Source organism: Nomascus leucogenys, chromosome 8, assembly GCF_006542625.1.
Source record: "Nomascus leucogenys isolate Asia chromosome 8, Asia_NLE_v1, whole genome shotgun sequence".
NCBI classification, from domain to species: Eukaryota; Metazoa; Chordata; class Mammalia; order Primates; family Hylobatidae; genus Nomascus; species Nomascus leucogenys.
In genome coordinates, this window is record NC_044388.1 from 100551070 (window position 1) to 100979820 (window position 428751).

General features: G+C 45.8%; 4 protein-coding genes and 2 pseudogenes across 7 annotated transcripts; 3 read left to right on the forward strand and 3 right to left on the reverse strand.

Annotated features, from left to right (window-relative positions):
* The first annotated feature begins 32198 nt into the window (after positions 1 to 32198).
* On the forward strand, positions 32199 to 53341 carry ADGRD2 (adhesion G protein-coupled receptor D2). The gene is made up of 20 exons (XM_030816474.1): positions 32199 to 32254; positions 33144 to 33211; positions 33563 to 33775; positions 34087 to 34728; positions 35065 to 35163; positions 35546 to 35631; positions 35902 to 36186; positions 37680 to 37791; positions 39171 to 39294; positions 39670 to 39775; positions 42732 to 42887; positions 44083 to 44186; positions 44451 to 44553; positions 44884 to 45037; positions 45546 to 45679; positions 45756 to 45859; positions 46775 to 46895; positions 51683 to 51724; positions 51809 to 51877; positions 53240 to 53341. Exons 1-20 carry the CDS (start codon positions 32199 to 32201, stop codon positions 53339 to 53341), a joined length of 2880 nt encoding a protein of 959 aa, XP_030672334.1.
* A 4136-nt stretch (positions 53342 to 57477) lies between these two features.
* NR5A1 (nuclear receptor subfamily 5 group A member 1) lies at positions 57478 to 83577 on the reverse strand. Of its 2 annotated transcripts, none has more exons than XM_003264119.4 (7): positions 83299 to 83577; positions 79370 to 79486; positions 79155 to 79296; positions 76198 to 76823; positions 69267 to 69386; positions 67318 to 67465; positions 57478 to 59254 (listed from the first exon to the last, which is right to left on the reverse strand). In XM_003264119.4, exons 2-7 carry the CDS (start codon positions 79469 to 79471, stop codon positions 59007 to 59009), a joined length of 1386 nt encoding a protein of 461 aa, XP_003264167.1. In that variant the 5' UTR covers positions 79472 to 79486; positions 83299 to 83577; the 3' UTR covers positions 57478 to 59006. The 2 variants fall into 2 exon arrangements, with proteins under 2 accessions (XP_003264167.1, XP_030672335.1); XM_030816475.1 differs by lacking the exon at positions 83299 to 83577 and adding an exon at positions 80732 to 80817.
* A 14963-nt stretch (positions 83578 to 98540) lies between these two features.
* Positions 98541 to 352279, reverse strand: NR6A1 (nuclear receptor subfamily 6 group A member 1). The gene is made up of 10 exons (XM_030817800.1): positions 352014 to 352279; positions 314587 to 314628; positions 130751 to 130993; positions 120262 to 120317; positions 116489 to 116643; positions 114561 to 114788; positions 112361 to 112615; positions 102932 to 103053; positions 100785 to 100937; positions 98541 to 98855 (listed from the first exon to the last, which is right to left on the reverse strand). Exons 1-10 carry the CDS (start codon positions 352111 to 352113, stop codon positions 98767 to 98769), a joined length of 1443 nt encoding a protein of 480 aa, XP_030673660.1. The 5' UTR covers positions 352114 to 352279; the 3' UTR covers positions 98541 to 98766.
* Positions 140985 to 142032, forward strand: LOC100595836 (annotated as a pseudogene). The gene has a single exon (XR_004031423.1). The product of XR_004031423.1 is annotated as a 60S ribosomal protein L5 pseudogene (transcript).
* LOC100596517 lies at positions 176679 to 177602 on the reverse strand (annotated as a pseudogene).
* Positions 352280 to 358168: 5889 nt separating the features above from the next.
* On the forward strand, positions 358169 to 395553 carry OLFML2A (olfactomedin like 2A). Of its 2 annotated transcripts, XM_003264122.3 has the most exons (8): positions 358169 to 358374; positions 367957 to 368220; positions 376042 to 376149; positions 380495 to 380701; positions 382639 to 382888; positions 384962 to 385207; positions 388506 to 388691; positions 390532 to 395553. In XM_003264122.3, exons 1-8 carry the CDS (start codon positions 358285 to 358287, stop codon positions 391134 to 391136), a joined length of 1956 nt encoding a protein of 651 aa, XP_003264170.2. In that variant the 5' UTR covers positions 358169 to 358284; the 3' UTR covers positions 391137 to 395553. The 2 variants fall into 2 exon arrangements, with proteins under 2 accessions (XP_003264170.2, XP_012364236.2); XM_012508782.2 differs by lacking the exons at positions 358169 to 358374; positions 367957 to 368220; positions 376042 to 376149; positions 380495 to 380701 and adding an exon at positions 382100 to 382299.
* The last annotated feature ends 33198 nt before the right edge of the window (positions 395554 to 428751 follow it).

A 428751-nucleotide genomic window follows, 5' to 3' on the forward strand; every position in this document is an offset into this window, starting at 1 on the left:
TCTACTAAAAATACAAAAACTTAGCCAGGCGTGGTGGTGGGCACCTGTAGTCCCAGCTAGTCGAGAGGCTGAGACAGGAGAATCGCTTGAACCAGGGAGGCAGAGGTTGCAGTGAGCCGAGATAACGCCACTGCACTCCAGCCTGGGCAACAGAGCAGAGACTTCGTCTCAAAAAAAAGGGGGGGGGAAGGGGGGGGAAGGGGGGGTCTCATTATTCACAATAGCCAAATAATGGAAACAACCCAAATGTCCATCCACTGATGAATGGATAAACAAAATATGGTAAATTCATATAATGGAATATTATTAGGCCATAAAGAAGTTCTGAAGCACAGATACATGTTACAACAGGGATGGACCTTGGAAATATACTGAGGGAAAGAAGCCAGGCACAAAAGGCCACATAGTGTATCATTCCATGTATGTGAAGTGTTCTTAATAGGCAAATCCACAGACAGAAAGTAGATGTGTGGTTGCTATGGGTTAGGGGAGGAGGAGAGAATGGGTAGGGACTGTTTAGTGGGCACAGAGTTTTTGGAAAATGATGAAAATGTTCTGGAATTACATAGCGGTATGGGTTGCACGATATTATGAATACACTAAAAACCACTGAGTTGCACACTTTAAAATGGTTAAAATGGTGTCTTCTATATTAGGTGAATTTTATTTTATTTATTTATTTATTTTTTGAGACTCGGTCTCTATCACCCAGGCTGGAGTGCAGTGGCATGATCTCAGCTCACTGCAACCTCCACCTCCTGGGTTCAAGTGATTCTCATGCCTCGGCCTCCCAAGTAGCTGAGATTACAGACATATGCCACCACACCTGACTAATTTTTGTATTTTTAGTAGAGATGGGGTTTCACCATGTTGGCCAGGCTGGTCTCGAACTCCAGACCTCAAGTGATCCACCCGCCTCGGCCTCCCAAAGTGCTGGGATTACAGGCGTGAGCCACAATGCCTGGCCAGTGAATTTCATTTTAATAAGGCTATTGTGAGTATTAAACATTGTACACGAAGACCATCTATCTTAGCATGTAGAAGCTTATTATAAATAGTTACTATTAATAATACATTCATTTCATCCTGTCAACAAACCTAAGAGATAACTATGTAATTCAACTCATTTTACTGAGGGAATTGAAGGCTCCTTTTACAGCCTGAATGACTGTGGAATGAATTAATTTATTCACTCAAAACATATTTATTGAGCTCCTGTTATACATCAGACAAGGTTCTAGGTGCAAATGAATGAATGAAGCACCTAGAACCAGTATCTATCACAACTGTGTGTTTAATAAACAGTTGTCAAAGGTTGAATTCCCTTTCGTTACCTCTCTGAGTTTTCTGTTGAAATGAGGAAAATAAATTCATATTCTGCAGTTCTAGCCCCTAGTAACTCAGTAGCTGACCTTACTTGGAGGTATTCCAAATGGATTGAATTTGATTTGATATTACAGAGGTAATCAAGTTAAAAATGAGGTCACTAGGCCCTAATCCAACAGGACTGGCATCTTTATAAAAATTGGAAATTTGGGTCGGGCATGGTGGCTTACATCTGTAATCTCAACAATTTGGGAGGCAGAGGCAGGTGGATCAGTTGAGATCAGGAGTTCAAGACCAGCCTGGCCAACATGGTGAAACACCATCTCTACTAAAAATACAAAAATTAGCTGGGCATTGTGGTGGGCGCCTGTAATCCCAGCTACTCAAGAGGCTGAGGCAGGAGAATCACTCGAACCTGGGAGGCGGAGGTTGCAGTGAGCCAAAATCATGCCACTGCACTCCAGCCTGGGCAACAGAGAGAGACTCCGTCTAAAAAAAAAAAAAAAAAAAAAAAAAAAAAAAAATTGGCAATTTGGAGACAGACATGCACACGGGGAGAACCCCATATGAAGATGAAGGTAGAGACTGGAGTGATGATTCTATGGGCCAAGGAACGCCAAAAGTTGCCATCAAACCACCAGAAGCTAGGCGCCAGGTCTGGAACAGTCTCTTTCATGGCTCTCAGAAGAAGCAACTTTGCAGACACCTTGCTTTGGACTTCCACCCTCCAGAATGGTGAGACAATAAATTTCTGGTGTTTCAGCCACCCAGATTGTGGTACTTTGTTATAACAGAGCTAGGAAACTCAGACACCTCCTGAGCTCACAGCCCAGGGGAGGACAGGAAGTCTCAGAAAAGAAAGACTCCCAGCGCTACGTGCCAACTGCCAGGCGGGGGAAGTATGGGAATGCGAGTGGGGGGCACGCACTCTAGGGAAGCCTAACGGCTCAGACGGTGTGGAGCCCATCAGGACGACAAGGCAAGAGGGTCAGGCACGTGGGCAAAGGCTTGAGATGTGCCAAAAACAAAACAAAACCAAAAACCCTGGACGTGGTTTTTAGGAAACAGTGGTGAGGCTTCTGCGGTGGCACCCGCAGCCTCCGGGGGGTGGTGGCGGGTGCCTGAGTCCCGCTGTAGGGTCTCAGTGGGAGCTAGAGAAGCCAGGGCCCAGCCAGGCACGGTGGCTCACGCCTGTAATCCCAGCACTTTGGGAGGCCCAGGCGGGCAGATCACTTGAGGTCAGGTGTTCAAGACTAGCCCGGCCAGCATGGTGAAACCCCATCTCTACTAAAAATACAAAAATTAGCTGGGCGTGGTGGCACCCGCTTGTAATCTCAGCTACTTGGGAGGCTGAGGTGGGAGGATTGCTTGAACCTGGGAGGCGGAGGTTGCAGTGAGCTGAGATCGCACCACTGCACTCCAGCCTGGGCAACAAAGCCAGAGTCTGTTTCAAAAAAAAAAAAAAGAAAGAAAGAGAAGCCAGGGCCCCTGACACAGCACAGAGAGCTAGGGAAGCCATTGTAGAAATGATCTGTGACCTCGGTTTGCTTGAGGGGTCTTTCTCTTCCTACCTGGGTTTCTTTGGTATCTTTTTTTTTTTCATACCCAGACTGAGCTGAGGAGGGGACATTGTCTCCTCTTATAGCCTCGGGAGGTGGCCCCGCAGAGGCACTCAGAGCCCAGCAGAGGGCGACCAAGAGCCTCCAGGCGGCCTGGACGTAAAGCACAGGAGTTAGCCAGGCGGCCGAGCGGGGATGGGAGCAGCCTCCGCACCTCCAGGCATGTGGAGGGCAGCCCTAGATCCCCAGCACTCAGAGACCCCCGCTCAGCCTCCCTGCCCAGCATGCCTGCTGCCCCCTGGGACTGCAGCCCCCCCTGGGCCTGGACAGTCCCACTTTATCCTTGGCAGTGCTACCAACTCCAACTCACCAGTGAAGCCACCACTTCTGCTCTGGATTTGTCTGGGTGACCTCAGGAGAGCCATCAGGCTCTCTGTGCCTCAGTTCCCAAATAACACAGTGACAACCTACAGTCCCTGAGAGCACTCAACATCCTGGGCTCGGACCCAGCCATTCTGTGTGCAGGATCTCATGATCACCCTGGGCACCTAGAATGTGCCAGGCAGTAGGAAAGCACAATCAAGAGACAGACACAGAGCTTGTCCTCAGGGAGCTGGCAGTCCCCAGGGACCAGGCATCATGGCCCCACTTTATAGATGAGGCAACCAAGGCCTGGAGAGGTGAAGTCACTAGCTCAAGGTCACACCGCTGATAAGCGGCAGAGTTGAGAGTCAAACCACACCCCTCCCAGCCCCAGACCACACACAGCACCACCTCCCCCACCCCTGACAATGAGGGCCCAACTGGAACCCAAGTTCCAACCAGAACCCAAGTTCCCTCGTATTTTGCCAGCACACAGGTGGGGTTTCCTTCTCCAGGACTCAGGCCAGCTCAGCTACTTGCCAGCTGCGGGAACTTAGGCTGCTGTCTTCACCTCTCTGAAGCTCAGTTTCCTCATCTGTGAAATGAGAGACTATTGCAGTGCTTATCCTGCCTCACATGCATCAAGTAAGAACACGCATCATAAACTATACAACACTTCATGTATTCATTATTTATTAAACCCTTCCTTGGTGCCAAGCTTGGTGCCAACTCTGTGCTAGATGACAGCCTTGGGGGCATTGGTCTGGCGTCTAGGCCTCCAGTTCACTGTGCTAAGTGCCCTAAAGGACACGAGCCAGAGCACAGCCAGGGAAAGTGCTTCCAAGTCTGCCTGAGGCTGCAGGTGGGCACCCAGAGTACAAGAGTTAGCATCAAGACCAGGAGACGAGGGTGCATCTCATGCTGCCAAGAGCTCAGCTGTGCGTGGCCCTGGCATCACCCTGGATTTTCCAAGAGCCCAATAAGCAGCACCCTCCACCCCACTCACCCTGCAGGCTGTCCAGGAACCCAGCATGGGACAGGCCCTCAAAGGCCCACCTGCATCCTCTGTCAGGATAAACACATGCAAGGGTGCGCCCTTCAAGGAGACTTGGCCATCTTCCTCTTGCAGGGAAAGCAGCCCATGATGCTCCTGGTTGCTATGGCAACTGGGCCCTTGTTTTTCCTTCTTCATAAATAAGCTATAAATAGACAGGGCAGACCTGGGCGCCTTCCTTTGCATAAATTACAGCAGCTGCTCCAGGCTCCAGGGCCCCTGGCACAGCACCCAGGTGCCGAGCCTCGCTGCATGGGCCACAGAAACACAGCTCCCGTGGGAGGGGCACGGCACGGCACAGAGCAGCATCTCAAAGTGTGGATTCCCACCACCCACTCCAGACTCTACTGGGGCGCTGAGCAGATTTTGGGACCCACCGGAGACCTCCAGAATCCCCACCACTGTAAGCAAGGCCTGGGATGGGTGGGCCCTGAGTTTGCCAACCCCAGCCACTGGTGAGCAGGAGGGGGCATCCCTCCCTTCTTCCTATCCAGGGCCTGTCCAAGTCACAATGAAATCATGAGAATACTCCCCACTTCCTCAGTGGGTTCGAACGTCCAAACACTCTCCCCACCTGGTTTAATCATCATGTTTAACATCTATTTACCGAATCCTTTCTCTATGCCAGGTGCTATGGTAAGCACCTTCCATGCCACAATGCAATTCATTCACCAAAACACAGGTTTCCAGCTTACAGCTGGGGGACTCTCCACTCGGAGACAGGAGGTGTAACACAAGGTCACCCAGTTGGTTAGCAAGAGAACTGGAATTTGAACCCAAGCCTGTCCTGGTTAAAGCTCTCCTTTCAGCATACCTGATTCTCTTAATAATTTCCGAGGGAGGGAACAGCAAGTGGGATCCTTTAAGGGGGAAGGAACAGAAAAAGGAGCTGAGACTCAGAAGGACCAGGGACTGACCCACGGCCTCACAGGGAGGACAGTCAAGGCTGAGACTTAGGTCTGTGGAAGGCAGACTGCAGAGAGGGAATTACTTTCCCCATAGAGGGGAAGATCTGGGGAGACAAAATTACCTGGTGAGCCTGGGCAGACTTCTTGGAGGAGGTGAAGCTAAAACAGAGTCTTGGAGAATGGCAGTGGAGAGAAGGAAAAAAGCATTCAAGACAGAGAGAGCAGCTTGGATAAAGGCTCAGAGGTATGGTAGCGCCGCCGGCAGGATATCAGGCAGGATATCCTGGCAGGATAGCAGGCAGATCAGTCCGGTTATGGGCCAGGGGCAATGTGGCCAGCTGGCCAGGCATGGTGGCTCATGCCTGTAATCTCAGCACTTTGGGAAGCTGAGGCAGGCAGATCACCTGAGGTCAGGAGTTCAAGACCAGCCTGGCTAACATGGTGAAACCCTGCTTCTATGAAAAATACCAAAAAAATTAGCCGGGCCTGGTGGTGCACATCTGTAATCTCAGCTACTTGGGAGGCTCAGGCATGAGAATCACTTGAACCCAGGAAGTGGAGGTTGCAGTGAGCCAAGATTTCACCACTGCACTCCAGTCTGGGCGACAGAGTGAGACTGTCTCAAAAAAAAAGAAGAAAATCCTAGTAGGCTGGCTCAGAAGCCTGGGCCAATCTCAAAGGCATTGGGAAGCCATCAATTTTTTTTTTTTTTTTTTTTGAGATGGAGTCTTGCTCTGTCACCCAGGCTGAAGTGCAGTAGTGGGATCTCTGCTCACTGCAGCCTCCGCCTCCTGGGTTCAAGCAACTCTCCTGCTTCAGCCTCCCAAGTAGCTAGGATTATAGGTGTGCACCACCACACCCAGCTGATTTTTGTATTTTTATAGAGATGAGGTTTCACCATGTTGGCCAGGCTGGCCTTGAACTCCTGACCTCAAGCGATCCACCCACCTTGGCCTCCCAAAGTGCGGGGATTAGAGGCGTGAGCCACCACCCCAGCCTCCATGGAATGCTTTTGAGCAGAGAATCAACATGACCTCTAGAGAAAATGGGCTTCCTGCTTGACATGGGGGTTTGAACAGGGCTCATCACCCAGGGACAAGGTATTCTGAAGGCTGCTGAACCACGGGTGCTTTCTCCATCAAATCTTGCAGGATCCATTTCTGAACGTGTCTCTCGGACCCAGACACATCCAGCCCCATTATCTTCTCCGTGCTTCAGCTCTGCCTCGCCCTGGGTAAATGCTGCCCCATTCATTCACTCATTCGTTCACTCCTTCAGACGTTCCTTACATAAACTCCAATCCTGTGTCTGGTACCAGGTGACGCACAAGAAAACAAAGACTCTGCCCTCAAGAGAAATGGATACAGAAATAAATAAGCAAGTAAAAGGATCAGAAGGTTCTGATAGAGACTGTGTGGGTTACAGAGACTCCAAGGAGAGAAAAAGTCAACTCCCCCAGGGGAGGAACAGCAGCAGCAAAGGCTCTGAGGAAAACAGGAGCCGTAAACAGGACGCAGAAGAGGAGCAGGGGTTGGCTAGCTGGGGTTGCAGCGAGGAGAGAGTGGGCAATTCCAGAAGGACGGGATGGTGTGAGCAGACCTGTGGAGGCGGGAAACAGCTGGGCTTGTTGGAGAACAGAAGATGAGAGGAGTAAGAGGGCGTGGGCAGCTGGAAACCGGGCATCCCAGAGTAGGAGGCAGCGGACAGAGGCTGACACATCGCAGTGTGTGAAAACCACTCCGGCAGCCGGTGGGAGGACGGATGGACAGGGAGAGAATGAAAGTGGGAGAGCAGAGGCGGTGGGAGTGCTCCGGTCACAGACCAGGGAGGAGAGGAAGGTAGCCTGAAGTAGGGTAGTGACAGTGACAACACCGAGAGGGAACAGCCACTGGAGATATGACAGAGGCCGGATAGACAGCACGTGGTTGAAGTTTGGATGTTAAGGAGAGGTAAAAGGAGGAGCTGACGTTGCTCTCCGGGTTATCTGACTTTGGTGGCAGGAAGGTCCACGTGGGTGCCTTGGGGACACGTTGCATTGGAGGTCCCCGTGGGTCCCTGAAGCTCGAGAGAAGGGTCTGGGCTGGGGAGAGAGTTGCAGGAGTTCTCCAACAGCAGTGAGAAGGCAGTGGAAGTCCCAAATGTGAAGACATCACGGGAGAGTGGGCAAGGGAGAGAAGAGAGCTAGGGATGGTCCTATGTGTCAGGCAAGTAAAGACCAGGTGGGTGAAGAGTGGAGTGAAGGGGAACTAGAGGAGAGTAACATCACAGCCGCCAAGATCAGAGCATCCGGAGATGCAGGGAAGTGCCTGAGTCCAGCACCACAGACTCCAGCAAGCAAGAGGAGGACAGAACTATGTCCATGGGGCCATCAGGTCTGACAAAGACCTTTTCTGTAACGATAATACTCAGTGTTAGGGATGATCTGGCGAGATGAGCACCTTCAAGGGTTGCTAGTGGGAAGGCAAAATGGTACAATAGGAGCTTCTGGAAAGCTCTTTGCCAGATAAGCTCACGATCCTCGAAAAAGTTCAGAACATTTAACCCCAACATTCCCCTTCTAGGGATCTATCTTCAGTCAAAGATTGGTGTATAAAGACGTTCATCGTAGAGGACAGGTGTGGTGGCTCACGCCTGTAATCCCAGCACTTTGGGAAGCCGAGGCGGGAGGATCACTTGAGGCCTGGAGTTTGAGATCAGCCTGGGCAACATGGTGAGAACTCATCTCTACAAAAAATAGAAAAATTGGCCAGGCAAAGTGGCACAAACCTGCAGTCCCAGCTGCAAAGAGGTTGAGGTGGGAGGATCACTTGAGTCCAGGAGCTCGAGGCTGCAGTGATCTGTGATTGTGTCACTGCACTCCAACCTAGGTGACATAGTGCAACTCCATCTCTAAAAAAAAAAAAAGGTTCATTGTAGCATTATTTATAGTGGATTATATATTGAATAATGAAGTATATATTGGATACTGAAATGCATTAAATGTTATAATATATAGCAATATTATAATGAAAATCTAGAAACCACTTTAATGTCAAACAATGGGAGAATAGTTAACTAGTTTATATGAAATCTATGAGGCCAATAAAAATTGTCTTCAATGCATGTTTAAGGACAGAAGAAAGAATAAGAAAATGGATACAATGTGTATAGTTTTATGTGTGTGGGGTGTACATTCTTTATGTTAAAAAAATCCTATTATTAATAGTGGTAATTCCTTGCTGGTGGGATTTCAGCAAGGATTTTTTTTTTTCAAATTTTCAAGTTCTCTACATATTTATTACTTTTTTCCTCCAAATTATCATTGTGAAGTTTTTCAGAGCTTCAGAAAGCTACAAGGATGGTTCAATAAACACACAGAGACCCTTTAACCCAGATTTACCATTTTCTCTTCTCTCTCTCGCTCTGAACCATTTGAAAGTTACACAACACAGCCGGGCATGGTGGCTCACGCCTGTAATCCCAGCACTTTGGGAGGCCGAGGCAGGTGAATCACCTGAGGTCAGGAGTTCGAGACCAGCCTGGCCAACATGGTGAAACACCATCTCTACTAAAAATACAGAAAATTACCCAGGCATGGTGGCGGACTCCTGTAATCCCAGCTACTCAGGAGGCTGAGACAGGAGAATCACTCGAACCCAGGAGGCAGAGGTTGCAGTAAACTGAGATCACACCACTGCACTCCAGCCTGGGCAACAAGAGCGAAACTCTGTCTCAAAAAAATAAATTTTATATATATATATATATGTGTGTGTGTGTATACACACACATATATATATGTATGTATTTTTTTTTTTTAAAAAGAAAGTTACCCAACACTCCACCCCTAAATACTTAACCGTGAATCTCCAAAAACAAGTTCATTCTCCTATACAACCACAATGCCATTCTAGGAATTCACTATTATTTAATTTGCAATCCACATTCAAATTTCCCCTATTGTCCCAGGAATAACTTTTATAACTTTTGTGATCCAGCATTCAACCAGGGACCTCACAGTGAATTCAGTCACCATCACTCTTCAGCCTCCTTCAACCTGGAACAATCCTCCAGGCTTTTTTTTTTTTTTTTTTGTCTTTCATGAAGAGGTCATGCCAGTTGTTCTGAAGAATGCTCCTCAGTGAGGACTTTCCTGGCGACTCTGGTGAGCGTTTTTGCAGGAGCACCTTGTGATGACACCTGTCCTTCTCAGGGCATCACGGGAAGGGTGTGTGATATGGACTTCCCCCGATATTTGTGGTGTTAAGTCTCATCGTTTAGTTAAGGTAGTGCCTGTCAGATTTCTGCATTTATACAGGTAACCTTTTCCCTTTGTAATTAAACAGTAACATGTGGGTGATTCTTGGAGGCTGTATGGATATCTCATTCCCAATGGTCTTCTGCCCAGTGGTGTTAAACAGCCACTAACAATTCTTGCCTGAATCCATTATGATCATGTGGTTGTGGGAGGCCATTCTCTGTGTCTATCCCTGCCCTCAGCCAGAACCCTTCTGTCCCCTCTGGGTTGTTTGTTTGTTTGGAGACAGGATTGTGGTCTGTCACCCAACCTGGAGTGCAGTGGTACCATCGTGGTTCATTGCAGCCTCTGCCTCCTGGGCTCAAGCGATTACCCCACCTCAGCCTCCCAAGTAGTTGGGACTACAGACATGCGCCACCATGCCTGGCTAATTTTTTAATGTTTTGTAGAGTCAGGGATCTCACTATGTTGCCCAAGGTGGTCTCAAATTCCTGGCCTCAAGTGATCCTCCTGGATCACTTGAGGATTTGGGAGGTGCTTTGGGGATCACAGGCGTGAGCCACCATGCTCGGCCTCCCTGTTTTTTTGAATTCTAGGTTTCTTTTTTCTATGTGTTATAATCTAGTCTTATTTTATCATTTAAAAATCATTTATTATCTCCAGTTCTCCCATTTATTATCTCTGATTCTTATTTTAAACCATTTTTATCTCCAATTCTCCCAAATGTGGCCAGTGGGAGTGCCTTCAGAGCGGCTCCCTGCCAGCTGGAGTTCTTTGTTATCTGGCCCAGTGAGATGGCCTAGGTGGTGGAATCACATGAGCCACAGAAATGATGCCTCAACTCCAGACCCACTGGGAGGCTGGAAGGAAGTCTGCAGGCACCAAGGGAAGCAGCAGGGCTGTGTGGACATTGGGAGTGCCTTCTCTCAGAAGCTCCGCAGCCAAGGCTTTAATGCATGGCCCTACTCCAGGGCCAGGGCCAGAGCCAGCTTAGACACAGGCCACCAGCCTGCCTGGGCATCTTGGTTTTACATCTCATCTACTTACTTCTTGCACATGGAAAGAGATTAATTATGGTACAAAGATGAAGAAAAACTCTGTATTCTTTTGCAACTACCATGAGGAAGGAAAAAAAGTAGGGAATCATGCCAAGATTTTAGGAGGCCAAAGTATAGTGTGCCTACGAGTGTGTGTGTGTGTGTGTGTGTGTGTGTGTGTGTGTGTGTGTGTGTCTCCCAGGTTCTCCAGGCCTTCGGATCCCCTTTCTTCTTCTCTATCTTAACTTTTAAGAAATTGGCATATAGCGTGCATGCAGTAAAATGCACAGATTTTAAGGATACAGTTAGATGAGTGTCGACAAATGTGTGGTCAGCGCCCTGACCAAGATTTAGAACGTTTCACCACCATCAGAAAGTTTCCTCATGCTCCTTCCAGTCAATCCCCCAACCCTCCATAAAGGGAACCACTTTCCCATATCAAAAAATTATAGTCCAGACATGAATCCCAGCACACCTGTAATCCCAGCACTCTGGGAGGCTGAGGTGGGTAGATCCCTTGAGCCCAGGGGTTCAAGACCAGCCTGGGCAATGTGGCAAAATCCCATCTCTACAAAAAGAATACAAAAATTAGCCAGGCGTCGTAGCGCTTACCTGTGGTCCCAACTACTTGAGACGCTGAGGTGGGAGGATCCCTTGAGCCCAGGAGACAGAGGTCACAGTGAGCCATGATCACGCCACTGCACTCCAGCCTGGATGACAGAGCTAGAAACCTGCCTCAAAAAAAAAAAAAAAAAAAAAATCTAGAACTTCACACAAAAGGAATCTTACGATGGGCACACCTCCTTTATTTTAACTGCCAAATAAAATGGTGGTGGGAAGGCTAGCAGTGTCACCGCTGCTCCAAAATATTTCTGAGGCCTTCTTGGGGAGAGGCAAAGAGGTACTGATGTCCCACTGTAGCTTCTGGCTCCAAATCTCTGCTCCCAGGCTGGTGGCTGACAAGGAGACACAGACGAGGCTCCTTCCCCTACTCAGGAAAAATCATTTTCCATGGCCTAGAAACTATGGCCTCAAAACTCCACTGGACTTGGCAGCAGCCTATCTACCCAGAAGTGAGGCTCGGCCACTCTGACAGCCCTTCTGCACCCTTGACTGTGGGGACCCCCGGGGGACTGTGATCCTGTCCGTCTGCCAGCAGGAGCAGCGAGCAGCACCAGCGGCCACCCGACGTCCTGTATCTCCGCTGTCAATCTGCCCGCTGCCCTGGGTTGTTTACTGGAAGCTGGCCTCCCTGCACAGGTTCAAAGCCCTGGCCCTGGGCACGTCTGCGGCAGGAAGCAGGCCGGGCAGTAATTGGCGGTGCGACCGTGCTAAGTGGCCAGCACCGACCCGGTATCCTCCCCCAGCAGTCGCCTTTGAGTGGCTCCATGCTGACCTTCCAGGCCTGCGGGGACTTCCTGCCGAACGCCGAGCCGGCTCCAGGAACAAATTACTTGTTCCCCAAGAAATCTATTAAAAGGTGACAGCAGTCAGGAGACAGGTGGCCAGGAGGCCTCCAGCACCGGACGCTGAATGTCTTCCGTTCCCAAGGGTCACCGGCCAACTCCCCCTGAACTTGCTGGCTCAGAGGGAACTGAGCTAGAACTCTAACTTTTGGGGCCAAGGAAAAATGACTCAGAGCTGGAGAGAGGCTGCCATACCTGCCGCCCAATGTGGCTTCTCGACAGGGGAAGTGGCAGGAGGCAGAGTCACCCAGACTCGGTTCTATCTGCCATTCCTACTCTGTGTGACCTTGGGCGAGCCACCTGGCCTCTCTGAGCCCTCCATGCCTATCAAGGCCATAAGAAGCCCCACCCGTTGGGTTGGCACAAAGCAGATGTACGCAAAGTGCCAGGCACATAATGGATGCTCTGTGGGTGTTGCTGGACCAGAGCCGACTGGGTTTCATTTTCCTGCGGAGAGAGAAGTGAGCCCAGAGTGACCTGCGTGTGCCCACGGGCAGAGGGAGGTAGAGATCAAGCCTCGGGATTACATGGAGCGGGGCTGGCGCTGGAGGAGCTGGGGGAGGGCACAAGGCACAGCAGCATCTGGTCTCCGCCTGGCAAGGAGCTGTTACCATCTCCAGCCAGGCCCTGGCTGATCAATGAGCCACTAGGTGAATACATGAACAAATTAATAAATAAACTGGCCAGGCATGGTGGTTCACGCCTGTAACCCCAGCACTTTGGGAGGCCGAGGTGGGTGGATCATTTGAGTTCAGCAGTTTGAGACCAGCCTGACTGACATGGTGAAACCCTGTCTCTAGTAGAAAATACAAAAACTAGCTGGGCATGGTGGCGTGCACCTGTAATCTCAGCTACTCGGGAGGCTGAGGCAGGAGAATTGCTTTAATCTGGAAGGTGGAGGTTGCAGTGAACTGAGATAGCACCACTGCACTCCAGCCTGGGTGACAGAATGAGACTCCATCTCAAAAATAATAATAATAATAATTTTTTATTATTGAATAAATGAATGAATGAATGCCCAGCTCGTTGGTAGATGTGGCAGGCTGTGTAATGGCCCCCCAAAGATGATCCCCAGAACCTATGAACATGTTACCTTACACGATAAAAGGGATTTTCCAAGTATGATTAAGTTAAGGATCTATAAATGGGGCGGTTATGCTGGAGTATCCGGGTAAGCCTAATATCCTCACAAGGGTCTTACAAGAGGGAGGCAGGAGGCTCAGAGTTGAGGCCTTAGATGTGAACTGAGGGAGAGGCACCTGCAATAGACAGAGGTGACATCAAGGCCCGGGCTTCACAATTGTGTAACTGATGTCCTCTGGACCTGGTTGGCTCTAAACTCCAAAGTACTCTTTTTATCATATGATGGAGTGCTGCTGGGTCCACCTGACCTTATAACTTGGGGAATCAGAAAATACCAGCTCATGATGGACAGCTGAAATCTCATGGTCATTTGATGTCTCCTAGTTAGGTGCTTGCTTGGTCTCTACTAGAGTCCAGAAGCATGCCAGGAGCTGATTTTCTAAGGGTGAGCATTTCTCTACATCAGAAGTCATGAACTTGCCTCTAACCCTAGGGGTCTGTGCTGCGAATCTTCTGTTAGGGTGTGGCAGACACACAACCTTGTCTACATGGATACTTCTTCTGCACCGTTGGGTTTGTGATTGGGTAAGGCCCAAGCAGCAAGGTACTTACACCACAGACTGGATCTCTCATGCTCTGATCCCCACTTGAAACTGATCATCTTGACTGGGTACAGTGGCTTATGCCTGCAATCCTAGAGGTTTGGGAGGCCAAGGCAGGAGGATCACTTGAGGCCAGGAGTTTGAGACCAGCCTGGGCAATAAAGTGAGACTCCATCTCTACAAAAATATTTTTTTTTTAATTAGCCAAGCTGGGTGCGGTGGTGCACACCTGTAATCCCAGCACTTTGAGAGGCCAAGGTGGGCGGATTGCTTGAGGTCAGGAGTTCAAGACCAGCCTGGCCAACATGGTGAAACCTCATCTCTACTAAAAATACAAAAATTAGCTAGGCATGGTGGTGGGCACCTGTAGTTCCAGATACTCAGGAGGCTGAGGCAGGATAATCGCTTGAACCCAGGAGGCAGAGGTTGCAGTGAGCCAAGATCAGGCCACTGCATTGCAGCCTGGGTGGCAGAGCAAGACTCTGTCTCAAAAAAAAAAAAAAAAGTTCTATCAATATGCAGGTTCCTGAATCTCTGTAGGGTTTTCCTCTCACCCTCTAACACAGATATGTCTGACTAGGGCACCCAGAGAACTGTCCACTCTCTGCCCACGGGGTCAAATGAACAGTGTCATCAATGGAGTGGATGAGTGGGATGTTTGGCAGAATGCCAAGCCCGTATGAACTTTGTGACACAGAACAAGAGAACTGACATAGCCCTGGAGTGAGACAATAAATGTGCTTTACTGCCCTTCTCTCATAAATGCAAACTACTTTTTTTTTTTTTTTTTTTTAGATGGAGTCTCACTCTGTCGCCCAGGCTGGAGTGCAGTGGTACAATCTTGGCTCACTGCAACCTCTGCCTCCTGGGTTCAAGCGATTCTTCTGCCCCAGCCTCCTAAGTAGCTAGGACTACAGGCACACACCACCGCGCCCAGCTAATTTTTTTGTATTTTTAGTAGAGATGGGGTTTCACCATGTTGGCCAGGCTGGTCTCGAACTCCTGACCTCAGGTGATCCACCCGCCTCGGCATCATCCCAAAGTACTGGGATTACAGATGTCAGCCACCACACCCGGTCTGCAAACTACTTTTGATCCTTTTGGCTGATAGGAACTCAAAAGAATGCATTTGCCAAACCAAGAGCCCCATGCCAAGTGACTGAGGCTGTGTTGATCTATTCTATATTGGGACTACACTTTCGCTAAGTTTATGGCCATTCACCATCATCCACCATGATCCATGTGGCTTTTGCATAGACAGGGGTAAATCAAAGAGTGCGGTGGTGGGGTCTCAGGTAGTGAATCCACTCTAACAAGCCCGACCCCCTGGGCCATCTGACCTATTCATCAATACTCTGCTAAAGCAGCACCAGCATCTCCAGCTCAACTCTTGTAGGTCATTGTCATGTCCAAGCTTCCAGGAGCCACTCCAACAACATATCAGGGCTTCCTCAAGGTGTCTGGGGCCAGTACAGTAAGTCCTGAGTCATAAGTAAGGACACCCAGGCCAATGAACTCATCCCTCTCCTACCTTGTGTTACAGCCCCCAGTACAATGACCTCAAGATCCACCTCTGTAGGTGTCCTTAAAACTCCTGTTGATCTGTATTAGCCAGATCCTGCAATTCCCTCCAAAGTAAACTACCCTTTCTGGAAAGTATATCTTCACTTAGGCTGTGCTATGATTTACTTTTAGTTATTAGTCTGGAGGCAATAAAGGGAGGTGTGCTGGATGGAATAATGGCCCCCAAAGATACCCAGGTCTTAATCCCTGGAACTGGTGAATGTTACCTTCTACAGCAAAAAGAACTTGGCAAGTGTGATTAGGTTAAAGATGTTGAGATGCAGAGATTGTTCTGGCTTATCTGAGTCACTCCTAAATATCATCACACGTGTCCTTATAAGAGGGAGGCAGAGGGAAACTTGACTGCAGAGGAGGAGAAGGAGATGCAATGACAGACATGGCTTTGAAGATGGAAGAAGGAGGCCGGGCGCGGTGGCTCACGCCTGTAATCCCAGCACTTTGGGAGGCGGAGGCGGGTGGATCACTTGAGGCCAGGAGTTCAGGACCAGCCTGGCCATCATGGCAAAACCCTATCTCTACTAATAATACAAAAATTAGACAGGCAAGGTGGCCCACACCTGTAGTCCCAGCTACTCGGGAGGCTGAGGGAGGAGAATCCCTTGATCCCAGGAGGCAGAAGATGCAGTGAGCCAAGATCGCACCACTGCACTCCAGCCTGGGGGACAGAGTGAGACCCTGTCTCAAAAAAAAAAGAGATGGAGGAAGGGCACAAACCAAGGCATCCCAGCAACCACCAGAAGCTGAGAGAGGCAAGGGAACAGATCCTCTGCCCCAAGCCTCAAGGAGAAGCCAGCTGCACCAGCACCTCGGCTTAGCCCAGGGAGATGGGTTATGGACTGTGGACCTACTGAACAGGAAGAGAGAAATTTGCGTTGTTTTAAGGCACTGAGTTCATGGTGATTTGTTACAGCAGCCGTAAGAAACTTGTCCAGGAGGAAAGTGTGGCTGTGGCTCTTGAGAAGGACGAGCATGTTGCAAAGTCTCTTCCTCAGAAAGGTCTTTGCAAGCTCTCCGGGGAGAAAATTATAAAAGCCTGATGTGCTTTGCAAGAGGGAAAGAACCACTTTTGCTGACCCAGAGGGTTCAAGGGAAAACGTTGGGATTACGTTTTCAGGTGCATCCATCCAAACGGCTGCATCCTCCGCCCCGAGATGCCACTCCTCCCCTATCAGGACCCTGACTTTAGCACAGGACACGAGCCTAACCACTCAATCTCCACTGAAGCTGTGCTGTCCTTCCAATCAAATCCGGGGCCTGATTTTTAGTGCCTAAAGAAATTAAGTTCCTTGGGCGGGCGCAGTGGCTCAGGCCTGTAATCCCTGCACTTTGGCAGGCTGAGGCAGGCAGATCACAAGGTCAGGAGTTCAAGACCAGCGTGGCCAACATAGTGAAACCCCATCTCTACTAAAACTATAAAAAATTAGCTGGGTGTGGTGGTGGGCACCTGTAATCCCAGCTACTCAGGAGGCAGAGGCAGGAGAATCGTTTGAACCCAGGAGGCGGAGGTTGCAGCGAGTCGAGATCGCGCCATTGTACTCCAGCCCAGGTGAGAGTGCAAGACTCCATCTCAAAAGAAAGAAAGAAAGAAAGACAGAAAGAGAGACAGAGAGAGAGAGAGAGAGAGAGAGAAAGAGAAAGAGAGAGAAAGAGAGAGAAAGAGAAAGAGAGAGAAAGAAAGAGAAAGAAAGAAGAAAGAAAGAAAGAAAGAAAAGAAAAGAAAAGAAAAGAAAAGAAAAGAAAAGAAAAAAAGAAAAGAAAAGAAAAGAAAAGAAAAGAAAGAAAGAAATTAGGTTCCCTTTAAACACTGGTCTTTCACAGAATGCCCTGAGCTATCTGATCTAGGCCAGTCATTCTGTTTCTTCAAGGTGTCCAAGGCAATGGACAAGAGCCAGCCAACCCCATATGTGTATAATTGTCAATGCTGCCATATTGCTGAAGTGCTAGAGCTAGTGCATAACCCAGTGCGTTCCTGTCCACCTGTTCCTCATCCCACTCCACCATGTGTCCGATTGTGATGCTTTAGCATGCCGGACATGATCGCTGCCCCTCTTACCTGTTGCCATGGGCTTTTGTTGCCATTTGATGGGTGATGAGTGATCCGATTTCAGAATCTCATTCTCAGGGTTTGTTTTCTAGTGAACCATTTCCTGTACAAACTGTCATAGTTCTTTGTAGAAAAATTATATTGAAAAGAATAAACTTGTAAAAAGCAAGGGAACAGAAGTAAGACTATCTGGAAGAGAACAATCACTCTAATTAATTAAATTCTTGCTATATTTCTGTTTTCTAGAATAATAAACCAACATTGAATTGATACATGAAAAGCTGGTGAAAGATTCAAAACAATAAAGGTTTAGTGAAAAAATAAAGGGATGGAACAAGTTGAAAAAATATGAAAATAAACAACATGCCTATATACATATATATGTATATATATGTATTTTTTTTCTTTGAGACAGTGTCTTGCTCTTTTGCCCAGGCTGGAGTGCAGTGGTGCGATCATGGCTCACTGCAGCCTCACCTCAGAGGCTCAAGTAATCCTCCTATCTCAGCCACCCAAGTAGCCAGACTACAGGCTCACACCACCACACCCAGCTAATTTTTCTATTTTTTGTAGAGATGAGGTTTTGCATGTTGCCCAGGCTGGTCTCAAACTCCTGAGCTCAAGCAGTCCTCCTGCCTCAGCCTACCGAAGTGCTGGGATCACAGGCATGAGCCACCACACCCGGCCGCCAAAATAATTCTTATTGAAGTAGCCATTAGTCTGTTCACCAAATATTTCTAGACCTATCTTCAGAGCACATGGTAGGTTAAACTTCCTGGATCCCTTTAGACTGGGTGGTACTCAAGAATAGGGAACAAGCTGGGCACAGTGGCTCACACCTGCAATGCCAGCACTTTGAGAGGTCAAGGCAGGAGGATGGTTTGAGCCCAGGAGTTTGAAACCAGCCTGGGCAACACAGTGAGACTCCATCTCTACAAATAAGAAAAAAAGGTTTAAAAAATTAGCCAGGTGGGCCAGGCGCGGCGGCTCACGCCTGGAATCCCAGCACTTTGGGAGACCGAGGCTGGCTGATCACGAGGTCAGGAGGTTGAGACCATCCTGGCTAACATGGTGAAGCCCCATCTCTACTAAAAATACAAAACATTAGTCTGGCGTGGGGGCGGGCGCCTGTGGTCCCAGCTACTCAGGAGGCTGAGGCAGGAGAATGGTATGAACCCGGGAGGCGGAGCTTGCAGTGAGCTGAGATCATGCCCCTGCACTCTAGCCTGGACGACAGAGCAAGACTCTGTCTCAAAAAAAAAAAAAAAAAAAAAAATTAGCCACGTGGGCCAGGCACGGAGACATACCTGTAATCTCAGCACTTTGGGAGGCCAAGGTGGGCGGTTCACCTGAGGTCAGGAGTTCAAGACCAGCCTGGCCAACATGGTGAAACCCCGTCCCTACTAAAACACAAAAATTAGCCAAGCATGGTGGCGCATGCCTGTAATCCCAGCTACTCATGAGGCTGAGGCAAGAGAATTGCTTGAACCTGGGAGGTGGAGGTTGCAGTGAGCTGAGATTGTGCCACTGCACTCCAGCCTGGGTGACAGAGCGAGACTCTGTCTCCAAAAAAAAAAAAATTAGCCAGGTGTGGTAGCACTTACCTGTAGTCCCAGCTACTCAGGAGACGGGACAGTAGGAAGGTCACTTAAGCCCAGGAGTTTGAGGCTGCAGTGAGCCATGATTGCACCACTGCATTCCAGCCTGGGTGACAGACCAGTCTCACACACACAAAAAAAATATGTGTCACTTCAGGGCTGGTGCATTTAAATACCAGGGTGGGTTCCTCTGGAGCTTTTTTTTTTTTCCCAGCCACAGTGACTCCTGACACTCTGGATGATTTCTGCTGTATCAGCCCAAGTCCCTTGATTAGGGCCCTTTTGCCACAAGAATAGAACCTCCCCATGATGGATGTAGTATTGTGTCCGGAATTGGTGGGTTCTTGGTCTCACTGACTTCAAGAATGAAGCCGCAGACCCTCACGGTGAGTGTTAACAGTTCTAAAGGCGGCGTGTCCGGAGTTTGTTCCTTCTGATATTCGATGTGTTCGGAGTTTCTTCCTTCTGGTGGGTTCATGGTCTCGCTGGCTCAGGAGTGAAGGTGCAGACCTTCGCAGTGAGTGTTACAGCTCTTAAGGCGCACGTCTGGAGTTGTTTGTTCCTCCCGGTGGGCTCGTGGTTTCGCTGGCTTCAGGAGTGAAGCTGCAGACCTTGGCGGTGAGTGTTACAGCTCATAAAAGCAGTGTGGACCCAAAGAGTGAGCAGTAGCAAGATTTATTGCAAAGAGTGAAAGAACAAAGCTTCTACAGTGTGGAAGGGGACCTGAGCGGGTTGCCACTGCTGGCTCGGGCGCCTGCTTTTATTCTCTTATCTGGCCCCACCCACATCCTGCTGATTGGTAGAGCCGAGTGGTCTGTTTTAACAGGGTGCTGATTGGTGCGTTTACAAGTTTACAATCCCTGAGCTAGACATAAAGGTTCTCCACGTCCCCATCAGATCAGTTAGATACAGAATATCCACACAAAGGTTCTCCACGGCCCCACCAGAGCAGCTAGATACAGAGTGTCGATTGGTGCACTCACAAACCCTGAGCTAGATACAGGGTGCTGATTGGTGTGTTTACAAACCCTGAGCTAGATACAGAGTGCCGATTGGTGTATTTACAATCCTTGAGCTAGACATAAAGGTTCTCCAAGGCCCCACCAGAGTAGCTAGATGCAGAGTGTCGATTGGTGCATTCACAGACCCTGAGCTAGACACAGGGTGCTGATTGGTGTATTTACAATCCCTGAGCTAGACATAAAGGTTCTCCACATCTCCACCAGACTCAGGAGCCCAGCTGGCTTCACCCAGTGGATCCCGCACCAGGGCTGCAGGCAGAGCTGCCTGCCAGTCCCGCCATGCCGCACTCCCAGCCTTGGGGCGATGGACTGGCGCAGTGGAGCAGGGGGTGCCGTCGGGAGGCTCGGCCACACGGAGCCATGGGGGGGGGGGGGCAGGCGGGCTGCAGGTCTGAGCCTGCTGGAAGGCAGCTGGCCGGGAGAATCGAGCAGGGGGGGCTGGCACTGCTGGGGGACCCAGTACACCCTCCACAGCCGCTGGCCCGGGTGCCAAGCCCCTCATTGCCTGGGGCTGGCAGGGCTGCTCTGAGTTCAGGGCCCGCCAAGCCCACACCCACCCGGAACTCCATCTGGCCCACAAGCGCCACGCGCAGCCCTGGTTCCCACTGGTACCTCTCCCTCCACACCTCCCCCTCCACACCTCCCCGCAAGCCGAGGGAGCCGGCTCCCGCCTTGGCCAGCCCAGAAAGGGGCTCCCACAGTGCAGCAGTGGGCTGAAGGGCCCCTCAAGTGCCACCAAAGTGGGAGCCCAGGCAGAGGAGGCGCCGAGAGCAAGCGAGGGCTGTGAGGACTGCCAGCCCACTGTCACCTCTCAGTATAAGAAAAACAAAGCCACAAAACTACTATTTTAAGGCACTGAGATTTTAGAGTTGCTACTGCAGCACAACCTACCATGTCCTGACTGATACAGGAGCCACGTGAAGATTCATGAGGAAATATGCTTTCTGAATATAAAATATTTTTGTAAGAAAATTAAATCATGCTAGACCCTTACCTTACAACAAATCAAACATTCCTTAAGATGCTACTACAGAGACAAAATCAAAATCAGTCGACTAAAATCTTCAACAGCCATCCTATTCACTTCAAATTTCTTCCTTTTTTTTTTGCTTTTCAGACAGGGTCTCACTCTGGTACCCAGGCTACAGTGCAGTGGTGCCATCTTGGCTTACTGCAGCCTCGACCTCCTTGGCTCAAACAATCCTCCCACCCCAGCCTCCCGAGTAGCTGGGATCACAGGTGCATCCCACCACACTGGCTAATTTTTGTAATTTTTTTTTGTAGAGACAGGGTTCCACCACGTTGTCCAGGCTGGGCTCAAGTGATCTGACCGCCTCAGTCTCCCAAAGAGTGAGTCAATCTGTTTGACCCGGGCATTCGGTTCCCTTATTGGAGGAGCCTGGGTTATATCCCCACTTGTGGCAGTCAGAATTCTGAAGATGCCCCTTCCAATCCCGCAGGATTGCCATTGTTGGTTATTCAACCAAACACTAACCTAGGTACTGCCATGAAAACAAATACAAAACGAATATGCCACTCCAGGAGGACAGAGCGGGGCCAGCCCCTCCCAGCACCACAGGAACTGATCATGGAAGAGGAGGCTCCACAAAGAAAACCAGTTGCTGGCCATGGGTAGTGGCTCATGCCTGCAATCCCAGCACTTTGGGACCAAGGCCAGGAGTTCAATACCAAGTCTAGGCAACATAGCAAGACCCCATATATATCCGTATATATGAGTATATATATATATTAGCCAGGCATGGAGGTGCATGCCTGTAGTCCTAGCAACTCAAGAGGCTGAGGTGGGGCCCGGCGTGGTGGCTCATGCTTGTAATCCCAGCACTTTCGGAGGCCGAGGCGGGTGGATCACGAGGCCAGGCATTCTAGATCATCCTGGCCAACATAGTGAAACCCCATCTCTACCAAAAATACAAAAATTAGTTGGGCGTGGTGACGGGTGCCTGTAATCCCAGCTACTCGGGTGGCTAAGGCAGGAGAATCACTTGAACCAGGGAGTTGGAGGTTGCAGTGAGCCGAGATGGTGCCACTGCACTCCAGCCTGGATGACAGAGCAAACTCCATGAAAAAAAAAGGGGGGGGCTGAGGTGGGAGGATGGCTTGAGACCAAGAGTTCAAGGACTGCACCCTATTCTCCAGCCTGGGCAATGAAGACCATGTCTCTTTAAAAAAAAAAAAAAAAAAGAAAAAAGAAAAAGAGAAAGAAAACTAGGTGCTGTTTCCAAAAGGAGCAGGAAAGCACTGGGCAGGGTTGAAAATGCATTCCCCACGGCCCAGCACCCTGACACAGCCAGGCTGTCACCCAAGCATCAGACCCATTCAAGGAGGGGCCTTGGCCCCCTTTGTTTGATCCCAGGGCCATGCCCCTACAAGGCGCCAGTCGTTTCCTGTGCTCCAGGAATCCCTCCAGCTCTCCCCCAATTCTTCTCTCCATTCTTTGGCTTTTTCAGTTTTCACCCCACTACTCAGGTGTCCAGAAAATTCCCTACACCTGGCCAGCTCCCGGGGCCTGACAGGGTGCAGGTTCCGTGTAGACTTTCAGCAATCATGGAGCAGAATCCCTGGAACTGGCGGCAGGAGGAGGAGCAGGTCAGCCAAGCTGTTCCGGGCAGGGCTCCCTGATGTCACACATCCCATCCTTGTCACAGTTCCGTCGGCAGCCAATAGGAACTCCATTTCTCAGAAGAAAAAAATCAAGCCATGAGGGAGATAAATCCTTCCCCAAGGTCAGCACATTCATTCTTCCCCTTCCAAGTGACAGGAACCCAATTCAACCTGGCGTAAGAAAAAGCGGAGGCCAGGCGCGGTGGCTCACGCCTGTAATCCCAGCACTTTGGGAGGCCGAGGCAGGTGGATCACCTGAGGTCAGGGGTTTGAGACCAGCGTGGCCAACATGGTGAAACCCCGTCTCCACTAAAAATAAAAAAAATTAGCTGGGCGTGGTGGCACGCACCTGTAATCCCACCTACTCGGGAGGCTGAAGCAGGAGAATTGCTTGAACCTGGAAGGCGGATGTTGCAGTGAGCTGAGATCGTGCCATTGCACCCCAGCCTGGACGACAAGGACAAACTCTGTCGGAAAGGAAAGGAAAGGAAAGGGGAGAGGGGAAAGGGCGGAGAGGGGAGTGTGGATTCAGGCCACCTGGAGGTCAGCGGCTGGCTTCAGGCCCCCTTCAGTTCAGGCACTGGGGAAGTCTTCGTTCCCCTTCTGCCTCCCTCCTTGCCTCTGTGTTTTCCTCCCTGTCTCTGTCTCCCACCTTCTCCTCCTCTCAGGCTTTATTCCCTCTCATTGCAGATGGATACGACAGGAAATGCAGCCTGCGGCAAAGACAGAAACCTGTCGGGGCAGGAAAATGCCCAGATGATAAATGACATTTTTCAAATTCCTTTGCAACCAGTGATACATAAGCACAAGTATTCTGTAGTACATCTGGGAAGGTTGCCTGAAGGGAGCTGACACCGCTGGAAGAAGAAACTCTTGGGCCCTTACCTACCTTTCCTCCTTCCTGTTGCCTAAAACATAAGTGCAATGGCTGGAGCTTTGGCAGCTATTTTGGGCCATGAGGTGAGATGGAATGTCTCAGCGAGTCACATGAGCCCTGGACTGCCCACCACCAGGCTTCTTTTACATTAAAAATAATAACACATCTTTACTTGTTTAAGCCACTTTTATTTGGAGCTTTCTATTGTGTGCAGTTAAACTTAACCCCATCACATGGGGCCACCAGCAGCTCCCGCTTCACCTTCCCAACTCAGAAACCCCAGGGTCAGGACCACTGCTCTTCTCACTTCACACCAAGGTGTCAGCCAAGGCGAAGCTCTGAACTGCATGGTTTGGCCATGACTGGAGGAACGGCCGAACCGTGGCTCAGGCCCATTCCCGGGGCATTTTATCTTACTTGTTGGTTTGCTTTTGAGGAGAGGCAGCTGGAGTGGAAACCCATGAATGGTGGGAGAAGAGAATTCCCCAAGAGAAGCAGGGGACACAATTCCCCAAGATGGACACAGGAAATGATGGGTGCCCATGGCAGCCAGCACGTGGAGAACCCATTTGTGGGGCTCACAGGCCAGGAGCTCTGCCCTGCTCAGCAGTGTCTCGGTCTTACTGGAGGGCTTCCCTGGCCATCCTGTCAGGTGTCCCCCCGGGTGCATCTCACCTCTCCCAGGGAGGTCCATCGGGAGGCCACCATGTAGGGGGTCAAGAAGACAAAGGTGTGGAGGGCTCCAAGGTCAACCCTAGGGAGCACATCTCAAACCAGCACTGTCAACTGCTTGCAGGAGGCCAAACAGACCTGGGGTCAAAGCCCACCTTAGCCCCTTCAGCTGTGTGGCCTTGAGTGAGCTGCTTTACCTCTCTGAGCCAGCATGCCAGTTTCCTCATTTCTGCCTCTGGGTCTGTCTGTACTCTCTCCCAGCTCCCTGCACACCTGGAATTCCCTCTTCTTCCTCTCCTGTCATCTACCCTCCCCAAGAGGCCCACCTCCACAGCTCCAGCCACACCCAGCCTGGGACCTAGCCTAGTGACCCACTGAGACCTAGGATGTGTCAACACTCCCCTTGATTCCAGGGCACTTCACATGGTCCAGGAAACAATTACGCTTTCAGATTTTCCAAATGAGGCCTGGTGCGGTGGCTCACACCTGTACTCCCAGCACTTTGGAAGACTGAGGTGGGCAGATCACTTGAGATCAGGAGTTCAAGACCAGCCTGGCCAACATGGTGAAACCCTGTCTCTACAAAAAAAAAAAAAAAAAAAAGAAAAGAAATTAGGCGTGGTGGCAGGCACCTGTAATCGCAGCTACTCAGGAGGCTGGGGCAAGAGAATCACTTGAACCTGACAGGCGGAAGTTGCAGTGAGCCAAGATCATGCCACTGCACTCCAGCCTGAGCACAGAGCGAGACTCTGTCTAAAAAGAAAGAAAAAAGAAAGTAGAGGTCAGTGTGCTTGTTGGAAGAGAGAGAAAGAAGGGTAGAGAAGGAAGAGAGGGAGCCCCCCACTTCCTTGCTAAAACAGACAGACGGACAAAATCCTGCTGGAACCCAGAGGGAACCACTGCCACTGCCAGGAGGGCTGGGGAAGCCACCGGAGAGACCAAGCTGAGGCTTGAGGTACAACTAGGAACTCTCTAGAATTTCTGGACCTCCACTGGACGGAGAAACAGGGGAAAGACAGTTCAGGCGGAAGGTGTGAAGCATGGGCGGGAGAAAACACGGCATGCCTAGGCTTTCGTGGAGGACTGGTGCAGCCCGAGAGGAGGCTGTTTGGAGAACAGAGGGGACAGGGAAGGGGGTGAGGACTTGGAAAGGACTTCACGAGCCGGGCCGAGACCTCGGGACTTTCTCCCATTGATTTCAGGGAACACCCAGTAGGTGCTCACTAAGCCTCCGTTGAAGGAATGACTTGGTCGATTGTTGAACCCCACTCGGAGGAGGGGACCCCGAGTCCCACCACTGGAGGGGTAGGAGCTCCGGGACCCCATCCCCAGCCCAGGCCCCCAAGCAGCTGCTCCTCCCCCTCCCACAGACTCCAGCCTGGATGTTTTTCTCTGCGCTTGATGAAGTTAAAATAAGCCCTCTCTGGGGTGAATCGCAAGCGTTCAAATTGGATTGGCACACGGACGTCGAGCAGTTGGTGGCAGGAGCCAGGGGACCGGAGAGCAGGTTTTCGCTGGAGGGGACATGAGCTTTATTTCCCTCTTGGTTGCTGACGAGGAAGCAGCTGTCCTTGCCTGATTATTTTTACCTCGAGTCACAGCCGCTGCCACCGAGCCCCACCTGCGCCTGCCTGTCTGCTTGCCAGGGCCAGGTGAGGAGCCCACCACCGCCCTGGCCCGGCTCTGCTGCAAGCTGCGAGCTCCACCTACCGCCACTTCCACTCAGGACCCAGAAGCAGCCCCGGCCTCAGGCCCAGACCCTTCCACACCACAAAGTGCTCACTGTCCAGAAGAGAGAGACCCAGAGCAGCCTTAAGGATATTTGAGACAAAAAAAAAGGAAAGAAATAAAATGACCAATTCCGCTCTTCTAACACAATAGCTAATTCCTTCTTTTGTTTTAGTTCAGACTTTCAGTTTGAAAAATTAAATGCGAATATCCCTTTACCGTTAACCAAGAACTTCCAACTCTGTCTTGTTGTTCTACTCTTGAAAAGCCCAAGAGATGAGTGTAGCTTCATTTTAAAGTTGAGGAACTGATGGGAGGCCGAGGTAGGTGGATCACTTGAGGTCAGGAGTTCAAGACCAGCCTGGCCAACATGACAAAACCCTGGCTCTACTAAAAATACAAAAACTAGCCAGGCACAGTAGTGTGTGCCTGTAATCCCTAGCTAGCTACTTGGGAGGCTGAGGCAGGAGAATCACTTGAGCCTGAGAGGCAGAGGTTGCAGTGAACCAAGATCGCAACAATGCACTCCAGCCTGGGTGACAGAGAGAGACTCTGTCTCCAAAAATAAAATAAAAATAGCTGAGGGAACAGAGACTCACAGGGGAAGTGACTTGGCTTAAATCACACAATAAGAGAGTGGGAAAAATGGGATCTGAACCCCAGTTGTCTGACTTTGTCCATGTGTCAGTTAGGGATGCTGTCAGCTTCAAGTAACAACAACAGTGCATTAAATAAATGGGGGCTTCTTTTCCTCACACACCAAAAAAAAATGTTGGTAGGTGGTCTCCAGATTGGGGAGCAGCTCAGTGATGTCACAGACTCAGGGTCTTTCAATCATGCTGCTCCACTATCCTTTTTGACAAACTAACTGCCTCATGGACACAGAAAGGCTACTGCAGCTCCAGCCATCTCACATGCATTCAAGGCAGAAGGAAGAGGGAAAGGGGATAGTGAAAGCTATGACAATCTCGCTCTCTCTCTCTGTTTTTTTTTTTGTTTTTTTTTTTTTTTAAGACAGAGTCTTGTTCAGTCATCCAGGCTGGAGTGCAGTAGCGCCATCACGGCTTACTGCAGCCTCCACCTCCTAGGCTCAAGGAATCCTCCCACCTCAACCTCCCAAGTAACTGGAACTACAGGCATGTGCCACCATACCTTGCAAATTTTTTTTATTTTTTGTAAAGATGGGGTCTTGCTATGTTGCTCAGGCTGGCCTCAAACTCCTGGGCTCAAGCAACCCTCTTGCCTTGGCCTCCCAAAGTGCTGAGATTACAGGGTTACAGGCATGACCCGCTGTGCCCAGCCAACAACCCCTTTTCACAGGAAAGCAAAATAGTTCCCTAAATTCCCCCAGGAGACTTTGGTTTACATCTCAGTGGTAACATGACTACCCACAACTGCAAGGGAGGCTGAAAAAGCAAGCGTTTCTGGACAAAGAAGGGCGGTGAGAACAAATGCTGGGCAGTCACCAACAGTATCTGCCAGTCTGCATAAAGTTGTACTTAGTTGCAATTATACAACACATAATTTTTGTTTTCTCCTTTTTTCTTTTACTATTAGATCATTTGCAGTTTCCTTATCACTATGTCGTTTCTATAATTCTCATTAATGGCTTAGTACTTCTTCAAGTGGATGGGTTCTGATGTATTTGTTGGACATTTATGTCGCTTCCAATTTTTAAAATATTATACATAATGTTAAGATGAATATCTTCATGCAGCAAGTATTTTCCATTGAGTACAATTATTTGCGTCGAGAATTTTTTTTTTTTTTTGAGATGGAGTTTCACTCTTCTTGCCCAGGCTGGAGTGCAATGGCGCAATCTTGGCTCACCGCAACCTCCGACTCCCTGGTTCAAGTGATTCTCCTGCCTTAGCCGCCCGAGCAGCTGGGATTACAGGCACCCGCCACCACGCCCAACTAATTTTTGTATTTTTGGTAGAGATGGGGTTCCGCCATGTTGGCCAGGATGGTCTCAAACACGTGACCTCAGGTGATCCATCCGCCTCGGCCTCCCAAAGTGCTGGAGTTACAGACGTGAGTCATGGCGCCCAGCCAAATAGGTATTTACTGAGCACCTGCTGTGTGCCAGGCTCCAGGCCAGGCGTGTCACAGATCATCTGAAACCAAGAGCAGAGACATGACTTACTCAGGTTCCTATGCTGGTTGTTGGCAGAGAGGGGCCTGGAATGGGGGATGGGGGCAGGCAGAGGTTCTGACTGCCAGCTCAAGGCCACTGCACCAGCTGCTTCCACGTTTTACTTCCGGAGCTGCCCCAGTGACAGGTGGGGACAGGTGGGGACAGGTGGGGACAGGTGGGGGTGGGCGGGAGGGGCATCTCTTTTCTCCCAGGCTGAGGAGGGGCCTGCCTCAGGTTGGCACGAAATAGTTGTTTCGCCCTCCGGTGGCCACAAGCAGCAGTGCAGGTGTCAGGCCTGTCCGGGTATGACTAGGTCTGTTGGAGCATTCCAAAGCGCTCACTTCGTCAGGTGTAAGCTGGGTGCTGGGGGCAGGCGGGTGGACAAGTTCCTGACATTTGTGGAGATCAGGGGACTTCTGAGCCAGTTTAAGTGGAGGTCAGGGAAAGCATCCTAGAAACCTGAAGGATAAGTGGAAATGAACCAGAAAAGACCTGGGGCAGGTCTGCCTATTCCTAAGCAGAGGGAATGGTGCAGGCAGAGGCCTGGGGATTTCACTCTGGCTAGAAGGTAAGGGGAAGAGGCACAGTGAAGGAGGAGCCATGGCTGGGGTAGATTGGGTGAGCCGTGAGAGGAAGGGTGGACTTCCTCCTGGAGGCACTAGGGATCCACAGAGGGATTTTGAGCAGAGGAGAGACAAAATCAGATAGAAATATTATTATTATTAATTATTATTGTTATTTTAATGTAAGCTGAATAGACGGAAATTTTAGGAAGATCAGCCTGACTGCTGTGTGGGAAATGCGTTGGGGCAGGCCAGAGAGGAGGCTGTGCCAGTGCTGGTTCTGGGCCCATCCCGGATACTCGAGGCCCAAAGTTTGCAGGGGCATGAGAGAGAGGAAGGGATCCCACTTTGTCTACAGAGCGGGAGACAGGTCCCCTCAGAGAGTAATTACAGTGACCCCAACACTCACAAATCTCTTCTCACAACCATGCTTTATGTCCCCGAGAGAAAGAGGTGATTCTCAACATTCTGCAGAAGAAGACACAGAGTGGAGAGACCTGCCTGGGTCACACAAAAGCTGGCTGATGGCCAAGCCTCAATTCTGGGGTGATCAGGGTGACCCCAAAGTGAAAACATCCCAGTGGCTGGTTCTTCCTTCCAAGATCCCTGGCCCTGGGCTATGGGGGGGTTGGCTGAGGGGCCAGGAGTGAGGACCCAATGTCCTCAGGCCACCCTCGAGGCTCCCTTGGGTCCTGGCAGACCTCAGGCTCCCCACCCCCTGTACCCAGGCAATGAGCCCGAGGTCCGCAGTGGCTATCGCCTACCCACAGCCTGCAGGCTTTGTCCTTGGAAACAAGCAGCCTGTCAAAGCTGCCCGCTGTAAAGCGGATGGATGGCCCTTGGCTGCCAGCTAGACAATGCCCAGGCTCTGCGGAGGGGAGATTAGGCCAGCTGTGGCCCAAACCAGTCCCAACCGCTCAGGGGCCTCAAATCAGGGTCCATGGATGCCCTGCCCCTTCATGGTACTTGACCATCTTCAGGAGTGACTCCTGGAAAATGTGATCCCCTGGAAGAAGGGAGTTGGGCTGTGGGCACCAGGGCAGGGGCATCGCCAAAGACAGGAAGGTTGTTGCTTACGATACAGAGAGAGATTTGGGGTAGGACAGGAAAGGCACGGTGAGGAGGGCCAGAAGGTACACAAGGAGACTGGTAGCGTTGGCATTCAGAGGCTGACCTGCAGCCCACCCCTTCCTTGCTTCGTGACCTTGGGCCAGTCCTTTATCCTCTCTGGGCTCAGTTTGCACATGTGTAAAATGGGCTCCTAAGAATCCCTGCCTTGAGTGAGATGGTGCAAGTGTGGGAAGGCCCAGCCAGGGCCAAGCAGAGCAAGGCTTCATCTTGGGCCTCTCCTTCCCGCACTTCTCACTGGCTCTGGAAACTGGGATTGAGTGGGAAGTGGGCGGGTTGCAAACAGCAGAGAACCAAGTCCTGCCCACGTTTTGCTGGACCAGGAACCTGGGAAATGCTCCGAGCTCTGACCCAGGCAGAGGCCACTTGTCTCCCAATTTTTAATTTGAAAATTATCAAACCCAGAGAAAAGCTGAAAGAATAGCACATGGAACACCAATATATCTTCCTTTGATATATATTGATTCCCCTCCTTCTTCTTAAAATAAACCATCACAAGAGAAAGACCCTGTCTCTCTCTACATATATATACAATAAAAATAAAATAAAAATTGTTGCCAGCAGGCTTTTTTTAGGGGGGAGAACAGAGTGTCACTCTGTCACCCAGGCTGGAATGCAGTGCGACAGTCACGGCTCACTGCATTCTCAACCTTCCAGGCTCAAGCAATCCTCACACTGCAGCCTCCCAAGTAGCTGGGACTCCAGGTGTGCACCACCACACCCAGCTAATTCTTACATTTTTATAGAGACAGAGCAGGGTCTCTCAGTGTTGCCCAGGTTGGTCTCAAACTCCTGGCCTCAAACTATCCTCCCATCTCAGCCTCCCAAAGTGCTATGACTACAGGCATGAGCCATTGCACCCGGCCTCGCAGGCTACCTTTTAAGTGAGTTTTGACAAGAATGCTAAGTGGACTGCGTGCCGGGCACCATGTATTAGCTACGGGCTTGGTACATGTTAAGTCAAAGTCACTTAAATCTCACAGCAACTCTATGAGTTATGCACTATTTATCATCCACACATTACAGATGAGGAAACTGGCTTGGAGAAATTAGGTGTCATGCCTTAGGTCAGAGTCAACATGAACTTGGATGAACTTGGATGGATCTATCTGCCCCCAAAGCCTGGGCCCTAGGGTCATTCAGTCTAACCTCCCTCCTAACCAGGCATCCCTGCTACTGAGGCCAGGAAGGTATGCCCACAGTCCCTACTCCACACTTCCATGGGAGATCTTTGCCTCTGCATCCCCCCAACCCCTCAGCCTCCCTCTGCAGCCCTGGCCCTGGCTCTGCCCCTATTCCCTTCCCCCAGACAGGCCCTCTCTGCCATCCCTGCAGTACCTTTAGAATGGCCTGGATGAAGATCCAGAAAGCCAGGTTCAAGGCCCGGCTCTGCCTCTGGCCACTGGCCTAACCCGGGGTGAGAGCTTTCAGTTCTCCTCTGGCAAATGGGTACGCCTGCCCCCAGCCCTTCCTCGCAGCAGGTGGAAGGTACGGGACAAGCGTCCTCTAGGGAGCCAGCTCAGGGCAAGCAGTAGGCCAGGCACTGAGCGCTTCCTCCTCCCCGACCATCCCGGCCTCCGAGGGGCCTGGGAAGCCCAAAGACCCTTCAGCTTCCACTAGTTTGCTTTGGATCCAAGTCTCACAGGTGGCCCCCTCTAATCGGGTGACTTTAACCAGTGTGTTTGGGGGAGGTAGTGACAACAGGCCCGGGGTGAGGGACTGAAGGTCTCCTCCCACCCACCTGGAGGCAGGTATCTGTCTGGCTGGACAGGGTGGGGGGCCCAAGAGGGCGGGGTGGGGAGCGGAAAGGGGCGTGACCGAGGGGCGGGGTCTCCTGGGCCGAGGGGCGGGATCTCCTGGTATGTGCCAGAGCCCGCCGCTGCCTCCCCGACTTCAGTCCCCGCAGATGCCTCGCAGACGGTGAACAGCCACAGGCGCCAGGCCTGGCATAGCGGGTGAGGAACTGGAGCTGGGAACAGGGGAGGGACCAGCGGGTGAAGGGGAGGCCCCTGACTCAGGCCCATTGGCGCCTCGCGAAGGAGGGACGCGCAGTGGCGGGCAAACTTCGCATCTCCCTCTCGGGCCTCAACGAGTGTTTGGAGAGCAAGAAAAGTGGGCGCCAGGGGGCTTGAGGGCGCGAATCCAGGCAGACGTGAACGAGGGAGTGCTTTTCAGACTCCAAAACGCGGGAGCCTCCGAGTCCTCCGGTGAGGGGGGGCGTGTTGGATTTTCGTGCTGTCTGGAAGAGGGAAAAGGGGTGAATGATCACTGGTGATGGCTCAGATGCCGTCACCAGGTGGCAGGAGGCCGGGTGTCAGGACACCGTGTTTTCTCAGTTACATTTGTGTAAAGCCAGGGCTGGAGCAGAGACCCAGGAGGCTCTTCCCTGCCTGCAGAGCCCCCCAGGTTGACAGGAGTGACCCCAGATCACCCAGGGTTAGGGTATCCCCGCTGAGCACAGCGTCTGGCTGTGGCACACCCACCAGCGGGAACCGCAAGCTGAACCTGGAGGAGGTACTACTGAGAGACTGGGAGGCAGTCCAGGCAGGAGGGATGGCATGGTCACAGGTCTGGAGAAGGGAAACTCAGCAATGGACGCACCTTGGGGAGCAGGGGAAAGGTGGCTGCACCGAGCAGCGGTGGACAGGTGAGGCCAGGGAACTCGGCAGAGGCCCGACGAAGCAGAACTTTGGCGGAGAATCCCAAGGAACACAAAGCCCACCTGGCCCTGAGCTTCCCCACCCCCTGCAGGGACCCTGAGCTCTGTTTCACCCCTCTCTGGCCAGCGACTGCTGCTGCCTCCCCCTCTCCCAGCTCTCCAGGGCGACAGTGTTTCCCTGCTTCGGTCCTGAAGGGGCTCCTGGAGACCATCTTTTGTGCAAGTAAATGTCGTCCCTAGTAGGTGGGCCACGCCATCCTGGGCGTCCAGCCCACTGGTTGGTTCCCAGCTGAGTGGGGTCTGGGAGCCAAACAAAGGGCAAAGGGACCCTGCAGAAGTCCAAGGGGGAAGCAAGGCTGGATGCCCAGCTGCTTTCCTGTGACTTTTTTTTCCTCAGTCCACGTTGGCCTGCCTGTGACCCCTCCTGTCTGTCTCCTGCTCTGTTGGATCCAGGATGGCACCATGGTTCTACTGTTTCCTCTGCCTCCTGGTACCTTCACCTCTGGGAGGGCGGTGGCTGGGAGGAGGTCAAGGGGACTCACAGCTTCAAGGGTTCCAAGTGGCCATCCTTACCTCATAAGATTACTGCAAAGGTTATCCAAGATAAGCCCTGGCACAGATGGAATAAAAGCAGTCACTAAGGGCGACCCCTCTTACTCATCAGCCTGTTTACTCCTTACACAGGGAAAAGGCTCAGGGCAGCGAAGGGCCCTCCCGAGATCACACTCTGAATGGTGGGATTTGAATCCAGGTCTGACTGCAGAGTCTGCAGCTTCCACTGAATGCCCCCTCCTACCCACCCCCAGAGTAGGCATTCAATAACTGCAAGTGTGCGGGGAGGGTTGCCCCAGCCCCCACTTGTCTTCTTCTCTCCCAGATCAGGAGTCTCTCTGGGACCCCCTCCAACTCCCCAGGTGAATCAAGGAACCCTTGGGCCCCAGGTTGGTATGAGGGATCCCCCCAGGGAGGGTCCCCGTCCCCCAGCTAAGCAAGTCTGTGATCCAAGGGGTGCACCGGCCTAGAATGCAAAGGAGGGGAAGAGTAACATTTAGTTCCACCCCCACCATACCAGGCCCTGCGAGGAACGCTTCACTGGTTTCCATCTCATTCCTGCCATTGTGCAGATGACGAAAAGAGCTCTGCAAGAGGACAGGACTCAGCGGGCGATAGACATGGCCGGGTTCAGCCCCACCCAGCCCGAATGACTCCAAGCCCAGCGTCCTTAGCTCCGCCCAGCCCTGGAAGAGTCAGATGCCCACAAAATGCACCCCCCACCGTCTCTCTTATCGTTTTTAGCCCCCGTGGCCCCCGGCGAGGTGGTGGAGACTGCAGGTGGGGTGTGCAAGTTCTCTGGACAGCGACTGAGCTGGTGGCAGGCCCAAGAGTCCTGCGAGCAGCAGTTTGGCCACTTGGCACTGCAGCCCCCTAGTGGGATTCTTGCTTCACGGCTGCGCGATCCGGTCTGGGTGGGCCAAAGAGAGGCCCCTCTGCGGAGACCCCCGCAGAGGCGTGAGTGTGGGCCCCTGGGAAATGGGAGCAAGGGGCAGAGGCTCTGGTGACCTTCAGAGATAGGAGCCCACAGTGACAATGTTTGCAGAATGAGCTGGGAGTAAGATCCCATTGCATCTCCAGGTTCCCTCGCCCTGGACTGGACACCGGGGCTTGACTCTTGGGCAGGGGAACGCTAGCCGCCATTTCTTCCTTCCCGAGGTGGGGGGCACCCCAAAGCCTGGAAGAACCCCGCCGCTGAGCCAAAGGGCAGGGGCAGGACCATGTGCACAGGTGAGGAAACTGAGGTCGTGGCCCACGTGTCCCTGCAGGTGCGCGCACCACCGCCGTGCTGGTGTTCGGCGAGAGGACGGCTGACCGGGCGGCGCGGCTGCGGAGCCCTCTGCCTGAGCTGGCAGCGCTGACCGCGTGTACTCACGTGCAGTGGGACTGTGCCTCGCCCGACCCCGCAGCGCTCTTCTCCGTTGCCGCGCCCGCGCTGCCCAACGCGCTGCAGCTGCGCGCCTTTGCCGAGCCGGGGGGCGACGTGCGGGCTGCGCTGGTGGTGCGTGGGCACCACGCGCCCTTCCTCGCAGCCTTCCGCGCCGACGGCCGCTGGCACCATGTGTGCGCCACGTGGGAGCAGCGGGGCGGGCGCTGGGCGCTGTTCTCCGACGGGAGGAGGCGCGCTGGGGCGCGGGGGCTGGGCGCCGGCCACCCGGTGCCGTCCGGCGGCATCCTGGTGCTGGGCCAGGATCAGGACTCTCTGGGCGGTGGCTTCTCGGCGCGTGACGCCTTCAGCGGCAACCTCACCGACTTCCACCTGTGGGCGCGGGCGCTGAGCCCTGCTCAGCTGCACCGGGCACGGGCCTGCGCGCCGCCCCCAGAGGGCCTGCTCTTCCGCTGGGACCCGGGCGCCCTGGACGTCGCACCCTCGCTGCTGCCCACGGTGTGGGTGCGCCTTCTCTGCCCCGGTACGACCCGCCCCGCCCCGCCCCGGCCCCACCCCATGGCCCCGAATCCTTCCCTTCCGACCCTGGAACTCGACCCACCCCTTGCCAAGCAAGCCACGCCTAGCTCTGGGCCACGCCCTCTCCAGGCCGCAGTGCCTGCAAGCTCCAGCATAAACCTGGTCTCAGCAGCCTGGGGGTCTGCGCTCGTCCCCCGGCTCCCTTACCCCCACCCCGAGCTGGCCACAGTGTCCCTCTCTCAGGTTTCACATTGCCACCTAACCCCGGGGCCGTGCGTCCTGGCTCTCCAGGGTGCGCAGGACACCTAGGGAGCCCTGACAGCTCCCCCGCCCCTGCCAGTGCCCTCAGAGGAGTGCCCTACGTGGAACCCGGGACCTCGCAGTGAGGACTCTGAGCTCTGCCTGGAGCCGCAGCCCTTCCTCTGCTGCTACCGGACAGGTGCGCCCTGGCTGTGCCCCTGGGCTCTGCTGAAGGGAAAGCCAGTGTGGACCGGAGTAGACTGAGAGGGGGTGAACTGTTGGCAAAGCCTGGGAATTCAGAATAATCTCAGAGCTTCAAGGTCTCCATGGAGTCTAGGCCACAGAGCAGTGGGTCCACGCGGACCTGAGGGTGAATCCAAATTGTGTGACCTTGGGCAAGCTCTTTTGCCATGCTGTGCCTCTGTTTCCCCATCTAGAACACTGTAAGACTCTGGACACACAGCCATCAAGGTGCTCTTCCTTCCCTGGGCAGCACATGGTGGGTGGAGGTCACTGAACAGGCTGGTACCTCTGGGCAGGGGTATTGCCCGGGGCCCAGCCTGGCATCCACTCCTTTGCAGAGACCTATCGGCGGCTGCAGGATGCCCAGTCATGGCCTGGCCAGGATGTTATCAGCCGAGGCAATGCCTTGGCCAAGGACATTGTGGTGAGCTCTCTCTCGGGCTGGAGAGCCTGGGGGCTCCATGGGTCACCTCACTGCACCTCAGTTTCCTCCCGGGTAAAGGGACACCCACCTGGTATGTCTGCAGGAATTAAGGCCATTCAGGCTCCCTATTCTGTAGCCCCTGAGAGTTGGGGGCTTGTGACAAGTTTAATGGGTGCCCACCAAGAAGACCCTGGCAAAGCCCAAGTGTGGCCCTTGGGGGGATCCCCTCATAACAACCAGACCCGGAGTCAGTGGCTCCTCTGCCCACAGCTCCTCCCGGACCCCCTCTCCGAAGCCCATGCAGCCCTGTCCCCAGCGGAGGCCTCCAGCTTCCTGGGCCTTCTGGAGCATGTCCTGGCGATGGAAATGGCTCCGCTGGGGCCGGCCGCACTGCTGGCTGTTGTGCGCTTCCTGAAGAGGGTGGTGGCCCTCGGGGCTGGGGACCCAGAGCTGTTGTTGACAGGCCCCTGGGAGCAGCTGAGCCAAAGTGTTGTATCTGTGGCCAGCCTGGTCCTGGAGGAGCAGGTGGCTGACACATGGCTGTCCATCCATGAGGTGAGGCTGGCAGGGCTGGGTGGGGCAGAGGCCTGGGCTGTGGTTCCAGCCTAGCCACCAGCTGGTTGTGTAGCTGTTGGGGAGTCAGCATCTAGCTCTGGGCTCCATCTCTGTGTCTATCCAGAGAAGCTTATCTTTTGTCTGTTTGATAAGTTGAACTTCCACAAACAATTGCACTTGAGGCTGGACACGGTGGCTCACGCCTGTAATCCCAGCACTTTGGGAGGTCGAGGCGGGTGGATCACTTGAAGTCAGGAGTTCGAGACAAGCTTGGCCAACATGGTGAAACCCTATCTCTACTGAAAATACAAAATTAGCCAGGCCTGGTAGCGGGCGTCTGTAATCCCAGCTACTTGAGAGGCTGAGGCAGGAGAATCGCTTAAACCCAGGGGACAGAAATTGCAGTGAGCCGAGATCACACCACTGCACTCCAGCCTGGGTGACAGAGTGAGACTCTGTCTCAAAAAAAAAAAAATTGCACTTTAACAATAGCTTCTGTAGTTAAATGAAGTGATTAAGAGCCACCAGTCAGTAAGAGCCTCCCCCATCTCCAAGAACCTGCTGACCACCTTAAGTGGGGGATCTATGCAAAGTGGACAGTCCACCTTGTCTGACTAAACAGCCCAGACACTCTGGACAACATGAGAGGTGCTATCCAGATGGAGAGGCTGTTGGAAACCTTGTCCTGGCGGAAGTGGCTGTCGGCCTGGGAGTGATGAGCCTAGAGCAGGGAGGGAACAAGAATCATGAACAGCGCCTGCAAATTATCTGGGGTTGAAGGAGCAAACTTGGTCCCCCTGTGGGCCTCAGAGGACAGAACTGGGACTAGGACATCGGGGTAGGGGAAGACGGCATAACACAGGAGGCTGGTTCTATGGAATGATTCACCATGGGTAGTGAGCTCCCCATCCTGGGAAGTGTGCAAGCCCATAGTTGATTAGGGATCCGAGGCACTGCGGTAGACCGGGGAAAGCCACACTGAAGCTCGGTTTTCTTCCCTGGGGAATGGGGATGATCACACCAGCCTTGCTAAGGCAATGGAGAGGCGTTAGGGATGAACAGTGTGACTTGCTCAGCACAGAGTAGGTGCCCCGTGAATGCAGGTTCCGCTCCTCCCTCCCCTGCTCTCACCACCCCTCACCCATGGCTTTCCTTCTGGAATCTCAGTGTTGAGCACCCATTACGGGTCTAGCACTGAGCCACAGCAAAGGGGTAGGCATGGCCCAGCCTTCGGAGTGTGCCCTGGTTGGCAAACAGGAGGATGGGGTGGCTTGGGAGATAGAATTGGATAGGTCGAAGGAGGCTGGGGCAGGCAGGGCTTCAAATGTCAACCCGAGGACCCAGGACTTGATCCTGGAGTCCTTAAAGAGCCACGGAGGGTCTGGAGAGGGCAGGACCACCTCCCAGATCATGGAGCATTCATCCCAGCGCTCAGGACAGGCGGCAGTGGGGTGCAGAGTGAGACAGGGAGCTGAGACGCAGCGTCCTCCCAGGTGGTCGGTGGGCCTATGGCCCTGGTGGCGAGTGTGCAGCGCCTGGCACCCCTGCTGAGCACCACAATGACCTCAGAGCGGCCCCGAATGCACATCCAGCACCGCCATGCTGGTGAGCCTGCACCCACCTGCCCGCACGGCTGGACTCAGACCTCCCTCCTCAGCCCTGGTGACTGGGAGCTGTCTGCACTTCCACAGACACTCTAGTCTGTTTCCTGCATTTGCCCATGCTGTGCCCTGCATCCAGAATGCCCTCTCTCCCTTAATCTCCTAGCAAACACCTATACATCCTTCAGAACCCTGTGTGGGCATCACTCCTTCTAGGAAGCCTTCCTGTGTTAGCGCTCTCCTCCTCTGAGAGACAGTTCCTCCTGCCTGTTAGCCCAGAACCTTGAACATGTCTTTCATTGCATTTCTGGTAATTACATAATGGAATTATCTCCCTCCACGGGACACTCCTTGAGTGGTAAGGCTGTTTCTGAGCCGTCTCTGCATCCCAGGGCCAAGCCCAAGTACACACTCCGTGAATGTTTGTAGCCCGAATGGGGGTGCACCTGTGGTGAAGCTTCAGGTACAAACACGTGCCCTTCGGGTACCCACCAGTTTCTGGTGACTCATCAATATTCAGGTCCTGCCTCGCGGTGACCGCCACCCCCTTCTCAGTGACCCCCTTTCCCTGGAATTGGAAAAGTCAGATTTGCCTTGGGCAAGTTGCTGAACCTCTCTGAGCAGGAATGGTGGCCTCCTAGGCCTATGGCAGGAAGAGAGGGATCCAGACCCTGCTAGCTGGGCCTGCTCAGCAGAAAGACCTCACTCCAAGGTCCAGCAACCCAGCCCCGTTTACCCCCAGGCCTGGAAGTGCAGAGCTTACGCTTGAGGGAGGCCAGCACCAGGGGCTGCTTATTCCCAATGCCTGGTGGGCGTCCAGAGGGGCCCGGCCATATCCACATTCCTGCGAGTGAAGTGAGGCGACTCCTCGGGAAAGGTGGGTGAGGATGAGGGGGTGTCCAGAGCCCTGTTGTGTTCTGGGTCAAACCTCAGCTCTAACCGTTGCTAGCTGTGCTACTCATCTTTCAGATCCTCAGTTTGCTCGTCTGTAAAATGGGCACATTACTACTTGCCTTGTGGCTTATGAGGTTAAAAGCACCCACCACATAGTGGTGTTCACTTACTCTCCTCCACAGAACGACACACATCTTCCCTCGGGAGTGAGTGGTGGAGGAAGACCCCCTACGCTTGATGCCATGCAGGGGTGGGGGATTAGGGCAAGGGGCAAAGGGCCTTGGAGTTGTGAGGTTAAGCACATGGACTGTGGCTGCTTGGAATTTTGGCTCTTCCACTTCTTAGCTGTGTGATCTTAGGGAAGTCATTTAACCTCTCTGAGCCTCAGTTTCCCTATCTGTAGAGTGAGGAGGGCATCATCCTCGGGGCCAACTGGTGGTGCTTGTCCAGCCACCGGGTGGCGCCTTGGTGCCCCTTCCTCTCAGCCAGGCCTCTCTAGAGTCACCGTGGTCCACAGCTGGTTCACCTCCAGAGTCTTCCAGCACACCCTAGAGGGACCGGACCTAGAGCCCCAGGCCCCTGCTAGCTCAGAGAAGGCAAACAGGGTGCAGAGGTGAGTAGGCGCCACCTGGAGGGCTGCGAGGGCCTGTGTCCCCTCCCCAGGGAAGGCCAGAGCCCACCTTCTGGTGGGCGCCTGTGTCCTTAGCAGCCCAGGGCCCACCCTTTCCCACCCCTGCCCAACACACACTTCTGCACCTGCCGGAGGTGAACATGGCTCAACTCCTGTCCGGGGTTCTGGCTTCTGTGCTGGGATTTACCCAAGTTACCAGCAAGTCCCTAAGGCAAGACTGAACCAGGTGCCACAATTCCTGATATCTCTTTGGACACAGAGGCTGCCACCTCCACCATAGGGGCCTGGGTGACGTGCCCCAGCCAGGCACCATCCCTCCTCCACAGCCACCCTTGAAAGCTCCCATCCTTCCCACAGGTTCCTAAGCACCCACATGGGGTCAGCCATCATCTCCTCTGAAGTGTGGGCCGTCACTGGAGAGGTCAACATGGCTGTGACCTTTCATCTGCAGCACCAGGCCCAGGTACTGGGTGGCACTTCTGGGAAGCAGCCGTCCTGGTGCACGTGTCCTGGTTCAGTTCCCCCAACCCCCAGTATTTATTCATTGGACAACCAAGGCCTAATAATGCACACAAAATGCACCTGCAAGCCACCTCCATTGTCCTCAAGGGAATGGGAAGGGAAGCGATTGACTGCAGGGCCACCTTATGGCAGGTGCCACAGGTACGCAGCATTCATTTAATCCTCCAACTGCGCATTTCATCCAAAGCTTGGGAGGGCTGATGTGATTGGCCCCAGCTTGTAAGTGGCAGAGCTGGGATTTCATTCTATGTCTGCATAACTTGAAAACGTGTTAGTTCCCATGGAGTCATTCACTGCAGCATGTGCAGTGAATTCATTCATTCACTCACTGCAGTGTGTGTACAGAGGCCTTCCCATATGAATGTGCTTCATACAAATAAAAATAACCTAGATGTCCATCAGTAGGGGACTACTTTAAAAGTTTTTTAGGTCTGGGCGCAGTGGCTCATGCCTGTAATCCTAGCACTTTGGGAGGCTGAGGCGGGCGGATCACTTGAGGTCAGGAGTTTGAAACCAGCCTGGCCAACATGGTGAAACCCCATCTCTACTAAAAATACATAAAAGTTAGCCAGGCATGGTGGTGCACACCTGTAGTCCCAGCTACTGGGGAGGCTGAGGCAGGAGAACCGCTCGAACCCAGGAGGTGGAGGTTGTCCAGGCTGGTCTCACTTTGTTGTCCAGGCTGGCCTCAAACTCCTGGGCCCAAGTGATCCTCCTGCCTCAGCCTCCCAAAGTGAGCCACCACGCCCAGCCTTGTTTAATATTCTAAAGGATGAATTTTTGAGATTATATTTATATATTAATAATTTAAAATACGTTAAAATAAAAATAAATAAAAGTGATGTGTTACTCATTGTGACACATTCAGAAAATATAGAAAAGGATAAAGACAAAATTGTATTACTCAGAGATAACCGGTATGAACATTTTGGTGCATTTTACTTAAGCTGTTTTCTGGGCACATAACACTATATATATATTTCTTTCCTTTTGCAAAATGAAAGCCCTTGCTCTTTCAGTGGAGCCATGCAAAGCATGGCGCTGCGTAATCTTGAGCAGGTTAACCCTCCTCTCTGAGCCTCAGTTTCCTCATCTGAAATTGCATGAATTTATAGCTGTCTCTTAGGTTGCTATGAAGATCAGCTACAATAAAGGACATGAAAGTGCTTGGCAAGACACAAAGGGAGGTGTCATCACCATCACCCTCCCCAGTCAGGACAGATGGCCCAAGTCCCATGCTCAGGCTACCTTCCCTACCTAGACTGGGCTCGTACCGCTGGCCACCTGATGTGTCTTCACTGCTTAATGACATGTTATAAAATCTATATTTTTGTCATTGTTTAATTACAAAAGAACTAACACATTCATCATAACACATTCAAACCCAGACCTAACCACTGTTAGGTTCACTGCGTGTTTGCTCCCACACGTGCTGTGTGTGTACGTGCGTGTGTGTTTTCACAAGTATGCAGACCTTAATTTTTCACATAAATTGGGCTTATATCATGCCCAATATTGTGAATTCTTCCTTTACTGAACAAAGTATCACGGAGATCTTACCACATCAGTAGCCAGAGGCCTGTGTGTTCATCTTACCAGAGACAGTGTCCCAAGCAGAGGAGAGGTGCAGTTGCTTAACTGCTCCCCGGTGATGGAGGCTTAGCTCATTCCCAGTTTTTCCACCTTCCACACCATGCTGGAATGAGAGCCTGCACTATCCTCCCTCTGCCTCCCCTCTGCCCCTTCACCCACGACACATGGCGGGCAACCCCCGGTCCCTAAAATGCAGAGTCCTCGGCGTCCCTCCATCCTCCTGGTCTCTCTCCTTTCCCATCCACACTCACACCTGCCCCGTGCCCCTCAATCCACGCTCACGCACCTGCCCTGTCCCTGTCTCCTGCCTCCAGACGTTCCGTCATAAGCTGGGGGAGCCTGTCTGTGCTTTCTGGAACTACAGTATCAGGTGAGTTTCTATTTCCAGGTTTTTTTTTTTTTGGTTTTTTTTTTGAGATGGAGTTTTGCTCTGTCGCCTAGGCTGGAGTGCAGTAGCGCAATCTCGGCTCAATACAACCTCCATCTCCCAGGTTCAAGCGATTCTCCTGCCTCAGCCTCCCAAGTAGCTGGGATTACAGGTGCCCGCCATCATGCCCAACTAATTTTTGTATTTTTAGTAGAGACAGGGTTTTGCCATGATGGCCAAGCTGGTCTCGAACTCCTGACCTCAGGTGATCCACCCACCTCAGCCTCCCAAAGTGCTAGGATTACAGGTGTGAGCCACCGAACCCAGCCTTTAAGATGATTTTTTTTTTTTAAATATGTCCACTCTGCTTGGGGATGAGGCAAGATTTACACATGGTTTTGACCTCTGTTCACCATCTGCCTTTCGGGGTGACTCCAGGCTCCTCCCAGCTCTAGGACAAGCTACGGGGGGAGGATGTGTTACCCAGGGGGTAGTGAGCTCCCTGTCATAGGAGTATGTGAAGGAGGAAGCACTCACTCTGTGAGGTGCCTAGGAAGAGACTCATCCGTCAAACGGGCGTTGAACTTGATCTATCTGAGGTCAGGGCCTTTGGACTCTTGAAGGAGCAGAGCAGGCTCCAGGGATTATCCTGGCTCCCTGCCCTGGATCTTTAGCTGAGGTAGGGAACCTTGGTCCCAGTGGCTCAGTAATTCATTAAGTTGATAAATGGCAATCACTGGGATCAGCCCTGCCCTCCTACTATCCTAAGAAGGTCAAGCACATTTTATAGGTGAAAAACTGAGACCCAGGAATGGGCGGTGACTCGCCAAGGTCATGTAGCTGGTTAGAGGCAGGGCAGTGACGGGCCCCAGGCTTGGGGAGAGCCTTTCCCCTGCTTGCTCCTAGCCCCTCACCCCCTTGTCCACCTTATCTCAAGAGCCCCCTGTTCCCTCCCCATCCCCCAAGCCCATATACAGGGGGTGCCTGGGCCACCACGGGCTGCTCCGTGGCTGCCCTGTACCCGGACTCCACCGCCTGCTTCTGCAACCACAGCACCAGCTTTGCCATCCTGCTGCAAATCTATGAAGTACAGGTGAGTGCACGGTGGGAGGGGGGTGTCAGGAGGGGGGTTCTTACCTGGAGGTGAAGAGAAGAGCCAATAGGTAGCAACAAGAAGCCTCTGAGGGATGCCAGCTTTCATAGATTGTTGGGGACGGGGCTGGGCTCAGTAGTTCATGCCTGTTGTCCCATCACTTTGGGCAGCCGATCGCTTGAACCCAGCAGTTCAAGACCAGCCTGAGCAACATGGCGAAACCCCGTCTCTACAAAAAATGCAAAAATTAGCCAGGTGTGGTGGCTCGCGCGTATAGTCCCAACTACTCAGGAGGCTGAGGCAGGAGGATTGCTTGAGCCCAGGAAGTTGAGGCTGTGGTGAGCCAAGATCACACCACTGCACTCCAGCCTGGGTGATAGAGCAAAACCCTGTCTAAAAATAAATGAGTAAATAATAAATTGTAAAAAAAATTGTTGGGGGAAAACGCTAAGAGTTTTGACCCCAGGGGTCACCTGGCGTGTTGAGGGGCACACTGCAAAAACATGTTACCAAATGCATTTTTCCTGTAAAGTCAGGCCAGGCACAGTGGCTCCCACCTGTAATCCAACCACTTTGGGAGGCCAAGGCAGGCAGATCATTTGAGGTCAGGAGCTGGAGACTAGCCTGGCCAACATAGTGAAACCCCATCTCTACTAAAAATACAAAAATTAGCCGGGCATGGTGGCCCGTGCCTGTGGTTCCAGCTACTCGGGAGGCTGAGGCACACGAATCACTTGAACCCAGGAGGCGCAGGTTGTAGTGAGCTGTGAGCTGAGATGTCGCCACTTGCACTCCAACCTGGGTGACAGAGTGAGACTGTCTCAAAGCAAAAAAAAAGTCAGAGCGTGGACACTTTTCCACATCATGAACAATCCATCCGCAGCCCCATTCTGATGATACTCCATGGTCCCCGGGATCCCTCCCCGTGGGCATGTCGGTCAGCGCTCTTAGTAGCTGTCCAGTCGGTGGAATCTGGGCCAGTTGGGGTCAGTCTAGGGAGAGCCAGCAGGAGAGTAGGACATGCTCACGCCAGCTTATTAAATGCTTACTGTGTGCAGGCCTGGGTCCTGCTGGCTGCTGCTGCACTGCAGAGGCGAATGCGGCGTGGGCGGCCTTAGAGTCACCAGGCGGGGCGAGGTCTGGTCTGGGTCGGGTCTGGGTGGTGCCAGGGGGGTTTCTCTGTCCCTCCACACAGAGAGGCCCTGAGGAGGAGTCGCTGCTGAGGACTCTCTCATTTGTGGGCTGTGGCGTGTCCTTCTGCGCCCTCACCACCACCTTCTTGCTCTTCCTGGCAGCCGGGTGAGGAGAGTTCACCACTGCAGCCTGGCGGCCTGGGACCTCCCCACCTCGCTCAGGCCTCCATGTCCCCATCGGTCGGGTGTCCATCCTTGGTCCCAGCAGAACCTCTGTCTGAGCCTCTCCTTAGGATGTGCTGGGTCCCCTGTGGAGCTGCTCTCTTTCCCTCCATCTGCCCAGGCACCGGGGATCGGGCAGGACAGAGCGCTGTGGGGTGTGGGGACCGGCAGTGGTGTTCTTGTTAACTGACTCCTCTATCCTCTCCAGCGTCCCCAAGTCAGAGCGAACCACAGTCCACAAGAACCTCACCTTCTCCCTGGCCTCTGCCGAGGGCTTCCTCATGACCAGCGAGTCGGCCAAGGCCAATGAGGTGGGCAGCCAGTGGGTGCGCTGGAAGCCCGGGGAAGCCTGGGAAAGTGCCTGTGGGCTTTTCTAGGGTGACCCCCTGCCCCCCACCATTTTCACGTGGCCCCACTTCCCTGGGGAGGAGCAGGGCCCGGGGAGGAGAAGGGCCCGGGGAGGAGAAGGGCCCCGGGAGGAAAGGCCCCGAATGGTGGAGCAGGGCCCAGGCTGCTGCCCAGAGGCCTCACCCACTGACACTTCTTTGGGTTGGCAAGGCTGGGCTGGGCATGGGGCCGCGGGGCCGGCCTACACCTGCGTCTGACCTCGGACCTGGTTGAGGATCCCCACCCTCCCACAGGTGGCATGTGTGGCTGTCACAGTCGCAATGCACTTCCTCTTTCTGGTGGCGTTCTCCTGGATGCTGGTGGAGGGGCTGCTGCTGTGGAGGAAGGTGGTAGCTGTGAGCATGCACCCAGGCCCAGGCATGCGGCTCTACCACGCCACAGGCTGGGGTGAGGCCTGCTCTGCGCCCGCACTCTCTTCTCCTCAGCTGTACCTTGCACGGCCGACCCTGCCATCTAACATGGCCCCACGCCCAGCACTCCGCACCCAGCACCACCCAGCCAGCCCCATCTCTGACATGACCTCAATTTCCTCAGTTCTATTAACCTCCAATTTACCCATCCCCATTCCTCATAATCCTTCTCCACTTCACAGCCTCCCCTCTCCATCCGCAGTGCTATCTCCCCAAATCTGTAGCCAGCCAGTTGCCCAGCCTCCATCTCGGGAAACACCCAGCTGTAGCCTCCAAAGCAGCCTCAGCTCTCCCCACTCCCAAACTACTGTGGCTCTAATGCCACCCTAACAGTATCAGGGCCCCCAGCCCTGCTCCTTGGACCTCTCCAGTGCCCCCAGTACAACCTCCAGTAGGGGACAGCTGCGTCTTGGGGGGCGGGTCCTGGGTCCTGGAGAGCAAAAAGCAGGTGACCTGGCCTTAAGGCCCCCTTCTCCCTCCCCTAGGCATGCCTGTGGGCATCGTGGCGGTCACCCTGGCCATGCTCCCCCATGACTACATGGCCCCCAGACATTGCTGGCTCAATGTGCACACGTATGCCATCTGGTCCTTCGTGGGGCCTGTGCTCTTCGTGCTGACTGTGGGCTGGGGTCCTGCGGGGGAGGGGCGTGTTGGGAACGGGGAAGTCCTCTCGCCCACTGACCCCAGGTCTCCAGGCCAACACCTGCATCCTGGCCCGTGTGGTGATGATCACCGTGTCCAGTGCCCGCCTGTTGAGCCCACAGCCCTGCCTGCAGCAGCAGATCTGGACCCAGATATGGTGAGGCCCCAGAACGGGGCCCAGGAGGAAGCAGGGAGTGCAGAGTCAGGCGGCGCCAGGCGTGAGGCTCACTGGGCGAGAGCACGTGCGAGTCTGTGTCCAGAGCGTGGCCGTGTGGCCGTGCCCAAGTCTCTATTGAGTATGTGGGTACACACGTGCCCCTGCATCTGTGTCACACATGCTCGGGCATGTCAACATGCACCCATGCGTGTCACATGTGGGGATGGTCACTGATCTGTGTGAGGGAGCTGTGGACACCGGCCACTCTTCGAGGGGTGCACTATCTGTGGAAGGTACTGATAGCCTGCAGGAGACAAAGTAGGGGAGACCCTCAAATCAGGGTTAGCCCCAGAAGTTCAGGTTCAGGGTAAGGACCGGGGTCCCTGTTCCTGCTAAAGACCCCCATCACCCTCTGGGGTCACACTCTGCGAGAGAGGGGGACCCCGCCGGCCTTCCTTCCCAGCCCTGCCTCCTTGCTGGCTTTCCCCTTCCCCACCCATCCTCCACCAAGCACAGGGCAGCACAAGCTCGGGGGGGTCCCCGAAAAGCCAGGGAACCCCAGGGCCCTTGGAGAGGGAGAAGGGAGTCCTTCTGACCCCATCCCTGCTGGTCCCACTGCTCGGGCCTCAGCTCCCGCTCTGGACAGCTACCACCCCATTCCTTCCAGCCAGGTTGGGGGTCGGGACCCCATCTCCCAAGTGCCCCTACCCTGCTTCATGCCACCTCTGTCTCTGAGGGTGGGGGGCAACAAAGTCCAGTCAAAGGTTCTGGCTCCCTCTAAGTCCTGCTGAGCCATGGTCCCGGCCCTCAGCTCCCACCCCGCTCCAGGCACTTGCAGGTGCTGCTCTCCCTGGAACCCTGCGGGGAGCTCCCCAGGCCTCCCAACCCCCGTCAGCCCTGCCTGCCCTCCTACAGGGCCACGGTGAAGCCCGTGCTGGTCCTGCTGCCCGTCCTGGGCCTGACCTGGCTGGTGGGCATCCTGGTGCACCTGCGCCCCGCCTGGGCCTACGCTGCCGTGGGCCTCAACTCCTTCCAGGTACCTCCAGCCCCAACCTTCTGGGACTAGGCCCTGACATGCGTGAAAGCTCAGAGGGGACAACTGGGGTGTCAGGGCCTGGGGGTTGAGCTCTCCATCATGGGAGACATTCAACAGCAACTGGGACATCCTGTCTAAGAAGGGGTTTTGAGGGTGGGAGTGGGAACAGGCAACCTCCAATCAACCAGCGGTTCGTGCAGGAGGCTCATGGGGGCCCCTCTGCCAGCTGGGGAGGCTGAGGCCCAGAAAGAGGGTGTTAAGGCTCACCGTGCTTGGACACTCAGGGTCCGGCAGAAATTCCAGCCCCTTGGCTGGTGCCAGAGCCACTTAGTTCTTGCCAGGAAGCTGGGGAGGGAACGCAGGGCATCAGTCACCTCCCGCTTGGGGTCTGCGGCCTGCTGGGATAGCAGTTTAGAGGAGGGTTTGGTGAGGAGGCCAGTTCATGAGGCCACAGGAAAGGGCCCGGGCTTCCCGGCTCTCTCGGGCCCTGTGTCCTGGAACCACAGGGAGGAGGCCAACTAGGTCCCTCTCAGGGGATTGGCAGGTCTGTGGGGGACCAGAACATTAACAGAAGCGGCAGCCAGGGGGCTGGGTGCTGGGAGATGGGGAGGCCCACCGAGGCCCTTCCTGGCCCCTCCCTTTCCCTCAACCTCCCTGGACCATCCCCCCAGGCACATCTCCCTGTCACCTGCACCTCCTGCTCCCTGCCTGCCCAGCCCGGGTCCCTCTCAGGGCCAAAACGTGGGCGAGCGAGGGCCCAGGCTGGACTGCGCCAGGCTCAGGAAGTCAGGTGCAAACTCCACCCAGGGTCCATGAGCTCTCCAGGCTGGGGACCCTCCATCTTTTCCTTGAAGAAGGAGAGCCAAAGTGGTAACAGCCACTCACAGTGCCTGGGTGCTCCCTCTGCGCCCCAGGCCAGGCTCCTATTTTTATCTCCCAACAAGCCTTGTCAGTGGGGAAACTGAGACCTCATCAGGTCACTTGCCCAAGGCGCCCCAGGAGGCAGCAGCAGCGGGAGGGCACCACTCCAGAGTCTGCGTTCTCAGCCACAGGGCATCCAGCTATGATCGCAGATGAGCCCTGGCCGGTCCCTGGGAGCATGCTTGGACCCGGTTACTCATTCATCCATGTGATTTTCATGGCTCGCCCAGTGTGTGCCAGGCACTGTGCCAGGTGCCAGGCCGCAGCAGCAAACGAGGCAGCAAAAAGCCCCTGTATTTGTGGAGCTGCTCTTGGAGAGCAGGCAGACCATGGCCACGATGAGGAAATGAAGTGTTCATCGAGGGGACGAGGCAGGGAGCCCTCTTCCAAGCCCCACGCCCCCAGGGCTTCATGGCTGGGTTCAGTCTGGCTGGGCCCCTGGTGAGGCTTCTCCACCTGTCACACAGTGGGGCAGGCGGTGGCATCTTGTTGCCATGGCGATTCCTCCAGCTCTTTGCCAGGTGCCCCTCTCCACATCATGGGGGGTTGGATCCCTGATGCTCTCCATCCTCACCCGTGCCCCTCAGGTGGGCAGAGACACAGCCATGGGGCAATGCCACCGTCAGCCATGGGGCAATGCCACCATCGCACCATCTCAGATCCCTCCTTTGAGTTCTCATTCTTTCCTCTCTCTCTGTCCCAATCTTGGTCTCTGAATCTTCTCTGGTTCTGTCTCTCAGGCTCCCCCTCTGTCACTGTCCCCCTCTCTCTGTGCCCTTCTCATCCTCTGGCCGTGGATGTTTTTTCTGGCACTGACCCCACCTGGCTCTTCCTGGGCCTGTCTTCATGTTTCTCCACTTCTCTCCTCAGTCTCTCTGACACCGATTTGTTTATTTGTTTTGTTTTGTTTTGTTTTGTTTTGTTTTGTTTTGTTTTGTTTTGTTTTTTGGAGATGAAGTCTCGTTCCATCGCCCAGGCTGGAGTGCAGTGGCACGATCTCGGCTCACTGCAACCTCTGATTCCCGGGTTCAAGCGATTCTCCTACCTCAACCTCCTGAGTAGCTGGGATTACACGCACCCACCACCACGCCCGGATGATTTTCGTATTTTTAGTGGAGACGGAGTTCTCACCATGTTGCCCAGGCTGGTCTTGAACTCCTAACCTCAAGTGATCCTCCCGCCTCCGCCTCCCAAAGTGCTGGGATTACAGGCATGAGCCACCGCGCCCAGCCCTCTGACACCAGTCTTTTTATCTCTGCCTCTCCATCTCCCTGTGCATGACGCTCTCTTGTCTCTGCCTAAGGCAGCCTCAGGTTACCCTTGGGATGGTCGCCCGGTGAAGGCTGCCTTAGGCAGGAGCTCAAAAGGCAGGATTGGGATCTGGGCCCCACCGCTGACAGTCACATGACCCTCTTAGGCTCAGAGCCCTGTTCTCTCAGTCAGTCCCTCTCCCCAGGCCCGGCCTTTCCCTTCACCGCTCCTTTGGTCTCTCCCTGTCTCTCTGTGTCCACCATGGTCTCTCCGTGTCTTCCCCTCACACTCCACCTCCATCCCTGTCCCTCTCTCACTCTCCATCAGTCTTGGGCATAAGCTAGGTACATCCCACTCTTAGGAGGGTGACCAAGTGACCAGGGAGGAGGCCTGGGACTCAGGGATGAGACTCTGCCCAACCTCATGCACTCTCTGGGACTAAGGTGTGTCCTTCTGGCCCCTGTGCCGGGTTGTGTTGAGGGAGAGCAAAGCCTCCCTTCTATAACCAGCCGTCGCTCCCACTTGCCCTGGCAGACAGAGCCTTGTTGTGAGGCCTGGAGAAGTGGCACCAGGCCTCTGTTTCTACATCTAACTGAAGGGGATCAGATTCCCACCCTCCTCATGGGAACATCGTGGAGTTCGACTGACGTAACATTTGCCAAAGCTACGCACAATCCCTGGCACGTGCTAGGAGCCCCACGAGTGTGAGCTCATTTGTTTTGTTCAGTTGTTCAACACGCACTCCCCTAGCACCTCCCCGTGCCAGGGCTGGCCTGCACGCTAGGGGACATGGAGATGCCCAGGGCCAAAGAATTCTGTGACATTCTCAGCCTGAGGGAGAGACAGACATCAAAGCCACACAACCACAGTGTGTCATGACTGAGGCCGAGAGACAAGGGACCTTGGTCAAGGCAGTGTGGGGACAGAGGAACAACTCATCGGAGGCAGAATGGGCCACCTGGAGAGGGTCGCTCTCGGCCAAGACCTGATGGCTGTATGGAGAGGGGGAAAAGAATGTTTTAAGCCGGGGGAGGGGGGCATGGTGGGGTCAAATGGTGGGGAGACATGAGGGGTAAGGCTGGCGAGAAATGGGGCAGGAGGGAGTGTCGGGGGCAGACAGAGCGGGGTCCTCAAAGCTGTTGTAAGGAGCTCAGACTTGGCTGGGTGCGGTGGCTCACGCCTGTAATCCCAGCATTTTGGGAGGTTGAGGCGGGTGGATTACCTGAGGTCAGGAGTTCGAGACCAGCCTGACCAACATGGTGAAACCCTGTCTCTACTAAATACAAAAAATTAACTGGGTGTGGTGGCACGTGCCTGTAGTCCCAGCTACTTGGGAGGCTGAGGCAGGAGAATTGCTTGAACCCAGGAGGTGGAGGTTGCAGTGAGCCGAAATTGTGCCATTGTACTCCAGCCTGGGCAAGAAGAGTGAAAACTCTGTCTCAAAAGAAAAAAGAAAAAGAAAAAAAAGAGGTCAGATTTTGTCCCAGGGGTAGTTGGGAGCCATGCAGGGCGTCAGGCAGGTGCTGGTGTTCTTGGGTTGGCATTTGGAAAGATGCCTTTGGGTGGTGAGGAGTGGGTAGAAGGAAATGGGATGGAGACGGCAGTTCAGAGGCTACAGAGAAAGATCAGGCTGGGCCTGGGGACCTGGGAGGCTTTGGTGTCTGTCTTGGAGAATGGGGGTGGTGGTATCATCTCAGTTGGTGCCTGGGCACCAGGGGGACCAGTCAGGCTCTTGGGCTCCAGTTTTCAGCCCTGGGAGGCTGGAAGGCCCCAAGGAATTCCAGGCCCCCACCTGTGTCCTCCCGCCTGGGCCGCAGCACAGAAAGAGGCTGCCTGTGACACTGCCTAGGAGGGATCCCAGGACAGCTTCAGTGCTGGGCCACACTGGAGCTTAGGACCCATTCCTCTGCCCCCCACGCCCAGCTCCTGGTCCCTCTCCATCAAATGGGGAGAATGAATCCACCCCCGCCACAGACCTGCTGTGAGGGTCAAGTGAGAGCCCAAATGTGATGGTGCAGGGAGGGTGGTGAGGCCCTCTTGGTCCCACGGTGTGGGGAGAGGGAGCCAGCTCTGCCCCAGCCACTGTGAGTCCCTCACAGGCAGCACCTCCCATCCCCTCAGAAGCCAAGTCCCGGCTTCATCTCCCCTTTCCAGATGAAGAGAAAGAGGCTCAGGGAGGTGAAGGCCACTCAGCTAGAGGCACAGTGAGAAGGCACTCACAGGGCTGTTGTCCCAGGACCTGACTTGGCCTCGGAGCCTCAAGAAGGTGTGCCCCTCCCAACCCCACTGCACAGCATGGTGAGGCGGTGAGGATGGGACAGGCCCAGGGTGGGGCACAGAGGACTGGAGTCAGAGAGGCTGCCTGGTGAGCAGAGGCTGAAGGCTGGGGTTGCACTGGGCAAAGCCCCTTCTGGTCCTCTGGCCTGCTAAATGCCACAGCTACCCCTCCGCAGGTGGGCACGAGGGCAGGGCCGACTTCGTGCCCATCAGCCTGTCTCTGGGTATCTCTGCGAGTGTCTCTGCCACTGGGGGGCGCCGGGACCCCAGGCAAGGCCAGGCTGTGGGAGATGGGGTAGGGGGCTCCGGGCTGAGGCACTCGCTGGGTCTGTCCTCAGGGGCTGTACATCTTCCTGGTTTATGCTGCCTGCAATGAGGAGGTGAGTCTGGGGGTGCCGGCTGCAGGGAGGGGGGCCCAAGGGGGTAGGGAGGGTCCCTGGCCTGACCTCCAAGCATTCCCCCAGGTGCAGAGCGCCCTGCAGAGGATGGCTGAGAAGAAGGTCGCCGAGGTGCTCAGGGCACTAGGAGTGTGGGTGGGGGCGGGAGGCCCCCAGAGCCAGGTCCCAGCCCCCACATCCTCTCCTTTCAGTCCCGTGCCAGCCCTGCCAGCTGGGGGACCAGCCTGAGGCCCCCAGGTCCCTGGGAGGCAGCCCGAGGGAGCCCCATAGCCTTGGCTCCACCCCGGAGACACGTGGCTCTCAGAGGTACTCGCAACACCCAGGTGGGAGTGCCGCCCACTGCCTCAGTTTCCCCAGCACTCAGGCAGAGCCGGGAGGACAAGAGCAGGTCCTTTTAGCCCATCTGAAAAAAGGAAACCAGGGCCCAGGAAACTGCAGCCCTGCGGCTTGAGCAATGTCCTGTCATTCATTCCCCACTGCCAGGAAACCCGGGCTCCTGGGGCCTGGCCCATGCATGGGGCTTGTCCAGGGTGACCTTCTCTGGGGCTCCATGCAGAAGGGTTTGGGGGACTCCCGGAGATGGTGAGTAAATGGGGTTGGGGCTCTGAGGCAGGGCGTGGGCTGAATGACTTCGAGGCCACGCCAGGGGTTCCAATCCTAGCTCCCAGCTACCTCCTGTGTGCCCCTGGGCAAGTTCCCTTCCCTCTCTGGGCCTCATTACTAATCTGTGTGGTAAACCTTGGAGTGGATTCTCAGCGTATTTGATCCTGTGGGCCCCACTCCCAGGATGGGGGAGCAGAGAGAGGGCTTCCTGCCTTCCTCTCTCAAAAATTTGCATTTTCCTCACTAGGGACCTATGGCCCTAGAACCCCCTCAGCCTTCTCCTCCATTGCAAACCCGGAGAGGCAGGTGAGGCTGGGACAGGGTGGGCTGCACAGGGCTCTGCCAGGGGGCTGGCAAAGCCAGCAGGCAAGGTCGGGAAGCCACAGGGCCTGGGCAGGGCTGGGGTGGGGGCTTCCCGGGGATCTGTTTCTCTGTTCCTGGGCTGAAGGGCCCAGGGAGGGGGAGCTGCTGGCCAAAAGCTGGCAGAGGCCCCTATTATAGCCAAGGGCCTCCAGGGCAAGGGGCAGCAGCAGGATTGGGGGCCACCCCCGTGACAGCCCCTCTGTCCTCAGGCTGTGGAACTGACAGCGTTCAAAGCTTCAGGTACAGTCCCCACCTCATGGGGTCCCCTTTTTCCTTTTTGGGCCTGGACACCTGCTAAGCCCCCCTGTACCAGGAAGGAAGTGATTTGAAATTAATACACCCAACCTCCCGCAATTGCAGAGGCCCTCCCCTCACTCCACAGGTCCCCTGGGAGCATTGGGGGCCTGGCAGGGATCAGGCAGTACCCCTTGGGAGGGTTTCGTTAGAGAGTAGGTCGTGGAACCCTATTCTGAGTGGGCGCTGCCAAGGAGCACAGCCTGCCTCCCTCTGTCCTCCCCTCTCTCTGCCCAGGGGGGCGCTGCCAAGGAGCACAGCCTGCCTTCCTCTGTCCTCCCCCTCTTTCTGCCCCCTAAGCCCAGCACCTCCCCTCACCCTCTGAAGGCCCCGGCCTGATGCCCTAGGATCCAGAGCCTTCCAAACCCACTGAGGGAGAAGTGCTTTCCTCCAAGGCTGCAGGTCACCAGCCGGACAGCTGATGGGGACACGACGGGGGCTGAGCAGTGGCAGGGGCGGTACTGTGGGAGGCTCGTGAGGACACCCCAGGCCCAGCTCAGGGAGAGGACTGAAGCTTGCGGAGCTCAGCCGGGCCCAGGGGAGCCATGGAGACCCTGCCCGCTGGCCGCCTCCCTGAGGGGGCACTCCTTCCATCTGAAACCCACACGCCCCAGCCTCTGCCAGGTGACTGTTTCCAGCGAAGGCAAGAGCCCTGCTCACCAGGCCCCTCCCAGGGACAGGCTCAGTGCTCAGCCCAGGCACCCACTGATTCTGATTCAGAGAGGGGGAGGTGGAGGTGCCTTTCTCCACCCATTGCGCAGATGAGGAAGTTGAGGCACAGAAAGGTGCAGCCGCTAGCCAGAGCCCGCATAGAGCCAGAGCCAGGCCCCCACTGGCGCGGATAGGGGACTCCCGGCACAGCAGTAGCCACGCGGGTGTAAACGTAGGGCCACGTGAACCCGGGTCGCGGGATCCCAGGCCCCGACCAGCCCCCGTCCCCGGCTGGTATCTCGGTCCCGGGGAGTCTCAGCTTCCCTTTCTGCAGAATGGGGTGGAAGCGCCCCCCACAGGCCCGCACAGGCGCCCCCCGGGGGCAGCGCCCCTCCCCCACCTGCCCCGCCCCCACCCGCGGGCGCCGCGGCTGCAGGAACAAGAGAGCGGCGGCGCCTCTGCGCTCAAGTGACGGCGCCTTTGTCTCCGCTGAATGGGTGCGTTGCTAGGGCCGCTCGTAGCAACAGAGCAGCTTCCACCTGGGCCCCACCCTCCGGACCCCCCACCCGGCCCGGCTCTCTGGACGCCCCCGCTTCCAGCCCCGACCCCACCCCGCGGGCCACTCAGCGGCCGGAGCTGGAATCGCGGGGCAGCGGGGGCTGCCGGGTTATGTCCTTCGCGGGGCCGCCACCGCCCCTCCTGAAAGGCCGCGGAGCCCTCGGGGCACGCGGATGTTCCGAGGATGGAGAAACTGAGACCCACAGCGAGGACTGGCCAGGGTCTCCCTAAGCCTCAGTTCCCAGAGCCCATCCATCCCCGGGTTCTCCACCAGGATACTCTGCCAGCCCAGCCCCAAGGGCGCACTTTCCCACCAGGTTTCTAGAGAGTGGCTGGGAAACTCATCGCCAAACCCTGCCCAGCTCAGCTCTGCTGGGACCCCAGACCCCAGAACGGCGCAGCGGGAGTCCCTGAGCGCCAACAGCGGCCCCAGCTCCCGTGGCCTCAGCCTCTGGCTTTCCCTAAAGGAGTGTGGGCCTCAGCCCCCTGTTCCCCTAGCCCACCGGGTCCCAGGCTCTTTCCCCCAGTCTTTGCCTATCTGTGATCTGCTCCTTCCCCCATGCTCCGAAGTTCCAACGGGCTCTGCGGTGTCTGGTAATAAATAGGACTGTTGGGCTCTCCTGTCCTCTGGGAGTCGTCCTGGCCTGGGCAGAGGGAGGGGACGCCAGGCCCTCTGGGAGGAGGGAGGAAGCCAGAGAAGCTGCCACTTGGCTTTGGGACTCCAGGGCCTCAGCCATCATCAGGGTAGGCGCAGCCAGCATTTATGAGCGCTTGCTGTATCCCTGGACGGTGCTGAGCCCTTTACAACCTTAGAGTCGTGGGTCCTCACTGCATTCCTGAGCTGCCATCACTCCTGCTGTGCAGAGGAGGACACAGGCTCATACCACTCAGGCCTGGGGTCTCCCAGGCCCTGTAGCACAGGGGGCAGGGGTGACAGTTTGTGTGAGTGGGGGCCACCCAGGCAGACAGCTCACAGGTAAGTTGTGGGTCTGGACACCTCCAAGTCACACCATGGGACCAGGACCTGCTGCCACAGTTGTGTGGCTGTGGGCAAGGTCATTCTAAATCTTGGTTTCTTCTCGGTAGAATGGGTTTCGGGGCAGGGAGGAGAGCAAGGATGTGAGGGCTCTGCACGAGGCCTGGTGCCAGGGTGGACCCCAAGGCTGGCGGCAGGGAAATGAGGGCCCAGGCGCTGGGAGTGGGGGCACCCAGGCAGCCAACACTGTCCTGCGGATGCCAGCCTGGCTCACATCCTGCTGGGGCCAGGTGACAGGTGACACCTCATAGCCAGGACCTCCAAGCAGCTCCCAAGAGGTGGGGCAGGGCTGGGTGAGAAGCAGCCAAGACCCAGTGAGGCACGCACAGCTCCCAGGGGCCTCCAGCTTCCACACTGGACCCTGCCTGGGTTGAGTCTGGGACAAAATCTGTTCAGGGTGTTGGCCCCACCCACACAGGTACAGGGCCCAGGTGCTTCTTGCCGAGGATGGCTGTGTAGCCTCTCGATGCCCCATCCGCCTTCTGTCGAATGGGGGACATCATACTCACCCAGTGGGTCATGCGATGGGTCCGCGCAGTCCTGCACTTGGTTCCTGGCGCAGCCCTCAGCAAACACTCAGAAAGTGTCAGCTGTGGCCTGAGACAGATGTTCGGGGCCGTGGGGGCCAGAGCCTGTGGCCCAGAGGAGGTTCAAGGCCTTGAAGGCGCCAGGCTGGGGAGGCAGTCCAGAGAGAAGACAGCACGGCTCCGTGGAGCCAGCAGAGCCCCTGCCCTGTGCTGGGAACGCTGGGCCAAGTGCGGCACTCTATCCTGCAGGGACAGGAGGGGTGGAACCCTGAAGGGGCAGTAAGGAGGCAGGCAGGGCACTTGGTGGCCCCCCGACCACCTACATCTCAGCATCCTCACCTTCAACGGCTCCTGTCTCCTCAAAAACCCATCATATGGGCTGTGGGGGAGGGGACAAAGGTGGGACCAAGGAGTCCTTTCCCATCCCCCACCTCCCTCCATTCCATATCCCTCTTGTCCCCTATACACACCCTCTCTTTACTCTCCAGCCAGAGTAACTTCTCCTGGGTCCCCAAACACAGCCGCTGATACCCCTCCATCCTTCTGCTCACACTGTTCCCTCTGCCTGAACTGTCCCCAGCTCCTATCTAGCTGGTGAACTCCTGGGCATCCTTCAAAACCCAATTGGGATGACACCTCTGCTACAAAGTCTTCCTGTTCCCCAGACCCCCCATCTCTCCCAGGAGCAGGGTCAATCACTTCCTCATCTTGTCTGTCTCAGTCATATGAAGTATCACATCAGACTACAGTCTGGTTTAAGATAGTCTCCGCCTACAAGACTGGACATTGCCCAGGGCAGGAACTAGGGCATCTGCAGGTGCCAAGAAGAGGGACACCTTTTTCTTTGCATAAAAGCCACCGCCAAGCTGTGTGCCTAGGGCTACATCACCCTAGAGGGGACACATTTTTCTAATTTGCATGAAGCACTGGGAGGCCTGGGGTGACCCTGGAGATGAATTAGTCAAGTTGGTCAAAGTGGATCAGGACGATGGAGCTTTGTATCGTGGCTGTGCCGCTTTTAGCTGTGTGACCTTGGGCAAACTGCTTGGGCCCTCTGTGCCTCAGTTTCCTGGTCTGTAACCTACGGAAGTAGCTTCAAAGAGCAGTCAGTGTGACCAGATGAGGGGCGAAGCACTAGGCAGGGGGCTTGGAGTGGAGGAAGCCTCAGATGGTGGCGGTGCTCACTGCCGCCACCACGTGGGGTCAGGGAGGAATCTGTGAGGGACATGGTGGGGCAGACAGGAAAGGGCAGGGCTCTGAGGGGTCTGGTCTCCCAGGTCTGTGGCTCATAAGCCCTTGGCAAGTGCCTTCCCCTCCTAGAGTATAACCCTTGCCGCACAGGGCTGCTGCGGGGACAGTGAGAGGACGGTGGCACACAGTAGGTGCCCCTTAAATGGCTGCTCCTTCTGCCCCAAGATGGGGGCTGAGCTGGCATGGCCAGGGTACAACAGGCAGAGAGGCCACAGCATCCCTCGGGCCTCCCAGTGCCTCAGGGTCCCAGGGATGAGGTGGGGCCCAAACCCCAACAGTGCCTGGTGTACCCCCACCCGGCCCCGCCACCTACCTACCTCCTCAGAGATTTGAACCGAAGAGGGTCTGGGTGCCACCTCCATCCGAGTCGGAGCGCTGCCCCACCCTAGACCACCCAGAATCCCCCCGGGCCGTTCTGCTTTCGCCCCAGAATGTAAACAGGCAAAGGTAGCTGGAAACTAATTGCAAAATTTATTCCAGGGCTGCGGGGGCTGGGGTGATCCTTAAGGGCACTTCTCGTTTCAGGGCTGTGGGTCTCCGGCCTTGGCAGGGGCACATGTTTCAGGGGGCAGAGCCGGGGGACTGAGACAGGGTGGCGGGAGGCAGGAGGCAGGAGGCAGGACGCAGGGGTGCCCAGTCTCCTCCAAACAGGCAGGCTCAGCACAAGCTGCAACAGTAACATGAAAGCAGGACGGACAGCAGCCACCCAGCCGGGGACAGGAGGCAGCTGAGGCCTCTCCCTGGTGCTCCGCAGAGTGTCTTTCATGACCTAGGACAGGGGGTCAGGGAGCTGAGGGCCAGCTTCATGGGTTTGCAGCAAGGGACCCAACGGGTTGGAGCCACAGAGGGGATCAACAGCGCTATCCCTGATCTACAGGCCCGTGCCCCCTCCCAAGTTCACTTGCATTCCCACCCACAGAGACTTGAAGCCCCCGACAGGCGTTCTGCTGTTCACCTAGTGGGTGTGCCCTAGTGGGCGGGCAACAGCGCTTCTCTGGATTGGGGCTGGGGCTCAGAAGTAATGACCCAGTACCACCCCAAGGGTACTTGGGAGGCGAGGGTCCGGGGAGAAACCATCGGCTGTACTTAGTGGTGATCCCCAAGCCCCAGCTTCAGTCCTCAAATCTGTCCCCTTCCCTCCATCACGCACACCTTCCAAGGAGCGTCTAGAAGCTTAAAAACAAAGAGGGGGGAGAAAAACCTCTCGACTACAACCTTGCAGATAAATACCAGCCTGGGAGGGCCACCTCCGGGTGGGGCTAGGATGTCGATTGTACCAAACATTCTCCTTGGGTGGGAGAGGGAATCAGTGATGCCTGGAGCAAAGTTTTTTCCCGGATGATGTATCAATGCCCCCTCTTGCAGAGGTCAGGTGGGGTAGATGGGCTAGGGAGAAGGTCTTTTTGTCCTAACCAGTCTCCTAGTGTCCTCTAGGGCCCAATAGCCCCTCTCAATTTAGCGAACTCGGTTATCCTTAGTTTACAAAACAGAGGATCTCCCTCCTGGTCTCTATGGGGGGAACACTGGAGACCCTCTCTCCTCCCCGAGTTGATACCTGCTCAACTTCTCCCTGTCTCTGTTTCCAGGAGAGGAGGAAGGGATGACCTCTGATCCAAGGGACGTCGAGGCCCACCAGGGAATCCCAAACCTCCTCCCCGGACCTGCAGGCTTCAGACTCCAGGAGAGAGAGCTGGGAGCAGGGCGGAGGCGGGGCGGGTGGTTAACAGCCACCTCCTTGGGGCACTCCAAGTTGCAGGCAAGTGCCAGTGGCCACCCCACCTCCGCCAGGCCCTGCCCAGCCTCACCCACCTTCCCAAACACACAGTGTCAGAACTCAGGGGCAGCGGCCTCTGGGACGGGGCTGGAGCTCCTTGGTGGGCATCAGAAAATGAATCATGCAGAGCCAGCGGTGTGGCTGCGGCCCCACCCCGGCCCCGCCCCCAGTCCCACCCCCAGTCCCGGCCCCGCCCCCGGCCCAGGCTCAAGTCTGCTTGGCTTGCAGCATTTCAATGAGCAGGTTGTTGCGGGGCATCTCGTTGCCCAGGTGCTTGTGGTACAGGTACTCCTTGGCCTGCATGCTCAGGGCCCGCACCTCCACCAGGCACAGCAGCAGCTGTTGGAACTTGTCCCCGCAGTGCGGGTAGTGGCACAGGGTGTAGTCGAGCAGGGCGGCGTTGGCCTTCTCCTGAGCGTCTTTCACCAGGATGTGGTTATTCAGGAATTTCAAATCTGCAAAGGGAGGCTCTTGGTCACCATCGCGTCACCATCCATGCCCATCAGGGCTGGGCCAACACCGTCACCAGCATCATCAATACCACCTTCCCTATGACCACCAAAGACATGGGCATTGCTGCCATCAACCATGCAACATGGTCTCCCCGTTGGCACCGTGTCGCCATCACCATTGTTGTCACCCTGGTTGACAAACACCACCATTGTCACCAATACCCACATGCCTGTGTTTTTCATAAACGTGGCCACCGCCACCATCAACCACCCAACCACAGTCACCTGTCACCATCATCACTGCCATCATCATCACCACAGTGGTCACAATGAGCAAGAATCGTGAAGCCCGTCACCAGCCTCCCTCGGGGAGGATCCCTGGGCAGTTATTGAACCTCTCGTTTCCCCATCTGTAAAATGGGCGTGATGACAGTGCCAACTTCACAACACTGTCCTGAGAATTTAGGGAGCTGCTGTGTGGAAAGTGCTCTGAAGAACAGTGTCTGGCACGTGAGAAGCTCGGTGAGTTGGGTTAGCTGGCACCACAATAATGCCATCACAATGGGAGCTGCTCTCACCGTCGTCATGGCCAACCATTGCTGCCATAACCAACACCATCCCCCTGGCACGATCAAAGCCATCTTGTCTCTATCATCACTGATGCCTCATCTCCATGACCATTGCCATCCACATCCCCACTCTGCCACCATCACCACTGTCACCCCATCAGCACCATGCCCACAGAGGCGCACTGTGGGTGGGAGTATCCCATCTCATGCTGCAATGCAGGAGGACTAGTGGCCCCGTTCTAGAGGACAGCTGGCATGTTCTTTTAGTGTCCCATATGACCAACAGAGAGGCTCCAGTACCCCCAGAAAGGACTCTCATGGGGCCATGGGGGAACATACACATTCACTGCAGGAGGGCAGATGCGCTGACATCCTGACTAACCTATCGCAAGCTGAAAATATCATAAATCAGAAGGCATTTACTACGCCTGACCTGCTGCACATCACAGCCTGGCCTACCTTAAATGTGCTCAGACCACATTACCCTACAGTTGGCAAAATCACCTGATGCAAGCCTATTTTACAATAAAGCGTTGACCATCTCATGAGGTTTACTGAACACCATGCTGAAAACGCAAAACAGAAGGGTTACATGGGTACTCCACGCGCGCTTTCTGCCGAATGCATGTTTTTCAACTTCTGCACCACCGTAAAGTCAAAAAATCCTAAGCCAAAGCTCATGAGTCAGGGGCCATCTCTGCTCATGGTGGCAAGGAGGTGGCCTGGATGGCCAAGTGGTGGCCGCACCCCAAGGAGTTGTGTGCAGTAGGCAGAAGTCAGGGAGCCACACAACGCAGGGCAAAACCTGGGGCTGAATGGAAAACAAAAATCACAGAAGGGAGGTCAGGATGAGATCGATAAGGCTCAGCCATGTACATAAACTAGAAATGCTTGTTGGCCGGGCACAGTGGCTCACACCTGTCATCCTAGTAGTTTGGGAGGCCAAGGTAGGTGGATCACTTGAGGTCGGGAGTTCGAGACCAGCCTGGCCAACATGGTGAAACCTCATCTCTACTAAAAATACAAAAAAAATTACCGAGGCATGGTGGTGCGCGCCTGTAATCCCAGCTACTTGGGAGGCTGAGGCTGGTGAATCAGGTGAACCCGGGAGGTGGTGGTTGCTGTGAGCCAAGATGGCACCACTGCACTCCAGCCTGGGCAACAGAGCAAGACTCTGTCTCTAAATAAATAAATAAAGCTTGTACACAAAGCAGACGTGCTTTGTGGGAAGACAGGGGCAAACAGGACGACCCGCATTAAACATCAAGGAAGGGCTCCCTTTGGGGAGGGGTGGAGGGGGTTTGGCTCTGCGTGCACCAGTGATTGAACAGAGGAGTGCAACTGATGTGTCCCCCACGCCTGAGGTGCAGTGAAGAGACAGAAAGTAAAATGTCTTTGGAGTGAGACAGATTGTGGGTTCGAATCCCAGCTGCTGCTGAGGTGCAATGCTCCCTGCCCCCGCCCTGACTTGACCAGCCTTCCTCCTCCCTGGAGGGGGAGAGCCGGGGTCAGTTTCTTGCCGCCCAAGTTCCTGTCACAGCTTGCAGGCCTCTTTCAGCTCCTGGGCGCATTTCTAGCAGGTGCTTAGCCTGGGGGCGCAGGGTCAGCAGGAACCCACAGAATCTATCCCCAGGCCTCAAATCCTAGCCCGGCCTTGCCTGGGATAGGGTGACCAGTGGCTCAGAAAATGGTCACCCACCCACTTCTCCTCCACCCCATCATCCCCGGCCCTGCAGCTGCGGGGGTGTCCAGAGGCAGCATGTGCAGCCCTGGCCCCCTAATCCCCCTTAACACCCGCTGCGCCAGGAGAGCGCCACGCTCCTGGCAACCCTGATCCCTGGCCGCCCCCAGCGCGCCTGCTGAGGCCTGTGTTGTCCAAAGTGGGATTTAGGGAAACCCGAGCTGGGCCTGGGGGTGGACGGCAGGACCTGGCCTCCATCCTCCCACCCCAGCCCGGGCTCCTCACCCTCCCTTCCAAAGCAAGCCAGGAGCACCTTCTTCCTCACTTCCCCAGGGTCACCATTAACCCTGAAGGCACCTTTATGCCAATTACATGGAAGTTCCCCCTTGTCCAGAGAGATACTCCTATATCCACCCCAACGCCTCCTGGCCCAGGAGCTCTTGTGCAGTGAATGACCTGCCCAACTGTATGGAGCAGCCCTACTCCCTAGCCTGGCCTGCCCCAAATATATTCAAAGGTCATGGTAAGTCATGTCACCTAGCTGAGCTCCTGCTGGCCCCATCCCTGTCCCATCTGCCTTCACTCCCCACTGTCCCGGGCTGAGCAAGTCTCCTGACATTCTCTTCTGACAGTTCATAATGGGGGTCCAGAGGGGGACAGGGACCAGCTCAAGGCCACACATCAGTAAAGGGTCCTGGAGGAAGCAGCTGGTTTGGGGAGGACTGGCCAGGACGCCGCAGTAGGGGCAGGGGCGGGAGCGGGCTGGGGAAGACCAGGGCCTTGGCTTTACCAGGATTTACTGTTCTCAGCAGCACTGTGCCAGGGACACTGAAGCAGGGGTGCGGGGGTGGGTGCAGAAGGAGGACAGGTTTCAGGGACGCCCCCACCCCCAGCAGTTCTATGGCTTCCCAGCTCTCAGCGGGCTGGAAACCCCTGACTGCCCCCGAGAGGTCAGCCACAGGGCCAGGGGAGGGAAGCACAGTCGCTAACGGAGCCTCAGCAGCTACAGTCCAGAAGCCCAGACCCAGTTTCCTGGGCACCCCCCAGGCACTTTGCACCCAGCTCGGTTCATCTCGGCAGACATCCAGACAGGCAGGGCAGTGCATCCCCAGGGCTCAGGGAACCAGGGCCCCCTGAAGACACACAAGGTGCCAGAGCCTGGATTCAAACCCAAGTCTATCTGACACCAAAGCCCAAGTCTGCCATGGTAGGCAAGCAGGACTGGGGCCCTCTGCCCAGGAGCTGGGTCAAGCTGGGATGCATGTTCCTGGGGGTTGGACATAACTTTATGTCCCATGCCATCCATGAGTCCTGTCCTAGAGCCCCCACTCCTGGGGTCCTAGGTTTCCCCCAGAGAGGCTACTCTGGACTCTAGACTTGACTTCCTCCTCACCTGGAGACCTTGTACAAGTCACTCCCTTTCCCCAAGCCTCCCTGGGCCCCAGTCTCTAAAGAGATCATTGTGAAGATTCCAGCGGATAACAGATGTGACGGTGCCAGCAACCCACAGAACACCACACCGTTCTTCCAGCAGACAGGAGAGCGGGGTCAAACAAACCTGGAGACGCCCCCTTCACGTGTCAGGGGTTCAGATCCCAGCTTTACAACCAGCTGGGTGACCTTGGGCAAGTCACTTCCCCTCTCTGAGCTGCAGTTTCCTGTCATCTGCACAACAGGGGCAAATTCATCTCTGCCTCAGAGGGTGGCCAGGAGCTGGCTCTCATCTGCATGCCCAGCTCTGGGCCCTGGGCGCCCGAAGGTTGGAGATGGGCATGTTGGAGAGGTGCCTGCGCCCCCCAAGCCCACTCAGCTCCCAGCACTCGCGGAGGTGGAGGTGGGAGGGAGCTGGGAGATGGCGCCCCCACCTCAGAGAGCAGCCCGCTAGCTCTGCAGAGCTGGGGGCCCCCAGGTTCTCAGAAAAGCCCCCTTTTCATGGTTTAATTGAATATTTGAATAATCCTTTCATTCCAGCGAGGCATAAAGAATGTTGTCCCAATAGCGGTAACTCAGGCAGGCGCCCCCGCGCACAATGGCCCCTCGAGTGGGGCTGCTATTCAGGCCGCCTTTTGTTGGCGCGGAGCAGTGGGTAAATTGCAAACGCTTAAGGGAATGCTGCTGCCGACGCCTCAATGGAAGTCAGGAAATCGAATGTTAGGTCAATCCATTAAGCTTCGATTAAGTCCTCGGCAGAACAATGCCAGCCGGGCCCATCTTCATAAATACCGTGATTGCCAGGAGAGAGGCACTAATTTTAATTAAACCTCCTTACCTGCCTCCGCGCCCTCCCGAGACGGCTATTTAGACACCAAATGGCACCCTTATGCGGAGGCAGGCGCGAAGGAGGCGCTGAGTGAGCCGCAGGGAGGTGGGGCAGGTGGGGGGGCACAAGCACTAACGCGGCCAGGCAGTCCGGCCCAGGGCGAAGCCGCCCCCCGAGGGGTCGCCCTGCGCGCCAGCTGGAGGTCTGCTGGCAAGTGGCGGTCCCTCTCCGGGTCCCAGTTTCCCTGGAGCCCCAGCTCTGGTGGTCTGGGTGGGATCAGGAGAGGAGACCTCCGCTCCAGACCCTGGAGTCTGCTGCAGCCCAGCCCCAGCTCTAGCCTCTGCCAGGCTGCCTGCCTGCCATCCTTTTCCCATGCTGCACTTAGAAGGGTCTTGATAAAATGCAAATTTCATCATGTTACTGCCTGCTTAAAATCCTTCCCAAGGGAAAGTTCAAGGTACCAGGCCCCGGCATTCAAGGCTTTGCACAGCTCAGCTCCTGTCCCCTCGCCAGCCTCCTCCCCACCCCTACAGCCACACAGAACTTTCAGGATTCCCCAGAACTTTGCACAAGCTATTCCTTGAGTCTGGAAAGCTATTAATGCTGCTTGTTTTTTTTTACCCAGAATGCTCCTACTCATACTGCTAGGCCCAGCTTAGAGCCCACACCCCCCGGAAGCCTTCCCTGATAGCCAGGTGGTGCTGGTTTCTCCTCTCTGACCCAACCCTGATCACACTGAACTGATGGGGTTCCTCTCCCAACCTGGAACTGGCCAGCCAAAGGCCTCTGCAGCCCCCCACATCCCTCTCTCACTGCTTGCCATCAGCTGGGGTCCTGGAATCTCCTCCTGTTCCTCCTCTGGTACCCCCAACCTCACGAGGTTCCTGGCCTGCTGGGCTCAGGGCTCACCCACCCACATCAGCCAGACCCATGTTCCTGTGCCCAAGGATGAGGCACTGTGCCAGACACAATGATGAAGATGGAGACTGTGAGCTGCTTCATTCATTCACTTCATTCTTATGCATATGCACATTAACTTAATAATGGTGATTATGATTAAAACGATTCCGACACACACTTCCCAGGGGTCAGCCAAGCGCTGGGCACTTTGGGGAATTCTCTTATTTAATCCTTGTAACAAGTTAGGGATTACTAGGAGGGTCACTCTACAGATGGGGGAAATAGAAGCTCAGAGAGGGGAGTGACTTGCCCAAGGGCACACAGCCAGAAAGAGACCAGAGACCAGATTCAGAATCCACTCCTCATCCCTATCTAGTTCCCTTTCCTAAGCACTGCGCCACCTTGCTTCTCTCACACACGCAGCAGGAGTGCGCACGCACGCACCCTTCTCCCCTCAACTCAGCCTGTTCCAGCCCAGCACTGGAGCCTCTCCCACCTCTCAGGCCTCAGCTGCTGCATCTGGAAAAAAAGGCTGATGACCAGCATGACATGTGGGCGGGGCACTTCCAGTTTTGAGCACGCCTACACTTGGACCCAAGAGAAGAGGGCTCAGCTCTGCGGTCTTCCTTAAGCCCCAGAGAAGGAGGAGTCCTGGATTCACCCCCAGCAGCCGCCAGAGCTATGCGCAGGGCTTTGGTGGGAAGAGGGGCTGGGGGCCAAGACAATGTCCCTGCCCTTCAGGGGACACCCAAGGACAGACAGAGCCCTGGCAAAGAAGCCTGCTGGCTGGTAGCCCACCCACCACCCACCCCTCCTTAGGGCCCTCCCAGTGGCCTTGTGATGGCAACCAGGTCAAGAACTCTCATCTTAACAAACCACCCGGACTCCCGTGGACACACACTCCAATTCTAGGTGCCTCCAAGCACCACCCTTCCCCACAAATTCCTCATGTTCCCAGATCTCCCGCTCCATCCCCAGTCACACACAAACTCTTCACACAGGCTAACAATTAAGAAACCACAAGCATATGAAAGTTCGTCGTTTGCACATGCCAGCACACACGCATGCACGGAAACAGAGACAGATGTTCATGTAATTCCTGCAGGCTCCATGCCCCAACCACACAGACCCCCACCACGCACGTCTGTGACTCTATCCTGTGCCAGTCTGCTGAGCCTGGCAGGCTGCAGGGAAGGGGCTGCTGTGGGCAGAGGTAGGAGGGAGCTTCCCCAGCTGCAGCCAACCGGGCCTGGGTCCCTGAGGCTCCTGTAAGGATTTCAGGCCACAGCTCCTAACTGGCTGCCCAAGATCCTACTCGCCCCCCACCCTAATGGCTGTCCCCTGCTGACCCCTGCAGAGCCCTGGCTGGTGTCCTGAGAGGTGACTTAAGGTGGCCTTGCAGATAAGCCCTCCAGTTACCAGCCTGTTCTGCCAGAGTCGGGAGACCCAGCCCACTGCACCCAGCCGCATGGCATGGAGGATGTCACCAATCCCGCCCAAGCACTGGGCTTCCCGCTTTTCGTTAATCCCCTCTGCCTCCGCGACACTCCCCACTCCCCACTCCCCACTCCTCCCTCTCTCTGGCAGGCATGCCCTTCCCAGACTGTGACTGTAATGCCAGCCACCAAGACAATATGTTAATCCTGCCCCCTCTCCAGGTGACGAAGCACTCACTCATCTCTATTCCATCCTATCTGCATCACTGCAAAATAATTCATCCCCCCAGAAAACTCCTACTCATCCTCCAAAACCCTGCTCAGATGCCCCTCTTCCAGGAAGCCTTCCAGAAAGAGCTCTCCTCCCCACCCCAGGTTCCCTGAGCCACACCCATCTGTCTGTCTCAGCCCTAACCACCCAGGCTGCAGGTCTCTTCACGATTGGCAAGGGACAGCTATGTCCTCAGCATCGCTGGGCATGGGGAGGGCATTTGTGATGGCTTTCCAGGGAGTGAAGGTGCAGACTGGAGTGGCCCAGGGAGGGTTAGGGTCATGAGGGCAACGGGAGGGAGACCCCCCAGGTGCTTGGGGAGTGAGGTGGGTGGCCGGGCTGGGCTGGGCCAGGCCTGCTCTCTGCCTCTCCTCTGCTTTCTTTTCCTCCTTAGCACTGGTCACAACCTTTCTGGCTATGCCTGCCTAATCGTGTTAGGAACCTACGTCTTACTAATTGTATTATGCTCATGATCTGTCTCCCCTAGAGAAGGTCAGTACCACAAGGGCTGGGCTTGGGGGGTTTTGCTCACAGTGGTATTCCCAGTGCCTTCTCCAGTGCAATTTCTTGGTGCCTGTTTGTAGAGTGAATGAATGGATGCACGTGTGCCTGAGCAAAGGGGTCCGGGCCCCCAGGAGCTACAGTCAGAATTGGGGCCCCCTAGATCCAGGGATTAGAGAAAACAGGGACCCCAGGATGGGAGCCTGGAATAAAAATCCTAAAGTCACATGGGCCACCAGAGGGGGAGCAGCCCCCAGTTAAGAGCCAGGCCCTGGCCGGGGGCCCTCAGACCTTTGTTCACTGAATGAGTAAGGGAGGGGTCCTTTCTCCCCTGAGGCTCCTTCGTGGCCACTCTGGCCACAGCAGGGCTACCTCTCCAGCCTCACCCACCCTCCCACTCGCCCGCCTCTGGCTGTCTCTGCCTGTCTGTCACTGGAGCTGCACTCACCCAGGCTGAAGAGGATGATGAACTTGAGGCAGACAAACTCCTGCCGGTCCAGCTGCAGCGCAAGCAGCTGCAGCACCAGCTCCTGCGCCCGCAACACCAGGCTGTGCAGCAGCGAGCCGGCCTGGGCGGCCACCGTGGTCAGCTCCACCTGGGGGCAGAGGGCACGGGGTGGGGGACAGTCAGAGGACGTTGGTCCAAGCAGGGGGCTCTCTGATGGGGGATGCAGGGCTGAGGGCATGGATTGGAGGTGCAGGTCAGATGGGCTGGGGTCAGGAGGGCCCAGCCTTGGTGCCGAGCCAGGCACGGGTGACGTCTGCACAGCCCCGGGGACCCTGCGGGGCCAACCCTTCCGAGCTCTCCTCAACCCGCTAAGCTGAGGCACCCATGTTCTGCCCGCGTCCACCCCTCCTTCACACACAAACCAGGCCCAGCAGCACCAGCAGCTCAGGGGGCCCCTCTACATGCTGGGAGGGGAGGGGTCAGGGGAGGGCAGGCCTGTGCGGGGACACGCAGACGCATCCACATGGCTTCCCAGAGCCCCCATGTTCACACCTACACGCTGGATCACAGCTCAGCTCAGAGTCACCACACACACACACACACACACACACACACAGGAGCACAGTCATGGGGTCGCCCACTCCATGAAGTGAAGGCACACACATGTGCACACGGCCACACCCGCCCTTGCACGCTCACACTCACAGCAACACATACACCCATGTATGTGATCACATTTACGGGTTGATGGGAAGACAGTGACACCCACACACTGATGTGTGTGGAGATTTTGCACAATAAAATACAGGCAGGCGCACACACACACACACACACAAACAGGCATTCCCACAGCCACAGAGCCTCAGCCGGCCTGCCGACACTCACACTTCATGCAGACTGCAGGCACCTGCACTCACGGGGAGCCCCAAAGACACCCCCTTGGGACCAGTGCTGCCCGTCCCGTCCTCCTGCCCCCGATGGCCTGTGACACCGAGGCCAGAGCTGGAGATGAGGAGCAGGGGCCTGGGGGGGCTGGAGCTGGGAGCAGAGTCTGTCTCCCCCACCCCACAGCACTCACCGACCCCACGGCCCCTCCTGTGTCCCCACCTGAGAGTTACGCTCCTGCCAGCAGGCTGGACCCTGGCCATCAACCCCCTTCTCTGCCTCCCTCCCTCCCTCTCTTTCCCTACAGCCCATCTCTCCAAGTGAGTCCTCCTCCCTGGCTGTGTCCCCGTGTCCCCACCCTGGCCCCCCACCTCCCATGCTGGCCCCTCCGCCTGCCTCCTCTGATACCACCTGGCCGTGTCCCTCCTCCTCCTAAAGCTCTCTGGGGACCCTGCTGCACCTGGACTTTCTACCCCCAGATCCTCATTCCCTGCTCTAACGGGGCCCAGATTCTGACTCTGAGCTCTCTGGAGCCCTTTGCCCATTCATTCATTCATTCATTCAAGATTTAGGGCCTGCAAGGTTTTGCCCGCTAACCCAGCCCTAGCAACCCTCCAGCCTCCCTCATCTGTCACCTCATGCCACCCCCACACTGTCACCAGCAGGGCCCAGGGGCTCCACACTCCCACCCTCTCTGAGCCTGCGGTGGAGGTGGGGACTGCCCCCCTCATCCCTCATTCCCCAGCCAACGCCAGTGTATTATTTCCAGACCCAGGGCCACCATCACCTCCTCCTCCATGAGCCTCCCCTGACCATGCCCCCACCCCCGAGCTGCTCCCCAAGAGCAGGTCTCCCAGGGGCCGGCGCCTCTCAAGCCTGGGTCAGGGCTGCTCACAGAGGGGTTGGGCCAGTGGGTGTCCCATGAACGTGGGGAAAGGGCTGATAATTAGGGTGCCCAGAGCCAGCCCCGAGAGGCCTGGGTCCTCCTCTCTGGGGCCCTGAATCCTGGAAGTGCACAGCGAGGCCAGGGCGGGGCCCAGGGGCGCGGCCGAGGGGCTGGTCACCTCCTGCCCGGTGACCAGCAGGATGCTGCCCTCCTTGCCGTGCTGGACCTGGCGGTAGATGTGGTCGAACACCAGCAGCTCGCTCCAGCAGTTCTGCAGCAGCGTCATCTGGTCGGCCACCTGGAAGGAAGAGGCACGCAGGGGGCCGGGCTCCAGCCAGGGTCCAGGGAGCTTCCTCCAGCCCTTCTCCTCCCACTGAGACCCAGCCAGGTGTGCGGCCTGGGCAAGCTAACCTCGCTGTGCCCATCTACCCGGATGTCTACGCTATCAAAGTGCAACAGCGGTCTGGCCAGTTAACAAAGGGGTGTTTGGGGGTTGAACGGGCCAGGCTTCAGGCCCCAGCTCTGTCTTTTGTATGACTTTACGTAAGTCCTGGTAACCTTTCTGTGCCTCAGTTTTCTCATCTGTAAAGTGGGCAAAGTACTGAGCGGACAGTCCCGTACATGTTAGGTACGCCGTACATGTTCGTGACTAATGTCCATGGAGGTGCTCTGCAAAGGACTCCTACCAAGGCATGGCAAGATTATTATTAATTTTAACATTGTCCCCATTTAAAAGCCTGTGGTCGGTCACACCTCTGGCAGCCCCAACTGCTCAAACAGGAGCCATGAGGAAGAAGCCAATGCTTCCCCCTGGGCCTACGCAGAGCTCTTAGGCTCAGGAGGGGGACGGAGGTCCCACCTGGCCTGCGGTCAGGCCCAGGGCATGAGCAGGCGGGCGGCAGTGGCCTGGCCCATGAAGCAGAAACGAACAGCAACAAGGGGCTGATTCTGAATGCCCAGGCTGCGGCCAGAGACACTCGGTGCAGGGGCAGGGCCAGCCCGTTTGTAGTGTCCTTTGACTCTGCAGGACTCAGAAGCAGAGCCAGGGATCCCCTGGCCCCAATCCCTATTTTTCAGCTGAGGAATCTGCCACCCAGAAAGGGCAAGAGACTCTCCTGGGATCACACAGAGGCAGGGCCAGGCCAGGGCCACGGCTGGCATTCCCGGTCCACAATCTCCACTGTGACAAAACGAGCCCTTCTGGGTATTCGGAAGCACACTGGGCACTGCAGATGGGCCTGGGCAGACACAGCCCCATCCCTCTCAGCCCGTGCCACTCATCAGCTGGCCACCATCGACCCAACAGACACTTCCGGCGCACCTTCCTGGGCCGTGCCCTGTGGCGAATGCAAACCATGACAGCCGACAGTCATTCCACTGCAGCCCTACAGCCCTGCGAGGTTCGTACAGTCGCCACCAGCATGACAGAGAGAAGAAATTGAACAGAGGCCACACAGCTCTGTCTAGTTCCAGATCTGCGCTCTTAACCACTAGGTGTGGAAGAGGACCTGTCACTCACCCTCCTTGCCATCCAGGAGTTCCTGGTCTCTCACAGGCTCCTTGCCTCCTCTACAGATCCCCTACCTGATCCCTCTCCTTCCTCGAGGCCCTCCCCACCCTCTGGATGCAGAATCTGCAACATCTCATGGCATCAGTTAAATGCCTCTGTCTTCGCCAATACCTGTGAGGTCTGGGGAGGCAGAACTGGTGTTCAGCTCTTCTCTGGGCCCCAGAGCAGGGGTCAGAGTGGCTGATGACCGGCAAGGTGCTCCCCAAGACAAGCACAGAGAGCAGAGGGGCCACTCCCCACCTGGGGCCAGAGACTCAGAGACACCACTCCCCACCGGGGGCCAGGGGCTCAGAGGGGCCACTCCCCACCTAGGGGCGGCCCCCAGTCAGAGGGGAACTGGGCCAAGCCTAATGAACAGCTCTGTCTCATAGGAGATAGAAGCACCCCCATCTCTGTTCCCCTTCTCCCCTGGGGCGTCCCTGGGGCCTGTGTCCTCAGGCAGACAGAAGGGGAGAAAAGGAGAGGGAAAAGTCAGGAACTGCACACAGACAGGCCTCCGGGCCCACATGGTGGAAAAGAGGGAGGTCTGTGTCCATTCCTTCCATCCACACCTCACCTCTGGGTCCAGAGCTCCCTCCAGCTCCCAGCAAAGCTTTCTTCCCAGAGCCCCTACCATCAGCTGTGGGCCCCCAGGCTCAGCCCTGACTGGGAGGGTCCAGGAGAGACTGAGGCCTGGGCAGGGGCTGACTCGGCCATCTCTCGGTATCTCTCCTCGGAAGTGCCAGCCCCCACGGAGCCGCGGTTTCCAGGAGGGAGCCAAAGCTCAGAGAGCACCTATTACCAGGCACGGCGCCCAGTGCGGCACAGGACATCTCACCCCTGCCCTGCCGACATTCTGCCCACATTACAGATAGGAAACAGAGGCTTGCTGGAGGTAATGCTCAGGCTTCAGGCAGCTGGGCTCTGCCCAGAGGTTCCTACCGGCCAGACTTCTGGGGACCTGGGAACCTCCTGAGACCTGGGTAGGAGGGGCCTGCCCAGGGGTCACACTGGCAGCAAGAAAAACTCAGGCCCACCGTAGGCACCCAGGTGGTGGTGCAGGGCCAGGCTTGTCCCCCCGCCCCTCGCAGGCCCACAGGAGCAGACACCCTCGCACCCAGAACGAAGGCACAAGGGGGTGGGGAGGTGGCGGAGGAGCGATAAGGGGTAGAATGAGGAGATAAGGCTTCAGGCCAAAAGCAGATGGGTCACGGTGACCCGGCTGGCCCAGCCCTGGGAGCAGGCTCTGTACCCAGACCTTAGACCCTGGATGGGGCAGCCCTGCCCGGTGAGGCTGATAGGGGTGCCAGGGGCAGAGAGCCGCAATATGGTCGCTGAGGCTTTGGTGCCCCGTGCCCTGCATTCGAGTCCCCATCCAGCCATGCATTCTCCACCCTAATTTCCTGTTCCGTGAAGCAGGAAATATAATTTCTCTCTTTTTTGGTTAAAACGTAAGAACACACATTGGGATGTGTGGGAATCGGTGGACCTGCTGTTGGTTCTTCTGTGGATGCTGCCCGGCCGGGATCCCACCTGCTCCTTGGCCAAGCAGGTCTTGTACTCACTGCTTTCCTTGGGTGGACAGATGGATGCATAAAAACACCAAACTCCAAAACACTCCCCACACAGATGACAACGCACGTGTGTGCGCGCGCGTGCACACACACACACACACACACAACCTCTTTTTATTTAAAAGAAAACCACAGGGCCATAGCTGCCAGCCCCTCTGCATGAGAAAGCAGGTGGCTAAGACGTTCCTTTAACCAGAAAGGGTTGGTTTTCACTTTCCGAAGTTTTCTCCCTAAGCTAAAGGCTCCTCTACCCTCAGGCCTCCTTGCCGCCCTGGGAACAATGACATTTGCAGCCCCAGCCCTGGGGTCTCCTACCAGCCTGGCCTGTCTGCTGGGCCCATCAGCCATCCACCCCTCCCGCCGGACCGCCACAAATCCTCCTGGAGCTTTGACGCTCTGCAGGCTGCCTCGGAGACCCGGTATTTATGGGTGCCAAGCTGACCTCCCTCCCAGCAGGGCCCCTCTGGAGCCCCCTGGGGTCTGATCGGTCTGGCTGTGAAGGCCGGTGGGCTGTGTAATTCTCTGGTGGCTGACACACCACGGGCTGGCTGCCGCACTCTGCTGGCCGAGTGGTCAGTGAGGTGTCATTTGTCAGCCCAGGACTGACAGTTACTGCCGCTTAAATGAAACCGTCTATCTGGGCAGTTAAATCTGCTGTCAGGGCCTCGGAGCTGGATGTTGAGGGTGAACGGATGTCAAGATGGGTCACTGGGCACTCGTGGCCCCCGCCGTCCCCCTGGGTCCTCCCTTGCATCTTCCCAGCCTGTCCTTCGCAGTAAGTGACCAGAGAGGCTGACTGCCTGGGCCCTGGGCACTGCTGCCCACCAAGCAGCAGGTACAGGTGAGTTTCTGCCACCTTGCAGGGAAAAAGTTGCTTTATAAGCGCAGGACAAAGTGGCCCTCAGACGGTCCCAGAACAATCGTGTGCTCAGAGGAGCTTGGGTCCAATGCGTCTCTCCCTGCTGCCTCCCCGCCAAGGCCTGCATAAGCCTGCAGGCGTCGATTAAACAGTGTGGCTAAGGGGAAGAGAGGAAGGGCGCTGCGACCCCACTTCCTAAACTGCCCGTGCTCAGTTCCCCTGTCCTGGCTCACTGACCCTTTACAACAACCCAATGGGGTGGACATTATTTCAACTCCTCCCATTTTCAAGACGAGGAAACTGAGGCCCGAGGAGTGAAGTCACTTGCCCAAAATCATGCAGCATGTAAGCGACAGAGCTGGAACTTGACAACAGACCTCTCTGATTCTAGTCTTTGATATTCACTTCTGTGCTACTATCGAATCTAACATGCTGGGATTGGTGTGAGATGGAAAAATGGAGACGGAGGGACCCCCATCCCAGCTGGGAAAGCAGATGGGGGAGGAAGACCCCAAGAGGGCATTTGGAGCCCAGCATCGGACACAGCTGGTCCCCTGGCACCCCTGAGAGCTCAGCTGAGACTCCAGGACTCCTCCCGAGCAGCAAGATGTCATCAGCATCAGAGGGCTGAGTGGGCCTCTGCTCAGAGCCCAAGCTCTGTCAGGGGAGCCCCTCCCCGACCCAGAACCTGGAGCCCCAGCCAGCCCTGGCAGGCCATCCATCACCCACTGCCCAAGGACCCACTCCCAGTCCAGGCTCTGCTCTGGCCCTGCCAACCTCTCCAGCCCTGCGTCACAGGCCCATCGGAACTCCCGGAACATGATGCCTCTTCACATTTTGGGACCTTCTCCTCTGCTGTGCCCACTGCCTGGAATTCCCTGAACCTTCTCTACTTTCTAGAAAGGCACAGAATTGTTCTCTGACTTCCTTAGTTAGAGCTGTTTGCTCTCCCCCCGAGGTCCCCTCTGCCCCTTCGATGGCTCTCAGAGCCCTGGGCACCTCGCACTAGCATTATCTAAGTGCATGTCTGACTTCTCCTCCAGGCTGGCAGCTTCCTGGGTCCAGATGATTTTAATGTCCCCAGTGTCCAGCCCAAGGGCTGCTCCACTCTCAGAGCCAGAGAGCCCCCTCTTCTGTCTGCTAAGATGTGTCCTGTCTGGAGGTGGGGAAATGAATGATCAGCCAGAAGAGACGCCAGAGTCACACACACCCCTCCCACTTTTCTGTCTCCTCACCTCTGGACTTTGCAAAGAGACACCAGCCCAGGGTCCACTGGGCCAGTGGAAAAGAACTTCCACATGGCTGACGAGAGGCGCTCTAAGGCTGGGCTGGTACTTATCTGCAAGGCCCCTTTACAGAAGCTGGTGACCACTGCTCATAATCCCGGGCTCAATTCAAAGACTTTGGGAAGGGGAAGCAGGAAGGTTTGGACCACGGAGAAGCCAGAAGCAGGAAAAAACACTCAGCAAAGCTGGGACAAAAGCCCTTCCCATCCTGCGTGAAAATCCCCGGGAGACTAGGAAGGCGGCCAGAGGAAGTGCCCTGCCCCTCAATCCAGGGGTCTGGAAGGCCGGGAATGCCCTGCTCCTCCTCCCCTCTGCACAGGGGGTGCATGGGAAGTCTGGAGGGAAGCTAGCAACCAACCCAAGGTACTTGGGGTCCTCATCCCCACCAGGGCCTCCAGCCATGAGCAGAAGGCAGGTAGGAGTGTTCAAGACCCTGCCTTTTGCCTCATCCATTAGGTCGGACCAGAGAGGCGGGCAGTGGTGAGAAGGGGCTGGGGTGAGAAACCCACCCCATGACAGAGACATGGTACATCCCCAGGCCTCAGCCATGACAGGCCGTCCACAGTGGAAGCAGTAGCCACCACCATCAATCCTTGACTCCCAGATGGCCCAGGCCCCAGTCCCACGATGCCCCTAGGGCTTGGAGCACCCACCCCCACCTACCAGCCAGGGCAGGCAGTGCCCCCAGCCCATCCGGCCTCATGCCCCTGGAGGAAGCCCAGGCCTGAGTGGCGTCAGCACTGACAATGCTGCTCAAGGCTGCAGTGGCCCCAGCAGGGGGGGCAATGGGCCCTGCTGTTTACACCCAGCCCCAGAACAGCCAGGGGGGCAGCCTGGGAAAGCTAAACACCAATAGCCCTGGGTGAAAGAGTGCCTGAACCCAGGCCAGGGAGGGGCAGGCCTTGGTCAGCTGGAGGGGCCTCTGGGGAGGTCTCAGAGAGCCAGGGCACTGGAGGGGCAGTTCTGGGGCCTCAGGCTCTTCAAGCCACTAGGCAGGAAGACTGGGAAGTTCTTTCCTATGTCTCAGTTTCTCCTGCTGCTTTCCTGATTACTGTAGCTTCAGGTACCTCAACCCAGGGGGAAAGAAGGCCATGCCATAGAGGAAGGCTGCCTCGCCCGGGAAGATCAGTGACAGACCCTGGAATCCCCCACCTGCCTACCTGTCTAGCTTCCTGAACACCCACACACACACACACACACACGACCATCCAGCTTACACAAGGTTTGCAGAGGCGGGAGGATCTTTCACCTCAGCTGGGAAGGAGAGCGGCCCACAAATGCCCCAAACTCTAAAACACTAAGAGCCCCCATCTGTGTGTGACACTGGAGGCTGGCAAGGATTGGCAGCCTCCCTGAATGGGAGGACAGGATGGGCCGGACCCCCTTCCCAACACTGGGCTGAAGCCTGGGGAGGCAAGACAGTCTCCCAAGGACTCAGCTAGTCCTTTGAGGGAGCCCAGGGTCTCAGAGAACGAGGGAAATGCGTACTGAGAGAGCCCCAGAACAGGGAGCCCCAGAGACTGAAGGGGTTGCAGAGACACCAAGAAGCAGAGAGACAACATGCAAGGGAGAGAGACAGTAGGAAGAGACAGGGGCAGAGATCAAAGCAGCAGTGGTTGCGAGAGGCTCAAGGAGGAGAGAAGGAGAGGGAGGAAGCGGGGACCCAGGAGGCTGTGATGGAGTGGAAATGCTCCTTAATGTCCCCAGGGTGGCCTCCAGGTCCCCAGGTACTGCCTGAAGCCAGTAGGCAGGATGGCCCTATCCAAAGGACAGTCGGGCTAAGGCTTGGGCAGCTGGGAGGACCATGATGCAGGGCCGGCCAAGCGGGAAGAGAGACTCACCTCTAGCTCCTTGAAGACCATGCACCTGCGTGCCCAATCCACGATGGAGATGAAGGTCTGGTCGGCCATTCTGCACAGGAGGCCGAAGGCTGCCGGCTGGTCGGGGCGGCTTTTGGTGGGCTCCTGCAGGCAGCCCAAGATGCGGGCCCGTACCTGGTCCTCATCCGGCTCCAGCTGCAGCAGCTGCAGGATAAGCTCAGGCACGTTGGGCCCTCCAGAGAAGGGCTCTGGGTAGCCGTACGGCAGCCCAGGCTGTGGGGGGCTGGCGTAAGGCTCCGGGTACTCAGACTTGATGGCACGGCCAGGAAAGGCAGGGTAGAGGTAGCCAGCCAGTGGCCCGTGGGCACCGGGCACGGCCATGGGCAGTGCTGGGGCCCCAAAGTCGCCCAGTGGCCCAGCAGGTGGACCGGCGGCCAGGCCCTTGGGCTCAGGCGCATGCAGGCTGGGAGGCAGCACATAGTCCGGTGCGGGAGGGGGCGGTGGGGGCACCCCCATGGGGGGCCCTGTCTCCAGCTTGAAGCCATTGGCCCGAATCTGTGCCTTCTTCTGCTGTTTCAGGGCCCGGTCCCGCTTGTACATCGGCCCAAACTTGTTCCGGCCACCCCTCATACGGTCAGCGCGCACGGCTGTGGGCAGGGGCAGAGGGTCAGACTCACCCTTTCTAAGCCCCCTTCCATGCTGCCCCGCCACAGATCCTTTCCAAACAAATCTGACCGCTCTCTCCCCTGCTCAACAGCCTTTCATGGCTCCCACTGACCACAGGGGAAGTCAGTCTCCTTTGCCTGGCATTCAAGGCCCTGCTCAGTTTTTCAGGCAATCCCTGCTAAGACCCCTCTCCTTCCACTCCACCTAACTCACCTCCACTCCTCTGTTTGACACATCTCCTTCCTCCTCCACCCTGCCTTTCATTTTCCTTCTGACTCAAACTTTTTTTTTTCTCTTTTGCTTGCTGAACACCCAGCCTCAATGTCACTACTTCCAGGAAGCACTCCTGGATATATCCAAACGGACTCTACTCTCCTTGCCCCAGGTGCCCTGTCCTTGCCCACCCTTAGCATGCTGAGTGGATTATGCCATGTGCTCCTGCAGGCTAAGCTCTGGGCTCAGGTGCCCAGCGCAAGGCCTGGCAGGAAGATGGTGACCAGAAGGGGACCCTAGTCAGCCTTGTTCACCGCTGGCCCCAGGGTCCAGCTGTTTTTGACTGACTGCCTGACTGTTGAGCTCCTGCTTCAAAATGACTCAAGTATCCTTCACTGGCTGTGAATGTGAAGCCAAGTTTAGAGCTGGTCAAGGCTCTATGCTGCGGGAGGGGACCTCTCTTGCTGACTAGAAGCTCCTCCACCTGGCCAGACCCAATAGGTGCATCTCTGCAGCTGGAGTGTGCCCCCCGCCCCTGCTCAGACAGGGCCCCACCCTGGGATCTGGGCGAGGGGAAAGAGCAGGAGAGAGGGGGTGGTGCTCAGCAGGGATGATGGCTGGGGGGCCGCCTGGCCAATCTTCCTGCCCCCTGGGGTGAGCAGCGCTGTGCCATTCGCAGGCTGCACGGGAGCTTCTGCTGCCCACAACAGCCAGCTATCTGGCCCCTTGGGACCTGGTGCTAGGGGCATGGGCTCTGGGGACAGGACAGGATGTCCCCCTCCCATCCAGGAGTCCTTTCTCCAGGTGGCAGGGCATGTGGTCCGTCACTCTCAGAGCCACCTGGGGCTCTGTACACTGTTCCAAGACCTTAATCAACCACTGCCTGTTCAGCACACAGTCCAGTGACGGGCCACCTCCAGAAGCTCAAATCTTTCCTGCCAAAACTTACCCCCTCCTCTCTGGGCTGAGAGCTGGGGTTGAGGGTAGGGAGGCAAAGAGGGGCCTGGGTTCCTTAGGGGCAATTCAATTGTCCCCCACTGCCCGGCCCCCTCAGGGCCTGGCTAAGAACATGACGGGAAGGAATCTCACTGGCTGAACGAATAAACCAGAGTCCTTCAGATGGACGGACAGACAAGCAGATGGGCAGCTGAATGTGCGGGGGCTGGGCAGTGGTGGTGGGCAGATCCTAATGGAAAGCGTGATCGGCCTGACAGCTAACCTGCAGCAATGAATGCCCAGGCACCTTCAGCTTTCCTACACCGATCCCCACACTCACTCACTGGAGGAAGGCACTGCTGTTAAGCCCATTTTTCTTTTCTTTCTTTCTCTTTGTGCCTTTCCTTTTCTTTCTTTTTTATTTTTATGTACTTATATTTTGAGACAGGGTTTCCTTCTCGCCCAGGCTGGAGTGCAGTGGTGTGATCATAGCTCACTGCAGCCTCGACTTTCCAGGCTCAAGTGATCCCCCCGCCTCAGCCTCCTGAGAGCTAGGACTGCAGGCACATGCCACCACGCCCAGCTACTTTTTTATATTTTATAGGTTTCTCCATGTTGCCCAGGCTGGTCTTAAACTTCTGGGCTCAAGTGATCCTCTTGCCTCAGCCTCCCAAATGCTGGAATTACAGGCATGAGCCGCTCCATCCCGCCAAGCCCATGTTTCAGATGGGGAATCTGCAGTTTAGAGAGGTTAAGGATTTTGCCCAACGTCACCCAGCCTGACTGACAGTGCCGGCACTGGGACTTGGCCTCTGCCGGCTGGGGTTGGGTATTTTGAGGGGGATGGGGACCTCCTCACAGAGGGAGGAGCTCTGCCGACCCTGTGCTGGGGCCCTGGCAGGGGCTGGGGCAAGAGTCATCACCATAGGGTTCACTTTTGGATACTTCTCAGCCCAACCCAGGCTGGCCTTGCCAGTGTCCCTTCCCCGCCCGAGGCCCACCCAGCACCAGCGCCCTGTTCCCTTGCAGCGACTGGGCCCTAATGTCGCACGAGGGGCCTTCGCGAAGGCCAATGGTGCTATCCCCTCAGCCCCTCTCCCACCCCCACCCCCTACCCCCTCAGGCTGTCGGGGGTCAGGGGTCGAGGCCCGCGCGGCGCGCACCTTCCAGGCGCATCCCCACCGTCAGGCACTTCTGGAAGCGGCAGAAGGGACAGCGCTTGCGCTGCGTCTTGTCGATCTTGCAGCTCTGGCTCTCGGTGCACGTGTAGTGCTTGTTGTTCTGCACCGTGCGCTTGAAGAAGCCCTGCGGGAGCTGAGAGTCAGCGGGGCCCCGCCGCGCCCGTCTGCCTCACCCCTGCCGCGCGCTCGCCGCTCACCTTGCAGCTCTCACACGTGAGCAGTCCGTAGTGGTAGCCGGACACCTTGTCCCCGCACACGGGACACAGCTCGTCCAGGTCCTCGTCGTAGGAATAGTCCATGCCCGCGGCGTCCGCCTGCGGAGCGACAGCAGGTCAGGGCGGGCCGGCGGAGACCGGCAGCCTGGGGTCCCCGCGGCCGCTGCCCCAGCCGCTGTCGCCGGCCCGTCGCGTAATCCCCTCGCTGTGCCCAGGCGCCGCCGCCGGCACCCACCGAGCGCCCCGCGCAGCGTGCCAGGGTGGGCCCGGTGCAGTCCCCGCGCCCGGCCTTCCCCCGCCAGGCCCCGCGCTCCCGCCCCGCCCGGGGGACTCCTCCAGCGCGGACCCCGTCGCGCTCGATCTGGGTCCCTCGGATTCGATGCGCTTCGATTGGGATTCGTTTGTCTGAGAACAAAACCCCGATTCTGAGAAAAGGAGATGGGCTCAGCCGCGGGGAAGACGCCAGGGGACCCAGGAGCGCTGGGGCGCCCGGCCCGGGTGTTCTGGGAACCCGACAGAGACGAAGGAGGCACAGACAGAGTCCGGGGGAGACAGAGATGGGAAGAAACCCTGGAGAGAGACAACGACCGACGCCGCGGGGCGCAGACACGAGGTCAGTCCGAGAGTGCCAGAGACACAGACACAGAGACGCCCAGCTAGAGAGAACCCGGCGGGGGCGAGACACAGGGAGGGATGTAGAGAGACAGGGAGACAGAGAGAGAGAGAGAGAGAGAGAGAGAAACGAGGGGTGGGGGATTGGATCAGAAACTCGGAGAGACAGCGGAGGTCCGAAGAGAAAACCCAAGAGAGACTGACGCAGAGCCAGAGACACAACGATAGACGAGAGACAGAGACGCCGAGACGAGAGGCCAGGAGAGACGAGGCCGGGGAGCTACAGAAACACGGAGAGAAAACCTGGAGGCGGAGGCGCCCAGCCCGAGGGTCGGGGACAGGGGACGCGCGGAAACCCGCGGGGCAGGAGCCCAAGCGCCAAGGCGAGGCCCCGCGGGGTCGGACGCGGACGGGGGCCCGGGCCGCAGGAGGCGGAAAACGACGGCGCCGGGACCGGGAGCCCGAAAACGCAGAGCCGCCGGGGCCCCCTCGCCGGGGGAGACAAAGCCGCGGCAGCGACGGCAACGGGAGGCGCAGCCCGAGCCGCCGCTGCCACCGGTACGTCGGGCGGGGAGACCTCGGGCGGGGGTCGGCGGGCTCCGGGAAGCCGAGCCAGAGGCGAGGGAGCGACCTCGGGCGGAGAGGCGAAGTCCCAAGGAGGGAAGCGCGAGGAGCCAGGGCCCGGGACGCGAGAGGGGGCGCGACGGCGGCTGCGGCGGGTCCGGCGCCCACCTGGTCGCTCCTGCGAGCAGCACCCCGCGTCCCGCCCGCGCGGAGCCCCCACCTCTCGGCCGCGCCGCCGCCGCCGGCGAGGAGCCGCACCCGGTCGCAGCGCCGCCCGCCCGCGATGACGGCCGCTCGGGCCGGGGGCGGGGAGGCGGGGGCTCGGGGCTGGCGGCGCGGGGGCCTCGGCTCCCCCCTCCCGCCTCCCCGCCCCCCCGCCTGCCTCCCCGTTTCCCCCCCACCGCCGCCGGGGCCGCTCCGAGGCGCACCTGGGACCCGGGCCCCTCCACTGCCACCGCGCCCTGCGCCAACCCGCCGCGCCAGGGCCAGGGGCCGGCCCCTCTATATCGGCGCGTGCGGTATCCGGGGGCGGAGGCCCGGTCGTGTCCTCCCCGCCAGCCCGGCCCGCGCCGGCACCCTCTCCGCAGTCCGGCTCGAGTATTCGCCCTCATCCTCCCGGCCCCCCAGCCGCAGCCCGGCTCCCCGGACCCCAAGCGCGGCCAGAGAGCTGCGGAGCCCGAGTGCCCCGCGATCTGGGCAGGTATAGGGCTCTGGGGGCCTTGGGTCACCCGCCTGCAGTGGGAGGAGGCAGCTCCTGTCTGTGAACCCAGCTGGGTCGTGGCGAATGCCACGCGGGTGGCTGGTCGCACTGCAGCGTGGAAGTGGGTAAGGGCAAGTGGCGACCGTGGCCGAGGCTCGGATTCATGGGTGGAAGCCAGATTCTCCCATGGGCCCCACCATGTCTCCTCACTTGAGCCTGCAGCAGCTTTCTCCCCGTCTCGGGTCTTCAGTTGCTGCATCTGTGAAGTGGGTAGATGACCGCTCTTCCTCGATAAGGGTGGGTCGTGAGGATGAACCCAAGCAGTAGGGGCAAAGCACGCGCGTGGCCTGGCGGAAGCGCTCAGTGGCGCCCCGCTGGGGAGATCTGGGGCGAACTCCTTCTGCTCGCCAGCCTCAGTTCGCTGAGCTGGAAATTGGAATCGTGGAAATCCCATTTTACGAATGTCCGAGGCCTAGGGAGGACCCGAAGACTCTACGGGTGCAGGAGCTGGGAGAGGAGCCCGGAGGCAGGGCCCCGCTGCTCCCCTCAGAGCTCTCACGGGGGGTGGGGCGAGGAAGAAAGCGCTGGGCGGCCCTGGGGACAAAGGGGTTCCCGGGCCTACGGGCCGAGCAGTTGCTCTGGGCTAGGGACCATCCGCGGGGCCACTGTTTTTCAGTTGGAGAAACTGACCCGAAAGGAAGGGGCCTGCTCGCATCCCGCCTCCGCCCCCGCTGGCACCTGGGGTCGGAGAGAGTTTGGGGACCACGAGGCCAAAAAACTGCGATCTTCAAGCAGGAAAATAACGCAATTTTGCATTGACAGCGGCGCAACCCACCAAAAGGCTCCATCTGGGCTCCCGCCCGCCTGGAGGCCTCGGGCTTCGGTCGGAGCTGGGCCTGGGGCCTGCAAGCTGTGGCCGGAGACCCCCGCGCAGACCGCACTCAGCTGGCTCACCCCACAGAAGGAGCAGAACCCGCAGACTAGCTGTGCAAGCTCGGGCAAGTCACTTCGCCTCTCTGAAATGAGAGCCTCAGTTTCTCCTAGCATAAAGTGGAAAATGTTGTTGGCTTTACAGATGGGGTACTGCGGTTTCCATGCAAGAATCTTGGATGAGGAGGGAGGAAAGAGCCAGAGACCCTGTTAATCGTACCCCTGCACCCCCAAACCCCTGAGAAACAAGAGCATCTGCCAGAGCTGGAGGTGGGGGTCACTGCTGCCTCTGAACAGCTCCCCACCACAGTGGAGCCCTCAGACAGTGACTGCAGGAGCGAAGGGGGTTGGTGGATGATGGGCTGGGGTGCCCCAGTCGGCTGTTCTAAGGTAGAGCCCACCCGAGGTCTCCTGGAAGCCTAGAGCTGGACACACAGGCCCCAGCCGCCCAGGTTGGGTGGGGGCTGGGCTCAGGCCCTTCTCCCTCTATCTCCAACCCCCTCTCCCCCAGGGTTTCTACTCTCACCGGCTGGAAGCCCATGGCTCCTCCGCACTCCAGGCTCTGAGGCACCCACCCCCACAGGTTCCAGGTTCCAGCCCACCGCCTGGGGAGTTCCAGCCCCTCATCCACCCACCCAGGGAGGCAAACCTAGACCTGGCCCGGCCGCAGAACCCAGGCTGACAGATGGACGCCGGAGACAGACACATGGATACACAGCAAGACTCAGAGAAAGCCACAGAAGACAACACAGAAACTCAGGCGGGGGACAGAGCCCCAAGACAGGCCCAGAGCCCTCCGGACACACTCACAGACCTCTAGGCTCAGACCCGCACAGCCTGGTGGATGCCTGGCCAGCGACAGCGGGACACCAGCGGACCTCCATGGGGCTTGTGGTCACAGGCCTGGCTCCTCCCATCGGCAGCCCAGGGAAGAAGAGGGGGTAGCATGGTGGGAGGGTGAGTCTGGGAGACCCCTGGCACCTTCCGTGCCCAGAGCAGGGGACACCAGTCACTAAACGGAGCAGGCAGTGGCCGGCCCAGGCTGCAGGGAGGCACTGCAGAGGGAGGCTGGCCATTAGAGGCCTGGGCCAAGGCCCTCACTTACGGAGCGGAAGCAGCGCTCTCACGCCGAATGAGGGTGGCAGTGGGCACCAGGGGTCCAGGGGGAGGCTCCGGCAGCCCAGGTGGGACGGTGGCGACTGTGGGTGCGCAGAAACCCCCTCACACCACGGCGGGCGGCAGCCGGACGGCAGGCTGGCCCTGTCCGTCCGTCCTCCTCCTCCTCCCCGCCCTGGTGGGGGGGGCCACCGGAGGCCCAATTGGTCTCTGCCCCCACGTGACTCTGCAGGCCTCTCGCCTTCTTTGTTGGTGTTTCTCTTCATTTACGTCTATTTTTTTCTTCTTCTCCTAAAAGAAAAAAAATACCCCTATCTATCTGGGGGCCGAGGGTGGGGGCGGAGGCCAAGGCACTGCGGAGGCCTTGGCCAGCTGGCTGTTCCAGGCCTGCTGTGGGAGCCCAGAGGCAGGGACCCCACAGAGGCGGGTAGGCAGCCCCGCTTGTTAGAGACTGGGTGGGAGTGGGGCTTGATTTATGGGCTGCTCCCCCACCCGCCCTGCCGCCTGCTCCTCTCTCCTTGTGAATGGCTACTTCCCTGGGGCCTGGCTTGGCATGGTCTGGCCCGGCCCGGACATTGGAGTAGAGTCAGGACAGGCCGGTGCAGAGGCAAGGCCATGGCGACTTGACCAGGCGGCCTGCTGCTTCCACCTGTCTTTTTACTCTTCCATCAGGTGGAAGAAGAGGGGAGCTGGAAGGCGAGCAGGTGAGCAGCCTGGACACCTGGTGCGTGCATGCCACGGTGGCCTCTGAATGTCCCCAACTGCTGTGGGCTGCTGAAGTTCCCAGTCGATGGCTGGAAAAACAGGCTGGGCTGAGACTGCCTCTGAGGCCAAGTGGTGGCTACAGTGGCCCCAGGTTGAACCAAGTATGAAGCTAGGCCAGGATGGGACAGGGTAGCAGAAAGGGGCCTTTATCTAGAAGGCTAGGCTCCCCAGACAACCTGGGACATCCCCATCCAATCTCTGGGCCCAGATGGGCTCTGACATATCCCGGTCCTGTAGAGCCGGGTTGCAGGGCCTTGTGCCACTCCCACGGTGACTGGATCTTTTGTGCCTTCCTCTGTTCATGTCACATTTACTGAGCGCAAACTTAGGGGTCAGGCACTGTTCCAGGCACCAGGGATCCCATAGGAAAGAGAAGAAAATCTCTGTCCTCAGAGGATTTACCTCCGTGCCTTTCATCTTGGGAGGGTAGGGAGGGGCACAGGGCGACTATGGGGCAGTCACTGTTGAGAACCACCCCTCCTCCCACATATCCCTTCATTGGAGGAAATAAACAAATCACACCCAACACCTCACTTATCTGGAGCCAGAGGGACTTTTCTGGATAAGTGAAGCCAACTCTCTCTATATATATTTTTTTCATGGAAGGCCACTGAAAAAGTAGAAACGCCAACTATATTTAAAACCTAGTGTGTGTTTTCCAGCCAGTCGCTGTGTCTCATGCCTGTAATCCCAGCACTTTGGGAGGCCAAGGTGGGCGGATCACCTGAGGTCAGAAGTTCAAGACAAGCCTGGCAAACATGGCAAAACACCATCTCTACTAAAAATACAAAAATTCGCTTGGTGTGGTGGCTTGTGCCTTTAGTCCCAGCTACTTGGGACGCTGAGGCAGGAGGATCACTTGAACCTGGGAGGCAGAGGTTGCAGTGAGCCAAGATTGCACTACTGCGGTCCAGCCTGGGTGACACAGTGAGACTCCGTCTCAAATAAAATAAAATAAAACAAAATAAAATAAAATAAAATAAAATAAAACCTAGTGTGTGTTTGCCTCATTATGCCCCTTAAAATTGTGTGTGAACATACAACAATAATACTGATAGCCTGTAGTCCCGGCTACTCGGGAGGCTGAGGCAGGAGGATGGTTTGAACCCAGGATTTTGAGCTGCAGTGAGCTATGATTGTGCCACTGCACTCTAGCCTGGGCAATAGAGTTTTAATAATTAATAATCATTTATTCAATAATAATAATTTTGATAATATAATTTCACCGACAGTCATAGCTAACTGATCGAATTTATTCCACCTACAACATGACAGACCACTTATTCCTCAATGTGCATGACCTTGTAATTATGTCTTTTTCACCTAGAGAAGTTCTGACAAGATATACTTCATGGCTGAACCTAACTAGTCTCCCTATTTTAATATTCTTTTTTTTAGTGTCCCTGTTTTGTTTTATGTCTTTTGAGACAGGGTCTTGCTCTGTTACTCAGGCTGGAGTGCAGTGGTACCATCATAGCTCACTGTAGCCTCGACCTCCTGGGCTCAAGCAATCCTCCTGCCTCAGTCTCCTGAATAGCTGAGACTACAGGCACATGCCACCACACTTGGCTAAGTTTTGTATTTTCTTTTGTAGAGATGGGGTTTCGCCATGCTGCCCAGGCTAGTCTTGAACTCCTGGGCTCAAGCAATCGGCCGCCTCGGCCTCCCAAAGTGCTGGGATTACAGGTGTAAGCCACAGCACCTGGCCTTAGTGTCCCTATTTTTTTTTTTTTTTTTTTTTGAGATGGTGTCTCACTCTGTTGCCCAGGCTGGAGTGTAGTGGCACGATTTCAGCTCACTGCAACCTCCGCCTCCTGGGTTCAAGCAATTCTCCTGTCTCAGCCTCCCAAGTAGCCAGGATTACAGGCACCCGCCACCACACCCGGCTAATTTTTGTATTTTTAGTAGAGATGGGGTTTCACCATTTTGGCCATGCTGGTCTCAAACTCCTGACCTCGGGTGATCTACCCGCCTCGGCCTCCCCAAGTACTGGGATTACAGGTGTGAGCCACCACACCTAGCCTACTGTCCCTATTTTAATGCAATGATTTTGTTTCTGGACTAATATCACTCACCCTCTGAATTTAATAAGAAATATCCCAGCAAGGCCAGGCGCAGTGGCTCACGCCTGTAATTCCAGCACTTTGGGAGGCCAAGGCGGGCGGATCAGGAGGTCAGGAGATGGAGGCCATCCTGGCTAACACGGTGAGATCCCGTCTCTACTAAAAATACAAAAATCAGCCGGGCCTGGTGGTGGGCGCCTATAGTCCCAGCTACTCCAGAGGCTGAGGCAGGAGAATGGTGTGAACCCAGGAGGCGGAGCTTGCAGTGAGCCGAGATTGTGCCACTGCACTCCAGGCTGGGCAACAGAGCAAGACTCCATCTCAAAAAAAAAAAAAAAAAAAAAAAATATATATATATATATATATATATATATATATATAAAATATATATAAACGCACACACACACACACATCCCAGCAAATACCCATCACTAACATGTCACATACATGTAACAATAACAAAATCATGAATCTTTGTACCTCATTTGATAGGTGACCTTATGAAGTGGGGTCTGCTTTGTCCGCCTTCTTAAACAAGACAAACAGGTCTCTCTCCACACCATGACACCATAGAAGGAACCAGCCTGGCTTTGTCATAGTCTCCTGGTGAGTCCTTGAGCCCTGAGAAGAATTGCTGGCAGAGTCTCTGGATTAAATCCCAGTTCTACCACTTTCTAGCTGTGTGACCTGGGACCAGTCACTTCCCCTCTCTGGGCCTTACATCCTCTCTGTAAAATGGGGATGAAAGGAGACAATACATGTAATGTATTCAGTGGCTGGCTGGTATGTCATGTGTGCTCAGTAAGTGTCAGCAAAACACAAACAAACAACCAGCTGAAGGACTGGCTGCTCTGTCCTCAGAGGCCCTTTCCCTGTTAAGTCTGAGATTGCAACATCATCATGGACACTGTTTGCCCCTCTGTGATGAGCGTCTCACCCCAGCCTGGGGAAGCCTCCAGAAAAGGCCTGATTTATCTCTGGGTCCACAGCAGCCCGCGCGGAGCAAGCGTTGGAACTTGCTGAATGACCACTTTCCTCTGCACTTGTAGGTAGAGCTCTGCTGCCTGCTCCATGGGTCCTGTCTCCTCTGACGGCATCAGTTGTCACTCAAGGCTGGGTACTCCTCATCCCCTAACCAACCCTGGCCACAGTCACTGGTACCCCCTTCCTCTGTGCTGCCCCCTCCCACCCTCAGCCAAACTGGGTGCTCTATGGGGACAGGGGCAGCCAGGGGTTACCAGCGTGCTGGGAATGGTAAGGCCTCAACTCAGAAGTGCCCCGCTACGTGCCAGGTCCCCAGCTAACCACTCCACATCTGCAGTCAGTCTTGAACCTCTCCGGCATTCTGGGTGGTAGGCAGTAACTCCCTCTCAACCCCCGATAGCAGCAGTTAAGAGAGGAGGAAAGTCAGGCTTAGAGAGACCAGGCATCTTCCCAAAGTCACCAGGCGAGGGTGTGATGGGACCAGCGTTCAAATCCCAGCAGTGGAGTCCAGAGCCCAGGCCTGCAGGCTGACTCCTCTCCACCCTGCCAGATCCCCTGGGTGGCCTGTCCTTTCCTTCAAGCCCCAGCCCTGGTGGTCCCAGGCCACTAGACCCACCCAGAGGGGAAAGCAAAGGAGGGGTGTAGTCTTGACCCAGGTGCCCCCAACCTCCCTCCCCAGGCAAACAAAGCCCAGGGGCTCTCTCCTAAGTGGGGACTTTCCCAAAGTGCCAGGCCCATTTCCTGGAGGTGGGATAAGGAACAAACAAACCAGAGACCCAGAAACTGAAAGAGAGAGAGGAGAGGGACAGAATCCTCAGGCTGCAGAGTGGAAGGGTGGCCAGAAAAAGAGAGAGAAGCTGCAGAGGCTCGGGCAGAAAATATGAAGAGAGAGAGAAAGGGGAGACCCAGTCGGGGAGGGAGGGAGGATGACAGAGAAATTCAGAGTGGTGAGGTTTGGGGAGAGAAGAAATGAGAGCGAGAAGAAATGAGGAAGAGAGAGAGTAGAGATGAGAGAGATTCAGACGGAGAGAGAGAGACTGAGGCAGAGAACAAGAAGCGGGAAGGGCCGGAGCCTGGAGAGCTGGAGGTGGAGGGAGGGTGGATGTGGAGACCCCGTGCAGGGCAGCGGAGGGGGCGGGACTGCTGGCGGCAGCAGAGGCTGTTTCCGCTGCACCCCTTATCAGCCTGCTGCCAGATGTTCAGATCCGATGCCAATGTCAGAGAAGTCCATAGTGCTGGGTCAAGGCCGTGGCCGGCGGGAGCCTCAGCTGCAGTGTGGGGAGGGGGGCTAGGGGCCTGCAATAGACCTGCTCGCTCTTCCCCCTCTGCCTGGTGGCTCTCTGGGCTGGACCACTTCGTGGGGATGGGAAAGACCAGGTGCCTCTGGGGCCACTTCTCTAGACTGAGAACAAGGACTTGTGGAGGCAGATTGGGGCTCCTGGCAACACGTGGACACATACATCTTTGCACATTCGAGAAAGCACGTGGACACACACTCAGGCACATGAGTGCACAGTGCCACACGGGGACAGCTCACAGAGTGCAGTGAAGAGCTGCGCCCCCACAGCACTCCTCAGCACCCCACAGCCTGCTAGGGCCCCTGCTCTGCGTCTTCAGCTTAGGGCCCCTACCCCCCGACCTCTCACCTGACCCAGGACTGCAGCCCGCGCTGGAGAAGCGAGGTAGGAGCCTCTTTGTGGCTGGTACTATTCCCAGGGCCCATACTGCTCTTCTATGAACTGGATGCACCCAGAATCTGCTGCCCCCAGGGCTGGGCAGAGGACCTGGGACCCTCAGAACATGAGGCCTGGGGGAGCCCCCGTAGGAGGTGCAGAAGGTGGCATCTGGCAGAGCTGGGCTCCAGCCTTGGGTCTGGCCTCTCCACCAGGCTCCTGGAGCGTGCAGTACAGCTGGGGCCCCCAGCCTGGGGTAGCTTATCTCTCGGTGCACACGCTTGGCCCTCAAGGGGTGACCCAGCCTTGCTCCCCACATTCCACTTCAGCCACACAGCCAGTGGGCCCCCCCACAGCTCCGAGACAGGGCCTGTGCTTGGAGGGTGGTCAGGAGCCATCACGCTGCACCACCCCCTGCTCTCGGCTCCAGCCCTGCACAGCCATCTCTGGTGTCTCTTCGCTTGTCTCTGCTTTCATCTCTGTCATGATGAATCTGTCACTGTCGGTATCTTAATCATGTTCTAATTTGTTTCTCTCTGCTATTTTCAGCCTCTTAGTCTGTTTTTCTTTTCTCTCTCTGGGGTCCTTGAATGGGGCCACATCTAAGGATACTGACACTCTTTTTTCTAGCTCACAGTGGCCAGCTGAGTGGGAATGTCTATGAGAACTCAGGCTTGGGTGAGGGACAAAGGGCCTCGGCAAGCAGAGACCTTGGAACTGTAGTGGGTGAGCTGGGGCAGCCCAGGGAGCCCAAATTCAGGCCCCCTTCCAGCCACTGCTAGGAGTCAGCCTGGATGATGGACACTGACAGGGCCTGGCGCTGGAGGGCTCCCCCATGTAGTGGAGAAGCCTGGGGGTGGCGGCAAGGGGGAGGAAGCTGGGGCTGGAGGTCTCCCAGCCTGAGAGCCTCCTTCCTGTTTGTAGGGAAGTCACTGCCTCAGAAACCTGCTAGCGGGAGAGAAGGGAGGCCATGGGGACTTCCGGGAAGCTGGCCAAGGGCCCCGGGCTACCCTCCCTGTGCCCACAAGGGGCCCTCCGGCCCTGGCTTAAAATAGTACAGTTCCTCCTGTAATGGTGCTGGGCCCAGCCCAGACCTCAGAGGGCTGCTGACTGGCTGCTCGTGCTGCTGGCAGAGGCCCGGGTACCCAACCCTCCTCAGATTGTGGCTGGAGGCTTTGTGTCTTGGTAATATGGGTGGGAATAAGGATTTGCAGAAAAAGCATGGGTTCCTGAGTCAGAAGCCCTGGATTCAGGTCTCAGCCCCAACACCAACTAGCTGTGAGACTTTGAGCTGGTCCATGTTGCCTCCCTGAGCCTCAGTTTCCACTTATGGAAAACAGGGTGAGCGCCTGGCTTTTAACCTGAACGAGACCACGTATGTAGCCGATGCCTATGGACCTTGCCACACATAAAGTGGACACTCAAAAAATGGGAGTTTGCCTCCAACTCCTCACCTGAGGAAGTGCCTCCTGGAAGCACTCCTCAGTACCTACACTGCTCCTAGGACTGGGTGTTGAACAAGGAAGGTTTGTGGAGAGGCAGCATGCAGGGAGGGCAAGGATGGGGCTGTGGTCTCCATGGTGAGACTTGTTGCCAAGGGAACAAGACTCCAAGAGCCCCGGGTCTGGCAGTTGGGCACTCTTGCCATAGGATCTGAGAGACTGATTACCACTGTGGACCTAAAACCCTGATGGGCAGCCAGGCCAAGGCTCCTGGCTCTGCTAAGTTTCTGCTGTTGGGGTGTAGGGGCAACAGCTCCCCGTACCTAGCCTCCTTTCATGTATTGACTTCCCTGAGACCCAACTTTAAGCCAGCCACACTCGATCTTCCTTAACCCTGCCCCATTCCCCAGGACACAGGTACCATCACCTCCATTTGTCTGACAGGGAAAGTGAGGATCAGAGAAGCATCTATCTGGGTCAAGGTCACATATAACCAGGAAGGGCAAGAGCTGGAATGAGAACTCAGGTGGTGAGATCTCTGGTTGATGTGCCTGCTGTCTCATAGACTGCTTGAAGGAAACGACCCCTGGAAAGAGCTCTGTGTAGTCAGACCGAACCTCATCCCAGCACTCTCCCCTGCCATCATTTCCAGGGGCTTCTGTCTTCAGACTCTGACTTAATTTGGAGTAGCCAGCCTTCCGTTTCTTCAGGTATGCAGATGGTCTTACGTACCTCTGAGGGTTTGCACAGGGATAAGAATTGCAGCACAGATCCTCCCCAATAGTAGGTGCTCAGTCGATGCCGGTTTTTATTCATTCCTGACATTTGGTTTATATTCATTCCTGACATCTTGCCAGTTATGTAACCTCAAGCAAATGACTTACCCTTTCTGGGCCTCAGTTTTCTTCTCTGTAATATGGGATCATTATAGCATTAACCTCACTGCGTTGCTCTGGGGAATCAGTAGTACTCTAACGCACACAAAATACTTAGCACAGAGCTTTGCTTTGTTTTCTAGATGTTACTTTATTATTCTTCCATATTATTGGCTGGCACCCAGGAAACTGAAAGCTCAGTGTCACATAAGCAGCAATTTATGTATTTAGAGCAGTGTCCTTTTATTCCATGGAATATTATCCCAACAGAATTTTAACAGGAGGCAAAAATGTCCAATGCTCAAATGCTTTCGGTAGAACCTGGGTTAAACAACATTAGTTTTCTTCAGGTGGGGCTTCTTGAGCCTTTAATATGCCAATAAGGGCTGAAAATCAATGAGGACGACAGAGAGAGTGCAGCACTTCCCATATTTTTGGCAACAGAATTCTGGCTTTTTCCATGGAACCATCTCAGGGTGGCCGGGGGGGCGGGTCTGTGTTCTGAGAAGCCGTACTGATGTAGCGCCTGCAGTATTCCACACATCTGGGCAGCACCGCTTTTCAGCTCACTTTGGTTGAGTCTGTTCATCCACCTCTTACAGAATTAATCCTTTATTAATGTTTTTTATTTTTATTTTGTCTTTATGGCAAAAGGTTCACCCAAAGGCCATTAGTGAGCTTTGCTACAAACTGGACATCCACATTCAGCACTACTGAATTGCTAAGGCTGAGCAGGGAGGAAGCCAGTTGTAACTTTAGTATCAGATAGACCTGGATTCAAAAGCCAATTCTGCCACTGACTAATGTATCATCTGAAGCAACTTCCTTGAGCCTCAATTTGCTTATTAGAAAAATGGGGCTGAGACCTACCCCTTGCAAGGCTGTCATGAAGATTACTGAGACGACACACGTGAAGCACCAATCACAGCGCCTGGACTCACGAGGCGGTGGGCCAATGCGTCCCTTCTCCTCCCGGCACCTCTGTGTATCTGTTCCCTCTTGTGGGGCAAGGAAGACAGTCTATTAATTCGTTCTGCAGCATTTCCTTTGTTCTAAACCAATCTCTTTCAAAACTCAAGGGCTCTCTGGTTTCTTGTGCTGGAGGCTGAGGAATGGGAAGGCAGCTGGGCTTCCCTCATTTCACAGAAGAGGATTAACAGACTTTGATCAAACCCTCCTCAGCCTTTATCTTCCCAGCCTGAGAAGGCTTCATCTCTCCCATCTGTCTTCATACACCCCTCAACCCAAACTCTGCCACTTCTCTGATCATATGAGCAGGCCTACAGGACAGTTGGGCAGATCTGGGTTCAAGTACGAACTTAACACTCCTGTGTGATTTGGGCCACATCCCTTGATCTCTTAGGGCCTCCATTTTTTCACCTCTAGAAAAGCTATTAATAGACCTCACCTATTTTCTGGAAAGAGAGTATTACTTTGCTAGAGCACAGTGCATCCTAGGCCATCCATCGGCCTCTCCTGCACCATGATGCTGCTCTCTTGCCCAAGACGCAGCAGACAGCTTTCTTTCCCCACACTCTTGAATGTGGCATCCAAGGCTCCCAACTGCTTCTCCAGCCTCAACTCTTGCTAATCCCTCCCACCTGCCACCATTCCTGCCATGACAACCCCTTGTTATACCTGAACACTCCCATCTTTCTGATACACAGCCAGGCCTTTGGACATGGATCCCTCTAACTGACCTGTGGATCCCTTTGCCTCGTGACTTTCTTCAAGGGCCACCTTCAACAACACTCATCTGTGAAGCTCTTCCTGACTATCCTCCATAGAACAAGCCACTCCTTCTCCAGGCCCTTACAACCCCACATACATCCCTAATGACAACCTCATCCCCCCTGCACTGCGAAGGTCTGTATCTGCCTCTCCACTAAGCTCACTTCTCTGGTTGTGCCACTCACCTTGGGAGAGTCTTTTCACCTCACTCAACTGTAGTTTCTTCACTTATAAAATAGAAGTAATAATCCTTGAAGTTCAATATGGTGCCTGGCACACAAGGTGGGCACTTCAGTCAGTGCTGGTTCATTGATTCAGCTAGTTCCGAGACACCACCCCCTGCCAGAGCCTCAGCAACAGAAGTGAGGTGGGCGTCAGCTATGAGCAAGAGCCACAGGTCTGAAGGCACAAGCCAGAGCCTCAGGACACGCCATCATCCCTCCCCAGAACCCCAGACAAGCTTCATAGACAGATGCCATGTGCAGAAGGATTCACATTTATTGGTTCAAATACAGTACCTAACACTTGCTAAACATGCATTTCACACTAATTGGTCACATTTCCACAGGTAGTCAATTCACAGAACAGGGCCCATCCCTTGCCAGCTGGCAGGGTGGGAGGTAGCAGAGGGCCTGGGTAGCCTGCAGAGCCTGCCAGCTATCATTTGGTCATGCAGGGTTGATGGAGTCAGGCTGGCAGGCAGCCCTTGGCCGGCCCTTTGGGGACAAGGGCACAGGGACATCCCGTTTCCTCGATTCCTACACACAGGACTGTGGGTGGAGGTGGACCTAGGGCAGGTAACCTGGGGGTATGCTCGTGGATGTGTGTGCCACTAGAGCCCTTAAAGGTAGTGTCTGTGGGAGTGGTGCTCCCTATGCCCTGGAGCACAGGAAGGAAATGGAGGCCTCTTCAGGGGGGTGACTAGTCCCTGGCTGGGTAGGTGGGAAGGAATCCCCAGACACAGCCCAGACCTTACAATGCAGCCACCAGCCCCTATGGCAGACCTGGGATGGCAACACAGACAAAAACACCAACACCCCAGGGCAGGCGGGGCTTCTTTCCCGACAGAAACACGTAAACAGAGCAGGAGCTACAGTATTCTTTTCCCACAGGATTCCTCAGAGAGGAATCGACCAGGATGTCACTTAAGAGGTAGTTTTTTTTTTCTTTTTCATGGAAATCTGAATCAACAACATTATCATCTATTACAAGACATCTTAGAGAAAGAAAACAATGGTCATCACAGGGCAAAGACAGCAGGGCTAGAGCTGGGGGACTAGCCTCCACCAGTAACACAACTTTTGTTCTTGGGCTTGGAGCAGGCGCTGACCTTACTCACCACCTCCCTTTGAGCCTACACTTTGATTCCTGTGCAGGCTGTGGCCCATTTAGGGCTTCAGGCCCAGAAGACGGACGCTAGATGGGGACTGGGCTAGACAGAGGGACCAGGCTTCTATGAGCGTGGAGGGGCAGGGCCACCGTGGCTTGTGTCATAGGACAGCTAGAAGCCTTCAAGTCTCATGGTGGCCCAGGTCTGGCCAAAGCGGAAGCCCCCGCTTGCTCCAGACTTGGCAGGCTCTCTAGAGCTCCCGCCTTGGAGGAAACAGTTCAGGTATGGCTCCCAAGCCCAGAAAAAATGTTGCTGTGGCAGCCTAGAGAGGAGTTTCTGGGGATCCTGTAATTAAATACACATCCCTGAGCTGTGGCCCCAGAAACCCTCGTCTCCAGGCTAACCAGTTTCCAACACTTGGTGGAATGACTGCCGTTTCTCATCCTGACACACAGATAAAACATCATTTCACAGACACTGGACATAGATGCTTCAAGCCAAGGAGAAAGGGAGGATGATCAATTGCAAAGGCAGAGGGGAGTGCAAGGGAACTCTCACGGGCTGGGGTAGGGGGAGGCAGGGGAATAAGAGTAGCGGATTTTTTTGTTAAATTTTGTTTTTTGGGGTTTTTTTTGTTTTTTACTTTAAAAAAATCAATTAAAAAATTCAAAGCTTAATAAAAGGGCTGGCCTGAAAGACTGGATTCTTAAAACAATTGCAAAAATTTCAAAAGCAACAAGGAGAAAAGATATACACCAGAGGCCCAGAGAGGAGGGCCTGGAACCACAGCTCAGCTTTCTGTCCTGCTGAGAAGCCAGGGTTCCCTTAATTCAACCAACCTTGGACATGCTTAGATGCTGCCCACAGTGAGTTTGTCTGTCTCCATCAGTCCCATTCCCCCAGGAAATCAAGAACAAACAAACAAATGTAGGAAATGGGTAACAGAGCAACGCAGCTAGCTCAGAGCCCAGGATTTTAAGGATCTGGTAACAGTGACCACGGCAAGTACTCACCTCCCTGAAAAAGGGTGGCAGGTGAGAGGCAGGTTGATGTGGAGTGGGTGACATTCAGTGATGCCATAGAAACCCTTAGGATTCCCCATTCTTTGCTCTGGTTCTGGGGAACAGGACAGGGAGGATCCTGCCTACTTCCTCCTATCCCTGGGGGCTTGCCCACCTCTCTTGTAAGTGGGGCATAGAGGCTGGGTGTCCTCTGAGCCAGGTTGAGTACTTTGAGACAGACTCTGGGGAATTTCTCCAGATTAAGGACAAGACCACCAAACCTTGCAAAGGACTCCAAAAGTCTACAAAGGCAGCCAGAGAGCATGAATAAGTTCCAAGATGCCAAACTTTTGTCTTGGGACAAGAAAACATCAAAAAGGAGAGGGAGGGAAAGGCTTGCATGTTTCAATGTAGTGCAAGGAGGTGGGATTCTCCTTTTCCATGTAGCTTTCAGAGTCGTATTTTTATGGCATAAAAATTCTCACTCGGCTGGGCACAGTGGCTCACGCCTATAATCCCAGCACTTTGGGAGGCCGAGGCAGGCGGATCACGAGGTCAGGAGATCGAGACCATCCTGGCTAACATGGTGAAACACTGTCTCTACTAAAAATACAAAAAAAATTAGCCAGGCATGGTGGCGGGTGCCTGTAGTCCCAGCTACTCGGGAGGCTGAGGCAGGAGAATGGCGTGAACCCGGGAGGCGGAGCTTGCAGTGAGCCAAGATCACGCCACTGCACTCCAGCCTGGGCGACAGAGCGAGACTCCGTCTCAAAAAAAAAAAAAAAAAAAAAAAATCTCACTCAAAGTGAGTGCTTTTGGTGGTTGGGGATCAGAGAGAGGGCAGAAAGAGAAATTAGAGAAAACATGCACAACTTTTCTCTCCTTCCACTAGCAAAAAGGCTACCTGTTAACCAAACATTATGGGGAAGAAAGCAAAAAACAAACATACCAAACCTCCCCCTCCAACCTTTCTCTGTGTCCTTCAAACCAAATTCACAAATACATCTAGTGGCTGACCTAATGTCTCCACGCTGCTAGCTACACTCCTACCTTCTCCTCGTAATACCTGAGTTTGCAATGCAACACATTCACTTTACCCTGTTTAAAAAAAGCCCACGTCATAAAAGGACTGGTGCAGAAGACATTAAAGACGGTCCACAGGTCAGGCTCCGGCTCGGAACACACGGCCACTTGGCTCAGAGATTCTGCAGGGCTCTCGGCAATGAATGGGCTCTTTGTTCTGTGGAATCTGCTGCAAACATTTGTAAAACTGGATTTGTACAATGGCAACTTGCAGAACCTTTCCCCTACTCCACAAATTAACAACTTGCTCTGTTCAATACTACGTTGTTGGAGAGACATGTTCTTGCCTCAACAGAGAGCAATTTCTTTTGACACCCAACACAACGGGTAAAATGTTTAATTTGAAAAGCAATTTCAAAAATAATAATTGGACAGATGGAGGCCTCAGCAAAGAACAATGCTGTACACAGGAGCTGTCTTAGAGAAGGGATCTGTGATATGTGTCTCCTTCTCGATCTGGAGGAAAGCAGCTCAGTCTGACCTGTGGCCAAAGAATGTGATCTAGTTGGTTAAATAAAAAAAATTCAGGGGAACAAGTATCGTGAACTTAGAAATAAACAGATACACACGAACACACAAGAATCTTCCCATTGACGTGAAAAACATGTTAGCCGGAGCTTTTCCTGAGGAACATGTCTCTTCTTTCTCAGAGCAACTGGGGAAACGGCATTGAGGAGTAATGCTCTGAGTTTTAGATCCATCAAGGGCCAAAATCATCACTCTGCTGGTACCCGTAACATTTCACCAGAAAGAAACAATTACAATCAGACATGGACTACCCAGTATGCACACGACGTGGTGGTCTTCTGGGTAGCTTTACTAGATTGAGTTGGGGAGAGAGCAAACAGCCTTTGACTAAATAGGCAGAAGAAGGTGCCGTGGACCCTTCCAACCTACCCAGGCATGCAGCCAACTAAGTGGTCTGCTTGCCATACTGGCTGTGAAAGATACCTGGGTGTAGGCAGGACAACTGCTACATTAAGGCGAAAAGGGAAAAAGCACCTGAAAGAGTTCAAAGACAGACCTGGTGTGGCGCTGGCCAAAGTCAAGAGGGTAAGGAACACGTCCTGGGATGAGGTGGGGCACGTAGTGAGAGATCAAGGAGTCCAGGCCATGTCTGCAGAGGTAGCAGCCGGGCCATTAGGAACCTGAGGTAGTTTAAAGCCCCCCTTCCCTTCCAGGTGCTTCTGGCTCCAGCCCTCCAGGCCTTGGTTGGCCAGTCCACTGCTGAAGTAAGGGGCAGCTGGGCCACTCTGGGCCTTGGGCTTTGTGTTCTGGGTCCCTGAGGAAAACTGGTCTCACTCTGGAGAGAAAAGGAGAACTTGGAGAAGAACTTAGGGGCAACACTTCTGGTCAGCAGACAGGTGAATGGTCCTTCTGTTTAAAAAAGCCTGAAGTTTTTGGATTTAGACCTGAGGGTGCAGTAGGAAGGGGAGGGGAGAGGAACAGATTTCAAAACGGGAGTGTCTATTCTTTTTGCAGTCTGGCCTTGCCCTACTACCGTTTGAAGAAAACAAGGTGAAAGAAGAATATATCAGTAGTGGGCACCAGGCTTCAGAACATGGCATTCTGCTCAGCTGGTTTTTCAAAGGGCCAATAGGAAGTCAAATGTGTAAGGGAGCGGGATGGAGGAAGGTGGGCCTCAGGAGATCCAGGTAAGGAAACTAGGTAGCTGGGGGCCCCGAGGGAGCTGGGAGGCGAGTCCTGTGGATCAAGTGATTGCCAGGACTTTGCCTAGATGGAAAGTTCGCAGTGGTAGACAATGATGGTGGTGCAGGGGTAAGGGGGGCAGCAATGTGTGAGAACAGAAATTCTTCTGCCCTTAGGACTTGTTGGGTGGAAGGACACCTGCCTTAAATATGGTCACTGTGCCCTACTCTCTTAATTTTCACGCTTTCCAAGCAAAGGACATGGCTCAATCCCCATCTCCTGTCCTGCTGCTGTCTCACCAACTTTGCTTAGTGAATCTCCTAACAACACTTTGCCCCTTTACAGTGTGCCGTTTTATCTGGCAATTCTGTGGCTAAAAAAGGCAATTTGCTCTCTGACAGACAAATGTATGAGTCTGCTGAGAAAATGTGGAAAAAGTAGGGATGGCCACACCCCCCATTTCCATTGAGGTAGTCATCTTTGTCAACATTATGGAAATAGTCATCTTAGCCCCATCCCACCCTCTCCCTCAAAATACAAAAGAACTATTTCTAAACAATGACAACACTGTAACATTAAACATCTTCACATTCTGTAAACTGTAAGAAAATGCATTGGCTGCATTCACACAAAAGCATGTGCATCATGTTGAAGGCCATACATTCAACTCTGTCGTGAAATAAATATATAGAAAAATGAGGTTAAAAAAACAGACAAACAAACAAAAACTCTTCTTGCTATGGAGGCAACGGGAAATGCTGCTCCACAGCCTCCATCTTGGTCTCTCTGGCTTTTCCCTCTAGAGCCTGTCCTGCCCACCCAAGGCGCTGTGGTTGGCCTGAGGAGGGCGCTGGAACAGGTCATTCCTTGCCCACACTGGTCTTGCAGGAATGCAGCACCACCTTAAAGAGGAGGGGCAGCTGCTCCAGGGGCACATTCACCATCTTTCCTGGGAACAAGGGGGGAGAAGAAGAGTTAGCAGTGGTCACTGTAGTGGACAGGCCAGTCAGCCTCCTTGGGCTGGTGGAGGGAGAGTATCACCTTGCTGAGTGACTGGGGCAAGAGAAGTGCCAGGAGTATCACAAAGGTTGGACACACTGGGCTAACATCCTAACATCCAGACCCCTTTGGGTGCCCAGGGAGCCTAGTAATGGTGCCAACTCATCATCATTCTACTACTCAGGGAATACTTACTCTGTTCTAGGTGGTTAAATGCATTACCTCGTTGAATTCTCACACTATTTCTGTGTACTACTTTTTACCCTCATTTTATAGATAAGGAATCTGAAACTGAGAGGTAGTCCAAAAAACTTCTGTCCTGTTTTCTTCACCCCCCTCAATCCCCAGTAGATTTTCTAAGTAATATTCTATAAAATATTGCACTTCAGAATGGTTTAATAGGTTAATAAAAGTACTAGGGGAAAAAGGAGCGGGGGTAAAGAGGCAAATACATTTGAGAAACTCAGGGTTAAAAGAGCTTTACAGATTTCTTGATTGAAGGACTTCTCAGAGCATTCAGTGTGCTAATATAATTTGTAAATACCTAAGGCTGTGTTTCTTCTGCTAACAGTACCTCTAAGTGACCTGGGGAGCCGTTTGAAAACACTGATTGATCTCCAGGCTCCACTCCATTCCAATTAAACCAGAATTCTCCAGGTGCAACTCAAACATTTATTTTTTAAGTTTTCCAGGTGATTGGAAGTGCCGCCAAGGCTGAGGACCCAGTTCTATGGAGGAGAGTGGTGTGTAATTGTTGACTTCCTTTTATTTCAGAGTACCTGCTTAATATCTCATGTGGTAAACTCTAGCTTAGAAAATACTGAGACAAACTGTCAAAATATCCCTAAAATTCCAATAGTTTAGGCCCAGCTCACATTTGCTAGACTGCTCTGTGGCCTAAGAAATATAAAAAAAAATTCCCTTGTCAGATTGAAATAATTTTCCTTTAAAATCGTATTGCTTTCTCCAGAATTTTTATGTTGAATTAAAAAACCGTATTGCTGAATTTTACAGGAAGAATCCTGGTCTATAGGTCACATTTCTGAGCTGCCCCTCAGTATGTGCTGGACAGCCAGAACAAGAATCTTTACCACATGAAGCAAAGCAACAACAAAAAGCCAGGATTTTATATTGAAATAGACCTATTTAAATGTCAGGAAGCTCAGAAGGGATCAAGACCACATAGAAACATACATACATACACACACATACATACATACACACACACCCCAATACATAACATTCCTCTGCAAATATCGGATTTTAAACTTTATTTTTCCTACTCTTATTTTAATTTTTTTAGAGATGAGGTCTCACTATGTTGCCCAGGCTGGCCTTAACTCCTAGCCTCAACTGATCCTCTCGCCCCAGCCTCCTGAGTAGCTGGGATTACAGGCATGAGCCACTGTGCCCAGCTAAAGATATCACTTTAAATAAATGATCCCTCAAAGCTCATGGGCAATTCTGTGAGACGAAGATAATTTTAAAAATTGAGATACAATTCATGTATCATAAAATTCACTCTTTTAAAGTATACAATTCAAGAAATTAAGTTAATTTGAGATACTTTGAGTCTCTGTTTCCTCATCCAAAAAATGGCTAATATCGCCAACCACCAATGGAGACTGGTGTGAGATTAAATGATATAAGGCCACAAAGTACCCTGCATATCATAAGAGCTCAGGAAATTAACTTCTCTTCTCTACAGAGAATGCAAGCTTCTCGTTAGAACAGATCTTTTTTGAGGGCGAGGGTGAGAACTCTTTCATGAAGTTGGTGATGGGCTAGAATGAGCACCCTGAAAACACTGCTTGCCTCATTCCCTTCACATGCTAAGAGAAGCAAGGAAGGGTTGGGAGCCCAAGACCCAGAATGTTACCTGCAATGTATCGAATCTCAGGTAAGCACATCATGAGATCAGGAAAGCGGTTCGGCTGATGTGTGTATTTATATTCAGTAAAATCCTGGCAAATGTACCAGTATCGTTTGTTCAACTGTTCCAGCTGTGAGGCACTGGTCAGACCCCTGATATCTGTGGAAAAAAAAAATAAAAACACACACACACACACAGGGAATGGGATGGGCATTCTAATGTGAAAGAAACACCAGCTCCTTAAATATGTGCATCTTTCAACTAAGTTACTAAACATTGTCACAACAGGAGATCTTCTCTGATAGGGAGGAACTAAGTTCTACCTAAGGGAAGAGAAATAAGAGAGAGAGGAAAAAAGTACAGAGGACAGTAAGCAGACAGAGCTCCTCGAGGGCTAGGGCTTCTCTCAACTTCATATAAATTCCCTAAAGAACCAGAGAATACCAGAAAACACTAAACAAATGACTGAATAACCTACCTTTACAAATTAATCCTTCACAATATCTTTAAATTTGCCCTTCGCTGGAACCAATCAGAAACCTTGCCAATACCTACACATTCACGCTTGTAACACACACACACACACACACACACACACACACACACACACACACACAGCACCCTCCTATGCACTTCTGTTCTTAATCTTCTTTCTGGGCTGTCCCTCCATTTTTTTTAGATAGGGTCTCACTCTGTCACCTAGGCTGGAGTGCAGTGGTGTGATCAACAGCTCACTGCAGCTGGCTCAATAGATTCTCCCACCTCAGCCTCCTGAGAAGCTAGGACTATAGGTGTGTGCCACCATGCTCAACTAATTTTTAAAATTTTCTGTACAGATGGGGTCTCACTATGTTGCTTGGGTTGGTCTCAAACTCCTGGGCTTAAGTGATCCTCCTGCCTTGGCCTCTCCAAGTGTTGGGATCACAGGCATGAGCCACTGTGCCTGGCCCCTCCATTTTTTCTAAATAGATCTCTTTCTCTCTCTCTCCACACACACACACACACACACACACACACACACACACACACACACACACCTTTTTATATATAGAATATGAACATAAATATTCTATATATAAATCTTACCCGCCCTTTGAGGCTCAGCTCAGATTTCTCCTCCTTCAAGAAGTTGCTACTGTTCACCCCCCGTCTGAGGCACAAGTAATATGTCAAGTGCCATCAGAATGTATACTTCTTGAGGCCAGAGACCTGGAGTCTAAGTGTTCTCAAAGTCTTTAATGCTCAGCACAGGGCTTGGCCTAAGGGAGGCATGCAGAACACCAGATAAATGCATGAATGGTGTAGAAGCAGGAAGAGGTTTGGCCAATGTAGGGGGAGAGTAGGCCAAGAGGAGAGGAGCTCTGGACTGAAAATCGGACACAGGACGAGGGCACTTGCAATGCCACAGGCAGCAGAACAGCCCAGTGCCACTATAGGAGCAGAGTACACATTAGCTACTTTGGAAAAAAGAGAATACAACCCTCCTCCCTCTACTGGTTTTATCAGCAGCTGCCAACTGCTCCTTTGCAGGTAATATTCCACATGAATCACATTTGGCATTCTTTTAATTAAAAGCCATGCTTGGGGTGTGTGTGTGTGTGTATTTGTGCACCCCTGCTCTGCCCTGTGTATTTGTGCACCCCTGCTCTGCCCTGTGTGTGTGTGTGTGTGTGTGTGTGTGTGTGTGTGTATTTATGCACCCCTGCTCTGCCCTGAAGGGGCTGCCTGAACCACTGCCAGCCTGTCATAGAGGCCTTATCTCCAATAGTTTCATCAGTCACTCTGCTCTTCTTCAGTCACTGGTAAACTTGGTACATATTTAAAATGACGCATGTACTGTCCTTGGTGTCTGTGTGCAAATGCATTAAAACTGACTAAACAAAGCGAATCCTCTTCCTTCCTCTGTGAGTTATAGAGATTGTGGCATTTCAGTTTGAAGAAAAAAAAAATCCAAAGCATTCCCGCATTCCCTGTACTATAAAGGGTCAGGGTGATGACAAGGGGGTGCACAAGTCTTCCTGGATTGAAACCCAGATGGTGTGATGGATTGTGTGTGGCAGTCCTGAGGGCGAGGAGGGGTCAAACAGGAGGGCAAATGCTCACTGCCTGCCTCCCGCACTGCAAAGGTCCCTTTTCCCACCCCAGCCACTCACCTTGATTTAGGAAGTTAATTGCTTTCATGCAAGCATACTCCTCGTTGCTGACCTTTAGCTGATGGAACTTGTGATAGAGGTAGATGAGCCGCTCGATCACCTCCATCCCTTCATCACTAAATCTGGGGAACAGACACGGGTGTTAACAGTTGGCTGTGACACCAGTAGGGGCCAGGAAAGGGCAGCCAGAGAGCTCCTACAGCTCCTTAAACAGGCTGAGCTTGGGGGAAATGGGATCCAAAGCCACTTGGGAAGTACAGGCAGATCCATGCTTTGTCTACAGGCCAATGTAGCTCATGCAAGCTGCTTTTCCCAAGGTCAGGTAGAGTCAATCTAGGTTCAAATCCAGCTCCATCACACACAAGTTATGAGATCTTGGCAAGGTCATCTGACTCCTCTATGCTTTGAGGTCCTCCTCTGCAAAATGATAATGCTTGCATTCTTGGGCTAACAAGGGCCCAAGAAGGTCTGGAATATAAATGTGGAGAAGTACAACATTATTAAGATACAGCTATTGTTGAGATTCAGCCTCTGCTATCAATGGCAGCTGCCATGGTGACTCTATGTGAGCCTCTGCCACACTGCAAAAAAAGCTGCTGATTGATTTGCTTGTGTTAACTGCTTCCAGCAGAGCTGAGGTTATGCATAGTGAAAATTTTTATTGGCATCCCTGACTTTGGCAGGAGGGAGGAAAATGTCAATTGAGTTTCCATACCACGCCATCCTCTGTGCTGGGCACTTTGTGAGCATTATCACATTTAATTCTCTCAACCCTATGGGCTAGGTGAGATAATCATCAGCACTGTACAGATGAGCAACTGAAGTTCAAAGAAGGGAGGGGTCTGGTCCACAAATACAGTTAATTGGTGGACAGAGTAGGAATTTGGAACCTGAACCCAAGGCCTTGGTTTTTCCAATATCTAAGGTGGTGTACCCTAGCAGAAGGGGCTCAAAGCCCCCATGCTCCTTTCTTTGGGTCTAGGAGTGAGCTCTCTGAGGAAAGACCAAGTTTTAGGCAAAGGAGCCCCAGGCTAGGCCACCTCAGGGGATTAATGTTTTGGGTATACTTCATACCAGAGATGGAGATACCATAAAATCAAGGAGGCAAACACTTAACCAGGAAGCAGGAGTTTATAAAAGAAGAGGTCAAGCCTGGCCTGAGTCATTCTAGGAGTGGCCTGGCTAGTGGGCAGTGGGTCCCAGATAGGCCTTAAATATAGCTCAGTCACAAAGAGAAGCAGCTTAGCTGCAGGCCTGCTTCCTGGTGAGATCTTCAGATCTGCACACTACAGACCTGTGCCAGGCCAAGAAGGCCCTATCTGGATAGGGTCCAGAACACCTGGGGATGAACTATTGCTTTCTGGAATCTACTGCTTTCTGTGTTAACTTTGAAGGCTTTGCAGGCTTAGGCTTTCTGGACAAGCAGGACACTTTCTCTTGCTTGGGGAAAGCCTGGCTCTGGTTGGGGCCAGAGGCTCCTGCCCTTTTTAAGCACCAAGGGGAGCCTCAGCAGCAGGTAGAACTAGTTCTCCGTATCCATGGGTTCTATATCTCTGGGTTCCACCAACTGCATCAAAAACATTTTTTTTACAAAACAATACAACAATAAAAAAAGACAAATTTTTAAAACACAGTATAATGGCTGGGTGTGGTGGCTCACACCTGTAGTCCCAGCACCTTGGGAGGCTGAGGCAGGCAGACTGCTTGAGCCCAGAAGTTTGCGACCAGCCTGGACAACATGGCAAAACTCCATCTTTACAAAAAATACAAAAATTAGCTGGGCATGGTAGTGCGTGCCTGTGGACCCAGCTACTCGGGAGGCTGAGGTGGGAGGATCACCTGAGCGTGGGAGGTTGAGGCTGCAGTGAGCTGTGACTGTTATCACTGCACTGGCCTGGGCAATAGAGTGAGACCCTGTCTCAGAAAAAAAAAATAAAACAAAAAACAAAAAACCAAACCAACCAACCAACCAAAAAACCTAAAAAAGAAAAAAAAAACACCCCCCCCAAACAAAAAACCAGTGTAATAACTATTTACATGGCATTTACATCATTTATATTGCATCCAGTATTATAAGGATTCTAGAGATGATTTAAAATATACAGGAAAATATGCATAGGTTATACACAAATACTGCACCATTTTATATGAAGGACTTGAACATTTGTAGATTTTGGTATCCATGGGGGTCCTGGGAGCAATCCTCCATGGATACTGAGAGATGACTGCACATGCAATTTGGAACGCTGACCTTCAGCCTTGGCATGGCTCCCAGTATGAGCTGGGGATTCTTTTAGCTGATTTGAGCTACTATGGCTGACTCAGTTTCTCTGCACCTGGCCCAATGGCTTTTACAACTTTACTGATACATTCCCAGCCTGGCCGATAGATTCATATTGAATAACCACAATAACCACCTATCTATAATACCGTTTCTACCACTCTACCATTTGTTGAGTGTCTGCCACCTGCGAGGCACATTAAGTATTCTACATTTAATCTTACTGATATTCCCAATAAATTCACAGAATGGATACAAATCATAACCCCCTTTGTTTACATGTGGGAATGAAGGCTCAGGGAGTTATTTACTGAGTCTCTATTATGTATTAGGCCTTTTCATATGCATGCTTACACTTTACCTTCCTGATAACCTGGAAGGATACATAGTAAGTATCACTTCCATGTTAGGGATGAGGAAGCAGAAAAAGAGGTGGCTACCCCAAGGTTGCACGGGATGTAAATGGTAGTGGTGGTGAGGCCAATGTTCAAACCTAGGTTTTCTAATTCCAAGCATATGGACTTTTCTCAGCACTACACTGCCTACCCTTGATCCTGTCTTGTTCTTAGCTGCTACCTGGAAAAGGCTAACCACATACTACCACAGGGGACCTTAGGAGTTGTGTCCCCACAGCAACTCAGAGCAGGGCCCAGCCCTGGGAGGATGTCAGGTCTGCTACAGTGCACAGAACTGCCCCTGCAAGTGCCTCCAGGATGCTAAGACTTGCAGGAGGCAGTGTGCCTGGGAGTGAAGACCACTCCTCATCATAGCACTGTGTTGGATATTTATGTTCTTGAGAGTGGGGAAAAAAGTTCTTTACTGCCAATTTCTTTCAGTATCTGCCTGGAGGGGTGGGGATGAAATGGGGTAGGGCACAAAAAAGGAGGACACAAGGGGAGAGGCAGTGTCAGCATCTGTCTGGTGGCCGAGTATGTAGCAAGCAAAGATAATGCTCTGTCCTTTAATCAGCAACCCCTTGCCCCAAGTGTTCACTCTGGCACTCCAGACCCTGCAGGTGTGTGGCTATCAGCCAGACCCCTAGCCAGGAGTGCCAAACCTGTTCCTGGCTGACTCTTGACCTGAGGGACACAAAGGAGTTCCCAAGTGGCTGGCCTGTCCATATGCCCTAGATCTGCCCTTTCTCTTGGGGACAGCACATCCCTCTTTTCCAAAATTCCTCCAACAGGCAGCCACCATGGACCCCCAGCAGTGATGGGGGCTGGCAGCCAGCCTAGCAGCCCCCACTCAGTCTCCACAGCCTGACTGCAAAGCTTTCCTCCACACCCCGCATCCCACCCCTTGATAAACAAAGTTGTTCTCTGTTTCATGGGCCTGCCTTTGCCTGCAGCCGTGCCTCCTCCACATCTGCCCACTCCAGTTTTAATGCCCCTGTATTCACTGTCTACAAATTATCAGCATTCAAAGCCAGAAAGTTGGACAAACACACCCATTCTTCTTCTAGGTTCCCATTACACAAGCATGCTGGGACAAGGAAAACATTCCTGCCAGGATCCCCCAAACCACTGGACCATTCAGTCAGCAACTGAAACTGACACTATGTAAGTTATGTCCCATTAAGGAGGCTGAGAGACTCAGTTGTCTCTTTTTCATTCATCTAAATGCACCTACCCCCAGGAGTGGCCATCAGCCACAACCTTAGAGAAATTGCCATCTCAGCACCCATGTACAGACTCCAAGATGAAAACTAAGACTAGTTTCAGGACAAATTCCAGAAAGTCAAACCTTTTGAAAATGCTCTGGGAAAATAAGAATTTAGTATAAGGCAATGTTAAGGAGGCTGGACATTGAAGCACAACAGATACAGGTGATAAACTTAGCTCCATCTCTATCTTGTAGCCTTTAATTTTCACCTCTCTCAACCTCATGCTCCTCATCTCTAGAACAGGGATAATATCAGTGCCAGTCACACAAGGTAGCAGTAAGAATTCAACAAATAATGTATGTAAGGCACTTAAGATAGAACTTGGCATAATTGTTAGCTGTTATCATTACAAATAGCATCATCATCATCTCTCCCATTATTGTAGCAAAAATAAAAGCCTGTTTCCTGAGCCTTATAGTTAGGCAGGGAAGCTGGGAGGCAACTTTCCAGAGATCTAGCAGAAATGGAGCTGGTGCTCATGAGATAGAAGTGCCCATTAAAGCCCATCTAGCTCAAGGCATCTTCTCCTGAGAGGAGTCTTGATTAGGGCCAGGAGCAGTCACTGGCTGGTGCTACAATCTGCTTTAAATCAAATTCACCCGGTTCACTGTCTGATAACAGTGTGATTAAGGAATATGGGCACCATAAATTTGATTCAATATTTGAGAAGAGAAAAGGAGGTGATCATGTATCATCTGGGAAAAGCCTTTCCATGACAGCAGGAACTCACTTGCACTCAAGAGTTGTGAAGAAGTAAAGGCCATCTGGGGGAGTGGCAGCAAGGCAGTAGCAGGCAAGGTAGGAGAGTGTTATGGCCAATTACAGACTCCACAGCCTGGGTGTCTAGCAGAGCGGTTACTGCTTTCCAGTGGTTCACCTGACTCTAGAGGTTCTTCCACTTCCTATGACCTCCTAGGCAGTCCTACATGCATCTCAGACTCCACAGACACCTAAACCAAACTCAGAGTTACTCATCTCCCATCCTGTTCTTCCCTGCTCCTTCATCCTGGCTAAGAAAACTGGTGCCCAGCTGCCTGGCTAGTCCAAAAAATCAGCAGTCATCACCAACATTTTCCACTCACTGAAGTCCCACTGACTTTATCTCCTTGACATCTCTTGGCTTTGTACTCCCCTCTCTGTCTCCACAGTCACTGCTGCTTTGTCCAGGCCTTGTTCTCCTTTACCTGGGCTATAGAACAGCCTCCTTCCTACCCAGCCACCATACTCCAGTCTTGTCCACGCCAATCCATCCTGAACTTTACTGCCATAGAGATCTTTCTAAAATGCAACCTGACTGTGTAATTCCTCCACTTAAAAACTTCCCAAGATTTAATACTATTTACACAACAAACCCCAAATTATTTAGATTGACATTTGAGCACCTTCATGACCTGTCCTGCCTGTATCTTTCTCTCTAGTCAATTCTCCCCTCATTTCTCTGTCTTAGATACATTCTCTTTATACCCTAAATCCACAGAATTGCTTTTGATTCCCTGCACATAGCAACCATCCAGGATCTCTAACTTCTGGGACTTTGTGTTATCTCCTGCCTTCCTTCCTTCCTGTTCTCTACAATGTACCTAGAAATTCCCACTTCAAGGTGCAGCTCAAATGTCTGTTCCTCTGGTAAGTCTTCCCTGACCCTGTGAACAGACGTACCCACTCCTCGGTCTATGCTTGTACAGTTCTCTTCAGATGCTCCGCCATCTCCACCAACACAACCCTGCACTGTAAGCTGTATCTGCTTCTTTTTGCCTCCCAGTCCCCTAAATCAAAGATAGGGACTCTGAGTCAGAAACCATGTCTGCATCACCTGTGATCCCAGCTTCCTCCCCACAAAACACATGATACTCAGTAAATGGCCATGGAATCAGAACTAACATGTTGAAGTTTAACTGTTATTTTTCCATCAATGGATTCCACAGTAGAGTCCTAACAACAAATCCATTCCTATTCTCAGAACCCACTTGACAGCTCAGCAGCAACACATGTTCTAAAGACAGCAACGTTCAATAAAACTTTATGTGGTGATAAAAATGATCTTTATTTGTACTAGTAGCCACTCGCCATGTGGCTACTGAGCACTTGAAATGTGGCTGGTGCAAATGAGAACTAAATTTCTAATTTTAATAAATTTACATTTTAAAAGCCACATGAGGCTAGTGGCTACTGTAGTGGACGGTACAGCTTTAGATCCTCCTTGATCAGAAAAATTCCTACCAAGGAAGGAAAAGTTTCCTCACTACTCCTGCTGTTATTGACTTTTGCCTTGGTCTTGGGGCTTAAGGGACTGGCTACAGTGAGATACGATGCCTTATGAAGCTCAAAGCCAAAGAGAACCCTGTACTGCCAGTGACCCCTGCCTGCCTGCAGAGGGCCTGGGCAAACCCATTACCCAGAAGTGGAATCCAAAGGCTGATCTTGTAGTCCCAGGCCAAACTGGTAGATTCCAGGCACCCAGAGAGGCTGGGCTCCTTGGGCCAGCTCTGCAAACCCTGACAGCATCAGAGCAGGCTGACTGCTATCCAAACACCCCTATGGAGCAGAGTTATGGAGCAGGAGACAGGAATTTGATGGAAACAATGAATTAGAGTCTCTGGACAAGGGGTTAGGTCAACTGCAAAATCAGATAGCTCTATTTACCAGACAGAGTGTCAGCTGGGTTCAAAACTCTGTCATTTACAGATCACCCTGAAGCCAGTAAGCATCATTAATAAGGAAATACTAGAAAACAAGTACAGAGAGTCAGCAAGCTGACTCCTTCCTCCCCTAGCTGTGCAAAGGGCCCTTGCACGTCTTGGAGTACTGTTCTCTGCTTGAGTCTTGGCTTGTCTTTATGCCACAACTGGGTGGGAGGGGGAGATGGACCCCAGTTCTGTGAAGAAAAGTGTAAGGGCTGCTACTTTCCCCTCTCCAATTTTCATGGATAGGGCGTCTTTTTTTTTTTTTTTTTGAGACAGAGTCTCACTCTGTCGCCCAGGCTGGAGTGCAGTGGCGCAAACTCGGCTCACTGCAAGCTCTGCCTCCCCGGGTTCACGCCATTCTCCTGTCTCAGCCTCCCAAGTAGCTGGGACTACAGGCGTCCGCCACCATGCCTGGTTAATTTTTGTATTTTTAGTAGAGACGGGGTTTCACCATGTTAGCCAGGATGGTCTCGATCTCCTGACCTCGTGATCTGCCCGCCTCGGCCTCCCAAAGTGCTGGGATTACAGGGGTGAGCCACCGTGCCCGGCCAGGGGCACCTTTTCTTTTCTCCTTCTTGGTGCCCTGGAATCCCATGACTTCCAGTATTGTGAATTGGCCAATAAAGGTCATTTACTGAAATGTCTATTTAAATACAAATTAAGCATTATAAGACTTTTTGTTTTTTTTTTTTTGAGACGGAGTTTCGCTCTTGTTGCCTAGGCGGGAGTGCAATGGCACAATCTCAGCTCACTGCAACTTTCACCTACCAGGTTCAAGCGATTCTCCTGCCTCAGCCTCCCGAGTAGCTGGGATTACAGGCATGTGCCACCACACCTGGCTAATTTTTGTATTTTTAGTAGAGACAGGGGTTCTCCATGTCAGTCAGGTGGTCTCGAACTCCCAACCTCAGGTGATCGGCCTGCCTTGGCCTCTCAAAGTGCTGGGATTACAAGCATGAGCCACGCGCCTGGCTATAAGACTTTTCATATGGATTAACAAGGCAGAAAGTCATCTCAGCAGATCATCTGTCTTGATTTTAGGGGTCAGAAAATATGGCCACCCTGTGCTCCAGGTCTGCAGAGTAAATGAGTAAAAAGTGTGCTTGGACAGGCCCCAGAACAGCAGGGAGACGACCCACTCTGGACAGGGAGATTTTAAGGATACTTGCCAGCTGGGATAAAATTTTATGCCAGAAAATGACAAAGAGAGTATCTCAGTCTTTTAGTCCTATCCTTTCAACATCTCACCACCTGTCAGATGGAGTCAAAGAACCTAAGCTTTTCAGGCAGGCAGGCATATGCTCAAATCTAAGGCTCTGGATTCAAATCCCAAACTCTTACGGGGAAGTCTCTCTGAATTTCAGTTTTCTCATCTATAAAATAGGCACAACACCACCTATAAGGCTGGAGGCTGTGAGAAAAAAAGAAGACAATTAAAAATATCTAGCCTAGGCTGGGCGCAGTGGCTCACGCCTGTAATCCCAGCACTTCGGGAGGCAGGTGGATCACGAGGTTGGGAAATGGAGACTATCCTGGCTAACACGGTGAAACCCCGTCTCTACTACTACTTTTGTAAATATACAGAAAATTAGCCGGGCGTGGTGGCGGGCCCCCATAGTCCCAGCTACTCGGGTGGCTGAGGCAGGAGAATGGCGTGAACCTGGGAGGTGGAGCTTGCAGTGAGCCAAGATTGCACCACTGCACTCCAGCCTGGGTGACAGAGCCAGACTCCGTCTCAAAAAAAAAAATCTAGCCTAGTGCCTGGCACACCATAGGTACCAAAATGACTCCTAGGTCTCTTTCTTGGATTGTAAACTCCAGTTCAGAGCCTCTCTTGCCTTGTAGGCAGAATTTATATTTTTATTTTTCCTGGATGCATTATCTCAGTAATCCAAGTATAATAAAGATCAGCTGGGTGCGGTGGCGCACACCTGTAATCCCAGCACTTTGAGAGGCTGAGATGGGTAGATCACTTGAGGTCAGCAGTTTGAGGCCAGTCTGGCCAACATGGTGAAACCCCATCTCTACTAAAAATACAAAAATTAGCCAGGCGTGGTGGCAGGCACCTGAAATCCCAACTACTTGGGAGGCTAAGGCAGGAGAATCACTTGAACCCTGGAGGCAGAGGTTGCAGTGAGCCAAGATCGCGCCACTACACTCCAGCCTGGGCGACAGAATGAGACTCTGTCTCAAAAAATAATTAATTTTTACAAAAATTACAGCTTAGCATTCTGCTAAGCTTGAATGCATAAAATGTATTCGTAACAACCATCTTACTGGGGAAATTCTGTTATCACCCCATTTTACCAGTTCAGAACCTGAGGATCAGAGACTTGGCCAAGGTCACAAATCTAGTCAGTGGCAGAGTGAGGATTCAAATCCAGGCCTATGCCGGGCGCGGTGGCTCACGCTTGTAATCCCAGCACTTTGGGAGGCCGAGGCGGGTGGATCACGAGGTCAGGAGATCGAGACCAAGGTGAAACCCCATCCCTACTAAAAATACAAAAAATCAGCCGGGCGTGGTGGCGGGCGCCTGTAGTCCCAGCTACTCGGAGAGGCTGAGGCAGGAGAATGGCGTGAACCCGGGAGGCGGAGCTTGCAGTGAGCCGAGATTGCGCCACTGCGCTCCAGCCTGGGCGACAGAGCGAGACTCCGTCTCAAAAAAAAAAAAAAAAAAAAAAAAAAAAAATCCAGGCCTATGAGGTGTAGTGCCTATCCTCTGAAGGGCCAGGCAACTCTGCCTTACAGGGATGACAACTGTTTGGTTGTTTGGTATTTCTTCCCCAGCCAGGAGCCCTCACCTGTGTAGCTCTTCATCGGAGGGCGAGTACTTGGCAGTAACATCAGCCAGTTCCCCGAAGATCTGCTTGCTGTAAACGGTGAGGGAAGACAGCAGGATTAGCTCCTGCCACGTAGAGCTCAGGAGGCACGTGTAATCCTTGATTGAGAGCTCGCAGAAGAAAGGCAGTTTCTTGATCCAGGCAATCTGCCTAAAGAGCAGCTCGTCGGCCAGGCGGCAAAGCAGGGCAAACAGTTCTGCCTGTGTCACAGCATATCTGAGGGGCAGGGACAGGGGAAAGTCACTTTCATTGGTCAGAGGGTGAGGATAAGGGTACAGAGAGAAGGTAGTCCCAAGGGCACAAAGAGACCCTGGCAGTGGGCTCCTTGCTCCATGCCCACGGGTCTCCAGTTCCATTCAGTGTGATTTTCTGATAAAGGGGGAGGGCTGAGGCCAGCAGCAAGTTCAGGGCTGGAGAGGTGGGTCTGGTGAGGAAAGGCTGCCGAGGGGAAAAGAGACTTAGAAATGTGTGCAATTGGCTGGGTGCAATGGCTCGTGCCTGTAATCCCAGCACTTTGGGAGGCCAAGGCAGGTGGATCACTTGAGGTCAGGAGTTCGAGACCAGCCTGGCCAACATGGTGAAACCCCATCTCTACTAAAAATACAAAAATTAGCCGGGCGTGGTAGCATATGCCTGTAATCCCAGCTACTCGGGAGGCTGAGGCAGCAGAATCACTTGAACCGGAGAGGCGGAGATTGCGCTAATGTACTTCAGCCTGGGCGACAGAGCAAGACTCTGTCTAAAAAAAAAAAAAAAAAAGAAAGAAATGCGTCCAATTGTCAGGGAATATGACTTTCATTGTTGGTGTTCTCTAATGTTCCACGTCTTAGAGAAAATCCAAGTCACTCCTGTTCAAATTCTGGCAATGGAACTCTAATGGGGTGGATCTGATGCCCACCCAACAAAGGAACTGGCACAAAAATAAGCCTCGCGTCCAGACCACTGAAGAGAACAGAACAAGTTCAGAAGCTTTTTCTGCTCTCACTCCACCCCCTGGTGGTGAGTTCAGGAACCAGCACTGCTCAGCCTTTCCTTTAAGATAAAGCTGGAATAAAAGGGGCCTTTGAGACCACAGACTCACAGACCCAAGAGTTTCAGCTTACTTCCTCTCAAGGCCCCTTTGCCAAGACTTTTCCTCACACTCCTATATCTAAATTTTTTTGTTTGTTTGTTTTTGAGACGGAGTCTTGCTCTGTCACCCAGAGCTGGAATGCAGTGGCACAATCTCGGCTCACTGCAACCTCCACCTCCTGGGTTCAAGCAATTCTCCTGCCTCAGCTTACTGAGTAGCTGGGATTACAGGCGCGTGCCACCACATCCAGCTAATTTTTGTATTTTTAGTACACACGGGGTTTCACCATGTTGGCCAGGCTCGTCTGCAACTCGTGACCTGGTGATTCGCCCACCTAGGCCTCCCAAAGTGCTGGGATTACAGGCATGAGCCACCACACCCGGCTTCCTACATCTAGATTTACAAAGGGTTTGTGTGACCTCCTTGTGGGTAGATATTTTAATCTCCTCTTCTGAAACTGGAAACTAGCTTAAGAAATCTCAGGATACCTTCCTGGGAGGTCTAAGCTTGATAACACTCAAATCGCTTATGCTCTAGGCCAAAGGAGTAATGGATGCAGCAACGGGTAGGCCCGAAGGCTGAACTATTATCTCCTCAGGTAGAGTTGACTAAAGACTGAAAGAATACTCCTTCCACCCATCAAGCCTGCACTTAAAGTGGTCACATGCCACCAGGCTAGCCATGGGGATGCTGGTGAGGGGTGCAGACAGGCTACAACCAGCTAGGGCTTTGTGAAGGAGCCTATATCTGATATATAACTATTCCCAAAATTACTGCTCATCTCTAGCATGGAAGTGCTCCGACCCATCCCAGGACCTGGCTTACCTAGGCCCAAGCAGAAACAAATGCCCTTCTTATCTCAATTCCATAGGAACTGGAAAGTAACCTCAACTCCATGAGAAAGGATGCTTAAGGAAAAAATAAGAGATCACTGGTTTCAAAGATAACCACAGATTTGGCCTCTGACACTTGAGTCATTATCCCCCCAACTCATTCTGAAGCCACGGGTATAGGAGCCAGGGAGCCAGTGGGTGTGGGGTAGGGACACTTTGAGACTGCAAGGGGCCAAGAAGGGTGGAGCTCACTCACCCATCTTCGATCAACATGGGCGTGCCCAATGGTTCCAGGTCCTCGGCTGATAACAGCTGGTGAATCAGACTGTATGACTGGGGATCCAGGCTGCGAGCTTGTGGGGGCAGAAGTGGTGAGTGGCCAGAATAGCTAAAAAGGTGCGGTATATATTGGTAATGTGGAGGCACAGACATTCCCATGTACTGTTCCCTGAATGCCATGAATCCATTTAGTTCCACAGACCTACTGGAGAGAAAAGTCTTGCGTCAAACAGAGGCATGGCAAGTCTAGTAATTACTCAAAGGAAGTGAGCCAGAAGGTGACTTTAGGTATTCTTTGAACATGAGGTATGTGTCTTCATCAAGCCAGGGGGCATAATTAATAGTTAAGTTCATGTCTCTCCTACTAGATTTCCATCTGTAAGACAAAGACTCTATGGGTATATGAATGTTGGGGTCACCATTGGACACTCAGTGCATGGCAGAGTAGCTAATGAATAAATATTGGTTCAATGAATTCTTTGTATAGGTGCCATGTCTGGACAGTTTTTTAACAGATACGTGTAGACTATGATGACAAAGTGGCTATTTGTATTATAATACTGCTAGGAAAACTAAGGCACAGACAGGCTAAGTGCCTGGCTAGGCTACAAAACAAATCCAGCATCTAGCAAGGAACCCGGCATGTGGCAACAACCCCCTAAATAGTCCAAGGAAAGAACAAACGAAGGAGCACCTGAATGGGATAAAAGCTTTAATTAAATATGAAGACAAAGGTAGATTTTTGCCTTCCTTTCCTTTCTTGGAGAAAGCTAACCACTCTGTTAACTAATTAAAAAAAAAACAAAACCTAAGCCAGCCACAGTGGTGTGCACCTACAGTTTCAGCTACTTGGGAGGCTGAGGTGGGAGGATCACTTAAGGCTAGGAATTTGAGACAAGCCTGGGCAACATAGCAAGACTCCATCTCTTTTTTTAAAAAAAAGTACTTAATTAAAAAAAAAAAACAAAAGACAGAGTCTTGCCATGTTGCCTAGGCTGGTCTTGAACTCCTGGACTTAAGCCATCTACCCACCTTGACCTCCCAAAGTGCTGGGAATACAGATGTGAGCCACCATGCCTGGCATCTCTTAAGAAAAAAAAAATCCTCCAGCTTTTGCCTAAATGTATCTCCTATAACTGGGGTTGGCAAACTTTGGCTTGCAAGCTAAATCCAGGCCACTGCCTATTTTGGAACACAGCCATGCTCACTGGTTCACATAATGTCCATGGCCATGGCTGTTTTCACACTACAAAGGCAGAACACAGAAGCTGAGATCCAAACCATTAGGCCCGGAAAGCTGAAAATATTTATTATCTGGCCTTTGCAGAAAAAGTTTGTCAATCCATATCCTATAAGAAAGGTTTCTGGGGAAAGGAAAGATTCCCTAATAGCTGAAGGCTCTATTTCACACTCGACAACTAACTAAAGATATGCTTGAACCAAGAGTTTCTAAGTTTGTATTCTCTGATAGCAGCAAATTTGACTGGCTTAAAAAGCCTTCAATGTTTCTTAAAATTTATAAAGTGAAAAACATTGACTCTTGTGAGACAGAGAAATTATAGTTTAATTCAAAACTGTCAAAAAGGTTTATTTCAGTGATAAATGAGGGAAAATGGCAACATTTAAAATGTTATTCTGTTAGGTGAAGAATGCATGGGCATGGATAGAAGCTATAGCACTTTATCAGTCTGCAGAAGAGACCACTGACATTTTCAAGGTCTTTAGCATAAAAGGGGCTGGGAAACACTGTTTTCAATCATCCTGACCCCTACTCCAAGAGTCTGAGGGAGCAACAGTACAATGGCTGAGACAGTCTGGCAGGGATACTCAGCCAGAGGTTTTCTGGAGGTCTCCCCTTGGTGGGGGATCCCTAGATGATGACCATGGGTTTGCCTTAAAGCTCACCTGGAGGACAGTGTGGAGCCTGGGGAGGGCTGGTTGCTCTCCGAAGCCCTGTTCCCAGGGGAACTGTGGTCACTATCACCATGGCTGCTCCAGTGATTGGCCTCTTCCTCAAACTCCTGCCCAGACATGATCCTTTCGATTTCTTCTTCTGATATCTTTGACAAGGAATTGAGACATGTTAGATGGGTGCTCAAGACACTCTCTGTTCTTTCTTCAGGACTGAGAGCTTATTTAAATCTCATAGGATTTCCCAGAAACCTAGGTTCCCTCTCCTCCATCCCCATACTCCCAGCCTCTCACTAATCTTAGGACGGCGTGGCTTCCTTCCTACTGGCACCATGGCCCTTCGTGGCCTTCCTCCTGCTCATTTACGCTACTCTCAAGCCGTGAAGCCTCAAGGTTCTTTCAACTCCTTTTTGTCCTTGAGGCTATTCTTTTCTAACCCTGAAACACCACTCCTCAATGACAATCTCCTACTTGCCCTTTAAGATTCAATTCAAATGTCACCTCTCACCAGGCATGGTGGCTCATGCCTGTAATCCCAAAACTTTGGGAGTTTCAGGAGTTCAAGACCAGCCTGGGCAACACAGTGAAACCCGTCTCTACAAAAAATAGAAAAATTAGTTGCGCCTGGTGATGCATGCCTGTAGTCCTACCTACTCTGGAGACTGAGGCAGGAGATTCTGGCCTAAGCTCAGAAGATTGAGGCTGTAGGGAGCCATGATCACACTAACCCACCCCAGTCTGGGTGACAGAGCAAGACCCTGTCTTAAAAGAAGACAAAACAAAGCCAAACAAAAAACTCCAAATGTCATATCCTTTGTGAGGCTTTGTATCACCACATTTTGGATACTCTCTTCAACAAATAGTGCTGGTAAAACTACATCCACATGCCCTGCCCCCACCCCCCAAAAGACGTCGAACCCTTATACCATTCACAGAAGTCAACCACAAAATAGATTAAATATTTAAATGTAAGATCTAAAACTATAAAACTCCTTGGAGAAAACACAGGGCAAAATCTTCATAAAACTGGTCTTGGCAGTGATTTCTTGGATGCAACACCCAAAGTACAGACAACAGAACAAAAACAGCCAAGTGTGACTACATTAAACTAAAAAGCTTCTGTGCAACAAAGGAAACAATCAACAGGGTAAAAAGATACCCTATGAAATGGGAGAATATATTACCATACATTTGATAAGGGATCAACATCCACAACATACAAGGAACTCCCATAACTCAGGAACAGAAAACAAAACAAAACAAAACCCATTGAAAAATGAACAAGAAACTTGAGCAGACATTTCTCCAAAGAAGACAAATGACCAATAGGTATATAAAAAGATGCTCAATATCACTTATCATTAGGAAAATACAAATCAAAACTTGAAGATTACCTCACACCTGTTAGGATGTCTGTTATATGTAAAAGAACACAACAACAACAAAAAAACCCAAAAACAAACAAACAAACAAATAACAACCAGTCCAGAAAATAACAAGTGCTGGTAAGGATGTGAAGAAATGGAAACCCTTGTGCACTGTTAGTGGGAATGTAAAACGGTGCAACCACTATGGAAAACAGCATGGAGGTTCCTCAAAAAGTTAAAAATAGAACCACCATATGATCCAGCAATCCCATCTATGGGTATTTATCCAAAAGAACTGAAATCAGGATTGTGAAGAGATTATCTGCACTTCCACGTTCACTGCAGCATTATTAAAAATAGTCAAGAAGTGAAAACAATTTAAGTGTCCGATGACAGAGAAATGCATAAAGAAAATGTGATATATACATAAAACACCTTAAAAAAGAGGGAAGTCCTGTTATATGCTATACCAACGGTGAACCATGATGACATTACACCAAGTGAAATAAACTAGTCACAGAAGCACAAATACTGCATGATTCCACTTTATGAGGTATTTAAGGTAGTCAAACTCTTATAAGCAGAAAGTGGAATGGTGGCTGCCATGGGCAAAGGGAGACGAAAATGAGGAACTGCTGTCTAATGGGTATAGCATTTCAGTCATGTAAGAGATGAAAAAGTTCTAAAGATTTGCTGTATCAGAGTGTGCATATAGTTAACAACTCTGTACTGTATAATTAAAATTTTGTTCAAAAGGTAGATTTCATGTTATATGGTTTTAACTTCTGCCATAATAAAAAAGAGCAGCTATTAGTCCAGACCAAAACACAAAAAGAATTTATAAGACATATATATGACTTGAATAATGAGAATAAAAATGTTTTAGAAAAAAAGAATAAATACAGCAGAGTTGGGAGTCACACAGCCTGATTGAATGTATGCTGTGCTCATATGATAGGAAATCCCCCAAACATCATCAGTGTATGTCTTAAGACAACTCCAAACACCTTTCTTTCATTCCCTCACATTTATCTGGCTAAATCCTATAAATTTACCCAGTAAATATCTCTTGAGTCTATTCTCTCCCCTCAATCTGCACTGCCATTGCTCTGCTTCAAACTATTATCTGTATCTCTTGCCTGTACTTCTGTGAAAACCTTCTAACTGCTTTCTCTCTCCCTCAGTTTCACTCACCCTCACCTCACTCCTCACAAACCATTTCTACCTGCTAGAATGATCTTTCTAAAATGCAAATCTAAATAAAACCTTTTAGTGGTTGCCTCTTGGCTCATACCAGTAACAATAATAGTTTTTCAAAATTTTATTTGTGGTAGAGACAGGGTCTGTCTTGCTATGTCGCCCAGGCTGGTCTTGAACTCCTGGCCTCAAGCGATCTTCCTGCCTCAGCCACCCAAAGTGCTGGGATTACAGGCGTGTGCCACTGCTCCTGGCCACTAGTAATTCCTAAGGCATGCTCTCTGCCTACTAGTGTGCCAAGGGATTCACCTGATTGGCAGAGATATATCCAATTTTCTACTCTCATGAAGCTCTTCTGCTGGCAAGTAAGAACAACAGGTTAAGAACAAGCGGTGTAGGCTGGCCCCACAAAGACTACTCCTAAGGAGCTGTAGTCAAAGACAGTTGAAGGCCACTCCCTAATGAACTGATTCCAAATTCAAGGAATCTGCCTTATCTTCTGCCACTCTACTACATGTGCCCAATGTTCCAGCCTAATTGAACAAACTCCTTGTCATAGAGATTCATCGTTGGGTCTTTTCACAGTCTATTTTCTTGAGTGTCTCTAGTCCCCAACCACGGCTCTAGCCCAAACAGAATAGATGCCCCTCCCTCTGTACTCCCTGGGCATCCTCTGTTACCTCTCACCTTACTATGATGTCTGTTTACCTATCTGTTTCTCCCATTAGACTGAGTTCACAGTATAGGGCCTGGAAGAGCAGGAACTCAGTAAATGTCTGTGGGATTGAATGGGGGTATTATCATTCCTACTCTACAATAAGACAATAATATTCTGCTGATATATTTTTTAGATGAAACGAACAAAGCAAAGTAGTCTTGCTCATTTCTGCCAGGCTTAGTTATCTATAACCTTAAGGATTGATCAAAAAGTCCTCTGGATGGTTCAGAACCATAACTGGGTTCACTGTCTGTGAAATCCTTAGGAAAGGCTGAGGGATCACAGGAAGAGCTTTAATCATTAACTTACATATTTAAGATTTTCAAAGCACTTTCACATCCAGGATGTAAAACCACTTTTACAGAAATGAAAGCAAAGATGACTCTCCTCAGCAGCAGATGAAAGAATCAAGGTGAGCAGTTTCAGCAACAGCTGGAGCCCTGGGCTTCCGGGATGGACCACAGAGACTGAGGTCTAGAACTCACCTGGACTGGCCCAATGCTCTTATTCCGGCCTCCAGGCATGCCATCTTCTCTGATAGCTGGAAGGAAACATAAGTCAAGAAAGGCAGTCAGAAGCACACTGATATAAGTCTTAGCACAAAAAGAGAATTTACTTGGCCAAAAGCATAAGACAGTAATTGGTGAATCCAAGATTAAAACACAGGTCCTTCTGGACCCAAAGCACACAATTATTTCTATTATTCCAGGCTCCTTCATAGGCAGCAATATTTTGGGGCCCCCAAGGCATTGCATACATACTACACACACTGTATACATTCAATATATTCAAAAAAGGTGATAACACTGTTCACTAGTCCTTCAGTTACAAACATCCTGCCAGGATGATGCATCTTAAGGTTTTGACAAATTCTAGAGGGGGGGCGGACAGAGTATTTCCATTTTAAAATAAAATAGTTTGTATTCCCAGCCTAAGTTTAGGTTTGATTTGTAGAATCAGAACAGGTTTTTTGTTTTTTTCATTAATCAGAATTTTTACCTCAATGGTTTCACCCTGCAAAGGCAGTCAGTAGAGCACCTGTGTAGTTGAAGGAGCTTACCTAGCATTTTGTAAGTATAAAAAGCATCCTTTAAGTAGTATCTCCTGACTAAGAATAACAACTACTACTAATATTATCATCACTCTTTATGGAACACTTAATACGGGGGCATAGAGAAGAACCCCTGATTTGCAATTATAGTAGGACCACAGTATTAGGCAATCCTTTCTGGAAAAGAAAACTTCTGAACTGAGTCTTAAAGGTTAAGTAGGATTTAGGCAGCCAGGAAAAGAGTGCTCCAGGCTGAGCGAACAGTGTACAAAAAAGCAAGCTGAAGGTAAGAATAAGCTCTTCTTTCTGGGAACTTCCAAGTGGCTTAATCTGGCTAAAGCATAGGGGAAGGGTGGCCTATGTGGGGGAAGAGTAGCATGAGATAAGGGTGGAAAGGCCTATTGGGCCTCGATCATAAAGAGCCTTGAATGCCAGACTAGGGTATAACTTTAGCTAAGGAGCTTGAGGACAAGAAGGAATGTAGGGGGGCACTGCGGTCATATTGGGATTTTTCAAAAATCTTTGTGACAGCCACTGTGGAGGGTAGCTTGGAAGGGGTTAATGTTAACAGTAACAGAAGATAAGCTAATGACATTATGTAATAGCAAGCCTTCCTAGGATATACCTGCCACTTTAAAAAATTAACATAAGGAATCTAGAAAGTTCCTGAGGCAGGGACTGATTGCCTCAAAAGGTGGGAGCTCCAAGTATCACCCTGTTTCTGAGGTAACTAAAAGGCTGACAGGAAATTCAGAATTAAGTAAGTTAGGGTCCAAATCCTGTTTCTTCCTGGTCTGTTTAATTATGAACAAGTTTCTTTGCCTCTCTGGACTTTGGCTTTACTGAAATGAAAAGAGAGAATACTGGTACTTGTTTTACATTACATTACATAAAATGGTATGGCTAAAACACCAACCCTAGGGCCTTGCATGTAAAGTAAGCACTTAGTAACTAATCCTTCCCTCTCCCTAGCCTCTTTGAGTTAAAAATCCAAGGTTCTATTCTCAACTTTGCTAGAATCTTAATATTTTCATCTGCTAAGTGGAGGCAACATGGTCAGTCTGCTTTATAAAAAGCTGTTGTGAATTTGGAGTAAGAAACATACATAGCCTATGTTAGAGCTAGATATATGCTGCTTGTTGGCTGGGAGGTCTCTTTCAATCTAATTTCAAGTTCTAAAATCTTTACAATCGCTTCTCTGCTGTTCCATGGTCAATGACAGTCTTTGGGTATTTCTATTTCCAATAATAACATCTCACATGTCTTTATTTCAGCTCATAGGAAGAGAACAAAGATCTGTCACTGGCATACAACATCAAATATATTAATAGTTCAGCTGTTACCTCATTTTCACTGTCCTGGAGGTGTGAAAAGAACGCAACATACTTTACTTTTCATTTAAAGAGCCACATGTCTCAAAGATTTACATCTTGCCAATCTCTTGTTCTGAAATTCAAAAGCTCATCGGCCAGGTGCAGTGGCTCACACTTGTAATCCCAGCACTTTGGGAGGCTGAGGAGGGCAGATCATCTGAGATTGGGAGTTCAAGACCAGCCTGACCAACATGGAGAAACCACGTCTCTACTAAAAATTCAAAATTAGCCGGCTGTTGTGGCACATGCCTATAATCCCAGCTACTCGGGAGGCTGAGGCAGGAGAATTGCTTGAACCCGGGAGGTGGAGGTTGCGATGAGCTGAGATGGTGCCATTGCACTCCAGCCTGGACAACAAGAGCAAAACTCCATCTCAAAAAAATGTTCATCTTCTTCCTCGACCCCACCCAGAATAAGAAAATGCGTATATGATAGAAATCTACTATGTGTTACATACTGTTCTCTGAGGTAAAATCACTCATGAGTAAAGTATTAGTATCACTCCCATTGAACAGATGGATCTAAGGCTCACAGAAATGAAGTATTTTGCTGGAAAAGACAGAAACTAAAGAGCAGAATCAGGGTTGGAACCCACGCTATCAGACTCTAAGATCAGACTTCTTTCTACTACTACTATGTATGCATCCTAGTGGAGAAACATAAGATACTTTTAGGTGGTGCATAAACTCTTAATTATACATTCTTAATTATTAATTATTCTTAAATTATACATTTATTCTGATGTGCAACTCACATGGCAAAATGTTAACAATTGGTGAATTTGGGTAAAGGGCAGATGGGAATTCTTACTACTGTTGCAAATTTTCTGTAAGCTTGAAATTATTTCAAAATAAAACAGAACAAAATTTTAATGAGGTGGTAAAGAATTGGCTTTAAAAATTAACTTTGATTTTTAAAAGTTATTGAAAGACTAATATAAACAGCAGTACCCATTTAGAGATGATAAAATCGGTCAAGATACCATGAAACCACCTGAAGTGTGGAAATCAATACAATGTGCCACAGTGCCTCTGTTAAAAATAAAACCTTGGACCATATTTTCAAACTTATAATGTTCTTGCACATATGTATGTTATCTCATGTGATCCTCACAACCACCTTGGAAGGTGTATTATTCTCCCACGCATTTTTGAGATGAGGAAACAGAGCTCAGAGAGGTAAAGAGATTTGCTCAGGGAAGAAATGACAGAGCTGGTTTCCATTTAGATCTTCTGATTCTAAAGCTGTGCTTATTCCTTGATGCCACACTGAACTAACAAGTTTTTCAGCAGGGCTAAAATCTATCTGGCAGTGATTTGATTAAAAAGAACAAATGGCTCCTGTATGCAGTATTAGGAATGGTTCTGCTGTAACTCTTATCTAAGTCTAAGAAAGAGAATGGCCCTAGCCATGGCTCTTCTATCTTCTCAGAAGGCACCACAAATACTTTTTCTGCTCTGGAACTCATATGCCTACCATTCTTCATTTGCTTGGGCCTAGGCAGTCAACAAAACCCAGAAACCATAAATAACAAAGCTAACTACATCAAAGCTCCCCTCAAAACCTGTCGGTGGCGCCTTTGGTCCATGGGCCAAATCTAAGCTCCTTAGCATGGCATTCAAGACCATCTAGCATCTGGTTCTGGTGGGACCTCTCATCCTCATCTCTTGCCATAAATGCTATACCCTACATATAGATAACTATTTGTTAGTCTTTAGTCATGCTATTCTGTTTTACATAGTTCTGTCTCTGCATATGTTGCCTGTACTCAGAAAGAAACTTAAAAAGTGGAAAAAATCTGGCAACACCACCTTCCCTAAGTGACATCATCATAACCAAGTGATTCAAGTTAATATCACCAATAATGGGTATACACTTACATCATGTGCTCTTGATATTATGGTCTAAGAAGGACACAACATCATTTCTATGGCATTCTTGTGAAAAATGCATAACCTGCATGTAATCGTGAGGCAACTGACAAGCCCAAATTAAGGGATATTCTACAAAATACATGACCTATTTGCTTCAAAATCGACAATGTTAATAAAGACAAAGAAAGACTGAGGAACTATTTCAGATTAAAAGAGACTGAAAATACATAAAAACTAAATGTAATGTGATTTCCTGAAGTGGCTTCTAGATCAGAAAAAATAAAATTGCTATAAAGGACAGTGGGATGAGTGGCAAAAATTGAATAAGATCTGCTAATAATATAGTATTGTGTCATGTTAAATTTCCTGGTTTTGATAACAGTACTGTGATTGCTAGAAATAAGAGGAACACTGCCTATGCTTCACTCTCAAACGGCTAAGAAGGTGCGCACATGCAGGTGCACACACACTTACTTACCTGTGGGAACTGGGGAAGGTGAAAGAGAGAGACAGAAAGAAGAGCAAGGGGGAGGGGGGAGGGAAAATAATAAAACAAATAGCATGATAAAGCAAATGTGGCAAAATGTTAACAATTGGTGAATTTGGGTAAAGGGCATATGGGAATTCTTACTACTGCTGCAACTTTTCTGTAAGCTTGAAATTATTTCAAAATAAAACAGAACAAAATTTTAAAGTATTAATTTAAAAACAAACAAACAACCTTTTGGCAGTGCATACGCTCATGCCTGTAATCCCAGCACTTTGGGAGACTGAGGTGGGAGAATTGCTTGAGCTCAGTTCAGCTCAGCTGAACTTGATCCTCAGTTCAAGAGCTGCCTGGGCAATATGCTGAAAACTTGTCTCTACAATTTTTTTTGGCATAATAAAATGTAAAAAAAAAGTTCGTAAGGAAAATGTAAGAAATGTAAAAAAAATGTTTGTAAGGAACACGAACTTTGATTTCTTTAAGATTCTGCTCAAATGTTATCCCTCCTTGAGATTTCTCAGTGCTTCACGCAGACCTCTGTGTTGTGTCCTGGGACACTTTGTACCCTGGTAAAGTGATATGGCGATGCCATAGGATCACTGCCTCACAATGCCATTCTGCAAACATCACCTCCTCCAAGAAGCTTTCCTTGACCTTTATACTTTTGAACGAGTTAGCAAGTTATGAGACCACAGAATTAAGGAAATTTTTTATTTTTTCACGTAGTTACTTAACTAATATGAAACCCACCCCCACCACCCGCCATGAAGCTGACTGTATCCTCATTTCTCCTCTGACAATATTTTCCCCATCCCACTTCCTGCCATGGCCCTCCATCACAGTCAATCTATCTAACCAGGGAGCATCCTATCACTACTGAGTTATTTGCTGACGGACCAACAGAAAAGTAGGACTTGATCATGGCCCTTGAGGGGCTCATTGTCTAATAATGAGGGAAACAGACGAGTGAACAGAGAAAGATAACACAAGGTGATCAGGGTTATGGCAGAAGGCATGCAAAAAAGCTGTGGAAGCACAGGAGGGTTATCTGGTAGGGGGTGGTGTCAGAGAAGGCTTCTTAGAGGATGTTACAAATAAATGCTGAACCTTGAAGTCAGGAGTAGAAGAAGGGGGGGATGAACCCCCCTCTTCTTTCAGGCAGATGAAACCACATGTGCAAAATAGGAAACATCACTGGGTTTTTGAAGAACTAGGATGGAATGCAGACTGTGAGTGGGGAACACCAAATGGAGAAGGAAAGGGATCAGGTGGCTGATGCCAGTGTCAAGAGGGGCCTTGAAAATCACCTTAAGGAGCCTGACTTTATCCCGAAGACTGCAAGATGGGTAAGGAACATACATGGGGGATACTAGTGCAGTAGTGGGGATGGACAGATAGGGCCCAGTCTCCATTCACCACCCTTCTTTAGATCTTCCTCATTGCTTTGCTACTGAGTTTTCTGATGAGCCAACTTTCAAGTCTGAAAAGATACTAAGTTCCATATCCAAAGATGGAGGACAAGAGAGAGCTGTCTTGCACATAGGTGAAAAAGCCCCAGCCACAAATGGCAGCTGCATTTTTTTAATAGTTAATTTTTTAAATTTTGAGGTAAGTTTAGACTTTATACAAGAGTTGCAAAAATAGTATGGAGAGTTCCCATATACCCTCCTCCTTTTAACATTTGACATAATCATGTCTAGTCATCAAAACTAGGAAATTAACTTTGGTACAATACTGTTAACCGAAGTACATACTTTATTTTGATTTCTCCAGTTGCTTCACCGATATCTTTTGTTCCAGAACACAATCCAGGGGCCCACATTGCATTTAGCTGTCATGCCTTCATAGTCGTCTCCAGTCTGTGACAGCTCAGTCTTTCCTTGTTTTTTGTGACTTTGACATTTTTCAAATGGGTATTTTGTCAAATGTCAGTTATTCTGAAGAATGTCCCTCAATATGAGCTTGTCTGTTTTCTCAGGATTAGACTGAGTGAACTTACCCCTGTGTGTGTGTATATGTGTGACCTTCTCAGTGTTTCATATCGGGGGTATATACAATGTTGGTGTGTTTTATTGGTACTGTTAATCTTGATCACTTGGCTAAAGTTATGTCTGTCAGAATTCTCTAAATAAACTTACTATTTTTCCCTTTGTAATTACTATATATTTGCAGACTATGCAAATATTCTGTTTCTGTTGACACTGATGCCACTTATTTAGCATCCATTAGTAGGTTTTGCTTGTTGCAATTATTACTGTGGTGTTCTAATGGTGATTTTTTTTTTTTTGGTCTGTTGCCCAGGGTGGAGTACAATGGCATGATCTTGGCTTACTGCAACCTCCGTCTCCCAGGTTTACCTGACCTCCAGAGTAGCCGGGACTACAGGCACATGCCACCATGCCAGTTAATTTTTGTATTTTTTTTTTTTATAGACGGGGTTTCAGCATGTTGCCAAGGCTGGTCTTGAACTCCAGAGCTTAAGCAATCCACCTGCTCCAGCCTCCCAAAGTACTGGGATTACAGGCATGAACCACTGTGCCCAGCCCTAATGGTGATTTTTCTATTTCCCTCATTCCTTCTACACTTATATTTGTATTTTTATTTTTAGAGATGGAGTCTCACTATGTTGCCCAGGCTGGTCTTGAACTCCAGGGCTCAAGTGATCCTCTTGCCTTGGCCTCCCAAAGTGCTGGGATTACAGGTGTAAGCCACTAAGCCTGGCCTCCTTCTACATTTGTTAATCAGAATTCACTAAAAGGAAGAATGATCACTTCTCTTTATTTATTCACTTATTTCTTTTGGTATAAACTCATGGATTATACACTAATCCTACAGTTATTGTTCCTCAAGTTGTTCCAGCGCTGGCCATCAGAAGCTCTTTCAGGTTGGCTTCTGTGCCCTTTGATATGCTTCCTTTCTTTTTTTAGAAAGCACTTCCTAACTTGCTGGCCCCTTAAGATGCTCCAGGATCATTTTATATTTCCCCTACCCCAGACTTGGAATCAACCAGTTCTCCAATGGGTCCTCATTCCTTTCATTGATATTTGGAAGCCAAGATCTGGGTGCTGGGTGTACTCATTGCTCCTGGGGTATCTGCTTCTAGCCCCTCTCCGTGGCTAGAGCTTGGAAATATACATATGTACACTAACTCACCTACCCATACAAGGTATCTATGTATTTTTAAATCTATCTGAAACATGAATACCTATTGATATACTGATTCCAATCTAGCACAAAGGGATTCATTCTAGCCTTCTCCTTTGCTGATTTATAACTTCTTTCTTCCTCTGATGTGAGAAACCTGACTCTCATTGTCCACAATATATTTACTTGCTGATTCTACTCTATTATACAAATGAAGTAGCGACAAAATTCCTAACACATAACCTTGAGATAAACAAATTTTACAAACTAGAGTGCTTTGTTTGTATGTAATTCTTTTTGTTTTTAGCCTTACAGTACACAGTCAAAACACTTTTCAAAGGTTACCTCCTTTTTTCTCCAACCCCTTAAGTGTGGTTATGTGACTCATTTGTAACACCAGCTAGATGCATTTGTCAGTGTGCATTCTTTCTCTCTGCCCTGTAACCCCCAAAACATCCTAGCTAATTAAACAAATTTTCACATTTACTTTTTTGTGGTGTAAAATTCTACGGGTTTTGACAAATGCACAGAATTATGTGTCAACCACCACAGGTCCATACAGAACATTCCTTACTCCCAAAATACTCCCATGGCAACTGCAATTTTAATCCTGCTTTTGCAGCACCAACCAGGAGGTGGCAGGGTTTCTCTCCGTGACACAGACTTCACCAGGCAATTGGGTCTGCCTGCTCTGCGTGCAAATAGTCCTAAGGAGACAGCTAGCTCCCTGTCCCTCATACTCCATGTGTCTTCTGACTATGGTCAGAGGGGTTATAAGGTTAAGTTTCTTCTTCCCTAAAACAGCTGAGTTTTGCTGGAAGCTTCAGAATCTCACACTCCGGCTGAATAAGCAGGATGATTCATCAGAGGCAGTAGTCAAGAAGGCAAACCATAATAACTAAGCTTTCATAAGATACTCACAGTGAGGGCAACAAAGGAAGATGAGAGAAGTGGAGGCCAAAACCAAAACAGGGTGAGGGCAGGAAGTTGACAGACTCTTCAAGACAGTACATGTTTGGTATTGGTGGCTGGAAAAGATTTCAATAAGAGGAAACTGACAGTGGGGAAGGGAAAAGATCTCCAAATGGAGGAAAAAACCTGAGTACAGGCACAGCAGTGTAAGGCATCCCTGAGGCACAGTGTTCAGAAATGAGTTAGAAAGACAGGCAGGGGACTAACTTGGTAACACTTCAAATGTCCTACTATGGCATTCATCATCCAGTAAATGCAGGGCATTTCAACATGTAAACAGCTATGCCACATGGTAGACATGTGAAGCGGTACATTGTCCGTGTGGTCAGGTACAAGCTCTGCTTAATAATAAATTATAATTTAGTAACTATTAACTGTCAACATAACCACCCCTAAACTAACTACTGCTAAGTCATTTTACCTCCCTAAGCTGTATCTGTAAACTGGAGATAATAGTTAGTAACAGGGTTGTTGTATGTATTCAGTAGTAGAATATATATATGGAGGGTACATAAATAAGTGCTCAATAAATATTAGTATTTATAATACATTATAAACCACCTAAATTTATCTAAATGCCCTTCCACATCTCTCTTACCTTTCTTCATGATGGGCAAGTTTTTAAAAGGTCCTTCTTATCTCATACACAATAAAACCAGTCTGAGTATATGTGGATGTCTGCATTCATAATGCTATAAAACCAGTTTGAATAGTTCACTATACCTGACTAACCACCCCCATCCCTGAACACTGCTGCTATGAACCCCTAATACCTTGCTGGGTATTTTATGTTATCATACTTAATCCTGTAGAGAACTCTGAAGGGTAAGTAACATACCATCTTAAAGGTAAGATAATTGAATATTGGAGATATAAAGCAAACTTCCTAAGGTCACAGACCTAAGAGCTAGTCTGTTTGCCTCTAGAGCCTCTCTTCTTTCTGCTGAATGACACTGCTCTATTCTACTCTCCACTATCCATGGGAATACCACTCTAGGCTTCTGACACTGGCCCTTCTCTCTTCTGTATCTAAGCTCTCTCTGTGGGTGATTTCACCTATGGACTAGACTTTTACTACCACCTCTGTGCCAACAGCTCCATGAAGCCTGTTTGCAGGCAGGACTTTTCATCTCAGTTCCAATCCTATATAACCAGCTTCCTTGGTGGACATCTTTATGTCTCCTTCTCAGGTATCTCAAACTCAGTATTGCCACGGCCAACATTTTGCCCCATCCTTTTTCTTTTCTTTTCTTTTCTTTTCTTTTCAGAGGGTCCTATAGAGAAATCACCCTGCTTTTTAGCTTGACTTTTTTTTTTTTCGTTTTTTTCTTCCTGGTAAGGTCATTACTCTTAATCCACATCCTCAATTTCAACTTCTGGTGCTGCTCAATATTCAGTATGTCACCAACTCCTATCAGATGAGTTTCTTCAACATCTCTCTGTGGCATTATTTCCCTCGTTCCTTCAGATCCTTCAGATTTCCTTCTAGACTCTACTAAAAACTTTCTAGGTGGCTTTTCTGTTTCCCCTGACCCAATTCATCCTCCAAAACAGCCCTTCATATTCATCCTACTAGAACATCAGTTTGTTCATATTATCTCAGGCTAATGGCTCTTGGAAAGCTTCCCAATAAATTCCAAACTCCTCACCAACCTAGACACAGACTTCTGAGCATGCCTAGCCTCTGAGTACACCATGGTTCTAGTAAACAAAATGATACCACATTCAGCAATCTCCTACCTCATGCCTTTTCATCCAAAAATTTCTACTTCTGTCATCATTCCTGAAATAACTAGTGAAGTATATTAATCCCAGTTAAGACCTGATTGTTAAGTGGGTTCTTGGTCACACAGGGCTTGTACACTCATTCCCACCTTAACATCTCACTAGTTTTTCTCCCCCCACCTAGTTTAGGAAGGTCTTATAGGCAAGAATCGTTCATTTTTGGTTATGGGTACAAACTATAAGGCCTGACATGTAGTGCAAGCTTGAGGAATATGTAACTAAACAGCTGACACTAAAGGTAAAGTTTTGAATGAAGGATGGGCCATCAGAGCCATGAGCACCACTCACCCTTCCGGTTCATCCCCATCTGGAGGCATTTGAGCAGGCGGCAGTACTGGCACCTGTTCCTCTGCTTCCGAGACATGACACAGTTCTTGTCACGACTGCATCGATATACCCGTTTGTTGCAAATGCTCCGCTTGAAAAACCCTTTGCAGCCCTCACAGGAGATGATCCCATAGTGCAAGCCTGTAGCGCGGTCCCCACAAATGAGACAGGTTCGTTGTTCAGCCCGATCATCTGAAACAGAAACTGATCATGTTCAAGTTAGAACACAGTGGAAATAATGGCTTTAAGCCTACAGTTCCTAAAGTGAACAACTCTGCTCTGGGTAGATTAAGACCACCACTATCTCCAGGCTAAAGGGCAAACAGAGGGCCTATCTTCAGATCCTTGTCCCAAGAGTAGTCCCTGTATCTATGGTTGCAGATACCACAACACAGTCTACCTAAACTCTTCCTCCTGGGTTTCATCAACACTTGGATCAGTATCTAAGACTGAAACCTAGAAAATATCTTTGACTCCTCTATCACCTTTACCCTGCTCTTCTACAACCCATCAATTCTACCCTGTAGGAGCACGGTAAGGATTACTTACCATACATGTAAGGGCCTAACACATGATATACAGCCAATAAATGACAGCTGTAATTGAGTTCTAACCACGCCGAGCTAAGCCAGTCAGCCAGACATCCAGCCAATAAATATTTACTGTGCAAATCTTCTATCCCGGGAACTGCTGTAAGGCACGAATACAGCATTGAACAGAAGTCCCTGCTGAAGCTTACACTCTAGCAGAATATCTATTCTGTGTCCAGGCCCTGTGCTAGGACATAAATAAATCATCATGGTCCCCAGAGTCATGGAACTCACTGACTAGCAACAAACAAGTTACTCGAGGAGGAAATTCAGGATAGAATATAGCTCTTCGCTTTCTCTTCCTTTAAACTGCATTTACTCAGGACCAAGCAACTGCTAAAGAGCAGGCACATGACAAAAAAGCACCCTGTGAACTGTGATGTGAAGCTATGCCAGCAGGTACAGGAAATCACCAGGGAAGGTTCCGATCAGAGGCCAAAACAAGAAATCAGATATTTCAACCTCACTCCTGAGTAAGAGGCAAGGTATAATAATCGAGAACATCATTATAGAGCCAGCGTGATGGCACACAGCTGTAGTCTCAGCTACTGAGGAGGCTGAAGCAGGAGGACTGCTTGAGCCCAGGAGTTTGAGGCTGCAGTGAGCTATGATTGCACCACTGCATTCCAGCCTGAGCGACGGCAAGACCATATCTCTTAAAAAACAAATAAACAAAAACAAAGGCACATCACTATACCATAAATTAGAGAACGCTTATAATTAGAGAGATTCTGATTTGAACCCTAGCTCTGAAACTAGCTGGGTGAACTACGGAAAAACTGACCTTCTTTACTTTTCTAATTTCTCTCATCTGTTAAATGGTGATTATAATAATACCTATATCCCATGGACAAAGTTCTCATTGCAGTATGTGGGCTATAATAGACATCTGATAACTGTCAGCTATTATTTTCATTATTATTACCCCAGCAGGTACACATTTAATGTGATAATGACATTCTTGAAAGGAAAGGCTTTCAAAGGCAATGTTAATGGAGGGTCATGGTAGTATATATAGGAGGGATGCAGAGAAAGGAGGAGGCTGGAGCCCTTAATATATGCCAACTTTGAGATGAGTCTTTATGATTGCCATCTGTAGTAAGCAGAATAACTGCGACCCATATACATCAGGTCCTAATTCTTGGAACCTGTAAAATGCTACCTTATAAAGGAAAAAGGGTATTTGTAGATGTGATTAAATTAAGAATCTTGTGTTAGGGGATTATTCTGAATTATATGGGTGGGCCCGAAATACAATCACAAGTGTCTTCGTAAGACAGAGGCAGAGGAGATCTGATAAAGATAGTAGAGAAGAAGAAACACATAACATGCAAAAGAGAAGGTGATACAAAGACCGAGGCAGAAACTGGCCACCAACCAAGGAATGACAGCAGTCACCAAAGTTGGAGGAGGCAAGGAACCGATTCTCCCCTAGAGCTTCTGAAAGGAGTGTGGCTCTGCAAACACCTTCATTTCAGCCCAGAGATACTGATTATTATTTTGTTTTTTTGAGAGGGAGCCTTGCTCTGTCGCCCAGGCTGGAGTGCAGTGGCTCAATCTCGGTTCACTGCAACCTCCACCTCCTAGGTTCAAGCAATTCTCCTGCCTCAGCCTTCCAAGTAGCTGGGATTAAAGGTGCCTGCCACCATGCCCTGCTAATTTTTGTATTTTTAGTAGAGACGGGGTTTTACCATCTCGGCCAGGCTGGTCTTGAATTCTTGACCTCAAGTGATCTGCACACCTTGGCATCCCAAAGTGCTGGGATTAGAGGTGTGGGCCACCACGCCTGGCCTGATTTTGGATTTATGGCTTCTCTTCCAGTAAGAGAGTAAATTTTTGTTGTTTTAAGGCACTGAGTTTGTGGTAATTTGTTACAGCAGCACAGGAAACTAATATGCCTTTTTTTTTTTTCGCAAACAGGGAAACAGGCAATATTAAGACTTGTCCAAAGTCAGCTAGCAAACAGCAGGTATTCAGAGACAAGTACATATATGAGATTATACAACCATGGAAATGCAGAACGACAGATACGGAAAGACTGCCTAGGTTCTTGAGGACTCTACAGTTCTTGGTTACAGACTTTTCTAAGGCTTGGATACACTTCCTTTGAGAAAACAGCACAGTGACAAATTGACATAACCACGTTATTGCAATACAATCCTCCTTTTTTCTTTTTTTGAGACGGAGTCTCACTCTACTGTAGCCCAGGCTGGAGTGCAGTAGCGCGATCTTGGCTCACTGCAACCTCTGCATCCCAGGTCCCGGTTCAAGTAATGATCCTGCCTCAGCCTCCCGAGTAGCTGGGATTACAGGAACGCGCCAACATGCCTGGCTAATTTTTGTATTTTTAGTAGAGATGGGGTTTCACCATGTTGGCCAGGCTGGTCTTGAACTCCTGACCTCGTGATCCACCCACCTCAGCCTCCCAAAGTTCTGGGATTACAGGAGTGGGCTACCACGCGGGCCAATCCTCCTTTTCTTTCTTAAGCTAACTTAAGTGAGTTTCTGTTGTTTGCAAAACAAACAAAATACAAAAAGCCCTATTAAGAATAAAAAAGATACCCTATAAAAATGGCCCTGGTGTAATCAGTATTCCTTTTATTTTCCTTTTGAAAACATAAAGAAAGCTCAAGGTAAACACTATAGCAAATTTTAAAAATTAAAAAGGTAAGGCCAAACAGGCAAAATGAATAGCATAAAAATAGCACCCACTATGTTTGAGAGATGGCATTTCCTAGAGTGCTGAAAAGGCCTGGAAATGGAACATGAAGCATTGTTGGGAAACCATGATTGACTATAGAAGAATCTAAATTTTCTAATTTTAAAACCTTCAGTGTTCTTTTAGATATGACTATAATGTAAACCAGAGCCTTATTAGAATAGACTTAAAAATAGTTATAATGAATATATCCACAAGGACACACCTTCCTTTCTTCACTGATATGATTTCACTGAACACCCACCACAACTAGGTAGGCTTTAATTCACTGACTCATGTAATCCTCAAAACCCCATACATAGGTGAGTACAACTGTTATCACCCTTTTGTAAATGATTAAGTGGAAGCTCCAAAATGGTTAAACAATTTGTCCACCTAGAAAGTGGCTGACCCTGAACCACCAATATCAGAACTGGAGTTCAATAACCTCTTCATAAAGCATTCCTATGGCATTCTGTGCAGCATCTGGAGCCAGAGCAAAGAACCCACAGAATGACAATCAAATACAGACCTGTTAAGAACCTGCTCATGTCTCGTAACACTGCTTGCTTTTCTCATGATAGTTTTTAAAAGCCACAACTGAGATCAAAGACTAAAGGGCCATATTTCTTTAAGGAGCCTGGAGTCCTAGGACTGCTTCTCTGTCTGGTTACAGCTATTCTTACTGCCTGCCATGTTCTGTTTCTTCAAAAAATGGTCTATGCCATGGATGAGGAACTAATTCAAAAGGGAGTTTCTCAATGGTACAAAAGAAAGGCTCTCTCCAGATCAATCTAGTAGCCCTTCAAAGAAGCATTTGGAAAACTTCTCTCTCAGTATGTGAAAAATAACAACAATAGAATCAGCTATTGTTAACTGACCACTTAGGTGCTATGCTCTGACCAAGCACTTAACATACATGACTGTGCTGAATAATCACAATTATTCCTAAATGAGGTGCCCTCAACATTTTACAGATGAGGAAATGGAGGCCCATGAGGTGCTATCACTCCCTAATAGTCATCCAGCTAGTAAGGAAAGGCTGGAAGCTCAAAAGTCTATGTTTCTAACCATTACATTCTTTGGCCACAGCAAGGCAAATCTATACATTCTACATGCAGGTAAGTCAGTCCCTTCCCCACTGAAAACCACCCAACCAACCACCCAACCAACCAACCAACCAACGAAAAAAGCCAAACTCCCCCTTTGTAAATGAACAAACTGAAGCAAATGCCCCTAATCGTGCCTGGCCAGATGTCAGATACAGATTTCTGCATCTCCTATTGCAAAGGATTTGAAGGGTATTTATAGCATGTTTACATTCATTATCTTGCTGGTACCAGGCCAAGGCAAGGGTTATTCTTATCTTATAAAGCAAAAAACATTCAATGAGCACCAACTGTGTACCATGCAATGTGCAAGAAGTTTTTACATACACTATTCACTACAGTAACTTCGAGAGGTATTATTCCTATATTACTGAATCTGGAATCTTAAGAGTTAGAAAAGACCTTAGAAATTGCCCTGAACAGATCTTTACCTGAGGCATGAATTCCCTCCACAATGTTCCAAGACAAAGAGTTGCCCCATACTCTTACTTGCACATCTCTAGTGACTCAATAAGGCACTTCATTCCATTCATTCTACTTTTAGACAGTTATAATGGTTCAAAGGCTTTTCTTTACATGGAGCCAAACCTGAAGCTTCCACCACTGCCCTGAATAATGTGTTCATGGGTAAAAAACAAATGTACAATCTAACCTAGCTCATATATAAACCATTCAGAGATTTAAAGATAATAATAGAGTTTTCAGGCTGGGTGTAGTGGCTCACGCCTGTAATCCCAGCACTTTGGGAGGCCAAGGAGGGTAGATCACCTGAGGTCAGGAGTTTGAGACCCGCCTGACCAACATGGTGAAACCCCATCTCTACTAAAAATACAAAAAATTAGCCGGGCATGGTGGCACATGCCTGTAATCCCAGCTACTCGGGAGGCTGCGGCAGGAGAATCACTTGAACCCGGAACACAGACCTTGCAGTGAGCCAAGATCGCGCCACTGAACTCCAGCCTGGGCGACAGAACGAGACTCCGTCAAAAAAGAAAATAATAATAATAATAATGGAGTGTCCAACTGTGATTTTTTTCCTTCTCATTTCTTAGTCTTAATGAATTATATAGTATCAAAATCTCTCTTAAAACAAAGTATCCAGAACTGAATGATTTTTCTTAATATCATTTAAGACTGAATTGATTTTGCTTCTATGTTTCTGCAGCTAGCAACACCAGTAAGTACATACATTTTACAATGACTGAATCTCTGTGGCATGCCACACATTTTATAATGGGAAAAACTGATGCTGAAAGAGTAAATACTCTTGGTTACACAACCAATCAGGAGTGGAGCTTGAATTGCAATTCAAGATCTTCCAATTCTAAGACTGCTATATTTTCAATCCTCCCTGCCACCTCCTACTCAACCACACACATATTTAATTCACATCTGTTTCACAGGCACCTAAAACCTGAAGTATTTGCCACACATACCATTAACCAATATCTTTCTTATTCCATTCTTGGGAAGTAGAATGTTGAACCCGAGGGTAGGACTTTACATTTGCCCTTGATCCATTTTATCTTTATATAATAAATTCTGCATGTCATTCTGGGCTATTGAAATCTTTGGGGATCTGGGTCCTGCCACCTAGTATATTATTTCTTCCATCTCCTTCTTGTCTACATGTGTGGTCAGTGTTACATTATTTTCATTTCTATCCTTAAAACAGTATTAAACAGAATGTGGCCTTCTGGCAAAACACTGAAATCCTTTCTCTAATCTGACTTAACCATTAGCATCCTGGAAATAGTTATTCAATTGGTTTTGTCTTTTATTTTTTCTTTTTTGAGATGGAGTTTCGCTCTTATCGCCCAGGCTGGAGTGCAATGGCCCAATCTCAGCTCACTGCAACCTCTGCCTCCCAGGTTCAAGTGATTCTCCTGCCTCAGCCTTCCAAGTAGCTGGGATTACAGGCGTGTGCCACCATGCCCGGCTAATTTTTGTATTTTTAGTAGAGACAGGGTTTCACCATGTTGGCCACGATGGTCTCAAACTCCTGACCTCAGGTGATCCACCCACCTCAGCCTCCCAAAGTGCTGGGATTACAGGCAGGAGTCACTGTGCTTGCCCCCAAGACAATTTTTAACAAACTTTAAACTTTAATTGATGAGACTGGGATTAGGTGAACAGACATACACTGCAATCAAGGGGACAGGCTTGGGTGGCAATGTAGAGTTGATCTCAGGGCCCATGGCAAGGTAAGCCTCAACTTGTGGATAGAAAAGAAAATGACAGGCTGAGCACTGTAGTCCCAGCACTTTGGGAGACTGAGCACTTAGATGTACCTCAGTTTCTCTTCTATAGAATGTGGATAATACTATCTTTTTTAAAAGAACTGCTGTGAGACTGGGCACAGTGGCTCATGCCTGTAGTCCCAGCACTTTGGGAGGCCGACGTGGGTGGATTGCTTGAGGCCAGGAGTTCGAGACCATCCTGGGTAACATGGTGAAACCCTGTCTCCCTGCAAAATACAAAAATTAGCCAGGCATGGTGGTGGTGTATGTCTGCAGTCCCAGTTTCTTGCAGGGTGAGGTGGGAGGATCACTTGAGCCCAGGAAGTGAAGGCTGCAGTGAGCCGTGTTCACGCCATTGCACTCCAGCCTGGGCAACAGAGAAAGACCTTGTCTCAAAAAAAAGACAGAAGTTGGTGGAACACATTTCTGCAACACAGGCAACAGAACATAAAAATTAAAAACTTGGGCTCTAGAATCAGAATCTAGGCTCTGTCACTTGCTAGTAGTGTGTCTTTAAGTTCCTTAACCTATTTAGATGTACCTCAGTTTCTAGATAATAGAATGTGGATATTATCTTTTTTAAAAGAACTGCTGTGAGGCCAGCTACAGTGGCTCATGCCTGTGATCCCAGCACTTTGGGAGGCCAAAGTGGGTGGATCACTTGAGCCCAGGAGTTCAAGACCAGCCTGGGCAACATGGCAAAACCCTGTCACTACAAAAAATACAAAAAATTAGCCAGACATGGTGGTGCGCCTATAGTCCCAGCTAACCAGGAGAAGGCTGAGGTAGGAGTATCACCTGAGCCCAGGTGGTCGAAGATGCAGTGAGCTGTGATCATGCCACTGCACTCCAGCCTAGGGGGCGGCGGGATGAGATCCCATTTCTAAAAACAAAACAAACACAACTGTTTGAGAATCAATAAGGCAATAGATTACCCATAAATGACACAGAGCTCTAGCTTCCTCATAGTCTGTAATAGAATAAGGTAGCTTTGCAAAGTATAAGCATTAGATAAAATTGCTGCTTAATAATAAGTTTTTCCTTTTTTTAATCTAAAAGACAAAAAAATTGGTGGGACACAGTGGCTCACACCTGTAATCCCAACACTTTGGGAGGCCGAGGTGGGCAGATTACTTGAGGTCAGGATTTCCAGACCAGCTTGGCCATTATGGTGAAACCCTGTCTCCACTAAAAATACAAAAATCAGCCAGGCATGGTGGTATGAGCCTGTAATCCCAGCTACTTGGGAGGCTGAGGCAGAAAAATTGCTTGAACCCAGGAGATGGAGGTTGCAGTGAGCCAAGATTGCACCACTGCACTCCAGCCTGGGTGACAGAGTGAGACTCCGTCTCAAAAAATAAATAAATAAATAAAAACAAAAAACTTAAAAAAATTTTATTAGCACCAGTCAGCCTGGTGGCAGGGGAAAGTAATGACAGATTTCCTAGAGGAAGTGAATTCTGAAGTACAACTACCAGTTAGACAACTGAAGGTGGAAGAGTGGGTATAAGCAAAGAAACAACTGGCATATAAAGTCATGTCTTAAATTTGGTGCTGGAAAACTCCTCTCCAACTTGGGTTTCCTCTGAGAAGAATCTCATTCCTCTCTAAAAGAGTTGAGATAGTTCACTAAGTTTCAGCAAGACTATCAAGAAGAGCTGCACAGAAGTAGCCACAGATATTAGGCTATGTTTTACCCCTTTGTATGTAAAAGTCATGATCTGCACACAATTTTATTCCTGCAAAATATTCTATATATTGCTGGTTACCATAACTAAACACAAGCATTATTAGAAAAAAGGTAACATGCTTGGTCTTTGCTATAGACTTTCAAACCTTAGGTTGAATGTAAAGTTTGTTTGTTTTTTTTTTTTTTTTTGATACAGGGTTCATTATGTCGCCCAGGCTGGAGTGCAGTGGCTATTCACAGTTGCAATCACAGCACTCTGCAGCCTTGAACGCCTGACCTCAAATGACCCTCACGCCTTGCCTCCTGAGTAGCTGGGACTACAGGCATGCACAACTGCACTTGACAAGAGTTTTTTGTTTTTAAGTCAGAGATTATTCTAGCATAGGTAGAAGAACTATCATATTAAATTGCATTTCTTAAACTCCTGCTGATAAATAAGAGCAGATCCAGAGCTCAGTTAGGGTCTCTATGGACACATATTTTCAGAGGCAAAAATGTCAAATTCAAAGGAAATAAAATAATAAATAAAGCTGCTGATATGGTTGGCCTAGAAGATTAGTAACAATCTGAACCAGCTACAGAGCCCTAACAACATCTCTTCAGAGCACCACTGACATGTGTCTGCTCAAATAAATGGATATGCCCATCTCCACATCATTTAGCAAGAACAAAAAATAAATGAGGATAAAGAGATTTATAAAGGCATCTAGTCATCGATCTGACCAGAATTGTACAATTTGGGGTATTGTTTTACAAAAGCTGCAGGACTTCTCAGTTACGCCTAACCAAGGTTCTGCTGCAGGTAGATTTTGATTAAAGATGTTAACAGTAAAATCTGGCACAATGAATGCTATAGAGAAGATACACAGTTTGTTGAATGAATGAATGAATGAATGAGCAATAAATGAACAAATGGTATGGCTTGGTGCAATGTTTTCCAAATTACAAGTCATAACCCACAGCATCATGTTTGGAAAAAAATTAAATGAAAAATATCAAAGTACATCATATGCAGCAAGAAAGGGTAAAATTCCGTGAAACTTCAGTTTCAATTAAAGTGTGTGCATTTGTGTGTCTATGATGTGCAAGTGTGCAGTGGGGTACTGGATCACAATGTATGTAGAAGTGTAAAAAGTTTTAAACACATTGGCCTAGCATTTCAGACACACTAATATAAACTCCAGCTCTGCCACTTGCTAGTTTTATAATTGTGGGTAAATATTTCAGTTCTCTTAGTCTAACTATTAACTGTAAAATAGAAATAATATTAGTACTTACCTCATACAGAGTTGCTAGGGATGAAATGATACAGTACAAGATGGTAAGGACATGTACATGGTGCTTACTATGTACCAAGTTCTGTCCTAAATTTGTTACACTGAATCACTCACTCATTCCTTACAACTCCAAACAGACGGTCCCCTGCTTATAGAAAGTTCAACTTAAGGACTTTTCTACTTTATGATGGTATGAAAGTGGTATGTATCCAGTAGAAACAGTACTTCCAATTTTGAATTTTCATCTTTTTCCCAAGCTAGCGATGTATGATATGATACTCTCTTGCAATGCTGGGCAGCAGCAAGCTCTAGCTCCCAGTCAGGCTGAGGTGGGAGAATCATTTGAGGCCAGGAGTTCTAGACCAGCCTGGGTAACATAGCAAGACCCCATCCCTATAAAAAATAAACAAATTAGCCAGGCATGGTGGCACACACCTATACGGTCCTAGCTACCCGGGATACTGAGGTGGGAGGATCCCTTGAGCCCAGGAGTTTGAAGCTGCAATGAGCTCTTTGACTGTGTCACTGTACTCCAGCCTGGATGACAAAGCAAGACCTGTCTCTAAAAAAACCAACGACAACAACAAAAAGAAAAATTCATCTTGCCCTTTCCCCCCGCTAGCGCCGCCGGGCCTGCAGGTCTCTGTCGAGCCGCGGACGCGGGTCTCTGTTCCGCAGGATGGGGTTTGTTAAAGTTGTTAAGAATAAGGCCTACTTTAAGAGATACCAAGTGAAATTTAGAAGACGACGAGAGGGCAAAACTGATTATTATGCTCGGAAACGCTTGGTGATACAAGATAAAAATAAATACAACACACCCAAATACAGGATGATAGTTCGTGTAACAAACAGACATATCATTTGTCAGATTGCTTATGCCCGTATAGAGGGGGATATGATAGTCTGCACAGCATATGCATACGAACTGCCAAAATATGGTGTGAAGGTTGGCCTGACAAATTATGCTGCAGCATATTGTACTGGCCTGCTGCTGGCCCGCAGGCTTCTCAATAGGTTTGGCATGGACAAGATCTATGAAGGCCAAGTGGAGGTGACTGGTGATGAATACAATGTGGAAAGCATTGATGGTCAGCCAGGTGCCTTCACCTGCTATTTGGATGCAGGCCTTGCCAGAACTACCACTGGCAATAAAGTTTTTGGTGCCCTGAAGGGAGCTGTGGATGGAGGCTTGTCTATCCCTCACAGTACCAAACGATTCCCTGGTTATGATTCTGAAAGCAAGGAATTTAATGCAGAAGTACACCGGAAGCACATCATGGGCCAGAATGTTGCAGATTACATGCGCTACTTAATGGAAGAAGATGAAGATGCTTACAAGAAACAGTTCTCTCAATACATAAAGAACAGCGTAACTCCAGACATGATGGAGGAGATGTATAAGAAAGCTCATGCTGCTATACGAGAGAATCCGGTCTATGAAAAGAAGCCCAAGAAAGAAGTTAAAAAGAAGAGATGGAACCGTCCCAAAATGTCCCTTGCTCAGAAGAAGGATCGGGTAGCTCAAAAGAAGGCAAGCTTCCTCAGAGCTCAGGAGCCAGCTGCTGAGAGCTAAACCAAACAATTTTCTATGATTTTTCAGATATAGACAATAAACTTATGAACAGCAACTAAAAAAAAACAAAAAACAAAAAAAAATTCATCTTAAATAAAGCTATGAATAGTGCTTTAATTAAAAAGTCTTTGATATAATTCACATTATAAAACTTTTAGCAAACTAGAAACAGAAAAAAATTTAATATGATAAAGGCTATCTGAAGAAACCTATACCACTATCACACTGAATCATAAAATGTTTAAACAAAAAAGTGCTTTTCTTTTGAGTCTGGATACTTAAGACAAGGATGGCCTATGATCAGTACTCTACCTTTATTCAACACTGTAGGTAAGGTCCCAGCCAGCGCAGACAAAATAAGAATCATATAAAAATTAACCATATTTCTATACCATGCACAGAAACGAAAAATTTTAAAAGATGCCATTTACAATAGCATCAAGAAATATGAAATACCCAAGGTGTAATCTAATAAAGAGATACAAGATCTCTATGGAGAAACTGTATTACACTTATTTAATATAAAGTACTTCTAAGATAAGCTGAAGAAGGTTTTTAAGTAAATGGAGGGATATATGACACTCATGGATTGGAAGAGTCATTACAGTAAAGGTCTATAGATTCAGTAAGGTCCCATTAAAAATCCACACTGTGTGTGTGTGTGTGTGTGTGTGTGTGTGTGTGTGTGTGTGTGTGTGTAACTTGACAAGCTAATTCTGAAATGTATACGGAAATGCAAAAGAACAAAACTAGTACAGACACTTGAGAAAAGACAAGACAATCTACCATATATCAACGTTTATTTTAAAGCTATAGTAATTAAAATGTTTTACTGGCTCAAAGATAGATAAATAGACCAAAGGCATGGAATGGAGAACCCTACAACATAGCTATACATATATGAGTATTTAATTTATAAAGATGGCATTGCAGAGCACTGAGAAAAAGACAAGGCTTTTCAATGAATTGTGATGGGGCAATTTGATATCTATATGGGAAAAAATGAAACCCAATTCTACTGTACTCTAATTTAAGACCCAAATATCAAAGGCAAAATAATACATCTCTCAGAAGATAATAAAGGAGAATATCTTCATGACCTTGAGTTATAAAGAGATTTTTAAAAAGAAGTCAGAAGGCCAGGTGCGGTGGCTCACGCCTGTAATCCCAGCACTTTGGGAGGCTCTGGCGGGCAGATCATGAGGTCAGGAGATCAAGTCCATCCTGGCTAACACGGTGAAACCCCATCTCTACTAACAATACAAAAATTAGCTGGGCATGGTGGCACATGCTTGTAGTCCCAGATACCCGGGAGGCTGAGGCGTGACAATCACTTGAACCCAGAAGGCAGGGGTTGCAGTGAGCCAAGATCGTGCCATTGCACTCCAGATTGGGTGACAGAACAAAACTCCGTCTCAAAAACAAACAAACAAAAACAATAAAAAAAGTCAGAAGAAGCACTAACCATAGAAGAAAACATTGATAAAATTGCATTAAAGTAACAAAATTTAATAGAGCGAAAAGGCAAGCCACAGCATGGGAGAAGATACATGCAATACACTACCTACAAAGAGCTCATATTCCAAAATACATAAAACTCCTATATAAGAATAAGAAAAAGGCAACCCAGTAGAAAAATGTGTGAGACTTGAATAGGCATGCCACAAAGGAGGTTAAGCCACATAATCAATAAACTTATGAAAAGATGTTCAAACTTACTAGTGATCAAGGACATGCAAATTAAAACCACAATGAGATATTACATAGCCATCAAAATGGCTGAAATTTAAAAAGACTTCAAGTTATGATGGCAATGTAGAAAAACTAAATTTCATATATTGTTGGTAGGACTGTTTGTTTATACAATCGCTATGGAAAACGGCATGTCATTATTAAAGTGGAAGAGACATCTATCTTATGATTAATTCCCAGGTATATACCCAATAAAAATGCATACACATGCCTATCAGGAGGCAAGTTCAAGGATGTTCACATCGGCATGCTTTATAAAAGCTCTGCATTTAAAATAACCCAAATGTTCACTGACATTACTACAGATGGTATGCGTTCAACAATGAAATACTATACAGCAGTAAACATATCTGAACTACTGCAACAACACAGATGACTTGTACAAACAATGGGCAAAAGAAGTGTGAAAGCAAAGAATAAATACTACAGGATTCCATTTGTATTAAGCTTAAAATAAAACAGGCAAAGAAGGGAAAGAGACATACAGTGTTAAGAGTACGGTGGTGGGGAGAAGCTTCTGGATCCTGGCAGTGTTCTGTATCTTGACTTGGGCGGTTGCTTTACAGTAAGTTATTAAGCCGTACATTTGTATTTTATCCATTTATCTTTAAGTATTAATATTTCATAATAAAAAAGCTGAAAACAAAACACAGCAGAGCATTCCAAGAAAGGGAAATGGTATCAGCAACAGCAAAAGGAAGGAAAACAAATGCAAGGTGTGTTTGAGAGAATTACATAGGATATTGATGTTGCATAGAGAGATCTTATGGAGGAATGGTGGGAGATACATCTTGAAAACTGGTTTGGAATAGACTGCAATCGATATTATCCTGCTGAGAGAAGGCTACTGAAATGTTTGAACAGGAGCCTAGAAAGGGCTTGTTGACCGACTGGACCACAGAGGAGAGATGAAGAGAGGAAGGGATAGGAAAGTGGCAGAGAGGAACTCAAGGTTCTAAACCAGGTGGCTGTGAGAAATGCGGCATCACAAACAGAAAATTGGAAAACAAAAGCTGAATGTGGGGCGAAATTAATGGCTTTAGTTTAAAGAGAGGACAATGGGCGAGTCAAGTGGGAATATTCTAAAGGCAACTACTTAGGGGACAATGGTCAGGGCTAAAATGAAGAAATCTGGGAGTCCTCAACACACAGAAGAGTTGAAGCTATGGCAGCAGATCAGAACTCCAAGGGGTGGGGGTTAGGGGGTCAGAGAATGTGGAGAAGCAGCAGCAGGATAAAACAGAGAGGGGAAGCTGAGACCTTAGGGAAGTAAAGTGAAATGACATGGTCAAAGAAGAAAAGGGTAGAATATAAATCCACGATTATTAGAAAGATAAGGGACAAAAGGATTCCACAACGAAGACTGCATTGTCAAATGCAACATCAAAACATATGAGGGCCAGGTGCGGTAGCTCACATCTGTAATCCCAGTACTTAAGGGAGGCAGGAGCAGGAGGATAGCTTGAGCCCGGGAGTTGGAGACCAGCCTGGGCAAGACAATGAGACCCTGTTCTCCACAAAAAGGAAAAACAAACAAAAAAAGTGTGCAGAATAAAAAAGGCTCAAAAGTCACTATTGAGAACCACTTTGGTGAACTAGTTAGGACAAAAATCATACTGAGTTAAAAGTGAGTGGTAAAGAAATAAAATAATTAGCTATACATCATGATCCATTCGGAGTGACAGAGAAAATACATTTTGTAGGAGGCAGCAAAGATTCAAGCAGATGCTTTTTAAAAATTTGCTGTCTCTCTTTTTTTTTAAAACTAGTAGAGAGTCATACACATTTAAAAAAGAGAAACAGGCCAGGCACGGTGGCTCATGCCTGTAATCCCAGAACTTTGGGAGGCCGGGGCAGGTGGATCACGAGGTCAAGAGATTGAGACCATCCTGGCTAACACGGTGAAACTCCATCTCTACTAAAAATACAAAAATTAGCCAGGCATGGTGGCATGTGCCTGTAATCCCAGCTCCTCTGGAGGCTGAGGCAGGAGAATCCCTTGAACCTAGGAGGCGGAGGTTGCAGTGAGCTGAGATGGCGCCACTGCACTATAGCCTGGCAGAGCAAGACTCCATCTCAAAAAAAAAAAAAAGAAAAGAAAAGAAAAGAAACATAGAGGCTGGGCGTGGTGGCTCATGCCTGTAACCCCAGCACTTTGGGAGGCCAAGGCGGGCAGATCACCTGTGGTCAGAAGTTCGAGACCAGCCTGGCCAATATGGTGAAACCCCGTCTCTACTAAAAATACAAAAAATGAGCCAGGTGTGGTGACAGGCACCTGTAATCCCAGGTAGTTGGGAGGCTGAGGCAGGAGAATTGCTTGAACCCAGGAGGCGGAGGTTGTAGTGAACCGAGATTGTGCCACTGCACGCCAGCCTGGGTGACACAGCAACACTTTGTCTCAAGGCTGGGCGCGGTGGCTCACGCTTGTAATCCCAGCACTTTGGGAGGCCGAGGCGGGCGGATCACGAGGTCAGGAGATCGAGACCATGGTGAAACCCCATCTCTACTAAAAATACAAAAAAAAATTAGCCGGGCGTGGTGGCGGGCGCCTGTAGTCCCAGCTACTCGGAGAGGCTGAGGCAGGAGAATGGCGTGAACCCGGGAGGTGGAGCTTGCAGTGAGCCAAGATTGCGCCACCGCACTCCGGCCTGGGTGACAGACCGAGACTCTGTCTCAAAAAAAAAAAAAAAAAAAAAAAAGAAACATAGAAACAGTCTTTTAAGAGGACAATGAAATGTAATCATGTAATCAACCCATGCTTTCCAAATAAAAACTTGCATGAAAAGTAAGACAAGTTGAACATTTGTATTATCTTTTTCTGTATTTTATTTTTATTAAGAAAAAAATTAAGTGATTTGCCCAGGGTTAGAAAAGCAAAGTGATTTACCCAAGGACACAGCAAATCAGTGATGGAACTCAGTTTTAACCTTATTACTCTTCCAAAGATAGACTTCCCATTACATAAACTACCTCCTATGAAGGTGGGGGAAGAGAAGGATAGTTGGTATGGCAGGTATCAAGACTGAGCCTCAGGCCGGGCATAGTGGCTCACGCCTGTAATTCCAGCACTTTGGGAGGCCGAGGTGGGTAGATCGTGAGGTCAGGAGATTGAGACCATCCTGGCTAACACGGTGAAACACCGTCTCTACTAAAAATACAAAAAATCAGCCAGGCATGGTGGTGGGCGCCTGTAGTCCCAGCTACTCAGGAGGCTGAGGCAGGAGAATGGTGTGAACCCGGGAGGCGGAGCTTGCAGTGAGCCAAGATCACGCCACTGCACTCCAGCCTGGGTAACAGAGCAAGACTCCGTCTCAAAAAAAAAAAAAAAATGAGCCTCAGTGCTGCTGCTGCGTCACCCATCCCCCCTTTAAGGAAACAAAGAAATGACAGGAGTCACAACAAAATCTGTGAAACAGAGTACTACGTGCAATCTATCTTGTAAGCGAGCACGACATACCCTCCCCTTCTAGCAATCAGTTCTACCTTAATTTGGTTAAACACAGGACAAAACCTGTTACAAAAAGGCTTCATACTCTCATACCTTCACTCAGCCTTGCTGTTACAAAAATACTTCCTCCACCCCAAGAAGGGCATTTTACCCATTCCAAGGGCTCAGGTTACGCAAATTACATTTGGAAACCGATTTTTATCAAAACCTGCTTTTCAGACTGTGATGAAGGCCAGATTTAGGAAATGGAGAATACAGCTGCTCGCTTGACCAAAATTATACTGACAACTAAGGCAATCTGGAACTTGCCTGGCTAAAGGGTATTTAAAACAAAAGGGATCTGTTTCAACTGGATTACTAGTTCCAACTCTGATCAGTTGTACATTCTAAGGACTGACTTCAATCATTTTCATGAGGTTGCCACTATCTGAAATGAAGGCCTCAGGCTGTACAGAATTGAAATTGGGAACAGGTACCCTCAAAATTTCATTTGCAAACACAGAATTTAAACACAAATAATAAAAAAATCATCGCACTGTTCCTCTATTTACATACCATGTCCATTCCACTGCACATACTACTATAAAATTCCATTTCCAAAGGTCACACATGGAGTTCCTCAGAGGACATTTCTAAAAACTGACATCAGCTGAATGAAAACAAGTGAGCAATTTACAAGACTGATGGACTGTTTGGGAGTTATTCTTACTGATCACTAGTGTGAAAGGAAAATAAAAGTCTGGGACCCCAATTTACTATGCCAAAGGAAAAAAAAATTAAGCTGAAACTTGAGTCATGCAAGAAGCTGCCTTTCCTTTTGTTCCTAAGCAGATAGCTACAGATAAAATGTTACCTATCTCCATGGGCAGCAACTCTATGTTCTCCTTATCTTAAGTAAAGTGCTGATTTACTGAGATGAATACATAATTGACTATTCCCCTAGCTGCTCCTTTTCTCTTGCAACATGTGGATTCAGTAATGTGACCATACCTTTCCTCTTTCCCCTCCAGCCTGCTTTTCTCGTTTCAATTCTAAAACCCTCTTTGGAGAAAGGCACAGACCTGTCTCCTAGGCGTGTCCTTAAACCTTGGCAAAATAAACTTCTAACTTGATTGAGACCTGTCTTTGATACTTTTTGGTTTACACTAGAAGAAAAAAATGGGAAAAAGACAAAAGAAAATGTTACTGATGCCATTAACTGTGTAGGCCTAGAAACAAACTACAATTAACTGAAATGAATCCAGGAAAAAGGCTACTCCATCGTCTGACTTCTCAACTGTAGGTGAGGGCAAGAAAATAAAAATTCAGAAGACAGTCCTTAATTCCTTCCTATCTCCTCTATGTGGGGATCTCTGAATTAGAAACTAAGCTGCTATTTGTAATACAAGGTTTTCATCTTCATAGCAAACTTAGGTATTCTAGTTGGAGAAATCTATTATTTGTCTGATGTCACTGGAAACTTTTAAGGATTCCTTGTTTACTTGGTGGGGGGTTGGGGGCAGGGAGACAGTTGCTTGAATCTAAGGCAAAAATATAAATTGTTCTCAGTGGAAAAAATATAAAGGCATTTCATTCATAGATAGCTTGGATCCATGCACTGTATCTAAACAAATAAGTATTTTTGAAGTTGGAAGTATAAAGCAGACATTGATTATTTAAGATTCTTACTTCTTGTCTCAAATCATTGCAACATTTACTCACTGAATAAATATTTGAGAGCCCCTCTATGCCCTTTATGTATCTCATGGCAGTGGAGGAGATGGACATCAATCCCACAATTTAAATACAGAGCAGTCAATACTAAACTAGCAAGAGACGATGTAGTGGACACTGAAGAGTGAGTGAGTCATTCTGGAGATAGATGGGGAGGCAGAAGGAAAGATTATCTAGGAGAGGTATCATCTGAACTGAGCCTTAGAGTAGAAGTATGTCAAAAAGAATTTCAGCCAGAGGGAAGAGTACAGACAAAAGGGCTTGCTGGCTGTGGGTATTTAACTGTGTCTTAGCAGTGGGTTAGTTGAGGTAGTGGGAGATGAGAGCCACAATGAACACAAACATGCAATTCTGGAGTTAGATTGATCTGAGGAGTCCTTCTGTAGGGAGGCTGTAGGCATGGATGCGATTGCAGAGGACAGGATATGAAGAGAGACTGGAATCTGCAGTAGATATCTTTCTGGCTGTCTGATCAGCCCACACCAATCTTTTCTTTGAGAGCAGCCACTGCCCTGCCTCTGGGGTACTATGTTTACACTGCTAGACAAGTTGACTGGACCAGGGACAGATAATGGCCACTGCTGACTGGACTGGAAAAAGGCACTGGTTTAATGCAATTCTCTCTATTGCCAAGATTTTGTAATGAAGACACAGGGCTTGCTAACTTCTGATGAGAGTGAGCTGTGAGGTGACTAGTGAGATGGCTTTGTTCCTGAAAAGCAGAGGATATTTGTCTAGGTGGTAGTGGTGACCATGAGGGTTAGGGGATTAAGTAAAGCAGAGGTACTATGCTTCATGGTTTCAGAGGGGCTGAGAGTAGTTCCTGTGGCTCCTGATGACTCCTGCTGTCCCTCCTGAATCCCAACTCTTCCATGTTTCTCTATGTCCCATGCTCTAACCCAGTTTCTTTCCAATAACTTCCACTCAGGGCTTGAGCTAGTTAAGTTTGATGAGTTTCTCCTACTTACCATCAAAAAAAAAAATTGACTATGACAGACCTTAATGAAAGCCTATCTATATTTAGAGATCAGGAAGAACAAGAAGAGACAGAAAAAAGGTACCCTGGGAGCAAAGGAAAACATGGACAGTACAATGCCAGGGAAGCCAAGGAAACAAAGAGCTGTACAAAATAGAGAGCAGTCAACAGTATGGAGAAACTGAGGCTATGAACTGAGAACAGGCCGAGGGACGAGGCAAAAGGCAGAGCTGGGACTACTGCCTCTGTGCAAAATTTAAGCAGGTGCCAAAACACTCAATCAATATAAATATTTTAATACAATCTTTTAAAATCAAAATACAAAATTAATGCAAGAAAAAGTTTTAAACAGATGACTATCACTAGAATTTTCCTTTTGCCTCAAGGCTCCAATAATGGCCTGGTATGGCAATCATACTAATCTTGTCACTAATCATCAGGAATCATCTAAAGACAACTTCAAGAACATGGAGGGAAGGAGGTAGATTTCAAAATGTCAAGAAAAAGGTAGGAACAACTGCTAGAGACTATTCTTTCCAATATGTTTGATGAGAGAACCTCCATTTTGCAAGTGAGGAAACTGAATCACAGGGAAATGATTACCCAAGGTCATACGAATTGAGAACACATGAAGAAAGTAAGAATCAAACCTGGTTTCGTGCCCTTTTCTACTCCACAGTGGGCTTAGCTCAGTGGAGGAGATCTGTGGTATGTTCACACACGTCAGTGGAAGGAATTCTAGCAAATTAATTGGGTGTCAGCAGTACTTCTATAATGAAGCATTTCCACAGGCAAAACAGGCAAGGTGAATTTTCTAGAAATTCCTAAGGGCAAGCTATAGACAAACTGGAGATCTAAGAAGCTATAGGAAGAGCACTGTGGACATGACAGAGATGATGGTCTTTTCCAAGGTCTGAGGAAAAGGTCACCAGAAATCCTGGGTATTGGAAACTATGAAATAATTGTTTTTCCAACCAAAAAATGAGCATCAAAAAGCATTAAAGTGAGGCCTGAAGGATACTGAGTATGGTTTTGGCATTAGGAAGATTAACTGTGCAACACGAGACTTCATGGTCTTTGCAATTTACTTGTACTGAACAGTTCATGGTTCAAGGTTGTATTAAGCTGAAACTTTTATAACTAAAAATAGCTGCCAACTTGTAATATCTTCACAGCGACAATGGGGTGGGAAAAAAGAAGGCTCACAGGATCTAGTCTTTGGAGGAAAAATCATCTCTGAATCCCCCCTGGGTAATTCATCTGAAAATGGTAAATGGGCAAAGTAGGAAGCCCTCAGCTCTTTTGTCTGAAGAGTGCTGTGAACGCTGTAATTTCTCCTACATGGGTAAAATTTCAGTGCTTCAGTGTTTAAAGGGGTATCAAGAGATCATCTACTCCAACCTAAGGAATGAACACTAGCATACTTCCATAAGTAAGGCATTCACTACCTCACAACTACACAACAGCTTGGACTATTATTAAGTTCTTCCTTATTCTAACTTGAAATCTTTCACCCTGTAACTTTCTGCCTACTAGACCTAACTCCGTTCTCTGAGGCCCCATGGGACAACCTTTCACAGAAGACAACAACCACGGTCCCCTAAGCTTTCTCTTTCACGCAATAACTATTTACTGAGGAAGCCAACATTCGTGTTCCCTTTTAAAGTATTTCGTAGGGCATGTCTTTCTGACACCTATCTTCATTATCTTCCTCTACATTTTTATGTCCGAGTTCTTTTTAAATACAGCCGCTACATTGTCTGTAATAGTGAAAAGTTGGGCAACCTAAATACTAATCTATAGGAGAGGAGAATGGTTAAGTAAACTAACATACATATACAACGGAATAAGCAATCACTTAAAAAGGATAAAACACATCTCAAAAACCACTGTTTTTTAAAACCATAACATATATACATATGAACATACACATGCATGCTTTGGCATATACATGGATAAAACTTTGGAAGCAAATTTACCAAACTATTATCAGTGATTATTAGGGTAGAGAGGGAGAATGAAGGGCACAGAGGACAGACAAGAGGACATTTTTACTCTATTATCTCTTTAGCACAAGTATGTACTACTTTTGTGTTAAAAACATCAATATGTAAATATGTACTGACACTGGAATATTTCTTTATTGCTGAATGATAAAAGCAGATATTAACCTTTCCTCTCCACCAGGAATATAAATTTCAAACACAGGGACTATGTCCTGCATACTCTTATATCCTAAGACTTAGCGAAGTAGGTGCTCAGAAATACTGTTGAATGGGTGGATGTATGAATGAATGAATGGCACCTATATGTTTGTCATATTAGAAATTACGACACTGGTTTCAGAGTTTCAAGATACTTCCCAGATGTCAAACTTGCTAGATACCACTCTGATCAGAGGCAGGAGGTAGTATAAAGAATACTAGATAAGGAGTAAGAATTTAGTCTTAACTATAATGTTACTGAAGGAGCCTTAGCAGAGTCATTTAACTCCTTTATCTAATTTCATAACTGCATTTTTACAGTAACTTTCCTACATGAGCTTGAACATCTCCAGTGATAAAGAGCTTACTTCCTTATTTGATGCTAAAATATAATTCCCTGCAATGAAAACATCCTGGTCTTAATATAATCTGTGAACACTGCGCAACCTGCCCAAGCCTGCTCCCTCCCCTTTTCCACCAAGAGTTTGACAACCTTTAGAGTTTAATACCCCTAGTCCCACAACTGATTTATATATCATTTCCTCATCACACTGGCTGGCCATCTGCCTTTCCTCTGGACATATCCTTGCTTGGAAAGGCCATATGAAAATATCATGCTCAGAATCTACTGTGGCTTGATGAGTACAGAAAAGAGAGGGAAATCATTCTTCCCACTCCCTTTTGGATACTACGTTTTAAATGAATGCAATACAATTTATTACCTTTCGGGTATAAAGCATACACTCTACAACTGCATAAAAGACAATGGGTTAATATTATTGATCAGTCCTGAGTGTATAGTAACTCAAACCTCTCAGTCCTTTTTATTTTCTACTGCTAAGCTGGCCGATTCACATCCTGTAATGGTAAGCTAGGTGTTTGCATGAAACACAGACTTTGTTTACTGCCTTGAGTCACTGTGATGTTCCTGCCTATTGAAATACGGGCTTTCCCTCTTAGCTTTGGGACATCAAAAGAAGCCCACCGCCTGTATTACACACCTGTACTCCCCACCTTCATACAAAATTGGTGAGGATTAAGCTAGGCCTGTGATCTCAGGCTGGTCACTAATTTCTCTATCAAAACCTAGTATAGTATATGGTGATTAAGAGCGTGGGCTGTGAAGTCAAATTGCCTGGATTAAAATCTGAGCTTTGGCCGGGCGCAGTGGCTCATGCCTGTAATCCTAGCACTCTGGGAGGCTGAGGTGGGCAGACTGTCTGAGCTCAGGAATTCAAGACCAACCTGGGCAACATGGTGAAACCCTGCCTCTACTAAAATACAAACAATTAGCTGGACATGGTGGCACGCGCCTGTAGTCCCAGCTACTCAGGAGGCTGAGACAGGAGAATTGCTTGAATCCAGGAGGCAGAGGTTTCAATGAGCCGAGATCACACCACTGCCTTCCAGCCTGGGTGACAGAGTGAGACTCTGTCTCAAAAAAATAAAAAATAAGAAATAAAAAATTAAATCTCAGCTTTAACATTTACTGAATGTGTCATATTGCTTAATCTACATGGCTTAGTCTATATTGCTTAGTCTCTCCATGCCTCAGTTCTTCAGCTATAAACTGGGGATAACAATAGTACTTTTATCACATCGTAACTGAGGACTGAGTTATTACATGTAATGTGAACAGAGTTAAGACATGCAAAGTTCTTGGAATATAGTAAATGCTCAAAAATGTGAGCTATTATTATTACTGATACCATATTGTCACCACTGTGTCTCAGGATACCCATCAGTAAAATGAGGACAGTGACTTTACCTAAAAAGCTCCTATCAGAACTAAATAGGAATGTATGAAGGAGCGCCCAGGAATTGTAAAGCGCAGGGTGCCTCCGAGGGATTCATCTGAGTGAGCTTCTAATTCTTGCACGCCTGGGGCCTACCGGGTTTGCCCAACTAGCAGGTACAGTCAGGTAGTGAAAAGCATCTTATCACAGCAGTGTCACCTATCTGGTTCTCCTCAGTAGCCTCACTGCTCCCCATTACATCTACCTGCAGTTCAGGATGACCGCCTGGATTAGAGAACCAACATCTACTTATTGAGCTTTTACAGTAAGTTGTCCTTAAAGTTTTCTTTCCCCTTGTTTTATTTTTACTGTAACTATGAAGCCAAAAGTAAAAGCAACACAAGCTTTGTTTTGTTTTGTTGTTTCTGAGATGGAGTCTCACTCTGTCACCAGGCTGGAGCACAGTGGCGCGATCTCGGCTCACTGCAACCTCCGCCTCCCGGGTTAAAGCGATTCTCCTGCCTCAGCCTCCCGAGTAGCTGAGACTACAGGCGTGTGCCACCACGCCCCACTAATTTTTTGTATTTTTAGTAGAGACGGGGTTTCACCATGTTAGCCAGGATGGTCTCAATCTCCTGACCTCATGATCCGCCTGCCTCGGCCTCCCAAAGTGCTGGGATTATAGGCGTGAACCACCGCGCCCAGCCAAGCAACACAAGCTTTGTATCCCAGTTAGTCATTATTTTAGCTGTGTGACTTAATATCTCCAAGCTTTGGTTTCCTAATCTATAAACCTATCTACTTTACTGGATTTTTGTGAGAGTTAAGAGATTAAAATAGGTAAAAGACTTGTAGAGTGCTGGTAAATGGAGATGTGAATCAATAACTTTAGTCTGGGCTCAATGGCTCATGCCTGTAATCCTAGTTGAGATTAGGGAGGCCAAGCCAGGAAGATCATCCGAGCTCAGGAGTTTGAGACCAGCTTGGGCAACATAGGGAGACGCCATCTCTACAAAATATTAAAAATTAGCTAGCCATGGTGGTGTATGCCTGTAGTCCCAGGTACTCGAGAGGCTGAAGTGGGAGGGTCACTTAAGCCTGGGAGGTTGAGGCTGTGGTGAGCCATGATTGCATCACCACATTCCAGCCTGGGCAACAGGGCAAGACCTCATCTCTATTAAAAAACCAAAACACCAAAAAAAGGTAATTGTATTTTATTATGACTATGTTTATTTCTCCAGCCAGGGGCCATAGTTCTTTCTAGAAATATCTTCCATAAATTTGAGTTTTAATTTATAGGCCTCTATTAGAGAGGTGAAAATACACTCAGTGCAATTATACCAAACAGCTAAACCAGATAGCCGTAACATCCTTTAGGAAAGTGTATGCACACTTTTTCCCACACAAAAAAATTCTTTGAGTCTCTTCCAAAGAAAATCCCAGAACTTTCACTGGCGTGATTTCCAACTGTCAAAATTCTGAGATTCCATCACCAGATACTGAATTAGTGGTTGATTTGGCTACTGAGGTTTTTCACTGATAAGAGTATTACTGACTCTGAGGGTTGGTGTTTGTTATATATCTCAGTCCCTTGTGACTTCTCTAATTACTTCATTCTGGATTATGGAGCCATTAAATTTCAGAGCCAGAGGGGACTTTACAAATAAACTAGTTTGTCCTCCTCACTTTACAGATGCAGAAACTGAGTCCAGAGAAGGAAAGTAATTTGTACATGTTTGTATAAGTAACCTCTATACTACAGTTGCCTCTGCATTTCATTTGGCCTTTAAATGACCTATGTATCTATAACACTCAGTGGTTGCTATTCTGGACCACATGAATTTGACTACCAAACTTTCTATTCTAGTAAATTGATGACTCATTGCAGAAATTGGGAAAACTGGTGATCATCATGAGTGTTTAAGGGCAGCTTCCTGAAATTTAAGGATAAATTAAAGCTGAAGATAGATGGGCTCTCAGAATCCCTATATAGCTTCACACTGAAATCCTTAAAACAGATATGTAAATTCTACGTGAACAGGTATCTTCTCTGTCCTGATGACTGCTGGATCTATCCATGGAGACTTATAAAGTGAAAACACTAAGAACATTTGCTAAATGAATGAAAGAAACTGGACAAACATCTGAATTCTCCCCTTTTTGAAGCACTTTTCTACCTTGATTTCCAAGACAACAGTCTTCTGCTTTTCCTCCTCTTTCTCAGATCAACAGTTTTTCAGTCTCTTTTACTGAGTACTCTTTGGGACTTCCAAACATTGGAATGTCCCCTGGGGTTAGTCCATGGACCTATTTTCTACCAATATTCTCTCCTTAGGTGACTTCAGACTGCCATATAGTGATAATTCCTAAAAGTGGATGCTTAAACCAAAACCCCCCCTTGAGCTCCAGAGGCCTGTATCTACACTGCCCATTTAACATCTCCATTTAGCTTTCTAATAGGTATCTCAAACTTAACAGCCAAACGGAACTCTAGATTCTATTCCTACCTCCCATATCAACATGTTTCTTGGGAAAAGTTGTATCTTAGTAAATAAAACCAAAATCCATTAGTTATTAAATACTAAAATCTAGGAGTCATTCCTAATTCCTTTATTTTCTTTTACATTTCATCAACCAAACCATAAGGAAACCCTATCAATTCTCCCTCCAAAACAGATCTAAAACCTATTCTCAATCTCCACTACTACGAGCCCTAGCTTATGCCACCATCATCTCTCATTCCATGACCATTTATTCTACTAAGTAGTCTTCATCCTTCTCTTAGACTCCCTACAATTCATTTTCCAATCTATTCTATAATGTAGTCAAAGGGATCCTTAAAAATTCTTCTGTTCAAAACACTCTACTTCCTCTAGAAGATGAAATAAAATCTACGGCCTACATATAGCCCTATATGATGAGACTCTAGCCTAAATCTCTGGCCCAGTTTAATTCTACCCTTCCCCCACTCACTATGCCACATACTGGAAATAATCCTTTCTCATTGCTAAAAGGGCAATTTATATCTAGGGAGAGGATTATAGGGGACTAGATCATAATATATCAATTCAATTGCTTACCATTCCTAAATCCCAAAAGGCACTATAGAATTGTGAGAAACTGCCAGGTGCCAGTGGCTCACACCTATAATCCCAGCACTTTGGGAGTCTGAGACAGGTGGATCGCTTGAGCCCAGGAGTTCAAGATCAGCCTGGGCAACACAGGGAGACTCCATCTCTACTGATAATTCAAAAAGTTAGCCAGGCATGGTGGCATGCACCTGTGGTCCCAGCTACCTGGGAAGCTGAGGTAGAGGACTGCCTGAGCTCAAGAGTTTGAGACTAGCCCTGGCTACATAGCAAGACCGTGTCCCTACAAAAAATTTAAAACTTAGCCAAGTGTGGTGGCATGTGCCTGTAGTCCCAGCTACTCGGGAGGCTGAAGTGGGAGGGTCACTTGAGCCTGGGAGGTTGAAGCTACAGTGAGTCACGGTAATGCCACTGCACTCCAGCCCTGGTGAGACCCCATTTCAAAAAATAAAAAATAATAAAACTACGTTAGAATGGCTAAAATAAAAAAAATGACAATATCAAGTGATGGTGAAAATGTGGAGCAACTAGCACTTTCATACATGTAGCAGGTGAGAATGCCAAATAATATAATCACTATGGAAAACAATCTGATAGGTTCTTATAAAATTAAACATAGCCGGGCACAGTGGCTCATACCTGTAATCCTAGCACTTTGGGAGGCTGAGGCGGGTGGATCACTTGAGGTCAGGAGTTCGAGACCAGCCTGACCAACATGGTGAAATGCCGCCTCTACTGAAAATACAAAATTAGCTGGGCATGGTGGTGCATGCCTGTAATCCCAGCTACTTGGGAGGCTGAGGCAGAAGAATCACTTGAACCAGGGAGGCAGAGGTTGTAGTGAGCTAAGATTGCACCATTGCACTCCAGCCTGGACAACAAGAACTAAACTCTGTCTCATAAATAAATAAACAAACAAACAAACAAAGATTTACCATATGACCTAGCAATTCTACTCCTAGGTATTTAACACAGAAAATGAAAAATTAGGTTCAAACACAAACTAGTACATGAATATTTATAGCACTTCTATTTATAATCATCCCAAACTGTATATAACCAAATATCCTTCAAGAGGTGAATGGATCAACAAACATTTAACAGAATACTACCCAGCAATTAAAAAAAGAATAAACTATTAATACATATAACAATTTGGATTCCAGTTTCAAAAGATTACATACTCTATTATTTCATTCATATGACAGTCTCCAGAAGATAAAATTACAGTAATAGGGAACAGGGAACAGATCAGTGGCTGCTGTGGGTTAGCAGTCAGCTGAGGGTATGACCACAAAATGACAGCATGAAAGAAGGTTTTTTTTTTGAGGTAAAGAAATGGTTCTGGCTAGAAAATACTATTTTAAAATTCATATGGAACCAAAAACCCAATAGCCAAGGCAATCCTAAGCAAAAGGAACAAAGCTGGGCCAGGCGTGGTGGTTCAGACCTGTAATCCCAGTACTCTGGGAGGCCTAGGTGGGTGGATCACTTGAGGTCAGGAGTTTAAGACCAGCTTGGTCAACATGGTGAAATCCCATCTCTACTAAAAATATAAGAAGTAGCCAGCCATGGTGGCTCACGCCTGTAATCCCAGTTACTCAGAGGGCTAAGGCAGGAGAATTGCTTGACCCCAGGAGGCAGAGGTTGTTGTGAGCCAAGATCACGCCACTGTACTCTAGCCTGGGCAACAGAGTGAGACTCCAACTCAAATAATAATAATAATAATAATAATAAAAAGAATAAAGCTGGATGCATCATGCTACCTGACTTCAGACTATACTACAGGGATACAGTAACCAAAACAGTATGGTACTGGTATGAGAACAGACACATAGACCAATTGAACAGGATAGAGAACCCAGAAATAAGACTGCACGCCTACAGCCATCTGATCTTTGACAAACCTGACAAAAACAAGAAATGGTGCTGGAAGAACTGGCTAGCCATACGCAGAAAATTGAAATTGGATCCCTTCCTTACACCATATACAAAAATCAACTCAAGATGGATTAAAGACTTAAATGTAAAACCCAAAACTATAAAAACCCTAGAAGAAAACCTAGGCAATACCATCAGTACATGAGAACAGGCAAAGATTTCATGATGAAGATGCCAAAAACAATTATAACAAAAGCAAAAATTGACAAATGGGATTTAATTAAACTAAAGAGCTTCTGCACAGCAAAAGAAACTATCATCAGAGGCCGGGCGCAGTGGCTCACGTTTGTAATCCCAGCACTTTGGTACGCCGAGGCAAGTGGGTCACAAGGTCAAGAGATCGAAACCATCTGGCCAACGTGGTGAAACCCCGTCTCTACTAAAAATACAAAAATTAGCTGGGCATGGTGGTGCATGCCTGTAGTCCCAGCTACTTGGGAGGCTGACGCAGGAGCATCACTTGAACCCAGGAGGCAGAGGTTTCAGTGAGCCGAGATTGCGCCATTGCACTCCAGCCTGGCGACAGAGCAAGACTCTGTCTCAAAAAACAAACAAACAAAAAAAAAGAAACTATCATCAGAGTAAACAGACAACCTACAGAATGGGAGAACATTTTTGCAATCTATCCATCTGACAAAGGTCTGATATCCAGAATCTGCAAGGAATTTAATCAAATTTACAAGAAAAAAACCAACCCCATTGAAAAAGTGGGCCGAGGATCTGAACAGACACTTCTCAAAAGAAGACATTTATGCGGCCAGCAAACATGAAAAAAAGCTCAGCATCAATGATCATTAGAGCAATGCAAATCAAAACCACAATGAGATACCATCTCACATCAGTCAGAATGGCAATTATTAAAGAGTGAAGAAACAACAGATGCTGGCGAGGCCGTGGAGAAATAGGAACACTTTTTTATTTTTATTTTTTGAGAGGGAGTCTCACTCTGTCACTCAGGCTGGAGTGCGGTGGCGCGATCTCGGCTCACTGCAAGCTCCACATCCCAGGTTCACGCCATTCTCCCACCTCGGCCTCCCAAGTAGCTGGGACTACAGGCGCCTGCCACCACACCCAGCTAATTTTGTTTTTGTATTTTTAGTAGAGACGGGGTTTCACCATGTTAGCCAGGATGGTCTCGATCTCCTGACCTCGTGATCCACCCGCCTCAGCCTCCCAAAGTGCTGGGATTACAGGCGTGAGCCACCGCGCCCGGCCGGAACACTTTTATACTTTTGGTGAGAGTAAATATTAGTTCAACCATTGTAGAAGACGTTGTGGTGATTTCTCAAAGACCAAGAACCAGAAATACTATTCGACCCAGCAATCCCATTACTGGGTATATACCCAAAGGAATATAAATCATTCTATTATAAAGACATATGTACACATACATTCATTGCAGTACTATTCACAATAGCAAAGATACAGAATCAAACTAAATGTCCATCAGTGATAGACTGGATAAAGAAAATGTGATACATATACACCATGGAATACTAGTCAGCCATAAAAAAGAACAAGATCATGTCCCTTGCAGGGACACAGATGAAGCTGGGGGCCATTATCCTTAGCAAACTAACATGGGAACAGAAAACCAAATACCACATGTTCCCACTTGTAAGTAGGAGCTAAATGATGAGAACACACGGACACATAGAGGGGAACAACACACACCGGGGCTTACCAGAAGGCAGAGGGTGGGAGGAGGGAGAGGATCAGGAAAAATAACTAATGGATGCTAGGCTCAATACCTGGGTGATGAAATGATCTGTACAACAAACCTCCATGACACATGTTTACCTATGTAACAAACCAGCACATCCTGCACAGGTACCCCTGAACTTAAAAGTTTAAAAAAAAAAAAAAAAAAAAGAAATGGTTCTGGGCCAGGTGGAGTGGCTCATGCCTGTAATCCTAGCACTTTGGGAGGCCAAGGTGGAAGGATTGCTCGAGGCCAGGAATTTGAGACCAGCCTGGCCAATATAGTAAGACCTCAACTCTATAAAAAAGAAAACAAATTAGCTGGGCATGGTGGTGTGTGCCTGTAGTCCCAGCTACTCAGGAGGCTGAGGCAAAAAAGGATTGTTTGAGCATAGGAGTTCAAGGTTGCAGTGAGCTGAGATTGCACACTGCAACAGAACAAGACCTCGTCTCTCTAAAGAAAAAAAAAGAAAGAAAATGGTTTTGTATCATGACTGTGGAGGTGGTTACAGAGATTACACAAATCTATATTCATAGACGAGTACGCCCTTCCCCTCCAAAGCACTCAATTTTTCTGTATGCTAATTGTACAATGAAGTTAAAAACAAAAGCACCCCAAATTATCTATCCAAAAACATTATAATGCTTTGGCCATTAGGTAATCAACATTTCACAAGATGTAAGTAAAAATACAATGATTGCTCAGCAAATCACACACCCACTCACCCACACCCACACCCACCCCTTGCTCTAGAAAACCAAAAGAAACTTTTAAATTAGTGGAAAAAGTTTGGATAAGATATTCAGACTCTATTTTTCCACTCATGAAGAAAATATAACAGACTCCCTTTCTGTTGGGAACATTCCCCTAGAGGACAGATGGCCCCTTCACAGAGTATAACTTCTTACAACCACTTAACCGAGGCCTCTTCCTCTGTAGTACCTGGCAATTTGTAACAAGGTTAAGTAAGGCTATATATAGCATGCTCTCCCTAAATCCCAGGAACAGTTTCTTGAAGTGTTAAACCTCCAGCATCTAGGCCTCTAGTTCTGAGGCAGAACTGTGCTTGTGCTCCTTTCTAGCAAGGTACATTAATCTCTTCAACATATTCACAAGAAGACTGACAGGAATGTGAGGGGGGCTCTCTTCTGTTTAGGGGCAGGGGCATCTACTCACAGATCAAAGTTCTCTCTAGGGTTTCCCTTGTATCTAGAACCAAACAATACTTCTGTCCTATATGAGTCTTAGAACTCACGGCATACTCGGTCAGGTTGTTTCACATTGTCAGGCATGTGCTCATGCTGCTCCTCTGCTTAGGAGACCCTTTGCCACTTCACCAGCCTGGCAAACATCTATCAGTCTCTCAGGATGACTTCCTGAGTGAGGCCTAACCTGACAGCCCTCTGCACAACTTTTGTACTCACAAATGAGCACTCCGCCCTCTGCACAGCTTCTGTACTCCACAGTATTGCTATCAGTGTGCCCCGAACACTTCATTACACTTATTTATGTGAGGATCTATTTCCCTCTGCTAGACTTGGGTATATCACAGGGAGAGAGTCTTATTTTTTCTGTACCCCTAATGCATAGCTCAGTACCAAGCACAGAACAATCACTAGCGAACATCAGTTGAATGAAAGAACAGTGCATGAGCATACATCATTTTATTGCACTTGGCTTTATTGCTTTTTTTTTTTTTTTTTTTTTTGAGACAGAGTCTCGCTCTGTCACCCAGGCTGGAGTGCAGTGGGTGGCACAATCTCAGCATCTCCACCTCCCGCGTTCAAGCGATTCTCCTGCCTCAGCCTCCCAAGTAGCTGGGATTACAGGCACGTGCCACCACACCCAGCTAATTTTTGTATTTTTAGTAGAGACGAGGTTTCACCTTGTTGGCCAGGATGGTCTCGATCTCCTGACGTCATGATCTGCCCGCCTCGGCCTCCCAAAGTGCTGGAATTACAGTGTGAGCCACCGCGCCCAGCCACTTTATTGCACTTTTTACAAATTGAAGGTTTGTGGCAACTCTGCATCAAGGAAGTCTCATCAGTACCATTTTTCCAAAAGCATGTGCTCACTTTGTGTCTCTGTGTCACATTTGGTAAGTCTTGTAATATTTCAAACTTGTTCATATTATTATATCTGTTATGGTCATCTGTCATCAGTGATCGCTGATGTTAGTAATTGTTTGTGGGTGCCATGAACTGCACCGAAATAAGATGGTGAACTTAATCGAAAAATGTATGTGTTCTGACTGCTCCACTGACCAGCCATTCCCCCATCTCTCCTTCTCTCCCCTTGGGCCTCTCCATTCTCTGCAACCCAACAACATTGAAATTAGGCCAATTAATAACCCTACAATGGTCTCTATGTGTTCAAGTGAAAGGAAGAGCCACACGTCTCTTACTTTACATCAAAAGCTAGAAATCGTTAAGCTTAATGAGGAAGGCACGTCAAAAGCAAAGATAAGCCCAAAGCTAGGCCTCTTACTCCAAAGAGCCAAGCTGTGAATGCAAAGGAAAAGTTCTTGAAGGAAATAAAAGAGCTACTCCAGTGAACACACAAATGATAAGAAAGAAAAACAGCCTTATTGCTATATGACAAAATTTTAGTAGTCTGGATAGAAAGGCAGACCAATCACAACATACTCTTAAGCCAAAGCCTAATACAGAGCAAAGCCCTAACTCTCTTCAATTCTATGAAGGCTGAGAGAGGTGAGGAAGCTGCAGAAGAAAGGTTTGAAGCTAGCAGAGGTTGGCTCATGAGGTTGAAGGAAATAAGCTGTCTCCATTACTTAAAAGTGCAAGGTGGGCCAGGCACAGTGGCTCATGCCTGTAATCCCAGCACTCTGGGAGGCCGAGGCGGGCAGATCATGAGGTCGGGAGATCAAGATCATCCTGGCTAACACGGTGAAACCCCGTTTCTACTAAAAATACAAAAACAAAATTACCCAGGTGTGGTGGTGGGCACCTGTAGTCCCAGCTACTCAGGAGGCTAAGGCAGGAGAATGGTGTAAACCCAGGAGGCGAAGCTTGCAGTGAGCCAAGACTGCGCCACTGCACTCCAGCCTGGGTGACACAGCGAGACTCCATCTCAAAAAACAAAAAAAAAGATGCAAGGTGAAGCAGCAAGTGCTGATGTAGAAGCCACAGCAAGTTATCCAGAAGATCAATGATGAAGGTGGCTACACTAAACAACTGATATTCAGTGTAGATGAAGGGGCCTTATACTGGAAGAAGGCACCACCTAAGGGCTTTCATAGCTAGAGAGAAGTCAATGCCTGGCTTCAAAAAATAGGCTGACTCTCTTGCTAGGAGCTAATGCGGCTGGTGACTTTGAGTTGATGCCAATGCTCACTGACCATTCAGAAAATCCTAGGACCCTTAAGAATTATGTTAAATCTACTCTACCTGTGTTCTATAAATGGAACAACAAAGCCTGGATAACAGCATGTATGTTTATAGAATGGTTTACTAAGTATTTTGAGCCCACTGTTGAGACCTACTGCTCAGAAACAAAGATAACTTCAAAAATACTGCTCATTGACAATGCATCTGGTCACCCAAGAGCTCTGATGGAGATGTACAAGCAGATGAATGTTGTTTTCATGTCTGCTAACACAACATCCATTCTGTAGCCCAAGAATCATGGAGTAATTTTTGACTTTCAAGTCTTATTATTTAAGAAATACATATCATAAGGCTATAGCTGCCATAGATAGTGATTCCTTTGATGGATCTAGGAAAAGTAAATTGAAAACCTTCTGGAAAGGATTCACTATTCTAGATGCCATTAAGGACACTTGTGATTCATAGGAGGTCAAAATATCAGTATTAACAGGAGTTTGGAAGAAGTTGATTCTAACCCTCATGGATGACTTTGAGGGGCTTCAGTGGAGGAAGTAAATGTAGAAGTGGGGAAAACAGCTAGAAACTAGAATTGGAAGTGCAGCCTAAAGATGTGGCTGAACTGCTGCAATTGCATGACAATTTTTTTTTTTTTTCAAGACAGGGTCTCACTCTGTCACCCAGGCTGGACTGCAGTGGTGTGCAATCATAGCTCACTGTAGCCTCCATCTCCTGGGCTCAAGCAATCCTCCTGCCTCAGTCTGCCAAGTAGCTGGGACTACAGGTGTGCATCACCATGCCCAGCTAATTTTTTAAAAATTTCAGTAGAGATGAGGTCTCACTATGTTGCCCAGGCTGGTCCCCAAGTCCTGAGCTCAAGCAATCCTCCTTCCTTGGCCTCCCAAAGTGCTGGGATTACAGGTGCAAGCCACCACACCCAGCCCATGATAAAACTTTAATGGATGAGGAGTTGCTTCTTATGGAGGAGCAAAGAAAGAGATTTCTTTGTAGATGGAATCTACTCCTGGTGAATACTGTTAAATGACAACAAAAGATTTAGAATATTACATTAACTTTGTTGATAAAGCAGGAGCAGGGTTTGAGAAGACTGACATCAATTTTAAAGAAGTTCTACTGTGAATAAAATGCTATTAAACAGCATCACACGCTACAGAGAAATTTTTCATGAAAGGAGGAGTCAATCAATAAAATCGGTTTCATTGCCTTATTTTAAGAAACTGCCATAGCCATCCCCCAACCTTCAGCAACCACCACCCTGATCAGTTAGCAGCCATCAACACTGCAGCAAGATCTCATAGCAGCAAAATGATTCACTGAAGCCTCAGATGGTCGTTTGCATTTTTTAGCAATAAAATATTTTTAAGTTAAGGTATGTAGGGTTTTTTTCTGACATAATGCTACTGCACACATAACAGACTATAGTATAAACACAACTTTTATATGCACTGAGAAACCAAAAAATTCGAGTGACTTGCTTTATTGTACTGGTCTGGAACCAAACTCGCAATATCTCTGAGATATGCCTATCGCTTCTCTACTTGCAAATCAAAGCAGTTTATAAGAACTCCAGACGACAAACTGGTGAGCCAGCCCAGAGACTTTGTGCCAATGCTCAAAGCTCAGTAATCAGCTCCCTAGGTCCCTTCACAGTTCTGAGGCCCTGGTGAAAGAAGGACCAACTAGCATGCTTTAAGTGAAACCGTATGTTCTAAAAGGATAAAAAATGTAGTTGCCCACTACCTTGCCAAAGGCCACTTTTTCCAAATTCTCACCAGATTCAGAATAATGGGCCCCAAACACAGACACGCGCATTATTGGCCATTCCCATTCTTATTTGCCCAGAAAGTGCTTTTGTAACTTCTTCGACGTGTAACAATGTTCAGAGAAAGTGCTGGAGTCTGCATTCATCACTAAGACTGCAAATTATGAAGCTTCAACAATGCGAATGAGCACTCTTTTACACATTACATTCACATGACTTTACTAATGCAGCCATCAGAATCAAAGGTTCTGCTTCCCTAAGGTGCTGGATCAATAATTCCCCCCTCTCTACCAACAGTCTCACTTGCTCTGTAGCCTAGGTTGGAGTGCAACGGCAAGATCATAATTCACTGCAGCCTTGAACTCCTGGGCTCAAGTGATCCTCCTGCCTCAGCCTTTCAAGTCAACACTTTTACAAAACTAGAACTCCTCTCTCCTCAGCTCCTCCCAAGACATTTATCATTCTCCAAAGTGCTCACTTTGGTAAGACTAATGGTTAGTGAAAATAACTAACGAATAAATCAAGTCCAAGTTCTTGTCAGCATATGATATATGATGGACTTTCCATACTAAAACTATTCTATGGTAGATGGTTTTTCTCTCGCATCAGATTGGTAACCTACGGCAAATGTTTTAGTATATGATTCCAAATGGCATGTAGAGACAAGAGCAGGAGTGCTGAGAGAAAATTAATTTCTACATATCCTAAAGGAACCTAGATCTTTTTTTTTTTTCTTTTTTTTGTGACAGAGTCTCACTCTGTTGCCCAGACTGGAGTGCAGTGGCACGATCTCTGCTCACTGCAAGCTCTGCCTCCCGGGTTCACACCATTCTCCTGCCTCAGCCTCCTGAGTAGCTGGGACTACAGGCGCCTGCCACCATGCCTGGCTAATTTTTTGTATTTTTTTAGTAGAGACGGGGTTTCACCGTGTTAGCCAGGATGGTGTCGATCTCCTGGCCTCATGATCCACCCGCTTCAGCCTCCCAAAGTGCTGGGATTACAGGCGTGAGCCACTGCGCCCAGGAACACGTCGTACTGTTAAAATTCTAGGTTCCTGGCCGGGCGCAGTGGCTCATGCCTGTAATCCCAGCACTTTGGGAGGCCGAAGCAGGTGGATCACAAGGTCAGGAGATGGACACCATCCTGGCTAACACGGTGAAACCCCGTCTCTACTAAAAAATACAAAAAGTTAGTGGGGCGTGGTGGCGGGCACCTGTAGTCTCAGCTGCTTGGGAGGCTGAGGCAGGAGAATGGTGTGAACCCGGGAAGCAGAGCTTGCGGTGAGCCGAGATCGTGCCACTGAACTCCAGACTGGGCAACAGAACGAGACTCCGTCTCAAAAAAAAAAAGAAAAAAAAGAAAAAAACCCAGTATAATGTGATGGTCAGTTTCTTAAAGTAACTGGTTCATGGTTCAAACAATGGTATGGCCGGACTATATCCAGTGACAGGAAAAGACACTCACTATGGCACATCATCACCTCTCCCTCTTCCTGCTCCCAGTCAAATAAAAGAGTCGAGGATAGCAGATTTTCTTGTCAGCAGCAATTAACAACTACCTCTTGGCAAAGTTAAAAACAAAAACAGGCCGGGCGCAGTGGCTCACGCCTGTAATCCCAGCACTTTGGGAGGCCGAGGCAGGCAGATCACGAGGTCAGGAGATCGAGACCATCCTAACACGGTGAAACCCCGTCTCTACTAAAAATACAAAAAATTAGCCGGGCGTGGTGGCGTGCGCCTGTAGTCCCAGCTACTCGGGAGGCTGAGGCAGGAGAATGGCGTGAACCTAGGAGGCAGAGCCTGCAGTGAGCCCAGATAGCACCACTGTACTCCGGCCTGGGCGAAAGAGCGAGACTCCGTCTCAAAAAACAAACAAACAAAAAAACACATAAATGCATATGATAGTGTACATGTACACATACTCTTATAATAATGACCAAGGCCAAGACTTGATGGCTACCACCTACGGGTTGCCAAGCCTTTCATTTCCACTGCTCTTCTTTCCACACTGACTTGTGCACATTTTGAGATTAAATGCTCACAGGAATGGTGTCTGCTTTTTTCTTTTTTCAAATGTCTAAAACATACATTTTCTGTGCAATGGTTATTTAATATACCATAAATAAATATATCTGATACTTAATAAGTTATCCATAACTTATTAGCTCCTTTAAAAAGCAAAGCTGGCCGGGCACCTTGGCTCATGCCTGTAATCCCACCACTTTGGGAGGCCGAGGCAGGCAGATCACGAGGTCAAGAGATCGAGACCATCCTGGGCAACATGGTGAACTCTCATCACTACTAAAAATACAAAAATCAGCTGGGCGTGGTGGCGCATGCTTGTAGTCCCAGCCACTCAGGAGATTGAGGCAGGAGAATTGCTTGAACCCAGGAGATGGAGGTTGCAGCCGAGATCGCACCACTGTTCTCCAGCCTGGTGACAGAGCAAGACTCTGTCAAAAAAAAAAAAAAAAAAAAAAAAAAAAAGCAAAGCTAGTCTACTGTAGCCATCACACTGAGGCCACATGCTGAAACCTCATAGAAAGGAAAACATTTTGCTAATGGTAAATAGGGTGCTAACAGAGAAACAGAAATATGAGGTTTAGACTCTCTCTACATTTTTGCCAATTGTAATCCAGGCCTCTAATTTTACCATGTTAAGAAAAACATTAAAATATTCTATTTTGCAGCCATATATTTGGAAGAGCAAATAAGTCACAAGAAATACCTAGCAAAAGTAGTTAAAAAAAAAAAAACAAACCCAAAAAGCAAAACTCTCAAAGAAATATAGGGCCCCAAAGTGAAAGCAAATCCCACTGCTAGCTCATCTTCTCCCCCAGTCACTCTCAAAAGCTCCAATTTTTAAGTGGTGAATATTCAACATCTGTTAAGCAACATTAAAATTATTTTTCCTTCTTTGTAGATCGAAAAGGAGATCTGCAGTTTAGGTGAGGAATTCTAACTCACCTCTGTTCCCAGTGCTTAGAAAACAGTAAATGCTTGATGAATGTTAGCTGCATAATAATTTTATATATAGAGATTAGAATAACGAGCCATTGATATAACCCCTGAACCCAGAAGGGAGAGGCTGACAACTCCAAAGTTAGTAAGGCAATGATTAGCACGCCAACAACATTCCCAACTTCACTACTTCATGGTAAAGCTCCTGAGAAAGGGCTATCAAACATGGTCATGGCAACTGTCTTGGCATTTATTTATCTATCAAAACACAGGAAATTAAGACTAACTTTATTACCCTTCTTTTCCTGAATATGATTTAACATCTCTGTTACCTTAAAGCCCATCCCCCTTCTCCATTTTCTTCCAATCAACACAACTGTAAAAGACTTTCTGTAGAGAAAAGGCCAGAAATTTTGCAGGGACCCATTCATGACTAATTATCACTACCACAGGAATAGCATATTAACACTGCAATTGGTTCTAGAAGGCTCAGGAGCTGGCCCCACTGGTTGTACAGCATTTTCAAGGCTAAATTTCCAAAGAGCCCCTCCCTTATTGTTGCCTACCGAATGGAGGCACTCCCTGGAGACCTTAGAGTATAAACATCACCAGCCATAGGCTCACCCAAGAATTCTCTCTTTCTTAATTTCCCTAAATTTGCTCCTCTTTGAAACTCATTTCAATTCAAGCCACATTAAGCATGTTCTGGGCACTCTTGACAGTTTTCTTATTTAATTCCCATAGCAGTCCTGTGAGATAGGTATTACTATCCTTTGTTGCATATATGAGGAAATTGAGGTTCATAGAGGTCAAGTGACTTGGCCAAGGGACAGAGTCGAGCTGATGAGGTTCTTTCCCCAACACCAGGAAGCCTGTAGCAAAGCCATATATGTAGCCAAGTTTTTATGAGCCATCTGGGCAACAGGGGACGAGTCCTTGCCATACAGACCAAGGGATCCACCCAGAGGCAACAGAAGCAGCAGCAGTTTTTGTTTTCTTGTTTTAATGCTTTAAAAATCCTACAGGAATTCTGATTGGTCCCACTAACAATCCATCGAGGCTCACCAGCCGGTTGACTCCTGACCCTCCATGCTTCCCATCCTAATTAATGCAAGGTCCTTGGATCACAGTGTGAGCATCAAGACCCTGTTAGAGTTAGCAATGACCTTTACATCAGGCTTTTCAAAATATGTAAAACAGCTGTGCAGTGGGAACACCCCCCCGCCACCCCCCGCCACACACACACCCTGACCAACTCCTAACCTTGAAATATGGGTAGATGCATTTTTCCTAATTATAGTGTTTTCCCCAAGTTTTTAGGAAATGACTTTTCACATAGCTAAAAACCATTTGAGATGTAGCTTTTCAATTGCCCAAGCAAACTATTGAAGCATGCAAAAAGAAGATTCTTGCAAATAGATTAATTTCCTTGGCTTAAAAAGAAACCCCAGTAGCAGGGGAACAGGAAAAAAAGAATGATGTGAAAAAATTGGTGGTGGAGGGGTGGGAGATTGTTTGGCTGCCATACTTGTGCCTCTGATATCCTTTTGTTCTCCCACCTCATTGTATTAAGGATGCTAAATCAAACATGATTGCAGTGATGTTTGTGTGTGAAAATGACAAAAGCAATGGGCCAAAATCCCAACCTCATCTTGAACCCTGAGGACTTTTATGGCTTTTCCTTCACTAGGCCCTCCCCCTAAAACACATTAAAGACCACATTGTTCAAAAGGGTCATGGTAGGTTTCATACCCCATTTTAATACAACGGAAATGGTAACTGAACTTCCAAGTTTTGTTAGTAATATTTGTATGACCCTGGAAAATGTCCATTAAAATAATCGATTCTTTGGTTTAAATATTAATGGAGAATATATCAGGGGGCAGAATCAATTGTGTCAAGGAGGTACTGTTTGTGGTGATTAAATCAGACTTTCTTCCTGTACATCATTTTCCCCAGCAAAAGGGTACCGATTAGAGATGGGTTAAAAATATCCAGATGATGTGAGGCATCCAGGTATTTTTCCTAGCCTCAAAATTGTCCAGATTATGTCAGTTTTCAACTCAAGAAGCCTAGAATAAACTAAACTTGCTAATTTCAAGCGCAGGTCTCCCTGCCTCCCCTTATTCCATTTGTCTGTCTGCAAGCCACATTTTGGACCCCCAGTTCATTTATGCATTTATTCCTGGAAGATTTCAAGTTGGGAGAAGACTATTTAAGTCTGTTTAGGATTCCATTTTTCTCAGCTGTTACCAGTCAGTTGTCACCAGTACTTTGGAGGTTTAGTGGAAGAAAGGTGGCAATGACTCCATTACTCTTTCCAAATGCCATGAAGAATTTGCATCAAAAAAGTACCTAATGAATTAATACCTTAGTCCTCTGGAAAAGGATACAGTAAAACAGGAATGTTACAGGGTTTGGGAAAGGGGAATCTGAAAAATGAAAATCTGGGCTGGAGTAAAAGAATAACAAACTTGGTAGTGTTTTAAATATCACAATTTCATTGGCGGAATTGCTCACTTTCCCAAGCTCAGGTGTTTTTGCTCAACACCCATATAACATGCATTAAGATGTGGCACAATATCACAACTTTAGTGCATTTAAAAATCAAATCTACAATTTTTGTAGAGTTCTTGACGATAAGTCTGGTTTAAATTATCTCAAAATAACACACTAGGAACATCTGTTTAGCTCAGTTGAAGTTTCGAGAGCCAATATCAGCTGTTGGGGGAGGGATTTCACACATGTGTTACTCAAATCCTAACCAAATCTTAGTTTTTTCATTCCCTTAATGATGCTTCCAAAACCAATAGGGTAAAGCAAACATTAGAATAAAAAAGAAGAGAAAAAGGGAGGGAGGAAGAGAGGAGAGAGAGAAGAAAAAAAGATTACTTACTCAATGCTTTGATGCGTGTGACCAAGACCAAAATGATCACCCTCTCCAATTCAATACAGTATTAGCATGAGGACAAAAGGCATTTAAAAATCAATTTGGAGTTATTTCTAGTGGAGGTTACCTAATCTTTGCAAGTTGAGGAATGAGAATATTCCCCAACGTTGAAAGGGCACTCAAGTATTTTTCTCCTTTAAGCGGCAATCTAATTTTCACAGAGAATTCATTCGGTGTCATTGTTTTGGTTTTAGGTGTCTGTCCTGCCAGGCAGGGGCCGTGCACAAGGGCTGCATCTATCTTGAAGTGTGCACAATGGCCTCTCTTACGGCTCTCTCTCTCTCTGTTATTGATCCTTACAGATGCTCCAAAGCCCTTCCCCCACCTTTCTCCAAATCCCAACCCCCATTCTGAAAGATAGCTTAAGAAATAAGACTTCCTGCCTAGCGACTGGCAGGGCTGAAAGACCAGATTGTATGACTCCACAGATCAGGCCTGCCACAGTGAAAGCTTGAATAGAGTTAACCCTCTGTGAACTAAAACAAAACATTTGTATGCCCAGCTGTGACAAAGGTTAATTTAAATGGACAAGGGCCCAATATCTAAAACCAGGCAATGCTTTTTTTACAGTAGCATTTTCACTGACCTCTTTTGTAAGCAGTTGATTTTGCCTCTTAAGCTTCCAAAACCTCCTTCAACTGGGATAATTCATTTTGCTTTACTAGAATTTTCAATGAAAGATCCAGGTGAACGATTTTAAATTCACTTCCTTATTTTATGAAAGTTCTTGTTTTGGTACCGTAAGTTATTTTCTGCAGTTGAATGGCTAAGAGAAACTGAAGTTTCAAAACTTAAATATGAACCAGGGGAGAACTTTCTGTGCAAACCTTTTTTCTCTTTCAGAGCTAGCGGACTACATATCACTAAGAGACTCAAGCTGGTCGAAAAAAAATCTAAATCCTCCAGAGTCATCCTTTCTAAACTCATGTAATTACTGCTGTGGGACTCTGCCAGCTCCTAAACTCCTGTCCAACAGATCCAAAGCAAATCTTACTTCTTAAACTACTCCTTTCTGGAAAAGCTAGTATATCCAGGTTAGTTTAACAAAGAATTTCTATGCATATTGGGGGAGGAGGCTGTTCAAGATAAATAACAGGCCTTATATATAACTGGTATTTTCTACGAACTTTCTCTTGTTTCTGCTAACTTGCACTAAAAACCAATAATTGTGGCATGTAAGGTGCTGGGGGACAACATATAAGGGAGAAAAGAAGCCAGGGTTACTAAGAAGAAGAATGCTATTATCAGAGGGGGTCCCACTTCCCTGGTTTGTGTATCCCCAGAGTGAGAATGAAACTGCAAAGCTGCCTATGGCAGATGTTAGCCATGCTGCAAGAGGCTGGGAAGCTTTCCCAGGACCAGCTATTTCGTAGGGTTAATGCCAGTCCTAGAAATTTATCAACTGCTTCAAAGAGTCGGGAACTCTTCTCAGCAGTGCTTGCCTTTAAGAAAACCAAACTCTTCGCAAACTCTTAGCTTGTACTTTATAAACATGGCAAAAGATTCATCCATTTTATCTGTTCCTTCAGCTGTATGTGTCTTTCCTGGCCTAAATAATAAAGTTGTGGAAAAGTGGGGTTTCTCACATAACTAGGAGACTATCCCAAATAAACAAGTTATAACACTAGTGACTATTCATTACATACACACACATGCAGAAAATGTACCCATTTAAAAAGCAACCCACTTAAAAAGAAATTAGCAATGGCTTAGTCTTATATCCCAAACTGTAAAGTATAGAAGCTCCCCACCAGAGGATGAGGTTGCCTTATCAATGGCCTCATGACCCCAATTCTATCTATAATTAACAGTAGTAAATAAGGCTTTGGCAGATAGCGAACTGGATTAAGGAATTTAAAATATAAACAACCTCTGTCAAGAAATAAACAACAATTTTTTAATGTAAATTTTATCTATGTACTGAAACATTAATTTTTTTTTCAAATCACTATAAAATTTAAATTAATCCCCCCTTTCTTCTGCTCTTCATCAACCACAACAATGAATTCACTGCAGTTCTCTCTCTCAATTCTTTTCTCCGTTCCAAAACATTTACAGCCACTTGCTACATACATGAAAACTTTCTAGCTAAATTCTGCGAAGACACAAAAAAACAGTTGCCTGTGGACTGCCTCCCTTCTCCCTCAAGGCTATTTGCTCTAAACCTTCAAAGAAAATTTCTAACCCTTAGATTTGGGCCCCAGACTGTTCCTTACCTTCCCATGTCTCCATTTCATGCTTCTTGTAGCCTGCTGAAAAGTTCTATTGCAGCCATGAAGAAACAGAGATTACAGGACAAGTCCAGCTTGATGACTACCCTTCCGACACTTGGTCAATTTCTCTAAGCCGGGACTACGACAGTCATCCTCACAGGTCAGTTTACAAGCTGGTCATGTGATTACAAAGTTCAGGCTCTAAGGTCACAACGTGTATGGAGCTCGTTTATTACCAAAGGTTATCTAAGTGGAACTGATAGACTTATTTTCTTTAGTTAACAATACTGCCTAGCACGTCTTTCTGAAAACTATTATGGGAACCATTTCATGGGAAATTCTCCTCCAGTCTTCTTTAAGCTAAGATCCTAAAATTAAAAGGCAGCATTTTAAAAGAATTTATTTAAAAGAGTTCTGGTATGTGGGGTTTTTCTTCTTTTTTTTCAAGAATTATTCTATGCTTAGTTTTCCGTACTGGATTAGAAAATTTAAAGCCAAAACCTTTGGTCTAAGGAAAAGACAAAACGGAAACTCAATGTTAGGTATGCAGGGTTTTTCTGGGGGATATGGGGGGCATGCAGAAGCGGGATTCCCTGTTTTCTGTCATTATAATAAACAATGACAAGGCAAATTCCTCTAAGAAAATTAATACATGGAGCTAAGAGTTGTTTGCAGGGCTTACTTTAAATCTAGCCCTTCATTTCCATGCTCTGGTTATCTATACTAGTTTGAAAGAATGCTCTGGTTATACATATTAGTTTGGAGAAAGGAAACTAGGTCTGCAAAATCCTTTTACAAAGCAAAAGTTACTAATTTCACCACCCCCTATCCTTACCCTTAGCCAAAAGTTTACACCTTCAAACTAAGCTTCTTGCTTCATCCCCTAAAACTCATAAGATCTTAAACAATCATCATGCTATACCTTCCCTGATTCGTGAACCACACCAGCAGCATGCAGCAGAGTGTATAACACCGAGTGTGCACATACACACTCATACCTTACCACAGTACCCCAAAGGCTGGCAAATTGAAGCCACGTGCTAATAATGGCACATGATGTCAAACATTCAGCTAAACATTCAAATATCAGGACACAATAAAATAGCAAGCTCCACTAAGAAGGTGGAATGGCCCAAAGAGAAACCGATTCCTGAGGATAAATGCTTTTTAACTGTGTAAAATGTTTCATTCTATGAAATCTCCCCTCCCAATTTAGCTTTAGGAATAACTTAAAGGCTATGCACACTTTACAGCAGTATTCCAGAAAAAGGAGACCCTTCTTGGAGTAGGACTGGAATCTGTCACTTAGCAGCCATATAACTGAATGGCAAATATTGCTACTACCATACTAGAGGGCTTTTCTAACCAACAGAGAGCATTAGGGTCATCTTACAAAGTAGGGCCTAAAGAGAAAGTGACCAATGATTTAGAGGAGGAAAAAGGCTGTAATTTGTCTAAAAATAAATATTCTGCCACTGCCATGACACACTTTACCCCATCATAAATACACTGATCAGCTTTCCCACCCCGACCCCAACCCCATAGATTAATATTTCCTTCTCAGTCCCTGTGGATTTAACGTAGTTCTTAAATGATTTTAGTGAAGTGACTACAAATAGAATGAGGGTGGAAAAAATGGAAGGGGAAGGTCCACTAGCAAAAAGCTACTCAACTGGAAACAAAGGGCAGCTCTCTGTCTCCCTGAAGGATATGGACTTATTCGAACTAAATATCTGCACACAACAGAGGTGTAGTAAGCCTCTGTGCTTTACTGCACCAACTTTTGGAGGAAAAGATGAATAAGGTGCTATGAGTCTAACTTCTGCTACCAAGACTGAAGCAGACGCCTTGATTTTCAAGGTGAGTCCAACTAACAATCCTTGATGCACCCATAAGCCTGAGAACAAATCTCTTTAACATAGCTTAAGGAGACAATTAAGTTTTATCTTTGGATATAGAGTCACATTTCTTCAGCATTCTCAGTCCCACAAGTTTTTTGAGAGCACTTTATAGACTCTACTGGGAGGAAGAGGCGAGAGAAGATGAACACACACCACACTGCCCATGTGAATGCAAAAGATGAAGTTATTTATTTATTTATTTAAGACAGGGCCTCGCTCTGTCACACAGGCTGGAGGGCAGTGGCGCAATCGTGGCTCACTGCAGCCTCTGCCTGGGCTCAAGCGATCCTCCCGCATGAGCCACCCACGTAGCTGGGACTACAGGGGACTACAGGCATGCACCACCACGCCTGGCTAATTTGTAAAAATTTTGGGTAGAGATGGGAGTCTATGTTGCCCAGGCTGGTCTTGAACTCCTGGGCTCAAGTGATCCACCTGCCTTAACCTCCCAAAGTGCTGGGATTACAGGCATGAGCAACCACACCTGGCCTAAACACTAATTTTTAACTACAGCTCCAAGTAAGATTGTTTAGCTGGGGATGGGTGTGCACACCAGTAGTCCCAGCTGTTCAGGAGGCTGAGGCAGGAGGATGGCTTGAAGCCAGGAGGCGAAGGCTGCAGTGCGCTATGATTGTGGCCTGTGAATAGTCACTGCACTCCAGCTTGGGAAACAGAGTGACCTCGTCCCTACTTAAAAAAAAAAAAAAAAAAAAAAAGAGAGAGAGAAGAAAAATCATTTAAGATTAACAGAACTACTGGAATTTATAAGTGGGAAGGAGAGAGAAAACAGGAAATCAACATTTTCTACTTGGTAATACTAGCTTTGAAATGTGGGAAAAAAGTAGATGAACAAAATTCTAAATCCAAACATACGCAGCATTTGCATACTGCAAATCTAATGGAGTCCAAATTATTATTTTTTAAATTTTGTTCTTTATATAACGTCCTTTGTAAAAACGAAACCAAATAAAAACAAACCAAAAAAGAGGGGCAGGGTAAAGTTAAAAAAAATAATAATAAAAGGAAGGGAAAGAGAGGAAAAAAATAAAATAAGACGATTTATTGTTTCTCCTCAGCATCCTCCTTGGTCTTCTCCTTCACCGAAAGAGCTTCTAGCTTTTCCGCCACTTTTTCGGCATGATCGCTTGTTGGCCGGATCTTTTCTTTTCTCTCTCTCCAATCTCTTTCCTGCATTCTTCAAACTTTGTTTTGAATTTCTGTGCATTCTCAGCATTCAGGAAGCGGATGGCCAGCAGCTCTGGCTTGGGGCACTCGTCGTTCCAGACTCAGGCATGGTCATTACCCACGTTGGGTTTCAGCTCCACCACTGGCGTGATGCAGTGGTTGGCACAGATCTTCAGGGTCTTGTCCCTCCTCATGAGGAGGCGGGTGGTCCCCTTCTCCTTGTGCTTCAGGAGCTTGACGTCACCAGTGCCTCGCTCGTTCCATTCTGGGAAATGGTTCTCTGAGGCAAATCAGTTTCGCCCCCATTTTAAAAAGTTCGTCTTTGGCCGGGGGCGGTGGCTCACTCCTGTAATCCCAGCACTCTGGGAGGCCGAGGCGGGTGGATCACCTGAGGTCAGGAGTTTGAGACCAGTCTCGTCAACATGGTGAAACCCCATCTCTACTAAAAATACAAAAAATAGCTGGGCGTGGCGGCGGGCGCCTGAGGCAGGAGAATCGCTTGAACCCGAGAGGCGGAGGTTGCAGTGAGCCGAGATGGCGCCACTGCACTCCAGCCTGGGCGACAAAAGCGATACACCGTCTCCAAAAAAAAAAAGTTCCTCTTCATCTTCCTCCAGCGTTTTAAAATTTCTTGCTCAGGAAGAGAAACTATTGGCTCAAATTGAGGGTCATGGTTGGACTCATCTGCATTCTCAATGGAAGTATCGTGGTCTTCCTGAGTGTCCGTGGCGGCCGCCATGAGGGCGCGGCGGCGGCGACCGCTCGGCTGAGTCGGTCGTCGCTGGCTCCGCGGCCTCTCGGCGACTACTCGTAGCTCCTTCCCTCTGCGTCTAGCTATGGAGTCCAAATTATGAATGGCAGAACCTTAGTTAACCACCAAGAGATTGTTTCCACTTTCATTTTAAAGATGGACAAACTTAATGAAGCTCAAAGAAAGGAAGAGGCAGGAGTCATCAGACCAATAGAGAAGAAAATAAAATATCCCAGTCCTCCATTTCTTCCACTAAACCACGTATCTTGAGGACAGGAAAAGGCAAAGCCTCTTTTGAGATGTTCTTAACACCATTTCCCATATGTTTATTCAAATAGACGCTCGCAAAGATGACTGCAGATTTTGAGGCTGAAGGGGTAAGTTTAGTCCTTCAGTGTAAAACAAAAGAGAGTAAATCTAGTGGCCACATGATCACTAGAATCATTTCTGCCTTATTTGTTTTTAAGAACCTTTCAATGAATGTCTGATGCAAAGTGAAAGCCGGGTGACCGTTCTCAAGGAGAGGGACTTGTATCCATTTTAGAAAATCAGGAACATGCAGAAAATGTTTAAAATTCCTTTTTAAACTTAACAGAGGTGAAAACAAAAGCAAGAGCCCAGGATCTCTGGTCCTCATCTGTCAGATCCTTGATACAGACATTCCCTATGGCAAGGGAAAGAGCTTAATTCAACTAAATAGGAATAATGAAATCACAGTCAAATGAAGTCCATATTATCTGGGACTAAGAAGCAAAGTTCCTGAGAGTGGAGAAAGAATGACAGCAACAAAGAACATCCTTGGATACAATTTCCAGTTATGCCTTCAACTCCTGGAGGTGGAAAGAATTCATAAATCAGGAAAAAACTCAGGAGTTGGAAACTAAAATAAAATATTCCAGAAACGAGGCTTTAAAAATCCAATTCTAGAAACACTCATGGAGTGTCTCCTATGAGCTAGGCACTATGCTGGCTATGTTGACATAAAATAATATGTGATCCTTGCCCTAGAAGTACTCATCATCTGCTGACCTCTCCAACCTTATTTCTCACCATTCCACAGTAACTCACGAGCAGTGCACATACACTAAACAGATAAATGACGGTATGATGTTATGAGTACAGTAACTAAAGTGGGTAAGAAAAGTGTTAGAGAAACTAAGATGAAGAAGCAATTCATTAGAACAGACTGAGGTGCCAGAGAGGGCATTACATTTGGGCTGAACCTTGAAATTCCACAGGCAGACAAGTAGGAAAGGTATTTCAAGACCTGAAGGAAGAAGGAGAAGGAATAAAGACGATCTCAAAAGATTTTGTAATGCCAATGCTATGTAAAAGAGTAATATGACTGATGACTGGCCGTGGGGGGGGGGGAAAAAAAAGACCACAGAGTGTGCTTTAAGAAGGAAAAAAAAACAAAAAACAAAAAACAAACCGCGGTGGCTCACGCCTGTAATCCCAGCACTTTGGAAGGCCGAGGCGGGTGGATTACCTGAGGTCAGGAGTTCGAGACCAGCCTGGCCAACATGGTGAAACCCCATCTCTACTAAAAATACAAAAATTAGCCAGGCGTGGTGGCACACGCCTGTAATTCCAGCTACTCGGGAGGCTGAGGCAGGAGAACTGCTTGAGCCCCAGAGACCGAGGTTGCAGTGAGCACAGATAACTCCACTGCACTCTAGCCTGGCCAACAGAGCAAGACTCTGTCTCAAAACAAATAAAAAAAACAAAAAAGACTGGCCAGGTGTGGTGGCTCACATCTGTAATCCCAACACTTTGGGAGGCCAAGGCGGGCAGATCACAAGGTCAGGAGATCGAGACCATCCTGGCTAACACGGTGAAACCCCGTCTCTACTAAAAATACAAAAAATCAGCCGGGCGTCGTGGCGGGCGCCTGTAGTCCCAGCCACTCGGGAGGCTGAGACAGGAGAATGGCGTGAACCCGGGGAGGCAGAGCTTGCAGTGAGCCGAGACGGTGCCACTGCACTCCAGCTTGGGCGACAGAGGGAGACTCTGTCTCAAAAAAAAAAAAAAAAAAAAAAAAAAAAAAAAAAAAAAAAAAGACTATATATAGACTATATATATAAAGCATATATAGATTATGCTTACATAGGCTCAGCAAGGTGGCTCACACCTGTAATCTCAGTACTTTGGGAGGCAGAGGTGTGTGGATCGTTTGAGCCCAGGAGTTCAAGGCCAGCTTTGGAAACATAGGGAGACCCCTGTCTCTATAAAAAAAAATATTAGCCAGTATGGTGGCACACACCTGAAGCCCCAGCTATCCTAGCTGAGGGGGGAGGGTTGCTTGAGCCTGGCAGGTTGCAGTGAACTGTGATCACGCCACTGCACTCCAGCCTGGGCGACAGAGCAAGACCCTGTCTCAAAAAAAAGAACGGCCTTATGTTAACAACCAAATGCAATATATGTACTTTTAGATCCTGATTTGAACCAAACAATTGTAAAAAGACATTTTTGGGACAATCCAGGAAATTTAAATATGTGTAAGACAATTTAATTAGGTAAGTTTCCTACCTGCGAACTGAGGAACCTGGAAAAGGTGAGCTTTTCCTCCATTTAAAATTTCTCACAATTCCCCAGTCAAGATTTTATCCACGAATTTTTAAAGTATCCCAATCAAGAACAGATTATAATATGAATAAATAAGTCCTTTTCGAATGAAAACAAAGGAATCAGATACAGAGCATATAAATATAAACGCAGTCAACTATTGTGTCTCCTGAGAGGTTTAAACAAGTTGGGACTTATTCATCACATATGGCACCCGTGACTGTTTACCTTCTTCTCAATTAAGACCCAGATTGGCCCTGAGATTAATGCAAATAAATACTCTAGCCCTGAACACAGCAACAGCTCAAACTGCTGTTAAGCAACATGTGAAGCTGAAGTAAAAAAAGATCAAAGTTGTACAAAGCAAGACTCAAACTTGGGGGCAGAGTAAACTGACAGGCTTTCTCCTTCGGTGCTCCTATAAAGGTAGACCACTTGAAGGTTAGTTGTTTCCAAGCCAACTCTGGCTTCAGCCCTGACTTCTCTGGTTATTTCATTTGTTCATACATCCATCTGCCTGACCTAGAGACAACATCAGATGACATAGGAAAAGACTTCTATCCAAAAAGAACTCAGTTCTATGTGAGAACTCTGGGAAAAGGCAAGATAAAATGCCCCCAGTGAGTGTGGTATGATCTCATTGAGTCCCATCAGTGGTTCCCAGGAACCTATGGCATAAAGGCCCACACTCCTAAGGCCCTCCCTTTATAACCCAGCTCTTCCTAACTTCTCCAGCTTCATTTCCTACCACTCCTCATAAGTACCCATTACTCCAGCCATGCTGACCCACTTACTTATAGTGCAAATATTATACTAAGCTATTCCATTTGCCTGGAATAACTCTTTTCACTATTTCCTTATAGTTTCCACTCCCACTTACTAATCTTACTGGACTCAATTTAAAAACCACCTCCTCTGTAAAATATTTTAAGACTCCATTCTCCCAGACTTAAACACAAAGTCAAATCACACCCGTCTTCCACGCTGCCTGGATCCCTAAAATATACTACGACATTACTCATCACGTAGTATTTTTATTTTACAATTCTATCCTTTCTTATTAATCTCATGTACTCCAAATAGTCAAGCCCAGGGCTGTCTTCAGTTTAGTATTTAAAAGGCTTTCATAATACGTTAAAGCAATTAGATGACTCCTCGAGAGGTGTGTGTGTTGTGTGGGTGGGGTACAGTTCTTCTGTGGAATTTCTTAATAGTGCATTCATATTCTTCTTCATTTTCACATTTTCTAACTCTTTCATCTTACATCACGAAAGGTTTTTTCCCCTAGACAAACTCTACTTTATAGTCTCCCATGTGTCAGGCCCTGTGTTAAATATACATTTTCTGATTTAGAAGCCTACCTGAGACTAAATCTTCCAACAATGAAGGGCTGGTACTGGTAGTCAAAGGTTCCTGATCAATATGTCATTTGCTGGGTTCCTGCATCAGTGTAGAACCACCTGTTGCTGACGATCTTTTGATTAACATATATAACATATGTATCTGTCACTGGATTCCAAAATATGAGAGCAAGGACTGTGCCCCCTATTTTTGCCGACCACTGTATCCCCAGTGCTTGAATATTTGTTGACTGAAGAAAGGAAGGAAAGGAGTTGCTTCAGAGAGCAGCAACATAGGAAAGGGGGAAAAAAAACCTTCAGGAATACAAACAGACCACCTTAGGCCAGCCATTCCTGCAAAGCCAAAACCAGTTTTCCCAGTCCCAATTCCAATTCCAGTAAATCTTTTTTTGTTGGTTTTTTTTGTTTTTTTGAGACCGAGTCTCGCTCTGTCGCCCAGGCTGGAGTGCAGTGGCGCATCTCGGCTCACTGCAAGCTCCGCCTCCCGGGTTCACGCCATTCTCCTGCCTCAGCCTCTCCAAGTAGCTGGGACTACAGGCGCCCGCCACCACGCCCGGCTATTTTTTTTTGTATTTTTAGTAGAGACGGGGTTTCATCGTGGTCTCGATCTCCTGACCTCGTGATCCGCCCGCCTCGGCCTCCCAAAGTGCTGGGATTACAAGCGTGAGCCACCGCGCCTGGCCCCAACTCCAGTAAATCTTACCCATACACAGAGCTCTCCTCTAATTGAGAGATTGGCTGTAATAAATCTGACAAGATCAGTTGCAAATCAGCAAGTGGCAATCCTACCTGCACCAATTCTATCCCTTTCTACTCTACTAAAAATTGAACTCTCTAAGGATAGGCATAGGTAAAAGAAAGGACAACGGGGGCTTATGCAGTCTTTCTTTAGGGTAGAACTTGGCTCCTGATGGCAAAGGAATCCATTTTTATCAAACAAGAAATAACACACATAATCCCAATCTGAGTCAACTACACTCAGCAACTGAGACTTATCCTAGGTCTTGGAGTCAGGAACTGCCCCCCTGAATCTCACATCCTGATATCCAACTGCCTCCTGGGCATCTCCACCTAGATGTATCCATCATAGGCACCTCAGACAAGTCCAAACTTGTCTTCCTTTAAAAATCTGTTCCTCTCTCTGGCCCCCGTGTTCAGTGAAAGGCATCAACCACCCAAGCCAAAAACCTGGCACTCTTTCCATGGCTCCTTCCTTCTCTTTGACTATACCCACATACAACCTGTCATAAATCCTGTCTTTTCTACCCCCTCAAAAGTAGCTGAATCAGCTACCTGAAGAGGTATTTACTAAACAAAGATGGGATAATTTGAGCATCACTTAAAAATTATTAAATAGGGCACAGTGGCTCACACCTGTAATCCCAGCACTTTGGGACGCTGAGGCGGGTGGATCGTTTGAGTCCAGGAGTTCAAGACCAGCCTGGGCAATATGGCAAAACCCCGTCTCTACCAAAAATACAAAAAATTAGCTGGGTGTGGTGGTGCACGCCTGTGGTCCCAGCAATTAAGGAGGCTGAGATGGGAGGATTGCTTCTTGAGCCCTGGGAGGCAGAGGTTGCAGTGAGCAGAGATCGTGTCACTGCATTCCAGCCTGAGTGACAGAGCAAGACCCTGTCTCAAAAAACATAATTTTTAAAATGAAAAAAATATTAAGGGGAAAAATCAGTATTTATCTTGCCTTTCCTAGATGAATTATACCACAGGGTGATAAACAGCTATGGACAAATTTCTTTATGGAAGCATTCCACATGATAAACAAATAAGAAATACTGGAATTAGAGTAACACTGTGAAATAATAGATCCCAGATACCAATCATCAAACGCTGCTAACCATTACAAAAAGAGAGAACAAGACCGTACAGATCTTCTGATGGATGAACTCAACACTCCCATGAAGTAGTCTTGCCAAAAATGTTGGATCTGAAGGCTTGAAGTTGACTAAGTCTCTATATCCATCTTCTAAAATAAAAGAACTACAAAGTTCAGAACAACACATTCATCTACATTACAAGGATGTAATCGGCAATATCTGGGTGTGGTACATTCAGCAAGACAAACCACCAACGTCTCAACTTCGAGGGGAAAAAAAGATGGAGGAGAAAATCTACAGATTAGGAAAACTAACCTGGGAACAAAGTGAGATCCATCTTTACAAAAAATTTGCCAGGTGTAGTGATGCATGTGCCTCTGGTCCTAGCTACTTGAGAGGTGTGAGTATCACTTGAGCCAGGAGTTCTAGGCTACACTGAGCTGTGATCATGCCACTGCACTCCACCCACTCCAGCCTGGGTGACAGAGTGAGAGTGAGACCCTGTCTCTTAAAAACAAAAAACCCTCGCACCACTGCACTCCAGCCAGGGCAACAGAGCACGACTCTGCCTCAAAAAACAAAAACAAAAGAACACCAAATAAACAAACAAACCCCACACTTTTAAAGGATAAGGATACATACTGGAATATTAACAAATGAAATAATGATACTTAAGATTTGCTTCAAAATAAAATGGAAAATGAAGGGGTGGAAGTATGAGTGGGACAGGGTTAGCCCTTCGATGATGGTTGTTGAGACTGGGTACATGGCTTCATTATACTACTTTGTATTTCTATTTTTGTTTTATAAAAATTAAAGCACACAAACTAATCTTGAATCCACCTATTTGTTTCTGTCGTCACTCTCACAGTCTTGGCCACCACTATCTCCCATCTGGCTTATTTCAGTAGCTTCCTTTATGGGTATGTCTTGCTTGTTCCTTGCTTTTTCCTTTCTCTTTTTCTGCGTCACCTTCCTGCAATCCATTCTCCATCCTGGCTGCTAAGACTCAAGTAAAACCATGCCAGTTCTACTTAAAACCTTTCACGGCCTTCAGAATAAAGCACCTTCCCAACCTCATAAGAGCCTTCCTCTCCCTTCTCCCTTCTCACATTCCCAATGCTCTCAGCAAATAGTGCTATTTGCAGTTTCCCAAATGCGCCTTTGCATGTAGTGTTACTTCTGCCTGGCTAGTTTCCATGAATTATTTAATTATCAGCAAATTCAGGCATGACATCTTCTACGAAATCTTCTCCTACTCTTCCCTGCCCTAAAGGTTCCAATTCTATTAATGTCCACCGTTTCATCCCTTTGTGTGCCTGCCTCCATGTGTCCATGGGTCTGTGACTATTCCAAGAATAAGGGACCAGGGTTTGACTCATTTCTGTATTCCTGGAATCTATCACAGAACATAGCAAAAATGGGCACTTGATATATGTCTGACGGATTAAAAAAAAAAAAAGCCTAGACTTCCAAGAAATCCATAATTCTACAGAAAGAGCCAAATAAAATAAGGGGTAGCCTGGAATTATATACTTTGGAGTCAGACAAACTTGGTATCAAATAGCAACTATACAACATGCATTAATTTTGTAAACTTGGGCAAGGCATTTCAATTCTCCTAAGTCTGTTAAATGGGAACAGTGATTCTTCAGGGTTATTGATTAAATAAGTATACAGTTCAAAGTAACTAAAATTATCTTTAACAACACAACTCTATGTTCACGTGACAGTGAGATAATTTAACAAACTCCAAGAACACAGGGTATGTGCCATCACCTGCTGACAGCTTGTCTGACCTCAAAGGCCATGGACACCTCCCTGTCAATAGGAACCTATCACTGCTCGATAAACTGAGGAAAGGGGATACTGCTTCCCTGATACTTTCTAAGTTCCTGCTCCCTTTCTGTGTATATTCACTCATCTTTCTCTTTGGTGAATTCTGAAATATTATTCAATCCTGGGCTTTGGAACTCAGGTTTTTGTTAGTTTAAACTTTAAATATGTTGAGTAAAGGGAACGGGTATCAGAGATTGGAATACACACTCCAGCACGAGGGACAGTAAAACTTCATGCTGCTCCTGGACCTCCTGGAACTGCAACTCAGGCCCCATTCTCTCAAGCTCAGGAGTTTTTTTCTTTTATAGAAAGACAGAATAAGCTGGGCATGGTGGCATATCCCTACGGTCCCAGCCACTCACGAGGCTGAGGCAGAAAGGTCACTTGAGCCTAGGAGTTCTGGGCTATAGTACACTATGCCAATCCGGTGTTCCACACTAAGTTCAGCTTCAATATGGTGATCTCCCAGGAGCAGGGGACCAACAGGTTGCCTAAGGCGGGATGAACTGGCCTAGGTCAGAAATGGAGCAGGTCAAAACTCCCATACTGATCAAAAGTGGGATTGTGCCTGTCAGTAGCCACTGGATTCCAGCCTGGGCAACACAGTGAGACCCCATCTCTTTAAAATTAATAGGAAGATAGAATAAAAGAGAGGTTCAGCAAACAAATTCTAGGGTTAAATCGAGATTCAAATTTTGAGGCCGGGCGCGGTGGCTCATGCCTGTAATCCCAGCACTTTGGGAGGCAGAGGCAGGCGGATCACGAGGTCAGGAGATCGAGACCATGGTGAAACCCTGTCTCTACTAAAAATACAAAAAATTAGCTGGGCGCAGTGGCGGGCGCCTGTAGTCCCAGATACTCGGGAGGCTGAGGCAGGAGAATGGCGTGAACCCGGAAGGCAGAGCTTGCAGTGAGCCGAGATCCTGCCACTGCACTCCAGCCCAGGCAACAGAGCGAGACTCTGTCTCAAAAAAAAAAAAAAAAAAAAAAAAAAAAAAGAGATTCAAATTTTGGATCCTGTAAATTTACTAGCTATGTGACTTTAGGTAAATTTCATAACTTGCCTCAATTTCCTCATCTATAAAATAGGTTGTTAGTATTACCTACCCTATGGAGTCTCTGTGAGAACTGAAAGAGATAATCTTATGAAAAATGTTTAACATAATGCCTGGCAAATGGTAAATTTTCAATAAACTTAGTTAATATTACTTAGAATAATGTTTTTCATAAAATAATACCTGGGTGGGCACAGTGGCTAACACCTACAATCCCAGCACTTTGGCAGTCTAAGTTAGGATGATGGCTTGAGGCCAGGAGTTCAAGACCAGCCTGGGCAACATAGCGTAACCCTGTCTCTACAAAAATAAACAAATAAATAAATAAGCAAGCAAGCAAGCAAGCCAGCCAGGCATGGTGGCAGACAACTGTAGTCCCAGTTACTTGGGAGGCTGAAGCATGAGGATCACTTGAGCCCAGGAGGTTGAGGCTACAGTGAGCTGTGATTACGCCATCGTACTCCAGCCTAGGAGACAGAGCAAGACACAGTCTCAAAAAAATAAACAAATAAAATAATTTCATGCTTAGGAGGAAAAATGACAACCAGAAAACAAAATTTAAAAAAGAAAAAAAGCACTTTTTAAATTTTATTTTTATTTTACATTTCAGGGTACATGTGCAGGTTTGTTACACAGGTAAATGTGTGCCATGGTGATTTGCTGCATGTATCAACCCATCACCCAGGTATTAAGCCCAGCATACCTTAGCTATTTTTCCTGATGCTCTCCCTCTCCCACCCCCAACAGGCCCCAGTGTGTGTTGTTCCCCTCCCTGTGTCTGTGTGTTCACGTTGTTTAGCTCCTACTTATAAATGAGAACATGCAGTGTTTGGTTTTCTGTTCCTACGTTAGTTTGCTGAGGATAATGGTTTCCAGCTCCATCCAAAGGAGCTGCAAAGGATATAATCCTCTTCTTTTTTATGGCTGCATAGTATTCCATGGTGTATATATACCACATTCTTTATCCAGTCTATCATTCATGGGCATTTGGGTTGATTCTATGTCTGTTATTGTGAATAGTGCTGCAATGAACATATGTGCACATGTAACTTTATAATAGAATCATTTATATTCCTTTGGGTATATACCCAGTAATGGAATTGCTGGATCAAATGGTATTTCTGGTTCTAGGTCTTTGAGGAATCACACACTGTCTTCCACAAAGGTTGAACTAATTGACATTCCCACCAACAGTATACAAGCATTCCTATTTCTCTGCAGCCTCACCAGCATTATGTTGTTTCCTGACTTTTTAATAATCACCATTCTGACTGGTGTGAGATGGTATCTCATTATGGATTTGATTTGCATTTCTCTAATGATCAGTGATGTTGAGCTTTTTCTCCTATGTTTGTTGGCTACATAAATGTCTTATTTTGAGAGTTAATGTCCTTTGCCCACTTTTTAAATGTGTTTTTTTCCTTGTAAATTTGATTAAGTTCCTTGTAGATTCTGGATATTACATCTTTGTCAGATGGATTGCGAAAATTTTCTCCCATTCTATAGGTTGTCTGTTCACTCTGATCATAGTTTCTTTTGCTGTGCAGAAGCTGTTTAGTTTAATTAGATCCCATTTGTCAATTTTTGCTTTTGTTGCAATTGCCTTTGGTGTCTTCATCATGGAATCTCTGTCTGTGCCTATGTCCTGAATGGTCCTGCCTAGGTTTTCTTCTAGGGTTTTTATGGTTTTGGATTTTACATTTAAGTCTTTAGTCCATCTTGAGTTGATTTTTGTATATGATGTAAAGAAGGGGTCCAGTTTCAATTTTCTGCATGTGACTGGTCAGTTCTCCCAACACCATTTATTAAATAGGGAATCCTTTCCCCACTGCTTGATTTTGTCAGGTTTATTGAAGATCAGATGGTTGTAGATGTGCAGTCTTATTTCTGAGTTCTCTATCCTGTTCCATTGGTCTATGTGTCTATTTTTGTACCAGTACCATGCTGTTTTGCTTAGTGTGGCCTTGTAGTCTCGTTTGAAGTCAGGTAGCCTGATGACTCCAACTTTGTTCTTTTTGCTTAGGATTGTCTTGGGTATATGGACTCTTTCTTGGTTCCATATGAATTTTAAAATAGTTTTTCCTAATTCTTTGAAGAATGTCAATGGTAGTTTAACAGGAATAGCATTGAATCTATAAATAACTTTAGGCAGTATGGCCATTTTGACAATATTGATTCTTCCTATCCATGAGCAAGGAATGTTTTTCCATTTGTTTGTGTCCTCTCTGATTTCCTTGAGCAGTGGTTTGTAGTTCTCCTTGAAGAGGTCCTTCACTTCCCTTGTTAGCTGTATTCCTAGGTATTTTATTCTCTTCATAGTAATTGTGAGTGGGAACTCATTCATGACTTGGCTCTCTGGTTATCTGTTGTTGGTGTATAGGAATGCTTGTGATTTTTGCACATTGATTTTGCATCCTGAGACTGCTGAAGTTGCTTATCAGCTTAAGAAGCTTTTGGGCAGAAATGATGGGGTTTTTATAGGATCATGTAATCTGCAAACAGACAATTTGACTTCCTCTCTTCCTATTTGAATACCTTTATTTCTTTCTCTTGACTGATTTCCCAGCCAGACCTTCCAATACCATGTTGAAAAGGAGAGGTGAGAGAAGGCATCCCTGTCTTTTGTCAGTTTTTAAGGGAAATGTTTCCAGCTTTTGCCCATTCAGTATATGATATTGGCTGTGGGTTTGTCATATATGGCTCTTAACATTTTGAGATATATTCCTTCAATACCTAGTTTATTGAGAGTTTTTAACACGAAGCGATGTTGAATTTTATAGAAGGCCTTTTCTGCATCTTTTGAGATAATCTGTGGTTTTTGTCTTTAGTTTTGTTTATGTGATGAATTACATTTATTGATTTGTGTAGGTTGAGCCAGGCTTGCATCCTGGGGATGAAGCCAAAGTGCTTGTGATGGGTAAGCTTTTTGATGTACTTCTAGATTCAGTTTGCCAGTATTTTATTGAGGATTTTTGCATTGATGTTCATCAGGGATATTGGCCTGAAGTTTTCTTTTTTTGTTGTATCTCTGCCAGGTTTTGGTATCAGGATGATGCTGGCCTCATAAAATGAGTTAGGGAGGAGTTCCTCCTTTTCAATTGTTTGGAATAGTTTCAGAAGAAATGGTACCAGCTCCTCTTTGTACCTATGGTAGAATTCAGCTGTAAATCCGTCTGGTCCTGGGCTTTTTTTGGTTGGAAGGCTATTTATTATTGCCTGAATTTCAGAACTCATTATTGGTCTATTCAGGGATTCAACTTCTTCCTGGCTTATTCTTGGGAGGGTGTATGTGTCCAGGAATTTATCCATTTCTAGATTTTCTAGTTTACTTGCATAGAGGTGTTTATAATCGTATATTTCAAGAGTTCAATACACCAAGCTGAGGGGACAGGTGCTTTTGACCCCAAATAACTTTCCTTTCTGAATCTCAGGTTGGAGTGCTATTTGAGGATATTACCTGGAAGTATCTTTTTCCTGACCCATTCAGTAGTTTAGCCTTCTTCAAAACTTACTGTGGGGAAGGAGGAGGCAGGTATAGTGGGCTTTGGAGTTAAACACGTTCAGTGTCCCACAGTAAGATACAGTAAGTTTCTTTTCTCTCTGTGAGCCTCCACTTCCCTTACAAAAAAAAAAAATTGGGATCAGGCCATTTTGGCTGAGAATGTATGTAAAATACTTATCATTATTACTAAAGTACTTATCATAGGCCCAGCAAACCTAGCAGTAGTTATTATTTTCCTTTCTTCCAGAACCGTGAGTCAGGTTCTCCACAAGAATCTCTGTTTTCAAGCCCATTAGTGAGACAGACTGCTTGCTCAGACATCCGTAGGGAAGAGATCCCCCAGAGTAGCCAACAAAGACTACTCTCCATTCTTCGCTCCAAAATTAGAGACAATTTAAGGCTGGGCACAGTGGTTCACACCTCTGATCCTAACACTTTGGGAGGCTAAGGCAAGAGGACTGCTTGACGCCAGAAGTTTGAGACCAGCCTGGGCAATATAGTGAGACACTCATTTCTACAAAATTAAAAATTAAAAGAAAAAAAATCAGCTGGGCATGGTGGCACATGCCTGTAGTCCTAGCTATTTGGGGGGCTGAGGTGGGGAGGATCACTTGAGCCTAGGAGATCGAGGCTCCAGTGAGCCGTGATTACACCACTGTGCTCCAGCCTGCACAACAGAGTGAGACCCTGTCTTAAAAAGAGGGAGGGAGGGAGGGAGGGAGGGAGAGAGAGAGAGAGAGAGAGAGAATTCAGCATTCAGAGCAGGTCAACACTGAGTAATTCCCATTCTGTGCTAAGCTGGGGATGGGTAGGTCAAGATGAATGAGTCAAGATCTTATCCTTGACAAGCTCAAGCCAGTGTAGGGGATAACGATATCTATCTTAGAAGAGGGGCAAAATATAAGGTGTGCTCAGAGAAGAGGTGCTTGTCTTAGCTGGGGTGCCAGTAGCTCACCACTATTTTCTTGGAACCTAATATGTATCTGATGAATATCTGGAAGGGTTTCCCAGAGGAAGTGATAGCTGAGCTGTGCAGCTATACTGTTTAGCTCCTTGTGTCCCAGAACCTTGTGCTTTTTGGTAAGGTTTCCAGATAAAACTAAACAAGGAATTTAAAGCAGATGTCAAGTAACAAAGGATAGCTTTCCACTGCTGACTTGAACCACTCTTCTCTTCTGCCCCTCACTCATAGTCCACCGAGATTCCCAGGAGCAACCTTCATTTGGAACAAAAGACAAGACTTATGCAAACCCTCCACAGAACTGACCCTGGGCTCAGATGTGTAAGGACAAATCAGTGTGGAAAGCAGAGAAAAAAAAAAAACAGTTCCAGGACCGAGAGGAGACCAATGACTTCTAGAAAATGCTTTCCTGGGACTTCTTCAAGCATCCCTTCTTGATAAGCCTGCTTGGACAGATACCCCAGCATCTCTTCAGGACTTAAATGGCACTGCAGCTAAAGGGAAGAGTACCAGGAACATAAGCAGGGGGAGCTCACATCTGAGCACTATGCAAAGGAACCTCATAGATACTCCCCTCTTCTCAGTTACTTAACTGGATTAGCAGATGGGCCAGTTGCAAATCACACCAATCTAAGAATTTGCCTGCCAAGGAATTATACCCTTAAAAATGATCCAATTTCAGTTACAACTCTTGTACTGTGGGTAAGGTAAACCCCCATATATCCTATCAATGTCAATGCAAAGTAGTAGTTTGGGGTTTTCTCGCCTTTCTTTCTTTTCTTTCTTTCTTTCCTTTCTTTTTCTTTCTTTCTTTCTTTAGCATCTTCCAGCACACAACCATTATACAAATTGTTATAACATTTTGAGAGGTTATTTTTGGCATTATTTATTAAAGCCAAGCCCATGCTTTAAAATGCCCATGCCATTTAATATAGCAGTTCTAATTCTAGCAATGTACCTTACAGAAGTACTTGTGCAGGAGTGAGAAGATATTCATGGCAGTACTGTATACAGTAGCTAAATAAATTTTAAAATTCAAAACCAGGAGTGGTGGCTTATACCTGTAATCCCAGCCTTTGGGAGGCTGAAGAGGAAGGATCGCTTGAGGCCAGGAGTTTGAGACCAGCCTGGCCAACATGGTGAGACCCTATCTCTACAAAAAATTTAAAATTTAGCTGGATGTGGTGGCATATACCTGTAGTCCCATCTATTTGGGAGCTGACACAGAAGGACCAATTGAGCCCAGAAGTTTGATGCTGCAGTGAGCTAAGAAGGTGCTACTGCACTCCAGCCTGGGCAAGAGAGCAAGACCCTGTCTCTAAAATAAAATTAAAATTAAAATTAAGGCCTGGTGTGGTGGCTCACACCTATAATACCACCACTTTTGAAGGCCAAGGTGGGCAGATTGCTTGAGCCCAGGAGTTTGAGACAAGCCTGGACAACATGACAAGACCGCCTCTAAAAAAATAAATAAAAATAAAAAACACAAAAATTAGCCAGGCATGGTGCCACACACCTGTAGTCCAAGCTACTAGGGAGGCTGAGGTGGGAGGATCGCTTGAGCCTGGGAGGTTGAGGCTGCACTGAGCCGTGAGCAAGCCACTTGCACTCCAGCCTGGGTGACAGGGCAAGACTATCTCAAACAAAACAAAAAATAAATAAGTAAATAAAAATTAAAAGAAAAGCTCAAACTTTGCAATCAATAGGGGGATGACTAATAAATCTGTATAATACAAACAATATTACTGGCATAAAGAAGTTATAATATCTTGTTAATGAAAAGAATCAGTTTGATCTCATTTACAAAAACATATATTTAAAAGTACATAAAAGTTGACAGATAGACTTCTGCCACTCTAGCCAAGATGGAGTAATGGGGACCAGATTTGGCCACCTGGCTGGGGCAACTACAGAGCTGGATAAACCATATAAAACAATGATTTTCAGGTACTGGACCTCAGGCGGCCAAAGACAGTGACTCCAGAGAGAGAGGAAACAAACAAGGGAAGTCCTACAAACACCCACCGAAGCCCTGAGTTTCCAGCCTAGAGCACAGGAAGAGAGAACCCAGGTAGAGCTCAACAGTCCCAAGAGTTGAGGATTAGAAGCTGGGAGTCCAGGAGGCCAGGGCAGCTGGAATTCACAAAGAAGAGGGCTAGTAGGGAGAGGGCTATGCAGAGAGAGCACAGCTGAGATCTGCAGAGGGGTCCTCCAAGTCTTCAGCTGAGGACTGATCAGTACACATACACGAGAAAAATTACCCAAAGCCAGGGAAAAAATCATCCCAAAGGAGCAGAGGGAACAATTCTGGGGCTCCATAGGGCCAAGAATAGTTTTTGTCTCCCCCAGCCAGAATGAAAAACTTTCAAAGTTAGAGAATTTATTTCCTGAAAGTCCTAATTAGCATTTATATATCCCCCAACAACTGGCCCTTGGGTATTCTAAATGCACTGATTCACTTATCAGATTAGCTGTTTGTCCTATTCAATCTATAAATGATAGAATCTAAGACAGGTGGTGATGGCAGGTTTGTGGGATGAGAGATGGATAAGTCAGCAGGAGCCAGAGAGGCAAGTCCAACGGGTTGAGAGAATAGATCCTAAAAATATACTCTGCCTTAGGCTCATCTTGATATAGACAAAAGTCCACCACTATATGCAAAAATTCCCTTTGTAAATCAGCTTGGCACAAAAATGACTGTAAAGATAATATCATCATAACCCCTCGTCAATGAACTGGCTACCACACTGAAATTTTCTCTTTTTTTCTTGGTGCTTTTCAAGTCTCTGCGACTCTGCCCAAACAGACCTTCCCATTTACCATGTCCTTCTTCTTTGCAAGAGACACTCAAATGCATTAAAGACAATCCTTGCAAGCCTATTCCTGGAAAAATGGCTCTTCACAATCTTATTTGCCCTTGTGGTCCCAGTAATATAACTGGATTCAAAGCCTGGTATTGCTCTTTTAATGGTGTTTACTCAGTCCTGGTGAGGTTCACTTTTCACACAAATAAGATACTTGGATTCCACTGAATGTTTCTATTCAGATCAAGTTAATACAAAGTTGGAGAGCTTAGATCCTTTATCATGTAACTTTGAGAATTCTCAGATGAATGCAGCATAAAAAGAAATTGCTGAACTTCCAGGCTAACACATTAAAAACTGCATAGAATGTAATTCCATCATTATAATGCCTTAATTAAAAAGATAAATTAAGCAAAATGGGTAGGATGCTTTTTTTTTTTTTTTTTTTTTTTTTTTTGAGACGGAGTCTTGCTCTGTCCCGCAGGCTGGAGTGCAGTGGCGCGATCTCGGCTCACTGCAAGCTCCGCCTCCCGGGGTTCACGCCATTCTCCTGCCTCAGCCTCCCGAGTAGCTGGGACTACAGGCGCCCGCCAACACGCCCGGCTAATTTTTTGTATTTTTAGTAGAGACGGGGTTTCACCCTGTTAGCCAGGATGGTCTCGATCTCCTGACCTCGTGATCCGCCCGCCTCGGCCTCCCAAAGTGCTGGGATTACAGGCTTGAGCCACCGCGCCCGGCCGGGATGCTTTTTACAGTAAGTGCTTCACAACTAGTCATAATGATTTGAAAATCAACACTCAGCAAAATGATAATAGGCCTCTGAGAGGAAACTGGAGTAGGCACATAGAGTTGGGGTTCCAGCGTGGGCACGAGGTATAAAACTGAGAAGTAAAATCCTGGTCTCTTAAAGGCCCATATAGCACCTTTAAAATCCTGCATGTGTATATGGTGAATTCTACAGAGGTCAAACACTGGAAACTAGCAAAGGTTATTAAAATCAGTAGCAACACAGTATTTATTTCAACTATTTTGTAATTCTAATTATCCCAACCTTCCAACTTTCTCCATTCCCCCACAAAGCACCTAACAAATCCTTGTGAAATATAAGGGTTTTGCTTTTTTTTTTTCAGAATGATACAAAACTTGGTAAGCAGACACCGTCACAAGGCTTTTGTCAAAGAGCTGAACAACGGAAGACTGATTATAGGTTAAAATTTACATGTTCCTGGAATTCAGACAATTAAAATGAGCAGTAGCTAGAATGTTTGGAGCCAGAAAAACTTTGCCACTTAGTACTTGTACAATCTTAGGTTTTATTTATTTATTTATTTATTTATTTATTTATTTTGAGACAGAGTCTCGCGTTGTAGCCCAGGCTGGAGTGCAGTGGCACAATCTTGGATCACGGCAACCTCCACCTCCTGGGTTCAAGCGATTCTCATGCCTCAGCCTCCCAAGTAGCTGAGACTAAAGGCGCACACCACCATGCCCAGCTAATTTTTTGTATTTTTAGTAGAGATGGGGTTTCACCATGTTGGTCAGGCTGGTCTTGAACTCCTGACCTCAGGTGATCTGCCTGCCTCGGCCTCACAAAGTGCTGGGATTACAGGTGTGAGTCACCACGCCCAGCTCATTTCTGTTTTAAAACCAAGTTTTATTTGGCCATAAAACTTGTTGGCAGCTCATGAAACAGAAATTTCCTGAGATATAAAAGAACTAATTGGACAGGCGCAGTGGCTCACACCTCTAGTCCCAGCACTTTGGGAGGCCGAGGTGAGCAGATCACTTGAGGCCAGGAGTTCAAGACCAGCCTGGCCAACCAACATGGTGAAACCCCATATCTACTGAAAATACAAAAATTAGCCAGGCATGGTGGCACATGCCTGTAATCCCAAGCTACTCGGTTGGCTGAAGCAGGAGAATCGCTTGAACCTGGGAGGTGGAGATTGCAGTGAGCCAAGATTGCGCCAATGCACTCCAGCCTGGGCGACAAAGCAGGACTCCATCTAAAAAAAAAAACGAAAAAGAACTAGAACTAATCACAATCCCAAAACCACATAAACAAAAACATATATATTATATTATACTGAGGGGGTGTCTTTCTAAGCATAACATGAAATCCAGATATCATTAAAGAAATGATGATCAGATCTGCAACTATATAAAGGTCTAACTTCTAAAAGGCAAAGATCCCAAAATATATATATATACTTATACACACACATATATTAGTATTTACAAAACATAAAGAGTTCCTAAAAGTCAGTAGGAAAAAGACAAGAAAACCACCCAATGGACAAAGAATATGACCAGGCAAAGATGCCCTAATATGATTAGAATGAGTAACAGTGAAAAGGTCACTAATAAAAACCCAAAGTAAAGCAACCATTATAAACCATGTCTCATCAGATTGGCAAAAAATTAAAAATAGCGATATATTTCAGTGGTGAAGTTTTGAAGAAATGAGTATGCTCATACAATGCTGGTGGTTGATGTACAACTTGAAAACAGCTTACAGGATCTACCAACATTTAAACTACACGCACCCTGTGACCCAAGAATACCACTTCTCTCCATCTTAGAGAAATACACATGTTCACAAAAATATATGTATAAGGCACATTTATTACAATTTTAAAAAGTCAGAAGAAACCTAAATACTGATCAGTAGAGGAAGAGCCAAGATGGAGAGATGGGTAAGGAGATTAGAAACCAGACTTTTAGACTTTACCCAGTCAATCTGCAAGTCACTCATTCTAGATTTCAGCCAGGCTGCCAATCATTCAGCTAGTTCCTCCCTCCCATTGTTTATTAGCACCACTAACATCAAAGGAAATCACTCCAGCTTTGAGAACTAATTTTGAAGATTCCAGGGTGGCCCTTATCCTACATAAGGTATCTCTTCAGTGGCTGCAATTGGTATATTCTGCCTGGTTTTTGTTTTTTGTAAATATTTTCATTCTATTTTTGTCTTTTATATAGTCAATTTCAGCAGCTGTAAGCCAGTCAACTGAATGGAAACACAATTAGCTAGCGCAGGGCACCCAGGTGTTATTATTTTGCCACTACAAATAATGCTACAGGAAAGTTTCTGTACTTGTATCTTTTCTAATGTCTGATGAGCTATTTTCAAAGGAAAAAGTCTTAGGGCTGGGTTATGAAGTTGGAAACTATAGAAAGCTTTATGACTGGCTCCCTACAGCTTTGTCAGTTCCCCTAGTGATTGGACCCATCCAAACCACTGTGGGTGTCCTGCAGTCCACCAGCAGAGGGCAGCATCCCCCAGACCAACAGGGCCTCAGGATGCAGACACTAAGCCTGGAGAGTGAAGAAAAGTGATCAGAAGACAAAGGCAAAATCCACAGAACATGCTAACCAGGGCTTCCAAAATTTGGGAGGTATGGCAGACCCTCGTACCTGCAAGATAACTGGGATTATCCACAACTAGCAACACCTAACACTCAGCGTCCTTGATTCCTTAACTGGCACCAAGATAAAAAAAGTCATCTCCTCTTAAACAGGTATATATACTGTTATACTGGCCATGCCAAACCTTTATCAACTAGAATCTTGCCAAGCAACAAAGATTACTGAAGCCCTACCCCTGGGGAGACTAAACAGGGGATGCAATATGCTGCTGGCCTCATTTTGGCAGTTTCTGTTGAAAGAATGGAAAGGGCAAACCTACATATCCATCACAAATGTCTGGTTTCTCATTCCCTTTTCTTGGCTTCATTTTAAACCGAGCTGGGGGCAAGGGAAGGATACTGTAAGTAGCAATGAGTTGAAAGGTAACCATGGCCGGGTACGGTGGCTCACACCTGTTATCCCAGCACTTTGGGAGGCTGAGGCAGGCGGATCACTTGAGGACAAAAGTTCGAGACCACCCTGGACAACATAATGAAACCCCATCTCTACTAAAAATGCAAAAAATTAGATGGGCGTGGTGGCATGTGCCTGTAATGTCAGCTACTCAGGAGGCTGTGGCAGGAGAATCGCTTGAACCTGGGAGGCAGAGGTTGCATTGAGCCGAGATTGCACCACTGCACTCCAGCCCGGGCAACAGAGTGAGACTCTATCTCAAAAAATAAAAAAATAGAAAAAAGGAAAAAGAAAGGTAACCACAAGCCCAGAGCAGTTAGGTTACAGGTCAAAGAAAACAAATCACTATGGTTGAAATGTCTCCAACAGTGTTCACTTTAGATCATTAACCAAGTGAGTCATCCTTGGTTTGGGCCACTCAATATTTCAGCTCTTGAAGGTCTAGGGAAATACCACATCCTTACCTATCAAGAGGCCAGACACAAGAACTATTATTTGCCATTTGTTCACTGCCACTGATATGCTAACTTCTCCCTGGAACATTTATATGATCTGTATCACAGCCACACTACAGTAATAATAAATAATACAGCACTGGTGAGAGTAGGAAAGCAGGCTCTCTTATACCCTGATTGCAGAGTTGAGGTGGTAGGAGAGTAGGGGTGGGGGCAGTATTTACCACCATTTGGGGGAGGACGAATTTAGCAGCACCAAGATTCAAATGGATAAACTCTTTCACCTAGAAATTCCACTTCTAGGGTTTTATGCTACAAAAGTAATGCCATAAGTAAGCAAAGTATTATACAAGGATATTCACTGCAGCCCTATTCATAATAGAGAACAAATAAAAACAATCCAATTCCCACTAACAAAAGATGAATGAAACAAATCTTGGTGTATCTATTAATGCAACCATTCATTAAAACAATGAGACAGATCCATGAATCACATCATGGAACAATCTCTAACACAAATTAAGTGAAATAAAACAAGCTACACAATTGAGTATGTAATTTTAATTTTTTTTTTTGAGACAGGGTTTCCCTCTGTCGCCCAGGCTGGAGTGCAGTGGCGCAATCTTGGCTCAATGCAACCTCCACCTCCTGGGCTGAAGTGATCCTCCTGCTTTGGCCTACCAAGTAGTTGGGACTACAGGCGCCTGTCACCACACCTGACTAATTTTTGTATTTCTGTAGAGACAATGTTTCACCACATTGCCCAGGCTGGTCTCAAACTCCTGAGCTCAAGCAATCTGCCTGCCTTGGCCTCCCAAAGTGCTGGGGTTACAGGCATGAGCCACCATACCTGGACTATAATTTTTACTTTTTTAAAAAAACTGCATGTTTGGAAAGTCTAGAACCAGAGTATACATCAGACTGCCCAGGTTTCAATTTTGGCCCTGCTGCTTACTAGAAGTGTGACTTTACACTTCATCCTCAAACTTCAGTTTCCTTACCTGTAAAATGGGGAGGGGGGCACATATTGCCTTCAAAGGATTATGATGAAAATTCAATTCATTTGTTTTATTGGCTGGCTGAGGTGGCTCACGCCTGTAATTCCAGCACTTTGGGAGGCCAAGGCAGGTGGATCACCTGAGGCCAGGAGTTCGAGACCAGCCTGACCAATATGGTGAAACCCCCGTCTCTACTAAAAATACAAAATTAGCCAAGCATGGTGGTGCATGCCTGTAATCCCAGCTACTTGGGAGGCTGAGGCAGAAGAATCACTTGAACTTGGGAGGCAGAGGTTGCAGTGAGCCGAGATTGCCCCATTGCGCTCCAGCCTGGGCAACAAGAGCGAAACTTCATCTCCAAAAAAAAAGAAAATTCAATTAATTTGTTTTATTGTTTTATATACATATATAAAAATAACTGAATATATATAAATAAGGTAGTACAATATAAATGAATATATATAAATAAGGTACCTGCCATATAGCAAATGCTCAGAAGACGATAATGATTATTAACATCACTACCTCTGAGAAGTTGAATTAAGGAGGTAACTTTGATTTACCAAGTTTTATACTTCCGTAAATAAATAATTTTTCAGAATAGGCATGAAGTACTTTTATAATTAAAAGATATACCCTTATACCCAAGAGAAATGAAAACATATGTCCAAAGACTTGCATGTGAATGTTCATAGTAGTATTATTCACAAATGCTCATCAACTGGTGAATGGACAGATAAAATGTATGGCATATCCATACACTGGAATATATTCGGCACAAAAAGGAACTGACTACTCAAGTGCTACGGCACAGACAAACTTCAAAACCACCAGGCTACGTGAAAGCAGCAAGACACAGATAATACATATGGTATAATTCAATTTATACGACATGTCCAGAAAAGACAAATCTATAGAGACAGTAGGATTAAGGATTGCTGGGTTTAACAGTAAAAGGGCAGAAAGGTTCTTATTAAGATGATGAAAATGTTCTAAAACTGATTTGTGGTAATGGTTGCAAAACTTGGTAAACATACCAAACGTCACTGAACTGTACAGAGTAAATTATGATATGTGAAACATGTCTCATTGTTTTTTTTTTGTTTTTTTTTTAAAAAAAAAGGTTTAAAGAGATACATCCTTACAAAACCACGCCTATTTTACATTTATATAATGCTCTGCCCTTGGGAGGGGCTTTAACTTGCATTTCCCTATTTGATCCTCATAACTATCATGTGAAGCAGACAGAGTAGGGACCATGCTCTTTGGAGAAAAAAGAAAAATGATGTTCAGATTAGGCCACAGCTACTGCTAGCAAATAAAAGCACCCAGAGCCCAGATTGAAACAAAACTAACTCAATAGATACAGTGGTAAAAATGTACCAAGACTTCAAGATTCCAGGAGTAATAACCAAACAGTGATCACAAGTATACTGATGACCAGGGGCTTTGCCTGCAAAGTATACTCCTTTTTAAAATTCTTTAACTTTTTGAATAAATGTACACTTAAGAAATCTGACATAAAACATGCTTTTTGTTCCTTACACAGTCTGGCTAAAAGTCACATCATTATGCATATGCATAAATTCCCTGATACAAGAAGAAACTTCCTTTTCAGTAGCTCAAAAAATGCTTAGCATACATTGAGGATTCAAGAAATGCTTATTAGGCTGGGAGTGGTGGCTCACACCTATAATCCCAGCACTTTGGGAGGCCGAGATGGATCGCTTAAGTCCTCGAGTTTGAGACTAGCCTAAGAAACACAGTGAGACCCAATATCTTTAAAAAAAAAAAAAAAAAAAAAAAAAAAAAAGAATGAGTGGGGTGTGGTAGTGGTGCAAGCCTGCAGTCCCAGTAACTTACGAGGATAAGGTGGGAGTATCACTTCAGCCAAGGAGGTTGAAGTTGCAGTGAGCTGTGACCATAGCACTGCACTGGAGCCTGGGCGACAGAGTAACACCTTGTCTCAAAAAAAAAAAAAAAAAAAAAAGGAAATGCTTCTTACTAATATGAAAAATAGCAAAGTTTTGAAAAGTTTAATTTGAACATACTGTAAATGAGTCTAGCATTTTATTTTGTACAGAAAAACTGGAGAGAAATGACAAGAGATAAAACCTAAACCATAAGCCACATAGAAATGTTTTTGAGGGGGCGGGGGAGGAAGGTGGTTAATTTTTGGCAATCATTTTGCTAAAAAGCCACAGGCATTCCCAGCACCAGGCAAGCAACCAAGAAAATAACAGCCGAGCGTGGTGGCTCATGCCTGTAATCTCAGCACTTTGGGAGGACGAGGCGGGCTGATCTCTTGGGCCCAGGAGTTCGAAACCAGCCTGGGAAACATGGTGAAACCCCGTCTCTACTAAAAATACAAAAAAATTAGCCGGGCATGGTGGCGTGTACCTGTGGTCCCAGCTACTTCGCAGGCTGAGGTGGGAGGATCGCTTGAGCCTGGGAGGCAGAGGTTGCATTAAGCTGAGATCACACCACCACACTCCAGCTTGGGTGACAGAGTGAGAAGAAAACAAAAGTCTGGCATGATCAACCAGTATTTTCCCACGCTCTTCTCCAGTTTACACTGACTAGGGTTTACAGAACTGCAACAAGAATTGGTTGTGTGTGTAATATCCCATGTCCTTCACACTAAACTGGGTTGACAATGTCGGTGATCTCCCTAAGTCCCATTTTCCAGATGGAAAAATAGGTTCAGACAGGCAAAACAGCAAAGTTTCTTTGGCATTTTCTGTTGCTCACTGCTAAAAAGATTATGGCTTTTGAGCTGTTAATTGAAACACTTTGTGTCAAATCCTGATGCCTAGTTGAGACAACTTTACCTAATCACATTCTCTGAGGAGAAATGTCTTAGAAATAGCTGTTAAATAAAATAAAAGTTAAGCAAACTACAAATACTGAACCACTATAACGTATTTGGGATTTTTGATACTTGATATTATATTTTTTCAGGATTTGGGCACCTACAGAGGATAAAGACTATCAGGAAAAGTCACAAGCCATAAAGAAACAGGTTTTGGGATTCGGGGTAGAGCAACAAAAACACTGGAAACCCTTAAAAAAAAAAAGAGTAGGAAACTGAGCTCAATTCTGGCTTCAATGGGGGTGGAGGAATGAACTTCTCATAGAGGTGTAGATCCTGCACAAGCAGGGCACAATGTCTGAATGGGTTCAATTTGAAAAAGGGATTTTGCAGAGAGAAATGGACCTTGGAAAATGGTCTATAAACCCATGGTTGTTGGGGTCCCTCAGAAGACTCACAATGTAATAAAACTACAGAATTGTAACAAGGAGGCTATGAACCCAGGGCCAGGCAAAACTACTAAAAATCCAGAAGTATATTTCCCTCCACAGTGTGCCAAATAAGAGGTCTATCTCTGTAGGGGTTGGCAGGATTGTCTCTGCCTCTCTTATCAGCCAGCCCTCTGCAGAGGTCATGGCAGGACAAGAAAGGGAAACTGTTAAAATGAAGTGACTTGAAGGAAGGTAGGGATATGATGGCAAGGTGTCAAGACTTGATCTTTGGACAGTTCTGAGTTTTCAAAGGGTTTGGAGGAAAGGAGGCCATTCAGGCAAGCAAAGAGCTAGAAAGGAAAGGAGATTCCTTTCAGAGGACTGAGAGGATAGCATATGTCTCATGAGTCCTATTATTATTATTATTTATTTATTTGAGACAAGGTCTCGTTTTGTCACCTAGGCTGAAGTGTAGTGACATGATCACAGTTCACTGCAGCCTTGACCTCCCGGGCTCAAGATCCTCCCACCTCAGATTCCCGAATAGCTGGGACTACAGGCACGAGACACCATGCCTGGCGAATTTTTTTTTTTTTTTTTTTTTTTTTTTAAGAGATGGGGTCTCACTCTGTTTCCCAGGCTGGTCTTCTGGGCTCCTGTGATGCTCCTGCCTAGGCCCCCCAAAGTGCTGGGATTACAGGCATGGGCCACCACACCCAGCCTGTGTCCAATTACTTAGAATCATAATATCCTGTCTTAATTTCTCCTTCCTATCCCCTGAATATTTAGTGAGGGAAACCTGTTTTAGCCGTTCTAGCCCTACCTCAGCTGTACTATACGGGGTCTTGAGGGAAAAACTACTTATCTCTGCTTAGACCAGAAAGTTAAAGAAGAATGGATGTCTAACCACCCACCAACATCTGTTTGACAGACAACATAAGCCTCCTCCCCTTTCTCCACACTTTTTCTTCTACCTTTATTAAGCCCTTACTTTGTGCCTGGCACCAGTGTTAACTGTTTTACATGTATCAGCTCACCACAGTCTCCTAAGTCTGAATGTAAGTTTATTATTCCCATTTCAGAGATAAACTAAGGCTCAGAGGTTAAGCTGCCCAAAGTCAAACAGCTAGTAAAGAGCAGAGCTAGATTATGAACCCAGGAATGTCGGAGTACTAAGGCACAAGCTCTTAACTACCATGCCGTACTGGTGGCAACAATTAGTAATTACTGAGACTTCAAAGGTATGGTGACTCACAGGGGCAAGAGTTAATGTACTCTTCTCTTTGCAAAGATTTCCTTCCAGGCAAATGATGGTAAGTTCTATCGTTCTTGAGGGCTGTGGCAGCTTCCCAGTACGTGGTGGCAGCAGTGGGATCACAGCCATGGGTAAGCTAGGCTAGCAAACCAAAGCATCCTGTCCTCAGACAGATGAGAATGTTACCTTCTGACCTTCTTCAGGTCAATTTTCTAATACTAAGCTGAATACTGAAAAGACACCTTTTCTATTTTATTCTCCCTCTGAATGGGTAATATCCAGCCACTCCAATTAGTTTCATATTAGATATCTTTTCTTAAAATCCCTGCTGGCATCATGTCCCTGCTCAGCCTGAGAATGTGCAGAGACAGAATGCTGGGACAGGAGTTATCCTAGGACACATTGACTACTTTCATAGGACCATGAGGCTATTTCCCAAAAGCTGAAATCAAGAAAATAGGTCCCCTAAAACAATTAGTATTTCTAAAAAACATGAAACAGCTCTTTGAGATATCAAATATTATTCAGTCAAACTTTGTGATTTGAGCTTGCCATTGGTGGAGGCTCTGCAGCTTGCGCAGTACTCTGGGTTTTGCTCCAGATCTGTCACATTGCATTAGTGCCCTTCCTCCTCACCGCCAACAAAAATAACAGCCTTGAACATGGCAGCACAATCCATTTGTCCTGCTCTAATTACTTTTTGACATTACTTTTTCTGTTGCTAACTTGTTTTTTTTTTTCTTTCTACCAACCTCAGGGCATCATTAGAGTCATCTGAAAACAAAATCTTTAGGTTCTGCCAATACATATTTGGATAACTTTCTAGCACAAAATGGTTCCAAGGAGCAGTATGATAGTAGTTATAAGAAGAAAAGCCACAAGGCACTCATAACTATTTCCAGAATTCCCTAGATGTCACAGAGAGCATAGCCAAGGACAAAATGCCAGGGCTTGAAGTTATAGGACCTGGGCAAGTTGTAGCTCTACCACTCACTAGCTGTGAGGCCTTTGAGCAAGTCTCCGAATCTGTCTAGTTTTAGTTTCCTCTTTTGACAAATGGAGTCATCTCTCTACTCTGGTAACCTCACAAGAGCTGCTGTGAAGATTGGTTGAGATAATGCATGTGAAAATACTTTAGAAAGAGCAATAGCGTTATTATTGAGACAGTGTCTCGCTTTGCCACCCAGGCTGAAGTGCAGTAGCATGATCATAGCTGATGGCAGCCTCAACCTCCCAGGCTCAAGCGAGCCTCCTGCTCATCCTCCCAAGTAGCTGGGACCAAAGGTATGCGCCACCATGTCTGGTTAATTCTTTTTTGTAGAGGTGGGGTCTCCTTATGTTGCCCAGGCTCATTTTATTAAGAGGCATAAAATGATGACCAGTATTGCAAGACTCTCTAGGTTTTGTGTTCTTCATTAATTCTAGTGTGTTCTTCATTAATTCTAGAGTGTGATAGTTATTTTTATGCCAACTTGGCTGGGCCACAGGGTGCCCAGATTGTTTAGTCAAACAATATTCTGGGTGTGCCGGGGGGGGCTATTTTTGGATGAGATTAACATTTACATCTGCAGACTCTGAGTAAAGCAGATTGTCCTCCATAATGTGAGTGTGCCTCATCAAATTAGGTGAAGGCCTGAACAGAACAAAAAGACCAGCCTCCCTCCTGTGAGAGAGAACTCTCCAGCAGCCTGCCTTTGGACTTGAACTGGAACATTGGCTACCCTAGGTGTCTGGCGTGCAGACCTTCAGACTGTAAATGCAGCATGGCTTTCTTGGGTCTCCAACTGACTGAGCCATCCTGCAGATTCTGTGTTTTTATTCATTTATTTATTTTTTGAGACACAATCTCACTGTCACACAGGCTGGAGTGCAGTGGTGTGATCTCAGCTTACTGCAACCTCTGCCTATGGGCTCAAGTGATTCTCCTGCCTCAGCCTTCCGAAAAGCTGGAACTACAGGCACACACCACCATGCCCAGCTAATTTTTGTATTTTCACTTGATCTTAGCCAAAAGGCCGAGAAGCGATAATAATTTTTGTATTTTCAGTAGAGCCAGGGTTTCACCATATTGGCCAGGCTGGTCTTGAACTCCTGACCTCAAGTGATCTGCCCTCCTTGGCCTCCCAAAGTGCTAGGATTATAGGCTTGAGCCACCACACCCAGCCATACCCTACAGATTTTGTATTTGCCAGTCTTCATAATCATGTGAGCCAATTCCTTAAAATGAATCTTCATCCATCCGTCCAGCCAACCAACCTCAAAGCATATTGGTTCTGTTTCTCTGGAGAATACTGACTCATACATCTAGGATCTAGTTTTGTTTAGAATTCAAATGATCATACTATGCACTAAAAATTAGCAGCAGAAATATCAGGGATAAATTAAATCCAGAGGTGTATCTTCCAGAGCCTCCAGCATGACAGATACTGACTTACAAATTATATGTTTCCAAAAGTCACTTTTTGGCTTGCTGCCTGGAACTTAAAAGGCTTTCCCTAATAATAATGGAGCTTCAGGCCGGGCGTGGTGGCTCACGCCTGTAATCCCAGCACTTTGGGAGGCCAAGGCCGGTGGATCACGAGGTCAGGAGTTTGAGACCAGCCTGGCCAAGATGGTGAAACCTCATCTCCACTAAAAATACAAAAATTAGCTGGGCGTGGTGGCATGCGCCTGTAATCTCAGCTACTCAGGAGGCTGAGGCAGGAGAATCGCTTGAACCCGGGAGGTGGAGTCTGCAGTGAGCCAAGAGGGCACCACTGCACTCCAGCATGGCGACAGAGTGAGACTCCATCCCAAAATAATAATAATAATAAAAATAATGGAGCTTCAGGACAAAAGACTACTGAGAAGCTATCATTACAGGAGTTGACTGATACATATTTATTGGATAAGTACACAAATGAATGTTGTTCTATTTAGAAAATGTTTTTGGAAGTAAAGAATACAAAATTTCTTGAGCACTTCCTGAGTACTAAGCACTGCACTAGATGTTTCATATATATTGTTTCATTCAACACTAAACATCTGTAAGACAATGTTTCCCATTTCTTAAAATGACAAAACTGAGCTCTGAGAGATGTTTTGGCCTAGGTCATGTATCTAGAATGTAGTGGAACTGAGATCAGAACCCAGATGATTCCAGTGCCTTGCCTCTAACTACAGGATAGCCATATTAAATAATCTAGCCCCACCTTAAAAAAAAAACAAACAGGGCCGGACGCGGTGGCTCAAGCCTGTAATCCCAGCACTTCGGGAGGCCTAGGCGGGCGGATCACGAGGTCAGGAGATTGAGACCATCCTGGCTAACACGGTGAAACCCCGTCTCTACTAAAAATACAAAAAATTAGCCGGGCGTGTTGGCGGGTGCCTGTAGTCCCAGCTACTCGGGAGGCTGAGGCAAGAGAATGGTGTGAACCCGGGAGGCGGAGCTTGCAGTGAGCCGAGATCCCGCCACTGCACTCCAGCCTGGGGGACAGAGCAAGACTCTGTCTCAAAAACAAACAAACAAACAAACAAACAAACAGAAAAGTGGCAGTGATTAACTAAGATGTACCTTTATTTCCATACCATTTTTTCCCTTCCTCCACTCACTCCTAAATGAAGGATGGCAAAAAGCTCTAAGAAAACAAAAAGCACTGGACCACAGGAGATGATGGAAACCCACAGGCTGAGCGGTTTTCAGAAGGATGACAAAGTAAGCAACTTGATTCTAGCAAAAGTTTGGATGTAAAGAACATCTTAGCAAATGAGAGTGATAATTTCTTTTTTAAAAATTTTTTAGAGTTGGTGTCCCTTTGTCATCCAGGATGGAGTATAGTGATGCAATCATAGCTCACTGCAGTCTTGAATTCCTGGACTCTGGCGATCCTCCTGCCTCAGCCTCCTGAGTAGCTCAGACTATAGGCATGTGCCACCACAACCTGCTAATTTTCAAAATTTTTTTATACAAGCGGGGTCTTGTCATCTTACCCAAGCTGGTCTCGAACTCCTGGACTCAAGCCATCCGCCTGCCTTGGCCTCCCAAAGTGCTAGGATTACAGGCATAAGCCACCACGCCTGGTCTGAGTTTTTTTTTTTTTTTTTTTTTCAAAGCAAAGCAACAGAAAGTACAGCGGTCCCAAGGAACTATAAATGTAGATGGAAGAAAATATGGTGTGTGTAGAGGGTGAAGGGGACTTTGTTTGGCCTTTGCTTTTGTTGTTGTTGTTGTTGTTGTTTTGACACGGAGTCTCACTCTGTCGCCAGGCTGGAGTGTAGCAGCGCAATCTCAGCTCAATGCAACCTCCGCCTCCTGGGTTTAAGTGATTCTCCTGCCTCAGCCTCCCAAGTAGCTGGGACTACAGGCGCACGCCACCACGCCCAGGTAATTTTTGTATTATTAGTAGAGACAGGGTTTCACCACGTTGGTCAGAATGGTCTCAAACTCCTGACTTCAGGTGATCCGCCCGCCTCGGCCTCCCAAAGTGCTGGGATTATAGGCGTGAGCCACCGCACCTGGCCTGCCTTTGATTTTATAATTATTATTATTATTTTTTGAGATGGCGTCTCGCTCCATCACCAGGCTGGAGTGCAGTGGCAGGATCTCAGCTCACTGCAATCTGGGCCTCCCAGGTTCAAACAATTCCCCTGCTTCAGCCTCCCAAGTAGCTGGAACTATAGGCACACATCAGCACATCCAGCTAATTTTCTGTATTTTAATAGAGATGGTGTTTCACCATGTTGACCAGGATGGTCTCAATCTCCTGACCTTGTGATCCGTCTGCCTCGGCTCCCAAAGTGCTGGGATTACAGGCATGAGCCACCGCGCCCAGCCTATTTTTTTTTTTTTTAAAGAGACAGAGTCTCGCTCTGTTGCCCAGGTTGGAGTGCAGTGGCATGATCTTGGCTCACTGCAACCTCTGCCTCCCGGGTTCAAGCAATTCTCCTGCCTCAGCCTCCTGAGTAGCTGGGACTACAGGCACACGCCACCATACCTGGCTAATTTATTTGTTTTGTTTTTTTTTTGGATTTTAGTAGAGATGGGGTTTCACCATGTTGCCCAGGCTGGTCTCGAACTCCTGAGCTCAGGCAATCTGCCCACCTTGGCCTCCCAAAGTGCTAGGATTACAGGCACGAGCCACCGCGCCCGGCCCTGGCCTTTGCTTTTAATGTCAACACATCTTCACCATGATGACCACCTAAGCTGCAAGTGACAAGTCAAGCCAAAGACAGGCCAAAGAGGCCTCTGCCTCCTGCAATGTCTCCCTTTTACCATCTCAGATGGCTTTTTAGGGTCCATCCTTAATTCACATTCTTCCTGCCACAAGTGAATAGAGTTAAAAAGGGAAACTTATCCTGCATTTTCTACTGGTGTGCAGAGCCTACCAATCAAGGGCAGGAACCTACAGAATAAGTAATGAAACAAGAATTGTTGTTATCAGGCCAATTAAATTCGATTTTAACTCATTAAAACAGGCCAAGTAGAAGCCAGCTGTAAAGTGAGACTATTTTCCTGCAACAAAGTGTGATAGCAGGTTATTTAAATATGACACTTGTAAAATGCTGCAATTGAATTAGTTTCAAAACACATTTCTTTTTCATCCTGATCACTTAATAGTAAATCCACTTATAATCATGATTTTAGAATAACTCTGTGAGAAAGTATCATCACCCCCATTTTACCAGTGAAGAAACTGAGGCTCCAGAAGATGGGAGTCAAATATCCAAGTGGGCAGAGCTAGAACCTGACTCCAAGTTTTGAGTGTTTTTTCCTTTCTCAAGGCCATTTCCCAGAGCATGCAAGGTCTTCCCGGTTAGGCCTCTCACTTTCTTGAGGTGTCCTGATTGTTTTACCTTCCTTTGCCTTCCTAGAAGAATATTCTTTCGTCCTGTCATCTTAGCACATCGTTCTATGTACAGTGTTGGATAGGCACTACTGTAGCTATAGCTTCTTAGTCATTTCAGTTTGAAGAACAACTATGCTTGCCAAATTCTAAGTCACTCGTGGTTTTTTTTAAAATAGTCACCAGCACAAGGGAGGAACTGACTCCAGTGATACTGATTTTTTTCCTCCAAATTTTAGGGCAACTTTATTTCATTAATTTTTCGTTAAAGTGTAAACGGTCTGTGGACAAAAGGCAAGAATCTTTTTGAAATGAACATTTTGAGATACTAAATAACGTTGCCCAAATTTTTTCATACATGTTATCGAGAAAGTAATAAAACCTCAAAATGACAGTTCTAGATCAAAGCAAATACAAATACAGAGCTATATGTGAATTATATTTTATCATACAATATCTAGAATTAAACTCCTAGGAAATTATATTTAGAATGGCTACACCTTTCTGAACTCCAGTTCCTCCAAATCAGTTTTTTTTTTTTTTTTTTTTTTTGAGACGGAGTTTTGCTCTCGTTGCCCAGGCTGGAGTGCAATGACATGATCTTGGCTCACTGCAACCTCCGCCTCCCAGGTTCAAGTGATTCTCCTGTCTCAGCCTCCTGAGTAGCTAGTAGCAGGCGCATGCCACCACACCTGGCTAATTTTTGTATTTTTAGTAGAGACAGGGTTTCATTATATTGGTCAGGCTGGTCTCGAACTCCTGACCTCAGGTGATCCGCCCGCTTTGGCCTCCCAAAGTGCTGGGATTACAGGTGTGAGCCACTGCACCCAGCCCCAACTCGGCTTAAAACCAGTGGAGGCTGGCTATCGTAGGGGAAAGAGCATGGATTCTGAAATCCGACACACCTGGGTTCCTATTCTTGTTCTACTATTTTATACTTTTGACCCCGGGCAAGTTACTACATTTCTTTTTTCTTTTCTTTCTTTCTTTTTTTTTTTTTTTTTTTTGGAGACAGGGTTTCGCTCTTGTTGCCCAGGCTAGAGTGCAATGGCACGATCTCAGCTCACCACAATCTCTGCCTCCCGGGTTCAAGCGATTCTCCTGCCTCAGCCTCCCGAGTAGCTGGGATTACAGGTATGTGCCACCACACCCAACTAATTTTGTATTTTTAGTAGAGATGGAGTTTTTCCACGTTGGTCAGGCTCGAACTCCCGACCTCAGGTGATCCACCTGCCTTGGCTTCCCAAAGTGCTGGGATTACAGGTGTGAGCCACTGTGCCTGGCCCTACATTTCTTGAAGTCTCCGTTTTCTCACATAAAATAAGAATACCATCCCTTATCTTTTGCAGTTATTGTGAGGTATAAAGTAAATGAATGAATATTTCAGGCAAGCTCAGTTTTTGGGATATAGATGATGTTCAATAAATACCAATAAGTACTCAATAGATGTTTGTTATGAACCGTTTTAAAAGCCCTATAAGGAATATGTGTGCTGTACCTCCCACGACCAGCGAGAGGGAAATGAAGATCAGTGATATGACATAAAGTAGTGAAGATTTATTTATACTTCTAGCATTTGTTTCTCCCTGAATTACATAGAATATGGCCACAACTGGAAGATTACTTTAAGGTGAAATATTAAGATACAGGGATCTATCATTGGTAATTAAATAAAATGATTTTCTTTTTAATCTATATACAAAATGGTACCCAAATTGCTATAAAGAAAAAACATTTTCTACGCAGCTTGCATTTCTGCAGCATAGCTTTAAAAGAAATGAAACCACTCTGTAATCTCACAGATTATGTCTAAAAATAGAATGATAAGCCAGCTGTCAGACATATACATTGTAGGGAGAATGGGGCCAAGAATCTTTCCCCAAACACCACTGGAACTCTTCTGGCATTTGCTCCCACAAAGACAAAAAACTAAAATCTATTCAATTCCAGCAGCTACCTGCTTTTTTTTTTTTTTTTTTTTAAGTTCAGGGGTACCTGTGCAGGATGTGCTGGTTTGTTACATAGATAAACATGTGTCATGGAGGTTTGTTGTACAGACCATTTCATCACCCAGGTATTAAGCCTAGTATCCATTAGTTATTTTTCCTGATCCTCTCCCTCCTCCCACCCTCTGCCCTCTGGTAAGCCCCAGTATGTGTTGTTCCCCTCTGTGTGTCCGTGTGTTCTCATCATTTAGCTCCTACTTGTAAGTGAGAACATGTGGTATTTGGCTTTCTGTTCCTGCACTAATTTACTAAGGATAATGGCCTCCAGCTCCACGTATGTCCCTGCAAAGGACTTGATCTTGTTTTTTTTTTCTTATGGCTGCATAGTATTCCATGATGTATATGCACATTTTCTTTACCCAGTCTATCATTGGTGGGCATTTAGATTGATTCCGTGTCTTTGCTATTGTGAATAGTGCTGCAATGAACGTACATGTGCACGTGTCTTTATAAATAGAATGATTTATATTCCTTTGGAAATATGCCCAGTAATGGGATTTCTGGGTCGAACGGTGTTACTGTATTTAGATCTTTGAGGAATTGCCACACTCTTCCACAATAGTTGAACTAACATACACTCCCACCAACAGTGTAAAAGCTTTCCTTTTTCTCGACAATCTTGCTAGCGTCTGTTATTTTTTGACTTTTTAATAACAGCCATTCTGACTGGTGTGAGATTGTATCTCATTGTGGTTTTGACTAACATTTCTCTAAGGATCAGTAATGTTGAGCTGTTTTTCATATGCTTCTTGGCCACATGTATGTCTTTTGAGAAGGATCTGTTCCTGTCCTTTGTCCACTTTTTAACGGGGTTGTTTTTTTTCTTGTAAATTTGTTTATGTTCTTACAGATGCTGGATATTAGACCTTTGTCAGATTACTGCTTTCTTTTAGATTTAGGAGAAAGGATTGGAATGCCGAGATTTGTAAGGTTCTTGTGAAATCTCCCCAAATCTGCAATGTGCTGTTCCTAAAAGGCTTATAACAAAAGTATCATGCATGATCTGAAATTACTGCTTCAATACAACCCCATTTATAAAAGTGTTTTGCTTTTTTGTGAACTCTCCCTTCCAAGTTATTTAACCTTTCAAAATAAACAAAAAGATGTAATGTGATGGGGACTGCGTTCTAGTCCAGACTCTGCCATTAATATGCTACATAAACTTAGGTAAACTATAACCCCTCTATGGACCTCAGTTTTCCCATTTGGATAATGAGAAAGTTGTGGGAGACAGCCATGTAAGGATGCCTTTCAGCTACGATGCTCTAGATTATCTGAGCCTCAAAATTTCCACACAAGCTGAAAAGAAAAGAAACACCCTTTTGCTTCTAAGCTATGTTTTGAGGTGCTTCAGTGCCAATTTCTTAGGTAATCTTTCCACCGAATCAAGGATTCAGTGCCCCTAAAAAGATGAATAGAAGACACTTCAGGCCGGGCGCGGTGGCTCACGCTTGTAATCCCAGCTCTTTGGGAGGCTGAGGCGAGTGGATCACCAGGTCAGAAGATCGAGACCATCCTGGCTAACATGGTGAAACCCCATCTCTACTAAAAAAAATACAAAAAATTAGCCGGGCGTGGTGGCAGGCGCCCGTAGTACCAGCTACTCAGGAGGCTGAAGCAGGAGAATGGCGTGAACCCGGGAGGCGGAGCTTGCAGTGAGCCAAGATGGCGCCACTGCACTCCAGCCTGGGTGACAGAGTGAGACTCCATCACAAAAAACAAACAAAAAAAAAGAAGACACTTCAATCCCTTTTCTGCTGACTTAGATGCATGAGGCCAGTTGCTAAGGGTGAGGAAGTGTCCTGTTGAGAAGAGAGTAGAAGGTAGTAACTGTCTGAAAAAAGTGGACACAGGTCAAGGAAATACAACCTGTGTGCTATGAAGGCCACAAATGTATTCATTCAAATACTGAGTACCTACAATGGGCACTTTTCTAGGTAACAGGGATAGAGGAGTGAGCTAGAACAGGCTATGCTTCTGGTCAATAGTCTCACCACCATATCACCAAGGCAGGCACAGATCCTGCCCAGATCAATTCCAAATCCTGACCCTCAATGGTCAAATGGAGAAAATGTAAAAAGTTTCAGTCTTGCATCTAATACACTCAATGCATGCTGGCTGGACCTGGAGAAGAACCAAGCTTACCCTAATGCTTTTTGCAAAGTTGGCAGTTTCAAAGAAAAGCAATCACATATTGAGTTTGAATGAGGGGCTGCTGGGTGAGATACCAGGGACTGAAATAACATGGCAGCTACTTTTAGCTCCTGCTTGTTTTTTTTGTCCAATCCCTCCCTCCCCCTAGGAAATACCAGGAAATAGTGGCATTATTAGGCAAAAAGTGACAGAGTGGAAAATGTAAAAGAGAAAAAGCCTAGTGTCACAGTTGTCCACTCAGTATCCTAAAGGATACAGGCTGGCCACCTAACAATGTTATTGCAAAGATAATCAATTGCGTGTGAGATGTTTCTCCCACAAGATTATAGGCTTATTCTTTCCTAAACCTCAGGTCTACTATACATTTTTGAGACAAACTCAAAGACTCTATGAGGGTGAGGATTAAATTAATTCAACAAATATTTATGGGGTGTCAAATCCCCATGCTGGAGTTTCGGCAACCAACAAGACTGACATGGTCTCTGCCCTTACAGACGTCCAATTGAGTAAAAGAAACAAAAAATGAGCAATTTTGTTAAGAAATATTTAATTATAAGTGTAATAACTATGATAATTTCAGGAGGTATATGTAACAATGAGGAGACCTAACCTGGTACAGGAGGGGTAAAAAAAACTTCCAGGCAAATGATTATGAGAGTGGGCATAGGCTAAACTTTCCACAGAAAAGAGTCAAGTACATGATTCTTTCTTTAAAAATGGCCTAGCCTTTTCTGTTCCTTAGACACACGTGCCTCCTTCGTGCTCAAAGAACCCAGTACTTCTCCTCCTTGGCATCACTGAGCTGATTTCACCGGAATGTGACAACCAGTTTATGAATGTCTCCCCTATTAGATTGTAAACTCTTCCAGAATAGAGACCTTATTCTTTTTTATTTTTCCCTTTTGTAGAGATGCGGTCTTGCTATGTTCCCTGGGCTGGCCTCAAGTGATCCTCTGATCCTCCTGCCTTGGCCCTCCAAAGTGCTGGGATTACAGGCATGAGCCACTGCATCAGGCCTGAATTTTATTCTAATTCAATCTATTTCTGTGCCTCTGGTGCCTAGTATTAGACCACATACTTAGTAGGCCTCAGAAAGTGGTGGTTATCATTATTATGATTACTGCTCTTCAGACTGGTCATTTTACAAATTATGCAAGTCTGTTTCTGTTAATTGAGATATTGAGATCTCTCTCCTACTTGGTGGGGAAATACCAAGTGGGAGATCATCTACCACTGATCTCAACACATGCCACTGCTCTCAGTTCCTTTGTTGTGGTGAATTTTGCTTGTTTACATGGCTGATACAGACCTATCTTTTCAACTTTGTTGTGTTACTTCCATTGCACGATGATCAGCCAAGAATAGCAATGCCTTAAAAGGCAGTGATATGAAGATCACAAGGTAGGGAAGGGGTAGGGTGAAGAGAACTAGGACACAGCTGTAGTGTTCTGCAGGCTAAAACATAGACTCAATGTGTCACAGAAAATTAAATCAAAAGTTGAATGTAATTCCTGGTCTCCTGAATAAAGATAAGCAGGGCCCCTGGTACTGTCACCAGCCACAGTGGAGCCATTCTAGGTCCTCGATGACATCCAATTCTAAGCCCCAGGATCATCCTAAATTGTGGAGGCAAGGTCACTGCTCTAACAGGCCAAATTCTACAAAGCTCCAATTGCCCCAGACAGAAAAAAGAAGATGCCAACTGCTAAATCCATTTTGATAGCTAGAGGAGGATTAAAGAAACTGCACACATGGTGACGTCCAAATCTGAGCAATGAGATTAACCTCCATGTGGACTGCCTATACCTCAGAGAGAGTTGGTTGTTTTTTAAACACTTCCAGAATTTATTTTCATTGCAGCCATATACAATTTAAGAATATTTGTTTTCACAATGTACTGTTAAAGGAACAGACAATATAGTACTTTACAGATTCAGAATGCTTTTGGAATATGATGATAGCCTCTTGACTTAATATATGTATCCCACCCTTGAGTTTTTGGAATGAATTAAGGTGATTATTCAGAGGATGATAATCTGAATTGTATTTGTATAGTCAGCCTGTCATGATAAATAATTATATAGTCATTGTAAATGCTACATATTTTTATAAGGTAACAAAGGGAAAGAAAAAACAGATATAGATTTTTAATAAGGAAAAGCTGGCCTATAGAAAATACCCAAGGCAGGTTACAGTAGCAAAGTTTAAGCAGCCAACTTTGTTAAATGTCAGGTACATAACAAAAAAGTTTAATATTAGTCTTCTTTGGATAGTGAAACTGTATGCGATTTAAGAAATGTTTTCTTTTAAAATTTTATTTTTCCACAATTAACATGTGTGATCTTGCAGTTTAAAAAGTCAATGCCCCTCTTAAAAACATAATTCCATTTTCCTCAGCCTTCCATTTTCTGTCTCTTGTTTCTTCTCTGCCTACTTTTCCATCAAAGTTTTCCTTCATTAACTTCCTTGGTTTTCTTGCTTTTATTTTTTTTAAGAGACTTTATTTCTGCCAGGCACGGTAGCTCACGCCTGTAATCCCAGCACTTTGGGAGGCCGAGGTAGGCGGATCACGAGGTCAGGAGATCGAGACCATTCTGGCTAACATGGTGAAACCTCGTCTCTACTAAAAATACAAAAAAATTAGCCAGGCGTGGTGGTGGGCACCTGTAGTCCCAGCTACTCGGGAGGCTGAGGCAGGAGAATGGCATGAACCCAGGAGGCGGAGCTTGCAATGAGCCAAGATCGCACCACTGCACTCCAGCCTGGGCGACAGAGAGAGACTCCATCTCAAAAAAAAAAAAAAAAGAGAGAGAGACTTTATTTCTCAGAGCAGTTTTACGTTCACGCCAAAATTAAAAGTTTAGAGATTTCCCATATTCCCCACCCCCACATATGCATGATCTCCCCTGCTATCAAAATCTCACACCAGAGAGGTATATTTGATACAAATGATGAAACTACATTGACACATCATTATCACCTAAGTCTGTAACTTACAATAGGGTTCACTCTTGGATGTTGTATATTAATGGGTTTTAACAAATATATAATGACATGTATCCACTATTATAGTGGAATAGTATTACAAAGAGTAGCTTTACTGTCCTAAAAATCCTCTGTGCTCTGACTATCCTATTCACCCCTCCCTCCCCATTAACCCTTGGAAACCACTGACTTTTTACTATCTCTATAGTTTAGCCGTCTCCAGAATGTCATATAGTTGGAATCATACAGCAATATGGTTTAGCTCTGTGCCCCCACCAAAATCTCACCTTGAATTGTAATAATCCCCACGTGTCAAGGGCGGGACCAGGTAGAGACAATTGCATCATGGTGTTAGTTTTCCCCATGCTGTTCTCCTGAGGGTGAATTAGTTTCTCATGAGATCTGATGATTCTACAAGGGGCTTCCCCTTTCGCTCTGCATTCATTCTGTCTCCTGCCCCCCTGTGAAGAGATGCCTTCCACCATGATTGTAAGTTTCCTGTGGCCTCCCCACCCATGCAGAACTGTGAGTCAATTAAATCTCTTTTCTTTATAAATTACCCAGTCTCAGGTATTTCTTCACAGCAGGGTGAGAATGGACTCCTATAGTATGTAGCCTTTTAAGACTGGCTTCTTTCACTTAGTAATATGCATCTAAGTCTCCTCCATGTCTCTTCATGACATGACAGCATATTTCCTTTTAGAACTGAATAATTTTCCATTGTCAGGATATACCACTGTTATCTACTCTCCTACTGAAGGATATCTTGGTTACTCCCATGTTTTGGCAATTATGAATAAAGCTGCTATAATCATCCATATGCAGGTTTTTGTGTAGACATTGGTTTTCAATTAATTTGGGTTAATCAAGGAGAAAACTGCTAGATCATATGGTAAGAGTATGTTTAATTTTGTAAGACAAACTGTCTTTCAAAGTAGCTGTATCATTTTGCATTCCCACCAGCAATGAATAAAAGTTCCTGCCCTTCCACATCCTCACTAACATTTGTTGTCGTCAGTATTCTGAATTTTGGCCATTCTAATAGTTGTGTGGTGGTTTCTGATTGTTGTTTTAATTTGCACTTCCCTGATGACATATGACATGGAGCATCTTTTCATATGCTTTTTCACCACTTACAATATCGTCTTTGGTGAGGTATCTGTTAAGGCCTTTGGCCAATCTTTTAATCAAATTATGTCTTTATTATTGAGTTTTAAAGGTTCTTTAGACATTATAAGTAACAGTCCTTCATCAGGTATGTTTTTTTTTCAAATGTTTCGCCCCCCCCACCCCCCAGTCTGTGGCTTGTTTTTTCATTCCATTGATACTGTTTTTAACAGAAGAGAAAGTTTTAATTTTGATGAAGTCCAGCTTATTAATTCATTGTTTCATAGATTTTGCCTTTGGTGTTGTATCTAAAAAGTCATGCCATCATACCCAAGGTCATCTATGTTATCCTCCTTTGTTATCTTTTAGGAGTTTTATAGTTTTTCATTTCACATTTAGGTCTGTGATCCATTTCAAGTTAATCTTTGTGAAGGATATAAGGTCCCTGTCTTGATTCATTTTTTTTGCATATTGATGTCTAGTTGTTCTAGCACCACCTGTTGAAAGAAAAGACTGTTTCCTGCATTATACTGCCTTTTCTCCTATGTCAAAGATCAGTTGACTGCATTTACGAGGATCTAATTCTAGGCTCTCTATTTGGTCCTACTGATCTATTTGTCTGTTCTTTGGCCAATACCACACTGTCTTGATTATGGTACCCTCACAGAGATTTGTTTAACATGATGAGATCTGCCATTACATTTTTGCACATGTACAACTCAAATTGAAAAGGATGCCCCAAATGAGATATAGTAATGTACTCTGCTGACAGAATTACAAAAAAAAACACTAAGAAAGGGTCACTTTCCTCTAGAATGTGGAGGGAGACAGATCAGGAAATAAACTAATGTAGTTACTACATTAGAGGAAAGCATGAACAAGGTGCTAATGGGAACCCAGAGGCAGGAGTGATACATCTCTCTAGGGGTATGATGAAAACTTCACAATCAAAAGTAGCATTTGAGCTCCGTTTTGAAGTGGTAGGCTACCGACAGGCAGAGAAAAGGGAGGAGTAGAAAGTGCATTCTAGACAGACACAGTAGCATGTACAAAGACATGGTAGCATAAAAGCATGGGTTTTCTAAAAACATTAGTAATTGTGTGTGGCTAGAGTTTAAGTACATGACAGTGAACGTCAGGAGAAGAGACAGGAATGTTGAAGGCGGCCAGATTGAAAAAGGTCTTATATACCAGGCTAAAAAGCTGGAATTCTTCCTATAGGTGGGATTAACACATACTTACTGTAGCTACCATTTGTTAAATATCTGTTACGTACTAGGCAAGGTGTTTTACATACTTTACTGCACTTAATGCTCAAAACTCTGCCATATAGGTATTTTCTCTTCATTGTACATGCAAGAAAAAAAGACTCAAGAGAGGTTAGTTAACTTTCTCAAATCAAGTCTGACTCCAAATTCTACACCATCTCCCACAAAAAGAACTCCAACTGACCAGGTGCAGTGGCTTATGCCTGTAATCCCAGCACTTTGGGAGGCCAAAGCGGGCAGATACTTGAGCACAGGAGTTCGAGACCAGCCTAGCCAACATGGTGAAACCCCATCTCTATTAAAAGTACGAAAAATTAGCCGGGTATGTTGGCACATGCCTGTAGTCCCAGCTACTCAGGAGGCTGAGGCACGATAATTGCTTGAACCTGGGAGGCAGAAGTTGCAGTGAGCTGAGACTGTGCCACTGCACTCCAGCCTGGGTGACAGAGAGAGACTCCCTCTCAAAAAAAAAAAAAAAAAAAAAAGAAAAAGAAAAAGAAAAAAAGAGAACTCCAAACTAATTGGGTGGTATAAAAATGTTAAATGGGGCTGGGCATGATAGCTCATGCTTGTAATCCCAGCACTGTGGGAGGCTCAGGCAGGAGGAGGATAGCCTGAGTCCAGGAGTTCTGGATCAGCCTGGATAATACAGTGAGATCCCATCTCTACAAAAAATTAAAATTTAAAAATTAGCTGGGTGTGGTGGCTTGTGTACCTGTAGTCCTAGCTACTCAGGAGGCTAAAGCAGAAGGATTACTTGAGCCTAGGAGTTTGACGTTACAGTGAGCTATGATCACACCACTGCACTCCAATCTGGGTAGAGTGAGACATCTGTCTCTTTGGTGTTTAAAAAAAAAAAAAAAAGAGTTCAAGGACCCTTTGAAATCGCTGGCATAGGCATCAGACTGGATAGGCTCATCTACTTACTTTTTCTTAGCAGTCTCTAAAACACAGAAATACTAAGAAATCTAAGACCAATTTTTCCTGTGGTCTTTTACTGACAGCTTTCTCTCTCCCGACATTACTACGGCATTTGACATCAATAGCTATTTCAGGAGACAAGGTAGCCAGATTTCCCAAAGCAAAGACAGGAACAGAACAAGATTGTGGCTTGTGTATCATCAAATCTGACACCTGGCCAAAATTCACTAGTGCAATGCTTTGTAAAAATATGCATTCAGGCTCTGAAGATCATGGGCTGCTTGAATTTGGTAATATTACTTAAGCTTTCTGAGCCTCAGGTTTCTTACATTTAAAATGAAATGCTAAGTACCACCTTTCACAATAGTTATGAAAGTTAAAATGGAATAAATAATGAGAAGGAAGACCCAATGCCTACAGCATGACAGGCACGCAACCTACCTTTTCTACTTATGCAGACAATTACTAGCACTGTGTTTACCTCATAGGATTTTTGTGAGGCTCAAATAAGGTGATGCTTGTGAAAGCCCTTAAGTGAAATATAATTATCCAACTAAGTTTTGCCACACTATTCGAGATACAAGAATGAATATAGTATAATCCTTGTCTTTAAGGGGAGCTGATTTTCTAAAAAGGGAGCTACAAGTACATAGGTAAGTATAACACAGGTAAGTAGAAAGTGCTAGAAGAGTAGCCATAATAGCTAACACAATTGAGCGCTTATGGGCCAGACCTAGTCTAGGTGTTTTACCTATATTCTTATTTAATCCTTAAACAAACTCTATGGAACAAGTACTATTATATTTCTAGATAACCGAAACTGAAGTAAGTACATGCTGGATAGGTAATCTGCTTAAGTTAATACAACTAGTTAGTGGTGGAGCTAAGGATTTAAATCTAAGAATTCTAACTCCATAGCTCATACAATTAGAAATGCAGGGGTGTATACTTTTAAAATGGAGAAATAATACGCCAACAATAACGAGGTCACTAACATTTACTGAGCACTCACAGTGTACCAGGTCCTATGCTAAGCACTTTACATGTAACCTCTTACTGAAGCCCAGCAATCCTCTGTGAGCTAGACATAGACAGCATCCCGATTTTACAAATGAGGCCAAAGACTAAATGAGGCTGGTTTACTTTGCTCAAGGTCTCATGGCTAGTTACCAAAAGAACCAAATCTCAAACTCAGCCCTATCAAGTATGTCAAGTAAATGCTCTTAACCTCTCTACTGTCTGGTTCAGTGTAGACAGGGACAGTAGGAGAGCTAACCTCAGAAGGAATTAGCAAAGGAGTAGCCAGTGAGGTAAGAAGAAGACCAACAGAGATCAACATCCTGAAAGGCAAGGGAAGAGTCTTTCAAGGAGGAGGGCAAATGGATCAACTATCAAATGCTGCTGAGAGGCTGAGTAAGATGAGCACTGAGAATTTAAACGCATTTTAGCAATGCAGAGGTCTGTGGTTACCTTGACCAAGTTGTTTCAATGGTATGGTGAGTTCAGAAGCCTCACTGGAGTGTGTTAGAGAAAGGAAGCAGCATCAGAAACAATGAGCATATACAACATTAGGACATTTTTCACTTAGATAGCAGGGCTGTACAAAACACCCTGTCATACAGGGTAATGTGTTGATGCAACCATGTTTTAAAATTTGATATGTAACACCTCTGGGTGTTCATTTTATTTCCATTTTTAAAATGCATAAAAAGAAATTAAGTGGAAATTTGAGTAAAAACATATGGAAGCTCTGAAGAACATTCATGGCGTCCTAGAGTCCTGCAGAACACACTTTGAAAACAATTATCTTAATCCAGAGGAATGAAATTCTGAGATGGACTTCGGCCAGTTGCAAACTAGGTTTAAGAAAGATATTTTTAGGATTTAGAGGGAATCTCCTAATGCTCTTCAGATTCTGCTACTATTACTCAGGAAAGATAACCTTAGAACATTCCTTTCTTTCATCAAATGCTTTACCTTAAGATCTTTTGAATAAAAGGGATGTTTCTATATGGTATTTTCCACAAATGTTTGGTACTGAAGGATGCTAACTTTTACTCTGTGTTATTTTGGTTTTGTTTTTAGAGGAAGGTTCTCATTATGTCACCCAGGCTAGAATGCAGTGGAGTGATTGTAGCTCACTGTAACCTTAAACTCCTGGGCTCAAGCAATGTTCCTACCTCAGCCTCCCAAGTGGCTAGGGCTACAGGAGTATGCCACTATGCCTGACTACTTCTAAAATTTTTTGTAGCCATGGGGTCTCGCTATGTTGCCCAGGCTAGTCTTGAATTACTGGCCTCAAGCAATCCTGCTTTGGCCTCCCAAAGCACTAGGATTACAAAGCATGAGCTAGAGTTTACGCCCCCAGTCCAATCTTTTTTACACACATATACATCTCTCTCTCCTTGCCAGCACCCAAGCGGGATTACAGGCGTGCACCACCACACCCAGCTAATTTTTGTATTTTTAGTAGCAATACGTATACACAGAGTATTTTAAATAAAAATGTAAGATCACTTTACTTTGTGATCCCTAATTCTATAAATGGGCTTGATTACCCTTTTGCCTTCATTCAAAATAACCTTTTAAATTACAACAGCAGTATATATATTACAGAATACTGAAAACTATAGACAAGCTAAAATAAGAAGTTAAGAAATTGAATTATGTTAAGCATTTCATATGTTATTTTGTTCTGACAGCAACCATTTACATGGGTCTTACCACTCCCATTTTATAGATAATAAATAAAACACAAAGTCACCGGGTGCGGTGCCTCATGCCTGTAATCCCAGAACTTTGGGAGGCCAAGACAGGCAGATCACCTGAGGTCAGGAGTTCGAGACTAGCCTGGCCAACATGGCAAAACCTTGTCTCTACTAAAAAATAAAAATAAAAAAATTAGCTGAGCATGGTTGGGCATGCCTGTAATCCCAGCTACTTGGGAGGCTGAGGCAGGAGAATTGCTTGAACCCAGGAGGCAGAGGTTGCCATGAGCCGAGATCACCCCATTGCACTCCAGCCTGGGCAACAAGAGTGAAAATCTGTCTCAAAAAAAAAAAAAAGAAAGAAAAGAAGGAAAAGAAAGTATGTGTTAGGAACTTTGAAAAGAAGAGGCCAGGCATGGTGGCTCATACCTTTAATCCTAGCACTTAGGAGGCCAAGGCAGGAAGACTGCTTGAGGTCAGGAGTTTGAGACCAGCCTGGGAAACATAGTGAGACTCCATCTCTACAAAAAATAAAAACTAGCCAAGCATGGTGTTGCATGCCTGTAGTCCCACCTTGGGAGGCTGAGGCAGGAGGATTGCTTCAGCCCTGGAGTTCAAGGCTGCAGTGAGCTATGACTGCTCCAGCCTGTGCAACACAGTGAGACCCTGTTTCAAAAAAAGAGAGAGGAGAGAGCTGTGGAAAATTAGTTGGGAAGGTAGGTCAGGAACTGACTGCAGTGTCCTTGGCTTAAATAAATGCCAGGCTGGGAAACTAAAGCTAAACTCTATATGCAGTAAAAGATTGTTAACATATTATGCAGCATAATTAGAGCCTTATTCTGTGCTTAAGACAGGGTTAAATGGAGAGACAAGAGGCAATGGGATCAGGTAGGAGCTCACTGTAATAGTACAGGTAAAACATACAGGACTGAGTTACGAGTAGGCTGCCCATCACGGCCCAATGTAAGCTCAGGCTCTGAGTTAGACCTAAGTTTGAACTTGGCTCTATCACTATCACTTAACAGCTGAGTTTGTGTGCTTCTTTTTTTTTTTTTTCTTTTGAGACAGTCGAGTCTTGCTCTGTCACCTAGGCTGGAGTGCAGTGGCGCGATCTCGGCTCACTGCAACCTCCACCTCCTGGGTTCAAGCCAATTCTCCTGCCTCAGCCTCCCAAGTAGCTGGGATTACAAGTGCGCACCACCACGCCCAGCTAATTTTTGTATTTTTAGTGGAGATGGGGTTTTGCCATGTTGGCCAGGCTGGTCTCAAATTCCTGACCTCAGGTGATCCGCCCACCTTGGCCTCCCAAAGTGCTGGGATTACAGGCGTGAGGCACTGCACCTGGAAACTTTGTGTTTTATTTACTATCTATAAAATGGGGATGGTAAGACCCATGTAAATGGTTGCTGTCAGAACAAAATAACATATGAAATGCTTAACATAATTTAATTTCTCAACTTCTACACTATTCACCTTTCAGGTGAAATAATTTTTTTTAATGGGTAACTGTTCTATGCATTATAAAATATTTAGCAGAATCCCTTGCCTCTACTTACTGGAGGCCGATACCAATTCTTTTCTATCCCCTGTCGTGACAACCAAAAAATGTCTCCATATTGCCAAATCAACCCCAGTTGAGAGCCATGTAACACTGTTTCTGGCATATAAAGTGACCAATGTAGGCAAGTTTTAAAAAATAACTGGGGCAAGGTGGTGGAGGGAGAAGGTAGTCATTTGGTGATGAAGACAGAAATATAAAAGACAACATGTAGAGTGACATGACAAAATTGGCTGGTTAGATGTGGAAGCCATGAGAGAGGGAGGTAGCAGGGGAGACCACAGCTTTAATTCTGTGTGTCTAGTCCTACTAAAGAAATAAGAAAGATAAGAAAGTGGGCAGGCTTGAAAAACCAGAGGGTCAGGTGGATGGAAATATTTGAAAGATATTAAGAATTGTGGCCTGGATCTAGAAAGAATGATTGGTGTAGGTCTCAAAGGCCAAAATCATTCTTCATGTCTCTTGAGCTTTTAATGATTTTAGCTTTCTCTAGTACCTCTCAAGTGAGTACCAGTTACATGCCTTAACTATAAAGCCCTCAGGGGAAAAAAAAAAAAAAAACAAGCTAAAAGACATGACTGACAATGAATATATATTACCTTTAAAAATCAAAGAAAACGGGGCTGGGCACAGTGGCTCACACCTGTAATACCATCACTTTCAGAGGCTGAGGCAGGAAGATACTTGAGGCCAGGAGCCAAGACCAGCCTGGGCAACATAGTGAGACCCTGTCTCTGCAAAAAAATTTTAAAATTTTGCCAGGCCAGGAACGGTGTCTCACACCTGTAATCCCAGCACTCTGAGAGGCTGAGGCGGGTGGATCAGTTGAGCCCAGGAGTTCAAGACCAGCCTGGGCAACATGATGAAACCCCATTTCTACAAAAATACAAAAATTAGCCAGGCTGATGGCATGCACCTGTAGTCCCAGGTACTCGGGAGGTTGAGGTGGGAGGACTGCTTGAGCCCAAGAGACGAAGGGTGCAGTGAGCCAAGATCCCGCACCACTGCACGCTAGCCTGGCAACACAGCGAGACCCGATCACAAAAAAAAAAAAAAAAAAAAAAAAAAAATTAGCCAGGTGTGGTGGTACATACCTGTTAACTTCTAGCTACTTAGGAGGCTGACAAGGAAGGATTGCTTGAGCCCAGGAGACTGAGGCACCACGGCAACCTGGCCTGGGCAAAGAGTGAGACCCCATCTCAAAAAAAAAAAAGAGAGAGAGAGAGAGAGAAAAGGGTACTCTTTTCATTGTTTTAAAATCAGAAAAAATTAAATATATCTTAAAAATCACTATAAATTTGTACATAGTAAAATATGCTTTTAATTTTCCATCCTTTCTGGGTTTTTTTGTTTTTTGAGACAGAGTCTCACTCTGTCACCAGGCTGGGGTGCAGTGGCGCAATATTGGCTCACTGCAACCTCCACCTCCTGGGTTCAAGCGATTCTCCAGCCTCAGCCTCCCGAGTAGCTGGGATTACAGGCACGTGCCACCATGCCCAGCTAATTTTTGTATTCTTAGTAGAGACAGGGTTTCACTATACTGGCCAGGATGGCCTTGATTTCTTGACCTCGTCGTGATCCACCCGCCTCGGCCTCCCAAAGTGCTGGGATTACAGGCGTGAGCCACTGCGCCAGGCCTAATTTTCCATCCTTTCACCAGACAACTGAAGAAGAGGCATACACTGATCCTCTTGAAGATTAAGTCTTTTTTTTTTTTTTTTTTTTTTTTTTTTGAGACATGGTCTCGCTCTGTTGCCAGGCTGGAGTGCAGTCAACCTTCGTCTCCTGGGTTCAAGCAGTTTTCCTACCTCAGCCTCCCAATTAGCTGGGATTACAGGCATGCGCCACTACCCCTGGCTAACTTTTTGTATTTTTAGTAGAGACAGGGTTTCACCATGTCGGCCAGGCTGGTCTCGAACTCCTGACCTCAGGTGATCTGCCCGCCTCAGCTTCCCAAAGTGCTGGGATTACAGGTGTGAGCCACTGTGCCTGGCCAATTAAGTCACTTTCTAAGCTTTTAATATGTGCCACATATTTTAGAGACATTGGTAAAAGGGAAAAAGTTGTATCCAAACTGATAGTGTCTAAATTCCAGCTGCACGATGGAGAAGCCAGATCTACCTGATTCTACATTCTCCAGCCCCTATTAGTCTCTATGACAGCTTTTACAGCCTTTGTCAAGCTACCTGAACAAATGAGACTGCATCCCTGCCCTTTACCTACAAAACAGTGTGTACCCCAAGGACCCTCCAAGCACTAGCCAAAGCAAATTAGCATTGGAACTGACCTGAGGCATCCATAGACAGTGACTGTACTTCAGATTTTCCAGGAATATTCTGTTTTGTGGTATTCATGAAACCAATGTTCTCCAAATTCCAATATTCAGGAATACAAACTAAATCTCCACATAAAAACCCCAAGTCATGTCATTATACGTTTGCCAAAACACATTGAATGTACAACATCAAGCGCAAACCCTAATGGAAACAAAATGAATGACAGCAAAATAGACTCGGATTGATTGTAAATATATACTGCAATCTCTAGTGAAACAACTAAAAAAAACTTTTAAAAGTACAATTGTTATACTAAGAAATAAGAGAAAATGGAAGCACATAAAATGCTCAATTAAAACCACAAAAGAAACAAAAAAACACAAAACACAGGAAATGTGTAGAAGAGAAAAAGAGAACAAGGACAACAAAAAACAATAAATATACAGCAGGTATTAATCAACTACATCAATAATCACTTTGAACATCAATGGTTTAAATGCACCAATTAAAAGGCAGATTGTTAGAGTGAATCAAGAAACAAGACCCAACTATATGTTGTCTACTTTAAGTAGAAAGACACATAAAGAATAAAAATAAAGGGATGGAGAAATACATATCATCCTAACACCAACTGAAAGAAAGTGGAAGCAGCTATGCTAATTTCAGACAGAGCAGACTTTAGAGTGAGGAAAGTTATCAGGATAAACAGGGGCATTACTAATGATAAAGGAGTCAATACTCTAAGAAGACATAACAATCCTAATGTGTATGCACCTAATAACAAAATGTCAAAATACTTGAAGCAAAACCTGATAGAACTACAAAAAAAAAATAGATAAATCCACCCTCTATCAGAAATGGACAGATCCAGAAGGCAGAAATTCATTAAAAACATGTTGAACTCAACAGCACTACCAATCTTTTGGATATAACTGACATCCATAGAATACTTCATCCAATTCAATAGCAGCAGATTTCACATTCTTCTCAAGTTGACATGAAACATTTACCAAAACAGACCACATTCTGGGCCATAAACTACATCTTAACAGATTTAGAATAATAGAAATCATACAATGTTTGCTCTCAGACCACAATGGAATTAAACTAGAATAACAGAAAGGTATCTGGAACATCTCAAATACATAAAGATTAAACAATACAATTCTAAATAAAAACATGGGTCAAAGAAGTCATCTCAAGAGAAAAATATTTTAAACTGAATAAAAATAAAAATATAATTCATCAAAATTTGTGGGATGCAATGAAAGTAGTGCTTGGAGGAAAGTTACAGCACTGAATGCATATGTTAGAAAAGACGACCTAAAACCAAGTTTCCACCATAGGAAACTAGAAAAAGACAAAATTAAACCCAAAGTAAGCAGAAGAAAAGAAATAAAAATTGGAGCAGAAATCGATGAAATTAAGAACAGGGAGGCAATAAAGAAAATTAACAAAACAAAAAATCAACAAAAGCTGGTTCTTTGAAAAGATCAATAAAATCCATAAGCCTCTAGCAAGGCTAACTAACGAAAAAAGAAAGAGGACACAAATTACCAGTATCAGAAATAAAACAGTGTCTGTCAATCACACCTCAATAAAGCTCAAAAAAATGAAATAGGGGACCTCATTATGGATCCTATAGACATTAAAAGGAAAATGAAGGAATATAATGAATGAATAAGTCTACGTCCACAAATTTGATAACCTGGATGGGGGTGTCCAATCTTTAAGCTTCCCTGGGCCACACTGGAAGAATAATTGTCTTAGGCCACACATAAAATACCTAACACTAACACTAACAATAGCTAATGAGCTTTAAAACAAAATGCAAAAAATTTCATGTTTTAAGAAAGTTTACGAATTTGTGTTGGGCCACATTCAAAGCCATCCTGGGCTGTGGGTTGGACAGGCTTGACGTAGATGAAATAAACCAATTCTTCGAAAGGCACAATCTGCCAAAACACATACAAAAAAATAGAGACAATCTAAATAGGCCTACATGTATTAAAGAAATTGAATTAACAATTAGTAACTTTCCAAAACAAAAAGTTGTGGGTGTGGAGTTTTTAAATTTTTTAACAGATAGAATCTCACTCTGTTGCCCAGGCTGAAGTGCAGTGCTGTGATCATAGCTCACCGTAACCTCAAACGCCTGGGCTCAAATGATTCTCCTGCCTCTGTCTTCCCAGTAACTAGGACTACAGGCTCACACCACCAGAACTGGCTAATTATTTTAATTTTGTAGAGACAAGGTCTCACGATGTTGCCCAGACTGGTCCCAAACTCCTGGTCTCAAGTGATCCTCCTACCTTGGCCTCCCAAAGCATTGGGATTACACGAATGAGCCACAGTGCCTGGCCCTGGTTTTTTAAATAGATAAACAAAATTGACCAATTGTTAGCTAGACTAAGAAAAAAAAGAGAGAAGATCCAAATAAAGACCCAAATCAGAGATGAAAAAGGAGACATTTCAGAAATACAAAGCATCATTAGAGACTATTATGAACAACTACGTGCCAATAACTTGGAAAATCTAAAAGAAATGGACATACACAACCTACCAAGATTAAAACATAAAGAAATGGGGGCCGGCCGCAGCGGTTCACGCCTGTAATCCCAATACATTGGGAGGCTGAGGCGGGCGGATCACGTGAGGTCAGGAGTTCGAGACCAGCCTGGCCAACGTGGTGAAACCCCATCTGTACTAAAAATACAAAAATTAGGTGGGCATGGTGGCACGTGCCTGTAATCCCAGCTACTCAGAAGCTGAGGCAGGAGAATCGCTTGAACCTGCGAGGCAGAGGTTGCAGTGAGCTGAGATCATGCCACTACACTCCAGCCTGGGCAACGAGTGAGACTGTCTCAAAAAAAAAAAAGAAAAGAAAAAAAGAAATAGAAAACCTTAACAGAACAATAATGAGTAACAAGAAAGAGGCAGTAATAAAAAGTTTCCCATCAAAGCCCAGGACATGATGGTTTTGCTGTTGAATTATATGAAACATTTAAAGAACTAATACCAATGGTATGCAAAACTATTCCAAAAAATTGAAGAGGAACACTTCCAAACTCATTCTAAAAGGCCATCCTTACCCTGATACCAAAGCCAAAGACACAACAACAACAAAAGCTACAGGCTAGTATCTCTGATGAACACAGATGCAAAAATCCTCAACAGAATACTAGGAAAACTGAATTCAGCAACACATTAAAAAAAAGTCATTCACCATGATCAAGTGGGATTCATCCCAGGGATGCAAGGATAATTCAACATATACAAATCCATAAACATGAGACATTACATTAACAGAATCAAGAACAAAAACCAGTTCAGACATGGTGGCTGTAATCCACCACACGCCTGTAATCCAGCACTTTGGGTGGCCAACACAGGAGGACTGCTCAAGTCCAGGAGCTCGAGACCAGCCTGGGCAACATAGCGAGACCCCATGTCTACCAAAATAAATAAATAAATAAATAAATAAATAAATAAAATACATGTGATCATTTTAAAAGATGCTAAAAAAGTATTTAATAAAATTCAATACCACTTCATAATAAAAACTCAAAAACTGTGTATAGAAGGAACATACCTTAAAATATAATAAAGACCACATATCTATGACAAACTCACAGCTAGCATCATACTAGATGGGGGTAAACTGAAAGCCTGGAACAAGAATGCTGACTTTCATCTCTTTTATTCAAATAGTACTGAATGTATAAGCCAGAGCAATTAAAATTAGACAAGACAAAGAAATAAAGGGCAGCCAAACTGTAAAAGAAGTCAAACTGTCCTTGTTTGCAGACATGATCTTATATTTGGAAAACCTAAAGATACTGCTAAAAAAAAAAAAAAAAAAAAAGGCATTAGAACTCAGAAACAAAATAAGTGATGTTGCAGGATACAAAATCAACATACAAAAATCGGTAGCATTTCTATATGCCAACAGCAAACAATAAGAAAACAAAATCAGGAAAGCAATCCCATTTACAAAAGCTCTGAAAAATAAAAAATAAAATACCTAGAAATAAAATTAACCAAAAAAGTGAAAGATCTCGACAATGAAAACTATAAAACACTGATGAAATTGTGGGATTACACACAAAAAAGGAAAGACATCCCATGTTCATAAAGTGAAAGAATATTGTTAAAATATCCACACTATCCAAAGAAATCTACAGATAAAATGCAATTCCTATCAAAATACCAATGACATTCTTCGCAGAAATAGAAAAATCCTAAAATTCATATGAAACCTCAAAAGACCCCAAATAGCCAAAGCAATCCTGAACTAAAAGAACACAGGTGGAGGTATCACACTACCTGACTTCAAAATATACTACAAAGCTATAGTAAGAAAGTGTGGTACTGACATAAAAAAAAAAAAGAAAGACACATAGACCAATGGAACAGAACAGAGAACCCAGAATAAATGCACACATTTACAGTCAAATCATTTTCAACAAAGGCACCAAGAACATTCATTTGCAAAAGGACAGTCACTCCAATAAATGGCACTGGGAAAGCGAGATGTCCATATGCAGAAGAAAGAAACCAGATCCTGTTCTCTGACTACATAAAAAAATCAAATCAAAATGGGTTGAAGACTTACATGTAAGACCTGAGACTACACTACTACTACAAGAAAACACTGGGGAAATGCTTCAGGACACGGGTCTGGCAAAGATTCTTTGAGTTAGACCTCAAAAGCATAGGCGACAAAAGCAGAAAATGACAAATGGGGTTATATCAAGCTAAAAAGCTTCTGCATAGCAAAGAAAACAACCGACAAAATAAAGAGACAACCTAAAGAATGGGAGAAAATATTTGCAAATTATCCCACTGACAAGAGATTAGTAACTAAATATACAAGGAACTCAACAGCAAAAAGCTCCAAATAATCCAATTTTAAAATGGGAAAAAAAGATCAAGAGACATTTCTCAAAAGCAGACACACAAATGACTAACAGATATATTTTTTTAAATACTCAACATCATTAATCATTGAAGGAATGAAAATCAAAACTACAAGATATTATCTCACCCCATTAAAATGGCTATTATAAAAAAGACTGGTGCTGGTGAGGATGCAGAGAAAGGGGAACACTTCTACACTGTTGATGGGAATGTAAATTAGTTCACCCATTATGGAAAACAGTATGGAAGTTCTTCAAATAACTAAAAACAGAACTACCATATGATCCAGCAATCCTACTGCTGGCTATATTTCCAAAAGAAAGGAAATCCGTATATCAAAGAGGTATCTGCACTCTCATGTTTATTGCACCACTATTCACAACAGCCAAGATATGAGACATGAAATCAACCTAAGGGTCCATCATCAAATGAGCAGATAAATAAAATGTGCGTAAGTACACAACAGAGTATTATTCAGCCACAAAAAAGAATAAAATCCCATCATTTGCAGCAACATGGATGGAACTGTTAAGTGAATAAGCTGGGAACCGAAAGACAAATATCACATGTTCCCACTCATACGTGGGAGCTTAAAAAAAAAAAACAACTGATCTCATGGAAGTAATGAATAGAATGGTGATCACCAGAGGCTGGGAAGGGTAGAAGGACAGTGGGGGATGAAGAGAGGTTGGTTAATAGGTACAAAAATACAGTTAGAGAGAAGGAGTAAGTTCTAGCATTTGATAGCACAGTAGGGCAACTGATGTTCACAACAATTTACCGCATATTTCAAAATGGATAGAAGAGAGTATTTGGAATGTTCCAAGACAAATAGCTGATAAATGTTGTAGGTGACTTCCCTATTACCCCAATTTGATCATTACACATTGTATGCATGTATCAAAGTATCACATGTACCCTATAAATATATACAATTATATATCAATTAAAGTAACAACAACAACAAATAACTTTCCAAAACAGAAAGCAGTAGGCCCAGATGGGCTCACTGGTGAATTCTAGTAAACACTTAAGGAAGAAATTATACCAATTCTCTACCATCTCTTTCTAAACTTGAAATATTCAGGAATAGTCTGTCACTTTAGAAAAAAGTCTGTCCTAAGGGGTATAATCACCACCACCACTCTCCAAACCCTGGCAATGCCCCCAAAAGGCACTGGCAATGCTTTAGTAAAGACTATAAATAGGTAATAAAAAGAAAGGACTTTGGAGACCAAAAAACAAGCAAACAACAATCTGAATTGGGTTACTAGCTCTTTTTGTTTTTCTTTTTGAAACAGAGTCTCACTCTGCTGCCCACACTGGAGTGCAGCAGTTCCATCTCAGCTCACTGCAACCTCCAGCTTCCCAGGCACAAGCGATCCTCCTGCCTCAGCCTCCCAAGTAGCTGGGACTACAAGTGTGTGCCACTATGCCTGGTTAATTTTTGTATTTTTTTGTAGAGATGGGGTTTTGCCATGTTGCCCAGGCTGGTCTCAAACTGCTGGGCTCAAGTGATCCGTCCACCTTGGCCTCCCAAAGTGCTGGAATTGCTGGAATTACAGGAATAAGCCACTGCGCCCAGCCACTGGCTCTGTCTTACTAATCTTTTATCTCAGCCAAAAATTGAGTTTGATTACTGGCTTTGTCTTATGAATCTTGGAGAAGTTAGTTAACCATGTCACATCTCAATTTCCAAATACTTATGGAAGAGGAAATGACAATACCAACTTAACAAGGATGCCGTAAGAATTCAAAGCAACAATTTTACAAAGTACCTACCATAGGGGTTGGCCCCACAGTGGTTCCCTTCTCCCTTTCTTCTTGCCCAATCTACTTTGCCATCTTTGCCCAGATGATAAAACTGGGGACAAAAATACAAAGTAAAAATACGAAGTTCTACTATGTATATGGTTTACACTAAAATAGGCCTCATTACATATCTAAAGAAATTATCCAAAATCCATGGCTTTAATTATACAATCAAAGCATTAACACTGGACTAGTCTCTTTTGCAAAGAAAATATGCATTTTCCTGGCAGCCATAGAGTAATAGTTTAAGATCTGTGCCTCCACCCCAATCCTACCCACACAATTTGATCCTTTTCCTAAGTAGACATTGGCACCTGACCATTTCTGCCTCTCCCAAGAAACAAAGAGGCCCAGAAGCTTGACAGCCAATCTAATTTAAGTCCAAAGGAGAAGAAAACGATGTCCAAATAATGGCAGAATAAAGGAAAAAAACAAACAAATCTGAGCTAGTTAAAAAAGGAAACCAGCAGAAGACTAAACTCCTGTTTTATATTGAAAAGCAACTGCATGAAGACTAAAAAACTAGCCTCAATCCCTAATTCTGGATTGATTTAAAGTGGTGGAGGTAGGTATTCCAGGCAAATCCCTCAATGCACAAGAGTAAAGAAGCAGCTCTATTTCCACACTGTTGGATTTTCATGGGCTTCCTCTGATATAACCTATTATTTCCAAGGCCTAGGAATGTCCCCTCCACAACTGTCTTATCAGCTTGGGGCTACAACCCAGCTCTAAGGAGAAGGGTATGACTTTTAAAAATTAAGGTATAATGAAGTTTCTCTCCTAATCTCATTACTACCTGGCTGTGTGACTGCTCATCAATCACTTCCTCTCTCTGAGCCTCCATATTACTTCTCTGCAAAATGAGGGTAATACTGTTCCCCTGACAACACTGTTATGAGAATTAATTTAAAAACCAATGTCAAATGTGCCTAGTACATTGCATGGCTCATAGTAGACAACAACAGGAATTAATTTCCTTCCTTTCCCTTTGATACAGCCTTATCCTCCAAGAAGAAAAAGGGACATCATTCCTTCTTTCCAAAAAAATTAACTCAGTACCATCAGCAGGTCAGAAATGCCAGGGCTGGACCCAGACTCTAGATACAGCCCTTCCCATATCTGAGCATGAACTCCAAGTCCCATTGCAACAGCACACTTTTGAGAGGCCACACACTCACGCAGAAGCTAGGTCTCACACCCAGCTATTACTTCAAAAAGCCAAGATTAGCTCAAGGCTAGGTGAGTAATGAGATGTAAGTGCTCTGGGAATCTGTCCATTCCCAGCATAACTAATGAGTAGCATCAGTTGTATTCTGCCCCAGAGAGGGACCAACAACTCCAAATGGCCAACAACTCTGAAAAATGCTGAGACAATGATCAGAGGAAGAATATTTCTGCCCCTTCCTACAGCCTCTGCTTTGGGAAATTTATATTTTATATAAACATTATTAAAGGTTATTTGTGCTTTTTTTTCCTTCAGTTTCATTAATAGAGAATCTATATAACATAGTATGAGCAAGAACTTTCGAATCAAGCTCTGGTTCAAGTCTCAGCTCTGCCTCTTCCTTGCTATGTGACACTGGACAAGTCATTTAACCACCAGAGCCTCAGTTTTTTCACCTTTTGTGCTTTCCAAAGTTCAGGCTGCCCCTTCAGTAGGCTGTGAAATCAACTGAGTAGCTTGCAAGTAACTTTTTTTTTTTTTAAGTAAAAAGAAGAAAGTATCAGATGACACTACATGATATTTTACTATGAAAATACTAGATGTCACTTGCCTATAAAATGGGACTATCAGGTGTATGCTGTTATTTTCTGTATTTGTCAGAGGTTTGTTTTGTTGTTGTTTTTTAAGAGATAGAGCCTCTGTCACCATGCTGGAGTATGGTGGCATCATCATAGCTCACTGCAGCCTTGAACTCCTGCACTCAAGTGACCCTCTCTCCTCACCCTCTCAAGTAACTAGAACTACAGGCATGTATCATCAAGCCAGGCAAATTTATTTTTTGTAGAGATGGGGGTCTTACTATGTTGCTAAGGCTGGTCTCAAACTCCTGGCCTCAAGCAATCCTTCCACCATGGCCTCCCAAAGCACAGGGATTACAGGCATGAGCCACGGCCCCTGGCCTGTACTTTTCAGAGTTTTTGAGAAATTGAAAAAATAAAATAATGTAGACCAAATGTTAGCAATTAACCCTACTAGAGTCAGAATAGCTGAATACAAACTTATTTATGAATAGTAAGAAAGTTCCTCTTCACTTGTCAATTTCAGATTTCCAGAAGTATGTCTTTAAGAAGATATTATTAACCAAACAGTCAGCCAACATTATGTGCCAAGGACATATCCTTCTAAATTATTGACGAAGAAAGATCAGGTCTAATTAATAACTGAATTTTATCCTAAATTAATACAGAGAATCAGGCTGCAAAACCCTACCCAGGCAACAGTGATGTATGAAAATGCTGGAAGAAGCTCTCGTTGAACAAACCCTCTCTGTTGTGGAAAGGGCAATGAAACAAATGTTAGCCCCAAAATGGTTATAAAAGAAATACGATTCTTCCAGGACACTCAAAGGTGGCCACTGACATGTGAAAACCTTGGCAAGATTCTCAGCTTGGGAGGAACCCCAGTTAAAGATAGTGTCAAGGGGGCCTCAGAGGACTAAACATAGACAAGAACTGCACAGAAGGACTTCTTCGGCCTGCAGAACAAATTACCATTCTGCTTAAAACTTTCCAATGTCCTACTATTTGGGGGGAAAAAAAACAAATTTGGGAAAAAATACACTTGGAAAAAATCCAAATTTCTTACTATAGCTTACAAGGTCCTATGTGATAGGGCCCCATCCCACCTCTCCAACATCAACCCTACTTGCATTCACTCCATTTTAGCCATACTACCCTTTCGGCTCCTCAAGCACACTAAGCTCAATCCCACATGAGAGCTCTTGCATTTCTTGTTGCCACTACCCAGATCATTCTTCTCGCTCTTTGTAGGCCAAGGTTCTTCATGTCATGACTTGGCTCTCAGCTTGCATACTTCAGTTCCTCAGAGAGGCATAGCCCGATACTTCCTCATTCAAGATGTCTCCCAATCCACCACATCCCACCAGTCAGTCATTCTCCATCACCACACTACCTTATTTTCTTCACAGTGTAGCTTCATGTTTCACTTCATAGTACTTTGAGAATTCATTTTTCTGTCTCCCCATTAGAATGTAAGCTCCGTAAAAACCTTTGTTTTGTTCCTGATACCTAGATACTGGTTGCTTTTATACATACATTTTTTTTGTACACACACACACACACATTTGCCAAACAGAATAACTGATGCATCCATTCCAGGGCTACATCATAAGTGTTAGAATTTAACTGCACTTTCAAAATAACATGTGAAAGAGGATTTACCCACAGAAGAGCCTTTTTCAACTGAGTTCAGCAATTAGTTGTTCAGCTAAAGTCCCTATAAAAGGTCCAAGTAACTAGTGAGCCAAGCTTTCCTCTGAGCATCCATTCATGAGCCATATCAGAAGGGTATAGTTCCTAATGCCTAATGAAAGAGTAATTAATTTGGAGCCGATGCCTGAGCTAAATTTCATGTTTCCAAACCCACTGACCATCAACTCACTATGAAGTCTGCCTCTAACATAATGGCTCTTGAGTCAAGAGAGAACAAGGGATTTGAACAAGGGTTCAAATCCCAATTATACATTTTACATCTCTGAGGCCTTTGACAAGTTCCCTCATCTATTAAATGAAGATAACAATATGTATCTGAAAGGACTGTTTTGAAGATTAAATTAGCTAAAGGTATTCAAAACATCTGGCACATAAAAACCCAATACAAATTATTATTTACTAATTCACATTTTTTCCAACTAATATTTATTGATATCTACTTCATAATAGGCCCTGTGCCTATACAGAGGCACAAGGCACAACTCAAGAGAAATTGGCCATGGTCCCAGCCCAGGAAGGGCTCACAGTGTAACAGGAAAGATGAACCCATAAATGATAAGTATAACAGAATTACTAAGAATATAGTATGTATTAGGTGTCATCCAGGAAGGTTGGAAAGAATCTTCCCCTCTCTAGCAAACCTGATATTAGGGACTAGTTAGTCTCTAGAGTTAAAAGGCCCATCAAAACCCTTACAACTTATAAAGTGAAAAGAGCTTCTGAGATGGGTCAGAACAGCTCTGTAAAGAAGCCCTCACATGATTTTAAGAATAGTCAAGAAAAACTGTCTTGATAGCAAAAAAGTGGAAGCTACTTAAGTGTCCATTGACAGATGAATGGATAAACAAAATGTGGTTGCTACAGTTTGGATGTAATTTGTTTGCTCCCCCCTCATCCAGTCTCATGCTGAAATCTAATCCCTTATGTTGGAGATGGGGCCTGGTGGGAGGTGTCTGGGTCATGAAGGCAGATCCCTCATGAATGTCTTGGTGCCGTTCTTGCAGTAGTCAGTGAGTGCTGGCTCTATTAGTCCCTGCAAAAGCTGATTGTTTTAGAGTAGTCTGGCACCTCCTTCTTCTCTCTCTTGCCTCCTCCTCTCCTACCATGTGATCTCTGCACACACCAGCTCCCTTTCACCTTGTGCCATGAGTGGAGGCAGCTTGAGGCCCTCACCAGAGGCTGGTGCCATGCTTCTTGTACAGCTTGCAGAACCGTGAGCCAAATAAACCTCGTTTCTTTATAAATTACCCAGCCTCAGGTATTCCTTTACAGCAACACTAAAGGGACTAAGTAGAATGGTATATTATTCAGCCTTAAAACGTAAGGAAATTCTGACATGGGACAACATGCGTGAACCTTGAGGACACCATGCTAAGTGAAATAAGCCTGTCAAAAGGGAACACATCTTGTATTATTCCACTTATATGAGGTATCTAGAGTAGTCAAAAATCAAACAGACAGAGGCTAGGCACAGTGGGCTCATGCCTGTAATTCTAGGATTTTGGGAGGCCAAGGTGGGTGGATCACTTGAGGTCAAGAGTTCGAGACCAGCCTGGCCAATACGGTGAAACCTCGTCTCTACTAAAAATACAAAAATTAGCCAGGCATGGTGGTGGGCACCTGTAGTCCCAGCTACTCAGGAGGCTGAGGAAGGAGAATTGCTTGAACCCAGGAGGCAGAGGTTGCAGTGAGCCAAGATGGTGCCATTGCATCCCAGCTTGGGCAACAAGAGTAAAACTCCGTCTCAAAAAAAAAAAAAAAAATCAAAGAGAAAGTAGAATGATGCTTGTACCCAGGGCCTGGGGGAGGGAAGAATGGCAAGTTAGTGTTTAACAGGTAGGTACAGAATTTCAGTTTTGCAAGAGGAGAAGAGTTCTGTGGTGGATGGATGGTGGTAAAGACTGCAAAACAACGTGAATGCACTTGACACCACAGAACTATACACTTAAAAATTATTACAACAGTCAATTTTATGTTACATATACTTTACCACAACTTAAAAGAAAAAAAAAAGATTGTCTTGTGGCTTACAAAAAGCAAGAGAGTGCTCATCTCCTCTTCTTTCGAACATTCTTATATCTAATAGTGCATCAAATCAGCTTTTCTCGGGTTAAGACAAGAGAATAATTCTGGGGTAGTCCTCATATGGAAGGTGCTGCATAATGTAGTCAACATCTAAAAAATTCCAAGTACACAAACATCCAAATCCAAAATTTACAGCAAAAGAGACAGATGGAATTATTTCAACAAGTGTGAGAAAGGCAGGAAATAAACAGAACTATTGGTATGTTTAAGTATCAATTTAGGACTCTATAAGCTAATTTCTAAAGAGACAAGAAAGTCCATGGAAAAAATGATTGGTCCACGTAGAGTAGATTTCATATATCAGAGCCAAGGTCTCACAAAACAACTTTACTGTTTTGAAACTGTAAAGAAGTGTCAACTTGCATTAAATAAACAAAGCAACTGCATGTACTAAACAAAAATGTCACAAATGACAGTCCTGTATAATGACCTGGTTTCCCAGTGGCTCAGAAAGATGGAAAATAAACTCCAAGGACCCTAGTTCAGACAGACTGAAGAGAGCAGACCGTGGCTGTCTTGCATGATTAAAGGCTATGTCACAGTTCAGTAGGGTCCATGCTTTCATAGCTTCCCCCCAGCAACCCCTAATGTGACTAGGACTGGGACAAGAGTGACAGCCTCACAAGGGCGATAAAAAGAGATAAAGCTTCTTCCTCATATGTCCAAACACTCCAGAATCTGAAACCTCACTTCTCTGCTGTCCATCTATCCAATTTTCATTAAGAGCAATTTATATCATATAGAGGCTTCAAAGTCAAATATGCCACTTTTATTTTTACCTTATCAAACCTATAAAAGGGGTGGTCTGGATATGAAGCTTGGTTAGGATCACAATAAATTTTCAAATCAAATAATTGGTTTCAGTTAGAGCCAAGTTTATCAACAATAGGGTGATTTAGGATTCAGGCAAAGTCGGCTGCCTATTTGTATTTCAGAAAGACTGGTATTTCTCCTGACACAAGCAGAGAGGTGTAAGCAACCTCTGGGTGGGTAATGCCACCAAACAAAAGCAACACCTTCAAAGTCTCTCTCAGTGACTAGAGGCAGCCAGACACTCAAACTGCCAGTCCTGAATTACGGCCTCTGAATGGTGAGGGCTTCACATTTCACCGATCAGGGCACAGCCCAATCAGAAGACAAACCCCTGCACTGCCAGGGACCAGCAAATCCGCTTTCTTCCAGTGTGCACATGACTAAATGTGCTTCTGTCCATCATCTGGGTCATATATAGTTCAATGCGAGCTGAGCAGACAGGGCTGCAAGGAAATCTGGCGCGGTTCAATACCTCGTCTAGCCTGGGTTCCAGTATCTAATTTTTTTTTTTTGTTTTAACTGACAAACTCATTTCTCTACTGGGACAGGATGTTGTGCTGGCTGGAAGTTCCATTTCTACAGCAAGAATCCTATCTGGAAACACAGAAGTTGTCCTCTAGCCACAGCAGCTCGAACTTTTTTGATTGTCGTTGCTCTTTCTCCCATCACCCCCATCCCCTTTTGACAAAGATCCAACTGTAAAAAGTCTTACGTAACAGTTCAGGACTACTTCGGTTCTTTTACTGGGTAAGCACTTTCAATTTTTTTTTTTTAAACTAAAAACCATTTTAAAATTGAATCTGTTGAGGGGCTTGACTAAAATCTTTTAAGTAATTTGTGTAGTGGAATACTGTCAGTGGATTTTTTCGTCTCATTTCTGCACGTGCTCCTTTGTTCTCAGAACAGAAGCTTTTTATACACATCCCATAACGCAGCTGGAGAGAGTTATGAAGTCAGTTATTATAAGGAACACAAAGGTTGCTTTCCATTCTTTGCCTTTAGATAATTAATTTTTTTGTTTTCTTAAAATGGAGTATTTAAAGAAGGAAGAAATTCACAAGAAATAAACTGTTGGAGAATCTAGAAAAGTTTGAAGTTTTTACCACCTTTTCTATCTCTAGTTTTGTGTGGCCAAACACTTGTGCCGCCTGGGGCGGTGGGGGTAGAGGCAAGCATAGACAGAGAGGAACTAAGCCAGACATGGACAAAGGCACGAGCCAAAACCAGACAGTCCTGGCCGTTCGATAGGCCAGCAGTGGGTGAGACAGGTCAGCCAGCTGCAGGGGCGGGAGCGGAGGGGGCGGGTAGGGACATGGATGTGTGAGGTGCTCATGCGTGCGATCGTGACTAGATTCTGAAACTGCCAGCCATTTTCCCAGCTCCGCTTTGTGCAATCTAAAGGAATGCATCCCCTCTGAAGCAGTCTTGCCAGAGCCTAGTGAGGGAGAGAAGTATGGTAAATACCACAACATATGGAATCACAAAATACCGGGAACTGGAGTGGGCAAGGGGGAATGCAGAGGGTGTGGAAATTTTTTAGTGATCTGGAATGTGTTGAGTGACAGGAAGTGCCCCAAGCTTCTCCCCCATCAACTCTTCTCAGTCGCGCCTGCTTTTGTCTAACTCTTGTAATCTACACACTACTGCTTACAAAGCTGTCTGAGTTTAAGACAAAAAGAAACCTAAAAGTCTCCTTACTTCATAGTACCTGTGATATGGAAGGAATGTAAAAGCATGACCCTTTAAGCCTGTGGACATTTTTTCAGGTATACAGGAGAAAGATAAAATAATTTTCCACAGAAAAATGAGAATTATGAATTATATAGTTCAGGTTCCAAATCTAATTTTTAAAAGAATCCTGATTCTGCTACACTTTACAAATGCTTAGGGTGGTTCCTAATTTGAAGGAGACTTGTTTTATTTGGTTAATGCATTGCATTTGAACTTGTTTCTATTTTCTTTGCATAATCTGGACTTTGGGAGAAAAATGCAAAGTAATAAGTAGAATGTACTTGGGGGAAAAAAGGAGGATTTTTCCCTTCATGGGTTGGAAAGTATTTTAAAGGGTTGTTTTCTTGAAAAAACAAGCTCTCTCTTACTTTCTGCATCTATGCTATAAAGATAACTATGCTATAATAAATGTAAGGTAGAAAACTTTAAAGAGAAAATAACAGTGTTCTAAGTGAAAAACTACTTAGCATTTTCCCAAACTTACACATTATCAACAGAAACACTAAAAATTAAGAGAAAAGCAGCCAAATAATTAAATAGCTGCCCTACTTTGGGGGTATGAAATAGAAAATTAAGTGTGAATAAAATGATACTTGGGAATGTTTCTCCCTCGTACCACAAAGGATGTTAGTGGTCAGCCTATGAGTTAATCCTTCCTAGCGTGGCTCTGAGCCTTCATGCCGAGCAGACGTTATTCACATGACGATTCGAAAAGTCCATTCATATATCTCGCTACCTGGATTTGAATAGAAACCAGACAGCAATTCTTTAGTTCCAGCCACCATTCGCCCCACTGGACAATAGCGATTTGTTAGCACAGAGTCACAGGCTGTGGGACACAAAGCTTGGAGCTGCAGAAAGATGGGGGATTCAGAGAACAGGAAATTACAGGCTCGATGCACTCCTGGCAGTTCTGAGAATACAAAAAAAAAAAAAAAGGCAACACAGAGATGCCATGTTTAAGAGCTACTTCCAGCTTTTTTAACCACCTCCAATGTCATAAAAGCTCTATTGTTGGAGTACATAAAGTCACGAGTCCCATGTGCTCGCTTTTCTCACTACAGGGAACTTCATTCAATGCCCTTGGCACAGTTAAGAAATATCAAAAGCATCCAGAGTTGATTAGCTGTACACTCTGGTGGAAAGGAGAGCATTTTATAAATAAAATGTCAGGAAAAAAATATGCTTAGTAACACAAGTAACACGTAATAAAATTAGTATCTTTTTAAAATTCCAAAAGACAAGAAAAAAATTAAATACATCAAAACTCCAGGGACATTAATTTCTCTCCAAAATATCACATAAAATCTATTATTTAATTCCATCAAAAGTTTCTTTAGAATATATATACCAATTTAGAGGCTAGCATTATACAGAAAACTTCTGAGTTCTGGGTTGTATTTTCCAAAACAAAGAATTAAAATCAAAGCCCCAGGGATTTATTCTGGAATATCAGGAAAAAAAACTATACTTTATTATCAAATTAGTGTAGCTCCCTGGCTAAATCAGAAATTGCCTCTACTTCCTTAAGACCTAAAAAATAAAATTAATGGATATTCTAAGTGAATGAGGGAGAGATACTTCTCCAATCTCAACAAACGAGCAGGGGGAAACAGTACATGGATTCTTGTCCAGGCCCTCATGCTGCAACCTGAGCACCAACAGGCCAGACTGGTGTCCATTTCAACAGGAGGAGGAGACCCTGCACAAGGAAGCTATAAATGGTTTTGCTCTTCTGCCCTTCTTCTGTGATCCATTAGTAAACACAAGTCCAAAATGATACCATATCTGAAAGATTTATCAAATGAGACCATGAATGGTCAAAAAAGGCTTTGGAAACATCCATTATTCTAATCTATTTGGTCCCATGATAATACAGTGTGAAGGTGAACACGTGCTAGATTTAATGGTGCTGGTAAACATAATAGCAACATTTAAGCTACCAACAATTGGGTTTCCTCAAATACTATTACTACTCACCAAACACAAACATCAGTTACTATCCCAAAGTGCGTTGTCCAATACAGTAGCCACTAGCTCTATGTGGCTATTTTGATTTAAATTAATCAAAATTAAATAAAATAGAAAACTCAGTTCTTTAGTTATACACACCACATTTCAAGCACTCAATAGCCTCATGTGACTATCATATGGGATAGCCCAGATATAAGACATTTCTATCACTGCAGAAAGTTCTACTGGACAGTGCTGATCTAGGCTGCGCTTACATCCAGCATACCCATCTTCAACTACACATCCAGCTAGACATGAAAAAATGTAAGTAGAAAATACAATGACAAGTATGACAAGATAGCTAGTGCCATAATACTTGAGAAATACCTTTAAAAAAAAAAAAAGCATTTGAAACCAGGGATGAGAAAAGAGGTCCAGGTCCATTTTTTTTCCCCTTGGTTGCAATGAAGAAGTTACAAAGAATATTAGATAGTACTGGAAGACAGGTAGTCATGGCCAGAGTACGTGAAATGCTCCAGAATGGTACTAATTTAGTGTCAAAAACTTCTTCCTAAACATATGAGACAATTAATTCAATAGTTTCGTGGTATCACAGCAATGGACAATATGTATAACAAAGAACCAGGACCTAGAAGTCACTTGGTCTTGAGTAGGTTTATGAGTATCAACTTTACTAGCTAGATGATATTAGGCAAATTAATTTACCCCTCTGAAACTTAGTATCCTTACATGCAAATGGAGGAATAGACACCCTGCAGGATTTATAGAAAGGCTCACAATGAAGTATGTAAAGTATCTAGTAAGGTGCCAGGCACATGGTAGAGATTCCAAAAAAGAGTAGCTATTATTATTACATTTTTCCCCTTAAATATTCACAATGTAACTCCTTGTAGACTATCAGATAGATACTATTCAAAACACAAGGCTCATAAACAAGTATCCTAAAACATTAATGCTGGCCATGTCAGCAATTCAATTGGAATAAAATGAAACATTTGGACAGGAGATTGCTTTTCCCAGCCGATGTGTGACCATGCTGTACCATGCAGCCTGCTTTGTCAAAAAAATCTCATGTCATATTTGGCTTACATATTCAGCATGTTCTCGTGTGTTCAGACTTATACTTAGGGATGTTGGGTTAGAGTTTAGATAAGACAACAAAGGTCTATAAACAAGAAGCAAATTTTTATCTGAGTACAAAGCAATGATCTCCAAATACTGGGAAGCCGATGTCTGTTCAGGAGAACTTAAAAAGCTATATTAGAAATACAATGATAAGAAGCCTTATTCTCCCTTGCTGAGATGACAGAAGCATACAGAAAAACTCTAAATGGAAATCCTTAAAGAAATGATGAATTAGGTCTTTTTTCCAAGAAACATTTTAAACAATCTAGATTGTATAATAGTAACAATAGTAATGAATTGGCAAAACACCCAGTGCATTATAGCCTTCGATTACTGTGAACTTGGTTTATGGTCAAGACCGAGTGCAACAAATGGTACTACCTACAAGCTTCTGTGGTTTTAAAAAAAATTTAGAAAGCCAAAGGACTTCTATGATGACCACGTCTTAACCCCCAAATCTACCATCAAATAAATTGGACATGATAAACATGCATGTGAGGTTCTTAAATTCGGATGCCATTCTCAGCCTATCTTATGCCTGCTTGGTGCAAGAAACATGAGTCTTAGGGTCAAGTGAACAGGGGCTGGAATCCTGGCTCTGCGCTTTATTTACTACAGAATCTTGTACAAGTCACTTCCCCTCTTTGTCTCAGACTCTTCATTCATAAAATACAAATATCAATACCTTCCTGCCAGGCTGTTTTCAGAGTCAAGGATATGTATATAAACACTGACCAGTGTTTCTGGTACATGAAAAACACTCTGGAAATGCCAATTCTGTGAAAACTCAGTAAGGGCTTGAGGTTCTGTTCATCATCTGAGACCACAAAGAATGGAAATAGAAGGGTTCCAGGCTGGTTCACAGCACAGGCCATCCTCTGTTTAAACTTTAAATTGAAACAAACATATGAATGTAAAAACTGTCAACACTGCACAAATAACTTGAAATCTTAGAAACATAAATATTGAATGAACTGAATGAATATAGAAAAAGTATTATTTGAAAAGTGAGGTGGAACGTCAGACTTCAATAATGTAAGGTATAATTTAATGCTGATACAAAGTTAGTACCGTTGAATAAAAAAAACAAATAACCCTTTTCTTAAAATAAGAATTAATATTTCCTAGAGACTCTTCTGAGTAAGATTTCTACGACTTCCTCTGGGTGATTAAAACAAAAACATCAACGTCCTAAAATACTGTCCAAGAGTGAGAAATTAAAATAATTTGAAAACACAGAAAATTCAGGTCTTAAAATCAAAGATTTAAGAAGGAATTCCTGGGCAAGGTATTTTCCTACTACATCTGTGGATTCATTTTAAAGTTGATAATAATCCAGCAGGAATGAGAAATCAGTGTTTCTTAATGATGCCAAATAAGTGAAAAATGCTGGACATGCCACGTAACCTTTTGGAGGACATAAGGCTGTAGATTCTCTAAAGCAAACAGCAAAAGTGTAAGGGAGATTGTGCGATGTAGTTTAGGAGGGTTTTCTCCCAGAAACTGGCTGAACTAGATATGATGTCATATCTTAGCTCTGCCACTGTTCAGCTAGATAACTTTTAACAAGTTGCTTCTCTCTGAGTCTCTATTACCACTGGTGGTCCAAAGAACACATTCATACTAAAAGCTAAAGAACAGACAGCACTTAAAGGTAAGAATCTGGATATGCCAGAGGGTTCTCACATCCAGTCTCTCCAATACCTCACCACCACAAAATGTTTTACAGGACTGCTGAAGCAGACAGACAGATTAGACAGATAAATAGATAATGAATGAATGAATGAATGAACGAATGATTCTGATAAATCACAAAAGCTCTCCAGAGGAAAGGTTCCTCAAGATCCTCAGCAGATGGTACTGGTTCTTACTGAATGCTAATCAAGCAAAACCTTTTTTCTAGTCATTCATCTAATCAATATTAAGCTTCTAATATGTATCATGTACAGTATTAGACACAGGTTGACCAAATATATTACCTGCTTTCATGGAGCTAACAAGCTATAAACTGGGATAACCATGGGCCAGAAGCCCTATCATTCAAGAAATGGCAGGGGCCAGCCACGGTAGCTCACACCCATAATCCCAGCACTTTGGGAGGCGAAGCGGGGAGGATCACTAGAGCCCAGGAGTTCAAGACCAGGCTAGGCAATATAATAAGATCCTTGTATCTACAAAAAAAAAAAAAAAAGTAAAAATTAGCCAGACTTGGTGGTGTGTGCCTCTGGTCCCAGCTACACAGGAGGCTAAGGCAGGAGGATCACTTGAGGTTGAGGCTGCAGTGAGCCATGTTCACCCCACTGCGCTACAGCCAGGGTGACAGCGAGACCCTTTCTCAAAAAAAAACAAAAACAAAAAAAAACGAATAAAATAAATAAACAAAATAAATAAACGGCAGTGAGCTGAGTTCAGAAATTTTGGGAATGGTCCAATGATTTGGGAAACTGCCTTGCCATTTGTTGAAGTCAAACTAACATAATTCATAAAATAATGGAAAAATACGCTCAGCTCCATTTCATTCAACCAAAGAATTATGCCAGACTATATAACAGACTTTCAATGGAGTCATCAAGCTATTAAGAAAATAAAATACCTTCAAATACACAGGCTGGTTCCATAATGACCATTAGTCAGATCTATGGTAAATCACTCTCTCATATAAAAACTGAGTCGCCTTTTAATAGATGTTTAAGAACAAGATAATTTCTGGAGAGGATGAAATAAAGGGAGTCTGGGTATGAAATGATGTTGCAGGAGCAGATCATGATACACAGTAGCATTAAATGTAAAGCATATTTCCTTCATCTCCTTCCTGAAGACTATGTTCTCAGCAGTTACCATTTCCTTTAATGACACATGCTATAATGATCATGATTACACAGCTAGGTAGTACTCAACCCATGACTAATCTGGGCTCTTAACAACCAAGAATATTTGAGACATGGATGATAACTATGAACAGAATGAGAGACCAGAGTGACTATTGGGTTTCTGTGGCAATTAATCTTACGAACGAGAAAGACACCTACAGAGTGTCTAAATATTAATCCCTCTTCCAGTCGGAATTTACTCTTTGTTGTCCTAGGACTAACACAATGAAGTTGTTACCAATGGGGTAAAGTACATGCATTTCCCACAATGAAGCAATATTATCTCTACAGGGCAGGAAGCTCCCAAGATCCAAAAGTTCCAATTAAGAAATTTATATTCCAGTTACCTGATATTAAAGATGTTGGATTTCCACCTAGATTTTTCTCACTAGTAGACTCAATATCATGTGGCTTTTTCTTTTTCTTTGTTCACTGAATATCAAAGTCAAGTGGAAAAGAGGTATGGCAAATGTATTCAGAGCAAATTAGTTACACCAAAAAAAAAAGAAGACCTCAATTAGGTTATCTGTTATTGTGACCTAGATTTTGGTGGAATTACCTCTACGTGGTTCTTTTTTTTTTTTTTTTTTTTTTTGAGACAGGGTCTCACTTTGTTGCCCGGGCTCGAGTGTAGTGGTGCAATCTTGGCTCACTGTAACGTCCACTTCCCAGACACAAGCAATCCTCCTGCCTCAACCTCCCAAGTAGCTGGGACCACAGGCATGCACCACCATGCCCACCTAATTTGTATTTTCTGTAGAAACAGGGTTTTGCCATGTTGCCCAGGCTGGTCTTTAGTGCGTGGGCTCAAGCAATCCACCCGCCTTGGCCTTCCAAAGTGCTGGGATTACAAGCATGAGCAACCATGCCCGGCCTCCATTTGGCTTTCTAATACCATTACATTTTGTCAGGCTCATTTCTCTGTATAATCCTCTATTACTAGAACAGAAAAATTCCTTTTGCCTGGCCATTTAAGAGCTTCTAGGTATAGTTTATTCATTCAAAGGATATCTGTTGACAGCTTAGTATATCCCAAACCCTGTTCTAGGCACCAGGCACACAGCAATAAACAAGACAAAGGTCTTGTACTCGGGCACTATAGTCACAGAGACTTGACTCTGTATCAGCTTGAGCACTTATTGACATTGTGCAATGCGCCTCTCTGAATCTCATGTACCTTCCCTGGCGGGGGCAGGGGAAATAATACCACTTTATAGGGCCGTTGTAAGAATTATATGTTTGTTGGCCGGGCGCGGTGGCTCACGCTTGTAATCCCAGCACTTTGCGAGGCTGAGGCAGGCGGATCACGAGGTCAGGAGATCGAGACCACGGTGAAACCCCGTCTCTACTAAAAATACAAAAAATTAGCCGGGCGTGGTGGTGGGCGCCTGTAGTCCTAGCTACTGGGAGAGGCTGAGGCAGGAGAATGGCGTGAACCCGGGAGGCGGAGCTTGCAGTGAGCCGAGATTGCGCCACTGCACTCCAGCCTGGGCGACAGAGCGAGACTCCGTCTCAAAAAAAAAAAGACTTTGTCTCAAAAAAAAAAAAAAAAAAAAAAAAAAAAAGAATTACATGTTTGCCTGTGTCTAGCATAGCACCTAGAACAACACAGATGCTTCGTATGTAGTAGCTATGGTTTTATAAATTGCAAATATTACTATTATCCACCCTACTTTTTCTTTTTTTTTTTTTTTTTCTTTTTGAGACAGAATCTCACTCTGTCACCCAGGCTGGAGTGCAATGGCGCAATGTCAGCTCACTGCAACCTCCGCCTCCTGGGTTCAAGCAATTCTCTGCCTCAGCCTCCTGAGTAGCTGGGATTACATGCACCCGCCACCATGCTTGGCTAAATTTTTGTATTTTTAATAGAGACGAGGTTTCACCATCTTGGCCAGGCTGGTCTTGAACTCCTGACCTCATGATCCATGTATATAAGAATATACATGAATGTAGTTTAAAAAAATAACAGGTTTCAAAGGCGTAAGTGTATCTAAAATACGTGCTACAGGTGTTAAGAGCCAAGCAGAACCATTAATGAACGAAATGGTATTGTATATCCCAAACACAAAACTACTTTAAAGTTGGGATATTAGTGGTGAAATACATCATTGTCCTCACACAGATTTCAAAGGGTAGGGCAATTTATCTCTAGTAGTATTACTATTTCAACAAATTTAATCAGAAATTGTACAGAAGAAAAATATCTAAAAGATTTGGAGTCTCATGTCCTATCACAGCCATCAAGAAGGGCAAAGAAAGCATGCCTTTCCTCTGAAGACTATTATAAAAGCCTCATAAAAATGTTCTCTGAAGGAATATTCTTAGGCTGACTGCAGTGACATACCTTGTAAAATAACTTACTTTTTCATCTTATCGTGGCAGTATGCTTACTACAGATGGACTGAGAACAAAAATATAAAGACAAAAATTTAATCATAACTTTTTAAGTTATTTATAATCTCACAAGCTAAAGATACCTGCTGTCAACATTTGAGAAATTTCCTTCTAGTCTCATTCATTTTAATTATTAGTGACTTTTAAAATACACTTGATCCTTAAACATCACAAGGGGTTAGGGGGACCAACCTCCCATGCAGTCAAAAATCCATGTATAATTTTTGACTCCCCCAAAACTTTACTAATAGCCTACTGTTGACCAGAAGCCTTACTGATAAGCTGGTTAACACATATTTTATATGTTATATGCGTTATATATTGTATTATTATAATAAACTAGAGAAAAGAAAATGTTATTAAGAAAATCATAAGGAAGAAAAAATATATTTACTATTCATTAAGGGGAAGTATATTGTCACAAAGACCTTCATCCTCACTGCCTTCACACTAAGTAGGCCAAAGAGGAGGAGGAAGAGAAGGGGTTGGTCTTGCTGTCACAAGGGTGGCAGAAGAGGTGGAAGGGGAGGCAGAAGAGGCAGGCATACTTAGTGTAACTTTTATTGAAAAATATCCACATATAAGTGGACCTGCGTGATTCAAATTCATGTTGTTCAAGGGTCAACTGTACTAGGAGTTTTTCTGCCATTATACAAATGACACTGATATATTAATACATAGAAAACTTAGATAATATAGAAAAACATAAAAAGTAAAATTTGTCACCTATAATCTCACTCACAGAAAAAATCCTTACTAATATCTTAGTGTAGTTCATACACAATGGAATACATTCTCAACATTGATTTTTCACAATCATTTGCTCCCTTACAAGCATATTTTCAAGTCATTAAAAATGGTTTCTGTAGATATCTGGATGGTTTCCAATTATTCTCTACTATAAATACTAATTCAATGAACACACTTATACAGAAATCACTGTCCATATTTCTGACAATTTTTTTGGTCTGACCAATGTACATCCCTGCCAGCAGGGACTGACAGTATCTGTCTCATCCTAAGCTCGCAAACACTGAGAATGTGCTATACATAATTAGCTGCTACCCAAATATAATACAGTTTCTGTTTACTCAATAAAGAGAAAAAAAGGGGAGTTTTAAAGGAAAACTCAAAATGAAATAAATGTGAAGTAAGGATCTCCCTAAGAAGACAAATCATACATCTCTAACAAATAACAGGCAGTTGATAGCAATATTGAAAACCCTCTAACAGGACACAGTATAATATTAGGTTCTAGAAATCTCAGAAGTAAAAACAAATCAAAACATTCTTCTCATAGATGTATTTCATTACTTGGAACTGATGAAATGAATCAAGAATCACTCTCACCATTGGAGAAAAAAACTGACATGGAAAACACTGTTCATAAATTAAGATGCACAAAAATCAATGTTTTTATGTCTGAATTATTTCAAATTTTTGTCAGCAAACAGTATTAAATATGGATATATACTTTGGTTTCCCAAATATAACAGAAAATTCTATAAATTCTTATCAAGGTAAACAAATAACCAAAAATGGCATTTATTCAACAAATACTTACTGAACAACTTTGTTTCGGGTACTTTTATATATAAGAGACTCAAAGTTGTCAGAAAGAGTTCTTTCTTCAAAAATCCTGCCTTCAGTACCTTCACAATGTGGCCCTCTTATATCATAGAACATTTGCTCTGCCTACCTGTCGAAATATCACATGTCTCAGACTGTTGCTAGAAAAAGGAAAACATTTCAAGACAATGAATAATCAACTTAAATATCAAAATTTCTTGGGAGGAGGAAAAAAGACAATACAATCCAACGGGATAGATTCCATTAGCATGGCCTCTTACCAGCACACAGGAATGTTTACCCAAGTACCTATAGTCAAGAGGAATTCGAGTAGCTAAGATTACAGGTGCACACCACCATGCCCAGCTAATTTTTGTATTTTTAGTAGAGATGGGGTTTCACCATGTTGACCAGGCTAGTCTTGAACTCCTGACCTCAGGTGATCCACCCACCTCGGCCTCCCAAAGTGCTGGAATTACAGGGGTGAGCCACCGTGCCCGGCCTTATTTTCTTGACTCATAGGAATAAATATGTATAGTGGGCCCTCGATAAATACTTATTGATTAAGATTACAGCAAGTTAGAGAAACTTAATATCTTATTTGTTAAAGGGACAAGCAGAATAAAGACTTTAAAATAAGAAACTTACATACGGTTATTCCCCCTACCCTTCCCCTCACATAAATTTGGTCAACATACTTCTTAGCCTGGCAGAGCGGTTCATGCCTGTAATCCCAGCACTTTGGGAAACTGAGGCAGGAGGACTGCTTGAAGCCAGGAGTTTGAGACCAGCCCAGCCAACATAGCAAGACCTCATCTCTACAAAAAAAAAAAAAAAAAAATCAAAAAATTAGCCAGCTGTGATGGCACACGCCTACTGTCCCAGCTACTTGAGAGGCTGAGGCAGGAGGATGGCTCAAGCCCAGGAGTTGGGGGCTGCAGTGGGCTATCAGGCCATTGTACTCCAACCTAAAAGACCAAGTGAGACACTTTCAAAGAACAAAACAAAACACATATTTCTCGAATTTCTTTTATTTGTCTATTTTCAGATCAGATTATTTTTAGTTGTTGAGAAAAGGTCTAAAAAGCTAGGAAATGAGAAGTCTGTCTTTGTATTAAATTATTATATTCTGACATTATGTCTCCAGGTTAGCTCCATGCAGAGGCAGCTGACAAACACAGCTTCAGCAAAAGTCATGATCCATTTATGATTCACTGTCAACAAATAGTGATTGGGGACATGAAACTGCATCATCAGGGAAGAAATTCAGAGTGGATGAAACAAAGGGTGTGTTTAGGAGCAGTGAGGAAAAGATGTGGCCTAGCAGTACGATATTGGGGGCCCAAAAATAAAAGCCCAGGTCAGGTTAAAGCTTTTAGATTTTTATCTAAAGATTGTCAGGGTATCAGGTTGTCAAGCAAAGTTAAATTTGCATTTAGCAAATGGATAGAAGATAGATAAGAATTGGGAAGACTGGAAGCCAGGAGACCACTTGGGCCGTTGCAGTTATTCAGGTGAAAAAAAAGTGGTTTTGATCACAATGGTGGCAGTAGAGAGATGCAAAGGGCTGTCACATACTACAGTGTAAGTGAATTTTGAGGACATTATGCTAAATGAAATCACAAAACGACAAATACTGTATGATTCTACTTATATAAGACATCTAAAGTAGTCAAATACATAGAAACAAAGTAGAATGGTGATTACCAGGAACTGGAACAGGGGAAATGGGAGTTGTTTTAATGGGTAGAGAATTTCAGTTTTGCAAGGTGAAAAAGTTCTGGAGATCTGTTGCACAACAAAGTGAATATATACTACTGAACTATATATTTTAAAAGGGTTAAGACAGTACATTTCTTACATTCTTAATCCACAATTTTTTAAAAAAGATGCAAACTGGAGTGCTTGTGTGTGTGTTTTACATTTTGTTCTATTCAACCTCTGAAAAATATCTCCTGCTATTTTCCTGAGCTGTAAAATGAGTTATCACCAAATGGTATCTGATTCGCAAGGCACCATAAGGTTTCACATGGCCCCAAATATCTTACTGTATTACTTTGTCATGGTACTTAATATTTCTTCCAAAGATCTTTATTTTTTTAAAAAGCAACACGCTTAAAATATTAATTGAAAAATAACTCAAATATAAGAAGTATTATGGAATAAAAAGTGGAACCTCATCAACTTTCTCACAACCCTGCTCCTGGCCTAAAAGTATTATTAATTAGATCAACTAAGTTTACCTAATGTAAATACACAGGAAAACATAAATATAAAGGAAAAAGTCATTCTTTAAGGCCACTCTTAAGTGACTAACACAAAGTCATTAACTAGAGATGGTATTTTAACACAAGTACTTGAGTCCTATGTTTTACCTCAAACTTTTAAACCCAGTTGCTGTCTAGCTTTTTCTTAAAAGAAAATTTTTTATTCAAGTGTAAAAATACAGTAAAGTGCACACATCTCAAACAGTTCAACGAACTTTTACAAAGTGAACATACCTAGGAAACCAACATCTAAATCAAGATGTAAAACATTACTAACACCTCAGAACCTTGTGCCCTCCAGCTATTTTATCCTCTCAATAAAGGTAATCACTATTCTAATCTCTATCATCTGGTTTTGTCTATTTTTGAACTTTATATAAAGAGAATTCCATACTATGGAATATTTTGTGCCTGACTTCGTTTCCTCAACATCCTGTCTGGGAGACGCACCCATGCTACGGCATGTTGTGATGGTGTGTCCTTATTACTACCGTGCAGTATTCCGTTATATGTATTCTCCCACACTTATTTGTCCATTCTACTATTGATGGATATTTCGTTGTTTCTAGTTTGGGACTATTACAGATAATGCTATGATATATATTCTTGTACATATCTTTCATTGCACACGTTATGCATTTTTGTTGGGCGTATGCCTAGAAATGGAATTGCTTGGCTGGACACAGGGGCTGACACCTGTAATCCCAGCACTTTGGGAGGCCGAGGCGGGCGGATCATGAGGTCAGGAGTTCTAGACCAGCCTGGCCGACATAGTGAAATCCCGTCTCTACTAAAAACACAAAAATTAGCCGAGTGTGGTGGCACGAGCCTGTAGTCCCAGCTACTCGGGAGGCTGAGGCAGGAGAATCGCTTGACCCTGGGAGGCAGAGGTTGCAGTGAGCTGAGATCATGCCACTGCACTCCAGCCTGGGTGACAGAGCGAGACTCCGTTTCAAAAAAAAAAAAAAAAAAAGAATTGCTTAAGTTCAAGTTTCCCAGATGCTACTAGAAGTTTCAAAGGGTTTGTATCAATTTATACACCACTTCTGCCAACAGAATTTGAGTGTTTCACTTGTTTTCACCAACAATTTGTATGTCAGTGTGGTGGGTATGCAGTGGTATATCCTTTTTTAAAGTTTCATTTCTCTGATATCTAGTGATGCTGAGTACCTTGGGCTAGATTCTGATAGATATTTGAGGGGCAGACTGAACGAATCTTAGTGAACAATTGGTTGGAGAGAAAAAAGAGGAAAAATCTAGAATGACAGAAAAATAAAAAGACATTTGGGGAAAGGGAGGGAACAGAAAACATATTCATTTCTGAAATGATTAGGTTGTGTTTGCCCAAGAGTGAGTGACATGTAAGATTCAAGAGTTAACTACAACTGAGCCAGGCGCAGTAGCTCATGCCTGCAATCTTAGCACTTTGAGAGGCCAAGGCTAGCGGATTGCTTGAGCCCAGGAGTTTGAGATCAGCCTCAGTAACATGGCAAAACTCCATCTCCAGAAAAAATACAAAAAGTAGCCAGGCATGGTGGCATGTGCCTGTAGTCCCATCTACTTCAGAGGCTGATGTGGGAGGATCACTTGAGCCCAGGAGGTTGAGGTTGTGGTTACAGTGAGCTTTGATTGTACCACTGCACTCCAACTGAGTGACAAGAAAAAGTTACCCACAACTACTGAGACTCAGTGAGACATATGAAGGTTCTCCCATAAAACTCCCATAATTTAAAAGACAAAAAAACTTCAACACAATACCGCCATATCTCAGGTGGTAAAGAAAATAAATTTACAATCCTAAGGAGGAAAAATAAACTAAAGTACAATACCTCAAAACCAGAATCTCAACCTGGGTACGGTGGCATGTGCCTGCAGTCCTAGCTTCTTGGGAGGCTGAGGCAGAAATAAATATCATAGATGCTTAAAAATGCCCCACTATGACTTTTAAGAATCCCTGCGAAGATATAAAAAAGAAATCTATAGAGTGATGAATCCTAGGCAAATATAATTAAAGAAAAAATTAAAGCTTTCATAAAAGAGAAGTTCACTAACTGCATGGTTTCATGAAGACATCAGTTAGACAAAAATCTCCTATTTTCAGACAAGAAGGTCATCTCTGACACCTATCGAATTTCTCTATTGTGGGCGCCTAAAGAAGATAAGCAAGGGCAATAATTTATCAACAAATGTATGAGGATTAAGGATGAGGAACAAGATTTGCAACTAGGCTCTGTCCTCTGAGATTCACCTCATTGTTGGAATTTCTAGCTAATTACTATTTTCCATCACATATTAGGTGGTAATTAAGACCTTGGCATCTGTCTTCAAATCTTAGCTCTGTCCCTTCTTAGCTATGTGACCCTCAGCAAATGACTTTTCTCTAGCTTCAGTTTTCTCATTTCCAAAATGAGAATAATCATCCACATAACTACTGTCAACATTAAATGAGGTAATATAAGTAAACCACTCAGTACAATGCCTGACCCATAGTAAGTGCTCCATAAATGGTAGCTGGTATTATCATATTATCATCTGTAAAATGGAGACCAATTCACACACCCGTAAGATTGAAAAGAAGTAAAATGACACATACAATGCCTAGGTACACAGAAGGCACTCAAATGGTAGATGTTACCCCTTACACTTTTCGGGAACTCCATATCATTCAGTGTCAAACTGAGTATGAAATGGTACAGTGCAGCAATTAAGAACACTATGAAGCTGGATTTCCTGAGTTCAAATCCTGACTCTGCCACTTAATATCTGTGTGATCTTGGGCAACTTATTTCCCTTACTGTGTCTATTTTCATCTGTAAAATGGGAAAAATAATAAGTATCTATCTTACTGGGTTGTTGTGAGGATAAGACAAGCCCTCTTTTAAGTGCTTTAAAGTCCTAAAAATAAAACCTGGAACATAAGTGCTATATAAATATTAACTATTATTATCTTAATAACAGAGGTACACATGCTTTGAGGCTGCTTCACGTCAAAGAAATGAATTTGGACATAAGCAACTTAATATTTTTCTTGTATTTAAGAAAGGCCCAATGGAAATATTCATATACCCATCTTCAAAAATGGGAGGAAAAAAGGCTGAAGGAATAGCAAATTACAACACAGGAACTATATAACTACTAAGTAAATGTGACCTCATCCATCCAGAAACAGGTATGAAGGAGATGTATTTTCTAGCTCTGCCTTAACCATGTAATCACTCAGATAAAGGAGTACTACATTCCAGAGAGATAGAGGAAAATGATTTTTCTTGCTCTTACCTTACAACAAACTGATAACTAACACAGCTAACCTTTGTGCATTCTCACATAATTTTTAGGTGAAGAAAACATCTCTTAGGACAAAATAATCAATTCTGGAAGCTTTCTTAGAAATGCCTTTCTGCCTTATACTAGTCTTTTCTTCCCATATTCCACAAACTTCATCCCTGGGCAAGTCAGAAGAGGTATCTAAAGACACAAAAATGCAAGCAAGTAAGCATTCTTTAGAACTGAAAGGAAATCCTATGCTTGTTCTTACTTAGAATGTTATGGAGTTAATCCTGTGGACTGGCTTATGTTGCTGACTTACAAAGCAAACAAAATACTAAACTGTATAAGCAACAAATAAAATCAGTGAATTGTAATTTATCTGTCTAAGGGTCTGTGCCTCCTATCAGACTGTAACTTCTTGAAAAAATACTTTATTCATCACCAGCATCTAGCACATTGCCTGGCACACACAGAAGGTGTTCAATAACTGTTGACTGAATACAGTGAGAGAGCACCTCCTCCTTGTACAACGTACTGTTAGGTGCCAGACAGCCAATAATGGTCCACATAGGTTGATGTCAAAGATTTCTATTTGAAATTTAAATAAAGCCAGGTCTGGCTAAAGAGCTGCAGCTGTAGTTGCACCTGCTCTCAAACCAGATTTATTCCCAATAGCAAGGCTACCCTCTTCTGCATGCCTGCTGATATTTCTCTCAAATGATGAGAAGCCACTTCCCACGTGGCCCTAGTGTGTAATTCTTTCTACTCAGCAAAGGAGGTAGTCTAGAATCTTTGGTCGTAAAAATATGATGGTTAGCAACAGGAAGCAAGTGCTGGGCAAGCCTGGTACACTTCCAAATGAAATCTTTCCATCTAGAATCCTCAATTGAAGGTGCCAAACTCAATCCAGAACATCTGGATTTGCTTCTCCGGCTTCAAGCTTTCTCCAAGAGAGGCTAGGAAAAAGTACACTCTTGCCGGTATGTGTAGGTGTAATTGTATATTCAAATATTGTACTTTGGATAAGAGTCCAAGACTTGGCAAATGGATGGAATGCAGCACATGGAACTGCCTGAATAGATACCCATGCTAAGAGAAGGGTTTTCTTGCAAAATATAAACAGGCAAGGTGTGAACTGCCCCTCTGTGTCACAAGTTAGAAGAATTCACCCAGGAGAATAAGTTCTTAGGAATCAGTGGGGGAATAATGCTCAGAAGCATGTGAGAGGCAAAACAGCACCATTCCCTAGGAAAACGGCAAATTTATCAAACAGTAACTCTTTACTTCTCCTACCCCAATAAGATAAATATATCTGATTATAATTTGATCCATACAGAAAAAAATATCGAGCTGCAAACTCTGGCAAACAGACAGTGCTGAAATTAAACATTATGAGCTTTGGCAGCTGCACTATGTACTCTCAGATTCTTACATCATTACTCTGGTAAGGGCCCCGTACCAAGTTGGCATAGTTCTGATGTGGTTTGGAGGGAGACTTTCTTGCCTTTTATTAAAAAAAAAAAAAAAATGACCTACATATAGCCTCTTTTCATGCCACAGGGAAATAAATATTTCCCTTCCCTCCAGATTTTGTTTTCAATGACAAAGCCATACTGCCAAGTTATTAAGAAAGTGTTAGAAATTATTATGAGATTTTTAAAGGCCACTTAGTACAAGCTCTAAAAAGACTTCTAAAACAGTAGACTTCAAAAACAGGATCTCTCCTAAAGTAGTGATAATCCATTTGTGGCAATAAAGAGTCAGTTTATAGAGTGATGATTACCTTCTTATTTATATTCTGACATTGGAAGTTTAAGTATCCAGATCCTCAGTAACCTCAAATGCAAAATGAAATAGTAATGTCACCGTTTGGGACAGTTCTTCTCATAATATCAGATACATGGCAAGTCCTCAATAAGTACTAGACAAACTTATGAACGATAGAACCTTTAAAATTCGTGACTAGAGCAATTATATACTTAACAGAGCTAAGTGGTCACCTTTACTTCACTCACATTCAAGACTGAAAAGAATTTACACATAAGCTGGTTTCAAGATCAAAACTGCGTTTGTCCCCTTTCAACAACTGATACCACAAAAACAAGACTTCATTCTCTATTTCCCTCCAGTAGCATCCAAGAAAAACATAAAAATTCCAAATCTCAAAAATAACAGGTTAAAGAAGAAAAAAAAAAGGCCTTAGTGCTCATAAACAAGATATATAATTTGACATGTTTAGAGTGACAGGATTATTTTTCCTATCATGAAATATTTCAAATTTTCATAAAAATGGTCAAAATAGTATAGTAACTACCAAGCTTTACTTCCAAACAATTATTACTGTTTCCTTTCTTCTGGAGACAGAGTCTCACTTTGTCACGCAGGTGGGAGTACAGTGGCTTGATCTCAGCTCACTGCAGCCTCAACCTCTCATGTTCAAGTGATCCTCCTGCCTCAGCCCCACAAGTAGCTGGGACTACAGGCGGGCACCACCATACTGGCTAATTTTTGTATTTTTTTGTAGAGACAGGGTTTCATCATGTTGCCCAGGCTAGTCTCAAACTCCTGAGCTCAAGCCATCTATCTGCTTGCTTCAGCCTCCCAAAGTGCTAGGATTACAAGCATGAGCCACTATGCCCAGCTTTATTTTACCTTTTGAGATATAATTTACATATGGTAAGGTAAACAAATCTTAAGTCTGACAAAGTTTTCTCCTATGTATTACATATGTTAACTACTATCCAGATCAAGCTATGGACACACATTTATTGCAGCCCACAGGATTCCCTTGTGACCTTTCTCTCCAAAACATACTTATCATTCTAATCTCAGATAGTATTCCTTTCACCACTAATAATCAAATCCAGCCTTTACTTTCCTGTTTTCTTTATAGTTTGCCAATGTCTATTTCAATCATAAGTATTTTGGCTACAGTGACCCCATGAAACAGAGAAAGTCTATGTAACACGCAAAAGACCTTACAATTTAGAATGCATACAAGCTTCCCAACATTTTTAAAGGGACAGAAGACTGAGAATGCTACTGTAAAAGAGACTAAAGGGAAACATGGAATTCATTTTGACTTAAACAAATCCTAAAGAAAATGCACTAGACTGTCTCTTGAAAAAAGCCTGTAATTAGTATAGATTTCTAAATCAGTTTTGAGAGAATATTTGGCTGAATATTTAAACCTAAATGTTTTTATTGGCTGTCAGTATGTATCTGAGTAAATCCCATTCCAATTGCATTTTCCTTAAAGTTCACAACCATTTTAAGGCCATGCTCCCATGCCTAGAAGCTGACAACCTTCCTAAAAGAGCTAGATTCCTACACGATCTTAGCCCCAGTATATACATACAAATTAAAAGAGAGCCCTAATCACCACTTTCTCTTGGAGTAATGTCCTAAGTCTGAATAATGTACATATCATCACCCTTCATTAACTGTAGAACTTAGTATTTCAATCAAATGACACAACCTAGCTGAACTGACATATTTAGCAATGTGCACCACTGTTGATATGCTCATGCAAACCAAGCACTTCTGGGGACAAATGGAGTGAGACAGAAGATGTAAGTGTAATAACAAATGCAATAACCACCACCTTATCAGAAAGGTTGTTGGAAGCATTTACTAAGATAATACAAAGAAAGGCTGTTACTGTTCTTACCTCCTCACCTCCTCAGACTTACCTGGACTAAGTTATGATTTGAGAGAAATGCTCCCCCTTCCCCTCACTTGCAAATCCTGGAGCAGCACAAATAAGGATCTGCTTCTAACAGCCAAACTCTCTCTAGTGCATTTATATAACTGAATATCCCTGGGCGAGTTACAAAGGGGATATTTGGATAAATTCTTTTAATCACTTTGCTTTCATATAGCCTAGTTAAGACCTCACTCAGGAAATAAAATTTTAAGAAAGTAGTAAGAAAGCCCCAAAATGGAGGGACCCAGTCCTAATAAACTTTCTAGAAGCAAAAAAGTTATGCTGAGGGCATTCTAGGAAGAAAAGCAGCTGGCCCTGGTCGTTCGTGCCTATAATCCCAGCTACTCAGGAGGCTGAGGCAGGAGGATTGCTTAGAAACTAGCCTAAGCAACACAGCAAGACTCCTGTCTCTAAAAATAAAAGAAAGAAAAGTCCCCCATTTTGCATGTGGCTTATAAAGAACTTAACAATTCTCTGTCCTCTATCCTCACTTCAAGTTCCCACTCAAGATACTAGCTAGGTATTTATAGTTAGTTCCTTATATATACATGTTACTCTTGAAATTAATCTCACAGACTGTACAAAAATAGAGCAATTTTCATAACTGGTTGCTTCTGATCAGTGTTCATTTTGGAGACATCGATAATCACCTGCCAGTTACTGGCTATATTGTGACCGACATCTTATGGATGCTTTGTTCTCCAAACTGATTTGTTAAGCTGTAAACTGACTACTTCCTATGTTAAAACGACTAGCAAGCTAGACCTGTACAACTTTCTTCTATCTGCCTTAATCTAAAAACTAAATGTAGTATCAACTCAACTCAGCAGGTCTGCACCTGCCCCCTGATTATCTTGTCATAAAACCATCCGTAGGGAGCCAAAGAGGGTACTATTTAACAATGACACAGCTGCTTGCAGTATAACATTAGCAGTATAAACAAAAGCATTTTTCATTGCTTTTCAAATCTTAAGAGTTTGAAAAAAGGCTGGGCACAGTGGCTGATACCTATAATTCCAGCACTTTGAGAGGCCAAGGCAGTGGATCACTTGAGGTCAGGAGTTCGAGACCAGCCTGGCCAACATGGTAAAACCCCATCTCTACTAAAAATACAAAAAAAAGAATTAGCCGGTTATGGTGGCAGATGCCTTTAATCTCAGCTTCATGGGAGGCTAAGGTAGGAGGATAGCTTGAACCAGGGAGGTGGTGGTTGCAGTGAGCCAAGATCATACCACTGCACTCCAGCCTGGACAACAGAGAGAGATTCCATCTCAAAGAGAAAAAAAAAAAAAAGTAAGAGTTTAAAAAAAGACCTAACACCCACCAAAATTATGGATGCCTATTGCAACTTCCAAAACAGACAAGATTATAGGGTGATTATTTATATCTCAAAAGGAAATTATGAGTTATACATTATATGTAATTATACACACAGTCAAATGTGTTTATGTGTCTGTATGTATATATGTGTGTGTGTGTTTGTGTGTTTATGTATGTATATGAAATCGTGATGTGTGACACTGAAAGAATGTTCCAAAAAAGGAGCTATTTCTTACAAATAGCTACTAAATGCTGAACCCTGCACCAGGCACTATTAACCTCTGCATCTGGACACTGTTTGGCATGCTGTATAACTGCTCATTTTCCCAAAACCATAAAAAAGCAAATGCCATGTGATTTACTTCTTGTTCCCCCACAATCAGAATAAAACCCACATAGTAACAATATTGTCCAATCAATATCTATTAAATTAAACTGAACTGACTTAATTATAAAAAGATGACCTTGAGCAGAGGGATCAGTGAGACTCAGAAAATACATAGTGCTTACAATGTGAACACACACACACAAAACGGAGTGTACAAAGTACATAGAAAAATGAAGTCGCTAAATATTTAGGCAATAAGCATTGATAGATCAACCTTTATTGAGCTCCACTGTGCAAACGAGTCCTTAAATACTATGGTAAAGCTCCAGGGGGATGCCAAAACAATACAGGGTTTGTCTCCTCTCCTATAGCCCACTGCAGCCATGAATGTTAGCTCTGAAGGGACTACAAGAGTTTCCCACCATTTGCCCAGAGTTTCCTAACATATGAACTCCAAAGCAGTGGTTCTCAAAGTATGGCCCACATATGTCTCCCAGACTCCTTCTGGGAGTCTGAAAAGTCAAAACTATTTCCATACTAACTCTAAGACATTATTTGCCTTTTCACTATGTTAACATTTGTAATGATGGTATAAAGTCAATGCTGGGTTAAACTGCTGCCCTTGGCAGTAATTAAGTAGTGGCACCAAAATGTACCAGTAGTCACTGTATTTGTCACTGTTGCACACTACAGAAAAAAGGAGGGAAAGCCATTTTAACTTAATAATGTCCTTGATGAAGCAGTAAGATTGAGTGATTTTATTCAATCTTGACCCTGAGCAAACATCTTTTAAAATATTCTGTGTGACAAAACAGTAGGTACACATAAAGCACTTCTGCACACTGGCTGCTTCAAGAAGCAGCACTGGAGTTATTGTTACGTTGTAAGCTGAACTAGCCCATTTTTTTCATTGACTATCATTTTACTTACACTAAACAAATTGTGGTTATTCACACTTGGGTATCTGACAGATATTTTCTTGAAAATGAACAAAGTGAGCATGTCACTCCAAGGAAAACAAGTGACAGAGTGACAGTATTTGCTGCCAATGATAACATTTGAGCCTTTTTTTTTTTTTTGAGATGGAGTCTCACTCTGTCACCTGGGCTGGAGTGCAATGGTGTGGTCTCGGCTCACTGCAACCTCCACCTTCCGGGTTCAAGCGATTCTCCTACCTCAGCCTCCCAAGTAGCTGGGACTACAGGTGCATGCCACCATACCTAGCTAATTTTTGTATTTTTAGTAGAGACGGGTTTTCATTATGTTGGTCAGGCTGGTCTTGAACTACTGACCTCGTGATCTGCCCACCTCGGCCTCCCAAAGTGCTGGGATTACAGGCGTGAGCCACCACACTCAGCCCAACATTTGAGCTTTTAAGCCAAAATTAGAATTTGGGGATATTTTTATCTGTCACTGTGAGCTTCACAGGTTCCAAATATTTAAAGATGTATCTGATGAGTTCAATGATACTTACAAACTTAATTTTTTGATATTATGAAATGTGTCAATATTTAGAAAATCTGCATAACTCAGTGAACAAGTATTTTTCAAATGACCAACGTATGATGTCACAAAATCATGCTTGGGTAAAAGACCCATGAAAAATGCAAGATAGACAAATGAATTTTAATAAAATCGAGTATGAAAAGTTCATTGATACAGTTTCTGATTCCATACTGCAACTAACCTTTGTTTTTTTGTTGTTTTGATTTTTTTTTTTTTTTTTTTTTTTGAGAGGGAGTTTTGCTCTTGTCGCCCAGGCTGGAGTGCAATGACATGATCTTGGCTCACTGCAACCTCCATCTCCTGGGTTCAAGCGATTCTCCTGCCTCAGCCTCCCGAGTAGCTGGGACTACAGGCGCCCACCACCACGCCCAGCTAATTTTTTCTTTTTGTATTTTTAGTAGAGACAGGGTTTCACCATGTTGGCCAGGCTGGTCTTGAACTCCTGACCTCAGATGATCCACCCACTTCGGCCTCCCAAAGTGCTGGGAATACAGGTGTCAGCCATCGCGCCTGGCCGCAACTAACCTTTAAACTACCAAGTATTAAGATCTAGTACAGTATCAAAAGAAGAATATGCAAAATTGTCTGAAGTAACTATAAAAAAATCTTTTTTCTATATATCTACGTAAAACCAGAATTTCTTCATATACTTGAACCCAACAGTATATTGTAACAGATATATGCAGATATGAGAATTCAGCTGTCCTTTATGAAGCCAGACATTAAAGAGATCTGCAAAAATGTAAAACAATGTCATTCTTCTCACCAATTTAAAAAAATATAGCTATTTTTACAGCTTTATTTTAAAATGTTACTTATGTTAATATATAATGGTTTGTCATTTTTATTTAATCTTTAAATGAATTAAAATATTTTTAAGTTTCTCTAATTTCTAGAAAGTAGCTATAGCCCATATAAATAAAAGCTCTCGGGAATCTCAATGATTTTTATGAACGTTAAGGGGGTCCTTGGGACCAGAAAGTTTGAAAAACATTGCTCTATGGACAATGATTCTTTGTTTGGCAAGAGATCTTAGGGGTCCTGATTCTGTTTGGTTTGGGCTGGTACAATTTTTTATGAAAAAGTATGCAAATTGAAGTAACATATAACACAGTCAAGACTTGAATCCAAGGCCTGGCACGGTGGCTCACGCCTGTAATCCCAGCATTCTGGGAAGCTGAGGTGGGAGGATCACTTGAGTCCAGCAGCTCAAGACCAGCCTAGGCAACACAATGAGACCCTATCTCTGCAAAAAATTTAAAAATTAGACATGGTGGTGCATACTTGCGATCCCAGTAACTTGGGAAGCTGAGGTGGGAGGATCACTTGAGCTCAGGAGGTTGAGGCTGCAGTGAGCTGGGATCACGCCACTGCACTCCAGCCTGGGCCAGAAAGTGAGACCCTCCAAGAAAGAAAAGAAAGGAAGGGAAAGGGAAAGGGAAAAAGAAAAGGAAAAGACAAGACAAAACAAGGCTTGAATTTGGATCTCCTGACTTCAATTTTATGTTCTTTCTACACCACGATTCCTCTGCTTACTAAGATGATAATTTAGAAACCCCTCGTTCCATTCTTTACAGTAAGCTGGAAGTTTGGTCAAGGAATTACAATAATAGTAACAAATTTGAATATTATATGCCAGGTGTTTTTCATTCCTGCTCTCACTTAATTCTCACCACTCTGATATAAATACAATTGCTGCCAGGTGTGGTGGCTCACGCCTGTAATCCTGGCACTTTGGGAGGCCAAGGCAGGTGGATCACCTGAGGTCAGGAGTTCGAGACCAGCCTGGTCAACATGGTGAAATCCCATCTCTACTAAAGATACAAAAATTAGCTGGGCATGGTGGCAGGCACCTGTAATCCCAACTACTCAGGAGGCTAAGGCAGGAGAATCACTTGAACCCAGGAGATGGAGGTTGCAGTGAGCCAAGATCGCACCATTACACTCCAGCTTGGGCAACAAGAGTGAAACTCCATCTCAAAAATAAAAAAATAAAAATAAATACAATTACTTACTAACCTTCATTTTACAGATTAAAAACTGAGGTTAAACCACTTGCCAAAAGTCACACGGCTACTAAATGGCAGAACCACAATTTGAAAACCATACTTCTAATAGATGTATTAGCAAAAAAGTCCCACAACTGCCAATCAAAACATTTGTGTAGATACTAGCAAAGTGGCATTTTTGGAAATAAGAGCACCTGTGACTCTTGCCCAGTGTGCCTTCAAGTATAGACAGAACAAAACACTAGCCTCGAGTATCGCCATACAAATTTAGTTCTACACAGGCAATAGCAAGAAAACAAGCAAATAGGGAGATATGCTAGATATGACCAAGCTGCCTCTCTTCCTTACCCATCCAGCATCTCTACCATCACCCATTAAAAAGGAGTGACAGAAGTCAAGGATGAAGGATGCATCACCAACAGCTAGGACAGTGAAAACTCTTGGCAGGTGTTCTCTAAGCTCTAACTCCCTGCCTATGCAAACTAACCCCCAAGCCAAGTCCTCTTGGCTTTATCACACTGAGTGTTGACAAGAGCCATCATTAGTGTCCAAGCTCCACTTTTTCCAGGCTGATGACATGTGTCAGCCCTTGATTCCTGGTGCCACTCTTGCCTGTCAGCTCAGGAAAGGCTTCTGTAATGCCTTTGGCTTTTCTGAAATACCTTCAAGACACAAGGCAGCAGCTGACACCAACTCTCTCCTGAGGATGGACACTTGGCCAGGAGCCCAAGCTGAAGTGGATTAGGAGGTTCTTGATCTTTATTAAAATCATTCCTACCTTCTCAGTGGCAATTAAAATAAATTCCTCCCCAGAGAGCAGCCAGGGGTTCCTCGAGCCTCTTCCATCCAGTGGTAGTCATCTTTGATTAAAGAAAAGCGGTAAAGTGTAGCAGCAGCAGCTGATAAATGTCAGACCCTGGAGGACCGTCACAGAGTTTAGATCACTTTACAGCTATTTCTCATTTCATACCATGGATAGATTTTAAGCCAACGCCACCCAGCACTGCTTACTTAGTTAAATGCTTCAGGAAAGCCTCCCAAATCCAAGTCAATGGTCCATTTACAATAGTTTTGGGTGCATCCCTGAGGCTAAGATGTTTGACTCATCAGGCAGATTTTGACTTGAAGGCTATCATCTATCTTGCAGATGGCCAATAGGAAACTTCTGCAAAAAAAAAAAAAAAAATTCTTTTTCATGATGGAGAGTGGTGTAATTATGATAAACACACATACATGTAGTCAAAGATTTCAATTCTGTCCCTGCTGTGTGACTTAGAATCTTCATTTCCCTTCTGTTTCTTCATCTGTTAAGATCTTTAGCCTAAATAAGAGATTCCCAAATGTCCATAAAATTACTGCACCAGAATAATATGAACGCTTTTGAAAAATATAGAATTTACTCCTAGAAAAGCTGATTTACTAAGTCTGGGGTGATGCCTAGGAATCTGCACTTTTAGCAGGCTACATTTCCCATCACTACCACTTTTTCTGGGAGGAGTTGGGGGAGACAGGGTCTCACTCCGTCGCCCAGGCTGGAGTGCAGTTGCACAAGCATGGCTCCCTGCAGCCTTGACCAAGTCTTGGGCTCAAGCCAACATTGCCACCTCAGCCTCCTATGTAGCTAGAACTACAGGCACACATCACAATGCCGGGCTAATTTTTAAAATTTTTAGTAGAGATGGGGTCTCCCTATGTTGCCCTGGCTGGTCTCAAACTCCTGGGCCCAAGTGATCCTCTTGCCGTGGACTCCCAAAGTGCTGAGATTACAGGTGTGAGCCACTGTGCCCAGCCTACACTTTTAATTCTGATGAAACGTCAGGTTTGGAAATCATGAGACTAAATGACCTTTAACACTCCTGATAGTCCGAAGGTTATAAAATTGTAGGTTGAAACTTTTCTATTTATTTAACCCAGAATTTTTTCCCCATTCATGATTAGCATTCCCACTCAAACATCGGCATTGTCAATTTCAGGTTAGCAATGGAGAGGTAAGTCTAAAAACAATACACCAAGTATCAATAATTTGCCCAACCTAGTACAGTATTATTTCATTTATGAAAGTATGAGGTAGATCTAAGCATAGCTTTTCTACAGAACACACATTTTTAAATACAAGTTTTAAGACAGTGTATTTTGGAAAAATTCAACTATCTGCTGGAAATAACCAAGGCAACATTAAAAAGCATTTTCCCTGTTATGAATAACTCAAAATAGTTATGAAATGAATATGTCTACTTACCAATAACTTACAAAGCCTTAACACAAATCTATACTCTACCTGAGGCAATAATAAACTCTGTAAGAACAGAGCTCAAGTTTTTAAAGTATAAATTACTATATGATCAAAATTAACCCAATAAACAAAAATAAGTCAGAGGAAGAAATAGTCTTATATCACTGATACATCATCCACGTTTCATAATTGTAAAAAAGGAAAGATTGAGTTCTTTGGTAACTGTTCTTGTTTATTTCATTAACTGGTTGTTGCAAAACACATGCCTACTGGCTTTAAAGAACTTTTAAAATCTCGGCCAACACTTTTCACACACTACAATATAAACCAAGATTCTCTCCAGTTCATTCTTTAATTTCCATGAATATCACCTACTGCATGATATTGGTTCCTATTGCTTTTACAGCTTTATATTCCCAACTTACTATTTCAGCTTAACTTGAACAATAATCCCTGGTAGAGTAACTCAGAAGAGTTTTTCACTGATTACAAATATCCTGTGATTTACCATGGAAAAAAAAAAGAGTCCTGCCTCCTGTGGGTTTGCAAAATAATCTAAAATAGTAATACCTCAAACACGTGAAGTCACTGTAACGAGGGGATGGAGAAATCACGTGCTTCTTTAAAAGTCTTTTTTTTTTTTTTTTTTTTTTTTTTTTTTAGACAGGGTCACTCTATGTTCCCCAGGCTGGAGTGCAGTGGCACAAACATGGCTGACTGCAGCCTCAACCTCCTGGGTTCAACTGATCCTCCTGCCTCAGCCTCCTGAGTAGCTGGAGCCACAGGCACACACCGCCATGCTCAGCTGATTTTTTATTTTTTGTAGAGATGGAGGTCTTGCCATGTTGCTCAGGCTGGTCTTGAAATCCTGGGCTCAAGCAATACCTCCCTCCTCGGCCACCTAAATTGCTGGGATTAACAGGCATGAGCCACTGTCCCAGGCCAAGATATTTTGAAAGGCTTTGAAGTATGTGTCCCATTTGAAGAGAAATACTGCCCTAGCACTAGGCCAATTTGCTATCTCAGTTACTTGGCCTGTCCACATCCTCTTTTTTTTTTTTTCTTTCCTTTTAAGAGATCAGGTCAGGTCACACTCTGTCACTCAGGCTAGAGTGAAGTGGCGGCATAATTAGAGCTCACTGTAGCCTCAAACTCCTGAACTCAAGCAATCCTCCACCTCAGCCTCCTAAGTAGCTGGGACTACCGGCACACGCCAGCACAGCCAGCTAATTATTTTATTTATTTATTTATTTACTTATTTTATTTATTTATTTATTTATTGGTAGAGACAAGGTCTTGCTATGTTGCCCGGGCTGGTCTCAAACTCCTGGCCTCAAGTGATACCCCTATCTCAGCTCCCAAAGTGCTGGGATTATACATCAGCCACCATGCCCCCAACATCCCAAACAGCTAAAGTAACCTGATACAAAGTTGCCATGTAAAATTTTTAAATGTTCCAAGCTACTAAGTTTAAATTTCGAATTCTACCTCTCAACTCCTTGGTAAAACCTTAAGCAGACTAAATATATGAATGACCATTATCCCATATACAACTTAACCTTTGAGATTCTTTTTTTTTCTCCTTCCTAACACTCAAGTAAACACTCTAGATTCAGCAGGCTCCTTTATGACCAGTACCTTAAAATAACAATTTTGGCCTAACTTAAAACCAGAATTAGTAGTCCAAGTGCTGGGATCAGATGCAAACCAAATGGGTGCTGGGAAAGTGGGGGGAGATGGGAAACTTGCAAAATAAGATAGCTAAATGCATTCAAATATTTGTTTAACTTCTCATTCGACAATTTCTTTTAGAAGAGGATCTGTTCCAAGACTCCCAGCAGACGCCTGAAACTTCGAATAGTACACAACTCCATATATATTATGTTTCTCCCTATACATACATACCTATGGTAAAGTTTAATTTATAAATTAGGCACAGTAAGACAGTAACAATAACTGATAATAAAATGGAACAATTAAAACAATATGCTATAAGTTGGATGGACACAGCGGCTCATGCCTGGAATCTCACCACTTTGGGAGGCCTAGGTGGGAGGACTGTTTGAGGCCAGGAGTTTAAGACCAGCCTGGGGAACATAGTGAGACCCTGTCTCTACAAAAAAAAATTTCTAAATCAGCCAGGCATGGTGGCATGCACCTGTAGTTCTAGCTACTCAGGAGGCTGAGATGGGAGGATTACTTGAGCCCAGGAGTTTCAGGATACAGTGAGCTGTGACTGCACCACTGCACTTCAGCCTGGGCAACAAAGCAAGAGACCCTGTCTTAAAAAAAAAAAAAAAAAAAAAAGTTATGTGAATGTGGTCTCTCTCTCTCGGAATATCTTATTGTACCGTACTCACTTATTTTTGAGAGTAACTGAAACCACAGAGAGCGAAAACGCATATAAGGAGGTACTACTATAATTGTGTAAGCACAGAGTTACCAATTAATGGTTGGTATCTGCAATTAGTACAGAACTTGGTGAAGTCTAAACAATTACTTTTCCTGGAACCATCGCTACTGGGCTATACGTTATGATTCAGGGAAAGGTGATGGCAAGAGTATTCACTGCTACTGGCAAGTAGCCACTCGTAACAAGATGGGGATCAAAGCTTCCAAAAAAAGCAACATCGTATCAGTGATAAGACTAGATTGAGAAATCCTGCTCTATAGCTATGGTCAGAATTTCTTAACCTGAAGTTCACAAACAAACTCACCAAGGAGGTGATAAATGAGTTCTTGGATTCCATAATTGAAACTGTTTTCAAAATGTGTTTATGTACATGTATTTAGGGAGAGAATCCATAGCTTTCCAGAGAGTTTTAAATAATATTATCTAATTTAATCCTCACAATCAATGAAGAAGGTACTAATATTCTCATTTTATAGACTCAGGAAACTAAAATGTTATGGGAAATGAAAACCTTACCAAAAAAGTGGTAGAGCATTAATTTCAAATATGTCCTTAAAACGCATATATGTACACATACAACAGCTAGTCAGAGATTGTTTTAACTATAAAAGAACAGGTTTTTTATTAGCATACATGCCCTAGAAGCCAAATACTGGGGAAAACATGCAATTTTATTAATTAACAGAGAAATAATAGTTGTAAATGATTTTAACAACTTAAATACCTTTAAAAGAACATATAAATCTCCATTTTATACATAAGGAAGCAAAGAAATGGAGAGGTTAAGTAATTTGTAAAAGATCACATAGCTAGTAAAATTCAGTCGCGATTCTGGCTCCAAAATCTGCTCTTTACTATGCTGTAAATACTGCTTCTCCAAACATTTAATACATGAAATTTTTTAAACTATGGTCATTTTAAAGGGAAAAAAGCAAGAAAGACAAAGAATCATCCAATTTGGAAAAGTTTATTATAATAAGGTACTTCATTTATTCTATTCTAGCACATATGAAACAAAAGCAATGGGAGACAAGAGAAGCAATTACATTTGCATGCTCTTTCAGATACATAACCTCATTTGATTTTCATGGCTGTGTGTGCAGGAAGGGCAAGTGCTATTTGTCTCACATTTTAAAGATGAGTTAACTGACACTCTGAGACGTTAATCTCACTACTCACCATTACCTAAACACTTCTGCCTCTAAGATTTCCTGTGCATGGTTTTCCACTGGAATTAGCCCCCTTTCTCTGTCTAGTAAAAATTCATCTAACCTTTTAAAGCGCAGACCAGGTTAACCTACTTAGATATACCTTTCCTGGCACTTGTAGGCAGAATTAACCACTCTTTTCTCTGTTCTCCCTTAATATAGTTCACACCATTCCACCAGGCATCCTCTTTGTCATCAGTTATATTTACGTGTAGCTCCCTAGTCAGATACTGGGCTCCATGATGGCAAGGGTTATGTATAGGAAAAACAATCCCTAGGATTCTACTGCTGAATCAGTAAAAGGATGAATCAGAAAACTAGCACAGTTTGGCAAAAAGAAACATGAATTCACACTGACATGCTGTTGTTAACTTCATAACTTAAGAATTTATCCTCAAGGCTAGCAGCATTACCCCCAAACACTTATAGTGATGCTCCCTGCATGGTGCTTGGGAAACGCCCAGGCAGACAGCACCTGAGACAATGACTCCTCTTCTATTAGCTACTAATCATTCAATTTTAGCATATGTGCTGCTGAAGCAAACATGCTACTAATCATCCAGATACATTGTTTTATTGAGTTTATGCTTCTTATTTCTTCCAAGTATATCAAGAAGTCCCATGAAGACTATGAAAACATTTACATCCCCATGTTGGAGACATGTGGGTTTCAATACTTCATGGTATCTCTGGGAAAGAAAGGAGGTAAGTGAAATGATGAAGGAATGGCATGGTGAGTTCTAACAAACTCAAAACCAATCTAAATCAAGAGTTAAATAGTTGGGTTGGCTTGTTAAATGTCGGCCTATAATTTTTTTTTTTTAGAGACAGATTCTCACTCTGTCACCCAGGCTGGAGCACAGTGGTGGATCACAGCTCACTGTAACCTCAAACTCCTGGGCTTAAGGAATCCTCCCTCCTCGGCCTCTGAAAGTGCTGGGATTACATGGGCCACCCTGCCTGGTCACTCTTAGCTAATTTAACCCTTAACTTTTTTTAACCCTTAGACTTTATCCTTGCACTGAGTATACAAACCCCTTAGCCAACCTCACTTAAAAAACCCAAATGTGTGCTCAAACTTGCTTGATGATAAAAACTAAAGAACTTAAAGGAATGAGGATGATGAAGGCCATTATGCCATGACAGACAATTATTTCAAATACAGTGGGCAACACCCCTATGTCATTCCAGAAACCTACCTTTCTGTAGTTTTTCAAGTCTATGAAAAGCATTCTTTTTAGAATGCTATGAATTTAAGGAATAACATTTTGTAAGCATCTAAAGGTTTGGTGAAGTCGAAATCAGTATTTTTTTTAAAGTCTAAGTATTTATCCAAATAGTATAAGGCTTGCCATCTCTTTATATTATTGGACCAAGAGGAAGACTTTTTAAAATAAACCCATTAAAAAGTTTTAAACATATTACACAGTTACAGTTGCCTGATTTTTTGTATGTGTATACAATTTACTGTCATAACACTGAAAACTCAACAAAGCTGGCTAATGCAGAGTTTTGATAGAGGGTGAATTAAACTGATGTAGAAGGTAAACAGTTTACATCCAAACCTAAATCTCAGTGGTTGATATTTTTTCTTTTAATGTGTACCATTTGGCTGCTTTAAAAATGAATTTGAGACCAGTCAGCCTTTAGTATTTAAACCCAAAGCAAATAGTAATAACTATCCCCAATTAGAGATTAACTTCAATTCAGCAGGCAATTCTGTAAGCCCTTTTCCTATTAAGTATTCCTAGATCCATCCCACTGTAAATCACATATTCTCAAGATTCATATGATTAATTCATTTTTCAAATTTTTCATCACAGAAATCCAACAGAATCAAAAATTACCACTATGTCCTATAATGTACTGGTATCCTTTCAGCCAGAACAAATGACATCTGACATTTTAGTTACACTCTGTGTTCTCAACTAAGAAGAAATGCAAGCTTTACATTAGGTGGTGGGTTTTTGGTTTATTTTTTGCTTTTTCAATATGGAAAATAGCTTGTGGACGATCACTAACACCTCTGTGGTAACTTAGTAATGCAGGATCTCAGCAAAGGAGATCATCAATCATGGAGGTCGAGTTTTTTCATCTTCCCCTGTGACCTCACCTATAGACCTACCTGCTATTATTACAGGCAAACAAGTAGAAGAAATTTACATGTTTGACTTTGGCTCTGCAGTGATGGTTCTACTCCTAGATATCAATAGTGAGTTCTGTATCAGACAAGAGAAGCAGTATGATCAGTGAGCACTGGAAACATGAAGTCCTGTATTCAAATTCTGGCTTATAACCTTGGCTCCTGGCAATGTAACTTTAGGCAAATCACTTCAAGTTTTTTCATCAGGAAAATGTGGGTTGTTGAGAATTTAATGAGATAAAATATACAAATCCTAGCATATAGCAGATCCCCAATATATGTTAATTTCTTACCCCTGTTCTTTAACAATTAAAATACTACTGCAAAATCAGGTATTTTACATTTTTAGAATCACAAAATAATACCATTCAGAGACATTTTCTCAGACATTCATTTGAGTCTGCTTGTATAAATTACTGCACAGTCTATCCCACAGTTCATTAGTTCTCCGCTGTACAGAAATTGATTTTATAATTTAAATACTCTCGACTTGAAACCCAGAGAGGAATGTGAGAGCATCCATCAGCAGTGGTCTCACTGCTCACTGGTTCTTGGGATGTGGATGGGAGAATGAAGAAGGGCTATCAGGCCAGCCTTCAGAGGACTCCAAGGAACATTCAACGCTGTCGGTGAGTTTGGGATTTGAAAAAACCACTGACCGTTGACTGTACCTTGGGGTCCTTACAGACGACACTACATTTCCTGAAGCAAAAGAGCAAGCTGTACCTTCACATGTCACATGAGTTCACCAGAAATGGTCCTGCAATCCCCCAAATGTGGTCCAGTGAATTTTATTCCTACTGCTCACTGTTCCTTGCTTTCTGTTGTGTGTTTTTTTATTATTATTATTTGTTTGCTTTTACAAAAAAAGTGTTTCATTTCAACAAGGTAAGGAGCGGTCCATGATGATATCTAATGTACTTACGTGTCTCCTAGATATGCATCATTCTGGTGAGAAACAGGACATAGCAAGTAAAAATTTATTAAAAATATGTATTTTGTTTTGGAATAAAATCCAGTTAAATAATTACTCCCATTTCTCCCACATCCTCTCAAAATTTTTAATTAGGGGCAAGAGGAGGATTTAATAAGCAAAAATAGCACGAAATTATCCAATTGTGACAGTTCTTATCACATTTCACTTTGAATTACAGTTAATATGGTTAATTTTTGATATCCCAGTTAGAGCATGAGCTATTGCCTTACTAGTGCCCACATATCCCCACATATGCTTATTTAAATGTTTGCTAAATTCAAGCAAAAAGTTAGCCCTGGAGTCAGTCAGATCTGGGATGAATCTTGGCTCAAGCCCTTAACTAGTTGTTTGACCCCCTAAGCAAGTGTCTCAGTTTTCTCACATATAAAACAGAGGCTAAGAGTACCTATCATGGAGTTTTGAGACTCAGTGAGATAATATATAAGGTGCTTTGTACCATTACTAGCCCACAGCAAATGCTCAATATATGTAAGCTGTTATTATTAAACTCCAACATAATCTGCTAATTTACCTCAAAAAGCACTCATACTTCTCGGTTCAAAACAAAGAGGAAAAGCAGGGCCCTCAGCTGTGGTTTATAGGTACTAATATGCAAGCGCTGCCTGTGTGGCGCAGTGCTACCTGTGATGTTCTCCAAGCACTCCTTCCTTCTCTGAACCACAGTTTCCTCATTTGCAATAACCTCCCAGCTCCAATGTCAATGTTATGGACACTTATGTGGGCCCTCAATCATGCAGATGGCTGGTTACTAAGGGAGAAGCCAAACACACAGGCTTCAAAGAACTGAGATGGAAAAGAAGAGCCAGGAGTCAGGGAGGGCAAAGGCAACCCCACCAACTCAAAACACTGATGGCTGCACTCAACATTCATTGCTGTCGGTGGGTTTGAGTCTGAATCAACTCACTGATCGATGAATGCAAACTGCGGACCAAACAACCCAAAGGAAGCAAAAGCATGTGCAGAGAGTCGCCTGAGTGCAGCAGCTACTGCTGTGAGTGGGAGCTGCTACTGTTTCCAAAACACTAGCTAAAGCTTTTCTTGTTCTCCTTGGTTCTAACATGGAGTAAGTTCTCTAAATTCCTAGTACTTTTCTCCTTTTTCAATAGTCTAGATTTAAGGAAATGATATTTTATAGGAAGAATTAAATACGTATCTGGATATCACATTTAAAAAATCAGTACATTCAGAATTTCTAAACAGAATCATATGCTTATTATTTAGAAATTCAAATACAAAAATATACAAAGTAAAAATTGAAAATCCCTTCAATCATCATCTGCAATCCATTTCCTCAGAGGAAAACATGTATAATTATAATAAACTTATTGATATTAAGATAATAAATATCATAACTAGAATTTATTTTATATCCTTGAAGACCTTTATCTATACATATACAGATAGCTATAATTTTGCATGTTTTTGGGGGGAGTGGCTTAGACAAAAATAAGCTCATTTTTACCTATTGTTCTATAATCTATTTTGTTATTCAGCTATATATCATAGACTTTCACAACAGTCTTTTATGTACTCGTCATTCTTTTAAATGGCTATATAGTATGCCTTAATATGAATGTTCTGGTTATTATTCAGATGTACATCAATATTCTCTTTTGACAAAAACTATGAGGCTCATTCATTCTAACCTCTGCAAACCATGTCCCTCAAACAGGAAAAATACCTAAGTGAGATAGAAGATGTACATTTTTCTTAACAAAAAATTTAAATGTAGTATCAACTCTCTAAATCCTGTAACAAGAGATAAGCCACTAAATCCCATGCTAATGAAAGAAAAACAAGGCCCTTGGTTATGAATAATTTATCATACACTTAAGTCTAAGAAGAAGCAGATTCTCATAGCAAAAGTCAAGTAAGACAGTAAGAGAAGAGTCTTGTCAAATTAGCCTCGATAATTAAGCAAGCCTTAACTTGACAAGGCTTTCTTGTCAAATTAGGAAGGAGAAGTGATGGTGTAATGAGACAAAAACCAGAAAGAGAAATCAAAGCCGAAAGAAAAATCTAAAGAAAACTACGAAAGTTCAGAGAAAATATCAGGTTCAAGCCAGTGTTTCCCAAACGTCTTGTACACCAGAATCATCTAGAGTTGCTTTTAAAACGGCAAATTCCTGAGCCCTACTCTAGACGAGGTGATTTGGGGTCACTGGAAGCTAGAAGCAAAGTAAATAAAGTTCACTAGCTTAACATCAGCTTCCTGCCCCCATCCCACCACCACATTTCATGTCATCCACTTTTCAACTATTGCCCAACCTTTTGTGTCACCACATGAAATTGCCACTACTCTGCTGAGTGCAGACAGGTACAGTCACACTTGTGCTGCTTTTAAGTATCTCCAGACTACATAACATTTTGCAACATGTTTGGTGGCCAAATATACATCAAATTGTGTCTGATGTTTTACGGAAATGAATGGATTTGGATTTATGCTCTCTAAAAAACTAAAACCTACCCAAAGAAATTACTAAAAGTTTTTTTTGTGTGTTTTTCTTTCGTTTGTTTGTTTTTTTGAGACAGTCTTGCTCTGTTTCCCAGGCTGGAGTACAGCGATGCGATCTCGGCTCACTGCAACCTCTGCTTCCTGGGTTCAAGTGATTCTCCTGCCTCAGCCTCCCAAGTAGCTGGCCCGCCACCACACTCAGTCAATTTTTGTGTTTTTAGAAGAGATGTGTTTTTAGGAGAGCCATGTTGGCCAGGCTGGTCTCAGATCACCTCAGCCGCCCAAATTGCTGGGATTATAGGCGTGAGTCACCGCACCCGGCCCCAGGGGGTCTTTATAAAAGAGTTTTCTGTGAGACTGGTAGACACACAGAAGGTACTCCATGCAGTCTTGTTTTTCAAGATGCTGTGCATTCTAGGCATTTACTTTTAACCAATTATTTCCAAAATTTCTGAAAACATTAGAAAAGAATGTCTGACACGTACTTTGAAAAATGTACACTTGAACAAGCATGCTATTTATTTACAGACTATTACATAGTCTTTAAATATGCCAATGAAACAATTACATATTTCATTAACCCAAATCCAAGTTTTCTCTTGGATAAAACTAAGTACTACAGGGAGACAATTATGTAAGTTAAAGGGTGTTTTCTGCAGATGGGCCTCTAAATAAATACCTGTAACAGAAAAATTACATGGCATGTATAGAGGACAGGAACAGAATAGTCCAGAGACTGTATTAGGGAGTCATAAGGAATGGCACTGAAAAGGTAAAAGGACATATTACAGAAGGACTTGTGAGCAAGGCGCAAAGTCAATTAGTCCAACAGAGAGCCATTTTAAATGCTAAACTCAGCAAGGAGACAATGAAAGCAAGACTGGGAAGAGTCACTCAGCAGATGAAGTGAGGAGAAGAAAAGAGAAAAAAAAAGAACTTTCTTGCACAAGTTAGCAGGGGTAGAACTGAGTCAACAGGAATGGAATGAAAGGAAAGGTTATCTCAAAAAGGCATACTTTGGCTTTTGTTTTTCAAAATAAAAGCTTACTGGCTGACCCCCTTCCATCATTCTGTTCGGTGTATAGCCTCACAGATATTTCAAGATACTTAAAATGCATTTATTTACACTTAGAGAAAATAACACCACAAATTATACATAATGTTCTCTAGCTTTTTTTTTTTTTTTTGAGATGGAGTCTCACTCTGTCACCCAGGCTGGAGTGCAGTGGTGTGATCTCGGCTCACTGCAACCTCTGCCTCCTGGGTTCAACTGATCCTCTCACCTCAGCCTCCAAAGTAGCTGGAGCAACAGGCACTCACCACCATGCCTGGCTAATTTTTGTATTTCTAGTAGAGACATAGTTTCGACATGTTGACCAAGCTGTCTCGAATTCCTGACCTCAAGTGATCCGCCCACCTTAGCCTCCCAAATAGCTGGGACCACAGGCATGTACCACCATGCCTGGATAATTTTTTGTATTTTTAGTAGAGACAAGATTTCGCCATGTGGCCCAGATTGGTCTCAAACTCCTGACCTCAAGTGATCCACCCGCCTCAGCCTCCCAAAAGTGTTGGGATTATAGGCGTGAGCCACTGCACCTGGCCTGAAATCTTTCTTCACTTAAAATATTGTGGCCATCTTTCCATATCGATATATCAGAACCACCTTGCAAAGAACTGGCTCAAACAAAAAAGAAAGCAAAGAGTCAAGAATGATGCCAAACTTTCCTGACTAGATTAGGAGCCTGGAGTGTACTAAGAAAGAAATGGGCAATTTCACAATGGAAGAAAGAGGATTCCACTTTTGGAACAGATATCAGAACAAGGAATGCACATTTATGATTCATAAGCATGGATCTGAGAAAGAATGATCTAAGTGCAGAATGAAAAAGGTAACAAATAGTTATTGGACACCTAGTGTATACCTGGACTGCAACAGGAGCCAGGAGACATGGAAGAAACGAAAGTATATAACGTAAAAGGCAGAACTAATTCTAATGAACGAATAGCTAATTGCAAGTGTGAACAGCTCTGCAGAAGATAAAACTGAGGTACTATGAGAGCAAATAATAGGAGGGACCAATCCAGTCTTGGTGGTAAGAAGGGTCACGGAACTTCCTTGAGGAAGTGATGTATAAGTAAAGACTTTAAGGGTATGTGTAACTACCTTGGTGAAATAGAGTAAGCACTCCAAGCATAGGGAACGGATGGTATGTTGTGTAGGCCAAAGAAGCAGTGGTTTTACAAAACAGAAATTGTGACTAAAGCACATAAAAAGATGGTGAAAAAGTCATGAGACAAGGCCAGAAAAGAAGGTAGGATTTAAAAAAAAAAAAAAGATTACTAATAGTTTTGGAAAGGACAACTTTGGCGTTCTAGTCATTGTGGAAATAGATTTCTGGAAAGGTAGTGATGAAGAGCTTGGGCTAAATGGGGGTAAAAAATCTCAGCTGTTACTTAGCAACTATATGAACTTGCGCAAACTACTTAACCTTTAAATCTGTGTCATCTGTAAATAGGAGATACAACAATAGTATTTGCTTCACAGGGCTGCTTGAAGATTAAGAATACATGTAAAGAATTTCACACAAGATCTGACACACAAAATATTAAGATCTTAGTGTATGTGCATGTGTTGTGTGTGTGTTTTGCGAGCGCTGCCAAGCATGACTGGCTGATAGGAGATAAAAAGCAGACAGGAAGTTCAAACAGACTAGAAACAAAGACGTTAACAACCGTAATCTCAAAGTTGTAGAATTATAGGTAATTTTTATGTTTATTATTTATACTCTTATAGATCTTCCAAGTATTTACCAATAAGCATAAACTATTTCAACAATTAAGAAAAAGTTAATTTTAAATCATGTCTTTCTACTCTGGTTTCTCTTCAGATCATATAAATCTTTCACCTTTTAAATCATGTATTTAAAAAAAAAGAAAAAAGAAAAACAAAGATTTCTTTTAGATGCAGAATCTACCTATATTTGGCTGAAAATCAGATGGAAGAATCCACAGAGGAAAGGAAGGAAAGGCAAACTGTCCTGTGGAAGGCACAGCTGCAGGGATAGTAGAAAGTAACGGGCTCTTGATCCGTGGTGGAGGTGGTCACTTTGGAGGACAGATAAGTCATCCTCAGGGAACGAACACAATGAAGGAAAATTCCAGCCTACTCATGTTCTCCTCTCAGGCTGTACCTCAACAAGATCCAACTGGACTTTGTGATCTCATAACCTGTCAAGGGGCCTGGCATGGAGTAGATAATAAATTTTTTTTTAGTCAAATGAATTTTTAACTTTTTTTATAAAATGAATTTTCTTGTAATTTCTAGCACAATTACATTTATAATTTAGGAAGTAATCTGCTCCTTGAACCAAGCACAGGATACCTTCAGCCATCTTATCTGTCCCACACATTACAGTTTCAGCCTATATATAATTTTAATAGCTACCAAATATCAGGACAAAATTATCCTGGCTATACTTGCCACAGAATCCATGAACTTACACTGCAGCCCAACTTCCCTTCCTGTTCTTCAGACTAAATCTACTGAAAAACACACAACCAATCAAAATCATATGCCCTTTTCTCTCCTCTTCCCAGTAAGTAGTTGGGGCAAAAAACGGTAGGTATAGACGAAATCGCTTGAAATACAAGAGTCAGAAAATCTGAATTTAAGTTCAGCTAAGTTCAGCTCTGCCCTGATTATGCATTCATGGTCAAGCCAGTCACCCTGTAAGTCTTACTTCTCTGTAAAAGGACGACCAAATATACCCTCTCCATCTCAGATGTGAAAAGTGCTCTGCAAACAGCACAAGGTATAGCCCAAAGTATCCTAGCCTCTGATGGTGCTGCTCCACAGGTACAGACAAGTAGTACAGACAAAATCGTCTCACTACCCAAACTCTTGCCTACTTGCCAACCAGCAGTATATGTGTGCAAGATGTCTGGATAAAGTTAACCCATAACCCGGGGTTAAAAGAAGGCCCTTTCTGCATATAGGTGTCATCAGACTGGATGGGAAATATCATTCACTCTAGGTCCATCAGTATCAACTCCAAACATTTGAGTCACCTCCCAAACAAGAAGTTGCTTTCTAGTATACTCTGTAGTGGGGTAGGACACAGGGTAAGGTTTTGGGATTTTGAGCTTCCAAGGTGAAGAATAATGACATAGGAAATAATCAGCGGGGCCCCATCTGATCAATGAACTTAAATCATTTTATCAAGACGTCCCTTCCTTTTCCTGCTTCCAGCCAATCTTAAATATTTCTTTAAACAGCTTTGTTTAGGTATAATTCACATGCAATTAAATTCACCTGTTGTAAGTGTATAATTTAATGACTTTTATTCATTCATTTATAGACTTGTGCAAACATCACCAAAATCTAATTTTGAACCTTTGCATCACCCATAAAACTCCCTTTGTTCCTGTTTCCACTCCAACTTAGCCTCCAGACAACCACTGATCTGTCTCTATACATTTGACTTCTCTGGACATTTTGTTTTGGTTTTTGTTTTGAGACAGTCTTGCTCTTCTTCCAGTCTTCGCCCAGACTGGAGTGCAGTGGTATGATCTCAGCCCACTGCAACCTCTACGTCCCGGGTTCAAGCGTTTCTCATGCCTCAGTCACCTGAGTAGCTTTGATCACAGGCACACGCCACCACACCTGCCTTTTTTTTTTTTTTTTTTTTTTTTTTAAGTAGAGATGGAGTTTCACCATGTTGGCCTGGCTGGTCTCAAACTCCTGGCCTCAAGTAATCTGCCCACCTCAGCTTCCCAAAGTGCTAGGATTACAGGCGTAAGTCACCACGCCCAGCCTCTGGACATTTCATATAGAAGACATCATATAACATGTACTCGCTTGAGTTTGGCTTTTTTTGGTTTTGTTTTTTGTTTTTTGAGATGGGGTCTTGCTCTGTCACCCAGGCTGGAGTGCAGTGGCGTGATCTTGGCTCACTGCAACCTCCGTCTCCCAGGTTCAAGTGATTCTCCCACCTCAGCCTCTAGAGTAGCTGGGACTACAGGCATGCACCACCATGCCCGGCTAATTTTTGCATTTTTTTTTTTTTTTAAGTAAAGATGGGGTTTTATCATGTTGGCAAGGCTGGTCTCGAACTGCTGACCTCACGTGATCCACCTGCCTCAGCCTCCCAAAGTGCTGGGATTACAGACGTGAGCCACCACGCCCAGTGGAGTTTGGCTTTTTTCATTTATTATGAGTTTTAGGTTTATCCATGTTGTAGCATGTATTGGTAATTCATTCCTTTTTATTGTTGAATAAATAAATATTGTTGATAGTATTGCATTATACAGGTATTCCACATTGTTTATCCATTCATCAGTTGGTAGATATTTGAATTGTTTCCAGGTTTGGGCTATTAATGAACATTTATAATAATGTTATCAATAAACATTTACATAGCCTTTTTTTTTGGAGACAAGGTCTCGCCCTGTGGCTCAGGCTGGAGTGCAATGGTGCAATCTCAGCTCTCCGCAACCTCCAACTCCCAGGCTCAAGTGATTCTCCTGTGTCAGCCTCCCAAGTAGCTAGGATTACAGGCACATGCCAACGCACCCAGCTAATTTTTGTATTTTTAGTAGAGAAGGGGTTTCTCCATGTTGGCCAGGCGGGTCTCAAACTCCTGACCTCAGGTGACCCACCCACCTTGGCCTCCCAAAGTGCTGAGATTACAGGCGTGAGCCACCGCACCTGGCCTACATACAGTCTTTGTATAGACGTAAGTTTTTAATTCTCTTGGATATCCAGGAGTGGAATTGCTGGATCATATGGTAAGTTTAACTTTTTAATGAACTGCCAAACTGATTTCCAGTTGATTTACATTACCATTGTAACACGCAAGATTTCTAGCTTCTACACATCCTAACACTTCCTAGAACACTTTGACAGTCTTTTTGATTATAGCTATTCCTGAGGGTGTACAGTGGACATTCCAATTTTAATTTGAATCTCCCTAATGACTAATTTAGAGCACCTTTGCATGTGATGAAATGTTCTTTTACCCATGTTTTCAAATTTTTAAATTTATTTTTATTGTAGTAAAATATACATAAAACTTACCATTTTAATCACTTAAGTGTATAACTCAATGGCATTAAATTCACAATGCTGTGCAACCATCATCACTATCCATTTCCGGAACATTTTCATAATCCTAAACAAGAACTCTGTACCCATTAAACAATAACTACTTATCCTCCATTTCCCCTAGCAACTTGTTTTACTTTTTGCCTCAATGAATTTTGCCTATTCTAGGAATCTCACATAAGTGGAATCATGATATTTTTTGTTAATTTCTAAAAATTGAGTTGTCTTATTGAGTTGTAAGAGTTCTTTACATATTTTAGATACAACTCCTTTATCAGATTTTTTTTTTCTTTTGAGTCGTAGTTTTGCTCTTGTTGCCCAGGCTGCAATGCAGTGGCACGATCTCAGCTTACTGCAACCTCCGCCTCCCAGGTTCACGCGATTCTCCTGCTTCAGCCCCCCGACTAGCTGGGATTACAGGCGCCTGCCACCACGCCCAGCTAATTTTTTGTATTTTTAGTAGAGATGGGGTTTCACTATGTTGGCCAGGCTAGTTTTGAACTCCTGGCCTCAAGCAATCCACCCATCTCAGCCTCCCAAAATGCTAGGATTACAGGTGTGAGCCACTGCACCCGGCCTTTACCAGATATTTAATTTGCAAATATTTTCCCACAATCTGAAGTTTTCCCATTTTCTTAATAATGTATTTTGAAATGCAAAAGTTTTACATTTTAATGAAGCCAATTCATCAATGAATTTCTTTTATGGCTTGTGCCACTGGTGTCACATCTAAGAGGTCTCTGCCTAACCCAAGGTCACAATGATATGCTTGATACATTTGGTAGTTTTAGCTCTTACATTTAGGTGTATGGTGCACTATGAGTTACTTTTTGTGTCTAGTGTAAAATAGGGTCTGAGATAAATTTTTGGCATGTAGATATCCATTTTTCCCAGCATCATTTCTGGAAAAAAACTGTGATTTCCTCCACCGAATTGCCTTGGTATCTTGGTCAAAAATCAAAGGGCCACATACATAAGGATTTATGACTGAATTCTCAATTCAGTTCCAGTGCCTATCCTTACAGCAATTATCACTGATACAGTTTGGATGTCTGTTCCCTCCAAATCTCATGTTGAAATGTGACCCTCAATGTTGGAGGTGGGGCCTAATGGGAGGTAGTTGGGTCATGAGGGTAGATCCCTTATGAATGGCTTGGTGCCCTCCCCTCAGTAATGAGTTCTTGTTTTATTAGTTCACACACAGCTGGTTGTTTATAGAGCCTGGCACCTCCTCCTCTCTTGCTCCTTCTCTTGCCATGTGATGTGCCTTTGCCCCCATCGCCTTCTGCCATGAGTAAAAGCTTCCTGCGGCCACATCAGAAGTCAACCAGATGTTGGTGCCATACCTTGTCTCCAGAACCGTAAGTCAAATAAACCTCTTCATAAATTACCCAGTCTCAGGCATTCCTTTAAAGCAATGCGAAACAGAATTTTGCCTATTTTAGGAATACGCAAAAAAAAATTTTTTTTTTCTCCTGAGACAGAGTCTCACTCTGTCACCCAGGCTGGAGTGCAGTGGTACAATCTCAGTTCACTGCACTCTACCTCCTGGGCTCAAGCGATTCTCCTGCCTCAGCCTCCCAAGTAGCTGAAATTACAAGCAAACACAAACATGCCCAACTAATTTTTTTTTTTAGTAGAAACAGGGTTTCACCATGTTGGTCAAGCTGGTCTCAAACTCCTGACCTCAACTGATCCACCCACCTCAGCCTCCCAAAGTGCTGAGATTACAGGCGTGAGCCACCACACATGGTCACTTTTTTCTTTTTTGAGACAGGATCTTGCTGTCACCCAGGCTGGAGGGTAGTGGCACAATCATAGCGTACTGCATTCTCAAATGCCTGGGCTCAAGTGATCATCCCACCTCGACCTCCTAAGTAGCTGGGACTACAGGCACATGCCACCATGTCCAGGGATTTTTTTTTTTTTTTCTTTTCTTGTAACAGGCTCTATGTTACCCAGGCTGGTCTCGAACTCCTGGCCTCATGCAATCCTCCCACCTCAGCCTCCCAAAGTGCTGGTATTACCAGCGTGAGCCACTGTGCCCAGCCTGTCATACTTTTAATGGAATGTTTGTCAACACTTGGTATATTGTATTAATTTTTATGTGTTAATACAAGCCTGTATTCCTGAATTAAATCCCATTTGGCCATGGTATATAATACATTATTCTATGTTGCTGAATTTGGTTTGCTAATATTTTGTTAAAAGATTTTTACACCTGTGTTCGTAAAGGGCTACTGGTCTGCAGGTTTCCTGTGGTATCCTTGTTGGGTTACCAGGATAATACCATGCTCATAGAATGAGTTGTCAAGTGTTCCTTCCTCTTCTGTTTTCTAAAAGAGTTTGTTAAGGATTAGTATTATTGCTTCCTTGATTTTTTTTTTAAGATGGCAGTCTTGCTATGTTGCTCAGGCTAGCCTTGAACTCCTGGCCTCATGCCACCTGAGCCTCCCAAGTAGCTGGGACTAAAGGTGTACATCAGCAAGTAAGCCACTGCACCCAGCTTGCTTAAGTGTTTGATAGAATTCACCAATGGAGACACCTGAGCCTAGGCTTCTCTTTGTAGGAAGATTTTTAATTACTAATTCATTTTAACTGTTATAAGGTCTCATTTTCTATTTCCTCTAGAGTCAATTTTGATCATCTGTATCTTTCTAGGAATTTGTTCATTTCATCTAAGTTGTCTAATTTGGTGAGATAAAGTTGATCATGGCAAATCCCTTATAATCCTTTCAATTTCTGTGGGTAATAATGTCCTTTCATTCCTGACTTTGGTAATTTGTGTTTTTATTTTCTTAGTCTTGGTAGGAGTTTATCAAATTTGTTGATCTTTTCAGAGGACCAACTTTAGTTCCACTGATTTTTCTCAACTGGTTTTCTGCTTTCCATTGCGCTGTTTTCCATTCTAATCTTTGTTTCCTTCCTTATACTTGCTTCAGATGTTTGTTGCTGTTGTTTTTTCAGAGACAGGGTCTCACTCTGTTGCCCAGGCTGGAATACAGTGGTGCAATCATAGCTCACTGCAGCCTCAAACTACTGGGCTCAAGCAATCCTCCCACCTCAGCCTCCCAAGAAACAAACACCTCTACATCCAGCTACTTCGGATTAGTTTGCGTTTTATCTAGTTTCTTACAATGGACGCTTACGTTAGTGCTTTAAGCCTCTCCTTTTCAAATATCCAGGCATTATAAAAGCTGTAAATCTTCCTCTAAGCACAGCTTCAGCTACATTTCATAAATTTTGATATGTTACATTTTCATTTAGTTAAAAAAAAATTTTGTGTGTGTGTGGGAAGACAGGGTCTCACTCTATCACCCAGGCTGAGTGCAGTGGCGCAATTAAGGTTCACTACAGCCTCGACCTCCCAGGCTCGGGAGATCCACCCACCCCAACCTCCCGAGTAGCTGGGACCAGAAGAGCATGCCACCACAACTGGTGAATTTCTGGTATGTTTTTGGAGATAGGGTTTCACCATGTTGCCCAGGCTGGTCTAGAACTCCCGGGTTCAAGTGATCCGCCCACCTTGGCCTCCCAAAGTGCTGGGATTATAGGCATGAGCCACTGTGCCTGGCCAGGTTAAAAGTATTTTAAAATTTGCCTTGGAATTTCTTCTTTGCTCTATTATTTATATGTATGTTGTTTCATTTCAAATATTTGGAGATAAGATTTGTTATGAATCTCTAATTTAACTCCCTTGTGTATTTTGAATAAAGTGTTCAATAAATGAGTTCTGTCAAGTTCATTGATAGTGCTGATGAAGTCTTTTATATTCTTGCTAATTTCCTATTATTGCTAATTATTCTATTAATTATTGAAAGTTGGGAATTAAAATCTACAATTACTACTAATAGTCTATTTCTCCTTTAATTTCTGTCAGTTTTTGCTTCGTGTATTTTGGTGGTCTCCTGTTATATTTTTATAATTATCTTTTTCTCATGTATTGCCCCTTTTGTCATTACAGTATGTCCCTGTCTCTAGTAATATTTCTTGCTTAAACTGTCTGACATTAATACAGTTACTCCAGCTCTCCTATTTGCATGATCTCGCTTTTACTTTCAACCTATTTGTGTCTTTATATCTAAGGTATGTCCATTATTGAACTGACAGCATAGAGCTGTGTTTTGCCTTTTTATTCAGGCTAACCATCTCTACCTTTTGAATAGATGGTACATTCACATTTAATATAACTATTGATATGGCTTGACTTACGTATGCCATTTTGCTATTTTTGTCTTTTTTTAACCTCTGCTTCTATTGTACCATCTTTTGTGTGAAGTACGTTTTAGGGTACACCATTTCAATCCCCATTTTTTTTTTTTTTTTGAGAGAGAGTCTCACTCTGTTGCCCAGGCTGGAGTGCAGTGGTGTAATCTTGGCTCACTGCAACCTCTGCCTCCCAAGTTCAAGCGATTCTCCTGCCTCAGCCTCCCAGGTAGCTGCGATTACAGGCGCTCACGACCACGCCCATCTAATTTTTGTATTTTTAGTAGAGACAAGGTTTCATCATGTGGGCCACGTTGGTCTTGAACTCCCGACCTCAGGTGATCCACCTGCCTCGGCCGCCCAAAGTGCTGGAATTACAGGCGTAAGCCACCACACCCGGCCTGATTTTATTTTTTTAAACTATACATATTTTGTTGTTTACTTAGTGGTTGCTCTAGGCCTCACAACATGCATCTTTACTTATGACAGTCTAATTTAGTTCCAGGAAATATAGAAACTTTATCCAACATATCTCCTATCCATCCCCTCCTTTCTATTATTGCCATATATGTTATAACTTAGTAATAAAATGGTATAATCCTTGCTCTATATAATCTTGTCTTTTTAAAAAATTGAGAAGAAAAAACATATAGACATAATTACTATTTCCACTGTTTATCATTTCTTATGGATTTGAGTTACCATCTGGTATCACTCCCTTTCAGCTTGAAGAATTTCCTTTAGTATTTTAAAGCAGGTCCACTCACAATAAATTGTCTTTTTAATGTGGAAGTCTTTGTCTTCATTTTTGAAGAACAGTTTTGCTGGATATAGAATACCTAACTTTTTTTTTTTTTTTTTTTGAGACAGAGTCTCACCCTGTCGCCAGGCTGGAGTGCAGTGGCGCGATCTTGGCTCATTGCAATCTCCAACTCCCTGATTCAAGCGATTCTCCTGCCTCAGCCTCTCCTGACATGAGTAGCTGGGATTACTGACATGCGCCACCACGCCAGCTAATTTTTGTATTTTTAGTAGAGAGGGGGTTTCACCATGTTGTCCAGGATGGCCTCCATCTCCTGACCTCGTGATCCACCCACCTCAGCCTCCCAAAGTGCTGATATTACAGGCGTGAGCCACCACACCTGGCCAACAATTTTGTTCTCTTTCCACACTTAGAATGTCATCCCATTGCCTTCAGGCATCCATTGCTTTTGATGAGAAGTCAGACACAAAGCCTATTGTTTTTCCTTATCTATAATGAATCATTTTTTTTCTCATGATGCTTTCAAGATTTTCTCCTTGTCCTTATCTTTCAACATTTTGACTCTGACGTGTGTTTATCATACTTGGCGTTTATTAGGCATCTTAAATCTGTAGATTGTTTATCATCAGATTCAAGAAGTTTTTGTCATTATTTCTTCTAATATTTTCCTGCCCCTTTCTCTCATTCCTCTCCTCTCATGAGTCTCATTACATACACACTTGATGTCCCACAGATCTCAGAGGTTCTGTTCCTTTTTCTTCAATCTTTTTTCTCTGTTCTTCCTATTAAATATTTTTAATTGATCTATCTACAAGTTCACCAATTCTTTCATCACCTCAAACTGGCTGTTGAGTCCCTACTTTTCATTTTAGTTATACTTTTCAACTCCAGTCCAGTGCTTCCATTTTTATTTTCTTATAATTTCTCTATTGAAATTCTCTATGTACTAGATCACTGTCATCATACTTCCTCTTTTAATTCTTTAAAAGTTGTTCCCTTTATTTCTCTGGAATATCTAGAATAGTTGCATTGAAGTCTTATGTATGCTAGATCCAACATTTAGGATCACTCAGAGACAGTTTCCACTGTTTTTTTTTTTTTTTTTTTTTTTTTCTTTCCTTAGTATAGGTCACAAACTTTGTTTCTCTACATGTCTTTTAATTTTTGTTGTGATACTGAACATTTAAAACAATGTGCTTTTGGCAACTCTGGATTCTGACTTTTCCCCCACTAAGGTTGGTGGTGATGAGTTGTTTTTTTGTTTGTTTGTTTGTTTACTAACTTTCCTGCACTAAACCATGACGTCTGTCTCCTCTGCAATGTGTAGTTCCTGACGGCTCAGGTTTTTCCCCCCACCTTTTTATTTTTAAGCCTGACTTGCAGGAGATACCCCTCTAACTGTATAGCTTCCTACTCCATTGAAGATTAGTCAGAGATGGTAATCAACCGCCTTGAGCTCTTTCACTACCTGCTGATGCAACTATGGTCAGGATAAGGGGAGCACACTCACACTTCAGGCCTTCACGTCTGTTCCAGTTACTTTTTGCTGGGCTTTCCCACACATCTTTGCATTGGTCAGGGATATGTGGTGGTCTGGGCTCACACAGGTGTCTGATGTGCAGAAACACTCCAACCCAGGATATGTGGAGAGCTTATCAAGCCCCTTGAAACTGTCTCACCTACCAGACCTCCTTGTTAAAGCCCTGGCTAGTCTGCTGGCCCACTGTTTATCCTAATCAGAACTGTAACCTCGGAGTAGCAGATTTGCTGGCCCTGTTTCACTTGCCACCAAGATCATCAAATTTAACTGACAACATTCCAAATCAAGAAAGCTCCCTCCTGCAGCAGTTGTAAAGCTACTGGTTTTCACGGCCAGCCCCACCCTGGTTGAACTACTGCACTGTCAGGGCTGGGAGAAATAGGAACAGGCCCAGGCAACACGACAAAACTCCTGCTGTTCTTATCCCAAGTTTGGTGGTTTTCATGAATAAATGATTCTCAATTTGTTTTAAGCCTTTGTTGTTTTTGAAAATTTGGGGAGAGAGAATTTGTTGACCTTTTCATTCACTCATGCCAGATATAAATGTCTTCGGCACCCAAACTGCTTAAATCCAACTTAATCTCAAAATTTCACTTAGGAGGGAAAACTTCCAGAGGAAGGCAGAGGTATAAACTCATACTGGGATTATGGAATCATTTTCAGTTCCAGAAAGCAACAGCCCAAAACTGTAAACAATAAAGAGTTATTTTCAGTTCTCTCTTCCCAAAAGCCATAACTACTGCAGTGTTTAGTGCCTTCCATGTGCATATATAAGATGGACAAGCCCCAGGGCCAATCACGACTAGGGCAAAAGTACACAATCTCAGACTTGGTCACCAGTTAGGTACTCAAATAGGTCCCAGGCAAAGTAGTACACTGAGTGTTACAGCTGGCCTTGGTCACTATGATTAAGCCCATCAGCATGCCTTGATGTCTATCATGGGTCCCTTTCCCACTGGCCCAGGTCTTACCTCTCAGCCCATCTGGTCATTAGCATTCCAAGACCAAGAGCTCTGGGTCTTAAAGCTTATACCCACAGCCAGTAACTGCGTGACCTGAATATATCTCTCTTCTACTTGCCAAATGTCAAGCATCAATTAATACCTGGATTCTCACTGCATTTATCAGATTCCCATCCTCTCGCATCTCAGGCCCAGCAAATAATTCCTAATTAATCCATTAATCTATGCCCCTGAGTTTTCCCTGCCTGCTCATTGTCCTGGCTCAAATACCATATTCCATAGTCAGTTTCCAGAATCTCCATCCTGCCTGTTTCCTGACTGAAGTAATCATGTCAGATAATTTCTCTATATTCTCCTTAGAATACTTCTACAGCTTCTACTGAATAGTCAATTTACCATAGCCCCTGAAAGGACAAATGGACACCTAATCCAATCTGGGCTTATACTCTTTCCTAAGTTTACAATTTGAACACAAATACTTTAGTTAGTCTGTGTCAAGCATTGGTGCTAGAAGGCTATGTGACATGCCAGGGGAGGGGATGGGCAGCCATTTTCCATCATGGACATAGAAGCGAGGAATATCAGTCTAAAGAAGTTATCAACCAGAGGCACTAGAAAAAGCAGAAATGAGACTCCACATAGCCACAGAGAGATGGAAAAGAAATCCTGGCCTTGGTTCTTCATGAAATTCAACTGCATGCTCTGCCATTGAGCCCCAAGAGAAAACTAGTACTTTTGCACTGGGTGGGTGGGCTCACACCTGTAATCCCAGCACTTTGGGAGGCCAAGGTGGGCAGATCACTTGAGGTCAGGAGTTCGAGACCAGCCTGACCAACACAGTGAAACCCCGTCTCTACTAAAAATACAAAAAATTAGCTGGGAAAGGTGGCAGGCACCTACAACCCCAGCTACTCGGGAGGCTGAGGCAGGAGAAGCGCTTGAACCTTGCCTGAACCCAGGAGGCAGAGGTTGCAGTGAGCCAAGATCATGCCACTGCACTCCAGCCTGAGCAACAAAGTGAGATTCCATCTCAAAAAAAAAAAAAAAAAAAAGAAACCCAGTACTTTCTAACAATGTCCCTATTTTAAACTAGCTTGAAAGTGTTTCTGTTCCTTGCCATTAAACTACTCCAGAGAAAAGAGAATCACTCAATCCCATAATTAACATTATTTTGATGAAAATGGAAAATGATGTTTAGGGCTTGGTTTTTTACTACATCTTAGTTATGCTGGACAACTGAGGGACCAAATGATCAGACACGAAACAAGTCAACAAAAGTCTCCGCACAAAATCATTACATGAAGGACTTTATTTCCTTCTCGATTACATAGAACTTCTCCATTCAGCGTAACAGAAAAACAATTCCTAAAAAAAAATTTGGTTATTAAGTCACAAATAATAATTCTGTCAACAGGACTGACCACATGTAGTACTCCTACCAACTGTATCAGAACTATTATACACACCTGTGAATACACAATGAAACACACACACACACACACACACAATGTTGAGGTTTTGCTTTAAGTCACAGAAAAAACACCCCCTTTCTATTTCACACTTAGCAACAAAGGTTCATTGCAATAAGCCTCAGCCTGAGGCTGTTTTTCTACCTTATCCTCCTCCTTCCCAACCTCTTAGTCCCATGCTTCTCAAGATATAAAGGATCTTCCTGGTGAATTAATCCAACATTCATCCATCTTATGAGTGACTGGTGTTCAGTTTATTTCTGCCTATGATTAAAAGCTACATGCAAGTAACTTGTTAAGTGACTATTAATACAATTCAATGTTTATAAACTAATGAGACTCTAGTATTCTACTAAGCCTAGTTGCCAAAAATGGGTGGAAAAGTTGCAAAGATCCTTCCGCAATTGCACACATAAGATCAGCTGGAAATCTTACAGTTCTTAGAAGAACTCCATTATCACTGTTGAGGAAATTAGTGGTAGTTTTCAACTGCTGCTATTTTAGCTTTACTCTTCAATTACAGTTCATTCAGCATCATCATTTTCAAGTTAGTTTGATACATGTGGTGTATGATGATAGGTATTACATTAACAGTATCCTTATTTTGAAATTTTCCAGTAATTAAATCTTGACATGCATATGTCATGTTTCAAATATGAACCATACCCAATTGTTAAAGCGCATCTATCATCCTTGTTCCAAACCTATTTGTACATAATAGTCCATTGCCAATGAATGATTATGAACCGGAAAGCACGAACATGCAAGTTAAGTAGATTTTTACATGCCTAAGTCAGCTAAGGTTAAAAAAAAAAAAAAAAAAGCTGGCATCTTTGCCATAAGCAAGCGATCTATTCTAGCCTGCCAGGTCACACTGTTTACATGCTAGTGGTCTTCCCCAAACATTATCTTAATTTTCACAGCCCTATAAATTCTATCCACCACTTCATGGAATCTCGCACCCCTTTAACTGATCTTCTTTCTTTACCACTGCCTTAAACAATTCCTTGCCAAAGAAAATCTGTTCTCCCATTTCCATTTTTATTAAAAAAAAAAAAAGCCCACATCTTAGACAACATTCATAAACACTCCTTTATCCATGCCCAATGAATGGAGTGTCAGACCCAAAAACAGTGAGGAGCCATTAATGCCTCTCCCTGAAATCTCTCTGCAAGTAGATTTCTTCTTTTTATCATTAACGAAGTAGGTTTCAGGCACATCCTTCTCACCCCTATCCCCAAACTCAGATCCCCTTGCATTAAGGGTCTACTCTATTACTTTAACCTTCTGTCCCTATTACCTCCTACCGCCAATATTCAAAGAAAAGTGACCACTGGATACCCACTGAGTAAGTCAAGATTTTGAAGCTTGAGAGGCAAGAGAAGCAAGACAGGAAAATGAATTCCCATGTGAGTTTATTGTTAAGATACAGAGTCTCACTACGCTGCCCAGGCTGGTCTTGAACTCTGCAGCTCAAAAAATCCTCTTGCCTCAGCCTCCTGAGGAGCTGGGACTATAGGCCCCGCATATTTTTAGAGTTTTTGTACATGCTCTTAGAATGACCTAAGGGTACAACTCCCTTCTCCAAGATTTTGAAGCCTAGCTGTACCGGAAAATCTTGTTCTGAGTTTTGCAAGCACAGGTTTTCTGTTTTTCAGTCTGAGTGCTCTTCCCTCTTTGGTTAGGGCCTGTTGCCACCTAATGGACAAAACTGGCATACCCACCAATACATTAACACAGGTTCTCACCTCTGTGCTTCCAGAATAGACCACTAGATGGAGACTTAAAAACTGAAGGAGGAGGAGAGAGCTCTTACACCTATCTAGAAAGCCTATTAGTTGGTTTATGACTACACAAAAAATTAAACTAATGCAGATTCAACAAATAAAAGGGAATATGCCCAAAATGACAAATTAAGGAAAAATAAAAGCCTTCTGGAGGCTGGGTGTAATGGCTCACACCTGTAATCCCAGCACTTTGGGAGGACGAGGCAAGGTGACCACTTGAGGCCAAGAGTTGGAGACCAGCCTGGTCAACACGGTGAAACCCCTTCTCTACTAAAAATACAAAAATTAGCTGGGTAGGTGACACACGCCTGTAGTCCCAGCTACTCAGGAGGCTAAGGCACAAGAATCGCCTGAACCTGGGAAGCGAAGGATGCAGCGAGCCAAGATCAGGCCACTGCATTCCAGCCTGGGCAACAGAACAGAACAAGACCCTGTCTCAAAAAAAAAAAAAAAAAAAAAAAAAAAAGTCTTTTGAAGGCAGTATGGCACTAAGATTAAAACATAGGTTTTGGCTCTTCTACACATAATCACAAAAATCCATTAACAAAATATTACCAAGTTGAATTCAGCAACACTGGAAAATTATAATACATCACTGACCACATGAGGTCTATTTCAGGATTAAAAGGCTAGCTTGAGTTTCAAAATTCAATCAGTGTAATTCACCATATTAAGTCTAAACAATCTACATGGAGAATTGGTATGAAAACGTAACTGATTTACAGATTAATAATTATTAATCTGAAAATAATACCACTCACGATAAAAAAAACTCTTAGCAAACTAGGAACAGCATTTTCTCAGGTTGATAAAGGGCATCTACAAAAACCCTATAGCTTCCTGATTTCAAAATTTACTACAAAGCTACAGTAATCAAAACAGTCTGGTATTAACATAATGACAGACATAGACCAATGGAATAAAACAGGGAGCCCAGTACTAAACCCTCATATATATGGTCAAACAATTTTTGTCAAGGTTACCAAGACTACTCAATGGAGAAAGAATAGTCACATGGTACTGATAAAATAATATCCACATGAGAAAAAAATGAAGCTGGCCTTTACCTTTATACTATACACAAAAATTAACTCAAAATGGATCAAAGACTTAAACATAAGCCCTAAAACTATAAAACTTTTAGAAAAAACAAAACAGGAGATAGCTTCATGACACTGGGTTTGGCAACGGTTTATTGGATATGATACAAAAAGCATAGGCAACAAAAGAAAAAATTACTCGATAACATGAAAATGTAAAACTTCGTGCCTCAATGGACACAACGGAATGAAAAAGCAACCTGCAGAATGGATGAAAATATTTGCAAATCATGTATCTGTTAAGGGATTAATATACAGAACACAGAAAGAACTTGTACAACTGAAACAAAAACCCATAAAGAATCCTATTAAATAGGCAAAAGACCTCAACAAACATTTCTCCAAAGAAGACACACAAATGGTCAATAAGCACATGAAAAGATGCTCAATATCACTAATCATTAGGGAAATGCAAATCAAAGCCACAATGAGATATTGTCTCACAACCATTAGGAGAGCTACTATCAAAAACACAGTAAATAAGTGTTGGTGAGGATGTGGAGAAATTGGAACCCTAGAGCACTGCTGATGAGAACGTAAAGTGGTGCAGCAGCTACGGAAAACAGTATGGTGATTCCTGAAAAATTAAAAACAGAATTACCATAGGGTCCAGCAATTCCACTTCCGGGTATATACCCCAAAGAATTAAAAGCAGGGACTTGAAGAGAGACACCCATGTATATTCATGTTTATAGCAGCATTATTCACAATAACCAAAAGGTGAAAGCAACCCAAGTGTCCATCAATAGGTGAACGGATCAACAAAATGTGGTATATACATACAGTGGAATCTTATTCAGCCTCAAAAATGAAGGAAATTCTAACACTATACAACATAGGTAAACTTTAGGCACATTATGCTAAGGGAAATCAGCCAGTTACAAAAGGACAAAACTGTATGATTCCACTTAAATGAGGTACCTAGAGTAGACAAATTCATAGAGACAAAAAGTAGAATGTTGGTCACCAGGAGCAGGGGAGAATGGTTATTGTTAATGGGTACAGAGCTTCAGTTTTGCAATATGAGAAGAGTTATGTGGATGGATGCTGGTGATAGCTGCACAACCAGTGTGAATGTACTTAACGCCACTGATCAGCACATTTAAATATGGTTAAGATGGTAAATGTTATGTCACGTATATTTTACCACAACTCTACAAAATAAAAGAAAGCCCAATAGAGGTGTCATCATACTTGATACTGAAATTGAACTCCTTCCCCCTAAGATTAAGAACAAGGTGAGAACGTCATTCTCACCATTTCTATCTATCATTGTACTGGAAATCTTAGCCAGTGCAATAAGAAAAATAAATAAGTCATAAACATCAAAAAGGACGAAGTAAACTCTCTTTATTCACAGATGTACACATAAAAAGTCCCAAGAAATTTATTTTTTAAAGTTACTAGAACTAACAAAGTTTAACAATGTCACAAGATACAAACTCAACACATAAAAATCAACTGCATTTATATATACCAGCAACAATTAGAAAATAAAATTTAAAAATAATATCATTTACTATAACATTAAAAAACAAAATACTTAAGGATAAAGAGATATAAGATCTCAACACCAAACTTTTTAAAACACTAACAAGAAAAAAGAAAGATGAGCTAAATAAGGAGAAAGATACACTGACTTCATGGATCAGAAGACTCAACATTGGCTGGGCACGGTGACACATGCCTGTAATCCCAGCACTTTGGGAGGCCAAGGCGGGAGGATCACAAGGTCAAGAGATCGACACCATCCTGACCAACATGGTAAAACCCCATCTCTACTAAAAATACAAAAATTATCTTGGCGTGGAGGCACACACCTGTAGTCCCAGCTACTCGGGAGGCTGAGGCAGGAGAATCGCTTGAACTCAGGAGGCACAGGCTGCAGTGAGCTGAGACCATGCCACTGCACTCCAGCCTGGTGACAGAGTGAGACTCCGTCACAGAAAAAAAAAAAGACTCAAGACTCAATATTATTGACTGGGTATGGTGGCTCACACCTGTAAACTCAGTGCTTTGGGAGGCTGAGGTGAAAGGGTAGCTTGTGGCCCTAAGTTTAAGACCAGCCTGGACAACATAGTGAGACCCCGTCTCTACAAAAATATATATATATTTTTAGAAAATTGGCCGGGTGTAGCGGTGAGTACCTGTAATCCCAGCTACTCTGGTGGCTAGGCCAAGAGAATCCCTTGAGACCAGGAGTTTGAGGCTGCAGTGAGCTACGGATTGCACCACTGTTACCCAGCCTCAGTAACAGAGTGAAACCTAGTCTCTAAAAAACAAAATAAAATTTTAAAAAATTTAAAAGAGACTCAATATTATTAAGTTGACCACTCTTCCCAAATGGATAGAGTCAATACAATTCAATCAAAATCTCAGCACGTTTTGTTAAAAAAAGAAAAAAGAAAGTTGATAAGCTAATTCTGAAATTTATATGGAAGTAGAGGGAAAAAACACTACAATAGCCAAATAATCAAAACAACTTTGAAAAAGAAGGATGGAGTTGGAGGACTACTTCTATCTGATTTCAAGATCTATTATAAAGTTATAGTAATCAAGACACTATGGTATTGGTAAAAAGATTAATAGAAGAGAATACAGGGTCTATAAATAGACCCACAATTATTTTTCAGCAAGAGCATCAAAATGTTCAACAGCTAGGTGCAGTGGCTCATGCCTAAAATCCCAGCACTTTGGGAGGCCGAGGCAGGAGGATTACTGGAGGCCAGGAGTTCGAGACCAGCCTGACTAACACAGTGAAACCCTGTCTCTACCAAAAATTTAAAAATTAGCCTGGCATGGTGGTTGCGCACCTGTGGTCCCAGCTACTTGGGAGGCTGAGGCAGGAGGATTGCTTGGGCCCCAGGAAGAGGAGGCTGCAGTGGGCCATGGTCATGCCTACTGTACTCCAGCCTGGGCAGCAGAGTGAGGCCCTGTCTCAAAAAAATAAAATGTAATGAAGAAAGCCTTTTCAACAAATGGTGCCAAACAAATGAATATTCATATTAAAAAGACTTTGATTCCTACCTCATAATACAGAAAAAACAAATCTGAGATCGATTATAGACATAGATGTAAAAGTTAAAATAATACTGTTTCTAGTAGAAAACATAGCATATCTCTGCAATCTCAGGTTAGGCCAAGATTTGTAGAGAGGGCACAGAAAATGTTAATCATAAATTAATAAATTGGACTTCATAAAAATTTTAAAGTTCTGTTCCTCACAAAACATGTTAAAAAGTAAAAAGGAGCCATAGACTAGGAGAAAATATTTACAACACATATCTGACGGACTTACATGTTATATGTAGAATAACAAACACCCACCACTCAACAGTTGAACAAAACACATGAATTTCTTTTTTTTGAGACCAAGTCCCATTCTGTCATCCAGGCTACAGTGCAGTGGTGCAATCTTGGCTCACTGCAACCTCCACCTTTCAGGTTCAAGCAATTCTCGTGCCACAGCCTCCCGAGTAGCTGGGATTACAGGCAGGCACCAACACACCCAGCTAATTTTTGTATTTTTAGTAGAGACGGGGTTTCACCATGTTGCCTTGCCCACACTGCTCTCAAACTCCTGGGCTCAAGCAATCCACCTGCCTTGGCCTCTCAAAGTGCTGGTATTACAGGCGTGAGCCACTGCACTCAGCCACATGAATTTACCAAAAGATTTGAACACTTTTGAGAGATGACACATGAATGACCAATAAGTACATGAAAACGTGACCAATATTATTAGTCATCAAGAAATGCAAGTTTAAACCACATCAATCCTATTACAATGCTGACTAGATTGACTAAAATTTTAAAAACTAGCAATAACAAATGCTTGCAAAGATGTGGCACTGAAACTCATATAACTACTGGAACTAAGATGTATAAACATTTGGGAAATCTGTTTGGAAATTTCATAAAAAGTTTATCACATACCATATGACCCAGTAATTCCTAGATGTATGACTAAGAGAAATAAAAACACAGGTCCATAAAAACCTTATACAAGAAATTTTATAGCTGCTTTATTCATAATAACCAAAAATTAGAAGCAGCCCAGGTATCAACAGGTAAATTAACTATGGTACAGTCAAAGGAATACTCCTCAACAACAAAAAGAAATGAACTACTAACACCAGCAACACATAGATGAGTCTCAAACATCATGCCGAAACAAGCACGAAAGAGCACATATTGTATGACTGTATATATGTGACATTTTAGAAAACAGGCAAAACTAATCTATCATGCTGGAAACCAGAAGTTATTGCTTTTTGGGGTAGAGTAGTGGGATGGACTGGGAAAAGTAAAAGGGAATTTTCTGAAGGGATGGAAATGTTCTGTATCTTGATAGAATGTGGATTACTAGGGTGCACACATTTATAAAAATGCTTAAACTTAACACTTTAGATCTGTGCACTTCATTGTATGTAAGTCACGCCTCAATTTTAAAAAGATAAAAAGGACATGGGCTTTGGGATCACACAGGGTTCATCTCTGCCACTTACCAGCTGTGTGACCTTGGCCAAGTGTTAAACTGTCAGTTTCCTCATCTGTAAAACGGGGAGAACAAGAGTTGAGAATAACCTTGTAGAGCTGCCAGGAAGAGTAAATGAGATAAATGTTTTAAAGTCATTAACGTACAGTAAATGCTCATCAAATATTAACAAAAAGAAATAAGAAACCTTTTGTCTTGTATTTCCACAAAAGAGAAACATGCAGGACTAGAGCAGCTAACTGCTGGGCAATTCACGTATATTATCTCATTTATTTTTTAAAACAACATTTAACAAGAATTACTACTGTTTCAAAGATGAACAAACTGAGCTTCACAGGTTGCCTATGCTACTCAGCAAGAAAGCAGGAAGGCCAGGATGCAAACTTTCACTCATGTTTTTTCCATTGTACCATGCACCCATGCATTTCATTAGGGTCGCTTTCAGCAGGTATCCCTGCAACTGTCAGGATAGCCCAATTTATATGAGAAGCTCCCTCCGTTATCAATAGTGCTGGCTCAAGCCTCAAGCCTGACACTGAAAAAGAGGCAAATTCTGATGGCTTTACTAGTGAATGGAAGCAGGGTTGCAAGGAGAAGCCTGAAAATGCTGTAGAAGTCTTTTACTTTATTCTCAGACTTCAAAGATGGTTCCTGCTACTTGAGGACTCTCATTCCTCCTTCCTTAGAACAATTTCGAGATAAGAGAATTCTGAATGTAAAATCTGTGCTTTAAGTGGAAGCTAGAACCTATGTGACTCGATTTGGCAGAATAGCCATGGAAATTTGGCAGCTAAAATGAGAGAGAATTTTTTAAATGCATGTCTTTTTTCTTAATAATGTAATGTTTTAAAACCAGAAAACTCAAGAGATAATGAAAGATACCCCGTAATCTCATTTTCCCAAAAACATCACTATTAACATTGTATCACCTTCGAGACTAAAAATTTGCCTTCTCCTTAAGTCTACAGCATCCTACTGCATGAATAACCACAATCCATTTATCGAGTCCCCTATTAAACTTAAATTGTTACCTTTTTTTTTTTTTTTTTTTTTTTTTTTTTTTAAAAAGACAGGGTCTCGTTCTGCTGCCCAGGCTGGAGTACAGTGGCGCAATCTCGGCTCACTGCAGCCTCCACCTCCTGGGCTCAAGTGATCCTCCCACCTCAGCATCCCCAGTAGCTGGGATGACAGGCATGCAGCAGCACGTCTGGTTATCCAATTTTTTTTTACTATTATAAATGCTAAAAGAAGCATCTGTAAACATACATTTTTCATAACTCAAGTATTTAGGATAAATTCCTAGACGTATGAATTGTTCAATCTAAATTTTCTTTTGTAGGGGGGAGGGCGGAGACACGGTCTCACTCTGTTGCCCAGGCTGGAGTGCAGTGGCGTGATCACAACTCACTGTAGCCTTGACCTCCCAGGGCCAAGTGATCCTCCCAAGTAGCTGGGACTATAGACATGTGCCACCACACCCAGCTAATTTCTGTGTATTTTGTAGAGATGAGGTTTTGCCACGTTGCCCAGGCTGGTCTCAAACATCTGAGCTCAATGGATCCATAAAGTGCTGGGATGACAGGAGTGAGCTACCTCGCCTGGCCTGTAATTTTAAATTTTATATTTTTAAATTTTAAACTGCCAAGTCTGCAAAATTAACCTGCACATTATCAGTTTTGATAGATATTAGATTACATTTTTAAGAGTTCCCATTTTCCTACACTCTCATCATCCCTAAAAATTATTTAATGTAGGAGCTGAAAACTCAAATACCTACAGAAGACTAGCAGGAAACATAAATGGTTAAAGGAGGCCACCAAGGTTCTGTGAAAACCTGAGAGTATATGCTAATTTAAAGAAGGCAGCGGGCTGAGCACAGTGGCTCACACCTGTAATCTCAGCACTCTGGGAAGCCAAGATGCGCGTACTGCTTGAGTCCAGGAGTTGGAGACCAGCCTGAGCAACCTGGTGAAACCCCAACTCTACAAAAAAAACACAAAAATTAGCCCACCGCGGTAATGCGCACCTATAGTCCCAGCTACTCGGGAGACTGAGATGGGAAGAACTGCCTGAGCCCAGGAGGTCGAGGCTGCAGTGAGCCACGATCGCACCATTGCACTCCAGCCTGGGTGGCAAAGCAAGACCATGTGTCCAATCCCTATGAAGACGGCAGCCACTACTCTGTTCCAGCCAACAGATGCCATATGAAAATCTGAGCTCAATGTTAGATATTACAATTTATCAAGAAAGCCAGAAATCCAAAGTTTGAAACTCTTGAACGTTTTTGGGTTTTTTTGAAATGGAGTTTTGCTCGTCACCCAGGCTAGAGTGCAATGACGCAATCTCGGCTCACTGTGGCCTCCACCTCCAGGGTTCAAGCAATTCTCCTGCCTCCATCAGCCTCCCAAGTAGCCGGGATTACAAGCATGTGCCACCACACCCAGGTAATTTTGTATTTTTAGTAGAGACGGGATTTCACCATGTTGGCCAGGCTGGTCTCGAACTCCTGACCTCAGGTGATCCACCCGCCTCAGCCTCCCAAAGTGCTGGGATTACAGGCATGAGCCACCACGCCCGGCCATCTTGAACATTTTAAATGTTGACAACTAACATGATTTTATTTAAACATCCTGGAAGTCAAACAAAATACATCTATAAGCCAGACTACACTTAGGACGTGGAATTTTGTACTAACAGATGAAAAAGATCTTTAACACTATATTTTCACTTTGAATCTTATTCTGCAGTTTTGATTTTCTTATGCTTACCAACAAGACACATTCAATTTTGGTTCACAATGACTGTCAGCTCCCTTCAAAGAGGGAGGCTTATCTTTTCTTTCAGATCATATCTATGACAAATACTGGACCAAAATAAAACAAAAACAAAGTAGCTTCAGGTAAAGAGGCAAAGAGTGGTCCTGGTTGACCAAAGAGTACCCAGAAAGGGCCTCAGTTAGAACTGAGTTATTATAGTCTCAGCATGCTTAGAATATGTGAGATATTTAGAAAAAAATGTTAATTTGTAAAACAATGTACAACTTTGAAGACAGTGGCTTTAATCTAGGGTATCCCCCCACTACTGATATGTTTGCCTAACACAGAAGGTTTTCTCTTTGGCAAGAGATCAAAAAAGGAAGAGAAGAATTCCCATGTATTCCCTTGTTATCAAGTACTGAATTTAAGCAACCCCTTTCAGCTTTTTAATCAAATAAAACAAATGTTTATTAAAAGTCTTTGTCTCATCTGAAAATGTTACTGCAATATTGTTCCCATGGAAAGAACAACTGCAGAACCTAACTAGACTCAGAACTTCTCATTCCTTCTTAGTCGTTCATCAAAATCTCCAGACTTAGATATTCAAGCAATCCCTTCACCCACCGAGATAGTGGCAGACATCCATGACTATTCAAGGACCCAACAACCGCCTTTGAATGCAACTATCTTTTCATCAACTGTAAACAAGTGCTAAACTCTCGTCTCCAAAGGGAGTCCCTACCAAGTCAGTATAAACTCAAATAGGGGCAGAGGTCAAGGGGATGAGAGTTCACCCTAAGCTTTGGATCTCATACCACCCCTACCCTGATCAAAAGAATCTTTATCAGAAGGAAACTCCTCAGCAAAAGACCACATTCAGAAGGCTTGATCTAGCAGCAGTGCCACAGAATCAACTGAAGCTTTGGAAGCAGGCACTCGGAACTGTTACGAATGTGACATAGCAAAATCACTAACAGTGTTGTGGAGAAAAAGGGACATAAAGGGAGGAAACAAGGGAGATTTGTGAACTATCTTAAGTTGCTTCAGGAAAGAACTTACTTGAAAAATAGTGGAATAATCCTGAATCTGAGCCACAGAAGACATCTCGGGAACCTATTCCACAATGAATCATTCTACTTTGTGTCCAAAACCACCCTAATACATGCAGAAGAGGCCCAGATGACACTTCAAAAATAGTCTTCATTCTTTTACACAAAAAGCCTGATTATATATAAATCATTACACTGCCTTAAAGTCTTCCACCATTAGCATTTCAAATTTGTCACAATCAAGAGAGCTAGAGACAGGATAGAAATTAATATTTAATAAAGCAGGGGCTCTGAAGTCTCCGATACTTCACTAGGTACTTTGGGGTGAGTCATTTAATCTCTTCAGGCCTCATAGTTCTCATCTGTAAGATGGGGATTGTATCTTTTTAAACAAGTCTTATGAATGCTTAATAAAAAATGCATGTGAAACATTCTGTGCATAGTAAATATTAGCTATCCTTACTATTATGTGGTAAAAGCCACATCATATTTTGTCTGCCTTCCTGATTAAACCAGAGTCCTTTCTGGGCAAGAACTATGTCTCAGCTTGGCACCCAAAGTAGAGAGGGAGAAAAGAACAATAACTGCATTAAATGAACTAGGTATTACCAAGTCAAACTTAAAATCAGATCATTTTATATGCTATAATCCTTCTCACACTTACTGAATATGTGCAAAGTGCCTGGCACACAAGGAATACCCAGTAAATGGTAATTTCCTTTTCTTCCTTCATCTGTAACATTCAGTCTTAAGTTCACTCTCTGCAGACATTTGGGCTTATGTGAACTACTTTCTGAGACCAAAAATTGTGACACATAGTTTGACAACTAGGAATGAATCCATTAGGACATGTGACAGAATACTGGAATTTTAGGGTACTCTAGCTGAGATGTACATTTCTCTTTTGTAGCTGGAAGAATCAACAAAAAAATCTCTTTGGGATCCCAAGACACATGATAGTTGAATGCAAAGCCAGAGCAAATTCGTGGTGTCAGGCTTTCTTTTTATCTTGCCTATTTTTTATCTTGTTTTTTTTTCATCTTGCCTGTTCATCCCACCAACACATGTAGAACTCTCCTTGGTGGGCATCTACCAATATGGCAAGATACACCAAAATTTAACTTACTTTTTTTCTGAGACAGGGTCTCACTCCTGACACCCAGGCTAGAATACAGTGGTGCAATCTCTTGGTTCACTGCAGCCTCAACTTCCAGGGCCTCAGGTGATCCTCCCACCTCAGCCTCCCAAGTAACTGGGCCTACAGGTACACGCCTAGAGTCGGGGTTTCATCACGTTGTCCAGGCTGGTCTCGAACTCCTAGGCTCAAAATAATCTGTCCACCTCGGCCTCCCAAAGTGCTAGGATTACAGGTGTGACCCACCGCACCCAGCACTTAACTTTCAAGTCTCTTTTAAAATACTCATATAAATATATATACATACACACTATATTACATATAGTGACATATACTATATATTAATACATACTATTTATTATACACATTATGTATATGCTATATCATTTATATAGGTCCTTGATCATTAGAATATACTTTATTTTTTAAAGTCTGAGTAAACAGGAATCCATGGTAATAGTCAGATTTTAAATTCTACAAATTTTTTCTTCAGTATGCTTTCTGTAAGACCTTGCTATTGACCAAAAAGAAAGTGTGTAATTCGAGTATCTGTTTTAAATAAGCAGAAGGTTAACTTGTTCAGTCTCCTAAGAGGTTTAATGTGTTGGCAGATGGTCATTTGGGAGGTTACCTGCTACTGGCTGGGGGAAGAGGACCAAAACACCCTAACAGTCACCGAGATGGTAAAGAAGTCCCGACCAAAATAGTCAGCAGCATATGAGCTCTTCTATTCCTGTGACTGAACTATTTAATTGAGTCTATGGTCATACACTCTGAACACGCCCAATCTCATCTGAACTATTTACTTGAAGCAGTAACTTACACCTGCTACCACCTTTGTGTCATTAAGAAACACAGGCTAGCTTAATTGAATAAAACAGTTTCAACAGCCCATTAGTGCAGAAAGACTGAGAATTTCAACATTATACTACATAGCCTAGAACAGTATACACTTAATAGTATTTACCATTTGTCAAGCACTATTCCGAACTTTAAATATATTACACTTCACTTAATCCTCACAGCAACCCAATAAAATGGAAATACATTTTACTTTCCTCATTTCATAGATGAGAAAAGGAAGGCAGAGAGTTTAAGTAATTTAACCAAGATTACACTGAAGCCAAGTTGAATCCAAGCAATCTTGAGCCAGAGTCTATGTTCTTAATTATGAGAGCAGTTTTGGCTTGCATAAAAAAACTAAAGCACTCATTCAAAATGCAGACAAAACATTTATACACAAACGTGTTCACTGTGGCACTATTTATGATGCAGAAAAAAACTGAAAATCTAAATGCTCAACAATAGGAGGATGGTTAAATAAATCACGATAAAGCTATTTACTTATGAAATATCTTTCCATTAAAAACATGTATGAAAATCGTTTCATGACTTGGGACAATGTTCCCAATGTAATACAGAGTGGGGGAAAACAAACAGGATACAAAAATTGCATATATAGTATAGATTCCTAATTATGTAAAAGATGAGCTCGGACACAACCTGGAAGGACATACTTTCAAACGTGAAGCAATGGTTATTTCTAGGTGGTGGGATTAGAGATGCTTCTATTTTCTTTTAGTGTTTTCCATAATGAACCATACATTATTCTACTACCAGTTTAAACAAAAACAATGTTTTTTTCTTTTAATCAAGCTACACCAAGATCCTCAACCAGCTGGTTAAAAAAAAAAAGAAAAAAAAAAAACCACAGCTAAAAAGCTTCTAATATGTCTAACTTCGAGCAGTTACTTTCCTTGGGATTACATCCTTTGAACATCAGACAACATAGCACATCCAAAAAAAAAAAAAAAAATTCAATCTTCAACTTTGGAAACTGAATTAAAATAGGTACTTTCAATTTTGGTCAGTGTTTACTCTCAATGTGATTACTTGTTGGATTATGTTACAAGAGGAGAATTGGACTTCATTATATGTGAGCCAGAAATTCAGGAACAGTGTTTCTGAAATAGATAATAAGAGACAAAAAGTTTGGCCAGGAAGAACAGCTGTTGCTAATCCAACTATTTACCCTTTGACCCTCTATCTGGCCAGTAACTGAACACTATCAACTGTTTCCCTTTATTATGTGCTGTTTACAATCCCTGAGAGGCATGAAAGGAATTAATAATTTAGACTAGAAAGCTGACAGCCTTTATTGGGAAGCCCCTTGTCTATGGGGCAGAAATCAGAGCAAGTAGCTGTCCTGAAGTCACAGGTCACTTTACTGTTCCTGTTTTATAGCCTAATTGGCCCCCAAACATAAATCAATTATTTCTCCTGTTTTAAGCAACAATGACTTCTATTCTCTAACTTCCCTTGTATCAAGTTGGTCCTTGTTCTCTTGAGTTTTACAACTACACGGTAAACACGATAGCCGAGGAAAAAACTCGGGGAGCAGGGCAGACTGGGGTTATTTGGAAACAGAAGCACAGAAAGGTTATGCTGTTTTGAATTTCTCTTGACCTTTGACTGCCCTTGTCCCTAGCTTATGCTAATGGACATGGTACAGGGACATTTCTTGTAGAAATGAACTTAGCCTGAACCTGTGCCATAACATTGGACTCCAGGAAGCCCAGGAATCGTAGGAAGGCAGCCAGAGTGTGAACAGCTGCCCATATTCTGAGCATGGCTGCCCATCTGCTTTATCACACTAAAGGTATTAAAAAAAAAAAAAAAAAAAAAGCCAAGCCATTTAATTGGACAAAGTCAGTCTTTCCTTAACTAGTTCCCACATGACACCTGCTGTCCCAAACCTGCTGCCTACAACCACTGCCATGCACAACTGGAAATTTGCAATGAAGTATTTCCAGTTTCAAAATAAGGGAGTGTGAGCAGGCTTTCCTATCAGGAATCTGGGGAATGGGGGGCAACATTTGGGCCTCCAAATTCCAAAGATACAACACAAGGAAATCTCTAATATCCTCAAAAGTCATGCGGGGCTCGGCCTGGTAATCTCAGCACTTTGGGAGACCAAGGCAGGAGGATCACTTGAGCCCAGAAGTTCGAGACCAGCCTGGGCAGCATGGCAAAACTTCGTCTCTAGTCAGCTTAAGAGAAAAATACCAAATTTTAAAAACTTTTTAAAATACTGACAAATTTAGATCAAATTTGAGGGAATAAAAAATATTAGAGCAAAGGAGTTTGCTGGTTGTGTCATTATTTAATGATCCAAGTATAGTGTGTATGCCTTATAACAGACTTGTTGACTATAGGCTTAATGTAAACAAGAATCTTGCCAGATGTAGCTACTTAAGGGAAAAAAAAGGTTTTTAACAGAAATGAACTTTTGATTAGTTCTTACATTTTTATGGTACCAATCACAGGGCAATTTCCTGAATATTGGGTGATCAAAGGCATATCATACTTGAGGAAATCAGGCCAAGTATAGCTCAGCAATTACATTCATAAACACTCAAGGTTTTTTAGTTGGGGTCATGTCAAACCCTCACATGGTTGTTAAGTAGTGACTTAACTGTGTATGTCCTTAGTGGTAGGTGAGCACCAGTCTCCATGACCAAAAATGTCCCTTAATTTCCTTTGAAAAAGCCACTAGTTCTGTGAATTGTCCTTTTCCCTCCTGCCCCTAACTGTCCTGCACCTCTAGCCTACATTAGCATATTTCTCATGTAATGTATTTTGCTGGTAAGTTCATCGGTTAGCTGCATCCTTCAGCTATTCCTTTAGATTGGGGAGCAAAACCTTTAGACTGGAGGAAGTGGAGATGAAGATGGATTGATTCAGCTCACCTCCCGTGATTGCTTCTGAGTGAAAAGCTACATCGGCCACATTTCAGATTTTCATTTTTGCAATGTGGGGAGGGTGGAGAGAGGTAGACTTTTTGCTTGTTTTATAAAGTGCTCTCAGTAAGGAGTGTTTGAGTTGAAGAGGCATCTGATTCGAGGCCACTCATGTTCTTCGTAACTTAAGCTTTGACCAAGAAATTCTTCACTTCTTCCCACTTCTTCACTTCTTCCCAATATACAGTAAATACATGAGCCAGTCATCCATACACTAAAGCCTAGTTGAGAAAAACCTTTGATTCAGGATGGCTGGGTTACTAACCTTGGAATGTAAGAGATCTGGTTTTGAATGTAAAATTCATAACACACAAACAAGTGTTAAAAACTTTTTGCTCTGGTCAGTTACAGGTGGATCCCAATAATCCGTTTTTGGTTTTCTGATGGAAATAACAGAACTAGGGGAAATCAAATCTGGCAGGTGTCTACAGTATTAGAAGAGGGTATAAGGGCACAGTTTAACAGTAAGCTCTTTTGATATGTAAGTTCTTATACTTCCAGAAACTGTGCATTCCAGATCTACATACTAAATGCTGAATCATTTTTAAATGGGCTCTTGATTAATAGACCTGTATTTTTTAGTGCCTCCTATGTTGTCCATTTGTCTAAAATGAAAGCTCTCTTTTGCATTGTAAAACTACAATATATGTCATCTTATTTTCCCTGAGTAATTCAAGTATACTGCAATGGAAAATGTTTAGTAGATTGGGGGAAAAAACCCAAAAAGTTTTACACAATTGTTTGTAGTTACATTTAGGATGGACTTACTCCTTTGGAGAAGAGTGAAATTTGTTTTTTTGCCATGTGATGAAGACCACTGTGATTTTTTTTATAAAGTAGATAATACTTAAAATGGCATAATAATTCTGTACTTGAATTTGTACTGTTAACAGCACATTTGGAAGATTTTTAAACTTTTTATTATTGTCTTATAACTAGCATTCAGTTATTATTTTGGATATTTAAGGGTTCCATTACGTTAACATTGTATTTGGACAAAGTATAACCAAATTAGCCAGTCTGTTTTCTTCCATGTTTAATCAGAAGTGAGAGATAGAAGTATTTCAAATTCAGCAGGCCAGCAAGCAATTGGCTTGAAATTCGCTTTCTTAAATATTGTGACTCTTATGCTCTCAGCTTTTTAATGACTTTATTTTTTTTCAGACAGAGTCTCACTCTGTCACCCAGGCTGGAGTGCAGTGGCACACGATCTTGGCTCACTGCAACCTCTGCCTCCCAGATTCAAGCGATTCTCCTGCCTCCCAAGTAGCTGAGATTACAGACACGTGCCACCATGGCCGGCTTATTTTTTGCATTTTAGTAGAGACAGGGTTTCACTGTGTTAGCCAGGATGGTCTTGATCTCCTGACCTCATGATCTGCCCACCTCAGCCTCCCACAGTACTGGGATTACAGGTGTGAGCCACCATGCTCGGCCTAATGATTTCATTTTTATTTTTTATGTATTTATTTTTTTCTTGAGACAGAGTCTCACCCTGTCACCCAGGCTGGAGTGCAGTGGCGTGATCTCAGCTCACTGCAAGCTCTGCCTCCTGGGTTCATGCCATTCTCCTGCCTCAGCCTACCGAGTAGCTGGGACTACAGGTGCCCACCACCACACCTGGCTAATTTCTTTTTGTATTTTTAGTAGAGACGGGGTTTCACTGTGTTAGCTGGGATGGTCTTGATCTCCCAACCTCGTGATCCACCCGCCTTGGCCTCCCAAAGTGCTGGGATTACAGGCGTGAGCCACCGCACCCAGCCATGACTTCATTTTTAAAGTACTTGCAGCCAGGCACGGTGGCTCACGCCTGTAATCCAAGCACTTTGGGAGGCTGAGGCAGGTGGATCATGAGGTCAGGAGTTCAAGACCAGCCTGGCCAAGATGGTGAAACCCCATCTCTACTAAAAAACACAAAAATTAGCTCGGCACAGTGGCAGGCGCCTGTAATCCCAGCTACTCGGAAGGCTGAGGCAGGAGAATCGCTTGAACCCGGGAGGCGGAGTTTGCAGTGAGCCAAGATGGCGCCATTGCGCTCTAGCCTGGGCGACAGAGCGAGAGTCCGCCTCAAAAAAATAAATAAATAAATAAATAAATAAATAAATAAATAAATAAAGTACTTGCTCAGTCACTTGAGATAAAATGCTTGGGGTAGCTTTTCCTTCCTCAAACTTATTGTTTTTACTAGTTCACACTGTTTGGAACAGTATGTGCCAATCACTAAGACTGCTTCAGAGTTTGCAATTTTGTATGTTTCATTGCCAAAGAAGGCTTAGTGGTTGTTGACTGTAGCATAAGTCAGCTTTCTGTAGCATAAGATTTGATTTTCTCATACTTACTCCACTTGTTATATATCACTGATTATTTGGGATAAACTGGACTCGTTTCAAGCAGTTTGCCTTTGTTGTTCAAATACGTGATGAGAAACTTAATACTGTAATTTGATTTGAGCCATAAACACATTTTAATATTAGCTTGTATTATATTAAGCTTGTTTTGTGGGAAAAAAAAACTTACTAAAACCTAGATAAGTCTAGATTAAGCCAGTTTAGGTGTATTTTCTATTTTAGTGATGGATCGTATCGTAAAAATAGAGATAAGGTGGGAAGATATATTGATTATGCTGTTCTATTGAAGGAAAGGTCACGTATTTGGAAATTTAAATTTTTGGTTATTGTGTTCACATGGTATACAAGCATCATTTATAGTTTGGCTATGAGAACTTTTCTGGTATGTTTATGGAAAATGTATGAAAGAAACAGGTTTTGATTTTTATACTTGTAAAGTAAAAGTTTGGTTAAAATGATCACTGCTCTTTTTTTATCATTTCAATAAAAAATATTTGAAAGAGAAAAAAAATACAAAAGTTAGCCAGGCATGGTGGTGTGTACATGTAGTCACAGTTACTCAGGAAACTGAGGTGGGAGGATCACCTGAGCCCATGAGGTCAAGGCTGCAGTAAGCCATGACTGTGCCACTGCACTACAGCTTGGACAAAAAAGACCCCGTCTCAAAAAAATTAAATTAAATAAACAAAAGTCACATGGAATTAACATAGGAGATGTTATTTCTTCCCAGTCAGAATCCCCAGAATATGCAGTATAAAAAACCACAGCCAATTTAACACAACACACACAGCCCATCTCAGTCTTGATGCTTCCTATCACTTGGTAGGGCTGAACATGCTCATTTGAACCCCAAAACTGGTACAAACTGAGATAAAATTTTATTTTGTCTAATTATTATTATTATTATTTTTAACAGAGTCTCGCTCTTGTTGCCCAGGCTGGAGTGCAATGGCACAATCTCGGCTTACCGCAACCTCCACCTCCCGGGTTCAAGCAATTCTCCTGCCTCAGCCTCCCAAGTAGCTGGGATTACAGGCATGCACCACCACAACCCAGCTAATTTTGTATTTTTAGTAGAGATGGGGTTTCTCCATATTGGTCAGGCTGGTCTTGAACTCCTGACCTCAGGTGATCCACCTGCCTCAGCCTCCCGAAGTGCTGGGATTACAGGCGTGAGCCACCGTGCCTGGCCTAATTATTTTTAGAATAATCAGATCCTTATGTATTTCTTCAAAGAGAAAGATTAAAATGCTACTAACTTCCCAATATAGGAATTACTGAGAATATTACCCACATACACTAAGTACAATTTTTTTGGTTTGTTTTTGAGACAGGGTCTTGCTCTGTGTCACCTAGGCTAGAATGCAGTGGTGTGATCATGGCTCAACTGCAGCCTCCTCCTCCTTAAGCAATCCTCCCACCTCACCTTCTCAAGTAGCTGGGACCACAAGCACATGCCACCACACCTGGATAATTTTTTAATTTTCTTTGCAGAGACAGGGCTCCCTATGTTGCCCAGGCTGGTCTCAAACTCCTGATCCTGGGCTCAAATGATCCTCCCGCTTTAGCCTCCCAAAAGTGCTGGAATTACAGGCATGAGCCATCATGCCCTGCCAGTAAGTACAATTTTTCAGTCTTTTTTTTTTTTTTTTTTTTTTTTTTGGTGACTCCTATTCTATACTGATGTATAAAATTATGTCTCAATGTCTGTTCATTCTCATGGAATACAGAGGTCTATAAATTGCCATATCTAGCTACAAATTTTATGCAGAAATGTTTAATGAGCTGGTATTACTTAACCCAGAAAGAAGAATTCAACAATTTTTCTGAGAATATCAAGGACCTTTCTCAGAAAATGGGCATTAGCCATTTTCAATTGCTACTAGGTGCAAAAAAAGAGAATACATTTGGGTACTAAGTGCTAAACTAGAGGTTTATAAAATGTTCTTTCAAATATTTTCTAACACACTGGTAATATACAAGAACAAGAGCTATACTTATTTATCTGTGTTTCCCCAGAGCCTAGAGAACTGGGTGTGGAGCAGAGAGAACACTCAGTGCTTAACAAACTGAGTTACCAATTATCTAGCATGTTTTATGTGTAGTTGTCTGAAAGGTTACAGGGCATCTCAATGTCCTTCCTAGTGTTCAAAAATACTTCTAAGAAAGGACCATGGCCAGGTGCGGTGGTTCGCGCCTGTAATCCTAGCACTTTGGGAGGCCAAGGCAGGCAGATCACAAGGGTCAGGAATGCAAGACCAGCCTGACCAATATGGTGAAACCTCGTCTCTACTAAAACTACAAAAATCAGCCAGGCATGGTGGTGCACGCCTGTAGTCCCAGCTACTCGGGAGGCTGATGCAGGAGAATCACTTGAACCCGGGAGTCAGAGGTTGCAGTGAGCCGACATCGCGCCGCTGCACTCCAGCCTGGGCGACAGAACGAGACTCCATCTCAAAAAAAGAAAGGACCATGACTCCAGAAAAATAACTGAATTTATCTTTTCCTCCCCTAAGCAAAGGCTACTCATAAGAGAATAACAGAAAACACAGATGGACCTTGATTAACACATGTTTCAACTACACAGGTCCACTTATACGCAGACTTTTTTCAATAAAAGTTACACCGAGTGTGCCTGCCTCTCCTTTCACCTCTGCCACCCAAGAGCAAGACCAACCCCTCTTCCTCCTCCTTCAGCATGAAGGCGGTGAGGATGAAGACCTTTATGATGATTCACTTCTATTAATGAAGAGTAAATATATTTTGTCTTCCTTATGACTTTCTTAACAACATGTTCTCTTCTCTAGTGTACTTTATTGTAACAATACAGAATATAATACATACAACATACAAAATTATGTTATCTACTGATTATGCTATCGGCCAGGCTTCTAGTCAACAGTAAGTTATTAACAAAGTTTTTGAGGAGTCAAAAGTTATAAGTGGACTTTCAATTGTGCAGGGGGTTGTCATCCCTAACCCCCACATTGTTTAATGGTCAACCATAGTATATTCACCTATAGCTGCTGGTATACTGGGGCTATACTATCTAATACAAAACTGATTCTGAAATTTACAACTTTTAAAAAGACAAATATATTTCCCTAGTGTTTGATAAGCATCATAAGAACTATTTTGCCTAACAACTAATAAGTATTAGTTGAAACATGGACATTCATACTAATAAGGAGGGCAGAGACGAATATGTGAGAAGGTCCACCACCTCAAGAGCTTGTATCAGCTTCACGATGATGGAAAAGTAAGCTTTATCACTGATCTCAACAGCAGACTGGTGGCAAAGAGCCAGCCATAACAAAGTACTAGAATCAGAAAAATAACTCTAGACCATCTCATGGAATCTCAATATAAATTATCATTTGACCTTTCGGCATTATAGCAAAATAAGGTCTGTATACACTGGATACTCCCATGTCCCATTTCTAACCATTATGACTATGTGTCCCAGAATGGTGAATGCCACCACATTTAGGGAGAACTGGAAATGCAAAATGATTATCTATGATGAAGACTCACATAGTCCTGAAAAGCATCATTTAATTAGACCTTGAAATGGTAACTCTTATATCTTAACCATAAGACTGTAAATGAAAATTAAACTGTACTACAAAGGTTATCAATTATAATTTCTAAACTAAGCAAAATGCTTCTTTGAAAGAAATTATTTCAAAACTATCAATACTTTAGAAGTGTTTGTGAGTATACAGTTGTCCATGTGCGTAAGTGCACGTACAAAATTTTTTTTTTTTTGAGATGGAGTTTTGCTCTTGTCACCCAGGCTGGAGTGCAATGGCATGATCTTGGCTCACTGCAACCTCTACTTCCCGGGTTCAAGCGATTCTCCAGCCTCAGCCTCCCGAGTAGCTGGGACTATAGGCACCCACCACCATGCCCGGCTGATTTTTGTATTTTTGGTAGAGACAGGGTTTCATTATGTTGGCCAAGCTGGACTCGAACTCCTGACTTCAGGTGATCCACCCGCCTCAGCCTCCCAAATTGCTGGGATTACAGGCGTCAGCCACCGCGCCTGGCTTCAAAGTACAGTTTTTATTTTTGTTGGTTTCATGGAAGGATGGAGAACAAAGCAAGGAGATTGGTATTAAACAGAAATTTTCAGCAAACCAACTTTCTGTTAAACAGATAGATCCTGGCCACTGAATAATATAGAAGGCATAACTAGAAAAGACAGAATGCCCTTCCTATAATTACAAATTAAAGTGAAATAAAATCTGAGAGTCAATAAAGTAAGGCTTATCAATGACACCTTAAGTTATTCACTTAAAAGTGTACACACACATCCTTTTCTTACCAAAGAATATTGGGTAACATGGAGAACTTACTAGTGCCTGGGTCAAGCTCTGCCAATTCATCCTGACAGAAACCTAAAGAGAAAACAATAGGAAAAAAAAATTACAATTTGTGAATTACTTCAAGCTGACTCCAAATATGAAGTATCATACAGTGGGGCGGGGGGGGGGGGAATCTATACTCAGAAGTCAATTTGGGTTTCAATCCTAGCTCTAACATTTAGCTACTACATATCCCTTTGAGCCTCCATTTCATCCCTTCAATATAAAAACAGATAATAGCACTTACCACAGAATTGTAATGAGGATTAAACAAGTTACCAAAATAAAATGCTTACCACAGGCCTTGCCACACAGTAGGAGCCCAATATACAACAGCACAAGTAATTACGATTTATCATGGCAATGTCCGTTGGAATAAAAATTCACAGGAAAATTATAATTCATTTAATACCTGTCATATTCTATTTAACACTGCTAATTCTTTTCCAAAAGAAAGCAAAATATGTAAAATATTAACTTATAACAAATATCAGACAGTGTAATATGTAAATTTTTCACAAATGCTGAAGAATTTTACCTATACAAACAAATGGAAGCAATTTTTCCATTAGTAAGTATGCTATTGAGGTTGGAATAAATACCTCTCAGAGCACACTTCACATTTCATATGCTCAGACCCAAAAAGTATGAGCTATATTTGTCTGGCTGGTGTATAACTATCACACTGGAGAGATAAATCAAGCACAAGGAATGGCAAACATAGTACATCCTCTATACATCGTTGATGAAAGGTTTTGTTTTTCCTGGAATGGCTGCATACTTTCTTCTGTTTGCTTTCTACTCTTCCTCAGTTTAAATATTTCCTCAGAGAAGTTTTCTCTTGCCTCTTTCAACCCTTGTCTCTCACACAAGGTCAAATCCCTGGTTATAATTATCTCTAACACCTGTGCTTGCTTCTAGCGCTCAACAAGGAACTACTTGTTCAGTGTCGGACCACAATGAGACTGTTCCACCAGGGCGGGGATCCGACCTGCCTTGTTTTACAGCTTTAACCCCATTACCTCTCACAAGCCTAGCAAGTAGTAACTGTTCAGTAAACAACTGTACTACTTCACTAGTAAATTCAGAAATAACGGATCTTGATGCCGGGTGCAGTGGCTCATGCCTGTAATCCCAGCACTTTGGGAGGCCAAAACGAGCAGATCACTTGAGGCCAGGAATTCAAGACCAGCCTGGCCAACAGGGTGAAACCCTGTCTCTATTAAAAATACAAAAATTAGCCAGGCATGATGGTGCTTGGCTGCAATCCCAGCTAATCGGGAGGCTGAGGCAGGAGAATCTTTTGAGTTTGGGAGGTACGGTGAGCCGATATTGCACCATTGCACTCCAGCCTGGGCAACAGAGCGAGATGCTGTCTCAAAAAAATAAAACAAAAAAAAGGAGCAAAATTAGGACTAGAGGGGTATGAAAGTAACTTCTGTCAAAACTGGGTAACCAAAAGCCAGACCAACAACTAGCCATCATATGGGAGAAACGAGATTCATGTAGCAGGCCAACTGCTTAAACACTACGACTTTGTTTTTGTTTGAAATGGAGTCTTGCTCTATCACCCAGGCTAGAGTGCAGTGATGCGATCTCAGCTCACCGCAACCTCCGCGCCTCCTGGTTTCAAGCGATTCTCCTGCCTCAGTCTCCTGAGCAGCTGGGATTACAGGCACCTGCCACCATGCCCAGCTAATTTTTGTATTTTTAGTAGAGACAGGTTTCATCCTGTTGGCCAGGCTGGTCTCAAACTCCTGACTTCACGTGATCTGACCACCTTCGCCTCCCAAAGTGCTGGGATTACAGAAAGCCCAGCTTAAACATCACAACTTTTAAAGTCCTTTGCAATTCTGGGCTGTTCTGACCACACCAAACATGCCACATTCTTTCTTGCCTTTTGTGATTCCTCCTCTTCCTCCATTTGGTAAAAACGGCTCATCCTTTAAGATTCAGTTCCAATATCACAACAATGAAATACGGAAAACAAAAGAGGCCTCACCAGCATTTATCAAACAATAAAGGAATAATTTAAATACCTGCCTCTTCCACTAGATAGTGAGATCTTCAAGGCTAGGGGACTGACTGTGCCTTATCCGCCTGCAGAGCTGCTTCTGGCCAGAACAGTTGTGGACACATTATGGAAGGTGCTGATATGCAGGATCAACTAAACAGAACACACAACCCTGCCTCTAGATCACAGTCTAGGGAAGAAAGTCATAGAATCAGAAAATCTTAAGTCTAGTCTAAATAGTGTGTGTAAAGTCTAAATGAGGAGACTGGATCTGAAACACCAGAATTTAGAAGCTGCTTAAAGTGGCTGATCGTAGACCAGCTTTAAACTCCTCTACATAAAGGCAATGGGAATCAGAAAAGCCATGGAGAGATGCCAAGTGTCTTAGTCCATTCAGACTGCTATAACAAAATATCATAAAGTAAGTCTCACAGTTCTGGAGCCGTGAAGTCCAAGATCAAGGTGGTGGTAGATTTGCTGTCTAGTAAGAGCCCATTTTATGGTTCATAGATGGTATCTTATCACTGTTCTCACATGGTAGAATGAGCTCTTTAGGGTCTCTCTTATAATGGAACAATCACCTCCCAAAAGGCCCCCATGCTAATACCATCACCTTGGAGGTTAGGATTTCAATATGTGAATTCAGGGGGATCACAAACATTCAGACCATAGCACAAGACAATGAGAAAATAACTCATCACTACACATGGATTGAATGTTGAACATCATGCCAGAAGTGAAACCGAGAATAAGCATTCACTTCATGTAAATTGACTCAGAAACAGGACAAAAGTACAGGAAAGCAGGCTGGTACAATGGGAAAGTTAGACCTCTCCTAGGTTCTAACTCAAGCCACCTTTAGTTATATGACTCCCTATTCTGGGCCTCAGACTACTTTGGACATTAAATGAACGGACTGTACTAGAAGTCTCAAAAAAGGACAAAGCCTAATGTACCTTCTGAAAGTACCCATTGTTGTGAACTCAAGTAACTGATCAAACAAAAATAGAGGGTGACTCAAAAACAAAGAAAATACTAAGTAAAATATTTAAGATGGACATCTATTGCTTTTATCTGCCTAGCAACCACTCCCCACTTCTTCTGTTAATGGTATCCTGATTTTTCTTTGCAGACTTCTATTCAAATGTCACATGATCCAAGGAGAATTGACCCTAACTTTGTTGTAAACTGGGATCAACAACAGCACCTACCTTACAGGGATGTCAAAAGAATTAAATGAGACCAGGTACAGTGGTGCATGCCTGTAATCCCAGCACTTTGGGAAGCCGAAGCAGGAGGATTGCTTGAGCCCAGGAGTTGGAGACCAGCCTGGGCAACATGGTGAAACTCCATCTCTACCAAAAAAAATACAAAAGTTAGCCAGGTCTGGTGGTACGTGCCTGTAATCCCACCTACTTAGGAGGCTGAGGTAGAGATCACCTAGGCTTAGGAGGTCGCGGCTGCAGTGAGCCATGATCGTGCCACTACACTCCAGCCTGGGCAACAGAGTGAGACCAGGTCTCAAAAAATAAAGAATTAAATGAGACAGTGAATATAAAGGCTTTGCACAGTACTTGACAAAGTAAGAGCTCTATATATGTAAGCTGCTACTAACTAATCTCTAGGGTCCATCCAATTCAGTGCTGTGTCTATGGAAGCAAAGTGTAGGTTATAGGAGAGTTACTATTAAACCATTCATGGCATCATCCTCAAAGACCTGGGATGGAACCCTAATATCACTAATGTCACTTTGGTTACTTGCTGTGGTTCTTGAACTTTTACACTTTCAGCCTGTAAACTGCTTGATGTGGTGATTCCAGATGTTTGCTACTTCCTGAGGAAAGAAAGACTCTATATCTGCCCTAAAAAAATTCCTCCAAGGGTCACAAAGATCCTGATTATCGAATTCAGTAATTACGTCTACATTCCCTCCACCTAGTCCTGAGACCACTGCTAATATGTTGTCTCTGGATTTACAGATCATCACTAATGCAGGAGCCTTGAGGATATATGGAAAACAATGCTAATCTTACCTACAAACCACATACCTACTGACCACAAGGCAATGAAATGGCCACAGCTGGCTACTATCGTCAAGCAGAGTTTTGCCCAGATTCTCAGCAACCACATCTAGCTGGCAAAATGATTCTTAGCTAGAAGAACCCAAACCACTGCTAGATATAACCCCAAATGTACGTTAAATTGATTGATTCAATTAGATTCAACTCAAAGGCAATCAGAGTTGTTCACTAGAAAGGAGACTCTTGGCCAGGCACAGTGGCTCACACCTGTAATCCCAACACTTTGCGAGGCCAAGGTGGGTGGATTACTTGAGGTCAGGAGTTCAGGACCAGCATGGCAAAAATGGTGAAACCCCATCTCTACTAAAAAAAACAAAAATTAGCCTGGCGTGGCAGTGCGCACCTGTAATCCCAGCTACTTGGGAGGCTGAGGCAGAAGAATCGCTTGAACACGGAGGCAGAGGTTGTAGTGAGCCAAGATTATGCCACTGCACTCCAGCCTGGGGGACAAAGCAAGACTCCTTCTCAAAAACAAAAAAAAAGAGGCTGGGCGCAGTGGATCCCCTGAGGTCAGGGGTCCAAGAGCAGCCTGACCAACATGGTAAAATGCCATCTCTACTAAAAATACAAAAATTAGGCGGGGCGCGGTAGCTCACGCCTGTAATTCCAGCACTTTAGGAGACTGAGGTGGGCAGATCACGAGGCCAGGAGTTCAAGACCAGCCTGGCCAACATAGTAAAACCCCGTTTCTACTAAAAATACAAAAATTAGTCAGGCGTGGTGGTGCACACCTGTAGTCACAGCTACTCAGGAGGCTGAGGCAAGAGAATAGCTTTAACCCGGGAGGCAGAGGTTGCAGTGAGCGGAGATCGTGCCACTGTACTCCAGCCTGGGCAACAGAGCGAGACTCTGTCTCAAAACAAAACAAAAAGAAAAGCAGGCTCTTAAGCTTCATAAATAAACAAACGTACCCCCAAACCCACCTATCTCACAGCAAACAACATATTAAACAGATCAGGAAATTTTCTGAGAAATCCAGGGTCTTTGGTTGGTGACTTAAACTGCTTTCAAAAGGAAAATACAGACAAGAAACAGATTGGTTCCTAAGATGATATCACCAAGTCAGTGTGCACACAAGCAATCTGAAATGTTACTGCAAAGGTTATATTCACTTGCCTCAGTTTAACTAGGAAGATAAATGCATATTGAAAAAAGGACACAGGGGCCGGGCACAATGGCTCACGCCTGTAATCCCAGCATTTGGGGAGGCCGAGGCGGGTGGATCACCTGAGGTCAGGAGTTCAAGACCACCCTGATCAACACGATAAAACCCCATCCCTACTAAAAATACAAAAATTAGGCTGGGTGCAGTGGCTCGCACCTGTAATCCCAGCACATTGGGAGGCCAAGGCAGGAGGATCACGAGGTCAGGAGTTTGAGACCAGCTTGGCCAACATACTGAAACCCCATCTCTACTAAAAATACAAAAATTAGCCAGGTGTGGTGGCACATGCCTGTAGTCCTAGCTACTCGGGGGGCTGAGGCAAGAGAATCATTTGAACCTGTGAGGCGGAGGTTGCAGTGAGCCAGGATCACCCCACTGCACTCCAGCCCGGACAACAAAGCAAGGCTCCATCTTAAAAAAAAAAAAACAAAAACAAAAATACAAAAATTAGCTGGGCTAATTTTGGTGGTGGCGGGTGCCTATAATCCCAGCTACTCAGGAGGCTGAGGCAGGAGAACTGCCTGAACCTGGGAGGCAGAGGTTGCAGTGAGCCCAGATCACATCATTGCACTCCAGGCTAGAAGACAGAGCAAGACTGCATCTCAAAAAAAAAAAAAAAAAAATTGGGGGCGGCGAGGGTATGGGTATGAATTAGAATTAGATTCAAATCCCAGATTTGCTATTATCAAATTAACTACTCCAAACCTATGTCTTGGAATGAGGATAAAAAAAACCATCACATTGAATTGTCACGAGATTTGGTGAATATATGTAAATCATCTACTTTATGGCAAGTAATCAGCAAATGGCTCTAAGTCTAGGAATCTTATTTCATACAAGAGAAAGTTCTAGTTGACAAGCTCTTCTCCAAATAGGCATTTTGCTTTTTAAACAAGGTCTTGCTTCTGTAGTCCAGGCTGGGGTGCAGTGGCACGATCATGGTTCACTGCAGCCTTGACCTCTAGGACCCAAGCAACCCTCCTACTTCAGCCGTCCAAGTAGCTGAGACTACAGGTGTGCACCACCACACATTTGACAAAAAGGCATTTGACAAAAAGAAAATGACCACAGATTCCTCAAATTGTGACTGGCTATCATGAGAGATTAAAAGGTCACTGATCTTTTTCCTTTTTGATATTTTGACTATAAAATTGTACATTTACCACTACAGCAACTTAAACTTCTGAGTATCACCAGTCAGCAAACTGAGGCGTGAAACACTAGCTAATTATACTCTATAACGTGTTAGAGTTACTCAAGCAATGTTTTAGTTTGACTGTAGGAAGACAATATAGTGCAACAGACACATGGACTCTTGGTTAACACTCTGCTAGTTACTCAGCCTCTTTTGAAGCCTCAATAACCCATACGTAAGATTAAGGCCCTTAAAAGGTAAAATTCTACAATTCTAATCAAATATCTCTTTCTACAAAACAGAAGTTGTATGTATCTCTCACGATTTGCCGATCACTTTATCTCTTGCTTTTCATAGCATCCTACCCAACAGTGTATACTCCATCCACACTGAAGCACATTGTGGCTCCCAGAATTCAACATGCTCTTTGGCCTCAATTCATTTACACATGCTATTTTCTCCACCTGAGCCCACCTTTACTCACCACTGACATAAGGACTCAAGTCAGGTCTCCTCTAATTTCCCCCTCCCCTTCCTGCAAACACTCAAGTCTGAGTTAGGCACTACAAACAACATGGCTGAAACTATAGCTTTTCAGGGACCTATCAGGAAGAAAAAGACTGGTTTCAAAATCCAAAAAACAAACACATCTGCAAATTTGAAATTCAAATGTTTTAATTAAATATGAAATAATGTTATTTCACTTAGTCAATTGCAATTCAAGTCTTACAGTTTTAAACGTGAGATACAGTGACACAGGGCTTGTAGGACTAAGAAAGCCAAAGGTCAAAATAAGTCTTGAAATTGCTCTGACGAGTTCTGTGTGCCTCTTCTATGCTCCCACAGGCTCCTGTGCTTTACACACAACCACATCATGATCAGGATCACTAGAACCTGAATTCAGAGAACCCAAGGTTCCAGAGAAGTCTGTTTTTCCAGGATCCCCAAGAAAAAGTTAAAAATCTTTACCCAGGTTTTCTATTGATATACAACAGTCATTCACTGGTCTTTCCTAGACCAATCCCCTCTAGTCAGCTGTATCAGTTTCCCGATCATGATTTGGCACCCAATAAAACTCTGACTAGATCAGTCAGATCTAGTCTCAACCCCAAAGATAACCCCAGCCCTGGGCCTGAGACATGTCCCAGGAAAGGCGGCTCAATAAATGTTTGAAGAACTGTTTCTTTCACCAAAAGACAATAATGGTAAGCACAATGCCACTACAATGAATTTCTTGCCAAAATAACAAATTTCAAAAGAACAATTTCACTATTCTCAACTTTTAAAGCCTAGATAGGCACTGTCCAATAGAAATTTCTACAATGACGAAAATGTCATATATCTACACTGTCCAATACAGTTGCCACTAGCTACATGTGGCCAATGAGTACTTGGAATGTGACTGGCATGAATGAGAAACTGAATTTTTAACTTTACTCTTAATTTAAATGGCCATATGAAGCTGGTGGCTATGAAACAGTGAAAACATAGAAGTTGTCCCTCTTTCTAAATTTGTCACACCACATGTTTTGGACTGTGATACAGCTTAAAAAAATAAAATATGGAAATGTTTAGGCCAGTATTATTTACTAGCCAATTTATAGCTGTGTCAGCTATTATAAGAATAGGTCCATCAGCCTGCAAATGCAGTCACTTACTCCTTCAAATATTAAGTATGTACCCACACTGTAACAGGCCAGAGGCCTGGAAGGTAGAGATGTGAATAAGACTGACTACAGAGAATTAATAGTCTCTAGGAGTACAGAGCAGAAAAAAACAACTGCAGAGCCTGACAATGCAAATGCACTTAATGCCACTAAGTTGTACACTTCAAATGGTTAAAATGGTAAATTTTATGCTATGTGTATTTTACCACAATTTTTAAAAAGTTTAAAGCCTACTGAAGAAAAAAGTTGAAACAATATTTTTGAAAAAAATAACACTATGGGACAGATGGACAGGATACACTGGGAAGCAGTGCAGAGTAGAAAGAGCATAAATTTTTATTTCAGAATAGGTTTGAGCCTGGCACCATTACTTACTAATTGTGTTAGCTTAGGAAATGACTTCACCTCTCTGGGCCAATTTCCTCATCTGTAGATTGTTATGAGTACTCAATGATATGATGCACTGAGGTCAGTGAAAGTGCTCGGTAGCCACGATCGATATCAGGGAGAAGAGAAGCAGCAATCATGGAGCCAGGAGCACAGAGAAGAGATAGGCATTCACCAGGCAAACAGGGCTATTTGAGAAACATATTTAGAGGAAGCAGCATGTGAAAGCACTAAATAGAAAAAACAGAATGTTACTTGGTAATTTGACTTGACTGGAATCTCAGCAGGGCCGTATCATAAAGACCTTCAACTGTCATACATGAGGAGTTTTTGGTTTTTATCCTATAGGCAACAGTGACTGAAAATATATGTATACATCTAGGAAGTTTGTCAATAACAGCCCAACTCTCATTATTTCAATACAGGGGCTCTAAAATTTCAACCAGAAAACTAAAAGCACAAGGAGTTTTAAAAAAATAAAAGAGGCCGGGCACGGTGGCTCACGCCTGTAATCCCAGCACTTTGGAAGGCCGAGGCGGGCAGATCATCTGAGGTTAGGAGTTTGAGACCAGCCTCACCAAGATGGAGAAACTCCGTCTCTACTAAAAATACAAAATGAGCCGGGCATGGTGGTGCATGCCTGTAATCCCAGCTACTCGAGAGGCTGAGGCAGGAGAATTGCTTCAACCGGGAGGCAGAGGTTGCGGTGAGCCAAGATCGCGCCACTGCACTCTAGCCTGGGCAAGAAGAGCGAAACTCCGTCTCAAAAAATAAAAATAAAAAATAAAAGAGCAGCCGAGCACTGAGGCTCATGCCTGTAATCCCAGCACTTTGGGAAGCTGAGGTGGGTGGATCACCAGGTCAGGAGATAAGAGACCATCCTGGCTAACACGGTGAAACTCCATCTGTGGTAAAAACACAAAAAATTAGCCGGGCATGGTGGTACATGTCTGTAGTCCCAACTACTCAGGAGGCTGAGGCACGAGAATCACTTGAACCCGGGAAGTAGAGGTTGCAGTGAGCCGAGACGGTGCCACTGCACTCCAGCCTGGGCGACAGAGCGAGACTCTGTCTCAAAAATAAAAAAAAATAAAATAAAAAGAGAAGAGCTTTGTTGAGGCAGCCAAAACACACATGGCAAGTCATCCATAGCCCTCCTTTAGATTCTAGAAACTTCCCTTTGGGGGGGGGGGGCCCTTCCTCAATTCTATCTTCTAGTCTCTTTTTGGTACAATGAATGGCTCTGGCATGGGGCTGAGAAGGAATGAAGCTTTATTTTGGTGGTGGGAAGTAACAAACATGAACTACACAGCCTGCCTTACAGCCATATCAGCAGCCTGCAAGCAGCTCCAGACCTAGGCAGATACAGGAACACTTTTCTTGGATTGGCTGATTAAATTCACACCTGCCTCTTGCTTTTCTATCCAGTGAGTGGGATGCCACTTGGGCCATTAGCTTTTGTTTCTTACAGGCAACCTGACAAACCATACTTCGAGAATAACAGAAAATGCTTTTGAATGCAGGAACATAGCACCAGAAGTCCATATAGCAAAAGCTATTTGGCAGAGCTTCAAGTAGTAGCTTCTTTTCTCCACCTACAAATGTCATGGTCACATTTTTAAAAGTGCAACAAAAACAATACTCTTTTCCTAATGTAATTTTCTTAAACATCAAATCTTAGGGGGATACTATGCCCACGTATTTTCTCAGCTTAAATGCAGTACATGAGTGTCTATATTTCTATGGAAACATTAATAACTTCCATCTGATCAACCTACATCACCTTTCATATAGTTTTTCCGGCTTCTAGCTTTGCAATTACAGCCTTGAAAGCAGACTGAAGGCAGAAAAGCCAGCCCAAGATTATGACATTTCAATTTTAAAACATTTTTTAAAAATAAAGACAGTACACAGCTTTCAAGGCTGTAGCTGTAGAATCAAAAGGTGAAAACAGTTTAGGAAGGCAATTCAGTCTGATGAGTCAGAGGTCTTTAGTGTTTCTATGGAATTACAGCATGGGCATTTCTCAGAAAACTGCACGTACTGATGATTCTCTGGCATTTTTCATTTACAATTTCTGGTTCTCTGGAGGAACAAAAGGGACTGTTGATAATCCTTCATTTGGCTTGGAGGTTAAGAAATTTCAAGGCCAGGCACAGTGGCTCACGCCTGTAATCTCAGAACTCTGGGAGGCCAAAGCAGGAGGATCCCTTGAGCTCAGGAATTGAAAACCAGCCTGGGCAACATAGTGAGACCTCTACAACAACAAAAATATGTCTGTCTTTTTCAATTAGCTGGGCGTGGTGGCATGCACCTATAGTCCCAGCTACTTGGGAGGCTGAGGTGGGAGGACCACTTGAGCCTGGGAGGTTGAGACCGCAGTGAGCCAGGATCACTGCACTCCAGCCTGGGTGACAGAGCAAGACCTTGTCTCAAACAAAAAAAAAAAGAAATTTCAAAATGCAAAATACTTAATACAGAAAAATATAAGAAAATGTATACAATAATCTGTCAGTTGCCATTTATTGAATCTATTACTACACACGAGGCATCAGCTTGACACTTTATATGAATTCTTACTGAAAAATAGCTACTATTGTCTCCATTTTATAGATATAAACAGATCATTGTACTCCACTACATGGAAAAAGCCACAAAAGTCAAAACAAGAGAACTTCTATTGAAAGCATCTTGACTAATAAAACCCTACCTTTGCACACTGCATGTTCTGCAACAGCCGGATGGATGGGAATTTAGCATAATTTCAAAGAGCAACCCTGATGCTCCCACAACAGCAGGACCTCAAAGTCCAAGAAGAATACCACACCTTACTTGAGCCCATTTACAAGTCACCTCCTGAAAAATCCAAGATGCCTATGTCAGAAGCAGCTACTGAGGGAAGTGAAGATGTTTTTATTTGTTCATTGTCATTTTGAAGAATGACTAAAGTCTTACTGACCAAGGAGTTTGTTTGAACATGGTCAGAGAGCTTTCAAAGTCATTTCGGAAAGTGCCCCACACCATCCTCAACAGATGGTTTGACGGAAGAGAAGTAGCCAGCTGTGCTCAGGAAATCCATTAGTAAGGTGCAGATACCACCAAAGAGATGTCCCACATGTGGCAGAATGTACCTTTTTCCTTATTTTCTTTAAAATCTACATATAAAAATGAAAGATGGATGCATGAGGGCCTAGAAAATGTTTATCCCTCTGGATCAATCCTAGCAATCTATCCTAAGAATCAGAAATGAAGAAAATAGTACAAAACTCGAGGCCATCTAAAAATTCAAACACAGGAAAATGATTAAATTATGTACACTTATTCAATGGAATAGTCTGCGAACACTATAAATGTTTTCCAAGAGTTTACAAAGGGCAAATACCATATTAAAAATATAATGTAAAACTGTATTCTTGGAATGAGCTCAGGCATATTTCAATACATATATACACACACACAAAAACCACTTTGGTCTGTTTTCTCTTAGTGATTATCTCTTAGTATAACTAATTTTTCTTCCTCCATTCTACTTTTCTGATTAAAATGTATTTTTTATAAACAGAAACATACATTAAAAAAATCCTGGCAGGGCACAGTGGCTCACGCCTGTAATCTCAGCACTTTGGGAGGCTGAGGCGGGCAGATCACCTGAGGTCGGGAGTTCGAGACCAGCCTGACCAACATGGACAAACCCTGTCTCTACTAAAAATACAAAATTAGCCAGGCATGGTGGCGCATGCCTGTAATCCCAGCTACTTGGGAGGCTGAGGCAGGAGAATCCCTTGAACCCAGGAGGCAGAGGTTGCAGTGAGCCAAGATCGTGCCATGGCACTCCAGCCTGGGCAACAAGAGTGAAACTCTGTCTTTAAAAAAAAAAAAAAAAAAATTCCTAAGAACAGGCCAGGTCCAGTGGCTCACGTCTGTAATCCTAGCTTTGGGAAGCTAAAGCGGGCGGATCACCTGAAGTCAGGAGTTCAAGATCAGCCTGGCCAACATGGGAAACTCCGTCTCTACTAAAAAATACAAAAATTAGCCAGGCGTGGTGGTGCGTGCCTGTGCAATTCTCCCTGCCTACTCAAGAGGCTGAGGCAGGAAGAACTGCTTGAACCCGGGAGGCGGAGGTTGCAGTAAGCCAAGATCGCGCCACTGCACTCCAGCCTGGGTGAGAGTCAGACTCTGTCTCAAAAAAAAAAAAAAAAAAAATCCTAAGAACAAAATGATTTGGCTAAACTGTCTACAATCAACAGCTTCAACTGAAGGGGAAAAAAAACTACCAGACATTCTCTAAATGACTTTTAAATTACTATCTTATTATAAACACAATTCTGGGCACTAATCTTTCTTACATACTAGTCATGAATGCTTAAAGCTCAGTACTATCTCCCATGTCCCAGCTTCAGAAATCCATTGTGTGGCAACAGAGAGATACAACATCTTTAACCTTTCATCGAAACCAGGATCTTTCAAATCTGAAGCAAAGCTAGTTAATCATACCTATGAAATAATTCTGTGCCAGCCATAGTGGCTCACATCTGTAATCCCAGCACTTTGGGAGGCCCAGGTAGGTGGATCACCTGAGGTCAGGAGTTCGAGACCAGCCTGGTCACCATGGTGAAACCCCATCTCTACTAAAAATACAAAACTTAGCTGGGCATGGTGGTGGGCACCTATAATCCCAGCTACTCGGTAGGCTGAGACAGGAATCACTTGCACCCGGGAGGCAGAGGTTGCAGTGAGCCAAGATTGCACTACTGCACTCCAGCCTGGGCAACAGAGCAAGACTCCATCTAAAAAAAGGAAAAAGAAAAAAAAAACAATAATTCCAAAAGAAATTTTTAAAATCTATTCCAACCTGGTGAGTTAAGACAGAAGAGCAACAACCAAGATATTTACAGCACAACATAAATACAAAAGATACTCTACAAAATAGGACTAAGGGAGAAAAAACTCTTGCTTTTTCTTAGATGCTAAACTTTCCTATATTCTAAAATCAAATTCAACAAATATTTACCTAGTGTTTTCCATGTATAGGCTGCTATCCCAGACTGCATTGGAGAAATAGATGAGTAAAGCTGGCTGCCCCTAGATTCTTAAAATCTAACATAGAAAATAGAAAACTGACCGGATACAAGGACTTTTGAAGTAAATGCCCTAATGGAGACATTAACAGCAGTGGTCAAACACTATTTATTTCTTCTTAGGGAAAACTAGAAAAAAGTTAATGACAAAATGGCACTTGAATCAGACTAGTAAGGGAGGAAAGAAAGAATGTAAATACAGACACATTATCAATAATACTCAGCCATACATATCTTTTGGATGTCCTTCCACTGCTGGCAACTATTTCCCCTAGAAGCAGTCACATCCTTACAGATGATTATACAGACCTTGTCTGACTTTTTTTTTTTTTTTTTTTTGAGACAGAGTTTCACTTAGTCACCTAGGCTGCCGTGCAATGGCATAATTATGGCTCACTGCAGCCTCGACCTCCCAGGCTCAAGGGATCAACCCAACCCACCTCAGCCTCTCGAGTAGCTGGGACTACAATCATGTGCCACCACGTCCAGCCTGACATGTTCTTTACTAAATCTCCTCAGGGGCAAGAAAGGCCTATCCTAGCACACACACAAATCTTCTCATCCTAGGGTGGAAGGTCTCATCCACATACACTTTCACTTACACTTCCCAACTGATGATTCCCCTCTCCCCCAAACTTTCAATTCTGGATGAGACTCTTCTCCTGAACCACAGACCCATCTATCCAAATGTCTATTGTCAATGTCTACCAGGATAAATAACCCATAGGCTCCATCAATTTCAACATGTCAAACTGAACCTATTATTTTCTCTTTGAATCCTCTTTCTCCTGTGTTCTTCACTCAGGTTCCAGGTACCACCAACTCTCATCCCCCAAGCCAGAGATCCCCAAACACTCCTCCTGGGCTCCCACTTTACCACCCTTCCCAACACTCCCCCTGAATGAATATAGTCAATCACCAGGACATTTTCATTCTCTCTCAAATATCCCTAGATCAAGCTCAAGTCATCTAATCACCCTATAATCCTAGACTATTATGACTGCTCCTCTCTCTTCCTGGAATTTAATTTCCTAATCCACTCAAAAATCCTGTTTGATCCCCCTTTCCAACTTTTTAGCATACATTAATAGCACTAAATTACAGAAATAAACAAATCCAACATTTGAAAAGCTGCTTTTTGCCACCTTATTTCCTCGAAACACCCCAAAGCTTGAAAAGGATAACACCTAAATTCCTATTTGCAAACTCTCTTTATACAGAGATGCAAATATACCAACTTTGATGTTAAAGCAAGCTTCTAATATTAAGATATCAATAAAGTGATATACTAGGCAAGATGCCTTGCTCCAGTATTAATAAGCCATTTGTATAAGGCTAAGTGACCTACTCCCTCTGTACTTAGATTTTCTCCTCAGTGAAAGATCAATTTTCTTAGGATCATTTTTCAGCTCTAAAGTCCATGAGTTTATCAAAAGTTGCAGTCGTGTATAATAGGGGGTACAAATCATACAATGCTAACACTTGAGGAACCCTTAAGGGGTTATCGAGATTCTTAGATTTTTTTAAAAAAACTAGAAGGATAAACTATAAATCATTCCTAACCTCTTCCATCCCACTGTAGCCCCCATTTTACAGAAGGGAGAAATTGTGTAAAGGGAATAACATTTGTAGGATTCCTGTGATGTAAACACTAATTGTGATCCCATAGGCATTTCCCCGATCTAAAAATGGGAACAAAAGAACTTACTTAACAGGGCTGTTGTAAGCATTAAATGAAATAAATATAAGCACTCAAAACAGTACCTAGCATATAGCAAATGTTCAATAAGAGTTACCTATTATTGGCCAGGTGCGGTGGCTCACGCCTGTAATCCCAGCACTTTGGGAGGCCGAGGCGGGCAGATCACCTGAGGTAGGGAGTTTGAGACCAGCCTGACCAACATGGAGAAACTCCATCTCTACTAAAAATACAAAATTAGCCAGGCGTAGTGGCACATGCCTGTAATCCCAGCTACTCAGGAGGCCGAGGCAGGAGAATCACTTGAACCCGGGAGGCGGGGGTTGCAGTGAGCCAAGATCGCACCATTGCACTCCAACCTGGGCAACAAGAGTGAAACTCCATTTCAAAAAAAAAAAAAAAAAAAAGAGTTACCCATTATTATAATTGGAAACCCTCCAAAACACAAACATAAATAGACTCAGAAAAGACTTCTTAATTTAAAAAATCTAAACCACTTTGCAGCAGCTCTAGGGAAAGTGTTCCATTCTGCACACACTTAGGGAATAGGACCTTTTATTAAGTCATCACCCAGTGCTATTACTGAGAGGTCTGCTTCTTCATGAGGTTGCAGTATTCATGTAAAAACTGACCTTTGGGTCAACCATTCAGATCTCAGATCACCCAATCAATAAAATAAATAGGGTATTTTTTTTTTAAGAGACAGGTCTCGCTATGTTGCCCAGGCTGTAGTGCAGTGGCCATTCACAGACACAATCATAATGCACTCCAGCCTCAAACTTCTGACTCAAGCAATCCTCCTGCCTCAGCCTCCCCAGTAGCTGGAACTATAGATGCACACCATCACACCAGCTTGTTAAAGCACTACAGATACTAGTATACCCTGCACCACTAAAATCATACTCTTACTTACGTAATGCATGTTTCTTTACAGTTTTTGATACCTATTATAAGTTCAACAGGCTTAGAAGTTCCTCTTCTAGCATTAACATATATTAGCACAAACATAAGGTTAGAATTGCACCCCTACTTCCCTACAGCTCAACTGGACTTCCAGAGTAAGAGATGATTATTTGGTATACAGCTGTTCTGAGTTTAACAATCTTCTCTCTGAATATGCCTCACATTCCTGAATAAGTAGCAGTGACCATACTATTCAAAAAGTAAATACTAAGGATATCAAATGAGAAGAACGTATTTGTAAGGTCAGCAAGGCAAACTTTAATACAAGCTGACCTGGAAATTGAGACTGTATAGACACACTGGTTACTTTTAGTCCCTACCATGTTAAGGCTCTCATGTTTCTAGTTTATATTATTCACTCTTCATCTTGTATCAAATAGTATTTAAGAGCCTAATGCTATTTTGCTTTGTTTCCTAAAAGGCATTAAGGATCAAAGTCTCTCCCATTCCACATGGAGTTCTGTTTCCATGTCACATGCCCAGGGCCAGCATTTTTAAGCAAGGGTCTCTTTGCTTCTTTGCCTCCCCATTGGCAAGCATTTGTCCTAAACCTCACAACAGCATCTTTCTCCAACATCACAAATTGGCTTTGGACTTTGCCCTTCTCCTTAGAAATACATAAAGGCATCTTTAAAAAATAAATAAATAGGCCGGGCGTGGTGGCTCACGCCTGTAATCCCAGCAGCACTTTGGGAGGCCGAGGCGGGCGGATCACGAGGTCAGGAGATCGAGACCAGCCTGGCCAATATGGTGAAACCCCATCTCTACTAAAAATACAAAAAATTAGCCAGGCGTGGTGGCGGGCACCTGTAGTCCCAGCTACTCGGGAGGCTGAGGCAGGAGAATGGCGTGAACCCAAGAGGCGGAGGTTGCAGTGAGCCAAGATCGCGCCACTGCACTTCAGCCTGGGTGACAGAGTGAGACTCCATCTCAAAATAAATAAATAAATAAATAAATATCATGACCGGTTAAGAAAAAAAAAGTCAAGATTTTTAAACAAGCAATTTTCAAGGACCATACTTGTCTCCACGGCTAAAAATGAAGTCTGGTTTTAATTCTTGCATCTACCATTAAAACACGGTCTCCTAGATACTAGACTCCTTAAGGTACAAATGGCCCTTTGTATCCTCTACCAGAAGCTAGTGCTGAGATTCTGAGAGTGTAAGCCCCAGCTGGATCAGACACATTTGGGTCTGAGTCCCATCTCTCCCACTTAGGGGGCCAAGTCACTTAACTTGTTCTCCTATCTGCAAAATGAAAATAATGTTACTCTCCTTATAAGGTTGCTGCATGTAATTATCACACAGTGGACACACAATAAATTTCAGCTTAAGAAAAAAGGAAAGGCAAACCATTAACTACAAAATTTTCAGAGAAAGACACTAGTCACACCCAAGTACTAATTAGGCTAATACTGCACATCAATATAATTGTTAAATCACAACTCAGCAAAGAAATCAGCTGAGACCAAAACTTTCTAACAAGAACATAAACAATTCAACATATGCTCTAAGAAGGACAGAAAAATTAAGTTTTTGTATGTGTGATTTACAATTTAAGTGGTAAAAATTCTTCTAGATAGAGCACTTATGAGATTGACAATAACATTCAAAACTCCTGGTAGAAGTCTTCCTTACTTCATTACTTCATACCAAGGCATGCTGACAAATCTCCTTACCCTGAGCTAAGCTCTGGATTGAGACCCTGGAATCAAAGTGTCACCAAGCAAGAATTATATATTCTACCTTGTACCAAGTATCAGAAAAATTTTACTAAAATATCAATTAAACCAAGTGGGGTGTGCCATACACTACATGAGTCTGGTGCCTAGGATTAAAAATCTATTAGAAATAGGTTTCACAAGATGATTTATCAAGAATCCACAGTAAATGTTCAGAGAGATGGCTAGCATAGACAAAGTACAATAAATTAGAAATAGGAAAATTACCATAACTGGAATTTCTTTAAAAAAAGCCTCAATTTCTTTCAAAGTACAAAGTGTTTCCATGAACAATTTTAAGGATGCTATTTAAAATAATTCAGAACTGAATTTTTTTCTTTTAGTAACTAGTGGAACAAACTTTTTAAACAACAGGATTACAAAATTCCTCCTTTTCTGTTTGAAGAAGCTACTGTCACAGTACAAAATTAAATAAAACAGAAGGGCGGGGTGGCTCACGCCTGTAATCCTAACACTTTGGGAGGCCGAGGTGGGCGGATCACTTGGTCAGGAGCTCAAGACCAGGCTGACCAAAATGGTGAAATCCCGTCTCTACTAAAAATACAAAAATTAGCTGTACATGGTGGCATGCACCTGTAATCCTGGCTACTCGGGCTCCTGAGGCATGAGAATGTTATAAACGCAGGAGGCAGAGGTTACAATGAGCCAAGATCACGCCACTGCACTCCAGCCTGGGCAACAGAGCAAGACTCTGTCTCAAACAAACAAACAAAAAACAAAACAAAAAAATTAAATAAGAAAAAATGACAATAGGTTTTTTTCTTATTCAGAAAGTTTTAAAGATAAAATCAAATTAAAATTAAACAATTTTTTTAAAACGATAAAATTTTTTAAATTCAAATTATAATCTAGGCTTCAATTATGGTAAAGTTCCATCAGCTACCTATTGTTTCCAATAGAACACAATAAAATGGTAATTAAACATAATTATTAATATAAATTACAAAACTATAACAGGCAATAAAAGTCAAAGAAATTACCCTTGAATGCACTTGAGATAACATCTGTTTCAAAAACTGCTGGCAATATCTTTTCTCAAGCTCACTTTTCCAACATTATCTAATGAGGAGGCAAGGGAATGTTTACGATGTCTTTAGTTATTTCAATAAATCATTTATGTAGGGGTACAAGTACCTACAAAATTACTATATATTTTACACCCAACTTCTGGAATTCAGTAAGCACTAAGAAACGCAATGTTTTAAGAAAGACTTAAGTTTTTAAAGATGAAATCCTATCTCACAGCAGTTAAATTAAAAAAAAAAAAGACATCAGAAAAACACATCTAAAAATCTCTACACTACTCTGGAGTTAGCTGAATTCTCTTAGAGGATGAGGAAGAAAAGAGGAGAGGCCGGGAGAGGGAGGCAAGAGGAAGGATGAAAGGAGAGAAAGAAAAGTAAGGAGGGGGTACCTAGGCAGTAAGGCCTGTGGGACTGGTTCAACTTCGAACAAATTTCCTCTTCCCTAAGACTCAGTTTACTCATTTGTAAAATGTACACACCATCACCTATGTCAGTGTTTCCCAAAGCAAGGAGACCACTGGATGATTTTAAATGGTACAAACAGAAGGCATCATAAAACATTCCAAAGCTGTTACTACCTTTTCCACTGTCTTTCAATCCTTCTGATTACCTCAGAAGAAAAATGTGGTTTTGGTTTTTCTAGTGCCTCTCTAATGCTTACTAATCTCTCTAACAAAGGCCTGGTCAGAGACTTTGGCAGACAATAGCATTTAGAATTTAACACAATTCTATTTTCATTAAATTTTTTTCATTGTTACTTTCTACTTGTGGCAAATAATTTTTCATTTAAGCTAATGAAAAAAATTCATTTTAAAATAAATGTTGGGTTGCAGAATGTTAACTATTCAGTATTTAAAATATTAAATAAGCAATATATTAGAAAATGACAAAAATCGTGTGGTGAAACAGGAAAAACTGAAGATTTAAAAATACGGGTTTAGCGGAGTAGTGGTTAGTAGAAGGTTATTTTCAACTCTAAGCCTCAGTTTACTCATCTATAATAGGGGAATATCACCACCTATCCAAAGAAAAGTTATGGAAAGGATTACATGAGTTGGTTTAGGTCTGTGCCTAGTGCTGAGTGTTCAACAACTACATGTTCCCTTCCCTTTTAAGGATATTACCAGAAAGCCTTTTCAGGGACCTCCAGAGAGAGACTTTGGGTAGGGGATGGGGATGCTGGGCTTCCTGTATATCAGAGACAGGAGCATTTGCTCTGGTTCTAATACTTCCCACTAAGAACCTCCAGGGACCTAGCCTTGCTTTTACCCTGATAAAGCTGCAGTCTACTCTCCTAAGGCTCATAATTCTACTTACAAGCAAGTGACTGGGAATAAAGTGCTACAGAAAAGGGGCACGTATCTTAAATCACTGAGAAGTCAAACCCTAAAGGGCATCAAGGAAGAAAGGGCCATTTTATAACAGAAGTCCAAGCCAAAACAAAGTATTTCATCTGGGCAAATTCAACAACTCTGTAATGGAAAAGAAAGTCACTAGGTGGTTCATAACCAGCCTTTATCACCTGATATTGTCAAACTAGAGCCCACAGGGGAGAAAAACCTTGGGAGGAGGAGTTCCAACTCAGAGTAGGAATGCTTCAAGAAAAGGAACACCAACTGAGTACTTACTATAGTCCTACCATTGTGTAGTAATAGGCACTTTATTTTACGTATATTGCCAAATTTTTCCAAACCTATGTAAGATAATTCCAACTCAACTGACCAAATTGCCAAATCTCCAGATAGCCAATTCTCTAAATTTGTCAAAAATTTGTTTTACGTATTTGGACAGTTTATAAAAATTCATATTGATGAGACAGTTAATTACCTTTTAAGGATTTCTGCCAAGTCAGAACTGACCGTTGGAATACCAGCATTTTCAAGATGTTCAATTTGTCTCTACACTGCAGCTGGAGAGAGCTGAGGCAGAGAGGACCTCTGCTGGTAGAAATATACATCCTTGTCTGGGCTGCAGGGGATGGAGGAGAAATGATGTATAGGAAATGGGAAAAAGAAAAAGGAAAAAAATGGCGGGGAGCATTTAAGAAAAAGGAGATTAACAACGGGTTCTGTAAGGTCTACCGATTAGATTCAGCAAACTGTCTTTTATTGAATGGAATACTGGATAAACTGAACATTTGGGAAACTGGTTTTCAATGACTTGGATTGTGGTAAACTGGTCTGCCGTACCTATGAGATCGATGATATTAACATTACTTACAGATAAGGAAATTAACTCAGAAACTTTTGTAAAGTAATACAGCTACATTCCAGGTTTTCCATAAACTACCTCATTTCATTCTCCAATAATCGATGTGGTGATTCCACATCCTTTTACCACCCCTCAACCCAGTATCTCCACCCCCCTTCCACCCAACTGTCAAAAAATACATAAAAAATCACAAGAATAGACAGGATTTAAACCCAAGTCTAACGTTAAAGCTCAGGCTCTAATGCACCTAGTTATCACTACATCCTACCAATTTGCTGAAATAATTTTTAACCCCTGTCCTCCCACTGCTCAAGTTTGTCTACCATTACCACAGTAACTCCTTTCTGCAAAGATCTGCTTTTCACAGGTTGAGCCACATTACTGTAAGACTAAACGGAAATATTTCAGGCAAAAGAGTATTTCAGAGATCTCATTTTATTTACCCTGAACAACCTTATTGCTCACACGATTTCAGATCAAATCAGAACTGAAATTGAGAACTTCCATTAGAGACTCTCAGACTGGCAATCCCTGCTGTGTATTAACAACTTTTTCCTTTCATTATGTTGGCTTCATTCACAAGCACACTGGCATATAATTTCATTATTGTGATCTAAGAGTGACTAGGTTAGTCTCATTAAATAAATGTAAAAACTAAAATAATCCTAAAATCTGCAAGATCTATGTAACACCTTACTGCTTGCTCAAATTATCTGCTTTACTGCTGGACTCTTCAGCGATTTATCACATTCATGATGCTGGAAGACATGTCTTATCCGACCTACTGACACATAAAACCTAACTTTTCTTATAGCAACAATGTCAAGGTCCTTTCTATCAATAAGATAGTACTTCAAGGCTCTCTAAACAGCTGCGAATATATGCTATCCTTTTGGTAAGCAGAAAAGTCCTTTATTCATAGAACTTAAGATGTGGCTCATATATAAAGCATTTTTAAAACATTAATATTTTTACTTTTACACTGCCTGAGTATAATCAGAAACTTTCACTAACAAAACTCCCACTGTGTAAAATATTTTAAGAATCAATTAAACTGTTACTTTTAAAAAAGTGTTAAATATTTGTTCTGATTCCCCACTGGGTTCAAAAACCTCTTTGATGTTAAGATGGGGAAAAGACAGATCTTTTCAGCAAATCTGAATAGCACAAAATGACACTTTGAAAAATGCCACCCTCTCTTAAATCTTTTCAAGTACATATTTTAAATGATCAACAAATAGATGACAAACTTAATTATTTTTGTAGCCCATATTAGGCTTCTCTTTGCACTTTAGTAGTACCTCTTATTATTTCTGATCTTCAATGTACACCCAAGGCTACGCTTAATGTTTTAGCAAATAGAATACAATTCTTTTGAAATTGACAAAAGCTATAAATTTAACTCAAGACAGCTTTTGTAGTTCAGTTAGATTCAAGGTCATCTCAAAGCTTTTAATTACTAACCAGGAATTGAGGAGGTTTGTACTCGCTATAGTTGAGGGAAAGAGCAGCTGGCTTATTCATTTTCTTATTAAAGAGCATTACAAAACCTGTCTTGGCCAATTACAAGTTTCTGACCACCAGTGGTGAGCACAAAGCAGCAAAGCAAATGATCTTCAAACGTTCATGTTTACTTTCAATCAACATAAACTTTAACAATGTCTAAAGACTACTTAATTTTAATTTCAGCAAATATGACTTATGCTTTAATAATAAAAAGTATAGATAGCTGGATTCCCAAAATGTTCCTATTTCCATTCTGAAACCAGACCTGTTAAAAACTGTGAATGCCCTTCACATTAGCATAAGATTTATTTAGATTCTTTCACCATCAAACACTGAACAGGATCAGGATAGAAACTAGCCACTGAGGAACCCACGCAGATTCTAAAGGAATGCAAGTTTAAATTCTCTCTATGTGTACTTAATTTCTATTCACACTCAGGTATAGGTAGGTCTCAAGACACAGTAAAGACTTTGTGGGAGATGATATAATTGTATTAGAAGACACACGCACATCAACTCATCATCCCAAGATTTTTAGAGGCAACCAGAGAAGGCTCTAGAGTGTCTCTGCCACCCATTCACCCATATCTATAAGAAAGAAAGTAGCCTCAGAAGGGTCCTTAAGCACAGCTCTGACCAGGCTGGAGATGCTAGGATGAGGATGCAGGGCAACATTCTAGTGCCAGAATCAAAAAGAAAAAAAAAAGGGCCGGGGGGGGGGGGGGGGGGGCGGGAATGACTCTCTCTCCCCCCAAAATGATAAAAAGCAAAGAGCCTACCCACAGTATCTCAAATTCTACCTCAAGCACCAGGCATTTATTAAAATAAATAAGTACTGGTGGTAGCCCTGGATGTTGGTATGCAAGGTATCTCAGTGAAAATTAAAGTAGTTGTTGGTGAGGGTACACTGAGATAAGACACACACTTCTCAAAATTATCCCCCAAAATAAGCCAAGATAAAAGCAAGCACAAGATGGTGTGAGAAGCATTGTTATAACATTGAAAAAATAAAACCTATCTAAATGGCCAGCAATGAAAAACAATGGGCTGTCATACAGCTATCGAAAGTTTCAAATAACTTGATGTTCAATGAGTGAAGTTTGTAACAGGAGAAAAAACATTTAAAATTAAACAAAAAGCAGAAAACATAATAGTATATACTGTATGCCTAAAAAAATGCAAAAAAAACCCTTGGATTTGAGGTCTAGAAAGAAATGTTAATGAAAGTTGCTTAGTGGTAGGATTATAGGTTATTTTCCCTTCATTTTCCATATTCTCTTCAGTGACCATGCATTAATTTTAAAAACACTGGATTCTTAAGCAGCTCACATCTAAGAACCAAAGGACCTAAGGGCCACAGGCAATTCAAGCACAGACAGACCCCCAGAAATCACAAGTATTTAAAACCTAAATATACGATGCAGCTGTATCTCTCCTGCTTTTATTTATATGCAAGCACTTCCAACTGTGTTTCCCAGGATATGGTCCTTAGACAATGCTTTAACCCTGCTTTCCAAACAAGGCATTTGAAACATCGGGTATTCTCCAGCCAGGAGTCCTTATCTATGCTCTGAAACTAGCTTTGGAGAATAAATTTACAGTGTTTCACAAACTTTGGATTGCTCAGTATTTATTTTTTGATGGGCACACTGTACGAAAAGCAAACTTATTTTGAAATATTTTGAAAAGGCTCACGGCAGATAGGAAATTTTATCTCCAAATGTTAAATGCACTTCTTCACAGCAGTACTTTCAGCAACTGCTTGCAGTCAGTTCTGAATTCCAGGGAACCAAAGTATCTTTCAGATTCGATCTGTCACCAAGAAAGGCAATATTTTTTTGTGGGAAAGCAATTGTATTTTCCCACATTAGGTGATTGATTAAGTTCTCTCCCTAAAAGGCTGATTGGTTTCCTGGTGCCAGTAAAATGATTGATGAATATTTCAACTGCAGCTACCCTGCTACACTCTTCACTTCACCCCTCCCCCATGCACCTCTCCCCTTTCCTGCTGGGTTCCCTTTTTACAGACCAGCAGCGTTTAAGGAAGTTTCCCTTCTGTTTTGCAATTTCCCTTAATGAATCAACGTTCTCAAATGAAGCATATTTAATCTTAGGAAGACAGCACTCTTCTCAATGCTGAATGAGTTTTGCAGATAAATATCCCATTACAAGGAACGAGGAAAAACTCTAAAATTAACTATGGGTTTGACTCAGCGAATGAAACTGTACTCAAAAAAGAGAAAGTGTGGCATGGAGGGGTTATAAATGAAAAAAGTGATCTTGTTTAAAAAAACAAAAATACTCCATAATTTATTTCAAATTTACATTACAAATTATCATAACATCAGAACTGTAACTGTAAACATTTCTATAAGGCAGACTCAAAGAATGAAATTTACAGATAAATTATGTGATCCCACAGGCTTTAAAGCAGCCAAGTATTCTAAAGCAGAACAGGGAAACAGTTTAGTAAATGTAAATATTCTTAGAGGGATGATTGAAAAGTATCTGAAATCAAAATCATCCCAGAGAATGTGGGCAGGGAGTACCACAGCTACTTGCTTTAGGCACAACTTTTCTAAATTGCAACTTCCTGTTTTGCCCAATTCATTCCATCATAAACCTGGAAAATGCTTTCAGGGATTATCTAATTTAGCTCCTCCATTTTTATAGGTGGACCCACAGAGACATGCATCTGAGACAGAACTAGTATCAGATCCTAGGCATAAAATATCTCCTGGGACCCATAACTCCTCAATGTTTGGGATCCTCTCTGAAGTCTTTTCCTATTCAAACTACTTTGCTAACATAATCTGTTAACCCACACTGCCTATCCTCTTTTACATCTTTCTCACTATCTCTCTTTTCATTAGGAAATCACCTTCTGTATTTTATAAATTTTGGACACCTAGCTCTTATATTTCTTTTGTGTGACAGAATTTTAAAAAGGCACATGGGACAAAGGCCACCTTTTCCTAAGCTGCATTCCCGAATACAGTCAAGCAAACAGCCACTGGTTTACTGGCCATCTCGTCTTAATCTGAGGTATCTAGTCACTTTAAATTACAGGAGAGCCGTATTTCCAAACAGAAACTACATTCTAGTTCCAGGAGGGCCCATCAAACCTTGGATTTAGCTTAAACACACAGCCTGACTTAGATATTGGCCCCAATTTCCTCAAGTAGCTGAAAAGCATATTCCTTTCCCTTATATTTTGTAGACTTACTCTGACTACCAGCAAGGGACTCTGAGATAAGCAAAAGGCTCATATTCCTAACTTGCCTCTTTCATTCATTCAATATTCATGGAACACCAATTCTCAGTGCTTAGGATACAGATAAAATACACTGTACTCCTGCCTTGAGTAACTCAAAACACCTTCATTCCTTAGCATCCCTTGGATTCACTGAAGATTGTCCCTGATTTGGCAAAATTGTTTTCTGGCAAAAGGCTTATTAAAACCAACATGAGGCCAGGGGCCGTGGCTCACGGTTGTAATCCCAGCACTTTGGGAGGCCAAGGCGGGTGGATCATGAGGTCAGGAGTTCAAGACCAGCCTGGCCAACACAGTGACACCCTGTCTCTACTAAAAATACAAAAATTAGCTGGGCATGGTGGTGGGCACCTATAATCCCAGCTACTCGGGAGGCTGAGGCAGGAAAATCGCTTGAACCCAGGAGGTAGAGGTTGCACTGAGCCAAGATGGCACCACTGCACTCCAGCCTGGGTGACAGAGCTAGACTCCATCTCAAAAAAAAAAAAAAAAAACGCCAACATGAGGTGGGATGCCAAGGCAGGCAGATCACCTGATATCACAAATTCAAGGCCAGCCTGGCTAACATGGTGAAATCCCGTCTCTACTACAAATACAAAAATTAGCCAGGCATGGTGGCGGGCACCTGTAATCCCAGCTGCTTCGGAGGCTGCAGCAGGAGAATCACTTAAACCAGGGAGGTGCAGGCTGCAGTGAGCCAAGATCTTGCCATTGCACTCCAGCCTGGGAGACAGAGACTCCATCTCAAAAAAAATAAAAAATAAAAATAAAATAAAATAAAATAAAGCCAACATGAGAGAAAAGAAAAAAGTCACTTGCAATTCTAAGAGTGGGTCTTTTTGGCTCTCTAATCAATAAAAGTTGAATTCTGGGCCTCTCCAACATAGATAAATGCCCCAGATTCTCAGGTTTTTGCTTTTGGGCAGATACTATGCTTGGCAATTTACAGACCTTGTCTCTAATCCTTATAACCCTACAGTCAATTTCAGAAATGTCAGAGTATATTGGAGAAGAGGGGATGTTAAATCTACGAAAGAAACTTAATGCTGTTACTAGCTGCAAAATCTGGAGGTTCAAACCCTGTGGGTCTCAGTTTTCACCTGCAAGATGGGGATAACAGAACACCTACCTCAGAGTTAAGATGATAAATATACATAAGGTGTTTAGATTATAAACACTATGTAAATGTTAGCTATTAATGTTAAATGAGAACACTAAAGTTCAGAGAAGTCAAGTGACAAAGTCGCATAGCTGTGATCTTTGTTAGGCCACACTCCAGAGTCCCTGCTCTTTGCCTCACACCATCTAACCAAAATCCTTCCTCCCTGGATGGGACTACTATTGCCATTTTCAAAAAACAAAGCCCTCTAAATGCATGTCAATGGGGGGCTTCCCCCAGGTGGTTTATTATCCTGCTAAAAAGGCATCTTGGGGGAAGGATTCCAAGACTAGAGAGAGGAAGTCTCCTGACAGGTTAGATTTCAAGAGTACAGTAAGAATATGGAAGAAAAAAGCCAAATCTGTCTCAGTTATTAGGTTTCGTAATTAAAGCAATTTAACTCAACTGAAGAATGCAATTGAAGATTTCATGTGAATCTTCAAATCCAAATATTAAGATATAAAAGGCTTGTATTTTCTTATAACTAAGCTGCAATCCCCACAGAACACAAAAATGTTTTCAAAGGTACATTACATGAAACTCCAAGAATATCAAGATAATTACAGAGCTCTTAGGAAGGAAGCCCAAATAATTATCTCACTGATCTTTCATCACCTACCCAAGCTTCACCTTGAGTTCTGATGCGGTAACTCCTTATTTGTTATTCACATTGTTACGTGACATTTCTTCAGCCAGCAAGCCCACTACAGGATGAGTTCTACCTAGCAACTACCCTAAGGAGTAAATCTCTTAACTCTTTAACAACACAGTAATTGACTTAGACTAAAATGTTACTCACACTAGGAAAGGATATTCTTCGACCAGAGAAAGAGATGCCTCTCCTATACACACTTTATTACCATTTCAGTGAAAACCAGGTTAAAAGCAAACCAATTTACAAAATGGCATTACCGAAATCACAACTCTAAGACTCAGTGAAGCCAAACACGTCTAAGGAAAGCAAATAAGCAAGCTATTCTTGATGGAAGTTTTAAAAAGCACGATAGGCTCTTTATCTCTTATAAATTGTTCATTATTCTATAGCAATGACTCTTAAGAAATTCTGTTGTCAGATTTATTTCCACAATTGTTAAGTCTACCCTTGGTGAGGCAACTGGTTCTCTTGAAAAACTGCTGCCACAAGACAATTATCAGTTAAGCAACAGGTTTCATGTAGCAGGTAACAAAAGCTTTATCAGAGAACTCGGTGAGAGCGCACTACCACACATTTCATGTATTCCCAAGCAAAGAAAACTTAAAATGATATGAACTCATTTTCAATAAAAGTAGCTCAATTATCGAGGGAAGTAAGAAAACTCCAAAGTAAAGTACTACTAATGGTATCTGGTGAAGTCACCATCTTCTTTACACATTTCATTAGTTCATTTAGACCTGGAGTTCTCATATATTTACGCTTGAGTTTTCTTCAGGATCCCTTTTACACTCTTAAAAATTATGAAGAACCCTTTAGGGTTGATATTTATGTGGCTTTGTCTATTGATATTTATCATACTGGAAAATAAACCTATGAAAAATTTAAAATATTTAATAATCCATTTAAATTTAATAAATCCACGTTAGTATAACATTTTTATGAAAAATAAAATTGTCCAATAAAACATAAAAATTAGAAGAGTGGCATTGTTTTACATTTTGCTAATCTCCTTAATATCTGGCTTAATCCTAGCAGCTAGATCTCCTGTTTATCCATTCAGTATATTGTGATTTTTTGTTGTTGTTGAAGCACAGGCAGAAAATCTGGCCCCACAGATTTATAATCGGAAAAGAAAGAAGTATTTGCTTTTTAAAGTAATTGTGGATAGTCTTCTTTGATACTCCAACAAAACTCAATAAGTGGTACTTTCTTAAAGGTTAGTTCAGTGTGAGTTTAAAACCATTATCAATGAACTATGTGTAATCCGTTACATTAAAATCCACTGATCAATCTGGCATTTTGAACAGATCTCTTACCTGTGTAGGTTCCTGTAATATCACACATAGATCTTTTGGAAAATACTGAATTGCTGAGATATTCAGATTTCCAAAATGTTGACACATTTCATAACATCGAAAATCATATTTGTGAATTTCATCATCCATCTCATCAGAAAAGACGTTAACCATTGGGAAGCTGTCAAGCTCTTAGTGGCAAGTACAAGTTTTCCAAAACTAATTGTTGCTTGAAAGCTCAAATTTTATTTACTGGCAACCAATACTGTCAGTTTTCCTTGATATGACAGACTCACTGTTCGTTTAAGAAAAAAATAGTCTGCCAAATGCCCAAGGCTGAATGAAGTATAGTTTAATTATTTCAAGTATTCCATGAACAAAAGTAGCTGGCTCAGATCACAACGTAATCACACAAATACTTTGTCTTAAAACAACCATTTTAGTTTGCACCAGAAGTGCTTGGCATGTACTTTTCCATTTTGTCACACAGAATATCAAAAGTACATGTACTCAAGGGTCAAGATTTAATCATCATTTTTACTGCTTCATCAAGGATGACATTAAGTGGAAAAGTCTTTTTAAAAAATACAAGTGCATGGAAGTGAAGAATATGATGACTACTAATACAGTTTGTGCCTTGATTTCTGGTAAGGGACCAACAGTTTTTACTCAATATTGTTTCTGCAAAATCAGTGTAAATGTCAATACAGTAAAAAAGGCAAATGATGTCTTAGCATTACGATTAAAATATATTTAAGAATATCCTGAAAGGGTCTCAAGGACCCCCAGAGGATTTCAGACCACACTTTGAAAATCACTGGTTTGGATGCAACCATAAATAAATTTAAGGACTCAATAAATGGGAAGAGATTAAGTTTGAAACAAACAATAGTAATGAATGGTCAACGAATGACAGAAAATACAATTGAGTACTACTTCATTATTTGTTTATAAATTTTAAAAGGCAAGGGATGAGGAAGCGGGATAAAGTACATAAGGCTACACAGAAGTGTTCTGTCTTCTAGCTTTTCTTTCGTGACAGAAAGACTAAATTAAATAAATTGCAGTTAGCCATAATAAAAAGAACATTGCATCTGATCCAGTGGAGCACAAGGAATTTTTAAAAGACTTAATTTTTAATTCTTCCAAGGTGATACAGCTTCATACAGCTTCATGATTGAAATGGGGACTTGACTTAATAAAATTAGTTTTAAAAATGAAAACTGCCGGGCACGGTGGCTCACGTCTGTAACCCCAGTACTTTGGGAGGCTGAGGCACGTGGATCACTTGAGGTCAGGAGTTCGAGACCAGCCTGGCCAACATGGTGAAACCCTGTCTCTACTGAAAACATAAAAATTAGCTGGGCATGGTGGTGGACGCCTGTAATCCCAGCTACTCGGGAGGCTGAGGCAGGAGAATCGCTTGAACCCAGGAAGCTGAGGTTGCAGTGAGCCGAGATCGCACCACTGCACTCCAGCCTGGGCAACAGAGTGAGACTCCATCACCAAAAAAAGAAAGAGAACTATATGTTTAAGCTATTCCCTTCACTGAATCAGTCTATGCTTCATTTTGCGGTAGATTTGTTACTAAAATGTTTCCTGAGCTCTAAACTATCGGATTACAACTGAAGGAAACATCACAGATAAAATATCACAGGAAATCTAATCAACCATCTCTTTTTTTCCATCAGTGTTTTAGAAGAAAACAGAGAATACAGAAATTTGGGCACTACAATGATGTGTTGGAAGAGCAAGCAGAACCCACTCTTAGACCTCCAAAATGTTCTCATACACAGATCTAAAAATCCATGATTCTATGAAATGTAAGGAGGAATGTAAGGAGGAACTGGAAATAACAAGCTGGGAAGATCATCCATCTTTTTCACATAAAGAATTTAGTTGTGCATTTCTCTCTCAAAATACGAATCTTGAGTATATTTTTAATGAGTTATAAATTGTTTACAATGCAAATAGTTGTTCAAGCAAATATGTTAGATACATTCTCTACTAATAATACCACTACAATTCCAATGTGCTATAGCTATTATTCTAACAACTCGCTTAATCACTATTACCAAATTTTTAAAATAATTTCTCACTTGGGCAGTGAGTGCAAAGTCACTATTCTGGGTCAAACCACCCACAGAGTGTATCTTCAAATCAAATGCCTGGATTTGTTTCCCTGAATACATTACATGTTGCTGCCCAGGGAATTGGTTTTAGAAACATTACACCTGCCAGCTGACTTATCGACAGGGCCCATAGAACTGACACCAACTTAAAGGCAAGATTCAGTCCAGAAACAGAAAAATATACTGCTACTGCCATCTGTGGTTTATGCTTGAATAGCTTCTCTGGTGTAAACAAATTGAAGGGTGTAGAGTTTACAATTAGAATCCAAAGGCCTCATCATTTAAAGACACTTTTTTAAAGTTAATTCTTAATGTAACAAATTGTATGGTTTATTTAGTATAAGACATAAGAATCCGTGATTCTGTATTTGAGCTTATATAATGCTGATGGAGAAACCACAAACTACCCTGAATGAAAACTACTCCATTACATAACTTTATTTGTCCCAAACACACACTCCTTCAAGAAACTCAGAACACTTGAAGCCATCCTGTGAATTTATAATTAGAATCATTTCTCTTTTGAAATCGTGACTGTCAATATTAAAACAGCCCCTGAAGTTTTTAAAGCAAAAAAATTTTAAGAAATCCAGGAATTTTCTATTTAGACATAAGAATTTGGCCAGTTTGCTTCTGTCAAGATAAAAATTTGGGAGTTCAATTATTCCTATAATTTTTTTAAGAACAAAAATTCCAAAATGCAAATGAAGTTTCAAAGTAGGCTATTTTCACAACATATTTTCTCTCAGTTTGCTTTCTCAAATGACAACCACTGTAGCTTGGGGATCAAAAGATTTGGTGCAGCTGGGGGTGGGGAAAAAAGCAATTCAGCTCCCCAGCGGCCGGCTGAGGAAATCCTGGTCTGCTCCCAAACTAAATCACTGTTAATTAGAATTACCGGGTTACACTAGTAAAGTCTTATTTAAATAACTGTAACCACTGAAAAAATCTGGGTTTTTCTGAGAAGCTTTTCTACAAAGGCTGCTGTTTAATAGCAGATAACAAAGAATGAAGAACGAAATACCGTAGGAAATGTTTTATTCTTTCAAATGATGCTCTCCTTTTTCCTGTGGCTATTTCTCCACCATACTGAAAAACAAGTTAGACATCTCACAGTGGTTTTCTTCTGATTTTCTATTACTTACTAACGGTGTTACAGTCTAACACCCTTGTCTTTTTCTTAAAGACAAGCCATGTTGGAAAACAAGCAATAAACAAAAGACTGGGCTGGATTCTAGAAATACTGTATATCAAAGCTACATCTAGAGACGTTTTTTAAATTTAAGCTCCGCTGAATCTGAAACTTTAGCTCTAAAAAGCTCAATACCCAAGAAAAAACTACCTGCTCAGTACCAAACCACTTTCTTGCTCATTTTTAATAATTCTGGTATTTCTGAACCCCAGTTATCAAAGGCATCCATAAACCCTTAAGAAATTACCTGAGGCAGGAAAAACTTTAATTAAAAAGTTAAGGTTGATCTTAATGCAGAAGTGTGAAAGAAAACATTTTCCTTCACAACTTAATTGGTTTTGGAAATGCTCTCAAAGTATTACAAAGAGTTGGGTATATCAGATCACTACTTATGTGGGCAGATTAGATAGCTACCTTCTGTTAAAAACTGTTTCAAGCACATTTATTCTTTATTGAAATACAAGCATGTTTATCTGTTGATTCAGAACTTTGATTTTTCTAATTCGGACCTTTTTCTCACATGACTAGAATCTGTTTTTACACATGAAATAAGGCACTTTCATTGTCCTACTTAAAAAAAACACACTGACCCAACAATGTAAAATTTACTCTAAAACACATCTTCTCAAGTGTCACTTTCAACTTAATTATTATGCATGGAAAAAATACTGAACAGAAAAGTGTCATTAATTTGGCTATAAATCAAAAATAAACTTAAGAAGCAAAAATTAGGACCAGCCCCAAAGATCTCGATGAATTTGCTGACAATGAAGTCTCCTAATGTGGGAGAATCTATCCTGGCTTTATGCAATTCTTAAGCCAGAAGTTGCCATCTGAACACAATTCATTAACAGATCAATTTTTCAACATAACCAATAAATAATATCTACCCAATTATAAAAATGAAGTGGTAAATCTTCCTACTAACACAAATGAAACTAACACAGCTCCAAGCTCCAAAACATGCAAGCATCATTAGCAATCTAAAGCCAATTTGCACAGCAAACACTAGGGGTGGTATAAGAAACTTCCTTTCCCAATGTTACAGCAACAGTTGGCATTTCTACCTACCATCCTCCATTATTCTAAAATGTGGTATTTTAATCTAAACTCCATTTTCCACCTTTGCCCCAAAACCCTAGGAAAAAAGTAGGGAATGAGAAACTAGGAAATTCTAAATAAAATATGGAAATGCATGATTTGGACATATTTTTGGAAATTTACCAGCAGTTATTTTTTTCATTAGCTCCCCATCCAACTCCCTTTCATGTGCTAACACATGTGCCTTGCATACACCTTTCTGCTACAGAAGTCAGAATGAATTATAGATTAGGAATCATGTCATATTTTGGTTACATGAATCAGAACTGCTGAATGATTTGGTGGCTTGTACACTGGAGACTGTAAATGTGGTCATCTCCCATCTCAGCTATGCAAAATCACCAGTGAATTTGCTCATTGTCGCCTTTCTTCTACCCTAGCCGTCTTTGGAGGTCGCAGAAGCTACAAAAAAAAAGAAAAAAAAAAAAAAAAGCAAAACCTGCGTGCTCTATGTACTAAGAAACAACAGTACTACAGCATGTTTTTGGTTTTGTTTTTTTCTAACAGGAGTAGGAAAAAATTCTGGGGCAACTCAGAATTAATTTTTTAAATCACAGAACTGAAAAGTTAAATCACCATGGGAAATATTTGCCAATTTATTTTCCAGCATAAACATTTGGACGGTATAGTTACAGCAGGAGAAAAAGGCATCGTGCTATTTAGTGAACTTCTCCCCATTTCCTCTAAAGTGTAATTACATAAAATATGCTTTTAATTACTTACAATGGCTTACAACCTTCTTTGCCTTCCTTTGCTTTAAATATTTAAAAGTATCTTCCCTCATTCTCTTAAAATGAACAAATGCAATATTCAGCATACACTTCCTCAAATCATTCATCTTCCTTTGAAATCCCAAAAGGGAGCAGTCCTCTATTACAACGAAATGAGTTCATGTTTGTTATGAAAACCTATAAGCAACAACTGAAAATAGCGCAGTCAGCACAGGGAATTCCTGGAAGGATGATGGTGCATCAAAAGGCTAGAAAGAAACTGTTCTGACAGAATAAAAACCATTCAAAGGACTGTAAATTCAGCATCAATGGTGTTTCCGGTAGAAAAACATTTCTAAAATGCCACCTCCAGTTTATTTCTTCATGACAGAGACCAAAAGACCCCCTATCTATATAGTTGTCTCTTGAAAATACTTCATATAAAATAGAAATCAGTCACTAGGATTAAAAATGAGAGATAATTCATTTCTTTTCTACTCAGAACAAGCAGTTACATATATTTTTGGAGAAAAATATTAATTAGGAAGCAATAAAGAAAAAATGTGCCCATTGTTCACAGGCAAACTTAAAAAAAAATTTTGGCAATTCTGTGAGAATGTTAACTTCATAAGTGCTAATGAACATAAATTGTAAAACATTGCACAATGCTAGCTTTTACACTGAAAAATATCTCACAACGGTCTAGCGTCTCGTGTATTTTAAGCCCATCAAGCTGCCTAAAGTTCCCACTGTATTTTCAGCAAAAAGAAAACATCTGTACCACTAACTTAAACTAATGTAAAGTATTAAAGCCACCTTAGTCTAAATGGATTGCTCGATAACATTCTTTCAAATGGTTCTGACCAATTGAGGAAATGAGACTATGAATGGGAAATCTGATTAAGAGTTAAAATTACCATTGAGTTCTTTAAAATGTACTAATGAATAATTAATAACAAATGCAGTTCTTAGGTTTCTCTTACAACACTATTATTCTCAAGTAGAATTGAAAGCAATATTGCAGTAAATATCGAATTGCAGTAAAATCCGTCATCTACATTATATGCACAGGTGGGTACAGGAAGTATTCACACACAGGAAGGCATCACAGAAATACACACGCTAATATGGGATATAAGATAGGTTGGGGCTTGGATTCAAAAAAATCAGCATGGGAAATTTTAGATCAGGATTTACAACACTCACAAATTAATACCAAACCAAATCTCCACACAAACTAGCTTAAAAAGTCAAAGGCATTAAAGAAATCCTTTGTTCCTATGATACTGTCTCCTTCTACCCTAACTGGATTCCAGCTTCCCCCTTTGTGACACGGAATTTTATTGATCTCAAACATGTTCACATTCAGAAATTAGTTGCCAACGACAGCCCACGGAACGGCCAGCCACCCAGCCATCATACATCATACACAAATTTAAAAAAAAAAAAAGCTCTGAAAACACCATTTTTAACATGTTAACTATTTTAACATCACTATTTTTAAGATCAGCAACATCAAGTGAAGTTAACCAAGCTCTCTTCTACACGGACTTTTCCCTTTTGTAAAAACACCAGATCTCCTGAACTAACAAAATGTTTGACTAGTTAATAAACGTATGAAGGCACGGATCCAACCCAAGATTTCCACCCTCTGTAGCTACTCACTCATTCAACAATTGAGCGCCTAACTGACCTATTTTCAGGTTACTTTCCTCACACCTGCCAGGTCACTGTCCTGATTGAGAAACCTCTTGGTGAAGCAGTTAATTTTTAGTGCCTCCTAACTGTCCCGGGTGTTTGCATTCAATTTGAAATCTGTTACTTGTTAGACACTGTTCGGTCCTAGATCTTTCAGAGAATTGCGAGTTTATGGCGCAGCGAGGGGAGGAGGCACGGATCTCTTAAAGCCTCCCTTTATTCGGAAATGAGGAGATGTGAAAGGTGGAAAACAGGGCAAATAAATAAATAAATCGGGTTTGCCGCCGGAGCGTTTGCCGGCCGGTGCGAGCACCCTTTGTAATGCAGGCCTCCCGGGGCGATCGCCTGCGCTAATTGCTCCAGGGCGCTTTCCAAGTTCAAAAGTTCACCTTTTACGACCTCACAAAAGCTCCTAACACGTTACCAATAAAAACATTCCGCGGCAAACACCGAGGAGGAAAATATCAAACAGATACAAATAAAACACCCCGCAGGGGGAGGGAGCGAAGGGGAGGAGGGCGAGGAAGCCCCGAGGAGCCCGAGGACCCGGCCCGGGCGAGGGGGCGAGAGACCAGCGGTAGGAAGGGCCGGGCCAGGTGAGGGATTCTCAGCTCCCAGGCTCCCGGATCTGGACAAGAAAGAGAACTGAGACTAAGTGGTGGGGATCGGGACCTGCCGGGCAAAAGCCGGGAGGAGGCAGGTGTCCGGGGCCCCGGGGCGGGCTGGAGCCCTCGGCCAGGGAAAGCCGTTGCCTGGCGGAGAGGGGGGCTGAGCAGGGGCGGAGACCGGCCAGAGCGCGCGAGGCGTTGGGGAAGGTGAGGCTCAGGGGAAGCAGGAGGCGCGAAGGAGTCCGAAAAAGGAAACGACTGGGGGATGTCTAGCGAACGGGGGTTCGGCAGAGGTGGGGGGCTCGTAGTATTCAAGGGAGAACGCTCGAGGCTGCAGAGGAGGAAAACGCTCTAGAAAGCTGAGCGGTACAAGGGTGCTGTGGAGTCGGGTCAACAGGGCAAGAAGGGAGCGTCCTCGGTGGGAGGAGGAACCCCTGTACGGGAAAAGAGAGGCTCTGCGTGAAGGGAACCCGAGTGAGGGGATGCCCCCACTGACGGACCGCGGGGGGGGGGACTTCCAAGCTGAGGGGCCCGGGGGGAGGGGAAGGTTCGGTGCTGGGAAGACAGGGGGAGGGGACCCGGGGGGAGGAGGGAGGATTGGTGCTGAGGGGACGGGGGAGGGGAGGCCTGTGTAGAGGGAACGGGGGGAGGGGGAAATGAAGCTCGGTGCCCAGGGACCCGGGCAGGGGGAGGGTCCGCGCGGAAGGGAACGGGGACGAAGAAGGAGGATCCACCCTGAACGAAACGGGGGAGGAGAGGGAGGGTCCGCGCCGAGGGGGAACGGGGTGAAGGTCCACCCTAAGGGGCCGCGGGGCCGCTGCGGCTTCCCGGGGCGAGGGTCCGCAGAGAGGAGGGGGATCCCTGGCGAAGGCTCAGGAAGCCGGTTCCTGCCTGGCCCGGGCGTCGCAGGCCCCTCACCCACCGTTGCGCGGCGGCGGAGGGAGCGCGGCGGGCGGCTCCAGGAACCCTGCCGAGCCCCCGCCGCCTCCCCCTCCGCTAGGCGGCGGTTCGTCCCGCTCCATGCGGTGGTGCCTAGGGTCCGCGCCAGGTTTGCTGCTCCGCCATGACCGGCGCCCTAGTAGCTGTGGTCGTCGTCCGCCGAGGGGAGCAGGCTGTCAGGAGCCCGCGGGCTCCCGGCCGCGGCTCTCTCTGGGCCCCGAGCCGCCCGGCGCCGCACCGCTCCGCGCCCCTCCGCGCCGCGCCCCCTCAGCACTGGCCAGCTCCCTCCCTTGACGTCACACGCCGCTGCCGCGCAAGGCCCTGCGGGGCACGCTGGGAGTTGGAGTCCGCTCAGCGAGGCCGGCCACGCCGACCGCACCAACTGAAGGGGTGGAAGGAGGGATAAGAAGTCTTGAGAACGGAAAGCTAAAGTCTGTCAATATCAAGAACCATGACAAAGCGTTTGATGTCTATGTAGTAAGCGGATACTTCCGGGCCTTTTCTTGATTGTGATTTATACCTGATCAAAGTTCCCTAAGAGTCCTCGTAACCCCCCACCCCAACAATGAGTCTTTCCGAGGAGGCGGATCGCGAGGCAGCCGGGTGAGCACGTGCAACGAAGCCCAGCCCTGTGGGCGGGGCCCTGGAGGCGGGACTTGAAAGTACTCACGTGGGCCTCTCCCTGCTGCTGCGGGACAAATTGGACCGGAGATTAAAGGACCGGAGTTTAACTCGAGGTGACTGCGTTCGTATGCAAATAGAATCTATAAAACTCTTCTTTCCCGGGTAGTCTTTAAAGCCTTTTTACCTCCGGGTGGGCGGGAAAGACTAAAGTTTCCCCTCCTCCCCTTTCATTTTCCTCCTGCCCATAGAACAGATGGGCAAACTAAGCTCCGGGCCATTGGGGCTATTAAAGTCCTGGGTTCTTGACCCCAGGTGTCTTGAAACCTTCCGTTTAAGAGGGATCCCTTGCCCGGCCTTGTTTGCCTTCCCCTTTCCTCAGTTTCCCTATCTGTAAAAGTGGGTTGGAATAAGGACAGGGTCCAGTTGGAAGATCGCAAACCCCTGCCCCTCCCACCTCAGTTTCCCGAAGCTTTCCGGAAGCAAAATCCCGAATTTTGCAGCGGCTCCCGGCCGAATCCACCCGCTGCGGCCACCAGGTGGCGCGCGGCCACCGGTCACTAGGCCCGCCGGGGTGTCCGTCTTCGGCGACCCCCTCGGGAAAGGATTTCGCTGTTGCCGCCAAGGGTCTAAGGCCTACCTGGCCCACTTGAAGAGAAAGAACGAGAACGTTGGTGCTTTGCCCGCTTCTTTGCCAGATTATACTGCAGCTTCCTCGGTGGCTGCTCGTTCGCCCTCTCCTGCCCCACCCGCCCCACCAATCCCTTAGCCCTTTTATGTCATTTCTGTCTAATATTAAGTCCTCGCCCTGGCATTCGCATCCCTGCTTGGCCTGACCCTTGCCCACATTTCGCACCACACCCCGTCCCTCACCTGCTACGAAAGTTGCAACGCTTCTCTGCACTTGCGGGCAACTGGACCTTACCAACCCTGGTAAAACTGTATTTCATACGTAATCTGGGAGACTTACATTAACGCTCTGCCGTCTAAACCTCATACCTGCTCTATGAGATAGCAACAATATTGTCCCTATCCAGCACTGATGAAGTCCACTAGAAGTGATGGGGATTCCAGCCCCATTCTGTCACACACCAGAACCTTAATCCTTGGCTCCTTCAAGCTGGAACGCGGCTGACTTCACCTGACCCACTCCCAAACTCCTATTCATCTTTCAAGATCCTGTTCAAATGTTTCTTCAGTGGCATCTTCCTTAATACCTTCCACCGAGGGATAACTAGATCCCCTCTGCTAGGTAGCAGTGTTTCAGAAGCTAAACCCTGTGACTAAGAGAGGACAGCCTGCCATTCCCTCAGCTGTGGGTTCTAAAATATGTTGGGACCTTGCTGAGCGCGGTGGCTCATGCCTGTAATCCCCACACTTTGGGAGACTGAGGCGGGCAGATCACCTGAAGTCAGGAGTTCGAGACCAGCCTGACCAACATGGAGAAAACCCGTCTCTACTAAAAATACAAAATTAGCCAGGCGTGGTGGCGCATGCCAGTAATCCCAGCTACTCAGGAGGCTGGGGCAGGAGAATCGTTTGAACCCAGGAGGCGGAGATTGCAGTAAGCCAAGATGGCGCAATTGCACTCCAGCCTGGGCAACAAGAGCACAACTCCGTCTCAAAAAAGAAAGAAAAGAAAAAAAAAGTCAGGACCATCTGGCCTTTCTCAGGAATCTACGTTTTTGTCACAGGTTCTGGTGGTAGTGAGTTCTCTGTCCCTGGAGATGCCATCAGAGCCTAAGTGGCATTGCAGAAACGTGCAGCCCTGGAGTTTTGGTAGTTGATGAAGATTCTAAGTCAACCCTCTTTAGATGGGCAGAAGAGTTCAGCCAAATGCTCAGCCCCTGGAAACAATTCCTATAGTCCTCAGACTACAGCTCTGTTGTCCCTTCCTTCCTTAAACCTTCCCACACCTCCCTGACTAGTCACATCCCTTTATTCTCGCTCATAACCCCAACTGCTGAGTACAGATCTGGCACATAGTAGGCTCTCAATAATTACTGACTGGGTGAAAGAATGGATAAAAATAGCTAACCTTAAGCTAGTGACTTCTGAGCCTCTATTTCCTGTCTTCTAAGAGGGGATGGGTAATAATGATAGTTGCTACCTTGCAGGAATGCTATGAGAATTAAACGATGCTTGCAAAGCAATTAAAGGTCTGGCCTAATAAATGGAACCTCTTACTAATGTTATTTAAAGAGTGGTTCTAAATCTCATATGCATGTCTTCTGAAAGTGCTTCTGGGAGGAGTCAAATACCACAAAACTGAGAAAAGCAAGGGAAATGACTGTGCTAGAGACCTCAGCCACTGTCCTAACCATAGAGAGCCCTATGAACTAAGCACTCATTATGAGTCCAGCACCTACTATGGGGCCTTTTATCTAATCTCTCTACATTTCTTCCAACAATCTTAAGAAATCAATACTTTCTCCCCCAGTTTAGAAATGTGGGGACAGGTTCAGAAAGATGAAAAAGACTCTGCTACCACCTGCAGGACTCAAGACAAAAGATCTGGAAAGGAATGTGTCTAAGGGTAAGGAGGGATCTTAGGGGGGCGTGGTTCTGAGGCCAGAGGCAGCAGACAGACGACAGACGGGACCAGACTGGGATACAGCTAAGAACGAGGCAGGCATGGCCAGACATGGTGGCTCACACCTGTAATCCTAGCACTTTGGGAGGCCGAGGCGGGTCAGATTGACTGAACTCAATCGGGAGGATGACTAGAAGTGAGACTAGGTGGAGAGGAAGGCTTTCAGGTGGAAGGAACAGCATGTGCCAAGCTCCCAAGGCCAGATCAGGGCTTGGACCATTTGAGGAGCTGGGAGAATCCGTGGTGACCAGAGCCCACTGAGAGAGAGAAGGGTAAAGAGGAGGCAGCCAGAGATGATCAGGTCATGTGGGGGAACAGCCAGCAGGGGGCAGAGTTCCTCTAGTGACGGCAGCCTTGCTCTTCCTTGTCCTACCTAGAGTCAGAGCCACGCTGCGTTCATCGAGAAAGGGCTGGGGTAGTGAATCCCCCCTGCCTGCTTCGATTTCTTTTAAGTACACTCTGTCCCGTTTTTGAATACATAGGGCACACATATTACAAAATCCACAGGATGCAAACAAGTATTCAATGAAAGTTCTTACTCCCTGGATCTCCTTAGAACCACCATGCTGACTTTTTGCATTTTTTTCAGATAGTTTATGTCCATAAGAACATACTTACATACTTACTTTTTACACTAATCTAGCCCCGGTTTTGATGCCTCCCAGGGGATCTCTAGTTACAGAAGACGCTTATTTGTGGACGGGTGTGGTGGCTCACGCCTGTAATCCCAGCACTTTGGGAGGCCGAGGCGGGTGGGTCACGAGGTCAGGAGTTTGAGACCAGCTTGGCCAACATAGTGAAACCTTGTCTCTACTAAAAATACAAAACATTAGCTGGGCATGGTGGCAGGCGCCTGTAGTCCCAGCTACTTGGGAAGCTGAGGCAGGAGAATCGCTTGAAGCCGGGAGGCAGACGTTGCAGTGAGCCGAGATTGCGCCACTGCACTCCAGCCCAGGCGACAGTGCGAGACTCCGTCTCAAGAAAAAAAAAAAAAAAAGAAGAAGAAGAAGCAGCTTATTTGTACTCAGTGTGTGCTTCGCACAGGATTCTTTAATTCAGCTGAGAGTTGTGGAGCACCGTACCTTGTGCCAGGTCAGTGGTTCTCAAACCCTAAACCCCCTGGAGCCCTGGAGGATGTGTTAAAACACAGATTGCTGGGCTCCACGCCCAGAGTTTCTGATTTTGTGAGTCTGTAGTGGGGCCTGAGAATTTGCATTTCTTTTTCTTTTTTCTTTTTCTTTGAGAAGGTCTCGCTCTGTCACCCAGGCTGGAGTATAGTGTCACGATCTTGGCTCACTGCAGCCTCTGCCTCCTGGGTTCAAGTGATTTTTGTGCCTCAGCCTCCTGAGTAGCTGGGACTACAGGCACGTGCCACCACGCCGTTTTTTGGTTTTGTTTGTTTGTTTGTTTTTGAGACAGAGTCTCACTCTGTTGCCCAGGCTGGAATGCAGTGGTGCAATCTCGGCTCGCTGCAACCTCTGCCTCCCGGGTTCACAAGCGATTCTCCTGCCCCAGCCTCCTGAGTAGCTGGGATTACAGGCATGCACCACCACGCCAGCCTAATTTTTGTATTTTTAGTAGAGGCGAGTTTTCACCATGTTGCCCAGGCTGGGAGAGTTTGCATTTTTAACAAGTTATCCAATGATGCGGAGGCTGAGACCAAGGACCACACTTTGAGAACCACTGAGTTCGATGTTCATGGGGAGAAACTAAGAATGTGCCCTAGGAAGTCATGCTCCAACACAAGGAGACATACACACCAACAAGAAAGACAGTCCCATTGAGCAATAAATTCTATGAAGAAAATGAGACCAAGCATGGTGGCTCACACTTGTAATCCCAACACTTTGAGAGACTGGGGTGGCTGGATTGCTTGAGCCCGGGAGTTTGAGACCAGCCTGGGCAACACAGGAGACCCCATCCCTAAAATAAATACAGAAATTAGCCAGCATGGTGGCACACGCCTGTAGTCCAAGTTACTCAGAAGGCTGAGGGAGGAGGATAGCTTGAGCTGGAGAGCTGAGGCTACAGTGAGCTGTATTCGCAACACAGCACTCCAGCCTGGGTGACAGAGGAAGACCCAGTCAAAAAAAAAAAAAAAAGGAAATGCTGGCTGCAGTGACTCATGCCTGTAATCTCAACACTTTCGGAGGCCAAGGTGGGAGGATTGTTTGAGCCCAGGAGTTCGAGACAAGTCTAGGCAACAGAGTGAGACCCCGTCTCTGCCAAAATAAAAAAACTTTAAATTAGCCAGGTGTGGTGGTGCACACCTGTAGTTGGGAGGATCACTTGAGCTGGGAAGGTCGAGGCTGTAGTGAGCTGCGATCGCGCCACTGCACTATGGCCTGGGCAACAGAGTGAGACCCTACCTAAAAAAAAAAATAAAAATTTAAAAAATTTAAAAGCGGGAAGCTACTGGAGTTTGTGAGCCGACAGGAGGGATTCCAGAGGGAAGGAGAAATGAAAGACGGAAGACAAGTTGGGGTTGCTGAGCCTTGGGAAGGCTTACAGCAGTCAGGTCCCTGTCCAGAAGTAGGTGGCATCGGAGAGCCCAAGGGCTCACGTGCCCTGGGAACATCTGTCTCTCATGCGAACTTTACAAACACTCCAAAAGGAAAGCACGAGTCCTCCATCTTACAGATGAGGAAACTGAGGCACACAGAGGTGAAGGGACACGCCCAAGGTCCCACAGCTCACAGGACAGGACCTGAGTCCGTGCGAGGAGCCCACGCGCCTCGCCCTGGCCCCATTGCTCCTGCCGGCTGCGATCGAGACCCACCCTGGCACGCGGGCAGGGATGCCCTTGGGAGAACCGCCCGACGACGGGGAGGCCCCGCGAACGGCGGGCGGAGCTGGGGCGGGGTGCCCCCTCCGCCCTAGCTCCGCCCCTGGCGGCTCTGGAAGAGGCGCGGGGCGGGCAGCAGGGTGCAGGCGCGGGACGCGGGGCAGGCAGAGCGGGCGAAGGCGCGGAGATCGCAGTGCAGCCCGCGCTTCCCAGCGTCCGTGCCCGGCTGCCTGTGCCTACCGTGCCGGTGGCGCCATGGCCGCTGCCGCCCTCCCGCCTCGGCCGCTGCTCCTTCTGCCGCTAGTGCTGCTGCTGAGCGGCCGCCCCGCGCGCGCCGACAGTAAGGTACGCGCGCCCCTCGGACCTGCGCGACTCAGCGGGTAGCGGGGCGCGAGGGGGCGCTGTGGCGGGGGGGCGGCCCGGGAGGGAGCCCGGGGCCAGGGCGGAGGAGCCGGGAGCCGAGAGACCGAACCTGGGACTTCTCAGCACTGAAGCCGCAGGGGCAGGGACCCCGAGAGAGGAGCGCGTAGAGGAAGAAGCGCTGGAGATGTAGGGATGCTAGGGACCCGGGGCCTAAGGAAGGGGCGCTGGGACCGGGTCCGATTCCCGGAGGGGCCGGGGGATTCCCCGGAGTGCTGGCCAGACTCGGGGTTCGTAGGGGAAGCTCCTGGCAACTGTTACCCAGCGACTCCCAGGCTTGCAGCAAGCCCTGGGCCATGGTTTTCACGGACCGCTAGGGACTGGGGGTCCTCTCTACCCCATGAACGCAGCCGCGCTGGCCACTTGCCTGGCCTCTGATGTTCTTGCCAGGGACCGGGTGCACCCCCTGGAGGACTGGGTAGCTCCAGAAGTGGTCTGAGCTGTTCTCTGCTGTGGCTAAGAGGATCTGCTCTTGTGTCAAGCCGACCTGGGTTCAGTCGCACATCCGCTTCTCAGCCGGTGCCATCGCCCATCTGAGCCTCCGTCTATTCACCTGTAGATACAGGAAGAATCATGGGACCCACTTCCTGCAGTTGATGGTCTCTAGATGCGGTGTGGTCATGCCTGTAAAGTACTTAGCACTAGACCGGGCGCGGTGGCTCACGCCTGTAATCCCAGCACTTTGGGAGGCCGAAGCAGGTGGATCACAAGGTCAGGAGATGGACACCATCCTGGCTAACACGGTGAAACCCCGTCTCTACTAAAAAATACAAAAAGTTAGTGGGGCGTGGTGGCGGGCACCTGTAGTCTCAGCTGCTTGGGAGGCTGAGGCAGGAGAATGGCGTGAACCCGGGAGGCAGAGCTTGCAGTGAGCCGAGATCGTGCCACTGCACTCCAGCCTGGGCAACAGAGCGAGACTCCACCTCAAAAAAAAAAAAAATACTTAGCACCAGAGCACTTGGGGTGTTCTGGAAATGACTCCGTGATGGCCAGGTTCAGTGGCTCACACCTGTAATCCTAGCACTTTGGGAGGCCAAGGCAGGTGGATCGCTTGAGGCTAAGAGTTCTGGACCAGCCTAGCCAATATGGTGAAACCCCATCTCTACTAAAAATACAAAAATTAGCTGGGCGCAGTGGCACAAGACCAGTCTAGGCAAACAGAGTGAGACCCCGTCTCTACAAAAAAAAAAAAAAAAAAAAATAGCCAGATGTGGTGGTGCACACCTGTAATCCCAGCTACTCGGGAGGCTGAAGCAGGAGAATCGCTTGAACCCAGCAGGCGGAGGTTGCAGTCAGTGGAGATTGCACCATTGCACTCCAACCTGGGGAACAGAGCAAGATTCTGTCTTAAAAAAAACAAAAAAACAGAAAAAAAAAAACGGACAGACCTTGGGGAGAGTGAGGAGCAGGACCAGAGCCCTGGTCACAGAGCGTGAGGGCAAAAGAGTGACTTCCAGTACCTCTCCAGCCTCTTTCCTGGCAGAATGTGAGTGTCCTGCCTGCTCACGGACAGATAAAAGACAGAAGCCACTAGCCACACGGTGAGTATATGAGCAGTGGGCACTGGCCAACCCTCAGCCTGATTCAGCTCAGGGCATGAAAGCACCCACGTACAATGCTGCTCATGTACTCCAGAGACAAGGAGGGAATGAGTATTTTTTCTAATTTACAGGTGGGGAAATGAGGGTGTTTACAGAGGCAGCTGGCTTGTACATTTAAAACCCTAGGTTCTGGCCTTCCTCTGCTATTCTTCTGCTGTGTGACCTTGGGCAAATCACTGCCTGTCTCTGGGCTTCAGTTTCTTCATCTGAGAAACATCTCCCCAACCTTCCTTCCATATGGGGCCCTCTGGGATTCCCTGATCTGGCTCAGGTATGAGGACAAGTGAGTAGAAAATCCTAGATAACCTGATCAGTGCCTTGTCACCACTGGGATCTCTGTCTGGGAGGGATATTTGGTGTTGGGCATCCTCTGTGCAGAGAGCTGTAGAGCTTGTGGGGGAGAGCTCACATTCTAAACAAAGCAGAGACAAAGAAAACCCAACACCCTGTTTGTGTAGTGAGTCAGCCAAACACTTGCTAGGTTGTGTGTGTGTGTGGTGGGGGGGTGTTTAGCTGTCCCAGAACAAGCTGGGGCTGGTGGGGTGGAGAGGCACAACCTACAGCTTGCAGGATGAACAGCTGGGGGACTCAGCACCGCCCTACCCCAGACACCTCCCACCCCCAAACCACTTCAGCCAGCTGGGAAAAATAAAAATCAAGTGATGGGTGAATTTACTCTGCATTCCTTAGCTCAGCCAGACTCCTGCTGGCTCTGCAGAGAGAGCTGTTTTCATTATCACCCGATCCCTCCCCCCGCCCCCACCCCGTCACAAACCCCCCCTTCCTCTCTAAGCCCATTCCGTTTTCCCTGGAGTGGAGGATGAGCCCTTCGGAGGGCCAGTCTGGGACTTGAAGTCAATGTAGGGCCCTAAAGGGTTAAGTTGGCCCCTCCTTAGGCCTCCTGTTCCTGGGAGCTCTAGTCTCCCCTCTGGCCCAGCACATTCAGGGGTCCAGGGCAGCTCACCCCCAGGACTCTGTTGGTCTCCTTGGCCAGCTCCTTGCTCAACGTGTTTTCATTTCATGTTTATAACTAGGTCTGTCCTAAACTGGATTTTGAGTTTCCATCTAAGGAAGTGCTTTGTCGGGGCTGGGAGGAGGAGGGGGGCCCCACAGCTTCCCTGGTATTTCTGAAGGGCTGCCCAGCACAGAGGTTGGAATGGACAGGTAACCACATGACACCCAAGCATGGCACCACAGACCTCTGGGGAGCTGCTCCTTGCTGTGCGTTCTTGGAATGTGGCTGAGAATTTTCCATCTCTACCTCAGTTTCCCCATCTGTGAAAGGGCTGCCGGTGCCTCACTCCCTCCAGCATCAAGGGGTGGGAAGGGGGTCTTTGGTCAGCCTGCTGATCAGGGGCCCAAGGACAGAGGGATGCCCAAAGGCCTGTGGGAGCACAGCCAGGGGAGCAGGAGGGGCTAGAGCAGGCAGGCGGTGGTGTCCGGGGCTGGATCAGATGTTCCAGGCCAGGCCAGTCCCGGGGGTTTAGGTGTTGCTTCGCCTCCGCTCCGGGAGTTTCCGCCTGTGGGTGTAATTGGAAACAGGCTCTCCGGCAGGCGAGGGCCACATAGTGATGGAGTCCTCCTTCGACACCTCAAGACTGAGGCCAGTCCAAGCCCTGCTGGGTGTCTCTGCAAGGAGGGTCTTATCCCAACACTCCCTTTGGCTGGGGCATTTGGGGCAGAGCCTTGAGGAGCATCGTATGTGCCAAGCCATGTCCCCAGCACTTACATGCAGAATCTTACACATCCCTTGTGCCAACACTCTGAGGCTTCAGCGGCCCTTCCCCATTTTATGGTCTTGAACACTGAGGCTCAAAAGAGTCTGATTGAGGTTGTTCAAAACTCCTAAACAGAGGGAGCCTGAGTAGTTGGAGCCCTGGAGCCTCTAGGAAGCATCCAGATAGGCTGGGGAGCCAGAAAGCGTCTGAACCATCGGGTTGGAGTAGGACCCAGCCATCTGCAGCTCCTAGGTACACCCCCAGGCAATTCTGAGGCATGGCCCCCAGTTGAGAACTCGTGGAGGGAGTAGGAATCCATGGAGGTTTGTGGAGCAAGAGTAAAGTAGATTACCAAGGAGGAGCTTTTGGGAGATTCATCAAACACAGGAAGCTGCTGTGTTGTCCAGGCAGCAGTTAATGTGGCCTGAACTAGGGCTATGGCTGTGGCGTGGAGAGCAGGGGACAGAGGTCGGAGATATTTAGGATGAAGGGTCAGAACAACATGATGACTGACAGATTATCCAGGATAAGAGGGAGGCTCAGAGATCCAGGCTGTGCAGGAGGGTAAGTGGACATGGGTCTGGGAGAAGAGGCTGGGTCCAGCTTGAATGGATTGAGTTTGGGGTACCTCTGGGCATCCAGGGGGAGGTGCCCAACTGGCACTGTGCTCTCGGGGAGGTCTTTGCCTCATGGTGAGGCGGGGCTGGCCATGAGGGAAAAGGGCAGACCCAACTTTAAGATGACACAAGTTGGCCGGGCGTGGTGGCTCACACCTGTAATCCTGGCACTTTGGGAGGCCGAGGTGGGCAGATCACCTGAGGTCAGGAGTTTGAGACCAGCCTGGCAAACATGGTGAAACGCCGTCTCTACTAAAAATACAAAAATTAGCTGAGCATGGTGGCACACACCTGTAATCCTGGCTACTCAGGAGGCTGAAGCAAGAGAATCACTTGGACCTGGGAGGCAGAGGTTGCAGTGAGCCAAGATCGCACCATTGCACTCCAGCCTGGGCAACAGAGCAAGAATCCGGCAAAAAAAAAAAAAAAAAAAAAAAGACACAAGTTGAGTCTATTCAGTTGCTGGAACATTTCACAGCTTGAATGCCCTCTCCTCCACTCTAGCTAGACTCATCCATCTCTCTGCAGAAAAATCTCGAATACACCTTCATCTCACTGTGGAATTTCCTTGCAAATAGCTGAGTACCTTTTTAAGTACAAACCACTCCTAGTTCTGGGGGCTTTGGCATCAGTGTGTGCTAAGCAAGGCTGCAGGGAGAGTTGCAGGGCCAAGGCAGGGACTTTCCTGCTTGGCACAACTCCAGACTTCGTGCCAAGGGCAGGATAGGCTGGGCCTAGTAGGAGCCCCAGGTTCTATGCCCCCCAGGGCCCAGCCCAGGGCCCCCTCTCTACAGACCCATCTGTCCCAGCCCAGTTGCTCAGGAAGAAGCCCCTGCCTGGTGACTGTGGGTGGCCATGAGAGGGGCAACATGTAAACCAAGTTTTGGAGTCAGGCCATGCTGTGTGATCCTGGGCAAGCCCCTAGTCTTCTCTGATGCTCAGCTTTCTCCTCTCTGAGGTGGGGTTATGGTGAGAGCACAGAGAGGTAGAAAATAATGAGCAAATGGCAGGGAGAGTTATCAGCAGTGATTTTGATAGCAGGTACCCCTTAGAGAGCAGCTCTTCTGTGCCAGGTTCCATGCCGAGGCCCTGCATGCATTGATTGTTCAGACTCACCATGAGCTTATGACAAAGGGACTGTGATTCTCCCCATTTTACAGAGGAGGAAGCTGAGGCTCAGAGGGGTCAAGGCCAAGCAGGGAGGAGGTATGGGAACTGGGACTTAAGCCCAGGTCTGGCTCTTCCCCCTGGCGCTCTGCTACCCTCCAGCCAAGCACAGGATGTAGCAGTCACCGGAAGGGGGACCCTGCCTGGGTGCCTGGCAGCTGGCACTGGGAGCAGAGGCCTTATTCCAATTCCTGGCCCATGTCAGGGCCTTGGCCGCCCCCATCAGGAGGTAGCACCTCATCTGAGGAGGGAAGGAATGTCACGGTCCGATGTGGAGGCAGCTGCTGGTGCGGGTGGGTGCTGGGAGTATGGGTGAGTCCCCAGGAGGAGGCTTCCCTGGCCTGGCCACACAGAACACACCCACATCTACCTGCTAGGCTCTTGACCCCATCTGCGGGAGTGAGTGGAGTGGCAAGGGATTCCAGCAGAGCTGGGAAGGGGACCCAGGAGTCTTGAAGGACAGGCAGAGTTAGGGCGCCAACTCTGAGGAATGTACAGGACCCTGAGCCTGACTGTTGGTGTTCACAGGCAGAGAAGAATTGGCCCAGAGTACACTTCACCCACCGAGAGCCCAGGACACACCCATAGCCACCCTCCTCCCCACGCTCCCCACCTCTCACTTTCCCCTGCCCCTCCACAGGCTGCAGAAAAAGCAGTGGGGGCAGGCACGGTAGCTCACGCCTATAATCCCTGCTTTTTGGGAGGCCAAGGTGGGAGGATCACTTGAGCCCAGGAGTTTGAGACCAGCCTGGCCAACATGGTGAAACCCCATCTCTACAAAAAGTACAAAAATTAGCCAGACATGGTGGCACATGCCTGTAGTCCCAGTTACTTGGGAGGCTGAAGTGGGAGGATCGCCTGATCCCAGGAGGTCAAGGTGTGATGAGGCCACTCCACTCCAGCCTGGGTAACAGAGCAAGACCCAGTCTCAAAATAATATCAATGATAATAATAATAAGAAGAAGAATAGTTCACACTTAAGATGCACTCAATATGTGCTAGGCCTTGTTCTTTACTTGTATTAACTCACTTAATCCTCACAACAACCTCATGACGTGAAAGCCCATGTTACAGATGAAACAGAGGCACAGAAATATTAAGTTGCCTACAATCTTATTGAGGCTCCAGATGCCATGCTCTTAACCTTGTGCTCTAGCATGTCTGCAAAATGCAGGCTCATTTACCCAACAGATAATTACAGAGCTCCTACTGCAGGCCAGGCAAGCACTGTTATGAAGACATAGGAGGAAACTAGACAAAGGCCCTGCCTCTAATGGTACCTATGGTGTGGGGGAGACAGAATACACACAAAATCAGATCTCATATTTTAGGTAGTAATAGGTGCAGTAAAGAAAACCAAGCCACTAGATGAAGGGATAGAGAGTAACAGGAGGTGAGCAGTCAGGGAAGGCTTCTCAGAGGAGGTAACATGTGAGCAGAGAATTAAGTGATACAAGGAAGTAAGCCACGGAAATACTGGGGGATAGGAGTTTCTGGGGAGGGTATGGCAGATCAAAAGCCGTGAGGCTGGAGTGGAGAGAGCCTTTGAAAGGGAAGGGCAATAAGGAGCGGTTCAAGGGAGAGTATCAACTCACATGGGCCTTGAAGGCCATGGTAAGGGCTTTGAAGGTCACAACACCTCCCCAACACACAGAGGTAGTTTTTTTTTTTTCTTTTTTTTTTTCTTTTTTTTTGTCTGAGACAGACAGAGTCTTGCTCTGTTGCCCAGGCTGGAGTGAAGTGGCATGATCTTGGCTCACTGCAATCTCTGCCTCCCGGGTTCAAGCGATTCTCCTGCCTCAGCCTCCCGAGTAGCTGAGATTACAGGTGCCCTCCACCACACCTGGCTAATTTTTGTATTTTTAGTAGAGACAGGGTTTCACCATGTTGGCCAGGCTGGCCTCAAACTCTTGACCTTGGGTGATCCACCCGCCTCGGCCTCCCAAAGTGCTGGGATTACAGGCGTGAGCCACCGTGCCCGGCCAGAGGTATTATTTAAAAGTGTAATGTATGTGAAACCTGGTATATAAGTGATCAATAAAAGGTCTCCATAATTTTTATTATCATAGTAAAACAAAATAACAAAAATTATCATTTTTAAGTATACACTTCAGTGGCATTTGGTACATTCACAATATCATGCAACCATCACCACTATCTATTAATAGTTCCAGAACATCTTCGTCATCCCAAAAGGAAACCCCATACCAATTAAGCAGCCACTCCCCATTTCCGTCTCTCTCTAACTCCTGGAAGCCACTAATCTGTTTGCTGTCTCTATGGACTTGCCTCTCCTGGATACAGCATTTCATATTAATGGAACCATATCATACGTGGCCTTTTGTGTCTGGCTTCTCTCAACATAATATTTCAAGATTTATCCATGTTGTAGCATGAATCAGTACTGCATTTTACTTTTTTTTTTTTTTTTTGTGATGGAGTCTCACTCTGTTGCCCAGGCTGGAGCGCAGTGGCCTGATCATGGCTCACTGCAGGCTTGACCTCCCGGGCTCAAGTGATCCTCCCACCTCAGCCTCCCTAGTAGCTGGGACTACAGACATGCGCCACCATGCCCACCTAATTTTTGTATTTTTAATAGAGACAGGTTTTCACCATGTTGGCTAGGCTGGTCTCAAACTCCCGACCTCAGGTGATCCGCCCGCCTCAGCCTCCCAAAGTGCTGGGATTACAGGCGTGAGCCACTGTGCCCAGCCCTACATTCCTTTTCATGGCTGAATATTTCTCTATTCAGTTGATGGACATTTGGGTTGTTTCTACCCTGTGGCTACTGTGAATAATGCTGCCATGGACATTCACTTCCAAGTCTTTGTTTGGATACCCATTTTCTTTTGTTTTTTTTTTGAGATGGAGTCTCACTCTGTCGCCCAGGCTGGAGTGCAGTGGCGCGATCTTGGCTCACTGCAAGCTCTGCCTCCCGGGTTCACGCCATTCTCCCACCTCAGCCTCCTGAGTAGCTGGGACCATAGGCACCCGCCATCACGCCCGGCTAATTTTTTGTATTTTGTTTAGTAGAGACGGGGTTTCACTGTGTTAGCCAGGATGGTCTCGATCTCCTGACCTCGTGATCTGCCCGCCTCGGTCTCCCAAAGTGCTGGGATTACGGGCGTGAGCCACCACGCCCGGCCTTTGGATACCCATTTTCAATTCTCTTGGGTATATACCCAGGAGTAGAATTACTGGATCTTACGGGAATTTTATGTTTAACTTATTGAGGAATCACCGAACTTTTTCACAGAGCCATTAATATTGAAATTGTCAAGCCAGGTGAGGTGGCGCATACTGTAATCCCAGAACTTTGAGAGGCTGAGGCAGAAGGATCACTTGTGGCCAGGAGTTCAAGACCAGCCTGGGCAACATAGTGAGATCCCATCTCTACAGATAATTTAAAAATTAGCCGAGCGTGGTGTCATGCACCTATAATCTCAGCTACTTGGGAAGCTGATACAGGAGGATTGCTTGAGCCCAGGAGTTTGAGGTTACAGTGAACTGTGATCCCACCACTGCATTCCAATCTGGGCCAAAGAGCAAGACCCTTTCTCTACAAAAAAAACAAAACAAAACAAAAAGTCTGGGCACGGTGGCTCATGCCTGTAATCCTAGCACTTTGGGAGATGGAAGAGGGAGAGTCACTTGAGCCCAGGAATTCGAGACTAGCCTGGGCAACATGGCAAAACCCCATCTTTACAAAATATACAAAAATTAGCTGGGCATGGTGGCGCATGCCTGTAGTCCCAGCTACTAGGGAGGTTGAGGTGGGAGGATCGCTCGAGCCTGGGAGGTCAAGCCTGCAGTGAGCCATGATCAGGCCACTGCACTCCAGCCTGGGCAACAGAGAGAGAGCCTGTCTTTAAAAATACATGCACAGGCCGGGTGTGGTGGCTCACGCCTGTAATCCCAGCACTTTGGGAGGCCGAGGTGGGCGGATCACAAGGTTAGGAGATCGAGACCATCCTGGCTAACACGGTGAAACCCCATCTCTATTAACAAATACAAAAAATTAGCTGGGCGTGGTGGCGGGCGCCTGTAGTCCCAGCTACTCAGGAGGCTGAGGCAGGAGAATGGCGTGAACCCAGGAGGGGCAGCTTGCAGTGAGCCGAGATGGCACTACTGCACTCCATCCTGGGCGACAGAGCGAGATTCCATCTCAAAAAAAAAAAAAAAAATACACACACAGAGACGTAGACACACACACACACACACACACACACAGAGTTATTATTATTAAAAGGCCTTCACCACCTCTAATTGCACCCCCTCCTACCTGCCAAACACTCTCATCCCAAGGCTGGCTGGCCAGCTGGCTTCTGCCATCTCTCCCTTCCTCCCTGCCGTAGCACTGCCTAGCAGCAACTCACTGGAGCCCCTCTTGCCCCCCCACAACAGGTGTTTGGGGACCTGGACCAGGTGAGGATGACCTCGGAGGGCTCCGACTGCCGTTGCAAGTGCATCATGCGGCCGCTGAGCAAGGACGCGTGCGGCCGAGTGCGCAGTGGGCGGGCGCGCGTGGAGGACTTCTACACGGTGGAGACCGTGAGCTCGGGCACTGACTGCCGCTGCTCCTGCACCGCGCCTCCCTCCTCTCTCAACCCCTGTGAGAACGAGTGGAAGATGGAGAAACTCAAAAAGCAGGCGCCTGAGCTCCTCAAGGTAGACTTGGTGGGGTGATGGAGGGATTAAGGGCCTATCATGAGCTGGAGACTGCTGTCCTGCCAGTGGAAATTCCACACACTCTGTGAGGCAAGTGCTGTTACTGCCCCATTTCACAGATGAGAAAACTGAGGCTCCCTGAGGGGAAGTCACTTCTTGCCAGGAAGTGACAAAGGCAGGATTCTTCTGCTAGTTTATCACCTATTCCAGTGTCTTGTATTTTACCCAAACCAATCCAACTGTTGACACCTAGCTATACTTTACATTTTGTGGCAGTGGATTGTTTTTATTTTATTTTATTTTATTTATTTATTTCTTGAAACAGAGTCTCGCTCTGTCACCCAGGCTGGAGTGCAGTGACATGCTCTCGGCTTGCTGCAACCTCCGTCCCTGGGTTCAAGCGATTCTCCTGCCTCAGCCTCCTGAGTGGCTGGGATTACAGATGTGCACCACCACACCCAGCTAACTTTTGTATTTTTAGTAGAGACAGGGTTTCACCATGTTTCCCAGTCTTGAACTCCTGACCTCAAGTGAACTGCCTGCCTCGGCCTTCCCAAAGTGCTGGGATCAGAAGCATGAGCCAGCGTGCCCAGCATTCTCTGAGTTCTTAAACCATACTGTGAAATATAGGATCATTTCCTCATTTTAGAGGTGAGAAAACCAAGGTTGAGAGAACTTAAGTAACTTGCCCAACCTCACATAATGATGGGCAGCCTCCAATCTATGCCATACTTTTGTGCGAATTAGAAACCTTCGGCCAGGCACGGTGGCTCATGCCTGTAATCCCAGCACTTCGGGAGGCTGAGGCTGGAGGATCACCTGAGGTGAGGAGTTTGAGACCAGCCTGGCCAACATGATGAAACCCTGTTTCTGCTAAAAATACAAAAAATTAGCCAGGCATGGTGGCAGGTGCCTGTAATCCCAGCTACTCGGGAGGCTGAGGCAGGAGAATCGCTTGAACCCAGGAGGCAGAAGCTGCAGTGAGCTGAGATCACACCACTGCACTCCAGCCTGAACGACAGAGTGAGACTCGGTCTCAAAAAAAAAAAAATAAAGAAACCCAGGCCGGGTGCGGAGGCTCATGCCTGTAATCCCAGCACTTTGGGAGACTGAGGCGGGCGGATCACGAGGTCAGGAGCTCGAGAGCACCCTGGCCAATGTGGTGAAACCCTGTCTCTACTAAAAATACAAAAAGTAACCCCGCATGGTGGTTCACATCTGTAATCCCAGCTACTCGGGAGGCTGAGACAGGAGAATTGCTTGAACCCAGGAGGCAGAGGTTGCAGTGAGCCGAGATCGTGCCATTGCACTCCAGCTTGGGCAACAAGAGCAAGACTCCATCTCAAAAAAAAAAAGGGAAGGGAAGGGGAGGGGAGGGGAGGGGAGGGGATCCTAAAGAAAAGGAAAGGAAAGGAAAGGAAAGGAAAGGAAAGAAAAGAAAAGAAAAGAAAAGAAAAGAAAAGAAAAAAAAGAAGAAAAGAAAAGAAAAGAAATCGTTGAGCCCCCCCATAGGAAGATGAGAAGAGGCACCACCTCTGGGCAACACAGCCCCAGACCAGGGCCCCCAACCAGGACCCATGGTTTGGTTAGACACGTCTGGGATAGATCTCAGTCCCCACAGCCAGTGAGCACCTTCATGCCATTTGTACCATGCTCAGCTAGGTGCTCAGTGGGTCTGGTGGAGCTAAGATTTGAACCCAGGTCCTCCTGTGTCCAGAGCATGAGTTCTAAACCACCTTGCTTTCCTGTCTTCCTTTTTGTAAAGGACCAGATTGTTTGGTGTCTTTTTGTTTTTGCCTTTTTTTTTTTTTTTTTTTTTGAGGCAGGGTCTTGCTCTGTTGCCCAGGCTGGAGTGCAGTGGTGCAAACACAGTTCACTGCAGCCTCAACCTCCTAGGCTCGAGCAATCCTCCCACCTCAGCCTCCCAAGCTGGGACCACAGGTGCACACCCCCAGGCTCAGCTAATTTTAAAAATGTTTGTAGAGATGGAGTCTTGCTGTGTTGCTCAGGCTAATCTCAAACTCCTGGGCTCAGACAATCCTCTCACCTTAGCCTCCCAAAATGCTGGGATTACAGGCGTGAGTCACTGTGCCTTTCCAGTTTGGTGCCTTTTGAAAGTATGTTTTTCTTTTATAACTTCTCCCTCTATTTTACCTGTTTGGTGTCAGAAACTGTGGAAGGTCTGAGATGTTACCCTACTTGTAAGCTAACAAGTTAGCCTGCCAGTTTCATGGAAGCTGGCAGAAGATGCAGCCTCCTGGTTCAAAGACAAAGGACTTTATTACAGCAATTGCCAGGTTTCCCAGGCTCCAATTGCCATGGGCTAATGCAGTGAGGGTCAGATAACACCTGCATGTATAATAAGGTGTGTTACAGAAAGGAGCCCTGAGCTTAGAGAATCTGAGTCTTTTATAATGGGCACCAAGGATGCCTGCCCTTTCCTCTGGAAGGAAACAGTGTCTCTGTCTTCCACGGCTGTTCACTATACAGCTAGATGGCTCAGCACAGAGACAGTCAGTGCCTCTGCACGCAAGTCATGCAGAAAAGCAAGAGATCCGTGAAGAACTGTCTCCCAACATTTGGCTAAAAATGTTTTCTTCAAATTCAACTTTAGTTTCGTTTTTGTAACGCCTGAATGAATGCCAAGCTCTCAAAATTGGGTAGGGAGTCGGGGGAATGAATTTTAAGCAAAGTGGCATCTTGACAGCTTGGCAGTCCCTGGATCACACTGTCTCCATGGATCTCACTTAGGACCCTGCAGACTCGAGGCACCCAGGCCATAGGTCAGTCTTCAGTTGCAGGAACAAACCCAATTTCTGCTCAAGTCAACTTCTCGATAACTGAATTGTACATGTTTGACATGAGGACACAAAGCCCTTTCATAAACGCTGGCTAATTTAATTCTTGGCTAATTTAATCCTTGCTACAACCCTTTGGAGAGGAGACTTATGGTACCAGCTTTACTAGTGGGAGAATCTGATGCCCAAAGAGGGGCTGTGGCCTAAGATCATACAGCAAGAAAGTGGCAGTATTAAGATTTTTTTTTTTTTTTTTTTTTGAGACAGAATCTTACTTTATCGCCCAGGCTGGAGTGCAATGGCGCGATCTCATCTCACTGGCTCACTGCAACCTCCACCCCGCTCCTGCTTTCAAGTGATTCTCGTCTCAGCCTCCTGAGTGGCTGGGATTACAGGCGTGCGCCACCATGCCCGGCTCATTTTTTTTTTTTTTTATTTTTAGTAGAGATGGGGTTTTGCCATGTTGGCCAGGCTGGTTTCAAACTCCTAACCTCAAGTGATCCATGTCCCTCGGCCTCCCAATATGCTGAGATTACAGGCGTGAACCAAGTATTAAGATTTGAACCCAGGAATTCTCTACTTTGTCCCCTGCCCACTGAAGGGTCATGAGACCGCTTTCTCAGCCAGGAGCCCACAATCCCTTAGGCCTTCTCAGTGCACAGCTGCCACAGGGCTCTGGGTCAGCAGAACTGGCTTAGGGTAATGGGGGATTGACCCGGCAGGTGGGGCTGGAGGAGGAGGAGAGGATACGCTGCCTCACTGGTACCCCAAGGGTGGGAGTGGGTACACTTTCAGGGACCCCCAAGAGGAGAAGGCAGCAGAGGCAGTAGGAGACAGGGTTGGGGCTTCCTCCTGTTCAGTTTGGCTCCCCCTCTCTCAGCAGGACGTTCTCTATAAGCATCCCCCAAGGAAGGAGGTTAAGGAGAGCCCACAGGATGGGGCTGGGGCACCTACTCTATATCCCACCCCATCTCTACCCCAGCCCTTCCCCTCAAGCTAATAGTTCCAGCTGTGGTTTGTCCTCCGCAGCATGGCTGTGGTAGGAGAGATACTTTGAGTAACATAACTACTGTCCCCATCTTGACTGGGGGTTGGAGGATGCCTGTCACCTCCCCACTCCTTTTTCTTCCTGATGGGACCAGACATGGCTCCTGCCTCGAGGAGTCCCCAGGCTTGTGAGGACACAGTTGCTGACCCCCGTAATGGCAGTGTGATCAGGGACTGTGGCCAAGGGACATCCCAGGGACTGTGGGAGCCCCAAGAAGGGGATAGAAGGATAGAGCTGGGCCTTGAAGGATGTGTAAGAATCCCTCAGGCAGAGAGGAAAGGAGGGCCTTTCTGGGTAATGGCAAGTAGGGTGGGTGTGGCATGAGCCTTATTTCTTCTCTGGCCACACCAGCACCTGTGACTTCCTCTAGCACAGCGCTTCTCAAGCTATCTGTGGTGAAGGGCCAGTTTTTTAAAGATTAAAGGTCTCTCAAGAACCAATAGTTTTGTAAAATGCTATACAAATGAATTATTAGAGAAACGAAATGAGGCAGGCCAGGCGCAGTGCATCATGAGTGTAATCCCAGCTCTTTGGGATGCCGAGACAGGTGGATCACCTGAGGTCAGGAGTTTGAGAGCAGCCCGGCCAACGTGACAAAACCTTGTCTCTACTAAAAATACAAAAAATTAGCTAGGTATGGTGGCGGGCACCTATAATCCCAGTTACTTGGGAGACTGAGGCAGGAGAAATGCTTGAACGCGGGAGGCAGAGGTTGCAGTGAGTGGAGATCTTGCCATTGCACTCCAGCCTAGGCAACAGAGCGAGACTCCGTCCCAAAAAAAAAAAAAAAAAACAGAAATGAAACAAAGCCAGACATACACAGGATAAACCTAGTGTTTTATTGTGAGATTCAACAGGTATAAAATTGCTCTGTCAAGCGGCCACAAAAGTTCCTAAAAAACCTACTCCCATTTTCTGTAATGATTGTATCACAGGCTGGTATTAAGCAGTTTGAACCTGTGCGGCTCAGCAGATCGCACATTGAGTGGCATGGCTGGAAACACCATCTTTCTCCTCTCCTCCAGTTCATAGCACAGGCTGCTCCCTTTACTTGGCATGTCCTTTCCTGGGCATCTTTGCCTAATTAGTGCTCCTCCTATAAAGCTCGACCCAAAAAAAACTTCCTCCTGGCAGCCTTTCCTGATCCACACCTGCACCCAGAAGAGATCAGCACCCATCATTAATGATCTGGTCACCTGTGTGTCACTACCTGTGCCCCTGATTCTGGCACCTGTGTGTCACTGCCTCTGTCCCCTGATCTAGGCTCCTGTGTGTCACTACCTGTGCCCCTGATCTAGGCTCCTGTGTGTCACTGTGACCCTGATTTAGGCACCTGTGTGTCACTACCTGTGTCCCCTGATCTGGATACCTATGTGTCACTACCTTTGTCCCCAGATCTGGGCACCTGTGTGTTGCTGTGTCTTTGGCAGCCTGTGAGAGACCAGGGTGCCCCTTGGTCTTGCTTATCACTCTCCTCAGTGCCTGGCTGAGTAAGCATGTGCTGGCCTAGAGGAGGGTGGCAGGGGCAGATCGTGGAGGGGTCAGATGCCAGACTCCGGAGATGAGAAGCCACATGTGGGCAGTGGGGCGCCACAGAGGGTCATCTCGCAAGGGAGGGACCCACGCCAAAGCCAGTGTTGGTGGCCACGAAGGCAGCAGAGTGAAGCTGGAAGCTTCCCATGTAGCCCCTGGGAGGAGCCATCAGTGCTGCTGGGCTTCGTAAAGCCCTCTCTGTGTCCACGCAGTGCTGAGCTCTGTCCATACACTACTCCTCCTTATCACGGCGCTATTGTCCCATTTCTTAACGCAGAAAACTGAGGCACAGAAGCGTCTATGGGCATGATTCTCAAACTGTGTTCCATAGAGCCCCAGGGGTCCCATGCAGACCCTCGGGGCCAAAGCCAGGTTGTGGGAGAGCAGAGAAGCCACTGAGCCTATCTTTGCTTCCAGCAGAGCCTCCCGCCCCTGTCTCTGTTTTAGAGATCAGCTTCTGCTCAAAGAAAAGCTCCCTGGCTTAAAACAGTTTGAGATTCCCTGGGAAGGTGGGAGTAAAACTGTTTTGGAAACAGCCAGCCGGGACCAGACAGGAGCACTGGCCTGTGCAGGCCCCGGGAAATGCCGGAGGGCTCAGGGTGGGGCTGCGCGTGAGGGTGGGCCCGAGGAATTGCCCTTCCCAAGAAGCCAGGGAAGGCTGGTTTCCCACCCAGCCCCTTGTGCCAACGTCTCCCTGACACTCTGGCATTCTGGCCATCTGGAGGGAGTGTTATATCCTGATGAGGCGTGAGAGAGGAGAGGGGGAGGGGAAGCTGTAGGGCAGAGCCCTGGGCTGGGCAAGGGAGACCCAGCGGCTGCTCCAGGTCCTGCTGCTGACCTGTTGTGCAAGGCCTTCCCTCTCTCGGCTGCCATTTCCCCGTCTGACCATGAGACAGGAGCCATAAAGCATGATAGGAAAGAGACGGTGATTAATGATATCTCTCCTGCCGAATATTGGGAAAGAGATGTGGATTTATATGAATTTGGGTTCTGCTCCTGGCTCCACCATTGAACAGCTGCGTGGCCTTGGGCAAGTCACTTCCCCCCTCTAAACTGCAGCTTTTCCATGTGTAAAATGAGGGTGAAAGTTGTCCATACCTGGTGTTAGTTCGGGCCGCCAGAAGCAGGTTCTGAAGCCAGAGATTCAGGTGCAAGTGATTTATTTTGAAAATACTCCTGGGCTGGGCGTGGTGGCTCATCCCTCTAATCCCAGTGCTTTGGGAGGCTGAGGCAGAAGGATCACTTGAGGCCAAGGTGGGAAGATCATTGTTTGAGACCAGCTGGAATAACATAGTAAGATCCCATCTCTACAAAACATAAAACACTTAGCTAGGCAGGATGGTGCACACCTGTAGTCCTAGCTACTCCAGAGGCTGAGGTGGGAGGATTGCTTGAGCTCAGTAGTTCGAGGCTGCAGTGAGCTATGATTGTGCCACTGCACTCTTTCCTAGGTGACAGAGTCTCTGAAAAACAAATAAACAAAAAAAGAAAATACTCCCCAGAGAAACTGGAAATGAAGTGGGAGACGCAGGGTGGGGAGAAGAGTGTATCCAAGTGAGGGTGTGGTCTTGGGAAAAGTGCCAGCCTCAGTCACATCCCCAGAGGATCTCTGGAGTGGGGACAACAGCTCAATTCATCCCCACTGGGGCTAGTAAGTTGGGATTATAGATGTCCATGTCACTAGATCATTGCCTCAAGGCAGCTACAAGAGGACGTATACTCCCTGGCACTTTGGGGGCAAAGCAACTCTAAAGAGAGTGACAGATGCAGGCACATGGAAGCCAGGGACGGGCACAAAGAGGGATCTCAGAAGATCCAAACTCCTCCAGTGCCCACTACACACCTCATGAGGTTGTTACAATGATTAATTGGTATAACTCCTTAAAGCCCCTAGCACAGTGCCTGGCACGTGGTAAGGGCTCAGAAGATGGAACCTGTGGTTTTTCTTGTGATTATTAGCAGGCTGGGGCTGGTGAGTGCTCAGGGCCCATGCCAGCCAGTCTGAGGCTCTGGGGTTCTGGAGTTCTTTTTTATTTTTATTATTATTATTATTATTATTATTATTTTTGGAAGACAGCCTCACTCTGTCACCCAGGCTGGAGTGCAGTGGCGTGATCTCGGCTCACTGCAACCCCCACCTCCTGGGTTCAAGCGATTCTCCTGCCTCAGCCTCCCAAGTAGCTGGGACTGCAGGCGCACACCACCATGCCTGGCTAATTTTTGTATTTTTAGTAGAGATGGTGTTTCACCATGTTGGCCAGACTGGTCTTGAACTTCTGACCTCAGGTGATCCACCTGCCAACGTGCTGGGATTACAGGCGTGAGCCACAGCGCCTGGCCCAGGTTCTGGAGTTCTCAATTGCAGCAGGGTTCCTTTTACCCTCTGTGTCTGGCTGGCCACATGCTGCACTCTTTGCCTAACCATCCCCCTTCCCCGGGCAGCTGCAGTCCATGGTGGATCTCCTGGAGGGCACCCTGTACAGCATGGACTTGATGAAGGTGCACGCCTACGTCCACAAGGTGGCCTCCCAGATGAACACACTGGAGGAGGTAAGGGCGGGGCTGCCGCCAGAGGCCAGGCTGGTGTGGTGCTGGGGGCCGAGGGCACTGTCCGAAGGGGCCTGGGCAATCCAGGCTTCACCCTGGTGACCATGGGAAGCTAGACTCCAGCCAGGAGCTGGGGAAGGGAAATGCGGGCGACAGGGTCCAGCCTCTGGGAAGAGGTCTAACTGGCTCAAGGGCCTGCGGGAAGCTGAAGTCTGAGGGGAGAAACCGAGGCACCTGCTGGTTGTATGAAAGGGGTTCAGAGGGAGCTGGAACTTGCAGTTGCCCCCAGTGCACCAAGATCAGGACCCAAAATTCTGGGGGTACCATTCACACAAGATTCCTTGGTGGCTGGGCATGGTGGCTCAGTGGCCTGGCACAGTGCCTCACACCTATAATCCCAGCACTTTGGGAGGCCGAGGCAGGCGGATCACTTGAGGCCAGAAGTTTGAGACCAGCTTGGCCAATATGATGAAACTCCATCTCTACTAAAAATACAAAAATTAGGCGTGGTGATGCACGCCTGTAATCCCAGCTACTCAGTAGGCTGAGGCAGGAGAATCACTAGAACCTGGGAGGCGGAGGTTGCAGTGAACCAAGATCGTGCCACAGCCTGGGCGACAGAGCAAGACTGTCTCAAAGTAAAAAATAAGATACCTTGTCGGAGTGCCCCCTGGGTTGGTAAAACATGGCAGGACTGACCGAGCCCACTGGGCTAGTGCCCAGCTGCTGTGGAGGCAGAGGTGCTACGTGTCCTGCCCTGGTCAGGGTGAATGTGCTATATATAGGACTGGGCAGGGGATCAGGACTGCCCCTGGGGACAAGGACAGAGTTGGGTGAGCATGGGGGTCCAAGCTGCAGGTTCGAGGTTTGTATCTCTGCTGGCACAGCCTCACCTCCGCCTGTTTCCTGCATCCGGCCTCTGTTGGGCCACTGGGAGTCTGGGGACATACAGCTGCCAGGAGCGGGCGTGGGGGCTTCCTTTCCCAGCTTCCTTTACAGAGGGAGGGGGCACCTGGGCATCCTGTGCCCCAGGGTGGGAGATTAACCCCTTCCTCACCCCAAAGTTGGGATCACAGTGGCTTTAAGTATTCAAAAAGTGTTTGGTATGTACCTACTATTGGCCAAGCCCCTGGCAGCAAGGGAGAAAGCTGACACTTGGTGAATTTCTTCTGTGTCCCAGTATTTCCTGTGCAGCTAGTACATTCCAGGCCCTCCCGTTACTGGCTCTGAAGTTATTCTCCTTTGATCTTTCCTCTTGTAACCTCAGGAAATGTTAACCCACTTCATGTAACTCTGAGCCAGATGATCTGGAGGGTATATCTGCTAGGCCTGGAACAAACCAGAGATGGTTTCCACAGCCACAGAAAAATGACTTTGTAATTATCTTCTGTTTTGCATTATCTTGCTTTGCTTCTGTTAACCATGGTTTACTAAGTGATAACCTTATGGAAAAAGTAAAAGCAAAAAGCTTTTGTTCACCCTGGGAGGAGCTGGGGAGAGAACAGCCCCACTCGGGAGAGGCTGGCTCCCTCTGCCAAAGGGAAGAACCTCCCAGGGGGTCAGCAGCAACTTGGGGTCTCAGCTTCCCTCTGCTCTCTTCCCTGACACCAATAGTTCTCAACCAGAGGTGATTTTGCCCCCAGGGGAAAGCTGGCAATAGCTGGAGACATTTTTGGTTGTCACAACTTAAGTGGGGGACAGGATGGGTGCTACTGGGATTCTACTGGTTAGAGGCCAGAGATTCGGCTAAATACCCTACAATACACAGGACAGTCCCCAAAAGCAAACAGCTATCTGGCAAATGTCAATAGTGATGAGGCTGAGAAAGTCTGTCATACACTTTGACTTCTGTCATCCCTGGGATCTAGTTTTTTGTTTATTTGTTTGTTTGTTTGAGACAGGGTCTCACGCTGTAGGCCAGGGTAGAGTGCAGCCTCAATCCCCCAGGATCCACTGATCCTCCCACCACAGCCTCCCAAGTAGCTGGGACTGCAGGTACACACCACCACACCCAGCTAGTTTTTTGTGTTTTTTGTAGACATGGGGCTTTACCATGTTGCTCATGCTGGTCTTAAGTTTCTGGGCTCAAGCCATCCTCCGGCCTTGGCCTCCCAAGGTGCTGGGATTACAGGCATGAGCCGCTGCACCCAGCCCCTGGAATCTAGTTTAAAATGCACTTTCATATTCCATAGCCTTTCTGGTCCTCACAGTGACCCTGCCATTTAGTTGTTATTATGATGACATAATAGCCCACTTTACAGGCAGGGAAACTGAGGCTTGGAGAAGCAGTTACTGGCCCAAGTTACCCAGCCAGGAAGTAGAGAGCAAGGATTTGAACCCAAGGGTATCTGACTCCTGGCTGCTGCCTCTTGGTCCCTGAACCTGAGTCACCCAGGGCTGACTGGACATCAGTCACTTTTAGGTTATCTTTTCCTCTGTAACGATTTCTACAAATGAAATTCTGGACCCATAATTCTGTTGCTCCACGGCTTCTCAGCAAACTGGTGCTTTCTGCCTCTGACTTCTGTCTCTCCTGCTTTAGCTGAAAAGTAGACTCAGACGAAAGAATCCCAGATCTACTAGAGCTTTGGGGAACTGGGACTGATACCTGCCAGGCCCCCCAGGTTTCCAAGTCCTCTCCAGGGAACAAGGCCAGCTTGGGCGACAGCCCAGCAAAGGAGATCCCTAGATAGCGGGAGGTCACAGAGTGAGGGGCATTGCAGTTCTAAGCAGTCTGTCTGCTCCTGGCAGGATTCAGAACCAGGAGTAGATCCAGGAGCTGGTGTGGGAGCTGCTAAAAGTAGGCAGGGAGCCAGAGCCCCAGCAAGGGGAGATGAGGCAGGGAAGGAGAACAGGCCTGGGAGTAAAGGCAGGGCTCAGTGCTGGGAGAGGTGCCGGCTCAGCCCAGGAGAGAAGTTGGAGACTTGGAGGGAGCAGAGATTCACCCTCAGCAAAACCCCAAAGGGTTTCACTGCATCTACATTGTTTGAAGATTTTACAAGCAGAAGGTATTTATGTGTTATGTATACAATTTTAAGGTAATTTTAATGTAGCAAAAGATTGGAAGCAACTTAAGTAACCATCCATAATGGGCAGGGGTGGTGGCTCACACCTGTAATCCCAGCACTTTGCAAGGCTGTGGTGGGTGGATCCCTTGAGATCAGGAGCTCAAGACCAGCCTGCCCAACATGCGAAACCCCGTCTCTACTAAAAATACGAAAATTAGCCAGGCATGGAGGCACGTGCCTGTAGTCCCAGCTACTCAGGAGGCTAGGCAGGAGAATCACTTGAGCCTGAGAGGAAGAGGTTGTTGCAGTGAATTGCTTGCAGTGAGCCGAGATCGCACCACTGCCCTCCAACCTGAGCGACAGAGTGAGACTCCATCTCAAAAAAAAAAAAAAAGTAACCATCAATAAGGGACTGGGTGGCTGGGTGCAGTGGCTCATGCCTGTAATCCCAGCACTTTGGGAGGCCAAGGCAGGTGGATCACTTGAGGCCAGGAGTTCCAGACCAGCCTGGCCAACATGATGAAACCCTGTCTCTATTAAAAACACAAAAAATTAGCCGGGCATGTGGTGGGTGCCTGTAGTCCCAGCTACGAAAAAAAGAAAAAAAGAAAGAAAGGAAGGAAGGAAGGAAGGAAGGAAGGAAGGAAGGAAGGAAGGAAGGGAAGGAAGGAAGGAAGGAAGGAAGGAAGGAAGGAAGGAAGGGAAGGAAGGAAGGAAGGAAGGAAGGAAGAAAGAAAAAAGAAAGAAAGAAAGAAAGAAAGAAAGAAAGAAAGAAAGAAAGAAAGAAAGAAAGAAAGAAAGAAAGAAAGAAAGAAAGAAAATAAGGGACTGGGTAAATAAATTATGGCCTCTCAAGCAATGGCATACTGTGTGGCCATGAGAAGGAATGGAGCACTATATATGCAGATATGCATCAGTTCCCAAAATAGGCTGTTCAGCAAAAAAGCAAAGTGGTAAAAATGTGTGTGTATGTATACATGTGTTCCTCTAAATATACAGACTTTCTTTAGAAGGATACACAAGGAATCTATAATAACTGTTGGCACTGAGAAATAAAGGTGGGAGGGTGACATTTTTATAGCCATTTATATCTTTTAAATTTAGTACCATGCACATGTATTATCTATTTTTTTAATTCCTTCACTTTTTAAATTTAAAAAGTTCATAAATACAGGGTCTCTTGGAACCTATTTTTCCTGCCCACGCTCTCTGCGGCCACCCCCAGCCCATTTAGGGGACTGGGCAGCAAAGCCTAATGACCAAAGCTGGGGTGTCCATCCAGGCTAGGGGTTCAGAGGAAGCTGGCCCAGGAAAGACCTCCAATCCTGCCCCCTCCACAGAGCATCAAGGCCAACCTGAGCCGGGAGAACGAGGTGGTGAAGGAGAGCGTGCGCCACCTCAGTGAGCAGTTGAGGCACTATGAGAATCACTCCGCCATCATGCTGGGCATCAAGAAGGAGCTGTCCCGCCTGGGCCTCCAGCTGCTGCAGAAGGATGCCGCCGCCACCCCTGCCACCCCTGCCACGGGCACTGGTAGCAAGGCCCAGGTGAGGCCCCAGCTCTGATCATGGGGCCAGAGCTGACTGAGCTTGGGAGCTCAGTGTGCCAGGACGTTGGCCCTGTGGGCCAGCTCGATGGGGGTTTGGGGCTGTAAGATGGGGTTGAGGACTGGCACAGCCAGAGAGTCCCTGGCAGGGTGAGGTGCAGGGGGTACCTGCTGTACAGCAAGCACAGTCAACACAGGGAATGGGGATAGGCCTGGGGATCCTGCCAAGGGGGCTGGTCCCTAAGCCAGGTGTTTGGCATCCTTCTCATTCCCAAGTTTGAAACTAGTAGGGACAAGCTTGTGGAGGTGGTGTCCCCTGCCTGGCCCTCAGAGACCAGGTTGGCTGCAGCAAAACAACTTCTAGCCTCCCCTGCTGTGGCTGGGCCCTTGGCTGGGTTGAGCCTGCTCAGAGGGAGGTGGGCAAAGCCTCAGGGACACCTGCAGACTCATACCCATTCATCCAACCCACCCTGGGGTACAGAACTCCTGCAGCCAATACCCAGGCACTCCACCTCCAAGCTCAGAGCACAGAGTGAGCAGAGGCACTGGTTCTGTCACTAGGCAGAGCCACCCATGACAGATAACACACCTGCATGCAAATGTGATAAACGTCCTCTCTGTAGGCAGATGAACTGTGAAGCTGGTTCTCCCTCTGAGCAGATCAGTTAGAAGGAACAACCACTTTTGGGTGAGCCAGTTGCACAGAGGCTCCTGCCTTTGCTGGGTATGTGGCTTGGCAAATGGAGTGCAGACTGGATTCAACCTCGTTCAGGCTCCTCTGGCCAGTCACCCTTGGGCAAGACACAAGCCACACCATTGTTCACACTGGCCTTGTGTTTTGGTGATAAGTGGCTGAAGAAGGGAGCTGACATTTGTGGAATTCCTACTTTAAAGTTGACTTTCTCACAGACATTGTCAGTGAACTCCACAGTCACGGGGGAGGAGGGGTGACCCCTGCCCATTTGGCAGATGAGGCACGGAGAGAGGTCACATGGAGAGGCGGTGGCGGAGCTGGGACTGGCAGCCAGGTCTGCGTGACTGCCAAGCCCACCCTCTTCCTCTCTTCCTCTCCGCGTCTCAGTCTCCTTTGCTGACGTTGTGATAATGGGGCCATTTGTGTCTGCAACTGGGACCGCCTAGATGCCAATAAAGCAGCTAGGAAGCCTGTGCCTTGGCCCCCAGCTGGCTTCCTGCTCATTCCCGTGCCAATTCCGCAGGCGAGAATGAAGCGTGTTTTGGCAATGGTGCAGAAGGCACCCAGCTACTGTACTTGCCATATCTGCTGGAGCTTCTGCCTAACAATGAGTGATGTCACAGGCCCTGTGTTCTTGTGCCAAGCCAGCATCAGAGGCATTTAAATAGGAAGTGAAAATAACAAAACACAAAACGTTAGAAACGGCATATCCTAGAGGTTGGGTGACCAACCCTGTCCCAGTTTGCCTGGGACTGAGGGTTTTTCCAGGATGCAGCACTTTCAGTGCTAAAACTAGGAATGTTCCAGGCACTCTGGGATGAGTTGGTCACCTTGCTTAGGTGCCTAAGAACCTCTCCCCTGCCCACGTACTAAGACCAATGAGTAAGAGAGACAAGGCCGGGAAGGTGAGCAGGTAGAGGAGGCTGCCTCCCAGGGAGCTGGTCCTTCTAGCCTGCACCCCAGGGGGAGTGGACAGGAGTTGAGAAATGGGACAGGAATCTAACCTATCAGGATGGACTTCAAGCCTGCAAGGGAGCTAAAGAGCTGGGTGAGGAAACTGAGGCAAACCAGTCATGGATGTAGCCACCATGGTGGGGTAAAGGAAAGCTGTGACTTTGTGAGTGCTTGGGACATAGGGTCTGGGGCAACATGGCCACCTCCAGTCCCCACGTGCTGAGCCCCCAGGACTCCCCACAATATTTCTTCTACTGTCCTTCAAGTCTGAGACTTCTCTTCCCTCCCAGGACACAGCTGGAGGAAAAGGCAAGGACATCAGCAAGTATGGCAGCGTGCAGAAGAGCTTTGCAGACAGAGGCCTCCCAAAACCTCCCAAGGAGAAGCTGCTTCAGGTGGAGAAGCTGAGGAAGGAGAGCGGCAAGGGCAGGTTCCTCCAGCCCACAGCCAAGCCCCGTGCCCTGGCCCAGCAGCAGGCTGTGATCCGGGGCTTCACCTACTACAAAGCAGGCAAGCAGGAGATGACTGAGGCGGTGGCAGGTGAGTAGGAGGGGAATGGGGACCCTGGGGAGTCGGGGATGGATGCCTCCTAGGAATCCCCTCATCTTCTCTGCAGTCGGACCACCCCAGATTCAGTTCCACCCATTGATTACCTGCTGGGTGCCCTCTGCTCATCCACATATGAGGATAACACCCCACTCAGGAGGTCATTGGGATGAAATGGCAGAACCAACCTGCAGGGCCACTCGGTGGCTTTCCAGTATTTACAGCTGTCTTCACCTTCACTGGACTTTTCTTTGTGCATTTGAAAATGTGCTGAAGGTCCACTCTGACCAGGTGACAGGGAATGGTAGAGACACAGTCCCTGTCCCCACAGATCTCACAGGCTAGTGAGAAAAAAGACCTATGACCAGGCAGCTGCCACAGTAGGGGGCAGGAGAATACCGGGCTCCTGAGAAGTGACAAGGGCTTTTGGGGCATCTCTCATTTCCTCTCCAGCTCCTCCCTCTTCTTATATCCCCAAGGAAGAGCCCACAGATTCTTGCATCTTTCCTGCAGCTCTCTGCTGGATCGCAGAGAAGGGTGAAAAAGTAATTGGCAACCAAGAGACACACGTTTCAAGATACCCCAAATTTCTGAGCCATCTCTATGGGTTGTGGTTCTTGATTCCCCCACTAAGACCTGCCCCAGATGGCTGCTCTCTGCTGATGTCCCAGAGGGGGTGTCCCAAACCTGCTCCTCCCCTTCCTGGGTCCTGCTGACCACCTCCTCCTGCAAAGCCCTCCTTCCAACCCATGTGCAAGGGGCGCAAGGAGGTGAAACAGTCAGGGACCAGGCTCCTCTGAGAGCCCTCTTGTTTCTTGGCCTCTCAGGACTCAGGGGCCTCTTTCCCCTGGTCCCAGCTGCTGGCCCAAGCCCTGCCAGCTTGGTCTGAACACGGCACAGAGCCTCTGACCCCTGGCTGGGGCACTGCCTAAGAACAGCTGCAGGCATCTGACTCTGCCAGCAAGGCCTGTGGGAACAGGCGCCCTGCCCTGGTAGGCTGCTTAGGCCAGGCCTCCCTGTGGTCCTCCTCGACCAGGGGGATGACCCCCATCCCCACCAGGGCCCAGGCTGCTCACAGCAGGGCCTGTGCAAAGAGGAAGCCCAAAATGGAGAAAAAAGGAAGAAGTTATTGTCCTCAAGTCAATGGGTCTCTGAGCCCCTCGCCCAGCTGACCAGGTGGTCCCCTGCGCACCAGACCATCATAGTAATAACAGCACCGTTCCTTTGTCTCCCTGGTGTCACAATTTTTTTTTTTTTTTTTTGGAGTTTCGATCTTGTCACCTAGGCTAGAGTGCAATGGTGCAATCTCAGCTCACTGCACCCTCTGCCTCCTGGATTCAAGCAATTCTCTTGCCTTAGCCTCCCAAGTAGCTGGGATTACAGGCGCGTGCCACCATGCCCGACTAATTTTTGTATTTGTAGTAGAGACAGGGTTTTGTCATGTTGGCCAGGCTGGTCTGGAACTCCTGGGCTCAAGTGATCTGCCTGCCTCAGCCTCCCAAGTGCTGGGATTACAGGCACCAGTCACTGCACCCAACCCTCTAAGCACTTTCGTTCGTGCCGTTGCATTTGATTCCGGCAGCAGCTGCATTTTCCATGGCAGAGTAATAGGAGAAGGCCTGTAAAATGGGAACAAGAGCTTCTCTCTAGAATTGAATCTAGCAAATGAGAGAACTGGTCCAAAGTGCTTGATGCGTAGGAAGGAAAGGGATCTCCTTTTTGGTACCTCGTATTTGCTGGGATCTGTGCAAATGTTTATGTACATTTTTCTGTAGTCAACACCACAGTCCAGCATGGTGGGCTCATGACTCTCAGTTCACAGAGGTGGCCCGGGAAGGCAGGGGGACATGGCTGAGGCCACCTGGCTGGGTTTAGAGCCATGGCTGTGAAGTCCTCCTTGCCTCCCACTTTGAGACCTTTCACCCCCTCCAGGTGTGGGGAGGCCCTGAGGAGGCCTCCCCCTCCACTCCCTGAGGTCCCCTAAGATGGGGGCCCAGCGGACCTGAGGGAGACCCACACGGCAGCAGGTGGTGCTGGGATGTGAGCACAGGGGTCTTCTCTCTGCAGACAACGCCCTCCAGAGCACTTCCTGGCTGGAGCAACTGCCGCCCAAGGTGGAGGGCAGGTCCAACTCGGCAAAGCCCAACTCCGCAGAGCAGGATGAGGCTGAGCCCAGGTCCTCAGAGCGAGTGGACCTGGCTTCTGGCACCCCCACCTCAGTCCCTGCCACCACCACCACCATCACCACCCCAACCCCCACCACCAGTCTCCTGCCCACCGAGCCACCTTCAGGTCCAGAAGTCTCCAGCCAAGGTGAGTGAGCCTCACAGGAGTCAGCACACTGTAGCCTGTGCCCAAATCTAGCCCACAGCCTGTTTCTGTGAAGCCCTCAAGGTAAGAAATGCTTTTTACAGCTGAGCATGGTGGCTCACACCTGTAATACCAGCACTTTGGGAAGCCAAGGTGGAAGAATTACCTGAGGTCAGGAGTTCAAGACCAGCCTGGCCAACATAGAAAAAGCCCCTGTCTACTAAAAATAAAAAAATTAGCCAGGCGTAGTGGTGGATGCCTATAATCCCAGCTACTCAGGAGGCTGAGGCAAGAGACTCGCTTGAACCCACGAGGCAGAGGTTGCAGTGAGCTGAGATTGTGCCACTGCACTCCAGCCTGGGCGAAATAAATTTTTTTTTTCTTTTTGAGACAGAGTCTCATTGTGTCGCAGTGCAATGGTGAGATCTTGGCTCATTGCAACCTCCGTTCCCCAGGTTCAAACAATTCTCCTGCCTCAGCCTCCCGAGTGGCTGGGATTACAGATGCCCACCACACACCTGGCTAATTTTTGTATTTTTAGTAGAGACAGGGTTTCACTATGTTGACCAGGCTGGTCTCTAACTCCTGACATCAGGTGATCCTCCCGTCTCAGCCTCCCAAAGTGCTGGGATTACAGGCATGAGCCACTGCACCCAGTCCAGGTAGTATTTTCAACAAATTCTTCTTAAAATGTCACCTAGAATGCCATCATCAAATCCAGCAGCTATTTTTATTTCTTTATTTCCTGTGTCCAATCGTTGGCCCTGTTTTGATGTCAGCATTTATAGTTTTGCTCTGTGTCTCATGGTAGAAATCTTCCTCGTTAAGTCATTGATCCCGTCCTTCCGAAGGGATCTTGGCTCTCTGTGGTGAAAATCCCTCAAACCCTGTCCTGCTTTGGTCCAAGATCATGCCACTTCTAGGAATCTTTCCTGAAGGATCCACCAGCAATGGGAACAACAGCTGCAAATTAAGTGGTTGCATCATGGCATCATTTCTAATGTCAGAAAACTGGAAATAACTGGAAGGGCTGACATGGGGAGGACTGGTCAGATAAATTCAGGGCACAGCTGTCCACTGGCCTGGCAGAACCCTGAAATCACATCATTAAAAGGCTATTTAATGATGAGAGAAATTGCTCAACGGAGGCTAAAAACAGGATACATAAAACCGTATACTCACAGTTTTTTGAAGTATGTCTGCATGACTGTACATGCAAAGAAAAAAGAAAAGGAAGGAAATGCCACATGTTTAAATTTTTCTTTGGATAGGAGAAGGGTGGGAGGGGGTAAAGGATAAAAGACTACATACTGGCTGCAGTGTATACTGCTCAGGTGATGGATACATTAAAATCTCAGAGATCACCACTAAAGAACTCACCCATGTAACCAAAAACCACCTGTTCCCCAAAAACTATTTAAATAAAATTTTATTATTGTTGTTGTTGTTGTTTTGCTTTTTTTTTTTTTTTTGAGACGGAGTCTGACTCTGTCGTCCAGGCTGGAGTGCAGTAGCGTGATCTCAGCTCACTGCAACCTCTGTCTCCTGAGTTCAAGAGATTCTCCTGCCTCAGCCTCCCGAGCAGATGGGATTTCAGGCACACACCACCACCCCTGGCTAATTTTTCTATTTTTAGTAGAGACAGTGTTTCACCATGTTGACCAGGCTGGTCCTGAACTCCTGACCTCAAGTGATCTATGAAATACAATTTTTTAAAAGAGAATAAAAGAACAGAGAAAAATTTTTCTTTGGATAATGGCAGTTTTTAGGTTTTTATTTTTTATTTTATAAGAGTTTAAATTTTTTTTATTTTTTAAGAAGTAAAATAAAAAAGAAAAACCAAAAAAGAAAAAAATTTAGATTTTTGTATTGACAAATAAAAATTATATGTATTCATTTGGCATACTGCAGAAAGAATAGTTTTTTTAAATGTATGTATTTATAATGTACAACATAATGCTTTGATATGTGTACACACTGTGAAAAGGCTAAATCAAGCTAATTAGCATATATATTACCTCACACTACTTATCTTTTTTTTGTGGCGAGAACACTTAAAATCTACTCTCTTAGCAATCAAAATTCAAGTATACAATATGTTGAACTTATTCCTGTTGTCTAAATGAAATTTTGAATGCTTTAAGCAACATCTTCTCAATCCACCCATCCACTAGTAACCACTATTCTACTCTCAGCTTTTATGAGTTTGACTTTTAAATTTTTTTAATTTTTAACGTTTATTTTTATTTATTTTTTATCTTATTTTTTTTGAAATGGAGTCTCACTCTGGCGCCCAGGCTGGAGTGCAATTGCGTGATCTCGGCTCACTGCAACCTCCACCTCTCGGGTTCAAGTGATTCTCCTGCCTCAGCCTCCCAAAGTGCTGGGATTACAGGCATGAGCTACCGCGCCCGGCCAATTTTTATTTATTTGTTTTTTTTTTTTTTTCGAGGCAGCGTCTTGCTCTGTTGCCTAGGCTGGAGTGCAGTGGTGTGATGACAGCTCATTGCAGTCTCAATATGCCAGGCTCAAGAATCCTCCCACCTCAGCCTTCCCAGTAGCTGGGACTACCGGCGCACACCGCTATGCTCACCTAATTAAAAAAAATTTTTTTTTTTGTAGAGACAAGGTCTTGCTATGTTGCCCAGGCTGGTCTTCAAGTCTTGAGCTCAAGTGATCCTCCTACCTCAGCCTCCGAAATTGCTGGGATTACAGGTGTGAGTCACTGTGCCTGGCCGAGTTTGACCATTTTAGATTCCACATATAATGAATAATATAACTTTGAAGATTTTATTTTCTCCATTCTGTTTTTTTTTTTTTTTTTTTTGAGATGGAGTTTCACTCTTGTCGCCCAGAGTGCAGTGGCATGATCTCTGCTTACTGCAACCTCCGCCTCCTGGGTTCAAGTGATTCTCCTGTCTCAGCCTCCTGAGTAGCTAAGATTACAGGCACCGCCTACCATGCTCAGCTAATTTTTGTATTTTTAGTAGAGACGGGTTTCACCATGTTGCCCAGGCTGGTCTTGAACTCCTGACCTCAGGTGATCCACCTGCCTTGGCCTCCCAAAGTGCTGGGATTACAGGTGTGAGCCACTGCACCTGGCTCCATTCTCCATTTCTGAATGTTTTATGTTTTTGGTAATGATCAGGCATTGCTTTGATGATGAGGAAGGGGGAAAGAAGGCCACAAACAAAATATCAGGAGAGATTTAAGTTAGACCCAGATAACATTCCCAGCCCATTGCTCTGGCTGGGGGGTTTGGGGGTCTGTGTACCGACGCTGCCTGCCCTCCTCCCCACAGGCAGAGAGGCGAGCTGTGAGGGCACCCTCCGGGCTGTGGACCCCCCTGTGAAGCACCACAGCTATGGACGCCACGAGGGAGCCTGGATGAAGGACCCTACAGCTCAAGACGACAGGATCTATGTCACCAACTACTACTATGGAAACAGCCTGGTGGAGTTCCGCAACCTGGAAAACTTCAAGCAAGGTCAGGGACCCTGGAGGTGGAGACGGGGCCGGGTATGGACAGCCTGGGGAGGGGTCCTCATGGGGACTTGGCCTTCCTTGCCTCGTGGGTTTCTATGGTATAGCCTGGTTGAGCTCCAGATTGTTAGCCACCCCAAGGAGGGGGTTCCGGGCTGAGGGCACTGGGCTGGAGGCCCAGACAGACCCCATGGCAACCCCGTGTGCTAGCACCCTGCCAGGAACCAGAATGCAGTGGCAAACAAGAGAGACATGGCCCTGCCCTCGCAAGTGTGACTCACCATCAAGGGGCCAATACTGAGTTTCCATTTGTTGAATGCTTACCCTGTGCTGATCTCGCCCCCCGTGTATCAGCTCTTGGTAGCTACATACTTCCTGGAAGTGGGGTTATCACCTGTTTCATAGGTGCTCAGGGTCTAAGGCCTTAGAGGAGCTGCAGGTCTGGGCAGGGGCCAGGATGGAGCTGACGGCACAGGGAAGGGCAGAATTCTGGTTATCAGATCTGGGGCATGATGCCGGGAAGGGGTCATTTAGATCTAGCCTGCCCTTCAGAAATGCAGTCTGGTGGGGGAGGCAAAGGCTTAAAGAGACAATTTCAGTACAGCATTAGAGGGAGCACTGAAGGGGCTATGGGAACCCAGCCTAGAGATCAGGGAAGACTTCCCCGGGAAGGTGATGCTGAGCTGGGCCCTGGAAGAAGAGTAGTAGTAAGCCATGCGGAAGGGAGAGGGAAGGGTGTTCCAGGCAGAAGGCTCAGCACATGCAGAGGCCTGGCAATGAGAAGAAGCGTGATGGCCTAGGGTAGGGGGGATGGTGACTGAGTAAGCTGGGGCAGGTCTGGTGAGCCAGATAAAGGAGTTTGTACTTAACCCCGAGAGCCATGGAGTCACAGCGAAAGGCCTGGAACAGGCCGGGCATGGTGGCTCACACCTGTAATCTTAGCACTTTGGGAGGCTGAGGTGGGCTGATCACTTGAAGTCGGGAGTTCACAACCAGCCTGGCCAACATGGTGAAACCCCGTCTCTACTAAAAAATTAAAAAAAAAAAAAAATTAGCTGGGTATGGTGGCAGGCGCCTGTAATCCCAGCTACTCGGGAGGCTAAGGCAGGAGAATCGCTTGAACCTGGGAGGCAGAGGTTGCAGTGAGCTGAGATCGCATCACTGCACTCCAGCCTGGGTGACAGAAAGAGACTCTATCTCGAAAAATATGAAAAAAAATAAAGGCCTGGAACAACTAAAATCCTTCCTCCGCTAGCTCAAAATTGGCCGGCTTTCTGCTCAAGCAGCTCACAGGCTGGTGGAGGAAGCCAGTGATAAGTACCAAGATGAAGGCTTCTGTCTGGCTGCTACAGATGTGTCTTGGGGGGAAAAAAAGACAAAGGGTTTTGGGAGACTGGAGGAGAGGCCCCTCACTCAGGCTAGGGAGGTCAGTGAAGGTTTCCTAGAGGAGGTGACATTGGCCTGGGGCTCTGAAAGATGGGCAGGCATTCCCCAAGCAGATGGCCTGGGGAATGGCAGTCCTAATAGAGGAACAGCAGGGACGAAGGCCTGGAGACAAAAAATGGGGCTGATGTCACCCTGTGTCTAAATCCTAGCTGTGCCATTCCAGAGCTAGGTGACCTTGATCATCTGAGCCGATTTCTTTTTAAGCAGATGGGATGACGATAGACCTCCTTCGGGAGACGCTCGTGCCTTAATAAGATGTCATCCCAGCTCCAGGCACACTGCACATGCTTGGGATCAGTCGCTTACTGAGCCACTGAGAGACCTTGGTGGTCTCAGGGGATGTGGGTGGGCTGGGGTTGCTCGGGAGGTCTGGGGTGACCATCACCCTCCGCCTGCAGGCCGCTGGAGTAACATGTACAAGCTGCCCTACAACTGGATCGGCACGGGCCACGTGGTGTACCAGGGCGCCTTCTACTACAACCGCGCCTTCACCAAGAACATCATCAAGTACGACCTACGTCAGCGCTTCGTGGCCTCCTGGGCGCTGCTGCCCGACGTGGTATACGAGGACACCACACCCTGGAAGTGGCGCGGACACTCAGACATCGACTTTGCCGTGGACGAGAGCGGCCTGTGGGTCATCTACCCCGCCGTGGACGACCGTGATGAGGCCCAGCCCGAGGTGATCGTCCTGAGCCGCTTGGACCCCGGCGATCTCTCCGTGCACCGGGAGACCACGTGGAAGACACGGCTGCGGCGGAACTCCTACGGGAACTGCTTCCTGGTGTGCGGCATCCTGTATGCCGTGGACACGTACAACCAGCAGGAAGGCCAGGTCGCCTATGCTTTCGACACGCACACGGGCACTGACGCACGTCCCCAGCTGCCGTTCCTCAACCAGCACGCCTACACCACCCAGATCGACTACAACCCCAAGGAGCGGGTGCTGTACGCCTGGGACAATGGCCACCAGCTCACCTACACCCTCCACTTTGTGGTCTGAGTGGAGACCTGTGCTCCCGGGAGAGGGGCAGCAGTGCAGGAGGGGCTCTCCACAGCAGCTCCTGCAACTGACCCAGTCCGCAAATATTTATTGGGGGCCAGCCCAGGGCTGGGACTGGGCATGAGGTGGTCACCAGGATTGAGCTTCCTCAGCACCCAGTGGGTAATACTTGCTTCCACTTGCAGAGCACCGTGCCAAGCACTTCCCACACACTTACCCATTTGATTCTCCTAGCACCTCCCTTGGAGGTAGAGATCATGAACCCATTTAACAGATGAGGAGACAGAGGCTCAGAGAGGCACCATCCCTTGCCTAACACCTCAGTTGTGATCAGGCAGGCTGTGCTCTCACGACAGCCCCATTTTACAGATGAGGAGACTTCACCATGCCCTCCCCTCCCTGCCCTCCCCCCTCTCCCCTGGTCTCCCTTGTTCTCTCAACTCAGTCTCCCTTCCTAGAGCCACTCAGAACCAGAGGCCTTTAGGGCCAGTGTGCTGGTGTGGGGTGGAGGCCCTGGCTCTGCCTGAGCTGTTGGTGGCCCTGGGCTTTGGGCTCCTTAGCCAATGTCCTTGCCTCTTGTCTTTGGCCAGCCCCCCAGCCCAGCCCACCCCACCCGCTGTCCGGCCACATTCCAAACCTCTACCGTCACCTAGCTGCTGAGCAGAAACCGCACCCCGAGAGAAAATCCCATCCTCTGTTCCAAGGCCCCTCTCTGCTCTATGCTCATTTCTATTTTCTCTTATTCTTCATCAGTGCCGTCATTTGTTTCTGCAGCAGCAGCTGAGAAGGCAGCCGGCAGCTCTGCCAGGGTGGGGAGCTGAGCTGAGGCTCCCTCTCCACTCAGAAGCACTGGTGTTGTTCACATAGTCAGGCCTTGGGTCCCCTCCCTGGTTCATCCCAGAGCCTTTGGGCCTGGAGTCTGCCTTGTGCTTTTTCTCTGGGCTTTCAAACCCACAACCTTTACACACTCAGGGATACCTCCAGGTCTGCCATGAATAAGACCCTAGGCCCAAGGCTGGTGTGGTGCCAGGATGGCACGGTTTCCCTCTTCCTTGCCAGCCCTGACCTGGTCACTGGGTGGGCTGGCCCAGCAGCCTGGGGGCTGCGGAAGACATGGTGTGAGTAGTTGGGTCCAGGGGAGGCATCAGGCCGCCTTCTGGGTGCAGGAGAGAACCAGAGGGCGGGAACGGGGAGGGAAGAACTGAGGGTCTGCAGACTGGACTTTTCCTAGCTCAACCCAGGACTTGGGTTGAGGATGCACGGGGGCCACCTTGCCAGGGGCCACTGGTGGCTCCCCAGAGCCTCAGACCCACACAGCCCAGAGGACAGTATTTTTTAGACAGTATTTTTAGAGCTAGAAAGAAATTTACTAGCCCAACTCCCTGTTTCATGAAAGAGAAAAGAGGCCCAGAAAAGTTTAGAGAGCGGCTCAGTGTCACACTGGGAGCTGGGCACAGCCGATCTCCTTCCAGAAGGGTTCTGTCTGTATCCTTTATTCTCCCCACATGGAGGCTGCCCTACCTGGGAAGGCACCCCAGCACCTGTGAAGGACATTTACTGCTCATCCCCACCCACCCCCTGGCCCTTGCTGCCTTCATTCTGTCCCAATGCCAGCTCTCAGGATGTCTGTATGTTTGAGTACCAGTTGCCATGTTAGGAAAGTCAGCTGCACAGCCAAGAGTGTAAGAGCGTAAAGAAATGCTTTTTTTTTTTTTGAGATGGAGTTTTGCTCTTGTCGCCCAGCCTGGAGTGCAGTGGCACGATCTCAGCTCACTGCAACCTCCGCCTCCTGGGTTCAAGTGATTCTCCTGCCTCAGCCTCCCTATTAGCTGGGACTACAGGCGCCCACCACCACACCCAGCTAATTTTTGTATTTTTAGTAGAGACAGAGGTTTCACCATGTTGGCCAGGCTGGTCTCAAACTCCTGACCTTAGGTGATCCGCCCGCCTCAGCCTCCCAAAGTGTTGGGATTACAGGTGTGAGCCACTGCGCCTGGCCAGGAAATGTTTTTTGTGCAGAATACACTTCTTTCAGGCACTGTCAGGTAATGTTTTGTTTAAGCTCTAACTCACCCCTGGAATACAGGGGAATGATGACAACCAGCCCAGCCAGGCCTGACTCATCATGGTCACATCCAGCCCCCACCCCTGGCCAACCAACCACTGCAGTCTCCTCCTCCAGACTCACCAGGGGGCCGCGAGGCCCCGGCATCTCCCTTGGCCCTGGGTGTGGATTTTACAAGACTGTGTCTTTCGTGACATCATAGCCCAACCATGTGAGAAGAAGGAGAAGGCCCCCCCTTTCTTCATTAATCTATAAAAAAGGAAAGTGAGAATAGGCTGATTTTTAAAAGTTAAGGGGCAAGCAGCATTGCATTCTGGGGGAACGATCCTGGCCACAGCCTCCAAACATTCACTAGGCCTCTTCTGTTTTCAGACCCTTGTAAGTGGGTTATGTGGTGGGTCAGTTTTTTCTTTTTCTTTTTCTTTTTTTTTTTTTTTTTGAGGCAGAGTTTCGCTCTTGTTGCCCGGGCTGGAATGCAATGGCGCCATCTCAGCTCACTGCAATCTCCGCCTCCCAGGTTCAAGTGATTCTCCTGCCTCAGCCTCCCAAAAAGCTGGGATTACAGGGCCCTGCCACCAAGCCCAGCTAATTGTATTTTTAGTAGAGACAGGGTTTCACCATTTTGGCCAGGGTGGTCTCGAACTCCTGACCTCAGGTGATCCACTTGCCTCAGCCTCCCAAAGTGTTGGGATTACAGGTGTGAGCCACCACACCCAGCCAGTTTCTTCATTTTACACATGGTCACATTGGAGCCTAGAACAGTTAGGTCACTCGTCACATAGGCAGTTAAGTGGAGAACCAGGTTTCAAAATCAGGTAAGAAAACCATCATCATTAACTGAGCACCAGCTGTGCTAAGCCTGCCACGGGCATATCCTTGCAGCCTCACAACAGCGGGAGGTCTGTGTCCTGAATGTCCCCATTTTATATATGAGGACACTGAGGAGAAGAGACTTACCCAGGCTCACACAGCAGCTCCGCCTGTTCCAGGCGCTGGTCAGTACATGTTCTTTGCCACCAGCCTGTCACTCCAGTGGCAGCTCCAGAAACGGAGGCTGTTGCTTCTATCCCTAAACTGCATCCACAGAGAAGCCCCAGGAAGGAGGTTGGGGCCAGCTCATAAAAAGGCTGAATGCTAAGCCAAGGAGTGGATGCCTGCAGTCATTTTTAGAACAAAGTCAAGTATAAATTTACAGAGAAAAAATTCTAAGACAGTTGGATGTTGTCCTGTTGGTGAGGAGAGGAAGGGAAAGGTTTTTCTTATGGGGAACTGGAACCAGCCCACAACTGCACACTCGTGAGCTGTCATGGAAACCTGACCCCCAACAGCTTTTGAGGTTTTTTGTTTGTTTGTTTTACCTGTCTTGGGCTTTATTACTTTTGGCAAAAGGTACTTCAAACAAGGGAGGGCCTGGACTGAGGAGGACCAGGTCTTCTTGCTGACCTCGCCTACAAAGGCAAAGGAAGCTGTCTCGGGTGTTTCTGAACAATGTGACTCATGAGGGGCTTTGGCTACCTCTTGTGTTCCCCCTGGAGATGTCCAGGCCTTACATTTAATCTGCTCTCTCTGCAGTGGGGTAGAGAATGGAGCTCCCGCCTTGCGGGCAGTGCTAAAGGTGGAGCTGAGGGATTTTCCTGGGAATGATTTGAGGGCTCTTGAAAGCCCATGTGTTCCAAAGCGTCTTTAACTCTGGGATAGCATTGGAAGCCGCTGTCATGACAGGACACGGCACTGGATGGCTGGCAGAGAGCCCTGGCTGGGAGTTAGGGAGCCCTGGGCTGGAATCCAGCCCCACCTCTTTCATGCCACAGGTTTGGTCAAGTTCTGTCCCGCTCAGGGTAGGGCTGTGAACTCCCTCTTACAGCTAAGAACATGCAGCTTAGTGAGGACAAGACCCTCCTAGAGCTTTACCCCTAATCACCCCCTCCGAGGAGCCCCGAGGCCGGCATTATTCCTCCCCATTACAGGTGATGAGCCTCAAATTCAGAGAGCTTAAGCAACCTGCTCAGGGTCACGTCTCCAACAGGCAGTAGAGTCAAGGTATAAACCAGGTTCAGTTTTTGTACCAGAGTCCCGGACTAACTGTTGGTAGGAATCTTGTAACCAGTCATGTTTTCTTCCTTGTTTTGGCCGCTGGGAAGCTCAACGTCAAATTCGAGACCCTTTTTTTCCAATTGTGCTGAGTCTCCTACTAGACTCGCTTCATTCTAGCTTTCTGCTTTTACCTGTACCCTAATCTTTTTATTTTTATGCTATTGTACTTTATCTATTTTTGTAAGTTGCTGAGATATCTGTTTTGCAACAAGATGGGCTATATCTAAATAAAGACATGATCAAAGGTTTGATTTAAAAGTCTGGACTAAATGCTATGGTCCATATCCTTATCAGAACACATACATTTAATAACTTTTAAAACAAATAATTTGTCGGCTGGGTGTGGTGTCTCGCACCTGTAATCCCAGCACTTTGGAAGGCTGAGGCAGGTGGATTACTAGAGGTCAGGAGTTCGAGACCAGCCTGGCCAACATGGTGAAACCCTGTCTACCAAAAAATACAAAAATTAGCTGGGCGTGGTGGCACATGCCTGTAGTCTCAGCTACACGGGACACTGAGGCAGGAGGATTGCTTGAACCTGGGAGGTTGCAGTGAGCCAAGATGGTGCCACCGCACTCCAGCCTGGGCGACAAAGCAAGACTCCGTCTCAAAAAATAAAAATTAAAAAAATCAAAAAAAAATTCATGATCAGGCATTGGGGGGAACTGATGGTATGGAAAAATGAATGGGGTAGGTGGATGGGAGATTAAGTACGCCGTTAGCCTAACGGGAATTGGAGGCCGGGCATGGTGGCTCATGCCCGTAATCCCAGCACTTTGGGAGGCTGAGGTGGGAGGATCACTTGAGACCAGGCGTTCAAGACCAGCCTGGGCAACATAGTGAGACCTCCTCTCTACAAAAAATAAAAGTAGCCGGGCGTGGTGGCATACAAAAAAATAAAAATAAAAAATAAAGAGTTTGTTATGAGAACTGGCATTGTTGCTACACTGCCAATGGAACTAATTGGAATGGTGAGCTGTGCAGAATCCAACTCAGACTGAAAGCCAGACCCCGCCGAGTGTTCAGACGCTAGCCTCGGCCCCTTCCCTGCCTTCCTGTGCCAACTGCAGAGAGAGGTGCAGGGTACACTCACTCCTGGGTCAGAGAATGTGGGGCTGAGGGAAAGGTAAGGAAAAAAAAAAAAGAAAACGAAAAGAAATGCTGGCCGGGTGCTGTGGCTCACGCCTGTAATCCCAGCACTTTGGGAAGCCAAGGCAGGTGGATTACGAGGTCAGGAGATCGAGACCATCCTGGCTAACACGGTGAAACCCTGTCACTACTAAAAATACAAAAAAAGTAGCTGGGCGTGGTGGCGGGCGCCTGTAGTCCCAGCTACTCGGGAGGCTGAGGCAGGAGAATGGCGTGAACCCAGGAGGTGGAGCTTGCAGTGAGCCAAGATCACGCCACTGCACTCCAGCCTGGGTGACAGAGCGAGACTCCGTCTCAAAAAAAAAAAAAAAAAAAAAAAAAAGAATGCTTTCCTAGGAAAAAGAGAGAGTATCATGGAATTGGGGAGGGGACCTTGGAGGTCGCATAGTCCCATGTGGCCCAAACTGCAGTCATTCACAACCCCCGTCGGTGATTTTTCCCATTTCCCTTTTCCACCTTCAGCATGACTTACTGTTTCTCTTTCAGATGATTCCATTCTTTTCACTAAAATGATTTTAGTAAAATTAGAGGAAACCTTATTTAAAAAATGCTTTTAAACAAATGTTTAAGGAGGAAGATGTATATTACAATAGTAAAAAGAAAACCAGTGGCAATAACCACAAACTGGGATGCTACATTGACAACAAGCACCACAGTTGCCTTCCAATAACGATTGTATCTGCTGGCCCTCAGGCCCCATCACCCTTCGTTAAAGGGAAGATTAGAGGCCAGGCGTGGTGGCTCATGCCTGTAATCCCAGCACTTTGGGAGGCTGGGACAGGTGGATCACCTGAGGTCAGGAATTCGAGACCAGCCTGGCAAACACGGTGAAACCCCGTATCTACTAAAAATACAAAAATTAGCCAGGTGTGGTGGTGTGTGCCTGTGATCCCAGCTACTTGGGAGGCTGAAACAGGCGGATCACCTGAGGTCAGGAATTCGAGACCAGCCTGGCAAACACGGTGAAATCCCGTATCTACTAAAAATACAAAAATTAGCCAGGTGTGGTGGTGCGTGCCTGTGATCCCAGCTACTTGGGAGGCTGAGGCAGGAGAATCGCTTGAACCTGGGAGGCGGAGGTTGCAGTGAGCCGAGATTGCGCCACTGCACTCCAGCCTGGGTAACAGACTGAGACTTCATCTCAAAAGAAAAAAAAAGGAAGATTAGCAAGTGTTTAGGGGACGTCAAGGGTACAGTGGACAGCAAGTGGCAGCAAGTGGACACTGCCCTTGATATACTCAGAGAGATGGAATGGATGGAAAGGGAACAGCTCTCTCCCATGTGATTCAGGCCTTCACATGGCAGCTTAGAGGAGCTGTCTCAACTACTCATGGGTGGACTTGGATTAAGACCACCTCCACCCCCACATACACAGATGCACAGATGCCCACAGACACACTTGCTCAGCCAGGCCTCCCTCCGCAGCCTCCCCCAGTGGGAGGCCAGATTTGGCAGACCTGGGCACTATCCCTATAGCCCCTGGCAATGATAGGGGTCCTGCTCTCCATAGACACACCAGCCAGAAACATAACACCAGTGCCACTCTACCACTGCAGTGGCCACTGCAGCCACATCCTTCTCACCCTGCACACACCCCTGGGGCTGACTCTAGTCCCATGCAAGCCAAAATGGCTGGGCTTTGGGTGACCTGGATCATGACATCTCTCCTTGAGCCCTTCACCAGCCCGTCCCATCTGCTCCCCACTACCCCATTTTTTCCTGGCTTAAGACCCCAGCCAGAGGTCCAGTGTGGTGGCTCACACTGGTAATCCCAGCAGTTTGGGGGCCTGAAGTGGGAGGATCACTTGAGCCCAGGAATTTTAGATCAGCCTGGGCAACACAGTGAGACCCTGTCTCTGCAAAATATTAAAAAATTAGCCAGGCATGGTGGTGCATACCTATAGTCCCAGCTACTCAGGATGCTAAGGTGGGAAGATCACTTGAGCCTGAGAAACAGAGCAAGACACTGTTGTTGTTTTTTTTTTTTAATGGAGTCGCTCCGTCGCCCAGGCTGGAGTACAGTGGCACGGTCTCAGCTCACTGCACCCTCCGCCTCCTGGGTTCAAGAGATTCTCCTGCCTCAGCCTCCCACGTAGCTGGGATTACAGGCACCCACCACCAAGCCTGGCTAATTTTTGTATTTTTAATAGAGACGGGGTTTCACCATGTTGGCCAGGCTGGTCTTGAACTCCTGACCTCAGGTGATCCACCTGCCTTGGCCTCTCGAAGTGCTGGGATCACAGGCTTGAGCCACCATGCCTGGCCACTAATTACTATTAATTTATGAGTTTACCTGCTTCACATCCATCTCCCCTCTGTGAGCTCTGAGAGAACAGACCTTGTTCCCCACTGTGTCAGCACCCAGAAGACTCTCAACATATGTCCTCAAATAACCAACTGATGTGTGTTCAAACCTTGAGCAAGTTCATACATGAACTCCTGAACCAGCCACCCTTGGCTCTGAAGCCATGGCCGCTGCACAAGCTACACTGCTTTCATGTATTTGTGCAGCAATATTTGTTAAGTCAGGTTCCATACAGAAATCTCTAGAATGCCATCTCAGATCATGGAGGTTGGAGAGCAGACAGGATATTACCAGCGACTCTTCATCTTGCAGTTCTAGGAAAATGAGAAAACCCATCTTCAGAGAAGAACACCTGCCTAAAAACCCCCGCCCAGGTCTGCAACTAAAAAAAAAAGCTGTGGCCTTTCTCTTGTCTGTGGCAATAACACTCACAGCACTGGATATGGCAGGCACACGGCTGGCTGTGCCCTGATCCAGTGTTCAAGGCAAGTCTGTGGCCCACAGAGGCTGAGGCCATAGAGCTCTGTGGGCTTGGGGGCTGGACAGGCTTATCTCTGACCATTATCATCCTGGCGGGCAACATCACATGCCAGAAAGAGCAGTCACCAGGTGATTGTGAGTAAGCTCTTAGCCCGAGGCTCAGTGCACGGTGGGCATTCAGGAAGCAGTGGCCACTGTCAGGGTTGTGACCAGGTGGTTCTCTGCTCAGAGCATCTGCTCTCTGTCCTGGCAGGTCTGCATGTCATGTGCTGTGGGCTGTGCATCAGGACGCATACCTTCCGTGTGCCAGGCTCAGAAGCACCAAGTTCAGCAAGTCCCTTCCCTGCCCTTGAGAGCCTGCTGGGAGCAGAGAAGTCACACTCAACCACACCCTCTCGGCGAGCTTTACTGCTGGAAGAGTGGAGAGCCCGGGGGCTCCACGTGCCTTGCTAAGGAGTGTGGGCTGCTCCTGGAGCCACAGGAGCCATGGGAATCCCCACGGGAGCCACGGAGCAGCCCACGCCTCCCAACAAGCTTTGGATCAGGGCAAGGGAGCCTCCTCTGGTCACCTCAAGTGGTACAGTCCTCGAGAGGGCCCTCTCTGCTCTTTAGACGTTTTTCCTGGGACTTCAAGGTCCTAAATCTCCCCGCGGCCAGTGTGAGAAAGGAATGAGTAGGAACCATCGCAGGAGCTACATCGTCCAAGCCTTTGCTCTAAGCCAGGTGTGGTGCTGATTCTTTATGGCACTATCTCATTGAATCCTCCCAGGAGCCGCATGAAATAGGTACCGTTGCTGCCCACATCTCACAAATAAGGAAACTGAGGCACAGGCTGTTCAAGGCCACCCACACAGCTGGAAGTGGCTGAGCTGCAGTGCCACCCTCTCAAAACGCTGCACCAATGGTCCTCGACCTCAGGCCACATAGGCTCATGTCAGAATCACTGGAGAGTTTCAAAAGATGCTGGTGCTCAGACACCACCCTGGACCATATACCAGTCTGTGGGAGCGAGGACCAAAATTTGGAGGGTTTTATTTATTTTTATTTATTTGTTTATTTATTTTGAGACAGGGTCTCACTCTGTTGCGCAGGCTGGAGTGCAGTGGTGCAATCATGGCTCACTGCAGCCTCTACCTCCCAGGCTCAGGCTATCCTCCAGCCTCAGCCTCCCAAGTAGCTGGGACAACAGGCACACACCACCATTCCCAGCTAAGTTTTTAAAATTTTTTTATAGAGATGAGGTCTCACTATGTTGCCCAGGCTGGTCTCAAACTCCTGACCTCAAGCCATCTTCCTGCTTCAGCCTCCCAACGTGCTGGAATTACAGGCATGAGCCACGGTGCCCAGCTGTTTCGGGTGGGTTTTATTTATTTATTTAGAGATGGAGTCTCACTCTGTTGCCCACGCTGGAGTGCAGTGGCGAAATCTTGGCTCACTGCAACCTCTGCCTCCTGGGTTCAAGCGATTCTCCTGCCTCAGCCTCCTGAGTAGCTGCAATTACAGGCACACACCACCACGCCCAGCTAATTTTTGTATTTTTAGTAGAGACGGGGTTTCACCATGTTGGTCAGGCTGGTCTTGAACTTCTGACCTCGTGATTTGCCCATCTCGGCCTCCCAAAGTGCTGGGATTACAGGCATGAGCCACCGCACTCAGCCTAATTTTTGTATTTTTAGTAGAGACAGGATTTCACCATGTTGGCCAGGCTGGTCTTGAATTCTTGACTTCAGGTGTTCCACCCACCTCGGCCTCCCAAAGTGCTGGGATTACAGGCATGAGCCACTGCGCCCAGCCCATTTTGGGTGGGTTTTAAACGCTCCCCAGGAGATTGTGTCATGCATTCTAGGTAGGGGCCCCCTGCCCCTCACCCTTCTGGCACTTGGAAGGAGCACCCCGAAGCTGGTATGGACCTGGCATCGCAGGGCGAATCTGGGGGCTGTTGCATGCACCACAAGTCAGAGAAAGAAGAAGTGTGTCAGATCCCAGGCTGTACCCAGGAAAGCATCCCCTGGGTTGGCTGCCGCAGAAGAAGGAACCAAGAGAGCAGGCCCTAGCCAGGCGTGATAGCCTTTCCCCCCATGGGGTGTCTGTATGAGTGGGGGTGTTCCCAAGGCACAGAGCACAAAGGCTCCCTCTGGCCCCAGGCAGTGCCCAGACACTGCCCTGCCCACTCAGCCTACATCCGGGGCCAGCCCCTCAACCCCCCACATTCCTGCAGGGACCCCGTGAGGCAGGAACAGACAGGGCTTTCAGAATGCGCGCCTGTTGGTGGGATGAATTATCACCGAAAATTATCTGCCATGAGAGCCGGCTGGCATTTCACGTGCCAAAGGTTGGCTGGCCCCTCCCCGGCCCTGCTGCTTGGCTCCAGGGCCCTCATTCCAGTTTTGCAAGGACAGAAACTTTATTCTCTTCCATGAGAGGCCTCCGCCCCTCACCATCTGTGCAGATCTTCCCTCTCCCAGCTGCCCCCGACCCCCACCCAGGGCCAGAGCCTTCCTTCCTCATGGCTCAGCACCAGGGTGGATTAGACAAGAGTGATTCAAAAGTCAAGTTTCCCAGGTCTGTTTAAGCCACAGATTTTACTGATGGGGAAAGTCACTGCTACTAACACGTCCAGCCCAAATCTGTTGTAGCTTTTCTGCATGAGTCCCTGACAAATGCAAACAGCTGCTGCAGCCCGAGCAAGCTCGTTTTGGAAGGAACTTGTCCAAGTTTCTTGGAGCCCAATAACCTTCAGTTTGAGTCCTGGTTCTGCCACCTACCACCTGTGGAACCTATGCTTGCTGCTTGATGTCTCTAATCTCTGGTTCCTCATTGTTTTTTGGGGTTTTTTGTTTGTTTATTTGCTTTGTTTTGTTTTTTTGAAACAGGGTATTGCTCTGTCCCCCAGGCTGGAGTGCAGTGGCGTGATCCTGGCTCACTGCAGCCTCTGCTTCCCTGGCTCAAATGATTCTCCTGCCTCAGCCTCCCGAGTAGCTGGGATAACAGGTGCCCACCACCATACTTGGCTAATTTTTGTAATTTTAGTAGAGACAGGGTTTTACCTTGTTGGCCAGGCTGGTCTCAAACTCGGGACCTCACCTGGGCCTCCCAAAGTGCTGGGATTACAGGCATGAGCCACTGCACCCCAGCTAGCTTCCTCATTTGTAGAATGGGAATGACAACCTTGATCTCCCAGGAACATTGTGAGGTTAAAATGAGGTCATGGACATGAAAAAAAGTCCATAAACGGGAACATAGAGGGCACTTAGAAAAATGAGGCAGGATGCAACGTACATGATATCAAAGACTGACTTAGGGTATCACCCTCGGTCTGACCTTCAGCATCTCAGATTGTGAATTGTTAGCAAGCACAGGAATATCCTCACAAGTGATGCCTGTCCTTTGTCCAGAAAGGGCAAATTTCATTCATCCATGTGTCTACTCAGGTTGATTAGTAGTGAGCTGCCCAGTGCAAACAAGGACTCAGCGATTAGCAATGTCTGCTGAGAATAAGAAATTAGAGTGGTGGAATGTATGCTACATTTTGCCATTTCTATTATAGGAAATATTATGTCTAAATAATACTTCCACTGTAGCTCTTACCTGGATTTGTTGACAGCCTCCACACTGATCTTTCTGTTTCTTATATCTTCCCATCCTTTGACTCTCAACTTCCGCTGCTGGAGTGAATTTTCTGAAATAAAAATCTGACCAAGCCTGACGCAATGGCTCATGCCTATAACCCAGCACTTTGCGAGGCTGAGGTGGGAGGGTCATTTGAGGCCAGGAGTTCGAGACCAGCCTGGACGACACAGCAAGACTCCATCTGTAAAAAAAAAAAAAAAAATTTCATTAGCTGGGTGTGGTGGCACATACCTGTAGTCCAGTTACTTGAAAGGCTGACGTGGGAGGATTGCTTGAGCCTAGAAGGTTGGGGCTGCAATGAGCTCTGACTGCACCATTGCACTCCAGCCTGGATGAAAGAGTGAGACCCTGTCTCTTAGAAAAAAAAAAAAATCTGGGCTGGGCACAGTGGCTCACCCCTGTAATCGTAGCACTTTGGGAGGCTGAGGTAGGTGGATCACTTGAGTTCAGGAGTTTGAGATCAGCCTGGCCGATGTGGTGGAACCACATCTCTACTAAAAATACAAAAATTATCGGAGTGTGGTGGCACACGCCTGTAATTCCAGCTACTCAGGAGGCTGAGGCAGGAGAATTGCTTGAACCAGGGAGGTGGACGTTGCAGTGAGCCGAGATCACGTCACCACACTCCCGCCTGGGTGACAGAAAGACTCCATCTCAAAAAGAAAAAGAAAAATCTGATCCTTTGTGTTAGTCTTTTCTCAGGTTGCTATAAAGAAATACCTGGCCAGGCACGGTGGCTCACACCTATAATCCCAGCACTTTGGGAGGCTGAGATAGGTGGATCACAAGGTCAGGAGTTTGAGACCAGCCTGGCCAACATGGTGAAACCCCATCTCTACTAAAAATACAAAAATTAGCTGGGTGTGGTGGTGGGTGCCTGTAATCCCAGCTACTCAGGAGGCTGAGGCAGGGAGAATCGCTTGAACCCAGGCGGCAGAGGTTGTAGTGAGCCAAGATTGCACCACTGCACTCCAGCCTGGATGACAGAGTGAGACTCTGTCTCAAAAAAACAAAACAAAAGAAAAAAAAACAAAGAAAATGACAAAAAAAAAAAAAAACCATCATGAGGACAGTACCAAGGGTATGGTACTAAACCATTCATGAGAAACCTACCCCCATGATCCAATCACCTCCCGCCAGGCCCCACCTCCAATACTGAAGATTACAATTCAGCGTGAGATTTGGGCAGGGATGTGGATCCAAACCATATCACCCTTTTACTCCATTACCTGTCACCACCCCATGGTTCCCCGCATTGCTCTGAGGATCAAATCCGGCTCCCGTGGGTGAAATTCAAGGCCTCCATCAACCTTCCCAGTGTCATTTATGGCTACTCACTTCCAAACGTCTCAACCTTGAACCCCATTAATCTGAGGATCTTCAAGAACCAAGATGTGAGGATTAGAAGCAGCTTGGAAAATTAAACTGAAAACCTTGTTCCTGATGCACAAGACCAGATCAAGATTAGAAGAGCAGCAAAAAAGAGACCTCACCTCATTTTCCACCAGTGAGTTTAATAAACCAGAAGGGAGACTTTTCTTTTTTTTAGACAGAGTCTTGTTCTGTCACCCAGGCTGGAGTGCAGTGGTGCAATGTCGCGGCTTACCGCAACCTCCGCCTCCCAGATTTAAGCGATTCTCGTGCCTCAGCCTCCCGAGTAGCTGCAATTGCAGGCATGTGCCACCACACCCAGCTGATTTTTATATTTTTAGTAGAAACAGAGTTTCGCCATGTTGGCCAGGCTGGTCTCAAACTCCTGACCTCAAGTGATCCGCCCGCCTCGGCCTTCCAAAGTGCTGGGATTATAGGCATGAGCCACTGCGCCCAGCCTACTATTTATTTATTTTAGAGACAGTCTCCCTCTGTTGCCCAGGGTGGACTGCAGTGGGGCAATCATAGCTCACTGCTGCCTAGAACTCCTGAGCTCAGGTGTTCCTCCCACCTCAGCCTTCCAAGCAGCTGGGACTACAGGTGCTCACCACCATACGCAGCCTAATAGGTGCTTTAAAGAAAAATATCCAAACAGGCTTTTGGGGTTTTTTTTCAGTTTAACTTTTTACTTTGACATAATGTCAGTAACAGAAAAGGTCCAAGAATAGTACAAGGGATTTCCCTAGACTCTTTCCCCGGTTCACCAGTTACTCACATTTTGCCATATTTGCTTTGTCATTCTCTTTTTTCTAAACCAGTTGAGGGTAGGTTGCAGATATGATGACCCTTTAGCCCTAAATACTTCAGGTGCATTTCCTAAGAACATGGACGTTTATCCCAGCACAATTAGCAAAATCAAGAACTTTAACATTGATGGGGCTGGGCACGGTGGCTCATCCTGTAATCCCAGCACTTTGGGAGGCCGAGGTGGGAGGATCACCTGAGGTCAGGAGTTTGAGAACAGCCTAGCCAACATGGTGAAACCCCGTCTCTACTAAAAATACAAAAATTAGCCGGGCATGGTGGTGTCTGCCTGTAGTCTCAGCTACTCAGAAGGCTAAGGCAGGAGAATCGCTTGAATCCAGGAGGCAGAGGTTGCAGTGAGCCAAGATCATGCCACTGTACTTCAGCCTGGGCATCAGAGACTCTGTCTTGAAAAAAAAAAAAAAAAAAGAACTTTAACATTGAGGTAATATTATTCTTAATTTATAGATCTTACTCAGATTTGATGTCTCAATAGCGCCTGATTTTGCTTTTGTTTTTCTTTTTTGTTGGTTTTTTTGAGACACAGTTTTACTCTCTTGCCCAGGTTGGAGTGCACTGGTGTCATCTCGGCTGACTGCAACCTCCACCTCCCGGGTTCAAATGATTCCCATGTCTCAGCCTCCCAAGTAGCTGGAATTACAGGCGTGCACCACCACGCCCGGCTAATTTTTGTATTATTAATAGAGATGGGGCTTTGCCATGTTGGTTGGCCAGGCTGGTCTCAAACTCCTAACCTCAAGTGATCCACCCGCCTTGGCCTCCCAAAGCGTTGGGCTTACAGGTATGAGCCAACACATCCAGCCTCAATAATGCCTTTGGAGCAATTTTTTTCCTGGTTCAGGATCCAATCCAGAATAGCACATTGCATTTGACAGTCATGTCTCTCTAGTCTCCCTTAACTCTGAACCAGTTCCTCAGCCTTTGTTTGTCATTCATGACATTGTCATTTTTGAAGACTACAGGCCATGTGCTTTTTAGAATAGTCCTCAGTTTTCATTTGTCAGATGTTTCCTTGAGATTAGATTCAGGTTATGTATTTTCCATGGGAAATCACAGAAGTAACATTATGTCCTTCTCAGTGCATGATATGAAGAAGCACATAATGTCAGTGTGTCCTGTCACTATCATTGGCAATGGTTTACTTTGATCACTTGGTTACAGTGGTGTCTGCCAGCCTTTATTTATTTCTTCATTTTTTTGAGACAGAGTCTTACTCTGTCGCCCAGGCTGGAGTGCAGTGGTGCGATCTTGGCTCACTGCAACCTCCACCTCCCAAGCTCAAGCCATCCTACCACCTCAACCTCCTGAGTAGCTGGGACTACAGGTGCACAGTAACATGCCTGGCTAATTTTGGTGTATATATATATATATATATTTTTTTTTTTTTTTTGTAGAGACAGGGTTTTGCCATGTTCCCCAGGCTGGTCTTGAACTCTTGGGCTCAACTAGTGATCTGCTTGCCTCAACCTCTCAAAGTTTTGGGATTACAGACATGAGCCACCACACCTGACCTTACCAGTCTTATCTAATGTAAATTTACTCTTTTCTCTTTATAAATAATAAGTCATTTGTTGGGGAGTACATTGAGACTATATTGATATTCTATTTCTCATCCAACTTTCAACCTCTAGTTTTACCATCTATTGGTGATTGTTGTCTATATTAATTATTACTCTGATGTAGCAAAATTGTGACTTTTGTCTGAGTATGGTGGCTCATGCCTGTAATCCCAGCACTTTAGGAGGCTGAGGCAGGAGGATCACTTGAACCAGGAACTTTGAGATCAGCCTGGGCAACAGGATGAAACCCCATCTCTACAAAAAATACAAAAATTAGCCAAGTGTGGTGATGTGCACCTGTAGTCCCAGCTACTTGGGAGGCTCAGGTGGGAGGATCACTTGAGCCTGGGAAGTAGAGGCTGCAAAAAGAAATGTTATTCAAAATTTATAAACACAGAGCTGCTTCATTTGAAATTTTAGTTTCTCCCCATAGCTTGTTTTAGTTCTATTGGAAATAACGGGTAAGTAAATTTTCTTTTTTGCCATTCTCAGATTGTCTTCTTCTTGTTTCCTTTGTTTCAATGAAGGAAATTAACCCATTTATAGTAGGGCTAATATAGTATAAATTAACCCATTATATAGTAGGGCTAATATGTTTGGCCATTTTCTAGGCATCTTGCTTATGTTTATTTGTTTGTCTCCTTAATATGAATGGAGGAGAATTAGGAGCCCTTTTATCTGCCAGTGCCTAACATCTGGTCTGGGGCATACTAAATGCTCATCAAATGTTTGTGGAAAATTGACGCATGGCTCAACAAGTGGCTTTACCCTGTAGCTGGATAGATAGACACAGGGTCTTGACTTCACTGTGATAATAATGATAACTATCACAGGAGTTACCATTAAGTTGAATAATTATGAATGGACTTAGCAAAGGGCCTGGATATGGTAATCCCTGAATAAACTGTACCTGGTATTTATCAAGCATTGACTAAGACCCAGGCATGCTGCTACACAATCTTATTTAATCCTCACAAGAATCCTATTGTACAGGGCCGGGTGCGGTGCCTCACGCCTGTAATCCCAGCACTTGGGGAGGCCAAGCCAGGAGGATCATTTGAGGTCAGGAGTTTAAGACCAGCCTGGCCAACATGGTGAAACCCCGTCTCTATTAAAAATACAAAAATCAGCTGGGTGTGGTGGCACACACCTGTAGTCCCAGCTACTTAGGAGGCTGAGGCAGGAGAATCGCTTGAGCCCGGGAGGCGGAGGTTGCAGCGAGCGGAGATCGTGCCACTGCACTCCAGCCTGGGTGACAGAGTGAGACTCCATCTCACATACAAAGAAAGAAAAGCCAGAAATGCAATAGAGACCCAGGCAGAGGGACCTAGTCTGCCCTCTTCTTGGGCCTAAGCATTGACCACTGAACTTGAACTAGAATTATTGGAGGTTTTTTTGTATTGTTCTGTTTTGTTTCGTTTTATTTGAGACTAGGTCTCACTCTATCACCCAGGTTGGAGTGCAGTGGTGCAATCACAGTTCACTGAACTCTCAACCTCCCAGGCTCAAGCGATCCTCCCTCCTCAGCCTCTCAAGTTACTGGGACTACAGGTGCACACCACCACTGTCAGCTAATTTTTGCATTTTTTGTAGAGATGGGGTTTCGCCATGTTGCCCAGGCTGGTCTCAAACTCCTGGGTTCAAGTGATCCACCTGCCTCAGCCTCCCAAAGTGCTGGGGTTACAGGCATGAGCCACCGTGCCCAGCCAAGACTTACTGTTTTAACCACATAATTTACTCTGCAAACATTACAAAAGGGTTATGCAGATCTATACTAACACAGAAAGACATCCCTGATACTTTATTAAATAAAAGAAAGTTTGGGGGACTGGGCACAGTGGCTCACACCTGTAATCTCAGCACTTTGGGAGGCCAAGGCCAGCAGATCACTTGAGTTCAGGAGTTCAAGACCAGCCTGGCCAACATGGAGAAACCCCATGCTGCGTACCTGTAGTCCCAGCTACTAGGGAGGCTGAGGCAGGAGAATTGCTTGAACCAGGCAGGTGGAGGTTGCAGTGAGCTGAGATCTTGCCATTGCACTCCAGCCTGGTCGATGGAGGGAGACTCCATCTCAAAAAAAAAAAAAAAAAGAAAGAAAAAGAAAAAAATAAGCGATTCTCCTGCCTCAACCTCCAGAGTAGCTGGGACTACAGGTGCGCACCACTATGCCCAGCTAATTTTTTTGTATTTTTAGTAGTGACGGGGTTTCACCATGTTGGTCAGGATGGTCTCGATCTCCTGACCTCGTGATCCATCCACCTCGGCCTCCCAAAGTGCTGGGATTACAGGCGTGAGCCACCACACCTGGCCAAGAAAAGAAAAATTTAAAACCACATGTACAGTGTAGTTTTATTTCTATAAAATTGTACGTATATATAGTGAGGAGGGAAAGTGTTATTTTAAACAGAAGTGATTGCAGGAGCTCTTCCATTTGCTTAGAATATTGCCTGACAGGATACATGGTGTGCAAGAAGGGCAGTCACAAAAGGCCACATATTGTATGATATCATATATACAAAATGTCAGAATTGGCAAGTCCAGAGAGACAGAAAGATTCATGGTTGCCAAGGACTGAGGGGATAGGGAGTAACTGCTCATAGATATAAAAGTTTTCCTTCTTCTCTTTCTTTCTCTCCCCTTCCTTCCTTCCTTTCTCTTTCTTCTCTTTCCTTTCTCTCATTCCTTTCTTTCTTTCTCTCTTTCCTTCTTTCTTTTTCTCTCTTTCGTTTTTTTCCTTTTCTTTCTTTCTTTCTTTTTCTTTCTTTCTTTCTCTCTCCTTCCCTTCCTTTCTTCTTTCCTTCCTTCCTCTCTCTCTCCTTCCTTCCTCCCTCCCTCCTTCCTTCCTGTCTTTCTTCTTTCTTTCTTTCTCTCTCTCCTTCCTTCCTTCCTCTCTCTCCTTTCTTCCTCTTTCCTTCTTTCTCTTTCTTTCTCTTTTCTCTCTCTTTCTCTCTCCTTCCTTTCCTTCTTTCCTTCCTCCCTCTCTCTCTCCTTCCTTCCTGTCTTTCTTTCTTTCTTTACTCTCTCTCCTTCCTTCCTGTCTTTCTTTCCTTCCTCCCTCTCTCTCTCCTTCCTTCCTTCCTGTCTTTCTTTCTTTCTTTGCTTTCTCTCCTTCCTTCCTCTGTCTTTCTTTCTCTCTCTCTCCCTCTCTCCTTCCTTCCTCTCTCTCTCTCTCCGCCCCCACCCACCCGAGGCTGGAGTGCAGTACCATGATCAGGGCTTTGATTCATGTCTGTCCCACGAAGACAGCTCCACCCTTCATCCCCAGGATCCAGGCAGAGCCTGGCACAGCGTAGGCACTCAATAAATGGTTATTGACTAGACAGAAGAATTAGTACCTTGGAAGAGGCAGATGTGAGCTCTGGAAGATGACATCAAGAGCTTTCTCTGGGTGGTGCGATTTTTTATTAAAGTATAGCATGACAGCAGAGTGCTCACATCTTAGGCGTAGCTCAGTGACCACACAAATAAATGCACTTGTGTAAGTAGCTGGGAGGTGTGACGGAGTAATTTTATTTTCCTTTTTGTCCTTTCTGGCTGGTTTAAATCTTTTTCAGTGATGTAATGAGCATCACTTATAGGGTCTGAGTCATTTTTACAAAATGCCTTTTTCGAATAAGAAAAAACATCCATTTTCAATTATTTGGGATGTGGAAGGAACCCATGGGGCGATAAGAATTTTTTCCTTCCCTTGTTTTCTTTTCCCTCCCTCCCTCCCCTGACCCCAGCAGGAGCACGCTTCTGGTGTTTTAGATACCTGCTCTCTCCCTCCAGGGGTGGTTTGGAGTTTTTACAAAGATCCTAAAGTGTATGCTGAGCTCAGAATTAAAATCAAGGTAAACAAAGTAAATCTCTTTGTTTTGAGAAAATTATACAGCTGTTTGTGTTTGACACTTCTTTTTCTCCAAAGGCTGGAGTTTGGGGGATTTGGAATATCTGGTTTTTGAAATAAAGTCTTTTTTTTTTTTTTGAGACAGAGTCTCGCTCTGTCACCCAGGCTGGAGTGCAGTGGCGCAATCTCGGCTCACTGCAAGCTCCGCCTCCTGGGTTCACGCCATTCTCCTGCCTCAGCCTCTCCGAGTAGCTGGGACTACAGGCGCCCACCACCACGCCCGGCTAATTTTTTTTGTATTTTTAGTAGAGACGGGGTTTCACCGTGGTCTCGATCTCCTGACCTCGTGATCTGCCCACCTTGGCCTCCCAAAGTGCTGGGATTACAAGCGTGAGCCACCGCACCCGGCCTTAAAGTCTTGAAATCTATTCTCAAAGATATGCCCAGATTAATAATTTGTATGTGATGAAGTGATTCATTCATTCATTCATTCATTCATTTATTCATGTGTTCATTCACTGGTGTCTGCCTCCGTGCCAGGCCCATCCTGAGTATGGCGAATATAGACATGGATCACTTCTAGTCCGTGTCCCCAGGGAGACAGACATGGTCACAACAATCACTTCAAACTATGATTGGTGATTTAACGAGAGCTGGGTGGGTAAGATGTGGAGCAGAGGCTGACTGTCATCTAAGAGAAAGAACATTTGTGGTGGGTTTTGAGGGATACATAGAAGTTTTCCATGCAGAGAAGAGGTGGAAAGGCATTCCAGGCAGAAGGAACAACTGTGCTAAGGCACAAAGACTGAGATAGCATAGAGCATTGGATGCAGTGGTCATGAGCATCAAGGCCTAGCCAGGCCGCTTGGGTCTGAGTCCTGCCTTACACATCTCTTAGCTGTATGATCCAGAGCAAGTTTTTGCTCTCTCTGTGCCTCAGTTTCCTCACCTACGAAGTAGAGGTAATGACAGCACCTATATTATAGAGTTGCTAAGGGTTAATTCAGATAAGCCAAGTAAAGCGCTTAGGCCAGGCCCTGCACAGGATAGGCGTTGGGTAAATTGTCAGCGCCTAGTTAAGGTGAGATGAGTACAGGGAAACAGGTGCCATAATTGAGATGGAGCAGGTGTGAGGGCAGAAAAGGGTGGATTCGTTTCATGCTCTTGGGAGACATCGTGATATGAAATCTGCGGGGGGAGGGCTGGGCGCGGTGGCTCACATCTGTAATCCCAGCACTTTGGGAGGCTGAGGCGGGCAGATTACAAGGTCAGGAGATCGAGAACATCCTGGCTAACGTGGTGAAACCCCATCTCTACTGAAAATATAACGAATTAGCCAGGCATGGTGGCATGCACCTGTAGTCCCAGCTACTCAGGAGGCTGAGGCAGGAGAATCGCTTGAACCCCGGAGGCAGAGGTTGCGGTGAGCCGAGATCGCGCCACTGCACTCCAGGCTGGGTGACAGAGCGAGACTCTGTCTCAAAAAAACAAAAAGAAAAGAAAAGAAATCTGCGGGGGGGAGATGCCCGGCAGGTTCCTGTAAGCCTGGAGGTCAAGGCTGGGCCCTGGGTCCAGCCCCTACTCACTTCCGTCTCCTGCTTCGAAGGCTTCGAGGACTGACCCCCAGGAGCTGTGGGCCTGCCAGCTCCAGGCACCGGTGACAGATACTGTCACACCCAGCCCCAGTGCAGCCTGTGTGGGGCACAGCCAGCTGGGCATTACCTCAGCGTGAGAAAATGGAAGGAAGCAAGGCCCAGTCAAGGGCAGGACCCAGAGATAGGGCCAAGGGTGCCCGTCCTTCCAGGAAAACAGTCTGGTCACCAGGCTTCAGCTCATCACCTTGCAGCTGGCTGGCCTGAAGTCACAGTTTACTTGGGCACAGTAGGGTGATTTGGTTCCTTTTTTACTCCCAATGCCACCGAATGCCCCGTTACCCAAAGATTTTGTGTCTCCTCAGCGTACCCTGCTAAAGGCTTCACATTTGGGCTTACAGAGGAGAAAATCTGTTTACCTCCACTTTACAGATAAAGACACCGAGGCTCAGAGAGGTGAAGTGACTTGTCTGAGGACACACAGCTCATCAGACAGACCTGCCTGCCCCTGGGGCCTGAGCTCCTAACCGCTCTGATGGCAGTCTTCATCCCAGTGTTCTTTCAAAGCGGACATGGGTGACCCACATTGAACTTCAACAGTAACTTTTGTCTGGGGGCGGTGGCTCACGCCTGTAATCCAAGCACTTTGGGAGGCTAAGGCAGGTGGATCACCTGAGTTCAGGAGTTTAAGACCAGCCTGGCCAACATGGCAAAACCCTGTCTCTACTAAAAATACATATATTAGCTGGGCGTGATGGCACGTGCCTGTAATCCCAGCTTTTCAGGAGGCTGAGGCAGGAGAATCGCTTAAACCCTGGAGGCAGAGGTTGCAGTGAGCGGAGATCGTGCCATTGCACTCCAGCCTGTGCAACAAGAGTGAAACTCCGTCTCAAAAAAAAAAAAAAAAAAAAAAGTAACTTTTGGAAAGCATGGAGATTACATAAAGAGAGGTAATCTCTGAACATGTGCTTCTGAGTTTTATGGTAGAGAATTTTTTTTTAAGGAGGTTGTAGGCCTCATCTGCTAAAAATATTTATGTAAAAACTTGGAAGCTTGTGGAGGCAGGAAACGGTAATTACCACAAAGCACTTGGTTGCACAAATGCCTGCCAATCCCCAGGCCATGTGGGGAGCCCAGGCCCTGCCCCAGTGTGGCCCCTGGGGAGCCCCCCACCTCCTCAGGGGTCCTGGCCAAAGCCACTTCCTCGGACTCAGACCGAGCTCTGAGCCCGCCTGGAAGCTGGCTGGCTTCCCAGCTGTGGTTTTTGCCCTAATGTGCTGGGAGTCATCCCACGGGCTGAGGCCTGGCCTTGGCTGCTTCCTTGCCTCTTGGGGGAGGCTGGGGAAGAAACTGGGTCCTAGATACATCAGGTTCCAGGTTCGAATCCCATCTCTACCTCCTAGAGAGCCACCAGACTTGAGTGTAGGCTGTGGAGCCAGGCCCTGGGTTGGAACCCAGACTCAACCACTTTCCAGCTCTGTGGCCTTGGCCGACTCACTGCCCTGTGAGCTTTAGTTTCCTCACCTCTCAGGTAAGGATTAGAATGGTCTTGCCCTCGCAGGCATGCAGTGAGCATTAAATGACCCACTTTATATAAAGTGCTTACAGGCCAGGTGTGGTGGTTCATGCCTGTAATCCCAGCACTTTGGGAGGCCAAGGCGGGCAGATCACTTGAGGTCAGGAGTTTGAGACCAGCCTGGTCAACATGGTGAAACCCCATCTCTACTAAAAATATAAAAATTAGCCAGGTGTGGTGGTGCACACCTGTAATCCCAGCTACTCAGGAGGCTGAGATAGGAGAATCGCTTGAACCCAAGAGGAGGAGGTTGCAGTGAACTGAGATCGCACCACTGCACTCCAGCCTGGCAGCAGAGCAAGGCTCTGTCTCAAAAAAAATAAAAAATAGGCCGGGTGCAGTGGCTCACGCCTGTAATCCCAACCCGTTGGGAAGCTGAGGCAGGCAGATCACTTGAGATCAGGAGTTTGAGACCAGCCTGGCCAACATGGTGAAACCTTGTCTCTACTGAAATACAAAAATTAGCCAGGCGTGGTGGCGGGCATCTGTAACCCCAGCTACCCAGGAGGCTCAGGCAGGAAAATCGCTTGAACCTGGGAGGCAGAGGTTGCAGTGAGCTGAGATCACGCCACTGCACTCCAGCCTGGGCGACAGAGCTAGACTCCATCTCAAAATAAAAATAAAAATAAAAATAAATAAATAAAGTGCTTACAGCAGTGTCTGACATAGACTAAGTGCCCAGTGAGTGTGGGATGTTACTGCTATATGTCTTTGAGCAAGTCCCCATCACCCCCCTAGAGCCTCAGTTTCTCCATCTGTAGAATGGGAACGACACAGGACCCTACCTCAGAGTGCTGAGGAGGTGAGACAGTGCACGGAAGGCACTTTGCATGGCGCCTAGCAGTTAGTGAATGGTTAACAAATTACTAACAATTATTTTTATATCCCAAAGCCTTTCTGAGAGGCTCGCACTCTGAAAAAAAAAGCGGCTTAAGAAGGTTAAAATATTAAATTGGCCAGGCACAGTGGCTCGTGCCTGTAATCCCAGCACTTTAGGAGGCCAAGGTGGAAGGCTGGCTTGAGTTCCAAAGTTCAAGACCAGCTTGGGCAATGTGGTGAGACCCCATCTCTACAAAAAAATTAAAAAATTAGCCAGGCATGGTGATGTGCATTTGTGGTCCCAGCTACTCAGGTGGCTGAGACTAGAGAATCACTTGAGCCCAGGAGGTCGAGGCCGCAGTGAGCCATGATTGCGCCATGCACTGCAGCCTGGGCACGAGAGTGAGACTCTATCTCAAAAACAAAACAAAACGAACAAACTGAACCCAATTTCTAGATGGAGAGGGAGCAGTAGCTTTGAGGTGCTGTGAGAGCCTTTGTAGGTGGCATTTGATGGGCACAGCGACAGGGAACCAGGCAGGGAACAGACAGCAGCTTGTTCTGCTGCAGAGGCTGGAACCTGGCAGCGGGGAGCCACAGGAGAGGACCAGGCTGGGAGCGTGTTACTTGTGGGGCTGGGGGACTGGGCTGGGAAGGGGCAGACTGCCGAGGCCGAGGGTGGGGCAGGGTGTGAGAGCCTGGAATCTGAGCTGGGTGGGACAGGGGCAGGGTTCCAATCCAGCCATGAGCTCAGGCAAGTCCCTGCCCCTCTGAGCCACAGTTTCATCTGTCAAATGGGGCCAATGACACATCCGATGACTCAAAGAACACTTGCACTAATAAGGCTGTTAAGAGAATCTGGAGGCCCGGCCAGGTGTAGGGGAGAAGCTGCTTACAGATCCACCTGACTGCACCTGAGACAGAGCCCCAGGCAGTGCCAGAGGGCAGGGGACCCCCTGAGCCTGGCATCTTGGCCTTCCCTCCTGAGCTCCCTCCAACGCAGAGCAGACCCGAGCAGCTTCCCTGGGGCCCTAAGTGGGAAGCATGTTTTCCAGTCTCGGGATGGACATGGCCCTGGCACCAGTGCAGAGGGGCCCCTGTGGGCGAGGCTGCCCTCCCAGGCCCCTTCTGTACACCACTCTGGTGCCGTGCCGACCACTCGCTGAGACACACCACAGACCCGTCCTCCACCAGCTGGTTTCAGGATCATCCCACGTTCCTCACCAGGCCCCAGGCTCCAGGTCTGGGTGTACGGGGAGTTTTTCCAGTAGCCTGGCTCCCCTCCAGCCACAGGAGCTTGTTGGAGGCTGGCACACAGCCCGACTTTGACCTCTGGGGAGTTCGTTCTAGAGTTTTATTAATAGCAACAATATCTTGCATTTACTGTGTGCCGGGCTGAACTACACTCTACTTGCATAGAAAATGCACAAGGACTCTGTGAGCTGGGGTCCATGATCCCACTCCTAGGAGAGCAGATGTCCAGTTCCCCACCCAGCCTCACACAGTGGGGATCCAGCTTGGGCAACCTGGCACCAGATGACCCTTTCTCAGGGACTGCATGGCCTTTTGTGGGAAGAACACTGGTTTGAGAGTCTGTAGCCCTGGGTTCTGCCTCCTTGGGGTGACCTTGGACTACCTTCTGACAGTCTGACAGTGGAGATGAATGCTGCTCTGCCTCCCCTGGGTCCTAGATAGGGAATACAACATATATATATATACATGTATATATATACATATATGTATATATAAGTATATATATACATGTATATATATACATATATGTATATATAAGTATATATATACATATAAGTATATATATACATATATGTATATATAAGTATATATACATGTATATATATGCACATATATGTATATATAAGTATATATGTATATATAAGTATATATGTATATATGTATATATAAGTATATATAAGTATATATGTGTGTGTGTGTATATATATATATAGAGAGAGAGAGAGAGAGAGAGTATGTTTATGTGTGGCCTATAGCTTATTTTAAGGACATGGCTCATGTGATTATGGGCGCTGGCAAGTCCGAAATGTATAGGGTGGGCCAGCAGTTTGGAAACTCAGGCAGGATTTGATGTTGCAGTTTTGAGGCAGAATGTCTTCTCTGGGAAATGCGCTTTTGCTCTTAAAGCCTTCAACTGATTGGATGAGGCCCACCACCACATCAAGGGTACTTTTTTTTTTTTTTGAGACAGAGTCTCACTCTGTCACCCAGACTAGAGGGAAGTGGTGTGATCTTGGCTCACAATAACCTCCGCCTCCTGGGTTCAAGTGATTCTTGTGCCTCAGTCTCCCGAGTAGCTGGGATTACAGGCATGCACCACCATGCCCAGCTAATTTTTTGTGTTTTTAATAAAGACAGGGTTTCACTGTGGTGCCCAGACTGGTCTCAAACTCCTGAGCTCAGGTGATCGGCTCGTCTTGGCCTCTCAAAGGGCTAGAATTACAGGAGTGAGCCACCAGGCCTGGCCCCTTTTCTTTTTCAAGACGGAGTTTCACTCTATTGCCCAGGCTGGAGTGAAGTGGTATGATCTCAGTTTACTGCAACCTCCGCCTCCCAGGTTCAAGCAATTCTCGTGCCTCAGCCTCCTAAGTAGCTGGGACTACAGGCACGCAATGCCACATCCGGCTAATTTTTTTGTATTTTTAGCAGAGATAGATGTTTCACCATGTTGGCCAGGCTGGTCTCGAACTCCTGACCTCAAGTGATCCACCCGCCTCGGGCTCCCAAAGTGTTGGAATTACAGGTGTGAGCCACCAAGCCCAGCCAAGGGTAATCTTTACTTGAAGTCAGCTGTAGATGTTGACTCAACCCATGTACAAAATACCTCATGGGAACACCTATATTAGTGTTTGAGAAAGTAACTGGGTACCATAGCCTACCCACGTTGATCACACCCCTACTTCATAGCTAGGGAAACTGGGTTTCGGAGAGGTGGACCGCCCAGGTCCCACAAATAGAACTGGGAAAGTTATATCCTTGTCTGTAGATATGTCTAAATATATACCGCAGAATGCTAACATCTTTAGGGAGTAGGATTTGAGGTAGGTTTACCTTTTTAAATACCTTTCTTACTGTCTAGTATTTTTTAAATTTCACATGTGTAACTTATAATCACACACAAAAAAACATTAAATGATTTTTCACTTTGAAAAAAAGGAGGACTTCTGGCTGGGCGCGATGGCTCACACCTGTAACCCCAGCACCTTGGGAGGCTGAGGCGGGCAGGTCACTTGAGGTCAGGAGTTTGAGACCGGCCTGGCCGACATGGTGAGACCACCTCCCTCTACTAAAAATACAAAAATTAGGCGGCCATGGTGGTGCATGCCTATAATCCCAGCTTCCCGGGAGGTTGAAGCAGGAGAATCACTTGAACCTGGGGGCAGAGGCTGCAGTGAGATTGTGCCACTGCACTCCAGCCTGGGTGACAGAGCAAGACTCCGTCTTAAATAAATAAATAAATAAATAAAATTTAAAAAAAGAAAGGAGAGACAAGGAAATGTATAAAAAGCAAGAAAAAAGGAAGGCACAAAAGAAGGTAGATTTTTTTTAAAACCAAGTAAATCAGTAATTAAGTGTGAACAGACTAGGTAATTAATTCAATTAAGGGAGACACATTGAAACAAAATGATACAGAAAGGTCAACATAAAAGGGTATATGTTATTAGAAGTGTCCAAGAAAAGGATGGGAAAAGATATAGCATGAAAATAACAACCAGAAGAAACATTTTATAATGACAAGTTTAATTTGTCAGGAAAATTAGCAGTTTTTAAATTATATGCATCTGATAAAGTAACTTTAAAATATATAAATACTGGAATAAGGCCGGGCGCGGTGGCTCACGCTTGTAATCCCAGCACTTTAGGAGGCCGAGGCGGGCGGATCCCGAGGTCAGGAGATCGAGACCACGGTGAAACCCCGTCTCTACTAAAAATACAAAAAATTAGCCGGGCGTGGTGGCGGGCACCTGTAATCCCAGCTACTAGGAGAGGCTGAGGCAGGAGAATGGCGTGAACCCGGGAGGCGGAGCTTGCAGTGAGCCAAGATTGCGCCACTGCACTCCAGCCTGGGCGACAGAGCGAGACTCCGTCTCAAAAAAAAAAAAAAATAAATAAATAAATAAATAAATAAATAAATACTGGAATAAGTACAGGGAGAAACAGACAAACCAATCATGAGAGTGTAACATACTTTCCTTAGTAATTAATAGAAAAAGCAGGGAAAAAATCAGTGAGAATCTAGAAGATTAAACAAAATTTAAAAACCAGATCTGGCTCACGCCTGTAATCTCAGCACTTTGGGAGACCAAGGCGGGTAGATCATGAGGTCAGGAGATTGAGACCATCCTGACTAACACGGTAAAACCCTGTCTCTACCAAAAATATAAAAAATTAGCCAGGTGTGGTGGTGTGCACCTGTAATCCCAGCTACTCGGCAGGCTGAGGCAGGAGAATCACCTGAACCTGGAGGTGGAGGTTGCAGTGAGCCGAGATCGTGCCACTGCACTCCAGAGCCTGGGTGACAGAGCAAGGCTCCATCTCAAAAAAAAAAAAAAAAACAGATCTGGCCAGGCACAGTGGCTCACACTAGTAATCCCAGCCTCAGGGATACTCAGGGAGGCCAAGGCAGGCGGATCACTTGACCAGCCTGGGCAATATGGCAAAACCCCATCCCTACAAAAAATACAAAAACATTAGCCAGGCGTGGTGGTGCGTGCCTGTGGTCCCAGCTAGTCGAGAGGCTGAGGTGGGAGGATCGCTTGAAACCAGGAGGTGAAGGCTGCAGTGAGCTATGATCATGCCACTACACTCCAGCCTGGGAGACAGAGCAAGACCCTGCAGCCCACACCCACAGAAGACACAACCTTTGCAAGGACAATGCAACACTTATGAAGAGTGACCACTTCCTGGGTTATAAAGCAATCATTCTTTTTTTTTTTTTTTTTTGTGGATACAGAGTCTCACTCTTTCCCAGGCTGGAGTGCAGTGGTGCAATTATAGTTAACCGTAACCTCAAACTCCTGGGTTCAAGCAATTCTCCCACCTCAGCCTGCCCAGTATCTGGGACTTCAGGCACATACTACCACACCTGCTATATATATATATATATATTTTTTTTTTTTTTTTGAGACAGTTTCACTCTTGTAGTCCAGGCTGGAGTGCAATGGCACAATCTCAGCTCACTTTAACCTCCACCTCCTGGGTTCAAGCAATTCTGCTGCCTCAGCCTCCCAAGTAACTGGGATTGCAGATGCCTGCCACCATGCCCAATTAATTTTTGTATTTTTAGTAGAGACAGGGTTTCACCATGTTGGCCAGGCTGGTCTTGAACTCCTGACCTCAAGTGATCTGCCCACCTCGGCCTCCCAAAGTGCTGGGATTACAGGCATGAGCTACCGTGCCTGGCCCCTGCTAAATGTTTATCTTTTAATTTTTTGTGGAGATGGGTGCTTGCTTTGTTGCCCAGGTTGGTCTTGAACTCCTGGCTTCTAAGCGATCCTCCTGCCTTGGCCTCCTAGAGTGCTCGGATTGTGGGCATGAGCCACCATGCCCAGCCTCAAGTGGGGATTTGAACTCAGGTCTGGATGGATGCTAAGCCCTTGCAGAGTGCACAATGGGGACTTGCATAGGACGGCACGGCTGCGGGCAGTGGAAGGCTGAGATTTAGGTCTGAACTTCTGGAAAGAAATGGGAGAGGAAATGACCCGATGTTCCTCCTACCCCTACTGGTCAGGAAGGGAAGGGCAATGTCCCAGACAGGCGGAGGAGGGCTTCCTACCCACCCCTATCCCCAGACACAGGGGCCCCGGGCTGGCAGGAGTCCATTATCATGAAGTCTCGGGGGGAGGGGGCGGGGGGCAGCTGAGCAAACATCAGTTCCCTGACCTGACACAAAATGGCCATTGAAGCATTTCAGGGCCTGGGGGAGGAGTGGGGCTGCTGAGACAAGCCTCTGAGTGGAGGGGGCGGGCTGCTGCAAGGCACCCCAGCTGCCAACGCTTTCAATTTTGTGATGAGGAAGCTGAGGCCCAGACAAGCCGATACATTAGCCTGGACTCACACAGCCAGTCAGATCCCATCATTCTGGCCCACAGGGTGAGGGCCTGGGGGGTGCCCAGTGGAGGCCAGTGCCAAGTTCCAGGTGTGAGCCCATGAACCCAGGAACCCACAAGTTGCCTGTACTTAGCCCCAGCTCCAGGTGGCTCAGAGCAGCCCTTGCCAGCCCTGAGAGGCTCAACAAGGAGCTCAAGGCCACACAGCAAGCAGAAACTGCCAGTGTCTCTCTCCCTGCCCGGCCAGGGCGGCTCCCACTTTCTGGCCTGAGCTCTGTTTCCCACATGACCCCCAGTCTCCCAAGCCGCATCCACCAGCTGTCTCCTTGGAGGGTACTGCGAGGCCGGTCAGATTTCCACAAGGCACATGGGTGCCAGGTGTGCCTGGGACAGCTGGGAGGGCAGGTGGGTGGAGGGGGCTGCTGGTGTCACGAGGCCCCAGCCAGGGATGGGATCCTGCAGCAGCTGCTCCACACCTGCTCCAGGCTGCCCGAGGGGGGCCAGGCCCCCATGGGGGAGCCGACTCTGGGTCCGTATCCCAGCTGTGCCACCGAACTGGCTGGTGACCCTCGTTTGGAGTCTCTTCCTCTCCTGGATTCTCGAGTTCCTCAGCTGGTGGAGCTGCGATGGTCAGGTTATTGTTAATTATTATCATTACTACCTCCTGGTGGCCTGGGAAGAAATGGTTAGGGCAGAAAACCTAAGCAGAGGTGGCTGGGGGGGCCACTTGACCCCTAAACTTCCACTGGCTTCCTAAAGCTCCACTGGGCCGTCCCTTGCTGCTGCTGAAGGCCCCTGTTGCTCCCCACGGCTGCCCCAATGCTTGTGACAGCACAGTTCAGAACTCTCATGAGATTGGAGTCATTCTGGCTGGAGGGGGGCCAGAGGCCCAGAATTCTAGCCCTGCGTCTCCTCTTTCTCCACATTTCACCCCCTGACCCCCCTGCACCAGGTGGCTCTGAGGCCACCCTTGGCATCGTCAGGGTTCCATGACACCTACTTTGAAAACCATGGCCCGGAATGCCATCTAAGCCCCTTAGCTAGGCATTCCAGGCCTCCATTCCCCACGCCTCCCCCTAGTCTCTAATTCTTGTTTTCCATAGGTGTCCCCCAGGTGACCTAGTGCCCACCACACCCGATTCCTGGCTGCTTCAGAAACAGGCTCTGCAGCTTTACCCTGGGGCCTTTATAGATGCCGTTTCTGCCTCTCATAATCTTCTTTTCCGCTTAGCACCTGGCAAATACTTCCTTAACTCCAGAGGCCTGGAAGCCCATTGTCTCCTCCCAGAAGACCTCCCTGATTGCTGAAAGAGGGTCCATTGCTCCTCCCTGAGCTTTCTGGGGCCCTGCAGAGGTCAGGGGGCCCAGAGGGGTTGAGGGGCATGATCCGGCAAGGACGGGAGGGAGGGAAAAGGTAGGGACGTAGATGGAAGGCAATGGGTGGCGGACAGGAGCAAGGGAAGAAGGCGGGGGAAGGCGGGCGTGGGGTCTGGCAGCACCACCTTCTGCCCCTCCCCTCACCCCTAGCGCCTACACCTGTGTCCTCTCTGCTCTCCTCCACCCCACCCTGGGGCCAAGCCATCTTCTCTAGGCTCCAGGGAGGAGAGGAATTCCAGGAGCCCCATTTCAGGGTCCCAGGTAGGCCACCAGTCCAGAGGATCAGGGGGTAAGGGGGAACGGTCATGAGCCACCACCCACCCCAGGTTCCACATCTCATGGCTCAGCTCCCAGATGATCTGCCTTCCTGGGCTGCTTTCCCAGGGTGGGGTCGGGTCCCCCTAGAGCCCCAGGAGGTCGGCGTAGGCCTCCAGGACACAGGCCTTCTTCTGCTACCATCACAGACACCACAGGCCTGCTAATCGCCCAGGACAGGAAGCCACTTTCTGAGCACCAGCTATGTTCAAGGCCCCGGGCCAGGCACTCACTGGTTTGGTCTCATCTAACTGGGCAACACCTCCATTCTCAGGGGCCAAGCACCACTTAACTGAGGGAAAATGGGGTCCAGTGGAGAAGCTGTTAGAAGGACACTCACCCCCCCAAACTGCACAGTCTCCTTTAAAAGAGCAAAGTTGGTGGAAGAAGACAGGGAGCAGACACATGTGCCCTTTGTGTTTTATTCTGATTATTTAATTACCCATTTGTTTTTGTTTCTTACCTTTCCTATGGTGCTGAGTGCCCTTTGTTTTTTATTTTTACTTTTATTTTTATTTTTATTTTGAGATGGAGTCTCACTCTGTTGCCCATGCTGGAGTGCAGTGGTGCGATCTCGGCTCACTGCAACCTCTGCCTTCCAGGTTCAAGCGATTCTTCTGCCTTAGCTTCCTGAGTAGCTGGGATTATAAGCATGTGCCACTACGCCTGGCTAATTTTTGTATTTTTAGTGGAGACGGGGTTTCACCATATTGGCCAGGCTGGACTCGAACTCTTGGCCTCATGTAATCCGCCCGCCTCAGCCTCCCAAAATGCTGAGATTACAGGCGTGAGCCACTGTGCCTGGTTTATGCTTTAATATTGTTGTGTCCAAGACTAAGAGTTTGTTTTTTTTTTTTTTTTTTTTTTTGAGACAGTCTGGCTCTGTGGCCCAGGCAGGAGTGCAGTGGCATAATTTAAGAATTTTAAAAATTGGGGGTAGGCCCAGTGGCTCATTGCTGGAATCCCAGCACTTTGGGAGGCCAAAATGGGCAGATCACAAGGTCAGGAGATCGAGACCATCCTGGCCAACATGGTGAAACCCTGTCTCTACTAAAAATACAAAAATTAGCCAGGTGTGGTGGCATGCGCCTGTAATCCCAGCTACACGGGAGGCTGAGGCAGGAGAATCACTTGAAGCCGGGAGGCAGAGGTTGCAGTGAGCCAAGATCGCACCATGGCTCACGCCTGTAATCCCAACACTTTGGGAGGCTGAGGTGGGCAGATCACGAGGTCAGGAGATCGAGACCGTCCTGGCCAACGTAGTGAAACCCCGCCTCTACTAAAAATACAAAAATTACCTGGGCGTGGTGGCACATGCATGTAGTCCCAGCTACTGGGCAGGCTGAGGCAGTTGAATCGCTTGAACCTGGGAGGCAGAGGTTGCAGTGAGCCAAGATTGCACCACTGCACTCCAGCCTGCCAACAGAGCGAGACTCTGTCTCAAACAAAAAAAACCAAACCAAAACAAACAAACAAAAACATTGGCCGGGCACAGTGGCTCACGCCTGTAATCCCAGCATTTTGGGAGGCCGAGGCAGTTGGATCACCTGAGGTCAGGAGTTCAAGACCATCCTGGCTAATACAGTGAAACCCTGTCTCTACTAAAAATACAAAAAAAGTAGCCGGGCATGGTGGCGGGCGCCTGTAGTCCCGGCTCCTTGGGAGGCTGAGGCAGGAGAATCACTTTAACTCAGGAGGCAGAGGTGACATCCAGCCTGGGTGACAGAGCTTAAAAATTAAATAAATGAAATAGCATAAAAATCCTCTCTGGCTGGGTTGTGGCCCTACCCCCACAAGCTGGACAGGCCTGTCACAGAGGCCCTGCCTGGCTGGCTGCCCCCTACCCTGCCCTGCACCCTCGATCTACCCCAGACCTGGGCCTGACATCCACAGGGTGGCATGTTCAAGATCTTCCACCGGTGCTCAGCTCAGAGTCTCAGAGACTTCTTCTCTGTAAGACTCACCAGAATGTGGGAGAGGCCCGAGGAGACCCGTGGGTGTGAGTCCCTGAACTTGAGAACTGGGAATGCAGGCTAGGGCTGTGGGCCCACGCTGGGGACAGTGGGTGGCGGTCAAACCCCCTGGGCTTCTCAGGTTCCTTCTGACGTCCAGATCACTTTGCTATCCAAACAGAATGACTGTCTTAGAAAAACACGTATTAAAAAATACAGTAAGATAAACAAGGCTGAGTTTCTAGATCTGGCAAATCGTATTTCAAGAGAGCCAGAGTGAAGGGTATGAATCTGACGCCACACAGAACAGCCCAGAGATAGCCCGGAGGCTGTTGCTCATGCCTGTAATCCCAGCACTTTGGGAGGCCGAGGTCGGGCAGATCACCTGAGGTCAGGAGTTCGAGACCAGCCTGTTCAACATGGTGAAACCCCATCTCTACTAAAAATACAAAAATTAGCCAGGTGTGGTGGTGCGTGCCTGTAATCCCAGCTACTCAGGAGGCTGAGGCAGGAGAATTGCTTCCACATGGGAGGTGGAGGTTGCAGTGACCTGAGATCGTGCCATTACACTCCAACCTGGGTGACAAGAGCAAAACCCCATCTCAAAAACAAAACGAAACAAACAAAAAAACAGGCCTGAGGCCAGAAGCCAGTAGAGAAGAGAGCACCATCACCCCACCCTTCTAGAAGGGTGAGCCCAGGAGTCATGGACTCATGAGCCCAGACTCGCCAAGCAAAGTTGGGGGCAGATTGTTCAGGAAGTGATTTCAGAGTGCTCAGAAGATGGAGTGTGACTGGCAATGCAGACGAAGGTCACTGGAAAGTGAACCAAGCTGCTGTCGTCCCTCTCCATAACAGGTGACCGGGCCCAACCCACACACAGGCTACCTGGATTTCTGCACAACATAGGAGGTTTTCCTTTTTTATTTCTTTTTAAATTGTTTTGTTTCAGGGCTGGGCATGGTGGCTCATGCCTGTAATCCCAGCACTTTGAAAGGTGGAGGCGGGTGGATCACTTGAGGCCGGGAGTTAGAAACCAGCCTGGCCAATACAGTGAAACCCTGTCTCTACTAAAAATACAAAAATTAGCTGGGCTTGGTGGCGCATGCCTGTAATCCCAGCTATTCAGGAGGCTGAGGTGGGAGAATCGCTTGAACCTGGGAGGTGGAGGTTGCAGTGAGCCGAGATCTTGCCACACTGCACTCCAGCCTGGACAACAGAACAAGACTCTGTCTAAAATAAATACATAAATACATAAAATAAAATCTTTGTTTTTTTTTTTGAGTCAATGTTCTGCTGAATGGCTTTTTTGTTTTTTTGTTTATGCCTTTATTTAATTTTGGCCTCCACAACAGAACAGAATAATATGATGTAACCCATTAAAAGAATAGTGGCCGTTATAGATAACATCCTTCAATACTGAACCCAAGTGTGAGGTTTTTTTTTTTTTCTGAGATGGAGTCTCACTCTGTCGCCCAGGCTTGAGTGCAATGGCTCGATCTTGCCTCACCACAACCTCTGCCTCCCAGGTTCAAGGGATTCTCCTGCCTTAGCCTCCTGAGTAGCTGGGACTACAGGTGTGCACCACCACGCCCGACTAACTTTTTATCTTTTTAATAGAGACTGGGTTTTGCCATGTTGGCCAGGCTGGTCTCGAACTCCTGACCTCAGATGATCCAACTGCCTCGGCCTCCCAGAGTTCTGGGATTACAGGCGTGAGCTACCACGCCCGGCCGTGAACCCAAGGGTGAGTTTTTTGTTTTTGTTGTTATCTTGCTGTTTGTTTGCTTGTTTGGCAGCCACACAACTTGCTTTCTACACCTGCATGGATCAGTTATTGAATTAAACTGCCCCCTGGGAAGAGGTAAATTTGAGTGAAGCAGTTTCTGTTAGTTTAGGGCAATACCTGAGAAAGTCCTCAGCTGTGAACCATCAGCAGAAACACTTCCGGTTGCTGGAGCGTGAAGGTTTAATCCCTAAAGAGGCCATGGAGCAGCATAGCAGTCACTGCACCCGCCTTGCTTCACTTCAGTCCTTCATTTCACAGGATGAGTGTGCTCCATTTGGGACTAGCTCTTCCAGGGCTGTGGTTGGTCACTTTTCATGCACCTTAGTAGCATGCTCTATTTTGTCTCAGGTTCATTTTCCACGTCCTCTGGTTGCTCTTTGGGTGACAAAATGTCTACATCAGTTGAATCAGAATCTAGAAGTCCCTGATTTCAGATGCAGCTTCCACACTTTTCAATCAACTGGCTTTGTGATTCTCATTTAGTCACAGTCTCCTGTTTTCTTTTCTTTTCTTTTCTTTTTTTTTTTTTTTTGAGACAGTCTCGCTTTGTGGGCCAGGCTGGAGTGCAATGGCATGATCTCGGCTCACTGCAACCTCTGCTTCCCGGGTTCAAGTGATTCTCTTGCCTCAGCCTCCTGAGTAGCTGGGGATACAGGCACACGCCACCATGCCTGGCTAATTTTTTTTTTTTTTTTTTTTTGAAACAGAGTCTTGCTCTGTCGCCCAGGCTGGAGTGCAGCGGCGTGACCTCGGCTCACTGCAACCTCTGCCCCCCAGGTTTAAGCAATTCTCTGTCTCAGCCTCCTGAGTAGCTGGAATTACAGGCATATGTCACCACACCCAGCTAATTTTTTGTATTTTTAATAGAGATGGGGTTTCACCATGTTGGCCAGGATGGTCTCAATCTCCTGACCTCATTATCCACCCACCTGGGCCTCCCAAAGTGCCAGGATTACAGGCGTGAGCCACCGCACCCAGCCCTCCTGTTTTCTTTAGAGTTCCACATGACTGGGGAGGCCTCACAATCATGACAGAGGGCAAAAGACATGTCTCACATGGTGGCAGACAAGAGAAGAGAATGAGACTTTTTTTTTGATACATAAGTTGTTCATATTTATGAAGTACATGTGATATTTTGAGACATATATACAATGAGTAATGATCAGATCAGGGTAATTAGAAAATTCATCACCTCAAACATTGATCAGTTATTTGTGTTGGGAACATTCCAGATCTTCTCTTCTAGCTATTTTGTAACGTACAATAACTTGTTAACTATAGTTGCCCTTGGCCAGGTGTGGTGACTCATGCCTGTAATCTCAGCAATTTAGGAGGCTGAGATGGGAGGATTCCTTGCGCCAAAGAGTTTGAGACTAGCCTGGGCAACATCGTGAGACTCCAGCTCTACAACTGTAAGCTCTACAGCTAATTTTTTTTTTTAATTAGTTGGGTGTGGTGGCACGTGTCTGTAGCCCCAGCTACTCAAAAAGTCTGGGCGGGAGGATCACTTGAACCCGAGAGGTCAAGGCTTTAGTGAGAAGTGATTGCGCCACTTCACTCCAGCCTGGGCAACAAGGCAAGATCCTGTTACAAAACAAAACAAAAAACTATAGTTACCTTACTGTGCTATCAAACACTAGAACTTAGTCCTTCTATCTAACTGTATTTTTTTTTTTTTTTTTTTGAGATCGGGTCTCGCTCTGTCACCAGGCTGGAGTGCAGTGGCATGATCTCAGCTCACTGCAACCTCTGCCTTCTGGGTTCAAGCGATTTTCTTGCCTCAGCTTCCCAAGTAGCTGGGACTACAGGTGCATGCCACTACGCCCGGCTATATATTTTTTTGCATTTTTTAGTATAAATTTTTGCAGTTTTAGTAGAAATGGAGTTTCACCATGTTGGCCAGGCTGGTCTCAAACTCCTGACCTCAAGGGATCTGCCTGCCTCAGCCTCCCAAAGTGCTGGGATTACAGCTGTGAGCCACCGTGCCTGGCCAGGGAGCCTTTCTTGATATCTTTGGGGCTACAGTAAAAAATGGTGGACTCATGAGATGATTAACGCTTTCATGATAGCCTAGCTAACCGTCGTGCACCAGGTGCCGTTGCAAGCACTTTACATATATTAATCCTCAAAGCCAACCTCATGCAGCAGGTACTAATTATTATCCTGATTTTAGAGGTGAGGAAAAGGAGGCACGGAAGCATTAGGTAACTGGCCTGAGGTCACAGGTGGTAGGTGATGGAGCCAGATGAGGGTGCAGCTGCCTGGCTCCTGAGGCCACACAGGTGACAGCTGGTTTTAAGCTGACCTACAGCTTCCCGATTGATTCACAGACCAGGGTGGAGGTGGGGGAAGAATCCCAGGTCTTAATCTGGACGGCCCGCCCCTCACCAAGAAGTGGGTACCTGACCCCAGCTGGGTCAATCACAAGCTCTCTGAGGATCCTGATTTGCTGGGCTGCTCCCGGGACGAGTGAGTAGCACTGCTTCCTGCCCTTCCCTGGTGTAACAGTGTTGCTGTCTTTCCAATCTGTCATCCCAGAGCTTCCTGGTCCCTTTTGGCCATCCATGGTTTCTGTTGTTTGCAACCAGAGAACCCTGCTTGAGGTAGAATCTACATTACCGCCAGGGTGTGGTGGCTCACGTCTGTAATCTCAGCACTTTGGGAGGCTGAGGTGGGTGGATCACCTGGTGTCTGGAGTTTGAGACCAGCCTGGCCAACATGGTGAAACCCCATCTCTACTAAAAGTACAAAAATTAGCCAGGTGTGGTGGAGGGTGCCTGTAATCCCAGCTACTTGGGATGCTGA

Coding starts and splice junctions, on each gene's coding strand:
- ADGRD2 (XM_030816474.1), top strand. CDS start 32,199: ATGGACGCACCTTGGGGAGCAGGGGAAAGGTGGCTGCACCGAGCAGCG. Junction 39,295..39,669: donor AAGGCAAACAGGGTGCAGAG/GTGAGTAGGCGC, acceptor TCCTTCCCACAG/GTTCCTAAGCACCCACATGG. Junction 44,187..44,450: donor TTGCTCTTCCTGGCAGCCGG/GTGAGGAGAGTT, acceptor TATCCTCTCCAG/CGTCCCCAAGTCAGAGCGAA.
- OLFML2A (XM_003264122.3), top strand. CDS start 358,285: ATGGCCGCTGCCGCCCTCCCGCCTCGGCCGCTGCTCCTTCTGCCGCTA. Junction 358,375..367,956: donor CCGCGCGCGCCGACAGTAAG/GTACGCGCGCCC, acceptor CCCCCACAACAG/GTGTTTGGGGACCTGGACCA. Junction 368,221..376,041: donor AGGCGCCTGAGCTCCTCAAG/GTAGACTTGGTG, acceptor TTCCCCGGGCAG/CTGCAGTCCATGGTGGATCT.
- NR6A1 (XM_030817800.1), bottom strand. CDS start 352,113: ATGGAGCGGGACGAACCGCCGCCTAGCGGAGGGGGAGGCGGCGGGGGC. Junction 314,629..352,013: donor CCCTCCGCCGCCGCGCAACG/GTGGGTGAGGGG, acceptor TTTTCTCTTTAG/GTTTCTGTCAGGATGAATTG. Junction 103,054..112,360: donor TCCGATGAAGAGCTACACAG/GTGAGGGCTCCT, acceptor TCTGTTCCCCAG/ATTTAGTGATGAAGGGATGG.
- NR5A1 (XM_003264119.4), bottom strand. CDS start 79,471: ATGGACTATTCCTACGACGAGGACCTGGACGAGCTGTGTCCCGTGTGC. Junction 69,387..76,197: donor TGGTCTTCAAGGAGCTAGAG/GTGAGTCTCTCT, acceptor TCTTCCTTCCAG/GTGGCCGACCAGATGACGCT. Junction 59,255..67,317: donor CATCATCCTCTTCAGCCTGG/GTGAGTGCAGCT, acceptor CTCCCTTTGCAG/ATTTGAAATTCCTGAATAAC.